Source organism: Mauremys reevesii, linkage group 8 (genome assembly GCF_016161935.1).
Source record: "Mauremys reevesii isolate NIE-2019 linkage group 8, ASM1616193v1, whole genome shotgun sequence".
Taxonomy (NCBI): Eukaryota; Metazoa; Chordata; order Testudines; family Geoemydidae; genus Mauremys; species Mauremys reevesii.
In genome coordinates, this window is record NC_052630.1 from 28154865 (window position 1) to 28567920 (window position 413056).

General features: G+C 43.0%; 3 protein-coding genes and 1 long non-coding RNA gene across 10 annotated transcripts; 2 read left to right on the plus strand and 2 right to left on the minus strand.

Moving 5' to 3' along the window:
• The first annotated feature begins 44435 nt into the window (after positions 1-44435).
• On the plus strand, positions 44436-187512 carry WWC1 (WW and C2 domain containing 1). 3 transcript variants are annotated; one of them, XM_039486017.1, is made up of 23 exons: positions 44436-44871; positions 117324-117433; positions 124460-124663; positions 127003-127079; positions 128038-128117; positions 131641-131770; positions 132255-132383; positions 134968-135041; positions 141678-141920; positions 145690-145779; positions 148429-148961; positions 158991-159099; positions 159705-159785; positions 160846-160932; positions 161893-162085; positions 163625-163777; positions 164066-164166; positions 165117-165267; positions 167927-168091; positions 171016-171108; positions 172076-172306; positions 184234-184355; positions 184953-187511. In XM_039486017.1, exons 1-23 carry the CDS (start codon positions 44753-44755, stop codon positions 185017-185019), a joined length of 3342 nt encoding a protein of 1113 aa, XP_039341951.1. In that variant the 5' UTR covers positions 44436-44752; the 3' UTR covers positions 185020-187511. The 3 variants fall into 3 exon arrangements, with proteins under 3 accessions (XP_039341951.1, XP_039341952.1, XP_039341954.1); XM_039486018.1 differs by lacking the exon at positions 44436-44871 and adding an exon at positions 60588-60697 and having other exon boundaries at positions 184953-187512; XM_039486020.1 differs by lacking the exon at positions 44436-44871 and adding an exon at positions 92110-92217 and having other exon boundaries at positions 184953-187512.
• On the minus strand, positions 99726-107172 carry LOC120370812. Its single transcript, XR_005583956.1, has 3 exons — positions 107150-107172; positions 102227-102394; positions 99726-101362 (listed from the first exon to the last, which is right to left on the minus strand). It is a non-coding gene; the product is annotated as an uncharacterized LOC120370812 (long non-coding RNA).
• A 3468-nt stretch (positions 187513-190980) lies between the features above and the next one.
• On the plus strand, positions 190981-224467 carry RARS1 (arginyl-tRNA synthetase 1). Of its 2 annotated transcripts, none has more exons than XM_039483567.1 (15): positions 190981-191137; positions 198566-198700; positions 199671-199859; positions 204730-204841; positions 205995-206095; positions 209825-209946; positions 210235-210355; positions 210687-210816; positions 212121-212225; positions 213684-213862; positions 214875-214984; positions 218850-218955; positions 221900-222072; positions 223238-223485; positions 224243-224467. In XM_039483567.1, exons 1-15 carry the CDS (start codon positions 191093-191095, stop codon positions 224350-224352), a joined length of 1986 nt encoding a protein of 661 aa, XP_039339501.1. In that variant the 5' UTR covers positions 190981-191092; the 3' UTR covers positions 224353-224467. The 2 variants fall into 2 exon arrangements, with proteins under 2 accessions (XP_039339501.1, XP_039339502.1); XM_039483568.1 differs by lacking the exon at positions 190981-191137 and adding an exon at positions 195960-196040.
• A 2162-nt stretch (positions 224468-226629) lies between these two features.
• On the minus strand, positions 226630-381925 carry LOC120369855 (rho GTPase-activating protein 7-like). Of its 4 annotated transcripts, XM_039483563.1 has the most exons (15): positions 381840-381925; positions 381320-381485; positions 256122-256193; positions 253310-253391; positions 252427-252490; positions 247451-248835; positions 246829-246999; positions 245878-246037; positions 243876-244074; positions 241977-242193; positions 238406-238520; positions 235181-235393; positions 233693-233910; positions 232301-232474; positions 226630-230137 (listed from the first exon to the last, which is right to left on the minus strand). In XM_039483563.1, exons 2-15 carry the CDS (start codon positions 381432-381434, stop codon positions 230020-230022), a joined length of 3303 nt encoding a protein of 1100 aa, XP_039339497.1. In that variant the 5' UTR covers positions 381435-381485; positions 381840-381925; the 3' UTR covers positions 226630-230019. The 4 variants fall into 4 exon arrangements, with proteins under 4 accessions (XP_039339497.1, XP_039339499.1, XP_039339498.1 ...); XM_039483565.1 differs by lacking the exons at positions 381320-381485; positions 381840-381925 and adding an exon at positions 315281-315342; XM_039483564.1 differs by lacking the exons at positions 381320-381485; positions 381840-381925 and adding an exon at positions 262810-263204.
• Positions 381926-413056: the final 31131 nt, after the last annotated feature.

A 413056-nucleotide genomic window follows, 5' to 3' on the forward strand; every position in this document is an offset into this window, starting at 1 on the left:
GTTCTACATTTGGGACTTGGGGCCTCTTTATAACCCAAGAGGTGATGTTCTTATGAGTTGTGATGGCAAGAGAGACCCTTGAGTTAATTGCAGGCTTGAAGTCACTGCATTCAGTTGTGCTGGAAGCAAAACAATGTGACAAGTTGTGTTGTATCTTCAGCACTGGGCAAGTGCGTCCATTTATTAGTATATAAAAACTAGTGTAGAGTTTGCTCTATCTAAAATAAGTTTTATACAATAGACTCAAAAGCTGTATGTTCCCCTCTGCTGAATGACTTAGTACATATTTACTGACCACATATGAGCTATTTTGTTTATATCACATTGACTGTTTGCCTGGGGTGTTGGACTTGATGCTTCATTTTATTATCTGACTTTTGACTACAGGGACTAAACAGGTGAGTTAAGCAGTGGGTAGCAGTTGTTGGAAGTTTACTTTGCCTTCAGTGTAGATGTGGGTTATTTCTGGCCTGCGCTAATAGGCGGAAATTTCAGTCCATTTTGTACTATGGGATTGTTTTTGTGGTAAGGAAGATTTGAGGATGGTGCGGAGGCGTCCCTGCAATTCCTCCTTTATTCCTGTACTGAGATCCTATATATTTAAAAATCAGAATCAGTTCTGCTTTATATTATCCCTCTGCATTCTGTATTCTGCAAAGCAAAAGGAGTCATGATTACAGACAAGGGTTAGGAGCTATTTTATATTTAACTTCTACTAAGTGGGGAAAAGGGGGCTGTATCATGTGCCTACATTTTACTTCACTAATACGATCTGATTGTTATGAAGCATTGGCATTTCATTTAATGTGTGTTGATAAACATTACCCATTTCTTATGCAATCACGTAACAAGGGGCTCTCTAATAAATGCCTCAGAGGAAGGTGACAGACTGAAGACAGCATTCTCTGAATTGATTTAAAGCTTTAATAGACTCCCCCATAACAGAGAGTACGTAGGATTATTTTCATACCAAACATCAGACAGAGCTCCAGCTACGTACTGCAAGTGATATAGTGCACATTGAAGAGAACAAATATTAATAGCCCCTAGGGATGTGGAATCTAGGCATCAAAACAGATTTTGCCCTCCATAGTTGATCAACTAGAGCTTTTATTGACACTGTATGTCTGTCCTGAGTTGGTGTTACACAAAGGGCTTGGCTACACTTTGCAGCGCTTTAGCGGCAGCGCGCTGGCGCTGGTCATCCAGTGCTGTGTGTGGTGTGTGGTGTGCCACACACACAGCAGCTAGCTGGTGGTGTGTGGCCACATTTGCAGCATTTCTGTTGGGAGGGGATGCATATTAGGCAGCAGCTATCCCAGTGTTCAGTGGTGGCAGTTTTTTTTTTCAGGGGAGGGGGTGGAGGTAGTGTGACAGGGGGGGGGGAGAGAGAGAGAGTTTTTTTTTTTTTGCCTGTGTGTGTGTGTGTTTTGACTGAAAAAAAAACATTTTTTTTTCTAACCTTAGTCTCTTAACTTAATTGCAAACACAGCCTGCAGGCAACGACTCCCCGCTGTTTCCCTGCCTGCCTCTCATTTGATACACACAAGATCAGAGCAGTGTTTTTTTTTTTTAGCATAGCAGCAGGCAGCAGTGAGGACAGAGAGCAGTCACAGAGGGAGTTCAGGGGAAGGGGGGGATTGATCACAGACAGATCACAGCAACAGCAAACGATAAGCAGAGCTGAAACAGAGCTCCGGGGTAGAAACAACACAAAGAGAGGCTGCAAAACAAAAAAAAACAAAGGGAGTAATTTAAAGCATTCTGGGATATCTCTCTATCCTGGAGGCCAATTAAAAGCAAAGGTGTGGTGTGGTGTGTGTCCAGCTGAGCAGGAGCGATCACATCGCCGCTATCCCCCCCCTACCCCTGGGGAGCCAGCAGCGCTGCAGCCAGGAGTTGCAGCGCTGGATGTGCCTTGCAGGTGTGGACGGTTACTAATTGCAGCGCTGGAAAGCCTCTACCAGCGCTGCAACTTGCAAGTGTAGCCAAGCCCAAAGAGTAATGAGTGCAGTGTGAGTGTTATAACCAGCACTGTTGACTTTACAAAGTTATGAAAGTATGTTATCATACACAATGGCTACTTGCTACCTCTTTTCAATGTAATTACAATAGAGGAAAACTTCTAGTGTAACCCTTCTGCCCCTCAAAGTTGGCAGCAACAAGGGCCGGGTTCAGTATCCAGGGGTTCCGTTTCAATAACACAATGCAAAACCGGCTCGAGCTCCCACCCAGTGACCTGGGACAATTACCTACCCCCCACCCCGGGCACCTCTAGGAGGCAATACTTCCCCACTCACAAGCCCCACTCACAAGTCCGAGTGTAGCAAAATCCTTTTAATAAAGGAGGGAACCAATGTGGCATCACGTTGGAGAGACACCACAAACAGGACTATACACAAACCATAAGCAAAAAAACCCACCTCCAAGTACATTTGGCACTGTCCTTTCCCCCTTAGGGTCTTAAGTCCAATCACCCCAAAGTCCAACAACCCAAAAGTCTCTGTCTCTGGTCAGTGCCACCCCAAAGTTCAAAAGTTTATCTACAGAGTTTTACACACACACCCCAGCCTGGGTGGAAATGGGGGGGGGCGCACACAGGGTGTTAAGGGACACCTTACGTGGGCCAGGGCCAACTGCCCCGCTTCTCCGTGGAGTTCTGCTGCAGCCTTCACCACGACTGGCTCCACTCCACCAGCTGTGCTGTTCCTTCAGCAGACCCGTGAACCACGTCAGCCGTCCCCGTAAACCGCTCCACACTGCTCACTGTTCTATGGGCTGCTCCAACATGCTGTAGACTGCTCCGCTCTGCCAGCCACTTAGTGATCGATCTTCAGGCTCCCCCACTCAGTGATCTCAGCTCAGTAAGCTTAGCTCTTTTAGTGATTTCAGCTCTTAGTGGTTTCAGCTTGTAGTAGGGGAGCCCCAGTGCCACATTGGCCCAACATGAATTCAGGTCAGCAGTCTCTAGAGGGACTCCTAAAGGATTCAATATTAGCTCTGCTCTTTAACAGTGGAGAGAGGAGGATGTGCAATTGGTGTTCCAGGCCCTCAAAAGGGGCCCATACCATCAGTACACACACCAGTCCCCAACCTCTCTCTATCACTGGGTTTTGGAACCCATGTCCCTTGTTTAGCAAGTACTATTTAATGTAGGTTGAGTCATTTCTGTCATAAAGCAGTCTCATAGTACCTCATTCACATAATTAAGGTGACAGCACTTTTTTTCCTTCCTGCACCAATAACAAAGAAATTGGGGATCCCACAGCTATGAAAATAACCATCCCAGGCTGCTGTGTGTTATGCTAAGTGGAGTCGGTTTACCAATGCAAATGCACATTCTTGAAATTCCTTTGCCCACTCCTCATAATTTACCACTGGATGTCAGGGTAGAGCTCATCCTGACTCTGCTTACACTAGTATATTTTACTTTCCCATTAAAAAGTTTACTCAGGCCTGGTCTACACTGCGGGGGATCAATCTAAATTACGCAACTTCTGCTACTTGAATAACATAGCTGAAGTCGACATACTTAGATCGACTTACTGTGGTGTCTTCACTGCGGTGAGTCGACTGCTGCCGCTTCCCTGTGGACTCCGCCTGTGCCTCTCGCAGCAGTGGAATACAGGAGTCAACGGGAGAGCGCTCGGGGATCGATTTATCACATCTAGACTAGACGCGATAAATCAACCCCCACTGGATTGATCGCTGCCCGCCGATCTGGTGGGTAGTGTAGACATACCCTCAGAGTATGTAGGACTTTGCAGACTTCACTTTCAGGATTTCACTCATCCTAATTTCTGAAACAGAGACTGCAGCTGCAGGGAGATTCCAAATTACCCTAAAACTTGTTGCCTTAAGATGATCTTCCATTTCTATGCTGAAATATTAAGATAGCTGCCCTGCAGCTGGCCCCAACTACCTCCTCCACAGGGCTTCTCCACCTAGTGGTTCGCAGGTAGAGCTGATTGGAAAATGTTACAAACACCATTTAAATATTAGCCAAATAAATTATGATCAGATACTATTCACCTTTTTTCTTTAGATATTCTGGGTGGGGTTTTCAAATGCATTTGCATAACTTAGGAAAAGCACAAATCCTGTTGATTTTCAATAGAATTTTTCCTGAGTGTTTTGGGTATTTTGAAAATGCACCCTTTTATAGCACCTACTCTACTGGTATCCACTCAGCCTCCCAATAAAATCTTTAAAGTGAACTCATGGGAACCTCAGGCTCCTCTTTCCTTCCCAGACAAGCAGATAATGCCTCTCAGAATTCCCAGAGACATTCCAGAGGTTACGAATATGCCTGCGTTCGTAGATCAACTGACTCTTCTTATCCATTGACTATTCTGCTAAAGGCCACATAAGTCCATTTCAAAGCATCTCTCTCTCATCCCACCCACCCTATTAAGCTTCTTCTCATGTTTCCATGGAGAATCTCTACTATGTATAAGCAGCAAAGAGTCCTGTGGCACCTTATAGACTAACCAACGTATTGGAGCATGAGCTTTCGTGGGTGAATACTATGTATAAGGATCTGTCTTAAGTCTTTGCATGATGCCTCCCAAGACTGCTTGCCAAGACCTCTGCAAGTTATACAATTGCTTATAGAAATCTAATATCCCAAGGAACTCTAGCACACAAATAAATAGTCCTCCCCATGCCAATGATTGTTTTGTAAGGAATGTCTAAATCACACCGTTAGATTCTTAGCCAAGAAAAATGCTGTGCCCTTCACACAATAAAGAGCCCTAAACTTCCACTCCAGAGACTTATTGCCCAGTCTTGGCTCTACTTTTTTAGACAATTTGCGCTCTGTCCTAGAAAACAGGGAGAGGAGGCAATTTTCATTCAACACTGTCACTAATCAGAGGTGGTCTCCTACAGTTTCAGCAAGGGCAAAAATATATTGAAAATGAGTAGTGAACCCCAAAGGTGTGGCACTGGTTTGGTTTGGATAGGCACCCTAATGCTCGGGTGCTTTTCTAGACTTTACAATACAGAGTCACCCACTGCTCAAGCTAAATGTGAGGGAGAACTGAGTGGTTATGTTCTTGGGTAGGATCAGTCAGAACACTGGCTCCTCTGTGGTGGTCTTTATGTTTTCCCCATTTCCCTTTGCTGAATCACCTTGTTCTAGTGTCCCCTCCCTTTACTTTCCCCGTTGTCTCTCACCACGACGCCATCTGACATATGTTCATCCCCTCATACCTCTTTGAGGGTTCTCCATTCAGATCGGCCTCTTTTTGCTACCTCTCCTCTACTTTCTTTTAGGGTTACTTATGGGGTTGTGATTAACCTAACACCAAGGCCGGAGTGGAGTAAATCCCGTTTCTACTGTGGGAAAGCGATTTAAGTGATCACATTTCACTCTCCCAGGTTCCTCAGTTACACTGTCCCAACTAGCCAAACCTGCCTTTACATTTCCTCCACTTAAACTGCATTTGGTCATGTGCCAGACTAAGGATACCCGCTTCACAGAAGTCTTTGCTCCCAAGCCTGCTCTCTCAAAATTCAATGCACTGCTGGGTGTCACAGTCACTCCCTTGCCAGGCACAGGCTGGCCTCACTCTTCAATCAATCTGAATATTAATTGTTTTTTGTCTGGTATATCTGCAAACAGGTATGAAATGGTTACCCATTTGAGATGCAAGCCAGCAGCACACTGTGGCTCAGCTATCCCCAGTGTCCCTGACATGCTAGGACAAAGGCTGCTCGTATAGAGAGGTGCCTTACTCAGCAACTAGCCTCATAGATGTCAGTGGGATTATGCCTGAAGAACAGTACTCCTCAACGTGAGTTAGAGGAGCAGAATCTGGCCTGCTGTGACCAAATGACATGCAAGCTGCAAATACACAACTGTGTGACACGTACGTCTGCTTTGACTTTTCAAATCCAAAACTCAAAGGGTGGTGAGGTGAGTCAAGATTCTGCTGCACTGTAAACTTTAAAGCCCAAGAATATGGTTCTGTTTTGCGCTACTGGTACAGTCAGGTGGAGAGACAGTGTTTAAGAACATGTTTCCTTAACTGCAAGAGTAGTAGCTTAGTTTTTTTTTTATAACCAAAGGAATTCTACAGGTCTAATTTTGCATTTTTAGCTTCAACAAGTGAGAAGTCAGTTTTGCTTTTCTGGTTTTCATGTATTAGCACAATGAATAGGCTGGGCCATGGTTGTGAATACTTAGAATGTTTGATTTTAAAAGCCACCTGCTAGCATTGCTTTTTACAAAGTTATGGAAACATTTAAACGTTGGTTTTAAAATCAAAATTGTGTTTCATCCTCAATGTGATAGTGTCCCTTCAGCTGCCTGTGGAACTTAGAGCTTTTTTTTCCTCTTGAAGCTGTACCACCACCCTAAAGCCACACGGTGGCAACTTTGTCTACAAGATGTTCAGCAAGTCAGCGGCCTATTTTTGTTTTGTTTTTGATAGAATGAAAAATATGCACTTTAAACTTCTGGGTTTGTTTTACTCAAGAGTGTTGCAGCCTGTAACAAGACAAAGGCAGTGGATCCAAACACCTCTGATTTTGAGAGAAAGGAGTGTGGAGAAGGAAGCTTTTAGAGACAGATTTCTATTTTATTCAAGCACCTTTTTCTCTAATGGCTGACCTAACACTAGATCAATCCTTAGACCAGAACTTGCTATCCATCAATTAGTTTGAACAGCAAGGTGAGAAAGATACACAGGGTTCTGCTGTTCAGTATCTATCTGAAGAATGTCAACAGGCTTGGATACCTTAGGACTGTTTCTGTAGTATACTTTCATTAACATTGCATTAGAAGAGCTCTGGTCTCTATGGAGTCCTCAGGATCTCTACTTCCTGTAAATAACTACTACTCTTGGAGCATGTGATACTGCTTCGCTGCCCAAGAGACCAACTAGTGACCTCCTATGAGGTCTTTCTGGGTTTGTTGGTCAAGTGTGCCTACGTTAATAAGTAAGCATCAAACTTCCCTAACAATCCAAGTGCATCACACCTGACCTACACTGCCCTGGGAAGCAAAAGGTAATTTACAATTCAGTGCTCTATGCTACTGCATGTCTTGTGCCCAACAGATTAATTCTCTTGTTAATTGTCTAGCAAACATTTCTAAAGGATATATTAAGTGTAGATCCAAGATCCAAGAGTGTTCAACATTAAGTTTTCCAAGCTAGGAAATTCAGAAGGTAAGGTCCCCACAACATTTTCCACTTCATCACCTTGCTCATCTGAGGGGCTTTCACTATCGAATCACAGCAGGCTCACTCACCTGAAGGGACACACCCTCACTCTGGCAAAAAGGAGACTAATTAGCTACTCCTGGCCTGTTCAACACCAAAGAGGCACACTTGCAAGGCTTGTTCTGCGGAGGGGGTTAAAAGGGAAAATCTGGCCCAGGAAGGGGTGGTGAACAGGAAGTGGGCTGTCCTGCCTTGTCTCTCTGATGGCTGATACAGGAACCCCAAGAGAGAGTCAGCAAGAAGCATTGCTGCTCCCAAAGCTGCAAGACCCAGCTGCAGAGCAATATGCCCTACAAGGAGGAGCTGGAGTAGACCCCATTTACACTAAGCCCAAAGGGCTGACCCAGGAAGACTGCCTAAGTTCCAGGTCACCCTTACCCCTCTTTATTTTCCCTATGGACTCTCCTCTCTCATAAGAGAAGAAAAAGGGGAGAGGACTCTTCTTTTGTTTGCCCCAAGAACCCCCTTGGGCACCCTGCCTTCTCTCTCTGGATTCTAGGATAGAGAATTGTCTAAAATGGTAGGGCCATGACTGGGGAATAAGCCTCTGAAGTGGAAGTTTGGGCTCTTTATTGTGTGGAAGACCACTGATTTTTTTTCCCTTGGCTAAGATTCTCAGGACTTGATTTAGGCATTCTCTACAAAGACAGTGTAAAGACCTGAAGCGGGGTCTGGAGGGGACCCCTGCTGCCCACACATACTAACCTAGTATTTATTTTAACTAGGTGGAGCTGTGCAAAGGAGTCTAGATCACTGCCTATATGAGCCTGTTAGTCTGAGACCAGTTAGCAAAGATTTTTCTCTTGAGCCAAAACCTATTCAACAATTTGACTTTCTCTTCTTCAAAGAAGGAATTGGGAGTGGAGGTCCCAACTGAGTTAAACAGAAAATGTGGAATATAGGAAAGTGTGACCATGGGGCTTGGATGAGTTATCCATTTAGTACAGTAGCACCATTGACAGTTGACATTACCAGGTGCTTCAGTGGAATATGGGAGGAACACTGTAATAGGCAGCTGTAGAATAATCTGCCCATAGGGAAAGTTTCTTCCTAACCCCATTCATTGATGTCCTGAAGTAGGAGGGTTTCTCTTTTTCACAACTTAGTTATTTCAATCTTTACTCCAAAACTTGTCATGTGGCTTTTCCATATATGCAATAAGTAATCCATACTTGGTGAGTCACACTAAAATCTGCCTCAGTGATACTGTGTGGCACTGAGTTCCATTGTCCATGGCCACAGAGGAAGATGGAAGAGAACCATTAGATAATCAAATCCCTCCCCCCTGCACTTGATCTTAGCCAAAAGCCCTAGAACAGCACCTTTAACCACCAGCCTGTCAGAGAAGAGATGCCTCAGTGCTTCAGAAAAAACAGTCAGAACTCTATCCTGGCAATTTCATCTCAGAACATTTGTTATGATTAAAACTTTATTAAAAAATTCTATCAGAGCCTCTCCAGAAGGCCTGGTTAACACAAGATCACTGCACTTAGCAGGGTTAGATATGTGGTTCTGAGCTTTATGTTTGGAATACTCTAAGGCAATGATTATTTTATTACTCTAACCAATAGAGACGTTCACTAGTATTTAACTGGCATCCACAAATTCATCATATAACACCATTTGCAGTGAGTTTCATTAGAATTTACAGAAATCCATTACATTAACCTGGCTAGATTAGTAGAATTCATATCAGTTTATATATTTCACGTTGGGTTTGATAATATGGTATATACAGAAGAACCAACCTACAGTACTTTGGGCCAGTCAGAGACTACCTGAAGTCAACTACCCAGTCAAATAGCACCAAAAGGCCCAGAAGAAGAAACCTGTCAGCAGAGCTTAAAGTTACCAAAGGGGCTGGATCAAGGCTGCCAGCATGCTCTACCCCAGCAAACCTAAGAATCCTGTCATAGGTGAGCACAAGTCACACTACAGAAGGGTCAATATAGACCAGATTTATCTAGTACTGCCCCAAAGGGCAGTTGGGAACACTTGTCAACACAAAACACAACAGGTTTTTGCTGCCTCAGCACAACAGTTGCAAGCCTGCCAGTATCTCTCACTGGTGGGGCTTTGTATCTTCAGTTAGTTTACAGTAACTTCTCAATGTAATTAGATTTCAGTGTCCTCCATTTTGAGCCCTCCCCAGGACAGGAGAACTAGTTTGCTGTCAGATTCCTGTAGAAGTCTGCTCTGTTAATATTGTGTCAAGTAATGAAAAAATACCTTTTGTTCTAAAGGTTGGGGTTCTGGCAAAGTTAGTCAGAGTTTTGCAATGACTAACGTGCCTTGTCTCTATTTGAAACAGTGAGGGTCAAACCCAGAACCATTTATCCAAATCAGCCACATTATTCCCCATCCTCCTCTTCTGAATTTGAGAGACTTTCAGTTGAATGAGCCCCAAATCCAAACCACTCCTAGTCTTGGTTTTGCATAACTACACTCCATGTACTAAGGTGTGGCACAGCCACCACCCACTTTTGGCTATCACTGTTAAATAATTACAGGTAATAACAAGAGATTGGAGCATCAGAGATGTTCCTAAATTTCCCAGGGTTGTTGCATACTTATTTGTGTAGTTTTCCTGTTCACACAAGACAAGATTCTGTTCTCAGGTACACTGATGTAAATCTAGAGTAATTATATTGATTTCATGGTACTCAGATACAAAACCAATCAGCACAGGCCAGATTTTAGCTAGGTATTTCAACTATTATGTATACAATCATAAGCAGAGATTTTACCAAGATATAGTAAGGTACTATTACTATACAAAATATTACAATAAGCTTTATCAATAAGCTGAACTTTAAAGAATCGCCCCTCAAAATTAACCACGTTATAATGACTTTTCCATAGAAGGCACATCCTCTCTCCACTCTGCCAGGTGGAGTGATACCAAACAGGAAAGATTATAAGACCCTTAATTTTAAAGTAAGCCTGTTATATAAGGATATGAGGGAAAGTATGGGCTTTCCTGGTAGTCCCAGTGGAGGTATTACATGCGACTATGGCTCTCTCTCTCTCTTTAATTGCAAGTGATCGGTCTTTAGTACTTTAGTTTAATACTTGTAACTCAAATGCCTGAATAATTTTCAACAGCCTAAATAAAAAATCTTTGCCCGCAATCAGATTCCACTTATATGTCATCTCTTGATGTCATGATCTTAGCAGTGCTCTATTCATCTAGACTCTCTTTCTGGAAAAACAGGGTAGACAAGACTTGAATTTCTAATATTAAAAACTACACCCCTTTGAGACTTTTTAAATAAGTCACAAAGAAGCAAGTCAGGACACATTTACTTTTTTTCCTTTGTGCTACAGTGGCGAATTAAGCAGCCTCAGATTTTCTCCCATGTTTATGGTGTTTAGCCTGAAGGGCAAGGAAACTGAGAAGTGGGGGCATACAAAATTCAGAACAACAACAACAATTAGAAAAGGCAAGTGTCCACAAAGAGATTAGAAAAGATAATGGTTTGTTAATTGTCACTAGAGGTGAACAAAGATTTTGGGCCAAAACATGCAGGTTTAGTGACACTGAAAAGTTTTGAGAAGTTGTCTGTTTTGCCAAATTGTTTTAGTTTAAAAAAAAAAATCAGAAATTTTGAACTTCTTGAAATGTTTCAATTTTTCAGTTTGAAATGACTGTGTCCAAATTTCCTTTAATTTTATTTTTAAAAGTCAAATATTTTAAGATGGTCCAAATGAAATATTCAGATTTTGTGACAACAAAACATTTTGTTCAAACTGAAAAGAAACTATTTTCAATTTTTTGGCCTTCCCAGCAAACTGAAAAATCCATTATTCAGACTGCACTGATTGCCACACATTCTTCATTAATAGTCCACTGGAAACAGCATGGACTCTCCTCAGAGAGCTAGAACAAGTATCTCACTAGGCGACAAGTTCTGTTTCTGATGGGGGTCAATGAAGCCTGGGCAGGCACAAATAGTAATTTGGGCTTCAGTCTCAGTAGGAGCTGGGTAGCCTGGGTGGGTTTCGAAGTTGTATATTGCTGCACCCATGGGCGGCAGGTGAAGCTTCCCCTTCGGAAGGCTAGCCCCCTGCCCCGCCTCTTCTGGCTGAGGCTACATCTCCACTTGCTGCTCTCAGCCCTCCCATGACCCTGGCAAGGGGGGGGAGGAGGGAAAGGGGTGTGTAGCTGACAGCTCGGCCTTGGCTGAGACCACACCAAAGCTCTTGGCCCTGGCTGGAGCTCTCAGCCCAGAGCCCCTCCCCCATTCCGCCCCTTCTGCTCGCAGCCTCACCCATGGTCTGACCCCCTTCCACCTCTTCCCCTGCAGTCCTACCCCCCCATTCTGCTCCTACTCCACCTCTTCCCCTCCAGCCCCTCCCACCGCTCGCTCCTTCCCCCCGCCCCCACTGCTGCCCCAAGATTAGAAAAGCTCTGTGCCCCGTCGCAGCCCCAGGGCCACAACAGGGAGTGAGAGCTCCTCCAGCCCTGTGGCTATGGCAGGGGGAGATTTTTCTGGGAGCCCCAATTCCACTACTGCCCCCCTCCCAGTGGAGTGAGGTTTGGGGAGGCTTTGCCTCCCTGAGCCTCCATTACACTCTACCCATGGCTGCACCCAAGCAGTCAGCAAGATGCTGATGCCATGGAGCTGAAGAACTCTAAGGAGGGTGCTAAAGATCATTTTCGAAGCACCCAGGGATACCCAAAAGTTAAGACGTAAGATAGGTACAACTAAGCCAGAATGTACAACATTAGGTGCTCAGGGAAGAGTTCTGCATGGACTGGCTGTTTAAGCCTGCCATTCAGCACACAGACTAAGGACACATCCATGATAAAATTATTTTACTGTGAGTTTATAGGATTAATACAGGGAAGCATAGGCACCAGCTTTTTCCTTTGCCTGGGGGTGCTCAACCCCAGCCCCCACTCCACACCTTCCCCAAGCCCTCCCCACCTCTTCCTGCTCCACCCCTTCCCCAAGCCCTCCCCACCTCTTCCTGCTCCACCCCCACTCCACCCCTTCCCCAAGCCCTCCCCACCTCTTCCTGCTCCACCCCCACTCCACCCCATCCCCAAGCCCTCCCCACCTCTTCCTGCTCCACCCCCATTCCACTCCTTCCCCAAGCCCTCCCCACCTCTTCCTGCCCCACCCCCATTCCACCCGTTTCCCCAAGCCGCCACCCCTGCCCTGCCTCTTCCTGCCCTGTCCAGCTCCTTCCCCCACACACCTTCTGCACACCACAGAACAGCTGATCATGGCAGGCAGGAGGTGCTGGGAGGGGGAGAAGTTGATTGGCGGGGACGCCAGCGGACAGGAGGTGCTGGGCTGAGGGGAGGAGCTGGCTGCCAGTGGGTGCTAAACACTTGCTAATTTTTTTTCCCTGGGTGCTCCAGCCCTGGAGGAGCACCCATGCAGGGAAGGAGGAGGAGAGTCAGGACTAAGTCAGTAGTTAGGAGGATGTGGAAAGCTCTAGGCCAGTGTGTGGTAGGAAGGGGAGTTACTGTGACTGCCTCCATCTTGACTCACAGCAGAGACTGAACCCAAAGCATGAGTCTCTACAGCTCAAGTGGCAGGCTGTGTTGAGGAGGGTTGCAACAGACTCACATCCTCTGTGGATCAGGCACAGAGGAGGATATATAACACACACTGGTGCATAGGCATTGACTCCGAGGGTGGTCCGAGGCTCAAGCATGCCTGGGGAAAAAATAGGGGGTGCTCAGCACCCACGGTCACAGCTATTAGGCAGGGCCGCCAATGAGCTGTTTGCCAGCTGGCAGGAGCCCTTGGGGGAAGAGGTGGAGCAGGGGTGGAGTGGGGGGCACCCACCCAGAAAAATAAAAGTCAGAGCCTATGCACTGACGGGTGAGTTACATACTGCAGGGAGTTTTCAAAACAGCACTGAGACAATGTGGGGAATCAGTGTACGGTTTAACTTGTTTGATACTAGAGACTCTATGTCAGACTGCAAACTCCATTTTGAATGTGGGACTTGTCTGCTTTCTCTGTTGGCTTTTTACTTCCATATTGGATTGAAATTCCAAAGGATGGGGACACAGGGCTAACAATGGAGGGCTGTTAAACCTTCAAGATCCTCTAGTCAAATGGAAAACCTCCTTGGACAATGAGTTGGCTTCTGCCCAGCAGAACCAGCCTGCTAATTTAGCTGGTAACTAAGCAACAGATCACCTTGTGGGGGACTTTGATCACCTGACAAGGCTGATCAGGAGATCACCTGACAAAAGGGACTGGAGGTTATAAAAGAAAATGTCTTTCACATTGGGGGAGGGGGAGAAGGAGAGCCCAAAAGCAGAAGGCTGGTTGCAGAGGCAAGTGGAGACTCCATGATCTGGGGGAGAAACCACATGGGGAGAAGGATCCTGGATTCCTTAAAAGAATCTGACCTGAGCCCAAAGATAAGGAAGGTGAGGCAGGAAAATGTGTATTGGTGTTTTATCTAGCTATATTTCTTGTAAAGTAAAGAATAATTGTATTAGAAACGTTTGCACAATCTGCATATTCTGTGCTTAACTATCATGCTCTCTCAAGAGGTTAAAAAGTAAATCAGAATGCCCACAAGGTTGAAGCTCAGGGAAACATGTGCTTAAGCACCTGGTGTGTCTTGGGAGGCAAGAACTGTTCCTGAGGCCTAGAGCAGCTGGATTGCAATGTCCCCCTTCCACAGTAGGGTAACAGACACTCTGCATCCAGGAAACCTACCGGAGAGGCCATAGAAAGGGAGAGTGCGGCAGCCTACCCAGATTAAGGGAAGCTTAAAAGCACATTGTTCTCAAGTGAGAGACCTATACAGAGCAGCCTGAGGAGTGTCCAGCAGGCAGAGCTTGACCAAAGCTGTGGCAAGCACCAAAGTCAGGCTGCAGTAAAGGCCTGGGTCTGTACTTCATGAAGCAACTCAGGGAAAGGAGGAAGTTGACAATGGTGGGCAACGTGTCCTTACCCTTTGATGAGGATCTGTTATCTTCTGAGGAACCTACATATGCTCAGGAGACAACAATGCGCCTCTATGATTAGATGAAAAGTTGCGGGGAGGCATATGAGCCTCTGTACAAGTCAGGGTCACCGTAGCATACAACATTTTTTGTAGAGAACCATCAGCGACACTGCTATTCCTAGAGAACTTTGCAAGCGCTAGCATTTTTACACAGCCACAGATCCATTAGTTTCCCTAAGGCTGGAAAGCCCCAGAACCAAATCTTGCAAAAATTTTGTCATGGAAGCTTCCCATATATCCTGGCCATTGTAGATAACATTAGGAGTTGGTGTCAGAGGGAGCACCTCCTTTGCTGCTTCAGTGATGATTGTGCAAATTTGAATAATCTGGTGACATCTATTGGAGAGGAGGGATAGCTCAGTGGTTTGAGCATTGGCCTCCTAAACCCAGCATTGTGAGCGCAATCCTTGAGGGGACCACTTAGGGATCTGGGGCAAAAATCCATACTTGGTCCTGCTAGTGAAGGCAGGGGGCTGGACTCAAGGTCCCTTCCAGTTCTAGGAGATAGGTATATCTCCAATTATTATTATAAAAGAGCTACATGAGAGGTGTTTTTTCTCCGCAAAAGATTGCAAAAGCTTTTGGAAGATCACTGTAACTTGCTCAGCTTGGCACTGCCTAGGACCATACTTGATAAGTTTCCCCAAGACCGTACTGGGAAGAAATATCAGACACCATTTTAAAGAGAAACAAAACCACATACTATAATTGCCAAGATACATGTTATCATGCAGAGTCAAACATATGACCTGCCTACTTTGATGGTTCACTATGTTGCACATGTTACTGCCATGGGGATTTTAAGTTGCCAGCCTCACAAATAATGGTAGAAATTATTATTACATCTGAGATTCTTAAAGTCCCCAGCCTGAGTCACTTTTTATGCTAGAAAAAAAGTTCAAAGGAAAGGCTGCCGCTCATTTAAACAGTTACAGACATGCCACCGGGAAAGCTGGAATAGCACATCACACAAGCCTGCTGATGCCCTTAAAACCCTGGCTATTAGGGAGTGAAACCCAAAACTGGGCAAGACTGATTACACACCAACTGGTCACACCAAGATTTCTCATTCTAGTTAAAGATAACTAATGTTTTGTCTCAGATGTGACCAGAGTGTGGGCTAGTCATTAAAGATTAGACAAGTTAATTTCAGTGGCATGGAAAGAATGCCCAAACCAATTCCTTTGATCCCTCTGTATCATTTTAATTTTTCAGCTTGCTATCTCGTATAGCAAGTATATTAAGGCCCCGATTCTGCAAGCATTTAAGTCACATACTACATAACTTCACCCATCTCCGTAGTCCCATTGGTTTCAGTGTGACTACTCACAAGGTAGAGTAACACATACACACACATGTTTGCAGGATTGGGACCATATGTGAAAACTAGCCCCAGATTGCTAGAATCTCCAGTTTAACTAGAGCACTCTAAACAACATGACCAATCCATCAGTATCGGTTACTAATAAGCAATTAAAATGCATCTGCAAGACAACATGGCTCAGAACACTGCTTGGGTCAGGGCAGACATGCAGTTAAAGAAATAACTGATAGTAATTCTAGGAGGAAAAACACAAGTGTTCAGAGCACATATGGTCAGATCACTCCCTGTTTCCGTTCCCATGCACCGATGGGTGTATAAAAGTTTGTCCCTTTTGTATTTCTAGGTCTTCAAAAGGCTTATGATGATGACTACCACTGTTTTGTTACAAATATTATTCATTAGAACTAAACATACAAGTAAACTGTGCTTCTGCAATTTGAAGATTTCTCTTATCATACACACTAAATAGATTTAATTTGTTTTATAAAATCAATATAACACCACTCCAAAAAAAAATTTTTTTTTTGCAAGATTTGGCTCTGCACTGTAGGAAAGACTGCAAACAACAAGCAATAAGACAGCAAACTGTAAGACAGACATTCACCGGTGGGAAGATTTAAAGGGTGACACACTAAGCCAAATTCATCCCTGCAATAACTACATTGCACCCCAGGGAAAAGGTCAGTCCACTGAGTTTAAAGCAAGTTGGCCTGGAGTTTCATAATATGAATCCACAGGATACAGAGAGACCTGAACCCTTAAGAAACTAGTTTGTATTCATCACTTATTTTGTATGAGTATTTTTATGCTGCAGAGACTGGATCTTATGAAGGACGAGGAGCTAGTCATGGATTTCCTCACCGAGTAGCCTCATGCTTCCTTGTAAATTATTTTCTAATATTTTCCATTTCCCCTTCAGTGGCTGCTGTTTAGGATGGTATAGCTGTGAAAAGGTGCGGCATTTGACACACCCCCATTAGCATTGGCCTGCCCCAAAGCTTCTAGGCTCAGTGGCAGTATGCCTTTGCTCAATTTTAACAACTAGACATAGGAGTCTCTGTAACACTACTGGCTCCTGCTGCCTAAAGATTTCTTTTCCAATCTGTTTAAAATACAGTTTTCACTTTTACTCAGGCACGATATTTTTTCTGAGAGGTACATCTTTACTCCAAAGTATGCAACTAACCATCAGTGAGAAATTCTACACCAGAGATTCTCAACCTTTTTCTTTCTGAGGCCCCCCCAACATGCTATTAAAAACTCCATGGTCCACCTGTGCCACAACTGATTTTCTGCATATAAAAGCCAGGGCCGGTGTTAGGGGGTAGCAAGCTGAGCAATTGCCTGGGGCCCCATGCCCCATGCCCCAGGCATGTAGCTCAGGCTTCCACTTCCACTTCAGCCCCGGGTGGCAGAGCTCAGGGCCCTGGGCTTCAGCCCCATGTAGTGGGGCTTCGGCTTTCTACCATGGGCCCCAGCAAGTCTAACGCTGGCCCTGCTTGGTGGCCCCCCTGAAACCTGCTCGTGGCCGCCCAGGGTCCCCAGACCTTTGGTTGAGAACCACTGTCCTACACAAATTAAAATAAAACTGATAAAGTGGGTGCTACTGAGTGGCACTCAACCCCATAATCATCATCCAGGCTATTCTAGGCACAAGGTACAGCTGTTTAACTAAACCAGTGTTTCCCAAACTTGGGACGCTGCTTGTTTAGGGAAAGCCCCTGGCGGGCCAGGCTGGTTTGTTTACCTGCTGCGTCTGCAGGTCCGGCCGATCGTGGCTCCCACTGACCATGGTTTGCTGCTCCAGGCCAATGGGAGCTGCGGGAAGTGGCAGCCAGTATATCCCTCAGCCCACGCCGCTTCCCGCAGCTCCCATTGGCCTGGAGCAGCAAACCGCGGCCAGTGGGAGCCACGATCAGCCGGACCTGCAGAGGCGGCAGGTAAACAAACCAGCCCGGCCCGCCAGGGGCTTTCCCTAAACAAGCGGCATCCCAAGTTTGGGAAACACTGAACTAAACCCATCCATCCCATTACAACAGCTCTTATCAAAGTTACAATGTGCTTTCCCCAGTTCACTCCAGTTTTAAAGATGAATTCACCTTTTGCATTTGTGTGCCAGGAACTTTTGAGGGATCCATTTTTACTAGACAAATATGGGTGTGTAAGGCAAGATCTAGAGCACACATACTTGAGTATTTGTGGAAATCAAATTTCAGATCTGTGTGCACTAATATTCAGATGCTGTATTTTAATGTATAATAGTGCATAGATCTGATTCCCTGCTAAGTTCCAGTACCAAACATTACCACAAGAAAGCTTTTAAGATCTAATCTACATTCAGTAACATCCCCAATTCAGCAATAAGCCGATCTGGAGACAGTATGGTTAACTATACAAGAGTTAGGGCTTGTCTACACTTACATTTTATAGTATTCTAACTCGCTGGCTCAGGGGTGTGAAAAATCGCCCCCCTGAGCACAGCAAGTCTGAACGTTTTAAAGCGCTAGTGTAGATAGGCTCCGAGCGCTCAGAGCTAATCCCCTCGTGGAGGTGGATTACCAGGAGCGCTGGGAGAGCTCTCTCCCAGAGCTCATGCGCAATCACACTTGCACTTCAAAGCGCTGCCATGGAAGCATTCCTGCGGCAGTGCTTTGAAGTTTCCAGTGTAGACATACCCTTAGACTAATTTGTAATGCTGTAGGCTCCTTTTCAAGTTATAAGTAACAAGTCCCATTACAGGTCAGCCTTAGACTGTGTTGAAAGGTTTTAGTAACTGCAAAAGTCCTACCAAATCACAGAAGAGCTCTGGGCCAATGTGTAAACTTATCTCTTACCTCAATGCTACTTTCTCCTCACTGCTGAAGGCCTTTATCAAATGGTCTTTAAGGAACACATCACAAGGAGGTAGGAGAGGGGAAGGATAGCTCAGTGGTTTGAGTAGTGGCGTGCTTAAACCCTGGGTTGTGAGCTCAATCCTTGAGGGGGCCATTTAGGGATCTGGGGCAAAAATCTGTCTTGGGATTGATTCTGCTTTAAGCAGCAGGTTAGACTAGATGTCCCTTCTAACCCTGACATTCTAGGAGGAGAAAGCCTGGAAAAACAGCCTATGACTGTATGCTCATTTGTCCATCTTAAAGATAAGAAGTTAGTTTCCTATTTTAAGTTTTTACATCCATACATAAAAGGGAATCTGTGTGTGCCTGTCTCCTCAATAGTCTGCACTGAGATGAAGACAAAGTGCTGCCTGCTACCACAGACAGCAGAGTCCCTGGAGATTTAATCTCCATTCACAAAGTAAGGCATAACTCCCCCCACCGAATCTCTTGCTTTGCACAACATTAGCAATTTACCTGAACTTTCTTCTCTATCAATACACAAGCCACCCTTCCACTGATTGCAGCAATGTCTAGTTCTTAATTCTTCACTTTCCCTCATTTTGTTTAAAGTACAGGGTTAGTTTCGCTTTGCCCTCAGCACAACTTGAACAGCTGTCTCACTCCCCAACACGCACATAAAGTGCCTATTACTAAGAGCTATGGATAGTCAGATTGGTATTACCTGGCAATATGAGACACTTGTGAAGGCTACTGCTTCTTTCTTTAACCCTTCCTGTCCTTTTTACAAGCTAGGGCAGGGGTGACAAACCTTTTGGCCCAAGGGCCACATCCGGGTATAGAAATTGTATGGCAGGCCATGAATGTTCATGAAATTGGGGGTTGCGGTGCAGGAGGGGTGAGGGCTCTGGCTTGGGGTGTGGACTCTGGGGTGGGGCTGGGGATGAGGATGAGGGGTTGCAGGTAGGAGGGTGCTGGGACTGAGGTTCGGAGGGCTGGGGGAGGGGGTTGGGGCATGAGAGGGGGGTTGGGGGTGCAGGCTCTGGGCAGCACTTACCTCAAGTAGCTCCCCGAAGCAGCGGCATGTCCCCTCTCCGGCGCCTATGCAGCGGTGCAGCCAGGCAGCTCTGTGCACTGCCCTGTCTGCGGGTGCCACCCCTGCAGCTCCCATTGGCCATGGTTCCCGGCCAATGGGAGCTGCGGGGGCCAGGCTAGGGTCGGGGCAGTGTGCGGAGCCCCCTCACTGCCCCTACGCATAGAAGCCGAAAGGGGAACGTGCTGCTGCTTCCGGGAGCTGCGTGGAGTGGGGCAAGCCACCGACCCTGCTCCCTGGCGGGAGCTCGAGGGCCGGATTAAAACATCTGGAGGACCAGATGCAGCCCTCGGGCTGTAGTTTGCCCACCCCTAAACTTGGGGGCTTGTCTATAAATAACACAAAGGTCTAGATGTGGAGCTATCTTAAATTAGCTGATGCATACAAATGTAAAGTTTGGGCAATGTGATGGGGTGTGTCCCCCCACCCCCAGGCTTGAAAGGGTTAAGGTGGTCAAGCAGGACAATTAACTCCCCAGGCTGTGCCTGGAGAAGGAGCCAGGGAGCAGGGATTTAATTAGAAGAAGTTGAGTTAGGCAGGAAGCTGGCAACACAACAAGCTGCAGGGATGTAGACTGCAGTCAGTCCCTGGGAGGAGGGAGGTGTTGTCAGGACTATAGAGGGCAGCCCACAGTTACTCCATGGGAGGAGGGAGTTGGGAGGCTGGCAAACTCAAAGAGCAGGGAAGCCAGGAAGGTAGGAGAAGGCTTGGAGGAAAAAGTAGCAAGGAATAGGAGTGCAGACCTTGGCTGCTGATTTGAAGGGCCCCTCTGGAACCAGAGTAGAGAGTAGACCTGGGTTCCCCTACCAGCCACTGGGAATGTGGCACAGACCAGGCAGAGGACAGTGCACTGCCTGGGATAATTTGTTCTGCAAAGACTTTGTTACACACATTCCCCGCCAACCCCCAAGGGAAATACTAATAGTCATGTGGCTGGAGGGCTATGTCACAAAGAGGAGGCTGCAGTTCCTGGAGCAACAGGGGTCCACAGGCTGAGAGGATGAAGGGAGAGCCACAGCCAGAGGAGAGTGCAATGCTTGGCCAGACCTGATCCCCAGAGCGACCAGGAGGAGGCACATCTAGGCATGAGTGCAACCCACGACAGGGAAACAAATTGAAATCAAGAACTGATAACAAACTAAGCATGTATTGTATTGTTTTCCCATCCACTTGTGAAATTCTCATCCCCACACACAGCCTGAAAAAGAGGGATTTATGTGAGGGATCAAGTCCTCCCAGGGCATGAACACCTTCACAGCTGTCCCGTGACAGCTGTACAACTCCGCTTATGGGCGGCAATAGAAAATGATTCAGCCTCTTTCAAATTCATCCATGTAGTGTTTATTGCCAGTGGAACTGCACAGTAAATGGACTCAATCCCCAACACAACCTCCCCTGTGATCACAGCGGAGTTCCACAGCAATGTTCCCTGCCAGGGCCGGCTTTAGGCCGATTCCCTTGATTCCCCGGAATCAGGCCCCGCGCCTAAGAGGGCCCTGCGCCTTAGGTGCCTTTTTAATTTTAAATTTTTTTTACATACCTGGCAGTGGTCCGGGTCTTCGTCGGCATTTCTGCGGCGAGGGGTCCGGAACGAGTGAAGGACCCCCCGCCACTGAAGTGCTGCCGAAGACCCAGACCGCCCTGGGTATTCGAATTGGGCCCCGCAGTTCCTAAAGCCAGCCCTGTTCCCTGCACCATTTCCCCTCAATCTGTGCTCCTGCTTGGTTTGGGGCCTTCTGCAGCTAGAAGGCTTCTGCCACATGCCCCTGTCCTCTTCCCATGATAATGTAAGAAATCCAGGCAGTAGAAGGCCTCAGGGGCAGATTTTTTAAAGTATTTAGATGTCTAGAAATGCAGATAGGTGCCAAGTGGGACTTTCAGAAGTGCCTAGGTGCCTTATTTTCATTTTAGGTGGCAAAGTACATTTCACAAAATTGGCCCTAAGTCCATTCCTCTCAGACAAAGTTTGGCTACAATAGTTAAAACTTGAGTGTTCATTATAGTGGCTGTTCATCACTAGAAGACACCCCTGGGCTGCAGTGATGCTCCCATGAACAGCTATGCTGGCTTCAGGGCCACTTTGCATTTGCAGTGCAGCACAAAGCAGTCCAAACGCAGGGGAGAATGTGTGCCATAGACCAGAGGGTACAAGAAGTGCAGCCTTCTCAACTGTAGGCCCAAGGAGCTGGAATACCCTCCCAAAGGAGAATGGGAGGAGACCTACCCTCGCTATCTTCAGGTCACAAAGCCAACCCCCACCTCTTTGCATGGCATCAGGGTAGAAGAGAACTACATCTCCCAAACAGAGTCAACAAATAAACCAAAAGCAGAGAAGAACTACCTGAAATAAAAGGCTAGATCAGGGCAGATATGTTTGAAGATCTGGGCCTTAATTAACCTATCTAGGTGCCTAACTATCATTGATTTCAGTAGGAGTTAGGAACCTTATTACCTTTGAAGATATGGGCCTCTCCACTGGCAGGTCTCCCCTGTTTTGGTATTTTTTATGCTTATGTATGATGCTTAGATATTGTGCCAAAGGGTGCTTTAGAAATGCACATAGACAGAGTACTCAATTCTCACAAAAATTAGATTACTAGGAGTAGATTAATATTCTTCTTAAGGGAATACCTGCCTTTTTTTAAGATTCTCCCACCCTTCAGTGTCTCTCTAACATTTGCAAGACTTCCTTAGGCTCTGCTGTCAACTTCGATCACGGCATTTTCATGTTTGCCCAACAGAGGGAGGCTTTAGGATTATATTTTCACTGTTATTTATTATGAATTTTTTTAGGTGTATATTTAGATAATTACAATAGAAATCAGTTCAGGACATACATTTTTATACCAAATTTAGCCTGCTAGCTGGTTCATTGATTTAATAAGTACTGTGTTGCTTTGAAATAGCTCCAAAATATTAAAATATAGGCTTTGATTTGGTGCTCCTAATATAACAGGCAGTCTCCGAACAGAGTGTGTATGCAACCCTCTTGCTGAGGTGTGCCACCTGAGTTCCTGGCTTATACTAGTTCAGGGTTGGCAACCTCTGGCACGCGGCTCACCAAGGTAAGCACCCTGGCGGGTCGGGCCAGTTTGTTTACCTGTGCGTCGGCAGGTTCAGCTGACCGCGGCTCCCACTGGCCGCTGTTCACCGTCCCAGGCTAATGGGGGTGGCTGGAAGCGGTGGTCAGTACATCGCTCGACCCGCGCCGCTTCCAGCAGCTCCCATTGGCCTGGAGCAGCGAACCGCGGCCAGTGGGAGCCGCGATCGGCCGGACCTGTACACACAGCAGGTAAACAAACTGGCCCGGCCCGCCAGGGCTTTCTCTACACAAGCGGTGACCCAAGTTTGGGAAACACTGCTGTAAGGCATATATCTGTCAGTGCTTCAGCTGAAGACTTCTGCCTAGCAATAGAAAGCCACAAATGACCAATAGTACATTGAGCTTGTGTAGGAGCATGTCTCTGGTCATGGTAGCTCTAAAACCTGTTATCTGTCAGCTAAAGGAGAGCTATAGCTCAGTAGTAAAGACCTGTGGTTTTGGTGCTGAATATACTGGGTTGGAGTTTCACTAAGAGCTGTATGTATCTGCAGCTTCGGTTAGTTACATAGGTCACAACTAAGGATTAGAAAGTGCTGATTAATATGATGAAAGAACTGAAAAATCTGCATGTGACTGGTGTTCCTGAGGGAGCCAGAAGAACATGATGACCCTGAACCATTCTGTACTTTTTTGGCTGTTTTAAAGTCTTTGATCTACCTGGGTACATGCACTTTGAAACAAGTTCTGCCCTCAGATTGACTTCACTGTGGTTGCATGAGAGCAGAATTTGGCGCCTTAATTCAGTCTCCCTAGCAACTAATGAGAGTGCAATTCAATTCATGCACCATTCTGATGTTCTGTGTATCTTTCTGTGTTGCAGAGGCTGCTCTTGGACAGTGGTTCACAAACTTTTTTACTGGTGACCCCTTTCACACAGCAAGCCTATGAGTGCGACACCCCCCCCCCTTATAAATATATTTAAAAGTGTTTTTAATTTAACACCATTATGAATGCTGGGGGCAAAGCGGGGTTTAGGGTGGAGGCTGACAGCTTACGACCCCCTATCAGAACCTCATGACCCCCTGAGGGGTCACAACCCCCAGTTTGAGAACCCCTGCTCTAGGAGATATATAAAGCCCTGCAAGCCAGCTTCCCAGGCAAACTGTCAGTGGGGGCTGTCAGCTGACTATGGCCTGCAGACTCAGGCACATTGTTTGCTACTGAGCCAGCAGTAGAGCACAAGACATTGCTTATTTTGTAGGGTCTACTCTCTCTCTCTCTCTTTATTAATTTATTTATTTATTTGAAAAAAAAAAAAAGACAGGACAAAGCACTGGCTACATCTTGTTGCAAGGCCTGATCTCGCAACACACCATGATGCCTTTCACGTGCTGTGTCCCCTAACTTCCACTGGAGACCATGAAAATAGGGAGTGCCCAGCACCTCCTAGCAGTGCCAGTGCTAGCCCACTGGGGGTGCTAAACAGGAATATTTTTGCTTCCTCCCCACACACAGCACATTCCAATAATTAATAGGGGGTCTCCTTGAGCTGCTCGGGGCCCTATGCAGTTACTTAATCTGTTTATGCCTAGTGCTGTTATAAGAAGCACATGGAATCTTTTTAAAAAGGGGATAAGGCAATATGCCGCATTTATTGAGTAAAATTTAAGCATTAAAATCAGCAAAAGGTTCTGCAGCTGGGTTTTATAGTTACCAGTCCTTAGTGTTGCTTGGTCAGTTCCAGTGGCCAGCTGAAACTGCACACAAGGTAGGGGAGCTGGGCCTCTGTCAAACACATTCAAAGCTTCAATGTTGATGCAGAACAAACCCACAGTCCCAGGTGTTGTGTTTAGATGTGCTTGTAATTATTAGAACTGGGAGCACTGGCTGTTGGGAGTTCCTGAAAGGACAGGAAACAGGAAGGAGGGGGGAAGAGTTGAGGAGGCTGAGTGAAAGTTGCAGAGTGTGCAGCAGCAGCTTGGTAAAGGGGTTTTGACTGTAAAAATAAAGTCCTGTTGAAGTTTGTTAGTACCTTGCCTGCTTGATACAACACCAGGGCAATACACCCTTCTTTTATATGATAAGGTTCCATATGGACCTTGCTGTGTCACACCAAAGCTGTCAATCACAAGATATTCAAGGTTGTTCTTAATTAGCATTATTTTGAGTTGTTACCAGGAGGCTCTGCAGCTATTTCTTATCTGTCCCTTTGGCTCAACTCCTTATCTCGTCCTTGGGGTGTATGCCTTTGCTTTACGGTAGTCAATCTGTCAGCCAGGTGCTTGATAGTAAAGTTGGTGCCTCTTGACTCCTCCACTCCCTGCCCCGTGGTCCTTTCTCAGTTAATTACCATACATTCTTCACTCACACCAAACAGTCAATAGGGCAACTACAGCCATAAAACTTCCATCCTTCTAAGAACAAATGTTAACACAATCAACAAAAAATAAACTCAGAACAATTTCTTCTTACTAATTCAAGGCTACAATTTCTTCTTACTAATTAAAAGCTAGCACAATGGAGTATAAGGCATAATAAGCAAAATGGAGTATAATTTTACTTGAGACAATATCTTCCCATTAGGCTTTTGGCCTACAGTGTGGACTCTGCCTCATAGGAAAGGAAGTGATCGCACCCCCTTGTCCTATATGCAGCCAGATGCTACACAGGCTTCTACACACAGTTCTTCAAGTGTACCTCAGTCCTGACTTGCAACTCATTTTTATTCCAGTCTGTGGCCTCCTTAGAACAAAGAGAACCAATTTGTGCAATGCAATAATTCAGCATAACTAACAAGACTAGATTGGTGCAGCACATTCATCTTGGCTTGTGAATTATACCAGATTTTAAATCCCAGTATCCATAGCTAGAGGACTAAAGAAGTAACCTACCATGGTGCCTATTGATTAGCACACTGCTGGTGCCATAACTAGACACTTTTCAGATACGTACAAAGATATGACCCTTGCCCCCAAATAGCTTACTAGCTAAATAAAAAGCACTAGCACCCAGCAAGGAAGTAGCATATTAAAAAGACATTTAGAATCTAGACTTCTCCCATATGGGCCCTAATTGCTATGACATCGCCTGGTGGGCTTTGCATTAATGAGGCGCGCTTCCCACATGTGTTTTGCACACTCTTGGAGAATTTAATCAGCTGTGAGTCACTAGCTACAATACACACTTGCGGTGTTTTAATTCATCTGGGTTTAGCAGTCTCTTGCCATCTTTCTGATTGTATGCTTGGCTTAAGGCTGCTCTAAGAACCACTAACATCATTGTTCTAACTACACTAGAGCTATTGCTGTCAGACCTTCTCAGAAGCTGTTTACTCTAGATGCATAATTATCAATCAATCAACCAGACGTCCCGTTTTTAAAGGGACAGTCCTGTTTTTAAGCCCTCTTGCAGGTGTCCTGACTTTTTCTTTAAAATGGGCAAATTGTCCCGTATTTTCTGTCTCCCCCACATCAGTACTGGCAGGTCCTGCTGCTGGCCAGATCCCTGCTCACCAGCCACCTGCCCACCAGCGGTGAGTGGGGGGTCCAGTGGCCGACGATGGGGGATGGTGGTGGGGCAAAGCTGCAGAGCACGGGGCCGACTGATCCTCCTGCTGGTTCATCAGTGCATTCCCCTGCTCTCGGCCAGCAGGGCCCTGCCCTCTGTCCTGTTTCCAGCTGGCTGTGAGCTACAGTGGCTGGTGAATGTGGGCAGGTGGCAGCCAGTTGTATCGCCTCTGCTGTTCACCCATTAGCCCTTTACGTGCTCCCCCTCTTGCTGTTCTCTCCCTGCTTTGCCCCTTCACCCCCTAGCCCCACTGCTCCTCCATAGCTCCCCCAGCGGGGCGCATCCCACTCCCAGCGCTGGGCAGAGAACCAGCCCCTGGTCGGAGTGGTCAGCTCACCAACAGCCTGGCCGGCAGGCTCCTTCCTTCCCACATTGTTTCTGGCTGGGCTGGCGCCCCAGGAAAGCCCAAGACCCTCCAGCCCAGGCACTGACCAGGAGAAGCTGAGCCCTGTGTGTGCCAGAGCCCCACACAGCGCTGGCATGGGGAAGCCTCTCTGCCCCTCAGCTGAGCTCTGGAGTGGCCGGGAGCGGGAAGCAATTTCCAACCTGCAGACAGCAGCCCCCCCAGGCAAGGGCTTAGCACACTCTTCACCTGCCCCCTGCTGCCCTGGGTCCTGCCCCCAGGGAGCGTGGGGCTGCTCCATCCCCTAGGCACCTTCCCCTGCTGAGCTACCTCTCTAGCCAGTTTCGCTGAAGCCCCTGCAGTCAGGTTCCCACAATGCATCCTTAGGACTTAACCCCTTCCTGCCTGTGCTGTAGCCAGGGACCAGGAGGTGACTGGGTTATGTCGATGGCCAGCAGCAGCCTGGAGGTGTTAGCTGCCTTTCAACACTGTATGGGCGGGAAGAGACAAGCTGCTTCCAGCCATAGGGGAGAGGGGCTTGGGATGGGGGGAAAAGAAATGAGCCAAAGATATGGGCCAGGTTAGTGTCGTCGTCCCACCCCCGCACGCATGGCTGGAGGTAGCTCCTGTCCCTTCCCTCCCTCACAGTGCCGAAAGGCTGCTGCTGGCCACATTCTGGTGTGAACCCTGGCAGAAATCTGGAGGGGGGGGGGCACGTGACCTTACATGCCCTCACACATGTTGCCTCGGGAAGACATGGCGCCAGGTACCAGAAGAGGCAGGTCCGTCCCCAGGGCCCAGCCAGGCATGGAGGATGGAGAGCACCGGGCAGGGAGGGTTGGGTCGGTCGGTCACCGCTCCATGTGAGAGAAGTGTACGGAAGTGTGGGTGTGTCACCTCTCCCCGTGTGGGGGGTGGGGGGAGTATGACCTCCCCCATGTGAACCCTAAAGATAAGGTAAATTAAAAAGAATCCAGCTTTGCAGCATTTCTTTTTAATGGGCTCAGTCAACCTTATGTTAATTTGAGCATTTGTAGGGCATAGTTCTGATTGATTGTCACTGAACTTGCTTGAATACAAGTAATTTTACCAGGTGTCCCATATTCAGTATGGGGAAATGTGGTCACCCTATCTAATCAGAGAATTCATAGGTTGATCTTCTGCACTGTCCATGTTGGCTAATAATTATACACATGTTGGTTTGTAAATTTGACAAAATAAAGAAAAGGCCTAATTGTCATCTTTGCCTAATTAGTACACAGCAGAGTGAGTTCTTAAGCTTACTCCATTAGGGACAAATTTATACCCTTGGATATGTGCATATTGTTCCCATTGAAATCAATGTCTATGCTGTATATACATCTGAGTGCATTGTTTATGGTTAAGGCTACGTTTTAGTCATGGGTATTTTTAGTAAAAGTCATGGACAGGTCACAGGCAGTAACGGCCCTTGACCTGTCCATGACTTTTACTATATACCGCTGACTAAAACTTGCGGGAGGGCAACCCGGTTGCTTGGGGAGGACAGGGACTAGTGGCGTGTGGCCTGAGACCCTTGCTGGTGCTGGTGGGGGTGCGGGTTTAGCAGGGCTGGCAGCCTCCCCCCCAGCAGCAGCGGAGTTTGGGTGTGGAAGGGAGCAGGTGGTTGGGGCAAGGAACAGGGTGAAGCGGGCTCTGGGTGGCGTTTACCTGGGGGACTTCTGAGAAGCAGCGACATCCCCCCTCACTCAGCTACTAGGTGGAGGCGTGGCCAGGCAACTCTGCATGCTGCCCCCGCCCAGAGCACTGGCTTCGCAGCTCCCATTGGCCTGGAACCTGTCATCTGTACAGAGACACCTTTAAGTTGGCCTATAACATGTAAGCGTTTGGGGATCCTTGAAATGAAAGATGCTATAGTCAGCATCTTTGATGTTGGATGACAGTTATGTACCTAAATCCATATTTAAATATATAAAGAAAGGTCTCCTGATTTTCTGAGGTGCTGGCTACCCACAACCTCCACCAACTTCAGAGATTTGCCTCGTCTATCTCCTCTAACTATTCCATCTCAAGCACACACATTTTACTAGCCCAGCAAATTCTTCAACTACTACACTCGTTTCTCATTCATCCTCTGTTTCCTTTGAGACATGCTAGGTGTATAAACCCGCCCTCTTATTGCTCTATCTGGGAAATAAGTGTTTACATTCCTATGCTGATGATCCTCATTTAGTTTAATAAGAATCAAGTCTCTTGTTTTATTCTATGGGCTCTCTTGAGAGCAAAGGTATAATGATGGTAGTGCAACCCAGTAGAATTTAGTACCACTTCACACTTCAGGATCGGGGCATAAAGCGGTAGTCATAAAATAGCATCTGGACTACTTAATCAAGTAATAAGAATTCCTTAAGGAAAGCCCCAGTCAGATGGTAGATGTCTCCCTAGTGAAATGATAGTCTTTTAAATAAACATTGTTTCTTTCTTGATTCTAATTTGCATAGTGTCTTGGTGGGGGCCACCATGTCATTAGCAGTTTCAGTCAGTCCCCTTGCTCCAAAGACTTTTTTTAAATTATTTATCCACAGTGGAAGAGCTTCAATAGAGTGACTGAGGGACCCACTTCTGCCTCCACCCACCAGAATATCCTGTAGCCCAGTGGTTAGAGCACCCCCATGAAGTGGGGGGTGGACTTGAACTGGACATCTTCCACCTCCCAGGTGAGTGCCCTAACCATTGGGCTAAAAGTTGAGGGACGTCCACCGTCACCATCATTTTCAGCTAGTAGCGCCTGCTCTAGTGAGTAATGCCTGGAAACATGTACCAAATCAGACCCTACAGGAGAGTAAGGTAGAGGAACGCCTGTCTGTTCCTGGTTTGTGCATCACTCTGAGGCTTAAGTGTCACATGGTATGGTTCAGCAGGGCACATGCTCAGAAGCATAGATGCCTAGGGAACTTTTACTGCAAAAATTTAGGTACCAAGCTTGGGGGCCACTGAACAAGGGTTTTGTGAATCCCAGTTATGCCTGATTCTGGGATTTAGCTACCTAAAGTGGAAGCTAGGTGCCGTAGTGGGGTGGTTACCCCACTCCAGCCCTGAAGGGGTTAAAGCAGCCCTGGAGAGGGCTGTGGCTGGAAAAAAGCTGGGCTGATTGGGGAAGCAGCCACAGCTGGGGCCATGCCTCAATCAGGCTACGGCTGGCTCTATAAGAGGGCTGAGGCTCAGAGGCTGAAGAGGATGCTCTCTCTAGCTTCAGAGAGAGAAGGACCTGGCTGTCTGGGAAGCTGAGAAGAGTATCTAGGGTGGAGCAGTGCTGGGGAGCTCCAGCCTAGTAAAGCTGCAGGCCAAGCTAAGGGCCTACAAACGGGTACTAGGGTTGCAGAGGGGAAGCCCAGGAATAGGCAGAGGCAGCTGGTCCAACCCCCCTTGCCAATGATGAGTGGTTTACAGACCGCCGTCTGCCCCAGTGAGTGGGGACTAAATGGTGACTGGCAGTAGCCACTGAGGCAAGGTGGGGACAGAGGGTTGGGGGATTCCCCTGGGTGGGGAGACCCAGATTGTGGGTTGCTGTGGGTGGGCAGAACCCCTGGGCAAAGGGCCCCAGGGTCTGGGAGGGACATGGGTCCAGCAGCAGGCAAGACACCGGCCTGCAGAGGGCACTCAGCACTGGAAGAGCTAATTTCCTGGACAACCAGCAGGAGGTGCTGCAGTGGTGAGTCATTGCCCCACCACAGGTGCCTAAGTCCTTTTGTGAATCCAGCCCTTCAGTGCTCTCTGCCTCAGTTTCCCCATCTATAAACTTGAGGATTGTGACAGTGACTTCCTTTGTAAAGTTTTAGAGTTCTAGTTAAATTATAAGCTCTTTGGGGTCAGGGAATGTCCTTTTGTTCTGTTTTGCAGCACCTAGCACAATGGGGCCCCAGTTCATTGCTGGGTCTCCTGGGTGCTATGATAATAAACATACTAAAAATAATTACACTGATTTAAATGTGCTAGATAAAAACATGGTGGTGGTATGAGAGGATGCCCAAACAGCGATGGTGGCAAAAATATTCACTTTTATCTGTAACCAGCTGGAGACTGGCAAAAGACTGGCTATCAGACTCGGACATTGCCATGGCACTCTATATATTTGCAGCCTTGAGGTTTGATTATTGCAACTCGTATATAGGAATGAAGCCACATAGCTTGAAAAAGCTGCAGCTGATACAAAATGCATCTGCTTAGCAACATAAGTTGCCATGAACACATCACTCCAGTGCTCTATTCACTGCATTGACTCCTTACTGAACAAAGAGCCTAGTTCAAGCCTCTGCCTTGACATTCAGAATTCACCCTGAGATTGGCCCTAGTTATGTGGGATTCTCATCTCTTCTTCCAGGACCTGGATTACCCATAACTGCTATGCTCCTTTACAAAAGAAAATCTATTAACCAATAGTGGGAGGCTTGTGTAGGAGACTGAACTACAAAGTAACACACATTGGAAAAATAATCCCAACTGCTGTATACACTGATAGGTTCCAATGTAGCTGTTACCACCCAAGAAAGAGAGTGTAGAGTTACTGTGGATAGTTCTCTGAAAACTACATAGTGTGCAGCAGCGGTCAAAAAGGCTAACAGTAGATTAAGAACTATTAGAAAAGGTATAGAAAATAAGACAAAGTATCATAATGTCACCATATATAAATCTGTGGTGTGTGCCCATACCTTGACTACTGTCTGGTTCTGGTAGCCCTATCTCAAAAAGGATATAATGGAACTGGAGAAAGCTCAGAGAATGGTAACCAGGATGAGCAAGGGTATGAAATGCTTTCCTTATGAGAAGAGACCAAATATATTAGGGCTGTTTGTCTTGGAGAAGAGTTGATGACTAAGAGGCAGGGATATGATTGAAGTCTATAAAATCATGAATGGTGTGGGGAAAAAAGTGAACAGAGAAATGTTATTGACCCTTTCACACAATGAAATCAATAGGTAGCAGGTTTAATACAAACAAAAAGAAGTACTTTTTCACACAACTAACCTGTGGGACTCATTGTCGTGGGATGTTGTGATGGCCAAAAGTATACCTAGGTTAAAAAAAGAACTAGATAATGGATTTGAGCCAAGATGACCAGAGATGCAACCCCCCATGTTCAGGGAGACCATACACCTCTGACTACCAAAATTTGGAAGTGGAAGAAGGGGTGACTCGCTCCATGATTACCCTGTTTTCTACCCTCACCATGACACTCTGGGCAAGATGTACCATGGTCTGACCCATCATGGCAGCTTCTGATCTTAACTTTCCCAGCATCTAATCTAAACCTAGACTCTGGAATCCACTTCTGCGACTCTATTACTACATAAGTAGTGAAAGAAACAGAAGTGTAAGGTAAGTTTATTAAACAACATCTATTTTATTTAATGCTCTGTCTGTTCATAATCAAGGATATGTTGTTGTCATATCAACTTTGAGAATGCTTGGGTAATGTGTCAATAAAGGTATATGATTAATTTTGAAGTGGTTTGCCAATTAAATCTGTTTCAAGTTATAAGAATCAGGTATATGTCTAATTTCATCAAATCCTACAAACAAGCTTCTCAATTACACCACTCCATAACTAAATCTACAAGTCTGATCCTAATGAGATCTTTTCTACCTCATTTCAATAAGTTACTTAAGATCTGTGCTATTCAATAATATGAACTGTATTTTCTACATTACTTACAGATCAGTTTTTGTATTTCATTTTCTTTCAAAATTACTCCACCAGTATAAGGGATAGTAATTTTAAGATTAGGTTGTTTTCTGATTTGATTTTGTGTTGTGGACCATTTTTACAATATAATGCAAAAATTAAAAGACATGTTAAAGAGTTTCAGAAGTGCCCAATGTTATTGCAACTATTTAGACAGTGCACTGGCATGTAATAAGGAAAGACAAAGTTTTCTCATCTTCTGGGCAACTACAGTGAGGCAGCAGGAATTACAAATTGACTGAGACTCGTGCAGTATTTGTGCTGATCCATACAGATTTTTTAGGAGGTCGGGGTGGGAGGCTGGTTTTGTTTTACCTCTGCTTTTTTAACTAAAAGGAGCTGGCAGTATGGACCAAATCCTGATCCCACTTCAGCCAGTGGCATAACCACTAATGGCTTCAGTGGGAGCAGGTCTAGCCCTATATCACAATAATCTCATTTTAAATAGGGAGTGGATTAACAACAGACCCTTGGGCTCCCACAATCAGGTGGGGCAAGATCCTGCCTTGAGTTAGAGGCTGAGCAGCAGGCAATGACAAGGTGAGTTTTAGCTCTCTGGGAGGCCATATGTGGCAAGGAAATGAAACATGTTGGACTAGGAGACTCCATTTGGGATAGTGGTAGCTGCAATTTCATTGGACCCATTTCCTATATAGTTTTAATCCACTGTGTGTTTGTAAAACAAGTAACAAGCACCTCACTGTTCAGTCTCCTACCCTCTATGGCAGTGGTCCCCAAACTTTTTACCTCGTGCCCTCTCTTACTCCTGTCTGCTCCCACCTCTCCATCCCCAAGCTGAGGCCACGAATGTGGGGGGGGAATGTGGACAGGGGAAAGGGGGCCAAGGTGGGGGCCACATCTGGGGAGCGGGAGCAGAGTCAGAGCCCTCGGGGCTGAGGCTGGGGTGCTGCTGGCTGGAGGCCAGGAATAGAATGTGGGGCTGGCAGCCAGGACCCCAGATGTGGGGCTGGGAGCAGTGCCCCAGGTGTGAGTCTGGGGGCCAGGGCTGGGGCCAGGAGTGGAGCGGGGTGGTGCTACCTCCCCAGCCCATATGCCAGCTGGCCTGGGCCCCAGCCGCGTCCCCTGAATGTTCCTCCATGGCCCACAGTTTGGGAACCTATGCTCTTATGGTTTAGGAGGACATCAGAGCAGAGAGCTGGCCCAATCTTCCCACCAATCAAGAGTGAGAAGAGCACAGCTCAGTTATTTGAACATGCATGAGAGTGTGACGCTGGCAGACTAGGTGCCAGCTCTTGCCAAGGCTTTAGGCCTCAGCCAAACACTGACAAATGCATTGGTGGAAACCAGTCCAGCTAACCTGGTATGGTTAAGATGGGTACTGGGCTTAAAATAATGTTTAGAATTTAGACTTTAAGTTGCTACATATATAAATCCTACTTATGTCTGTAGCCAATGCTTTAAGTATTATGCCTTATGTGTTTGTTGTATAGGTCCAAACAAACATTTTACAGCTATGTAGCTCACCCCACAAGAAAAAACTTTACCTAGCGCAAAATGTTTAAGCCTTATGAAAGATATTAGCTCTTGTCCATCAGGAAAGACTGTCAAAACTAAATAGGCCATTGTGGGTCATCACAATACAAAGACTTAAATTGCCCCTTCACACTCATGAACAGGCTACATGCAAAAGGGCTCATCCTATCAGCTTGAATTCTGGAAGAAGTGGGGTGGGGTGGGAAAGAGAGTGAACAAGAACATTTTTCATCTGTTTTTTGCTGTTTGGACTCAGGGCCCAGAGCTATGAAACAGAAGCAGAGATCCTCAGGGTCATCCTGGGTTTGCCCTAAAAGACATTCAGTGCTGACAGATTACTACAACTCTGTCATGTTTTGTAACCACAGGCCGTAACACATTTGTGTATATCTATTTGCCTATTTTAACCTGTAAATAACTCTCATTTCTTTTTCCTAGTTAATAAATCCTTAGTTTACTATAGGCATTGTCTTTGATGTGAACTTTGACATAAAAATTGACCTGGGTAAGTAACTGGTCTCTTGGAACTGGAAGCAACCTGAATCTTTTGTGATCTTCGGTGTATAGCAGCGTTCACTAAGTCCAGCTTGCCTATGTGGCAACATACACTGGAATGCCCAAGCAGACTGTCTGTGACTCCATGGTAAGATTGTTACAGTGCTCCAGGAGTTCATATTTCAGGGTTGATGATCTATAATTACATTTCACACAAGCAGTTTGAGGTCTCTACCCTGCTTCTTGACAGTCTGCCCTGGGGCTGGCACGCATGGTCGGAATCACTCCAGACAGCGTGGCGGGGAGGCTCTAACAAAATACTGAAGATAAAGGGCAGATTGTAAAAGGCAATTTGTTTTAGGTGAAGAAAACAGGTGGGTGACCTTGCAGCACCTGGAGGTCACCAGGAGGAATTTATTCCCTCTCTGCAGACCTGTTTGCCAAGAGATAAATATCTTTTTAATGCAGGTGTACAAAGTGCCAAAGATTGCAAAGGTGACATGTAGCAAACAGACAGCTGAGTAACTTATAATCACGAGCCCCGAAAGTGAAATTCCACATGACTCATGCTTCTACAGCAGGTGTCCTCCTGAGAGTCACGTTCCACTTGGACAGAGCTCATTTTAAAGAATGTTTTCATTGGCTTTAAGAGAGAAGCTATCTCAAACTTACCATATTGTAGGCCAGTTTCTCTCAAATTGGGGTTGCCACTTGTGTAGGAAAAGCCCCTGGCAGGCTGGGCGGTGTGTTTACCTGCCCTGTCCCCAGGTCCGGCAGATCGCGGCTCCCACTGGCCACGGTTTGCTGCTCCAGGCCAATGGGAGCTGCTGGAAGCAGCGCGGACTGAGGGACATACTGGCCACCGCTTTCAGCAGCTCCCATTGGCCTGCAGTGGCGAACCGCGGCCAGTGGGAGCCGTGATTGGCCGGACCTGCGGACGCGGCAGGTAAACAAACAGGCCCAGCCCACCAGGGGCTTTCCCTACACAAGCGGCGACCCTAGTTTGAGAAACACTGTTGTAGCCTGTTAAGGGAAAAGCTCTTGAGTGTTTGTTTGCCCTTGTTGTTGTAAATATTTACAACATATCTCATAGAAACCCCTCTTCGGACAGTGCTGAAGCCCTTTGCCATAATTATGAACATAAAGCCATCAAAACATCCTGCTCTTGCTTACATAACTAAACCTATGTGATGTTGGGCCCAATCATGCACTTATCATTCAGGATTCTTCATTAGGCAAAATGCCCACTGAACTGGGCATCAAAATATTTTCCATTTGAAAATATTGATCCATGTTAAAGCCAAAGAATTTCCCTGCAATGCATATTTCTTTATTGGATAAAGGCTACAGCCTTTAATGGAGTTTGCAAAAAAAAAAAAGGGGGGGGAATATCTCAGCTAACATTGAATTGGAATCACATGAAAGGCTGAGAAAGAGGCAGCAGGTAAGAGAAAAATAACATATCTTATTCCAAACCTGATTTGTTAATTCCTTGAAGTTTGCAACTAACAGGAGATCTTATTCATTATTTAGTATTTAACATGTCTGATTCCTTATTTACTCTCTCAGTCTCTCCAAAGCCTTATGCTGAAGAAGTTGAAATAAACAGCTGCATAAATTATGTGAAACTTCTTAAGGAGTCATTTGGTTTCCTTGCATACTATGATCAGATTTCTTTAGTAACTGGATGCAGTTACACTTTATACATCTAATCATTCATTTTTTCCATTGCTCTAGATGAGATCTGTTACATAAAATTCATGTTTGCTGTAACGCTAGTGCTGTAAATGGAGCTGTGTCTCGGGTGGATTTAGACTATGTAGACCAAGGCCCTGATACTCAAAGGTATTTAGGATCCTAATTACCATTGATTTAAATGGGATTTAGGCACCTAAAGACCTCGGCCTAAGGCCCCAATCCTGGGAAGGGATCTGTTTGGGTAAACCCCCTATACCAAGTCCTACTGATTAAGTGTTGCCAACATGATCCTATCACAAGTCTTGAGATATCTGCTGTTTCTTAAAGCAGCTTTTATGATTTTAGATTTTATGGTTGTAGTGAAAAACTTGAGGAGGTGGCCAAAGTGTACCCAACATCCTCAAAACCTGGAAAGTAAATAACAGAGCAGCTGCAATTTATTTTAAAAAAATCTTATGATTTTAGAAGTTGTCATGATTTTTGAATGCTTAGGGCTGGCAATACTCTTGACTTCGGTTTGATTTGCAGAATTAGGGTCTATATTACTAGGGTTGCCAGGTGTCCGGTTTTCAACTGGAATGCCCAGTCGAAAGGGACCCTGGTGGCTAAAAGTCCGGTCAGTGGCACAGGAGGGGCTAATGCCTGCCTGCCTGCCGTGACTCCGCATAGCTCCCAGAAGCAGCAGCATGTCCTCCCTCTGGCTGCTACATGGAAGCGCAGCCAGGTGGCTCTGCACGCTGCCCTGTCCGCAGGTGCTGCTCCCGCAGCTCCCATTGGCCGGGAACTGTGGCCAACGGGAGCTGCAGGGGAGGTAAGCTTCCGGGAGCTGCCTGAGGTAAGCGCTGCCTGGAGCCTGCACCCATCACCCTCTCCTACACCCCGTCAAGCTCCTTTCACTCTTTACAACAAAGAAAACAAATAAAGAATTAAGCAGTGTTATCAACTGGCCTTTTTTAAAAGAGTTCAGTCACTTGTTGCTCCATGTGGGCACTCTATTCCAGAACAAAAGTAACTTTATACCAGAATAATTAGTGCACTTCCCAATCAGAGTAATTCTGAAATAAAATCATTTTATTCCAGAATATCATCTGCTTGGGGAGCTATTTCAGAATAGCTGGTCTGGTCAATTTCCCCACGTACAGGAGTCCTAACGATCCAAAAAAACCCAACCCACTTCTGAGGGCCTCGTAGCTCCAACAGGCTCCACGCCAGACTAGCAGTAATCAAAGCCCATTTTCTTTTCCCTCTGAAAAGCCACTTCTCTAGGGCTGGTTCCTGTTTAAATAGCTGCCTTCCTGGGATCTAGTGAAAGATTCCATGCCACAATTGGCGGGTAACAAAGGTTTCATGGCCCTAGGGTGACCAGATAGCAAGTGTGAAAAATCAGGACAGGGAGTGGGGGGTAATAGGTGACTATATAAGAGAGAGCCCCAAATATCGGGACTGTCCCTATAAAATCAGGACATCTGGTCACCCTACGTGGCCCTTCCCTTGTCCTGCCTGACTGCCTAACTCTTGTCTCACTACTGCAGTGTGGGGTATGCACCCTCCAGGACAGGTGGCTTCTGGTGTTTTCACCATGTTAATTACATCCCAGTGTAAGCACAACTGCAGTGACTTGTGTTTAGGTCAGAACATAAGTAGATTCTTAAATAAATAAAAAAACATACACCAGGCTTTGGCCAGCAACTCACTGTTTACTATATTTAGAGAGATCATGGCATTAAAATGGCTGCTGCTATCTAATAATTTATAAGATAGTCTATCAAAATGGACTATACAAAGCTACAAGGTCTAGCACAATTGGGTTCCTTGGTGCTCTGAAAATACAATAATAATCAATGGAATGGCAGTGGATAGCACTGAGCCAGGAACAGAATGTAAGAGTTCTGAATGCCTTGTTCTCTGCTCTGTCCTACATACAACACTTCCTTTTCCATATGTAAAGAACTTACCTATGAATCATCTCTTCCCTTTGTTTGCTTGTGTGGCAATAGTCACCTGTTTTTTTATTACTTCATAATTCAAACAGATTTTGATAACACTGAATTCCTTTGTTGTGAGTAAGAGTGGTAAAAGGGGATGAGTTACAATGCAATAAATTCCTGCTTGTGTATATGCATACATTTTAATGTGCAGACATTCTTAGGAGTTTTTAAAAAAAGGAGCGAAAGAAAATCATGGAATAATAAAGGGCTTTCACTTGAAGTTGAATATGCCTGGAAATATTTTCCTATATATTAAAAAAAATCCTGTTTAAAACAATACATCAAAGGATAAATACAACTTAAATATAGTGTGCGTTACAAGAGAAGACTATGCTATCTGAATACACATGTATTTTGAGCTCGCTGCTCTCCTTGTTCTTTCTCTTTTTTCCTCATCCTTCTATGTAATTTTAAAATGTTAACTGCTGCTGATCTTTTTCTGCTATACTATTACCTAGCTCTCTTATAGCACTTTTCATCTGTAGACCTCAAAGTGCTTTACAAAGAGAGATAAGTACCATTATACCCAATATAAAAATGGTTAACTGAGGCACTTGCCCATAACAAACCAGAGGCAGAATGCAGAATAAAGCCCATGTCTCTTGACTCTCACTCCCAGATCCTGTCTAGTGGACTGCACTTCTGTAAACAGTTTTGATTATTCACTAATGGACTGACCTGTTCCCAGTAAAGTCAATGGTAGTTTTAACGTAGGGACACAGGCATTCCTATTCTGGATCAAGTCAGGGGACCATCCAATCTAATACCCTATCTCTGACAGTGGCCCATCATAGATGTTTCACAGGAAGCTGCAAGAAACTCCACAGTGAACAGTTATGGAATATCCAATTATGGAAGCTTCATCTAGTCAGTGGCTGGTTTATGCCCTGGAGCTATGCCTTTCTATTCCCTTTAAAATTCATTTTTATTCCTTTCTAACGGTGATGCTCTCATTATCTACAAATAGGATACCTTAAAAAAAATCTACTAAGCCCCTGGCCTCAATGATATCAAGTGTCAATGAGTTCTGCAGGTTAATCAAACTTTGTGTATTTTTTAAAAAAATTGTTTTCCTTTCATCAGTTTTAAAATTTGCTGTCTTTCAATTTAGTTGAATGTTCCCTTGTTTTTCTGTTTTCAGAGAAAGAAATGAGTGCCTTATTATGGGCAATATGAACCTTTCAAGAGCCAAAAGGGGTGTCTCCTGCTTAATGTTTCTCCATGCCCCAGTTTTGCCTCACCAAAGAAAGAGGTGAGGGGTAGATAGAACCTAGAGGATGTTTCCCCTCAGCAGCTCAAGAGAGCTGCAGCCAATCAAGGGGAGCATATAGAAACAGGCAAACCTGGTAAAAGGTGGTTGCGGCTCTACAGAGGAAAAGGAAAGAGAAGACAAACACATGCATATGTGTGCTACTACCAGGGCCGGCTTTAGGAAGTGCGGGGCCCAATTTGAATACCCGGCGGCAGTCCGGGTCTTTGGTGGCATTTCAGCAGCGGGTCCTTCACTCACTCTGGGTCTTCCGCAGCACTGAAGGACCCGCCACCGAAATGCTGCCGAAGACCTGGAGCGAGTGAAGGACCCGCTGCTGAAGTGCCGCCGAAGACCTGGACCACTGCTGGGTGAGTAAAAATTAAAAAGGCGCCTAAGTTAGGCGCTGTTCTTTAGGGTGCGGGGCCCTCTTAGGCGCAGGGCCCGATTCGGAGGAATCGGCCTAAAGCCGGCCCTGGCCACTACCACCACACTTTGTGACCAGTAGGCTTTCAAGATGTATGTATTTTGTTTGTGGTTTAATTTCTGCTCTGAGCATTACTTTTTCAGGAGGTAGTTTCAAGAGCTGAAGATTCTATTAAAGGAGTTTACTGTATGGTTTTAGTCCTTTTAAAATAGGGTGACCAGATGTCCTGATTTTATAGGGACAGTCCTGATATTTGGGCCTTTTTCTTATATAGGCATCTATTACCCCCCACCCCTGCCCCAATTTTTCACACTTGCTATCTAGTCACCCTATTTTAAAATAAATTACTCTCTTCCCAAAAGGCTTCTCTTTTTCTGCAGGGCTGTTTCATACTCATGAGAAGGCTGATAAAATCAGGCACAGAATATGTTTATATCCTTTGTAGATCTTATCATATCCCTTCAGTTTTCCTTCAAAACCAAACAGTTCTGATATTTTGTTAGTTTGTACAGAAACTTTCCTTTGCCTGTAATACTCCTAATGTCTGTCCCTGAATTTGTCTCTACTTATGCTGTTATCCTTTTTGAGGTAGGATGACCTGTTCTGAAGTAAATGCGCTATTTTTTTTTCTCCCATACCTTATGACTCCTGATGCTTGCTTGCTTCTTGACCACTAGCTTCTCCATGAGTGGCTGTTACTTTGGAACCTAGCAAAGTATAAAAGTAGTTCAAGCTTTTCCTTACCGTGAAACTATTAATAATGGATGTCAGTTCCCATTGTGATGTCCATTTAATTAGCTTTGTTAGGTCACTTTGCAATACCTGTCTTTATTCTAGACTAGGGTTGATGATTAATCGCAGTTAACTCACGCAATTAACTCAAAAAAATTCATTATGATTAAAAAAATTAATTGCACTGTTAAACAATAGAATGCCAATTGAAATATATTAAATATTTTGGATGTTTTTCTATGTTTTCAAATACACTGATTTCTATTACAACATAGAATACAAAGTGTATAGTGCTCACTTTATATTATTATTTTTTATTACAAATATTTGCACTGTAAAAATGTTAAAAGAAATGGTATTTTTCAGTTCACCTCATACAAGTATGGTAGTGCAATCTCTTTATTGTGAAAGTGTAACTTACAAATGTAGATTTTTTGTTTTGTTACATAACTGCACTCTAAAACAAAACAATATAAAACAAGTCCCCTCAGTCCTACTTTTTGTTCAGCCAATAGCTAAGAAAAACAAGTTTGTTTACATTTATGGGAGATACTGCTGCCTGCTTCTTATTTTACAGTGCAAATATTTGTAATAAAAAATAAATATAGTGATCACTGTACATTTTGTATTCTGTGTTGTAATTGAAATCAATATATTTGAAAATGTAGAAAACATTCAAAAATATTTAAATGGTATTCTATTATTAACATTAAAAAAAAAATCAATCGCTTGACAGCCCTATTCTAAACTAACCTATTCTTCTGTGTCCTTGACAAATTTTGCCACCTCACTGCCTTTTTCAGGTCACTAATAAACAGGTCAAATACTAGTCCTCACACAAGCTAAGGAACCTCACTATTAACATCTGCCATATTGAAAATTCCCCATTTGTTGTTTTCTCTTAACCAGTTTCTCATTCATGACAGAACACCACCTATCAGCCCTTGTGAGGGACTCTGTTGAAGGCTTTGTGAATGCTAATTAAGTGCTAGTGGATATTTGGCTAATATGCCCAATAGCTGTAGTAGGTGAGAAGCACAGCTTGCCTCATGTATCATCCTGAGCTCCTGCAGATCCCCTTTGGATCTCCTAGGTTTGGAGTTAGGCCCTGGAACATATTTTCTATGGGAAAGTTTGGGGGCGGGGGGTTGGGTAGGGTGAGACTTTCTACCTGGGGAGATTATCATTTAAATTTCCTCCCCAAAATGTCCTTTGGCATAATCAGAAGAAGAGAATGAACTGGGCCTGTATATAGCACATATGAGAAAATAGAGTCTTGCATTCTGTGGCTTACTGGTATATCAGGTTTAAAATACCTAGGCTCTTTCAGACAGCTCAGATTTGCTCTTCATCCGTCCAAGGGCAACCTCTTCAGTATGGGTTCCTTTGTGTATACATGTCAGTCACTGAGATTCTGTTAGCATTAAATACACCATGGGACTTTTCACAGGAGCAGAGATTTGTCCCTATAGTCTTGCCTAAACGTGTCTCCTAGTAATACGAAAGTGGCAGCCTTCCCTAATAGAAGTGGGTGTATAGTTCACAAAACATGCTGGAATGAAAAAGGATGTATAAATCAAAGGAGACTTCTCTAGTGGTGAAAGAACACAAATGGGAGAATGGGTTTCATTCCTGACACTGACTTTAATGACCACAGGGAAAACCCCCTAAGTGCTCTGATCCTCAGATCTTCCTTGCATGGGTGATGGTATGAGTATAATAAATGAAGTGTTTTGATATACTCAATTGGTATTAAACTGAAAGGATTAATAAATGTATTTTACCTTAAAATGGTCACTAGTCAAAAAGTATAGGTAATCTAGCTAGCGTGACCAGATAGCAAGTGTGGAAAAGCGGGACAAGGGGTGGGAGGTAATAGGCATCTATATAAGAAAATGCCCCAACTATTGGGAATGTCCCTATAAAATCAGGATATCTGGTCAACCTAAATCTACAGACACATCAGGATGCTTTCAGCATCCCAAGAAACCTAGGCCAGTACAGTGTGTGTGTTCAGCTTTGTGCTTTCCATATAGTGCTCAGTGTGCCTAGGATTATTTTTCTCTCTTGGTGCACTAGATGTGTAGGGTGCAGGGGCGGCTCTGTTTTTTGCCGCCCCAAGCACAGCAGTCAGGCGGCCTTCGGCAGCACGCTTGCAGGTGGTCTGCTGGTCCCACGGATTCGGTGGCATTTCTGCGGGTGATCTGGCGGTCCCGTGCCTTCGGCGTACCTGCCGCCGAATTGGCACTGAAGCCGCGAGACCAGCAGACCTCCTGCAGCCAAGCTGCCAAAGGCTTCCTGACTGCCGCCCTCACAGTGACCAGCAGGCTGTCCCAGGCATGCGCTTGCTGCGCTGGTGCCTGGAGCTGCCCCGGTAGGGTGGGAGCCACAAAGGGACATAGGCATTGCAATGGTGAATGTCACAGCTCCTAAACTTTAGGCACTAAGAAAAAACCACAGGAACAGAACTACGATCTGAGCTAGGCACCTGGGCAGCTAGGCACCTATACAATGCATGAGGAGAGAAAGGCAAGTAGGAATGTGATCCATAAAAGCCAGCATGTGAGGTGGGGAGCTGCCTAAGCTAGCCAATGGGAGATGCCAATAAGGGGGGGTGTACTTAGCCCCACCCTGTCAAAGACTTAGACACCTAAGCACCTCCCTGCAGCCTAGACTTATCTCTGCGTATCAACCCACAAACAGGAACCTGCTGCCCAGAATCAGGTGGTTTAGGTGCCTATGCTGCTGCTTGAGGAAATGAGTGAGCCCCTGACTCACTTCACACAAAATGGGAGGCGAGATGGTGATACCACCCCTTTAGCCCCATGGTTAGAGCACTTGCTTGGCATGTGAGACCCCAGTTTTGAATCCTTCCCCCCTCTGGCAGAGAAGGGGAATTGAACCAGTCTTCCATCTCCCAGGCAAGTGCTGTAACCACTGGGGTAAAAGTTAAAGGTGTACCCCGCCATGTTCTTCTCTTTCCCCCCCCCTTGATTTTGAATGGACCCAATTCAGTAAGTGACCTCTGAGCTTGTGAACTGGATCAGGCCCTGCACACAATTGACGTGGCTGAACCCCTACCTTTCCTGGTTTATGAATCACTCTAGGGTGTATGCAGGAGCTAGGTATGTGGATGCCTAGAGAGAGGAAGCAGTGTACATGCCCAGAGTCTGCAACACAGGTGCCTAGGGAACTTTTACTTTAAAAATGTAGGTGCCAAATGAGTTTTGGTACCTAAGGGTTCAGTGCAGGTTTTGTGGAGCCAAAACTGGGACTTCCCTGACTAAACGCTTTTATGGATCTGGGCCCTAGTTTCTCCTTTAAGTTCTCCTCTGAACGCACTGACTAAATCTACCAGCTTTAATCTACCACCCAAAGCTTTATTTCTGAAAAAAAGGAGTGGCGTGTGTGGAGGGTGGGAGGAAACCACTGCTAACAATGTATGCCACGCCAAGGTGATGTATTCCTCCTGTGATCAGCTGTGACTTTCTGGATTGGAATGGTAGGGTTTCGCCTGTAAACTCACTGGGGTAAGGGCTATGGCTACTTACCACTGTGTACAGAGCAGAGGCATGCTGGGCTTGGCAAATAATAAATCCATGCATTCATGCTCCAGCTCACAACCATGTTCACCTGAGCACAGGGGGAGCTCAGTATGGGGACGCTAGGGCAGAGAGAGCCAAGGTGATACAGAGGGGGAGGGAGGCAGGGACGGAATCCCGCCAACAGGTCCCTGTTCCAAGCACCAGCCCATCGCCGCCTGGGGGAGCAGATGCCTTGGGGCCCCCCTGACAGAGGGGAGGTGCTGCGGAGGGCCCCGGACGGTGCCCGGGGCAGGTGCTGCTCTGTGCCCAGCCCCCAGCGCCTCCCCGCCTGGGCAGAGGGAGGTGCTGTGCTGTGCCCACCCCCGTGCCCTGGGTAGGGGGCGGCGCCTGGCTCCGGTGCGCCCGTGTTTACAGTGGCGGCGGCGGCAGCGCTATTACCTGCATTACAGTAGCACCTGGAGGCGTGAGGCGAGCCCAGCGCTCCCCGGGCAGGCGGGGCCGGGCCGCAGCGGCAGGAGCCGCCTCCCCCGCTCTGCCGGCGGAGGTGCCGGTGCCAGGCTGGGCCAGGAGCGGGAGGATCGGAGCCACCCCCAGGCCCCGGCCGCTCGCCGGGCGGCAGGAGCCGAGCGGAAAATGGAGGCGTGAGGGGAGCCGCCGCCGCCTCGGGGCGCTGGACAGCGCTGGGGAGCCTGTGCCGGTGATCGCCTGGCACCGCCCTGCCCCCCCTTAGCGCCGGGCACCTGGCACCGCCCTGCCCCGCTCCCCCCGCCCGGCATCACCCGGCACCGCCTTGCATCGCCCGTTGGCCCCCGAGCGGAGGATGTGACTCCCGCCGGTTCCTCCTGGCAGTGATCGGTGCTGCCCCCGGAGCTCTGGGCCTCGCAAGGAAGGGGAATCCTCGCCCAGCCCCCCAGCTTCTTCTGCTCGTGCGAGGACCAGGGGCTGAGCTCTTTATGGGGCAGTTCAACCCGGCCTGGAGAAGATGCCAAGGAAGGAGCTACCTTTGCCAGAGGGCTGGGAAGAAGCCCGGGACTTCGATGGGAAAGTGTATTATATCGACCACACCAACAAAACCACCAGCTGGATCGACCCGAGAGACAGGTATGAGGCCGGACCGGTTTGACTCCCTCGCTGCCATTCAGGGAAGCCAGGCAGGTGCAGGGAGAGGTGTCTGTTCACCCAGCCACCGCCTGCCCTTGGGCCGGAGGGAACAGGCAGTGCAGGAGCACAAAGAGCCTGATGCTAAAGGGGCACCTTCTTGAGACCTAAACTGGGGCTCACGGGACTTCCCCCGACAGCTGGCCCAGGAGATAGCTGTGTTTGTTCAGCGTGTGTTGCTTCAGTTGCCAATGGCGCAGACCAAAGAGGCTTTATTACCAAGAGTTGTAAAGCACCCAGCACTGGGTGCACGTTTACATGGCTTGGATTACTTTGATTTACCTTCAAACCACTTCTCTTTCTATGCGGAGGGAGCTCTCACCACTATAGGATATACCGCCAAACCTTAGGGAACCAGCGCAAAGAGGCTGGAGAAAGTGATGTAGCTACCTTGAATTTTGCCTGATCCCCACAATCTTTTGTCAGGGCACTGCTAGGTTGGAGCTTGACCCGTAATAGCTTTCATATTGGTGGAATGAATATACCAGAACATATTTTCAGGGACTCCTGGTGCTAATCTGCTACTCCTGGATAAGGTTTTTAGTAAACAAGTGATTTGGTTTTCCTTGATGAATAAATGCATTGATCAACCATATTTATGTATTGATCCTGACTGGCACTTCTAAATGCTACTATAATAGAAATTTAAAAATGGTTAGGACTAAATTCTCTGTACCTCCCTCAGTGTGTGGGATGGGGACATTACATTCATACCCAAGCCTGCAGTTTGACTCCATTGAGATGATTCAGTTTATAGTCTTTAATGAAAGAGGGGGATTTCCACTCCTGTAACTTTGGCTACTAAGAGCCCTACTTATAATGTTCTTTTTGTCCTCTAATCATAAAAAGTGACTTCTTAAAGTTTTGATCCTTAAATACATTATGATAATATCTTACTATATAGAGTGTGACTTGGGGAGTTTACCTTGGAATGTCCTGGTTGCTTTAAATTTGTCAGACTATTAACATTCTGCAATTTTGGGCCACATTCTTCCCTAGTTAGACAGGTGCAACCTGACTGATTGGCTTTATTATTTTTGCACTGCTGACACTCAGGGTTGACGTTAACCTTTTGTTTATGTGTGTTAGAGAGCTAAGTGGCAGTGTAACAGCAACTTGGTAACCATTAGAATGTTAATGAAAGTGAGAGACATCCCTTGGCTGATGTCATGACTTTCTAATTGTCCTGTATGCTATAGTGAGCCTCTTGCTCAGCTCCAAAAGTGCCCATTGCTTGAAGCGTTTTCAAAGATCTGCTTTGGTGTGCTAGTAATAGTCCTCTTAGATGCCTACCCTTCAAACTAATTTAAAATTCATAAAGCCACCACCTTATTCTCTCTTTCTTTTAAATCTATTTACAACCTGCCTCTGCCATGATGTCTAGATATCATTTCTGTCCAGCATTGGTAGGGAAAGTGGTCAGCTGAACTGTGTTTTGTTTTCCTTAGCCTTTCATCCATCCCTCAAACCTAGACTGTAAATTCTCCGTGGCAGGAACTATCTTTGTTACATGATGTACAGTGCCTAGCACAATGGGGTTCTGATCCTTGATTGGGATTTCTAAGCGGTATTACAAATATTTGGGGGAAGGGTCCTTGTTCTGGCTTTTGTTTCCAATTTCATTCTTTTCACACAAGTGTTTTGTCCCCTTTGTTACTTCAGTGCTCTTGCAGATCTGACATGCAAGCTATTCTTGTTATCAAACATATTGAAATCACTATTGCTATTTGCATTGTGGTAACATCCAAAGAATCCAGTCAGGATTGGGACCTAATTATGATGTGCTCTACAAACACATAGTGACTATGGGACAGGGACTAACAAGCTAAGATCAGTGGTGATATTACTATATTATAGTATACCAGTGCTATACTATAGCACATTCTAGGTTTTGGCACATCTCTTTAAAACAAAATATCATGACCTACATTCCTATAGGTTGTTCATGGAGTCATTCATCTCCCACAGTGCTTTTCTTTTTCTCTTTCTCCTTGTATTACTCTTCAGCTTCCTTCTTGACCCTCTTTGCTCTGATGTGTGCACTATTCTTGTGTTGATCATTATTATAAATTACACTCAAGTATTAAAAGCACCTGCTGTGCATGACCATACCAGTTACTTTTCAAATGTTTTGTCTACTTAAGTCTGTAAGTCTCTCTCTAAAATTTTACAGTTAAAATTAGCAGCATATGATCAATTCAGTTTTTTTGCTAAATGATGGAAAAGTCACTGAAACTGTCAATTATACTTTAGGAAGAGATATAGGGTGAGGAGAGACAGATAATGTTAACAAATTTTAATTACTTGTATGTTTACTGCAACTGAAGAAGGGAACTGCGCCTCAAATACTATGTTAAAATTTCTAAATGCAAGAGAGATCTACAGCTATAAAATGTCATACTTTGTACTTGATGAATTTCAGGATTCTTTGACTTAATGAAACTATTTTTTTAAGAAGGTCATAGTCCAAAACAATTGTTGTAACGAGCACAAGGTGTTACAGAATGCTGCTGTAATAATTTTAAATAGTTAAATGGAGTAAGTCTCTTAAGAGAGTCTTTCCTGTTGTGTGATAATTTACAGGTCTGGTTCAAGCTAACTTTTTAAATTGATTATCCCCCTCCCTCCCCAGCAATTGATTCTTTGTATCCGTCTTCCATTATATTTGTCAGGATGCCAGTGCCCACACATTCATTTGATTCTAGCTCAGTTATTCATCTGACAGCCAAATGTTTGTTAGCCATGAGAATGAATGATTTGTCCACTTCCTAACTTTACAGGATTTCAGGGAGCAGCGGCATTCCAGGAGTAGCCTTTTTTGTGCACTCTTATTCTTCTAATGAAACTAAACACAAACCAAAAATCTGTTAACACTAGTGAGGACTAATAGTGGCTTCTAAAAATTCTGGTCTTTTCCCATATAGGTAATCACAATAGAATATAAACAATTGCAATGTACAAATATGCACCTTATTTTAGGTGTGTTTGTTGTGCTACTGCAACAACATGGACTGTGTATTTACTACTGATAACCAGGTTTTCAGTGTTTTCTACAAAACAACCTGATATATGAAATTTTTCAATAATATTATGCTAGAAATACGTATGGTACTGACAAGCCTTGAACCTGAAGCTGTTCTTTCACTGGTATGAATTAGGAATAATTACTGAACATTGGAGTAACAGCAGTGTGAAACTGGTGTGAGGAGGCCCACCAGGCCCTAGCGTATTTTCAGACTGAAATGATTTTTTACCTAGTACTGTTACAAGTACAGTAATTTTAAAGGTTAACATAGTTCACTGCAATTGATAGCCATTTGCAAATAGTCAGCTTCACTATTTTGGGAGGGAGAGGGGTCTTTCATGCAGCAAAAAGGCAGAGATAGTATATAAAAAAGTGATTTGCTGTAAAACCACAGATTGCAGTGGATATGGAGGCAGATAGGACTTAAAACTCCTTTTTGAACTCATTTCCTTCAAATTGGCCAGATTTCAAGTTGACAATGCCCATATAATATCTGGTCAATTCATTCAGCGAGTCACAACTGGTAACTAAAGATAAGAGACTCAACTTTTAAAGCTTCCCTAAATCCCTCTTTCCAGTTTAATTTAGTGTAAAGAAATATGATTAGGGATACTGTATAGGTGCAGTGCTTAAGTTTGTCTATATATTTTTTGTTATATCAGTTGATGTTGGATTTGTAGTTAGACATGTTTTGTGTTAACTGAAGCTTGTTAAATGAATTACTGCAGGAGTGTGTCTGGGGATGCAACATAATGCAACACCGGGAAACTTTAGATACTTAGGAGAAGTGACTGGCAGAAAGAGGGTTCTATAATCATCTAAGAATCAGCTGAACTACTAGAGTTGATCGTATTATCTGAAATTATCCAATTAAACTGTAGAATAGAATCTTTGGCAATTTTTTTCAACAGTCTATCATTCTCCTGTCCATAAGAAGCATGGTGTCACAGCATCTTCTTGCTTATATGTATAAACAAGTGATGTATGACAGCACCAGAAGGATTCAGAAGTTCACTCTCATGCTGGATAGAATGAGCCAAAAATTGTATGGTGTGCTGCAAGAGACATGCCTTCAAAAGCTGACCTGAATTTCAAAGCCCTGAAGGCTTAAAGTGATGAGGAAGGATGGTCTAACTCAGGAGTCCTCAAACTTCATTGCACTGTGACTCCTTTCTGACAACAAAAATTACTACATGACCTCAGGAGGGGGGACTGAAGCCTGCACCTCACTGCCCCAGGTGGGGATGCCAAAGCCGAAGCCCAAAGGCTTCAGCCCCAGATAGGACACCTGTAACCTCAGCCCCACACACAGGGCTGAAGTCCTTAGGCTTCGGCCCCAGGTGATGGAGCTCAGCCTTGGGCTTTGGCCCTGGGTGGTGGAGTTTGGGCTTGGGCTTTAGCCTTGGGTGGTGGGGCTTGGTCCCCGGGCCTCAGCAAGTCTAACACCAGCCAACCATTAAAAAGTGTTCGCGACCCACTTTGGGGACCCTGACCCACAGGGACCCTGACCCACAGTTTGAGAACCGCCGGTCTAACTTATTCCTTTGAGCCTCAATTTTGCTGTGACCTGTGTTACAATGGTCCCTTCTGCCTTGAATCCATAGCTTTGGTCAGAGCAGAAACAAGTGTGAGGGATCCATGTCTGCTTTCTCAGTTGGTCTCAATGCATTGCAGAAAGAGAAGGGTGTATAACAGGGGTGGGCAAACTTTTTGGCCTGAGGGCCACATCTGGGAATAGAAATTGTATGGCAGGCCATGAATACTCACAAAGTTGGGGGTGCGGGCTCTGGGGTGGGGCCAGAAATGAGGCGTTCAGGGTGAGGGAGGGGGCTCTGGGCTGAGGCATGGGGTGGTGTGGGCTCTGGGGTGGGGCTGTGGATGAGGAGTTTGGGGTGTAAGAGGGTGCTCTGGGCTGGGACCAAGGGGTTTGGAGTGCAGGACGGGGATCAGGGCTGGGGTAGGGGGTTGGGGCACTGGGGGAGACTTAGGGGTGCAGGCTCTGGGTGATGCTTACCTCAAGTGGCTCCCGGAAGCAGCGGCATGTCCCTTCTCCGGCTCCTACGTGGCGGTGTGGCCAGGCGGCTCTGCACGCTGTCCTGTCCGCAGATACACCCCTGTAGCTCCCATTGGTCGTGGTTCTTGGCCAATAGGAGCTGTGAGGATGGCACTTGGGGCGGGGGCAGATGCAGAGCGGAGTCCCCTGGCGTCCCCTATGCATAGGAGCTGGAGGGGGATTATGCTGCTGCTTCTGGGAGCCACGTGGAGCGGCCCCTGGCCCTGCTCCCTGGCTCCAGCGGGAGCTGGAGGGCCAGATTAAAACAGCTGGTGGGCTGGATTTGGCTCACGGGCCGTAGTTTGCCCACCCCGGTGTATAAGGAGTGGAAGAACTTTTGAAAACTCCTATTTTGAGATTAAAGGACAAAGATTAAGAAAAAGCAACTATAATAAATTGCTTGTATGTTGCACGTATGGCATCATTTTAGTAGCATACAAATGTTGTACAATACAAATATTTACCAATGCAAATATCTTAATATATATAAACAGTGGATGTTCACATGATGGTAAATCTTCTCTTCCTCAGTCAACATAAGTTTTAGACTAGAAAGCTGTCAGGCATTTCTAATAGCCTGCTAAATTACTTCACCTAGTCAAGTGGCTTAGTCATAGTGTGTTTCTGCAACATGAAGTTGAAGTAGCTACTTATTTATGAAACTGTGAATGATGAATTCTTTCCTTAGGGCTAATTCAGGATTAGGCTTCCTACAGACTGTTGTTCCAGAGACCTGCATTATTCAATAATGCATGTTCCTGAAACGATCGTATTCTCTGAGTGACAGCTTCCTTTATGCTGATGCAGACCACTCAGCACACATCTTGATACAATGGCGCTAGAATTCTCATGGTCATTTTTCAAATGCAGAAGGCACACCTGAATAGTAATTTAGGCCCTGGGTTTTAAGCTGTTTTTATGATTACCACTTCGTTTTTACATAAGATAAGAGAAAAATCCCAGAAATGTGATGGTTCAGGCTGGTATCTGATCTCAAACTTAGCTGTAAGTCAGGAATTGTACCAGTACAAAATTAGCTTGATTTGAGACAAGAATTTCACTTATCTTTATAGAATAGAGAAGAGTGTTTTGATTCCAACAAAGGTATTGTCCCTGGATCCTGCTAGGGAAATAGGGGTATTGTTCCATCTTTAGAGCCTATGACTAGCTGGAGTCTGATTAGTCTGAAACTCCCTTGTGCTCTGGAATGGAGAAGCATATTCTCCACCGCCTCCTCCAATTTTAGGTCCTCACCACAGTAAATAGTTCTATGCATTCATGCCATGGTATGGCTCACAGTCTTCCAAGGTTACCTCAGAATGAAATCGACTGGACTCTGATCAATTCACCTCTGATCACTAGGCAGTGAAAACTGATAAGATTCTGGCCAGTTCTCACTTTTCTGCAGCAAAGCTGCAATAAGCATCAGAGGCATTAGAACTGTCTGTAGACTCTGGAATACAACAAACATCTGTTAGCCTTCCAAATGTGGAGTATAATCTCTGCAATCCTAAAGGCTTGAAAACCTTATAAATTGAGAGTTCAGATTTTGCAGAAGTTGACGTTTGCCTGGGATAGCTTTCTGCTCCAAGTTCAAATGGATTTCCAAACTTTGGCTATATGAGCCTACAGAACAATTAACTCTTTGGAAAGGGAATAGAGCTTCCAGGAGCAGTACATGACTAATAGAAGAAACATACCATTTAGGGGAAATGTTGATGTTCTATTCACTACAGGTTGAATTTTCTTATACAGGGATTAAGATTGAAACAAATCCTTAGAATTTAGGAGTTATAGTTTTGAAAATGCTTGCTATGGATGGGTTAGACCCAGTATGTATCGATAGATTGCAATAGCCTGCATATAAATACATTTTTCAGGTTTGGTGTGATACTTCAGTGTGTCTTGGCTCCTCTGTTTGGTTTTACTTTTAAAACAAAATTTCACAGCCATAAGTATAGCTCTGTGATTCACTGTCCATCTCTGCTATTGGCAGCTCAGTGCATTAATCTGCTTCAGTGGAATGCAATTAAATTTAGCTAACTAAAATGTGAAAGCTCTCCACATGCCTCAAAATAAAAGGGCAATGAGAAGCACAAACAACAAATAATGGTGCAGTGCTGATTTGCAAATGAAAACCAATAGTGTAAGAAGGAAAAATCTCAAAGATGTGGGGCATTTCTCCTCTGCTTTTGTTCCGTATCCAGACTACTTTCAGCATGCATACTGGAAGAAAGAAATGTGGTTTATGCAGCTGCAGGCTTTCCTAACCTAATGCCTGCTGTTGCCCTTTTTTATTGGTAGCCAGCCAAATACCCGGTTGTAGTTATGTGAATCTGTTTCCCTCTCACATATACACTCTCCAAAGATAGTTGTTAAATTAATTATAAAGAGCAGTCTGTTTAAGTTACTGCTAAGCACCAGAGTACAGATTTCACAGGATTCTGAGTCTATCCCTGACTGTGTGGGTGATAAAGGGAACTGAGGACCCTTTCCTTTTCCCTATGACAGTTTTGTGTTCTTCAAGTACTGTGCTTGAATACAACTGTGTTTTTATTTTTTCAGAGCAGTAGGGTTGAGTGGGTTTGTACTTGTGTATGTGTGTACACACATGCTTGAAGGGGAATATGGAAAGCAGAATTATTGAGGCATATAAGACTTTTTGCTTAAACTAGAAACATTGAATCTTACAAGATGAACTGAATGCAATTGGTCAGGACTGGAGGTGCTTCTAATTGAAGCAAGTAAGTGAATCAGAGCTTGAATGGGGAGCTAAAATCAATTTAACCTCTTCAGTCGTATAAATCAAACTTCCTTTTGGTTATCTAAGACTAACAAGACAAACCCCACATTGGAATTTGTGATCATTTTATGTGGTTGCAAAGACTACTTGTAGTACAGTGGTTCTGTTTTCAGTTGAGTATTAACACAGTCATATATGGGAAAGGGCATTACTGTTAAGCATCTCACAATTTACCGTCTGAAGTATACTGCTATGGCTTTTATCTTAACTATAGTAGCCTCTGTCACTAGTTCTGTTTCAGGATGATAAAAACCTCGGTTTTTTTTATCCTGTGTTAGATTCATATTAATACTTGCCTAGCCCTCTCATTGATCTCACTGCATGGCCAACTGTTGAGATATATCTGCTTTATTATATAAATATTAGTATTAAACAAGAGTGTGAGCTGAAATATCAAAAAATGTTTTGATTCTGAGAGAGCTTCACCAAACTGAAAGAGAGTGGGTATAAGGACAAATCTTTCCTTTCCCCAACTGGGACGTGTATGTGTAATTCAGATGAAATCTGCTGGAAGTTGATTCTTTACCAGACAGGTCCTTGCTTATTCTTAACTCTTTTGTTAAGAAATTAATAGCAATGTGCACATGGTCATATGGTAAATTGCAGGGAAGGCATAAGAATTTGCCTCTATCTAGAACCTTAGCCCTGATCTATGCTACAAATTTATGTCAGTATATCTGCATTGCTCAGGAGTGTGGAAAATCCACCCCCTGAGTGATGTAGTTATGCCGACCTAACCTGCAGTGTAGACAGCGCTTTGTCGACAGGACGGCTTCTCCCATTGACATAGCTACTGTCTCTCAGGAATGTGGAGTACCTACGCTGACGGGCGGAGATAGCATCTTCACTAAGTGCTACAGTGCCTGTGCCACTGCAGCACTGTAAGTATAGGTAAGCCCTTAGTTGTAGTCTGGAGAAAAAAAATCTACTTCCAGGATCCTTAATTTGTTATCGGTGACATTACTATCAATCACTCCCTCCAAGAGAACATTTATCTTCCTTGCCTACTTATTTCCAGGAGATGATGCCTAAAAACTTCTTGATTAACACTCTAGTCAGGTATTATACAACATCTCACTAGTCATCACTATGGTTAAAACACAGAGTGACACTTTGGAAACTTTTTGATACATCTCCTTTTAAAAAACTCCACTGCTATGAGAGCACTAATATATTTTTGGAAACTTTTACATCGGCCAACTTCAAGACTGTGCTAAAAGAGTTACTTTATCTGATATTCTCAAGAAGAATTCAAACTTGCTCCTGGGCTAGGCGGCCACGGCAGCAAAGCAAAAGGTGCTGGGCGCTAGACAAATCTAGGCGTCCCCTGCGGCAGGGTGAGCGCAGGGGGAGCAGGGCGGACCTGGCCGCGCCATGCTCATGAGGAGGGCCAGGGGCCCGGGCCGGGACCGCCGCAGGCATGACCGCGGGGCGGCGAGGGGCGGCGCGGCTGGGGCTCCCCCGGCGCGGGCTGACGCTCGGCAGCAGCAGCCGCGCAGCGCGGCGCGCCGCCGCCCGTCCGCGCCAGGGGGCCAGCGAGCCAGCAGAGAGGACGGACGGACCCCCCGCGTCATCATGCCCGGGTCCGCCGCTGCTCCCGCGGGAGGGCGCCGCGCCATGATGACTGGGGGGGGCTAAAGCGCAGAGCCGCCCCTGCTCCTGGGTAATCCACTCAAATATGGTTGAAGGTCTATTAGAGCTGTCTTGTATCCAGACTTCACATTAAAATGTTTGACCAGTGGCGAATTTAGAGTTAGTGGGGCCCTGTGCGCAGCTTCATGTTCAGCCCCTCCCTCCCCCCAGGACCAAGCCAAGAAAAACAACATTCTTTCTTAGCTCCCCTCCTCCCCCCATTTTTCATTCTTTTTTTCTTTGTCCTCATTCTATATTATATGTAATGGGAAGTAAATGAAAATAAAGTGAGGTACCTTGATTGGGTCAGGGAGTTGGGGTGCATAAGAGGGGTCGGGGGCAGGCTCTTGTAGGAAGTTTGGGTGCTGGGTGCAGGCTCTGGGCTGGGGCAGGGGGTTGGGGCATGTAAGGAGGGGCGAAGGGTGTGGGCTCTGGGAGGAAGTTTGGGTGCGGGCTCAGCTGGGGAAGGGGGTTGGGGTGCGGGACGGGGGTAGAGGGACAGCACTTACCTTGGGCAGCATGGCTCCCAAAGCGACTGGCACACAAACCCCTCCGGCAGCGGCTTCTAGGTGGGGGAGGCCAGGGGGTCTCCATGTGCCTCTGCCCGCTGGTGCTGCCCCTGCAATTTCCATTGGCCAGAGTTCCCAGCCAATGTGAGCTGTGGAGTCGGCACTTGGGGTGGGGGCAGTGCATGGAGACACCCCCCTCCCAGGGACATGCCAGCTGCTTCTGGGAATGAAGTGGCACGGAGAGAGGGAAGCAGAGTGGGCAGGGAGCTGCCTTATCCCTGCTGCTGGCACCTCTCTATGCGCAACTTAGGGGGAGGTGGGTCAGCAGGTCTCTGGGCGCTGCCCAGGGCAGTGCAGCATGCAGCGCCCCCCCCACTCCCCCCCATGCCAGGGGTACACGGAGACATGCCAGCAGGCGGTTGCTTCCAGGAGCAGCGTGGGGCCACCAGACATGACATGAATGCAGGCAGCCTGCCTGAGCCCTGCTGCTCCACTGGCCAGGCCTCAGGGGTGGTTGTCAGATATTTGTCCTGCATTTTGGGTGCTCCCCTGTCATTGGGGGCCCTGTGCCACCACACAGTTTGTTTCATAGTAAATCCGCTCCTGTGTTTGTCTAATAAATATTGAAAATACAGGATCTTTATATTATTTACATTATTACATATCTGTTGGTATGATTTCAAATCAGGACCGATGAACAGCTGCCGAAGTGCTGGGTCTTCGGTGGCAATTCGGCGGCGGGGGGCCCCAGGCCTCCTGAATCCTCTGGGCAGCCCTGATACAGGGCCTATATGTCTGTAAAAAACTGACTGCTAAAACCAAACCTTACCAAAATCTTCCTTGGGTACTCCCACTCCAGCTGGTCAAAGGTTTTCTCAGTATCCAAAGAAAGCAGCACTCAGGAACAATTGCTAGAATTAGCATTATAGATCAAATCTGGAGTTTTTCTGATATCAGCAAAAAAACCCAGAATGGTCAAGGTGAACATATCTGGGCAAGATGACCGTCAGTATGTTTGCTAGTACCCAGACAAAAATTTTAGTATCCATGTTAATTTGAGAAATAGGTCTGTATAATGAATAGTTGTTAAGCTCTTTTCCTTCTTTAGGAATAACCACATTTTTGTCTCTTCCATGAAGCTGGAATCTCGTTCCCCTGCAATATACCATTAAACAATTCAGTTGAAATAGGAGATATAACTTGCTTCAGAACTCTATGCTCCCCAGAAAACTCATCGGGACCTGGAGCTTTGTTGGATTTTAAATCCCTAATTACAGCTTAATCTGGAGTAATTTGCCCATCAAGAGCTGCCACATCATCTTCTGAGAGCTGACGTTGTTTCATGCTTCTCAGGTATCTATAAGTTCAGGATTTGGATGTTCTGAAGTGTACAAAGTATGGTAAAAGTTAGCAGACATTTCAGAGATCTGTTTGATGCCAGTTCCTAAATCTCACTTTTTATTTCTAATCAGTGGGATGGCTGATTTATCCTTTTTCTTTAACTTTCTGTCTAAAAGCCTGTCAGTTTTATTTCCCTTTTCATAGTATTTTTGTTTTAAGTATTTGCTCAGCCTTACCTGTTTGTAACAGGTTAATCTTCTCTCTTACCTCTTATAGCTTTCTTGCAATTCTTGTCCTTGTACCCAGTACAGCTTGAGCAGTTTTAAGGAGCCATCTCTAGATCTACTTCATTTCTTTCATTGTGGTGTCTGTACTAAACCTGGCACCAAAACTACTAATGGTCTAAATGTTTGGGAGGTTAACTGTTAACATGCAAACTATCTTGAACTACTTAGCTGCCTTCAGTAACTGTGCTGTCTCAGAGAGAAAGCATTTGTGTGTTCATTAAGTTTATTTTATTGAACAGTAAGTACTGAAACCATACAGACGCCCTCTGACTTACGCAATCGTTCTGTTCCGGAAAGCCTCATGTAACTCGAATTTTGTATAAGTCGGAAACATATACCCGTATGTTATGCAAAAATATCCGCAGCTCAAAAATCCTATTTCTAGCTTATGGAATTTTTTCCGTAAGTGTGAATTTGCATAAGTTGGATCTTGCGTAACCTGGGGAGCGTCTGTAAAGTTTTGCTTTTGTAAAGCATCTTTTGTAAAGTTTCCCAAGGTTCTTTTTTTCTCTTCTGTATGTTGCCTTTTGGATGATCTTATATTAAAGTGGGCTTTCCTATTGCATACATTCTGATAGCATTCAAATACTTGTGAATATGCTTCTTACTTTTGACTTTTCCTATTTGTTGCCTACATCCAAGCAGAAATGCCTAGAAATACTAAAGTTGAGTCAAACCTCCTATACTTTTCCCATTCTTTAGGGCAGTCAGTCCAAATTCAGTTTGCTTAAATTACCTTGAGTTTGTTCAAGTTTCACAGACAGGACATATGTGCTTTACACCTGCATCTCATGTCACTAACCTGTAAGATGATCTGACAATGTTATCTCTTGAGTGCATCTAGGGTAAGGTTCATGCTTAATCAAAGAGATGCTGCTTCATTCTTTAACAGCTGTAAGATTAGAATGTTGTAAAGCTCTTTAGTCAAGCTTTACACTGTTCGGACGTGAACTTCGTTCAGAATGTTGCCACCTATTTTCTCTGATCTGATCATATGATGTTGCCTCTCTGACTTTCACTTGTGTATTATAATTTCTGGATCTGTTCAGCTAGAGTTTGTGTCTCAGGAGAGTTCTTTCATCCAAGCACCTGTTTATTTCCTTCTTGAGTATATTCACAACATTAGCTTCTGTTGCTGCCTTTTATTATCCCAATTTTTCACACATGACCCCTCAGCATAGGAAGGGACACATTCAGAAGTTGACTACATAGGTGTAACTCCATTAACTTGCATTGCTCTGAATGTACCCCGTGTAGCAGAGACCAGAATCTCTCTAAATAGAGAATTCAGTATAAGTAGGGCATAGCTTTAAGGTGGAATAAGATTTGTCACTAATTCACTTTGAGTGAAAAGTCGTTGGACTACACCTGTTGATTCATTTTTGAAGTTATTTGTAGCCATATTAATGTTGGCTGAAATCAGTGAAACTACTCAGAGTATTGTCCTACTCAGAGGAATTACCATACTGACTGAGACCCAAGATCAATCTGGTCCAGTATCCTATCTCTGATAGTTACCAGCACTAGATACCTCAATAGCTTCTTATGCCAGTGAGTTTCACAATTTCATTACACATTGTGTAAAAAAAATAAAATCCTTTTGTTGTGTTTGCATTTCCCACCTTTTAATTTCACTGACTCTCCTCCTGTACTTTTGAGACAAGGAAAATAAAAGCTCCCAATATACCTTCTCTAGACCATTTCTTGTTTTACATACTTGTGTCATGTCCCCACTTCATCTCTTTTCTATGGTCTAGTCTTCTCAGATAGGAAAAGTCAAAAGTAAGAAGCATATTCACAAGTATTTGAATGCTATCAGAATGTATGCAATAGGAAAGCCCACTTTAATATAAGATCATCCAAAAGGCAACATACAGAAGAGAAAAAAAGAACCTTGGGAAACTTTACAAAAGATGCTTTACAAAAGCAAAACTTTACAGACGCTCCCCAGGTTACGCAAGATCCAACTTATGCAAATTCACACTTACGGAAAAAATTCCATAAGCTAGAAATAGGATTTTTGAGCTGCGGATATTTTTGCATATCATACGGGTATATGTTTCCGACTTATACAAAATTCGAGTTACACGAGGCTTTCCGGAACAGAACGATTGCGTACGTCAGAGGGCGTCTGTGTGGTTTCAGTACTGACTGTTCAATAAAATAAACTTAATGAACACACAAATGCTTTCTCTCTGAGACAGCACAGTTACTGAAGGCAGCTAAGAGAGACTGAGAAGGCCTCTTATCACATTTGTTGCCCTTGTCTGACCCCACTCCTGTTCAGTTTCCTTTTTGTGATTGGGTAACCAGACCTGCACACAATATTCCTGATGAGGCCATAGCATTGATTTATATAAAGGTAACTATAATTTATGTATTATTGACTAGCTCATTCTTTATGCAACCTATCATCTTGTTTTTTACTTTGATCACAGCTGCATGTTGAGCGGAGTTCTCATCAAGATGTCTGTAATGATGCTCATGTCCCTTTCTTGAGTTGATACAGTTAATTTAGAACCTTGTCAGATGTAAGAATAGCTTGTGTTTTTCCCTCCAGTGTGTATTACTTTGTATTTATTGACATTGAATTTACTTTGCCAAGGTGTTGCCCATTCACCCGGCTTGTTTGATCCTGACTAAACTAAATAACTTACCCACCTGAAAAATTTTGCTTCCTCATTTCATGCCTCTTTTTTGAGATAATTAATAAGTATATCAAACAACACAGAACGTTGTCTGGAACCTTGAGGCACCTGCTCCTAGTCTGTCTTTCTTTCTCTCTCTCTCTCTCTCTCTCTCTCTCCCCCCCCCCCCCCCAGTGATTGTTCCATTGTGGATAAATACTTAAATAGTCATTGGACCAGAAAAAAAGAGGGTGAATGACTCTGTAGCCTTCTAGTTATGTTACCAACCTGGAAGGTGGCAGACCCAGGGTCCAGTCTCCCTGTTCCAATCACTCTTTCATGATTTATCCACAGTGCAGACAGCATCAACAGAGGACTGAGGAAGGCCCACGTCAGAATATCCCATTTCGCAGTGGCTAGAGCATGTCTCCTGTGAGGTGGAAGACCCCCGCTAAAATCCTTTCTCCCCTGGTGGCAGAGAAGGAGAAACTGAATTTTGGTCTCCTTCATCCCAGTCAAGGTCTCCGATCACTGGGCTAAAAGTTCTAAGGTGGGTGGTGGCACCACCATCTTCTCCTCTGACTAGATTTTGAATGGGACCTGATCTGGTAGATGGCCTCTGAGAATACCTCCCTAAATACCTACAATCGCTCTAGGGATTAGGTGGGAGATTGGCAGCTGGATGCCTTGAGGGAGGCAGTAGTTTGCAGGCTGATGCAGAAACATGGTCACCTGAGTGAGATGTAGGTGCCTATAAGGTTCAGCAGCAGTTTTGTGGATCATATTGGAGCCAAAACAGGGAGTTAGGCACCTACACCAAGGACATAGGTACCTAAGTACCTTTGTGAATCAGATCCCTAGTCTATTTTTGATTAGGTTTTTGTTAATTCCTTTATCTGACACCCTAGTGACTTTACAGAATTTATCTCCATTCTTATCCTTTCCCTGTTCTAGTTCATTTGTAATTTGCACCTCAGCTGTCATTGGATACACAGATACCATTGTGTTACTCATTCCTTTAACAGATGTCTGTCTGACTTAAGTGCTCCTCAGCTCTCATTTGCTTCCCCCTAGCTCCTCTATCCCCAAGCTATTTATTTTACATTCCAGAAGACTGGTTCTGTTTTAAAACGGAGACCACCCCTCTGTCTAGGCTCCACCTTCTTCCAAATGTACCACAGTACCTAATAAACCCCTCTTCTTTCTACCATCTCCAACCATGCAATAAGATGCTGAAGTTCCCGCTATCTAGTTGGACCAGTGCATGGAACTGAAAACACTTCAAGGAATCTACTTCTGGAGCTCTGGACCTAAATCTTCCACCAAGGAGCCTATATTTAGCTTCCAGGAACTCTCTCCTACTTTTCCAGGAACTCTCTCCTCTCTCCTACTGTCATTGGTACCAACGTTCATCATGACAACCAGTTCCTGTCCAGCTCTCACTAAAAGACTGTGATGTTTTATACATGTCTGCTGGGAGCAAAGGTGACAGGTAAGTCATCAAGCAGTTGTCACAATAATCACTGTTATGGTTGCAAGTCTAGCTGCACCCTTGATTTCTCTTTGGTCTCTGAGTTCACTCTCTTTAGATCCCAAGTCACATGCCTTACGGTGGGTGGAATCCTGTGAGTCTCTCATTCTTAGACGGATCTGTCATCCTGGTCTACAGTACTCTGTGTATCCGCTTGCTTGCCCAGCTGGTCCAACTGGGTTTGTGCACCTGTGGGTCTTCCCCTTGACTGAGAGTCTGTGACTAGTGGCATAATGACTCAGAAAAACTTTCTTAACACAAAGTATTGTTTAATCTTATCAGTAGGAGCAAAGCATAACAGAAGTGATTTTTAAAACAAAAGTTTTACACACATATTTGGGGGTCTGGGTCTCTTTCCCCTTAACCACCCCCTCCCCTTTTTTAAATCCAGCCTAAGTTCACCCCACTCCCACACTTGGACCTGTGGCCCAGAAACAGCTGGAGCTCTGCAGAAGGGGATCAAGACAGTTCATCAAAGAAAATGTCTCTTGCATAGTCTCTTAAGCATTGGCCAATGAGTTGCTGTCTGAAACCATTACAAACTTCGCTGTCTGTGTGCAGTTAGCCGTTTCTTGTATGGAAACTTGGAGTTAATTCAGTAACCCTCTTACAACAAATTGTATTCCTAAACTATTATAGGCAGCTCCAAATCTGTCACAACTACATACCCAGTCATCTCAGTTCTTGACTGAATGACCTAGCATCACAGCCTGTTTCTTCATTTTAATTCCATCCCCTGGAACAACCTCCTTGGTGCATGAGGAATTGTTATTCTTTATTATCTCAGATTGAAAGAGGACTTTCTTGAAGGGTATGTGTCCCTCAATTCCACTTTCCCAGGTCTCCAGTTGAGCAAGCCAGTTTCATGATGGAAGCCTGTTCTGAGTTGGGCCTACTGAATAATATCCCTAAGCCATATATTTAAATAGTTCTGTCCCACTCTTCTTTCAGCTCAGTAACACTGGGCTCTACAGACTATAAGCTGCTTGCACAGGGGGCATATATAAACCACTTGGCCACAAAGGAAGTACTGATACGTCCTGCACTCTGTGCAATAAATTGGGTATCACTCATCCTAATTAGTCTGCTGCTGGTCTCCTCCTGCAAAATAAGACTGTTATTTTTAACTCCTGAGTAGAGATGGATTTAACTTTTGTGAACTGTTAACTATTCTCCATGCATCTGAAGAAGTGGGTTTTGACCCACGAAAGCTTATGCTCAAATAAATCTGTTAGTCTTTAAGGTGCCACCAGATTTCTCGTTGTTTTTGTGGATACAGACTAACATGACTACCCTTCTGATATTCAGAGGCAAGGTCTTAGTATAAAGGTTTTTAATTTCTCAGTCTACTAGCCTATTATTCATTAAATGTAAAGCCTGCTTCTCCATGATGCCTAATTCCCACTTAATCCAAGCTCCCCTGTGCTCCTCCATCTGTTGTCTATTCACTCTGTCTGGGGCCTCTCTTCACTCAATGTGAGAGGTGGCAAAATCTGTCCCTAAAGACTGTTGGATGACGCCTCAGGCTTAGTGCTCAAAATCTGTTCTTCTCTTTCTTTATGTAGCTCCCTTCTTGTTGTAGGCTTACATTTATTTTAATGTATAAATGTTTGGGGATTTGACTTGGTCATATGGGGTATTCTTTTCTGATTAAGAGTACAATATTAAGATAGGGAACTTTTTAATTAGAAATGTATTCACAAACAGATCTGCAATGAAATGTCTAAATTAGTTATTTCTGTTCCAGTATAGACAAATGCTTAAGTATATCTTCATTTCACTTTCTCGCTACTTTTAATGCCACATTTAAAACATATTTCAAGTCTCTGTGAAACCCCCTGATGTGGCTACATTAAATGCACTATACAAATAGAAGACTATACTTGCACAGTTCATAAACTTGTTTCTTGTATTTGGAACCTGTTTAAATCATTTTTTTTAAAAGCAAGAAATTAAAGATCAAAATAGACTTTTTTGTGCATTGGCTAGATAGGCTAACGAGGATAAACAGTCTATTTGGAGAAATGTTATAGGATTTCTGTTATGATAAATGGCCTATGAATATGCACATGTAATTAACAAATTCTTTTAGAGATTAAACCTCTCCATCCAAACTCGGTACAAATAAGTGGCCTTCCTGTTGAAGTTGATGGCATCTTAAGGAGACCAATCCTTCACTGGTAGAGGAATGGACTAGAATGACCTGATAGACCTCTTCCATCTCTAACTTCTGTAAACTTTATAAACAAGGTCTGCTCATTTTGAAAAGCAAACCATTTTCACAAGAATAGCCAGTAACTCTTTGATGGAATATCTGAAGCAGAGACTTACAGAAAGTGTTTACTATTCTGTGTGTATGCAGCACATAGTGGGGGATTATTAATCAATATAGTAAAATTCTACTTAATTGGAACTCCTGGTTATCGATTCAGTTAAGCAAGTCTCCCCATCTAAGGTACTATCAAATCTCACCAGTGACCTATCACATGCTTCCCATGAACCACACGAATGTCTAATTACTGAAGGAATTGAATCAGTAGTACAGAGTGTATGTACATTTTAAGTGCTGTAGAATGGTACAATGGACCTATTCAGAGGTTCATTACAAAACTCAGTGTAAATGGTTTGTTTTCTCCTAAACAATGAGTTTCAACATTTAGTGTGTTATCTACTAAATATCAAAGTTCAGACACGTGAGAGAGGAAGGAAATAATATTCGTAGCTGAAGGAAAAAACATGCAGGCGTAGACTGTCCATTGTGGGTGAAACATACCCATGGTGTGGAAGGCCAGTAAAGCTTTCTCTACCTCTTGAGCCCTGTGTCATGAGTGTGGGCACAATGTTCATGCAGAGGTGAATCTGCTGGACAAAGATCAGTCTGGATACCTTTATTATTTTATATCTGTCTTTAAAAACATTGTACACTGCACTCTGTCATATGACTTAAACTACAGTTGATGACTCCAAGGGCTCTGCACGTCCATTAAAGGATTTTTCTGTACTCTGAAGAATGTCAGTTACTAGCCTTTACAACCAGGAGAAATCTGCTTACTTGCAGTGTAAATGAAAACATTGTTATTGACTTTTGAGCCAGGATCTCAGAGAGTCTGCAGTATGAACAATAGCATCAAAGGGGTCTTTTCGTGGTAATTGGAAGGGGACAAAAATGTCATGTGGCTTGTCTGACAAGGCAGTGTAACTGGTGAAAACATTCATACTGTGAGTGTATATATTTTCTCAAATTAGTTTATTGTGCAAAACATTTTGGCTAGATATGCTTCCAATACTTGGTTTTCCAAAAACACAAAAAATGTAAATATAAATGCTTCAGAGATTTTTTCTAACTAAAAATCTAGAGTAACAAACGAGTTCTCACAGTAAGTACTACCACATCAAGCATGCAAACACAGAATAATATTAGCACCTGATGCAACACTGTAGTAGGAATTTTTACCTGTATAATAATGTTGGTTAGGGTTGTGAATCTTTTTACAATATTGTTATATTAGCAAAACTCCCAGGGTGGATGCAGTTATACTGGCTAAAAAGCTAAATGGGGGGGGGGGGCGGAAAGGCTGGTCTTATTCTAAATAAAAGTGTCCATGAAGAATTTAGGGTTGCCAGGTGTCCAGTTTCTGACTGGAATGTCCAGTCGAAAAGGAACCCTCGTGACTCCGGTCAGCCCCGCTGACTATACTGTTAAAAGTCCAGTCAGTGGCGCAGTGGGGCTTAGGCAGGCTCCCTGAAGCAGCGGCATGTCCCCCCACTGGCTCCTAGGTGTAGGGGCAGCCAGAGGGCTCCATGTGCTGCCCCCCCCCCCAAGCACCAGCTCCGCAGTTCCCATTGGCTGGGAATTGCGGCCAATGGGAGCTGCAGGGGTTGTGCCTGTGGACAGGACAGTGCACAGAGCCACCAGGAAGTGTTTCCGCACAGGAGCCAGAGGGGGAACGTGCCGTTGCTTCCAGGAGCTGCTTGACGTAAGCGCTTCCTGGAGCCTGCACCCCTGACTCCCTCCCACACCCCAAACCCCTGCCCTAGCCCTAATCTCCCTCCACCCCCCGCCGCTCTCTAAACCCCTCAGTCCCGGTACTACAGGCTGTCAGTATCTGTGTAAAAGGTGGTTTATTTTGTTGTGATGGAGCTTTGGATGTTCATTGGCCAGTTGGAAGATCTTATTTGTATGCTGGCTTATATAGCCAGCATTGAGAATTGGAGTCTCATCCTATCTTGTCAGATCATCCACTCAGGTAAGTTGGTGGCCATCCACATAAGGGGAAAAATGTAACAATTTGCTTCTTTGTGGAGGTTTAAGATTCTTTTTTGGCACTTGAATGGGAGTCAGAGGAGGAAGGGTAGAAATAAAGCCCTCTTTCTTCTTGGATTGAAATCTAAATGGAGAAACTCGACCTATGGGTAGTCATCTGTTAGCCATTATTTTTGTGTGGTGGGGAGGGAATAAGAATTGAGGTAGGCTTGATACCCTAGCACTTCTGGGTTTATAGGTATTAGCACTGTGACTTCCTCATGCTTTCACCCTGCTTCAGAAGCCAATCTCCAACCTTTCTCCAAGTTTTTCTAAAGCAGTAGTATTTGATAGTGACTCCTCTTGCAATGTCTTCAGAGATATGAATGATGAAATTTATATTGGGGTTAATGTAGAGTTGAACACTTCTAATTATCCACTTTACATGAGCTCCCCCTTTTCCCTTCTTCCCACCCCAACACCAGCACTTTGTCTATGCTAGCAAAAATGAGACCTATAATGCTCCATCAGTGCAGTGCAGCTACACCAGTGTTAGGAACGATAATTTACTCACTTCTACATTATAGCATCTGTGTCTGTCATTTCATGCATGTCATTTCTGTCATGAGTTACTACTGTGGGGCTGTGCTGGTGATAAACTAGAGCCCCTAGTTCCTAGTATAGATGTAGTCAACACTTCAACCCAGCTCTCTCATTCTGGATCTGTCGACACTGCAATTAGACACCTGCAGCTAGCTCATGACAGCTGACTCTGGCTCAGGCTAAGGGGCTGTTTGACTGTGGTGTAGACATTTGGGATTGAGCTGGAGTCCGGGCTCTGGAACCCTGCAAGGTGGGTCATTCAAACAGTCCCTTAGCCTTAACCCCACGAGCCCTAGTCAGCTAGCATGGATCAGCCAGGAGTTTTTAATTGCAGTGTAGGCATGCTCTCTGTCTCTACTGGTATTACCTGCTTCTCTTGAACAACAACTCTGCAGAGAAATGCTTGGACCAATTTCCCCATGATTCTTTTTCCCTTCCACTGACATCAGCTGGAGTTGTGGGTGCCAGTACATGTAGAAATCTGGACCTAAGATGTGTCAATTTGGGCACTCAAAATTTGTCCCTTTTTTTTTTTTATGTCAGGAAGACACAGTTGGGGCCTGATCCTGTTTCTGACTCAGAAAAAAAACTCCTTTGGTTTCTTTTGATCTCTGAAGGAGGCTACCAGCCTTAGCCAACTGAAGCAATGGTATTTGGTCCAAGAAGCAATACTGGGAAACTTTCAGCAAGGGTATGGCTCAAAAAAAAAAAAGTTCTCTGGTGAAAGTAAAGGTAAAGCTTAGGGTCTGACAGAAGTTTCAGAGTAAAGTAGAAAGAATAGATCATGGTCCTGGACCCAGCCTTCATGAGTAGAGAGCCATTAGACTTGCGGTCAAAGTGACATTCTGAACAGTCACAGGTGGTGTTTTTACAGTAATCACCAGGAAACACACAGAATGAGAAATATGTTTACACTACTGTTGGGTTGTAGATGTACTGCTGCACTTTAACCCTTGTGTACCATATTGATTCTTCATGGTGTCTGGTTTAATGGACTTATTGTGGCAGACTAGCATCTGTGTGGATCTCATTGCTGGCCTCTTGGGGTATGTGTACATTGCAGTGTAAACCCAGGGGTTAGTGGGACTCAAGTCAGCTGACCTGTGTTAGGGACCATTATGATCATCTAGTCTGACCTCCTGCCCCTGGACTTGCTATGTTGTTTTTTAATTCATATTAAGACTTTTCTAACCCATACCTAAATCTGGGGCTTTGGCATCCACACTGCAGCATGCATACCCGAGTCAAACCAACCATATTCCGGAGTCTATAGCAGGGGTAGGCAACCTATGGCACGCATGCCAAAGATGGCACGCAAGCTGATTTTCAGTGGCACTTACACTGCTCAGGTCCTGGCCACCGGTCTGCGGGGAGAGGGGGGAGGGAGGCTCTGCATTTTAATTTAATTTTAAACGAAGCTTTTTAAACATTCTAAAAACCTTATTTACTTTATATATAACAATAGTTTAGTTATATATTATAGACTTATAGAAAGTGACTTTCTAAAAACATTAAAATGTATTACTGGCACGCAAAACCTTAAATGACTTGGCACACCACTTCCAAAAGGTTGCCGACCCCTGGTCTATAGTGTCCTCCCAAAATGTGACTGCTGTAGCCCTATGACCATGACACGTTGTGGGCAAGCTTTACTGCCTGCTCTGCACATTACAGGAAGTTTGAACAGTCCACCAACACAGTCTGCGGAGCAACCATTTTGGCCTGTGAGCTCCCAGCTACCAGATGGAGCCAGCAATGTGGAGGAGGCGCCATTTGAAGAAATTCTCTTGCTTGTGTTTTCACTCCTGTGTCAGGAAACTGACAGAGCATCTGTAAGGTGCTAGTGGACATTTTGGTGCTGATTTCTGTCCCACCAAAGGTACCTGACAGATTTCCTGATGGAGCAGCAGCAGGAGGAGGAGGAGTACCCAGGCATGGCAGATTTGCACTGAGCAATGCAGCTCAATACAATTGGCATAGCTGCTGATGCTCTTTGCATAGGCCAGCTCTTATGGCGCAGGGCAACAAACACTGATGGTGGGATCACGTCATCACGAAGACTTGGATTAACCAGCAGAGAGTCCAGAACTTTTGCATGAAGAAGGCTCTATTTCTGAAGCTTTGTGAGCAGCTTGGCCCCATCCTCCAGCATAAAGAGAGACAGCTGAGGTCACCCTTGCCAATCCAGAAGTGGGTTGCTAAACCACTGGTCCCCTGCTATAGCCAGTGTTTCCTCTAATTTTTCCCCACACATGTGTGGAATGAATTTTATTATGTGCACTGATATGGACGTGATGAGTGACACATCACCGCCATATTGGTGCGCATAACAAAATTCATGTGGCGGGGGTGGGGCTGAGGGGTTTGGCATGTGGGAGGGGCCTCAGGGCTGCGGCAGAGGGTTGGAATGCAGGGGTGTGTGTGCAGGCTCTGGAGTGGGGCCAGGGATGAAGGGCTCAGGGCTGGGGCAGTGGGGTGAGGGCTGTGGGGTGGGATGGGGATGAGGGGCTTGGGGTTCAGGCTGCCCCTGGGCTATGGTGGGGAGAGAGGACTCCCCCCGGCTCTTTATTCCTTGCAACAGCACTTGGCCTTGGCTTCTCTCCCCACCATGGCAGGTCTGGGCTGGGTTGGGGCCGGGGGAGGGGCACCTTTCCCTTGGACACGGCAGGGCCGGGGATGGGCTGAGGCTGGTGGGGAGAGGTGCCTCTCCCCACTGCAGCAGGTCTGGGGCTTGGGGAGAGACATCTCTCCCCGCTGCAGCCCTGAGCACCTGCACAGCGCTTAATAGGCTGCTGCATGGCCGTGCAGCTTAGAGGGAATTTAACTGGCTACCTTAGATTGCTACAGATCCATTGCCAGGTTGGTATTGGAAAGTCAACTGTGGTAAAATGGTAGTGTAGGTAACTGAGGCAATCAGACATGTGGTTTACTCCAAGGTGGCAGGCATTAAAGGTATTTCGGAGGTAATTGCTGGCTTTGAGAAAATGGGGTTCCCGAACTGCACCAGGAGTCGTGCCCATAATTTGATCTCATCAAGGAGCAATTGAGTACATAAACAGCAAAGGGTACTGTAACGGCTTGGATCAAAGAATCCTCCTTGGGAACTGCCAACTGATGTGCCAAGACTACTTCTTCCCCTGCTTTCCTTGCCAGCTCGGGACTCCAGCACCCTGTCTTGTTGAGCCAGACATGCCAGTCTGCTCCAACACAGACCCAGGGTCTAAACCACATGCCCCAAAGCTGCAGACTTAACTGAAAGCAACTTGAGAAGTTCCTATCTTTAACACTCAGATGCCCAACTCCCAATGGGGTCCAAACCCCAAATAAATCTATTTTATCCTGTATAAAGCTTATACAGGGTAAACTCATAAATCGTTCCCCCTCTATAACACTGATAGAGAGAGATGCACAGCTGTTTGCCCTCCCTCCCCCAGGTATTAATACATATTCTGGATTAATTAATAAGTAAAAAGTGATTTTATTAAATACAGAAAGTAGGATTTAAGTGGTTCTAAGTAGTGACAGACAGAATAAAGTGAATTACCAAGCAAAATAAAATAAAACATGCAAGTCTAAGCCTAGTACAGTAATAAAACTGAATACAGATAAAATCTCACCCTCAGAGATGTTTCAATAAGTTTCTTTCACAGACTGGACGCCTTCCTAGTCTGGGCACAATCCTTTCCCCTGGTACAGACCTTGTTCCAGCTTAAGGGTGTAGATTGCCACGGACTCGCAGGGGCAAAAGAAAATGCAGGCCTGTTATTTACCAGGCTGCACATGGCAACAGACTATATTGGTAAGGGATGCAAGGAGAGTGTGGGTCACGATGCAGACTGCAGACACACACACACACACACACACACACACACACACACACACACACACTAAACTTAATCAATTTAAAAGTTTTATTGGGGATAATTACAAGGGGTAAGGGAGCAGTGTATGATTAGCTAATAGAGTTAATGAAACTTAAAACACACAATGACTAAAATATCTACTAACAATATTTATAAACAAAGATGCAGCATTTAGTAATAACTGATACTTACAAATACAAACCAACGCATAACGACCGGCAAACGTAGAAGCTCTGTTTGAAACACGTGAGCTGAGAGAGAGGCTTTGAGGTGATCAGGCTCGGTTACGGGTATACACAGGATACACGGGTATACACAGGATTCGTTTTTCTTTCTCCTCTCCCTGCCTGTACATGGCAGGCAGGCCAAAAAGTACCCACTATGACATCATAGAAGTGTCATAGGGGACGGGGCCCAAAACCTGATTGTGTCCGTTTCTGATTGGCACAAGCAAAGTTTACACCATGTAGGGGAGCAGGTGCCTTAACGTCTGGCTTCGCCCCCAAAAGGTGAGGAAATGCATATTGGTTTAGAATGCATACAACACTGAATGACAAAAGAAGAGGCCAGGGCAATACCGGTATGGGCAAGTTTTACAGGATGCAGACAGGAACTCATCTCAACAAAGGGGTAGCTAGGGGATTTCTCATGACGGCCGCCCCCTTTGTTCTGTTCCACTCACTTATATATCTTTTGCATAAGGTGGGAATCCTTTGTCCCTCTGGGTTTCCACCCCTCCTTCTCAATGGAAAAGCACCAGGCTAAAGATGGATTCCAGTTCAGGTGACATGATCACATGTCACTGTAAGACGCCAAGCCTTCATTCCTCTCAGCCTGACTCACAGGAAGGCCTGCAAGCAAACAGAGCCATCCACAGTCAATTGTCCTGGTTGATGAGAGCCATCAAGATTCCAAACCATCATTAATGGCCCATACATTCCATAATTACAATAGGCCCTCATAGTTATATTTCATATTTCTAGTTTCAGATACAAGAGTGATACATTTATACAAATAGGATGACCACACTCAGTAGATTATAAGCTTTGTAATGATACCTTACAAGAGACCTTTTGCACAAAGCATATTTTAGTTACATTATACACCTCTACTGCACTATAACGCTGTCCTCGGGAGCCAAAAAATCTTACCGCGTTATAGGTGAAATTGCGTTATATCGAACTTGCTTTGATCCACTGGAGTGTGCAGCGCCCCTCCCCCCCTCCCCCCACCCGGAGCACTGCTTTACTGCGTTATATCCGAATTCGTGTTATATTGGGTCGCATTATATTGGGGTAGAGGTGTATTCACACTCATCAGCATACTTTCATAAAATCATATAGAGTGCAGCGTCACAGGTACTGCTCTATTGTTGTGTAGGCCCTCATGGATCACAGAGGTCGATTTATGAATGTCAATGTGGGCTGTACTGGAGAAGTTCACAGTATTTTTCGACACTTGGGAGTCTATATTCATGGACAGGCTGGGACCCTATACCTGCCAAATGACATTGACACAAACGAAGTTACTGTACCCACTGTTATTCTGGGACTCATCCTCACATACCCCATTTTGTTTTGGCTTATGAAACCATACCCTGATTTCAGAGGCCCGGACAAAAGAAGGTTTAATTTATTATCGGCAGATGTAGGATGGTTGTTGAATGTGCTTTTGGAGAAGAGAACGTTGGAGAAGTCTACAGACCCATTAAGATGCCTGTGTCGTCAATGCTGTCCGCATTACTGCGGCTTGTTCTGTTCTTCACAACTTTTGTGACGCCAGAGGTGAGCCATTTCACCCTGAATGAACCTATGGCAGTGAGGGGCTGCTGAATCGGTACCCTTAGTCAGAAAGTGTGGCTACCACTGCAGGAGAAACCAAGTGGCAGCAGAAACCAAGGATGCTTTGTGTTCCAACATTATGGACTTGCATGGCCCAGTGGAAGAGGGGGAATAGTACCCATATGAATGTGCTTTTGACAGGAGAGGGGCTAATTTGGGGCCCCAAATTGGAAGGTGTGTGGGCTTGATTACCATGCAATATTATTATGAATAACATGATTAATGAATTTGGGAGGGGGATATAGGTTTATGTGTGGAATTTATTGAAATGTGAATTACTGTACCTTGGTAAATAGAGGAATATAGTGTTAGTAGTAATTATACATTACTAAACAATGTATCATGGGATGCAGTGATAGCAATAAACTTTATTGAAGGCCTAAAAGGCTTTATTTGTAAACTGGTTTAAGAAAACAGTACAACAGTCACCCAGTGCTAGAGCAGCTAGCTGCCACAAAACAAGTACCAGAAGAATTTTTTTTAAAAAGGTCTGAAAACAGCACAAACCTGACCCAGACCTTCTACTACTACATGCTTCCTGGCCCTGCATTCTTTTTCCCCTTCTTTCTCCATTTTCTGCGCCTTTGGTGGCAGTGGACGGGGATGGACATATCCACAAGAGAAGGGTTGAAGAAGGAAGGCTTATACGGTTTAACTGCCAGGCCCAGCTGCTCATGAGGTCTGAATGCCTGGGCCTCCCTGACATGGAGTTATCCAGGCTACTGCATGCCTGAGGGTATGTTGCACGGGGATCAGGTCATGGTGCGGAGGAGGCAGCAGGAGACAGTGCTCTTGCAGTCATGATGAACATGAGTTGCTGAAACAGTTCTCTGTTGAGCTCTGTCCTCCTCCTTGAGCCACCATTCCTGTTCCAGAAACTGCTTTGCAAGTGCCTGCTCCCTTACTGAAACCCTGACCTCCATCTCGATGGCAATCATCAGTCTTTCCTCCTGCCTGTCAGCATGCTGTTGCTCCAGTCTTGTGTTCCTCTGCTTCTAGTATAGGACCAGCTGGTCTGCCTTCTCAAGAACATCAGCCATAACTTCATCACGAAAACGCTTCCTTTTGGAATGGTCTGTGAAGGTACATTGGGCCAGGGATCAAGTTCCTGATGAACAGTGGGCAGTAGAAGTTGAGGGGCCTGAAATAGGACAAGAAACAGAGGGTTACTGTCTAAAATAGCTCAGTGGAGGAGCACAGAATTAATTCTTGTGGAATCTCAAGGACATAAAATGTTACATTTCTAAACTGAACCAACTGACGGGGATGCTTCAGTCCACCTACTCTTTCTGAGCACAGCCTCATTAATCACAGTTACAGAATTGCAGAGACAATGGTAAGGTTAAAATTACAACCTTTTTTCTGTTTTATAAAAATGTCATAACTAATCAGCATATGGAGTGTGTGCGGGGAGCACAAGTGCCCTTGCTGCAAATGTCTTTTTCCATCATTTCAAGCCTTTCACACTTTGGAGGCCATGACTGTTCTTGTGTGCCCTACTGGCAAAGAGAGATGTTATTCCAAGCTGCTGGTGGGAAACTTGCAGTGTATGCAGCTGAAGTATTCAAACATATAATGACTGAACAACACCGTGTGCTCTCAGATGTGAAGGAGTTGCATTTACCCACTTGTGAGAGAGCCCTTTGTGCTAATGACTAGTAAAGATTGGTGGGGAGGTTTGGGTTTCTCTGTACTGGCTAAGTCTGTTAATACTCCCTCTTGTGAAATCAGGATGCCAGCTGCTTTTACACAGCAGCAGAGGCCCGACTCAACAAGCCATCCAGTGTCACTAACAAGCTTCCCATTTCTCACCCCTCACCTCCTGATTTCTAACCTGCCATCCTAGGGTGGTGCTGAAACTGCTGCAGTCACACTGAACTTGTCCTTGACCTCATACAGTCTGACTTCAGGCATGAGTCTGCTAAAGTAGCATTGCCATTCATGGTTGTCTCCTGCTGAGAGGTGTAAGCATCAGTGCTTTTTTAACATTTTTATCCATGTCAGCCAGATTGCACAGGTGAGACCCACAACAGTGTCTGTTCCTTCTTGGACATCACACCTGGGGTTCACACACAAAGTTGAAGGGTGCCATTTTGCCTTCGGTGTTCAGTGTGTTTGGCCATTAAGGGAGCTAGCAATACTGCAGACACTCACTAACATTAGATGGCATTGAAATTCTCTCCTTTCACTGATCCCAGACACTGCAGTTTCTGTTATCTCTGTATCACTTGTTCTTCACCAGGGCTGCCCAGAGGATTCAGGGGGCCTGGGGCAGGGCCGGGTCTTTGGCGGTGTGTCCCTCTCGGGGAAGGACCCGCCGCCAAATGGCCACCAAAAAATGAAGCGGTGGCAGTAGAGCAGCCTAAGTGCCGCCGATTGCAGCTTTTCTTTTTTTTTCTTTTTTTCCCCGCCGCTTGCGGCGCTTGTACTCACCAGGTGGCGCCCGCCGCCGAAGTGCCGCCGAAAACCCAGAACAGCTCGTGGGGCCCCTGCGGGGCCTGGGGCAAATTGCCCCACTCTCCTCCCCCTCCCCGGTGGCCCTGTTCTTCACATATATTAGAAAGCAAAAGTTTATTAACTTGTTTAATCTGGAAAATATTGACACTGATGCAGGGGAAGCATTGTAATTAAAGGAAAGTGCACACTTGGTTTCTCAACCTTTTACCAGAGATCCTTGCAATACAGTTTGCAGTTAAGAACCCTATAGGATCCATTGCTGCTCCTCAAATCTCCTAGGAATTACCATACTGGATAAAACCTTTGGGCTTTCTAGTCCAGTATCCTATCTCTTGTCAGTGGCCAGTACCAGATGTTTCAAAGGAAGATAAAGAAACCGTATAGTAGGCAAATAGAGATATTATGTGTTCCCTCCTGGAGTCTCATCCTCATAGCTAATTGTGCTTCAGCCAAACTATTTGGTTAGCTATGGATGAGATGCTGTGGGCATACCACCATTCATACTGAGCATTCTGCACTGGCTAATTCAAGGTTTTGGTTACAGTTCGTAAAGTCCTGGATGATGTGGGCTCCATTTAATCTTAGAGCTTGCCTCTCTTTTGATGCTCCATCGCTGGAGTTAGTCTAGGTTGTTCAGTTGGTTCCGAAGATCAAATTGAGGCTGGTTGCAAGGCATCTTCTGGAGGGCCCATATTTCTGAAATCTGCTCTCCACAGCAGTCAGCCAGGCCTCATCTGGTGTGCTGCAGGGCACATTGCAAGATCTAGATAGCCTTTTAAATAAACCTAAGGATAAATATAATAGATTTTAGATAGGTACCCACATGCTTTAGCAATAGCCAGTGATGAATATTAACACATTCCTTGGCATGTATTGTGTGATCCATAAGTTATAACCAAATTACTGGGTCAGGTAACCACGGTGCCTACTGCATTGGGGGTGGGGTCACTAGGCACTACTGCAATGCAAATAAATACATAACCGTGTTCAAGCACAACAGAAAAACAACTTTCCTCAAATGATTAATAGACTCTACACAAGTAGCAAACACTATAACTGTTGCGATGGCCATTCTCAGGCTTGATTGGTTGTTTGGTTCAAGGTGCATGCAGAGGGCCTTTGAGGATGCTGATGACTTCTTGTGGTGATCTTTCAGATAGTACTTTCCTCTCTGACTGCATTGTTTTTGCTTTCACCAAATGTTTATCTTCATGCCATGAGTGTTCACTCCTTATTAAGTGCCATTTGAAACGGTACTTGCTTTATTTCAACTTCCTCTTATTATCATTGTTTGTTATAAAATGCTACAGAAGTAGACACTTCAGCAAAAGTATGTGCCAATTTTTCCCTTTCATTGGTCTTGAACTGCTGGTTCAGAACAATGAGTATCTTACATTCGCTTTGACGAGTCTTTCCAGTTCCTCTCTTTTTTTTTTTTTTTTTCATTGCTTTTTTGGAACTGTGAGGTATGCCAAAAGAGGCACGGGTAACTTCCAATAATGTTAATCTATAGTGAAGAGAACCTTAAAAAAAAATGTGAGCCAAGGTAATGGGTACAGAGATGTCTGAGGCTGTGTCAACACTACAAAGTTTGATTGAATTTAGTTAAATCAGCTTTACAGCCCTCAATTTTGTATGTTGCTTGAGTGTGTGCACTCTTGGCTTATTTGAGTGTTGAGTGTCCTCAAAGAGCTGGAACAATAGCATGTGAGGTGTGAACTGCCCTCTTCTTCTCAGAAGAGACCCGGTAGTGATGATTTAAATAGTCAACATTGTCAACTTCCTTCTTGAGGTAGGGCTTGTCTACACTGGCACTTTACAGCGCGGCAACGTTCTCACGCAGGGGTGTGAAAAAGCACCCCTCTGAGTGCAGCAAGTTTCAGCGCTGAAAAGCGCCAGTGTAGACAGTGCACCAGTGCTGGTAACTACACCCCTCGTGGAGGTGGTTTTTTTAGAGCGCTGGGAGAGCTGCCGCAACTACATAAGCCACGTTAAAGCGCTGCTGCCAATGTAGACACGTTGCCAGTGTAGACAAGCCCTAAGAAGTGTGTGTGTGTGTGTGTGTGTGTGTATTGCAGATCTGCACAATTTACTAAGTCACCACTCATTTTGGTGTCACAAATGTGTGACATTGGGGAAATACCACCACTCTTTTTCCTTAGTCCAGGAACCAAGCAGGCCCATAGGTATAATCAAGCCCCACTGAGGGGTACCATATATACTCGATCATAAGCAGGTTCGTTTATAAGCCGACCCCCCTCCCCCCAAGATAGATAAGTAAAAATGGAAAAATTTTATAATCCGTTCATAAGACATCCCTATAATTCAGGGGTCAGCAAACTTTGGCTCCCGGGCCATCAGGATAAGCCGCTGATGGACCGAGATGGTTTGATTACCTCAAGCGTCCACAGGCACAGAGGTAAACCTAAGTAAACAAAGTGTCCCAGTGCACCAGCTGCTTACCCTAACGGGCCTGGACAGCAACTAGTGGGGAAATTTTTTGGGGGGGAGAAGCTGGGAATCAGGGGAGTAACCCCTGCGACCACCCCCCACATGACCCCACCCCTAGCCCGGGACCCCCCCACTCTCCCCATCCCATCCCTTTCCTCCTTAGCTGGGGAGGGCCAGGGGAGGATGTCTCTGGCCTGGCTGGAGCTGCTCCGACAGGCTGGGCAGTGCAGCTGTAGCCTGCTCCGGCAGGCCAGACTGGGCGGCGCGGCCGCAGCATGTTCCAGCTAGACTGGGGGCGCAAGGCCGAGCGGCATGGCTGCAGCCTGCCAGCCCCAGAGCTGCAGCTGCTTTGGAGGCTGGAGGTAGAGCAGCGTGGCCAGAAGCGGAGAGACTTTGGCCCCACCTCTTCCCTTCTGGCTCTGCTGCCTCTTCTTGCTCCCTCTGTTGGGGTGAGGGGATGTGTCCCACCTCTCCCTCTCTATACCCGTTCATAAGCTGACCCCCATCTCTGGTGCTTCCCTTTTTTACTAAAAAAAAATCGGCTTATGAACAAGTATATACGATAGTAGCAGTGTTCAAGGAGCCCAGCAGGGCCCACATAGTCATACTCTGAACATCTGCCTAGTGTACTATGAGCAGCATCACACTTTGCTGACTTGTGGGCAGAGCTTGTTGGGTGTGTGGCGTGTGGAAGAGTACCACTACCTTAATGCCCCAGTTTAAGCCCATCTTAATTGGAACTAAATGCTTCAAAGGGAAGAACACCCTCTGCATGGGCTATCGATAAGCGGATGCAGAGGCCATGTCTATACTAGGAAAAAACTTGTGTTTTTACCTTGTTAGGTAATGTATTAAATTCCCAGTGTAGACAAAACAGTTCTGGGGGTTGCTTTGTTTAGTTCACATGTTAAAATCTTTTCTTGTGCATAACACCTAAAGAATCGGGATCCTAATCTGCCATTTTCTCCTCCTGGTTCTTCCCCCAACTTTGTGAGGAAGCAGTGGGAACAGTTTTTAAAACTGATGCTCACAGGTTTAGCTCTTTACTAGATCCTTAAAAAATCATATGCTTTATTATAGGCATCAAAGGGTCTGAAATCCTTAACTTTGAAGCTTACTTTAAACAATAATCCTATTTTTAGGATCATAGTAGCTAGAGAGGGGAAAAGACTATATCTGAGTATTGAGTGTATCCCTCTGAAAGTGAAGAATAAAATTTCCCAATAAAGGATTTATGTGATAATAAGCATTCTATGGGGGTAAAGCCAATCAAAGGAATGGACTTAGTTTTCAGGCATTGCAAATCACTTTGATTTTCTTTTTGTCCCAAAATATTCAAACGAACCCTATCCCAAAGAGCGTTTTACCCAGATAGGTGCCAGAGCCTCAGTGAAATCTACGAAGGATTTGGTTTTTAGGGTAGTGACTTTATGTGGAAGGTACTCAGATATTGCAGTGATGGATGGCAGTATGAGATCTTTGGATAGCTAAAGGATGAGAGAGCAGGTGGCATTTCAGAAGTAGTTATGAATTCCAGGTTTTGTGCCATTATTTATATTATCCTTTACAATTAACAATATTGTAACATTACAATTTACAATATTTTCTTTGGTTTTTAATGTAAAGATGGAAATGTATCAATGAGCACTTGACTCTCCAGATCTGTTATGGTCTCTTGCATAACTGTATACTCAGCCCATTTTTAAGGATATATTGCTTATCCATTTGTATATAGTTAAAGTACATTTTAAAAAAATACAGCTTAATCCCACTGACACTGAAGTCAGTGGAAGCAGGAGTGAGTGCTTACAAATAAGGACAAATAACGCAAGCAAAGGGAAAACCCAGTGTTTTAAGGGCTGACAATTTACAGTGTTATCTGTCTAGGACAAGTACCTCCATCTGGCATCCTCTCAACTGTACACTACTTCTTAACAGCTCGGAGTGGCTGCTGTCATAGCGACCCAAGGATTCCCTCTGTGCTAGAGCACAGTCTGGAGGGACCTGAGTTTGGGATTAAACTCTTGATTAGTTGCATGATAGCAAGTGGTGCTACAGGCTTAATAGCTGGGCTGCTTCCACCATTAAAGTAAAGCAAATTACCAGTTTCTCTCTCAACCTTTATTACACCTTCAAAGTGGGCATAGTTTTTGATTTTTAAAAAAAGTTTTCTACGTTAAAATCTGTGCAGTCTCAGCTTGTTGCAAAATGTTTCTTTATCTTGCAAGCACCAGAAAATATGGAGGATTAAAATCAAACACTGACCAAACTTTAAATTAGTGATGCTGTGCAGGAACCTATAGGTCACACACATTCAGTTCACTTCTTGGAAGTCTGTGGCTTTCAAAGATACTCAAATATACTGAACACAAATGTCTTTAATATGTGCATCGTACTTGCCTCTTCTTGCTATGTCTAGGCGCACAGATTTCAATAGTGAGATACATACAAAGCATAAATCCCAGTGTGTTTTGACAACTGAATGGCAATATACTGCCTGCCTGCCAGGGGCGGCTCTAGGAATTCTGCCGCCCCAAGCAGGGCGGCGCGCCGCGGGGCGCGCTTTGGCGGTCGCCGGTCCCGCGGCTCTGGGGGACCTCTTGCAGATGTGCCTGCGGGGGGTCCGCTGGTCCCGCGGCTCTGGTGGACCTCCCGCAGGCACGCCTGCGGATGCTCCACTGGAGCCGCGGGACCAGCGGACCCTCCGCAGTCATGCCTGCGGGAGGTCCGCCGGAGCCACCTGCCGCCCTCCCGGCAAAATGCCGCCCCAAGCGCATGCTTGGCGCGCTGGGGTCTGGAGCCGGCCCTGCTGCCTGCATACTTTTCCCTGTGGATCCAGGGACAGAATAGGCCCACTGCTCTTACTGCATGTAGTAAGAGGTGACTAAAAGGGGGCTGCCTGGAGAGGGATGGGCTCTGCCAAGTTATAAATTTTTCCAAGATACACCATATGATGAGCAAGTCAACCATATCCATACCAGATTGATCGCAGCCCAGCTTAATAATGAACACGCCATCCATCTCGCACCGGGGCGGACGTGACAAGTATACTACTTGTGTAACCCCAACAAAGAGGATCCATGGAAGAGATAACATCACCATAGCCACATGGAATGTAAGGATATTGAGACAAATGGGGAGGTTGAAAGAACTCACGTACAAAATGGAACAATACACCTGGCACCTTCTAGGAATCTCTGAGGTCAGATGGAAGAACTTTGGAAAGGCACTAACAGAAGAAGGCCATGTACTCTATTACAGTGGAGAGGACAAACATGTCAATGGCATAGGATTTCTTGTGCATAAAGATACCAAGAATTCAGTATTAGGATGCCGCCCAATGTCCAGCAGGCTTATTTCCATCCATCGAAAGGCTGTACCATTTAATATCACAGTGGTACAAGTCTATGCCCCTACAACAGACTATGACGATGAGCAAACTGAAGATTTTTACAATCAGCTCCAAGACATAATCAATAAAGTACACAAGAAAGATATCCTGATTGTACAGGGAGATTGGAATGCTAAAGTGGGTACTGATGCACAGGCAGATAGGGCCACAATAATCTTGCCAATCTGTAATGCAGTAAACAATGAGAGAGGATTGAGACTTTTTTGGAGTTTGCCAACTATAACAATCTAGTTCTTGCAAACACATTAGGAGCACATAAAGCATCCAGACGATCAATGTGGCATGCACCTCATGGTCTACATCACAGCCAGATCGACTACATCATGGTGCAAAACTGATTTCATTCTGGGATTAACAGACCTAAAAAAAGCAGCTTCCCCGGTGCTGATACTGGAAGTGATCACGACCTTGTGATGCTAAATTTTTGGCTGCGGCTAAGGAAAATTGTCAGGCCAAAGTTCACCACAACCAAGTTTGACTCTAGAAAGACTCAGAGAGCAAAACATTGCAGAGTCATTCCAAGCAAATGATCGGCAGAAAATTTGCCCCGCTGCTTGCTCTAGAGCAGTGGTTCCCAAACTTGTTCCGCTACTTGTGCAGGGAAAGCCCCTGGCAGGCCTGCTGCATCCAGGGGTTCAGCCGATCGCAGTTCCCAGTGGCCGCGGTTTGCTGCTCCGAGCCAATGGGAGCTGCTGGAAGCGGCGGACCATTAAAAATAGCAAACGAGCCTTCCAGGCGGTAAAAGATCTGATAAAGGAAAAATGGACCAAAGCTAATGCAATTCAAGACAAAGAAGGGAACAATCTTACAGAAGAAAGGAACATCACCAATAGGTAGACAAACTACTGCTCTGATTTATACAACCATCAGAGAAATGGAGATCCTAGTGTCTTAGCCCAGATTCAACAGAGGAGGATGACTTTCCAATACTGCATGAAGAAGTGGAGACAGCTGTGAAATCACTCAAGAATGGAAAGGTTACAGGTATTGACAACATCCCAGCCAAACTGATGAAATTCCAAGGTCTGCAACAAGATCTGGCAGACCAGCGAGTGGCCCTCCATGTGGACACGGTCACTAATCATGACTCTGCCAAAGAAAGGCAACCTGCAACTGTGTCAAAATTACCTGACCATAAGCTTAATTAGCCATTCCAACAAAGTGATGTTGAAAGTCATATTGAACAGATTGAAGCCACAAGCAGAGAATATCATGAAGACCTGGCTGGCTTTCATGCTGGAAGAAGTACCACAGAACAGATTTTCAGCCTTTGTGCTCTGTGTGAGAAGTACTTACAGCACCAGCAGGATGTCTCCCACGTCTTTGTTGACTTCAAGAAGGCGTTTGAGTCACTACAGAGAATTCTTTCCCAGGTGTCTGGCTGGTGGGTCTTGCCCATGTGTTCAAGGTCTAACCGATCATCAAATTTGGGGTTGTGAAAGAATTTCCCCCCAGGTCAGAATGGCAGACACACTCAAGGGCATGGGGCACAGGTCACTTGCAGGTTTCAACTAATGTAAATAGCAGAGGAGTTCAGACTAGATGATCATGATGGTCCCTTCTGACCTTAAAGTCTAAGTCTATCTTGTTCTGCTGCCACAGGCAGAGAGGATGGGTCAGCCTGTGAGTTGTCTGCATTTGAGGTTGTGTGTTAGGGAAGTCCCAAACAGCTGCTGTGCTTAAAGATAGCCCTGATCAGCAGGGCCGGCTCCAGACCTCAGAGCGCCAAGCGCGCGCTTGGGGCGGCGTCCCAGCGGGAGGGCAGCAGGCGGCTCTGGCGGACCTCCCGCAGGCATGCCTGCGGAAGGTCCGCTGGGACCGCGGCTCCGGTAGACCTCCCGCAGACGTGCCTGCGGAGGGGCCGCTGGTCCCGCGGCTCCGGTGGAGCATCCGCAGGCGTGCCTGCGGGAGGTCCACTGGAGCCGCGGGGCCAGCGGACCCTCCACAGGCACGTCTGCGGGAGGTCCACCGGAGCCGCGGGACCGGCGACCGCTAGAGCGCCCCCCGCGGCATGCCACCCTGCTTGGGGCGGCGGAAATCCTAGAGCCGCCCCTGCTGATCAGTTCTGTGTAGAAATGTGCTGCAAAGCATACAGTGGGAATTGGACAGTCACAATATCAGGATCAGTTTTTAATTCCGACTATGCCACCTTCCTGTTAAGTATTTTGTTAACTTGCAAGTGCACATTGGATATATTCAAGGTGCTTGCCCCCATCCTCTGTTCTACAGAGACATAGTAATTGGGCAGTTATGCTTAAGTACAGGAATAACTGTTGGTCTGCCTGGAAGCAGGTAATATTCCTCAGCTCATCGGCTCTGAGGTGTATAGCAGCCTAGGTAGCCAATTTTAAAGCAAATAATAAGGCTTTGGTTTACTGGCTCAATGGAATGTGACAGGTTGATCTGGTATCTAGGATACATAGAGGGTGTGAATATAAACAAGGGCCTACCACTACATTCTTGGAATTTCACTTCAGCTGAGAAAGGAGGGACGTGAACAGGACCTTGAAGTACTTGCAAATTCTTATCTAGATAAAAAAGTGCAATCAGTGAGCACATTCCTCCTAAATAAATGCACTTTACACTGTACACTACTTAACTATACTATCAGTGACTGTAGCCTGTATATCTGTAATAAACTGCTTCTTATTAGAGGTCCTGTAACTTCCTTTGGAAGTTATTTTTCTCATGGGAGGAGGTTATAAACATTCCCCTGTTACTTTAAAGTGCATTTTGCCAGGAGGAATGACTCCAAGTGACTGTCTCTCTAACATTTTTAAATGAAGTGCAGTGATCTGATAACAAAGCGTAATGTGGGCGAACATGGCATCAGGGCAAGGTTAGAATGCTAGCAGAGATAGCAGCCAAGTCAGAAACTTGGAAGTGTGTTCATTCTGTTGTAGAATAGCTACGGAAATCCCAGTGCACATCCCAGCAGTATATGTAGCTTCGTGACAGAAAAAATTACAGGACTTGCACAGAGTAGTGGGAGAAATCCCCTTCTCTAGCAATATATCCAAAAATAACCAAACTTTTACCATTGATCCTTAGTGCGTACCACTTATCTTCTAAGCTCTACCCCTTCTGGTTATCTCAACCAGTACGCACAGAATAGTAGTATTAATCCCTCCCTAAAAATGCTTTCCAGGCAACTTTTAAAGGGCCACTAATGTTCTCTTTAAATTCCTCCCTTCTCCACTCCAGCTATTGTATTTTTAAACTTGCTTTCAGCAATGGTGATTTATTGTTTACTATCTCACCACAAAATTACTTGCGATCATTTGCCAGAACTATGCAATGTGTGCGCACATGACTGTTTGAATAGCAGTAACTTGGGCAATGTCACTACGAGGACAATTCATGACAAATAACCTGTCACTGTTGTGTGCGTATGGGTAGTACAAAATCATAACTACGTGCATTCTGTTAAACACAAATAGATTTCCAGCTTGCACAAGATGATATGATATTCTTGGCATTTAGCTTAGAACTAGGGGTATGCATCTGATATAAACTGCTTAAATCTATTTTATTTTTATTATCTTTCCAGAGGAGGGAAGGAGAGCATTCCCTGTATAGTATGGGCTCTTTCCTATTCCCATTGCCTCATCCTGATCCCAGTAAAGTCCATATATATTTGTTCTTCTGCTGTTCTGGAACAGTCTACCTCTTGCTTATTTAGAAACACCATAGTATCTATGGTAGAATGAAGGGCATACTTCTGTCTCTGTGAACTTGTGTTCATTTTTCAGTTGCAGTTGTTGATGCGAAGAAAATCAGGACAGTTGCATAGTCTCTTCAGACAGAGAAGGATCTGAACCCCATAAAGAGAGCTTAGATTTATGTGCCACTGTTAAAACTGTGTTAATCAACTCTGGAAATTCATTTTCTCCCAGTATTCAAAAGCATGTTACCAACTTAGCCTTCCTAAAGTTATTCTGGACCCATTGTGAAGGCAATGTTGAACACATTTACTCTCTGCTATATAAAAGGCAGGAGAGGAGAGGGAGAATCAAACACTGCTGCTTCAGAAATTACTACCAACCTCCTTTACCCTGAGCCAGGGGCATGCGCAGGAATACAAATTTGACCACTCTTGAAGGGGCACGTTCTGTGCCCTCTCCTCTCCCCTCACAGCACTGGGTCTAGAGGAGCTCACTTTCCTCTTTACAGTCCCAGGGCTGGAGGAGCTCTGTGCCACTTCCAATTATGGGAGGGTGGGGCGTGCCTCTGCTTGCCTCCCCTTGTGCATGGCCCTGCTCTGAGCCAATGTCCAAAGCCACAAATCTGATGTACCAACACCTTTGATATAAGATGAATATTTTTTCTTTGGCCATCTGCAATCTTCAACCAAATATTATATGCTAATTGTCCTATCTGTTGACACTGTAGTTTCTCATGTACGTAATCTTTTTTTACAAATGCCCTGTATTTCTCATTTGAACAAGTGGAGTTACTTTAACTTAAATCTATACCAGATTTCTATCTAGAAGCTTGAGTGAAATGCAGAATCTTCAGATTCTCAAAGCTTATTTTTGGTAGGTTATAATTATATAATCCCTTAAACTATTAATAATAAAAACAAACTAATAAGTAGGCATCCTACTCTGATAAGAACAAATCACTGGAAGGAGAGCATCATCAAACACTGACCCATCTACATCTTCCACCTCAGAGTTCTGAAATAAACAATTTGTGTGGTCATCCATGTATTGTTGTATAACCCACACACCTCCTGGGTGTGGTGCTCTGTCGTGTGTGTGTGTGTGTGTGTGTGTGTGTTCCCCAAGGAAACGGAAAGTAGCAATTCTTTCATGTCCACCCCTCTTCATCTCAATAGAGTTGTATTGTTGTGTCTGAAAGAAGAAGTTGGTTCTGGGGCTCCTGCTTGGTGCTGAGACTGTGTAGTTCCTATTGACACCTGGAGGTGGATGGTGTCCAACTCTTTTAAATCAGGCCTGTAGTTCAGAAAACACAAGGAAGAATATTACAATCTGCTTTTGTAGTGTTTGGAGATGCTCCTTTATCTTGCTGGAATCTTTCAATAATTTCAGGAGTGACATGACATCCATTTGAAGAGCAATGGATTCTGATTGCAGGGTGAGATGTTATTTGAGAATGATAAGGAGAGCTTTTGTGCTTTAGTTTCAGCAAACAAATGATAAAGGACTGGAGAAACTATAAGAAGAAACTTTTGATGTCAGTGGTTATCTTTTGTCTAGAATTTATTGGGGAGTATCATGTGGTGGCAGGATTTATGACTTGCATAGGGATTCAGGGCACTTCTCAAACTCCTGCTGACCCATCCTAATAGTAAAAGGGTTTAACCTGATGAGGGAATTTTTTCAGACCTGTTGTATGAGGGTAACCTCTTTACTCCACCACAGTATAAGACGTGGGCATGAAGGAGCTATGATCAGACTGGGAGGTTCTGTAGGAACATTGGGGCAGTTTGGGGCTGAGGTTTATGTTCTTTTGTCTGTCACCCTTTTCCTGACGTTTGGTTTTATTAATCAGTTTTACCTTATGCTCTCCTCATACCATACTCCATATGAAGACAGGTTTGCCCTTCCATTCCCATGCTTCCTATTAAGAAGAATGAGTTTGTATTTAACATGTTAGGGCAAGTTTTGTACAGCACTTTCATATTGCTTTATTGTGTAGTCATTAGTTATTTATCACTGTTAAGTGGTCAGGGATCAAATCATTGTAATAAGCAGCTTACATCTTGCAACATTTTAAAAAAAGCTTTTGCAATTGGGCTTTACAATTCAGAAATACAAATAGGAAGGCAGTGTGGCCTAGTGGAGAGAATACTGGACTGGGACCTAGGTTCTACTTCTGGCTTTGCCACTGAATTGCTGGTTAACTTTGAGCAAGTTATTGCACTTCTTTGTGCCTCAATGTTTGCATCTGTAAAATGAGGATAATGACTTAACTCCTTTTGTGAAGTGCTTTGAGATCCACAGATGAAAAGAGCTAAATCAGAACTGGGTCCTCGGTAGTGTCAGTCTGATTTGCTCTTTTCCACATTGGAACAAAGGGTAGTGCCAAAAAGTCCTATTTGTACTTGACAAAGGTTGCCTGGAGTAAAGGTACGTAAATAGGCAACTTGCTAAATAAATATTCAATAAAATGTTTTGACTCTGATAAACTGAGATATTTGTCACTATCTAGAGATACCGTGGCAGAGCAGAGTATGTATAGGCATCTTATAAGAGGCTGGACCATGTAGTATAGTGTTGTTTTCCTATCTTGCTGGAGGGTTTCTATAGAATTCCATAGGCTTTTTGCAGAGCATTCTCGGTTAAAGCTCAAATATTTGCTAGACTGATGTTAGTGTAAATGCTAAGGGCCAAATCCTTTTCTTAAATGCATAGGTGTGACTCCTATTTAACCTCAAGTTGGGCCCCACATGTATATCCAAAAGCATTTAAAATGTGTCCTCATACATGGCTCAGGGAGGGTGTAGAAAAGGAGATGAGTAGAGAAAAAGGCGGCTAAGAAAGGGACAGTATTAGCACTGCCTATGTGCTTATCTTTCAGACAGCAATCAAATGTGGCAAATCCATGATATAAGTTGGAAGAACAAATTTGTGTCTAAAGTTCATATGGAAGATATAAAGATCATGTGCAAAGGAACAGCGAGGTAGCATAGGCAGAAGAATTGAAGGGGTAAAAGTTGTTGTTTACATTTAGGACAGACCAATATCTAAACTCCAGAATAGTCTCAATGCTTCTGACAAAATACATTTTTATCTTGTCTTGTTGAGTGCCTGCCTGGGAAATGCAGACTTGTACCATTTCCTTAAAAGAACAAATTGCTGATGTCTGGGTAGCCATATGTCTCATTTATCAAATGCAAGTAGCAGTACAAATCACTTGGGCTTTGTCTTCACCACCAACGAGGTAGGTTTGTGTGTGTGTGATCATAGGATAACGTGTAGTAGGTATCCCATTGTAGAATCCTAGTGGAGACAAGGCACCTGTAGTTTTTACTGTTAGGTAGCTAGGTGAGGTCAACACTGAACTGAAGCCTGTGATTGATCTTACCTACCTATCTCATAGGAAAAACGAAAGGTGCCTTATCTCCAGTAGGATAGCTAATGCATGTTTGTTATCTCACTGCGAATAAACCCACCTCTTTTGGACTGAAGACACGATCTGTTTCTTCCAACGCTCTTGGTTTTGGTGTCCATTTATTATTCTTGATCACAGACTGGTTTATTACTAATACTTAACTGTCATGGTTTGAATTTTTGTATTTCTCTTAGGTTGGGCAATGAAAACTAATGAAGTCAGTAATGCTTGTTCACAGACAGTTTTACTTTCAGATTCTCAGTGCTACAGTGTTGGGGATATATTTGTGTTTAAGCAACCGTTTCTACTGGTATTCTAAAAATGTTTGGGATATTTTCATGGTCTCTGTTTCAAATATTTAATCGTTGGTTCAAATTTGAGTTGAGTATATCTTTAGAAGGACACTGGCAACTCAAAATCTAGACAAATGTTATGTGTTCAAAAAGAAAAAAACCCACTAACAAACAAAAACCCTTTGTTTCAGATATGACCTTTCCTGGAGTCTCCTTGCCAATGTTTGTGGTTTTTTCAAGCACATTTGTTGTATTTCTTAAATATTTTTCTCTTCCCTGTGACTGTGAATTGCCCACAAACAAAGGCCATTCAATAAATATACTGCCAGTGTGCAATGAAGGATCATTCAAAATAATTACAATTAAATGATGCTTGTCCAAGTGAATGAATAAAACTTACATTTTGATGCAAATCTCTTATTTTGGTGCCCACTTGCTGGTTTGCAAGTTTCAGTAATTACTGATTTGGACCAATGCCTGCAACACCTGAAATTCTTTTGCATCAGAACCTGAATACAGCTTCCTTTCTCTTTATTGGTCAAACTATAGATGCACTTCAGAAGTTTTTGCTTATCAGTTAGACTTTATTATAAATACAACCTCTGGTTCATGAGAGTAAAACCAAGGTGGTAAGATTGTACTGATGAACCTGTCTCTTTGCCCCCTGTGCTTAAATCTTCCGTGATGTTTTTGCACAGTTTGTCCATACACCCTATGCCCTCTGCTAGTTTTGACTTTCTCAGTAGTTGATCTGAATTTCTATTTGTCCTGACTTAGGCATTCAAGGAAAACAATTACATCAAAACCAACACCAGAGATTATAGTGCTAATGCACAGTATAGTGCAGGGGTCGGCAACCTTCAGGAAGTGATGTGCCAAGTCTTTATTAATTTAAGGTTTCGCGTGCCAGTAAAAGGTTTTGCATGCCAGACTGGCAGCATGGGTGGCAAACGGAACCCCAGACCGGCCTGCTGCCGGTCTGGGTTTCTGTCCACTGGCCCCTGCCAGCCAGGTTCCCAGCTGCCAGCCCCGCTCAGCCCGCTGCCAGCCATGTTCTGTCCATCCAGGCTGGCAGTGGGCTGAGTGGGGCCAGCGGCCGGGACCCAGCTGGCAAGTGGCCCGCAGCCGGGACCTCAGACCAGCAGTGGGCCGAGTGACTCATCCCGCTGCCGGTCTGGGGTCCTGGCCACCGGCCCCACTTAGCCCACTGCCGGCCCGGGTTCCATCCATCCAGGCCGGCAGTGGGCTGAGCGGGGCTGGTGGCCAGGACCCCAGACTTGCAGCAGGCTGAGTGGCTCATCCGGCTGCTGGTCTGGGGTTCCATAATCCAGGCCGGCAGCGGGCTGAGTGGGGCCAGCAGCCAGGACCCCAGCTGGCAGCAGCGTGCCACTAAAAATTAGCCTGTGTGCCGCAGGTTGCCGACCTCTGGTATAGTGGATGCTGCTTATTAGCATTCCTGATATTAACAGCTTCTGGTGAATTGCAACATTTTGCTAGGAACCAATCCCATCCCATTGACTTACCAATATTCAAAACCTATTAATATTTAACAGCATGCTGCTTATTGACAACTTTTTGGTGTGGCTTCTCTGGCTGCAGCCCTACCAACCTACCTGTGGCTAGAAGGGGTGGCTGTGGGCACGGCAGTGGTTGGGCAAGGGGCTGCGGCCCAGGTGTTGGGTTTTCCACAGGGTGTGTGGTATCTCTCTGTGCTCTTTGGGTTGTGCCTTGCCCTGGCACCAGGCATCTGGGCTTGGCACATACCTGCACTTCCTTCTTTGGCTGCAACAATGCAAGCCTGCTTGTGGCTCTGCAGCCAGGGAAGGATGCTGGAATGGGTGGAGCACCAGCCATAGGCAGGTGTGTGGGACTGCAGCTGGAGAAGGAAGCTCTGGGACACGCCAAGCACTGGCCACAGGTAGGCTTGCAGGGCTGCATTCAAAGAAGGCATGTCCCAGCGCTTCCTTTCCTGGCTGCAGCTCCGCAATCCTGCTTTCCAATTATTGGCTATCTTTGGATAATAGCAACTTTTTGTTGAGAACCAAATTTGCTAATAAGCAGAATCTATTGTATGTGGAGTTGGAGTCTCCTACATTAACCAATGTTGGACCAATTAACTAGGTGACGTGACTTTTTAAGCTTTCCTTACTCATTAGAATAGCTACTAAAGTCTCATATCACACCTTTACTATGAAATCTCTTTAATTCAGAATAGAAAAGCCAGAGAAGTCCCTTGCCCAGGTTAGATGATGGATACTTTTCGGCACATGGCATATCCACTTAGCTTCTTCCTTGAAGACTTGGGATCCTCACACTTTTTTTTAACTAACCTTATTTTATAACAGGTAATCTTAAAAATGCCGTGGGATACAACAGCCATGCAAAGATTTGATTCCATTATCTTAATCCTCCACTGCAAATTACAGTAGTGTCTCTGCATTTATATTAGCTCAGTCTGATGTGGGGGACAGGGCTGATGTGCCCTGCAAGGTTTCATTTCATTTGAGCCTAGGTGTTTTTTGTGATAGGACCTGAAGAGACTGGGCAGGGAGCGGAAGATAAGCAAGTGCCAGTTGATGATCTTGATACCACTCTAAGGATTTGTTTACATGAGATTTTATTCTAGTCATACCTGTATAACTCCCTCGTGGGGATCCTCTTTCTTATTTCAGAATAAAATGGGCCTTTTTTGGCTTCATTTAAACTGCTTCCAAAGTAACGTAAGCTAAACCAAGAAAAGATAATTTTATTATGGAATAAGAATGGCCACCTCTGTCTAAATTCACAGTATATCTTATTTATACTAGTATAGTTTCCCCATGTTGACAAGCTCTGATTGAAAGGATTGAGGACCAAAGCCTGAAGAAATGCAAAAGAAACCGTCTGTAAGCTAATGGGCATTTTGGGGAATGTTATTTGAACATAAGCAAAGATCAAACATTTCCAAGTGCTTTATGAAACCCCAAACCTGTAGTGTGTTCCTCCCTTCTGTGTGCCTAATTCAAAGGTTCAGAAGTTGAAACATGAAAGCTAGTTCTCTTGAGACTTTTTTTACAAATATTTTTGTTAGTTTTCAGAACCATATAGATTACTGTAAATAAGCATATGGGCGGTATATTAAACAATTGTTCTGAAAATATTTCAGTCTTTGTACAGGGGTGATGGAACAATTTGTATAGTGGGAGGTGCTGAGAGCCACTGACCCACACTGTAAACCCTGTATATAATGGAAACCACTTCAAGCCAGGTGGTGCAGCACCCCCAGCACTCATAGTTTCAGCACCTATGTCTTTGTATATATGAGTAATGTGACTTTCATAGATTCAGTAGCACCAATATAATAAACTGCAAGGAAATTGCCTGACCAGGGCAGATCAGTGGCCTGGTCACCTGTCATGGCTAAAATATTAAACTATAGAGGAAGATGCAAGAAACCCTTTGGCTGATAATTTACAGAATAATCTGCCCGTAGCAGAAGTTTCTTCTTAGCCCTTATTGGTCAGTAGTTGGAATATGTTCAGAAGCATTGGGTTCATATTCCTGATAAATATTTTAGCCCAGCTAATGTTACTCTGGATGGTCTTATCCATATAAGTGTTCCATATATATAAATGCCTAATCTGATTTTGAGTCTTGCTAAGCCTGTGGCCTCTGTCGCATGGCAATGAATTCCACATGTTAACTATGTACTGCGTTTTTAAAAATCCTCTTAGTTTTGAAGGGTACTGCCTTTCACTGGCTCATTCCTTGTTCCTGTATCATGAGGATAAATAGAAGCCTTGACATTATATCATGTCTATGATGTATTTCCTTTGTAATATTTTCAGTCTCTCAATGTCTCTATCTTCATTGTGGTTCTCCAGACAGACTCTTCCTATTTCTGCTGTATTTGTTCAGGTACAGAAATGCACAGTATTCCAGGTGACTGTTTATCATTGATGGCACTAAACTTTCACTGTTTACTATCTGTCATTTTCACTTGTGGTGGCTGCTGCACACTTAGTTTATATTACTCAGCCTGTACTGAAATACAGGCTTTTCCTATGTGACTACTTCATTTAGAATCCAGCAATGTGTGTTTTAACAGATGTTTCCTAAGCTGTATCCACCAACAATCCACTATCTGCCAAAAGAATAATAAAATAAAATGAGATTCTTAAATATAAAATGTCTTCACACTAAGCGTGTGTGTGGGGAACCAATAAGGCCAAATTGTGGCATTTAGCCACTATCTGACCTTTGGGCAGGGGAGGGGTGCCATGCAAAGCTGTACCACCTGTGGGGAGAAACTTTGTCTCTGAGAGATGCTATCCCTCTCTAAGTGGCCTGGTGCACATTGGGACTAGGCTTGCTGCATGGCCTTTAGAACAATACAGCTTGTTTCCTCTGGTGCATCTGGCCTGAGTATTTGGGCCAGTGCCCCTTTTTGGACAAACTCTGGGAGCACGCCTTGTGAGCTGCATTTATGACAGGTCCTTCTGTGGGCCATGTAAAGAGAACCAGAGGCTCCCTGCATGCTCCCCCTGTGTATCTATTTAAGGGCCTGTCACAGTCTCTGGCTCTTAACATGAATTTAGCATGCTTGGGGTCAGGGGCGGCTCCAGGCACCAGCGCAGCAAGCGCATGCCTGGGGCGGCAAGCCGCGGGGGGTGGCCTGTTGGTCGCTATGAGGGCAGCAATCCAGCAGCGTTCGGCAGCATGCCTGCGGGAGATCCGCCGGTCCTGCGGCTTCGGCGGCAATTCGGCGTCAGGTATGCCGAAGGCGCGGGACTGGCAGATCACCTGCAGAAATACTGCCGAATCCGCATGACCAGCAGACCACCTGCAAGCGTGCTGCCGAAGGCCGCCTGACTACTGTGCTTGGGGCAGCAAAAAACATAGAGCCGCCCCTAATTGGGGCCCAATTCTGTGATTACTGTTCCTACCTTTAAAGGAAGGGCAGTGGAACTCCTCATGGACCCAGATGAACAGATCCCCCAGTGATCACAAACATGGGGATAGAACAACTTTTAAGTATATCACTCTATTTTGAACTTTTCGTATTTGTCTAATTCCTTAAGTTGATGGACTAATTGATGTGTTGATTGGAGCCCAGAAGAACCCAATTAAAAAACAAAATCTTCAATTGAAGCTGTTTGTGCAAGACAGAAATTACTTGAAGGATGGAAGTGTTTATATGTGCTCCAGAAGCATAAAACACTAGAGGGATGAAGAGGTTTGGCCAATTGGACTCCTCATGTGAGTAAAATTGTTCATGTGGCAATGACTGCGATATATCATTAGTGGCATGAATGGGTAAAGGGCAAGGTGGGTACAAATATGTTGCAAACCTAGGGCATACTCCCATTCATTCATAATAGCTTTGTGAATGAGGACAGACTACATGGTCTTGAGAGCCAATGTGTGTTTGGAACGAGATATTCTGAGGCTTTCTGAAGGAGCAAGGGAAGGGTATTTTGCTCACTTTAATTGGGAGGCTGTTCCAGGCACAAGGAACAGAATGAAAGAAGATAAATCAGGAGTGAACAAAGGAAGCAGTTGAAACTTTGAGTATGTACCAGTATCTATTTGTGACTCTAATAGCATTTATACTGAGCTCCTCACAATAGTATCGGAGCCCCTTTCAGCAGAAACCTAAAGAGTTGGCTGGAGTGCTCTGCTTACTTTGTGCTTCAAATTTGAAGGCTACACAGCTTGCCAAAGCTAATCAGTTCCCATAAGCTGTTCCCTGTAATCATTTCTGGAGGGTTACATATGTCACCATCAAGACATTATTATTTTCAAAACTAATGACACTGTTTCATAACCCAAGTATATTTTGAACATGCCTATGCTTGACTTGAACTTAAGATTTCCCACTATGGCCTTAGTGGTGAGAGTGCTAATGTGGGCAATCTGCCAATCTCTAAATCACTGTATGGTGGTGCTGATCAAAGCAGGAATATACACAGTGAAAACACTGGCGGCTACTTGTGTTCAGTCTACATCAGTGCATCTAGCAGTGGCGGCAACACTGTGAAACCTGAAGAAAGTATTTTGGCCCCATCTGTGCTGAAAGACAATCCTTCATGGCCTAAAACAACCAGCCCAGTTGCATGTTAGTCTTTCTTGAAGCTGTAGCATTAGCCTTTCTTCATGTTGTAATATAGCACAGTAAAACATTTCAGGTAATTGTACAAAATTAGTGACTACTGACTGGATTTTTTGTTGTGCTTTTTAGTGCTTCACCTGAAGAGAGAATGCTATCATGTTCATGCTAACATAAGCCTGGTCTACACTACGCGTTTAAACCGGTTTTAGGAGCATTAAACCGATTTAACGCCACACCCATCCACACTAAGAGGCCCTTTATATCGGTATAAAGGGCTCTTTAAACCGGTTTCTGTACTCCTCCCTAACGAGAGGAGTAGCGCTAATATCGGTATTACCATATTGGATTAGGGTTAGTGTGGCCGCAGATCGACGGTATTGGCCGCCGGGCGGTATCCCACAGTGCACCACTGACCACTCTGGACAGCAATCTGAACTCGGATGCAGTGGCCAGGTAGACAGGAAAAGCCCCGCGAACTTTTGAATATTTCCTGTTTGCCCAGCGTGGAGCTCCGATCAGCACATGTGGCGATGCAGTTAAAAATCAAAATAAAGAAAGAGCTCCCGCATGGACCATGCGGACGTGATCGCTGTAAGGGCAGGCAAATCTGTTCTATCAGCGCTCCGTTACAGAAGACGAATTAAAAAACATTTTTTAAAAATCTCCAGACAGACGCCATAGCAGGGACTCAGCGCACTGCTGCGTGACAAGCGTAACGGAAAGCCAAGGAATCAAATGGACGCTCATGGACTGGAGGACTCAAGCTATCCCACAGTTCCTGCAGTCTCTCTGAAAAGCATTTGCATTCTTGGCTGAGCTCCAAATGCTTCTAGGGTCAAACACAGTGTCCGTGGTGGGTCAGGGCATAGCTCGGCAATTTACGCACCCCCCCACCCACTCCCAGAAGTGAAAGGGAAAACAATCCTCTCTTGACTCTTTAACATGTCACCCTATCTTTACTGAATGCTGCAGATAGACGCGATGCTGCAGCACTGAACACCAACATCCTTGCTCCCCCCCGCCATGGGTGGCTGATGGTGCAAAACGACTGGTACCCGTCCTCATCATCAGCCTATTGGCACATGGGGCAGTGCAAAAGGGCTGGTAACCATGCTGACTAGCATCCGTCAGGTCGATCAAGGGCGCCTGGCCCTAATTTTTCCTGGTAGATGGTGCAGTATGGCTGATAACCATCGTCATCATAGCAACAGGGGGCTGAGCTCTGTCAGCCCCCACCCTTCATGTGTAAAAAAAAGATTCAGTTGCCCCTGGACTAGCAGAGGGATGCTGGGCTCCTCTCCTCCACACTCCTTACTGTCCTGTCTGGACTATCATAGCAGCTGGAGGCTGCCTTCCACTCATTTCTCACTAACAAGTCATTGTGTCTTATTCCTGCATTCTTTATTACTTCATCACACAAGTGGGGGGACAATGCTACGGTAGCCCAGGAAGGCTGGGGGAAGAACGGAATCAACAGGTGGGGTTGTTGCAGGAGCACCCCCTGTGAATAGCATACAGCTCATAATTTCCGCTGGATCTGACACAGAGCAGCTGTGCTCTCTGATACAGTGGTTCTCTAGTACACTTGCCCATATTCTAGGCAGGACTGATTCTATTTTTAGATACCAAAAAGGAGGGATTGACTCAGGGAGTCATTACCAATTTTTGCGCCCTGGCTGACAGCAGCAAATGGTGCAAAACGACTGGTAGCCATGATCATCTTTTTACCAATTTATGGATTGGTAGATGGTGCAGTATGGCTGGTAACCATCTCTGCTGTCATGCAAAAGCAAAAGCATGCTGCTGTGTAGCGCTGCTGAATCGCCTCTGTCAGCGGCATCTAGTACACATACGGTGACAGTCACAAAAGGCAAAACAGGCTCCATGATTGCCATGCTATGGCATCTGCCAGGGCAATCCAGGGAAAAAAGGCGCAAAATGCTTGTCTGCCATTGCTTTCCCAGAGGAAGGAGTGACTGATGACATTTACCCAGAACCACCCGCGACAATGATTTTTGCCCCATCAGGCACTGGGATCTCAACCCGGAAATTCCAAGGGGCGGGGGAGGCTGCGGGAACTATGGGATAGCTACGGAATAGCTACCCACAGTGCAACGCTCCAGAAATCGACGCTAGCCTCGGACCGTGGACGCACACCACCGATTTAATGTGTTTAGTGTGGCCGCGCGCACTCGATTTTATACAATCTGTTTTACAAAACCGGTTTATGCAAATTCGGAATAGTCCCGTAGTGTAGACGTACCCATAGAGCACCAATTCCAAAACAGTTTCCTGAACTGGAATTCAGACTACCAGCTAGAATGGAAGGCACTGAATTATGATCACTGTAAAACAAGTGTGGGGTTCCTAAAACTATCTATTCCATCATCTTATTATTGATAACCCTAAAATGTGAGTTTATGTCTATGTTGTGACTTGAGACCATCTCCCTCTATTACATTGATTCTGTATAGATTCTGGCTCCGCTATTCAGGACAGTGAGTTTTGTGTAATAGAGGGATGATGAGATGAGGGATTAGAAAATTATGAAGACATTAAGTTCATTTAGCCTTTTTAGTTGTAAAAGGAACCTCCCACAAGTTGTGGTCTCTTCTTCAGTCTGTGCAAAGATGGCTCCAGCCCATTTGCTGCTCATAGCGTTGCCAAGGAGCTACACAGTGAAATTTGAGAATAGTTAATTTCTTTCCTGCTACTGGGAACCCTTGGGGAACCAGTGGAACTGTCAGGAATCAAGTCAGTTTCATTCTGCTACTCCTTTTGGGAAATATATGAACAGCTGTTGAGGAAGACATTGGAACTACTCACCCTAGAGGAGGGCCCAAAGAAGGGAAGCTGCAGGAGGGGGAAACTCTCCTTTCTGCAGTATTCAGGAAGCTGGGGAATGGGTAGTGTTAACATCAGTGGTAATTAAGGAAACCAGTCCTGAGGAATACTGCTGTCTGTGTTCCTTTGCATCACTTGTAATGACCTTTTTATTCTGGTTTTGATGTATGCTCAGTTCATGACTACAGGCCATAATTCTTAGATTTGTTTCACTCAAACAGAAGTTTTAAAATGAGCTGCAGCATTAGCCAGAGCTGTGACTTCAGCCTTAAAGTAGATAAAGGGAATGATCCTGCTCCCCGGGTCCATCATCTTAGTGACACCAGGGTCAGGCCTGTAATGTCATACAAATTCACAAGCATCAAAGTTCTGTGTTAAGGGAGCCAGAAATTCAGGAAGAATGTGAAGCAGGAGTGGCTGTACTCAAGGCTTAGAACAAAGTCCAAGTTAAAGTCTTTGAAATCTTTTACCTTTTGATCTCTCATTCAGTTTCCTATATGGTTCTATGATAAGCTGTGTGTAGCATTTTTCACTAAGCAAAACCACTGAGAACTTGACTGTAAAATTCCCCAGTGTGTAGATAAGGAAATGTAAATTTCATGTAGTTTAAGTCCTTTCTTCCTATAGAATTTCTCCCTGCTTGCCTGGAAAGAACTTTCTGACTCACCGTTTGTGTCTGTAAGCATTTATCTATTTTAGGGATTTTTAACATTTCACAGTGCTGTTGCTAGTGTTCATATCTTATAAGAACATTCCCAAGTGTTACACCTTTTTATGAAATAGTTTGGGTAAAAGTTGTGATTGGAATAAGTAAAGAGGCTGCAAACTTGCAATGCATGCACAGACTGGATTAGAAGGTTAAACCCCATCGGACAACTCTGTTGCATCACACCATCAAAAAAAATTAATATACATTATTTAGTTTAATAAAAATCAAATTATTCGGATGTAATTTCTAGTATGGAATACTTTTGAAGTTGCTACGTCTATGCAGAAACTAGACACCCGCAGCTGACCCATGCCTGCTGACTTGGGCTCATGGAGCTCAAGCTGTGGGGTCGTTTGATTGCTGTGTAGACTTCCAGGCTTGGGCTGGAGTCTGAGCTCTGGGATCCTCCCAGCTTGCAGGGTCCCAGAGCCTTGGCTCCAGCTCAAGTCCAGAAGTCTACACAGCGATGAAACAGCCCTGCAAGCCTGAGTCCGCTGGCATGGGCCAGCCGTGGATTTTTCTTTGCTAGGTAGACATACCCATAGTCTCTTCATAAAGTGCAAAGGCAGCTTTACTTGCACCTGGACAGCTACTGGAAATGGTTCTTAGGGTCTCCAGTTTCAGAGTTTATCAGAAGGATGTCCCTCTTAATTACTGATGCTGCAGATTACTGCACTGTAGTGTGGCTATTGAAATATGAACTCCAGTCTAGAAAGATTTTAAAGAACTCTTACCTTATCTCAGCCACCTGAAACACATGGGATTGGGCAATTCTTATGCTAACGTTTTAGCAAAAGATCATAGCAAGGTCTTGCAATCCTGCTGAGGTTGGTGTAACTAAGGGCACAATTTGGCCACATGCATGGCTGTTGCTTCACTTCTGTGGATACTGATCATGGGTCTTGCACTCTGTTCTCATCACCTCTTCCCTAAACTGTTGGAGTTGGAATCCAAGGGAGTGTTTAGTAGTCTTAGGTTCATGGTGACTGCGTGAAGAAAGACCTGGCAGGGATACCATCAAAAAGAGCCTCTTTGCTGCCACCCCTCCTGCCTCCAGAGGTAATTCTATCCACTCTGAGAAGGCACTCGTAAGGAAAATCAAGTGACTATAGTGACTAACTGCTCTGATGTTCTTGAGGATTGGAGCAGAAAACTGAATAATAAATATGTAGGTGCATAAACCTCACAATTGCTCTTGTAAAGAGAGGATTTCTATAGTCTTAGCAAACTACTTGCTGAGATAACTGTGCTATACAGTCTAGACCAAACTGTCACCGTGAATCTAAGCAGCAGCATTACTTTTATTTGTTTTAGAAGGATTGAGACATGTAAAATAATTATTTGTACTTTAATATTGCCTTTCATCAGACATTGTCAAGGCTCTTTACAAATAGTGTGCCTCCTACCATCCATGTGATGAATAGCAGTTGTTATGCTCACTTTATAGATTGGCGGACTAAGGAACGGAGACTAAGTAACCTGCCCAAGGTTATCGTATAGCTAGTTCACTGGCAAAGCTAGAACTCAGTGGGTCTCCTACTCAAACCAGTAGATAATAAATCTTATGAGATTACACAAATTGAGTTGTGGATTTTGTTATTTGACAGGAACAAGACCTGGTAGAAATGTGAGGCTATAAGTTGACATTTATTTCTCTGCTTCACCCGCAAAAAAACAAAACCAAACTCTCGCTCCTCTTTTCTCCTACAAACCTAGGGTTTAAAAAAAAAATCTTCCAGTTTTGCAAGAAAAGTGGTGCAAGGACTTGCAGACATTTCACCTTGCATGCATGACATAGTCGCGTTTGAATTGTTGCCCATGAAACCTACAGGCTTTGTAAGAAACTCATCTGGTGGAGGAGGAAATAAAAATAATAAAAAAAAAGGGCAAAGTTGTTTAAGCAATTAACTTCTAGTGCTAATGCCACAGTCTTAAGTAGAATCTGACACAATGTGCCTCAGTGATCCAAGGGTTCTATTTGTCAATTATTCAGTAGGCTGTAACTATCAGTCCAGTGAACTGTAGGAAATACCCTAGTCTGGAGGTCTGCCACTTATAGATAGCCAGTATCGTAAAAGGTTTTATGTGAGTTCATGTGATCTACTCAGAAAACAATTCTGAATTCATTAAATAAGATTACAAATATAAACCCTCCCTTTATTTCTTTGAAGGTATAAGAGGAGCCACGTGGCATGGGGGTCAAAGAGGATTTAAGTGAAATGTAGAAATTTGAAGTTCCGTTGTTATCTGAGGGATTCTTGGCACTGGAGAGCTACACAGACTGTGCAGTACATAGACACATCACAGCAAGCAGTATGTGTGGCTTTGGGTATGACTCTTAGGCACCAGCAAGATATACTGAAACCAAAAGGTTATAAAGATGACTTTGTATCTTAAAATGTAAATGAGCTTTTATTATAAGTGCCAAATTGATACATTATGAGTGTATTATTAGCAAACTATTCTGAGATATAGAGGTACAATTCCCATTATTCTGTAGCTTCAGTCAAAAACCTTATTGTATATGGATGTGATGTTACAGCCATGTGTAACAAACTGCCTGTCAATCAAAAGTCTTGTTATACATGTATTTACCTTCAGATGTGTATATATAACGAGGTTTTTGATTGACAACCGAGAAGCTGGATGGAATATATAAAGACTTTCTTAATTTGAAATGAAGGGCTCTCTGATCTAATAGTGTTTACACAAGATTGTACACCAGTTTATATAATGTCTGAATTAATAAAAATGAACCCACTGACTTTAGCTGCCTTGATAAATAGAAAAATACAGAAAAAGCACTGAAACATTAAAAATCAACATAACTTGCAATATTGAATCAAGGAAACTGTCTGTATGCCCCTCTGCATTGGGTAACTTACTTATAAAAAATTTTGATGCATAAATATTCAAGAATTATATGGAGCCATAAAATCTTTCACAAATTAAGGAGATGTTTAATTCTTAACTTTCTAGTTCCTGCACTAGTACATGAGGAATAGCACTAACTTAAATTTTGTTTTCTTTGATTTTTTTTTTTTACTAATCTAAAATCCTAAATTAGCTACTTCATATAAGTGTATTATCTTACAATGCAGGAGCCTTTTTCATATGCTAACAAAATTCATCTCTGCAACAGCATATTATATCCTGTGCTCACTATGCACAATTCAATAGCATGGTTACCAAGTGAGACGTGCTAAAAGATAGAAGCTTTTCAGAACAAGTAATTCTGGGCCACCTAAAAGCTTACTAACATCAGCTTCCAAAATATTTAATTGATCAGTTCCACTTAGGGTATGAACTGTATCAATTGAAGGCAATTGCATCAAAGTTGGGGCTGATTATAGAGGAAATTTAAGGAAGGAGAAAGGAAAGCAGTGAAACGAATGACACACATACCCTGTGTGCCAAGAAAATTAGTCTTGAAACTCCAACTGAAACTATTACACTAGTACTCCTGTTCTTATTACACTAATGTCTTTTCTCTCTCAAGCAGAGGTAAGGCAGCTAGAGAAGAGATGAACATAGGTGATTTCTCAGCAGATGCTTGTGAATGACTTCTAGTGGTCTAGAAGCACTGAGTTATGCTATAATTAACAGGAACATCATTCTTGTCAGGCACTGTCTGGCTGAGGTTACTTGTGCCCTCTGGGTTACTGGAAGTGCTTCTTGATCAATGACAAATGTAGGTGATGACCAGAGTTAATGGTTGATAGTAGTAGAGAAAGGCAATGGAGCAGGTTAATCCAGAAAATGAGGGAAAATATTCCTGTGCTTTTGTGTCCAATAAAATATAAATAGGTTTATCGTCTTAAACTTCTTATAAACTTTATAAATTCCGTATAAATCATTCATTACTCAGTTAATGGGTGCCTAGGACTGATCCCAAACCTCCTATCCTTAATTTGAGATCCCTGCCCCCTTCTTCTGCCCCCAAGTACCGCTAACTAACAACTTGGGGGCCAGAATTGCAGCCAGAAATCATGGCTATGTCACTTTAGGGCCATACCCCTGGGGATGAGTCTGGAATAGCAGTGTACGAGTGCTGTATGAGCTAGATCTGTGCTGTGCTAGATTTCTGTTGTGAAAACATTAATGGGCAAGCTCACCAAATGGTGCTGGGCATGACAGATCATTTGGAGGTGTGCACAACCTGATCATATGTCAATCAGATGTTGGCTATTGTTCCATATTTCTTTTATCTCAACTGCCAGAACAAAGCCGAGAGATTCTTGCAGTTATCTGTCAACTTCCAAAACTGTCTGGATTACAGAGAGTTAATCTATTGTGTATAAAACTGTATTTGTGTATTACAAAATACATGCATAGGTGTGTATATAAGTATATCTCCTAAAGAGAAAAGAGTAGAAGACTCCATGATGTCTACTATGGACCTTTCCATATAGATGTAATTAACCTGTGAACTGTTTGAATACTACACCAATGGACACTATTAAAAAAGCCTAAGATCTCTAGCACATCTTTCTGTGTATGCCTTTTTCTTAAGCATGGAATGGAAGTCTTCATGTATCTGACTTGGTTAAAGTAGACTTAGAGCAGTACTGAAATTCATTCTCTAATAAGTTTTTGGCTGTCTTTCTGATATTTGACTCCTGATGAGTTACGTTTTCAAATACGTATTTGGAGCTGATTAGTTAGGAAGAGGTGATGTTCCCTTGCCATGTTACTTGCAGCATTGTTGGCTAAACAGCTCAGTGTATCTTCATGAACAGCTGCAAGAGAAGGAAAGGTTGAGGTGATTCCTTTCTGACTCCCCCTCCTGACTAGCTCCTGTCAGACTCTCCCACTACTGTTCTGCTGCTTCCTCCCCCTGTCCTAGGGGGTGAGAACAAGTAGGCCCCAGATCTGAGTAGCACCTGTAGCCTAAGCAGGGGGGGCTTACTATCTCATTCCTCTGGTTTTCAAAACTATTGTGCCATCACTGGGAAAGGAAGGAATGGCCATGTAAGGCACTGGACTGAGACTTATGAGATCTGGGTTTAATTCCCACCTATAAACATCTCATGTGACCTTAGGTAATTCAAATGCAAAAGGATTTCCAAGAGGCCCCCACGAGGTGCTCTACAGAGGATTTGGTAAAGGTGAATCTTCCATGCAGAATGTGAGTAGTGCTGTGCTGTCCGATTTCTCAGCTGATTGCCCATCTCCTGGTATTTTCAAACCCACAATGCTATTATGCTGTGCCTATGCTCTCCCTGTTTCTAAATATCTCCCACCTCTGAGTCCAAGGTCATTTAATTTATGACACTGGATTTATGTTCTCTGTATGTGTGTATATATATATATCTCCTCACTATATGTTCCATTCTATGCGTCCGATGAAGTGGGCTGTAGCCCACGAAAACTTACACACAAATTTATTTGTTAGTCTGTCAGGTGCCACAAGTACTTCTGTTATTTTTTACTGGATTTATGGCTTCTTATAACACGTTGTAACCCACTAACCCTCTCTTTTTTTCTCTATGACTGCAGAGGTGTTAACATGCCACTTTGCATTGAATGGTCTCTTAAAATATCTACTAACTAATGCTAAACCATCTGTTCCACCTTGCATTTTGCTGTGAGACTGGGAGTACCTTTCCCAGACCTGAAGAAGGGTGTCTCTCAAAAGCTTGTCTCGCTCATCAACAGAAGTTGGTCCAATAAAAGATATTACTGCATCCATTTTGTCTCTCCAAGGTCACAAGGCATTTCAATCTTCTCATGGGATATCTCTGGCCTGCTGGAAGAGTATCCTCAGCACCCTCAAGAAAAATAACAAATAAAAACAATCAGAGTAGAGTCTTTAATCTTTCCAGTGAATCAGTTTAGTTCTTCTTAAAAACAAAATTAGTCCTTTTTTGTAAACAGAAAAAAAAATCTTTGCAGATAGGCTTTTCTGAGAACTCGCCGTAGAAAACTAGAATGGTACATTCGTTATTAGTGATGTAGTGAAATTCTGCTATGCTCCCTTAATCAAAGATAGACGTTCTATTTGTAGTGGTGCTTTCATTATGAAGATGAGGCCAGCAAGGTAGCAAAAGAGAGTGATAAAAGTAATGTCTAAATTTTTGTTGCGGTTGACTGACTTTTGGTTGTTTTCATTACTAGTGCTCTGCAATGATAAATCACATAAATAAAAATATGTATGTGATTTATCACATGTACTCAGTGCTTTGGCTTGTCATTTGACTCTGGCTGACTACCATTTCCAGTTATTTGGTATTGGGACAAATGGTACAAAAACAGTTGAAACACCTGAGTAATTTAATTGTTTTTGTTTCTCTAAAAAGAACACTCCTCTCTAAAGCGAGCCCAAAAATATATTTTGTGAGCACAAGATTTTTAATAACCCTAAAATCAGTAGAAGTTACTCAATTTAAAAACACACTTTTATGACAAGAATTTTTTTAAAGAGAATCATTCCCTTGCTGTTGAAAAGCCAAACTCTGTAGTACTAAGGACCTGAATGTGAACAGGACTATAAACAGAAGTGCAACCACCTTCATAGATTTCCATTTTCCTGTGTAAGAAACACACACAAAAGGGTATAACAGTGACAAAGGAGACTTAAACAAACAAAACACCTTCCCATTTGAGAATTCCTAGGTGATGGTAACAAATGTGGGTTTAAAACATGCACCTCTTTAGTTGAAAGTATCCTTTTAAACCTGCCTTAGGACCCAACCCTTAGTCCTGGTCTACACTACGAGTTTAGGTCGAATTTAGCAGCCTCAACCACCCACCCTGCCACAAATGTCTTACTCTCACAGATATTGTGGAGCACACAGCAAGCAGTAATAACAATGGGAATATTGGTTTCACTGAGGTCTAACTGAGTCAGTAAACTGTGCCAGCAAGGTTTTAAACATCCAAAGGGACATTCTACCACCATTATGCACTTGCTCAGCCTATAGTTGAACTGCTCCTTACTACTGTCCCGGCTTCATGAGCCATGGGAGCAAGGGGTAGGCGGGGTAGGTGCAACCGCGCGATGCTGCTGACTGGGAGAGCAGCCTGAGGCAGAAGCCTCCAGCTGGCGTGATATTCCAGGCAGGACTGAATCTCCATTAGATGAAACTTAAAGAAGAGAATGACCTGGAGCAATTTCCATTTTTGTCCAGATGCCCCTGACCGACCTAACCGAGGCCGGCCAGGTGCACCCATGGGACGATGACGATGGCTAGCAGTCGTATTGCACCGTCTGCCAACCGCAAGGCAAGGCAAGGGGATGCTGCTGTGTAGCACTGCAGTACCGCGTCTGCCAGCAGCACCCAGGAGACATACGGTGACAGTGAGATGTGCGGGCTCCATGCTTGTCAAGGTATGTCGCCTGCATGGGTAACCCAGGAAAAAAGGCGAGAAACGATTTTTTGCCATTGCTTTCACAGGGGGAGGGAGGGGGGCCTGATGACATGTATCTAGAACCACATGTGACAATGTTTTTGCCCCATCAGGCATTGGGAGCTCAACCCAGCATTCCAATGGGCGGCGGAGACTGCGGGAACTGTGGGATAGCTACCACAGTGCAATGCTCCGAAAGTTGACGCTAGCCTCGATACTGTGGACGCACTCTGCTGACTTAATATGCTTAGTGGGGACACACACTATCAACTGTATCAAATCGATTTCTAAAAAAACGACTTCTATTAAATCGACCTAATTTCGTAGTGTAGACATACCCTTAGTGGATGAGTGCCCTCAAAGCCTGACTTCAGTGTGCGAGGAGGGTGCTTGGCTCACTGCAGATTTGGGCCATACATACCTGGGGTGAAATCCTGCCCCCATTGAAATCAATTGGAGCCTTGTCATTAATTTTCAAAAGTACTCAATTGACTTTGGATCCCAAGTGCCATTGACTTCAAAGTTAAGACATGAAATTCAATGAGACCTGCTCCTACATCATTTGGGTGCTTTTAGATAATCTCTCCCCCGATGATGCAATATGATCTAGTCTCATTAAAGCCAACCTCCAGGGGTCACCCACATGGAATAGCTAGCAGGACTGGGCCTTCTTTTGGAATGCCAGATATTTTTATTGAACTACATTTGATGGCTACACTTTACCCATCTGTTTTAATGATACCTTTAGTCTTAACTGTCTCTTGCATAGGAACAGCATTATTCTGTAGCATGAACCTTACTAAAAATGAAATTTCTTTCAAGTGAGTAGGAATCTGAGGATTAAATCATGGCAAAATGTGCTTCTCTCCAGCCAGATCAGTCTCTGAATACAAGCTCTTTCAAATGTACAACTTTCTTAACTGAGAAACTTTCATTTTAAAAAGTGCGTTATGCGCTGTCTGAGCGCAGGACTGGAGCGTGGGATCTCTAGAGTTTAAATTTGTTAAGATTACATATAAAACATCTGGTTGAGATGTGACTTTGGACACATCCTATACATTGTGGTTCTTCTCTAAGAAGTGATTATAAAATGGCATAATGGGGTTCCATGTTCACTTCTGTTAGGGTCTTATCTAAGCACCACCCAGGAGATGCTACTTCCATGGATTATAGGGGAGTTGAGGATGCTCAGCACCTTGCAGGGTGAGTCACTGAAGCTTTCTCGAAACTAGGAGGAGAGAGGTCAGGGTCAATGAACCCCTAACCTCAAAGTCCCTTCCTCATCTAGGCAAACCTTCAGCATCTTCCTTATCACATCTGATCAGTTTCAGTAAATACCCTTTTCCTTTTTAATTCAACTTAAAATCTGAGTCAGTTCAGTCATTTACTTTTTCATAAATTGCCACCAGTAAAATTCTTTTTACATCTATTATCTTTGTAGAGCCAACATAGCTAAGAGTGAGCAGGATTCTCTTTCTTTATGCATCAATAAGGATTGTTCATCAAGTTCCAGTTGGTTACACTTACTCTCACACACTGAAGGCTAGTGGAGTTGCAGAGGTATCACTGAACCAATAGTGTGGTGACAGTAGGGCTGTATGAGTGTAACCCAGGGCATAGCTTGGCCTGCAGATCTTAAGACACCAAAGTTAGTCTCCCAGAGTGAATACACAGGGACTGATTCACCAGTGCTCCCTGGGCAATTTACACTGGTTACTCTAGGACAAAGTTGGTAGCGCAACTTTGGTAAGGCATGTCTTGAGCAGAGGCAGATTAGGGGTTTGTGGGGCCCTGGGCCAGAGCAAGTGGGGGCCCCACCCTGCCCCTCTGCCTGGCACTCCTTCTGGAGAGTAGAGTCAGGGCATGGGGGCTTCCCACGCTCCCCAGCAGGAGCACCAGGCGGATGGGTGGAACAGGGCAAGACAAGACCTCACACCCTGACCCTGGCAGGAGCGCTGGGCAGGCCCGCAGAGCGGGTCAGGGTGTAGGTATTTTTTGGGCATGGGCCCTGTTGGCCCAGTGGCTGATCCTTCACTGCTCTTCAGGCTGGACCTTGTTGTCTGGGGAACAGCTGGCTACCCTGCATCTGCATGTTTCTGGTGTGGCAAGTGTTCCTGGGATGTGGAAGAGGCGTGAATTGAGTATTTTTATGCTTTGACTATTTCATGGCTGTTGTGAGGCCGATAGGTCCCACACTGGGACCATGCCAGCCCATGTACAGAGGAGGCACACACTGCTTTCTGCTGTCCTGGTGCTGGAATGAATTGGATCCATAGTAAAACCTGATATTAGCCTCTGTCTCAGTTTCCCATCTCACAGTGGTACTGTGTTCTATTAAATTGGTGCTTATTCAGCTCTTTCATGATGAGAAATGCTATACATATGCCATGTCATAGTGGGATATGTTAGGAACACTTCCTTTACTTGGATCTATGTGATTGACCCTTAGGTAACTGACAATCTGAGAAGGCATCCTAATGTATCAGTAAGCTGGACAGGAGAAAACAAGACTTGCTCAGCTTCCCCAGTTTATACAGCTATTTCACCAGTAAGCAAACCCTTCACTGTAAGTCTGGAAGAAACTGTGAACTGTTTGCTGCCTGAGTAGTGCCCCTTCCTTCTAGCCACATACAATCTCACAGAAGGTAGCTCATTTTTGAGGGTGCTGGTTTATGCGCAGTGTATAGAATGAGCATAATATCTGTCTGTGTACTTGTAGGGGCACAGGGAAACTAAAGGAGGGTCTGAGGAGTAGAGGATGAGATGTTTGAGGTCTGTCTCAAAGGAGCATCCATGAATGCATGGCAGCATGCTCGTTCAGTCTTAATCACAGAACAGGGGGAACCTCATGAGTGCAACTTCATTAGTCATGCAGACGCTGCCTGGAGTAAGGACCTAATCTTGTAGTGCTATCTCCCACAGATAGAATTGGGCCTGTAATAGAAATACTATTTTGCTACACACAAAAATCTAAGTGTTACTAACTTCCTCAGATGATTCTGGGTCTATGCTTGGAAGCCTGAAGCCTGGCTTAAAAACCTTAATTTGTTTTGCGGCTGGAATTTCTTTAGAGAGAAACTTTTAGTAATATGTGCACTAACAGTATGAAAGGTAGATGGACACATGGGAAAGTCACATGTAGTTAGAGCCCACCCTCCAAGTGGAATAACACTTACATGAGTCAGTTGGTACAGTCCTTTAAGAATGTGTGTGTGTACGGTGAGAAGGAATGGAATCTTCAGGAATGGTTACCACAGGGATGTTTCACATAATGAGACAGAAGGACAAACAAGGTTGACTCTGATTCTGAGCGCTTCAGCTCCTGTCAGTTGTACCTTGACAGGAGCTGTCCAAGTATTGTGCAAAAATGACATGTCGATAACTGAAAAGAGCCTCACCTTTTAAATGCCTCATAAAATTCCTATTGCGTAATGACTGTGCTTAAGGAGGGAGACACCATCAACTTAAAACTACACTTGTCTGAAAGCTTGCTTATCACGCTATAGTGACAAAATATCCCTATATCTGAAGGAAGAGAGAACATTTTTCCCCCCTTCCTTTTTTACATTTCATTTATTTCATGAATCTGGCTATACAAAATACTGTCAAGTTCGGTTTCCACTAGATAGATAATGCCCCTCACCCAACCCCTCTGTGCATTTCAAAAAGTAACAGGGGAGAGAAAAAATGGATGAAAATTAGGAAACTCCCAAGTCTCATTAAAGTCACAAATATGCAGGGGGAGTAATAGCAGGCAGATGTAGTACCTGAAACAAAACTAGGTTTATTTTGTCAGCTTTAAACTAACCACTTTCTTCACCATCTTAATGAGGTATCTGTACTTGTGTCTGAATCTATAATAATGCTCTTCAGTATAAGAAATATGTCCTTATCTTGATACACCTCTCAGATGAACAGGATGCAACTTGCATCCCCTCCCTTGGGGGCATCTGCACTAAAACAAGGATACAGTGTGGGAGGGGCCAGTTGGTACCTTTACACCTCGCCTAGGGACAGTAGCTTCAAACTCTCTGGTCACATACTAGGGTGACCAGATGTCCCGATTTTATAGGGACAGTCCTGGGTTTTGGGTCTTTTTCTTATATAGGCTCCTATTACCTCCTACCCGCTGTCATGATTTTTCACACTTGCTATCTGGTCACCCTATCACATATACATAAGATCCTTGTAAGTGGATGCTACCTGAATCCATGCATCTTGCAGATTCTCTAACCCTGCATACTTTGTGGATTGTGCTGGCCATCTCCAGATCTCCAAGCAGACCTGGAGTTGTAAATGGCTTGTACTGCTGCAAATGGATTTTCCACATCTGGAGGACTTGAGCCTGGGTTCCCAGGGCAGAAGTCAAGGCATGAATCACATCCACTATCTTTAATATAAAAACAGGAATGTATTGTAGCTTCTTCATACTGGACTTCCTGCCATTGTAGATATGATATTTTGCTATCAGTTATATTGTCTCATCTCAAACATCTATTTACACCTATTTTCAAATGTCTGTATAAGTCATCTTGTCCAGTCCTCTGCACTCATGGCAGGACCAAGAATTATCTCTATACCATCCCTGACAAGTGTCTAACCTGCTCTTAAAAATCTCCAGTGATGGAGATTCCACAACCTCCATAGGCAATTTATTCCAATGTTTAACTATCCAACAGTTAGGAAGTTTTTCCTAATGTCCAACGTAAACCTCCCTTGCTACAATTTAAGCCCATTGCTTATTGACCTATCCTCAGATTGAGAACAATTTTTCTCCCTCCTCCTTGTAACAACCTTTTATGTACTTGAAAACTCTGTCTTCTCCAGACTAAACAACCCAGTTTTTTTTTTCAATCTTCTCTCATAGATCATGTTTTCTAGACCTTTAATCATTTTTTTTTGCTCTTCTCTGGACTTTCTCCAATTTGTCCACATCTTTCCTGAAATGTGGTGCCCAGAACTGGAAACAATATTCCAACTGAGGCCTAGTCAGCATGGAGTAGAGCGGAAGAATTACTTTTCATGTCTTGCTTACAACACTCCTGCTAATACATCCCAGAACGATGTTTGGTTTTTTTGCAACAGTGTTACACTGTTGACTCATATTTAGCTTGTGATCCACCACGATCCCTAGATTCCTTTCCACAGTACTCCTTCCTAGGCAGTCATTTTCCATTTTATATGCATGCAACCAGTTGTTTCTTCTTCTTTGTAATTGTGCTTATTGAATTTCATCCTGTTTACTTCAGGCCATTTCTCCAGTTTGTCCAGGACATTTTTGAATTTTATCCTATCCTCCAAAGCATTTGCAATTCTTCCCAGCATGGTATTGTCCAAAAACTTTATGAGTGTACTCTCTGTCATTATCTAAATCATTGATGAAAATATTGAACAGAACCGGACCCAGAACAGATCCCTGCAGGACCCCACCTGTTTGTTAGACTCAGACCTGAACAAAACCCCCAGTCCAAACATCCTGGTCTCTGGGAAAGATATGAACTGTAGCTTACCCCTGTTTTAAAAAATAGATTGACCCAAAGCGTCATATCCAATCTGAACTTGATCTGCATGATATAAAGAAGTTGCTAAATAATCATTGCTTTAAAACCTATTTGTTATATTAAGCCTGTATTACTAATCAAGTAAACCACTGGAAAGACTATTTTGAGGTTGCTGTGAGCCTTCTAATAGTAGTGAGTGACTGTTTTTCCTTTGTTTGTTTGTTTTTTGAGTGCTAAACATAGTTTTCACAGATAATTGAGGTTTATTGATAGAATGATTTGACTTCCTCCAGGTTCTGAATTGTCACTAAGTAAGTGTTCTGCTTATCATCCAGAATGAATTGAATTCCAGTGGTGAAAAAGCCTCTTTTGCATTGGTTTGGATTGAGCAGAGAAAAACCACCCACCCAGGAGGAACGAAGAAATATAATAATACACAATGGTCCTAATAAAGCATCCAGTAATGTCATTCTTCCATGTTTCCCAAACCTGTATGGAGATGGGAGCCCATGTCCTAGAGGCTTTCATATTCAGCCATTATGGGGTAAATTACCAGAAAATAAGCACACGGTGAACAATTTAGGAAATGGGTCACCTTTCAAACTTATTATTTCAGCCATAAGTAAATCCAGGGGAACTTTTTAATTCTTGATAGAACAGAATAGGAGTGCAACCTCCTAGGGCATCATTCTTTTTAAGGACTACCTACCTGGATTGTCACTATTTAAAAGGGGAACTGTGTCTGCTTAGTAACAGTGTGAATACTCTCTCAGAGCCTGGAGGTAAAGGAGTGCCATTCTGAGACTTGTTGTGCAATCTGAATTATGGCAAACATGCATGTGAATTACCCAAGGCAATAAGGAAAGGCCAACTCAATTTCTTGTTTAAGCTTGAATGAGAAGAATAATTAAGCTTGTAGCTTATGTTTTAAAATGTGACTTTTAGGATCCTATACTGCCCTCTTGCTCATCTCTGGATTGTGGACCAAGGGATTGGAGGGAGTTTAAAGAGTCCTAAACTTATGAGAACAGAGAAGAGCCAACAGACTATGCTGACTTCTTCTTTCACAGGAAATTCTTCATACGTGTTCTGCACAGGTGGGGCAGTGAGTGAAGGGGGGATGCTGAGCCAAGAAGAGGGTGAGGGTGGGGAGTAGCCTCTGCTTTTTTCCCATGATTATAAATCTTTCTAAAAGGTGACAGGTATATTAAATACTGTCACAATTATTTTACAGGGTGCTATTTGAGAAGAGAGAGTACTAGCTTCTGTTGAGATGATTTTTCCTGGGTTAATTTGGCAGCCATAAATGTTTAAGTAAAATGTGATGTTCATATTGAGGACTGGAACTGGAGGATCCTGACAAATGCTTTTGTATATCTAAAGTGGGGTTCACAGGGTAGTATATGAACATCTCCATTGTCACATTGCTATAACCTTTCATCATATTATGCTGTATTAATCCTGTTCAGAGAAACCTTTCATTATTAGAAGTCTGTATTTTGATTAACAGCATCTTTGTCTTCAATAGGAGTTTTGCCCTAGTGGGGGCTGCAAGACTGAGTCTTTGGGGCCAGATTAATCCCTGTGTTGGGAGAGAAGGAACGCTGGTTGGACCTCTCAGTATTGTCTGCTGCTGAGGGCCAAGGCAAAGCTAGGGCAGCTCTGGGGCTTCTCTGATTTGGACTTCCTACAATAATAACCTGTGTTGTGTTTATAATAAGAGGTAGCTGTCAGGGCGTGGCCATGTTCCCTCCAGTTCACCTTGCAGGGGCCCTTGGGCCAAAGTGATTTCAGAGACAGCACAGAGCTGTTGGAACTAGCTCTGCACTGGGCTGTGAACTGCTCTGCATCAGGTGAATTTCCAGGGGCCTGTGTGGCCCCTCTGTGTCAGCATAGCATAGCTAGTGTGAAGTGGCTACACTGACCTCACATATATCCCTGGGCATGTAAGGCCCATAGTCACTAGGGAGAGAATTAGACTTTTTTTTGTGAAATGAAGTCAAAGTATTTAATGCTGCTGATTTTTATAGCCAACGACATTTTCACTTTAACCTTTTGAATTTAGTAGAAGCAGATGCAATTGTAAGAATGAAAAATGAAAGACATCACTTTAGGTTACACCAGGGGTCGGCAACCTTTCAGAAGTGGTGTGACGAGTCTTCATTTATTCACTCTAATTTAAGGTTTTGCGTGCGAGTAATACATTTTAATGTTTTTAGAAGGTCTCTTTCTCTAAGTCTATAATATATAACTAAACTATTGTTATATGTAAAGTAAATAAGATTTTAAAAACGTTTAAGAAGCTTCATTTAAAATATAATTAAAATGAAGAGCTTCCCGGACCGGTGGCCAGGACCCAGGCAGTGTGAGTGCCACTGAAAATCAGCTCGCGTGCCACAGGTCGCCTACCCCTGGGTTACACAGAGATTGCCAGAGGGGTTTTTTCCACCTGTTTAAAGAGACTTGGTTTTAAATACCTGATTTTGATTAATTGTTAATCAGGACCTATTTTTGCCTTCTTAAATGTCTCTGGCCTAGTTGGTTTAGGGTTAGGGTTGAGTGGAGAAGAATGCAAATGTTAGTATCTTTTTTTTTTTATAACACTTGGCATGTGTACATGATGCTTTAAAACAATTGCTGTTTGATAAAAACATGAAAAAAGTAAGCTGTAAAATGACTGTAGCTACACTAAACATCCCATTTTAAGGAACTGTAGATGGCCCAATGTTCAGGGCTCATATGGAATCTTGGGCCTTGAGTGAATTCTAGGGAATTTTGCTTAAATCTGCTGATGTTTGTTGGTGTGAGCTTCTGTGCATATCAGTGGCATAGCTAGCATGGGACATTTGGGTGGGCCTGGACTTCGGGTGGGCGGGCAATGACATAGGGCAAGAGGAGGGAGAGTAGGAAGGATCGGGGGGCCCGCCTCTGCCCTCCCCTTCTAGTCCAGCCAGCCTTGTGGGGGACGATGGATGCTCTACCCAGAGGCTCCTGGGGGCCCCGCACATGCACCCATCTCTGGGAGGGGATGCCGCTCTCCAGCATGCCCGGCTCCTGAAACCTGTCCCCATCGCACTGCCCACGCTGGGCCTGGTTCCCCAAGGCAGCAGGCCTACGTTTTTGATGATTGTCGCTACTGGGAGGGCCAGCCGGCCATCCTCCTCCTCTTCCTTCTCCTGCTGTGGCATGCATGGATGCTAAGTATGTAGGCCGCAGCCCACCAGACCCACCCATAGCTAAGCCTCTAGTGCATATATTTATTAAATTTCGTTATTCATTTAATGAATAATTGATATTCAAATCTAATATCCGAATCTAATCTGAATTTTTGGTGCCCAAGGAATGCAAGATTGGATCCATGCTGGGAAAAGAAAACATACACAAAGCAAATGAGCCATGAAGTGCAGAGTAGTGTAATATTGTAAAGCAAAACAAATAATAAAAATGAATGGGAAAACTCTTGTATAGAAGCATCACAGCAAACAGGTTATTTTAAAGGAATAAAATGGTTTTATTTCAGCAAAACATTTCTGATTTTTTTTTTTATTAAACTGATCTATTTTGGTTCATCTTGCTGGTTGGTAAAGGGTTATTTGTTAAACGCTGCAAAGTTTATTGAGGAAACCAATAAAGAAAGAAAAAGTTCTAGATTTACTCTGAATATGCTACTGGAGGGTCAAGTCAGTGACTGAATGGGGATAGTCTGAAACCTTTGTGTTTTAAATGTTTCAGAGGGCCGTGCCCTCGCCTGCATGTGCTGTTTCTGCCTAGGAAACAGGGAAACTTCCTTTACATTCTCTCATTTGGGGGTGGACAGTCCTTGTGGGCAGAAGTAATGGGGTTTGTTGCCAAATCTCACCCAAGATCCATGGAGGCCAGGGCCCTCTATGTGCAGGCCTTATTTCCATGCTGACTTTCAACCTCCTCCAAACCTTAGTAGCATACTTCCTGTGAGAACCATATCTCCAGACCCATTGGCTTAGGTCCCTCACAGTAATGGAAGTTCTGCAGCCTGCAGAAGGATGGCAAGTACAGTGAGCTGCAGTGGAGGTAACATAACAGTGGAGAGGGCAAATGATGGTGCAGAGTGGTTGGCCCCCTGGCCAGTCCCTGTGTGTGTGTGTGGGCGGGGGGTGTACCATGCCACCGAATTTGGTGCTTTTTGTCAACGGCCCATAGTTTTGCCAGTTTTTTCTCTCCTCCGCCCATGCTGAGAGGGCTGATGTGTCCTAAAGTGATTAACTTCCAAAAATCTGATTAGATAGTATGTCTTATGACTTCTCTAAACATTTTTGAAGTCCAATTGAATATAATTATACGTGGGAGCCAGTTTATTTTGGAAAGAACATGCCATTTCTATACTCCCTCGCTTTGTGGATAGGAAATTATAGTGATGTGCTAGCTATGACTATGGAGTTATAACTTGGTGAGGTACTCCAGTTTTAAAGGACTGCTAAACACCATAACATCTTCTGGGTAAACATGTAGGTTTCAGAAATAAAATACCTTGACCCAAAGGTACAACATTGAAGCTATAAGGAGAATAAAATCTCATACAGCTCTACCTCGATATAACGCTGTCCTTGGGGGCCAAAAAATCTTACTGCGTTATAAGTGAAACCATGTTATATTGAATTTGCTTTGATCCACCGGAGTGCGCAGCCCCCCCTCTCCCCAGAGCACAGCTTTACTGCGTTATATCCAAATTTGTGTTATATCGGGTGGCATTATATCGAGGTAGCAGTGTATTGATAATCTTATAAAGATGTTATTTGGACATATTTCTTTGTTTTAAAATATTTGTAATAGAATTTTACAACTATTTACCTGGTGATTTATAGCAATCCTTTACTGACATGAATACTTGAAATCTATTTGTACATTTTGAGTTTTGCTAGGGGAACATATTTAACAATTTGCTATAGTAGACTAACTACTTTAAGGGAACACATCTAATAAGGCTAAACGAAAATGCAACAGAGATTAGGTTTAGAGACCTTCTTGTTGTCTTACATAGCTTTTATATGGGATCAAGGTTTGGGATCTGGAAACCTGAGAGACCCAGACAGTGACAAACTGTATTTTTTTCCTTGTCAAACATATTTTAAATGTTGGTTTTACCAGGCACATAAAAATGTCTGTTTGTTCTAAAGTGCTGCTCTATTCTGAAAAGTAAAGATATCCAGGATGAGAGAAGTGACGTTCCTTGTCTGTCTCTCAGTGACTCTAGATTAAATTTGCTCAGTTTACAAGTAAATATATTACCTACCTAGCCAGCCTTGCAAACTTGCCCTTGGATCTGAAAGCCATGCTGGGTTCATCCAGGCTCGTGTCTCTCACCAGTAATAAAAGTTGTCTAATAGGAATATAGTTAATATATCTGTTAATGTGTGAGTCAGAATAGAATCCAGCTCAGTCTCCCTGCTAGCTCTGCAGAGCAACAGGCGTAAAATGCAATATGAATAACTTCAGTTACTAAAATCAGTAGAACTGACTCTAAAAGTTTTCAGGGAGTAGGTATGTTGGGTGCGTTCTCTTTTTAGCTGCTTTTCTGACCATAACTGTACTTGAGGATAGATCACAGGTAGACTCTATTAGAAAAGCTAGTCAGAATAGTTCTTATTGAAGTACATTAGAACAGCCATACTGGACTAGACCAGTGGTCCATTTATCTCAGTATCCTGCTTCTGATGGTGACCAGTGTCAGATGCTTCAGAGGGAATGAAGAGAACAGGGCAATTTTGAGTGATCCATCCCCTGTTGTCCAATCCCAGCTTTTAGCAGTTGGAAGATAGAGATATCCACCACAGGAAGTTGTTTCCCAGATCACCTAGGCTAATAACCATGGATGGACCTATCCTCCATTAAATTCTCTAATTCTTTTTTGAACCCAGTTATATTTTTGGCTTTCTCAACATCCCGTGCCAATGAGTTCCACAGGCTGACTGTGCATTGTGTGAAAAAATACTGCCTTGTGTTTGCTTTAAACCTGCTGCCTATTATCGTCATTGGATGACTCCTGGTTCTTGTGTTATGTGAAGGGATAAATAACACTTCCCTGATCTCCATCCCATTCATGATTTTATAGGCCTCTGTCATATCCCCCCTTAACTGTCTGTTTTCTAAACTGAACAGTCCCAGTTTTTTTAATCTCTCCTCATCTGGAACCCATTTCAAAGCCCTAATCGTTTTTGTTGCCCTTCTCTCTACCTCAGTTCTAATGTATCTTTTTTTGAGATGGGGCAAGAGTACTCAAGGTGTGAGTGAACCATGAATTGATATTGTCTATATCGTTCTTGATGGTTCCTAACATTATTTCTTTTTTTTACTGCTGCTGCACATTGAGCAGATGTTTTCAAAGAACTACCAACATTGACTCTCAGATCTCTTTCTTGAGTGATAACAGCTAATTTAGACCCCTTCATTTTGTATATATCGTTGGGATTATGTTTCCCAGCATGCATTACTTTTCATTTATTAACACTGAACTTCATCTGCCATTTTGTTGCCCTGTCATCCAGTTTAGTGAGTTCCCTTCGTGACTCTTTGCCGTCTGCTTTGGACTTAACTATCTTGAATAATTTTGTATCATCTGCAGATTTTGCCACTTTACTGTTCACCCTGTTTTCCAGATCATTTATGAATATTTTGAACAGCACAGGCCCCAGTGCGTATCCTTGGGGGACGCTGCTATTTATCTCTCTCCGTTATGAAATCTGACCATTTATTCCTGTCCTTTGTTTCCTGTTAGATTTTAACCAGCTACTGATCCATGAGAACTTTTCCTCTTATCCCATGACTCCTTACTTTGCTTAAGAACCTTTGGTATGGGATCTTGTCAAAGGCTTTCTGAAAGTCCAAGTACACTATATCCAGTGGATAATCTTTGTTCACATGCTTGTTGACACCCTCAAAGAAGTTTAATAGATTGGTGAGGCATGATTTCCTTTTACAAAAGCCATGTTGACTCTTTCACAACATATCGTGGGTATATTGTATATATAGATATTGTAATCGCTAGTATCACCTCTAGAGCCTTTTTTAAAAATTGGCACTACATTAGCTATTCTCTGGTCATCTGGTACAGAGACCAATTTTAAGCAATAGGTTACATACCACAGTTAGTAGTTCTGCAGTTTCATATTTGAGTTTCTTCAGAACTCTTGGGTGAATACCATCTGGTCCTGTTGACTTACTACTGTTTAATTTATCAATTTGTTCCAAAATTTCTATTGACATCTCAGTCTTGGACAGTTCCTCAGATTTGTCACCTTAAAAGAATAAAAAGAACTTCACTTTTCAATTAGTTATATTACACATTTTTGTAAAACTGATCTAATGTAATGTCATTAATAAAACCAAATTTATTGCCATGCAATGACTGACGTCATATGGCAAATGGTCCCACATTCCTCGCCTCCTTACTATTGATTATGCAGCTTTAGCTATTCACACTTTGTAAATCACATTTCTCATCTTGCTCCTACTTGTCTACATTTTTTTTTTTGTTTTTTGTTTTTTTGGATGCATGACTCGCCCACAGAGAGTCTTCAGTCTTTCAATTATGGGAGCAGAACTCTTTCTGGCAAAGTTCTTAATGTTCTCCTGTTGAATGAGTACTGGCTGAACCAGACTAGGGCTGGGAATTTTCTCAGAAAGTGAATTAATCTTGCTGTTAATTTAGACAGAAAGAACAACTTGTGGATGATCACTAAAAAAATGAACCCTTTAAAATGTAGGCTTCCATTATTTTCCCATTGAATCTTTTCAAGAAGGGCTAATATATTTTTAAAGCACTTAGCTGGAAATTTAGTGTGTAAAATCAAATTTATTTTTTTTTGCATTTCAGGTATACTAAACCACTAACCTTTGCTGACTGCATTAGCGATGAATTGCCATTAGGATGGGAAGAAGCTTATGACCCTCAAGTTGGAGTTTATTATGTAGACCACAATTCCAGTAAGTGATATATGTTCTGCAATACATTATTGTGTATAGCCCACTTATTTACTGATTTATTATGCACACATTATCATAGCATATTAGAAATAAGCTCCAATGGCCAAACAACATGATCACCACAAATAGACCACTCCCTGCACCTTGACTCCACCCAGAAGACCTAAATCTCCAGAAGCTGGATTCTCCCTCTCGCAGGATGCAAATATCTCCTTAGGAGTTGCATTCATAGTGTGAAGGGGAGAATTGGGCCTCTGCAGTCCAGCATCCTCTATCTGCTATGAATGGTTTATCACTCCCCAGCTGATGAAAAGGCCAAGTTCCTAAAGGACCTGGGTGCTGAGGACGGCAGTCCACTCTCTGGATGAAATTCACCCCCGTGCAGAAGGTCAGCTCAAGCACTTAAATGGTGCAAAGACCTTGTGCTGGCCTCCACACATGGCTGAATTTTACCCATTGTCTCTAAACACTTCTCGGAGTTCTGTAAGTGTATGGGGGAGGTGTTTGCTTAATACAGCTCTTCAGTCTCTCTTCAGAAGCAAAAGTTTTAGTAAAGTAGATTTGGAATATAATAAATAGTACACCATCTTGAGATTGTTAATATTTGTAAGTTTTCATGCAGTTTGATTCTCAGCACTAAGGCTAAACCATTGGATGCCTTCTTGATAAGGCTGCTCCATGGGCCCAAAGTATTGTGCATTACAAAAAGCTTAGACGGCTTTCAGAGAAATTGAGTGCAAACATGCATATTTATTTCAAAGTACAGTAGCTGGATACATATTACAAAGGCTGCCAATATGAAATATCAGTGTAAGTTTGTTTTTGAGCCGTATTAGAATCAGACCCCTATAAGGCATAGCTCTTGCAAAGAAATAAACTTCATTTGCTCCACACTATTGTTATTTAGAGTATGGTAAGAGGGCAAGCCATTTTCCCAGTCACGTAATCATCCCTTTTAACGAGAGTGTAGATAAGACCAACCTTAATAGGGTATGGTCATCTTATTGTCTGTATTTGTTTTGAGTAACAAGGTTATAATGGAAATGGTGACAGGCAATTATTGACAGCCTTGTGCACTGCTGCTGATGTGACACAGGATTTCAGGGTATTTAATTTTTATTTGGGGGCGTGTGAGGGGTATCATAGCAGCTCCTAGATACCCAGATCAGGTTTTCTGTTTAAAATATAGTTCTCATTCTGATGCTGGGTACAGCAGTGTGCGTTTGAGATTCAGCTACTGTGCATGATCTAATGTTCCCAAAAGATCACAAGTTCTATGGGCCCAGGTGGCTGGCATTGGAATGACGACTGAAGTGAATGGCAGGGCTAAGGAGAAGCTCCAACTCTGGTGATAGGGTAGTGCAGGGAGAGACTCGATAGAACTCATCCAAGAAACAGATGTGACTTGACAGATTCTTTTTGGAGAAGACTGTTCCAATCAATCATCCAAAAACCCACCACAGTGCAATGTCCAGACCCTTTCATAGTTAAATTTCTGTGATTCACACCAAAAGAGAGATTGTTCTAAAAGACAATAGTGAGGGAAAGAACTGCACTGAAGCTAGTAAATGAGGGGTGGGAGAGGACTTCCCCCCCACCCCAGGACTTCAGCAGAGAACTTGAAAACAACATTTTGTGGCAATTTAATTTCTAGTGTTCATTGAAATAAAACAGGTTAGTTTTGTATGCCTTGAGATGTATGTAAGCAGCTGATAAACTGTTCAGCTGTTTTTTTTAGACCATGCGTCCCAAATTTTTAGCTGGCCTGAAAATATGGCTGCAAAACTTGTCATTAGTTTTCTGGGCAAAATATACAGATAATTGTAGGTGGGCAACATGCCTGCAATTACCTGATTTGCAGGTGTTGCAGTGTTACCCAATTTTCACAGGAAAAATACATGTTCTCATATACACAAATATGCTAATTCAGAAAACTGCTGAAAATTTAACCTGTTTCTTACTTGCTGCCTTCCATGAGAATAAACTTGAGACAAATTGCAAGTAAATACTGTATGATAATATTTTTGTGTATTAAACATAAAACAAGTATAGGTACTTTTTATTTCTGTTAAAAATAAGTTACCCAACCTAGCCCTGCATAAGATTCAGATATAAAGTGAATAAAATTCAATGCAAATACCAGGTGCCCCATTTCACTTCTGAAAGTGACCTGAATATTTTATCTTGTACTTATATGGCCCCCATCATTACAGTATCTGAGGGCCCCACAAACACTGTGTTTACTTTAGCAACACCCCTGTGAGCCAGCGAGTATTAGGATTGCCATCCTATAGCTGAGGATACTGAGGTGCAGAGGTCTTAGACCCCTGCCTAAAATCAAATGGGAAGAGTGGCAGAGTAGGGAATTGAGTGGAAGGCTCATGAGTCAGTTCTGAATCACAAGACAACGTCTGAAGTTCTGTGTCCATAAGCTAGTTGTTTTGCCAACACATTCTCCAAGACTTTGAACATTAACATTCATGCTCCCACAAGATAAGGGCTGAATACTCAAGTCCTTACTCAGTTTAATTAGGTATGGATTGCTCCCTCTGCTGCCCATATCCACAAATGGAACAAACCCTCTGTGCTTGGAACTCACTCATCTCATGTGGGTGTGCTTGTTGGGGAGAAAATAACTCTGCAGCACTTCCTTGTCCCTGCCCCACATACCTCCATTCCTAACGCTGCTAATTACTGGGTGTACAGGAGAGGGGAAGGAGATCGAGCACGCCAGCAGGATGAGTTCATGAGAGAGGGTAGGGAGTGTTGGCCTTCAGGTGAACATATTCCATTCCTCCTTGGTCCAATCCTACAGAGACTTACTAGAAAACAGTATATAGCCTGGGACTTGCCTTTCCAAGAATTCTTGTTACCAGGGTGCTAGGGGACCAAAGGCAATCCTGAGGCATGAATGGTCCAGACTCCTGTGGATCCTGAGGAATTGCCAGGTTTGGGAGCTAAATGAGCTCCACAACCTCTTCTGGTGATAGGGGAACTCTGCCTTGATGGATTAACAGAGACCTCCACAAGGGGAGTCTCTGGCGTGATCCCTATGAGCCTGCTCCCAGCGGTTTTGCCCATAGAGAGGGGTTGACCTGCATTTTTACGTAGTCATAAACTCCAGATGAAGCCAGAGGACCAGCTTGACTCAGTGTTATTCTGCCTGAATAAGAATAATTAGATTTGGCCCCCCCAAAATGAAATCACTTTACTCTAGCATATATAGAGAAAAGTAGGCCTTGCTTTGTGGAATAAACTAACTTGCTGTGACTCATTCAGACTGTCAGAGCTAACAGATGCTCAGAGAAATACTTTGGACAGGGATATTGGAGGCAGAGTATTGAAGGCAATTCTGTCATTAAACTGCAAGAGGAGTTGCTCTGTTAATCTTCCCAGCAGGATTCTAAAAGGAATACAAATCAGCTTTGTCTAGCTATTTCTTACCACTGACTCTTAAGAGAAGAACTCATCAGAGCAACTCTTCAGACAGGGAAAACTCCAAAAAATGTTCCCACTGGCCGTCCAATCTTGCTAATTAGCATGGTCTTTAAGACACTATAAAGAAATTTAAAAATAGCCTACTAGTTCTTGCTGACTCATTCTCACTGTAAGCATGTATGACTTTTATAAAGTAGCCTATCTTGCAGTAATATCAGTCAGTTATTAAATTAATAAACTGGTATAAAAGAAAAACATATGGTGGCCATTTTTATTCAGGGCAGAGAAGGCATTCAGTGAAGTTTGTTGGAAATACTTGTTCTGCTTTCTCCATAAATCTGGAGTAGACAATACTTTTCTGTAGCTGCACTGGGCTCCTGATACTTCAGACTGATTCACATTCGCATATCCTCATAGAAGTCAGTGCAGCTTTGCTCGTGCAAATCTAATTGAAGGACTGAGGCCTAAATGACCACTGTTACTCTTAAAAGCTTTGGTTTCTTATGGATGGCAAACCCCACAGATATTGGGCACCAGACAGTTTAAAGAATATTGCAGGTATGTTGGTGGCATCAGAACCAACTCAGAACTAGAACTGGCTTGAAACTTTATCAACAAATTTTGATTGGGGGGGAGGGGAGAAAAATCACTACCCCCATTTTCCAAATGAGCTCTATTCATAACCGTAGTAGATCAAACCATGTTCAGCTTTCTGTGGCTGATCAACAGAGACATCTTTGTGTTGCTCTCTTACAGAATCACTTGGAGAAGAGACTAAAGTGTTACCACTCCCCAGGGACTATTTCATATTGCACTGTAAGGGAAGGAATTTTCAGTGTGGTAGCAGGTTTAAAATATTTCAGTCTAATTATAAGCAGTATGCCCAAGGATAGAGCTAAATGAAATCTAACGCCAGCAACCAGTCAGATGAAATGAGCTGAGAACACTTCTAACTTACTATCTGAGATAAAGTAAACATAATTAAATTGAATTGCATACCAGAATATTATATATCCGTAGTACATTAATAATGAACTTCCCAAGTTAGTATTTCTCAGACTGTAATACAACTTTTTTTCAGAGCTTCATTTGAGATAAGCCAAAATTCTCTTGCCAAACAGTGATGCTAACAAAGGGCTAGTCTACACTTACCAGCCGGGTCGACGCGGTGAGTTCGACTTCTCCGAGTTCAAACTATCGCGTCTAATCTGGACGCAATAGTTCAAACTCCGGAAGCGCCGCGGTCGACTCCGGTACTCCACCACTGCAAACGGCGGTGGCGGAGTCAACCTTGGAGCCGCGGACTTCCATTCCGCGGCGTCTGGACGGGTGAGTAGTTTGAACTAGGGTACTTCGAATTCAGCTACGCTATTCACGTAGCTGAACTTGCGTACCCTAGTTCGACCCCCGCCCTTAGTGTAGACCTGCCCAAAGTGAGCCTTTATTCCTCAAACATGAAACCATACTACGATTCACTTACAAGTTCTGATTTGAATGATAGACACAAGCAAAAACAACAAATTACATTATATTATTGGTGCTTGTATAATCTCTTCATCTGACAATCTCAAGGCACCTTCTCATAGCAGCTGGGATGAATCGAGCCCTGTGCCTGAATTTTATTGATCATGATTACATATTTGGTAATTGGAGCTCAATTAGTGCTGCAACTAGGGGAATGTAGCTTACTGCTTTGATTACTAGTTGTGATGAGTTAAATGTTTTGATGCAAGAGAGAACAGACTGTGGTTTCCCTATACAATTGCATAGTTGATTTTCTGTATTAGTCCCCTGCCAAGTATCACTTACGTGGATGAGACAGATTTGCCCTTGCTGTGTGTATTATGTCAGCTGAAGTGTTCTCCTTTCAGCTCATCCTCCAATGACCAGATGCTGTCAGGGCTTCCTCTCTTTTCCCTTCTGGCTCCCTCACCCCTGCCAGGCTTTCCCCCAGCAAAATTCTGTCCCCTTTGTAGTGTAATGCCAACAGCTTTGAGGCCTTGGTTAAACTGCTGTAAGTATTTAGAGGTATGTCTAGGGTTTTCATCAAAATGTGTTTGTTTCTCTTGATCCTATATCTTCCAACCATGAAGATAATACTCTTGCTGACTTTAGACCTCTTCAGAGCTTCAGCTCTGGCAGTTTCTACTGAATATTTAAAGAAACTCTTAAAATATGCAGACTAGTGTCCCACAGATGGTTTCAACCAGGCCCTTTTTATTAATTATTCAATTCTTGGTAACTAGACATCCTCATTCAAGCATGATCAGTTCAGGCATCCTAGAGCATTTAAAGTCAGCTGAATAATGGCAGCTCCTGTTTTTGCATTTCAAATTGGCACATACAGTAGAGCTGAGAGAAGAACGAGACATTTTTGAAACACTTGCTCACACCACCAAAATGAAATAATAGAATTAAAATATAAGTTGTATTAAGAGTGGCAACTTATGTGACCCTTATGTGACTTTTCTTCATAGAAACCCCAGAAGGCTGTGAATTCATTGTATTGGAATAATGGAGGCCACAGAGTCCATTAAACTATCCATTATGTAAAAACGGTTTTCCTATAACAGTTCTTCCCCTTGCTCCTTTGTCTTAAAATAAGTAGAATGATAATGCTGTACATCCTTTAAATGGGGAAAATAGAAGTTTAGTCCTTTCTCAAGGCACCAATGATGCAACATAATTAGGCCATTTTTATAGTATGGGGCACGACTGCCACAATGCCATCGTATAGATGTAGACTACAGACATGGAAGGTTTTTTTTCAGATGTTGTAGAAACAACACTTCCTTGAACAGTGGTAGCTAGGTTGATGGAGGCATTCTTCTATTGACCTAGCTGCCTCTACATTGAAGACTAGGTTAGCATAGCTACAGTGCTCAGGGTGTGGATTTTTTACACCCCTGAATATTCGTAGCAAAGTTGACCTAGGTTTGAAGTGTGGACCAGGCTTTAAAGGGATGCACTTGGCTACATTAAATGACTTAATTCTCCCGTATTTGTAATATTCTTTTAGAATCTGATGAAAATATTGATTCCCCACTACAGACTTAGTCCTTCTTCACTGTGAAACATTTTATTTTGTAGCCTTTGTTGCTGTGACTATAGGGAAGTCACAGGGATAGTGTTGTATCTGTAACAATGTTTTCCTTAAAATTCTTGGTTAGTGAAGTGGCATTTATAAATTACATATTTAGAACAGATGGTGGCCCCCAATAGAACACATCTGTGAAAAGTCTCAAGCCCTCAATATTTTTTTGGTCTTTCTCTAAAAAAAATATATTAAGAAGAATAGAAATTGTTCCACAATAACTTTTTGTATGACTAGAATCCGTTGCTGAAACTAGCACTTATTATTTTATCATTTATCATTTTTATACAGTAATTCAACACAACCAGTTTCATTTTAGATCAGCAGATTGCTAGACAACTAACAGACAAAAATGATTAGGAAGTTACATTCTAAATACTGACATAAGTGAGGGGAGGTGATGCTAGACACACTTTTTCTCTTGGTGTCTTTGTTTTCTCTTGAGTGATATTATCCTGTCAATCTTTTGAGTAAGGACTTTTATCTCTGCTAAGAATCCACACAGATAGAGGACCCTCGTGTGCAATGGCGGCGGGAGCAGGAACATATGCTGAAGGACTATCTGATACTGGCCCAAGAGGCAATCGCTGCTCAGAAAGAGATCTACCAGGTGAAACAGCAGAGACTTGAATTGGCCCAGCAGGAATACAGGCAGCTACATGACGTTTGGGAACACAAACTGGGCTCTCAGATCAGCTGTAAGTATTAAACTGTCTAGCAAGTGGGAAACAGCATCATGATAGAACCAGGAAAACAGTTTGTAATAAAACTGTCTGGTTTTGTAACTTGTTTTAGAGTAAAGTTAACTCTTTGCAGTTGGCTCCTGATAGGACAGATCTGTTACATCAAGGGCAGTGTCTTGCCTGTTCTCTCTGGCTTATCTGTATTCAAAACATTTCCCATTTTTAACATTTATTTTATAAAAGTATTGCAATCCCTTTATATGAAATCTCACTGCATCACGGTCTACTAAATCACTGCGGAAGAGGAGAGACACCAGTGCCTCAGGTGTGCAAATGATCAGTATGGGGATTAGCAAAATGCAATTAATGCTAGATCCCCAGCTGTGCCTGCCAGTGTGTGGTGGGAGGGTAAAGGGACATGGTCAGATGTGCCTATCTGCCACCTCTGTGCTCCTCTGGAACCTGGGGCTGTCAAGGAATGGTTTGGTGCTCACATTCAGAGCAGTTCCCTGGGTGCTGTGTAATTATACTTGACAAGCAAATCCATCCACATGCACTACTTACGATGGGGCTGGATGAGCAGTAGTGTAGAGCTAGCTGTTTCTGGTCCACATCAACCAAAGATTCTACATGTGATGTTTCAAGTTAGGCAAAATCAAGGACTGCTTCTGAAACTCTGGCCTTGAAACAATTGTCAATAGCTAGTAATGATTCAAATGTTCATCTTATTTCACAGATATGTCAACTGTATGATGACTGGAGTGTTATCTCCTGCTTTGTAGCTGAGCAGTCAATTTTATGAAGATTCCCTGTCTTCACTTTCTGTATAACTGGTCTTCAGCCACTTCTTCCTGTCCACTCACACTACCTATTTTCTCTTCTCCTTTCATCTCACTTCCTACTGTTCTCTGGGTCCATCTGTGTGAGTGCTGGGCCTGACCGCACCACTTCCAGCGGCCACTGGGAGCTGCGAGCGGCCATGCAAATGTAAACAAACTGTCTGGCGGCTCACTAGAGGATTACCCTGACAAAGCCGCATTCTCTAGATGTTCTCATTATCCATATAAATGACCAAACCTTTTAAAATCCTACTGAGCAATTTTCCTCAATTATATCTTGTTACTGTGTTCTATAGGCTAATTCAGGATTACATTAAAAGGTGTTTACGCAATTTAAATTTTGCTACCTTTCAGTTTCATTGAAATGTTCATCTCCACTAGGAGGATAAATAGAAGCGCCCAATCTAACTTTGCTATGCCACTATTCCAGCTTGTATGTCATTATGTCCCCTGTCTCATCTCTGAAGTAAACAGCCCCAGACATTTTAGTCTCTTCCTGAAGCTTTTCCCGGTCTCTGAATCCCATTCACTTCTGTTTTATATTACTCATGACTCTGTGAACTATAAACTGTATGCTCACGCTGGAGGGTTCTGTTAGCATCCTGCCAATGTCTCTGAAAACAAAACTACAGTTTCTTACTACAGGGCATAAATGGATCATTGCACAGATCAAAAACAGTTTCTTTGTCCCTAGCCACCCCCTAAAATAGCTCCCAGTTGTGCAGTGCTGTGCCTTCTGAAGCATAAGGGTTTTGTCCACTGATGAAGACAGGATGCTCCACTTGATGGAACATTGGTCTAATCCACTGAGGCACATCCTATGGTCTGCCACATCCTCAGGCCCTTCAGAAGGCTGTATTGCATTCTTCAGTTTTCTTGTTATGTTGTGTATTTGATGGATTAGTTTACAAGAAAAGCCTATTTTAAAATTGAAATCCTACATACAATCTCTCTCCCCCCACTCCTCTCAACTGCCTCCGGGGTGTGGTGAGAATGTTTTATTTTTGTTAATGGATTTGGTATTGCAGGAGACCAAGCAACTGGGCATGGACCTAGTGTTTGGGCACTGTGCCAAGTAGAAGGGAGGGATTTTGATTGCTAGGAACTGGTGCCATATCAGGACTTACAGATGGAGCATGATCTGCATCTCCAACTTTCTCTGGCATACATTCCCATTGTGATTATTTGACCGTGCTGCTGGGTGCTGTCACACTGGAAGAAAAGGTGCAGAACTATCATAGTGGGGAGAAGAGGATCTTGAGGTTGGAGAGAGCTGGGGGAAGTCTTGTTTCGCTCAGAGTGTGGGGAGAGAGTTGGAGCATGAAGTGAAGCAGAGAAGATGAAAACAAATAAATTGGTCTCCTCAGGAGAGAGCATTAGGGCTCCAAGAATAAATATTTACTCTTCAGGTTGTGTGTACAGTATTGGAGTCGTCCTTTCAGATTTGTGATGTGTTGTAAAGCTCACGCTACCGTAAAATAGAATTCTTAATTCAACATTTTCTCTTCATTCCAGTGCACTCTGGCTCATCGTCTAGTTCTAAATATGACCCGGAGATTCTTAAAGCTGAAATTGCTACTACAAAATCCAGGGTAAGAAGTACATATGGACCTTTGCTTTCTGCTAATGATCTTAAGGAGCTTCAAAACCTCATGATAAATATTAAAGGAGATGCCAAGGCAGCTGAGTGAACTAATGCTGCTGCCCTTAATCTAGAATATAATTATCAGAAAGTCTCTGAAGTCAGTGTCCCAAAGTTCAGCTATAATACATTTTTCTTGAAGGCTTTGAGCTTGCCTGAAAGCTGATAGAACATATTTTGCTATAGATATTATCAGATATTTAACTACGTGGTGACTTTGTACTGCAATTTCAAATACCTAGGAATGGTCTGCAGACATGGGTAGCTATTTTGTGTTCAGTTCAGTGCAGACTGTTAGAGTGCTGTCCTTTCTCATGGAGACTTTACTTCTGGTCATTTTTGTTCCCAATCTAAAGCAGGTGAGACAGGCTTCTATGGAGGAGCATAACAGAGAAAACTACAGGGTCCATGTATTTACAATTTGCATTATCTTCCCACTGTGTTAGTTGTACAATGAAATCTCTTGACTGGGAAAGCCCAGTAGGTGGCTTATATTATTGCAATTAAGCAGTTGTCTTATTATTTAACCATTTTTTTAAAGTCAGTAAAGACGTTAAACATTGAATAAAAATGACATTCATTACATTCCATATTTGTCTCCTTTTAATCTTTATATGTCAACTTGTATATTTAAGAGTTAAGAATTTCACATCTCCTGCACCTAACTTGATGCCACATATATTCATCCAGTTCCTAGAAGTTATCTCCACTAACGGGTGATTTTATAATACTGTCCAGATGAAGTAGTAGTTATGGCTATTCACTGTTGTTGTGCTAAATTGATATTCTAGGAGATTCAGCCTGAAGTGCCCATCCCGATTAAGCATTGTGTGGATAATACCATGCCTTTAATCATAATGGATGTATCAGTCTGAAAATGTAACATTTTGCTCTTCCAATTACTACAGGTTAATAAATTGAAGAGAGAGGTGGCTCATATGAGGCAAGATCTGCAGTACAAAGAGCATGGCTTCCAGACACTAAAGAAGTAAGTTTAATGCACAATCTTATTTTCCGGTAAAAAGTTCTTTCCCTTCCCACCCCCTCTCCCCGGTTCTTTAGCTGCTTGAATAATGCAAGAGTTTTCTCTGCCTGTGTGTGCTCCGAGGGTGCTAATATCTGGGCACACAACTGACAGACTCGAAAAGCAGTACACACAGCACATACTAGAATCTGTCACTTGCGCATGTAAGTGCTAGTGTAGTAAATGTGAGCAAGTACAAACTGACAACTCCAAAAAGGACTTCCAACAATGTCATGAGGCCACATTATGTCATCATTTAAAGTACAGTACTGCCCACTGTATCTAGTACTGCTTAACACTGATGTCATGGTAGGGCCCAGGTTCTTGATTCAAGGGATCATTGTTTTTTGGGGCATTGAAAAAAAACTGTAAAAAAAAAAAAAAAACAAGGACCCTGATGCTTACCAGTGTAGGAATAACAGTTGGCATTTCTTAAGTAAGGAGGCATATAGTGTAGGTGGTTAATTTTTACCACTTACAAATTCATAGATGTGCCAGCTCCTCTCAGTAGAATTCCCTTGGGAGGAGGGAACGACCAGCTGTCAAGTTGTTCAGCCTACTTCTGTTGAAGAGAATACACCACTTCAACATGACGTCTGTGCCCTGTTTAATATGCAGAACATATCAAAACTGGTTTCCATACAAATTTGTAGGAAGTCTTTCCTCTGTAATTTACAAACCAGTTGCTTAGCCACTACTATATTGGTTTCAGATATATGTCACATCTCTGAGGAGTATTAATTTATATTACCATGCATCCTAGAACCCCTACTGATGGACCAGGACCGTGTTGTTCTAGGTGCTGCACAAACACAGTACAAAAATGACTTTTTCACAGCTTCTGTCAGAGGCTTCTTAAATCTAAACCCACCAATCTTTCTCCTACTGTGATGAATTCAAGGAGAATTGGGGGGAGGAATAGCTCAGTGGTTTGAGCTTTGGCCTGCTAAACCCAGGGTTGTGAGTTCAATCTTTTAAGGGGCCATTTAGGGATCTGTGGCAAAAATCTGACTGGGGATTGGTCCTGCTTTGAGCAGGGGGTTGGACTAGATGACCTTCTGAGGTCCCTTCCAACCCTGATATTCTATGAAAATAAAATTATCCTGTTTACTGAAGGAAGATCTCCAATGTGGAAGCAGGGAAAATGTGCAGATTCACTTTGCCTGTCATTAACCAAGAGGATTTGGTTAATGACACTTTGAAGGAAGGAATATATTAACTTCATGGAGTTTAATGTCTATTTTCTGGTAGTGTATAGGAAGACTCCTAAGTTTGTTGAAGTTCATGGTTTTCAAGGGAGGGCAGTATCGAGAGAAAAATCTGTGCTAGGGCACCACTAAGGAGGAAGAAGAAAAGGAATTCCTGTTGCATGGATTTGTCTGCCTTTTGCAGATGTCAAAGACCTCTGGGCATAACTCTCAGATCTCAGTCTTGGCTTATTCTTGTATATACCTTTTACACTAGCACTTACTAGTGTAAGTGGTATATTCCAACAACGTGTTTGGATGATGACATTTGTGTATGCAAATCCCATTTTCCATGCTTGCACCCGGGTGCTAGCATGCCAAAAGTGCCAGGACTAGCAGAAACCACGCTGAAGCCCTACCGAAATGCAGGCCCTGTATCATCAGGAAACCTAAAATGGATTATTAGCTTTATATGGGTTGTGGAATCTGTAATTGTCACTTTAGGCAGAGAGGTGGAGTGTGTACTAGTTGTGGCTTGAAGATCTCTGTGTTCAATATTTGTGCCTATTAATGTCTAAGTGGTACTTACATCTTAACCTGTTTTAAAACGTTGGAGTCAGTCCTGTACAAATATATTAAGCATAACTCACTGTGTGGTAGATCTGTGCAGATGTCCTCACAACCTCCCTGCAGGCTGCAGATCTCTACCTGCTGCTGTTTGAAGTAGTACCAACAGCCATACTTCTAGGCCAGGGATTGGCAACCTTTGGCACGCGGCCTGTCAGGGAAATCTGTTGGCGGGCTGGGATGGTCTTTTTACCTGCAGCGTCCGCAGGTTTGGCCGATCGCAGCTCCCACTGGCCGCAGTTCGCCATTCCAGGCCAACGGGGGCTGTGAGAAGTGGCGGCCAGCACATCCCTCGGCCCACACCACTTCCCGCAGCCCCCATTGGCCTGGAACGGCGAACCGCCAGTGGATTTCCCTGATGGGCCGCGTGCCAAAGGTTGCCGGTCCCTGTTCTAGGCAAATACTTCCTCTTACTCTCCCCCTATCTGTGGTGGTCCTGCTTGGTCCTCGGAAGTACAAAGCTCTTATACTAGAATCGAGAAGAGAGTACTGTGAGGGGGGTTAATATGTTTTAATTTTGTACTCACACTGAGGTGAGACTAGCCTCATTTTGCTGCTAAAATGTGTCTGATACTCTAACTTTGGAGCACTGAGCTGACACTTTAGGTTGCAATTTTCAGATTTATTTGTCATTCAGGAATACCATAGTCCTTGGGTTATACAAGTTTACTTACATGTTTTTGTAATGTACATTGTAAAATACGTTGTTTTATATTCTACTAACATAAGTGATATAGAAAACAACAGGCGCTCCTTCATCCTGAAGATATCGAAGTAGCAACATGCCCAGTACCTGGAGACTAATTAAGGGCATATTCTATAAAACTCATGCCAAAAGTGTCTCCCTTGTACCATTCTGAATACAAATTTAGACTGATCCTGCCATTGTCCATGTGGCGAAATCCTTGTAATGTTCTACAATTTTGAGACATCTGAAAACACCAGATCTGAAGATTCATCTTAACTTTTCAGCTGAGCCAGGTGCTTTCTGGAACATGACTTTTGGACCCTCTAATTCTGAAAATGCTTATCACATTGTGAATAGGACAATTGAGTATGGTGAGCATTGCAAACAGTGTTTGCAGTGTCAAGCTGTAAGTTGTCACAGAGATAGGAGAGACATGTTCAATAAGTTAGTTCTTTTGACATTTCCAAACACATGAAGGAAGTCAAGTAAAAGCATCTATGGTCCAGATTCTGCTCTTGTTATATGGGCATCAGTTTGGAGTAATTCCATTGGAATTTGACTCCCAACATATAATGTTGGCAATAGTAGGAATTTTATTTCACTGCACTTGTTTCTCATTGTGGGCATGTCAAAAACCAAAGGGATGGCATTAAAGTAGCCCCTCTTAGTTAGCTTCAGAATAGTGGAATTCTCAAGGTTAATGTAACTGCATATCATGAAGTAACTTATTCAAAAGGGGAAAAGAACCATGATCATTCACTAACTCTGTTCTCTCCTTCTTATGGGTGAGGACAGCCCATGATTAAGAATGTTTACATGCTTGGAAGTGGACACAGAAAGTTCATGTGTTTTAGCATTTGAAACGCGTTCACCTAAAATTTCTTTAATAAACTTGAACTACAGTGTCACATGCCTAAATTATTTTGGGCATATCTTGAGTGTTTTAAGTCTCTTTCCTCTTTTTATTTTGTAACTTTTCATGCAGAATTGATATGAAAATGTCTGATACTCAAGGTGGATACAAACTTGATGAAGCACAAGCCATATTAAGTGAAATGAAAGCTATCAAGAAAGCAATCACTTCAGGAGAGAAGGAAAAACAAGATCTCATTCTGGTACTGAAATAATTTTAAATAATGAGCTATTGATGGAAAGGACAAGGCTTTGCCTTGAAACACTCTTGCAAAGTTGATCTTATGTAACTAGAAATGTTCACAATATCTAGGGCAGACTAAATCTTTTATTTCAAAGAATGTAATTATTAGTTTAGGAGTTAATATAAAATGACCCAACATCATGTTTGGAGTGGAACTGTCATCCTTTTGGTTTTATTTATTGATCACAAACTCAAAGATGGTATGATGTGACATTGGCTTCAATTAAATCACTTTATCATCCCCAGATCTCTAAAATGAGAGCAAGAACATCAAAGAAAAGCTTGCTCTAAGATGCATATTCCTACTAAGGAACTTTTTATCAAAGAAGGGTCACTGTGATTTTTACTCAAGCTTAAATATCTCATTCAATGTAATGATGTTGTGCAGCTGGTGATATTTTTTCTAACAAGAAAAGAGATGACTTTGTGAATTCTTGTTTTAGAGCTTAGCCAGGTTAAAGGATGGCTTTGTGACTGACAGAGGATCACAGTCAGACCTGTGGGACAGCAATGCATCCTTATTACCTCCACAGTATCTGGATGTTAGCTCCCAAACAGATGTTTCAGGAAATGTGAGTAACACGTGACACAAACACATGCAAAAATTATTCCTCTGCACTGGATCAATGTTGCCATATTGCAAGTCTTCAAGCTAGGGCAAATAACTATTAATTGATGAGCCTTCAGAGTTTCAACATCAGTGTGGTTTTCATTGAAGTTTCATTTGATCTGTTAACATAAGTCTAACGGCAAGTCCATTCAAAATGGAGCAGGTAGTAGCGGTGGTGGCACCGGCCCAACTTATAACTTTTAGCCTAGTGGTTAGAGCACTTGCCTGGGAGGTGGGAGACCCAGGTTCAATTGTCCCCTCTCTGCCAGCAGGGGAAAGATGATTTGAGCAGTGGTCTCCCACTTCCCAGGTGGGGGCCCTTACCACTGGACTACAGAGATTTCTCTCTCTCTCTTCCCTCCCTCCCTTCTTCCTCCCCACCTAATAGTCATTGGGCCGGAGTGTGGGAGAGTGTTTCTATAATTCAGTGATTAGTGCACCCACCTAGGAGGTGGGAGACCTTGGGTCTGGTCCCCATCTCCAATCACTCTTTCATTATTCTACCACAGTGGAGTAGCTTCAGTAGGAGAGACTGAGGGAGCCCCCCATCAGAATATCACATAGCTCAGGAGTTAGAGCATCCTCCTGAGAGGATTTGAGCTGGGCTTTCCCACCTTCCTCCCCTGCTGAACCTGGGTCTCCCATGTCCCAGAGGAGTGCTCTACCCACTGAGCTAAAAGTTATAAGGTGGGTGGCAGCAGCAACTCCTCCTCCACCACCTCTGGCCAGTTCATGTGCAGCAAGAAGCAGCTAAAGCGTCTAAACCCCGTGACTCGAGGAGGTGCATTCTGATTTGTGGATCTCAAGCGGAGATTAGCACCTCCCTACAGTCTAGACCAGGGGTCGGCAACCTTTCAGAAGTGGTGTGCCAAGTCTTCATTTATTCACTCTAATTTAAGGTTTCGCGTGCCAGTAATATATTTTAACATTTTTAGAAGGTCTCTTTCTATAAGTCTATAATATATAACTAAACTATTGTTGTATGTAAAGTAAATAAGGTTTTTAAAATGTCTAAGAAGCTTCATTTAAAATTAAATTAAAATGCAGAGCCCCCAGACTGGTGGCCAGGACCTGGGCAGTGTGAGTGCCACTGAAAATCAGCTCGCGTGCCGCCTTCGGCACACGTGCCATAGGTTGCCTACCCCTGGTCTAGACTTAGGTGCCTATATCTGTGAACAGGGCGGGACTTAACATATATCCCTCTGATTGGCATCTCCCATTGGCTAGCTTTGCCGGCTCCCTGCCTGGCATGTTGGCTTTTGTGGATCACATTCTAAGGCCTCTATCTCTCCCCATGCATTTTATAGGCACCTAACTTGGCTTTGGGGATCCCAGCGTTATTCCTGTGATTTTTTTTTTTCCCTAGGCACCTAAAAGTTTGGCACTATGATGCTCAGTGTTGCAAAGCCTAAGTCTCTTTGTGGATCTCACCCTTTCCTCCCCCTAAATATTTCTTCCTTGAGGCATGGAATATTCTGTTAACCTTTCAGTTATAAGGCAAGCATTATGACGTAGGGAACGTTTTGAGGCTACCTATGGATTTAGCTTTGAGGAAGATTACAAACTTGCAGGGCTAGGTCATTCATGAAGTTAGTTTCTACTAGCTGGGAATTTGAATTGTAAATAAGTAATGTTACCAATTTTTTTAAAAAAATTCAACTCTTTGTTACAATTTGTTACAATGCAACCCTGTGTAGAGGACAATCGCAGCCTTATGCACCTCTTAAAAACATAGGTGGCACTTAAGTGGTGCATAACCCTTGTGCTGGCTCTCTCCACAAGAGTGTACTTTACCCTTGGATCCTATTATTGTAAATGGGAATTATGGAATAGGTGCAAATCCTTCTTGCCACTTCTTAGTAAGATTTAATAGCAGGTTGCTGTAGTATGGTCTTGTATTAAAATTATAAACTTTCATGGTGCGGTACAAACATTGGGCTCTGATCTGGCAATCGGATCAGCGCAGGCAAACCGGTGTCACCCTTGACTGGGGCTTTGCACAGGGACAGCGGGGACAACCCAGATGGCAGGTTTGGTATCATTGTGACCAATCCTGCAAATCCTCACTCGAGTGAATAGTTCTCTCTACTATAGTTTTATTTGTGTAATGCATCTATTAGCCCAGTCCTAATAGCCATTATGTTCCTTGCCCTAAAGATTTTTCAATCTAAATAAGGCAGACCAACACAAGACATATTGTAACATTTCAGAGATAGTAAAAATTACCTTGCAAAAAGTCCTCCGCTGTAGTTTTAAACGCAAAGGGGGAAAAATCTGGGCCCCAATCATAGATGTGAATTAGTCAGATTCTGCTGTACTCTGTAACTGGAGAGCAAGATAACCCTTGCGTCTTATATCAGTTTTTAGACCCCTGAAACACATAATCATAAAAAATCAATCAAAGGAAACAATTTTCAGTCTGATCGCCTCTTGAATCTATGAATTTAATTCAATTGACAAGTTAGCAGCATTACAATTTGAATATAGAATGTCTCAAGGCACAACAGCTGTTTATTAATTCACTGGTTTTATACTTTATTTCCTAGTTTATCACAAGCACTAATAATCAGTTGGCTGAGAAGGTCAGATTACGCCTCCGATATGAAGAAGCAAAGAGAAGGTAGTTGGTGTTTTGTCTGTTGTTGCTTACCATCGGGACGGTACAATTCAAAATGTAAACAGATATCTGTGATTGAGGGGAAAACCCATTAAGAGCACAATTAGAACTTCATTGGAGGTGGTGGGGCATTCACTGAAACTTTTGAAAGATCTTTTGTGCTTAGGGGCCAGCATGCAGCAACTGTTTCTTTGAAAGACTCCAGCTTTTAATGACAAGATAGACTGTGTGGAATTGCAAATCAAATGTTAGGATGGTGTCTTAGTAATTAACCAGAACACTCAACAGAGTAAATACAAATTTTTAAATAATCACAGTACAGAAGATAAACACAGATTCTACCCTTCTCCTTACTTAACTTTTAAACCATCCTGTATGACAAAAATGAAATGTAAAAAGTTAAGAATAAATTGATCCACTTATGTGAAATTAATTTTCTTTATAGCCTAAGTCTTTTCTTGACCAGGTAAATAAAGTAATTGTCTGTATAACTGAAACATCATTGCTACATAACCAATATTCAAATTGTTGAGCTAGTGAGGCAAAAGGCTTCTGAGTCAAAACTGGGGAAATCATTCTAATTCTCAAATGACAAAAGTAACGTGGATGGCATATACTGTTGTGCCTCTCAGTGCCTCTAGGCCTCCCCTCCTAATGAGTCAACTGTGTCTGAAAACAGAGCTATGAAGTCCCCCGCAGCTTAGTATTCAAAACTTCCAAATATTTCTCAGATCTATGGATGACTTTTAAAGCAGAGCCTGGGAGATGTGTGCGTTGCATTAATGCTTGATTATTTACAAACATCTTCAGTTCTAAGCTTAATGAAAATTCTTAAAGTTCTGACCAAACCTTATTCCTGAAACCCCCAAGAATGCAGACATTGAACTTGCAAAAATCTTGAAAATTTTGAAGTTTTAGACTTAAGCTGTTCCTCCGGACATGACCTTGGAAGCCAATGTAAATTCATATTATGAAATTGCAACTAAGAATTAACAGAGACATTGTGCTTTGGTAGATACAGAGCATTCACCCACCTTTGTCCTACATAAAGCATCTGGGGCATAATTGAGGAGATGACGTATTCTCAGAAATGTATTTGGTATTTGATGATCTTTCCATCCCCAAATTTACACACATAAACATTTAATGAGATAATATAATTCAATAATATAGTTTTTGAGCACAAGGGTTATGAATTTTGAGCTGTGAACAGTCTGAGAGCCTGTGCAATTAAATAACTCCGATGCACACTAGAAAAACAAAGAATTGTTTGCATGGACCAAAAGGCTCTCCCAGTAGCTTCCTGTATACATTTATCCCATTCACAGCTGAATGCAAAGCATATAAACAGATAAGAAAAGGACTTATCCTGTTCAATATAGTGGTCATCAATTATCCATTTATGGAACTTTGGTTTATGTCCAAAAGTAAATATTTTAGTTTTCAGCTAATCTATAGTTGTGTATTCCTGCTGATAAAAAATGCCAAAATCCCATAATGGACATTTCAGACTCAAAGGCGTTTGGGACAACAGAACCGTACCTGCCTATAGCAGGACACTGGTCAGTTCAGAATTTTAGGGGCAAAATACTGCTTCCCCTCAAATAGGCCCAGTAAAAATTAAAAAGAGAGGAGGACAATAAACCATGATACACACCCTTTATAATAGACATAGGATCTGTTAGATTGTCCTTCCACCCCATCCTAACCCTGGCCATTGTTTGGCCAAGAAGGGATCTCAAAAGATAGTTAACCTGAGACCTTACCAAGCCCTTGCAAGTTTCTCCCTAAAATGGCTTCTGTCAACAGACTTAAAAGCAAATTTCAAATCAGTAAAGGCCACATAAAATATTCCCTCATTGGGGGAAACAGTATTTGGAGATCAAATGTGACAGCATGAAACAATTAACTATAGCTGAGAAGCTGTATTCCTAAAGCTGTCTAGTTCTCTGCAAAAAGGTTACAGCTCTCAGCCCTAAGAGATATCTGGAATAGAGTTTGAAGACCGCATCTAAAAGGCTGATTGGATGGTAATTCCCAGGTTTATTTCTATCCCTCTTATAAAGTGGGACAATAATAACAGTAGACCAACCTGCAGGGAAGTCCCTGTATTATTGGAACCAACTTTCAAAATCTATTTAAAATTACACAAAGTTTGCAGCCCCAGGTATTTCTTACCTTCTCCATAGATTGGCAAAGTGGAATTAAAAGAAAGGCCCCTTATGCTGAGTCTGTAGGAAGAATAAGAATGTCTCTGTCCCCAGGACCCAGTGGAGCATTACTCTCCCAAAAGAACCAAGTAAGCTAATGGGTACTTTTCCATAAGTGAGTCAGGGATTCAAGCACTATGTAGAGAGACTCATTGTAAACAGGAGAGTCCCAGTGGGAAGAGTAAACATTCAGGGCTTAATAAAACAGATTTATCTGGAAAGATAAAACTGAAGGCCTGGAAATGGGGGTTACTTGATGTTAACTTAGTTATCAGGGCCGGCTCCAGACCCCAGCGCGCCAAGCAGGCGCGTGGGGCGGCATTGTCCTGGCAGGGCGGCATTTGGCTCCGGCGGACCTTCCGCAGTCATGCCTGCTGGAGGTCCACCGGAGCCCTGGGACGAGCGGACGTGCCGCAGGCATGACTGCGGAGGGTACCCTCTTCCCGCGGCTCCGCTTGAGCTCCCGCAGGCATGACTGCGGCGGGTGCGCTGGTCCCGCGGCTTGGACGGAGCTCCCGCAGGCATGCCTGCGGATGCTCCACCAGAGCCGCAGGACCACGGGACCGTCCCCAGGCACTTCTGCCCCGGCCGCGGGACCGGGGAAGGGCGGCGCGAGCGGCGCGGCGCGCCGCCCTGCTTGGGGCAGTGGAATTTCTAGAGCCGCCCCTGTTAGTTATAACATTTAATTTAATTGAAACCCAAAGGGCCGGACTACTTGTAGGTCTCCTGCTAACATTCTTAACATCCCTTTCTGAAAAGATTCAAGGGCCTGGTGATAGTCTCATCCTTAGCTAGCTGGGCTTCTCGAAGGAAAGGTCAATACAAAATGACTTGCGCCAGCCTACTTTTGTAGTGCTGAGCAGGCCTAAGGGTATGTCTACACTATGGGCACTATAGTGGCATAGTGATGGTGCCATAGCTCTGCCAGCATAACCCCATAGTGTAGGCCAAGCATGTACCATGGAAGGGGTTTTCCCATCACTGTAGGAATATCATTTCCCCACATAATGGTAGTTAGGTTGATGGAAGAATGTTTCTGTCATCCTAGCTGTATGTACACTGGGAGTTAGGTCGGCACGGCGATGTTGCTCGGGGTGTGGAATTTTCAGACCCTGAGCAACTTAGCTATGTTCACCTGAATTTAAAGTGTAGACCAGGCCTTAATCAAATTGGGATAAACAAGGTTGGAATTGGACAACAGATACCAGCCATTGTGACTGAACCCTTGACCAAGACTTGTCTTAGAAGGTCTTTAAATGGATGTTTTCATGGCTTAATGACATATTTAACACCATTGCTGCAGCAGTTGGAGCATTACAAAAGTTTAAGAATGTTCTTGCGAGCACACTTCCTAAAGGTCCGCCTCCATTTTGGTGGGTGCCATTTCATCAGCCATTGAAGTGCAGAAGCAGGTCTGTCTACTTGAATTTCTGATTGATTTTGGGTGTGTAACATTGACAGATGCTGGTTGTCGGTGGGTATGATTGAACCGGGGCCCTTTGGGGCTTAGTGTATGAGCCTCTGCCGCATGAGCTAAAAGCCAACTGGCTGTTAGCTAGGGTTGTAGAGCAGACTCATTTTATCTCTCTCTTTAAGTGGTCTCAATGCCACTAGATGGGACACAACATCACACCCAGAAGGTGTGTAGGTTACAGGTGCACACAGGTATAGAAGTGCACATGCTCTGATTTGTTCCTGCAAAGAGGGAGCCACTTGTTTGGGTCAATAAAGGAATCAGATTGCATATCGTGATAGCAAACAAACAATCTAGAATTATTGTTCTATTTAAAAAGAGTACCGTTAAAAATAAAACTAAGCATCCTTCCCTCCACTTCCTTCAGCCTCAGAGGTGATATGCACTCAGAATGACTCTGTGCCTGGCACCTCAGAACCTACTATTGCTGATTTCTTTGTATGCAAATCTGGACTTGTGCGTGAATGATATGGTTTAAATGCTCAGTCTGTGAAAGCTGAAGGGCTGGAGTTTTCAGCCAAATGCCAAGTCATTTGCAAAGCATTTATTCCATTATGATGAAATAATTTTTTTGGACTTCAAAAATGGGTTTATTTTTTTAATCCAAAAAGCAAAGAATGGTTGCTTGCAAAGCAGAGGCAAATTCAGGGTTAGTTTAAAAAAAGGTGTAAGAATGTGTGCAGAGCATTGAGAGCAAATTCCATTGAAAAGCCATAACCATGCAAATGTATGCCAGGAGTGATCAGATTAATACCAAGCAATCCTCTTATAAAAATTCATATTCCTTCAAAATGCACTGAGGAATTCTTGGATTATAAATTAATGCCACTGTGAATTCTTCATTGGAGCACACTGTTGCACTTAATCAGGCAGTCAGAAACAAAATAGCTCTAAGAAAGCCTAAAAACAGTCAGGATGAATTTCTAATAATTATAGAATTTAAATTAATTAAGAAGAAGCAACAGTCCTGTGGGAACTGGCTCTGCATTAAGAATGCCCCTCCCCCCAAATGTGGCTTCTGTGCAGAAAAGCGACAGAAAAAGTGTTAATGTCCATTGTAGTGTCCATGAGAATAAGTTAGATAGGCTTAGTCCTGGCTGGCCTGGTTGCCTCCCTTTCATAGATCCCTATGGACTTCTGGTCTTCCTGTACTTTGGAGCTGGAGGGCGGAAGTTGAATCCTGAGAGCCTTTGATAACCATGTAACAGTGGCTGACCCCTTTTCTGTGATCCTGCTAACTCTGACAAGCCAATCAGGGTTTGAATTTAGTCTGTACCTAAGGGTATATTTACACTAAGATTTTTAATCCCAGTTAGTTGGCTGCCCATTTACCTGAGTTAATAAATATAATTGTATATGCTCAGCCTACCATAAACAGCAAACATTTGTGTTCTGGAACAATGTAGTATGTCCAGAGTACAAAAAAATTGGCAAACTCAGATTGGCAACCAATTGACTTCAGTTTAACTCCAGTCTTAATACACCCTGAATGAGAGGTGTAACTACTGTCCCATGAGGGCAATTTGCATGCCAAACTTCATCTTCCCAGACACCAGCCTTTTCAGCTGTAGAGCTGTTAAAAAAGAATCCCCCCAAACAAACAAACAAAACCAACCATCTTTCATATTTTATATCAAAACTGCTGAACCTTTTTTTGTATAATCTTTTCACAAAGGTCCACGTTTTGTCAGAGAAAAAGCATGGAAAACTTCATCCTTAAAGGGGGAAGCTTCAAAAACCTAAGTGACTTGAGTCCAGGTAGCTAGAATGGAAATTTATGCGATCTGATCTGCTATATAGCTACCCACTAAAACTCCAGCTATTACTCTATTTAAACCATTATAGTTACTGCTATACCAGCTATTGCTGTTGATTCCCTTCTTTTGGTTATTCAGTACCTATCTGTCCTTTCTTAGGTTCTTGAACATATGATGCAGCCCTGAAGTACCAGTTACTATAAAGTTTAATGTTGGGCTTCGGAATAATGCCTGTAATCAAAATAGTTTTTATGCTGTATCCATGTAAGTGACTAGTGATTCAGAGTGATATTTTGTCACCCCTTTGACTGTTCATGTACACATATGTTGCTGCTGCCTGAGGTTTAAGTTTTAATGCTTTGATTTTTTTTCAAATCTGGACTTGCACTGAGCAACCTTATTCAAAATAGCAGGGTGCCCTGAAACCCAGAGCTGAGAGTTTAGGAACAAGCTCGTTCACACGGTATCCAGATGCATTAGTTAGGGTTATAAATGTTAACATAACCACTCAGACTGTTACACTTCTGACTAGCAATATATGATGTAACTGTACTTTAATGTGGCCTGTAAATGTGCTTTACTAAAACTGTTCAACATTCAATATTCAGATTATTTTAGTACTAACTAGCATCATATTAGCTTTGTCAATACAAGATCAGTTTTTTCATTTGAAATGTAACTGACTTAATCCGGTATCCATAAAGAGCACTTCACAGTCCTGAAGTACAAAGTTCTGTCAATCCACAAAACAGGTAGAGCACTGACAGTGGCAGCGTGTATCAGCCTGTGTGTATCAGCTCTGACTTGGATAGAACATCTCTAGGGTTTATACCAAGATGTTTTTCACTCCCGTAACTTCTATTGGGTACAGCTGGTGGAAGCAGTAGTGCAGGCAATTCTCAGATGGGTCTGGTGTCTATCACTGTCAGAAGATGTTGTGGTTAAAAACTTCTGGGTCTTACATACATTGCAATTTTCTGCCACCTGTTGTGCTGCACTGTTGACAATCATGGATCTGGAAAATCATAGTGTAAACAATGCCAGCAGGTCAGAGTAGTTCAGTCTCTAGGCTGAGCAGCTTAGCAAGGATGCTCATTGTCATGGTGGTTCATTATGCAGACATGTGTCCAGTAGCAGCTGGGCTTAGGCCACTAAACACAAACACTGTATGTGAAGTGTACTTTATTTTTTTCTATAGAATAGCAAACTTAAAAATACATTTGGCTAAACTGGACAGTGAGGCCTGGCCAGGTGTGCTGGATTCAGAACGGGACCGACTAATATTAATCAATGAGAAGGAGGAGCTCTTAAAGGAAATGCGGTTCATTAGCCCCCGAAAGTGGACTCGGGGTGAAGTGGAAAGACTGGAGATGGAGAGAAAACGTCTAGAGGAAGACCTTCAAGCTGCAAGAGATACTCAAAGCAAAGCCTTAACAGAGAGGTATGTAACCAGAGCAGAGCAAAGCTTAAATTACTGGCTGACAGATAGAATAAGAATAAATAATCAACTTTTCTCATGGCAAAATAGCAGGGTGCCCTGAGGTTCTAGGAAGGTCCACGTGCAGCTAAGAGTCTTCTGCTTTTAAGGTTTTGTCTGAAAGAAGCTCCCCAAGCACTCACTTCCCTTCTCTTTTACTCTGTGTAATTAGCTGCTGTCCTACGCAAGTATGCTAAAAATATATTCATGCATATTGGAAAAATTCCAGACACCGAAGAGATCCCTGATCGCATGAGTTTTTACTATTGTGAAACACTTCTAGCTAAATGAATGGCTCCTACTACCATTCCAAAATTAACTCCTTTATTGGAGCTTATGGAAACTCTCATTTTGGGATGTCACAAAAGAATTGAGGGCAGGAGCAGGGAGGAAAAGCTCACTTTTAGACACATTGCCCCCTTTGTTAATGATGCCACTGAGAATACCATTTGACTTTTGCATCAGAGGGGTAGCCGGGTTAGTCTGTATCCACAAAAACAACGAGGAGTCTGGTGGCACCTTTAAAGACTAACAGATTTATTAGGGCATAAGCTTTCCTGGGTAAAAAACCCACTTCTTCAGATGCACTTGACTTCTGCATCAATCAAATGTTCACCCTCTATGAAGCACAGTGTACTCAGATATATGTGTACACTTTGAAGTGTGTACAGCTATGAACTTAATTAGTATTTCATAAGTTCTCTGAAGTGAGATGAAACTAGAATTTCAGCTAGAAATTTAGTCTAACAAATTTAAAAACTACCCTCAGCCCAAAGGTATCAATCAAGAAAAGCTTACAATGCGACAGCTGTCAGGGTAGGGCTTCTATTTTTCAAAATAAATTATGCCTTATGAAGTTGAAGATACTTTAATATCATTAGGACAGGAAACATATAATCTAAATGTGCGAGTTCATTAAAATCTCCATCTGGTTTCCTCACTGCAAAACTTGTAAGCCCTGAAAGCTTGCTTTTCAGTGCTTGTGCTGAGTTTTCTCTACGTGGAAGGGCTGGATTCAATGAGAACATCATATAGCTAAGTGATCATATTTTGCTTTCTAATCCCTAGTGAACACCCGCTGCTTCAATTGCGTGGGTTATCCCACTTTTCTCTACTACAGAAAATGTTCTAACTAAGGGCAAAAATGCAAAATTTGCTCTCTTACACTATTGTAAATCTGAAGTAATGCTAGTGCTTCAAGGGAATTTCTCTTGCTTTACCTACATACATATAAAATATGGTTGTGATCTAAATCATAGAAGTGTAGGACTGGAAGGGACCTCAGCAGGTCATCTAGTCTAGTCCCCTGCACTCAAAGCAGGACTACACAATAACTAGAGTATCCCTGACAGGTTTTTGTCTAATCTGTTCTTTAAAACCTCACCTGATGGAGATTCCACAACCTCCTTGGGCAATTTGTTCCAGTGCTTAACCACCCTGAGAAGAAGTTTTTCCTAATGTTCAACTTAAACCTCCCTTGCTGAAATTTAAGCTCAATGCTTCTTGTCCTATTTTCAGAGGTTAAGGAGAACAATTTTTTACCCTCTTCCTTGTACCAACCTTTTATGTGTTTGAAAACTCTTATCATGTGCCTGATCATCTTCTCTTCTCCAGACTAAACAAACCATTTTTTTTTCAATCTTCTCTCGTAGGTCATGTTTTCTAGATCTTTAATCATTTTTGTTGCTCTTCTCTGGACTTTCTCCAATTTGTCCACATCTTTCCTGAAATATGGTGCCCAGAACTCTCTCAGGACACAGTACTCCAGCTGAAGCCTAATCAGCATGGAGTAGAGCGGAAGAATTACTTCTTGTGTCTTGCTTATGACACTCTTGCTAATACATCACTTTTTTTGCAACAGTGTTACACGGTTGACTAATATTTAGCTTGTGGGCCACTATGACCCACAGATCCCTTTCCGCCATACTCCTTCCTAGGCAGTCATTTCCCATTTTGTATGTGTGCAACTGATTGATCCTTCCTAAGTGGAGTACTTTGCAATTGTCCTTATTGAATTTCATCCTGTTTACTTCAGACCTTTTCTCCAGTTTGTCCAGAACATTTTGAATTTTAATCCTATCCTCCAATGCATTTTCAACCCCTCCCAGCTTGGTATCATCCTCAAACTTTAAAACTTTCATGTGTCCTAACTGAGTTGGCCTTGGCAATCTGTTTTTTATTGGTGTTGTAGTAGTGGTTAAAGGCCCCAAAAGAGAGTCAACTCAAATTGTACTAGGTGCTGTACAAATATATAGTGAGAGAAGGCCCTGAACCCAAAGACCTTCTAGTCAAAATAGACAATGGACAAAGGATGGGAGAGGAAACTGAGGCACTGAGGTAAATGACATGCCCAGTAGCAAACAGAAGGTTAGTGATGGTGCTTGGAACAGAACTCAGTGCTCCTGATTGCCTGCCTAATGCCATATCCAGTGGGCCATGTTGCCCATCTCACTCCCATGCTCACTCTTTATGCTTTATTGTGTAAGTAAGTAAAGATTGTTCCTGCTCCTCCTATTGGTCTCTAAGTTGAACTCTTCAGGCTTGATGGCAAGGCTTTTCCAGGAGAGAGTTCTTTGGTCTGGAACTTGTTTTTTAAGTGGTCCAACACATTTTGGCCATTTTAGACAGGGAGCTCTTCTGGCTGCCTTTTCCATGACTCCTGGGATTGTCTAAACGGTGAGTAAGTCTGCAGCAAGCCAGGGTGTGCAGCAAACAGGGTCCACATGGCAAGTTGCTGCGTGACCACTGGTGCACTGTAGATTCACATTCTCTAGCTTGCCGCACACTAACTGGCTGCGTAGACTAGCCTGGTTTTAGCTAGACTGGATTTAGACTCTTGATGGGGCATGAAGCCTCAGGCAGTGTCTGTATACTACCTAACATTCATCTTTGTTTCTATTTACATAAACTACCTACCGGGTACTATGGTGAGGAGTTTCTAATAAAGCTCCTTCAGTGGGAGGAGAGGTGTAGGAGGGAAGCACCTGAAAAAACCCACCTTTCCCATTAGGTGTGTGTGTGTGTGTGTGTGGAGAATCTCCCACTGAAAACCGAATCACAAATATATCATGCTTCATTACCAATTATAGAGGCAGATTCTGTGGTCTGCTATAGCTGCTTAGCAGTGTTCTGGTGACATTAAGTAGCTGAAGGAAAACAATGGAGCTGCATGTGCTCATTAGAATTTGACTGCTTAGAAATATGTTATATAAATCTGGAAATGACACTGGATCATAAATGTCTTTAGCAATTTGATTTTTTGACCTATTTTATTTAGTTAAATATTTGACATGAAAAATGTATTCCTGCTCCTTTTTTAAATTGAGTGAAAGGATAATTCACAAATCCACATTTCTGATATATTGACTGTAAGACTCTAACTGTGTGACTGGCAAAATGCCTCCTGAGTTATCCAAAAACTACCACCAAATGTCTATGTACTGATCCTAGAAACACAACCAGGTATAGTGCTTGCTACTCTACCCAGAAATAAGCATTTGCAGGACTGGGCCCCAGATTTTAGTGTTTCTTGAAGCTGTTTAAAAAACCAAGAAAACAAAAAAACATGAAAAAATTGTAGAACTGTGTGTAGAACTGTGTTACAGAGGGCTGATTACTGTCCTAATTTACTCCTACTTAGTCTCAGCAGAATTTCATAGTAAGGGCACATTTTTTTCATTTTAATTTTAAAATGTCATTTTAACTTATTGTCCATCTTTGCTGTCTTCTCTAGATTGAAGTTGAATAGCAAAAGAAATCAGTTGGTCCGCGAACTGGAGGAAACAACACGATTAGTTGTAACGTTACACACCCAGCTGAAAAAGTGAGTTTTCAGTCTTTCAGAGATTTACATATTTTTTAAATGGGCATCATGTGACTGCACTTTCTCCCTTATTATAGTGCTCAAATTTTGTATAATAAGAGTTGAAATAATAAAATGCTTGGATTCGGGTGAGGGATGGGAATAATAAAATAACTCATCACAGAAGTTGACATTGCTAAAGGCCTAATCTTAGCAAATAAGTATGCATTATTATGCCTGATAATTAAGCCACTTACAGCACATGTATCTCTGAAAGTGGACTTCAGATTTATGCTCCTGCTTGTAAATGGTGCCTATTGTATTTATGGTATCTTTGAACTTGTTCTAATGAAATATTGTGTACTCAGTTTGTTCAGACTATCTTTTTGGAAAAGGATAAGGTTGGTAGCTTTGGAGACAAGTACACGTATTCAGGCACTAAAATCATCCTCAGAACTTTGGCCCATCCACTGGAGAAATAGGGTTTCTATCAACTGGGCAAACTGAGCTGATGCTATTTGCTGTTTTTCCTTTTGAATTCTACTCTGAGGCCTATCCTCTTTCATTAAGGCAATAGTGAAAAGAGCGGAAAGAAATTTTAGTGCAAGATATCTGACTCTTAGAGAGACCACTTAGAACTATTGCAGATAGGCAGCTATTCCCATGTGGTGAGGTAGGCATTATTTCTAGCACGTCATGCATTCATTTCCCAGTTCACCGAGTGGGCTGTATAACTCATTATTTCCTTACTCTGTGCGCTGTACTTTCTGTTCTTGACACACTCACTCAGTGACTAGGGCAAACACACAGTATGAGCAGATGCTTGTGTGCATGTATTTGCATGTGCAGTATAATGAAGTTCAGCCAAACTTTCTGTCACAGGGAAAGAATAAGAAGCATCCTTTGAAAAAATGAAATTATAACTGTTTTATAATAGAGTGTATTTACTAGCTCTCAGTAGTCTTACAAACATTACCAAGGTTCCTACTCAAATGCTGGTGGCCTCTTTTAAGCCATGCTTCACACAATAGGTGTTTTTCATAAGCCTGATGTGATACACATCTGCCATCCTAGTGCAGAAGGCAATCTGTGCTAAAACTTTGCTGAAATCTGCATGTTTTCCTTAAAAGAACAAGCATATGGTGTATGATTTATTTAGCACCACTCCTAGACAGTGTTGCTGATCCATAAATCACAAATAATTAATGTTATGCTTATTAATTAGCATTCCCCTAGCTTTTTCAGCATTAGGAAATTTTTTTTTAAATCATGTTAAAAATAACCCAAGTGTAAGTTTTTAAACAATAGCAAATCTAGATCTGAAGTGAGGACTAAAGGCTCTAAGACTACTAGTGTTTGCAGTATAGTACTTACTATGCTGAATAATTCCATTGACTTAAATGGAACTGTTCCGCGTACTAAGTACTGTACTTGGTAATTAAGTATTTGTAGGATCATGCACCAAGGAACGCCTCGCTGGTAACATATGTGAGGCCTAAGGGGTTATATAGTTCTGTTTTAGTTTGGGAATGGTATTTTATTTTGTTCTTTCTGATCTCATAACTGACACAAAAATACAAATTGTTCATCATCTTATTAAAACAAATCTGCAAGTCCAGCATTCTTACTTCAACAAAATCCTCTTACACACTTTACCCCATTGCCTTCTGCTTCTCTTAAATAAAAGTTGGTGTGAATTTCTCACTTGTGAAATGAAAGCCAAATAAGGCTAGCTTAAAACAGTCCTAATACAGGCTTCCCACACACACATCTGCCAATGTATTGCTGCCTGATTTATAACATCTCCTATGTCATTTCTGAGTTTCTACTGAGCAGAAACAATTGTGCAGAATTGTCGGGGTCTTTTTATGTGAACAAGCATCCTCCAAGGACTCAGCTAACATTTACTTCACTTGAGATTATTTCTGATTTGATGCAGATCTCCAGATGTAAATGGCTAGTCAGAGCTGTGTTTAGTGACTCACTATTGTGGCACTGGAATAACTGAGACTGATTCTGCTTGGCAATCCTAATTTTTCACATAGATGAATCTTGCAAGTCAGCTCAGAACAGTGAGTTACTGGGCCCATCCCAGATAGTCGCAGGCTGAACTTCACAGCAGGCCATATACTGGGTTGGAGTTTGAGGTTAGACAACTGGAAACTATTCCTGTGACATGAAGAGATCATCATCTCCTCACTGTGGCATTAAGCTCATCTTTCCTGTATGGGGCCAAGGACCTGTTCTCATGCTCCATCTTGAAGGTTAAGAAGAACCAGAGGGCCTCCTCATAACTGAACAAAGAATGCTGTTACTCTAATCCTTTGTTGCTTTGAGTTGACGATTATTTGTGTGTGTGTGTGTAAGAGAGGGCTCATAGGATGATGAATACAGATCATTAAAAAAAGCAAATTACATCACCTATTTTCATTGAAGTGTCTTCAATTGAAGTTTGGAAATTTTCAATCAATTGTACTGCTGGGTGACAATTCCTGTGTGGATTTTAATTCTAAATAGTCAGTGTGTCTTGTTGTTTAAAAGCTAAAATAGCAAACAGCAGCAATTTGGTGAGTGTGGTGATGAGTCATGCATAAAAATGTCATGGTGTCTTTCAGAACTCATATGATGTTAAAGTCAAGCTTTCTCTGACATGTTTGTATTTCTCTGCAGCCTCTCTACCAGCATGCTTTCCCTCTCTTCGGGCAGCAGCCATGGCTCTCTCGCATCGAGCAGAGGATCTCTTGCCACCTCTAGCCAGGATTCTTCCACCTCAGCCAGTTTTACTGATCTCTACTATGAGCAGTGGGAACAGTTGGACTCAGACTATCAGAACAAAGTCGACTTCTTACTCTTGGAGGGAGCCGCTGGATTTAGGCCTTCAGGCTATATCACCACTATTCATGAGAATGAGGTGGCAAAAACTCACAAAACAGATGCCACCGGTCGTATCCAGGCTTTGAGATCTTTGTCTGGGACTCCCAAATCAATGACATCCTTATCTCCAAGGTCATCTCTGTCATCTCCCTCTCCACCCTGCTCCCCACTAGTGATAGACCCTCTCTTAACTGGAGATGCCTTTTTGAGCCACATGGACTTTGAAGATACAGATATAAATATAAGTCTTTCTGAACTCTCTCTAAATGCTGGAAGTGGCAGCTACAGATTGGAAGAGCCTAGGGCTGGGGACAAACATCTAGGCCAAGGTACAGTAACAGCTCAACCTAAAAGTAACTTTAAGATCCTCTTTTAAAACAATATTTTTAGTTGGACTGCAAAGCAATAAGCTAAAATTCAGACATTGCAAACATTGCTCAACAGTCTTTAGTACAAGGACTTCTGGCAGCCTCCATCCAATAATGCATTTGTGACATCTAACTATATACTTTACCCCAGCTGGAGAAGAGTTGGTGATTTAATTCATATCCAGGAATGAATTTCTTTCCTAACCACTTCAGTCCCTAACTAGGCTTAGCAGCATTTGATTTTTATTTTTCCTAACAATTATAAACGTTTTATTTTTAATGATTTTTGTTTGTACAGATGTGAGAAATTAAAAGGAGGTAGGGTTGGAATTAGAGTTCAGGCAGCGCTGGCAGTGGGGCTGCACTAGGCTCCCAGCACTGACAGCAAGGCTACAGGGGGTTCCTTGCATGGCCAAGAGGCCCAAGTCACCAGGACACAAGGTGTGGGGGAGGCTGCAGTCCTGGCTCAGCAGAGCAGAGCCTCTGGTCAGGACTGCAAGGAGGAGGATGGGCCCCGGCTGTGGGGTGATGCAAAACAGTTCCTGTCAGGGGATGGCTCCCACCTACCTGGTTGGCAAGTGAGTGAGTGGGACTATGACAGCAGAACTACAGAAACCTCTCTGCTTAGCTGCAGAGCCAGTGATACCCAATCTCTGCAGGCACAAGATGTGAGGAAGACTGCAGATCAGTTGGAATAGAGCAGAACCCCCCACCCACAGGGGAGGCCGTTCTGCTGCTGAATGGCTCCTGCTCAGGGATGGAGCCATTCAGCAGCGGGGTGGCCTCCCCTATGGCCGGATGTCATCTCTATCCTCCTTGTAGTCCTGGTCAGAGGTCTCTGCTTTGCCCTGCCAGGACTGCAGCCTTCCCCACACCATTCACTTGCAGGGATTGGATATCAGAGGCCCTGTGGCAGCACAGGAGTGAATGTGTGGGACCGTGACAGTGGGGCTACAGAAGAGTCTCTGCGCTCCTGCATAGCCAGTGGCACCTGATCCCGGCAGACACAAGGCAGGGAGGCTGCACTTGTGCCGATTGTTATGATCAGGTGAAATTGACATTTACTGGCAAATAATATAATTCGAATGCTGCCAAGCCTGTCTATAAGTGTCTCTGTGTGTGCGCGCGCACGCACACACACACACACGCACACGTAGCGTGGAGCTAATTTTCAAACTTGAGTGCCTAAATTAGGGTGCCCAGTTCTCCATCAAGGTGCTTAATTTGGCACTTCAGAGCCCAAATACCTATTGTAGGTGCCTAGTGCCTAAGCATAAAATCGAGTGCCTTAACGTGAACTCCCTAAAAGGACACAGTAAAAAAGCTCACGGGTGGAAATCTGCAAGGTGGTCCTGCAGGTCAGTTACTCAACAATTGGAGAACCAAAAAAATCCCAGAAGGAGCACATTGGGACTGACTTTGCTCCCAGGAAATTCAGTGGTTAGCCCTTCCATGAACTTCCGCAGAACAGGGATGGCTATGTTTTGAGAACTAGCTATTTCAAAGGTGAAGTCTCTTAGCAACAATAACTTGTTTGGATAATAAGCATGATAAAAATGAGACACTTAAGAATACTGGATTTTTGTTAAAAGGGTTCAATACAGGAGCAAACACTTTCCTTTGTGAGGCTACTGACCTTGTGCAAATAAATTAAAAGCATCAGATACCAGTTAGTACAATCGATCCACACAGGCAGACACTAGCATCTGTCAGATGTCAGTGAAGGTGGGGCCTATGTGAATGAAATGGTTATTTTCTACTTCAGTGGAGAAAAAAAGTAGAAAGTCAACATTAGTGCTGTAGGATATGTTTAAAAAAAAAACCTACATGAATGTAGGGGAACTAGTGAAATGTGATTACCACCTGATACCATTTTGTATCTACACAGTTGTCATTTTAAGGCTTCATTTCATAATTAAAATTCCCTAAAGTGACATTACCCTCACCCTACATGATAGATGCTTTTTCATCTGAGTATGAAACAGTGTTTATTCCTGTTAGAACTGGATGGTGATTTGTTTTAACCTTTTTAGCTCTTCATGATTGTCAAGGCTGTTAAATGAAAGCTAAGGTGTTAAGCAGATTAAGTGATTAGTGCTGTTATTCAGTCAGCAGACAAAGTAATCGCCATAAGTAGTTTATTTCAGGGCAATAAGGAGAAGAGATTTCACTCTCTAGGCATTACTCACACAATTCAATGTAACACTAAAACATTGTGGCTGAGTGTTATGGTCAGTACTTGGCCTCATTGGACAACATGTGCTCACGTTCTTGTAAGCAGAATTAAATCGTATATCCCTCAGGGGTTTTCTTTTTTTAACAAAAAATGTGACGAAGTCCTTGCTGCTTTGAAATATGCTTTCTTTTCCATCTTAAATGTGTGGTGGTTATAGAGTCTAGTTATTTATCATTGAGAAGTATCAAACATGTATATAACAAGTGTATATTGTGCCAAATTCTGATATATCTGCAGAGTAATTCCATTGAAGTCAACGGTGAAACTGAACAGAATCTAGTCCATAGAGAATTATAAAAGAGCTTTATACTCTGACTTCAGATGTTCGTATGGCCCACAGTTGCTTTTCTGAGAGCAGCTGAAATTGCATGTGTGAGAGATTAAGAAAAATCCTACTAAGAACAGAAATCAAATCCATGTTAGTGGTGTGACCAAATTTAATGAACTCAGATTTATGTTGTCATTTCATTTATATCTTGCAATAGAGCCTGTGCAGTCGTCCGTCAAGGCAGAGAGTCGGCCTGTAATAGGAAAAGATCTATCAGCAGTGGTTATAGCAAGAGACTTTAGCTACAGCTACACTACAGAGCGTACAATGGCAAAAGATGCAGCGCTGCTAGTGCAGATGCTGTAAAATGGCAGGAGAGAGCTCTCCCATCGACTTAATTATTCCAGCCCCTGCAAGCGGAAGTAGCTGTGTCAGTGGGAGTAGCTCTCCTGCCATCATAGTGCTGTCCATGCTGGTGCTTAGGTCAATGTAACTTACATCCCTCGGGGGGTGTCGTATTCACACCCTTGAGCAAGCTAACATATCCATGTAAGCTGTAGTGTGTACATAGCCTGAAAGCCAGTTGTTTGGTTCAGTTCTTGACTCGGGGGTGGAGGGAATCGGTAATTGGTATAAAATGGGGATTTAAAGCTTCTGTTCAGTTCTTATCTCACTCTATTCTTTCTAAGAATGGCACATCTTACTGGCAAAGTGGTGTCACTCCTATAATTTAGGTGTAAGGCCCTGAATAGGATAGAAAATATTCTTTTTCTGAGATTCATCACAGATACTATATCAAATTCCATATGGAATTTGGTCAGGACAATAAAAGAGAGTAAGATATAGTGATTAGTTAATTTGATTATTATTCATTTGAATCCAGCCCTTGATGGTCTAAAAGGGTTACCTGACAAACACAAAGTTGCACATAATTGGTAACTACTGGCCTAATCTGTGTGGTTTTTGATGGCTTCAGGTTCCATTTATTATCATGTACAAAGACTTGTATAAGACACCAATATGGCTCTTTTACAGAATCACTTCAATGCAGTGTAAGCACAAATTCGTGATGTCTTCCTCTTCATGCAGTTGTAAGAACCTCTCATGTGCTGATGTTTTCTTTCTCACATGTTTAAATTTCCTGGCTTGGACATAATGGTATCAGATGGAAAAATGTTTGCAACTCTGTTATCAGATGAATACCATGGCTGTAAGATTTTAGTTTTTAAACAGAACTCCTCAGTGAATTCAATTGATGGTATGAGGTGGCCCTTAAAAACACCCTCACAGCAGTAATTCTGTATTTAGAGACCTGATCCTGCAACTCGTTACTAATGTGACTAATGGTATCACCGGGATGTGGGAGGCCCCCTAGTGGTGGGGCAGGAGTCAGACCGAGTCAGGTACCAGGAAGTTAAAGTCCAAGACAGGCCAGAGGGCAGACTGAGAGTCAGGCTCCAGGAGGCAGACCGGGTCAGGTTACCAGGAGATCGGGGTCAGATGCTAGTTTACAGGCAGCAATTGAATAGCAAAGGCAAGGACAAACCAGGGTCAGAAACCAGAATCTAGGGTCTACTGCAAGCAGGATCTGGAGCAGAGATGGGCAGGCAGTCTGTGTCGTTGCTCAGACAGCTTCCTTCATGGCGTCCTGGTTTAAATACTGGTACCAGCCAGTCAGTGGCTGTTTAGAGCTGCCACCCACATCCTGCTGTGCAATACTTCCTGCCGAGCCCAGCCGCACAGGATCCTTCCATGGACACCCAGCCTAAGTCTCCAGTGGTGATGCACAGGTGCCAGCAGCCCAGAATGCTCATGGTCCCTAGATTCCAGCCCTGGAGGTTCTTACAAAGGGTTTGCAGGACTGGGACCTAATTCCCTTAACTAATAAATAAAAAAAATACACTGAACATTTATCAGAACTTCTTAAACAGTTTTAAAAATAAAACAAAAAGCCTTCTGCTTACTACTTGGGACGAGTGCTTCTTCAAATGTTCCACAGCTGCTGAAGAAGAGATTTTCCCTCTCAAATCTCTCTTGGCTTTAATGACTGTGGAGCATGCGTAGGCTGGTATTCACAGACAGCCCTGGCTCTATCAGCCCCATTATGCTTGCTCTGAATATAAAGCCTTTACTCTGGAAGTGCCTCCAGTTGTGTGACAATAGGGTTGCCAACTTTCTAATGGCACAAATCCAAACACCTGTGCCCCAGCCCCTGCTCCGCCTGCTCCCAGGCCCTGCCCCCACTCACTCCATTCCCCCCTTCCTCTGTTGCTCTTTCTCTCCCACCCTCACTCACTTTCACCAGGCTGGGGCAGGGGATTGGGTTGCGGTAGGGCTCTAGCTGGGCGTGCGGGTTCTGGGGTGGGGCCAGGGATGAGGGGTTTGGGGTACAGGAGGGGGCTCCAGGCTGGGGAAGGGGGTTGGGGCGTGGGTGAGGGTGAGGGCTCCAGCTAGGGGTATGGGCTTTGGGGTGGGGCTATGGATAAGGGGTTTGGGGTGCAGGAGGGGGCTCAGGGCAGGGGCAGGAGGTTGGGGTGCTGGAGGGGGTGCGGGGTCCAGTGGCGCTTACTGCGGCTCTCAGGAAGTGACCGCCAGGTTCCTGCAGCCCCTAGGTGCATGGACAGCCAGGGAGGCTCCGCGTGCAGCCCTTGTGTCCACAGGCATCGCCCCCACAGCTCCCATTGGTTGTGGTTAGTGGCTAATGGGAGCTGTGGAGCTGGCACGTGGGGCAGGGCAGTGCACAGAGTCTTCCTGACTGCCCATGTGCCTTCAGGGCCACAAGGACCTGGCGGCCACTTCCAGGAGCTGCATAGAGCTAGGGCAGGCAGGGATCCTGTCTTAGCCCTGAGCCACCGCTGCACCGCCGACTGGACTTTTAACGGACCAGTCGGTGGTGCCAACTGGTACCACCAGGGTCCCTTTTCGACTGGGCATTCCAGTCGAAAACCAGACCCCTGTCAACCATACCCACCAACTGCTTTTAGAGCTTTTCTAGCCTATTCAGGATGCCTATGGTATGTTAGCTCTGATAGCTTCTGTTATGTCTATTTTCCATAACACCCCTATCCCAAATATCTATGCACTGTGGCTGTAGTATCTAAATACTTCTTTTTTACTATTTGTATATGGTATAACCCTCATTGTGCTAGGTGTTTCCCAGACAGAGCATGATCCTTACCCTGAAGAATGTGAGGGTTTTTACTAGGGCTGTCAAGCGATTAAAAAAATTAATAGCGGTTAATCGTGCAATTAATCGTGCTGTTAAACAATAAAAGAATACCATTTATTTAATTTTTTCAATGTTTTCTACATTTTCAAAAATATTTATTTCAATTACAACACAGAATACAAAGTGTACAGTGCTCGCTTTATATTTATTTTTGATTACATATATTTGCACTGTAAAAAACAAAAGAAATAGTATTTTTCAATTCACCTAATACAAGTACTGTAGTGCAATCTCTTTATCAAGAAATTGAACTTGCAAATGTAGAATTATGTACAAAAAATAACTACATTCAAAAATAAAAGTGTAAAACTTAAGAACCTACAAGTCCATTCAGTCCTACTTCAACCAATCACTGAGACAAATAAGTTTGGTTACAATTTGCAGGAGATAATGCTGCCCGCTTCTTGTTTACAATGTCACTTGAAAGTGAGAACAGGCGTTCGCATAGAATAGGCACCGTTGTAGCTGGCGTTGCAAGATATTTACGTGCCAGATGCACTAAAGATTAGTATGTCCCTTCATGCTTCAACCACTATTCCAGAGGACTTGCATCCATGCTGACGATGGGTTCTGCTCAATAACGATCCAGAGCAAAACGGAGTGATACCTGTTCATTTTCATCATCTGAATCAGATGCCACCAGCAGAAGGTTGATTTTCTTTTTTGCTGGTTCGGGTTCTGTAGTTTCCTCATCTGAGTGTTGCTCTTTTAAGACTTCTGGAAGCATATGCCACACCTCCTCCCTCTCAGATTTTGGATGGTTCTTCAGATTCTTAATCCTTGAGTCAAGTGCTGTAGCTGTTTTTAGAAATCGCGCATTGGTACCGCTTTGCGCTTTGTCAAATCTTCTGTGAAAGTGTTCTTAAAACGAACATGTGCTAGGTCATCATCCGAGACTGCTATAACATGAAATATATGGCTGAATACAGGTAAAACAGAGCAGGAGACATAGAATTCAGTCACAAATTTAATTCATGCATTATTTTTTTAACGAGCATCATCTGCATAGAAGCATATCCTCTGGAATAGTGGTCCCCCAACAAGCCCCTGTGCATCCGGATCCCCCACTGAGCTGCCCAGATTGCCCCAAACAGAACTCTCTCAACACATACTTGGATCCCCCCACACACACACACACTAAGCTCCTCCACACTTGGATCATGCTTTGCTGAGTCTGCTTGTCAATACTTGGTGCACCTGGCACAGAGGTGCAAGGCCCTGGGATGTTTCCGGGGCAGGCCCGGTCCTTGCACTGTGTCAGGGTTGGGTGCAGCCTCACAGCTGAGTCCATGTCCTGGGGTGGAGCTCCACTGTGATCTCCCACCTCCGTGCAGCCACTGGCCTGTGCTTCCCAATGCCATGCTGTAGCCTCCACATTTATTTGACAAATAAAATTAGCAGAATTTTAAAATACTGTACACAGAATTTGGGGGTTTTTTGTGCAGAATTTTTAATTTTTTGGTGCAGAATGCCCTCAGGAGTAACACTTTGTATTCTGTAAAAGCGACAGAGTCCTGTGGCACCTTAAAGACTAACAGAGGTATTGGAGCATAAGCTTTCGTGGATGAATACCCACTTCGTCAGATGCAAGCTTATGCTCCAATACCTCTGTTAGTCTTTAAGGTGCCACAGGACTCTTTGTCGCTTTTTACAGATCCAGACTAACACAGCTACCCCTCTGATACTTGACACTTTGTATTCTGTGTTGTAATAGACATCAATATGTTTGAAAATGTACAAAAACATTCAAAAATATTTAATACATTTCAATTGGTATTCTATTGTTTAACAGTGTGATTAATCCCCATTAATTTTTTTTTAGTTAATCACGTGAGTTAACTGCGATTAATCAGCAGCCCTAGTTTTTACCCTTATCTTCTGTGTAAGTCAGTGGTGGTTCGGGATGGTTTGTTTTTCTTCCCTATATTTCAACCCCGTTTATCTGGATTACTTTTTCTGATTCCAGTTTAGCAGTTTTTCTCTTTTAGAAGCACAAAAGGAAAGATTCCCTGGGGGCACCAGGAGCAGGCATGGAGCGCTTTAATAATGGCTGACCCTGGCTTGTCTCCATTCAGGGAAAGTTGCATTGGTAACGCAGGGGTGTATTGCCGGCCACCTGAATGAACTTCACACCCAGAATGTCGAGAAGAGACAGCAAAAACAAAAACAAAATAAAATTTTAATAGAACTAAGTGGTCTCCCTTAATCTCAGAGAAGTATGGGTGTGTGAGTTGATGGGGGGGGGGGATGACAAGGACAGGAAGAAGGCGGGAAAGGAATAGTAATTGAATTAGTAAGGGAAAGGATGCTATCTGTCCTTAGGGGGGAAGGGATAGCTCAGTGGTTTGAGCATTGGCCTACTAAACCCAGGGTTGTGAGTTCAATTTTTGAGGGGGCCATCTGCAGCAAAATCAGTACTTGGTCCTGCTAGTTAAGGCAGGGGGCTGGACTCAATGACAGGGTCCCTTCCAGTTCTAGGAGATAGGTATATCTCCATTAATTTATTTATTACTTGTCCATTGTAGCAGTATCCTGAAGAGTGATTCTAAATAGGAGGACTTCATTTTTCTGGGCCACAAATTACTCAGCTGAAGTGATCAAAAACCAGACGCTTTCTGGTTGAAGTGTTTAAATGGCATTGGTAATTGAAAAGGGACAAAGAGCTCTGGTGTGTGAGGACTAACTTGCAGTGTTCTTGCCTAGGAAAAGAATATATATAGATCTACACACACGCGTATGCAAAATATGACTTCTAGCTTTGTATTTTTGGGGGCAGTGTGTAAGTCTCAACTGACTGGCTATAAAACAAGCTACCAGGGAAGTTTAACGTTCATATTAAAAGCCAGGGAGTAAAGGCTATGCCATGGTAATAAGGAAAGAAACACAGAGATTAATCATGCCATCCCTTATATCTGAGCCATAAATATAGGGCTTGCTTTGATACCTACAGTAGTCCCATGGATTTCAGTGGGAATACAGCAGGAGTAAGTCTGCTAAGACAGCACAAGAAAAAATAAATAGGATTGTGAATGTCATTTTTAGCCCTGTCTTCATCATCTGCCTTGTTTAATGACTACTACACCATGAATGCTTGCTAGCCTGTTTTATGTTCTAAGGGGGAAAGCTTAGATTACTTCTCTCACTGACAGTACTGTACAGGAATGCAAGGGAAAATATTCCCCCGCAGCATCTTATAAAAATAACATTGATACTAGTTCACGCTGTCACCTCTGAGCCGAATCTTTGCAAAATTAATCAGCAATTATAGGAGTTGCCTGTAGTGCCATCTTCAGTTAACTGTAAAATAATTTATTTTATAAACCCCTACTTTCATCTGTAGTATTCACCTTTTGGACTGAAATTTTCAAGATTGGCCCCTAGCTGGAAGTGACGTTTTTATGAGTGTGCAGAAGTTTGAACAAAACTCTTTCAACAGTTTGAGTTAGAGGAGAGTGAGGAAATAGAATTGTTTTACGATCTATTTTACAAGAGGGAAAATCAAACTACACTCTTTAAACAGGACTACAGCCAAAATGGCTAGTGTCAAACATGGATATAATCCTTAATGGAGTACATGCTTTGCTAGGTTTGAGGAATGGGGGGGCTGTTAAAAAAAGCACACTGATGGAAAGTTACATCCAACTTTTTGCCCAGTGGTCCTGGAATCCCTGCCAAGGCTGCTGCTCTCAAGGTAACACTGGTACAATGTGTACGCAGAAGATTTTCTGAAACCTACACAGCAAAACCTCCCCCTTCCCTTCCAAAAATAGCCTTGAGTATACTTTGGGTAGCTAAAGTTAAGAGAGAGATCTAAATTCAATGTACAGCTATAGCAGATAAAATTCATATCCTACCACATACCTCAACCATTTTTTCTAGGTTTTATATTTTTCTCAATAGGTTTTCGTGGTTCGAATTGAGGCACCCTTCAGGCTATGTGGAGAGGCTTGTCCTGCTGCAGTCTATGCAGTGTCTGCTGTGAGCTCATACACCCATGGATGGAAATAAAGATACTGCTCTTCCTTCTGCTGTCTTAGGTTAAAGAGAAGCTTTTCAGCCATCAAGGCTGTCAGTGTGGCCCTGTCCACCAGGACTAATTTCGCACCAGCTAAAGAGTAGTTCCATCCAGAGTCAGAAGCCTATTATCACTTGACACATGAGCAAAAGAAAGACACTTGCCTAGAAAGCTGCAGTTGCAGATGCACCCAGCTCTTTTTCATTAACACCTTTGTTTTTCCTCCCTTCATTTTGTCATAGGCGTAAATTCAGCTGGAGGGGCCACACTGAAGGTGGCATGTGTGTCAGCTGCAGTGTCAGATGAATCTGTTGCTGGAGACAGCGGGGTGTATGAGGCAGCTGTACAAAGGTATACTGCAGATTTGTTTAGTAGGAACTCATGATTCAGATATCAAGCCAGCATTACCAGACGTGATTGTAATCCTTTTTGCAATTTGGTTAAGATATAGACTCTGGGATTTTACCAAATTTCTGTAGACATGATAGGTAGGGCAGGCAGCACTGCCTGTTATGGTTACCTGATATTTTCCATCCCATAAACAACTGAAAAGAGGGTCATAATTTTGCCAAACATGACTGTTTGGGCTGAAATATTTCATACCAGGTGTCTGCCTCAGGCTGAATTTATCTGGAAAACTTCAGCCAAAAAGGTTCAGCCACTTCAGAGAATGAGGCCAGGCGACATTTCCAATATAGCTTTCACTCCTTGAGTTTGTCTTTCCTCCTATCTCACATTTTTGCTGGCAGCAGAGGGAGGGCATGTAACTCACTGTAAATATGTATCTCTAATTTGCACACTTAAAGAAATCCTAAGAGAAAGCAAAATCCCTTAGCAGACCCATATGCCCAGTTCCCTCAAAAATGTGTGTGGAGAGGAGAAAAGGTTGTGCCTCCTAAATTAACTGTGTCTTATTGAAATTCCACAGGCCCTTAATTGTCCTTGATTTCTTTCAGACTCTGTGTGTCAGAAATGATAATGTTTGACAGTGATCATACAGAAGCAGCTGGGACTGCCAAAGTGCAAATTGCTATGAAGTAAGCTGAGTGGCTTCTGTTGTTTTTGAGACTCTGATCTTAATAGTTCTTGATATATCTTGTTCTCATAAGACTTGCATGCTCTCTACATCCTTCTCCTTCCAATATATTTTTTTCCTTTTTATTGGACTAATTTTGCTTAATGTATGCTATAAAGTGTGATTATCACCTTGTTACCTGGACGCTCTGGGCCTGGTTTTGCTCTCGCTCACACCAGTGGAAATCTATTGGTGTTATGTTCACCAAGGTAAATCAGCAATGAGAGAACTGAGACCTTTTGTTTGTGGCCTCAGTAGACTAGATGCATCATGGAAAAAATAGGATTTGGTCTCTGGAAATCATCTTGCTGGGTTTCTCCATCCCCTGCTGACCAACTAATAGGGTGGCTATTAGTAACCCTAATAATAAATGCCAGGCTAAATTGGCTACCCCATCTGTATGATAAGAGCAGCAAGAGGGGTTGGCAACATGATGGGCTGGATATAGAGGGCCTTACTCAAATGACTGGGGAACCGCACTAGAAACAGCTCTGAAAAAATAACTAGCACAAGACCACTCGATTTTGTTTTATTACTGATGTTATGGATTGTTTACTCCTAACTTCTTCAGCATAAAAATGCCTGAGCCACTGAGCATTCTTAAATATAATTGATTTTCTTTTACGATGCTATTTTTACCTAAATATGATTCTAAATATCAAAATCTTATTTGGAATTCAGCTATTTACCTGAATAACAGGTAAAAATACTCTAATGCCTTGGTTCAAATTTATAGTATACCTTATCTGAATGCCTTAAACCAGTATATGTCCACTGGTTGTTATACAAAAATTGTATACATAACTAGAATGTGATTGATTGAATTATACGTAACAAGTTATCGGAAAATAATTTTTAGACTCCCATGGTATAGTTTTCATGTCAGATTTCAAATATCTTAGTGCAGCAAATGTCAAATCAGCAAATCTGAAGGTGTCTTGAAAACAGAACAGTTTTTCATTGTGTCTAAGGCAGTTTTGTTGTTGCTAATGTGTCTTCTCACATTTTTCCAATTAATTCAGGTATGATGACAAAAATAAACAATTTGCAATATTAATCATGCAGCTGAATAATGTTCCTGCTCTAATGTTACAGCAAGATCAGAAAGTGTAAGTAGATTAAATAAACATAGTAGAAATGGTTGTAATAGACTTCATCCGGGATCTCACACATCTTATTTTATTTTTCCATTTTATATAATGCATGTAGCCCTCTAAGCACATCCCATTTTTTATCCTACATTTACCATCAGTTGTGAGCTCATACATCCATGTATGGAAATGAAGATGAACTTCTTCCTGCAATAATCTTTAGATTCATTTTTTTCCTTTGTTAGGAAAAAGTTTTATGGAATTAACATTTAACAGGCAAGATTGTCAGCTGTGGCTGATTGCTCAGTACAACTGAGCAGAGGGTGTGCAGAGTCCAGAAATGTGGACTTTCATGGTTTGCCAGTCTCATTTAAATGAAAAATTAAGCATTAACTCAGTAGATCACATTCACTGCTGCCAACAAAATAAATGGAAGATGTTGCTTTCACATCAAAAGTGCTATGAATGCCATGTATGGTGAGCCAGCAGCTATTTGGCAGTGTTTCCAGCCCTTGCAGTCCCACATTTTTGGTGCAGATTTTTTTTCCCATTTGCAACTAATTTTTTGAGTATCGTAAATACAGCATTACAGAACTCAAACACTTCAGAAGTTCTCTCCAGGACATTTAAGCTTTCTAGCTTTGTTCATTTTAATTCCATCTCTTCATGTTTTTTTCTCTCATCTAAATGTCAGTGACTAGTCGGTGACTTTAAGAAGACTCTAGATCCTGTTTTTAGATACATAACTCCACTTGTCCTAAAATTATAATACTTTTCATGTTTGTTTTTAACAATTTATGTGCCTTAAAAATTACTCGCTATTATAGTTGAGATTAGTATTCCAAAGAGGAGAATCTGACTATGATAGATGCTCTCATGATGGAGTGGGGAAATAATAGTGTTTTGTGATTTATGGTAATCTCATAACAGATGCTTACAGCAAGTTAATATGGCACTAATTAAAATATTTTTCAATAGGAACATTCGTGTGGCTGTTCTTCCTTGCTCTGAAAGCACAAGCTGTTTGTTCCGCACACGACCCATGGAAGCTTCAGATAGTCTTGTATACAATGAAATATTTTGGGTTTCAATCTCTTACCCTGCTTTACACCAGAAGACTTTAAGAGTTGATGTTTGCACTGTGGATAAGTCTCACCTCGAGGAGTGCCTGGTTAGCATTCATTTCTGTGTGAATCTTTTTTTCTATCCCTTCTGCTTAATTTGACAGATACCTAGTGTTCTCAAAACTCAGATTTGGCCAGTTTTGCAAGCTTCCCTTATCGTCCTTGGCTGTAGGACCCTGTAGAGATGGACTTTCATTATATCGGAGAATCCCAGTTATGCCAATAAGTACAGTGGCTTAAGGTCTGCATTACAAACCCAATTCCTCAAACCACTAGACTTCTCTTCCCTTGTGACTTAAGGATGTGAACCACAATGTGCACCCACCCCTTAGGGAAATGTTCTGTAGAATGTAATAGAGAATGATCTCCTTTGTAGAGGATTTTTTTAAAAAATCTGTAGAATTCTATAATGGAGGCAGTTTTATTAAATTCTTTAAGATTTTTACAAAATCCTCTTAGAAATGTGATCATTCTCTCAAATTCCATAGAAGAGTGTAATTTGTAAAGAACCCTATAATTTCCATAGAACTCTGTTGGTATGAGTTCAACTATCCTTTTTAATGGTCAGTATTCCCTTAGTAAGGGAGTTGATTTTAATTAAACTGCTTCTGGAGTAAGTTATTTTACTTAATATGAGTAAGGCTTGTAGAGCTGGGGCCTAAGTAATTGCAAAGCAACAGAAATTTAATTCTGTTTGTATGTTTCTGGAGTCTTTCACGTCTCCCTTAGTAGATGCTATTGTCTACATAAACTTTGGTTGGGAATCCCAGCACACTTCTATGATGTTCTTGCTTTGCTATCTTAACCTGCAAACCACACTTGGGCTTAAGAAACAGCAAGAAACTGCTGTATTCCAAACTGATTTCCCATCTGGTAGCCCACATGCTTCTACGTGCTTATTGCCTCGGTAAACTCCAGATTGGGCTGAATTTAATTGCAGGAAATCTGTGCAATATAAAATTAACTGTACTAAGCTCATTAGTAGTGTCTGCTCAAGCACAGGCCATCAAAATTGTAACAGAATTGCAATATATCATGCATATGCTATGATGTAGTAAAACAAGACAAAATGAGGATTCACACTGGATCTAGGCTGAGTGGACACAAAAACAAGCAGAACCTTTTTAAATGATCAATCGCAAGCACCTATATCTGAAAGAGCAATTTGATGAGCCCTTGAGGTTTCTTAAATTAGAAAAGAATCCATCTCTTTTTTAATTGTTGTCTTTTATTCTTCCTAATTGAAAGTGATTGCAAGTTACCATGGCCACAACATAATTGTTCATCATTCTTGACACTTATTTGCACGCAGCTGCTGAAGTGAATCTTTCTTGTATATTGACCCTTGGAAGCTCCCAACAATATGGTTCAATTTAATATCATCCAGTCATCACCAAGACGATGCCTGAAATAGCGAGAGTGTGAAGATTGGTGGTGGTGGTGGTTTTTCTCAGGGATAATTAAACCTTCAGCTCCCAAAGCCTTATTTTTTGCTGTTACATATTTCTGCTGACATTTTATTGCTGCAGTCACTTCTTTCTGATACGGCACTCACAACTCTTTTTTTTTTTTCTTGGTTCAAACAGGGTGGGGCACAAATTAGCCTGGCTGAAATATGTCGATCTGGAGAGAAGTCAACACGCTGGTACAACCTTCTTAGTTATAAATATCTTCAGAAGCAAAGCAGAAAACACAAACAAGGGGATATTTGTTCTGCAGTATCCTGCGCTGAAAAAACAGTAAGGGCAAATGCTAAACGGAAGCTTGCATAAACGTCCTCTATAATATACTAAATTGCTGAAAAGAAATCAGGAGTTGTGTGTTTGCATGGCATTCTTATGTGTAAAAAATGTCATTATGATACTAATAGGTCAATAAAACTAAAAGTTTGATTTAGGCTGTAACTTTTTACCTGACTGATGGACCTTTTCCTATTTTACTGTGAGTAATATGGAACACTCACTCTGATAGTTGATAGGGTTTAGGAATGAATACTGTCTTTAAATAAGGCCCTTTCTTCTATACAGGACTCTGTATCTGCACTGCTGGAACAGACTGCTGTTGAACTGGAAGCAGTAGAGAAGAAGCTGGAAGAAAGCAGAAGCACTTTAACTAGTGGAGAGAATTGGTAGGTGGCATCCTATTTGCTTATCATAGTGTAAGAGTCTGTGGATTCTATGGGTTTGACATAGTGTTTCAGATGAGGATGTCAGTGAGTAAAAGTTTAATGTGATAATATGCAGACAAAGGTGCAATTGTGTAATATTGAAATGTGTCTAGTAGCTGATCAAAGTTCTTGAACTTTGCAGAAGATCATTGCTGGCATCTTTTTCTACATCCATAGCAACAGAAGAGCATGTGCCTGAGAATTGAGACTAGAGCTAGTAAAAGTTAAAATTGGAAGAGATAAAATATATTAATCTGTGGTACATAGTGCTTGATGGACCTGTGAAATACCATACCTTCAGTTCACAGGGATTTGCATGAGCTCTTTAACTGGCTGTGAATTACATGGTCAGTCCCACATTTCACTGAGTGTTAGGTTCAAACCAACCACAAAATTCAATGCAAAACTTAGCACAAACCTTGGTGGGGAATCTACCAAAATACATATTTGCGGTCAGGTTTGCCAAAAGATTCTCAAAAACATGTTGTTTAACATAATTCTAGCTTTCACACTGAGAATACCTCCGTTTGGGGGAATCTCCGAGTCAGCCTCTTAAACCCACCATATACAGTTGGCCCAGCAGCACTAAGTCAAACCCAAATGCACAAGACCCAGTATACAGCTTGTGGCAGAAACTGATGCAAATGTATTCAACCATAGTCATCACCTTACCATAGAATGAAAGATGAGAAAATTCCCTTTAACTGTTTCACTGCTGGTTCTTCCACTCCAACCGGTGTACTTTTGTTATTCCCTTGTTCCATGGAACATCATGAGGGATCTGGTACAACTGGCAACACTAGAGGTGCTTTTTGATCAGCATACTTAGGACACCAACCAGCATCAAGGATGCTATGGGGGTATTGTCCCAAGTGGGTCCAGCCCAGTAACAGAAGCAGTTTATATGACAGGCAAGATGAGGAGGTTGCTGAGCAAGAAGAGCAGGATGGGAACAGTGACAATGAAGCAGAAGAGGAGGAAGAATTCTGTGATGGAAAAACACTCTGGGAGGTGGAAGAGAATCCAGAATCCCAAGTGCATGCTGAGTCGATAGCAGTAAAGGTAAAGCCCAGAGTAAATGTTGTCGCTTCCATAAGCCTGATATTTAGTAAGATGAGTTAAGCACTACATTGTTCACTATTATGATCATCCCTAATTGCTGGACTTGATGCAATTCCTTCTGCTTTTTGGTTTCTTGGAAAATTACATGGAGTGTTTTTCTGTTTCTTATAGCATCACAGCAAGCAGCACTTCAGGGGAAATAAGAGGCTTGGTGGAGTAATTATCATACTGTGGGATGAAGGTTGTGGGGAAGGTGATCCACTTCAGTTTGGAAACGTTTCCTTTTATTTTATTTTAGTTCTAATCATTGTAGCCCAAACGACTTACCACAGGCCTATCAAATGAAAAGCAGACTTACTACAGCTAATATTAATGTGTTCATCTGCAAAAGTGCATGTACATATATATTGTGGCCATTCAGCCCTGCATTTACCAAAAACCTCCTGCATGTGCATAAGCAAATCAGGTCATTCAGATGCTTCCCTGTTCAGTTACCTGATTTACTCATGCAAATACAGGAGGCTTTTGTTGCAACAGGGGTGTACATTTGCATCAAATTCATTTTGAGGGGAAAGCCCACGAATTTGCATTTTTGGAGGAAAATTTGCTGGCACAGCTTCCAACATATCGCCCTCTTAATGTTTTGTTTTGGACTACATACTTGTCATCGTCTGAATTGCTTGTATCTTTCTACTGCTGCTTTGAAGTTTTAGGATTTAAAAAGAGCCAAAAATAATTCTGAGTGGAACATCTTCATATTTCTTGATCTCATTCTTTTCCCTTTGTCTTATTCACTTGTGATAAGTTTTTTTTTGCGGGCCCTGTGTTAATTATAGAATTGTAGAACTGGAAGGGACCTGGAGTGGTCATCTAGTCCAGTCCCCTGCACTCATGGCAGGACTAAGTGCTATCTGCTGCAAAGATGACTAGGCCAATGTTGAATTAAGCAGAGCTACGGGAGTCAGATGAGTTGAAGATCTCTCTTACATTAAAGTCAAACCTCAATTTTAATAACACTACATTTATGAAATACCATTTAATCCAAAATGCCATGTGTCCCCTGGTCTTGGAAGCATTCTTCACCTAGCACTGTCAGACAATGTGATTAGCACATGGGATCTCTTAATGTAATCCTAAATGATATTACTATCTAATCACCACCTATTTACCTAATCAAAGGCCTGTTTTAATGCTCAGATTGTCTTGTCTCTGTCAATTGTGGGTGTGCAATAACAGAAAGGTGGTCTTTAATGGATAATCTAAATTTAAAGGCTTGATTTTTTTAATCTGCTACATTGGTGTAAATCTGAAAAGTTAGTGGCGTCACTCAGGATTTACACAGGTCACTTGCAACTGAATCTATAGGAAATGATACAGTTGTAGAAATTGCTCACAAGTTTGGAAAGGGCAGGACTACAGTGTATTGCATAAGGAGCGTCAAGAAAGAGACACAACTTTGTCTGCTCTAGATCAGTGCTTCTCAAAGTCGGGCTGCTTGTTCAGGGAAAGCCCCTGGCGGTCCGGGCTGGTTTGTTTGCCTGCCGTGTCCGCAGATTTGGCTGATCGCGGCTCCCACTGACCGTGGTTCGCTGCTCCAGGCCAATGAGGGCTGTGGGAAGCGGCACGGGCTGAGGGATGTGCTGGCCGCCCTTCCCGCAGCCCCCATTGGCCTGGAGCAGTGAACCGCAGACAGTGGGAGCTGCGATTGGCCAAATCTGCAGACACGTCAGGTAAACAAACTGGCCCGGACCGCCTGGGGCTTTCCCTGAACAAGCGGTGGACTTACTTTGAGAAGCACTGCTCTTTTGTAGTTTAATTCATGAAAAGCTGCTCTTTAGCGTGTGAAAGTAGAAGTAGGATTTCAGGCGAAACACAAAAGCAGTTGTCATTGATGGTTTGGTGGGGGGACGCAGTTACAGGGATAAATAACAAAACAGTAAATATCATAATGCCACTGTACGTATCCATGATATATTCACATCTTGAATACTGCATTTAGTTCTGGTCACCCAGTCTCAAAAAAGATATATTAGAAATGGAAAAGGTACATAAGAACATAACATATATAATGATTAAGGATGTGGAACAGCTTCCATATGAGGAGAGACTAAAGAAACTGGGACTGTTCAGCTTGGAAAAGAGACGACTAAGGGGGGATGTGATAGAGGTCTATAAAATTATGAATGGTGTGGAGAAAGTGAATAAGGAACTGTTATTTACCCCTTCACATAACACAAGAACCAGGGGTCACCCAAATGAAATTAATAGACAGCAGGTTTACAACAAACAAAAGGAAGTATTTCCTCACACAACATACAGTCAACCTGTGAAACTCATTGCCAGGGGATGTTATGAAGGCCAAAACTATAACTGGGTTAAATAAAGAATCAGGTAAGTTCATGGAGGATAAGTCCTTCAGTGGCTGTTAGTCAAGGTGGTCAGGGATGCAACTCTAAGCTCTGGGTGTCCCTGAGCTCTGATTGCCAGATGCTGGGACTGAACAACAAGGAATGGATCACTTGATGATTGGCCTGTTCTGTTCATTCTCTTTAAAGCATCTGGCACTGCCACTGCTGGAAGACAGGATACTGGGTTAGATGGTCCATTGGTCTGATCCAGTATAGCCATTCTTATGTTCATTAAAGTGTGTTTCTTTCAGGTAGATAAAGAGACAAACACAGAGAGCCTTGCACAATCTTCTACTGTAGTTCGTCCAAAAGAGAAGAAAGCAGCTAACCCACCGCAAACTCAGTTTGTCAGAAGTAGCACCATAATCCGCTCCAAAACATTTTCGCCGGGACCACAGAGTCAATACATCTGCCGGGTAAGGAAACCACATCCCCAGACTTCGTCATAAATGTTTTTCCTTAGTGATTGCACAGTATCTTTAGTTCATCTGATTATACAGTGCACTGACGGTCGGTGCTGGGAGAATATACAGCATCCTCAATGACTTTGAACTTCAGTGGAAGTTGAGGGTGCAGCACGCTTTCTTGACATTGTACATCAGAGGACCACAGAGCATTTCACACTTGTTAAGTAAACCTCACAATGGGAAGTGATAGTGGAATCACTACACGCTCCTGAAATGCAGTTGTTTTAGCAGTTGTACCACAGCAGCACAGTACCATAGTACAGCACAGTACCACAGTGGCTTAGGGCAGGGAGTGTAGAGAGAATGAATATAATTAAAACGCTAGCATGAATTTAGGTAGGATTAAGATAATTACCCAGATTAGAACTTGGCCATAACAGTGGTGTTAGTACCTGCAAAGGTTCTTTAATAAACCAAGTGGTCAGAACCTCACTTTGCCATCTTTTGTAGGAGATGTCACTTTAGTAGCATGATACCCCTGACACCATGCTCAAACGTTAGTGACTGACATTACAGAAAGCGCGGTTGTCTTGTCAATACCAAGTTGATTAGCCACTGATCTGTAATAGTCTGGGGTAGGCAGCTTCCAGAGGGCAAGAGCAACACACCTCTGGACAGGTATGACCTCATATCCCGGCAGTGAAAGAATGCAGCTCCAGAAATGTGGCATTCTTCATACCAAAGTTCTGGACCCACTGCTGATCATCCCATGTCTATGTGATGTAGTCCCACTGCTCTGCACTTATGGTCCTGGTCTAGAACTCAGCATAGGGAGATTCCTCTACCATTAGAAACTGGATCCGCTATCTCCAGTCCTCCATCTCTGCAGACTGCTTGCACATCTTACTTAAAGCACATTGCAGTATTCTTCTGGCACCAACCCCCTGCCAAAGTGCCTGCCACCACATCTCATGTCCTGGTTCTCCCTCCTCTTGCAAATAAGTTGCATTAGTGCCAACATTTGGTACAGAGTCATTGCTCTAACATGGACCATGACTTGCCACTGGTTGGAATGAAGGCTTCAGACAGAAATATGAAACATGTCAAACTAGAACTGGGTCAATTTGGGTGAGTTAAAATAAATAACAATTACTAATTAAAATAGCACATATGTCAACCAAGAATCTCAATGTCTTACCAAGGTAGGCAATTAATTTTACAAGTGAGGAATATACATAGACAGATTAAGTAATTTGCCTTGGATCTCAGAGTGAGGAGTGACAGTACCGAATAGAACCTTGTTTCATGCTCAGGCCCCTTTTGTAACCAGAGAAGCCTTGCTGCATTAATGCTGCTTAAAGGTGAATATTAAGGTTATCATCAGACAGAGATGCTGTAAGTGTCTGACTAGTGTTTATCTCCTCTAAAATGAAAGGTCGTGATGGAAATCAGAAAGCAGAGATGACTAACTTCAATTAGCAGCATTGAGAGAGCGTGAAAGACTCCACTGTGCTGTGTGTGACACTAATTGAACGATCTGTGTACTGAGTGAGGATGTCAGTGCCACCTCTTTGATTAAATGTTTATTCATAATTAATTAGTTCCAGGATTGAGGATCAGGATACACTATAAATAACTCCTTTAGCTTCAACCAGTGTAGAATACAAGTAAACACTGTCAGGAAACTGCTTTTGTGAAGTATGTGCTGGTCTAACAGAAGATTGCGGTGTTCTAGTAGAACATCAAGGGCTGCCTAACATTGAGTGCATCAAAACAGTACTTCAAAAAACCTGTATCCAGTTCAGATGAAATCAGGCTCACAGGTGTAAACTGTTTTACCTTTGCTTTAGCTGTGTTTAATTCTCTTCACTACAGTCTCGACCTTTGAATTGTATCTTCTGTTTGGCCTGTGAGCATTGAGCCATATAATAAATAGCACTCAACAGGGCATTTAGGCATAGCAAAGAATATCCATGTTTCAGGGCTCTAGAAAGTACATGGCCCAGGGCTCAGTGGTTTCAGCATCCAAGGGGCACCTAGACCTTACTACAGATCCTGGAGTACAGTAAATTAGTGCTCATATCAAATGGAACATTTAACATTAAACAGTTGTGCATAATAGGTACAACCTTGTGATGCCAACCTGCACCTTCCCAGTGGAAGCATCATATCCTGGAGCTCCCTAGCATGCAGGAGGCACATGCCTGCTCCTCCAGCCCTTGGATTTCTGCATTTGCGCTCCTGAATGCTTGGCCCAAAGGTACACAAGAAGAGAATTGTCCCTATGCTTGGATTAGGATCGTGTCCAGCTGCTGTGGAAGTAGCACAAAGGAAAGAGGTTTCTTGCTCCACGTTTCCAGGAAAAATCTGACCCCAAATATATAAAATGCTGCAAAAAAAAAAAAAAACCTGAAAAAAGTCCTGGTATCCACATGACGCACTAAGTTAGTTTCATATATAGAAATAGTTTGTTTGAAAAGGGGAAAAATAATACTTAATCCTTCTCCAATGTTATGCTCTGCCTATTCATAGAAGTTACGGATAGAAATGACTTAATCCCCAGCCAATGCAACATTGTTCATTACATCTTAATTTTCTAGTCTCTTGTCTGACCTAGTTATTGATGTTGAATAGGGGAAGGGGGACTGTGTTGTTACCTGTGCAGAGTTCTAACCGAAAGTGATGGTATCTTCCAACCTCTTCTCAAACAGCAGCATTGAAAAACAGAGGGGAGGAGGCCAGGAAAGGACAGTGGCCATGGAAAACAGCCAGATTTGGGCACCGGGTGGGTTTCATTGCACTGTTACATGTGACTTTCTTAGATAATTCTCAGTCCGTGGCTTTCTATAAATGTCTGCAGCTCTGTGGGCTCATTCGTAATAGCCTTGCACTGCGTGCTTGTTTCATAACAATTACTTCTGTCTCTCTTTCAGCTAAATCGCAGTGATAGTGACAGTTCAACACTGTCTAAGAAACCACCCTTTGTTCGGAATGCTATGGAGAGGCGAAGTGTCAGAATGAAGCGGGTAAAAACTTCATCTACAAATTTTTCCCTTAGCTGGCATTCAAGAAAACAAGCATGTTCTTAAAGCAGTGGTTTGTGAGTTACCAATAGATAATTCTATTTTAAAAGAGGTTAGCAAAAATAATTCAGGTTAATTTCGGATATAAACCACCTGTCTTCATGTGCTCATAGTGTTAACAGAAAATCTCTATTTGGGCTGAAACATTCTTACTAGTCTGTCAAAAGGTGACAAATGTCTGTTCCCTTGAGTTACTAGAACTCCCACTTTGAAAAATTATTTCTCACAATTTTCCTTCCAAACAGAATTCAAAAATAGCTAATTTTTTAGATGTGGCATGTAAAATATGCTCTCATTGGCTCATATCCATGCCAAAGGAATTGGTGGGATAACTAATTTGTAAGCAATTGAAATTTTCAGATGTTCATTGAAATTTAACTGTGCTTAATGAGCTCCACACCCATTAGTGACATTATTGTGCACGTTCTACTAGGATGTGAATGGGGTGGAATTGGGCTGCTGTTCTTGGGAGGCCACTGAAACATTTTGCATGAGGCTGACTGTCTGATTGAAATCCTCACCTTGTGCACTCCTCAACACTAATGTTCCTGACATTGGGGGCAGGAGAAAATCCAGTGGTGTGAAACCAATGCTAATATGTTGATTTGCAGCATTCTGCAATATTCTGTTAATTGAGGTTTCTGAGTAATGGTGTAAGGAAGACACTCCTCATTTCAGCCCATTGTCAGCTAAGTACAGAAGCCCTTGGTTTACTTCAGATACCATTAATGTTGATGGAAGCTGCAGCATGGGCAAGCTTACTTATAAGACTTTGCTAGACTGTGAAATTGCAAATTCGGGCGAGCAGCCACCTTGCAAAAGCAGCATTACCAGAGATGTTGCACATATTCGGACCAGATGGGAACAGTTTGACACTTTTTATTCCAATCATAAATCCCTTCTGTTCCAGCCTTCGGTTAAGTCCTTTGGTGCAGAGCGTCTAATCCGAACTTCACTAGACCTGGAGTTAGACCTGCAGGCTTCAAGGACCTGGCACAATCAGTTAGTGCAAGAGATCTCTGTACTGAAAGAACTGAAAGAACAGTTAGAACAAGCTCAAGGTCAAGGTGAAAAAGAGCTGCCACAATGGGTGAAGGATGATGAGAGATTCCGGCTTTGGCTGAGACACGTCGAAAAACGGGTAAGTAATTCTGACTGGGTTTTTGTTAATATGTTTAGTCAAACACATTTTCTCAGTCTTCTGGAGACCAGAATGTTCAAATCTTTAGTGCTGCTATCGTCCAAATCTTCCCCCTTTTAAATAAACTTATTTGATGGAGCTTTGTACTGAAACTTCTGTTTTATTAACTTTACATACTGACAAATAATTAGAATTGTAGCCCTTGCAAATGCCCTTTCCTACTATTTGAATTCCACTGTCACTTGTCATTGGATGCAAGGCCAGGCGCAGGAGGAGTCTGTGACTGGTTCCTCCCTGGGGTGCCACCTGGAACTAGGGTACCACTGAGCCCTCTGACTCACCAGCCTGGGCTCCCTCTCACACTGTGTTGCTGTGACAAGCTGCAGACCCGCTCCTGGTCCTACACTTCCACCAGCATTCACACAGGTAGGGACAAACCCAGCTGCAGTTACATACAAGCTGACCAGCCACTGCACGAACCAACAATAGAGAGGCTACAGCCAAAATAACCACCAGCTTCTCCAGTCTAGGACCCCAGAGCTGTACCACCCTGCCCTGGTCAAAACCCTGACCAGTATGAATTTGTTATGCAGTTCGCCTCCCCCTCAATCACCTGGATCAATCAGTCTTCAGCTATCGTTAAGACTGCACCGATCACAACACGTCCGCCATTCTTCTTGCATTCTTGCCTTTCTTCTCCATGTTCTTCCAAAACGTTTAACAATGTCATCTTCCCATCTTCTTGGAGGCCGACCAGGTGGTCTTTTTTGTTCTTGCAGGTACCACTCAGTAATGATTGCGGTTCACCTATTGTCCGTGAACCATGCTATGTGGCTCGCCTCAATGTGGAGAGGAAATGCAACAGCTTTTGCCCCTTGAGCTAAGATTTCCAAGCACTTCATTCAGACTCACTGGTTTAGATAAAGCAAAAACAAGTTTATTAACTACAAAAGATAGATGTACGTGAATATAAGGGATAGCAAAGAGATCAAAGAAGATTACCTAGTAAATAAAAAAAAATTCAAACTATGCTTAACATCATAGAATGATAGGATTTGAATTAACAATCTCTCGCCCTGACTGATGATACAAGCAGGCTTGCAGATTCTCAGCTTACAAGATGCACTTGCTTTACAGCTTGGGATCCCCAGGTTTTCATACACAGGCTAGAAATCCCTTTAGCCTGGAACCAGCATGTCCCCTGGTTCCATGTTTTGTTCCTTAGGTGTTTCTAGGAGTTTTCTTGTGTGGGGAGTGAAGGTGTCACTCCCTGCCTTATATAGCTTTAGCATATGGTGGGAACCCTCTGTCCCAAACTCAGTTTGTGGAAAAACAGTGGTATCCAAGATGTAGTTCCGTGTCATGTGGCCTGGTCACATGCCCTTGCATACTTTGCTGAGTCATAGTAGCCATTATTTACAGGCTGTCTGGAGCATTCTCAGGAAGGCTCACCCTATGGGAGATAAGCTTCTCCTAAGGCCTATTGTTCTTCCGAATGACCCATTACCTTGAATAGGCCTTTCAGAGCCAGCTGTCTAGACTGGAAGCATTTTGCCTAATGGGTATCACTGAGGTGTGACTACATGTGAAATACAGATACATAGTTAATATTCATAACTTCAGATACAAAAATGATCCATGCATACAAATAGAATAATCATATTTAGCAAATCATAACTTTTCCAATTACACCTCACATGACCAGTCTTGTACAAAATGCATCGTAATTATGCCGTAATAACATCAATATGAAAACTATGGAGTGCAGTGTCACAGAGTCATTGGCTTCAAGTGGTTCCTGCATGTAGAAGGATAGTACCTATTGGCTACTCCTTTCTTTTGTCTAGCTCCATTCTTTTCAAAACTCAGTGGCAGACCTGGAAAGCAGTGATGAGAGAGAATCTGGAACTTAATGTACCCATTGAATGTTTCATAAAAGGTCTTTATCAGGCGCACACAAAAGTTGCACCTGTGGGGAAAGTCTGTTTCATGCACCAAGAAGGAGTATGTTGAGGTCACATTTTGGGGGGCTGTGACCTTTGTTAGTGGGGGAGTGAGTGCCCAGACCATTAGGGAGGGAGGCACTAGAATGTCTCAGGAAAAATTGGATCTTCTGGATTATCTGTATGTTGGTTAATAAAATTATATTCTGTTTTGCCTTCTCTGAATCTGTGTGTATTGATGGATTATAAAATGCTGTAATATGTTTAAAGTACTATAAACAGCCTTCTAGAAAAATCTGAGGGTTCTAGAAGCCCATGATTACAAGATGCTGTAGAATTTAATCCACAAGCTCTGCTGACTATCCTGGGCCCAATTCTTGTGCACTTACCACTTATGGTATTGTTGGAACTCCTTGCAGATACTATTTGGTGGAAGGGCTAGTTTACATGCAGGCTTTACTGCTTTAACGATACTGCACTAGAAAACTGCACTCATAACCAAAGTAGTTTTAGTAAAAAACTTGTGTGTAGACTAGGCCTAAGTGCTTTAGAATAAGGTCCTCTGCTATTAAACATGCATAATTAATGCAAAAGTCAGAGCTCGCCTTACTGAAATCTCAATAGATATTTGATACAGTTCCACATGGGACATTATTAGTTAAATTGAAGAAGTTGGGGATTAATATGAGAAGTGAAAGGTGGAAAAGGAACTGTTAAAGGAGAGACTACAATGGGTCATACTGAAAGATGAACTTCAGGGGACCAATCTTATTTAAAATTCTTATTATTGACCTTGGCACAAAAAGTAGGAGTGTGCTAATAACATTTGCAGATGACACAAAGTTGGGAGGTATTTCCAGTACAGATGAGGACCAGAATATAATACAAGAAGATCTTGATGACCTTGAGTAATAGAAATGTGATGAAATTTAATAGTGCAGAGTGCAAGGTCATGCATGTAGGGACTAACAAGAATCTTTGCTATAAGTTGGGGACATATCAGTTGGAAGTGACAGAGGAGGAGAAAGACCCGGATGTATTGGTTAATCACAGGATGACAATGAGCCACCAGTGTGATGTGGCCATGAAAAAGGCTAATGCAATCTTAGGATGCATCAGGCAAGATATTTCCAGTAGAAATAGGGAACAATTAGTAACATTATACAAGGCACTAGTGAGACCTCATCTGGTTACTGTGTGCAATTCTGGTCTCCCATGTTAAAGAAAGATGAATTAAAACTGGAACAAGTGCAGAGAAAGGCTACTAGGATGATACGAGGAATGGAAAACCTACTTTATGAGCTTGGCTTGTTTAGCCTAACCAAACGAAAGCTGAGGGGAGATATGATTGATCTTTATAAGGACATCAGAGGGATGAATAACAGGAATATTTAAGTTAAGTGCCAATGTGAGCACAAGAACAAATGGATATAAACTGGCCATCAACAAATTTAGGCTTGAAATTGGACAAAGGTTTCTAATTATCTAGACCTAACTAGCTTCAATACTAAGCTTGATAAGTTTATGGAGGAGATGCTACGATGAGCCTGCCTAAAATGACATGTAGCTGATCTGCGACTGCAAGCAGCAAATATCTCCAATGGCTGGTGATGGGACACTAACTGAAGAGGGCTCTGAGAAATCTTTCCCAGATGTCTGGTTAGAGGATCTTGCCCACATGCTCAGGGTCTAACTGATTGCCATATTTGAGGTCGGGAAGGAATTTTTCCCTGGATCAGATTGGCAGAGACCCTCAAGGTTTTTCACCTTCCTCTGCAGCATGGGACATGGGTCATTTGCAGGTTTAAACTAATATAAATGGTGGATTTTCTGTAGCTTGAAGACTTTAAATCATGATTTGAGGACTTCAGTAACTCAGCCAGAGGTTATGAGTCTATTACAGGAGTGGGTGAGTGAGGTCCTGAGTCCTGCAATGTGCAGGAGACCTAACTAGATGATTATGATAGTCCCTTCTGACGTTAAAGTCTATGAGTGTGTGTAACCCCTAACAGAAGCGGCAACTTGTTTTAGTTTTCTGCTTAATCTTGCAGTTCCAGATCTCTATTATAAGCATAAGCAAACAGAGTGCTAGTCACTTTGGTTTTCAAATATCTAGTGAAACTAAATAAGCTTACACTAGAATACAAATTGCTTGGTCACTTGTCATTTGTCTTTGAAATGCACAAATAAATGGGTCTTGTGATTCAAGCTGGGGAATGCTATAATCTCCTTTGAGAGAAATCAGTAGCAACATTGGCTATTAAACTGCTAGAAAAAGGCAACCTCACATTCTTCTTTGAACTTGGTCACAGCTTCTGTCATACTTTGACTGACTGTAGAAAACCAAACCAGGAGGATAGTGAAAGATGACAGACAACTTGACCGATGTTTATGTAGTTTCAATATTCATCTTCTAGCAATCGTGCTTTCAGAATAGGTTTGGTATAAAAGAAACATAAGGCACTAACTAAAATTTTTCAACAAGTATTCCTTTTGGTTTTAAATCACTAGAATGGAAATCCTAGGTGTCCTACCTTATGTCAAAAAGAAATGATTTGGGAATATTAATCATGCAGGATGCACAGTTGGCCAGATTATTAAAACTGCATTTTATTTGACAGTTCTGAAAGCATCTACCATCAAGGAGTGGGTTAGATGGCAGTGATGAAAAGGATACTGATGAAAATTGGAAACACTAAAGATTATCACACAAAACAATTTTTTATCTTTCTGAAAGTTGCCTTTCTGTTCAAAATGCATTCCCCTTCTCTCTGGAGAGTCTAAAAATAAAACTCAGTGCTTCAAAAAGAATGGGATTTATAGATAAGGTGAGGGAAGCTCCAGAAATGACTGAATAGCCCTGAGTAGTATACTGCTCGATAGCATTCATCACCATGCATTTTTGTCAGGTTTCCATGCCCCATTTAGGGCTTATGTCCCGCCTTCCCACCCTGTTTCCAATGGTGCTGAAGTTTGGTGCCGTCAGCCATTTTGAAAAATTGTGTGTGTGTGTTTGACTAGGGGAAGTGTAGTGTGTGTTTGTGCTTGGGTACATTGAGAGAAAAAGGTTGAAAGAATAGTGTGAGAGAGTTTAAAGATGAAAAAAGAAAGTTTGGGTAAGGTTTAGAGAAAAGGGAAAGAAAGGTTATTGGATGTGGTTGAGTAAGGAGAGAGGTTTGTAAAGGACAGGTTATGAAAGGATAAAAAGATTTTTGTTTTTAAAGGTCTAGTTTGAAAGAATAGAGATTTTTAGTGAGTTTGAGTAAGGAGAAATGATGGTAAAGGCCTAGGTTGGTAGGCTATTGAAGAATAGAAAATTTTGAGATAAATGTAAAAGGTGTATTAACCATCAGGGTGGGTTAAGAAAAAGTTAAATAATATTGAAAACTAGGTTTAAAAAGGGAATTTACTAAGGCAGAGCCTGTTTAGTAAGCACATGGTAAAAAGGTGAATAAAAAAATGCATTTAAACTATTAAATACCAGTGTAGGTTAAGAAAAAAGAGAGGTTAAAAGAAAGAACAGGGCAAAAAAGGGGGGGGGGAAAGAGCCCCCTTTGCAAAGGGCAAAGATAGACAGCACATGGTTGAATCAGAAAGAGAATGAGAGAGAGAGAGAGAGAGAAAGAGAGAGAGAGGCAGGCAGAGCCTGTTTAGTAAGCACATAGTAAAAAAGTGAATAGAAAAGCATTCAATAATAGGGTAGGTTAAGAAAAAAAGGGAGGTTAAAAGAAAGAACAGGGCAAGAAAAGAGAGCCCCCTTTGCAAAGGGCAAAGATAGAGAGCATATGGTTGAATCAGAAAGAGAGGGAGAGAATGAGAGAGAGAGAGAGAGAAAAATTTTACCTTTCAAGTCTTTCTGTAGAATGAGGCAACTTCCCAGGTTCAGACCCTCTCAGACTTGTTATTACCACCTTTGGATCGGACCAATCAGAGTTTGTTCTACAACAGTGTCATATAATTCATTTTCCTGAACCAATCCTAGAGTCCCAAGATTTTAAACAAGAGCCATCTCCCTCCTCTTTTCCTCCCCCTTCTCTCCCCCCTCTTAACTGTCTTATTCTTATCTAAAGAAACAGACCCCCAGCATTTTTCCTGCCATGTAGCCCTTTTGCATAGGGTTTTTTATAAAAGTTAAAACCATAAGCTTTTAGTAACAAACAATTTTTTAAAGTTTTCCCCTAGGTTTTAGACTAACGGGTTATTTTTTAGTAAGCACAATATGAAACAACAGGCTTTTGCAGCAAAGCTCCTGTTAGCAAAGCAGCCTCCTTTAGTCAGTGGATCACAGAGAAGGAGTTTGCGTCTCTACCTGCTTTTTAACAAACACAAGTAAAAGTTACATTAAGTTTTGCAAAGGTTGAAAAAGACAAACCTAAGACACATCCCTTTATTTACAGGAGTGTTTCAATAAAAAAGAGCAGGCAGAAGCACCCCAGGTTTTTAGTAACAGACAGTTTATATACCGGGTACCCCTTATTTTGCAAACCAGTGGATTAGAGAGAAGAAGTTTGTTTCTTTCCCCGCTTTTTAACAAATAGAGGTGAAAGGCTTGTAAAGGAATAAACACTTAAAAAGACAAGTCTATCTAAAGACACATTTCTTTATTTAGTCCCCTTGACATAAGTGTTTTAATTTTAAAAAAAGCATGCAGAAACAACCCTGGGTTATAAAAGTAATGTATAGTGACAAAAGTTTTAGACTAATGTGGGTTATGTTTTAGTAAGCACAATTTGAAACAGCATGCTTTTTTAGCAAAGTCATTGTTAGCAAAAACAGCATCAGTGAGCCAGTGGATTAGAGATAAGAAGACTCCTTCTTCCCCAAACTTTTTAACAAACATATGTTAAAGTTACATTAAGTCTTGCAAAGGGATAATTACTTGAAAAAACAAACCTAAGACACATCCCTTTATTTATAGGTATGTTCTAATAGAGCAGGCAGAAACACCTCAGGATTAAAACCTCAGGTCCTTAGTAACAGCCAGTTTATATTTCCCTTATTTTGTAAACCAATGGATTAGAGAGAAGAAGGTTGCTTCTTCCCCCACTTTTTAAAAAAGACGGAGGTGAAAGTCTTGTAAAGGTATAAACACTTGAAAAGACAAGCCTATATGGAGACACATTTTTTATTTAGCCCCTTAGGCATAAGTGTTTTAATAAAATATAAGTATGCAGAAACAGTTCAGGGTTTAAAAACACAGAAAACCTGTTTATAAAAGTAAATGTATAGTGATAAAAAAGTTTTTCCCTAGGTTTTAGACTAACATGGGTTGTTTTGTAGTAAAAACTGAAGCTGCAGCAAAACCCTGCTCTGCTCTTATCCAAACAACCAGGACCCTGTAACAAAAGCTGAACAACACATACTATAAACCATTTTAAAATGCGTTTTTAAAGTAATGTTTAAAACCTCCTCTTTTTAACTTATTAAATAAACACATGAAAAAACAAACCTACCTGAAGGCACATTCCTTTATTTATAGGAGTGTTTCAGTAAAAGAGCATGCAGAAGCCCCCCGGACCTAAACCCACAAAACCCTTACTAAGAAAAAGTCACCCCCCAGAGTTTTTAGTGAGAACCACTTGAAACAGCCTTTTGAAGGTAGTGGATTAGAAAAGAAGACCCCTTTGAAAAACAGGCTACCTGAAGACACTTTTTTTTTTTTATTTAGCCCCATTGGCATAAGTGTTTTAATAAAATGTAAATATGCAGAAACAACCATTGGTTAAAAACACAGAAAACTTGTTTATAAAAGTAATGTATATTGATAAAAAAGTTTTCCCCCAGGTTTTAGGCTAGCACTGGTAATTTTTTTTAGTAAGGACAGTTTGAAACATCAGGCTTTTGCAGCAAAGCAGCTGTCAGCAAAAACAGCCCCTGTAAGACAGTAGATCAGAGATAAGAAGGCTGCTTCTTTGCCTACTTTTTAACAAATACAAGTGAAAGTTATATTAAGTTTTGTAAAGGAATAAATACTTCAAAAGACAAGCCTATATGAAGACAGAGCCCTTTTTTTAACATTTTTACATGCGTGTTTCAATTAAAAAAAAAAAGCATGCAGAAAATACGCCAGAGTGAAAACCACAGAACCTTAGTAACAGCTAGTTTATACCCCCCTTATCTTGTAATCCAGTGGATTAGAGAGAAGTTTATTTTCCTCCCCACTTTTTAACAAATCGATGTGAAAGTTATGGTAAGCTTTTATTTTCCTAGGGCTTTTAGATTTAAGAATGAATTTTGTTGTTGCATAATTAGAATGTCTTTGTTTTTAAATGTTTGCAACCCGTGTGCTGAGACACAGTTACAAGCTCCTGTGTTTGTTTTGGGTCCATAGATTTTATTAAAATAATACAACACAGGCTGGAGCTTTCTTTACATTTTAAAACAGATAAGACTAATTAGGCTAGCCAGTGCTTCATGCACTCTAGTCTGCCTTAGCAAGGCTCTAGGGGTTACTCCTTCAGTTTGCTTGGTTTTTTACACAGACTTCTTTTCTAACTTGTTTTTTAAATGCTGTTGAAGTTTTTTAAAATAGCGAGATGGCATTGAAAGATACTTTATGAAAGTTATAACAAGTATTTTATTCCATTTACTGATTGTAAAAGACAAAAACCACCGCTTTGTGACTGCGTGAAGCTTAGAGATAGCCTATCTGAAGAATATCCTCACCCCTTAACTTCCCCCCATACTTTTAACACTTGCTAAACATGCAGTGTTTCATTATATAAAGGTTTTTAACATTTAACACAAAAATACAGAATTGACTGAGATGTAACATAATGTGACCTTTTTAAAGGATATTCCATAGGCCTCACTGCATATTTGAAGCATTAAGTTTTTGGTTTTTTTAAAGTTTATTATGAAAAAGCAGTATTGCCTGAGCTGTAACAAAACAAGGCCCCTCTTAGTGATATTTTGTAGAAGTTTAGTGAACTAAAAAGGCTTAAGATACTAGCCTGTTCTTTTTAAAACAGTGTTTTTAAAGTACCAAAACAACGACTGGGTATGAATATGAAAACTGGCAATTGAGGGGAGTTTACATATGTGTTTTTTAATTAAAAAAAAACAAGATTGCTTTTTTAAAGTTTGGATTTATACAAAAAACACAAGAAAAAATAGCTTATGTAAAACAGTTAGCTGTTTTTTACCAGAGTGATAGAGCCTTCCTCACCCCCGCTCTCCCCCCCCCCTTTTTTTTTTCCTTCTTTTTAAATGCTTTTTTAAAATCTAAACCAGGGACAAACAATTTTTTTTTTAAAAGCCAGAGCCACAGAGATCAGGCCATGGGAGTAAGAAAGCTGTCCTGAGTTTTAGGGGGCATGTTGATAACTCTTTTAGTGAAACGGCTTTGTAGGCAGCCTGTCTGTGTTAGTTGTTATGCTTTAGCGTGGGCAAGCATTTATCATTTGGAAGCACTTTCCCACTTTATGAGGTATTATCTCCACCATTTTACGGCCGATCAGAAATATTAACAAAAACAAGCTAAAAGATACTTTGTAGCAAGCTCTGCAAAACAATAATTACAATTTTGTTTATCATTATCTTGTCTAAGCCCCTAGAGGATATATTTTGTTTTGTTTTTATAGAACACTTTTATGCAAACTGTAACCCTAGATTATGTACAGCATTAAATAATATGAAACAGTAGACAAGAGACCTGAGACATTGTTGAAATCAGAGGGGCTATGATTAAGTCCTAATGCAGAGGGCCTTGGGGTGGAAAATGAAAAGGTACAGCCGAAGTGAAAGATGGTATGATTCAAGAGAGGTTCTGGGGCTGCTTTGCAACGGTCCATAGGGAGTCTATAACCCTCATGCACAAACACCAGGGCTGGGTGAGGTGGTTGGGCCTTTATTAGAGGAACAGGCCGTTCATATACCTTTTCTTGTTGTTGACAAACTGTAACCTAACTTCACGTATACTACAGAGGCAACCTACCGCCCTTTTGATAAATCCCACATCCCTTGAACTCCATAAAAACACGCTTTACACCGTTATTTTCAACTGACATTTTATTTTACAACACGGCCCATTTTGTTCCCAAAACACGCTCTAACTGTTAGTGTTTTTTCTTAGCAAGATTTTGTAATTTGCTGAATGAAGAAGACGTTCAACATTTTGCATTAAACATTTATTTATCGGTTTGAGTCTTTCATCTAAAACGCTATTTGGGTCCTCGGCCTCTGTCACTTTGTCCACCAATTCTGCCCCTAGGGCTAAATGTTTCTGGGTTACACAGAGGCACTGCAGTGCGTATCCTAGCATGATGATGACATTTAACACACTCTCCATACACAAACTACCGCTAATTTCTTTAATTTTACAATTCACATAATCTAAAGACCAGTACACGGAGGCATGATGCCTCTGACCAGGGGCGTCTATGGCACACCCAGGACAATACTCATTTTGTTTCTCAGGCAGTGCTTGATGATTCCGTGCACAGCCGCTCCCACAATTGCACGCATCATGGTTTTATAGTTATGAACTCGCACCGGCTTAATACCGAATTTCTCCCTCAACTTTAGATAGTACAGGCCTACAGAATAAACGTCCCCCGCTGTTTCGGCATTCTGTGGAGCATCTGGTTTTGTGTCTGGGCAAAAACAGATCGGGCCCAAAATACTTGGTCCTTCGGAACTATCGGTGTCCAAAACCTGCAAGTCCTCTGAAGAACCATCGCTCAGCTGCTGAAAAATTGACAGTAAGAAATGTGTGTAAGGCATCTTTGTACTTTTTCATAACATGATTTTAAAACCTTTTACACCGTGTATCGAGAGATCCCTTCCGCAGGCAGCTTTTAAAAACAACAAACAACAACAACAATTGAAATATGTCTGGTCAGAGGATCTTGCCCTGAGATGCTCGGTTGGCTAGAGCCTTTTGGATCAAGCCTGCACAGAGACATATTTCAGTTGTTGTTGTTTGTTGTTTTTAAAAGCTGCCTGCGGAACGGATCTCTTGATACACGGTGTAAAAGGTTTTAAAATCATGTTATGTAAAAGTCAGCATGTTAGACCCTGAGTATGTGGGCAAGATCCTCTTGCACGCATTTCTTACTTACTTCCTGTCAGTTTTTCAGCAGCTGGGCTGAAGTAGAGGTAATAGCAAAGTGGGCAGGTTTCTGGCAATTTCACAAAAAAATGGGATTGTTTTTTATTTGATTATGATAATCCCTTTGATAATAGACTTCTAATTGTTAGCTAAACTTTCAACTTTTTTTCTTTATCTTAACTAGTTCCCCAAGTTAGTCCAGAGAGAGTGCATCTGGAGGCACAGTTCTTTCATCCTCTTTCATATGAAAGGCACACATCTCATCCCTCTTATACTTCAGCTTCCTAATCTTGTAAATGGCACATCTCTCTCTCTCTCTCTCTCACACACACACACACACTCACACTCTCTCTCTCTCTGTGCCATTGACTTATATTATTCCTTCTGCATGAAGTCCACCCAGGTGCTCAGGGCTCCCTCTATACCACACAGACTTTGCAGGAGCCCCTATGCTGGAATTGAGGCAGACAGTACTGATGTGCAGGGGGGCTTTTGCATCTGCTGTGCAAGGGTTTCATTCTGGCTCTGAACAGGCTGGCATGCAGGGGGCTTTTGGGATTGAGCTGCTGAGGGTACTGCTGGATGCTCATTGAAGCTGATCTGCTGGTCTCAAACTCCCAGACAGAGGGGTTGCCCAGGGGTCAGCAGCCACAATTCCAGCCAATAGTCTGGAATAGACATTGCAGAAGGGCTGCATTGTATTCAAAATGAATGGGCATATTAGAGGTGGAAAACTCCTATTAAATCTTATTCCAGCTTCTATGGTTTATGGCCCCACATAGTTGATCTCACCAGAATGCCTTTATTTCTCCTCTTCAACATACAAATGAAATACCCTTTTTACCATAACATGAGCTTGTTGCTTTAGGGAAGAATGAGTTGGTATCTTCTATATTGTACATAAGATTTCACTCTCTTCATCACTCAATTAGGCTGAGAAAACAGAACACAAATGTGAGCTGAAAGCGGATAAAATGATGAGAGCAGCTGCCAAGGATGTACACAGGCTACGAGGACAGAGTCGTAAGGAGCCCCTGGAGGTACAATCATTCAGGTAGGAATGTCTCTAAAGAGGAGAAAGTTATTGCTGCAAAAAAAAAAAAAAAACTTTTTTTTTCTTTTGGATAACTTCAGTTCACCACAAATTTAAGTGTCCTTTACAAAAGACAGTTACTGTGCTGCCTGAGTTAGAGAGATCTGCATTTTCTTATCCAAGACTAAAATACTGCGCTCATTTTAATCCACAGAATTCACATTGATTTCAATGAGAACAGGATTAGATCCCAATATTTTCCGTTAACAGGCAGTAGCACAATGCTGCTTAATTTGTCTATCCCTTTGTTTAATAAATGAATCACCTATGGCTGTCTTTTTGTAACACACTTATGAGACCTAAAATGGTATGATAGTTGCAAAGTGACACTTTTTTGTAACAAGTACAGTTTTGTTAGTTTTACTGTAACCACTTACAATGCCTGTCTCTGAAATGTAAATGAGGCGTGTTTTGTGTGTGGTGAAGCATGGGGCTTTTATTTTTGTGTATTAGTTGCCTGGGCAGTCTTTCGCCCGGGCAGTCGTTCTTCTCTTAGAATGTCCAAATCGCTGGTGGATTCTTTATTGTATTAACAACTGATGGTGGTCTTCTTTTTAGAGAGAAGATGGCATTTTTCACACGACCGAGGATAAACATTCCAACCCTCTCTGCAGATGATGTTTAATCACCATAAAGTATTTGTTTTCCCTGACCATTCCATAAATACAGTTTGGTTTTGCTGAAGTTATTTATGTGGTATTATGAAGGTACCAAGTCATTTGTACATTAGAGCTTTTGTCGGTTTTTTAATGTCTAAAGACTTTTTTAGTTTTGTTCTATCATTAGAAAAACCAGCATTAAAGTGACAAGATTGTATAGTTTGTATATTTAGGAATGTATTTTTGGGAAAGAATTTTAAATAAGAACAAATGCAGCCTGAAGTGCTGTTCTTAAATAATAATATTCTATTTAGACTTATTTTGTACAGCTCTACCTTTTAGAGGTTTTACTGCAATAAAATAAATCTGAAGGAACCTCACTGCTATGTTCTATGGCTATAACACATCAAACTCTTCCTACTTAATATTTTGTACAATATAGAGAATGCAGGGAACCATTTTTTGATTCTACAGTGCTGTGAACGAATACTCTGAGCTGTGAAGTGTTTGCATTTCCTGCTAGGTCATAAAAATGGGTGTGGAGTTGAAATACTTGCACTTTTTTGAGATTTGTACTTTCAGCTCATGTTTATAATGGATCTGTTTGTTTAACAAGTTCCAAAAGCCCATTGAAAGCCACTGCTGTAGGAGGAGGGCTACATGGAACATATGTCAATTTTAGGGTTTTTTTTTAATAAAGTGAGCTTTCTGGATGAATTTATCTTTTTTCTCTTTTTTGTTTTTTTTAATACAACTATTCCCATCAAGTGGGGCACAGCTAACTCATTCCTTTTCTAATCCACTAACCTGGGATAGCTATTCTACCATTTTTAAACTCTATTTTCAGAGTATTTTTTAGCAAGTAACTCAGTGGGACTTAGGCTCCGAAGTCATTCAGGTGCTTTTAAAGATTTTTGTCCTTACATATAAAGAGAAGTCCCTACAGTTGCTTAAGGAATATTTTATTACTTATTTTTCTACAGTTTAAAATAATAATGCAGAAAAAGCAACTAATATATGTATACAAATAAACAAAGCAAACGTGTGAAAGCACCAGTGTTTAACCATCCCGTCTTTTCTAGCACATCCCAAATTGATTTGCATGATATACTTGACAGCTTTGTCACTAATTCATCTCTGCAGACAGTTTATTCTTAAATGCTTGTGTGACTCTGAGCCCAGCTTTCAGGTGTGGGTGTTCAATCCACATACGGGTGTTTAGTAAGAGCTGAACTGCTCAGTCTATTTTAATCCCAAGTGCCAATTGGAGTATTCAAATGGCAAGTTTGGATCCAGTGTATCAAGAGATTATGCTTTCCATAGTATTAGAAATACTATTTATTTTTTCTGCACTCCTATAGATTGAACTCCCTCTCACAAAGTTTAATGTATGCATTCCTTTGGATCATTAATTTGTTTGGGGCGTTTGATGACTGAACAGGCGCTCCACAGAATAGAGCACTGGAAGCTTTATATGATACAAAAAAGAGTTAAGTGAGTAAACTTTCACCCTCTTTTCTGCAAAAATTGACTGTTTCAAGTAAATAAGACTCTCTGCAGAATGAGGGCACTACATACTAATATATATGAAGGACCACAGTTAGCCCCTGTGTGAGAAGGTGTAACTCTGCTGAAGTCATAGAGCTGCATCCCGGTGCTGAATTTGACCCAATGTTGCACTACCAAGAATCCAATTCAAATTTTTAGCTGTACAAGTTGCACTGTTTTGTAGGAGTGGGAAAAAAACCCTGATCATTTTAGGGCCTGATCAAAGTCCCGTTAAATTCAATGGAGTCCTTCCATTAATTTTAATGGGAGTTATATCAGGCCCTCCGCCAGGTCAATACAATGCATTTCACTTCTCAGATTTGTTATTGGCTGTTTGTAAAAGATATTATGTCAAATAATGGATTTCCAGTCAGTAAAAATAAACTATGAAACTTGGTATATTGCTGCTAAAATCAAAAAGCTCTTAAAATCTTATAATTTTGTAGTAAATTACCTAGTATTGAGTACTTGAATAATGCTGCTTTAAAAAATATCCTCCATATTGCTGTACTCTACAGAATTATGAAAAAGAGATGTTACTACTTTGTCCAGAATTACTGTAATTGATAGCTAAGTTTTATCAAACTACTAGCTGCTTTGTTATATAATATTTGGGTAATTTAACTTGAAAATGCTGATTTGAATGGTTTTTATTGTGCTAATTTTTTATTTTCTCAAAAACTTCTAACCTTTGCAAACCACCTTTATAGTAATGACTCTACTATGGTGGGGTGGAATTGGGGAGAGAATGCAATTAAGTCCAGAATAAAGACTAAATTACATTTAGTCTCTGTCCATTAAAGCTGACAAATACTTTTAAAATGCAGGTCTCTTGATGTATATACTATTTTTCTATGTCTGAAACATTTTAACAGGCAACAACTATACATTTTTATCCTATGTATACTGTAATGGTTTTGTCAGAATTAATGGTAATTAAAAATATTACAAAATTACATAGTCGGTCTACACACTTGTATGTTTGGGGTGGGAATAGGGGATGTTTCTGAACTAACTTTAAGTGGTCATAATAAAATAAACCTGCATCAAGTCTTTAAAAAAGATTACTCCTAAGAAATTGTATTTAACTATAATGTAAAGTAGGAGATAGACTTTCATGTGGACACTTAACATATAAATCTTATACGTTAGAGGAAACAATAACAGTGGCCCTGGATGTTTCGGCATAGTTCCCCATAGACTTCTGGACACAGGGTTTTAATTCTCTGCCAAACACTCAGTGGAATCTGCACATCCTCTCACAGTGGGCTACAAGAATGAGGAATCCTTTGAAGAAAAATACGACTGGTGGACCTGCTCAGTGGGAATTGGACCTGGACAGCGGCTTGTTCATTAGGTCATAGATATCTTACAATTGTATTTAGCTTCCAAAATATGCCAGATGCATTCCAAACCTCTGAAGTGCTCAGTTTAACAGTCTTATTCATGAACAGCTCCACCCTGTAGCTTTAATTTAAAATTGGTATCCTCCCTCACAGGCGCCAACAGCTGTTTCGCAGTGCTAAGCGCTGGGAGGGAGGGGGAAGAAGTAGGACGCAGCAGCGTGCTCGGGGAGGAGGCAGAAGCGGAGGTGGAGAGGAGGCAAGCTAGGGCAAGGGGGTGGGGAGCTGCTGGCAGGTGCAGAGCACCCACCAATTTTTCCCCGGGGGTGCTCCAACCCCGGAGCACCCACAGAGTTGGCCCCTACGTCCTCAGTGAATCATGTACTTAATACTACAGTGTTGAGAACTATACACAAATCTTAAAGCTAGATTAGATGTGTTAGGCAGTTAACCCGCTTAATAAAGCGCTCAATTGACACAGCATTCTTCATTAAAGTCTCTTGACAGGAGAGATCTTAAGACTCCCACTGCTTGATAATGCAGTGATATGTGGAAAGAATGAACTTTGTATAGGGATTTCATATGTTTTACTTTACTTGTAGTGACCGTGGTAGTTAGACCATGTATAGCAATTTATGCATTGATTTTTGGTGTGACCTTCAAAACTGACTGGAGTTAAGAAAGTGGTGGAATAAAAAGGGTCACTTTGTAATATTAGTACTGTAATACCTTTTGATACCTCTGTACTCAACACTGATTCACATATAGCAACCTTCCCAGTTATGATTTAGAACAATTAGTAAAAATATAATGTAGTTAATATACATGCCTTCCAATATTACATATATTGATGAGCTCCGCAAAGAGGGAATATGTAAATCAGTAATATAAGCAACCTTCTGGCTATCTGATTTAATGGTAATTACATATTGAAAACAGAGTATGGTTACTCAATAATTGTAATGTAACTATTTTGTAATTACTGTACTCTTAAAATGCCAAAAGTTAGCTGAAATGTTAGTCTTTGATACATCCCCACCTAACTATGCTAGCTAAACAAAAGCTTAAATTTTAGATCTCTACCTTGTCTCCTTCAAGTCTGTTTTAGTAGAAAACAGCAATCCAGCACTTGTAGGGAGATGGATTCAGCAATACAAGGTCTTTGCCATCTCTAGCTATATTTTGAATTTGAAAATTAGACATGTTGGAACCCCTTGAATAGCAGTTTCTAGCTAGCATATAAGAAGTTCTGAAGTGAACAGTTAATTATATGTAGAATCCATGGAGAAACAGATCTCATGAATGACCTTAAAGATGGCTAAGTTGTAATCACATTATTTTAGTATCAGCTGGCCTGGAAGTAAAAAGCTTGAAAAAACTTAGGCCTGGTTTACATGGCGCTCCCTCCCTCCCCCTCATGGCGGCTGACCCCGGCCCTGCCACATCCTCCTGAACATTCCTCCATGGCCCCCTGAGAGGGTGTGTCCTGCAGTTTGGGGACCACTGATCTAGCCAGTCCCAGCAGACAGCACAGATGAGCCCAAAGAAGGGAAAGGGACCTTGGATAAGTGTGTGCATGCATTCTTCCTTACAGGGTTTAAAAGATAGCACCTAGCCCATCCCCCAGTTAACTAACACAGGTATTGACTTCTCATTGTTTTACTTGTATGAGAAGAGGTAAGTACAACACACAGAGGTAGAGTTGGCATCTATTTTTCATTCTGCTGTTGGGTTAGGCTGGGGGAGTGAGAGAGAGGGCTATGCAGAACATCTTATTTATGCATATAGGGATGTCTTTTGTAACCTCAATGAAATTTCAGGGAGATACTCTGCAATCCTCTCCCAAAGGTTTCTAGGGATGGCTGCCTTATTTCTTCCTTTGTGGTAGGAGGCCATTCCATGCCACTCCCTGGTAAGACTGGATGACCCCAATGCAGTAAACAAGTTAGTGGTATATGGGCTCAGGTGGCTTCATGATGCTAATAGCAGCTGTGTTTTCTATACCTTCATTACTCTCAGCACTGAGATGTCAGCTAAAACTACCACTGCCTGTAGCAGTATAGTAACAATATTCAGTGCCATTGCCCTATACTCCTACCCATGGTATGGGGGAAAAAATCGTATTAGTTCATGCAACCAAAAATCCATTACGCCCCTTGCCATTACTAGGGAGAGTGGTGCTGTGCAGAGGCGCTTCAATGCTGAAGCACCAATAAGCATGTCTTATTAAAGCAGTTATGGGAATAAGGGAATTAACACTGTATGTGGGCTATTGCTGGGCTGCTTTCCTAAACTTGGAACTCTAGGGAATTCTTCTAATGGCACGTCAGTAATCATTAATCTCCAGCTGCAGCCTCACAATGACAAATTCCCTTCTGCTCTGTAAATTCTTCCTCCTTGACTCTGCTGTAGCAGTTCACCCCATCTCACCCAATTTATCCCCCCTATACCCTATCAGTTTGTTTATGCACACTACATAACAGTACTGCACATTCAGTTGAATGAGTCATTGTTGCGCCGAGGAAAGAGGGTGGTGACTGGCACTGCATTCAGAGCTCCTGGTGACCACCTGCCTGGACTCAATGTGACAAGGCCTCTGAGGAAATATCTTTTATTGAACTAACTTCTGTTAGTGAGAAACAAACTTTGCACCTACATAGAGCTCTTCTTCAGGCTCCAGGAAGAGCTCTGTGTAGCTAAAAAGCGTCTCTCTCTCACCAACAGCCGTTGGTCCAATAAAAGATATTTCCTCACCCGCCATGCCTCTAAAAGCCTGGGGCTCACTCAAACCGCACCCCATGGAAAACAGGGAGAGCCTCTATTGCCAAACAGCTCCGCGCTAGGCAGGCACCCGGGCAATCATTAGTACAGAGGGGCAGGCTCTGGCGCAAGGACACGAACTGCTGCTGCTGCCCTCCGCCTGGGGGGCCGTTCCGTGCCCGCCGCCGCGGCGCTGGGCCCGTGCGCAGGTCGGTCACGGTTCCATGCCGTCGCAGCCAGCGCGTTCACCGCCCTGCCCGCGAAGCAGGGCGGCCTCTGCTCCAGCCCGGGGGTAGCCCCAGCAGCCCCTTGGAGCAGCGCAGTGCGACACGCACTAAACGCAGGCCCGGCTCCGCGTGCGCAAGGGTCGGACCGGCACGTTCCTTCCGCTTCCGGCGCGTAGCTGTTTCCGCTTCCGCTTTGCCGAGCCGCCGGGGCCCCGGTGAGAATGGAGGCTCACGTGGCTCAATATTCCGCTCGGCTCCTGCAGCAGGTTAGCCCCGCCTCCCCCGGGAGAGGGACGCTCGCCCCAGCTCGGCTGGCTCCATGTTGCGGGTTGTTCTGGTTCCCGCTTCCGCCCTGGGCCGGAGGGAGGGAGCCCGGCCGCGCCGCCCGCAGCCTGTCCTGGCGCAAGGGCTCAGTGGGTGGGAGGCTCGTAGCGGGGCGTGTCCACTGGGGAGGCTGCTCCGTGGCACCGCGGGGGGCGGGGGTTGGGTTCTGTTGGCCCCGGGGTAGGCAGGCTGCTCCCCGGCCCGGGAGGGTCCAGCAGCCCCGGGGGTAGGCAGGCTGCTCCCCGGCCCGGGGGGGTCCAGTGGCCCCGGGGTAGGCAGGCTGCTCCCCGGCCCGGGGGGGGCCCGTGGCCCCGGGGTAGGCAGGCTGCTCCCCGGCCCGGGGAGGTCCAGTGGCCCCGGGGGGGGGGGTTCTATTGGCCCCGGGGTAGGCAGGCTGCTCCCCGGCCCGGGGAGGTCCAGTGGCCCCGGGGTAGGCGGGCTGCTCCCCGGCCCGGGAGGGTCCAGTGGCCCCGGGGTAGGCGGGCTGCTCCCCGGCCTGGGGCTAAGGTGGCGCTGCTGGGTCTGGGGGGGTGGCACCGGGGCCTGGCTTGGGACTGTGGCGCTGGGTGTGGGTCTTTGGTGGTGAGGTCACACTGCGCCACAGTGCCATGGTGACACTTCACCACCCTGAGCCACTGTGGAAAAATCAGGGGGATCTTACCAAACTGGGGCAGTGACACCTGTGGGAGCATCTGCCTGTTGCTTAGATTGTAAGCACGTCGGGTGCAGGGACTGTGGCTTTGTGTCACGCAGGGTTGAGTACAAAACACTTGGGCCGCTGCCGGCTGGCTACCAATCTGAGCCCTACCGATTGCATGCTAACAGGCCAATACCCAAATATACTGCCTCCTCTTGTGACAATGCTGCTGGACAAGAGGCCGGCCTGTAACTTCATTCCACACCAACCTGGGATTCTGTTTGTGCTCCAAGGTCTTCTCTGCACACAGTGTTGGTATCAGTATAACTATGTGGTATGGGTGTGCTTTAAAAAAAAAAAAAAAATTGATACAGTTCTACTGGTACAACCAGGGATGGCTCCAGGCACCAGCAAGCAGGTGCTTGGGGCAGCACATCGGGCTCTTCAGTGGCATTTCGGTGGCAGGTCTCTCGGTCCCTCTCGGAGGGAAGGACATGCTGCCGAATTGCCACCGAAGAAGAAAGCGGCACGGTGGAGCACGTGCTGATCGCAATCGTGGCTTTTTTTTTTTTCCTCCGACGCTTGGTGTTGCAAAGCCCTGGGAGCCAGCCCTGGGTATAACCCCTAATGTGAATGCAGTTCTGCTGGTATAACTGCATTCATGCTAGGGGGATTGTACCACTTCAGCTATACTGGCTTAGTTAAAGCAGTATAACATTTGTGCGTAGGAAAGCCCTTAATTATGTCAGCATGTGTGTCAAAATCTCTGAGAGAGACATCTGCTGTGCATTGTTAGCCACTCACCACATACAAACACCCTGCTGTACTTACCTTGTCATTTCTTACAGGGGTTGCTACCTAACTATTGTATCACTTCAGAATTGCTGTACACGGTTTTCACCTACAGAAGGAAAGATTAGTCACATATAATACAGGCAAAGTATACATAAAGCATGATTGCTAAAGAGAGCACTAAAATGAAGGCAGGAAAAGGTCAGAGGCAAAAAAATGCACAGGAAGGCAAGGAGAGAAACAAACAGATGGGGTGAGCAAGGTAAATAGAAAAAAAATGAAGAGGGAGACATCAGGCATAAAGGCGCAAAAATAAAAGAACTATGCTGCCCACCAAAGTTTAGAGAAGGGCAATATTAGGCCCAACTCAGTGCAACTCACCATGGGTGAAGGGATCTTCAGAAACCTATCTGACTACAGGATCAAAGCTCAAATGTGTGTAGTTAGCCTTCTCTTTCATATAATAAAATGATTTGTCCAATTCTCAAGTAGTATAATGACTTTGGCTTAAAAAGGTAATCTACAAAGGGGAAAAATGGGTTTGTTTTGCTGCTTTGCGATGTGCTCAGAAGGCCAACAAGTGTTAGGCCTACACTGAGGTAGGGGATCGATCTAAGTTATGCAACTTCAGCTACATGAATAACGTAGCTGAAGTCAACGTACTTAGATCTACTCGCCGTGGTGTCTTCACTGCAGTGCATCGACTGCTGCTGCTCCCCCATCGATTCTGCCTGCGCCTCTCGGAGCAGTGGCATACAGGAGTCGACGGGAGAGTGTTTGGAGGTTGATTTATCGCATCTAGACTAGACGCGATAAATCGACCCCCGCTGGATCAATCGCTGCCCGCCGATTCGGCGAGTAATGTAGGCATGCCCTTAGTTTTTTTCCTGCTTTCTCTCCATTAGAATTCAGAATTTGTCTACCCTCGAAGATGGTGGAGACCTGGTAGGATTGTGACAACACTAATCAAGAGATTTTCTGAAAGGGAAAGAGTGTTTGAAGATCTTTTTATATTTTGTTTGATAGTAACATCTGCTTAACTAAACGTTTGGAAGAAATTATGTCTCTTAAGGAGTCAATAGCCTGTCCCCTTCTGTGGAGGTCTCAGAAAAGTCCCACCACATACATCTGAGACCTCAAATGAGTCTTCCAATAAAATGAGGAGGTCTGCCATTAAAACCTGGTGAGGCAAAGGGAAATTGGAGCAGTGGCTGGGGATACTCAGGCAGGGAAGAGAGAGTTGTGGCAGTGGTATAGTGGCAATATATACATCCACAATCAAACACTTAATCTCTTGCTCACTGGACCAAACAGGGGTGGTGATAGAGATGCTTCCATCCATCAGATGGAATGAGGAGCATGGCCATGCAAGACCTGGCGTAAATAGTGAAACAAAGATACAGGAGGAGAAAGAAACACAGGAACAATAGGGTGGATAGAGGGAGAGGGGGCAGCAGAGAGGAAAATAAGTTAAATTCAAAGGTGCTCAGGTGCTACAGTAATAACCATGGTGTAAATGGTATATAGCTAGACAAAAGGAAAAGATCCAAAGAAAAAGAATTGCTCAATTTTAGGGGAAAGATTCCATGTGACTGTTTTGATTGCTGATCTAAATAAAGAAGGTAGTTGGTTGTTGGTAGCTGAAATAAATTTTTGGAGATAAACATCTGACTCTACCATTCAGGAAGAACACACACCTCTCGCCCCTCTACCCCCCCCCCCCCAAACCCGGTTATTCCATATTTAATTGAGTGGGCATGTGTTAGTAGGAGCTAGCCCACTGCTCACAAATAAAGGCAATCCTTATAGTGTAATACGTGCATGCCACTTTAATGCACCATTCCCTGGTGGTATCTGTGGAAGTTTAAGGGCAATACTAATATTGTTAAAAAAAGCTTTAGATTTTGAATTCACCGGTGAGGGGAAGATTTCTAGAGCACAGCTGACCAAAGAGCCTCTGGAGATGACAGCATGGCTTCATGAGAAGCTGTGGTGAATGCATGAAGTGGTCATCAGGTATGACCTTCTATTGACAAGTTGTGTTTAGGCCGAGGGTCAGGTTACCCTAGCACGGCAGCAGTGAGACAGATGGCGCTTTTTCCTTTCCTCTCCTGGTTATCTTTCTCTTGGTTACACATGTAATGCCGTCTCCCACTGTTGTTCTTCTAAGATAGTATGAAAGAGAAGTCACAGATAAAAGATTTGTAAGCCTTTGCGTGAGTGTACTTGTGCACCCAGGTTTCGTGGTATGAATTTCAGATGGAAGATAGAGAATTGATAGTATCCCATTACTGCCGTTAGGGATTCACAAGTGATTACCCAGAGGGCTAGATAAATCACAGGATTTGCATCGCAACAGGACATACCAAAAGAGTCAATATGTGAAGTTTTGTACTAGGTTGATCCCGGCACCCGGTTTAAGTTGTAGCTAAACAGGAGTAAGCTGAAGTGGTTTTACACAGACAGAACCTTATTAAGTGGCCAGTTTCCAGGCTGGCAGTTTACTTGAGGGCAGATCATGGATAGTGCCCGTTTGGATGATACTGCACTCTCTATGGGCCAATGGAAGAAACCACACTGGGTCTGGCTAGTCTCTGAGACAAAGCTACTTATCTATGCCAATTCCTTCTTCCTGCTGCTGCCATTTGTGTTGTGGTGTGCTGAGGCAACACCACAGTTCTTCAGTGGAACTCACCCTGGGGTCAGAACTCACCGGGGAGAGCCTTACAACAGATGGCTGCACTTGAGCAGGAGCTTTTAAGAAGTCTTGATGCTTTATGCTAAGTAACCTTCCTACTGCATTCAGACCAGCTTGTGGTGAGCAAATACTGAGGGCCACCAGTGGCAGCAAAGAAAGGTGGGATATTTTAGAACCTGTCATATAATAAAAGTCTTTGCTTCCCCCTATGGTTAAGTAATGTCAGGGATTTGGCTAAAACTTTATAAAGGAGAGAGGGAAAAATGACGTTTCAAGTGACAACCTAGGCTGACATCTCAATGTCAGATCACTGTGAAATGGGGTCAGCCTCACTGCCACATGAGTGCATGGGACATTTGTGCTGCAAACCTGTTGTTTCTGTACAATCATGGTGAAATGTGTGAATGTTTGTTGGGGGTATAGGGGAGGGGGGAGCCTTAGTGGGGAAGGGCATGATTTTTCTTTGTGCAGGATAATCATGCAGCAGTAGACAAATATCTCAGCATGAACCCTGCCCTTTAGATTGGTTTTTTTGGTGGAAAAATGCAAGCAATTTGGCCATTGGGTTGGGCCATGAATTGCATTCATTTCGAAAGTGAAAGTTAAATTCCTTGATAAGGATAATAATTTTCATTTCTCAAAAATCATTCGGTGGCATTGACCGACTAACTTGTTACAGCACTGCTTTGAAGCTGTTGCTGACGTTGCTGCAGAAAAGGTATTGTATGAAGATTTCAATTGGTGTGCAGTACTAGTGTTAAGAAGAGTGTGTGTGTTTGCTTTCCTTAACGCACACACTGACTTTTCTGAAGCTTAAACTTGAGTTCACAACACTGCTGCTGGGTATATTGACTTCTTTGTGGTGTAACTTGTGTTATTCTATGGAAAAACTTAATTGTAAAATAGTAAGATTCAATTAACTCTGTCTCTATTCATTTTGCAAGATCTTTAACTTGTATTTCAGTCTGAAGCTCTTTGAAAAATGTGTCTCCAAATGATATCAAAGTGCAAATAGTTTGGAACCGTACAAAAATATGAGGATGGGTGAGAAATATCCTGTCCACCAGTTAGGGTGGTTTTTTTTTCTTTTTTCTTTTCTGTTAGAGCAAATTGGTCATTGATTTATTTTGTCTTTGACTTGCATTTATTTCAAAAACAGAAGTTAAATACCTGGATCAGGGAGCACCTGTATGTGGAATGTTTTAAAATGGTAGAATATTGTGTATAAAGGAAACCTCAGGAAAGATAGTTTGCTCTCTGCCTGATCACAGGAATTCCTATAATGCAATTTTATCATGAGTCTAGTGATGATATTAGGTTATTTTTCTTAGAGACCCTAGAATCTCAAGAGACTGCATGAGAATCCCAGACTTCAGTAAGTTTCTGACCTTCATGCTTGCAGAGAAAATTTTGAAAATGTGAAGCATGTTCACCTAAGCGCTCAGAAAGCAGATAAAAAGAACCCCACATTTATTATTTTTAAATCTAATTTTTTACACCAGCCTCATTGGGGTTTTTGTGGCCTGACTCATGCTTTTGCTTTGCTTGAGGTTAGACAGTACTGGAATTCTTAGAAAATGCTGCTTGACATACTAGGAAAATATAATTCCAAAAGTTCTGAAGACCTAAATTGTTCAGTTGATACAAATAAAAAGGAATATGAGGTCACATGACAGATTATTAATGAAGCTGAGCCTGTGGTGCAATTGCAATGCAAATGTTTCTGTTCTCAGGGGCTTCTATGGCTTTTAACTTTGGTAGGATAAAATTGCCCATTAAATGCACCTCATTGCTCTGCACTGTAAAGAGAAGCAAGTGGAAAGGTGAACAGAGGCTCCATTCCGCGTTGTCTCCCATGGAGGCCCCTTTGCTTTAGCTCTGCAGGGTTGAGGCTCTTTGGCTTTAGGGGAGGTCTGACTGGAGCTGGGAGAGGGGAAAACCTAAGGAGCAATCAATCTCTGGAACATGCTTCCTTGGAAATCAGCCACCCATGAGTTACTATTGATGGGAATTCTCTGGGTCTTTCCCCCTTATCAAGGGGGAAGTATCAGGAGCTGTGCTGCAAGAATGGAGAAGAGGTTAGGCAGTCAGATGGGAGTGAGGATATCTGCAGAGATGGCTTCACTGTTCCCTGTGGATCTACTCCCTGAAAGGCTGTAGCCCATTCTCTTGTGTGTGAGACCATTCTCTCTCCCCCCCTTGGAATCAGTGAGTCAAAGGGTATGTCTGCGCTGCAATTAACAACCCACATCAGGCTCAAGCAAAGAGGTGGTTTCACTGCAGTGTAGACATTCAGACTCGGGCCAGCGCCTAGGCTTGAGGACCCTGCAAGGCGGGAGGGTCCCCAAACTCGGGCTGCTGCCTAAGCCACAACGTCTACACTGCAATGAAACAGCCCCTCAGCCTGACCCCCACATGCCTGAGTCAGCTGGCACAGGCCAGCGGCAGGTGTCTAATTCCATTGTACCTCAAACTTCTCGAGGCTTGGACTTGTACCACCTAATATGGATTTATCCTCAGAGGAAAATGTGACCCTGCATTTGGTCTGATGAAACTGAGTGTGAAAACTCTCAGCCTGAGGGGGACTTTTAATAAAATCAGAATGGTATCTGTGTGCCTTTTTTTCCCCCCAAAAAAAAGAAAGGTGTGGGGGGAGGGGCTCTAACTTTGGAGCTACTTAGCTTTAGCTGTAGCCCTCCCAGCCCTCAGTTGGCAGAGGAGAATGGCTTACTGCACTGAATATAGCCTTATTGTTAGTTAAAAGGGCTATTTAGTTAAAAGGGCTATTTTTCCTTTGTGCACTAGTGGTTTTGTAAGGTACTTTTTTCATCTGCAAAAATATTAGACCTTTTAAAAAAAACAAAATGATGAGCTGACCCTGCAGACGCTTACCCCTGTAACGAGTCCTATTAAAGTCCCAGTAATGTCTTTGAAGCTAATAGGACTACCCAAGTGAGCACAGTTGCTCTCATGTTTAAGTGTGTGGGAGATAAAGACCTATAATTACTCTGAATTTTCATTAACAATATGCTAGTATCAGTGTCAGAGTCTGTCAAAAGACACTTGTGCTAATTGTTACTAATTACTCTTTTATAGCAGTGTTCAGCTTCGTTAATGTTTTCCTTTTGGGCTATATTTTAAAGAAATGGGTTAATGATCAAAGTTCTGATGCAATCTACTCCAAGAGTTACCTCAGATGCAAATGCAGCAGCTGACGTTCATTATTTTATTTTTACTTATCAGGAAAAAGAGATCAAGATCTTGGCTGCAGAGATTGATCGACTAAAGAACTTTGGCTGCTTGGAAGTATCTCCAAGTTTGGAAGGATTGCGAGACGAAAACACAAAGCTTAAGTACCGGCTAAACGTTCTTCAAAAGGTGAGGGTGGAAAAAGGAATCGGCAATATAGTACATATTGGTATATGCTTTCCTTTACATCAGGTGAAGAGATTTTATTTTGTTATAGCTAATACTAGGTAACAACTTGTTCACCCTGCACTCTGCTCCCACAGTTGTAAATGGTATATTCATAGAGCTCTGTTCTTCCACAATTCTTTGGACAACATGGCTTTTTGCTAACATTTTACGATAATTGCCTGTAGTCAGTTAAGCACACCCTATAATCTCTTCTGCATTCTTGGAGTAGGGCACTCCTGTTAGAGTTGAGACCCTACTGAGGTCAGCTAATGGGCACATACATAAAAGTATGAAAAGGTTTGCTATACCTGAACCAGTGAAAGTATTAACACTGTTAAGTTCAAAGGGTGGGGGTTCTGTACTAAAAATCTGGGAATGAAAGCTAAAGTGACAGTGGTAGGAGAAACTATTTAATCTAGAAAGTAGTAAAAACAGGGAATAAGGTATTGCTGTGTAAAGGCAACAAAGATAATTGGCATATTTCAGAAGAGATATTTAGTTAATAAATATGCGTATACGGTGAAACTCACGCCAAAGCAGAGGGATCCAGGCAAGTTCCTATGCATCACATGAACGACCCATAATGCATACAGTATGAAAAGGCCCAATCTTTTCCCCATTGACTTCAGTGGGAACAGGAGCAGTATTAAGTCCGACCGTTGTCAGTAAAAAGTTCCTAAAATAAAATTTGTAGAGCTTACTTGAGAATGTATAACTGTAGGGTACATCCAAAGACTATGTACTGTGGAAACTGAGAGCCAAATTCTTTGATGATAATGCTTTTGCATTTCTGTTGTTTGTATTGCAGTAATACCTAGGTGCCCCAGCCTGATCTGCTCTGGTTTGCCAGGCAGCTTTTGAGTGAGAGTGTGAAGTAACTTCTCCTAGAATGTTGTGACCTTGTGTTTTGACATTGTTTGTTTTCTTTCAGAGTCTTCAAGAGGAGAGAAATAAGTCAGTGAAAAGCATGATTAATATCAACAGCCGCATTCAGGAGATCTTTAGAGATGCCATCAAGGCTGCATATCCGGATTTAGAAAACCCCCCACTGGCAGTCACGCCAAGTCAACAGCCCAAATTTGGGGATTACCAGTGTAACAGTGCTATGAGCATAACAAAGGTAACTATTCAAAAAAAATTCTTGGTGCATGGGACTTCTGTGGGGTCTGAAGCTCTTTAAGGATATATCCAAAGCAATATCAGGTTCTACATTAGACATGTTTTAGAGTCTGATCCTGCAGTCTTCACTTATATGATGACATTGAACTTGGGGAATTTTGGGTGCAATAGGAACGGGCCCTTAGACTTCTGTTTTGATGAAAAATGCAAGACTAAAAGGATTCTGAAGACCCTCAAGGCTAGCTGATCTACCTCTGCAGTCTAGGTTTTTGTAGCTAGGTAAGGGGCAGTGTTTGTGCCTTCAAGGGAGTATGTGTTGCTCTTTTAAACATTTCAAGTACTTTTCAATTGTAAGTTAAAGAGACTTCAACCTCTGGCTTAATTGTTTTATTGCCATAAATGCTTTACACTTGTTCCCATAAAATAATCCACTATTTCTCCTCACCTTAAACACAGACTTGCTACAATGTTGTACAGTGTTACTACAATGAGTTCTAGTTGTATTAATTAGACAACAGTAGAACTGCAGCCAGACACAGCAGAACCCCATTTATCTGACTCTCCCTTTACTGCAGGGGTTCTCAAACTGGGGGTTGGGACCCCTCAGAGGGTCGCAAGGTTATTACATGGTGCGGGGGGGTCGTGAGCTGTCAGTCTGCACCCCAAACCCTGCTCTGCATCCAGCATTTATAATGTGTTAAATATATAAAATAGTGTTTTTAATTCATAAGGTGGGGGGGTCACACTCAGAGGCTTGCTGTGTGAAAGGGGTCACCAGTACAAAAGTTTGAGAGTCTCTGCTTTACTGGTTTGCCCCGGTTACAGAACAACCAGGACTGCAGGGCCAGAAGCAGGCGATCTCTCCTGTGGCCGCTAGATGGCACTGCAGCATCACTTTTTCCTCATTCTCTAGTTTATCCAGAGTTTTGATCATTGCCCCAGTTAGACCGGATAAATGGGATTCTGCTGTAATTTCGCCATGTGGTCTCATGCACAAATGCAGTACTTTTGGCACCTTATTTAATGAATGTAACATAAATCAATGATGTCAAGCTTAGTATGCCCCAAAATTATGCATTGTCTGAGCTGCACACCACCAGCAAAAGATAACATGCAGCAAAACGTACTGTATAGTTTTCTGTCACTTGCTCTGCAAAGTACCTGTGAGAAAACAGTAATATTAACCATTGTTCAGCAAAGTGATGTCCAAGAAAGTTGAGGGTGGGCGATGAAAAAAGAAACTGCAGGAAGGGAGAGCCAGTAATCCTTTGTGAGAGAGGTCGGATAATAAAGGAGAGAAGGATGTCAAGTAAGAATGCATGGCATGGAGTTGTTTTAGAGTGTGTCTTCATTGCAGAGTTAACCCAGGTGATGGGCACCAGGGTCAGCCTAGCTCAAACCACTGAGCTATCCCTTATTCATTTATTAAACATCATAGCTCTTTATTTCAGAGCCCTTGTTGTAATAAGCAAAATGTTTATTTCCCCATGGCACGCATACAGGGGTTTGTCATGTGCAAACTGCTGGTCTCATGGGGTTTCACTCCTGGGCAGCATTGATACTTGCCAAACAGCAACCTCTTGGTTTGAACTGCCAATGCAGAAACAGCTCTCACAAATGTGTGTTGTCTTCCTTAGATCTCATTAGCATATTACGACAGCCTCCGCGGAAAGATCTGTCTGTCTCTTAGAGTAACAGGTCCTTGGGTGACTGCACAGATACAAACTTTCTGAGTAATGCCTTTTTTTTTTTAACATCTCTTGACCGCCACTTTACCCCAATTAAGTCATTGTTAGGATTCTCATACAGCACTGTCTTCTCTGTGTCTACTTTTTTTTCATTACTTGATGCCCAAACGCTTACTCGCATTTCAGGGTCATTTATATAGTTTCTCAAGTCCCAGACTGTCAGAGGAACTGATGCCTTAAGGCTTGCTGTATTGGACTTCAATACAGGCTTCGTTCTTTCCTTACGCATGTCTGTAGAACTCTCTGTGTTCATACAGGACTAACAGTGTGCTGTGCACTACGGAATTGTAAAGGAGCATGATTCCAACTCCAGTTAAGCTCCCTTGTTATAACGTGCACCTTGCTAGATCATGTGGCTCCCAAGAACTGCCTTCAAAAGAGAGAGAGAGAGCAATCTGTACACTGCTGCTGTGTGGTAGCAGGAATGAATCTGACCCCTGGGCAGCACTGTTACGTGCCAGCCAACAGCCTCCCCATTTGACCTGCCAATGCAGAAACTGCCATCACAAATGTGTTTTGTCTTACTGGGAGCTCATTAGCATATTGTAACGGGGCTTTCAGCCAGAAGCACTGCTAGAGTAACAGATATATAGGTTATTGCCTTCATAAAGACTTGGATACCATCACCTGTAATCATTGGCTCAATATTTATTTCCCCTGTTTTGGCAGCTTATCCCTTGTTGAGCCATTGATTAAAGTTATTGCTGCTGAAAAGAGAGGGTATTTTCCTTGCCTATTCTCAAGCTTTACTCAGGCCATATTGTGTTGATGGTAGGATCAAATGAATCATATAGTGCTGCATTATATCTGAAACTGAAACTTGTTAAGCTGTCACATATCAATAACTCCCCCTACCCCGTATTAAGTTTAATGAAAAGAAATGCTATTTTACAACAAATTTGCTAAGCTCATAGATGTTTCATTGCACTGTTCTCCTTACAGTAGTCCTAATGCAAGACGACAGATCTGCCTGATTGTGTTTCACATATCAGAATGTCATTTGCAATACTTAATGGCAGCCCAGCTCAGTCTTATGTAGTTATTTCTCTGAGATAATAGTTTTACAGATTCACTGTCAGGTTAAAAATCGTAATAAAAATAAAACCAATACACTTCCTTCACTTTGTTAAAAATAACACTTTCGGTTACCAAAACTAAACATTTTACAATTCTGATTTGCCCATCCCTGTTTATATTGCATAGTTATTTTTCATATGATTCTTCTCACTTGTTTTTTTCCTAGTCAGTTTCACATTTTGGCTCTCAGACACTAGCACACTGTTGTAATGTCCGAGTTCAAAATTGGGCAGGGGAATGTTTGTTTTAAAATCTGATCCTCATTACATTTTGTAAAGTAAATTTTGAAGTTTTGGTGCTTCATAGAGGACCGATATGCCCAGTTTTTGGACAACGAGGGAGAATTATAAGGGACAATGTGGACACTGTTTACTTTTTAAAAATCTGCTTTCCAGACTGGGCATCCAGCTGGTGGGATTTTCAAAGTCACTGTTGTATGATGCTGTACACACCCGGCACGGCTGCCCTCCCGGTTTCTAAATATTATTCCCCTTCACTCCAGCCAAAGTCACTCAAAACATGTTAGCATCCTTTTGTTTTCACCCAGGGCCTGCCAGGGCAGTACAGTGACCTCACGTGCACTTGAATGGATAGAAAATCCCCCCAAATTTGGCCATGATGTGGGGGAATTAGTCACTGATATTTTTAAAAGTGATATTAAAGCTGCTTTTCCCATTCGGTGCTTGCAGAAGTGAGGAAGAAGCAGAAAGGGTCAATTCTACACACACACATCAACTTTTTTAATGCTTGTGCAGGTGCAAATTGCCAACTGAGCCCCTCATCAGATGCTGGGTACTGTGGGGATTTTCAGATCTAGTTTTGGCTGCACCCAAGGTTGACTAAATTAGAAAAGATGCCTTTGTTTTTGTTTTAAATTCAATTAGTGAACATGATTTGAAACAGCATTCCACGCCTCATGTAGGCACAGTTCAAACCACACAAGCTGGTTGCTGTGTAGCCTGGAAGAAGCTTAGGTTACAGCCAAGACCAGCTAGCATGATTCGAAAGGTATTCACTAGGTGCTGAGTGGTGCTTCAAATTAAGTTGGCTAACTCGATAACAAATAAAAACGTAGTCTAGAAAAGGCCCAGATTGCCAGAGTGCTTAATCGGGGTGACCTGAGAACAAAAATGTTTTACATTTGTCACCTACACATAGGCTTCCAGAATAGCCCTTTTGCTAGGTTTCATTGGTCATTTTCGCCTCAGTGGCATCTCTGTCAGCTGCTCTGTGTACAGTGAGAGGACAAGATCAGAAACAAGAGTAATCACAGCCAACCCCAACAACTGCCGCCTCCAGCACTGGTTCAGTTTCAGTAGCTTTCTTGGTATGGACATATCAGAATGGAAGACCAATGAATTCCAAAGCATGCGTGTCAGCGATCACATGGGTGCCAAAAGTTTGATGGTACAACAAGATTGCCAGTGACGGACATAAACTGAATATACAATCAGATCACTTTAAGCACCTTGCCAGAGATCAATCCGAGTGTCTCTTGATTGCAAGAAGGCCATGTTCATTTGAGATTTCCCATGATGATGATTAGTGCTTAGTGGGATTTTCAAAAGCAACCATGCAGATTTTCTGGGGGTGCAGTGGGTTCACATAGCATATGATATGCTAGTGAGGCCTAGATACCCAGTTTTGAGCAGAGTAAAAACTGGTTATATTTAGACCTCTGGTGCACATGATGAGCAAAGACAATATTTGAAACTAGCTAGTTACGTATGTTGCAGTTATATTTTTCTTTGCACTTTTCTATGTTATAAGGTGTAATATCACCAGGACATCTTAAGGTGGTACCAAATTCCACAGGTTTTAGGACCAGATCTTGGCAGGGCTTTGCGTGTAGCACTCCTGTTAACACCCATGGGAATGCCATGCATAACATGGTTACAGATCTAAATTCTTAATATTCCACAGAGATTATTAGAAGAGAAGAATTTAGTGGGTCTTGTCAGTGTAGTATCAACTCAGATTATATTTTATTTTCCATCAGATTCCCCCCAGGATTAGACTGTACTGAATCCTCTCATTACATTTCAGATGCTTCCCAAAACCAGCGAACAGAAAGTGAGCCCAAGAGAAATTGCTGATAACATTTCCAGAAATATTCCTGAAAATGAATACATTGAGAAGGTTGAAATCGCTGGTCCTGGTATGGTGACTCTATTGTTGTACCTTCCCAGCATTTAAATTTGATGTTGCAGCTATTCTACCAAGTGGCAATAAAGGAGACAAAATCTAGTTTGATTATTTTTTAGCTTTATAAATAGAATTAACATTTGGATTACATTCAGTTTTGCCTGATTAATTTGGCAGCATAAAATCTGCTTACTAGCACTTGCATTAGAATCAGTGGGTGAAATCCTGGTCCCAGGGAGGTCAATGGGAATTTTTCCATTGGCTTTACTGGGATCAGGATTCCACCTTATAGGCTTCTAGGTTTTGTCCATAGTACAAAATCACCACCAAAATTGACACTCTTGTGAGAAAATGATTGGGCCTGGAACCCAACCCAAGCTATCCTCTCATCCTCAGAGGGAGATCGTTCCAGCTCAGAGCTAAGGCACAATGGCAGAGCAATGTGGAAAGTATGACACTGCTACTGCTCATGCTCTGAAGGAAGTGGAAGACTTCAGTCTCCTTGGCACTCACTCTGACGCCATTCATAAGTACTAAATAAAAGGAAGTATTTTGCAGATGGATGGGGAAGAGAATCTCTGTTAGCCCTGCAACTCAGTAAAATCAAAGCAGTGCCCAAATGTTCTGCAAGTCTGAATTTTTCTAAATGTGACACCGTGGTTTTAAATATATGGGAAGTGGTGGCACTTGTACATAGTAAAGCCTCATGTGCATAAGTGCCTACAGGATAACTCACTGGGACAGCTGTGAGTAATGTCACTTAGGTATACAAGTGTTTGCAAGATGTGTTTGCAAAACACCCCAAGATACGTTTTTTGTCAAATATTTCACTTTTGGGTTCACTCTTGATTACAGAAGCCCCAAAGAAGGTTATATACTTATCAGATCTTGTAGCATTTGATATGTATAGTTTAGACTTCTTTGCTTAATAGCAATTCGTTTGTGGAAAACAGTCTCTCATAACCTGGTAAATTAACTCTCTTTTTTCAGGGTGTGATCATGGTTTTTTTCCTGTTACAGAAACAAAAAGTTTATTAAGATGTTCTGAAGTTAGTTTTAAATACTGTATTTTCCTTATATCTAGGGAATTGTGAACTTTGGTACACAATTAAATGGCTTTCAAAAATAGTTTTACAGCACCAACTACCATTGTTTTTCCTCTAAAGGTTTTATTAATGTCCACTTGAGAAAGGATTTTGTGTCCAAACAACTGAGCAGTTTACTGGTGAATGGAGTTCAACCACCGGCTATGGAAAACAGGAAAAAGGTGTGCTAATAAACTTTCATTAAAGTCTCAGTACTGCTTTCAGTCCAATAGCAAGTGCTGATGAATGGTTCTGACCCTGATTTTGCTTGGTATGCATGTACTTTCTTGCTGAGCTTATAATGAAGCTTTTAACAAACATTCCAACTACAAATACACAGGTTATTACTATTTTAACAGTGGGCACTTCGGGGTTAGTCAGTTTGCAGCTGTTGGGGCAGCGGGGGAGACTTGGACTGACTTGGCAAGGAGATGTGGACGAAAAGCCTGAGGAGTGGAGACTGGGCTGTTTAGGGGAATGGGACATGGGGACATGGGTGGGGAAGAGACAGGAGAGGGACAGGTGGGAGGGAGCAGAAGGGGTCAAGCTTGGGAGGAACGGACAGAAGAACTTGTGTCCACTTGAGCACTCTCCCTTCAGAGCCTGCAATGAAACCCAAGATTCCTGAATCTCACTATTCCTTTTCTGTCAGCAAGTATCTGTGCAGACCATGGGCAAAGTGTATGTCTCATCCCCTCCTCGTGTGGTCCACATAGAGGACGTCAGCATACTATCGCTATCAGTTACTCAGCTCAAGTGGGAGAGGTCTGTGCAGTGGATCTAAAGGTTTCAGTCCTGCTCATGACCCATGTGGATGTCAGTATGATGCCACATGATGGAATTTCTTGTTTATTCAGTTTGCTGCTTTGAAAATCTAGGAAACTCCACACTCAAAAACTGTTAAAAGAAGGTTATTAAGGTTGCAAAGTCAAGTATTCAGAAGTTAAGAAATGCCAGAATAAAGGTTGCCTGTGCAATTGAATGCTGCCCTGAGAACTGTATTCTATCCTGGCCTGTTCCAGGGTTGTAGTTGTGATGCTAGGAAATTCATTTGTATCAGATTTTTCACAGGTGGACACTAATGCATGCTCTTTATTTTCTGAGTGCCTGGCATGACACCCTGAGTCTGATTTGCAGAAGTGCCAATCACTCTCAGCTGCAAATGAATTCAATGGGAGCTGTGCTTTGAATATATAAAGTCTTGTATAGTGTTATCTGTGCTGAAATATCACGCCCTAGTCATCTCAAGTTGGGCACTCAAATTTAGTGGAAACTTTTAATCTTAATCTCTCTGTGCCTCAGTTCCCCATCTGTAAAATGGGAATAATATCCCCTCCTTGCACATGGGTGTGGTGAAAATTGTTTGTGAAGCACTCAAATGCTATTGTGATAGGCGCCATAGAAAATCCCATGAGGAGATTAGAGTTCACACATTGAACAATGAGAAAACAAAATATTGAATAGCTTCTCATTAAATGAGCACCATCCATCCTGTGCACTGAATGAAGCAGGGATCCTGTATGTCATAATTAGGGCATAATTAGGGCATAATTAATCGCAGTTAACGCACACGTTTAACTCAAAAAAAAACCCCACCATGATTAATCGCATTGTTAAATAATATGTTTAACAATATGTTAAACAATTGAAATTTATTAAATATTTTTGATGTTTTTCTACATTTTCAAATACATCAATTTCAATTACCACTCAGAATACGAAATGTACAGTATTCACTTTATATTATTTTTATTACAAATATTTGCATTGTAAAAATGATTAACAAAAGAAATCGTATTTTTCAATTCACCTCATACAAGCACGCTAGTGCAATCTCTTTATCATGAAGGTGCAACTTACAAATGTAGTGTTTTTTGTTACATAACTGCACTCAAAAACAAAACAATTAAAACTTTAACAATGTAAAACTTTAGAGCCTACAAGTGCACTCAGTCCTACTTGTCCAGCCAATCTCTAAGACAAACAAGTTTGTTTACATTTACGGAAGATAATGCTGCCCACTTCTTAATTACAATTTAACCTGAAAGTGAGAACAGGCGTTCGCATGGCACTGTTGTAGCTGTCGTTGCAAGATATTTATGTGCCAGAGGTGCTAAAGTTTCATAGGCTCTTCATGCTTTGGCCATCGTTCCAGAGGACATGCTTCCATGCTGATGACACACGTTAAAAAAAAAAAATGTTAATTAAATTTGTGACTGAACTCCTTGGGGGAGAATTGTATGTCTCCTGTTCTGTTTTACCCACATTCTGCCATATATTTCATGTTATGGCAGTCTCGGATGATGACCCAGCACATGTTGTTCGTTTTGAGAATACTTTTACTGCAAATTTGACAAAATGCAAAGATATCAATGTGAAATTTCTAAAGATAGCTATAGCAGTTGACCCAAGATTTAAGAATCTGAAGGGACGAGGTGTGGAGCATGCTTTCAGAAGTCTTAAAAGAGCAACACTCTGATGCGGAAACTACAGAACCCAAACCACAAAAAAGAAAGTCAACCTTCTGCTGGTGGCATCTGACTCAGATGATGAAAATGAACATGCATCAGTCTGCACTACTTTGGATCGTTAATGAGCAGAACCCGTCATCAGCATGGACGCATGTCCTCTGGAATGGTGGTTGAAGCATCAACAGACATACGAATCTTCACCGCATCTGGCACATAAGTATCTTGTAATGCCAGCTACAATGCCTGTTCTCACTTTCAGGTGACATTGTAATTAAGAAGTGAGCAGCCTTATCTCCCGTAAATGTAAACAAACTTGTTTGTCTGAGCAATTGGCCGAACAAGAAGTCGGACTGAGTGGATGTGTAGGCCCTAAAGTTTTACGTTGTTTTGTTTTTAATGCAGTTTTTTTTGTACATAAGTTCAACTTTCATGATAGAGATTGCACTACAGTACTTGTATTAGGTGAATTAAAAAATACTATTTATTTTGTTTTTTACAGTGCAAATATTTGTAATAAAAAATAAATATAAAGTGAGCACTGTACACTTTGTATTCTGTGTTGTAATTGAAATCAATGTATTTGAAAGTGTAGAAAACATGCAATAATATTTAAATAAATGCTATTCTATTATTGTTTAACAGTGCGATTAATCGCAATTACATTTTTAATCACTTGACAGCCCTAGTCATTATGTAATTAAAATCTGTGTCGTAATGTAAATGCACACCAAGTCTGACCTCAAACCTGGCATTTCCTGATTTCTGAGTGCTTGACTTTGCAACATTAATAATTTTCTTTTAACAGTTTTTATATGCAATATATGTATAAAATCTCTGTACATCCTTCTTGTTTGTTAAATGATCCTCTTTTACATAGCATTGTATAAGTTTCCTGGGGGTGCAGGGGTCTGTGCCAATGGATCTGATTTTCAGGATTGGGCCTAAAAAGGGTGTTTTTTGCTCTGAATTGTTTGCCGGAGTTTGGAGCTAAAAGCCACGTTTAGAGTTTGACGTGCCAGGTCACTGGGTGGTCATTCTATTTTTTTAAACCTATCCTATGCTGTGTAAAAGAGGAACATTTATTTTTAATTAGTAAAGATTTGTTTGTAGAATGTAAGTAGGGATGCAGATAATTTTCATAGGCAAAAATATGATGCAGCCAGAAGAGTTCTAGATATTTGGTGCTGATTTGAAAATCAGGCTCTAAACTATAAAATGACTGCGGTTATACACATGCAGAAAATTGAGCTTGCCCAAATGGCCAGTTGTAATTGACCATTTGCCACATGCAAATACATCACTTGTGTATGCAGTCATGATGACTCCACATATCCATGAGGCACGTATCCACAACTTTGAAAATCTCACCCTGAGAGCAGGACGTCGTACAGTGCGGCATTTAATAATGTTTCTCCCTCTCCATTTGTTGCCCTGTCCAAGGTGGTGGTTGACTTCTCTTCCCCTAACATTGCCAAAGAGATGCATGTTGGTCACCTGCGCTCGACTATTATTGGAGACAGCATGTGCCGTCTGTTTGAGTTTGTGGGCTATGATGTTCTGAGGTGAGCAGTGCTGGACTTGGGACACAAGTTTGTTCATCTCGACTTGTACAAGTGCACCAATGATGCCTGGCTGTATGTTCTAGCCACCCTTGGTATAACTTAAAAATACATCATAACCAATACACCGAGTGTATTAGCACAATTCGGTATTACCCCCACATCCCCCAGCAAGCCATGTGACTGAAAAGCTCTAATCACCCTTCCCCTGCCAACAATGTTCAGCCTGTTTTAGTTCTGATTTCTCGTATGATGCATAATTTTGTTTTGCACTCTCTAATTGTTGTCCAGGTTAAACCATTTAGGAGATTGGGGCACCCAGTTTGGAATGCTCATTGCTCACCTCCAAGATAAATTTCCAGATTTCCTGACTGTTTCACCCCCCATTGGGGATCTCCAAGCTTTTTACAAGGTATTTTAGCTAATATGTCCACTTGTTCTCCTCTTACTTTTAAGCGAAGTAATAATTCAGAACTGTTGTGAATGACCAGAGTAACATTGTTGAAACAAAATGAATTTTAACTGGATATGTTAAAGAAGTAAATAATTGCTTTTTGTAGTTTATGAAATACAGGTATCTGATCTCAGGAATTGTATACTGGTTTAATAAAAGTAATTTGTTACCCTCTCCATTAAGCCACACTGCATTCCTTCCACCAAATAAATAATTGCTTTAAAGTGTCAGAAATACTGATTTGCATAGGAGAGAAAAGACTTTTTCTTACGTATGGTTTTTAACCTAGGAATCCAAGCGGAGATTTGACACAGAGGAAGAATTTAAGAAGCGAGCCTATCAATGTGTGGTCCTACTACAGAGCAAAAGTCCAGACTTCATTAAAGCATGGAAACTGATCTGCGATGTATCTCGGAAAGGTAACAGTTAAAATTAGTGTCTCTTTCTTTAAACCAGTGTTTGTTTTAAGTGGATCATTTTATGTTGATCTGAGACACAAGTTATTTGTTGGGATAAAAAGGAGCAATATAGCTGAGGAAGGTTTGTGCCATAGAACTCCACCATACATAGAATCATAGACTCATAGACTTTAAGGTCAGAAGGGACCATTATGATCATCTAGTCTGACCTCCTGCACAACGCAGGCCACAGAATCTCACCCACCCACTCCTGTATCAAACCCTAACCTATGTCTGAGCTATTGAAGTGGTTTAAAGACTTGAAAGTGCAGAGAATCCTCCAGCAAGTGACCCATGCCCCACGCTGCAGAGGAGGGCGAAAAACGCCCAGAGCCTCTGCCAATCTGCCCTGGAGGAAAATTCCTTCCTGACCCCAAATATGACGATCAGCTAAACCCTGAGCATGTGGGCAAGACTCACCAGTCAGACACCCAGGAAAGAATTCTCTGTAGTAACTCAGATCCCACCCCAGCTAACATCACATCACAGGCCATTGGGCATATATGTTCCACATTTGGATTCAGAATTCACTTAGAATGAATACATCCGCACTTGAAAATCTTAGGATCCTCAGATTTGCCCCAAACAGCTTTATGGATGTTGCCCTTAATACTGTCTGGAAGAGTGGTTTTGAAGACTTAGCACCAATGACATTAGCACCAATGTAGAGTGACACGTAAGTATTATGCTGATTGATGCTCATCAATCATTTCCAAACAAAATGTCTGACCCTCATTCTTTCCTGCACCTCTGTTTAACAACCTGTTTTTCAGAAGCAGACAAAGAGAGAAACCCTTCATCTCTTTCTGACAGCTTGTTGAAGTGTTTATGCTTTTACTGGATAGTATAGTATTGCTGTGGCCTGTTTTATTTATTAAATGTTACTTACCTTTGTAATATGGCATTCTGTCCAATATGGCTCAGAAATTGAAGGTTTTGCCATATTGCCTTAGTATCTGAGTACTTCCCAGTCACTGATGAATTCAGCCTCCGCCCCCCCAAGGTAAGGAAGTACAGTAACTCCATTTTACAGATGGGACATGAGGCACGGTAAACAAGTGACATGCCCGTGGTCACAGATTGCAAGAGAGCTGGAACTGAACCCAGATCTCTTGGTTCCCAGGCTAAAGGCTTAGTCTCAGGATCATCTTTCCTCTCATTTCAGTCATATTTTAAGGGGCCTATTTGCTTCGAGTCTTAAACATAGTCAGTCAAAATCTTGTACGTGTTATTTTTTTATAGTCCTGTCTGTTTTCTCTACTCAGAGTTCCAAAAAATCTATGACTGCTTGGACATTAAACTAATAGAGAGAGGGGAATCATACTACCAAGATATGATGAAAGATATTGTGCAAGAATTTGAAGAAAGAGGTAACATGTTCCTTAACATTGTCAAAAAATCAACAATTGTATAGTCACCACTTCTTTTTCAGTTTGAGAGAGTTAATTTCCACTAGTTTGTTTAGAGACACTTTCAAGATTGATGTTCCCCAGATTAGACACTGCCTTTCATCCTCTCTTGTCTTTCCCCTCCATTATATTTTTGACTAGAAAATGCTCCCCTGCTGAGTGACACAGGCTATTATTCTTGTTTTTGTCGTTCAGAAAGGTCTGGGAATTTGGGGCCCTGATGCAAAAATGCATTAGGAGTGTGTTGGGTCTATATTGGGAATTACCAGGAGCTAGAATGTGGCATTACACATATTTATGTTCGATACAGTTAAGCTAGTCAAGTAACACTGTAACATCGAGATGAACCAGCACCTTAGATTGGTCATAATTAGTGGGGGGCAATTCTTTCCATAGTAAAACTTCCGAGGGCCTACTCCAGCCAGGCTGGGGTCCTGTGACACAAAAAACATTGTGAAGTGACGGACACACTCAATTCCCATCGACTGTATTATTGTCATGAAAGAAAATGGGGCACAAATAATTTACAGGCTCCCTCTCCTAAAAGTCGCCTTTTCAGATTTCTCCCTGGTCTTAGCAATACTTAATCTCTATCCATCCATAGGCCCCAGCTAGCCACACTTATAGGTCGCTTTTGAAAACCACTGAGTTATTGATCGCTATTGGTTTCCACATGCTGCCTCTTTTGTGGTGTTTTTTCCTTTCAAATCTCACTTTCTAAACACCTTCTTCACTGTTGCACTAGTACATCAGGATACCAACTTACAATGGTTTTAAAATCAAGCTAGAACTCTCTTAATAATAGCCTATTATTTCACCAGCAAAACTAGATTTGTATAAATCTATGTGCTCTTTGCAAATTATGATTGGTGGTGTGTGTTTGTTTTTAAGAAATCAAGCATTTAATGTGATCTGCACAAAATGGGTAGAGTTGTCTTTCAAGAATGTGAATAGATGGGAGCAACTGGTTTTCACAAGCTTTAGAGCAGTGTTTCCCAAACTTGGGACACTGCTTGTGTAGGGAAAGCCCCTGGCGGGCCGGGCCGGGCCGGTTTACTTGCCGCATCCGCAGGTTCGACCGATCGCGGCTCCCACTGGCTGCGGTTCACTGCTCCGGGCCAATGGGAGCTGCTGGAAGTGGCGGTCAGTATGTACCTCAGCTCACGCTGCTTCCAGCAGCTCCCATTGGCCTGGAGCACCGAACCGCAGCCAGTAGGAGCCGTAATCCACCGACCCTGCGGACGTGGCAAGTAAACAAACCAGCCTGGCCTGCCAGGGGCTTTCCCTACACAAGTGGCGACCCAAGTTTGGGAAACACTGCTTTAGAGCATTATCACTTCTTACATGTAGCATCTAACAAGGTGCATATTTCTTCAAATCTCTCCTGAATGCTTACCCTCAAATGACCTCTTTCCCTAGGACTTGTACAGATAGATGACGGGCGGAAGATTGTGTTTGTCCCAGGAGGCTCTGTTCCTTTAACAATCATGAAGTCAGATGGAGGTTTCACATATGATACATCTGACTTAGCTGCTCTTAAGCAAAGGCTATTTGAGGAAAAGGCTGATATCATTGTTTATGTGGTGGATAGTGGGCAGGTGAGTACCCAGACCTCTGCTTTGTTGTTCAGTCAGTCACTAGATACTGCTCTAGCCTAGAGGACAGGGGCTAGAAGGTGTTACGACATGATGGCTATTTATTGGCCCTTATGTGAAATTATTTGATAGTTACCGTCCAGTTCCTGATGGGCTGTGCAGGGCCGCCTGAGGGGCGTGGGGGGCAAGTGGGGCAATTTGCCCCAGGCCCCGCAAGCCCTGGCCCGGTGGCGGTCCAGGTCTTTGGCGGCGGGGGGCCCTTCAATCACTCCGTGTCTTCGGCGGTATTTCGGCAGTGGGGGGCCCTTCAGTGCTGCCGAAGACGCAAAGCGACTGAAGGGCCTCCTGCCGCCAAAATGCCGCCGAAGACTCGGACCGCCGCCGGGTGAGTACAAGCTCTGCAGCTCCCTCGCTTTGCCCTAGGCCCCCTGAATCCTCTGGGCGGCCCTGGGGCTGTGGGCCAATCACTGAATTCGCCACCACAGTTTAGACTTGTGACGATCTCAGCAGAGCCCAAGGATTTAACACTCGGGGAAACTAAACCATCTGCACATCTAGGTCAGTGCTGAATCTGAATGGCTGGAGAGAGTGAGAAATCTGCACTGTCACTGCTCATGCATTGCCTTATCTGTGGAGTCTTCAGAGCTGTCCGTTGAGTACCTTTCACCAGCATTTACATTCACTTAAATGGGAACTGTAAAATGCAGGCGGTGGTGATGTCCTTGTCACACTCTCTTATACCGAGAATTGGGGAAGGATCTTTAAAAGTATCAGGCATTGATACTCTCTGAAAATCAAAATAGTCTGTAGAAACTGATGAGAGTAGTGGTTCATCATTACAAGGGTCCTGTGCAATGAGTCTAAAGGTGATCAGTTAAGGGAAGCTTTCTTTTTCCTTGTAATAGCACTCTTGGTACAAAAGCATTTTACAGTATTTATACCAGACTCTTAATGGGAAAAAGACAATTGGAAAATGCAGCTGACAACTGCTTTTGATTTTCCTATTCCTTTGCAGTCAGTGCACCTGCAGACAGTATTCGCAGCAGGTCAGATGATTGGCTGGTATGACCCTGCCGTGACCAGAGTAGTCCATGCTGCATTTGGAGTGGTACTGGGAGAAGATAAGTAAGTTAAATGAATCGCCCATTTCGTGGTACATTTAATGGATGCTGTGATTATACTCTGTCAGGCTGTCTCAGCATCAGACAACACAAAAAGAAAAGAAGTCAGATCATATTGCAGTTTTCAGGGTCAGATTCCAGTAGACTCTGAAATACGTTTGAGACATATTCTTGTATGGGGACCTAACAAACCGGGAAGAATTAGTAGGGGAAGCAAAAGTGGATGGGAACCTGGGAGGCAGTGACCATGAGATGGTCGAGTTCAGGATCCTGACACAAGAAAGAAAGGAGAGCAGCAGAATACGGACCCTGGACTTCAGAAAACCAGACTTTTGACTCCCTCAGGGAACTAATGGGCAAGATCCCCTGGGAGAATAACATGAGGGGGAAAGGAGTCCAGAAGAGTTGGCTGTATTTTAAAGAATCCTTATTGAGGTTGCAGGGAAAAAAACATCCCGATGTGTAGAAAGAATAGTAAATATGGCAAGTGACCAGCTTGGCTTAACAGTGAACTCCTTGCTGATCTTAAACACAAAAAAGAAGCTTACAAGAAGTGGAAGATTGGACAAATGACCAGGGAGGAGTATAAAAATATTGCTCAGGCGTGGAGGAGTGAAATCAGGACGGCCAAATCACACTTGGAGTTGCAGCTAGCAAGAGCTGTTAAGAGTAACAAGAAGGGTTTCTTCAGGTATGTTAGCAACAAGAAGAAAGTCAAGGAAAGTGTGGGCCCCTTGCTGAATGAGGGAGGCAACCTAGTGACAGAGGATGTGGAAAAAGCTAATGCACTCAATGCTTTTTTTGCCTCTGTCTTCACAAACAAGGTCAGCTCCCAGACTATTGCACTGGGCAGCACAGTATGGGGAGGAGGTGACTAGCCCCCTGTGGAGAAAGAAGTGGTTCGGGACTATTTAGAAAAACTGGATGAGCACAAGTCCACGGGGCCAAATGCACTGCATCCGAGGGTGCTAAAGGAGTTGGCGGATGTGATTGCAGAGCCATTGGCCATTATCTTTGAAAACTCATCGGGATTTGGGGGAGGTCCCGGATGACTGGAAAAAGGCTAATTTAGTTCCCATCTTTAAAAAAGGGAAGCAGGAGGATCCGGGGAACTATAGGCCAGTCAGCCTCACCTCAGTCCCTGGAAAAATCATGGAGCAGGTCCTCAAGGAATCAATTCTGAAGCACTTAGTGGAGAGGAAAGTGATCAGGAACAGTCAGCATGGATTCACCAAGGGCAAGTCATGCCTGACTAACCTAGTTGCCTTCTGTGAGGAGATAACTGGGTCTGTGGATGAGGGGAAAGCAGTGGATGTGTTGTTATTCCTTGACTTTAGCAAAGCTTCTGATACGGTCTCCCACAGTATTCTTGCCAGCAAGTTAAAGAAGTATGGGCTGGATGAATGGACTATAAGTTGGATAGAAAGCTGGCTAGATCGTCGGGCTCAACGGGTAGTGATCAATGGCTCCATGTCTGGTTGGCAGCCGGTATTAAGCAGAGTGCCCCAAGGGTCGGTCATGGGGCCTGTTTTGTTCAGTATCTTCATTAATGATCTGGAGAATGGTGTGGACTGCACTCTCAGCAAGTTTGCAGATGACACTAAACTGGGAGGAGTGGTTGATACGCTGGAGGGTAGGGATAGGATACAGAGGGACCTAGACAAATTAGAGGATTGGGCAAAAAGAAACCTGATGAGGTTCAACAAGGACAAATGCAGAGTCCTGCACTTAGGACGGAAGAATCCCATGCACTGCTACAGACTAGGGACCGAATGGCTAGGAAGCAGTTCTGCAGAAAAGGACCTAGGGATTACAGTGGACGAGAAGCTGGATATGAGCCAAGAAGGCTAATGGCATTTTGGGCTGTATAAGTAGGGGCATTGCCAGCATTTCAAGGGATGTGATCATTCCCTTCTATTCGACATTGGTGAGGCCTCATCTGGAGTACTGTGTCCAGTTTGGGGCCCCACACTACAAGAAGGATGTGGAAAAATTGGAAAGAGTCCAGCAGAGGGCAACAAAAATGATTAGGGGGCTGGAGCACATGATTTATGAGGAGAGGCTGAGGGAACTGGGATTGTTTAGTCTGCAGAAGAGAAGAATGAGGAGGGATTTGATAGCTGCTTTCAACTACCTGTAAGGGGGTTCCAAAGAGGATGGATCTAGACTGTTCTCAGTGGTACCAGATGACAGAACAAGGAGTAATGGTGTCAGGTTACAGTGGGGGAGGTTTAGGTTGGATATTAGGAAAAACTTTTTCACTAGGAGGGTGGTGAAGCGCTGGAATGGGTTACCTGGGGAGGTGGTAGAATCTCCTTCCTTAGAGGTTTTTAAGGTCAGGCTTGACAAAGCCCTGGCTGGGACGATTTAATTGGGGATTGGTCCCACTTTGAGCAGGGGGTTGGACTAGATGACCTCCTGAGGTCCCTTCCATCCCTGATATTCTATGAAAATGCAAATATCACACAAGTACTTGCACTTTGAAAATTTGCTTTACATGTTGACATCTGAAATAATGAAATAAAGTTCACTTATTAATGAGTTTTTTGCATGTCTGCTGTGACTGTCTTTCCATATATTCTGTTACTATTCTATAAAAGTGCACAATTTTTCTGGAATCTAAACAGATCAAGTTTTTGGGGTGTTTTTTTTAAAGCCACCTCTCTTTCCATCCCAAACCAACTACCTCTGCCCTATTTTCATTTGAGAAAATTCTGTCTTAAAAAAAAAACCCAGATTTCATGTAAATTAAGTTCATGTATGTCTAAACTAACATTGCAAACCAATGTTTCATTATTTGTTGGTAAAGAAACTGCAAAATAAGACATCTGAATTTATTTTCCATAAGAAAAATATTTTATGTATTATCCTGGCTCAATCATACTACCTAGATTGTGGATTTAGATTACATATTGTTTGACAAGATTATTCTGTCTACTCCTTAGCAAATGTGTTTATAGCTTGTGTTTCTGTTTTGGTAATTGGGAACACCTTTACCACAGAATTGTCCTGTAGGATTCTTTCTGTGAAGGGGATATATAGCTAATTCCAAATTTTTTTTACAATCCTGTTTTATCCTTTTGCTACAAATAGAAGTATATGTGGCCCACAAGAATCACAAACTAATTCCAGTATGGCTTGAAATTCCATGTCTGTTTTTCGCAGCTTCACATTGCAGTATTGTGACTCTGTGTCACAAGGAACATATCGCATAGCATGTTCAAGTGTTGTACTGTGGGTCGGTGCGACTCCACTCTAAGCTATGTTCTCTGTCTCCCTCTTTTTGGTTGGTGAAGGGATGGTTTTTGTTTCTCCTTCACCTCCCCCATCTCCCTCGGGCTGCATGGATATTGAAAGGGATCCCAGTGCCCTATCTCTAGGCCAGATACTTATCACTCCATCTCAAGCTCCTCTTGCTTCTTTTAGGTGATACTGCAATCAGACCTATGCATTCTGCAAGCGCTCCGTGTAGCTGAGAGTCCACACGCTGTCTCCTTGCTGTTGCATTTCACTATTAAAATAGGGGGAAATATTTTGAGCTGACAATTTTTGTTGCTCTGATGGTACAGGAAAACTGTCCTACACATATGACTGACACCCTGGCCAGCCAACTGTAAACCTTCTTTTTTCTCCAATTAGTTTTATTACAGTTCCCATCTGCCCTTATAGATGCACCAGTTTGATGCCTGTTTTATACGTTTTAACTCAGGGGCCATTGGAATGTGCAGCTGACTCTATTGGACTATTGAGAAATGTGGGCCACCCAAGTAATTGTAAGATTTAATTCTGCAGGAGCTTGTATATAATGCTGATTGTGACCCGGGGGGTTTCTATTGAGCCAAGCAGGATTTTTGTCAATGTGCTTTCAGGAAAAAGTTCAAAACTCGTTCAGGGGAAACAGTGCGGCTCATTGAGCTACTGGAAGAGGGGCTGAAACGATCAATGGACAAACTGAAGGACAAAGAGCGTGACAAGGTAATTGTGATGGCTTACTTTCCTTCTTGGAAACAAGTAGGTGGTGAGTTTCATCATGTACTGGCTGCTTCTGCATAATGGATCCAAGGGGAATATATACAGAGCAGGACTTTCCCCTCCATCACATTGGCTTATTTTCAGTGTTACCATTCTACTGCATGTTGTGATTAGCAAGCAGCTCTCTTTTACGGCCTGGAATTGTTCTTGACGCCAGTAGGAGAGACTCTCCACCTCTGAAGCTCTTAAATTTCCCTGCACTGTGGAGAAGACACTGATGCTAATTCCTAATGGATTTAGTGCAATTCTGGGTTAATCATAGCTCATTTGAGCTGGCAGGATTGCACTGCAGCCAAAGCCTCAGCACTGGCTGGACATGGTAGTTTTGAAACATGTAGTGTCTGGGGGGCTTGTCTGCATGGGGAAGGGGAATTTAGTGGGCAGGAAGCTAAGGTGTGAATTGAAAACACATTAGCTACTCTGCACTTAATCCCAGTGGGGACATGCTGAATGCCCTTGGGCAGTTTAGCTTAATGCATTTCTCAAATGCCTTAAGCTACTATGCAAGAAGACTCCCTTACTGTGCACAGTAAGAGGGTCCATATGTGTGCACTAGGTACTCTGCACTCACTACTGTCAGCTTTTTCCTTTTGGAATATTTATTGCACAGTTGGATCCAGGAGAATAAATTAGGATATTAAAGCTTCCAGTGCTGAAAGCATTTACTGTAATCATCCCCGCACCCCTTCTTGCTCTGCCTGAAGCTAGTGCAGAATGCTGAGCAACCTGCTCTTCGGGAACAGCTCAGAATCTGAGTTGTCGGAGACTGTCCCAGCATGGTGCCAGGAGCCTTTTGGGAGAGCAAAGATTTTTAATAGGGAAAAGGGTGAGATATGAGCAAGGTTTAGAAGGGGGCAGGGTGTGAGATGAGTAGGAGAGACAGAGCCAGCAAACAGGCAATTGAGGTTGATAAGCAGCTCCAGGACTTGATCCTGTTGTTTGGGACAGAAATTCTCTTGCCAGCAATAGGTGGGGGAGGCTAGTTAGGTGAGGAGATGTCACAGGCCATAGAAGAGCAGGAGCAAAGATCGATACACTAAAAATTAAAATGAATGTTCAGTCCACCAGGAACCCCATCTTAGCACTCGCAGAGCTGCTATACCAGTGTCAGCAGTGGCCACCTGGTGGAAACAATTTAAAAAAAGAGGTGAGGCAGGTCTGAGTGAGAGAAGTTCCTGCATTGTAAAACAGCGTTAAATCTCCACTGGTGAGATGCAATGGAGGGAACAGCTGATTTCTTAAAGGTCCAGCAGGTGGTGGTAGAATACAGGGGGTAGCCGTGTTAGTCTTTAAGGTGCCACCAGACTCTTTGTTGTTTTTGTGGATACAGACTAACAGATTTATTTGGGCATAAGCTTTCCTGGGTAAAAAACCTCACAAAAGCCTATGCCCAAATAAATCTGTTAGTCTTTAAGGTGCCACCGGACTCCTTGTTTTTTTGGTAGAATACAGAACACTCAATGCAGTTTTCCATACAGTGCAGCCTTTGTTGCCTCAGTGAGCAAGGATGTATGTTGAGACAGTTAACTTGATTCACTTGCTTTGATGTGAGCTCCAATATGGCTCAAACCTTTCCTCTCTCTGGATTGCCTCTGTGGCATATCTACTGGAATCTCTGCATGATTAAACTCCTACGGGCTGTAGCTAGTTATTTGCTAAGTTGTTGGAATTAAAGCAGGTCACACATGAGACTCCATGATCGCAAAGGTATAGAATTCTATCCGTGCCTGAATTGTGGGCAAGTCACCGTCTGATTTCAGTATGAGTGATCCTGTGTTACAACCAGGGCTTTGGAGCGGAGCCCAGAGCTGGAGCACAGACCAGTAGGTTTTTGCCTGGAGCTGGAGCGGAGCAATTCAGAAATTTGATTGCTCCAAATCGCTAGTTACAACAGCCTCAAAATAGCTTCAAAAATGTATAGCACGGCAGTTTGCTCTTGCATAGCCTTCAGCTGTGTTGCCTTGTTACATACTGTATTCCACTATGTGAGGTGATCTAATTTTGAAGAGATCCTCATTTTCTGGAACATAAGTCAGAACTTTCAGACCATTCTGTTATGCTGATGGGGGAAGAAGGATGCCCTTTAGAATATAGGAGATCATGCTAAACTGTTCCTGTACTCTCTGAGGTCAGTCAGACTGGGGCAGAATACTGATTTACAGTTACATGGCATTTTCTGCCTTCCAAAGCACTTTATCAACAGTGCAGCTTCACCACTAATTAGGTGGGGGGGGGGGCACAACCAGCTGGCATTTTGGTTAAAGGCACTGGGCCCAACCACTAATTTTGCTGTCCATGCACACACGACAGGGCCCCAGTTTTAAGTGGCACAGGAATAAAACCTGCATGGGACCTCTTTGGCAGCAGGAAATATTGTGCTGATCCTGCTGCATTTCCTATCGCATAGAGCTGGAAGGGACCTTGAAAGGTCATTGAGTCCAGCCCCCTTCCTTCACTAGCAGGACCAAGTACTGATTTTTGCCCCGGATCCCTAAGTGGCCACATCAAGGATTGAACTCACAACCCTGGGTTTAGCAGGCCAATGCTCAAACCACTGAGCTATCCCTCCTCCTAGAGCTATAATCTAGGTGTCCACCTTGTAGTAAGCCTTGATGAAATAGAAAATTCACTTAAGGGATAAGGACATTTAGCTGAACAATCATCAGTGCTTTGAAATAGGTTCTTACTAGTTAATTTCCCTCTGGAAAAAGCAGTCAAAGCCCATGAGTTGACCGTGTTTTCCCCCAGCATGTTACTTGGCTGGTGCCTCTAGAATATTTCCTGCTGAGGCTTTTCCATTTCTCTGGGTTTGTGGTGAAGCAAATGCTATGTAGGGGACAGAATGGTTACAACTTGTTTGTTTGGGGTTTTTTTTGGTCTTCTATAGGTCCTAACTGAAGAAGAACTGAAGGCTGCCCAGACATCAGTTGCTTTTGGCTGCATTAAATATGCTGACCTCTCCCATAACAGGATGAATGATTACATCTTTTCTTTTGATAAAATGTTGGATGACAGAGGAAATACAGCTGCTTACTTGCTCTATGCCTTCACTCGAATCAGGTAGCGCAAGAGTATTTTGGTCGCTTTAAGACCTAGTTTAAAATGAGTTGTCCTTTAGATTGCAAAAAGTGTAATATGTCTATGCTACCTTTTATTAACTAAAAATAACAGAATTCATGGGGGAATCTCACTGTGGTCTCCCTTGCTCGCCTGACGCTTACTCAAAAAAAAAATATTATTTGTGTTTGGGGCCTTAAGCCTGTTTCATTTTGTGTCCCGAGCTGCTTGCCCTGATGACATCTTTAAATGCCCTAGGAGAAGTCTAGCTGGAGCCCTCTGAAAAGCTCTGCCTTGCTTAGTGTAAAATATCTACCCTGCTTCATAACAGCTTAGCCTGAACTCTGTGCTGGGCTGAAACGTCTTCTCCCTTGGTAAATGTGTTACCAGTATTATCAGGTGGTGCATGCTGTGATCTACGCCCCATATGTTCTGAGAGGGCATGGAAGTGGACCTCCTCCTTGGCCAGTCACTGCAGGCTGTCCTGCCAGCTGGAGGGAGAGCATATCTAATTTTTCTAGCAGTGTGGCCATTGTCTTGTTTTCTGCCTTCATGTCTAGATGGAGCCTACTTAGTGAACATGTTCAGCTTCCTCCCTCAGAAGGGGCAGGTCTGTTTTCGGTGCACATGCTCCAGCAATGTGTGGAGTTTTCCAGGCAGGCATCTCTGAGTGACATTACAGGGTAGAGCTCTCTCCCAAATGAATATTTTTATAGGTTTATTAATAATTACATAGCCCACTCTCACAAGGGAACTGTGCACCACCACCTCTTTTGAGTACATGTCCCTGCTTCTCTCTCCCATCTGTTACTGCTTTCCCTCTTTTTTTCCACTGCCCCCACTTGAGCCTCCAGGCTTCTTCCCACATCAACGCCTGGTCACCTTTTAAGCTTCTCATCCACTCTTCCTCTTGACTGCATGTCCAGCCCCTTGCTGCTTCCATGCACTAATGCCTCCACCCCGTGCATGCCTCCTGCATTAATTGTCTATGTTCTTGCAATGTACTGAATATTTTTCTGTGCGGTTCAGGCTGTTTTCTAACATCCGTTTAAGTTACCACTCCGTAGCTAGAGCATTCAAAGCAGAACCCCTTTGCTTTCAGCCCTTCAATCCTGTTGCAAAATTCCATACATAAGTATGACCAATGCTGGGCTGGTTTTTTTGTCAGATCTATAGCACGTCTGGCCAACATTGATGAAGTGATGCTGCAGAAGGCAGCTAGAGAAACAAAGATATTACTGGACCACGAAAAAGAGTGGAAACTGGGCAAGTGCATTCTGAGATTCCCTGAGATTCTGCAGAAGATTTTGGATGATCTCTTACTACACACACTCTGTGACTACCTCTATGAGCTGGCTACCACCTTCACAGAGTTCTACGATAACTGTTACTGTGTGGAAAAAGACAGACAAACAGGTGAGTACAGCCTTTAAACTTGCTTCCAGCGACCACGTCTCTGTGAGGTTGTAATTGGAGAATTCTAATGATACAATTGATCAGGTTTGCACCAGCATTCCAGGCTGAAAGGTCGTCATAATATCCAGGAGTGGGGAGTCTTAATTTTGTGTTAAGGATGCTGCTACTACAGTAATTCTTGGGTGCAAGGTAACTAATGCACAAGCATGTCAAGGCAGCTTTTTGTTGTTGTTTCTGCAGAGCTACTGCTAATAGTAAATAATATCTAGTTTTTATGACAAGTGTTACTGATTTTTATAAACAGGTGCATGTCTTGGCCTATTCAAATAATAGAGCTGTTGCTGTGTTTGAAGGAGGGCTGTCTGTGGCCCACGTTGACTGCTTTTTCTCTGCTTTATAGAAGACTCAACAGATCCCCTTTATGTTTAAAAAAGAAATTTATCATATATATAAAAGCAGCCTCCAAGTGCGCAGAATACGTTTAGTTTTCCAAGTGCTAGCACACGTAGCAAAACTTTCTCGAGTAGAGAAGAAAGTGGGTATTAGTGGTCATCTCTCGTGAAAAGTGCTACTTGCTGTACCTCTTGGGTGTATTAAATAGTGCATTTTTACCAATCCCTTTTAGTGTAATAGAAGCTACATAATTCTAACTGTACTACATCATGGAAACAGCACAAATGTCGTGACTGTAATGTCTAATTTGTGAAGCTTCCTGACCATCTCATTCAAGCTTGCACTATTTTTCTTTCTTCTTCAGGAACGATAGTGAAGGTGAACATGTGGAGAATGTTGCTGTGTGAAGCAACAGCTGCCGTCATGGCCAAAGGGTTTGACATCCTGGGCATCAAACCAGTCCAGAAGATGTAACTACTTCTGCATTTGGACCCCTTGTATTTTACTAAACTAGTTTTCTTAGCTGTCGGAGTGGAGTCTTATTGAAAACCTACTTTAAAAATAAAAAATTGCTAATGTGTGGATTGAACTTGTGTATGCTGCCTTGTATGTGGGTGGCATATTGTCTGTGTGATGGTTTAAAGGATATGTGACTCTTACACACAGGTGCCTGAATTTATATATCGCACGCTGAATAGGTACATAAAAAACAAGGTCACGAATGCATCAATACTATAACCTGGAAGAGAGACAAAGAGAGAACAAGTGTTTGAGGGCTGCACCTTTATTAGAGGTGCTTTGTCCAGGCCGTTACAATCTGAGTATTGCAACCAAAAGTATTTACAGAAAAGGAACAAAACTGAGTAAATACAAATGTGAGGAAAGTGGTTAAATTCTTATGCATATTAACATTCCAGACTTTCAAAATATATAAAGCTATAGTACCCAAGGCTGCCCTGTGCACACTACGTTGCATAGCCTCTTAAGTTTAATTATTTTGAAAGATGCAGTTGTAGACACACCAGTTAGATCAGTGATACTCAGATCGCCAGGGGTGCAGGAGACAAAGAGCCATAGGAGCGTGAAGTCATTGTTTCATTCTATATGTTCATATTTAAACAGTATGATGGGAAATGTTTAGTTTTTATTTATATTATTCTCACAACAAAAGGCCTGACCAAGTATTCTTATTTTATCAACTACAATTAAATCACACTTTTAATATCAAAGAGCCACAGGGGAGACAAAGAGTTAGTTTATTTTAAGTTCAGTTGAACAGATGCCTGTTTTGCATCTTAGTACTATCGAGCTTAAGTAGTTTCACCCATCACTTGTCTTAAATTCATTCTCACTTATCAGCACCTAGAAAGAAGACAGTTAAAACACTGTTTCTAATACTTACATATGGTACAGGGATGTGGCAAAGCCTCCATAAATTACCAGCAGTTGACACATCTATGTTCTGCAGCTACAGCTGTGCCAGTGATGTCAAAGGGTTTTTTTAACAACTGTAAACCAGAAATAGATTAAATAAAGCACCTGCTTATACTGCAGCATCGCATACATCCAGCCAAACAAAAAGTTTCCGCTCAGGGCATTTAAAATCATTAGCTGCTAGTGTACAACACTAGCCTCTCTCACTTTTCATTGTAAATGTGGTACACTGGACTTTAAAAAAAATCGCTCTGTAATATGTAAGCTTTAGAAAGTCATTTGCTGTTACAAAATTCAGTATGGCATCCCTGACCATATATTGCTATATTTTTACATGCATTGTCATTGTTTGGGCTTACATCAAAATGTTTAGATGGGTGGGTTGCTTCGTTTTTCTTAAAAAGCTGCATTAGCATTTAGCAGAGGCTGCAGTGTTCTGGAGGTAGATTTAGACCCAAAGTTGTGCAAAATTATCTCCAAGCCTGGCTCCAGGTTTAGCTGTGAGACTTGTTAGCAGCTAGTAACAGAGCTTTTACATTTTTAATCTCCAGCTCAGGAAAACTTGTCACCACCTACATTTCCAGTGCTGCAATAAAGTTAATCTGGCAGCATTACTATGAGCATGTGGGGCCTAGCGTCTAGTTTTCAGTGGAGTTTAAGAGCAAAATGGTAAAGTGGCGTTATTGTGGGTGCTAGTAAGTCTGCTAACGTGCTCTCTCCATAATACCCAAGAACAGCTATTCAGGGTCAGCCCAGTTGTCCATCGAGCCCAGCAGCCTGTCTTCTGACAGTGCCCAGTGCTTCAGAGGGCCTGACTAGAACAAGCAAGCATTGCACTAACACTCAGCTTGTGGCAAAAAAGAGGCTAGGGAACATGCCACTGATGGACCTATTCGCCATGAACGTAGCTTGTTCTTCCTTTGAACCCTGTTAGTATTGTTTTGGCCGTCACAATGTAAGGTCCATAGATTGACGCTGAGTCATGTGAAGAATAACTTGCTTTTCTTTGTTTTAAACCTGCTGCCTAGGGAGGGCCCCCTGGTTTTTGTGTTATGTGAAGGAATAAATAACTTCCCTTTCTCCACACCATTCACGGTTTCATAGACCTTCAGCGTATGTGCTTTGTAGTTGTCTATTTTCTATACTGAACAGTCCCACTCTTTTTAATCTCTCCTCCTAGGAAGCTGTTCCATACCCCTAATTGTTTTTGTTGCTTTGCTCTGTACCGTTCTCTTTCTTTGCAATGAGGTGACCAGCCCTGCATGCAGTATTCAAGATGTGGGCATGCCATAAATTAATTATAGTGGCATTATCTAGTCCTTGCCTCATGATGCCTAACATTGAAAACAGCTAATGGTGACCAATCCAGCCAAGGTCTTTTTTCTTGAGTGGTAAGAGCTAATGTCGTTTGTATAGATGGGCTTATGGTTCCCAATGTGCATTACTTTGAATTTCATCTTCCATTTTTGTTGTGCAGCTCAGTAAGAGCCCTTTGTAATGCTTCACTGCCACCTCATCGTTCATGTTGGAATGGTCCCCATATAGCTCCCTGGGGAGGGGGCACCATGCTTTACCTTGCTCCCTTCTGAAAATTAGCCAGTTATTCCTACCCTTTGGTTCTGTGTTTTAACCAGTTACTGATCCACGAGGGGCCCTTCCCTCTTTTCCCATGACAGGTTTTTTTGGTAAAGGACCTTGCTCAAGTATTTTATCAATTGTCTCACCCTCAAAGAATTTCAGTAGATTGGGGAGGTATGATTTCCTGTTACAAAAGCCCTGTTGACTCTTCCGTAACATCTTTTGTGTCTGCTAATTCTGGTCTTTACTATAGTTTCACTCAGTTTGCCTGGTAATGAAGTTACTCTTACCAGCTTGTAATTGCCTGGATCACAACTGCAGCCTTTAAAAATATATATATATATGGGTGTCCCATTAGCTAGCCTCTAGTCAGCTCGTACAGAAGTTGATTGAAGTAGGGTACATATTACCCTTAGCACTTTCTTATTTGCGTTCCTTCCCAACACTTAGGAATAAGTCAGCAGAAAGCATTCAGCTGTTTAATTTATCACTTTGTTCCATAAACCACCTCTATTGCCTCCTCAATCTGGGATAGCTTGCATTGTCACCTAAAACTAATACACCTCTACCGTCATAGCCCTCCCTGAGGGAGGGATAGATTAGTGGTTTGAGAATTGGCCTGCTAAACCCAGGATTGTGAGTTCCATATTTGAGGGGCCATTTAGGGATCTGGGGAGTGCTGCTTTACTGCATTATATTGGGGTAGAGGCGTAGCTCACATCTGCTGCAGTAAAGGCTGAGTCAAAGAATTCACTTAGCTTCTTGACAATAGCTTGCTCTTGCTTGAGTGTTCCTTTAACACCTTGGTCCTTCACCATTCCTGATTCTGCTGTTCTTAAACTTATTTTTGCTGTGTGTCTCTCTTGTTCTTCAAATTCTTCTTTTGACTTGCTCGGGTTTATGTTCCTGTCAGTTCTCCGCAGTAGGATTTGACTTTCACGAATTTTTACTTTGTTGGTCCTGTTTTTTTTCTTTTTCCCCATTTGGGACCTTCATTATGGTGTGTTTGAAGTGTTTCCATGCCACTTGCACACGTTTCACTCCTGTGGCTGTACCTTTTCATTTATAGTGAACTAAGTTCCTTATTTTTTCTGTAATTCTCTTTTCTAAAGTTAAATGCTACTGTAGTGGGCTTGTGCGTGTCCCCTCCTACCCTACCCTCTCCCAATGTTGTTAAATTTATATTATGGTTGCTATCAGCAAGTCTTTCAGCTCTATTCACCTCTCTGCCAAACATGCTCCACTTAGGACTCAATCAACAGTTGCTTCTCTCCTTCTGGATTCCAGAAGGAGCTGCTCAGGGAAGCAATCATTAGTGGCATCATAAAACTCTTTGCTTCCCCTCCTGAGGCAATCTGTGCCCAGTCCATGTAGGGATAGTTGAAATCTTCCATGTTTACTCAATTTTCTATTTTTATAACCTTTCTCCCTGACCATTTCACAATCACCATCTTGGACAGGCAGGAGATAAGAATATAGCAGTAGAAATATATTATTGAAGCATAGAATTTCTATCCATAGACAGTCTGTTACAATTCGATTCATTATGGTTTTTATTGTATTTGCCCTTATTCTTTCTTGCACATCTAGTACCACTATGCCCTCATCCATCAGCACTACCTCATCTCTATCTTTTATACCTTCGTATCACTGTGTCCCATTGATTGTCATCCTTCCCCCCGTTTTTGTGATGTCTATTATATCACTATCCTCATTCAATACCGGACACCCACGTTCACTTATCTTAGTATTTACACTTTCAGCATTGGGAGACAAGCAGGCACTGATTAGCTATCGGTCATTATGTGATGTAATTGAGTAGGACTCTCTTTCATTTGTCTCTTCAGTTCCTACTTGTGCTTTACCGCTCTAGTTATGTTCAACCACACTAGCTCAGAGCCACTGATTGCTATGCCTACTGTCCAGGTGTCCCAGCTCTTATGTAGCACTCAGAAATCTATTGGTGACACACTGTTCAGAACTTCTACTTGCTGTTGGTGAGACACCGATAACTCTCACATCACCATCACTGTAAGGATGTAACATTGCTACTTTGCATGGCATACACCTAAGCAACTCAAAATCACACCTGCAACTATGAATGAGTTCCAAGACGACATAAATCAAGATCAAGTTAGTTTTACAAGAACTAACAACAAAAAAAAGACTGAACATTCTGCGCGCCCCCATACCCAGAGCTGTGTAAAACATTTAACCCTAGGAGTAGCACCTTAATTATCTGTGTACACACACTTTTTGGCTTCCATGATGAGCAGCTTAAAGGTACACAGGGAATGTTTAACCACAATTGTAGTTCAGAAGACAAGCACAGTGCCTATGACTGAGCTCAAGTAATTGAAGTTGCAGGTTACATTCAAAAACCAGTTTCTGCTAGTCCAGTCACATATTTCTGCTTAGAATTTAGCTTGGTTAGGTTGACTTATGGCCCTTATTTAACAATTGAAATGTATTCCTAAAGCTTTACCAACTGTCAAATGCAGGAACTCTACCCATAACATTAAACAACCACCCCCACCAGATTTGGATTTTTATTATGTAAAAAGGAAATATCAAGAGTTAACAGCACATGCTAAAGTATTTAGCTCCCTCTAGTGAGAGGCATAGGTTTTCAGCCCTATTTTCAACTGTAAAGAGGTTAAAATTAAATTCACATCTCCACCACCTTATTCAATAAAAAGAAAATTCAAGAGACATAATACTCTAGAATGCATAAAAGTCTACACTTATAAAATACTTAATGCGTATTTGGAAAAATACCATGTTTTTAGTTTAATAACTTACTTTATAACTATAATTTTGAACCAGCATATTTAGTCTTTCCTGGATGTAACAATTGCATTTTATAACTTCGTATATATACACATACACACATTTGACCTTTTAGCTATCTCTGTGCAGCCAGTTCAAGAACAGCTTCCTGAAACTGGAAAGAAAAAAAAAAAAGCAGCTTTATAAAATTACTATTTTACATCACATTTATATGCCATTACAAATTACTTTTTGGTTTATTAGTTTTAAAATATAGGCAAGTCTATGAGTCTATAGCTTTTAAAATGATAGAGGAGCAGTTCATGCCTCAGCAGCAGCCTCTGTTGAGAACCAGGTGCTTTAGATTTTCATTTCCTTTGTGTCATTCCTGAGAGGTTTGAAGGAGTCTTTTATCCTCATCAGTTCTGCAGCACACATATGACCAAAAACTCTGTTGTACCATTCTGTTGTTCGTCCCCTGTAAACCAAGAAGTCGATTATTAGCAGCCCTTAAAAGATATTTAAACAGGACTAAGCAATTCATTTTCTTTCTGTCCATTACCTTCTTAATTTGTAAGCACATACACACCTAATTATTATTAGTATTACCTACATGCCCCCACCCTCACTCGTGTGTGTGTGTGTGTACGTACAAAAGGCCAACTCCTCCCTGTAAGATAGCCTAATGAGTAGTTTGGCTAGGTCTGGGAAAGAGGAGGATTTAATGCAAAAATGCATTAATTCCAGTGGAGAAACAGTGGAAGAGGTTCATTTTCTTATCACACCTAGGTTATAGAATTTTTGACTGGTCATCTTGGTGTTAGCGATTAATGACATTTTGCTAACTGCTGCAAATCTCTTCCCAGTGGGTGTTGGGAGCACATCCATCAAAAATCTTCCAAATGAGCCACTGCAGCCATTCCCCAACAGAGTCCCACTTGTTTTTCTGTTCAGTGACATTGGTGACTATTTTACAGCTTGATGCAGACTGTTTAGCCAAAGTGGTGCCACTTTGCTTGGGACTCTCGCCCCTTTGGGTTTTGAAACAAAATGTAGCAATGGTTTGAGCATTGGCCTACTAAACCCAAGATTGTGAGTTCAATCCTTGAGGGGGTCATTTAGGGAACTGGAGTTTAAAAAAAAAAAATCTGTCTGGGGATTTGTCCTGCTTTGAGCAGGGGTTGGACTAGATGATCTGCTGAGGTCCCTTCCAACCCTGAGATTCTGTGATTCTAATTCAAGTCCATTGGACATTTCACAGTGTCCTCAAAGTTGACTCACATTTCTGGGAGTTTTCCAGAGCTCAGACAGGACGTGAGTCATGCACAGAGGTAAAGCACACATGAAAAAGAGAGACTACAGTATAACACTGTGCCTCAAATGTTTTTGAAATTGAGACATGCAATTTAAAGCTGACCCTTCCATCTCCCCAGCAAGACCATCCCTTACAGAATAAGTCACATCTCTTGGCAGCATAGAGGTTACTAGAATTCACTGTTCTTGGGCAGAATATGTTGTGTATGAGTGAAATCTAACTTTCCTCCAACATCATAGGACTTGACTCTCTTCCACCAGCTTATTTATTCTGAAACACCATGGAGAAAAAAATCCCTCTATACATAATACCCCATTAGCCTGCCTTTGATTAAACTGTGTGCTATGTCCCACTCTACAGGTCAGGAGCAAGGCATATCCTGCAGAACAACTACTCTGTGCATGATTGAAGCTCCCACTTCAACGGTTTTGCATGTGCCCCAAGATTTTAGAATACTGGGGGTTAACTTGTACCTGTTTGTTGTTTTAGGGAGACAGATTAACAAGAGTCATCTTGGTTTATAGAAATCTAGCTAACATCCAGCCCCCATCATCACTCACGAGAACGGCTTCACCAGCAGAGAATGTGAAGCAATCATCTTTCCCAGCTTCTAGATATTCAGCATTGGATTATACCAGTTGCTTGCCATTTTCTACCTCTCTCCCCATAAACCCACACAGATCATTGCAGCCACAAATAGGCCAGAACTATTATAAATAGCTCTGTAACAGCACACAATAACACTGTGCGACAGCTTCGGACAGGATGTGAGAGTTCTAGTACTCACTGTGTTTGAGGCAATTAATATAAAATTCATAGTAAAAAAAAAAATCTCAGTAAAAGATTGTGGGATTTTAACTACCATCTGTCCCAATACCAAAGTAGCTTTGTTGATGATACTCTGGGGGGACAGAATACTTCTCTACAGTGAGCACAAACTCAAACCCGTAGTAGACAACCCACTTGGCAAAGACATCTTTGCCAATACACAAAATAAATCAACAGGCACTTCTTATCCAAAGACTTCAAAGTGTTTTTACACAGGTGAGGAAGTAGCATTATCCTCATGTCACAAGGGGGAACTTTTACAAGGAAGAGAGATTAAGTGGTTGCCCTAGATCATCCAGCAAGTTAGTGGTAGACCCAGGAATCGAACCCAGACCCCAGCCTCATGCCCTCTCCACTTGAGTGCTAAGTATTATTTTATGTTAATTTCCACTCTGTTACTGTAGAATACGTGTGACAGAACATATTGGTGGCTGGAAGCTGTGCTCAGGACCCAGCAGCACCACAGGGCTAAGGTAAAGAAGCATAAACTAAAAATACCTCGTGTCTGTCCGGCAGACGTGAGTCACTTTGGATTTCTGGGAGCCAACTGGTTCTAAGAGATACTGACACAAAAGGACATGGGCCAAAATCCCATGCAGAGTAGCTCCTTCACTGTCAACTGAGGTAGCTGCCAAAATACAGGTGCCACTTTGGGGATCAGTCCTCCAAGTCCTGGAACAAAGAAGGGCATTTTTAGGACGTTTCACACATATGTTTTTAAATGGCTGGACAATCTGATGTTCTGCCTGTGGCATAAAGCAATATTCTGATGGGCAGAGACCAAATCAGTTAATGCACAAAATGAATAAAAATCTTTTCCATGCCTCAATCCATATGGAGGCGGCTTACAAATCCTGCCATAAACGATCTATTATTTGTGTTGCACTAGCACCTACAGGTCATGGATGAAGGTTCCTTTGTTCTAGGCACTGTTCAAATGCATAATAAAGACAGCCCCTGCCCAGAAAAGTTTACAATCCATATAGAAGAGACATATGGAGGAGCTAACTAAGCCCTGGTCTACACTACACACTTACGTCAGTATAACTACATTTTCCACACCCCTAAACTACATAGTTATAACTGACCTAACCCCCTGTATAGACAGCGCTATGTCGATGGGAGGGCTCCTGTCAACATAACTACCACCTCTCTGGGAGGTGGATTACGTACACCGACAGGAAAAGCGTAGGTAGCATCTTCACTCAGCGGCACAGCTGCACTGGGGCAACACTGTAAGTGTAGACAAGCCCTAAGGGTCCCAGTGCTGCAACCAGATTCCTGCACCCTCATGAAACCACACTGCACATGAGCACAACGATCTGCTCAAGTGGATCCAGGGGCCTAAATCACCTGAGCAGATCTGGGAAAAACCCCAATCAATCCACAGCTCCCACCTATACCTTCTTAGGAAGAAAGAGTGATAAAACAGGATCTAGTCATTGTCATACTGGGCTACAATTTACATTTTTTCCAGACGCAAACCAAGGATTCTCAAACGGGGGGATAATACAGCTACAACAACAAACGTTTGTGCTGTCATTTTTAGAAGAAAAGAGGCAGGAATGTGGCAACTATTTCTGAATCTCGGCAGTGTAAGCCTCCTACTGAGTCTGTAAGCTCTTTGGGGGAAGACTTATTTTTATATGTGGCACATTGCCTGGCAAATGGGGCTGAGGGTTCTAGGCATTACCGCAATACACACTGTGTCATAGTAATGGACAATCAGATCAGTGGTTACACAGTAGGTATCCAGAAATAGGGAAATGCACCCCTTTTTGATTGACATGGAACTGGAACAACCCAGCATAAAATGCTGGGAAGCAACACACAGTTGGGCTATAAATTGTGTTTGGGAAACCAATGAGAAAAGTCACAGCAGTTCCTTACCTCAAAACCACATAATCCCGCGGCAGGAGGGGTGACATGCTTTCTGTTGTATAGTGATAAACATCTGTTTCATCATCCCAGGTCTCCAGGATTTTAGCCTGCTGCAGACTTGGGTCCCACAGATGCTGCTCTGTCAGTATGCGTTGAAGGATTACTTTAGGAGCAGCATTGATTTCAGTGGATGCCTTCCATAACCGGACGTGGTAGTTATCTTCCACCTTAGAAGACAGGTGATGGACACTAGTAGTCCTCAAAGGAGACTCAAAGAGCTTGACTTGTTTAGCCTAACCAAAAGAAGGCCGAGGGGGGGATAGGATTGCTCTTTATCAGAGGGATAAATATCAGGGAGAGGAATTATTTAAGCTTAGTACCAATGTGGACACAAGAACAAATGGATATAAACTGGACACTAGGAAGTTTAGACTTGAAATTAGATGAAGGTTTCTAACCATTAGAGGAGTGAAGTTCTGGAACAGCCTTCCAAGGGGAGTAGTGGGGGCAAAAGACATATCTGGCTTCAAGACTAAGCTTGATAAGTTTATGGAGGGGATAGTATGATGGGATAGACTAATTTTGACAATTTATTGATCTTTGATTATTAGCAGGTAAATATGCCCAATGGGTCTGTGATGGGATGTTAGATGGGGTGGGATCTGAGTTACTACAGAGATTTCTTTCCTGAGTGCTGGCTGGTGAGTCTTGTCCACATGCTCAAGGTTTAACTAATCGCCATATTTGGGGTCGGGAATGAATTTTCCTCCAGGGCAGATTGGCAGAGGCCCTGGAGGTTTTTCACCTTCCACTGCAGCGTGGGGCACGGGTCACTTGCTGGAGGATTCTCTGCACCTTGAGGTCTTTAAAACACGATTTGAAGACTTCAATAACTCAGGCATAGGTTAGGGGGTTGTTAAGGAGTGGGTGGGTGAGATTCTGTGGCCTGCGTTGTGCAGGAGGTCAGACTAGATGATCATAATGGTCCCTTCTGACCTTAAAGTCTATAGAAGAGTATATTTAGTGATCCATTCCCCCTTCCACCACTCCCTCCCTCCAGCAGAAACCTAAACAGCCTTTCACCAAGGTGTGTCTGCTACAGACGAATGGGTCTAGGAGCCAAAGTGTAGTAAAGGGGACTTTATAATAGGAATAAACCGCCCAGTCAGCATGGATCATGAGTACTCATGTTTCTGGTATCTACAATGAAGGCCCTCCCTTGACTTTTTCCTACAAGATAGGTATCTTGCCCAGATAATGGTGTGCTGTAGGTGAAGGTGTGCAAGTCACAAGTGGGCAGCTCAACTTTGATTAATGCTAGATATAGACTACAAATAAAAAGGCACCAGGGAGTTGCCGCTAGCTCAAAAAGGGCTCTGGGGCAGTTGCTGAATTGATGTTAGGCAGAAACACAGCTAGTTTCAGCGCCTCCGCAAGCTCAGAAAGGTGCATGATTATTAAGTGCCATCTTTGCTAACACCCCAGCATCAGATTTACCTTTTTATTCGCCAATTCCACACGTTCCAAGTTTGAACAAGTAACCCAGCTCTTGAACTTTTCTTTGGCATCTCGCAGCAAGTCCTGCATGGAGTTCTCAAGGGAAACCAGCATGGAGTGTCTCATTGAGGTGGTCTGATTAGAAGCCTTTTCACTCAGGCCATTCTGTTCATACAAGTCATCACAACACTGATCCAGGCAATAGTCGGGCATCTGCAATGGGAGGGGATGTTGGATTCTAAACACAGTCCCATCACGTTTATTCTTACACTGGGAGAAAAATCTGCTAGGATAACGATCCTTAAGTGAATGTGAACTCACTATTGGAGACTCTTCATGTAAACGTTACAAGCGCAAAAGCAAGTGCCAACAAATATTCTAAACTGTTCCTTGAAAGAGCTGGACTTGCTAATGCGGCGAGACTGTGAATGAATGATCAGCAATCAGGAGCAGCCCAACACATTTTATAGCACTAGATGTGAAAATAAAAACCACTGCCCTAAGAAATGGGAAAGCTAGTTTAAGGAATGACGTCCTCTCTCAGCAGCTGGAGCACTGCAGTGGGATTCCTACATTGAACTCCTGGCTCTTCCACCACTTCAGTGTGCAATGTGGGGCTAGTTGCTTCACACCCATCTGTACAACTGGAAAACGTACTTACCTAATTGGAGCGTTGAGGCTTTAACTATAACGTCTTATGCCAGGAAATCAAATGACTAAGTCCCATTAAAAGTGTATCTGCCTATAAATGTGTTTGAAAACTACACTCATTAAACCCCAACACCTCTAGGAAGATTTTATATTAATTCTGCAGAGACAGTAACTGAGGTAAAAGCGCATGACTTGCTCTTCCTTGGGTTAGGCTATCTAGATCAATTTCATATGAAAGCCACAGCCTCAGATGTTCCAGCTAGTGAGGTTACAGCATTTTCTGGCTCATACCGAGAGATAGAGTAAGGTTTCAGACAGGAATTTCCATTTCTTAGCAGCAGTTCCTGGCTTATGGACAAGGGAGAAATGACTGATCGGAGACGAGATACACTATCTCCTTTGCATGTACATGACTTGCCTGACCTTACAGAGCATGCCTGGGAGCTGCTTACATCTTTTATACTATGGAGCCAGCCATCACACTGATTATTGTGGGGGCCGTTGGCTGCATAGGAAGGAGGTCACGCCTGCCTACTAGGGAGAGTATACGCCTCAAGGTCTCATTGAAAAGCACAAGACAGACTTAATGGGCTGAGAATTCTTTTCTGATAAGGGAGCCTCTCCCCCACTGAGAATGTCTTACCAGTCTGAGAGAAGCTGTGATAACATATGGTTAATGGAAGAGTGCAGGGTTGCGGGTATGCTTGCATAGGAAGAACAGAGCTCTTCTCCAGAGCAAACACCACATGACACTTCATTAGTGTTCTGCTCTAGCACCTTCCATCTGAGTCTCCCAAGCTGCCTTGCAAATAATGACCAAGCCTCTCAGCAAGGGAGCTATTATCCGCACCTTACAGACACAATGATTAAAGGCTCCTCAGTGGCAGTGACACCACTGCAAACCTGTCACAGGCACATCCTGCACCAGTGCAAAAAGGGGCTTGCTTGAGTGGGGCTTATCAGGATATGGCCCATCTGACACTGGCAGAGTGCATCTACATTGAGGGTTTGCATCTGTAGCTACCCCAGCCCAGGCCTACGTGACTTGCTCTATGTGACACAGCCAGAGGCAAAGCTGGGAACAAAACCCTGAACTTTAACTTCGTTATGCACCAGAGCCTGTTGCAGGAGGTGATGGCTCTTCTTTTCCACCCTATTCTTTGGGGCTTCCCCCCCGCCATCCCTTTTCTATTCCCCCTCTTCATGCTGCACCATTTCTTTCCTGTGCTCACTCTTCAAATACAGGCCAACACTGAACATGGTATGCCTAAGCCCAGGGAGGAGGCTGGAGGGATTGGAACATCACACCCTCCTTGCCAGTGAAGGTATTTTGGAAAGCTCCTCTGGCCCTCCCTGAAGTTGAAGTTTTTCCAAGGGGCCATTTCAGCACCAAGGTAGAAGGGACAGCCTGGCACCAATTAACAGACATGTGAATGCTGCCAAGGGGAGTGGTAGAAGTGCCTGGATGCCAGACTGATTCTTGATCCTTATCCAGCTCTTGCCTCCACGGCATAACTGCAGACTCCCACGTGCAGGCCAGTTAGCCTGCTGGAGGGAGCTAACCAGCTGCCAGCGAGGCTGCTGTGCAATCTTCACAGGAAAAGGAAAAATGAGGGAGGAGAGGATGCAATTAGCTGCCTTCCCCCAGGGCTCCCAGCGAGGGGGAACACGCACATTTCCCCTTGTGAAGGATGTTTTAAATCACTCTGGGATGGCGAGCTCCCTTTGTTACACGCTTATCATTAGAGCCCTGCATCCCACAGATAGACGGGGCCGGCCACTGCCTACACGTAGGCTACACTCAGCTCAGGGTTGTAGAGATACCCTACCCGAGTCAGTCAAATGTTGGATATAGAGGATTCCTGGAGGCATACGCCTGTGGGGTAAGCATTGCCAGGTGAGGCTGCCAAGTTATTTCTATCTCTAACTGGTAATACATTTAGAAATGCTGTCCTAAGCCAAGCTAGATGGAAAAAACAACTGCACAGAAATGGGACATTTTAAATAAACTGAGTTGGATTTTAAAAAGAATCCTCGTTCTGAGTTCTCAATACAGTGGGGCTAAACCAAAACCCAAACCCCACCTCAACCTCCGTGGCTCAGGCCCACCTCCCACACAGATATATCCAGAGCCTCAGGACTGGGTTTAGCACAGAAAGAAGGAAATGGATGGCAAAATGTGATCCTGTACAGCAGATACTATGACCTCTGCAACAGAATTCTCCCTGTATTACGGTCAGTAGGACACAGATACCACACTAAAGCGATAGGAATTGCAAGCAGAGGAAAGAGCAACAGGATAGTGAATCATAACTTAGCCCAGGGGAACTATCATCCTCAGTAAAAACAAGCCTTCAGGGTTTGCTTCAGGGGTTGTTTGGATTATTTTAAACTGTATTCAAGCAACAACAGGAGGACATTTACTCTTGCCAATAGGCAGCAAAGAACTTGCAGGCATGTCCAGTTTCAGTTTCAAGGCTGGAGCATCCTAATGGCATATTCATTTTTCTAATGAGCATGATGGACACTTTCTGTAATGTTGTAACATAGGGGGTGTTATAGGAAGTGACATACCTGGAAGAGTCTGTTGCACTCCATTATCATGTGGGCCAAGCCTTGGGTGGCTGCCAGATTTTCGCTCAAATCTCTCTGGTCTGGTTTTCCCAGGCTGTACTTCCTCTGGCTGGACCTAGAGAGAGGGTTAACAAGGATTTTTTCAAAGGCACAGCAGAGTAAATCAAAAAAGTAAGAGGTGAAACATCATCAGCAGCAGCAGCCTGGAAGCTCTAGGGAATTTTCTCATTTACTCTGGTGTCTGAATTTGTGTGTTACAATGAGTTCTGTACACAGACAGCTTCACTAGACAAAGTCTCCTGTCATCACTTTCACATGGACAACATTGTGAAAGCCACAGTAATCGTGAACAGTAAGCCGAATAGAAATGTTTCAGAGTGGTAGCCATGTTAGTCTGTATCAGCAAAAACAATGAGTCGTCCTTGTGGCACCACCTTAGAGACTAACAAACTTGTTTGGGCATACGCTTCCATGGGCTACAGCCCACTTCATCAGATGCATTAAGTGAAAAATACAGGAGCAGGTATAAATACATGAAAGTGTGAGGTCAGTCTAATGAGATCAATCAATTAACAGCAGGATACCAATTGATTGATCTCATTAGACTGATCTCACACTTGATTAAGCAACCCCCATCCTTTCATGTATTTATACCTGCTCCTGTATTTTTCACTTCATGCATCCGATGAAGTGGGTTCTAGCTAATGAAAGCTTATGCCCACATAAATTTGTTAGTCTCCAAGGTGCCACAAGGGCTCTTCCTTGCTTTTGCATAGAAATGGTAGCCTTGAACCAAATTGCTGAGATACCAAAGAGCACTAGTGCTACTGAGGCTTAACAACATTTTACAAGTAATACGGTCTTTTATTGAACAGTAATTAGAAAGGATTAGCCAAAGAAATTAATGAGCTCTCACTGATGTGTTCAGCATCGAGTTAAGTGTTTAGTTACATCAACAACCTATGTAGGCTGTCTAAAGACTTTTTATAAAATCATCACAATCCACAAAAGTGCTGCCATATTGCTATGTTTTGCTAACTCATGTTATCAGCATTTTAGGTCTTCCCAGACATAATCTTTATATGACACTAGTAACACTCACTCACAATAGCTTTATCTTGGAACATTCCCACTGAACAACTTTAAAAAGTGCAAGCGATAAGGACCCTTGACTATTCCTTAGAGCCAAGCCTTTTAGAGTATGTCCCTTTGAAGTCTGAATCCTAAGGTAAAACATTAACAACTAATTATCTGAATTTAAGGTTCAAAGCACCCTTGTTTCTAAAATGATTTTAGGCTTCTTGCTGTTGCAATGTAGAGTTAAAAGTAAATCCAGTGGTACAAACCACTAAACTAAAAGAGTCTCAATCTCCCAAACATTACAGATTGCTTAATTCTGGTCAGGATTTGCAATTGAAAAGCTATCAATCACTCTGCCACATTCCTGGCTCCACTCACATCTTCTCTCACTATGATCAGCAGTGCTGTCATTGTTTCAGCTTCAGTGTTAGCTCTTCCCAGCAAGAGCTGAGCATCACAGGACTTGTTTTATAGGTAGATATGCATTTTGAGATGCTTTGCGCTTCTTAAAAGCAAATTCTTTACATTTTTCATCTCTATTTACTTTTCTCAGAGAGTGTCATTAAATCTGAAATGCACAAACACCATGCATGTGACATGCTTCCTCACCTAAATGGAACGCAATATCCTTATCATTAGATTGCATAAGATGAAGAAGCATCTGCTTTGACAAGGGCATGATGTTTCTGTCAAAAGAAAACAGCCCTTTCCTGCCTCAAAACAAGTTTATCCACAAGCACAGCCGTACTGTATAGCAAACAAGGCCTTGCACTGAGGCTAGACTAGATCCTGAATAAGCATTCTCAGAGGTTACTGTACTGGTTCTACCTAGTGATGGCTCCTTCATCACTGCATGAACTGCCAGTAAACGTTACACAGTTAGGATATTGTTGCTTATTAAAATTAAAATCACTCAGTCCTCCGGCATCCTTATCAACAAAAAGAATTAGTACCTGAGCTGGACACTAGCTGCAGGAGCTTGAATATGCAGCTGGGTTTTTACATGTAAATACTAACAAAAGTTTCGAAGCCCACTTAAATAAATGCTTTCTAGCTACCCATTTCTCTGGAATACAGCCATCTTTATTGCATGTTACCTGAGTGCAAGCAGAATTATAAAAAGCAAACTTTGTCAGGAAGACTATTCTGACCCCTCTCTTCATAAGCACACACCGAATGGGTTTTTTGCTGTCTCCTTTGGCATAGATATTGGGAGAAACCTAATCTGAGTTTTTTTGTAGCGGAATCAGGCTAAGCTAATGCAAATGATACGTCTTACCACCTTCAGAATCTTATCCCAGGCACGTGTTAACTAAAACTTTGGGCATCCACAAAGAGTAGAGTTGTCTTAGGGCTTGGCTACACTTGAGAGTTGCAGCGCTGGTGGAGGCTTTCAGTGCTGCAATTAGTAACCGTCCACACCTGCATGGCACATCCAGCGCTGCAACTCCCTGGCTGCAGCGCTGGCTGAACACCTGGTCTGCTTGGGGTGTAGCGAGTGCAGCGCTGGTGATCCAGCGCTGCTCATCAAGTGTGGACACACATCAGCGCTGTTATTGGCCTCCAGGGTATTAGCAGATATCCCAGAATGCTTTTAACTAAATTACTCTCTTTGTTTTGTTATGCAGCCTCTCTGTTTTGTTGTGAACTCGGAGCTCCGGAGCTGCTTATCAAACACCTCCTGTTTGCTGTGATCAATCTGTACCTGACTGTGAACAATCAAATGAGATAAACCCTGTGAATGAGGCAGGCAGGGAGTGAGTGTTCGCTTGACAGAAACAGTGGGGGCAGAGGGGAGAAAAGGAGTCCATTGGATGCAGGCAGTTTGCAGTTAAGAGTTAAGGGTAAGGGATCGGGAACATTTTCTGATTTTGCAAGTCAGGAAGCTAACACACAGTTTTGGCTCCAAAAATCCACTCTCTCTCTCTCCCCCGCTCCCTGTCACACTACGCCCCACCCCACCCCCCTCTTTTGAAAAGCATGTTGTTGCCACTTGAACGCTGGGATAGCTGCCCATAATGCATCACTCCCAACAGCGCTGCAAATGCTGCAAATGTGGCCACACACCAGCGCTGGTAGCTGTGAGTGTGGCCACACACCAGCGCTGTTCCTACACAGCTGGATGACCAGCGCTGTAAACTCTCAGCGCTGCAACTTTCAAGTGTAGCCAAGCCCTTAGTGTATGATGCTTTTGAGGGGCGGGGGTGGATTACTGAGATAACTGGGGCCCAGACTACTTAGGGCTTTGAAGAACAGGGCCTTAAAATTGATCTCGTATTTGACAGTCTAGCCTCAGTGCAGGGAGCCAGAAGAGCTGAAGGGTGACGTAATCTCATCTCCCCTAAGGACTGAGCTATCACATACAGGACAAATCTGGAGCACTTCCAGATTTTTTTAACAGGCAAGGTACATTTTGGCTCATTTTATTTATGCAGTCAACATGGCACAGAAACACTCTTATTTAACAGTTCAGCTGTTAGAACAACGATACCTAGATGATGATGAACTCTCTCGCCTTAAAGTATTGAGATGAAACAAGGATGGCGCGAGACAGACTGCAATGTTGGTCGGAGTCATCTGGTTTTCTTCAACAAAAGCAACTACATCTCGGAGAAAGAAGAGAAGAATTTTCAGAGCTTCCCGATTTTCGTCTGGGAGCAGAAGAATGGCAGCCTGGACTGCATGAAACTGTTGATCCTTTGGCAAATCTGAAGATAGAAGAATTAGGAAACTCATGAGAGGGTTTGATAAGATAAAACATTAAATAAAAGAATGAACGCACTATCCCCTAAATAGGGCACCAACTCCATACATCAGCTCTCCCATTACTCAGGATCATAGGACAGTCCTCAGAGATGGCAAAGAGCTAAAAGGCCACCATTCCAGGTGTCGACACACCTATTTGCACCAGTTTAGTAAAGCCAGTTAAATTAAGCCTCCACAAGAGGTTTACATAGTGGCTTATTTCAGCTGGTCTTAAAGCTCTTCGTGATAGGCAGGGTATAGCTACACTTAGAGCTGCACAGCGCTGCCGCGGGAGCACTCCTGTGGCAGCGCTTTGAAGTGTGAGTGTGGTCGCAGCGCCAGCACATACTCCACCTCCCCGTGGGGATTAGCTTACAGCGCTGGGAGCTGCGCTCTCAGCGCTGGGGCTTTGCAGCGCTGTAACTTGCTGCGCTCAGGTGGGTGTTTTTTCACACCCCTGAGCGAGAAAGTTGCAGCGCTATAAAGCGCCAGTGTAGCCAAGCCCTTAAACTGAAATAAGGCTGTTTAAAATCCAGATATGGGCTTGTCTACACCTGGAGTTATTCAAAGACAGTTACTCCTGAATAATTCCCTGTTCAGCCATACTTACTCCAGAAGCAGAATGCCCACCAGGGTAGGCTAAACAGGAACAGCTGTTTAACTTTAAAAATAGCCTTTTTTAATTAAAAAAAAAACAAAACAAAAAAAAACCACTTTATCCAAAGATTTGGGATATTATTCCATATTCTACAGACAGGAAATAACAAGCAACTAGGACTAATGTAGTCAAGGCTTTGCCTCAAGGCAGCAGGATGCATGTTCCTCATGTCAAAATAAAGCCATGTAATACAACAAAACTCAAGATTTAATCTTTTTAGAAAGCTTGGGCTTATTTAAAGTTTAAATGCCTTTTTCAGGTTACAGAAAAGACTGTCATTAAAAACCCTTGAGGCACCAACATCACATGCCTCCAGAACAAGTTCTTGCTGCATCTCAAAAATGAATTCAGTTAAAAACAAACAATTGGCGACAACTAATTCAAAGCAATTGCAAATGATGTAGTTTGCCTTATGGTTTAGTCTTCTTTCAGACAATGTAGACAGGCTGACAAAACAACTAGAAATCAGCTGGTATTTCCAGTGAAAATGCCATAGCATGAGTGCTGGTCCTGTGGTAAGGAGTACCTGATATCAAGGTGCAGTCTTATTGAAATGAACAAGACTACTTGCATAGTCAGGTGCTCCTCAATGAGAGTAACAGATTATGCCCTAATTTAATACACAGAAACAACCATTTAAAAATCAAGTCAGAACGCCAACCACAGAGTACTGTTAAAGAGATGTGTGTGTGAGAGAGACAGAAAACACAAGGGTGAGGAAAATACTATTTGTTATATAATCTGAGACCAATATTTTCATATTCATTTTAGAAGCCCATCTTGAGACACGCTGGATTTTATTTGAGAAGTGCTGAGCACCTGCAGATCCTATTGACTTCAACTGGGCTTAAAGATGCTCAGAACTTCTGAAAAGTCACACCCCCAGCAGCATAACGTTGGATGCTCAAAATATGAAGAACACAAAATCAAGTTACTTTTGGCCTAAATGTCCAAGAAACTCAGAAAATTAAAAAAAAAATTACATACACTGATAGATGTGGAGGAAGGATTCACAAAGCTTGCTAGTGAATATAGGCTCAGGAAGATCTCGGAAATACTGCTTTACCATATCTGCCACATCAAATGCCGACTGTCCTTCATATGTTACATTGTTTGGGTCATTTTCATTCATTTCCCTTAAAGAAAGGATCCTAGATTTAACGCCTGATTTTCTGAACAGGCCAACCTATTAAGAAAACAGACAGACGTAAGAGCCCAAACTTAAGTCAAAATAAGCAATTTTTCTCCTTAACTCTGACACTGAAGTACTTATGATGGCTGTGCATGTACACACTGTACACGCGACATGATTTTGCTCACAGGTACATTAAAATATATCCCTGACATTGCTCTGAAAAGTCAGCTACTACCAATGCACTCTGATCTCTTCAGAAACAGCTTGGAGATTCCCTATTCTCCAGCCAAACCACAGTGGGACTCTTGGTGCATCAGTTAACCCAAGAGTGAGAGAAGTGAGAGTCCTCACTGAAGACTTTTCTTCCTTTTAAATCTATTTGTATTGGCTCTCTCAATTTATATCAACAGGATACGATGTTAACACTAGGTCCGCAAGTGCCAGTGCACTTTGGATGTTATATACAAATCCTTTTCTCTTTGATACACAAGTATGAATTTAAATTGATACCTCGGTAATTGCATTAAGCACCAAGCAGGATATCCAATCGCCTATTTTTAAGAGTTGGATAAGAACCACAATTTCCATTTTGTGGGAAATATTTCAAATAAGTTAATTTCAGTTTGGAATGAAAATTGGAAAATTTTAAAATTTTCCATGAGACAAAAAATTCTGAAAAATTCAATTTGAATAATGTCAAAACATGTCATTTCAATAGTATTTCAATTAATTTTGTTTCAACTTTTATAATATTAAAATATTTAGTATTATATATTTTAATATATAGTAAAGTTAATGTTTTAATGTAATATAAAGTCAAAGCCAAATGAACCAAAGTGATACTATTGAAATGACATGTTTTGACGTTGTTACAGAATATATATTCCATTTTTAACAGCAAGATATAGATTTGTACACTAACCCCATAATATGTATTTGGATCATTTTTTCATTTTGCATAATATTCTTATATATGTCTACACAAATCTGCAAATTAAACACTGTATTGACAAATCTTCCTTTAATATGCACACAATGACATACAAGGCGGCTCCCCAGTTTAGTTTTCAATGAAGAGAGACTTTATCCCAAATCCAGGACTCATGTAAAATGGTTTTCTAAGTGAACTGAATCTTTTTTTAAAAACAAAAAACCCACAACCCTCCATGGGTTTAAGTTATATGAGAAAAAGATTAATGAACCCTAACTAGATTTGTGAATCCAAACAGTTGGAGAGGGATGGAAAACTTCTAACTTTACACACTTTCCCCACCTCATTACAGAGGTACTGCAGCATATAGTATGTGGCTCATAATTGTGGGCACTAATCTAATATCTTCAGAGCAGCGGATAAATGTAACTTAGGCACAAAAAGTTGTTAAGCACAGCCCGATTATACGCCATAAAAAGCTACAGCTCAATTCTTAGAGATGTGAAATGAGAATTCCAATGTTGTGATGCTTTCAGACTGTACAGAGCAGACACAAGAGGTGCTACAGGTGTTGGATTTTGCTTTTTACCACCAAAATACCACTAAGAGAAGGCAGTTGACCCACATTTGCCAAGTGATCAGAACAACTGCAGGTGCTATAAACAAAGAAGGGCAGATACATTTATACTGGGGTGGAAATAAGGTATCCACAAAAGGAGAACAATATCGCTATTCCCTGTAGGGTGCCCACTCAAGCCTGTTCAGACACCACTGTTAGAAGCCTTGGAGAGTCTCTTGAAAGGGTTGACAAAGCAAAAAAAAACAACCAAAAAACTGGTCAGCTCTCTAGGGGCTCCAAGTTAAAAACATACATGGAATAAAGTGTCACTCAAGTCATATTTAGGTTTGTTTTATATTTGTACCTGGTCAAGAAAGTGGCTTCTTAAGTACTCCATGGCCTGGATAATGCTCTTTGGAAGCGGATGGCTTGTTCGCTGAACATTTAGCAGTAATGGGACCCCAAATACATTTTTGTCCTTATAGTCAGGGGCTTTGATTTTTCTAATGAACTTTGGAACGGTCCTGAAAACAAAAATAAGTACATTCAAACCATTAGCTGCCCTTCCATTTAGGCAGTTTAGAGCAGGGGGCACTGAGGATGTTCCCCCCCACACACACCCCTCTCTTTATGCTGTGCACATTTAGGAAGTCATGTGCCACCTTTGTTCCTTCCCCAAATGCTGCAGCCTTATTACACTCATGGCAGCACAAAGAAACCAACACTTAAAAATACAGCAACAACCTAGGCTGTGTGTCTTAAAGTCCCTTAAATTAGCAGGGTGCAGCTCCCATAAAGAAATCCTCATTACAAGCTGAAACTCTTGCAGAATATACTACCATCCTTATAAGAGTGGCAGGTTTCTCTGTTATGCCCCTATGTTCAGGTGCTAGAACCCCGCATAAAGATGCAGAATTGTTATTGCTGATCACAATGGCAGGTGAATTTTATTTATTTATTTAAGCGACAATCAGGATAGAAAGGGTTGGAGTGGGTCTCTGTCCCAGACCCTAATTCCCTCTATCTCAGAGGAGTTCTTTTAGAGAAAAGCCCTATGAACAGGCAAGCTTCGGGAGAAAGCAAAGACTGAAGCTTGGTCTGTTATTTAAGTTATCAATAATGCCAACTGTAGGAAAGGGTGAGAGTCTGGGTGAAATCCTGGCCCCACTGAAATCAGTAGCAAAACTCCCATTGAGACGGTGGGACCTGTATTTCACTCCAGATGTGCATATTCAGTTCAGAGCAGGATAAGAGCCATCTGCTTTTGCCAACTGTCATTTTTCCTGAAGTAGACTATGTTAACATAACAACTTACCAGTTCCAGCCCTGTTTACTGGAAGGAGAGTATTTGTCCATTAAAGCAGTGAGTTTCAACAAAGCAAGTTTCTGTATTCGGTTTAGGTGGGCTGCTGACTGGTTATCAATTTGTACAGAAAGGCTTTCCAAGTTTACAGTCTCCTCTGTAGACCAGTGTCGCCTCTCATGTCTAAGGAGTAAACATTATTTAGGTTAAAGGAATGTTCTTATTGCTCATGTCAGGTCTCTGCCTAAAGCAATGGAACACTTATGGAACATTTTGTCCTATCAATCACTTCAAAAGTGACCTGCTGTTTCCAAGCAGATTTTGGTTGCATTTTACAAAAAAGGTCTAGGCTATCAGGTACTCCACCAATGTGAAAGGTTCAAATTAGAGAGAGGAATGAGCCACAAAGTTTGGATCTGGATTTATCTCAGTGTTTATGTGGCCATCATCACCATGATCCACAGCACCTAATACTTGGATCTGGTTGGTTCAGGTTTGACTCTAGTTGAAATGGATTTAAATTTCTCATTGTTTTGAGAAGGTGATTGTGTTTTGGAGTAAGGGGACGACAGGGAAGTTCTTGGAGGTAGGACAGAAGGAGGAGGGGAAAGTTATAAAGAAAAATGAAGCTGACCTGTTGGAATGTGATGATGATGATCCCATCTCTGAATCTGTTATATATGCCAGTTCTGGGGAATCAAGCTCATTGCCATGCTTGCAGTTCTGTTTTCCATCAGCAGCTGGTAGATCTGCCAGTTTCTCTACTGAATGCTTTTTTATCTCAAGGTGGATTTCTTTAGGGGAAGATGGACATGGAGAGGTTGAGTCGTTCGCAAAATCAGAGTCTCCATCATCTGAGAACTTCTCAGTCCACTGATTGACCAACTTTCTGAGCCCATTGACATGTTCCATAACATTGTCTAGTTCTGAAAAAACGTCGTCATCACTAACTTCCGGTGTCTCCATCTTATTAAGATGAACAGGAATGTTGGGCACATTGTCATAGATACTCAGTCTGTTATCTATAAACGACAGAGGACTCAGAGGGGTCTCAGACTCCTTAGAACTAGTTCTAATTCTGTTCCGCCTACATCCATGAAAGCTTCCAGTTCTCCAGTTCACAGAAGTGTTGTCTGTGGGAGATAAGAAACTGTTTGTAAGTGCTTTGGGGAAAGTCCCAGGCTTATGGCCTTGTGGTACGTGAAACATTTGGTTCGCATGCAAATTGATTTCATTTTTGAAGTTTTGCTCAGATACATCGTTCCACAGAGAGAGCTTGCTGGAGTCGGAGTCCTCCGCATACACGCCTCCCCGTTTAGCATAGCTCCTGACTCTGATGATAGGACTCGGAGTGCTCACTGTGCTGCTGGTCTCAGACTGGCTGCTGCTGCTGCAAGTGTGGGGAGAATAGGAAGAATTCTTTTTCATCTGGCTGTCAGAGAGGTCACAAATTTCTACACAATTAAGGTTCTTCAGCTTCTCTTCATCCAGTCCCTCCAGAAGAACAGGTTCACCAATAGTGGGTTTGGCCTTTGACTGAGCCACTCTCTTTACACTGGAACTCCTTATGCGTAATTTCTCCATTTTCTTTAAAAAGCTCTTCCCCTTTTTTTGTGGTGGCTTATCCAAAAGCTTCTCCTCGCTGATGATGTTTAAGAACTCACTAGGAGAAGGAGAACAACTAAAAGTAGAGTCAGGAGAGGCCAGTTTACTTGAGGAACACCTTGAGGAACTAGTGCTGGTCTCAACATCCTCAAAAGTCTTAGGGAAGCTGATAATGTCACTGTCCCCACTGCTAGTACTGTGAATTGAAGACACATCATGCTTCTCTCCTTGGTCTGAAAAGGATATCTCCTCACTACCAGTGCTCTTAAGTCTTGGACTGTCTGGGACTGATGCACTAGACCCTTTTTCAGGGAAACCTTCTACGCTCTCCAGGCGAGACCATCTCTGACTGCACCTCTCATAAGCCCATTTGTTACTTATTGCACAAGGTTCATCGTCTTCAGATTCATCACTCTTAAAGTAAAGAAAGTACAGTTCAAGGGGCAAAGTCCAGCAAGTTTTAAAATATCTAAGATGCAATGAAAAAGGAGGTTTAACTTTTTATGCTTATTTTTGCATCACTGTAGTACTTTTAAATTTAGATTTCTACATTGTAACAACATTCAGTCTAAAGCCCTTCAGCATGAGCTTTGTTTTGCTTGAGAGGGTTTGGGGAGAGACAACACCTAAGCAGGCTGGAAGCTTTGTTAAGAGAATAGAACTGACTGGATAATGAAAAATCTGTTTCATGGCAACTTTCAAAGTTTGGTTTCAAAATCTAGTTTCTTTCAACATCAGAACAAAGCCAAAACCCCTAGAACATGTTCATGAAAGTGAAATTGTGTTGAATTGTCTGTTTTTTCAGATCAAAACCTGAGCTTTTCTATTAGGGAAGGGGCTAGCTGGGTGAGTAGGTGCATGCAGGGGATGGGTGTGTGTGTCTGTCTGCCTCCAAGGTGGCGGTTAGAGCACAGGCTTAGGATGTGAGAGACCCAGGTTCAAGTCCCTGAATCAGACAGAGACGGGACTCGAATGTGGATCTCACATCCCAGGCTAGCACCAAAGCCACCAGGCTAGAGTGAGAAAAAGTCTGGCTGTCTCTCCTATCCCCAAAAAACTCTCAAAAGACATACGTTTCCACAAATATATTGGTTTCAACAAAATAGCATATTTTGATGAAATTCCATTTAGTCCAAAGTGTCCCAACCAGCTATAAAAGAGAAATCAAATACTTTCAGGGAGGCACAGGGTGGGATTTCTGGAAGTAGCTAAATTGGGTGACCAGGTGTTTGGTTTTCTACCGGAACATCCGGTCGAAAAGGGATCCTGGTGGCTCCAGTCAGCACTGCTGACCAGACCGTTGAATGTCGGGTTGACGATGCCGCGCAGTGGGGCTGGCAGGCTCCCTGCTAGCCTCCGTGCTGCGTGGCTCTCGGGAAGCAGCCAGCATATCTCCCCTGCGTCTCCTACGCACAGGAGCAGCCAGGGGCTCCGCACGCTGTCCCCACCCCAAGTGCCATCCCTGCAGCTCCCATTGGCTCAGAACCGCAGCTGATGGGAGCTGTGGGGGTGGCGTTTGCGGACAGGACTGCGCACAGAGCCACCTGGCTGCGCCCCTGCGTAGGAGCCCGGGGGTGGGGGGCATGCTGCTGCTTCTGGGATCACCCTCCAAACCCCTTGGCCCCAGCCTGGAGAACCCTCCTGCACCTGAACTCCCTGCCTCACCCTGGAGCCCCCCCCTCCCCCATACTCCAAACACCTCGGCTCCACCCCCCAGCTCAGAGCCCCCTCCTATGCCCCAAACCCCTCATCCCTGGCCCCACCCCAGAGCCCGCACCCCCTCTCACATCCCAGCACAGTGCCTCAGCCTGGAGCCTCCTCCTGCATTCTGAACTCCTCATTTCTGGCCCCAATCCAGTGCGCCCACACCCCCAGCCGGAGCCCTCTCGCTCTCCCACAAACCAGCCCCTTGAGCCAGCCCAATGAAACTGAGCGAGTGAAGGTGGGGAGAGTGAGCAACAGAGGGAAAGGGGGAATGGAGTGAGCCGGGGGGGCAAGGCCTCGGAGAAGGTGTAGGGGGCGGGGCAAGTGTGTTCAGTTTTGTGCAAGTAGAAAGTTGGCATCCCTCTAGCTAAGTGACTTAGGCACACTAGTCCCATTGACTGTCAAGGGGCTTTGTGCTCTTAAGTGCTTTAGAAAAATACATCCGCAGTGCGCACTCCATAATTCTCTAGCCACTCATTTGTCTGAAAACAAAAGGCAGTGTCAGTAGCCAACAAACAAGTTAAAAATGTATCCAAATCAAAGGACGAGCACACTGAGTGCAATAAAACAAGTGTGTGTAGGTTCAAGTGACTGACAGCGATATATGGAACTTTTCACCTAATAGCATAAGAGAAGCAAAACCTTCCTTAATCAAAATCCCATTCTCATAATGGGCACCTGCATTGGCAGTCTCAAAGGGTTTGTCCACGCTACGGAAAATGGTATGAGTTTTTTTAAACATGATAATTAGCTCTCTTTAAAATCCCAGTGCAGAATGGCAAAACTAGTCAAGGGAATCCTAGGCTTTTCCCTATTGTGGACAAGCCCATGGAGAATAAATTACCTTCTCACTTGAAGACAGACAAGGTGAGTGAGCAAATATCATTTATTAGACCAACTTCTACTGGTGAGAGATGCAAGCTTTTCAGTGAAGGCTATGTCTACACCGGCAATTGAACGACAAAACTTTTGTCTTTCAGGGGTGTTTAAACCCTCTTGCCCCGAAAGACAAAAGTTTTGCCGCGACAAGCACCAGTGTGAACAGCACATTGTAGGCAGGAGCGCTCTGCCAACAACACAAACGCCACTCGGTGGGGGGTAGAAGTTTTTTTGTCAGTAGGAGAGACAAACAGCAGATACGCTGCATGACTTTTAGTGGCATGGTTGTGGTGACACAGCCAAAAGATGTGTCGCTAAAAGATGTGTAGCATAGACAGCCTTACACAGAACTCTTCTTCAGTTCTGGGAAACGCATTCACAGTGTTACAGCTAAATACAAGGTGGAACAGATTGTTTAGCATAAGTAGTTAACACGTATTTCAAGGGACCATTCAAGCTGAAACCTCTCATTAACACCTCTCCAGTCACAGAGAAGGGGGCGTGGGTAGTTAGTGGGTTAAAGACTGTTGTAATAAGCCACAAATCCAGTGTCTCTATTTAAGTCCATGATTTTTAGTGTCTAGCAGAATTATGAATTTAAGCTCCCAGGCTCATCTTTCGAAAACATTCTGCAGATCTCCTTTGAGAATGAGGACAGAGGTCAGACAGAGCGATCGCTTTGTGAAAAGTGTTCACTCACAGGTGATCTGGTGTTTGTCTTATTTTTTCTTTGTGAATTAATTCAAGAGCATAGGTGACTGTCTCATTTCACCTATATAGTCGTTATTGGGTCATTTAGTGCACTGGATGAGGGACACCACCATGTTGTTTTAAGCATGTGCAAGACCCATAGATCTTGAAAGGTGTGTTGTGTGGGATGTTGATCATCACAGTGATGGAGCTATTTCTATAGGTTTTGCATCTGTTGTTCTGGCAAGGTCTGTTGCCACTTGGAGTTGGTGTGTCCTACTCTAGGGGGGAGCTTGCTTCTGATGATGAGTTGGGGGATTGTTTGGAGGCCAGAAGAGGAAGTTCAGGCCTGAATAAGAGCTTTGTGTAAGCTCAATAGCTTGTCTCTCTCACCAACCTTGTCTCTCTAATATCCTGGGACCAACATAACTACAACACTGCAGAACCTCACCTATAGATCAGTTGAGATACAAGGATACAGAAAGGTTGCACAGAGCCCTCCTCTGAGCACAATTTTTCAGGCCCTGACTCTGAAGAGTCTCCCTAGTCAGAGCAGCACTTAAGCACATGTTGAGTCAGGGCCCCTGTGCAGTCCACTTGTCAATTCATAAGCATTAAAAATCTATGAGTAAAACTTTTGTCTTACTAGGCAATGACATGTGCGCCAAGTTATGTTATTTTTTTTAAATGCTCTATTTGGCTAAGTTATGAAATGAAAATTTAAAGACATACCCGCTTTCTCTGACGACTTATTTCCACTTTCATTGCTGCACACTTGTTCAGTGTATTTAACCGTCTAGGGGAAGGGGGCGGGGGAGGGGAGAAAAAAAAAAAAAAAAAAAGGACTTGAGACCTTAACCCAAATTATTTTCTTGAATAAAAGCAGACAGACAGACATTCTCATAACTGCTCTTGAACTCTTAAAAACAGTCTGAACTTCTGCCAGTAGTAACTGACTTTCTGCTGTGGGTTCCTGAAATGCCCTCAAACCACCAACCCAGTTCTGCAGTTACATGATGTCTACAGCTAGAGTCCTCCCCTCACCAAGTCTGAAGAGAGGACTATAACCAATCATTAATAAAAGCTTAAGAAACCTTTGGTGATTGTGAAGGATGCTACATCAATGTAAGACTTTGGCAAAGAAAAAAAAATCTTGGTCAAATTAATGTTTTAAAACATAAGAAAAAAACTGATGGGACTAAAGTAGATCACTAGGACTATCTCAGGTTGTTTGTTTGTTTTTTTAAATCATATCACATAAGTAATCACTTTGGCATCAATGTGAAATGCTGAGATGTGATTCTGATGGTGAATGGATTAAGTGATAGCCAGAGTAGTATATTCCATCGCACTCTGTACACAGAGAAAATAGCTTTGCTATAGAGAAACTCATTCACTTAAGCACCTACTTAACTTTTAAGTATGTCAGGCCATTGGTTTCAATGGGACTTAAGCATTTGCTTAAGAGCTTTCCTGAACTGGGATGTTAGACAAGTCATCTGTTAAACAAAGAAAAACAACATACCCTCAAAAGGAGTATGTTAAATGCTAAACATTATAAGCATAATTTTCATGTGTGCTAGGCTGGGGGAAAATTCAAACTAATAATATTTACCTGTACAGAGAATCAATAGCATCTCGATCTAAAAATTCATGATCTTTCCTCACAGTTTTAATGTCGATAGGAAACTGCATGTCTGTGAATACAAAATATTTATAATTAAGCTTGGAGGGTTTAGATTTTTATCAGTAAAACATCAATTTTATCATACACACAAAAAGCAATGAAAAAATATATCCATCACCATTAATCGAGATTTACAGTTAGGCAAAGTAAGAAAAACACTGCTTGAGAACTTAAGAGTTTGATTTAAGGCTATTTACTTTGTCTTCATCACATATCAAAATATACAATGTGTTTTAATGGTAATAAGCTTTAACTTTTTTCTTCTCAACAACTCATTTAAACAGTCATAAAATAATTGTCTGACCCTTCCATTGCATGACCTCTCCCAATAATTTCCTGCAACTGTGAAACTTAAAAAAAGATAAAAATTGAAAAAAGCTTAAAAAAAAAAAATCACACACTGATATCTCCTGAAATTATTTAAAAAAAAAAAATTTAAACAAATTAAATTCTGCCAACCCTACTTCTCTTTTGACAAGGATCATAATATGAACATCTGCAAAGAAGTTAAACAGTACTTGCCATCACATTTCATTTTAAGCTAGATAAAACTAAATAACTAAGGGCCCCATCCTCCAAGCAATTACATATGCATAATTTTACGCACATGCCCTCAATGGGATTACTCACACGCAGGGCTATCCCTAGAGGAGGTGCAGTACCTGGGACATAGGCGCCGAGTTTCTAATCTGCTGGGGGTGCTCCCCCCAGACCTCACCCCACTCCACCCTGCTTCTTTCCACACCCACCCCACCCAAACACGCTGTGCTTTTGCTCCTCTCCCCTCCCTCCCAGAAACTCCTGACCATGAAACATCTGCTCCGCAGCAGGCGCTGAGAGGGAGGGGAGGCGCTAATCGGTGGGGCCTGGCTGAGGGGCAGGAGGTGCTGGGGGGAGGGGGAGGTTCTGGTAGGGCGGCTCCTCCTAGCCCCCGCACCTGCTGCTCACCTCCTAACCCCACTCACCCACCTGGCTCACCTCCTCATGATTTTATCGAAGTGCAGGGCCCCCCAAAGCGTGGGGTCTGGGGCAGTTGCCCTGATTCAATGTAACCAAGGGACAGCTCTGCTCATTTGCATAAATGTTTGCTGGACTGGGGCCTCAGTGTTTACAAGACTAGGCTATTAGGTTGCATTAAACCAAGGTTCTTAGTTTTATTTAACTTAAACTGAAATGTGATGGCAAGCAGAGTCTAAATATTTTGTCAAAAAAATACCAAAATTGCTAGAATCACGATAAAGTTACGATATGGCAATACCTGTATTTATAAAACTGGAATTTCTTACAAAAATCTTGTCTATGGTAAGGACCTGCCCACTACACACAGCCTAGACCAGGGATTGGCAACTTTTGGCCCACAGCCTGCCAGGGTAAGCACCCTGGCACGCTGGGCCAGTTTGTTTACCTGCTGGGTCCGCAGGTTCAGCCGATCACGGCTCCCACTGGCCGCGGTTCACCGCTCCAGTCCAATGGGGGCGGCCGGAAGTGGTGGCCAGCACATCCCTCGGCCTGCGCCGCTTCCCGCAGACCCCATTGGCCTGGGACACTCTGCTTAAACTTTAATGAGTTCAACAAAACATGCAACACCTGAGTAAAGTCAGTTCTCCAGTTTAAAAGTATGATTAAAGTTTGACAGCCCAGATTTTGAGATCTACCCTCCCAGATCAAGGAGCCTGCTAGTTCCACTGGCAATGTTTTTCTTGGATTCTTTTATTGAGATTTAGATATCAAGCAAAGTCAGAACACTGCATTCCATCCTCAGGCTAATTCAGAGAGCATTATGCAGTATGGTACCCTGAGTATCTACACAAACTGTAAGGCTGCATATATAACGCTAGTTTATATCTACTATCTATTTCAGTCTGACAAAGGATATCATGAGACACCACATTTTAAGGCATATGACTTCCAAGCTCAGCTTTGACTATTTGATTTCTCAATCTTAATGTTGCAATCACTGATTTGTTTGCTGGTCTGTTTTAAAGAAAGGAAGTGTTGCCAGTGATGTTTGTAACTTCCTTGATCTATAGCTATTTGGTTTCACGTCCCCTCAACCCAGCTATCCTAAATCAAAAGTTTAGACTGATAAATATTAAAAAGCATACTTCTAACATGCACACATAAAACTGCTCTGTTTTTAAATGTTTATAACTTTAAAATGACAATCATTTTTTTCCAAACTTGGAATTACCCTTATAGCCCAATAACACTATGAGAACAAGCTGAGACTGAACTTACAATCTATTTGAGACATTTCTGATTGGAAGAGTATTCCCCCACTTTAAAAAGTGGTCAAACAACTATGTTCAAGCATTTCTGGAAGGGTAGAGAGAGAGCTTGAGGGATTGCTAGGAGTAAAAAACTAAACGTGGAAAATTTCAGCCAAAAAGGAAGGAGATTGAAAAAGTTCTGAGCTATTAAAAAGTAGGGAAACTGAAATTCAACCTGAATTTCAATCTCTGCTACCAGAGCATATTACTCATATTTGCTCCCCATTTTTTTTAAACCCTTTACATTGCTGCTCAAACATTAACTTAAGATATAGTTTCCATGCGCACAACTCAACTCCATGTTTTGTTTGTTAAACTGTATCAGATTAAATTTGTATGAACTGGTTACAACAATATGGCTGTGCCTACAGTATAGTGTGGTCAAAGGTACTGGGCTCTGAACTTTTTTTTTTTTTTTTTTAAAGGGATTCTAGTTGGATTTAATATCAGATGTACGGATCATACAGTACCTTCAAATAACTGAGCATATTGGGGGAAACCAGCAGCCCTCAGCCAGTCACAGGCTTCTTTGGCTTCAATTTCTGTAATAAAACAAAAGGTTGACTTTCAGTGGTGAACAAAAAATTTAGAGATCAAGCAATTAGGGTAACTTTTTAAATAAGCAAGGTTATTCTGTATGACCCCACAAAGGTGGATTCCTGAGGACACCTGCATATGTGAGTTCTGCTAGTTTACCATTTGGCACCACACACACACACTATTTATTCCACTGTAGAGTAGATGAAAACATACAAATATGTTGAAAGTGGGGTATATTTACTATATAGTATACCAGTCTACATCATCCATTTGTGAAAATCTTGTGCTCTGAAACATCTGTTATACGTTGGAATGAACAAAAAAGGATATATGATACATATGTCCAGCTACTGGTCCAAGATATCAATGCCCAGTCACACATACTGACTCTTAGGCATGACAGCAGGACATACACATAGCAGAGAATACTACTTTATTAGTTAAACTGGAAGGCCAGCACACCATTAGTAACATTGAACACCACTTACTAGTTCTTAGTAACAAGAATTTGCTCCAGTATAGTACGTTGGTAGAGTCTTAATATTTTGTTCCTTGCCCATTATCAATTCCACTTGGTAGTTACTTCAGAACAACAGATATCAGGAATCAACTGCTCATTTTATAGCAATTATGGCCAATACTATAACATTCCCACAGGAGCAGAGGCAAAGCATAACCTTACAGAAATACAGAACACTCACCAGATGCCTTAAAAATGTAAACAAGTTTAGTATGCTGTTGGAAGAGCACATACCAGCTGCTTCTAAACTGTGCCAATATTGGAAGTTACTAGTGTCTGTTGTGGAGGAGAGGAATCCTGAACTGCACTCGTCTCCTTCCTAGGTATACTTCTAGTTGAGTTATGAGTACAACCAAACTGTCAAGGCTTGTCTGACACACAGACAGTCCCTGTGCATTCTCCTCAAATCTTTAGGAAGAGCTTCAGAATCTGGCATATTAGACTGAAGGAACAAACTGGTTTGTTAAAATATGTTTTCTAAACAAAAAAAATGCATTCCATACATTTATGCATAGGAATGCATAGCCTGATTTTGCTTGAAATATTCAGCAGTAAGTTACCAGTTTAGTAAGGTGAATGAATTAATCTATGTATTTCTAGTTTTTTCATGAATTTACTGCTTTGCTCCTTCTTCATAAAGTGAATTTTAAATCTCTCAACTCTGAATCTATTTTATTACTAAGTCAAATAAGCTCAGTTTGATTAATTTAGGTAATCCTATTGCAATGCACACCCAAGCAACCATTTTCACCTTCAAGTAAGGAGGTAGGTTGAAATGACATTTGTTTTAAATAGACTGATTCACTTCTCTCCATTTTTTAAATTTTTTCACAAATACTTATTTCTATGCCACTATGCCAACTTCAACAGTCTAAATACACCATTGCTGCTGCTCTCATAATACACATTTCAGGTCCAACTGCCCCTAGTTTGCACATAATTTTATCAAAGCATAGCCTTTAACAAAAAAAAAAAATCAGGAACAGATTGATAAATCACACGCACATTCCTAAATGACATACCCACAATAAGGGAAAAGAAGAAGAAATAATCTTTAGGCATTACCTTTACTAGGAAAAAAGCTTTGTTCTTAACTCGAGCTGTCTTCACTAGAATTTGACCTTGTGTTAGGTAAGGCCATTTTAGTTTTCACACAAATCAGCAGGTCAAGGAAACCCTAAGTTCACTCAACCTACTAATTCCGCAAAAAGTAACTACGCCCTGCCTTGTCTTCATTAGGACTTTAACTCGCGTTAATTAAGTTAAGCACATCTTTTTTCCAGCAAAGACGGAAGAGTCTACATAGTCCCATAAATGTTAAATAGTTTCCCAGGTTACAGTAACCCAGAGCTTCCTTCTGAAACTACAGCTACATTTCCACTGCGAATTGAATCAAGAAAAAACTAATCCAGGAAGGAAGCTTAAAAAATGTTTCCATTAGTAATTTTTCCATCAGCTAATGATCCTGGACACAATGACCTTATCACCCCAGTGGTGGTCCCCTCTGGAACAAGGTCAAGGCAGCTTCGGAAAAGTTGTACTGCTATCACCTCTATTCTGTAGCTAAATGAACTTCTACCTTCAGGTATTTCAATGCAGCACTGTACACAAAGGTTACAGATACTACAAAGTTCTTTACTTTGGCCTGGTTTACACTACGAGTTTATCTCGAATTTAGCAGTGTTAAATCGAATTAACCCTGCACCCGTCCACACAACGAAGCCCTTTGTTTTGGTATAAAGGGCTCTTAATATTGATATCTGTACTCCTCCCCTTTGAATACCTTCATCTTGGCCTGCTGCCCCTCTGTTACCAGGCTTCTGTACAGGAAGCATCAATACACTCCTTACTCTATATCTGTTCCCATGTTACAACTTTTGAAACAATCTAGCAGTTATTATTTCACTGATAGAAATGGTTGCCAAAATGCTCTAAAAAGTCGGTGGATGCCACGGACATCCAGGGAAGATTTAGGTGCAGTTCTAATGGGAATTAAGATCATTGGAAAATAGAGTCCCAGCTGTTTAGATATGATCTAAGGACATTCCCTACTCTTCCGCCCCCCCCCCAAAAAAAAACCTTTACCAATATGATACTAATCAACCTGAGAGGAGGAAATAAACCTTATCAAAAGGAAAATTTGTGTTGACCTACATCAGACTCCTGATGTGCCAGGCCAGTTTGCAGCCTCACAGCAAGGAAATTTAAGACATACGATGTCTGAAGAGCTATTTGGCAGCAATGGCATACATATTAAATACCCAACTGATGTTTTCTATGGATGCACACAGAGTGTTCCATCACCCCCAAAATGTTAACACCTGAAAAAAGGGCAATACTCATGAAGGCATGGCACTGTATTGCACCAACAGTATAGTATCAAACTTGGGCACCAAGTGTTAGAGATGTAACAAGGAACTTCTGAATCCTGGTTTAACTGAGCTACTATAATCATGAATATTATTGCTCTGTAAACTAACACAGTGCTTTAAAAGCGTAGCTAAGAGCCACGAAAGCTCAGTGAGGACTAAACTGGAGTCTGAGATATCCGTTTATGTAGAGCAGAGCCCATCGCCTTACAAATAGTTATTTAGCCTGTTGAAATGGTCACCCATGTTACTTTTTGATCAGGGAAGCAGCCTAGCCTAGTAGTTTATGCAGAAGAAAGAGACATGAACTCTTGACTCCTAATACCTGCTCTGTCCCACGGCCACTTTGCCCCTCCCAGTCTCAGTTCTCTTCAACTGTGAAATCAAGGTATGTATTTTACCTTAAAGTGGTATGGGGATTAATAAATATTTGTACAGTTCTTGTAACAGGTGTACAAACTTTGTGTGTTAGCCACTATCGATAACTACCAACCTCACTAAATTATTAGAATTGTTTTTGCCCCTATACAATTACACAGATACTACAACAGGATCTATCAATAGACTTATTGACCAATTCTTTAAAAATAGAGATGCTAGTAAACACAGGATGATTCTAACTGCTTACTCTTTTTTTATGCCAATATAGCTGCTCAGATGCTTGTAGGGAAGGAGTCAGCCCCTCCTAAATAGAAGCAGGAAATGGGAGATCCTTTGAAAAGCTGGCGCAGGAGTGACACTCCAAATTCTATTACAATTACATCCTCTTTCTCAGGATTGAGCAGAAGGCAGATTCCTAGAGATCGTACGGCATTATCTGTATATGGTATGAAATACCAGAGTTACTCTGACATGGCAACTCCTCCTCACACATTAAATACACTGTTTGGTTTTATAAATATTTAAGCAGTTGGAAAATTTCCATTTCCTGCAAGCCCCATTAGTTTATCAGAGATTAGAGGCAGCACTTTAAAATTAGCTGTTTTCTCTTGCGCCAAAGGTGATAGGGTCACTGCCAAATGTTTATGGGAAGCAAAACAAAAATGCATGACCTGTGCCAATTTTCCATATAGGATTGTAATAGAGTTACGTAGGCTGGTTATCACATAACCAAAATTTAGAAGGGATGATTAGGTTCAAAAAACCAAACAAATGCTCACATTAATATGAATGTTCATGTTTTTATTAAAATGTCAATGAAGATTTGAATTTAAGCATACCCTCTGCAGTGTTTGCTGCCCAAGAACAGCAGCCCTGTGATAGTAGAGGAAAGGCAGAAAATGAAACTAACCAGAAAGAGCACATGAAACAAACTAGTCTAATCTCAGTCTAAAATGATGAATACTTCATGTAAACAAACAGTATGAATGGTGATTAGTACTTTAGAATTTAAAAATACTAATATCTTAAATTATTAAAACAAAGTAACAGTTAAGGATATTTGTTTAAAACTACAGCATATAAATTTATACTTGACAGTATTGCTGCAATATACTGAACATAAAACTCATTCTTAATGTATTGTTTGGGGGGGTTTTTTTGTTTTGTTTTTAAAAACAGTTGTCCCTCGCTACCATTTCCTGCATTTGAAAACTATAATATCTCCATAATCAAGATCAAGGTAAATGCACATCTTTCTCCTTCGTGTCACAATGCAGTTTTCCAGTTTTGATGGATAAGAATTAGATGGTGATCGGGGTTTAAGAAAATTGAAGAGGGAGGATTTTTAAGTCTGAAATTGTTCCAAAACCTTGCAGATGTTGAACATTCCTGCTGCTTGCAGCAACTCCATACCAATTATCCCAGGACTCTCCATTTCAGGAGCACTAAATTGCTTAAGAAATTGCTATGAAAAGTAAGATTTGCTCAACACTCCTAGCTCACCAGGAAGTGTAGCAGCATCTCCTCCTCACTCACAGCAGGTACAAAGGAGAGAACAATTAGTGTAGAATTAATTTTAACTTTACATGATTAGGCTAGGATGCCAATTTGTGAGGCTATAGAAATAATTCAAAAGAGTTTTGTTCCCTCTTGATCCTTATGTGACACATGAAGGATTTTTTCCATAATACAATAATCTTACTATGACAGCAAAAGGCAAGCCTACACAAAAAAAACCATACAGCAAAGCAGATGGCCCTAATACTAATCAGATGCTGCTGCCTCCTTCTGTTACTGGTAATGCTGAATCTATTGTCCTTCTCAACCACCTCCATCTGCTCCAGAACTGGAGTTAACATGCATGGGACATGCTTGGCAGCTGCAGCAGCCAGATGCCAAACTCCGGAATGCATTGTTCCTACAACAAATTAGCCTACCCAGCACCTACTAAGCTAACAGATTCTTCATGAAGCCTCTTGCTTGGTTTCATTGTGGGCTGTGATTCAAGCTGTTGTCTCTGGGGCTGATCCGGGTTGCAGATAAATTTATTAGTCCTTCCTGTCATCCTTGGTCTGTATTCCGTGTTGCATCTGTAAAATTTCTTATCAGTTGTCCATAAACTTCAGCTCCGAGGAAGCCAATTCCCATCTGCACATGTGCGGCGGAAAACACATCCATTGGACTAGATCCACCCAAATCCCAATGTGTTGCCCAGCTGTACACCAAAATCCCAACAGGTATCACAAATCAGATTTCTAGCCTCCGGCAGCACCACAAATGTATTTACAAACACTTGTAGTTCTAAACAAAAAAATATACCTCACAATCCACTTAAGTACTGGATATAATTGTTTCTGGCCATTCACTTCAATTAAAAGCGTATGCCCTCAAACCCTTTCCATAAATAGATCCTTTTCCCCTAAAAAAGTACATTATGTTTTCTCTGGAGTACTGCTGTCACAATTCAATGTCACTGCCTGCCAGCATATACACTCACCCACATTACAGCTCTGTCCTTGGGAGTCAAGTCTTCCAGTATACCCCGGAGACACAACTATTTGCTTTGGCTCAGCTTTGCAATCAATGCCGCAGTTGTAAACTCCCTTGGAACCACATGAATTTGAGCAGCACCTTGTGCACTACCAGTGTTAACTGGAGAGTCCCTACCAAATGTTTAAATCATAATCTCCTGGCAAGGTGAAGGGGGAAATGCCACCCCTCCTAACACATGCCTATTTACTTGTTTTGAACGGAATACACGTGAAGAGTAAGTGTCCTGTTGCAGTTAGGAGGAGGAGGTTTTTATTTGTAAGTGAGCTAAAGCGTAGTAGTCACCTAACTGCTCTGTGCCTCAGTTTACCCTACCGCATGTACTGCGGGAGACACACAATTAGCGAGTTCAAGGTCAAGATAGTCTCTGAAGAATCTAGGCCACTGACTTAGACGCTTTAAAGGGAAGTTGTTTAGCAGCAGAACAACACCAGGGAAAAGAAAACCTACGTTCTCTCACCCGGCCTGGCCACAAGCCCGACTGCAGAAAGACTTCAGCTAACGGGTGAAAAACTGGGGCGTGCCCAACTCAAAGCCACCCCGGCCAGCACTCTGGAGGGATTGGGGGGGGGCTATTCACTAAGGTTAGGAGAAAGAGACGCGCACCCCACAGCCCTCACCAAGGCAGGTTTCTGGGTAGGGTGTCGGTCAGAGCCCCCCCAAAGCGCGGGGAGCGGGTGGGCCCGAGTCCGCAGCCAGACAGCGCAGCCCCAGTGGCAGCCCCTGGCGGCTCACCCAGCCGCCCGGCCCCCATCGGTCTCGGCCCCGCTGCTCCCCTCCGCCGCCCCGCGCACTCACGTGTCACTATCATCCTGCCGGCTCCCCGCCGCGGCTCCCGCTCTTCCCAGCCCCGGGCAGCCGGAGCCGCGCGGCGGGAGGGCGGGCGCTGCGCTGCGCCTGCCCGCGGGGCACGGCCCTGGTGGAGTCCTCCAATCCGGGGCGGAGGGCGCGGGAGGCGGCCTGGGCGCCCCAGGCCAGCGCAGCTGGGAGGGACCAACCGGCCCAGCCCCGGCGCGCTGCCACTACTGCTGGAGGGGGGCACAGCAGCTGGGCTCCGTCCGTGTGTCCCGGGCTCTCCCCCTCCCCCGAGCCTGGGGGCAGCTGCCTCGGCAGCCTCGCCGGCTCCTGGCCCGGAGCCAGGGGACAAAGGGGTGTTAATGAAATTAACTTGGACAATTTTTTTCACATCTGACGTGACTGAGGGCGACAAGGACGCCTGTTACCCACCACTGCTTTGACAGACGGCTCGCACCCATCCCCCCGCCCCTTTCCGGGCTAACTAGAAGCGGAGAGTGATTTTATCCGTAGGGAGGAAGCCAGAATCCAGTCCCCTCCACTCTGATCCTTGCCCTTCAATGGTCAACAACTCCAACACGGATTTTTTCCTGTTCGCTGTATGATCCTGGGGCGTGCACTATCATTTATTAAGAGCTGTAACAAGTGCTCTTAGGAATTTTTTTCCCCAATAAATTAAAAGTAAGTTTCACTTAAGTAGCTAGATGCACTGTCAGGTATGGTTCACGCTGAGATATTTACCCCAGTGTGCTGTTTTGATACTATTAGCATAGGACTCTTCCACCTCCAGCCTTTGATGGTTCACTAAATAAACTGCTAAAGACTAAGATTTGTAAGTGTTTCTGTGCTCAGCATTGCAATGCATAATTGATTTAGAAGTTTAAGACCCTTTGATTGTTAATGCAATTTTGACTCCTAAATCAGTTTAGCTATTGCTATACTGAGCATAGCAAAACTACCTTATTTTAAAAATCAGGGTTGAAGGACCTGTCTATATGGGGAAGCTATTGCAAAATAAGGTAAGGTGTGGATTTAAAGTTCAATAGCTATTCCACACTAGCTCCTAGAATGGATACCATACTCTTATTCCTCACTAAGAGAGTGCCTTCATGCTGTTAATCCTGTGGCTAGTCCCCTGTGTAAACAAACCCTAATAAGGAGTTATTCAACAGAAAATGAAGTTTCATCAAAAAATGGAAGTGAAATTTCTTGATTACCTCTGATTTATGGGGCATCAAAAATAATAGTTGGTCCTTAACTTAAGCATACTAGAATATTACTGTACAGCACACATTGCAAAATTTTTTTGCAGGGGGAGATCAGAGAGAGAGGGTAATACACCAAATACATATTACTACACCTGTGCCCCGATAGTCAAATCTATTAGTTTTTCCATAGTAACTTCTTATTTTGAGACATTTCTAATGAAAGATTTGTCATAGGCCAAAGTTCATGACACTTAGCAATCTCACATTCTTGCTGACACTAACTTGTTGGTCAAAGAGCTCCTCACAACACTCCTGCAGTCTCAGAGTCCCAGGCTAGCATCTGAACTACCGGACAGTCTTTCCTCTCACGGGTATTGATAAAGTCACCCTGTGTAATCCACTTGAGCTTATTTGTAAATGGGTTTTGTTGCACAGTACATCAAACTGTACTTTAAAAAGCCTTAAAATCAACACCCATGTTAGTTTACTTAGAAAAGTAGCAACAGTGTATTGTTTGGATGGGAAAAACTTGTGTGAAAGAATATCCCCTTGGTCAGTCAGTTGTCAGTTCTTTAATTGTGTACCTGGTGTAAATGATATCTGAAGAGCACCAGGGCAACCAGGCATGGCAAGACCTATAAACTGAACTTTACACTGGCATAATAGGCTTTCAGAGGGGGCTTCTGGGAACACACCAGATCTGCTGAAGCTGGCACACTAAAAATAGCAGTGTGACTGCAGTGGCACAGGCTAGCCCTGAGTACAACATACTACCACGTTCACACTGCTATTTTAGAGCACCAGCTCGAGCAGAGCTAACACACAGCTGTCTACCTGTGCTGGGAAGTACCCTCCCAAATGCTCAGAGACATAGTATGTCACATGGGTATCATAATGTAATTTGGCACTCTCTTGATTGTGTGTTAAGTGGATGCAGACAGTTTAATCATCACTTCACACTTCTGATTCAATTTTCCCCTACAGGCTGCTTCTAGGATTAGTATCTAGACTGCATCTGCATTAGACATTTTTCCTTAAAATTTCCCACTCTTGTTACCAGCAGCGCAGTTGTCTTAACCTCTTTGTTGTGTAAGCCAGCTCTAGTCAGGAGTAGACAACGACTGCAACACTGGCAGCCTATTGCCATTAGTGCTCCCACTGTTCCAATTGTGGAGCTACACCTGTGGTAGTGCAATGGTGTAATATTGTAAGAAAATGTCTAGGGCAGATAAGACCAAAGATTAGAGTGGAGAAGTTTCTATACTTTGTACATTTGAGAGCATTTTGTGTAGAATCATTTTGCTGTTTTCCCTTTTTGTGAGGATTTTTCACATAGCAGCAGTGGAGGGAAAATATTGTTTCAAAAGGAAATACAATTGTATCACCCTCCCCACACACACACCAAAAAAAAACTGGTTGCAGGACTAAAGGGCAGGTATAGTACCTGAAACTGCTTTTCTATTTTAAGCAGTCTAGATTTCCAGGTTCATACTGTCCCTTTAACATAACAGACTTCCACTGTACTGTGCCAAGAGTCCACGCAATAAGGGCCCATACATTACATTTTGGCACAATTCATCATAATGCTTCCCATAAACCACAATTTTATGCCCATATATTAAGGAAGATCAGAGTGCTATAGTACCAATAAGTCTATGCGGGAGAGGGTATAAATACACACACACACTTTCTGAGGAAGTCACCAACCCAATACAGCTCAGCTGGGGGAATTCTGAACAGCCCAGGCACAAGGCTTTCAAATATGCACCAACATGTACTAAGGCTGGCATGATGTACTGATACCCCTCAGTCAATATTAAAGACACAAGTTAATGTGCCATGGAGATTACATTGGGTCCTATTTGAGGTAATATTTGTAATTTCATTGGGATTGCAATACATATGTTAAATGAAAAATGTTTTGTCATTAAAAAGAAAATTAGAAAGTAAAGTTAACATTACTATTTCAACCAATACAAGCTAGGAAACAGATGAGAGACAGTCTATGACTCTTTTAGACTAACCTTTTAGTCTAACAGGCACCTTTTAGACTAACAGACGTATTGGAGCATGAGCTTTCGTGGGTGAATACCCACTTTGTCGGATGCATGTCTAGCTATGACTCTAGCTAGACCGTGTCAATATCTGTTCAGACATAAAGGTAAAAAAAGATCCTGAACAAAAACAAGTGTGTTGTTTTTCCTAAAAGAGCTGCTCTAGAAATTATTTTGGCCTGTGTTATACAGGAGGTCAGAGTAGGGATAGTAGCACTTCAGCATAGACACTGCCTACACCAATGGGAAGGCTTCTCCAGTTGGTGTAGGAAATCTACTTCCCGAAGAGGTATAGCTAGGGCAACAGAAGAAATTCTTCCACCAACCTCGTGCTGGTCTATGCCCGGGGTTAGGTCGGCACAGCTACGTCTCTCAGGGGTGTGGATTTTTCGTACCTGAGAGATAGTTATACCGAAGTAAATTCCTAGCATAGACCAGGGCTAGCTGATCACAGTGGTCCCATCTGGCCTTAAAATGAATGAATCTATAAACCTAGATACTATGATATAGCAATTTCCTTGTTCTTGTCAATTTATCATTCCACAACATGCTATATATTACATGGATTAAGTATTTAGGATCTCTCAGGCACATTTAAAATGAGTCACTAATAGCTGCAACTCTACCCAGCTGTGTTCAGTTTAGGGCCAAGTGATTCTGTTTGCACCCACTGAGAATTAATTGCCACAACAAGTTCCACAATTTATTTGTCTGATGTAATTAACATGCCAATTACCTCAGCTCTAGTTGGGTAGCTTCATAGTCTGATATCAGTGCCCTGTTATACTATTCTAATATGATAGACATTACACTAACAGCTTACACCTGTTTCTTGGAGGAAATCTATTGCACAAAATGAGAAATTTGATAAACTTGACAGCTGAATCAATTAAGATCTGTTAGTTTTAAAACAGGTTTACTCCCTTCACTTTCCATCAGATGTAGGTAATCTTTCTACCATTGCAGAAATTCCAGATTTTGAGAGAGGCTATTTTATATGTCAAAGACTTTTTTCATTTGAAAAAGCTCTTGTTGATTCTCTCACGTTGTCTTGCACCTTTCTTGCAGCTTAAGGTGCTTTAACATGCCTTGTGTGGTCCCGGCTCTAGAAAAAAAACAAAACACCTCAATGACGGGAGTAGCTCCTAGCGCTCCAACTTGCTGCGTTCAGGGGTTGTTTTTTCACACCCCTGAGCAAGAAAGTTGCAGCGTTGTTTCATTGCCAGTGTAGACAAGCCAAAGATTTAGTTAGTAATCCCAAACTAAAATATCTCAAATTGTAAATCTCTGATTAAGAAAAGGATCTAAAAGGTGGTAGTGGAAAAATCTAAAATCCATCAGTTTAGTGTATAGTAGCATGATTAATTACAAATCTGAGGGAATCAGGAGACTTGCATTCTATTTCCAGTTCTAATGAGTGACTTAGATGTTGTTAGACAGGCTTCCTTGGACTTTTGCAAGAGATAAATGAGATTTGGGCTCATGATTAAAACCCACTTTGGGTCTCATCTACACTGCCAGACTAAACCATATCATGGGACTACTGTGTTATAATCAGGTCCATTGGCATAACAGATTTTATGGAATAGAGAGTACCTTTCAGACTATTTTGCTTATGTAGACTTAGTCTAGACAAAAATAGTTTGTGGTCTGAAATATGCAAACTTGTTGAGCAATGCACTCGTGTGCTAAAAACATTCTGAACTTTGTGACTGATCACGGATTTCTCTGCATTTGCTCTAGGCTGTTTTCAATGAACCCTTTGATTATATATTTTTAATAAACCAAAACAATTTAATTAGCCAGCCTGATATGACATTTCCCTAATGTGGTTTATCTCAAACTTGTAAACATTTTCCTATTCTGCAATTGCAGAGGCCACATATTTTATAATTAAAAAAATTAAGTCTCTGTCCACATTGTTTCTGGAGCCAAGTTAAACCATACATTATGGTGCATTATAATAAAAATATTTGAACAACCTTTATGGATGCTTAGAGCCATATGGTACATGTGGTTTGGCTTCAGAAGCATACCTTAGGTTACTAATCACACATTTTCTTTCAGATACACTTTAAATCAAGGTTAGTTTGGTGGCTTTTGAATTGTTAAATATGAGTAGAAAGGGGAGACCCTCGAAAGGATGAGATGCTTTGATCATTCTTCAGGTTCAGATACTTATCCAAAGTCTATGAACTACTTCAGATTGCAAAACTGGGTTAGAAATTTCCCTAAAACAACATCTTGTGATGTTTAGGCACTTCCAGTTTGGAACCTGAAGTGCACAAGGAGATAAAAATGAAAAAGAATGAAGTAGTTAATCAAATATATTTTTAAAACGTCAAATAAAAGTTCCTTTTGGGTTTGGTTTGATTTTTAAGTGAAGATTTGAAAAGCAAGGCTATGCAAGTTTCTGTTCAATCCATTTTGCCCAACCCTAATTGTGATAGCCTGATAAATTTAAGGGCTCAGTTCATTAAAATTACATCTGGTTTCCACATGGTAAAAGTGCCCCATAAAACTTGGTATTTTAAGATTTGTACAGCCTTGTGAAGGAGCCAATTCTAATTTGAGTGGAACTGGCCTCTAAATTGACAAATCTTTATGACAGAATAATGCAACTGTATTATTATGCTCTTGATTCGCTGAGCACATGTGCAACAAATGAGATTACATAAAACTGATTTAGGATATCCAACGGTGATTAATTTAGAAATTGTTGCCAGTCAAGTAAGAGATTCACCCATTCAATGTAAAAAGTACACACCCTTCACTGATTAAATTCTCATCTATGCACTGGGGTTAAGAAGACAGAATGTATTATTGTCAATTGGGGAGAACATCTGTAGACAGAGTTTCGATATGAAAAAAATGCTCCATTTGTATGATCATACAATCTTTTTCCCACTCTAATTTTCCTTTGAACAGCTGCCAGTATGTGATGAGACAGGAAGAAATTAGAGTTAGTTTATTAGTAAACAATGTTTACAGTGATCATGAATGCAAGCCTCATATTATATAGGTAACTGATCAAGAGCAGGTAGGCAGAAGAGAATGTTAATATGGTAGGGCCTGGTCTGGTCGAGTGCCGTGCAGCCATGAGGTCAGTTCTGAGTAGGTAGGTGCTGATCCTGCACTACAATGGAGGTGGATGGACCCATGTACCCACAAAGAGCCCCACTGAGGTAAATGGGACTGTGCCTCTGCACTAGAGTGACTAGATGTCCTGATTTTATAGGGACAGTCCCAATATTTGGGGCTTTTTCCTATATAGGGTCCTATTACCCCCCACCCCATCCTGATTTTTCACACTTGCTATCTGGTCAGCCTACCCTGCACAGGGGTTTCATGTTGCAGCATCTCAGGGCCTTTAGATTTTAAAGTTTCTTGAGGCAGAAACTGTGTGTGTTCTACCATGTCGAGGCCCTTGTACTAGATTTTGGATGAGACCTTTATGTGTCACCATAATTTATATAAATACATCAAAATTCCCAAGTCCAGTTCCAGGGTGGCACACTGTAGAGATTCGCAGGACAGGTGCGTGAGACGGTAAGGAGATATTTCCCGCTTTCCTATGCTTCATAGTTCCTGATTCCAGAGCCCATCCATGCCCACTACCGCAGAGTCACTCAGCTTACATATTGCCACATCCCAATAACTAGAGTAACTCTCTGGTGCTGAACTTCCTCTCTTCCAGTTCATATCAATGGTTTATAAGCCTTCTGCTTTTTCACTGTCTTGCATCCAGAACAGAGCTATTGGACAGGAAAAGTCCAATGCCACTGGGTTGGGACCACTTTCAAAAATCATCTCTGCTGAATGCCTGACACTGGTGGGATTCTGGTGCTGGATGGCACAGATAGACACCCTTAGTACTTTGCAAATATTAAGGACATGCAGTCCCTTTTTCAATCTAAAACGCTACTGTTTGCCTATTGTAGCAAACACGTGTAGAGATTTTATACACGGTATCTCCAAATCAGAGGCATTCCGGGTTGCTGAGACTCCTAGATTTACCCAAATATGGTGAAAGATACTTCAGCAAGTCATCTTGGAGCAGTTCACTTGAAACAAATTCACAAGCTATTTCATGAACAAAATTAACCTTTTCATAAATGGAAATGAACTTTTCCCTCTCTTTCCTCCTCCCTTATACTTAACCAAAATTGTAGAAATTGCTCTGAAAGTTACTCAAGCTACTTCAGACAGGCACTGATCCCATCAGTGGAGTCACATCTCATTAAAAGCCAACCCACTGCATATTTTAACTCCGATGTCATTGGAACATTTCCCATGTAAACATGAATCTACCAGAGATCCCACAGATCACCTCTCCCTGGTTGCCTCACCCCCACCCCTAAATGAAGAACTGTATAAAGGAATGTCCTGTGCTCTAATTCTGGAAGCAAAGCCAACTTCATTTCAGCTGTGATTAAATTCTGTGATCATGTTTAGTGAAGGGTGTTCTGCATAGACGTACTGCTTCACCATAATACTCTATGCTCTGTAACATACTGTACAAACTACTCGATAAAACATTCCTAATCATCCAGAAGTAGCATCACTGTTTCAAAAGCAGAGGCCCTGAGGTTTATTTTAAACAGTCCACTGGAATCAGTGCTTCTGTATCCTGGGAAATTTCCCAAAATCTGGAAATTTGTGAGTAAAATGTTTGAATGAAAATTCCCAATTTCCCAAGTTGAAACATTTTACTCACCAATTCCCCAGGATATAGAAGCAATGTAAAAAACTTTATCTGGGAATTTTTCACCAGATTTGGGAAATTTTTAGCACTAGGTTGGGAAAAGTTGGCATCATGATATAGAAGCACTGGCTCCAGCCTGGAAACCCCCCAGGCTGGGGCCTAGTGGAAGGCCAATTAGGTACTGGGCAGTGCTTCTATATCGTGATGTCAACTTTTCCCAACCTTGTGGTAAAAATTTCTGAAATCTGGTGAAAAATTCCCAGATCAAAGTTTTTTTTACAGTGCTTGTATATCCTGGGGAATTTCCCCAAACCTGGGAATTTGTAAGTAAAATGTTTCAACTTGGGAAATTGGGAATTTTCATTCAAAACATTTTACTCAAAAATTCCCAGATTTTGGGAAATTTCCAGGATACAGAAGCACTGGTACTGGGGTTGTAGGGGGCAGCCCACGGGTAGGCAGAGGGAGCAGGCCCAAACCCCCCTTGCCTATGATGAATGGCTTTTATACTGCAGTCTGCCCCAGCGAGCAGGGGCTAGATGGTGACTGGCAGTAGCCCACAACTGAGGCAAAGTGGAGATAGAGGGTTGGGGATTTCCCTGGATGGGGAGACCCTGAGACTACAGGGGTATTGCCAAGGGGCAGCACCCCAAAGACAAGGGGCACCGGATCCTGGGAGGGACATGGGGGCCAGTGGCAGCGGGACACCGGCCTGCAGAGGGCTCTCCAGAGGCTGGAAATGCTAATTCCCTGAGACGACAAGCAGCAGGCACCGCAACAAAAGTGAGTCGCGCACTGCAACAGTTACCATATAAATAAATACTGTTCACCACATACTACACTGTATTTTTCTGTCACCTAAGACACACATTCAGCATTGCATGTTGCCAAGATTCCCTTTTGTGTACGTCAGATGGAAAGGATATGTTCAAAAAGCAAGCTGGACATTGTGTGGCCTACAAATATCCAGAGTTGTTATAGTTAATGTTGAAAGAAAGTTTGGAAAGGGAGATAAACTCTCACGCCTCAGAGCTTAAGCAAATCTCTAATTATTACAGAATAGTCTGAGACTTTAATGTGAGCATATTACTACTGCAGGATTTGTGGGGAGGGATAGCTCAGTGGTTTGAATATTGGTCTGCTAAACACAGGGCTGTGAGTTTAATTCTTGAGGGGGCCACTTAGGGATCTGGGGCAAAATCAGTACTTGGTCCTGCTAGTGAAGACAGGGGGTTGGACTCAATGACCTTTCAGTTCTATGAGATAGGTATATCTCCATATTATTTCTTTCACTTTCTTCTAAAGCATGTGATGCTGGCCACTATCAGAGACAGGATACTGGAGTGGGTGGACCATAGGAATTGCCATACTGGAAACCAACCTATGTTCCTAGCTACATAGAGGAACTCTGGACTTACTCTGGATCACACAGCAAGTAAGTATTAAATTTGAAACCTATATCTAATGAACTGGAGTATTCCTGCACACCCAGAAAGGAAGTCAATCGGTCAGTTTTCCCACTCATGAAATGCAGCTAATACCCTGAACTTGCATAGTACTTTTTCATCTCATCTCAAAGCACTTTGTAAAGGGAGCAAACCCACCTTCACAGATATGGCAGCTGGGGTACAGAGAGACTAAACAAGTGTTGGCAGACTCAGGAGTAGAATCCAAATTCTCTTAGTTCCAGGGTCAGTGTTTAACCCACTATGCCACAGTGCCTCCTCCTAGCCAAGTCCTTCAGGGTATGTCTACCCTGCAACTAAACACGTCACTGGCCCATGCCATCTGACTGGGGCTGCAGGGCTGTAAAATTGTGGTGTAGACATTCAAGCTTGGGCTGAAGCTTGGGCTCTGGGATCCTCCCCTACCCCCTGCTGTTCCCCCACCCCACCCCACCCCACCCCAGCAGGGTCCCAGAGCCCCGGCCCCAGCTGTGGGTATTTAATTGCAGGGTAGACATAGCCTTTGAGTGTCTGTTTTTAGTGGCACTCTCTGAAAAATTTAGAGTGTTTTCATCCAGCAAGCTCAAAGTGATCTACAGAGGTAGGTTTGCAATACTTCAATTTGCAGAATGCCTAACTAAGCACACGTGTTTAAAGCAATTTGCCTGAGAGGCACTGCCATATAGAATATAAGCCTCTGGGTCTACCACACCAGCAACCTATGCTCTGTTCTCAGCTCTGCCCTAAGCTTCTTATGTGTCCTTGGGTAAGTCCCTGAGAGTAAAATAGTCAAACCTGAATATCTGAAATCAGGCACCTAAATACATGTCCTGATTTTCTGAGATGCCAAGCACTTGCAACTCCTACCTACTTTAATGGGAGCGGTTTGGTGTTTAACACTTCTGAAAAATCATGCCACCTTTAATGAGAGAGTGTCACAAGTCACCCTAAGTGCACTTGAACTGCTCAGCCTTCCTGTCTTCCCCCCCCTCAAGCTTTCCAAGAAGAATCATCTCAGGACAGAGTCCAGCTCTTGCAGTGAAATTGTCCAGGCTTTATCATTTCACAGATTGATGAGGTTCTCAAATTTAAGTTTGCAACCTCAGCTATTACCAGGTCTCCACTCGAACAGTTCATTGAACTAGTTTCCTTGTAAAGGTTAATTGGCGAACATGGGTGTATTTTAAATGTCTATTTCTATGCATGTTAATTCACACTAAAAAACTGCTGTATTGAAGTCACTTTTTTTGTTTCTTGGAACAATGTCACTATGGGTGCCCCAAGCCTGATAAGCCCCTTCTGTACATAAAAATAAATGTAAGCAGAGTCTCACTCTTCTAGTGAGAAGGGAGGGCTTTGTTGTTAAGGCAATTGTCAAACTGAGGAGAACTGGGTTCAGAAGCCAGATGTGCCTCAGACCTCAGTGTGACTTTAAGGTGATCACATAATGTGTCTGTACCTCAAGTCCCCATCTGGGAAAAGTGGACAATCTTTTTTCTCCCATGCTTTGTCCATCTTGTCTGTTTAGATGAGGGATGTATTATTTACACTGTATTTATGAAGTTTCTATGTAGAGTGTCTAGCACAATGGGGCCCAGATCTTAGGGCTAGTCTACACTGGCAACACTAGTAGCTACCAGCGATGTGAGCGCGGCTCCCAGTGCTGGTGCACTGTTTACAGTGGTGCTTTACAGTGCTGAAACTTGCTGTGCTCCGGGGCGTATTATCGCTTAGGCCGAGAAGGCCTAGGGCGGAAAATTTGCAGGGGTGGCAAATTTATAATAGTAGCATTTTTGTAATCGCGGCATCGGTAATGCCACGATTCTACCAATAATAGCGCGTATTGAAACCACCAATGACGGCGCAATGCCATTTAGTAAACATATTCGCGAGAATCCTAAACATTAATAATATGACCAAAAGGAAGATATTAAGCGGTTCTTAGTTTAAAAAAATGCTATACAAAAGAAAAAAAGGGAAAATGAAATGATAGCAAAAATGCGCAAAATAGATTCCTTTGTTGTATCAGTTAGTGCCGACAGTGAGACAGTAAATAGTTGAAAGTAGTAGTGAATTAAAAAGTGAAAATATTGGTGTTGATATTGAAAATACTGATGTTTAATAAGATCATATGGGGGCAGGGGCGGCAATTATTTCAGGGCCTAGGTGCGGCAAAATCATTAATCCGCCACTGCTTGGGGGGGGGGTGTTTTTTCACACCCCCGAGTGAGAATGTTGCAGTGTTGTAAAGTGCCAGTGTAGACAAGCCCTTAGGCTCTGTTGTAATACAAAAGAGCAAGTAGAATAACAGAATTGGAATCTGAACACTGCAAAGCAATAAAGCAGTTCAGACTTTTTCCTATATGAGGAGACATAAGAATTTTGTTCTACTAGAGTTCACATTGAGTTAATTCAACTCAGTGCAGAGGGCCTATGCAATGCTGTCTAACGCACCACGTAAAATGCATACTTGCAGCTTATGGAGGTCTTAAATGGTCAACCTTTTATAAGTCCCTTAGCAGTTTGGTGGATTTCACCCCAGAAGGCCATTCCACTGTATGCTTACATGATTATATATTAGATACATTAAGACTGGAGTATTTGCCTTTGTCTATTACATAGCTCCGCAACAATTAACATTTATAGAAACGAGAAGAGCTTCTCGCTAAGATCACAACTTTGGTACTCCGTTTCTGGGTCTAACTCACTGGAATGAACTATATTGAATCCTTTGATTACATTCCTTTATTATTTACAATTCCTAGCGCCTTCAAGTAAAAGTGTTATTTGCTTTGGATGAAACATTTTGTTTATGTAGGGCAAATTAAGGTCCCTGTTCAACATTGTGAAATCTTACGAGTTTTGACATACTGATAGCTATGTATGAATCAGTTCTTTGTTTCAGTAGTTAATACAAAAGCTGGCTCCAGATGCCTTACTGTGAAGACAGATAGTCTACACGTACCCAGTCTCCACTCCAAGACCCAGAATAGTTAGGATGTGCAGGCAGACAGGAATACTACTGGAGTAAACACTAGATACTCAAACGTGCGCACTCCCAAGCCTAACAGAATAAGGTATATTCACACTGGGTAATATAGTTCAAATATAAGACTCTTTACAGAAGAGATCACGTTAATGGTTATGCATGGTCAGTTTGATCTCACCCTAAGCAACAGCATTATCAGGGAAGCATGTTAATTTCATTTCATTTTGATAGAGAAAAAAAAAAAAACAAATGTGCTTCCTGTGCCCAGAACTGGTCACATTATTTTGCACTGCCTTGCAGTTTTGAACTATGTTCTCAGGCCATAGGTGCTTTCCCTCCTTATGGAAAATGCATCTTTAAAAAAATATAACAAATGTTTATGATATTTTGATGAAGAATTGCTGCAGGCTTGATTTCTCTCTTTCTAGTTTTCAGCGAGGGGCAGCAGATAGCTAATCCTCCAGGGCAGCACAGGGAGGGAACTATGACTCTTAGTCACCTCTTCCTGTTTGTTTCCCTCATTTACTCCAGTAAGAAGTAATCAGTGACTAGTTCATAGTAGTAAATGGGGACAATCTGCAATTTGACTGACTCATCAAAAGCCTCCTAAACCATAGAAAGTAATGACTAATTACACTGCTGTCTGGTCTAGCTAATATGTAGCCTCTGCACCCTCACACCTACAAACCTCTTTCAGAAAGAAGGGAAGGGGAAGTATATTGCAAAAAATACATTAAAATTAGAAATAAAATATTGCTCTGAGTGTAAAAAATAAGTTAACAGCCCTGAATTGACTTATGCACTAGTCTGCACTGGCAGTAGAGAGCCTCAAAGACTGCTCTAGTCAATTGGCCTTTTGCACACAGTAAGCTTGCCAGATGTACTTAGTGTATCATAAGAATGGTGAGGGCCTTTTTAGATGTTACTTCTTCCCGGGGCTTGACTTTCAGGGCCAAATGATCAAAGGCCTCTGAAAACGTCTCATGGTTCTTGCACACACCTCTTTCTTGGCAGTCTGCCAAGGCCAAAAGGGGAACGAAGATCCAAAATGGGGGGGGGGGGAATTATTCAAGCAGGAAAACAAACTGCTGTAGGATTCCTTCCTTCCCTTTTGTAACCTCTGCTGCATAATTCTGCACCTTTGAGGTAAATAGTTTTCAACAAAAAAATTTAAGGTACATCCATTTATTTATTTATGTAGGACATAAGTAACTTTGGGTCTAAAATTAGATAACAGGTATACTGTAGACATCATACAAGGTAATAAGAATCATTTCCTTGTTTCATGTCCACTTTAAACACTGCAGCTCCAATTTTGCAACCATGAATAAGCATCTGTTTTAGTCCTTTTGAATATTAAATGTGCTGTGCCAAACAAAATTAGAAAGTAAATAGTTACAGACTCAAATACATGACTTTAGCAGAACCTGCCGTAATATCTTGAGTTTCGTCTTACCCACCCCATCACAATGCAACTCCATCACAATAAAACATCAGACAAACTTTTTTTGTTTGGGTGGGGGGAGGAAGAAGGGAAGGAGTACAGAGCTAAAGAAGGATGAGAAGTGTAATCAGCATTGGCCAGGAAGCTAAATTTCCATCCTGAGAAATTTTTGGCATTTTTAGTCCAACACCACAAAAAACACAACAACCACCCACAGACCTCAACATTTTTCATGGAACTGAAATTCAACAATGTTTCATTTTTGTGTTTCCAAAATGAAATATGTGCCCCAGAATCCCTGGCAGGCAGCCTGCCCAGCTCTCTGGGCTCCCGGGTTAGCAAGTCAAACAGGTAGCCCAGCAGCTCACCACGTGTGCTGCTAGGGAACTGGGCAGCCCAGAGAGCTGCCAGTCTGCTTGGTTTCCATCAAAACTGTCACTGTAACAGAGACATTCCCGCAGAACATTTTGTTTCCATTGAATCAGTATTTTCCAACAAAAAACAAGTGTTCCGTGTGAAAATTTTCAACCAGCAGTAGCAGTAACCTAAGTCCGGGTAACAAAATGAATGCCATAATGCATCCAAAGAGGGGTCAGAACCAGAACCCAAATCCAAATCCCTCCTAATTGCAGAAAAGCACCACAATATACACATTTTACATTTCAGGACTAAATCTGAACAAAACAAAACAAAAAATCAAACATTTAACATTTTAATCTTTGCATCAATGGAAATGTGTAGATCTAGAAACTGGTGCACTTTGGTACAAAAAGAAGCTTGTCTATCCTAATAATGATGTGGTGACCCTGCAAACATGCATAATTTTACCTATGTATAATCCATGCTTAAGAGTTTGCAGGATCGAGACCTTGCTATATTTTTCTCATCCCAGTGCTTATTGGTGCAACCCTTCATTAAACACCTAAGCATGTTCATATATGCACATGTATAAGTATGCACAGCCTCCCAAAAGAAAGAAGGGGGAAGTATTCTTCAGTCCTGCTCAGTCCCGTTGCTATGAGGAAAACTTATTGGGCTTACACTTGCTCGTTTTACTCACACTGTACTTCCCTCTCAACTGACATTTATTCATATGGACCACTTTTTCCAGATTTTATATTCAGACTTCAATCTTGGGACACAGATATGAGTAACTTTACACACTTGAGTATTTCCACCAATCTCAGTATTTGCATGATTGGGGTCACAGTCTTTGCTGTATAAAAGGCTTTTAAAACTAAGTAATTTTTCCTGCTTCTTAGGAACAGACACAGCTCTCATCATACAAGGAGCCAAGCAGCCTCTTCAGATGTCAATTTAGAGACAGCTGTGTCTGGATATTATCACATGACCTGCTCTGAATGCAGCCAAGAGGTCCAAGCCCATTGGAGTGACATCGTAACAAGACATCTGTGCAAAGAGACGGACAGACCCAAAATCTGCAGAGTTCCAAACACTTCAGCAGCAGTATTTGGGAAATGAAGAAACAGTTGTAGTGCTGGGAAATAACATACTTTAATGGTTATTTTCAAGAGGGTCAGAGAGACAAAAAACAAAACAAAACAAAAAAACCCCACAACCCCTGGCTAAGGCTCAGGATTGTGATTCCTTTACTTGTATTGAATAACACCTTACTCCACAAGAGAGTCATTGACCTCAGTGGGTCTTCTGCTATTATTACTGTTACTACTACTCCTTGTGGAGTAAGGTGCCCCTAAATGTGAGTAGGGGCTTGTCTACAGCTAAAATGCTACAGCCACAGCTGCATTGTTATAGCACTTCAGTGTAGACACTACCTACACTGACAGGAGGGGTTCCCCCGTCAGCATAGGTAATCCACCTCCCTGAGAGGTGGTAGGTAGGTTGACAGAACGATTCTTCTGTTGACTTAGCACTGTCTACACTGGGGGTTAGGTTGGCTTAACTACGCTGCTCAAGAGTGTAGATTTTTCACACCTGAGCAATGCAGTTAAGCCAACTTCATTTTTCAGTGTAGACCAGGCCTAAATTTATTATAATCTCTCTCTGTCTGTCAAACCTGCAAGATCCACAGGGGGTTTCTTTCTCCTTATCTCCAAATTTAAAAGTTTTTCCTTCTTCCAAAAATTTCCCATTATCCCCCAATTTCATTCAAACGATCTGAATTTACTGGTAGAAAAAAAACAAGGATGGGGCAACTTACATATGACAGCTGCTCTTTGCCATTACATGCTGCTGTTTATGCAATACTGTGAAGGCAGCATTAAAGAACAGGAATTCCAGCTGTTTCCCTCTTGCCTAGCTACATTTTTATTTATAAGACCATGACTATATATAATCACACCCTGTATTAGTTTATCCTTATAACCCACCCCACCCACTTCCACAGAATACTATTTTAGTATTAGAAAATACAAAGAAATACTGCATTGTTTTTAATATATTTGGGTTTCCAGAGATCACATACAAATGATCTCTTCTTCCCCTAAGACACTTAGGCCTGGTCTACACGGGGGGGGGGGGAAGAAATCGACCTACGATACGCAACTTCAGCTACGAGAATAGCATAGCTGAAGTCGATGTATCTTAGTTCGACTTACCTCGCGTCCTCACGGTGCAGGGTCAATTGCCGCAGCTCCCCCATCAAATTTGCTTCCGCCTCTCGCCAAGCTGGAGTTCAGCAGTCGACGGGAGAGCAATTGGGGATTGATTTATCGTGTCTACACTACACACGATGAATCGATCCCCGATAGATAGATAGATCGCTGCCCGCAGATCCGGCGGGTACTGTAGGTAGGAATTGCCATACTAGGGCAGGCCATCTGTCCATCTAGCTCTTATTCATTCCTAGACAGTAGCCAGTATCAGGTGCTTCAGAGGAGGGTGCTAGGAACCTTCCGATGCACAATTATTTAATAACATACCCATAGGGGAAGTTTCTTCTTGCTGCTCTCAGTTAGTGGTTGGCTTAAACCCTAAAAGGTGAGGGATTAGTATCCCTCTTTTAAAAAACAAAACAAAAAACACTTTTAACGTAATGAAGTTTTCATAATCATTAAAAGTAAATTAGCCTTTTATATCTAGGCTTACATTCTCGGTAACATCTTGTGGCTGTGAATTCCACAGGTTAATTATGAAAAAAAATTCCTATGATCAATTTTGAAGTGTGTTGCCTTTCAATTTCATTGGACGTTCCCTGGTTGTTCTATAAAAGGCAGAGGAGTGTGAAACAAAAAAGTGCTTGATCTACCTTATTCACACCATACATTGTTTTATATACCACTATCACATTCCCTCTTATTTACCTCTTCTCTAAACTAATCAGTCCCAGACCTTTTCAGTTACCTTTCAGGTGGGAGTTTTCCATTCCTGTAATCGTTTTCACGTGTCCCATCTCTGAACACCCTTCAATCTCTCTTGATACAGGCTGGCCGGAACTGAACATTGTATTCTAGGTGGGGGCATATATTAATTTATACAACAGCATTATGTTTTTGGTATTGCTTTCTGTACCGTTCTTTGTAATTCCTAATGTTCTGTTTCCCTTTTTGACCACTGTTGTGTACTGACCAGAGGTTTTCGGCAAGCTGTCCAAAGCTACACTAAGAGAAAAAAGCCTTGGGTGATTACAGTTAGGTTAGAAGCCAGGTAGCTCAGATTAATTTTTTTCATAACTGACCTATGTTTTTTCATGTTCTTCACACAGTCAAGAGTCACATGAATCAACTTTAATAAATACACATAGGCAGACCTATTTTCCAGCAAATTTCAAACATTTTTTGTTATTAGAATTGATCAGAATAACTTAAAAGCTAAGAATATAGTAATTATCCTGCATGAACTGAATGCTATAGTAGTCACGTAAGCTTTATAAATAGAAACAGAAGGAACCGCATACAGTATGTTACTATGAACTCTTTTAGTATATTCAGGCTGTTAGTTTCCCAGTAGAATATAAACATCCACCTAATTTGAAGATGGTGATGCACACAGCTATCTATTAAACTAGCCAGGATGTTCTGTCCAAATAGGAACCCTGAATTCGAAGCAAAAGGCAGTGGATCATTAGCCATCAAATCCCGAAGCTTCCTTCTTTAGCTGTATTACTGATCTGTTGCAGTAACATTTAGACCTAGATACTTATTTTTCGTCCACCATCCCAATAAAAAGAAAAACAACCTCTATTTAGAAGGGTACTGTAACCACAGATGCATTGTAACATGTAATTTTGTAGACCATTAAAGCTTTATAGAAAAGTAACGCCCCCACCAAATGCATGATCTTAATTCCACCTCTGTCCCTTTCTTTTCACCACCACCAAAATTACAAGACACTGAAAAAGATACTATCAAAAGGGCTTTGTCAGGCTACAAATCCTATTATAAGAGAAGAAAGCCCTTACATGTGTTACTAACTTCTCACTAAGTACATTGTAAGATCTTACTTCTTCAACACTTTATGATCTTTGCACTTCACTGAGCATGGACAATGAAAACAGACTAGTGAAGTCGCACTGTCTGGTTCTCATGCACTAGGTACAATGCTGCATGTTTGAGAAGCAGAGGAATGTTTAGACTCAATGTCTCAACTGAATTTTTTAAAAATCATGAAAACCAATGAACTTTTACTATTAGGGTTTTGTAAATAAAACAAACAACATTTCCCTAAAGCCAAAACTTACATTTTGGAATTAAATTACTCAACAGCATCCCTTTAAATAGCCCTTCAAATAGTAACTTTGGTTCCTCTTCTTGCAATAGTGAATGAAACCCTCTAACTGCAACTGGATTGCTGAATTATTTGGAAATAAGCGCAATATTTGTGGTGATACTTTCTATTACAGCCCATCCTACTCACAGGCATCCAGCCAGGAAGGAACACACTCACTGAATAGTCTCACTTGTACCAATTAATGGAATAATTATTTATTGATGGAATTACAGGAACACCTACTTATCCTAATCAATGATCAGAGCCTCACTGTGCTAGGTGCTGTACAGACGTAAAGTGAAGAAGACAGTCCTTGCCCCAGAGGTCTCACAACCTACATCATCAGACTATACAGAAGAGGAGAAAACAGACTAATAGGGTGTGGGAGGATGGGAGGCTGAGTGAACAAGGTGGAACAGGAAAGCAAAAGTTACAGCTCGTTATTTGCCTAACCAATGCCAGCCAGGAATGAAGGTGAATGTATGGAAATGGATTAAAAATCTTAGTAATGTATTACTGAACCAAATTAGCTGTCTCCAGGAGAGAGGGGTGGAAGGTGGGGGAAGGAGACTTCTTAGCAGTCAAAAGTACCTCTTGAAATGAATTTAGGATACACTGAACTACTTATCTTATTAGCACCTAACTAAACTAATCATATCATTTTTGGGCAGAGCAATATTAAAAAGAAGATCATATCAATACTTTCAGTCTCTTCTTGCCAAAATGTCTTGAAGGAACTTAGAGGGAAGCTGAACAGGAAATTCAGATCATGATATATGTTCTCTGTAGATGTGTGGTCAGGCACATTACTGCTCTTTCGTAATAACCCGAGCAATACTTTGATACCAACAAAATTCTCAGGGTATAATTGGGTTAGATCAGGGGTAGGCAACCTATGGCACGCGTGCCGAAGGCGGCACCCGAGCTGATTTTCAGTGGCACTCACACTGCCTGGGTTCTGGCCACCGGTCCAGGGGGCTCAGCATTTTAATTTAATTTTAAGTGAAGCTTCTTAAACGTTTTAAAAACCTTATTTACTTTATACTTATAACAATAGTTTAGTTATATATTGTAGACTTATAGAAAGAGACCTTCTAAAAATGTTAAAATGTATTACTGGCACGCGAAACCTTAAATTAGAGTGAATAAATGAAGACTCGGCACACCACTTCTGAAAGGTTGCCGACCCCTGGGTTAGATATTATTTGGCTGGTTGGAAATCTTCCATAGAAACTTTTTTTCTGACAGAAAACTAAGATGTTTTTGGGCTACCAATTTTTAGCATTTTTCATTTTTTCAACAAAATGTAAAACTTTCAGGATAAAAAGAATTATGTGTTGATCAGCTCTACTTAGAGTAGCCAACCCTCATGGTTTGGCCGGGAATCTCCTGGAATTGGGCTCAATCTCCTGGAAGCTACTGAAGCCAATCCAGGAGATTTTAGGCTGCTAAAAGTCTGGTGACACAGTGGGGCTAAGACAGGCTTCCTACCTGCCCTGGCTCCATGCCATTCCCAGCAGTAGCTTCTAGGAGGAGCCATGGCCAGAGGGTCTCTGTGCACTGCCCCCGCCCTGAGTACCACCTCTGCAGCTCCCATTGGCTGGGAATGGGGAACCGTGGCCAATGGGAGTTGTGGGGGCGGTGCCTGCAGGCAGAGGCAGCGCGCAGAGCCGCCCTTGAGCCTAGGAGCTGCTGCTAAACATGCTGCTGCTTCCAGGAGCCACCCGAGGTAAGTGCCACCTGGGTGGAGCCCGTACGCTGAACCCCCTCTTGTACCCCAAACCCCTGCCCCAGCCCTGAGCCCCCCCCACACCCAAACTCCCTCCTGGAGCCTGCACCCCAAACCCCTTCCTGCACCCCAGCCCCCTGCCCAGGCTCAGCCCCGAGCCCCCTCCTACACTCTGAATCCCTTGGCCCCACCCCTTAGCCCAGAGTCCGCACCCCATCCTGCACCCCAACCCTCTGTCCTAGCACGGTGAAAGTGAGTGTGGGTGGGGGAGAGTGAGCGATGGAGGGAGGGGGGCTGCAGTGAGTGGGGGGATGGGGCCTCAGAAAAAGGGCGGGGCAGCGGTGTGGCCTTGGGGAAGGGGCAGGGGAAGCATGTTTGGATTTGTGCAATTAGACAGTTGGCAACCTTAGCTCTACTTAAATACAATTCTGGGGCTATAATGACAGAAAAATGAAGGATCTGGAAGCAATTTATAATCATAGAATGTCAGGGTTGGAAGGGACCTCAGGAAGTCATCTAGTCCAACCCCCTGCTCAAAGCAGGACCATTCCCCAGACAGATTTTTGCCCCAAATCCCTAAATGGCCTCCTCAAGGATTGAATTTACAACCCTGGGTTTAGCAGGCCAATGCTCAAACCACTGATCTATCCCTCCCCCTAGGTTATAGTGTATTTGGATTACTTGTCTTTGTCCCAGGAATCATACTCCATAGGGAATATCCTGTAGAAATTAATGGAGAAGAAACAACCAGGTTCTATAGACATTTTAAAAGGTTAAGATTATGGTGCTGTGATACAAACTTTTTATTGCCCTTAATTTAAAAAAAAAAAGACAAAAAAAGACAAATCTGCAGCCATTTGTCTAAAACAGAATTCTATCATCCCATTCTCTCCACATCATTTTCCTCATTTCTATGTTAAAGATAAAACTGATCTGAAACACACAAAAATATTCTTGATAACTTGATTCTTACATGCCTGAACCTGTTCTCAGCCACTTCTACCATAAATGCAGATGCAAGGCACAGTAGTGTGGATGGATGGTTCAGTTTTATGGTTTACATCTGATGAATTCCAATACACTTTGAGCACATTTTCCCTTTGCATTAGAGAAAGTAGCAAAGCTAATTTCATCCTGCTTTTGTGACATTTTCTATTTTATGTCCCTACCCTTACCAAAAAGGGCTCTGGAATACGTACATGCAGAGCAGATGGAACCTGAGTTTTTAAGAATGGGATGTTGAGAGTGCTAGCCTACCTCTGCTCCCACTGAATCATTAAACCCCTGGTTTTGTTGTTTTTTGTTAACCTTTAAATCAAAACACGCTATAAAGAGCTGTAAGAAAGATCTCAATAAAAAACCCCAGACATGTTCTTCCCTTCAATTAAGGGCTAAGAAGCTCACAAGATTCATCTTAGTACCCCCAAAAGAGCCCTCCAGTAAAACCAGAGAAGACTAGACTTTGCATTTTGGCTATTTCAGGGCAGGAAAAAACCCACAAACTTCCATTCCACCTTTCCCCCATCATAGATGCAAAAAAAAGGGCCCTAACCTTGAAACACTGCAGACCTCTAGTGGAAACTAGCCCTTACACATTCATCACAAGTAGAAATATGTAAATTTAGTCTATGAGCAGAAATTCTGCAAAAAATGAATAAAAGTTACAGAGACACTGAAATTCGGGGATTAAAACTTTTTGCACATTTGATTTTCCACTTGCTTTGCTGGCAGTCTTGAGCCAAAATTAAAGACTAAGAAATATAACCCTAACAGTCACTTTACTGTCAACACCCAGCAGAGGGGGCTATGGCAACAAGGGGCAAGGAGTTTGGTGAAACTCAACACAATTAAGGGGCTGGAGGAATTGACTTGTTAGGAAATATTAAGAGCAAAATACATTTAATGCAGAAAAAGACAACTCAAGTTGAATAACAATTAGGGCTGGGTAAAATTTTCCATCAATTTTTTAAAATAGAAAATTAAGTTTTTGACTAAATAAATATTTTTGTGAAAAGCATCTGCTTTCCTTGAAAATTTTTGATTTTTCATTCAAAAACTGAAAACTAAAAATTTCGGTTTTCAGTTGCTGACAATTTTCAATTTTTGGTATTTGGATGAAAGTGCAAAGTTTTCTACCAAAATATCCTCCATTTTCCCCATCAGCTCTAATGATAACCATCTATATCTGTCTATTGAGAGGGACAGAAGGGAGTAAGCTCCAGAGAAAAATAAATGATTTAGCTTAATGCAAAGGATTTTAACTAAGTAATGGCATGAAATTAAGAAATGGAAGATTTAGGCTGAATGTCAGGAAAAGCTTCTTGACAGAAATCTATTAGATTGCTATATAATTTCCTCAAGGATAGTGGATGAAACCTTATCACCTGGGACATTTAAAGCAAGACTGGGCAAAGCATTAGGAAATATATTGAAGGAAACAAACATGTACGGGCAGAAAAGAGGACTGGGTGACCAAAGATGCCTTTGCCATCTCTAATAAGGATAAGCTGAATACAATTAAAGCTTTGAAACTGCTTAACAGCAGGAAAATGATAATGTACAGAAGATTCTCAGATACAGTATATAGTAATGAAGGTTCAGAGAGCAACTGTGAGAAAGTAGAGAGGCCACTTTTGGAAGTGAGTCTATTACCAGAAGCTGAGGACAATCAAAACTTTCTAGGGACTCCAGGATTTTATAGTTTTTCAGAAAAGTTAGGAGTTAGAAAACCTAGGCACAGAGGAAGTTAAAAGTTAATACACTGAAAATAGGAGTCCCCTAAAGGTATTGGGGACAAATGAGTTCCCTGAAACATGGGGAACAAGAGGACCCAGACAATTATAGACCAGTCAGCCTAATTTTGATACCTGGTAAAATACTGGAACACATTAAAACATCAATTTGTAAGCATGAACCTGATCACTAGGTTTAAGGCAGGAAGGTTATTCTAAGTTTACAGTAAAACTGAGTATCTTGTAGGGAATAGAAAAGAGAAGGAGGAGAAAGTGGATGAATGAGACATCATGCAGAGGGGGAGATTTTCAATGGCACAAATGGTAATTAGGTGCCTAATCCCAATTGAAAAAAGAATAGGAGTACTTGTGGCACCTTAGAGACTAACAAATGTATTGAAGCATAAGCTTTCATGGGCTTACAGCTCACTTCATCGGATGCATGTAGTGGAAAATACAGAAGGAAGATATATATATTATATATATATATACACACACACACACACACAGGGAACATGGAACAGTGGGTGTTACCATACACATTATAAGGAGAGTGATCAGTTAAGGTGAGCTGTTGTCAGCAGGAGAGAAAAATAACTGTTTGTCGTGGTAATGAAAATGGCTCATTTCCAACACTTGACAAGGAGATATAAGGAACTGTAGGGGGGGAAGACAAGCCTGGGGGAATAGTTTTACTTTGTGTAATGGAGTTAGGCCTCTCACTGTCATTTGTGCCTTTAAAAATCTCCCTCAGAAAGTGCATGTGCATAGGCATGCACTGTGAGAGTAGAGGTCTGAGAGGCAAGAGCATTTGGCAGGCCACCAACACCTAGGGTGACCAGACAGAAGTGTGAAAAATTGGGACAGAAGGTGGGGGATAATAGGAGCCTATATAAGAAAAAGCCCCAAATATCGGGACTGTCCCTATAAAATCAGGACATCTGGTCACCCTACCAACACCAATGACATAGTTCTCCATAAAAGTTGAGACAAAATGGTGCAACTTAAAGACAATGAGAGCACCAGGTGGCCTAGCACTGAAGTGAGCACATCCCCCACTCAGTATATGCTCCAGCCAGCATGAAGGTCTCAAAACCAATCATTCAAATATCTTCATTATCAACATTTCAAATTCTGACCAAAAAAAAGTTTCCCCATTTTTCAGCCAGCTCCACTCAACAGCTTTTCCTGGATTCTCCTGGTTTCACACAAAGCACAACTACAGGATTCCAATGCTGACCTGGTGAACTCCAACCCCTAACTGACTCTGCAAAGAGTTCTCCCCCACTATGGGTCTCAGTAGAAGTCAGTGAAGCCCTCATTCTCACCACCACACCTTCCCTTCCAAACGCTGCCATCTAGGGCTAGATGAAGACACCACAAATCACCTCTGGAAAAGTGCCCTCACTGCCCATGCAGTGGACGATGCCAGAAAGGGAAGGACCGTCCCTCCCATACAATAAAGGAGAATGAGCTGCCCAACCTCACATTAAAAAAACGCAAACCATTCTCCAAAGGGAAGAAGAAAATATTCCTTCTTATACCTGCCAATTCCTAGGAGATAGTTATTAACTACAATCATATGCAAAGTAGTATCAGTTGCTGCAATCGTAGCAACTATTCTAAATTGTGTTATAAAGAAGATGATCTGATGGCTGGAAGGCAAGGGGGACTATTGCATTGTATAGCTTAAGTAAATTGACTTTCCATCTTCCATCCTTCTTAAAAACCCCACGCCCATGACCATTAGAATTGTGCAGTGCTTCTGTTGTTAATACAATCCAAGATTCAAGTTAACATATCCTCACTCATGTTGGAAGTTTGACATTTTTAAAAGGGAGGAAAAAATTATGCTTAGGCTATGAGTTCCAGGAATTTTCCCAGCTATAATTTTTATCATCAGACTAAACAAATTGAAGAACTACCAGTATATCTTTATTAATGAAGTCTATGTCTTAAAGGCAGGTCAGTCAATGCAGGACAGGACATTTTGTTTCATTGTTTCAACACACAATTAAATTATTTGATTTTAAAAGCTCAGTAAACAGAGGGATTTGTAATGGTTGTCTAGGATTCCCTTATGTGTTGTTCCTGCAAGGACTTTGGGTGACAGGGGATGGATCACTTGATGATTACCTGTTCTGTTCGTTCCCTCTGAAGCACCTGGCATTGGCCACTGCCAAAAGACAGGATATTGGGCTAGATGGACTTTTGGTCTGACCCAGGATGGCCATTTTTATGTTCTTTTGACTTATGCACATGCTTAACTTTTCTCATTGTAATTTCTCCCATCAAAATCAATGGGACCATGTTCTGTGGATTACGGTTAGCACGTGCATATGCCTTTGCAGGATTTAGATCTGAGTTACTACCCTGGGCTCCCATCTGAGTGTCATGGGCAAAGCAAGGTCTTTGAGCTTAATTTCATTCTCCTATTCCTCCTCATTGGATGCCTCAACTGCCCAGTCACTAGGCTAATGGTGTCATTAAGGGCATCCTGACAATGTTTAAGTACATAGGCACATTCAAACTTCAGTGTTTAATGTATCTGTAAGCACAACGTGGATCACTTTTGGAAGCAAAATGGTCAGGTCTACAGTGTGATCACTCATTTATTATTTTATTCTGTTAGTGCCCATAACATACTATGTGACTTTCCACATGCATAAAAAGACACAGTCCATGCCACAAAAGGTTTATGATTCAACATGACCTCTTCGCAGATCGAGTGATATTGTGTCAAACAAATCATATTTTATGGGACTGCTGCTTCTGATTACTAAGAATTGCCCTCATCCTATTATTTTTGTTATCCTCCATCACCTCCTATTCTAGCCCCCTTGCTTCTCTCATCGACCTCTTGCATCTTGTCTTTTAGACTGTAGGCTCTTTGGGAGCGGGCGCTCATTTTCTATATGTTTTGTAGAGCACCTAGCAAAATGGGGGCCCTGCCTTGGCTGGCTTCTGTGAAATAATGTTCAGTACTACTTATTCTATTTTGTTTACAAAATAATAAAGCTAGTATGAGCATTAGATCTGGCCATCCTTATCAGCAATACTACAATATACACCGATGATTCAAAGCACTGGAGATTACAGTACAACACTACAGTTTCTACTGTAAAGTCTTTTTTCATATGAAAGCATTTGGCTATTTTTCTGGGTACTCTATAGCAATGGTTCTCAAAGCCGGTCCGCCCCTTGTTCAGGGACAGCCCCTGGCGGGCCGGGCCGGTTTGTTTACCTGCCACGTCCGCAGGTTCGGCCGATTGCGGCTCCCACTGGCGGCGGTTTGCCGCTCCAGGCCAATGGGGGCTGTGGGAAATGGCATGGGCCGAGGGATGTGCTGGCCGCCGCTTCCTGCAGCCCCCATTGGCCTGGAGTGGCAAACTGTGGCCAGCGGGAGCCACAATCGGCCGAACCTGCAGAGGCGGCAGGTAAACAAACTGGCCAGGCCTGCCAGAGGCTTTCCCTGAACAAGCGGCATTCCAGGTTTGAGAACCACTGCTCTATAGTTCCTGCCACACCTGTTGTTATGCTGAGGTTGCCATTCTTCACAAAATTCAGCACCATCGATTCTATGCCACCATAGATGGAAATGATGCTGTGCCACGATAATTATACAGTACATTGAATGTGGAGTCCGAAGAGCTTGCAAACTAAAGGTCCTATCCTGTTCCCACGGAAGTCACGGCAAAGCTTGCACTGACTTCAGGGGGAGCACTGCTGCCACAGAAAACCAGGCTCTAAAATGGCATATTAAAATACTTTATTATTTGTATTCCTCTTAGAAAGCATGATTGAAGTCCATCCAAACATTCTTTATGTCCATGATATAAGCTGTTTTCCATAAAAGTTTATCTAGATTTACTGGATACTGGTATCACAAAGCTAAACCTCCTGACTGATCAAGGAAGGAATTTTAAATGCACTATATTTAAAAAATTAGCTAATCCCTCTTTATTCTCTGTCCAGCCCCTAAATCAAAATCTGAATATAAACATCCTATCTAGCTTAGGAGAATGTAAAGAATAACTAAAAGTGTCCAGAAAAAAGCTGATTAATTGATCGTAAAAAGAGATTTAGATTAGAGACCTAAAGTGAGGTTTTTCTGTAGTGTGAATTGAGTGGTATTAACCCAGGTTTGATAGGCCTGGGCACCAGATACGCAGTGTTATCAACTTTCATTGTTTTAATTACATATTTCATTATAGTTGGTGTTTTTCTTGAAGTCTCAGCTGCTGGAGTCAAATGATTAACTGGAAATCTCAGTTTTCATTGTAATAATGTTTCTAGCCCTCACAGAAAAGAAGAAAAGCTTAAAACATGAAGTAATTGTGGCCTAAAGGCTCAGAAGCCAAATGACAAATAAAAATAACCCATTTAAAAAAAATTCTTATGGTTTTGGGGGGCCTGACTCCTGATTTCTGGATAGAGAAGACGCAGCAGTAATGCAAGCTGCCCCACAGAAAAGAAGACGTTGCTGGGAAGTAGCACAGAACCGACTGCATTTTTTGGAGCAGCTTCACTTTTCTGCTTGGTTCACTTTTCACCTGAAACATGATCAGCTGTTCAACTGAGCAGATAACTTCTCCCGCTCCCAAACCTCAGCACCATAGATACAATACACAGCTGCTGAACAATCTCTGAAACAGGGATTCTCAAACTCAAGCTTCTGCCCTATGGGCAGGGCCGGTGCAACCACTAGGTGAACTAGGCGGCCGCCTAGGTTGCCATGTGGTTGGGAGTGCCAAAAAGTGCGCTCAGCGGAGGCAGTGGAGTGGAGGTGAGCTGGGGCAGGGAGGCGCGGGGACAGCTGCCCGCAGCAAGTAATGGGGGGGCATGCAGGGGAACCGCTCCTCGCCCCAGCTCACCTCCGCTCCACCTTCTTCCCTGAGCACGCCAACCCTGTTCTAATTCTCCTCCCCTCCCAGGCTTGCCGCGCCAAACAGTTGATTGGCACGGCAAGCCTGGGAGGCGGGAGAAGTGGAGCAGCACCGGCGTGCTCAGGGAAGAAGGCAGAGCGGAGGTGAGCTGGGGTGGGGAGCTGCCGCAGGAGGGGTGGGGAGCTGCTGCAGGGGGGTTGCCACAGGGCAAAGGGGGGGCGCAAGGTGGAAGTTTTGCCTACGGCGTGAAATATCCTTGCACCAGCCCTGGGTGGCTGGTCACATGATGCTGGCTCTTCCAGCTACTATAATGCATTGAAAGACAGCTAAAAATACAGTACATACTTTCCTACTGTTACTTTTTCACGTAAGCAATTGCTGTATCGTCTACAGGAGTGTTACACAATCATGAATGGAGGAAGAGTGTGGTCTCAAATAGTCAGCTTGTCTATTAAGGTTCAGTCCACACTATAAAATGGCAAATGGAGGTGAGCAAAGACGAATTGGAGTCTGACAGGCTTCTTGGTTTGTTGTTTGCCAAGCTTCTCACTCAGCAGCCAAGCCCCTCTGAATTAAACTAAAAACTTAGGACAATTTGGTCATTCAATGCAACACACACAGACACACACACTTAGTTGGGTATAATTGGGGGGGCGGTTACTTTTTATTCTACATTATTTAAGGCTCTCTCTAACAGCAGGCATGAGGATGGATATTTCATGAGCAGCATCCATCCACACTATTGGCACGACAGCCTCCACATGGAAGGTGGGAGCCCCTCATTTCATCCTGTCGCCCCTGACAAGAGCAGCTGTACAGAGTAGTTGGTTGATAATCTGTGTTTTTTCTGCTCTGGAGGAAGAGGAGAACTATTATTCCCATCACATTCCAGGAGGCAGAATTTCCTCCATGCACGGCACTGTTGATAGAACATTGACTCCAAGCCAAAGAACCTCTTGTAAAGAACTCAAACAAGAGTAGGAAATACTTTTTTTTTTTTTAAAGTCACTTATTAAAGCAGAGCTTCGTCATACCGTTTTCACTGCTGCCGTGAGAGGTGAACTCAGAAAGGAAGTCCACCCAATTTCAAAGTTATATAAATGAAAGTTTCATGCTGCTTCCCACCTGATTTTTGCCAAAAACCTGAGGATATTACATAAGAATGTTAAGTGCCCTGTGTTTGTTTTACTCTGTTTTCATGGATTGTGGGATGAGCTCAGATTGTTGGCTAGCAACAAAGGGCTTGCTTTTAAATCAGAGGTTCCTCCAAAGTTCACAAAAAAGTGTTAAATAAGGGATTTTTTAAATAAAAAAATGCTTTTCTAAATGAGAAAAAAACAGCCCACCCTGCTACAAAGCCTGAAGTCAAAAGAAAGGATGGAATTCACTACCCAGATGAAATATATAGTCCTTCGCACAAACTCTTTATATTTGGGGCAGGGACTGTCTTATTATATGCATATAGTGCCAAGAAAAATGGAACCTCTACACACTATTGTAACTAATAATCATAAAATCACCTTAAATTTGTAGCGTTAACATTATATGTGTTCATGCAATATGTAAAATCTATTATTTTGCAATGTTCTTAGCACCCCTTGGAAGTTTACACTTCAGTTCTTCCTTCTGATAACACTTGGGAGACAGCTTGGATAAACAGAAATGGACTCCAAGCATGGTCCAAAATTCAATTTAACCCAAGCCAATAGCCAAGAAGGTTTGAAAAAGTTTAGTTAACTTATGCTAAAGAAAAAAAGTGTCATGACTGGTAGTTTTTCATTCCCTTTTGTCTATGCATTTCCTACCTCCAGTTAGGCTAAACATCCTCTGTTACGGTATCTTGACATTTCTGTATATAGCCACCACTTGAAGTGCTTCCAATATAAAAAAAACCCCACTTGCTCTTGGGAGATTTCCAGCTCCACTTTGCAGATTTAAGACATTCAGTCAGCATAAACAACCTGGTTCATCCAAACTGAACCTCCAAAATTTTTGCAGTTCAATCAGTGCTAGCTAGAGTCACAGTTCAGGACAACTCAATCTGTAGTCCTCCTTTATGGTCCAGCAAAGGGCACCCACTCTAGGCTTCCAAGCCATCATCTCTCTTGGATGGAGACACACATTTCACTCACTTCTGACTAGAGTATTTCCAGGCTTCACAGTTTCCTGACTATAGTTTGGTATCCCCAGCAAAAGACAAGCTGCCTACATGGGCTTCTTTTGCCTTCTCTTCAGAGACGGTAAACAGTATAATTGTCACAGGTACAGTTACCACATAGCTATTTCTAAGAAAGCACATTTTATTCTTAAAGTAAAAGCATTACAGAGAAAACATGTTAAAAACAGTAAAGGAAACTACACACATGCTTATAAGCTTACAAGGGATCAACCCAGTTCTAAAATGGGCTCTGGCAAGTTGTCCTTCAAAACCACACACGGGTTTTCCTGTAGTTTCAAGTTCATAACACTCTTTGTTCAGCACAAGAACACTCATGACTCTGTAAGTCTTTCATTTATCCACTTTGGGCCTTTGAAGAGACCATGAATATGTTATAAGCCAATCAATGGTTTTCTGCTCAAGGCGCAACTTCAAAAGGATGGATGCAGAGATGCATCATTTGCATTCCCCTCATCTCAAGTGTTTCCTAGGTAATCCACTTCACACATATTGTCCCCCAAAGTCCTTTGAAGTTCCTGGTGCTTCCCAGAGATTGCATTAATTCTGACTTCTTCTTAAAGAAATTCTATATACTCTCACAATAATATATAAACATTTGCATTTTTAATACATTGGACTCCAAAACTTTATTGAATTAAGTATTTTAACTTAATTCCATAAAGTTTGTTTCAGATATTGTCATATCTGTCATGGGTAGAGTGCAGTGTCCCTCCAAAATAAAACAATGGGGATTATCTTGAGGAACATTTTTGGGCCTCACCTATTCATTTGTGGATCTGTGATACTTTGAGACTAACATTTAGCTCTTCTAATGGCCAACAGACAAGGGCCTTTAATATTGGTGTTTTGGAAAATTTGCTATTGACTCCACTTTTGTTTGTTCTTGACTTGAAGCAGTGTTATTTAACACATTACATGCATTTTTACATGCCACAGTCAGGTTGGGATCTGTAGTGAATTCTGAAGGAACAAGGTGCTCCCTAGAGGAATGTCACTTGAGAGAAATCCAGAAGAGCAAGTCATAGCATAGTCTTGAAGAGCTATGCTAAATTATGTTCAGTGGTTTGAGAGAGTAGGGTCCTGCCCTGGGCAATACAGATCATTGCCAAGGCCTTTACATAAAATGGGAGGGAGCAGAGAATCCCATTCTCTCTCTCTCTTCCCAGAAGGGAAGAGTCAGTGTAAAGGAAAAATTTGAGGTTTCCCTATTATAATCTGTGTTGGTCTGGGAACAAAAGAGAAGCTTCTTCTTTTGGCTTCTCATAGGGAAACAGTCAATGTAATTAGCCTTGGCTGACAGGTATGTATTTCACAGGTATCCTGCCCACTCCATGTCCCTGGTTACAGTATCTATTTAATGCATCTAAACCCGACGGTATTATGAAATTAAATTGATGATGAGTTATTTGTTAAATATGTATGCATGTTAGATCTTAAGAAATTGACTAATATTTTATTTCCTTGGCACCAACTCTCAAGTTTTCAAAAGAGGGCCCCTCTCCACTGTTTCTTATAAGAAGAAAACGGGAGGTGCAAATTACTATGTACTGGAGCTCACAGAATCTTTGGACTGGACTCAGGACCACAACAAAAGTAGGAAGGAACGGGTGTGAGAAACATCCATAGTCAGCGGCAGGCCCCCTTCCTGGTTATCAAGTCCAATATAATTATCTAAGCTACTAGAGTTGATGTAGTATAAATGTTTTTTAATGGAGACTTAAAAAAAGCTTTTCAGACCATGTCTTCCTGTGGACGGAAGAGAGTTCATGTGATAGTGAGCTGCATTGTTCAGCTTTACATTCCACAGAGATACATCACTTTTTTACATAAAATACCTATTATAAATCACTTCTATACCACTGTAAAATACATGGCACTTCATGTCTAACTATGTTCATAGTCTTTGTGCTGAAGAGTGTACAACCTATGGGCTAATTCTGAAAGGTTCTGATCACTCTCAGTTCTCATTGATTTTAATTGGAGTTGAGAGTTCTTAGCACCTTCAGAGGGTTATCAGTTAGCAGAATTAGACCCTAAATATTGGGTACTGGTCAATTTAATTAATGTTTTTCAAATGTTTCTGCCATAACAGGGGAAAAGACAACCATAGAGAGATGACCATTCTGTTTTAATCTTATATTTAACTTCTACAAGTAAAGTGTTAAAGCCTCATTCAAATAGATCAGAGTTCGGCCCCAAATAAAGTCCCAGAGCCATGCATCTGCAAATGTAAGAGGAGTTTAGAACTGGATCCAAACTTTATAGCTGACAGTTTCTCTCAAATGGGCTGAACCACACTCTCTCCATTTTGTGCAGAGTTGAGATCCAGCTATACACTATGGCTGAAGGCCTTTTTTTTATTTTTAAACTTTGTGACTGTTTTAAAAGGTCAAGAAAGAATAGAACTAATAGAATTAACATGAGCTAGGCACCATATGTGATTCACCATTCTGCTCTGTCCAACACACCTCAGTACTGACCTACATACTACTTCTATTCCTCTTTAAAAGATTGGATTTCAACCTCATTCTCCAGAGGAACAAGACTACCTAAATTCAATTAATCATTCTTAATATTCTTCTCCAGATTGCTAGCAAAGGTGATTCTGTGCAGGTAAAACAACTGCCTTTATTTTACCTGCATGGTACAGCATGTCATGAGGATAGAGCCCAATATTATCAGTGGTCCTGCTGCACGAAGAATGTGAAACATTTATAGTAAATCCCACTCATTCCTCACTTATTTTTTAATGCTTATTAAAATGATGGATTGCTGCACAAACAACTCCATTCTTTCACCTCCTGTATCTACAAGAATCACCTGCCACCTCCAGATCAAAGTTCACTCCTGGAATAGAACTGGCCTCCACATTGTGCAGTTAGCACAATGAGGAAGGTATAAAGGGAGTTTAATGTACTTCAAGTTAAAACATTTTGGCAAATGAGAGGGCATAAAAGCATTGGCTAAAATAAAACAATCTATGTATAAACCAACCTCATAAGAATTTGACAAGAGTTTCCATTAAAAAGATTCCAACTGATTGTGAAAAACATTTTTAAATAAATGGTGGTTTGTTTTAATCTTATGAAAGTGTCTTCTTTTTAATCCCACTTGCCCTACAAGATTAAATACACAATTAACTGAAAGCCAGAACTGTGACTGAAGTATCTTATTTAGGGTTGCCAGGTGTCCTATTTCCATTAAAAGTCTGGTTGGTGGTGCAGCAGAGGCTCTGCGCGCTCCCAGAAGCAGCAGCATGTATCCCCTCCGGCTCCTATGCGTAGGGGTAGCCAGGGGATTCTGCATGCTACCCCCACCTCCACAGCTCTCATTGGCTGGGAACCACAGCCAATGGGAACTGCAGGGGCGGGCCCTGCAGATAGGGCAGCATGCAGAGCCGCCTGGCCGCACCTCCGTGTAGGAGCCAGAGGGGGTATATGCTGCTGCATCCCACTTCCGCCCTCCAAACCCCTCGGTCCCCACCTGGAGCCCCCTCCTGCACCCTGAACCCCCTCATTTATGGCCCCATCCCAGAACCTGCACCCCCAGCCCAGAGCCTATACCCTCTCCTACACTCCAACCTTCTACCTCAGCTTGGAGCTCCCTCCCATACTCTGAACCCCTCAGCTCCACCCCCCCCACCCCGGAGACCCCTCCTGACATCACCCTGGAGTCTGCACCTCCAGCCGGAGCCCTCATCGCCTCATCCCCTCCCACCCCCCCAACCCCCGCCACAGCCCAGTGAAAATGAGTGAGTAAATGAGGGCGGGGAGAGTGAAAGACAGAGAGGGGGGGGGATGCAATAAGTGGGGGCAGGCCTCGGAGGAGGGGTGGGGCAGAGGGCAGGGCAAGGATGTTCAGTTTTGTGCAAGTAGAAAATTGGCAACCCTAATCTTATTACCATGCTATCGGATTAGGCAGTACTGATTTCCAACTGTATTTAGGCACCTAAAGAGCCAGACAGGTGCTTCTGAAAACCCCTTGACATGCCTGTAACGGGTCGGACTCACCCCTGAGGCGCCTCCTGCTGGTGACTCCGGGAATTAGCTCTCTGCAGCGCTGGAGCGCCCTCTGCAGGCCGGTGATCCACCTGTCTTCAGGCCCCCCGTGTCCCTCCCTGTACCCGGTGCCCTCTTACATGGGGTGCTGCCCCCTAGCAGTAACCCCTTTCTCTCTGGGTTTCCCCTCCTCAGGGAACCCTCACCCTCTATCCCCACCTTGCCTCAGTATTGGCTACTGCCAGTCATTGTCTAGCCCCACGTCCTGGGGCAGACTGCAGTATCAGCCTACTCATCACAGACAAAAGGGTTTGGACCTGCTGCCTTGGCCTACCCCTAGGTTGCCCCCTGCGACCCCCAGTACCTTTTGCCCTATGCTAGGCCGCAGCCTGGGGTTTTCTAGGCTGGAGCTTCCCCAGCTCCTCAGCCTTTCCCCAGCCCTGCTTCACCCTAGGTACCTTGTCTCAGTTCCCTGCAGCCAGGCCCTTCTCTCTCTGAAGGCAGAGAGAGACTGTCTGGGCTTCTGGCCTCTTCTGCCTCTTATAGGGGCCAGCTGGGCCTGATCGGGGTGTGGCCCAGCTGCGGCTACTTCCTCCATCAGCCCAGCCTTGAGAGCAGCCGCTCTCAAGCCCTGCCAGGCCACTTTTAAACCCCTCCCAGCAGGAGCAGGGGATCCACCTTGCTACAATGCCTAAGAAAGTTAGGTGCCTTTCTGCATCTTTAGGTGCCTATATACTTTTGGAAACTGGACCCAAGGTCACTGAGCCCAGAAATAAACTGGAAGATGCACAAAGCCTCTTTGAGAGCCTGTCAGCATGCCAAGTATATCTGTGCCTTCGTCACGAGATCCTGACACACTCACCTCTTCTGGTGACAACGAGCATGGATTAATTGGGTCCACACAGTAACTTCCACCCCACCACCATCCTCCAAACCATCATTTATCTAGACATTTTGCTACCAGTGCATTCTAGGAAAAGTTGGAAAGCTAACCCATGATGCTTCAGCTGGTAATTGAGTGGCAGGGAATTATGCACAAAGAGCAGCTACAGCAGAATATGGAGCAATGCATTCTGGGATCTCTTACCACAGAGACCGAGGGGAGAAAGGAAAGTCTAGTTACATGAGTAGTTATGGGAACCCTTCTGCACAGTAAAAAAAGTGTTACAAGCTGGTTACAGGAAGATGTAGGGTAGGTCAGTGGCTAGGGTGATACGTGGATAGCTACAATGGCTTTGAGGCAGGGGTGCTGGAACAATTTGTATAGTGGGGGTGCTACAGCATCCCCTGCACCCCTAGTTCCAGCACCTATGCTTTGAGGTGTTGCCTGGGCACAAATCACATTAGTAACTGGTTACAAATGGTTCAAGTCACAGCATGGACCCTAGCAATAGCAGCTGAGTGTCTCCACCCAGTAAGGCACTAAGTACACTAGCTGCAGCTAATATTCATTAAATCAAACTCGATTACACTCCTTCCATTTCCAAGCCCACTCTACCATACAAGCCTTCTATGGCCCAATGCTGTAATTTTCCAACTTGGCTTCTAGTTTTGCTTTTTGTTTTATGGATACATGAACATTTCTCTCTTCTCAGTGTTTAAGTTGTGTACATAACTCATGCTGACCTCTTCATCTCTCACTGAGGCGTGCTTCTTATCCAGATTTCCGTCAGGCATCACAATGCTACTTATTTGACACACTATTTGAAAATATCTCTCAGACATTTAAACAACATTTCTGCTGGTATTAGATGTCTAGAACACATCCAAAAATGTCAAGAGTACCCAAGTTGGTTGAAGCATAGCACTAAAAGGATTTTATGGGACATTCCACAATCTCAGTCAAGTTAGACTGGCTCATACAGAGGCCCTGACAGGGTCAGGAGATGGCTCTCCGAAGCTTGAATTAAAACAAAACAAACAAACCCTCAATAAATCAAGTTAAAATCCTTTTAAGTCACTTTATAAGTGAGGACACCATGCCATAACTGCTACATGTCATAATCATGGGTATAATCAAGAGTGGTGTGTAGGGGCTATAGCAGTGAACTGTAAGTCAAGACTCCAGGGATCTATTCTTGGCTCTGTCTGTCTCTGTGACCTCTGTCAAACCATTTAAATGTTCAGTACCTGACTCTCAATCTGCTGTTTAGTAGCAAACACCACTTACCATCACTGACTAACAGTTCTATGCAAATTCAGAGAGAAGGATGTAAGTTTAGGTCTCAAAGCTGCCATAACTAAGCATCTCATTTCACATAGGATCATGATCTGGCAAAAGCCCAGATGCGATATTAACTGTTTTTCATACTGACATTTTCTATAATGTTCCCACTTGTCATAGGATGTCTACAGACATAAAAAACACATGAAAGAGACCACAGTCCAGGACACAAAGTAAGCAACATTTTTGCCCAGTTCTTTTACCGGCAACATACCGTGGCTGTAAGGCATGATGCAACACAATCTGTTTTTCACAGCTGAACAAAAATCTTTTACCGTCATTATGGATTTACAGCAGTGGAGATACAGATATTGCACATGTGTGGGTTTGACCAGTGTTGCTGCTAAGGTAACTGAAGCAAGAACTTTTGCATTGAAAACATATTAAACCAGAGTACTGTAAAAATTAAGGGACCTTAAAATCGGTCCCATTTTTCTCTTGTAGCTGCTTTGGAGTGCCAGCGCTTGCTTCAAAAAAGAAAACAAAAGCTCGTGACTAATAAGCTAACAGATGTACATAAAGCCGTGTATTCCTCAGTGTGAATCAAATCCCACAATTTAGGTGGATGTTTAGCCAAACTTTTTTTTTAAATGGATGGATTGGCCTATATTATAGGATTTGGAGCTGACAGCTGGGAATGGGGTATATTGTGCTTGGGAGAAGGGGTAACGAGGAAGGTAGGGTTTTGAGCAGGGCCGGCTTTACGCCTATTCCACCAATTCCCCCGAATTGGGCCCCGCGCCTAAGGGGGCCCCGTGCCCAGTGAGAATCCCTTCCCTGGCTAGAGGCGCCTTTTTAATTTTTACTCACCTGGCAGCGCTCTGGGTCTTCAGTGGCACTTTGGCAGTGGGCCCTTCGCTCGCTCCAGGTCTTCGGTGGCACTTTGGTGGCGGGTCCTTCAGTGCTGCCAAAGACCTGGAGTGAGTGAAGGACCTGCCACCGAAGACTCAGAGCACCGCCCAGTGAGTACAAGCCCCACGTGTTTTTTTAAAGTCATCCCTGCCGGGGCCCCGCCGAAACTGTTCAAATTGGGCCCCGCACTTCCTAAAGCCGGCCCTGGTTTTGAGCACCTGGAATGTGAAGCACGTTTGAACTTCTAGGGTTTCTTTCTTTCAAACAAGAAGCCTGGACAAGGCAGTGTGCTTTTAACACATGCTAAACTGGTTGATATAAAACTTTAACTTGACCACTGTAAAGCATGTTAAAGGCACACTGCCTTGCCTACACGAGACTTAACACTAACGTTGTCTAGACTAGGATTTGGAAGGTGTTAGGAACATGTTAGTATTAACAGCCTAGCGTAGGCACAATAAGGTGTGTTACAGTGGTCAAATTAAAGCTTTATATCTACCAGCTTAGTATGTGTTAAAGGCACACTGCCTTGCCTACACCAGGTTGTTAATGTATTAGTTAACACCTTCCAAATCCTTGTCTGGATAAGGCTTCTCAGTCCCATTCTGACCCCGCTCCCATCTTTTGTAAAAAAAAATAAAAACAAAAACAAAAAACCACACTTTCAAAAGACTTGGAGTTTAATTTGAGATAATACAAATCTGTTAGGTATCGCTTATCTGTATATCTCAAAGTACTTTGCAAAGGAGAGATCATCCCCATGTTAGGAATGGGGAAAATCAAGGACAGAGAGATAAAGTGACTTGCCTAAATTCTCTGCCATGGCAGAAACAGAAATAGGATCCAGATCTTCTGAGTCCCAGACTAGTGCCCCATCCACTGAATTATACTCCCCAAGGCATGAAATTTGGTTCCAGATTTCAACTTTTGACAAAGTTTAGTGGTATTGAAATCTCCATGTAATGAGCTGGCCAGTGTACATGAACCACTGTCCTCTACAGGATAGATTCAGAACTTCAAGACTGTGTCCAGGGCCGTCCCTAGACATTTTGGTGCCCTACACAGCCCCCACCCCGCGGGGTGGGAGGTGGCTGGCCCCAGACCTCTGCAGGGGGGCGGGCAGGAGCAGGCTTGGGGGACAGAGGGAACCGCCCCCCAGCATGAGCTAGTGGAGCAGAGTCCGGGTCACTCTACTTCCTGCTGCCCAGTGATTGCAGGGAAGGCTCAACCCCGCATTCACGGGGTGGCGGGAAGTGGAGCGACCCAGCCCCAGCCCACACTGCTCTGCTACTCTGGCTTCCAGCTTTGGGACTTGGGGGACAGGGGGGAACCACCTCCTGGCCACCAGCACTCACTGGCGGAGTGGAGAGGGTTGGAGCCAGATCGCTCCACTTCCCACCGCCTGGTGAGTGCAGGGTGAGCCCGACCCCTGCTGCAGTCCCCCGGGATGTAGCTCTTGGTAAGGGGTGGAGTGGGGGTGGGGCTGGGGAAGAGCGGGGGTGGGGGCTTTGGGAAGGGGTGGAGTGAGGTTGGGGCTGGGGCAGAGCGGGGGTGGAAGAGGCAGGGCAGGGGCAGAGCAGGGGTGGGACTTTGGAGAAGAGGCAGAGCAGGGGCAGCTTTTGTGGCGGGGGATTGGGCTGGCTGCTGAAGCAGCACGCAGTTGCATAGATTTCCCAGTGCCCTACACAGCTGCATAGTTTGTGTATGGGTAAGGACGGCCCTGACTGTGTCAGTCGTAAGCCATATAAAGCCAACAGTTTAGGGAGATTTTCCTTAAACTGAAGAGGGCAGGGTGTGTGCTTTTAGACTAGGAAGACTGGAACACTCATGCTGGCAGCTACTGCTGTGAAGTGCCAAGTGGCCAAATTAGTTTCCAGCTGTGAAATTCAGATGCATTTTTGTAACATGAGTCTCGAGTTGAGGGCTGTTTGGTTCCAGTGGGTTCACTTAAGTCCATCTCTACTTAAATAACTTTGGTAGCTCCTTGGTATCCTCATATGGGAGATTCTATAAAAATACAAAGGCGTTTTTTTTCCCCCACGGATGCCCCCACTTCGTCTTTAAGGACTAAAACAATTTAAAAAAACCCTGGCAACTGCTCTCTTGCAGTGTCAAACCAGCGTAAGCCGTGACAGCACCCACATGAAATATTTTACCATTAAAGGCTAAAAAAAAAAAAAAAAATTCAAGATGACATAGTGACACCCAACAATCTGAAGTATTACAAGCTTTATACAGTCCCATTTAAAATTTATAGTGCTTTAATGAGAAGGAGTTACTCTCACCCATACCATCATATTTTATTAATAATTTCGGAAGGGTTATAAAAAAAACCCCACAGCTGAGCTGTATTTGTTTTTCTGCTACATTTAGAATGTGCCAACACTTAAATCATCAGAGTGCATAGCTTTCATATTTACCATACCTTTTACAAGCATGCTTAGCATACCGCCCGAGAGAGACTCCTGTGCCCACAGAAATGAGGAATCTGGATTAATTTAAAGGAGAACATTTCACAATCCATTTCCCCAGAATATGAGAGCAAGGAGCTGCTCAGTTAAATTAGTGGCAAGTAAATTTTGAACAAATAAAAGGAAATTAATCTTAACGCTATGTCTAGCCACGATGTGTAATTAGGTGCTGATGGAATTCAAACTCAGGCATTGTGGCTGGAATTTTTTCAAATGGTTGGATAATCCTAAACCCAATAGTAATAATATTATTTTTGTAGACTGGCATGATAAATTACAAGTAACCAGAACTCAGGCCTCAGAATGTAAAATGACAATCCCAGAGGGGCCAGATGCTCATCACGCTATATACTGCTAGATGGGTAGGTGCATTCTGCGGTGCTGGTTTACCTTCTTCCAAAGCATCTAGTAATGGTCTCTGCCCAAGAGAAAGGCTACCAGCTGGATGGATCAATGGTCTGACGTATTATGGTATATCCTATGGTGACCCAGCAGGAGGTGCTATACTACACCTTTGACTATCATATATGCTTTAGTTTAGCAGACCTAGCTGTGGCCCAGAGGGTGAGGAAAGGGAAAGGTAGATTGAATAGCGTAGAGGCCTCACTGCTCTCTATAAATCAACTTTTAGCACTAACAGACACTTTAAATTGTACTAACTAGAACCTAGAACTTCCATACTGAAAGACACACGAAATGCATTTCAGCCTTCTCAGCTCTGCAACTGTTAGTACTTTATTATTTATTTACTTAATGCCCCAGAAGGCGCCAGGTTAACAGATAAAAGACCTTGAAGAGCATATGATCTACTGACAACAGTTTCCAGAGAGAGACGCAAAGGAACACAATACAAGATTGTAAAATAATTTCACTTGTGCTACTTGACTCCTGCCTTGCTGATACTAATCCAAGCCTGTCATCTTTTGTAGGGAATTTTTAACTTTGCCTTTTTCAGGTTTTAAACATTTTTAAAATAACTTTTGCTTGTTTCATTTATTTTTAGTTTTAACTCACCTCCTCTTTAGATTTTAACCCTTGTATATTCTATATATTTATATTTCACCCTACCCTTTTCATACTAGCAGAAATAATAAGTTGAGATTCCCAGAAAGACGACTCCACAAAATTCAGTCTCTTTGACAACCATTAGTTTAGTCTGCCAGTCCTTCTCTAAAGTACCTCAGAGTACCTAGTGGATTTTAATTTGAGTTAGTTTTCACAGATTAGGCCTCATCTAGACATCTTTGCCCCAGTTACAGCCAATTCAGCGTAACCAGACCAGTGCAACCTCTAGCGTAGGCTGGCAAATCCACTATTGATACTCAGGGAGCTTTACCTCTGCTTGAAACCATGGGATGCTAAAAGCAGCTTTACTCATCTGCACTAAGGGTGTCACCGGGATGGCTACACTAATTGTTGGCCATTAACAACCAATCGAGGCAGGGCTTTAGAGCTTTTGTGATGGTGCAGAGGCTTTCAGCCCAATGAGAAAAGAGCTTAGGGTGACCAGACGTCCCGATAATTAGGCGGTTTTTTTGCTCCGCCAGTGACACCCTCCTCCCCCCATGTGTCCCGATATTTTCTTCCTCTCATCTGGTCACCCTAAAAGAGCTATCATGCATTCCCCATACTAATGCCCACAAAGGGAAGGAAGCTAGGAGCCCCTATACATTCCTAAAAACTACCTTCCAATGAGTTAATCTGCTACTGCATTCAGAGCCTGCCCCCAGATTAACCTGCTACCCAAACACAGGCTCGATGGCCCCCCAATTAATGTATCTGTCCCCCCCCACCTCTAATTAAAATTCTGCCTCACCACCACACACACACACACACACACACACACACACACACACCTCTCTGCTGTACCCTCTCATATTGCTCCTGAAGGGTGGGATCTGCCTCTTCCCCCAACTACTTTAGTCCCTCACAGCCCTCAACTTGCTGCAGGAGGCCAAGCAGGGGTGGGAGCAGCCCAGAGGCTCTTATCCCCAGAGGCATGGGGGAGCTAAGAGAGAATTTCTTCATGCTCACAGGGGCGTGGTGAGGGAGGGAGGGTTACAATGCTGGAAGACAGAGGTGAACACTCACTGAGCCAGCTGAGGAGCAGGAAGGCAGAACACTTCAGGTACTCTCCTGAGCCCTTAAAAGGGAGTAGGCCAAAATCCCATCCACATTCAATGTGCTGAAGCAAGGAACCTCTCAGCACATGAAGCACCTCTACTTAGTGGCCTTTCCCCAACAGGGCAAGTTGGAAAAAAAACAGCCAGAGTAATTGTCTCCATAGACTGACAGGTTTTCAAGTTTGAGGAAACTGAGGCACAGAGAAGTTAAGTGACTTGCCCAAAGCCTCACACAAAGCATGTGGCAGCCAGATATACTACCACAATCTCCTGACACCCTCCCCCAGCCCTGCACTCCCCTGCAGGCCAGATCCTAAGTCACCAGATCGTCCAAGCGAGAGTAGGATATCATTATAGATATATAGGTCTCTTGTGTCACGATTGTCTCCAAGCAGAGATATCAAGCACTAAGCCCTGCCACTACTGCCAGAAACATTCAGAAACTCAAACCCTGTAATTACCTAAAACCTTTCCAGGTACAGCAGTTTGCAGCAAATGAAAAATCAGTCAGACTCTGTTTGGTGGCAATAGATTCCTTCTATTAATTCCTAAGTGCTTAAATCATTTCTGAAAAAGACACTTGGGTATTCTTGAAAATTTTACCCATTGAATCTGGTTGTTTGCAAGATTTTCACTTTGAATACATTGGGCTGGAATTAGATGAGCAGAAGTAATCTTCCAAAATATTTCTTCCCCTTCTTCCTCTTTGCCAAATAGTTTTTTGGTGTATTCTTCTAATCCCATCCAGCCATAACAGCTGCCATGACAACATATATTTTAATTACCTGTGTTTCTGTTCCTCTTGTTCATTGACTGTAGTGCTGGTAAAAGGTGATGGACTGAGAGCCCTGGAGAGGAGGAGTGGTCTAATGGTTAGGATGCTAGCCTGTACCTTGGGAGATCTGAGTGCAATTCCCTGCTTTGACATAGACTTCCTTTGTGACCTTGGCCAAATCATCTAGTCCAATGGTTTTCAACCTACAGTCCACGTATCCATGGGGTCCAAGATTTCCAAAGGGGTCCACAAATGAAAAAAGGTTGAGAACCACTGATCTAGTCTCTCTGTACCTCAAGCCCCCAGGTGTGATGCGGGTTAATAATGACTAATATGGTTAATAATGTATTAATGACTGCAAGGCACTTTGGAGGAGGATAGGGGAGGATTATATAAACACCTAGGATACATGTTCTTATTGAAACAGCATTTTGTTCAGAAATTTTGCTAATTAAGAAAAAAATGAAACACTCCCCAAAACAACCAGAAACAAAAAACTGAAAAAAAAATCAGTTTTTAAGAAATTATTCAGTCCAGCCTCCAAGCCAAAATCTGTTATTTGCTCAACTCTCCCCATGAGCAATGCAACATATTCTTGAATGCTGTCTATAGGTGCCTTATATGTAATAGCAGCAATGTTACAGTAGTGTCTAATTTACAGTTGCACTAGGCCCTGTACAAGTCATGCACATAGTAAGAGGCAATCTCTGCCCTGAAGATCTTACAATCTAAACAGACAAGACAAAAGGTAGGGAAGGCGCACAGATCAGTGAAGTGACTTGCTCATGCAGGTTGGTGGCAGAGCTAAGCATAGAACTGAAGACTTACTGTACCAACCTAGTGTCTACCCTTTGGACCACACTGCCTATATTTTGAAAGCATCAACAGATATCAGTTACATTCTCTTATTTCGTCGAGCTGGCTAGGAAACTCAGTTCCACTTCAGGAAAAAAAATTTGAGGTTTGGAAAAATTTTCAGCCTGATTCAGGCTGGAAAAAACAAAACAAACAAACAAACAGAAAAAATTTCAAAACTTTTTGCCAAAGTAGAATTTTGCAAATTTAGTTTCAGAAACACCGAAACATTCCTACAGAGGGAACATTTTGGTGTTTCCAAAATAAAATACGTTCCCTGCATTCTCAGGGTCCCTGGGATCTGGAGCTTTAGCTGCATGGTTGCCTGCCTGGTGGGTCCTTGAGGAGCCAGAGGAGCCTGGAAGCCCAGCAGTCACCAGATGGGCTGCCAAGAAATCTGCCTGACTTTCTTTACAAAAAAAAAAAGAAAATCCACCCAAACTGACAAATTCCCATGGCATGTTTTGCTTTCAATGAATCTTCATTTCCCAACAGCAAGTTGTTCATTTGAAAAAATTTCCAACCAGCTCTGTTATTCTGATACTTCAGATTGTATCCAGGATGGTAATTTATGCACTAAATCTAAGTGCTGCAACACTAACCAGGAATGGTGACAGGTTTCAGAGGGGTAGCTGTGTTAGTCTGTGTCAGCAAAAACATCCAAAAGTCCTTATGGCACCTTAGAGACTAAATAAATTTGTCAGTCTCTAAGGTGCCACAAGGATTTGTTGTTTTTACTAACCAGGAAGGTGTTGATTTCCCTCTTGGTTTACTTGTTTGTTTCTGCACCTTTGGCAAACACCTTCGCCTTTTGTTTTCTGGGACGATTTCAGCTCAGTTTTCCAGGCATGTACTGCAGGGGATTTTTCACTAATAGTAACTAGATTTAATTTCACTGCCACATTGAGATGGCTATAAATCTCAGCATGCCAATTCACAATGAGCCTTGAGTATGAAAGCCCTGTTTTACTACAGGCTAAATAGCAGTGTCTATTTCAGCGATTTAAAGTGTTTTTCAAATAACACATTTGTACAGCTTAAATGGAAACATATTGTCAGCTTCTGGCAGTTTAAGTGCAAACATCTGTCTTGAAAGATGTGTGGTACCACAAGAGCCTTTCTGATAGGAAGTCAATCAATAGAGATAATAACTGGAAGTGATCTGAGGATTTAAGATATTCTAATTCGCTCACAGAATCATAAACAGACAACTTTAAATGCCCTCTGATGGGAATCACACCTCTGCTCCTGGGAGGCAATGCCATAGCCCTGAGGGAGTTCAAAGAGGCTTCCCCCAGATACTTAATTCTAATTAAATTTTCCCCTCTGAATTTCATAATGTAGCCTTATCTATAGTTATAGGTCTTTATAACAAGATTACCCGCCCCAACGTGAGGGTTTACAGCTACTTTAATCTGTGAGAGTCCAGCTCCCAAAATGGACTACAGTAGAGAGGTGATCAATCAGAGGAGGATCCCATGGTGCACAATAAACACCACATAGTGCTTTTTCTATAATAATTACTTTTACTAGCCCTACAATACACACATAGCAATCTGGTGAAGGAGAGAGAGACAAATACAGTATGTGTTGTATTTGCATGACTCACAGCATGCCTTGTGGGAAAACCCAGAGTGTTAGTCCTCATCCTCACTAGGATCGCCCCAGTGTTTGGCATCTCCCCCCCATCAAGGCATGCAGACACGTAATGCATTATGTTGACACCCATGGGGGTTCATACATATTTATGAAAGTTTTAACCCCTTTTCCTTATTTGAACTTCACATTTCACAACTTTTGGGGTATCCTGTTTTTCACAGGCCAACTCATTACCATTTACATCACTTTATCACCACAGTAACCTTAAGAAAGTCTCTGACGTTATACCCCGGTACCAACAGTCATCATGTGATGTCTACTAATCTCTGGTAGACATTATTAACCATACACAGCAACTATTTTCAAAATATCAGCATATCACAGAGACACAAGCTCAGCAGGTTTATTATTAACTTGCTTATGCTAACTTATCCTAGATCCTAGGGCCTAATTTGGCTAAGCTAAATATTTTACAGGCAAGGAGGCCCTGTGTTACAACTTTAATTAATGCATATGTTGCACCTCTATATCCTAAATATCCTGGATATCTTTTGTCCTTGGCTATGCTAGTACTCCTCTTTATTCCTATTCAGGCACCCTGAACATTTCCTCTCCCACCAGGGTGCTTACACACTATTAATACTGGAAATAGTTGTGTTATAACCACTTGAATTGTGGTAGCACTTTGGCATCCCAGGACCTCATGGTGCTAGGATCTGTACAAATGCAGAACAAAGACTCAGCCCCTGCCCCCAGGAGCTTCTGCCCAGATGTAGAAACCTTTTAGTCCAGCTATCCACTTTAATTTTCCACAAAAAGTCAGCCCATTCATGCCCCTGTTCACTTTTGTTGCTTTTTCCTTAACTGAGGTAGGAGTTTAAATTATGTTAATGTGTACGTTTACATTTAGAAGGCAGTCTACACATTATTTATTGCAATTCATATAACAAATGGACGGACTTCTACTTATCTACGTGTACAAGTATCCTCAGTAGCTTTTTTAAATGAAGTTGTTACCACAACTCCATCAGCCTTACTACATCCATCCATCACTTGCACTTAAGCAAAAATGATGAGGCCTAAAGAAGACACTGAAAAATGCTCCCCACTTACCACCTTCCATATCCCCACCACACTGGAGCTATTTGGTACAAAGACGAGGAGTAAGTGCCACAGGCAAGGGGCAAGTTTTTGGGTAGTCTTCATGGCAAAGTAGTTTAAAGTATGATAATGAGTTAGTTTTGCAGATGTTTATGAGGAGCTTCTTTCAAGCATGAGGGACAGCATGAGAATTGAGTAAGAGGGTGATGAGGTGGACGTTGTGGGCTGATCAGATGTAAAAGTTGACCTTTCAGTTCTGAATGAGAGAAGATAGGTAAGGCAGGGGTTGACCATGAAGGGTATTAAAAATGAAGACAAATAGCTTCTTTCTTATGCAATGGAGAAGGAAGAGCCAGTGGAAGAATGCAAAGAAAGGGGTGACATGGTTAAAGCAATTGGCTAGAAAAAATGATCTTTTCAGCAGCATTCTGAATGGACATGAACAGATTAAGATTGTCAAGGCCAGAGGGAAGGATGCTGCAGTAATCAAGATGAGAGCATGGACGAGAGTTTTAGCAGTGAATAGCTAGGAAAAGTCGTATCTTAGAGACGTTATGCAGAAGATTCTGAAAGATTTAAACATACCCTGGATGTGAGGACCTAGAGAGAGGTCTGAGTTGAAGATGACACCAGTTACTGGACTGCTTGACACACAGGATGATGACATTGTCCATAGTGATCAAGAAAGGAGGCAGTGGGGAGAGCTTGGGGAGGAAAAAAGTAGGATCTCTGTTTTAGCCATGTTGAGCTTGAGCTGCCAGCTAGGCATCCATGAGGAGATGTCAGAGACACAGGCTGACATTGTTAGTTTGGACAGGCTGGAGCAGAGAGACAAATCTGTGAATTGTCCACTTAGAGAAGGTAGTTGAATTTGTGTATATGCTACATGTGACTCCAATTTGGAACAGGGGTGTTCCATAGCCTGTTTACAACACAGGTGCAAATTGTATTGTGGATGGGGAAGACCATCTGTGCTCTCTAGCTAGGCTAAAGCCTGGGACTTGCAGCTTTAGTCCAATGATTGAGCAGATAGGTCATGTCTACACATTCTTGACATAACTAGGTCAAGGGACAATTGTGCTGCTATTGGTTTAGTTAGAAGCGAAGGGCTGGAAGAAAGAAAGAGACTGAAGGTTTATTCTGCTCAGAGCTTGTTCTCCAAACATTCCTACTTTTGATCAAAAAAACATTGTATATGCACTAGGGAAAGTCAATTAAGGAATCTCAAAGGGATAAGTAGCGTGATATTCTTATAAATCAAATCAAATATGCTCTTCAGGGCAAGGCCTTGTCTTGCTGTATGCATTGACAGACCATAGCACACTGTGGGCATTATGCAATAATTGTCCTATGGTGACTGATATCAGATTCTATTAATTATTTGCATTATGGTAACATCTAGAAGCCTCACTAGAGACTGGGGTCCCATTGTACTAGACAGCCACAGCCCCCTTACATTCCAAGTAGAGCAGAGGGGCAAAGCGTGACACCAGAAACACACACAGAGGTGAAATAACTAGCACAAGGCCACATAGCAGGTCACCAGAAGAGCCAGGATTAGAACTCAAGTCTCTCAGATTCCACTCTAGTGTCCTCGTCACTGGACTGGACTGTCTATCAATGCTAGGCATTGGCTTTTGCAGAAATGCCTTATGTAGCATGTGATGCAGAGGGTTTTTCCACACTGCAGTTGAATTCCTTCCAGAAATGCAAAGCTGGCTCTTACACACTCACTGTAGTGCTCTCTTGCCCTTGTCAAGTTAATACACTGTACTCGTAGCCTCATGCATAAAGAAGTGGTAGGAAAGTTGCATAAGTCCTTGTGACCATGCTTGGTAAGTATTTTGACTGAGATGGATGTGTCAAAAGAATTTTTGACCAGTGTCATTTTAGCAAGCTCCTTCTCTGCCACTTCCCAGCATCAGGTCCTGTCCCCTGAACTATACTGCCATCTCTCACGCTCTTGGGAAGATAGACATTAAATAAAATGTGTAAACATATTCCCCAAACTCAGGAAGTTCAAAGGTTTCACAAGTTTATTTCCTGAAGTGCAGAGGAATTCAGCTTTTTCTTTGGACTCACTGACTGCTGCACAGCAGTGGTCATGAAAGGGAGGTGTCCCTTTGGGGAAGTGAATTCCTTTGCCAGCAAGTGAGTGGACAAAGAATTGGAAGACAAAGTCAGGACAAACATTTTAAAGAGACAGAACAGGAAGACAATGTTTCGTAAAGAGCAGGTCCCTTTGAAATTCTCTCTGGGTCAGGAGACTGTGTGTCTGGATTTTGCAATGGCACAAGGCAGAGAAAGCTCTTTGAAAGGAAACTGACTGCCCAGAACAGAGGTGGACTTGCACTGCTAGGACAAGTGGCTCAGCAGCTACACTACACACTATTAGTGCATGCTTGTATTTGGGTTTATGAACGAGAGAGGGGTGCAAGCGTGGATGGGGATCTCAACTGCTGCAGAGATGGGAGGGGGTGGGGGCAGTGCAGGACAGAAGCAAGGATATTGGATCCAGTCTGTGTCTGCTCAGGACAAAACTGCATAAAACACACAGTTGTATCAGTTGGCAGGGGCTGTGAAAATATTGTCAGTTGATGTGAGTTCACACTCTCACATTCTATATCCTAAGAGTTGTCAATAGGGGTCTACTGTGCCTTCAGTCCCAAATGCCTGCCACCTAGGCTCAGGACAGTGGGAGCTGGACAGCTATCAGGATGCAGGAAATGCCACAAAAGACATAACACCTAAGAAGGCAAAACACAGCAAACCATGGAGTAAATCTCAGGGCCACCCAGAGGATTCCGGGGGCCCGGGGTCTTCGGTGGCGGGGGACCCCCGCTTCGGCGGTAAGTCGGCAGCGGGGGGTGTCCTTCCGTTCCGGGACCCGCCGCCAAAGTGCCCCAAAGACCCACGGCGGGAAACCCCCTCCGCCGACTTACCGCCGAAGCGGGACCCGCCGCCGAAGTGCAGCCCCCACCGCGGGTCTTCAGGGCACTTCGGCGGTGGGTCCCGGAACGGAAGGACCACCCCCTGCCGCCGAATTACCGCCGAAGACCCGGCTGCACTCCGCAGCGGGTCCCGCTTCGGCGGTACGGGGTCCTTCTGTCCCGGAGAGAAAGGACCCTGCGCCAGCGAAGTCCGGGAGCTAAGAAGCTCCGGGGGCCCGGGCCCTGCGAGAGTTTTCCGGGGCCCACGGAGTGAGTGAAGGACCCCGCTCCAGGGGCCCCGAAAAACTCTGGTGGGGGGCCCCTGCTGGGCCCGGGGCCTGGGGTAAATTGCCCCACTTCCCCCCGCCTCTGGGCGGCCCTGGTAAATCTTAGGAACATTTTGTAAAGCCCTTTTCTCGTGCTCCCTTCTGTAGTGTGGAGTAGACACAGTACGAGCCAAGACAACTCTGGTAGGAAGCCATGGGGAACCGTGCGATAAAGGTAGAGACTGGAAAGCTGGGAGAGTCTGCACATGACCAGTCATATCACTCTCTTTCCTCCCCCGCTAGTCACATGTCCATCCAGTACCAACCTTTCCCCTAGTTGCAGTCACATGAGTGATCCAGCCTCAACCAACCCAGTGAAACATTCTGCCTTATCACTTCCTTAATAAAAGTGGAAAAGGCCCAGACTGGCAACAGCTGCAAAACTACCCTGAAACCCAGTGAATTTCCCCTCTCTACATCCTGCCATTACTCTTCACCTTTAGACAAGGCTTCAAAAATCCTCTTGCCTACTTTACCATGGGCAAGTAGGACATTTTGTTTTGCAAATTTGTGAGCTTAAATTCTGCAGATATTGCTCTAACCTTGCACTGAATTAAGTTTCCAATTCACCTTGGTTGTGACAACCTTTCCAACAGGAACTGCTGCAGTGCTGTTTTCCTCAGTGTGCAGACAGACACCCCAGTGGCTGCTGCTCAGAGTTTTGACCAGGAACAGCAAAAGTGAAATTAAAAGAGTGATTAAAAAAAAAAAACCACAACACCTGTTGTTAAGATTCCTAAGGAAAACTTGCATGTGAGGGACTTCAGCCTAGTGGTTAGAGCACAGGCCTGCACACATCAGGAGTTCTAGTCTCTGCTCTTGCTGCTAGCTCACTGTGAATACTTGGTAAGTCAGCCTCTCTGTTTCTCGGTATCTGTAAAATAGGGGAGGAATAATAATTACCTTCTTCAGAGGCATGAGGAGAGACTTAACTGACTGTGGAGCACCTGGAACTCCTTGAATGAAATGGTCTACAGCAGTACAAGGTATCTTATTATGTACAGCTGAAAACCTATCACAGCTTCACACCCATGGGTTCTGTGATTTTGGGATTTTTCTTGCCTTGTTTAAAAACATCAGCCTGTGTTTTCAAATTTGGTGGGTGCCTATGTAACACTGACAGACCCCAGTTGTTGGTGAGCAGGATTGAACTTGGGACCTCTCAAGCTTAGTGCATGAGCCAAAAGCCAACTGGCTGTTAGCTAGGGCTGTAGAGCAGACTCATTTTATCTCTCTCTCTAAGTGGTCTTAGTGCCACTAGATGGGACAGAACAGACAGGAGGTGTTTGGGTTACACTAAATACTAAATACTAAAAAGAGACACACTGGAGAGTTGATGGCTGCATAGTCATAAAACAATTGGCTAGTTCAGGGATCGGCAACCTTTGGCATGTGGCCCGCCAGGGTAAGCCCCCTGGTGGGCTGGGCCAGTTTGTTTATCTGCTACATCCGCAGGTTCGGCCGATCACACCTCCCACTGTCTGCGGTTCACCGCTTCAGGCCAATGGGGGCTGCGGGAAGCGGTGCAGGCTGAGGGAGCCAGTAGGAGCTGTGATCGGCCAAACTTGCTGGTATACAAACCAGCCTGGCCTGCCAGGGGACTTACCCTGGCAGGCCGTATGCCAAAGGTTGCCAATCCCTGGGCTAGTTCCTGCTACATGTAAGCTTTCATGTAGAACGGGGGTTCTCAAACTTCATTACACCACAACTCCCTTCTGACAACAAAAATTACTACATGATCCCAGGATGGGAGATTGAAACCTGAGCCCACCTGAAACCTGGGAGTGGCGGGGGGAGAGGCAAAGCCAAAACCTGACCCCCACACAGGGGGCCTATAACCTGAGCCCTGCCGCCCAGGGCTGACAATATAAACTGATGCATTCCTAACCTCTTTACCCAACATGGTGAGTTAGCAGCTGCAAAAGGACTTGTATGCAATCTAAACGAGGTATCCTTCTCAGAACCTAAGTGAACCCATGCAAGCTAGTCCTGAATGAGCGGCAGGTGCTGAAAATCAGATGATGAGAAACTTTCAGCTAGAAACCAGGCACTTTCACACACAGGGCCAAATTCTACCCTTAGTTACACCAGCACAAACCACATTGACTGCACTGGGATTGCACAGGTAAAACTAGGGGCAGAATTTAGCCATTGTCTTAATACTGTCTAGTCCTTTCCTCTTTTTCCACATGAACTCTGCCTACCCTGTCCTGCCCAAGAGGGCTTTCCTATCCCGCCCTTTGTCTGCACAGAATCTGGGGCTCTCTATGCCCTGATCCCTCTGGCCTTCTCCCTTCCCCATAGCAACCACCACAGGGACCCTCGCCTATGTCCAGCGTAGGGCACGCAGTTCCTTTCTGGACCAGCCAGTACATAAATCATCAGGGAAAAGAGTGCTATGGAGTCAACACGCCTTGCAAACAGGCATATGACTTTTCAGGGCCCGGTCTGTTAATGAGCTGAAGAGTAGAAGACAGAATACTCCGCTGTAAGCTTAGGTGTCCCACTTTGCTGCCTGATAATGTACAGTTGTTGCTTTGCTGAGTTGATTTTACCTCAGTGCATCTCTCATAGAACTTACAGAGACAGTAACACCACAGCAATATGAAGAATTGAGCAAATACATAAGACTATTGCAATGTGCAAAGAATTGCAAATAAATCCTTAGGGAAAAGACCAGACCTTCACCAGGGAAGCTTCATATTCTTTTCTACAATATTCCAATAGCCTTGGTTGCAAAGGTCAAGCATTATCACTGCTCCCAAATCTTTTCAAATTAAAAAAAGAGAGACTTTTTAAAACTGGAGTCAGGTTGCTTGAGTTACCATTGTAGGCTCTGGAATTTCTAGACTCTAGAAGCAAGTCAATTCCTCAGTGCAAAACCATTCATTTCATATTCCATGCCCTATTCTTGCAAGTACACCAAAAGTAAAGGTTATCTGGGGGTATTGACAATGCCCATAACTGCTGATATTTAAAATACATATTTCCATGATGTTCACTACATGAATAACCTCACTGAGATTTTTTCCTTAACGCTTGCATGACCCCAGCCCTAGTCAAGTATCATGTATTTAAGGGATTAGAAATAGGTCTCTAATTATTTAATAGGGAAAGGGGAGTCACTTATAATGGAGCAGTCAGTCCCAAAAGTAATTACCATAGGGTGATCCGTTCCACAAGAGGTTCCTGGTAATAGCCCAGTTCCTGGTAAACTGAACACTAGGAGGAAGAGTTGTATGTGGCTACATCTTCATCTACCGCATTAAGCTCCATCTTGGTTCGTGGAGGAGGAATCAGTAAGGCGGGGGGGGGAGGAAAGCTCCAACAATTACATTTTAAAGTCACAGTGCTCATGCTGAGCATGCCCAGCAAAGCTTCTCATTGATTCCCAGGATAAGGAATAGATTTAAACTCCCTCCCCTCCCAAAAGCTATTTGCCTCTGGTTGAAATGCTCTTGGATATTGGGAGAAGTCTCACAGAGCTGGTATATGAAGGTTGCCTCATACTTTCCACCATAAAGCATTCTTGCAAACTTCTTTGAGTAGCTGTCAAACCTCTATTGTTTGCAGCAAACCTTTGATATGGGGTAGTGGAATCCCCTTAGGCTACAGAAATGCCTTTTCTTTGCCCCATGAAATTCTGTGCAGAATTGACTGAGATAGAAACAGTTTAAAATCACTAATTCCCTTCTCCAACTTGCATTCCTCAGGGAAATTTTGACAACCTGCCAAAAACACTGAACATTCTGAGGCCACTGCCAAAGCAGCAGCACACGCTATACTAGGAACTTGGATAAGGCATGTGCTGGGGAAAGAATCAGGCCAGGCTCCTCTCCCTGCTCACCAACGGACCCAGCACGTGGCTTTAGTGGCCCATTAACCCCCCCACCCCGCAATCTCACACAGGGAGGAGCTCCCTCAGACCTCAGGCAAGGAGAGAGAAAGAGATAGTACAGACTCCCAGCAACCACTCTCCAACATGTGATGCTAGCAGCCAATCCCCTCTCTGGGGTAACACCTGGGGCAGGAGCTCCCCCAACTCTAGGTGTGGGGAAGAAAGAGAGCCAGGTTCAGACCATATCCTAGACCCAGCAACCCTTACTGCTCTGAGATAATAGCCTTCTCCTGCTACTTGCTGGTGCTATTCGTGCTAAAGCAGGGGTCCTCAAACTGGGGGCTGGGAGGACCCCTCGGGGGTCATGAGGTTATTACATGGGAGGTCATGAGCTGTCAACCTCCACCCCAAGCCCCACTTTGCCTCCAGCATTTATAATTGTATTAAACATATTTTAAAGTGTTTTTAATTCATAAGGGGGGGGTCACACTCAGAGGCTTGCTATGTGAAAGGGGTCACCAGTACAAAAGTTTAAGACCCACTGTGCTAGAGCTCAAACTACACTGCTAGACGTGAGGGTTCAGACCCTATTGGTGTCGTGTGGGATTTTTTGGGGGTTGGGTGGAGGATGTAAAGTTGCACATAACAGAACTTGTTTTTATCTTTTTCTTTAAAATAAATACATAAATAAACAAACCTGGGTTTGTGTGACCATAAATCTGGCATTTTCTAACGTTTTGAGGGTTTTACTTTGCCACCTACCGGTACATTCTTTTAACATAGCTTTTTTTGTGTAATTATACATAAACCACAAAGGTCTCACAGTTAAATCAGCTGCTCAGACAGCTTTGAAAGAGCTGTGCCATGAATCTCAAACCCTGAAGCACGGGAAAGAAAAAATGACCTGCTGGCCCCAGCCCAGACCGTGGGAAAATGGCTCTCCCCCTAGTATGCCGTAGCTTTGCTGGGAGCACAGCACAGCACCAGTTCCTGTACTTCCCAGACAGTTCTAGTTTTGCTCTCCCTTCCCCATCTTGCTAGCAGAGAATGAATGTGGAGGGGTTTAGCCAAGAGCTGCAAGCAAAGCAGCAGCATCTCCCGTCTCTGGAGGAGGAGGAGGCTCTTTGGGCTTTTCCCAGTTCTCAGTATTGGCAGAAAGAGCTATAGTATAGGGACAGCTCCTCAGCCTATGCACCAGAAATACCATGTGATCTCCAAGCAAAAGACAGAGTGTTTTAAGCACTTAACATAAATCGAAACATTTTATAAAGTGAATATAGTTTTCGTGTCTGGGGGTCAGATTGTCAATATGAAACTGCCACCTTCTGTTTATCCACAGATTAGATACAGCATAAGCAACACATGCTCCTGACAACATGCTTCAGCCTTACACTGGAGGAAGCAGCTGGAATGGATAATAGGTTCATTCAGATTTTATATCTACTCTCTGACTGGCTAGTGATTTTCAGTGATTTTGCTGAGCATGCACCTTCTGAAAAGCAGGCCCCTTTAAAGTTGCTCATGTTCAGCACCCAAAAATCACTAGTCACATCTGAAAATCTTGACTGTATATATACATGCATATAAATACTGGAGCCAAGCACATATAGGCACTTATTATGCTGAGATTGCAAACAACCAGGCAGAAATTCTCCCACCTGGGGATATGAAAAATAGCCATACTGTAGTGGCTTATATCCTGTGGGAAGAGAATTAGACCTAGGGTGACCAGACAGCAAGTGTGAAAAATCAGGATGGGGGTGGGGGTAATAGGAGCCTATATAAAAAAAAGCCCCAGATATCAGGACTGTCCCTATTAAAAAAAAACAAAAAACAAAACAAAACAAGACATCTGGTCACCCTAATGAGACCAAAGGGTGACAATTGTCTCAGTGATATTTGTGATGGTGACACACCAGTCCACTAGCAATTGGACTGAAGCTACAACTCAGTTCATATCAGCCATCAAAACATTTGGCAGATAAGACAAACTTCCTGCATGGGCCAGATTCAAAGCAGTGACCTTAAAGTAAATGACTGTATCCTGCTGCCAATCCTCTGATCTTCTTTTAAGTACATTTTTAACATTCTCTCATGCCAAGTCAATAGAATTTAAATGTCACATTACGATAAGATCCCTTTCCAGCATGCTTGGATCATACCTTAAGTATAGACTAATCTCACTTGAATCATAAGGGCATGGGCTTTAGGGAGTGAGCTAAACCAGATAAGGACATAAGTTGAGGAAATGCTAAAGATAGGAATTTGCGATTTATCCAAACTCTTCACTCGAGATAAACCCACCTCATCAGCTGCAATAAATAACAGTTATTTTAGCCGTGCAGGTTGAAGTATCAGTTCAACAGTAGAATAAACTTGTTACGAAACCTAATAGGTGTTTTCTTTGGCAGCAGTGAGAGACATACTTCAAGGAAAAAATTGGAAGAATTTTGAAATGATCAATTTACTAGAAAAAATCCCTTTTGGTTTTAATCTCTGGGGCCATAGAGGTAGCAGCATGCACTGAGCCAAATTCTGATCTCAGCTACATGATCCAAAATCCAGTGTAACTCCAGTGGAGTCCGTTGAAGTCCATTCCACGGACACAGACTGTGATCCTGCTAAGACATACATGTGCCCCATTGAGCTCACCAGGTTTAAAATTAAATGTGTGTGTGTAAATCTTGGCAAGATTGGAGCCTTATCCCAGATTTACACCAGTGTGAAAGGGAGCAGAATTTGGCCCAAATTTTTCATTATTCAGGGTGAAAAACCTACTTGGCTGGGAGCTGTGGACTATCGTGAAAACAAAACCAAAATGGAAAGGTCTTTCTAGAGAGATTTGGTTCCATGTTGCAGCTGACTCTGTGTACCCCTTATCTTTATTCCTCTTATTAGGATTGTTTGACCTTAAATGTTAAAGGATAACATGAGTCAGAATGAATGTTTAGTATGTACCAGATATTTTTATTTCATGTTAGTGAAACTTTTTTATAAAGCATTTAGGCAGAGGTTCTTTTTACAGCTGTGTAACATACCCGGGGTGACAGACTGTAGCTGTAATCTAACATTATTTGTCTCATTAAAAATGCAATGAAAAGGATGCAAATTAAAAAAAAGAAAAAGAAAAAAAAGAGACCGACTGAGATCAAATAGCTTCATTTTGGTGCCTATCTTTTCCCATTCACTTCACCTGGGACATCAGTGGCTCCTTGTTTTGAGGCTTTGTAGTAGCTGGAGTATTTGTAGTGTCTAATTTAGTTGTGGCAATTGTCACGGAGTCCCTGGGCGATGCTCTGGAACTGCTCCCTACAAAGCCAGTCAGGACTTTGGGGAGCCTCCTCTCTCTTGGAGCAGACTGTCTTCAGGGCAAGAAGCTCACACGGCTTCACCTTCCTGGGTCTGACCTTGGAGCATTCAGCATATGCCCCTCTGTGCGCTTCCCACAGCAAGTCCGCCCAGGTGGGGTCCTGGGGAAGCCAGAGGGTCCTGCATGCACCCCCACTTCGCAGTCAGATGTGACTCTTAGCAAGCCAGTAAAACAGAGGTTTATTAGATGAAAGGAACACAGTCTAAAACAAAGCTTGTAGGTACAGAGAACAGGACCCTTCAGCCAGGTCCATTGCAGGGGAGGGAGGCATGCGAGCCAGACACCCATGTCTGCACTCACTCCTCGTCCCCAGCCAGCTCCAAACTGAAACCCCCTCCCACCCCTCCTTTCTGGCCTTTGTCTCTTTCCCGGAGCAGGAGGTCACCTGATCTCTTTGTTCACCTTTAGCCATCCCCTTGCAGGGGGGGAAGGGCCCTGGCCATTTGTTGCCAGGAGACAGACTGTCGGGCATTTATACACGCTGGAGACTTAAGAAATGCATATGGGAAATTGAGGCACCCACACAGGATTCAGAGGAAACATTAAGAACAGTCCCACTTTGTCATAGCAATACCTTGTATTTCTGTAGTGCTTTTTATCCATAGATCTCAAAAGGCTTTACAAATACTAGTGAATTAAGCCTCATAGCACTCCGGTGTGGTAGGTAAGCTTTAATAGCCCCTTTTACAGATAGGAAAATAGCAGCACAGAGAATGTAGAGCTCAGAACACTGGGACACATAAATAGACATTCCCCAACTCTGAGGATGTTTTTGAAAATTTGGGCCCAAGACATTTGACCAAAGCTGCGCAGCTGCAAAGATGACTGGAACACAAAGGTGAAATCCTGATCCCAATTGACATCAGTGGTAGTTTTGACTTAACTGAGATCAGGATTTCACTCCAGTTCTCCTGATTCCCACCCCACTGATGAATGTATTGAACTCAGATAGAATCACGAGTCAGATTCTGTCAATCTTGTTCACTTTAAGTTACTTCATTACTCTACAGTTAGTCCCAGAGGTGTCAGTGGGACTATTGGCGTCATACAGCACTGCTTTATATGAGCCAGGGCGGTAGAAGCTGGCCCTATCATTGCTAATCTAATTGTCAGTGCTTATCTACTCTGTTTGTAAGGAACATGTTAAAGGAAGAAGAACAAGGAGTACTTGTGGCACTATAGAGACTAACAAATTTATTTGAGCATAAGCTTTCGTGGGCTAAAACCCACTTCATCGGATGCATGCAGTAGAAAATACAGTAGGAAGATATATATACACAGAGAACATGAAAAAATGGGTGTTGCCATACCAACTATAATGAGACTAATCAATTAATTATAACGAGACTAATCAATGTTCTCTGTGTATATATCTTCCTACTGTATTTTCCACTGCATGCATCCGATGAAGTGGGTTTTAGCCCATGGAAGCTTATGCTCAAATAAATTTGTTAGTCTCTAAGGTGCCACAAGGACTCCTCGTTGTTTTTGCTGATACAGACTAACACGGCTACCACTCTGAAACATGTTAAAGGAAGGAAGTGATTATATAATTATGTTTGTTTTACCTGTGAAAGGACCTTAGAAGTTATGGCCAAATCCATGCTGCTTTTTTAAGCCTCTGATCTGTTTGATATCAAACAGGATTTGCACCTAAAATCTAATAGACACGTCCTACAAAATTAAGATGTGTATTAACCACATTATTACACATTAGACTTCCAGCAGAATAGAATAGAAATAATATTCCTTATTATACAAACACATCCCAGAAAAAAAATAACATCAGGATCTCCTTAAAATCACTGATCACCACTATGCATGACCAGTGACTGATTTTTTCCCTTACAAGCCTCTTCCTGAGTCATTTATTCACTTTGAAGACCTTTCTTCAATCAGCATTATTGCATTCTGTGCTCAGTTTCTTGTCTTGTTCATGTACAGCAGGTACAGGTAATTGCAACAGCAAAGACAGAAGCTGCACATCACTTCCAAAATCTCGCCTCAGAAAAATATGATTTGGTCATTCATTTTAGCATGGAGATTTGTTATCTACAGTTTTGGCGAAGAACAAATCTAAATAGACAGATTTGCACATTGAATAGTTTTCACTTTGAGGTGTATTCTCCACTGCACATTAAATATGTGCATAGTGAGTGTGTTGCAAGCTCTTACACTATCTATCTGTGTCAGCAAAGAAAGAGAGGCTCAGTAATTCAGAGTATCTTTGATTCAAAATCTGGAGATACCATAACATAAGAACAGCCATGCTGGGGCAGACCAATGGCCCATCTAGCTCACTATCCAGTCTTCTGAGAGTGGCCAGTGCTAGATGCTTCAGAGGAAATGAAGCATCCCATCATCCAGTCCCAGCTTCTGGCAATCTGAAGTTTAGGGACACCCAAAGCATGGGGTTGAATCCCTGACCATCTTGGCTAATAGTCATTGATGGTCCTATCCTCCATGAACTGATCTAATTCTTTTTTGAACTCAGTAATATTTTTGATCTTCCCAACACCCCCATGGCAATGAGTTCCATAGGTTGATTGTGTCTTGTGTGAAGAAGTACCTCCTTCTGTTTCTTTAAAACCTGCTGTCTATTAATTTCATTGGGTGACCTCTGGTTCTTGTGCTGTGTGGAGGGGGTAAATAACACTTCCCTATTCACTTCTCCACATCATTAATGATTTTATAGATCTCTATCATATTCCCCCCCCCACCTTAGCTGTCTGTGTTGAAAGCTGAAAAATCCCAGTTTTTTTAATCTCTCCCAGTATAGAAGCTGTTCCATACCCCTAATCATTTTTGTCGCCCTTCTCTTTACCTTTTCCATTTCTAATATATATATTTTTGCAATGGGATGACCAGAACTGCACATAGTATTCAAGGTATGGGTACACCATGGATTTACATAATGGCATTATGATATTTTTCTGTTTTATTATTTCTTAATGGTTCCTAACATTCTGGTAGCTTTTTTGACTGCCTCTGCACATTGAGCAGATGTTTTCAGAGAACTGTCCACAGCAATTCCAAGATCTCTTTCCTGAGTAGTAACAGCTAATTTAGGACCCATCATTTTGTATGGATAGTTGGGATTATTTTTTCCAATGTGCATTACTTTGCACTTATCAACATTTGCCATTTTGTTGCCCAGTCACCCAGTTCTGTAACTCTTTGCAGACTGCTTTGGATTTAACTATCTTGAGTAATTTTGTATCGTCTGCAAACTTTGCCCCTTTTACCAGATCATATGTGAATATGTTGAGCAGCACAGGTCTTAATACAGATCCTTGGGGACCCCACTATTCACCTCTTTCCATTGTGAAACTGACCATTTATTCCTACCCTTTATTTCCTGTCTTTTAGCCAGTTAGTGATCTGTGAGAAGACCTTCCATCTTATCCCACAACTGCTTACTTTACGTAAGAGCTTTTGCTATGGTACTTTATCAAAGGCATTCTGAAAGTCCAAGCACACTATTTCAACTGGATCATCTTTCTTCACATGCTTGTTGACACCCTCAAAGAAGTCTAATAGAATGGTGAGGCAGTATTTCCCTCTACATGTTGACTCTTCCCCAACATATCGCAGGGATATTGTATATATCTATACTGTAATTGCCATTTTCACCTCTGGAGCCTTTTAAAAAAATTGGCGTTACATTAGCTATTCTCCAGTCATCTGGTTCAGATGCTGATTTAAGCAATAGGTTAGATACCACAGTTTGTAGTTCTGCAGTTTCATATTTGAGTTCCTTCAGAACTCTTGGTTGAATACAGTCTGGTCCTTGTGACTTATTACTGTTTAATTTATCCATTTCTTCCAAAACCTCCTCTACTGACACCCCAGTCTGGGGCATTTCCTCAGATGTGTCATCTAAAAAGAATACTGGTAACTTGATTGTGGGAATCTCTCTCACGTCTTCTGCAGTGATTTCATTATGATTGCTATTACTGTGTGGTTCAGCTATATTCACCTCTTGGATCTTGTGCACCACTTAGGACTAAATCAAGGATTGCCTCTCCCGTGTGGGTTCCAGGACTAACTGTTCCAAGAAGCAGCCACTAATGGTGTCTAGAAAGTTTCTCTCTGCATCCTGTCCTAAGGTGACATGTTCTCAGTCAATAGGGGACTAGTATAAATCCCGATTATTATTGGGTTTTCCATTTTTGTAGCCTCTCTATTCTCCTCAAGCATTTCACAATCACCATCCTGATCAGGTGGTAGGTAATATATTCCTTACTCTTATTACTGAAGCATAGAATTTCTATCCTTGGAGATTCTATGGTACAGTTTGATTCATTTAAGATTTTTACTATATTTGACTCTTCTTTCTTTCACATATAGTGCCACTTCTGCACCAGCATGACCTACTCTGTTGTTCCTATATACTGTGTACCGTGGTATTACTGTGTCCCATTGATTGTCATCGTTCCACCAAGTTTCTGTGATGCCTATTATATCAGTATCTTCATTTGATACCATGCACTCAAGTTCACGCATCTTAGTATTTAGACTTCAAGCATTTGTATAGAAGCACTTATAAAATTTGTCAATATTTAGTTGTCTGCCCTTCATGTGATGTAATTGAATGGGACTCTTTTTTGTTTGACTGTTTCTCTTCAGCACCTACCTGTACTTTATCAACGTCTAGCCTCTCTTTGTTACGAGGATAGAGTATCTCCTTTAATAAATCCTCCCCTAAGCGATGTCTCTGTCCGAACTGTGTGGTTCCCTCATACATGTCAGCTTTCCCCCAGCCCTTAGTTTAAAGAGTCCTCAAAGACATTTTTAATTTTATATGCCAGCAGTTTGATTCCATTTTGGTTGAGGTGAAGCCCATTCTTCCTATATAGGCCCCTCCTTTCCCAAAAGATTCCCCAGTGCCTAATAAACCCAAATCCCTCCTCTCAACACCACCATCTCATCCATGCATTGAGATTCTGCAGTTCTGCCTCTCTAACAAGCCCTGTGTGTGGAACTGGAAGCCTTTCAGAGAATACTACCGTGGAGGTCCTGAACTTTAATGTCTTACCTAGCAGCCTAAATTTGGCCTGCAGGACCTCTCTGACTCTAGGGATAGAGCTAGGGTGACATTTCCAAAAGTCCCTAAATGATTTAAGGGGCTTCAGTTCCACTGAAGATCACTGGATTTTAATGGTATTTAGGTTCCTAAATCACTTTGGTTATTTAGATTTTTACCCTATTCTTCAAATATACAGACTTTAGCAATGGACTATTGCCTGGAGACAGGCTTTCCTTGGAAACACTAAGAAATAGGCAGTGTGGGCTATAAAGCAGGAGTCTGGGAACCAGGACTCCTCCACTTAAACTGATCACTGGTATAAGTGAGCACAACTCCATAAAATAGTATCATATTTATGATGTGCAGGTACTTTAAGTGATATACCAAGGATACAGTGAATCAGTAGCTGAGCCATCAGCAGTGTCTAGAGGCCCTATTTATTGCTGATCCAAACAGGATCAACTGAATTGACTTCAGTCAGCATTATACTCGCTTAGCATATGTATAAAAAGAGGTACAGGGAAATTCAGTGATTTGCTGAGGATGACACAGTAAATCAAGAGCAGGGTTGAGCTTAGATCTCAAGAGCTAATTTCATTCCAGCTGTAACCAGGCACAACCTCAGCAGTGAATTTGGTCTCTGAGTTTTCTCTTCAGATCTGCTATTGACTAGCTTTTAGGTAAATACTTTGACCTCTCTGTGCGACAGTTTTCCCCATCTGTCCACTTGCCTACCTGGAGGGCATGTTGTGAGTCTTACTTAATGTTAGTAATGTGCACTGAAATCTTCATATGAAAGACACTAAGGCTTTGTCTACACTATCAAGTTTTGTCACCAAAAACTGCCTATTGGCAACAAAACAGTGAAAGCATACACACTGCAATGCAACTTTTGTCAGGAAAAACGGCTGGTTTTGGCGACAAAAGAATACCACCCCATGAGAGATTTTTGTTTCCCCCCCCCCTTTACTGTCGACAAAGAGCCAGTGTAGACACTGCTGTTTGTTTTGTCGACAGAACTGGCTTCTGCCAGTATCCCACAATGCCTGCCCTGATCGCTCTGCTCAGTGTTTTGATCTCTGATGCCCTGCATTTATCCCTCCCCTTTCAAAACTGTGGGAAGTATCTGACACAGCGGTGGGCAAACTTTTTGGCCCAAGGGCCACATCTGGGTATAGAAATTGTATGGTGGGCCATGAATGCTCATGAAATTGGGGTTGGGGTGCAGAAGAGGTGCAGGCTTCAGAGTGGGGCCAGAAATGAGGAGTTCAGAGTGCAGGAGGGGGCTCTGGGCTGGGGCAGGGGGGTGAGGTGAGGACTCCGGTTGTGGGTGCAGGCTCTGGGGTGGGGCTGGGGAGGAGGGGTTTGGGGTGTAGGAAGGTGCTCCGGGCTGGGATCAAGAAGTTCGGAGGGTGGGAGGGGCATCAGGGCTTGGGCCGGACGTTGGGGTATGGGGAGGTGGCTCATAGGTGCAGGGTCCCGGCAGTGCTTACCTCAAGCAGCTCCTGGAAGCAGGGTCTGGGGCTTGCACCACTCTGGTGCTCCAGCCAGGGAACAGGCTCGGGGGCCACTCTGCACAGCTCCTGGAAACAGCGGCATGTCCCCCCTCTGGCTCCTAAGCGGAGGCATGGCCAAGCAGCTCTGCGGCGCACTTTCCTGTCCACAGGCGCTGCCCCCACAGCTCCCATTGGCCATGGTTTCTGGCCAATGGGAGCTGCGGAGGCGGTGCTTAGAGCAGGGGCAGTGTGTGGCACCCCCGGCTATCCCTACACATAGGAGCCAGAGAGGTGACATGCCGCTGTTTCCAGGAGCTGCGCAGAGTGGCCCCAAACCCTGCTTCCTGGCTAGAGCCCCAGAGCAGTGCAAGCCCCAGACCCTGCTGCCCAGCGGGAGATCGAGGGCTGGATTAAAATGGCTGGCGGGTCAGGTGCAGCCCATGGGCCATAGTTTGCCCACCCCTGATTTGACAGCTGAGTGTGCTGCTCCATTTGGGGAACAAAGAGCAAATCATTCTGCCCTGCACTAGGAACACAGCAGCGGGCAGACTGCAGTCGCAGGGATGTGGGGAGGAGAGATTGCTGTGCTGCTTTGACAATCCTCAGCACAGATTGCTCACAGAGCGGTCCCGGCCGCTGAGGAGGCTGTGGGAGAACTTGGAGGGAATCCTCCCAAGATGTGCAGTGATCAGCTCCACTTCCCACAACACTGCACTGTGGGATACATACCCACGGTGCATGGCTCACACTGTCCATGATGGTGCTCACAATGTGGACATGATCTGACAACAGAGGGAGCAAATGTGAACACCCTTTGGCAATTTTGTTTTGTCCATATTTGGGTGTCGACATAAGTTTTGTCAACAAAACTTGGTAGTATAGACAAAGCCTAAGTAACTTGGCTCATATATCCATGCTGCCACTAACAACTATGACCATGACGAGCTGCTACAATGCACTTACCAACAAGCTTTTCAGATCTGCTTTTCACAACCTAGCCTTTAGGTCAAATGTTCCAGTGATATTTCTCGTAAAGGCAATTTCCTGTTTCCTAATTTGAACGGTTACTTTAATCATTCTTCCACTGATGTTCAAGTGTTGTTTGAAAACATCTAAACAAGAAAAAACCTGAATTCTTCTCCCTGAACATTCTGTGCCCTCCTCTTTGGAATGTTATTTAAGTGCCAAGTGCTGGAGTGAATCCACAACATGCCAAAAGGTGGACGTCATGTGTTCTATTCCTCTTCGTAATAGACAGTTTATGTTTGTGTTGTGGTTTTGGAAGCAGGTTGGATTTTGCACAGGTTGTACTTTGCATGCCCCAACTGTTGGGCACAGTCTGAGTTGAAATGTTCAGTGGCCCCATTAGATAGAGATCAACATCCTTATTGAAAGAGCCCTTAATATTTACCCACTACATACTCCCAAGTCACTGTCATTTATTTGGGCTTGATGGCGTACAAATTGCAATCAGCATCTGAGCCTGCATAGAGAGGTTCCTGAGTTTAACCAGGGGCAGCTCCAGGCCCCAGCACACCAAACATGTGCTTGGGGTGGCATGCCGCGGGGGGCGCTCTGCTGGTCGCTGGGAGGGCGGCAGGCGGCTCCGGTGGACCTCCCGCAGGCGTGCCTGTGGAGGGTCCGCTGGTCCCGCGGCTCCGGTGGAGCATCCGCAGGCGTGCCTGCGGGAGGTCCACTGGAGCCGCAGGACCAGCGGACTCTCCACAGGCACGTCTGCGGGAGGTCCACCGGAGCTGCGGGACCGGTGACTGGCAGAGCGCCCCCTGCGGCGTGCCGCCATGCTTGGGGTGGCGAAATGGCTAGAGCCGCCCCTGAGTTTAACACAGGTGGTTGGGAATTCTAAGCCATGAAATAAAGGGAGAGTCAGTATGGGAATGATCCAAAGCCCCTGAAATCAATTGATTCAATACAATTCAGATCAGGCCCTGTTTCTGCTAGTTGTTAGTCAGCTTCTTTTCTATCCATTGCTGGGGGGAGAACACAGTTTTTGGTCATTTGTTTTTACTGTGAAATATATTGGCTCTATGTGTCGCCAAGGTCCTCTTCACCCTTTCTTCATTTTCCCGGTAGCTGCAATGAGAATTATTCCAGCTCAGGAGTTGTTTAATTTATTGTTTAAAATACTTGCTGAGTTTTAATTACCAGGGTCCCGATTCTGCTCTTACACTGGCATAAATCAGCAGTAATGCCACTGAAGTCAGTGGAATAACACAGGGGTAGAGCCATCATAAGTGAAAGGAGAATTAGGCCCCTAGATAGATCTGTGCATATGCATGTGTTTCTCTTAGAAACCATTTATATTAGCCACTCCACTGAAAACATCAGACATTTATCTCACTGCCAGCTGCCAATACCAATCCTATTGTTTTTCTGTCCTTTCATTAGGAAGTCCTATGCCCCTGGAAATCACATGCACAGGAAACAATAAATAGACTGGCTTGCAGGTCTTCCAGTAGTTTGGTATTGCTGGGGGAGGTCATGCTGGAGAATGAATTTGAGATTGACGACAAGCACAGAAAATTAGCTATCCCCTAATGTCAGCACTTTGCAATGAGTTTCCTGCTCTAGGTCCTTAGTAGCCATCTATAGATATAAACCTTTTAGAAAATGTCACTCTCCCATGCATGTCACTTTTATCATCAGATGGAATAAGGCATCACTACTTCCCCTTTTGGCAGCAATTTTATGCTTTGGGCTGAACTAACATTATTCATTCACTGTTAACTGCTTGGGTTTGACTTGAAAGTTCTGTACAAACCTGTCAGCATGAGCCACTGATTTACCTATCTGATTTCTCTTGCTCTATCTGCCTTTCATTTTGTTTTCTACATTCATATATAGAAGCATTTATGTATAACCTTAGGCTGATTAGCAGAAGAAGGGCTCTGCAGTGACCATGTCTCTCTCTCATGCTGCACATCAGATTCTGAGCATGTGAATTAGGACCAGTCTAAGTATTCCTGGTCCAGGGACTAGAATGTGGGTCCCACGTGTTACAAGAGCGCTTTATCTCTGTATATACCGTATGTAAATATGCAGTGTTGTTGTAGGCATGTTGGTCCCAGGATAGTATAGACACAATGTGGGTGAGGTAATATCTTTGATTGGACTCATTTCTGTTTGATGTGAGAGAGAAGCTTTCCAGCTACAAAGAGCTCTTCTTCAAGTCTGGGGCTATGGCTACACTTAGCGCTGCACAGCGCTGCCGCGGGAGAGCTCCCGCGGCAGCGCTTTGAAGCGCGAGTGTGGTCGAAGCGCCAGCGCTGGGAGAGAGCTCTTCCAGCGCTGCCCGTACTCCACCTCCCTATGGGGATTAACGTACAGCGCTGGGAGCCGCGCTCCCAGTGCTGGGGCTCTGATCACACTGGCGCTTTGCAGCGCCGCAACTTGCAGCGCTGGAGGGGGTGTTTTTTCACACCCTGCTGCAGCGCTGCAAATCTGCAAGTGTAGCCATGGCCTAAGAAACTGACACTGCGTTAGTTTCCTAGACCTGAAGAAGAGCTCTGGGTAAGCTTGAAAGCTTGTGTCTCTCACCAACAGAGGTTAGTCCAAGAAAAGATATTACCTCACCCACCTTGTCTCTTTATATGTAATTAGTCAGTCGTATTATAAGGCACCAATAGATGGTGCTCAAGAATGTGTAGCACTGATCGTAGGTAAAACTGAGCGAATAACTGAGTTTTTGGTTTGTGGACTGAACTGGATAATTTAAAAAAATTGTTTGATTCAAATTGAAACTGATTTTTGTTTGTTTTTTCATTTAGTTTCAGTGTTTTCTAGTGTTTTTCACTCCCCTTTTTAATTACCTACATTTCTAAACAAAATACAACACAAAATCTCTCTCCTAGATATTTATATAATCCCCCTCGTATGCCTTACAGTCATTAAAGCAATCCCCTCCCCCATCCTTGTAAGGGAGGGCAGTTTTATTCCTATTTTACACATGGGAGACAGGCACAGGAGATTAAGTGACTTGTCTAAGGTCAAAAAGGAAATCTGTAGCAAAGCAGTGAACTGAACTCAGATCTCCTAAAATACAGGCTAGCACCCTAACCACTAGACCACTCTTTCTCTCCAGGGCACTCAATCCGGTACCTTTTACCAGCACTACAGTCAATGAACATGAGGAACAGAACCAGAACTAATCAAAATACATTTTGTCATGGCAGCCATTATGGCTGGATGGGACTGGAAGGATACACCCAAATCCAAAGATGGAGAACGAAATATTTTGGAAGATTCTTTGTATTAATTCTGAACAGCCAACTGTCAGTTACCTTCCACTGAGTGTAAGTGAATGTGATTTACATGTATTCTGGATTAGTGTTGTGAAAAAGGCCATCCCTGCCAACCAAACTGACTGTGTTTTAGGTCAAGAAAATTCATGTGGTAATGCTTAAATAGTGCCATGTTGCTTTAGTTCTACCTCATTCATCTTGTCTGCTACAAAGAGAATGGGCTCCACAATGTTTTTGTAACATGATGCCTGACATTCAGAATGCAAACAGTCATTATAATTTACCCAAATATAAAGTTCCCCTTGTTTAAATTGACTATCTGGTTTGAAAGTGGCTCAAGGAAAATCCCTGCGATTTCTCTTTCCATCTGCTTCAAACTACTCTCCTGTGTCTATAATTAGTAGATTAATTAGTTAAGGCTGTAGAATGCTTTGAACATGTAAAGTCCTACATTATGTTATTATTAAACATATTGTGTTCCACATGATGTTGGAGGCTCTATCTAGGAAATTAGATGGGTGGTGACTACACAAGCTAAATCCATTATGAACAAGGAGGATTTAAATTAAAAGTGAACTTACTTTCTTTTAAAGAAGTTTTTGAAAACCACAATCTTTTTAGGAATGTTTTTCTTAACCTGGTGGACCTTTTCGAAAAGTCCTCCTTATTGACATATTGACTTTCCCTGTGATGCATTACACATGCTTAAATGGCATGTAGAAAAGACATGGGAATGGCATATCTGCATTGGACTTGTGGAAAAGAGGAGGATTTAAAGAAAAATTCACTCTTCAAAAAAATGTGGTTTGTGAGGCAAAAATTGCTTCATTGGTTTATTCTTTGATGACAGAGATTCTGAAGACATATTGCCCACCACATGCAAACTTGAAAGGACTCTTTGTGTCTGGAATCTTTATAGGTAACTTCTAAGCACACAACTATCCAAAGTGTGTGCTGGTAGTCAGTCTTCCTGAGAGTTCACACTGTAACAGCGGCAGTGACTGTTCCAGAGACATTTGGAAATCTAAAAGGTCCAGTCTCTGCTACCCATACTCGCCATGAGTAGTACCCTAATGCTCACATAGTCCCTATGAAGTTAGTGGGATAATTAGAAAAGTAAGGCACTACTCAGGTGTGTAAAGGTATTATAATCTGTCCCAATGTAAGGGAGCCAAATAGCACATGGTATTAGTGACATGTAGACCAGTGGTTCTCAAACTTTTGTACTGGTGACCCCTTTCACATAGCAAGCCTCTGAGTGTGACCCCCTTCATAAATTAAAAACACTTTTTTATATATTTAACACCATTATAAATGCTGGAGGCAAAGCGGGGTTTGGGGTGGAGGCTGGCAGCTCGTGACCCCCCCATGTAATAACCTTGCGATCCCCTGAGGGATCCCTACCCCTAGTTTGAGAACCCCTGATGTAGACCCTTCAGGCTGACAGTAAATGAAACTAGCTCTGGATGGAGTTAATGACATTCTGATGGCTCTTTGGTGGCTTGGGTGAGATGAATTTGATGGTCTCAATCCAGTCTAAAGAGGGCAAGTATCCACATTTCACAAACTACCATAACAAGTGATAGGAACTGACCCCTTTGCTGACATGTTTGCATTGTTGTTGTAGCTGTGTTTGTCCCAGGATATTAAAGAGACAAGGTAGGTGAGGTAATATATTTTATTGGACCAACTTTAGAGAGACAAACTTTCAAGCTTACACAGAGCTCTTCTTCAGGTCTGGGAAGCGTACTCAGAGTGTCACAGCTATATACAAGGTGGAACACATTGTTTAGCATAAGTAGTTAACACATATTTCAAGGACCATTCAAGGTGAAGTGGCCAGTTAACACTTCTCCAGTCATGGGGGGTGGGTGGGGAGGGGAAGACAGGGCAGAAGTTAGTGGATTATAGGTTATTGTGATAAGGAATAATTCACTGTCTCTGCTCAGTTCATGATTTTTAGTGTCTAGCAAAGCTATGAATTTAAGCTCCCAGGCTTGCCTTTTGAAAGTGTTGTGCAGGTTTCCTTTGAGAATGAGGATGGAGAAGTCGGATACAGAGTGATCATTTTGTCAAAAGTGATCACCCACAGGTGATGTGGTGTTGTGTCTTTGCTGACAGTCAACAGACCGGTCCGGAAGCTAATAGGCAGGGAGACCTGGCTGACATCTTATCCTTCCTACTGGCTCTTCCCAAGTACTTACGGTATATCTGCAGACCTGTCAGTCTGGCATCTTCCATTAGAAGCAAGAGAAAGACTAAGGTCACGGTAGGCCCGTTACTTAATGAGGAGGAAAAAAAGAACAGGAGTACTTGTGGCAAGTACTTCAGGGCTGCTACTCTGAAACCTGTTAATGAGGAGAGAAACACAATAACAGAAAATGCAGCAATTGCTGAAGTCTTAGGGTATGGCTACACTTGCAGCTGTACAGCGCTGGGAGTTAAACCTGTCTTTGTACAGCTGAGTAGGGAAAGCGCTGCAATCTGTCCACACTGACAGCTACCAGCGCACTGTCATGGCCACATTTGCAGTATCTGCAGCGGCATTGGGAGCCTGGCATTACGGGCAGCTATCTCAGCATTCAAATGGCTGCAACACGCTTTTCAAAAGGGGGGCGTGGAGTGTGACAGGGAGCGTGGGGGAGAGAGAGAGTGGATTTTTTGAGCTGACACTGTGTCAGCAGGCTGCCTTGCAAGTTCCAACCCCCTCCCCCACCCCTCTCTCACTCACTGAAAGCAAACAGCAGCTGTTTTTTTCCTCACAGACCAGATAAGCAGCCGCTGCCAAAATGGACCCTCCCCTCCCACCCGCTGTGCTGCTTCTCTCCTCAAGCCCCCTCCCTCCTCCTCTCTTCAAGCAAACACTAGCTGTGGGCATTCCAAAGGGAGCCCCCTTGCCTGCCTCTGCTCATTCACAGCCAACACTAGCTGTGTTTGTTTTTTTGATAAGCAGCTCCCGGAGTTCACAACAAAACAAAGAGCGGAACCTTCACTTAAAAGCATTATGGGAAGCTTCTGGAGGTCAGTCACAGAGTACTAAGATTATTCCCTGCTTACACTGGCGCCCCAGCGCAGCAGCAGCAGCGCTATACTCTTTATTCCTCTTGTGGAGGTGGAGTACAAGCAGCGCTGTAGCCATGGAGATACAGCACTGTATGTGCCTTGCCAGTGTGGACGGGGAGTGAGTTACTGCGCTGTTGGTGGCTTTATTGCACTGTAACTCTCAAGTGTAGCCAAGGCCTTAAATGCCTTTTTTGTTTTAGTTTTTCGCAAACAAGTTAGCAGTGATTGGGTGACTAACATAGTAAACATCAGTGTAAATGGGGTAGGTTCTGAGTCTAAAAAAGGGAAAGAACAAGTTAAGAATTACTTAGGACTTGTCTACACTTCTGGCTAAATCTGAATTGCTGTGATCAATGCAGTGGTGTTGATTTAGCAGGTCTGGTGATGTCAAGCTAAGTCGATGGCACAGCGCTCTCCCGTCGACATCTGTACTCTACCTCCCTAATAGGCAGACGGTAAGTTGGTGGGAAAGTGTCTCCCATCAACATAGCATGGCATAGGCACGGCTGTAAGTTGACCCAAGTTACATCAACTTCAGTTGTGTAACTTATGTAACTGAAGTAGCGTAACTTAGGTTGACTTACAGAGTTACCGTAGACCAGCTCTTAGACAAGTCAGCAGGGCCTGATGAAATACATTCTAGAATACTTAAGGAACGGGTTGAAGAGATCTCTGAGCGATTAGCAATTATCTTTGAAAACTCATGGAGAATGGGAGAGAGATCCCAGAGGCCTGGAAAAGGGCAAATATAACACCTATTTATAAAAAGAGGAATAAGGACAATAATGTAGGAAATTATAGACCAGTCAGCTTAACTTTGGTACCCAAAAAGAAAATGGAGCAAAAACAATAAATTTAAGCACCTAGAAAACAATAAGGTGATAGGTAACAGCCAACATGGATTTGTCAAGAACAAATCATGTCAAACCAACGTAATATTCTTTTTTGACAGGGCAACAAGCCTGGTGAATTGGGGGGAACCAGTAGATATGATACATCTCAACTTTAGTAAGGCTTTTGATACAGTCTCACATGACCTTAGAGTGACAAGGTGGGTGAAGATATCTTTTATTGGCCCAATTTAGGAAGAGGGTGGTGAGAGCATACAGAGTGATGGAGGCAACAAGGGATAGACATATCAAGTGGGGTCCTGTGGGGATCTGTCTTGGGTCCCGTTCTAGTCAGTGTCTTCATAAATGATTTGGATAATGGCATAAGGAATACACTTATAAAGCTGGGAAGGGTTGCAAGCACTTTTGGGGACAGGATTAGAATTCAAAATGATCTTGACAAATTGGAGAAATGGTATGAAATAAATCAGATGAAGCTTGGGAAGGAATGATCAACTGCACAAATACAAAATGAGAAATGACTGTCTAGGAGTACTGCAGACAAGGATGTCGGAGTTACAGCGGATCACAAACTAAATATGAGTCAACAATCTAACACTGTTGCAAAAAAAGAAAACATCATTCTGGGATGTATTAACAAATTGTGTAAGCAAGACATGAGAAGTAATTTTTCTACTCTACCTAACACTGATAAGGCCTCAATTGGAATACTGTGTCCAGTTCTGGGCACCACACTTTGGGAAAGATGGGAACAAATTAGAGATAGTCCAGAGGAGAGCAACAAAAATGATTAAAGGTCTAGAAAAGATGACCTCTGAGGAAAGATTGAAAAAATAGGGCTTCTTTAGTCTGGAGAAGAGAAGACTGAAGGCAAACATGATAAGTCTTCAAGTATATAAAAAGTTGCTATAAAGAGGAAGGAAGTAAATTGTTCTCCTTTAACCACTGAGGACAAGACAAGAAATGACGGACTTAAATTGCAACAAGGGAGATGTAGGTTAGACTTGAGGAAAAACTTCCCAACTGTAAGCATATTTAAGCACTGGAAAAAAATAACCTAGGGAGAATATAGGATCTCCATCACCGGAGGTTTTTAAGAACTGGTAGACAAATACCTGTCAAGGATGGTCTAATACTTAGCCCTGCCTCAGTGTAGGGGACTGGACTAGATGACTTACTGAGGTCCCTAACAGCCTTACATTTCTATGGTTCTATGACCAAGATCCAACAAAGCACAAAAGCATCTAGAATGGCATGATACATTTGGCTGTGCTCCTGCAATGCAACCTGCTAGCGTGTGCTCCTGCATCCATATTTATTTTCATGTTGATGTTATCAAACATTTTCCCATTTTTGTCTATGGAAAATGAATGTAGTCGTATAGTGTTCATATTAGTCAGCCATTTGATATGTTTACATTTTATCAAAGTGCAAAATGCTTTAGAGATTGCAATTCCCGTTCCAGAACAATGGGGGCTGCGGGAAGCGGTGCGGGCCAATGGATGTGCTGGCCGCCACTTCTTGCAGCCCCCATTGGCCTGGAACGGCAAACCGTGTCCAGTGGGAGCTGCGATTGGCCGAACCTGCGGACGCTGCAGGTAAACAAACCGTTCCGTCCTGCCAGCGGATTTCCCTGACGGGCCACGTGCCAAAGGTTGCCCATCCCTGGTTTAGCCTATAAGAGTAAAGCCTTCTAACAGGATGGATACATTTCCACAAAACTCATACAGTTTTTTAAAACAATTCTGTATATGCCATTCCAGAAATACCCAAACCCCACATACTCCATGGCTAGTATACTCTACCATTTTACAGAGCAATGTTTAAAAAAAGAAAGCAAGCTCAAAACCAGACTAACACCACTAATGCTACAGAACTGGCTAAAGAGTAGTTCAGAAGAGATAGGAAACACATGGTGAAATGAAGCTTCCTGTATATGGCTATGAATAGCCATGTGATAGGGATTATGCAGAGTTCGGCATAATACATCTGGACAAATTCTGCCATCTGTTATAACCTCGGACTCTAATTCAAAGGGACTGCACAAGTGTATTTGAGGGAAAAATGTGTCCTGTTTACTGGTTAGTACAACATAGTCTCCAAAATGCCAGACCAACTGTAGATGGACTATTTCCAAGACATTGAGCCCAATCTTGCTTCTACTGAAGTTTATGGGAGTTTTGCCAGTGACTTCTCAGAGAGCAGAAGCAGGCCCTTTGAATAACCGGTGACTGAGTAATATTAAAGCAGTCCATTCTCCCCTTTATGCTGCTTCATTGGAATATGAAACTTTGAAGTTTGAATTTATGACAGCCAAAGATCTGGCCAAATCTCATGGAGAAGATTCTTAATATTTAACGTATAGACTAGTTAATCTTTTCCCTGGGATATAGTCATTCCTGCTGGTATCAAGATGCAAATTGTACCAGTCAGACCTGATGCAAGTCAGGGAGGATACACCTCAGTAGAAGGCGCAAGTTACGTCCCCTGCTGACAGCCTGGTGCGGGGGTGAGGGTTAGGAAAGGCAGCATTAAAATCTGTCAGGGGTTTCATAGGATCAGTGCATCCTTCAGCTACTTTAACCATGTCCCACCTCTGCCAGATCTGCCCGCTCTTCCCCCCAACAGAGTAGCAGTGTTGTGGCCACTTTCTATCATTGCAACCTTCCCATGCTGGATTTTCTGCTACTGGCAGAGCCTGTGGGTGGTTTTAATAAATATTATATATAATACAATGCTAGGCAAAGGTGCCCGAATGCCAGCTTTACAGTTAGACATCTTTTTAACCACAGAGACGCAAAAGCTAAGGCCACGAGCAGTACAAATTTCTTTTCAGTGCCCATCAACAGGTCTCCAGACTTAAGGTTGAGAGTATAGCCCAGTCTCCATGTCCAAACCTTGGCTGATCTGCTCTGAGCACCAACAAGAATGCCAATTAATGCCACTTGTAATGATGGTTTTTATAATATCCACTAGGAACTAGACTGAGACCACCAAACTCATTTCATAGACTGCCTAAGATGGACATTAGATGGTAGTGACTTTCAATCGCTACCACCCTGGTCTTGATTTGAACTCCCAGCCTGGTTATGAAAATTCTGAATCTCATTATTACTAGTTCTCAAGGCTAATCCATTTCCAATAACCTATCAGTCTCATTGCTTTTGCTGCTGAAAGGCACTGAAGAAACTTCCACAACGTCCAGGAATATTTCAAAATAATGCCCTAAGAAAAGGGTGGGTGCTTCTCCTCTAATTAGACTATGAGGACATTGTGTTATTTAGTGTGTGTCACAGATGCACCTTAATGAAGTTGTGATGTCATCAGCTTTGGACTATCCAGTACGCAGAATTTGTAACATATGTAGTAACATTTTTACTCTTCTTCCTACAAAACCAAACATAGTGTGACACCTAGTGGCAGGACATCACATGAATAAAACAGTGACCCAGTGAAAGCTGTATGTTTCATAACCATTCACATCATCCCTTCACAAAGGGCTACAGGCTTGCGAATGGTTATTATGCATTTTAAGTACTTTTAATACCCACCTTTATAGATGTTAAAAAGGAAAGATTTTTATATTACAGTCATTCTGCCCAGCCCCTTCATGTCTACTTTAACAATAACATGACACAATACTTCTGAAAAAAGCAGTGCACCAAGGTTAGTATATTTAAATTGCACTCATTTTTGTGCAATACTTTTTACAAGTATCCCCCCCCCCATCTTTTCACACTTTTGATGAAGTTTATGAAAGCAGGCTTGGCAAGGTTCCTGTAATGCACTGTTTGGACACGGAAAATTTAAAAAGGATGAAAAAAGGATGGTAAGATCTCAGAGGCAGAGACTGTGTTTTTGTTCTGTGTTCCTAGCCCCCAGCACAAGGGAGTCCTGAGCCATGACTAGGGCTCCTAAGCACTGCCACAGTACAAATAATAATGGCAAGTGAACACCTTTGTCAGTCCCTGAGTTTTTTTTCCCTCCAGGACAGGCTTGAAGAACACTGAAGGGCATGTGGAGATGTTTGCACTGCTGCTAATTGTACTGCACCTGCTCTGTAAAAAGGAGTTTAGGTCACAGGCAATCCAGCACCTTTAAACAGTACTAACTCAAATGGAAATTAAAGTGATATTACTGCCCCTGTCCTAAAATGGATACAACATGGCTCTCCAATTAACATATTTCCAATTGCTTTTATTTTGTACCATTAGGAGGAGTAAAGTAATGCTGGAAGAATGAGGATAACCTACACCAAATGTTGTCGAAAGGCCATCGCATCTTATAGTAACACTTTACTCTGCTGTTATAATTCTCTGTTAGATTATCACTGCACACATTTGACAAGAAAAAAATGCCAATGTGACAAGGTGCAAAAAAGCCAATGCAAAAGACTGGCCTCTTGGCCAGAGCAATCCGCTTTAACCATTGTACTCTCCTTTTCTTTGGCTATTACCTGCCTTGCCTCCAGATAGGACCAGCCCCCTCCCACGTCCTACGCTCTCTCGCAGTGCTCCCATGCAAGAGAACACCAATCCATCCAAAGCCCTGCATGTATAGACTGTGACTTCTCTTTGGACCAGAGACTTTCTTTTATTATTTATGTGTTCAGGGCCTAGCGCAAAGGGACCCTACCATAATAAATATGATTAATAATAACAACCGTCAGGCTGAGAACAAGCTGCAAGGAGACAGCTAACAATGAGGAACTCTGGAATCAAATGAGGATTTTGTGAAGGGGGCATGTCAGGATTTATGTTAGAGAAAAGTCCCATCCTGTCCAAATTCTTTGCTCCTAGAAGCCTTCATCAACCTACACCAGCAGCTCCAGCCAAGGAACAAAGCCCCCCCAAAAGAGCCATTTTCTAGCTGTAACCATTGGAGAACCAGCCGGCTTCCGATGGGTTTAAAAGGAACTTTCAGCAGAACCAGTGTCCAAAGCTTCCCCATTTCATCCTGTTGTCTTCCATTTATCTACTTCATCTCAACAGGTCTATCCCTCATTATTAAGAATGATTAGAAACAAAGAATTATGTCATACTTACAGAATGGGTGACTCTATCTTGGGAAACAGTGACTCTGAAAAAGATTTTGGGGTCATGGTGGATAATCAGCTGAACATGAGCTCCCAATGTGACTCTGTAGCCAAAAGAGCTAATGTTATCCTGAGATGCATAAACAGGGGAATCTTGAGTAGGTGTCGAGAGGTTATTTACCTTTGTATTTAGCACTAGTGTGACTGCTGCTGGAATACTGTGTCCAGTTCTGGTGCCACAATTCAAGAAAAATTGGAGAGGGCTCAGAGAAGATCCATGAGAATGATTAAAGGACTACAAAACATGTCTTACAGTGAGAGACTAAAAGAGCTCAATCTATTTAGCTTAACAAACAGAAGGTAAAGGGGGGACTTGGTTGCAGTCTATAAGTATCTATATGGAGAACAAATATTTCATAATGGGCTCCTCAATCTAGCAGAGAAAGGTCTAATATGATCCAATTGCTAGAAGTTGAAGCTAGACAAATTCAGATTCGAAATAAGATGTACATTTTTGACAGTGAGGGTAATTAATCATTGGAACAATTTACCAAGGCCATGATGGATTGGATGTTTTCCCAAAAGATCTGCTCTAGGAATTATTTTGGAGAAAGTTCTATGGCCTTTGTTACAAATGAGGGCAGAGTAGATGATCACAGTGGTCCCTTCTGAATGTCTAAATGAGTCATGCTCACTCACACTCTCTCTCACCCAGTATTGAAGCTGTTGCACTGCGGATAAATAATGAAAGCATCACTGTGGGGAGGGGGAGTGCGCGCACATGCACAAGAATGATGCTGTAGTGTGGTGGTGGATAGACAACACCCCTAGGAAACCCTGGATCCAGTCCCCCTGCTTCAATGACTTTTTAAATTATTTACCTTCAGTGGAACAGCTTCAACAGGCAGGACTGAGGGAGCCCCACATCTGAATATCCCATAGTGGCTAGAGCACTCATGTGAGAGGTGGCAAATCCCTGTTGAAATCCCTTCTCCCACCTCAGGGGAAGAAGGGGATTTGAACCAGGCATCTTCCACATCCCAGGTGAGTGATTTAAGCACTGGGTTAAAAGTTTAGAGGGAAGCTCCTCCCCACATGCCAACCTTCTTGCCAAAAGGGAGCCTAACACCACATCTGACTATCCCAACTAGAAGGTGGTAGGGTGGGGCTTAGCATTTCCCATTGGCTGTTTTCGGCAAGGATCATCCAGTGTGCTGGCTTTTGTGAATCCCTTTCTAAGTTGCCTATCTCATTCATTGTATAGGGAGCCCAGGCACCTAATCCAGGCTTTGTGAATCCCAGTGCTTTTCTAGGCAGCTAAAAGTTAGGCTGAGTATCACCACACCTAACAGTACATCTACACAATTAAACACCCACAGCTGGTCTAGGTCAGCTGCCTCAGACTCATGGGGCTCAGGCTGTGGGGCTCTAAAAGTGCTGTGATGTTGGGGCTCAGAGTGGAGCATGAGCTCTGGATCCCACAAGGGGGAATGGTCCCAGAGCCTGTGCTCCAGCCAGAGCCTGAACATCTACATAACAATTTTTAGCCCTGTGAGCCTGAATCAGCTGACCCAGACCAGCTGCAGCCAGGCTACAGGTCTTTTATTCCAGTGTAGATGTACCCTCAGTTTCTTTGTTTATCTAGACCTTTAGCACTAGGACAAGGCTATCTGGCCCCAAACACCTGCTTTTCTAGGTTATCTTTACCCACACATGTATCATTTACCCTCTGATTTAATGCCCTTTCCTACTCACATGGTTCCTTCCTTTTGATCTCTCTCTCTCAACAGTTCTCTATATACAGCTTTGAAAACCAAGCCTTAGCCTTTGGTTTATAAGCATCCCCAGCCTGAGTTCCTCTAGGCTAAGTCTCCTTTTGTACCTCTCACCAAGTCTGCAGAGCTGCATCTCTCTGTGAGCTTTCATAATATTCCTTCTGCCATCTGCATGTGATTGCAAAATGAAATAAGTGAGTCATTAACCCTGCTCCCCGGCTTATGGTCTAATGCAGAGTGGACAGGGAGTTCACTGGATGAATCACTCCTTATGAAACAGATTTTAGATTAAATCATGTTTTTGTTTCTCAAGCTCAGTGGGTCATTTAAACAAAACATTGATTCCTGTTCATATTTTTGAGACTTTGGATGGTTGAATACCAGAGAAACTTATGGTTTCTATTATACCAAATGAAACAATCTTCATTCCAGTTTGTATGCAGGCCTATATTTTTCCTCAAGATTATGTCATAATTTTGGATGTCCTGGAAGTTTTTATTGAGGGAGCATTAGGGAAGCCAACATTTCATGGCTCAGGTGCTCAGATACTATGGCCAAAGGGGCAATATATGTACTTAGACGATAGCTCTTGCTTTCCTCACAGCAGTAAGAGGCAAGAGAGCGTAGTAATATTCCTTTTACAACATACGTGTTAAGTAAAATGTACCCCTAGTGCTGGTCCATGGATCATGTATTCTGGCTTTAATGTATCATTGGCACTAGATAGGGTTGAATACAATTTGGCCAATTCACTGTTTGACACAGTTTTCCTTTTTACCTCAAATGATTTATTTAATGGACCAATTGTTCCTAGTATCTGACCAGCTCTAATGGCTATGTAAATGAAACCCACACACCTCCTGAGTGTGGTGTCCTGTCTCATCTAGGGGCACCCAGACCACTTAAAGAGAGAGAGAAAATGAGTCTCCTTAACAGACGGTTGGCTTTTAGCTCATGTGGTAGAGGCTTATGCCCTAAACTCCAGAAGTCCCCAGTTCAGTTCTGCCCACCAATGACCGGGGTCTGTTGGTGTTACATAAACTCTTCACAGAAAGTGGATGTATTCTACTGCCACACAAGGCTGGTATTGGGGAACAGCAGCCAAAGTGTTAATTATCCTCTTTCCTCTCACATATCACATCCAGTTATATTTCTTTCCTTTTACAAGGGATCATTTTCATATTTTGCCTTCTGTTTCAGAGCTAGCTCCATTTCATGAACCATCAATGACTTATGCTATACTAGCCAGAATATGTTTCAAAGAGATTAAGTCAATACAGTTTGCATCACCAATGGAATGGCTACAGCGCATCAGAAGTTCTTAGTCACATGAAGTTAGATAGCTAAAACCAGGGAAATTGACTAATGAATCACAATTTTACATGTTGAAAGAAGAGCAATTGCTAACCCATGTCTGAGAGGTTACTGTAGTACGATGAGTGGAACTGGAGAAAGGTCAGGTTTCAGAAGGGCCTTAGTCTGGCGTGAGACCAGGGGTTCAGTAAAGCAAACTGGGACCAGGCTGTTACCAGACAAACACAGACCTCTCTGCATGTAATGCTGACTGGCTTCTCTGCATTCCTACAACTTTGACACCTGCCACATCACTGATTGCTAACGAATAGAGCTGGACAAAATTTTTCCTCCAAAACCTTTTTCAGTAAAAAATGCAAATTTGTGTCAACAGTACATGTCATGAATGTGTGTCAATTTCACAGAATTGTATTGGTAAAACAAAACACACACGCACATACCCCTCAAATTTAAAAAATGTTGAAACATTCTGACATTTTGAAATGAAACTTTTAGAGTTTTTGAGTTGAACAACTTTTTGTTTTGGAATCTCCTTCAATTTTATTTTTAAAAATGAAAAAAAAAGTATTGTAATCTAAACAAAATGCTTTGTTTGTGCCAATGCATTTTTTTTTTGTGTGTTTTTTTTATTTGCCAAAAATTCAGAAAAATTTCATTTTCGGGTTGACCAGAAACATTTTTTTTTTATTTTTCAGAACTGCCAACAAACCGAAAAATCCATCATTTGTGGAACTCCACTAATGAAACAGTTACAATTTCTAGAATGGCCAATCCCAAACATAAAAAAAATCACAAGCCTGCCTCCCCCCAAAAGGCAGGACATTAGCTTGAAACTCCTGACATGTTTTAAAATAATACATGTTGGGTTGATTTTATTTGCCTTCTGAGCTATTTGGATGCACTCACTTCACATTTTCCAACTTTTCTCTGCAATCATGTGGTCTAGAAAAGAACTTTTTAAAGACAAAAGAAAGCTGAGATTCTTATACAATGTTAGGATTCCAGAAACTGGGGACTCATTAAACTCATGAGAACTATCAGCACTTTCAGTCTTTCAAATTGTTCCTTATTCCTCCAACTTTTTTATTTTTTTTTATGGTAAAAAGTAACCAGTTATGAAAGTTATTTATTCAACTGCCAAATCCTGTTCCTTCCCCACTGACTGTGGAGGGGCCTGCTTGCCCTGAAAATACTGCAGTTCTGTCCTGGGGGAGGGAAGGGCAGGACTATAGAATAATTTTGCCCATGGAGCCTGGATGCACTCCTGACCTCACAACATAAGATCTGGGTGATCTGGTGGTGTCTGGGTAAGGAATTTGTGCCTATTTATTGATAAACAGTGAGGGTCACATGCTCAGTAGACGTAAATCAGTGTCACTCTATAGCATATGGCCCTGAGTCACTGATGCATTTGCCTGGTAGGGTTTGGAGAACTGGGTAGGAGGCAGGGGCGGCTCCAGACATTTCGCCGCCCCAAGCATGGTGGCATGCCATGGGGGGCGCTCTGCTGGTCGCCAGTCCCGTGGCTCCGGTGGACCCTCCGCAGACACGCCTGCGGGAAGTCCACCGGAGCCCTGCCTGCCGCCCTCCCGGCGACTGGCAGAGCGCCCCCCACAGCATGCCGCCCCAAGCACGTGTTTGGCATGCTGGGGCCTGGAGCAGCCCCTGGTAGGAAGGGCATTAAAAGCAGCTAATATTCATAGAGAATTATCTCCTTGTGTTATTAACATGCTCGAACACCCCAGAGTAAATGCCAATAGCCAAATTAATGCTCCTACAAGCAGAACCCCACTCGGAGGGAGAGGGGTACACGGTATTGCCTGGAGGGATTATTCTTGCATTGGGCAGGACTCTGATCCCCAGAAACCCTGGTTACACCATTAGAAAAGTGGAAGCACGCATCCCCCAACATGGCCCTCCTAATGCTGTCTGGTGCATGGGTAACTGCCTGCTCAGGCATGCTTTCCAGGCTGGTCAATGCTGCTGTCAGCCCTAATAACTCCCCCACCTGCCTTTCCCATGAACACTAGGAGCACAGTCAGCAAAATGATGACTTCCTCCTGCATAGGGATGCTGGGAGGGATATCACTCCATGCACAGTGTACAAGCATTAGAGCAGTTGTCAGTTATCCTCAGTGAGCAAAGCAACTCAGAGCCCAGAGGACCCACCAGGCATGTGAAGGTAAATGAACTCTGGCTTTTCCTGTATTAAAACAGGCATTCCATCCTCTTGCTTTGCACTCAATTTATTGCATTATAGGTCAATTGCAAAATATTCTCCTATATGTGACTATTTGGCAACATAACTATTATCCTCTTTGAGATGTTTAGCTTATTTGATCACTTCAGTCATTTGCTAAAAAAAATGTATTGTTCTACTTGGGGGGAAAAAAAGATACAAATTCCCATTTCCTAGAAACCCTGCCTGTACACTGGGCCCTCAATCCTGGCTCTCAAGTGCTGCAAACTAATCACATGTCATCATAACTATAATACTCCATGGCATGCAGCCAGGCTGACTCAAACTGATGAGAAATAAATTGAGTCAGTACTTGGCCAAAGAGCATCTGCAAGTGGAGAGGTTTAGTTTACGGTGGGGAGAAGAGTGATAAATGCACATTTATTCTTTGCTATGGCTTTTGCTATCAATTTGCCAAAACAAAAGTCCAGTAACATGCAATCAAGCTGGATGATCTAAGTTATATTGGGTGTTATAACCTTGTGCTTTTGCAGCTGAGGAGAGCTACATGTTAATTTCCTTTGGAAACTCTAGAATATTAAATTGATATTCATCACAGTTGGCATATGGCTCAAAGAACACAGCACATTTAATGCTTTCCACCTCCTGTGCAAGGAGCTCAGTGTTTTACAAGTAGTCATGAATTAACTACCACACCTCTGCAATATAGGTAAGTATTCTTCCCATTTTACATATGGAAAATTGATTGCAGACTTGTCCAGTACAACTAAGCAAGCCTTTGGCAATGCCAGGAACAGAGCGCAGATTTCCTGAACAGTGATATAACAGCTAGACATTGTTTTCTCTCTTTACTTTCCACACTGGAATTGTGTGGTGCTTCATGGCAATGCAACTACTTCTGGGGTAGAACACAGCAACCATTATAACAGTCCAGCACAGAACAGCAAAGATGAATATCAAATTCAAATGCAATAGGAGAGGATTACAAGTGAGAGGGCAGTTGCTGGATCTCAGTATATCAAACAAGCCGATATAGCAAATGGATTCTAAAAAATACCTATCTCCTCACTAAAAAAAACAGGAGTACTTGTGGCACCTTAAAGACTAACAAATTTATTTTAGCATGAGCTATCTCCTCACTGGGAGGGAGAGAGGAACTGGGAATAATGCTGGGTTATCAAGAGGACACATGCTACTGGATATTTTATCAGGTAGCAACACCCTGTTCATAAATCTTTCCCACTCTTCTTCCTCCACTGAATGAACTGTTAGAAAAGCTAGGAGAACTTCTAGAGTCATGAAAAGAGTTCAGTATAACATCGGTAGCTGCAGCACCAGCACTAGCTGCATTGCCAATCCAGAGCCCCAACAGAGAAAGAAGACAAAATGATGGAAAGGAAAGAAAATCATGTTCCTGGACTTCTCTAAAGAGTGAACAAAAGCAGATTTGCTTAGATACTAAAGACTAAGTCTTAGCATCAGATTCTGCCCCATTCATTTCCTGTCCCCAGGCACCCTCTCCCGCTTTGCACCACTCTGGGATAAAGCTGTAGAGAGCCACCTTTGCCATGTGAAACACAGCACAGCTGCAGCTTCCACCCTTAATTTCTTTTTTCTGTGTTGAGATCATCCATTTTCCATCATTCTTTAGCAAGTAGCATTAGTGTTCAGGCTAATGTTTTAGTTTGATTTTCTTTCTAGTGTTTATATTTTCCCAAGAGTCAATTAGCCTTCCCTGATGGAATACACATGCTGCAATTCCCACACAACAATCCACTTCCACGTCTCACATTAACTTAACTTGCATTGCAATTTTCCTATTCAAACCCAGCTAAATAGTTTTCTTCACCCTAATTATATTTATGTCCCTAGGGAGGTCCTTATCAATTCAGGCAGTGACAGATTAGGATGATCCTTTAATGGCAGCCACTCTGCACTCCTTTGGCCCGTCATTTCTGATGAGGAGACACTCAGTATCCTAAACCAGTGACTCAACTTTTCCAGGGTACTGTTCCCCTTTCAGGAGTCTGATTTGTCTTACATACCCCAAGTTTCACTTCACTTAAAAACTACTTGCTTACAAAATCAGCCATAAAAATAAAGAAGTGTCATAGCACGCTATTACAGAAAAAGTGGTTACTTTCTCATTTTTACCATATAATTATAAAATAAATCATTTAGAATATAAATGTTGTACTTACATTTCAGTGTATAGTATATAGAGCAGTACAAACAAGTTATTGTCTGTATGAAATTTTAATTTGTACTGACTTCGCTAGTTCCTTTTATGTAGCCTATTATAAAACTAGGCAAATATCTAGATGATTTGATGTACCCCTTGGAAGACCTCTGCATACCCCAGGGGTACACGTACCCTCCAGTTGAGAACCACTGTCCTAAAGCAATCCCAGTTCTGTTTCACTTTGGAAACATTTACTGTTCTTCCCTTCTGCTCTCTCTCTGGCCACCATCCCCATGCGAGGACAGCACATCCTGGAGTTGATATTTCAGTGGGGCACTATATATTTCTTTAATAAAACCCAGTTTACTCTTCAATTTGTGACTTTCATTTCTCTGCCAATCCCTGGCTTTATGGCCAATACAGCTGTGAGAGGTTAAAAAGCAGCAACAAAACCATGAGAAATCTCTAAAGTATCATTCAAGTAGTGCTTGCACTAATGCTGAGTATTTCTTAGCTTTCATACCCTTTATAGATTTGCTTTTCAATTACTGCAGGAAAGTCCTATGAAAGACAAAGTCATATTTATATAAATCAATATCAAATGCTTTATGCATTTTCCTTGGAGAACAGGCCTGACTACTGGAGAGAAGATAACTGCTACCCTCTAGAGGAAGAGTCTGCTTTTATTGTTAATGAAAAAGCCCTTAAATTCTATTACACTGATGCATAAGACATTAGATTTTGTTGTAACATTTCAGGAGCTGGGGTATTGGATTTCATTGTCTCTATTTATCACGTTAATTTTTTTTTAGTACCACACATTGTGTCATTGTTAAATTTCCCATCTCCTCTAACAGTAAGGTAAGTGTGAACTGTATCAGGATTCCATTAGCCTTTTCCATTTCCACCCTTTTCCACCCACACTCTTAGAAGATTGAAAGAACAGAATAAACAAAGAAAGAGCAAACCTCCTCCTACCTTCCATGTGAAGAGTGACTTGAAATATATTACTGTCCTGTATGGAAAACATAAGAGCCCCTAAAAAGTCACCCAATGTAAATCCAGCTTTAAGGAAACTAAGGTTGTAACATTGCCTGTTTGGCTTTAAGCAGAAATGTCAGGACCCCACCCATGGCTGGGTGGAGAATCCCTCCATGAAAAGATGGAAAAACAGTTCACTGAAATGTCTCCAAAAGTTTCAGCCTCTTCCAAGTCGTTCTTCACCTCTCTTCAGTACTTTTGACTTGCCATTTCCTTTTCTCTGCATTATTCATCAGGAGCCACAATGACTGCGAATAGCCGGTCAGCATCAGTATCAGCAACATAGTTTGCAATATAATATGATGTCTACTGCATCATATATGTGGATGGTATGGATTTATAATAGAGACTGATCTGTGCCCCAGGGAGCTTATCATTTAAATCAGTCATAAAGAAAGGGATAAAGTGGGGTGAGGTATGTGAAGGACCAGAATTACAACAGTAAGAGATCCTGAGATAAGCTATGGCATGGAAGAGTCAGAAGTGACGTTTTTTTCATTACTAAAGAACAAAGGCCACCATTGTCTATTGCTCTGAGTTTTACCATTGGCACCACCAAGAGTTTGAAAAGGTGAAGAAAAAAAAATATTGTAGATCTGGTGCTTTTGCACTTGAGCCGCATTCTGTATTGAAGATATTTTCCATTTTTAAACAATTACTTTTTTTTTTTTTTGCAATTAAAAAAGAGTCACACAGAGAGAACGTTCAGTTGTAACAGATAGGCACTTTTAGCAGGAAGCTGTGAGCTGGTTCTGCAAACTGAAACCCCACACCAGTCGTGGCTCAAAACCGAGTTCCATTTTATCTAAGCCACCAAGGCCAGTTCTGGGGTCTTACGGAAGGAAAGGTATTTTGGTTAGGCCTTGCTCTAACTATCCATTTTCACAACCAGTCTCTCTTTCAGCTGAAATTTTGCATATTTGATTACAGGCCAAGAGGGATTAAAGAAAGATTTAAAGATAAATAATAAACAGCAACAAAGCAAGGCCATTGAGTCATTTTGGAACTATCAAGGTGCATTTTTACATTTAAATGTATGGTGATAAGAAGGACAAAGTAAGGCCAAACTTTAGGTTGCCCCATTAGCTCAGCACAGATTGCTCCTTGAACTGCCTTGGAGTAATCCATTCCACATTATTACAATTTTCTACATGCACTGCTCCAGGGGCGCATGGTCCTCAATGAACAAGGGCTTAACCTATCTATCTAGCGTGTTATATACCCATTACCAGTGTAGTACTTGAGCAACTCCAACTATTCATGGATGTAGCCTCAGAACACCCCTGTACAGGAGGGATGTATCATTATCCCTATTTTACAAGTAGAAAAAAAATGGTTATTAACCTTGTAACTGTTGTTCTTCGAGATGTGTTGCTCGTGTCCATTTCAATTAAGTGTGCGTGCACCGTATGCACGGCAGCAGGAAGATTTTTCCCCTAGCAGTATCCATCAGGGTTGGCCTGGGCACCCCTTGGAGTTGCGCCTTCATGGCGTTCAATATAGGACCCTGCTGACCCGCCACCCCCACAGTTCCTTCTTGCCGGCTACTCCGACAGAGAGGTAGGAGGGTGGGTATTGGAATGGACATGAGCAACACATCTCGAAGAACAACAGTTACGAGAACCTTAATAACTTGCTCATGTCAATTCCAATTAGGTGATTTCCAAGACTAAGTTTTGGAGGCGGGATCAGAGCTTAAATGTTCACAGACTGAAGTACTGCTCTACCAAAAGCTGCATTTTCTCTGGCCTGCTGGGTAATGGCATAATGCGATGTTAATGTATGAATGGAGGACAACATCGCTGCTCTGCATATTTTCTGGGTTGTAACGTGTGCCAGAAATGCTGCCAACAAAGACTGTGCCCTGGTGGAGTGCACTATGAGCGGAGGGTCAGGTACCTTCACCAGGTCACAGCATTCCCAGATGCAGGACGTGATCCATGACGAAATCCTTTGGGAGGAGACTGGGAGCCCTTTCATTCTGTCCGCTACCACGTTGAGCAACTGAATGGACTTCTGGAACAGTTTGATTCACTCGATGTAAAAGGCTAATGCCCGGCGAACATCCAGTGAGTGAAGCCTTTGTTCCCTGCAGTTTGCCTGCGGGTTAGGGTAGAAAACTGAATGAAAGACATCCTGGTTGACATGAAACTGGGAGACAACCTTAGGGAGGAACGCTGGATGCTGTCTGAACTGAACCTTGTCCTTGTAGAACACAGTGTAGGGAGGCTCTGATGTTAGGGCTTTGAGCTCAGACACCCTCCTGGCTGAGGTTATAGCTACCAGAAACACCACCTTGTATGAGAGAGAGAACAGAGAGCATGTTGCCATCAGTTTGAAGGGTGGCCCCGTCAGTCTGGAAAGGACCAGATTGGGGTCCCAGGCTGGGACCAGCTCTTGGACATGTGGATATAGCCTGTTGAGACCTTTCAGGAAACAGCTGACCATAGGGTTGGCAAAGACTGACCAGCTCCCTGCGCCTGGATGGAAGGCAGATATGGCAGCCAAGTGAACCTTTATTGACGACATGGACAGCCTCTGCTGCTTAAGATGGAGAAGGTAGTCCAGTATAAGGGGTATGGACACAAGCGTCAGAGATGGACAGTGTTGCACCGACCAGATTGAAAACCTCTTCCATTTGTCCAGATAGGTAGCCCTGGTGGAGGGTTTCCTACTGCCAAGGAGGACTTGTTTGACTGAGTCTGAACAGGAGAGCTCCATCGGGTTCAGCTAGGGAGCTTCCACACCGTGAGGTGCAATGACTCAGGGTTCGGGTGCTAGAGATGGCGGTGATCCTGAGTTAACAAGTCTGGGAAGAGCGGTAAGATGACTGGGGCTTCCACGGACATTTCTAGTAGAGATGTGTACCAGTGCTGGCAGGGCCAGGCTGGGGCTATTAATATCACTGAAGCTTCTTCTCTCCAGACTTTGAGGAGCACCTTGTGAATGAGAGGGAATGCATATAGGAGGAGGTGTCCCCTCCATGGGAGGAGGAACGCGTCCAAGATGGATCCTGAGCTGTGATTCAGGAAGGAGCAAAACTGCTAACACTTCCCATTGTGTCACACGATGATCTGGTCTATCTGGGAAAACCCCACCATTGGAAGATGGAGTTTGCGACGTCCAGGAACAGGGACCACTCGTGGCCATGGAACGACCAGCTGAGGTCTGATGCAGGTGTATGGAATGAGCTAGACAAAAGTCCCACAGCATGAGGGCTTCCTGGCACAGGGGAGAGGAGCATGCCCACCTCTGCTTGTTGATATAAAACATCACTGTGGTGTTGTCTGTCATGACTGATACACATCTCCCTGCCAAGTGCGCTCAGAAAGTCTGGCATGCTACGTGCACCGCTCTCAGCTCTCTGACCAGACCACAGGCCTTGTGTCCTGAGGTCTCTCAGATGTGTGCCCCAACCCAAGGCTCTTGCGTCCATCACTAGCGAGAGGAATGTCTGAGGACTGGTGAAGGGGACCCCTGTGCATACTACCTGCGGATTGAGCCACCGCAGGAGGAAGTCGAGGATTGGACAGGGCAAAATCACAACCCTTTCCAAACTGTTCCGAACTGGCTGATACACCGAGGCATACTCCAAGAATACTGGAGTCTGAGCCTGGCATGTTGCCCCACATAGGTACAAGTGGCCATATGTCCCAGGAGTTTCAGGCAATTCATTGCTTTGGTGGTGGGAAACTGCCTGAGACTTCTTCCAGAGTCTGGAACCTCGATTCCAGGAGGTATGCCCTGGCCTGTGTAGAGTCCAGTACTGCCCTATAAATTCTATTCACTGAAGATTTCCAGCATTGATTTCCCCATGTTCAGGAGAAGGCCCAGTTCATCAAACATTGTTCTTATGAAGTCAACTTGTGCCTCTACTTGAGCTATGGCGCTGCCCTTGATCAGCCAATTGTTGAGGTAGGGGAACACCTGTCCCTGCCGCCTATGCAGAAACGCGGCCACGACTAGCTAAATGGGAGGACAGTGAACTGGTAATGGCTGTGGTTGACCACAAACCTGAGGTATCTTCTGTGGGACAGAGTGATTGCTATGAGAAAGTATGCATCAAGGGCAGCATACCAGTCCCCTGAATCCAAGGAAGGGACGATGGAGGCCAAAGAGACCCCGTGGAACTTCAGTTTCTTCATGAACTTGTTGAGATCTTGCAGGTCCAAGATGGGCCTGAGCCCACCTTTGGCTTTTGGTATTAGGAAATACCGGGAATAGACGCCCTTGCCCTTCAGCTCCTGAGGAATCTCTTCCACTGCCCCCAGCAATAGGAGCGAGTGAACCTCTTGTACGAGGATTTGCCTGTGAGAAGGATCCCTGAAGAGGGATGGGGAAGTAGGGTGGAAGGGCAGGAAGACAGAGGATTGGAGTGAGTATCCTCTCTCTACCATGCAGAGCACTCAGTGGTCTGTTGTAATCGGGCCCATGCAGGGTAGAAAGGGGATAGTTGGAACGAAAAGGTAAGGTGAGGTGGATCCAGTGGAGTTACTGGTGTGCCATCCTCGAAAGCGCCTTCAGAAGGCCTGCTTCTGACCTGAAGACTGCTTAGACTGGCCAGAGCCCTGGCTCGAGGAAGGGTGTGGCCTCTTCCTGCCATTTCTATTCCTCCTCCAGGAGTTAACTACAACTATATACACTGAAAAGTGGACACTGCCAAGGAAGCGCTTGCCAAGACAAAAGCAATGGGGCATTCCAGCTAGCCGTCACTGGTGGTAAGAAGGAACTGAGTGGGTGGCGGGTCATCAGGGCCCCATATTGAGTGCCATGAAGGCGCAAATCCAGGAGACATCCAGGCCGACCTGACGGATACTCCTAGGGGAAAAATATTCGTGCTGCTGTGCACACAGTGCATGCACACCTAACTGGAATTGACATGAGCAATCACTTGAAGAAGAAACAAAGGAAATAAGTGAATTTCCCAAGCTAACAAATGAAGACAGAGGCAGGACTAGAACCCAGATCTCCTGGATATGTAGTTTAATACAGCACCACAAGATAATCCAGTTCCCCTTACCATTCATTCTTCTGCAGCTCCTTTTTCCCTCTACTTGCACAGGTGCTCAGTGGAAGACTATAAACTTACTGAAACAGAGAGGAGAAGCGACAAGAAGGGAGCATTCCACACACACTGCTCTAAGATCGGGGAAGTTTTCTGACGTATGTTTTTGCCCATTGTGACAAAGTTCCTCCTCTGCTTGGTAGGTCTTGTGCTTATTGGTGGATTTCCTCGCCTCACAGATTCACCCTGTGGGTCGGGAAACAGCCCAGAGACCTTCCCTTCTGGTAGACGCCACAGTCCAGGTCAATTTTTCCTGTGTTTGATCAGGAGTTGGGAGGTTTGGGGGGAATCCAGGCGTGCCCTCTACTCCAGGTTCCAGCCCAGGGCCCTGTGGACTGCAGCTGTCTAGAGTGCCTCCTGGTACAGTTGCGTGACAGCTACAACTCCCTGGGCTACTTCCCCATGGCTTCCTCCCAACACCTTTATCCTCACCACCAGACCGTCCTCCTGATGTCTGATAATGCTTGTACTTCTCAGTCCTCCAGCAATATGCCTACTCACTCTCAGCTTCTTGCGTGCCTCTTGCTCCCAGTTCCTCACACACACTTCCTCTCCTCTGGCTCCCTTTGGCCTGACTGGAGTGAGCCTTTTTATAGCATCAGAGGGGCCTTAATTAGAGTCAGGTGCTTAACAGCCTCACCTGACTCTTAGCAGGTTAATTGGAGTCAGGTGTTCTCATTAGCCTGGAGCAGTCCTTGCTCTGGTCACTCGGGGAACAGAAAACTGCTTATCCAGTGGCCAGTGTATCTCCCTTCTACTACTCTGCTGTCCCCAACTGGCCTGGGTCTATCACACCATGAAAACTTGTTTTGTTTGATCTCTGGTTAGAAACATTATCTCTGAGGATGAGCCCTGACAGACTGCGTCTGTGTTATTGTTTCTACCCAGTACAGCCAACTGAGAATTTTCAACATATTTGGGGGGAGTGGGAACGGAGAACAATTTATCAAAAACTGGACAATTTTTCAAAAAAGCCCCTATTTTTGGACCATCTACTGCTGAGTCAACCTGTCATCTTTCATGTAATCCTCAGTCTCAAAGAAAAACAGGCATGTGCCTTTGACATTTACAAGAATTCAAAATAAAGTGGGTATTTTATTTGGGAAAGAAAAACCCAAAAGCCAAAAAACTCTCACCTGCCTCTGAGTCCTGGAGAAAGCAGAGCTCTTTCACAATACATTTAGTCTCTGCAGAGATGGCTCTGAGCCTTACACCCTGATCCAGCTCTCCAACGTGAAAGCTGTGTGGATTCAGGGTTCCAGTTCAGGTCTATTGGAGAGTGATGCCAGAGACATGAAGTTTGGATTCAGCTTCCTCAAAGATCTATTGGTATTTCTAGCTATAGATTCAAACAAGTAATGAGTAATATACTCAGATCTCTCTCCAGTCTGCATCCACTTCCATTTCTTTCTTGGAAGAAGATATTTCGTGTACATTCAGTATGACGCAAATTCTGCTCTCAGTTACCCTAGCCTACATTGTACCCTAGCCTACACTGACTTTCCTAGAGTTACTCCAGATTTACATTGTTGTAACTGGAAGCTAACTCTGGCTCTATCTTGTAATTCTAATTGGGATCTTAGAAAGCACAGTTTATTCTTTCTCTGGCAATCAGGAGAAATGAAAATACACTCCTCACGTGGGCCATCTGCCAGAAAAGGGATCCAAGAAAAACCTTATTTTCACTTTGGCACCGGGTGCTGGGGTAACTTGGAGAAGGCAGCCATTTGTCACAAAGCCTGGATTAGTCAACATGCTATGATCTGGAGGAACAGGATCACTTTAGTGAAGGCCTACTCTCATGGGCAGTGGGTATCGAAGGCAGGGGAAGGCTCAGGCTCCCAAACTGCCTGTGTGACCTCACCCACATTCCACTCCCAGACCCCCTCCTGCTTCCCACCACACTTTGCTGTGGCTCTTGGCTGGGGCCTGAGTCAGTGGCACCAGAACTGGGAGGGTCAGGGGGCCATAGCCCTCCCTTCCCACTTTTTGAAAGTGGACAGGCCGGCCGCCTGTCCCGTTCACTTTTTGTCAGGAAGGACCCTGCCCCCTTCCCCTCCTCTTCCCCCCAAGGCCCCACCCCCAGCCAGACCAGCATGGAGCCCAGCTGGGGAGCCGCAGCAGACCCTCCACCTGCCCAGGGTGCGGGCAGCCTGGGGGCTGCTCAGGCCCCCCGCACCGTGGGCAGGTGGAGGGTCTGCTGCGGCTCCCACAGCTGCCCGCTTGGCTCTTATCATGGCTGGGCTGCGGCTCCGAGCCCCCCCCCCAGCCCCCAGCTGGAGCTGGGTCAGAGAGCTGCATGGGCGGCTGTGGAGAGCCTGGATCCCTCCACCTGCCCTGGTCGAGGGACCTGGGACACAGGCAGGGGGCTGCCTTTGCCTCCACAGTGGGTGGGTGGGTGGGTGGGCCCCCCCCACCACCACTTTGGGGAGGGCTCTGGCGCCCTTGCTCTGGGCTCGGGCTGCGGGGGACCAGCCTGCAGCCAGGCACTGTAGGAGTTATGTAACATGTAGGATGCTGTGTTCCAAAACTGTTGGAAGTGAAGGTTATCACCTGATGCAGGGAAGTCTCAGAGCTGACTCAATCAACACTGAGAACAATCGACATCTGTGGATCCAGCCCAAGCCCTGTGTTGACTGTCTGGACCAGATGCAGGCTTCAGCATTTACAAAAAAGACAAAAGAACCCCAAGAAAAGTTTCTGAATAGGGGACGTAGTGGCTAAGAGACAATAGTCTGTAACTGTATAGAAGGGGCACATTATGGAGGAGAAACGCTGCCAGCGGATGTGCCTCATGAAAGGTGGATCCCAGCTTTCTGGTCTGGACAAGCGCTGTAAGGACTGACCATTGGCTTGGAAATACTTTATTAGACAGGAAACAGCTTATTAATAAGTATAGGCTATAGATTGTGTTCTATATTTTTCTTCTACATGTAACCTTATGTTTCGAAACCCTTGAACTTGCTTTTATATGAATCTCTATCTCACGCTCTGTTAAATAAACTTCAGTTTGGTTTTACTCTAGACATGTCTATGCGCCTTTTGCTAAGGATAGTGTTGAACAGAGGTGAAACCGGTCAACTGGGGTGCGCTACTTCCACAGAGGCTGTGGACTGGGGAGCGTCCAGAAGACAAGGGACTGAGGGCACTAAAGTGTAACAAAGTGGGTGTGTAAATTGTGAGGCTGAACTGGGAAAGAATGGGGCTTGTGGACCCTGGAGCAGAGCGTTTGTCTTGCCAGCAGCCAGTAGTTGGGGAGTTTTCTTTGGTGGGCACAGCCAAGAATCCCTGTCGCTGTGAGCAGGCAGTGGTAGTGATTCACCCTGGATACCTCAGTTTACTCCCACAAGTGTCACAATTACCCTCCAGGTGCTTATAACAGAAGCTGTGTTTTTACATTCCCAGGAATGGTAATGTCTGTTTGGGACTCTATATTTCCACTATCTTGGCCCTCTTTCTTGCAGAGAGCACTTCTCTTACTGCAGTGCATTACTAGATGGGTGTGGGATTGCGTCAGACATGAAATTTGGAACACTAAGGCAAGTTCATTCCCAAACAAACTCTAAACTATTTTTCTGATCATAAGAAAAAGGAGCGTAGATACGCTTTCGCCTTCCTTCCACACACCTTAAAGCTCAAGGCAACCCTGCTAAAGAAGCAAGCTACTTGACAGTGGGGATCCCTGCTAGCCAGGAATTCCCATTTTAGGCTCTGACTAAGGCAAGGCAGCTTTTGCTTTGCTGTTTGACCCCTTTGACTCTTTTCCTGACTGTCAATTCTTATTTACTCCATAACTTTCAAAGATTGACGTTTTCCTGGGGAAAAGTTTTCTGTGTCTTTGAATGCACTATCATAATGTCTAACTCAGACCTTCCCTTTGTTCCCAAGGTCAGGAATCTTGGATTAATCCCTGACTCTGAACTTTCTTTTCCCTCCTCCATTTCCCTTATCTGTAGATCTGTCTATCACTGCCTCCCTCCAGCATTGCAAGAATTCTTCCTAGTCTTGGCCTTGACTCCACTGTGATACTTATTCATTCCCCTCCCTCTCAGTCTTTCTAAATCCCTAATCTTCTCTAAATTTCAGGGATCCAGAAAATCATGGCCCAAGGTAGTTTCTTGGTCCAGAAAGCAGGATAATTTTCAGGGGAGTCCTGTCTACCTCAACGTCCACTTCAATATTGCCCACCAGGTATTCATAGAATTCTTCAAGCATGGGTTCCAGTCAACCTTGGATGACCTTATATGTTCACCTACATGTTCATTCTGCTCCAAATGATTTAAAGGATTATCAGCTAAGGGGAGAAGGTGGCTGTTTAAAAACAAACACCTCTGCTTTACTTAGAGATTTGAGTGCAGTTAATGGGAACAACAGTGCCAGTGAGGGCCTGAGTACGGCTGCTTGTCAAAGCTCTGTGCAAGAGCACATAGAAGGAAAAGCACTACCCACTTACAATTCCCTGGTGTGCTTTTCCCTTAAAATATTGTTCAATGTGAAAGTTTTTAGTATACCAAGCTTTGTTCAGCCCATGGAAACACAGCTGAGTTTCTTTCCCAGAGGAAACTGCAGACCCTGATTGCTCTGTACAAATAATTTTTTTTACTTACTAATGAATGCTACATCCATCAGAATTCCACCCCCTCCTCCTTCCCCCACAAACTTGTTTTTACCAAGTACTCTTAAAGAGAGTTGTAAAGTTAAAGGCATGACCCCCCTCTCCCCTTAAAATAATCAAGGGGCCTAGGGACATGAGTATGTATGCAACTGGCTGATTCATTGAAAGTGACGCCTTATGACAGGTAATGAAAAGAAAATCATTGTCCCTCTGAATAATTAGTGGCATGTTCATGAGAATATCCAGGCAGAAACCATGTTCATCTATTTGGCAGGGACACAAAACAAGCTTCTTTACTAGTACAGTTCTTCACTATTACATATCCCAGATCAGGGAGCGAAGTCTATAAATCAGAACAGACGTGCTCCTCTTTGCTGAAGGAAGCCGATAACTGTCTCTTGAGAAGGAGGACATACCAAGTGCTCCAGGATGGGATGGCTACCTGGGCCTACAAAGATATGACAATTTTGGGGAAGAAATACTCTCACCCTTTAAATTTATCGCAAGACGAAGGTGAGGACACACAGACCTCAATCAAGCAACTTTTTCTCTGCTGCTGGTGTTACAATCCATTACAAAACAGCACCATTGACATTATATTGAAGGATAAAATGGTGATTTGCAAATATCTTCGATTTTTCAATGTTACCTCAAACACATAAAGTTACCAGATAAAATCCTGGTCCTATTGAAGTCATTGACAAAACTCTAAGTGACTTCTATGGGGCCAGGATTTCACCGCAGATCTCCACAGTGTGCTTCTGTTCATGCGAAGTATGGATCCTTATTACAGCTCAACGCTGCATCCAGCTTCCCTCTATAGAATTGTTCCATTTTCATGACAAACTTGGAATCTAGGAGTGTCATAGGTCTCACCCCCACTTGGAGCTGTTGGGTTCACAAGATGGGGACCTGCATGGATCCTTCTAAACTTAAATCCTAGTTTAGATCTGGTAAAAGCTGCCACCACCCAATAATGTACGTGTATTGGGACACAGTCCTTCCCCAAACTTCCCCTGGGGAACACAGATTCAATCTCCCTGAATCTCTACACACAGGGAAGCAGCCCACTTCCCCCCTCCCTCTCTCCTAGCCACTCTGGAGAGATTCACACCGATTCAACCCTGTGAATCAACCTCAGGAGGAACTCACTCTTCCCCCCTCCCCTTCCCTTGAATCTCCACAAGAGAAGGAATTAACCAAGTCCAAAGAAAAGAATTATTAAAAAAATAAAAGAAAGTCACTGTCTCTGTAACCAAGATGGAACAATATACAGGGTCTAAACTTATCAATCTCTGGAGAGAATCCCCCCTCCTTTCTTCCTCAGTAAAAGCAAAGTAACAGCAAACAGGAATAAAGAATTTCCTTCTGCAAACACACAATTGCAAATGTAGAAATCAAATTATAAGACTAATCCGCCTTTCTAATTAATACTCACTATTGAATAGTAGGAACTACTCCAGGAGAACTTGGAGACATGTCTGGCCTCTCTTAGATCCAAAAAGAGAACGCACAATCCAACAAAGAACACAGACAAAGGCTTCTCTCCACAGAGATTTGAAATTATCCTGTCCCTTGATTGGCCCTCTGGTCAGGTGTTTCTCAGGTTACTGAGCTTGTTAACCCTTTCCAGGTAAAAGAGACCTTAACCCTGATCTGTTTATTTATGACAAGGAGTCTGTCAATGTTATGCACTACCTACCCCGTAAGAAAAGGTTTTACAATGCAAATGTTCATAGAAATGTTTATATAAATTTATCCCAAGCTTCAAGGAAAATAGTTTTGTCTAGATTTAAATATTCCCCTGACATGCTTGCAGCACAAAACACTGTGGCGTGGTGTTAGCACATGAAAACCAGATAACAAAACTTACTACAAACAAAAAAACTGACTAGTTTAATTGGCCAAACTGAATGAAATTCATAAAATAATTAATCATATATAGTTGTAAGCAGAGTCAGGATGAGCCCTACCCTGACATCTGGTGGTACATTATGAGGAGTGGGCAAAGGAATTTTAGGAATGTGCATTTGCATTGGTAAACCCACTCCACTTAGCATAACACACAGCAGCATGGGATGGTTATTTTCACACTGTGGAATCCCCAATTTCTTTGTTATTGGGGCAGGAAGGAAAAAAAGGGGCTGTTACCTTAATTATGTGAATGAGGAACTATGAGACTGCTTTATGACAGAAATGACTCAACCTACATTAAATAGTACTTGCTAGACAAGGGACAGGGGTTCCAAAACCCAGTGAAGGGAGAGAGGCTGGGGACTGGTGTGTGTACCTGATAGTATGGGCCCCTTTTGAGGGCCTGGAATACCAATTGCACTTCCTCCTCTCTCCACTGTTAAAGAGCAGAGCTAATTTTGAATCCTTTAGGAGTCATCTAGAGGTTGCTGACCTGAATTCATGTTGGGCCATGTGGCAGTGGGGCTCTCCTACTACAAGTTGAAATCACTAAAAGAGCTAAGCTTACTAAGCTGAGATCACTGAGTGCTGTGTTAAGTAGTGGGAGAGCCTGAAGATCTATCACCAAGCAGCTGGCAGAGCGGAGCAGTCTGCAGCACGTTGGAGCAGCCCATGGAACAATGAGCAGTGTGGAGCGGTTTGTGGGAGACGGCTGACGTGGTTCACGGGTCTGCTGGAGGAGCGGCACAGCTGGTGGAGTAGAGCCAGTCGTGGTGAAGGCTGCAGCAGAACTCCACGGAGAAGCGGGGCAGTCGGCCCTGGCCCACGTAAGGTGTCCCTAGCCCCCTGTGTGTGTGACCCCCCCCCCATTTCCACCCAGGCTGGGGGGGGGGGTAAAACTCTGCAGATAAACTTTTGAACTCTGGGGTGGCACTGACCGGAGACTGAGACTTTTGGGTTGTTGGACTTTGGGGTGATTGGACTTAAGACCCTAAGGACAGTGCCAAATGTACTTGGAGGTGGGTTTTTGCTTATGGTTTGTGTATAGTCCTGTTTGTGGTGTCTCTCCAACGTGATGCCACATTGTTTCCCTCCTTTATTAAAAGGATTTTGCTACACTCAGACTTCGTGCTTGCGAGTGGGGAAGTATTGCCTCCTAGAGGCGCCCGGGGGGGTGGTAGGTAATTGTCCCAGGTCACTGGGTGGGGGCTCGAGCCGGTTTTGCATTGTGTTATTGAAACGGAACCCCTGGATACTGAACCCGGCCCTTGTTGCTGCCAACTCAGAGGGGCAGAAGGGTTACATAGTCAAAGGCAAACTAGATTTAAAAAAACCTATTTCATATTTTAGAATCTAAAGTGTTGTAGGGGCAAGGAAGTGTGTACTTTGTATGCACACATATACATACACTTCCCTCCAACTTTTCTCATAGGGTGAGTCCTTAGCCCTTCATGCAGTGTGTGCAATTCCAAAGTGTGTGTGTGTGTGTGTGTGTGTGTGTCTCCCTAGACCATGTTACAGTTAAGGTACAGCTATACTTATGACGGCATATAGAGTGCAGACATTGCACACCTAGGTATATATAGCAGTGTAGATTATGAGGAATGGCTTATGAGCCTTTCCCAGCTGCTGCCTCCCACTGGAACCTTTCACTGCTGCATGTAGCTACTCACTACAGAGACAAGTGTGGGGACTGCCTGCCTTTCACTGCAGCACATAATGACATGTACCCTACATGCTGCTGCAAGGGAACACAAAACATTAGAGCAGTCTGGCAGCTCTACAGTCTCCTCCCAATTCTTCTGCAAGAACAGTTAAACTCTCACACCAAGTGGTAACGTCCAGCCTCCGGCTCAAGTGAGATAGGGAGTGCACTGTCTGGATCCAAATGGAAGAGCAATATTTGGGTACGTCTACACTGCACCTGGAAGGCATCATTCCCAGAGCTGGTAGATGTACACATGCTAGCTCTGCTCAAGCTAGCACACCAAAAATAGTGGTGTGGCTGCAGCGGCACAGACAGTGGCTTTGGCTAGGCCCTCAAATACATACCTAGGATCTCAGACGGGATTTTACTTGGGCACAGCTAGCTTTCATGTATGGCCCTAGAGCAGAAAGAGGGTCCTGGGTCAGGGAAGAGGAAGTTGAGGAAGTGGTGCTGCTGGGATCCAGGCAGAGAAGTCCCGGGGGAAGCAGGAGGCAGAGAAGCGTCGCTGCTGGGTCAAGGCAGTAACAGGAAATGGATGGGAATTCCCTTATCTCAGGGGTGAGGAAAGGGTAAGTGATGTCTCCATCTGAGCAATGGGAGGGAGGTGTGCATTGTATGCAGTGAAATTGCTTTTCAACTTTTCAACCTGAAATTATCACACTCCCAGGGGCAGAGGAATAGAGGTGAGTTAAAGAGTAAAAAGACAAAAACATCTCTGACTGATTTCTTGAGGTTGGCAATACTGTGAAATGCAAGCATGCAGGTTACACTAACCCCCCCCCCAAAAGGGTCAGGAGAGCAATGCAGGCCCCTCATCCTGCCTCATCCCCCCTCCCACCCCAACCTCTAGAGCTCCCCCTGCAAAGGCTGGTGCCCTGAGAGAATGTTTTTTTTTTATTACGTCTTCTGCAACGACAGGAAGTTACAGAGTGTGAAAAGTGCTGTACCTTGGGGCAACGTGAGCTAATAGTTCTCAAAAGGGTTTTCAGCTGTTTTTTAACTATGAGCTTCTTAGGCCCCCCAACTCCCACTGCTCCCCCACCAGTTAAACAAAAAACAAGGCACAAGCCATATTCGCCGAAACTAAACATTCTCCTGTTGGTCAAAGAGCCCAGAGGGACAATTTTCTCTCTAACTCCTGCATGACACAGATACTCTGCAGGGTTGGGTTGAGCGGGGAAGCCTGCTCCAACAAGGTAGGCGAGTTTTAAAGAGGAATACACTGGCTCCCAGAGGTAAAATGACTAGCCCCAGAATGAGCCAGTGACAAAGGTTGGACTAAAACCCAGCAGGCTGCCATTGAGATCAATACAGTATGGAGAAGACCAGTATGCTAATTTTAGTTTTGGTAACAACTAAGCAAGTTTGCAGTTACTACAATGCCCACCATCAAAGGTCACATAGGATCTCTAAGCAATGACTAGTTTATTCATGAAGATGCAATGTGTTACCATGGAAACCCATTCTGTTCCTATGACATTTGCAGTGTGAATGCAGTATTCCCAATTCCAAGCATTCAAATATCATGAGTCAGGCCCCCAAAGCCATGACCATGGCTTAAAAATCACAAGATTTAAAAAAGTTACATGTTTCAGCTTCTGGTTTCTGAATCTTTACGGTGCACTTGGCTCATGTTTTCAAACTTTTCTCTGCAACAGTGAGAGCTAGGAACTTATTGTTTTCCTTTAAATGAAAGCTGAGATTCTTACATAATTGCAGCAGTTTGGAGTTGAGGCTTAAAGAAAAACTCCAGATTTTGCATGAAGACTCACAATGAAATTGCAGGAATTGGCAACACTGAGCATCACTTAAAGTGTGTGTACTGCTGTCTCAACAAACTAGCCTGTAAATTCAGAACTGTAATGATTTCAGAGAGAACTAGACAAACATGCCCTGATTTTCTAGAGTTCAAGAGAACACAGGAGAGAATTTGAATTGGGGTGGCCCTTTTGTTTCTAAGAGCAAAGGTTATAATGTTATGATTTTCTGAGCTGCTTCTATTCTTTCAACCCAACTGGGAAAGGTTTGCCTCCAGGAAGACAGCCTGACCCCCACCTTCATTCTCGGACTCTGAAGGCCAGAGCTATCTAAGAAAAAACAAGGGGATATTTTTAGACTGTTTACAAAGAAAGAACTGTATTCTTTTAAATGTATCTGCCTTCAAATTGTAATGAATAGAGCTAGTGCAAATCACTGCATTCCTATAGTTATGTAGAAAGAGGACTGGTCATCTCATAAATAAATGTGGTATTTTGCCTGCATTGGTGCTGGCATTTTGAAGAGAACCAGAATGAAAAGGGCGCCTGGGAATACACTGTAGCAGGACCCGATTCACACACTTGGAAAACACTCAGTCCTCCAGGGTTTTCAGCTCCCAAACACCTTTCTCACTTCCCTCTTGTGGTAGGAGCCTCAAACTTCTTCTGTGATAGCAGTTCAAGGTTAGTATTTCAGCACTGTGAACTTCCTTAGATGCCTTCCTTGTAAGTCTCCTTCGCTGTGTCCAGGGGCGGCTCCAGGCACCAGCGCTCCAAGCGCATGCCTGGGGCGGCAAGCAGCAGGGGGCGCTCTGCCGCTGGTCCCGTGGCTTCGGTGGACCTTTCATGCTTGGGGTGGCAAAATGACTAGAGCCGCCCCTGGCTGTGTCCCATTATTTTGCATGAGACAAACAAGCGCTCTCCCTGAATTCTTCTTCTTGAGGATGCTGGCTGCCCCTTCTGGACTCTGCCCTGTGCAGGGCAGATCCTCCACATGAGGGAGAAGGGTTGCTCTGGCAAAGGCTGTTCATGGTGGGATAAATGTCTATGCATTTTACTTTGGTGATTGCTTTTCTCATTTTTCTTCACTGAGTGGGGCCCCACATGGCAGAGAAGCAGTTACTGATGTTCATCCTAATTTAAAAGAAAAATGTACCTCACCATCTCTGTTCCTAGCCCCAGCTCTTTGGCCACCAGTGCTCACTGCTTCCATGCTTGCCAAGCAATGCTCCTCTGGGCTCCTCTGCAGTATGTGTTTTGCCATTTTTCCCTGCCAAAGTCAGACACATCCCTGAGACCCACCCTGCTCTTCAACTAGGAGACAGAGCCAACACCACTGATTGTTTGTTTGGGCTGTTGCACAGTGAGGGACAATGTAGTGAAGTTGTGTGAATTTTCCTTGTCTAATGCCGATTGGAAAATACTGACCACAATTCCTCTTTCACAATCAGTATTTTAAAAATATTTCCAGGCTAATTACTTTCTCACAGTCCAGCATCTCGTGTAAACAATTGTCTATTCTTGAAGGTCACGTGGGTCAGAATGAGTCAACATAGGATGTAACATCCCAAAGTGAGAAATTGCTCATAGCTGCATATTTGGAAACAAACCCAGTTGAATTGAGACCAGGTGTGTGATCAGCTGGTACAATACAGCCAGAGAGAGGAGGCCTCAGGGTCACCAGAAGCTGCTAACCAGATGTTGTCACTGTATGAAACTAATAAGAGCTTTTGGGGTGCTCGCAGTCTCTGAAAATCAGGACTACTAGAGGTGGGTCAGAGCTGGAATGTTCTAACTCAGTCTGGATCCAAATTTTAGGGACATTGGGTTTCAGTGGATTGGCCCACTTCTTGCAGGCAGTTCAGAAATGTATGGGGATGTTCTGGAAAAAGACCAGTGCCCAAGTAGAGAAACCAGTCCTCTTCGTTTACGTAACATTTAAAGGGAAAAACCATCTTTGTGTAGTTCGTCAAGAGGGACCAATGTATCTTCTGCATGGGGATTCCTGTTAGCCAGGGCAGGAGTCTTCATAAACAACCAAGGAATGGGCTGTACAGCCAACGCATTATACTGTTCCTTGGGACAGAAGCAAATCATATCCTGGTTAAAGTTTACTGTGGACTGCAGCAGGAGTACCGTTCAGGTAAGTGTCTGGACACCCCCACTAACTCATGAGGATATGATTCCTGGGTGATGCTGTATGAGGGCTGGTATGTGTATTTCAAGGTGTATTTCTTAGGTGCTACACAGACAGCTTATAATACAGTGTGCATGGGGAAGCTCCTTGGATGGTCTTCTCCCCTTCTCCCCATCAGCACAGCAAGGGACAGGAGTCAACTTTCAGAGCACAATTGATCGATCCATTCACAACTTGCAGCATTGTTTATACATGAGTGGCCCACAGACCATACGATATCAATGCCCAGCTCTAACCACCGTAGCAAACTAGGAAAACTATTCACTAATTCTCTGCGGAAATCAGAGTTCAGGTCTTTACTGGCACAATCCCAGCAAGTGTGAATTGCTGCTCACCTGGCACAACTGTTTCCCTAAAGGTCCTTCTTAACCACACTCTAATATTTAATGCCACTTAACATCACCACTCAGTGGCCAAAGATATTCATTGCATCTAATATTTATCTAGATATTCTGGTTATCCAATTCACACGTCTATCTAAACTTGGAGAAGAGCTGTCAAGAGAATTGAAGGACTCTTATTGCGTTACAGATCACCAGGGCCTGAACTGAGGGAGATCCAGGAGGAAAGGATGCCCTGTCAAAATTTAAATATCTAATCTACTGTAACTTCATTTTAAAACCAGACAACCTTTCCTCCTAGTTGGAGCCCTGATGGTATGATCAGGGGCGGCTCTACAAATTTGGCCGCCCCAAGCAATCATGCCCGGGAGGCGCCCCCGAGCCGCGGAGGGTCCGCTGGTCGCGCGGCTCAGCTGGACCTCCCGCAGCTGCGGGCAGTTCGCTGGTCCGGCGGCTCCGGTTGAGCTGCCGCAGTCATGCCTGCGGGAGGTCAGCCGAGCCGCGGGACCAGCGAACCGTCCGCAGTCATGCCTGCGGCAGGTCCGGTCGTCCCCGGGCTCCGGTAGACCTCCCGCAGGCATGACTGCGGCAGGTCCACCGGCCCAGCCTGCCGCCCCCCTGGGAAAGGGCCGCCCCAGGCGGGTGCTTGCCCCGCTGGGCTCTAGAGCCGCCCCTGGGTATGATAAAGTGAGTGTGGGGAGGAAGGAGAGATGTAGTGGGCTTCCCATCCAAGGATAGTTAGATTCTGTTTAAACAACAGTAGAAGAGAAAAGGATCCTCTTATTTCCCTTCCTCTTGTAAACTATTCAGATTCAAGCAGAACTAGATACTCTTGCTTATTACCCGTATGGATGTCATTAACACCTCATGAGCTTATGCTGCTGATTTGTAAGGGGACCAGATACAGCACTATGAAAACTTAGCTTGTATCATGTCATAAAACTGAGCCCTCATGGAAAATCAAGACAAAAATTACTTTCCAAGCCATCTATTTGCCTTTGCATGTGGGGAATGTAGAGGAAAGAAATGTGATGGGGCCTAAGGCATATTTTACTGCTTAGATTTACGTGCTGCCAAAGTGTGTTGGGTTTTTTTTTTGAGGGGGTAAAGGAGGGAGGGAAGGATTGTCATGTTTCTGGGTGGTTATTCCAGTACAGAGATAGTATATAATAGCTGTCAGGGCAAGGAGGACTTAAGTCAAATCCCACTGGAAACAATGGAAAGTCTGCCATTGACTGTACAGGGCTTTGGAATCAGTCCCTGGTGTGGTGGATAGGTATCATTTTTCCTAAACTTAAATCAAAATTAATGGAAAATGAAGTGACATAGGGCACAACTTTCACCTCCTGCTAGTCCAGGAGGAGTTTGAGTGGAACCCTCCTATGTTCAGCAGGACCAAATGATTTATACAAGAAGGAACAAACCTTGACTATTCTGTTAAAACTTCACTCTTGAGCCCTTCATTCCACAGGTTGGTTCAACTGGCACAACAAAGTGATTTATGGTGAAGGCTTTGGCTTTTCCTCCCCTTGCAAGCTCTCACTGTAGTTTACATTATGGACCAGAATAGTAACAAATATTTGAAACTGCAACTATTTGTAGGAGTTTCTCCTTCTTCAAACATGATCTGAACCTCACACTGCATGGAGGGGAGCCAGGAGAGAATGCCGCACTAAATGAAGTGGTGCTCGCAGGGTGCTAAATAAATGTAATTTTTCATATCCTGTTAGCTTTTCATATATTATTACTATCAGTTCAAAACCCCTCCACACGGCTGTATTTGTTATAACTCATTCTTTTCTCAAAACAGTGCAATGGAGTAAGGGTTGAAGGTTCTTTTCCCCACAGTTACAACAGAAGGCATAACATATGGAGTGGGTCACTGTCGTCTATAATGCTGAGTGTATTATACAGATCACAACCAACCAACTAGAGTAAGAGGAAGTCTGGCCCACATTTATAACAGTGTTTACAGGACAGAAGTTTCTTTGAATCACTGGGAGCAAAAGCCACTTCCAAGGGATAAGAATGTTATTTTGTTGCGGGGAGGGGACAGGAGGAGGAACCCACTAGTTTTTAACCCTTTGTTAAACCAATCATTCTAAACAAGAAGAAGAGCATTGACTAGTTCCCCTGATTTCTTCCCTGGGAAGATTTATCACAACATAGTTTTAAATGGAGAACATTTGAGATAATATTATGCAGGGGAGTTCTGGCTGTTTTTTGTACTCTCAGCATTGGTTTAACAAGTCATTAATGAGAGTATCAGAGGGGTAGCCGTGTTAGTCTGGATCTGTAAAAGCAGCAAAGAATATTGTGGCACCTTATAGACTAACAGACATTTTGCAACATGAGCTTTCGTGGGTGAATACCCACTTTGTCGGATGCAAGATATCCGACGAAGTGGGTATTCACCCATGAAAGCTCATGTTGCAAAACGTCTGTTAGTCTATAAGGTGCCACAGGATTCTTTGCTGCTTTCATTAATGAGAGGGACTAATGATACCTGAGGCATGACCAAGGTCAGTTATGATAGCTTACCAGTATAAATAAATATAATTGGAGATAGAAGAGATAGAATTTTGCTGAAGACTTCATTCCCTCTCTGTTTGTCACCATTGTATCTCTATATTGCGCTGAGTAAAGGGAAATAACACTATGAACCATTCTTTGACAGGGTGAGAAATGTATTATGTCTGATTTTCTTCCTTCATCCTTCTTCAATATAACCTAAACCAGGCCTGCATAACTCGTAAAGTGGCGAGGGCCATATTACTCCAAAGAAAACAGCTGAGGGCCGAACCCCCCCAGCCCTGCTGACCCCCCCCCAACAGCGCTGCCAAGCCCCCCTGAAAAACAACACACCCCATCACCGCCCCCCCAACATCTCCCGCCCCGTGGAAACAAACCCTCCTTCCCCAGCGCTGCCCTACTGAAACAGCAGTATTGAACCTTGGTAATATGTTATAGCGGGCCCCCTAAGGCAGTATAATTAAGGTAAAAGAAAAATGTCTTTTTGCTAGAAGTAGAATAAGATCTTCCCCACACTTTGTAATCAATTGCCCTGTTGAATGAATGAGGAAGACATGGAAGGCAGCACCTCCAGACAGCTGCAACCCTTGGAGAGGGGATGGGAGCCAGACCAGATCAGTAGAACAGGTCAGCCACTGACTCCTCGCTCGCCTCCTCAGCCCCCCACTCCCCCCAGCTCGCCTCCTCAGCCTCCGCCACTGCTGCCGGCTCACCTGCCCCCCCCCACCACTGTCCACTGCCCACCCGCTTGCCTCCTCAGCCCCCCACCTCCCCGGCCCACCTCCTCACCCCCCGCCACTGCCCACCTGCCTCTTCATCCCCCTTCCCTCACCCGCCACTTGCCTACTCACCCCCCACGGGCCGCACAGTGAACCCACCTGCTCACCCCCCGCGGGCCGCACAGTGAGCCCATGCAGGCCGCATGTGGCCCCTGGGCCGCATGTTGTGCAGGCCTGACCTAAACTATCAAACATGCTCAGTCCCATGATCACAGGATCAAGAACATTTTACATTTACTGTCTATGTGGCCCTTAATCCCAAGTCACTTAACCAACAACTGTCTATTTATCCAACACCACCTTTGGAGTGGCATCCTCATACTTTTAGGGTGCACAACAGGGTAGGGTGGACATCGTTGGTCAAACATACTATGAGAAAACCCACATTGCTATAAGAGTTTCCATGGGATTAGAAATAGGCTCTGGAGAGAGATTGGAATTTGAAAACCCCACTGAGGAGTGTTTGGAGGCAGGTTCATAATTCTGCCCCCTCTCTAAATGTCTATGGAGAACAGACATGACTTGGGTTTGAAGGTCACATCTGAAAGATCCAGATAGAATGAACTTATGATGCTTCTCTTGACCGCTTACTTAGTAAGAGAGGGGAGACTGTAATGTCCAACATATGATGTTCTATTAAAGGTCACGTTGTGATAGGAATTAGCTCTCAAATGACCTGACTACCCTCCATCTACTTCAGTGAATCATGATGGGAAGCTGGACAGGATAGATTTAGAGAAGTACATGAGCAATTTAAGCTTCAGTAATTTAGAGGAGAGAATTTGGAACGAGAAGAGCCTAGTGTATGTATTTATTTACACAGGGCCTATCCCAGTCTATGCACCATAAAAGTGACATGAAACAATGGTGAAAACACCTTCCAACAATAGTCCCCCTAATCCAGCCAACACACCCTATTCATCTCCAACAGAGACCTAAAGGTGAAAAATTCCAGGCTTCATTAGAGCAAGGAGGGAGACCATTCCAAAGTTAAAGACCCATCACTAAAGTCTCCTGCCACCAGCACCCTGCCATCCAAAGAGATCAGAAGGGAAATTTTCCCTGTACATATATAGTAAAGAAAAACTTATGTTTTTTCTTTGCTGATGGGTCCCTATGACAGATACTGCTACTCACTGTATTTGCTCTAGTAGATACTGCTATTCACTGTATTTGCTGATTTCCAGGGAAGGGAAAGATTGCTCTGTTCACACAGCCTCCTTTTTATATTCCCAAACTGTAGGTCTAGTTACAAAGAGGAGATAGAATTTTGCTGAAGACTTCATTCCCTCCCTGTTTGTCACCATTGTAAACCAAACAGATATAACATGTGCAATAGGAAAATGAGGGAAAGAGAAAAGGTCAGCGATAGGTGAAAAATAATGTGACACCATTCAGAGAACCCAGTCCATAATTTAAGTGGCCAAGTTAAACAATACATAATAAGGGCTGCACAGGCCTTCAGATTCCAATGTGCATGTCTATAAATTCCTTGTGGGGAAGGTACATCTATCCCAATTGTCTTGTTTAACTTGGACAGCAAACCTGACGTAGCATAGTTTAGTATGTTCCTGGACCAGATAACAGCTGGTTGTGCACCTATAACTTACAAGTTATGCACTTACAAGATATAAAGGGGTGACAAACCCTTTATGAGAAATAATGGATACAGGCCCTCTGATTCCATTAGGAGATTTCCAAACATGACGGCACCTTATTTGTTCTATATGCCAGTGTTTCCTGTTTATTAGCTCTGGGTGGTATCACACTCTCAGTTTTTAAGCCAAAATTTAAATGGAAGTTTGTCTTAAAAATCAAAGGGAATTATAGCCCTAGGTCATTGTCTTATGCCCAGAGATAGTGATATTGTTTAAAGAAATATATACCAAAGATATTTTAATTGCCCTTTTTTCTGCCAGTGCCATATAGAGTAAAGGAAAAAATTCTTCAAAAGGATTTATATTGACTTCATTTCTTGTAACCTTTTCATGCTTTCTAGATATTTTCCATGGGGGTCTTGGTTTCTCATCTGGAAGCAGGACCTGATCCAAAGCCCCACTCAGCAGTGGCTCCAGGCTCCAGCGCTCCAAGCGTGTGCCTGCGGCGGCAAGCCACGGGGGGCGCCCTGCCAGTTGCTGTGAGGACGACAGTCAGGCTGCCTTTGGCAGCATGCCTGCAGGAGGTCCGCCGGTCACGCAGATTCAGCGGCTATTTGGCGGCGGGTACGCCAAAGCCAAGGGACCGGCAAACCTCCTGCAGGCAAGCCGCCGAATCCGCAGGACCGGGAACCTCCCGCAGGCGTGCCACCGAAGGCAGCCTGCCTGCCATGCTTGTGGCGGCAAAAAAGCTAGAGCCATGCCTGCCCCCACTAACATAATCTTCAATTGACTTCGGGTCAGGGCCCATATGGAGCTCTTCCAGAATTCCTGGCAATAATAATGGACCTAATCCTGCAGGCCACACCTAGCCAAAGCACCTGTTGACTCCAATGGAAGAATTATGAATCAATTTAGCACTGTGATTTTCAAAGGAATCTAAGGGAATTAGCTGCTGGGCCCTTAACTTCTTAAGGCTTTATTGAAAATCCCAGCCTAGACTGATATACTCTTTGGTTTCCCAAAGAAACCCACATCGGTGGGACATCACGACTTACATCTATAATGCCCTCCCCCCCCACAAATCCACCCTGAACTCAACATGCAAGTCAGCCCAAACCAATAACTTTCACTTCATTTTGATGCAAAACAATAAAATCAGAGTCAATGAGTTTGGCTCAGAAGGCTAGCAAGCTTTTCAAGTAAAAGTAGATGGCATTTCTAGCATATAATGGATTCCAAATCCAGCTATGTTTCACTGACATTGGCATTTTGTTGTGAATATCTTACACAGCTCTTTTCATTAATCATTGAGGTAGCAGAGCTTTTTTCTTTCCATAATCCCAATCAATAGATGTGTGCAGTCACTGAAGGATTAACATCAGTGGAACAGCCCTATTGTGTGCATGGGTGCATGCTGTAACTTTTATAAATGCAGCAGCACTAAAGAGGTGAGCCTCATGCAGTGAGCATCCTAGGAAGTGCTCCTTTCTTTAATACCCCAAACCACTGGAACCTAAAACTAGCCATACTGGGTTAGACAAAGATCCATCTGGCTCAGCATCCTGGATCCAGCAGGGCCCATACTAGAGCTTCAGGGGGAGTGTACAAAACAGGGCAATTATGACAATTATCTTCCACTCCAGGTTTCTGGTAGTCAGAGGTTTAGGGTCATCCTGATCATGGGGTTGCGTCCCTGATCTTCTTGGCTAATAGCCACTGATGGACCTATCCTCCATGAACTTATGTACTTATGCTTTTGGCCATCATAACATGCCATGGCAAAGAGTTGTTTGTTGTGCATTGTGTGAAATCTTAGGGTGCAATCAGATGGAAAAGGAATGTTTGGGATGACAACCAAGCTCATTGTCACATATGAAGTGTTGAGAGATTTGTTTATGGTCAGAGAAGTATCTGTAGTCATAGGGATGGAGTGTGCCTATTAAATACTATCATGATTGGAGTAGCCATGTGGAGCTGCTCTGGGAGGGGTTAATCCCCATGGTCTGTCTCGGTAATGGGCAGAAACAGAAGCCTACATGTGAACATTGCTAATCTTTGGGGTGAGCAGGCTATCCAAAACCCCAACCAGATCTGAACTTGGACTTCAGGTCCATGATTATTATGAAGCAAAACTGATGATTTGGGGGACCTTCCTATGCACAACTGATGAGCTCAGTTTGATATTATGAATTCTCCACCTCACTCCACCTCTCAATGTGCAGTAAATCAGCCATTGGCTGACACTGACCTGGTCATCTAATATGCTTCCTGTCTGGAAGAAGCTACAGAACAAACAAATGAAGTCATTAACATTAAGAACTGTTCTCTGGCAGGACAGTGGGTGTGCTAAGGAAGGTGCCTGAGCTGGAAGAATCCAGTTATTCCAGGTGGTCTGCACAGAAGGGAGTTGGAGGAGTGGAAAAATCCCCAGAAGGAGAACAAACAAACCAGGTGTTAGGACTGGTGTTTAAAAACTCAGATGATGAAAGACTCTGCTTCCTGAGAAAGAGAAGACCATTTGACAGCTGCACCAGCCAAAGCTGAAGGAAGATGGTCAGAAAAGAGACTATATGCTCCAGGGGAGAAGCCCTGAGCTGGAGGAGCAAGGTCGGGGGTGGGGGGGGGGTTTAAAACCTTGAAAGGACACTGACTTAAATCCCAAAGAATATTCAAGAGTGGAAAGGAAACTGAGATAGGGAATGGTGTGCAGGTGTTTATTGTTTTGTCTATATCTGTATATCTCTTGTGCTGTCTAAAGTAAAGAGTGAATGTTTTATAAATCCTTCTGCAAAGTCTGTACTCTATTTGGCCTCAGCTATCACATATCCCTGAAGAGTTAAACTATAAGCTAGAGTACCTAAAGGGATGGAGCCCTTAGACAGCTGTGTTTAAGTTACTAGGGAATCTTGGGGCTTGGGCAGCTTGACCATGGTCCAGCTCCCAAAAAGGGGCACCGATCAGAGAATCTGTAACGAGGGAGTGAGCCTAGGGGCCAAACATAGAGAATGCCTAGACTCTACACAGACCAAAGGGGAGCTGAAAGCACACAAATCTAGTGTTGGGATCCAATCACATCAGCCTGGTGAGTGTCCAGCAGGAGGAGCTAAATCAAGGCCATGACAAAAACTATGAATGTTCTCACTTAACAGAGTTTTGTGTAAATCTCTGGGAACAAGTACTCTTTCTGCTCTGGAATGAACCTTCTATATCCTTCCATTGACATCCGAGAAAGGAGAATGGTACTTATAAGAAATCTTACAAGCAGTAAGTGGGATAAATACCATGTAAATCTCTTCTCTTTCTCTGCAGAGGTTAACACAAGCCATTTATGTCAGCAATGGACAATTCTACCAACAACCCACAAAGCTTCTTAAAGAAAAATATTTATAAAGCCAATTTAAGTAACTAGAACATTTATTACTGTCATGGCCAATAGAGCTTGTATTTATTTTATGAACAGAATGTTTTATTTAACTGCAGAACTACTCTAGTGTCTCCCACCAGTGGAAATAATAAAGATTATTTCATATGAGAGTAATTGCAGCTGTTGAGCAACAGGCTACCTATGTCCTGAAGAGAGGGATAGAAGTTCTTTTCATCAGAAGGAGAGATAATCAGCTCTTTCTAGAGTGTGGAACCATCTATTTTAATTCTGGCTAAGTAATTTTGAGGCTCAATAAGTCGAATGTAACTTCACCCCATGTAACTTCACAGCCCATTGTCTGCCTGTGACTTTGTTCCAAGACCTGTTGGCTTTTAACATAAACAACTATTTGAAAGTCTCAGCAAGATGAGTTCTTGTTTCATCAATGTTCAATGGGGAAAGCTACATTGTGCAACATTTGTGCTGCTACATCTGCTCTGTCCAAGAAGGGTCTGCTCTGTCCAAGAAGGGCTTCACCTAGGGGGCAAAGCTAGTGGTTTGTACCACAGTTCTTACCTTGGGGCCTACTGGAGGTGGACACCTTTAAATATAATCAAGTCTCCATAGGAGCCCCTTTGGTTACAAATCTGCTGAACTCAGTTGGCTGCCTTGGCCATTTTGTACAGTGAGGTTCACAGGTGCTGTGTGCCCACTGCGACCCAGCCCTCCAGTTGATTTTGGAACTGATGGGGATCCTATGGGGTGGTCTGCCAGGACAGGACCCTGCATGATAGAAAGCCCATCAGGAGGTAATAGGTTTCCATTCAGTGGGCCTTTTCATATGAATAAAAAAAAGTCTTCCACTGACATGTGACGTGTTCTGGGCAAATTTCTCCCTCCAAGGAGGCTATGGGGCACTGGGAAGAGGAAGAGGTGCATTGCTTGAGGGGCATGACCTGCAGATATACAGCATCCATTGGCAGTGATGAGAAGCATGCTGTGAGGTGGCTCTTGCTACACTCTATTCAGTTCTTCTGATGAAGATGGGCTGTGGTCTAACCCAAACATGCCTTCTGGGCTAGCCACCCTGATCCACTCTGTCGCTCTCTGTGCACCAAGCAATCCAAGAATGGCTATCCCTCAGGCAGGAGGAGGGAATGCATGGCTTGCCCCCCTCCCACCTACTTCTGCCTGGGAGAGTGAGGGGTGAAATTACACATCAGAGAGAAAAAGCAGGAAAGTCACATTCCCTAGCAATTCCGTATTAGTGGCAGTGGAGGCACAGATGAGCACAAATCCACCTGAAACCAACGGGTATGTACTTGACAGAGCTCAGCTATGCCTCTGCTGCCACCGCCTTTAGCATCGCAGCTACACTGCTACTTGTACTCCTGCTAACTCGATGAGAGCTAGTGCGTGCATGTGTACACGAATCACACTCCTTGCTCTGTGGCCTCAGTCTCAGCCTCAGTCAAGGGAAAGGAAGTCAGAGTGCCCTCTCCCACACCTCCCCCTAGCAGGAATCCCCAAATTGAAAGGTCAACATGGCCCTGAGTTTAAAATCCAGGATCATCCACAAAACTGATAAGTCAGAAGAAGATATTGTTATGATCATCAAATCTGACCTCAGGTACAAAGCGGCCAAAGATCAGTGCTAGAACTGGGAAATCATGAGTCCAGCTCCCCCTCTGCATGCTGACAGGAATAATATGCTTTTGTAAGTAAAACAGTCAGAAGTGCCAGAATACACACTGGAAGAAATGGAGTAAGAAGGTGCCAGTTTTGCAGTCACTTCTCAGACCTTAGCCACACCATTCTAGCAATATGGATGCATGGATAACAATGCTCATTTGGACATGTTCATATACAGTGTAAGAACTTGGATTGTAAATAATTTTTACACTGTATCTGTTACTTTTAATATCCAATAAAGACTTCTTGTGAAGAATGGGAAGGTCTGATGTACCATGTGCCAGCAATGCCCCTCTGCCATGTACATTGGCCAAACCAGACAGTCTCTATGCAAAAGAATAAATGGACACAAATCTGACATCAGGACTCATAACATTCAAAAACCAGTACAAGAACACTTCAATCTCTCTGGTCACTCAATAACAGACCTAAAAGTGGTAATTCTTCAACAAAAAAACCTTCAAAAACAGACTCCAACGTGAAACTGTAGAACTGGAATTCATTTGCAAACTGGACACCATCAGATTAGGCCTGAATAAAGACTGGGAGTGGTTGGGTCATTACAAAACCTAAATCTATTTTCCCCAATACTAATTTCCCCTTACTGTTACTCACACCTTCTTGTCAACTGTCTGAAATAGACCACTCTCATTACCACTTCAAACATTATCTTTCCTCCCTTGATATCCTGCTGTTAAGTGAATTGTCTCATTAACTGACCTCAAACTTGGTAAGGCAATTCCCATCCTTTCATGTATTTATACCTGCTCCTGTATTTTCCACTTCATGCATCTGATGAAGTGGGTTCTAGCCCACGAAAGCTTATGCCCAAATACATTTGTTAGTCTCTAAGGTGCCACAAAGATTCCTCTTTATATATATATATATTCCAGTTACGCCTTAAATTAACCTCAACTGCATCACTTATTGCTATTCTTTATCCTCCATGGCGCAAGAGCTTATCATCTGGGAGAGGTTTTTTCCCCCTATACGGAGATGCTTTCGCAATCAGGTACATATTTGAATGGTTGCCAGTATGGTAATTTACAATCGCCATGTGGTCTAATAAATATATGAGAGGAATTCTGCTGTCTCTGCAAACTGTACCAATAGCTTTCTTGTACTGTAACAGCATGAGGGGAGGGCTGTGAACATCACAATGCAATCTGAATCCAGAGCATCTGCATCCAGATATGCAGGGGAAGAATTCTGATAATTCAGCTCACAAAAACCTCGTTACATGTTACCTTTCTAAATATATATCTTTGGGAAATTGCCTGTCTTGGGTTGGATGCCCATTTAGAAAATGCCTGTATCTCCTATGCTCCTCACATAACTAACACAACGGAGGAGAATGGACCCCAAGTCTTAGCATGGGTTGCATATGCTGAAGCTTCAGTGCTAACCATCCAAAAATATTATAGTACCCTGGCTACCCTAGCCTCAGATTACATATTTGTAATCTCCAGGCCCTCTCTGAAATCAGCTAGACTAACAAACTAATTTGCACAATAGGTCAGATGCACAATGTTTTGCCTACGAGCTGTTTGTCAGCTATTCACTTTGACTATTTGCAGTATGTGATCGGTCACCTAAGTCACATGCTGTTTCAACCAACCAACTGGCAAATTTAAAATTTGTAAATAGAAAAATGAAAATTTGCCATGTTATTTGCTCTTGGTCACATGCACAGTCCCTAGTGTACATCCAGGAATACCTTTGCTTGCGTAGAAATACATGTGCACTACTGAGTAGGAATGGCTATTTACCAAACCAACCAACCACCTTGTCACATGAGCAACAGTTAAGAGGACATGAACATACAGCTGTCAGCTGTTTGGCATTTGATAGAGTGTTTATGAGCACTGTTTTTGCAGGACTCAGCCAGCTCTATTTCAAAACATTTGTGTATACTTTGAAACAAAACATGAAGGCGGAAAAAGCCCAGGGATAGAATTTCAGGGACTTATCTTGGATTATAGTAAATACATTTTGGAAGCTGATTTAGCTGTAGTATGGTGATCACTCTTAAAAGCATCTCAAGCGCCTTGGCTTGATAGATACCAATTAAACTTATTAGAAGGAATACGTACAGTAACGCCTCACTTAATGTCCTCTCACTTACAGTTGTTTTGATCTGTAATCAATTACAGAACCTGCTCGATTTAAAGTTGTGCAATGCTTCACTATAACGTTGTTTGGCTGCCTGCTTTGTCCACAGCTGGCAGCCCCCTTATCAGCTCCTCTACATCCCCCCCACAGCACCTCCAGCCTGCCGGCAGACCCTGCGGATCAGTGCCTTCCCCCTCCTCCCCCCGCCTCCTGCCCGTGGCAATCAGCTGGCTTGCGGTGTTTGGGGTGAGGAAAGGAGCGAGAACTTGACATGCAGACTCCCCCTCCCTCCCGAACGCCGCAAACCAGCTGATTGCCGCAGGCAGGAGGCAGGGGAAAGAGGAGGGAGGAGGAGCCTGCGCACTGAGTTCTCGCTCCTGCTCCTTCCCCCTCCCTCCTGCCCCCTGAACTTTGCAAGCCAGCTGAGTGCTGCGGGCAGGAGGCGGGGGGAGGGAGGAGCGAGGATGCAGCATCCGGAGTAAAGGGGGAGGAGAGGGAGGAGAAGAGGCAGGTTAAGGGTGGGGGCTTGAGGGAAGGGGTGGCATGGGCAGGCCGAGGGTTAAGCCCCCCTCTCCTAGTGCTTGCAGAGTGGGGGAAGCTGCCACTGCTGCTGCGCAACGGGCTTCTCCTAGCCTACAGCGCCTTCAGCCTCCTTGCCTGCCTCACTGTCTCCAGTGCCAGTGGGGTGTGCCTGTGCGGGGTAAGTAATTATAGTACTGTACTGTATGGCAAAAAAAAATTTTCCCCTGGAACCTAACTCTCCCATTTACATTCATTCTTATGGGGAAATTGGATTTGCTTAACATTATTTCACTTAAAGTCGCATTTTTCAGGAACATAACTACATTAAGTGAGGAGTTACTGTAGGAGATACTACAAATGCTGAGGTATGGTTAATTATCTACAGCAAAACTGGAAAACTTAAGGCAACATGCAGAGGGGACCAGATTCCCTGATCTGAACAGACCTTGACATTGGGAAACTTTGCAACAGGAAACTCTGTATCTAGAATTAAGTGTTTATAGTGCAGTATAAGCATTCTGCACAGCTGCTCACTCCATTATATGTTTCTTGCTTATAATTCTTTTAGAAGAGTTCTGCTCTCAGAAAGTAAAATCTGACTTTTTTTCTTTATGAGTAGATGTAAATGTCAGGATTTGGTCCTGTCCAGACAGGAAAGCAACCTTTCTCTGAGCAGCGCAATGGTTTTGTGTGTGAGAGGGTTGAGAATTTCCCATTTTTGGCCAAAAAAACACCATAGGAATATTTTTTCACATGAGAAATGTAAGAGGATTTTTCACATGATTCCACAAGGGAACTGAGTGTAGAGGTCAGGCAGTAAGGTAGGATTCCTGCAAGGTGTAGGATCAGGCAGGCTTTCAATGGGAGTTTGACTATAAGCCTGTTCCTGAGAGGTGCTTGGCACTTAAACACTCCCTGTCATTATTTTCTAAGGGTACATCTACACCATAAATGAAAGTGTGACTGCAGTGCTGGCAGACATACTCATGCTAGTTTTGATCTAGCTAGCCCAGATAACAATAGCAGTGAAGATGCGGTGGCACAGACAAGCAACCCAAGTACATTCCCAGAATCCCTAGTGGGGTTGTACTGGGGTGGTTAGCCCACACCACCACATTCTCACTTGTGCTGTTATTCTTGCCAGTGAGATTAAACCTAGAGCAGGTATGCCTACCTGCACTAGAATCACACCTCCTTGTACCCTTACCTATATCCTTCAAGACAGCCATCTAACTCTAACAGAGCAACACTGTTATATTGCGAAGATATAGTTATGTAGCACAGTGGTGCTTCCACTGTATGTAGAATGAACAGATATTTATGTCAGCATTTGCAGGACATGCAACCAAAGGATAATGGACCAAATCCTCAGCTGATGTGAACTGATGTAACGCCATTGGCTTCAGAGCTCCTAAATTCAGCTCTGGATATGAACTTTTAATGGGCAGATCCAAATAACCTCCAACTATGTGTAAGGATAAGGGCTCTCTGCAAAGCCCAGATTTGTCATTTCTGACCTTTCCCACAGGTTTTGATCCAGGCTTTTAATTCAGCTCCCTCCTTAACAACTGAAGGTTATAATAGCTCTCCTAATATTGGGTTTGTGATGTTGTGAGAAATAAGCCCAATGAGAGTTCCAGTTTGCCTTACTAATCTTCTGATCCTTTATTGCATGTTTCGTTCATTTACCTGAATGTTACTCTGACTGATGCAATTCCCAGACTTAAGGAATTAAAAGTAGCCATGTTTGCCTTATTACTAATTTTAATCAAGCTTCCTGGGTCGTTTACTCTGGCTGCCTTCACACTTGTCCTGTCTGGACTGCTCTTGAGAGAGTCAGTGCAGGTCCACAGAAACTGACTAGAAGAGATGAAATTTGTGACTCAGAACCCTAACAAGGAACTAAATCTGGAGGCTCTTATTCAGTTCTCACACAAATCAACATCCATTGCATTCAGGGCAGAGTCAAAGCTGAGTAAGGAGGATTTTTTTGCCCCATGCAATTAGAAATTGGGCCAATTGCCATAAAAACAACCCAACCTCAACATTGCCTTATAATGCTGGATTGATTGTGAAAAATATTGCCATGTCCCATTCCTAGATTTGACAGTCAAAGAGAGCTCTGGGGAGGATTAGTGTCATATCATCTGGGTTTACATAGAATTTTTACTTCAAACCTGACAACTTTGAAGTCAAAGTTCTGGGAGAAACTTGCTCTATTTGTTTACCTGATATAGTTTACATCCTCTAAACAAGCATGCATGTTTTATTGCTATAGAATGTCAGGTTGGTAACCCAAAAGTCAGGCTCCCTTTCTTAAAAAGAATGCTTTCTAATAACAGCAGTGTTCTTTGAAGAGGCGTTATATAGAGTACATTTTACAAGCATTGATTTTATATTACCATGTGACACCCACTCCTTGTTTAGAGTGTCAGAATTCAACATGTCTCTGCATTATCAAGTAATCATTTAGAGGCTGTATCATGCCTATATTCTTCTGAGCATTACAACAAATTCATCCAAAGCCGGAAGTCTAAAGAAAAACTGAGCTCCACATACAAAAAGATACCAATTCCCTTTTTTTGGTTTGGTTGAGATTTGTTTCAGGGCTTGTCCTTGCAGCTGTTCATGGTCACAAGCTTTGATGGTTATTTGTGTGCACAGAAAATAGTATGTATGACATTTTGCAATATAGCATTTGACAGAATTCCAGATTATGCAACTACTCTTATTACATACTTGTCTAACACTAATAAGCGCTGAAGGCCTATGTCATGTATAGAGAGCAGTTCATCAGATATTATAAAACCACAGCACAATTGATTCCAATCAGTTTCTTGGTGCTTGGAAAACTCCTCATTGTGAATTAACATTCACATTTCCTGACAATTATGACTATAAGAGTTTGATATGCCAATGCCTCCAAATCAGTAAAGTGTCTTCAAAACTTCAGTAAAAGGACAAGCAGTATAAATATTGAGAGGTAGAAATTCAGGTAGAGTACTTGAGACTCTGCAAATTGGTGCCCATACTGAATATCGGCCTAAGACAGGGGTCAGCAACCTTTCAGAAGTGATGTGCCAAGTCTTCATTTATTCACTCTAATTTAAGGTTTTGCATGCCAGTAATACATTTTAACATTTTTAGACAGTCTCTTTCTACAAGTCTATAACATATAAATAAACTATTGTTGTATGTAAAGTAAATAAGGTATATAAAATGTTTAAGAAGCTTTATTTAAAATTAAATTAAAATGCAGAGCTCCCCCCAGACTGGTGGCCAGGACCCGGACAGTGTGAGTGCCACTGAAAATCAGCTCACGTGCCGCCTTTGGCACGCGTGGTCTAAGACATCTACTCTGTCACATAGATAAAAAAGCAACAGCCAGGGCTGTAGGGCCATACCCACCTAACCTTCTAAAATGACATACCAGTGCAACACGTAATTTTAAGTGCCTCTTCCATTGGAACAGGGGCACATACATTTTCATTTTCTGCCACTTCCACCGCTTATTTTGCATCAGTTTGAATAAGTATCCCCTGTGACTGACCTGATAAGCGTTTTTCTCTCGCGCTCTTCCAGAACACATCCCATGCTTTGTTGGTTGAGTCCTTGATATGCTCACTGAAGGATCTCCTCAAACGAGATTTCTCTGGATATGCCATCCTGGCTATCAAATCCACTAAGGCAGTTTTAGCCCATTAAGATCCAACAGCCTGAAAAAAAAATCCCAGCAGACTGAGAACTCAGTTCTCCCAGCTTTCTCTTCTTAGACTGGTCAGGCAAAGTTACTCTCTAGGAAAAGTCTGCATGGAATTTGTTAACACCCCTCTCGGAATGAAAAAGAGAGAGAGAGCCCTCCTTCCAAACAATCTGGGGTCAGGCAGTGCTGTAAAGGAAATAGCAGCCCACTTGGGTCCCCCGCGCCTCAGAGCAAAATGCAGTTCTGCATCTCAGCAGCCACATTTTATAAACAGACTTGATCGTCTGCCATGCAAAGCAATAAATAAAAAGTTAGGCAACAAGGCGTCACTTGGAACAGGAATGAAATGTTAGACAATGCACTGTACCTTCAGTTTCCAGCTTCTTTGCATTAACTGTATGGGGAACAACTTCCTTATTTCCAGGTTCCTTCTGTTGTTGCTTTTTATGTTATATGTGCATAGTAGCGCTCGTGCCTGCAGTTTTCTTCGCTATGTTGCAATTGTTTATTTGGAAAGCATTTTTTTTAACTATTTGAAACAAAGAGTCCAGCCTCTCCAATTTCATAATGGGAAGTTTCTCCTTTAGTATCAGCTCAAACTCACTGAGGGCCTGATTAAAAGATTCCCATTGACTTCAAAGGACTTTGGATCAGGCCCTAAAGTACTGATTAATTAATTACCCTAATTACCTACTTACCCCCCTAGAGCAACACTGCTTCTCACACAACTATTATCCAAAGGTACTTAATGGCCTCCATTATCTAGTATCTAAGATACTTATTGCTCCTCTGAGGTGTGGTAGCAGGTGTCCAGGGCCTTGCAGGTAGGCTTTCCAGCAGACAGCAACTGTCTCTGCTGTTGCCCAAGGATTGACTTTGCTGCTACTTGCACAGCTCCCTCAACCCACAACCTTGCATAACAAAACTAACACCCATAAGATCTTTCAAAGACTGAATATTTTCTAAGGAAAAGAACATGAAGTCTATGTAACAGCACCCCCTGCTATGACAGCAGTGCCTGAGTTCCTCACCATAGGCCCGTGAGGTAGGGAAGTGCTATTTATGCCCATTTTACAGATGGGGAATGAAGGAACAGTGAGACTAGGTGGCTTGTCCATGATCATACAGGAAGACTGTGGAAGAGCAGGAAATTGAATCTGGGTCAAGTTCCCATCTAGAATCCTAGCCACTGGACCAGATGGACCCCTTCTTCAGATTGCCAAAAAAGAAAGACTCAGCCCTGGAGACTAAACTAGTAAAAAGAGGTCCCTCCAGGTCAGGGTTGAAGTGATGAGGAAACTTGCCCTGTCACTGACTATACCACACTTTTTCTGGAGTTAATCTGCCTTCAGTGCTGTATGCATCTCAGTTTCCATGTCAATTAGCACTTTTCACAAGCAATTAATCTAATAATATAAAAGTGATCAAATTGGTTCTCAGTGAGACCAGAACAACCCCAGCTGTGATTAGTGTTGCTGAGCAGAATCTGGTCGACTTTTAATTTTATACTGACGTAGCTAGATAGAATATATCCTGGACAAGTTTTATTGGCATGCATTTGGGATGGCTTATTACTCATGAATGGTGATGTTGCTCATGAGTTAAGTTGCTCATCCCAGAAGAGAACAACAAACCTTCCACAACTCACCCCAGCGACACATACATTGCATGTGATATGTTACAGAAAAACACTCCTAAAATAGCTTGGCGGCTCTGTTTTAATTGGTAACTATTTCCTGTATCCATTCCTATCAAGAGTCTGACTGCATGGACTTCAGAGGGAACCATAAAACCTTTGAAAAGTACCTAAAATACATCTAACCCTGAAAGCACAAGAATGTTCCTCATAGTTGTATCACTTGTCTAGAAAAAGCTGTTTCCGGCCCAGGTCCGTCCTGCCTATCCTGGGCTCTGGACAGGGATAATTTCCAGGAGGAGGAGAGTGGAAGAGGAAGCATGCCTGCTGAGGGTTTGTTTGAGCCAGTTGAACCTGCCCAAGGGTTTAGAACAGGGGTTCTCAAACTGGAGGTCGGGACCGCTCAAGGGGTTGCAAGGTTATGACCTGGGGGGGTCGCGAGCTGTCAGCCTCCACCCCAAACCTTGCTTTACCTCCAGTATTTATAATAGTGTTAAATATAAAAAAAAGTGTTTTTAATTTATAAGGGGAGCCACACTCAAAGGGTTGCTGTGTGAAAGGAGTCACCACTACAAAAGTTTGAGAACCACTGGTTTTAGAACAATAGAACAGATCTCAGGGATGATAGACAGCAGTTTTACATCCAAAGATGCATGTGCAGTTGCACAGACGGGCATTATTAAACACATCCATCACATACCTGTGTAGATTATCTCCACACAAATAGCCTTTTATAAACTTGCTTTGGAAGTAATAGAGGCATATGCATGTGCTTTGTTAAACTGTGCATTTTGAAACATGTACTTCAGATGGGCCTCAGTATATTAGCCTTATATCAGAAGCAGCACTATACAAAGGGCATATCCCAAGCTCTAACTGAGTGTTGAAGAAGCAGCTTGGGAATAAATCTTGCCACAAAAGGAAAGTATTTAATGGAGAAGTGATATGAGGTAGATCTTTACTAGTCTTCACCATACATTTTATCTGTTTATGTTTCTGCAGGAGGTACAGCTTTACCCATAAATTGAGTACTACCAGAGTTTGAAAATTGAGGGCCTCTGCTGGTGATTCTGTTGGAAAAAAGTTCAGCATGTATCAGAATTTGTAGGGGCCACAAGCATAAAGCCAACTGAACATGAAGAGAATGTGACTGTATATGCTAGATCTATTAAGTCAGAAAATTCAATCAGCCAACACATAATTCTCAACAAGAACATTGCTGCATTTGGATGTGGCCTCATATCTTTGTTTTTTCTGGGTGTCCTCAAGGCCAAGCCCTGTTGATGTCAAAACCCGACAAGAGGAAAGATGACTAATTTCACCTTCTCTAAAACTGATAGATCCATGCCAATGCAGGGTGGCATCTCTGCTCTACTTAGCACTGAAGCCCCTGAGATGACAACCCCACAGGACCCCAGCAATAGGCAAGGAGAATGACTAATCCCCTTGAAATCTGAAAAGCAGAACTCCAGCAATGTGGTGAAACTAAAAAAATAAAGTTACATTAGACATGTCTCTTTTCTTCACTTGCTATAATTGAGAGAGCAGGAAAGTCCAGTTTCCCCATTCTATGGCACAGAAATGGCTGAGGCAAAGAACAACATATGAACATGTTAGTTTTGCAATAGTTATGGGGCAGCCAAAGTAGAGCTTGGAGAGCGTTTGCAGCTACCCTGCTAGTCAGATATAAATCCAAGTAAGATAGTTTTTATGTTACTTTAATGTCAATTTATAAAGTCATAAAAACCTTTGCTTCTAACTAAGCTGATGTTATTAAATATGTATTCTAACAACCTAAATATTTTGGGTTGGAAACGCTGCATAGAAAGGTTCTCTATTTGGATGGTTTATAGTTTGAAAGAGTTTCAAGCTGGGGGTTGGTTGAAGGGAATGTGGCCTAACGGTGAGATTGGGGGTAGGACTTTAGAGATCTGTTCCTGGCTCAGATAGTGACTTGTAGCCTAAGCTTGAGGACAATTCACCTCTTTGTACCCATTTGTAAAATGGGTATAACACCAGCCTCCTTCAAATTGCCCGTCTGAAGGAATTTGCTAAACCAAACCAGGACAAGTCACTGGATTCTTTCCTGAAAAACTCACAGGGTTGACAGGAAAAACACTTAAGATAAGGTGGCAAGCACACTGGCTTTTCTGGGCTGCCAAGAAGCTCGCTGAGAGCTAGAAGGAGCTTACTAATTTCCTCAGGGGACCACACCTGCCTTCCAACCAGCCCAGAATCCTGGAAGTATAAAAGGTGCTGTAAAGGCTCTTTTACTCTATCCTCCTCTTGGCCTGCCTGTCCCTGTGATATGTCTGAGAGGGGAAACGGTGTCTGGCCCATGGTGTGGGACCAAACAATGTGTGTGATTTACTGAAGCTGCAAACCTGATTAAGATGGGAGACACGTTATTGAATCAGTGTCTCCAGTAGGTATGGTTCCCAGCAAAAATAAATCTATAACTACTAGAGAAAGGTGTGCAATCATTTTGGTGCTGTGTCTTACAGCCCTAAGCTCTCTTTCTAGAGTTTTAGCACAAAGTTAGCACGGAGCAGAGAATGTAGTGCTCAATCATAAGCAAGGCGTACAGGATGGAAGGTACTATAGAAATGCAAGCTATTTATTAATTTTATCATACTGGCTTTAAAAAAATGGTTTTATAACTCAGGATTTCATGCAAATCTTTATAAGCCTATGACTTTACTACAGGGAGTTTGATTAGCTCACATTCATTGGGAAATCAGTGTTTATTCACTATTCACTTAATCTTTTGTCTTGGCCATCACCCATTTCAATAGACCAGAAAATACCTGTGCTCTAGAGCCCTGGCCATTATCTGGTGACAAAAAGTGCACTTTTCCCTTTTAAAAAGAGTTAGAATGTGATTAACCTAACTCCCCACAGTGAGTAAAGTCAGCCATTACATACAGTAGGAGCTTGTGGAGTACTAGCCAATGCATATTAATTTTGCCAACTTTCACTGACTATTGTCCCAATTACAAACTCCTTACTTGGTCAAAATTCCATTTTATTAGACGGAATTTTGTGTGGAGGTGGAATTCAAGTATCAGGATGTATATTGGCTCTCCTAAAATGATCATAATAACTAACAGAGGATGGAGAGTTAAGTAGAGAATATAGTAGTGAAGGGCGTTATTGACAAAGAATCAAATATTGGCAGAAAGATTTAGCATTCATGATCCTGTTGTCCATATTCAGGAAGATAATTTTCTGCTGAAGCTTTTTGAAACACATGAATTAAGTCAATTTAGCTGAGCTGTCATTTTTATAAACCTTTCCAATTTTGCCATAACAATTTTATGGGCAACAGTTATAAAGATTTCTTCCATATTAGTACAGACATGTGGATTACAATGGTTAAACAGTGGATTTTAGAATAACTATCATTTGGGATAGCAAAGTGTTAAGGTCTATGTAAGTGATAGTAAAGTCACTCCTCTCCTTCAGATCCAAGTTAAATCAATGGAACAATTCTCAATTCCTCAGTCAGTTCTCTCTGCCTTTGTGTTTGGATTGTCCATTAGATTATACACCTAGACATGCATTTATGTATAGAACTTTTTGTAACAGATACAATGAGGGGTTTACCTTGCTTAATCTCCATTTAGAAAAAATGACAGGTAATATTCAGAGCTCCACCTACCAGCACATAACCTCATTCATAAATGTGTAGATTCAATAAAGATGTTATGTATTGTAAGTGGTTTCCTGACTGCAGCAATTAACAGAATGTAGAAATTTTGGCATATTGGACTGAATTCTGCTCTTATTTATACTGATGTTAAACTAGACTAACTCCATTGACTTTAGTGGAGTTACTTCAATTTGCTATACTGCAAGAGAGTTACCCAAGTATAAAAGAGCAGAACATTAGCTCAGTTTAAACTAGAATAAATTCTGTCTACTGCTCTGGACTCCGGAATGTTTTTCCTATCCACTATGTAATGCTCATAGAGGAACTTGTAACTAAGTGCCGTACACAAAATTATTCACTTTGTTCATCTTCGTGTTTAAAGGAATCTGTGTTGCAGTAGTGATTAACTGTTAAACAGGTGTTTTAACTGTAACCAAGACTTTAGAAGCAAAAGTAAACTCTTCCAGAGTACATACACAACAGCGAGTATTGGCTTCCAAAGAGAGTCAAAGCAGCAGTTTTGCCTCTGAGATAGTAGGCAAGCCAAAATTCAACTATGCCTCACATATCTGCTAGTTTATTTTGAATATACTGATTCATGGGCAGAATAGCCAAGTTTTGTATTGCTAGTAAATAGCTTTGTTTATAAAAACATATTCATTTGCCTTTGAAGTCTCCTGGTTTGTAAGATCAATTTATGTGCATGACAACTTTATTGGTATGTGTGTATAATTTATCACATTCTCTTGCGTCTGTGTAGATTACAATACAGGCCTGCCAAGCAGAGAAGTGGCACAGTTTTCCTCCTCCTCTCACATCTCATTCAGATACTAAATTAGGATAATATAGAAAACATTTAGGATCCAGAACAAAACCACCTCTGCTCTTGCCCCCACATTCTCATCTGAACTGTCTCATAAAGATCAGGAGGTTAAGTTTTGGGCCATATCTGAAGGAGAGGTATAATTATGAATATTCAGATCCCAATCTTATTATAACCAGTGTCTGTTTCCAATCAAGTTTGGTGAGGGAGGTTGAATAAATTTTGGGTCAATGGGGTAGGTATAGTTTATCAGCTTTTTCATGAAGGACATAATCTTATGTGTTTTCCCCTTACTGAACTGGTATTTGCCCAAAGTCTCATTACTAGTCCATTATAAACTCCAATATTATGTTATTAACTACAGTTTCTGAAGCCCCTCTAGCCATTTTCCCGGTACGGGAGTGTATCATACTATGGCAACGCGGCCTTGACTCAACCTACAAACACTTAAGAGATGTTGGCAACACCAGAGAGGAAGTCTAAAACTAAGACCCCTTCACTTTAGAAATGGACAGCTAGAACCTAGGCTCGTTGTACCTGTGACCATTTGTTACAAAGTTGATATTTACCCATAGGTGTACATAGTTACAGAGGGTTCGGCTACACAAATTTCATTACAGTCAATTAGGACAAAATTCTGCTAATCAGTCTGTATGAAGTCAATGGGATTGCAAAGCTGTCACACTTTTCCCAAATGGAAGTTTTCAAAGAGCTGCATAGGGTATTTAATATGAGGAGTTTAGGCTTGAGAGTACAGAACAGTACACAAATTTCGCAGCTTCAAGTCAGAATTACTAGTTAATGTCATGTACTGTGGATGGCCAACTCTGTGCCATCAAGAGGTGTTAGAGTGAATAGACATTAAAAAGGCTTTCCTGTAAAACATGTGGAAAATATAAGGCCTGTCAGAAAGGATTCAACAGAATATTAACCTAAAGAGCTGATTCCAGTAGTGAAAGCCAGTTGACTTTTGCCAGACCCAACTACAAAGGGTTATCATTCAATATCCTATACTGTAATGTATAATCATCCCCAAAATAGCTATATTTCTGTCACAAACAGTACTTTTTGTCAGTGGGTGCTTGAAATAGGGTTATTAGCCTTTGAATGAACTGGCTTTGCAGAATAGTGTATTAAAAAAAATCAAACCTATGTTTTTGGAACTGAACTTCAGCTGACTCTGCTGGGGTATAGCAAGCTGGAACTAATGTAGCTGTATAAGAACATAACATAAGAACATAAGAATGGCCATACTGGTTCTGACCAAAGGTCCATCCAGCCCAGTATACTTTCTACTGACAGTGGCCAATGCCAGGTGCCCCAGAGAGAGTGAGTCTAATAGGTAATGATCAAGTGATCTCTCTCCTGCCATCCATCACCACACTCTGACAAACAGAGGGGAGGGACACCATTCCTTACCCATCCTGGCTAATAGCCATTAATGGACTTAACCTCCATGAATTTATCCAGTTCTCTTCTAAACCCTGTTATAGTCCTAGCCTTCACAACCTCCTCAGGCAAGGAGTTCCACAGGTTGACTGTGCGTTGTGTGAAGAAGAACTTCCTTTTATTTGTTTTAAACCTGCTTCCCATTAATTTCATTTGGTGACCCCTAGTTCTTATATTATGGGAACAAGTAAATAACTTTTCCTTATTCACTTTCTCCACATCACTCATGATTTTATATACCTCTATCATATTCCCCCTTAATCTCCTCTTTTCCAATCTGAAAAGTCCTAGCCTCTTTAATCTCTCCTCTTAAGGGACTCATTCCAAACCCCTAATTATGTTAGTTGCCCTTCTCTGAACCTTTTCAGAGATATATCTTTTTTGAGATGAGGAGACCGCATCTATACGCGGTATTCAGCATAAGAACAAAGAACGCAGGCTAAACTTAATGTTGACCCTCCTTTTAGGACTTTAGATGTTTATATATATAGTGGAATTGTATCCAAAATCCCAGCCAAAAGCAGTGAATGATTTTGTTTGATACAGGTTGGCTCATAAAGATTGCCTAGAGTTAGCAAAGTCATGCTCAGATGTAGATGACATAAAGCACTCATTACTGAACAGTTTAGTCAGCACTTGGCAGGGATTTATGGGGATATTCCTGTATCCTCTCCTTAATGGATGAGTAAGGAGCCTCTTCCAGTGAAAGAAATCCTTCTTCATCCGTATGATTTCCCCAAGACACTCAGAGTGCCTGTGCCAATTAGAGTGAAAACAATGAAAAGAGGAAGAAGCCTGCATTGATGAGCAAGTTAATCATAAATATAAATAGGAACATTTTTCAGAAGTCATGTATTCCAGTTTGATTGAGACCCCACACTGATGTTCAGAACTATGTTTGGTTGGCATCTCTTTGCTGCCTCACAGCTCAAATAAGTCATTGGTGGTATAGTAGTTGGAGTAAATTAGACCGAGTCAGCTTTGCTCCTTCTCAACCCCAAAGAAAGTCTTGGCCGTTAGGGAACTTGCTTAGCTAGTGGTTCTTGATGTTATCAAGTTTGACAAGTTGTAGGCCCAAGGCAATACGACAATTCCCCATCATCCCCTTATCCCTGGGTCTCAGCCAGTTCAAGACAACCATGTAATATCCTTCCTCATGCCATGGGGAGGGAGAAAAGTACTTGGAGAGAAGGGTAATTCCATCTTTCATTGTGCTCTAGACCTGCAGCTTTTTGTACCCCATATCTTGGTATCTGCGAGTAGCAGTGACACAAGCTTGTATTGTGTTTGTACATTAGATGGCCACTTGATGTATGTGAAATGACATCACATTAACTGTGAATGAGGCAAAGAAGTTTCTGTCCCCCTGCATGCTCACCAAGTGTAGACTGCTATGCTCTGGTCTACTGTCAAGCTGGACTTCTTCCAGTGTCTTGTTCCTCCATTTAAGTGTGCATCAGCAGTAGCTATTTTGAGGTAACAGACATATTACTAAGAATTGTATCACTGTCTGAAAACTTGACGAGACCCTCATTTGGCAGATGAGCCAAAATAGATATCACTCTCTTAGGGATGAGAGAGTGCAAGGACCATTTCACCCACCACTTAAAATGCAGCAAACACACTCGAAATATGCCTTTGACCAAATGAACACAAGAGCCTGGACATGAGCATGTCTGGTGCTATTTTGTGATTAGCAAACAGCCAATATTTGAGAAATTGAAACTCAAGGTGGGGCCTGGTGAGTCAAATGACAAGGCCCTAAAGGCCAACATGGTCCAAAGTACATGGCAATATCTGAAAATAAGTAGGCAAACTGAATTCACTGAACATAATTCAATCTGTAAGTAAAGATCAACCTGTTTGTGACAGAAAATAGCTTAGGAGGAAGCTTCCCATGAGGAACTTTCATTAATGCGGTGATAGGGATGGGTCATATGGCTTTTTTTCTTTAAACAGTGCAGCCGGGTTTAAGCACCTGATCCTAAGATGTTAAGTACCCACAACACCCATTGGTGTCAAAAGGTGCTCAGTACTGCAGGATCAGGACCAGATATCAGAATGTGGAGCTTGATCCTGAAAGATGCCAAGAGACTCCTGTGATTTAAATGAGAGTCAAGGGTGCTCAGCACCTTGAAGGATTGTGCCCTGATTGAAAATGCTTTTAAAAATCCTTAGCACAACATGTGTCAGAACAAGGTGAAGTACCCAACCAAGAATTTTGGTAATGGGCAAAATGTAATTCTATTAGTCTGGATTTTCATTAGCTCACTCGTCTCCACCTCTAGCACAGAGCTTGGGCTGCTCAGAGATTGGATTTTGTTCAACACCATGTCTCCAGAAGTTGACCCAAGGAAAATGCAAAGTTAGCAAGATTTACTAGCTGGCAGTCACAGTGACCCTACATAGCATGTCATTTTGTATATTTTTCATACCTCCTGTGTATAGCCTGCTCAATCAGTTCAGCATGTGCTTTGACTCTTAGCACTAAATGACACCCTTAGCTTGGCTCAATCTTTACCTTGCAAACCTTCTAGTTTGCCAAATCTACATGGAGAGCCCCACAGTAAAGTTACAGCCACAAGCTAAATATTTTACTCCAGATACACTCCTCCCATACTGTCTGGAAATAGGATGCAAAAGAACTAGTAATTCTGACCAGAGCTTAAATTGGGATAGTGTGCAGTGGTCCAGCAAATGGATGCTATTTTTCTGGTCGCTGCTATCTTGTGATTCAGAATCTTAGCTTTGCTAAGTCTCTAATTTTCATGGTTGTGTCATCTTTTTAAGGCTATCATAAAAGTAAACCAGTGCAGCAATGTCTACCTGATTCTGCAGACAGCTTGAAACAAGAGCTTCATTAAAGAAGGTTAATGCTTAATCTAATGGATCTAGTTTAAATGTTAAGCTTATTAGCTATTTCACTGCTGCTCAGACACCCAGGAAAGGAGAAGGAATATTATATTAAGTTTGTGATTGTATGTTGTGTTGGTATCTCAAGAGACTGGAGCTTCAGTTTTTCACTACTATTCCTCAGTCATTTGTATTACCACCCTTTTAAAAGGTGAATGTTTTAAAACTAAAATAAGAAGTTGTGGAAAAGTGCTTAATTTTGTATTCCAGTAATGATCTGGCTTCCAGATATATTAGCCTTAATCAGAGTTTAATAAACTCAACTGACCTGGATTCTTCCATGAATTTTAATACTTTGAAATGCAATTGAAATTCAGTGCTTAGCTCTTCAGATCAAGTGATAAAGGTGTATAAATTACAACTCCTGGGATGCAGGTATTTATTATGTTCATTTAACTAAGAGGTTAACTGAGGCAGAGAGAGATTAAAGGCTTTGCCCCAGGTCACCCAATATGTCAAATGGCAGAACAAAGGAATGGAGCCAAAGACTCCCAATTCCCAGACTCCTACTCCCCCTGGTGTGGTCAGAGGGTGGCAACTAGCTGCCAAGCAATACTTAGTGCAGGATTATGAAATGCCTAAGCACATGCTTCAGCACTTTGCTGAATAAGGATGAAGATACATAAAGCATGTGCTTCTGTGCTTTGTTGCACTGGGGCTTAAAGTACTGCACCTGCATAAGAAAAGAGGGATTCTCTCCCCTCAGAACTTGCAAGCTCACTCAAACCGTAATATATTCTTTCCATCACAAATGCCTAACCAATTTCTATAGTTTGCACATCTCATCCTGCAGCCCTTATACCCATAGTTCTCCCACTGACATCAAGGAGACAAATAAGAATGATGAGGATTGCCCATATCGTTTTATGGTTCTGCATGCAACATCCTCCTATTTAAAAGAGATCCAAAGATATTTAAACTTGAATCTGATTATGATGCAGGATGGCACTTGAATAAGGAGCTGTGTTGTACATATCCTAGGTTCACCCAATTTAATATCCAGTGATTACTGAGCCAAAAAATCCCTCACCTTCCATTTAATATGGGGAAGGAAAAAAAAAGAAAAAGAAAAAAAGATGTGTTTGTATTCTGAAGCCTGCACAGCTTCAGGAATTGGCAAGAAAACAAGGTTGTGTCCTGTTAGTGCAGAACTGGGCTTCATTCCCACCAGACCAAAAGCAGCTCAGTGGGGCTTATCATGAAGCATTTTTAATTAGAAACTTCTGCTGCTCTGGGATAGGAAAGAGCATCATGGAGTGTGGGTAAGAGATGGAAAATATCAATTAATGCCCATTTCAGTTGGCCCAGTACTTTTAGTGTCCCCCTCTCCGTAAAGCTGGTTGATAAGGTAGTCAAAACTTGTTACTAGAAACACAGTTTCTTCATAAAAAAAAAACGGTGTTAAAAATGTGTAGCCTAAACAAAATGTAACCATTGCAAACCTTGGAATAGAAATTGTGTTGACATTTCTCAGAAGTGTATTTCGACCAGCTCTGTTTCTTACACGTATGGGAGGAGGCATTTCGAGTCCAAACACATGGAATAGGAATCAAGACTCAAAGGGACGATGAAGGTTAGTAGGCACTAAGGTGTATCTACCTCCTCTAGATTTTCTCTTGAACTACTTACAGTTAAACACTCCCAATAAACTTTCAACAAGAGCCACAGGATGCCTGGCCCAGCGCTCTGCAGTAGTCCTGTCCTCCAAGAAGGAGAGTCCCTTGGCTGCAGAATGAGTGTTGTTCTGCTGTACGGTGGGAGGAATGGATTTGAAGGCCATGTAATCCTTATGCTACACATGCTTGTCCCTGTGTGATCTTTGTGTAGCATCATGCGGGGAGGGGGCATGGGCATGGGTTATAGACATATCTGGAGGATCCAACACTGCATAGCGGGCCTGTTCGGGGCCCTTTGGGGGCTGCAAGAGCCAGCTGGAAGGCAGCCTCAGGCTGTATTATCTTGCACTGTGATCCCCTGCAGGCTGGGTCACAAGAGGCCACCTAGATACTTGCCTCACCTTCTCCAATGCCAAATAGCTGCATCTCCCCAGAGTCCCTATTGATGGGTTCCTACAAGTGTATATAGGGAAGTAGGAATATACCACTAACTCAGAACTTTTTCATAGGTAGGTGATACCTTTTGTGTGAAGAGAAAGAAAAAGGCTTTAGAACATCATCAAAGACTCAAATTACCTTTTTTCCTTTATAAGGTAATCCTTACTTGCCCATTCTTAACAAGTGGCACCCTCAATAAAAGCAGTAGTAATTGTGAACTCTTCCTGATAGGCTGTACAGTGAGTTCTATTTGGCTCCATTTGGTCCTGAAACGAAGACTAAAGTCCCTGACAGATAATCAGCTGGAATCTTATGAAGATAGTGAAGACGCCAAACAGAACAAATCAAACATGCAGAGCCAAAACTTAAGCAAGAAATGTAGCCAGGAAGGACATTCAAATAATAGGAGCGAAGCATGCTCTGTACCTCGCAGGAAAAGACTCTACAAAAACAGAACTGAGAAACATGGCCAAGAAGGAGACACAAGTACTTTTAAGAGTCTCAATATAGACATGTGAAAACTGAAGCACTTTAAAGGGATGCTGATAGTCTTTCCTGAAACATCAGGCCCCTTTAAGATGGTCTCAAGCTGGGCATGGAAAACTAGATATTTAATCAGAGGTCACTTTTGAAAATATTTGCCTGTGCTTTTTGTTCTGATATTCCCTACTGTCAGACACAGCAAGAAGCCAAAATTCTGACCAGCGATTAGAATGTCTGCTGCATAAGCAATATGAGCATGCCCACTGAATTAAAGGCCACAGTAACAATTATTATGTACAGTTTAATATTTCACTGATTAGGACTTTATTTAGTATTTGCAGAGCACCCCAAGTACTCATCTGCTTTAGATTTGGAGTGTGTGTGTGTGTGTGTGTGTGTGTGTAATTCTCCAGTTTGAGTTGGCTCTTTCTGGAATCCATGTATTTTGATACTGCTGGCTTGTGCGATTTGTCAGAAAAATTATTTCAAGTTTTTTTTAATGACTGTGCTTAATTTGAGATATAAGCACAAGTTTAAAGAGAGCTTTATTAGCTTACATGCAAGAGTATTTATTTGTGTATAAATGCAAAACTACAGTTGGAAGATAAGAAATAACAGTTTATCTCTTAGCCAAAAGCAAAGGTCCCTTATAATACCCAAGGCATTTTGTTGGAGAGAGTCAAGATGTGTCCTATCTCTGAACTGCTTATGGCTGCAGTTGTAGCCAACCTGGACCTTGTTTCAGTGTTTTGATTTCTCATTCACTGGCTGGACATGACAGGACCCCATCTCCTCCAGTAAATTGGGAACTTGAGTACTTCAGACAAACTGAGAGAGATGCAGAACAAAGCTCATGGCATGGCACATGCAATATCACAATGCAACACTGCTCATCTAAGAATAGCCCAGTAAAGAGGCTCCCCAGTATTTTAACAGATGGAGACTTAGCAAAGAGAGAAGTGGTCTGGCCTGAGCCCCATTGAGGGGAAGTCCAGCCTAAACTTCTGCTTTTAAAAAGCATGCCTAAATATTTAAAAGATACTTTGCCTATGTGCTGACTCTAGGGCCCAGGGTGTCCCAGCTGCACTCCAAGACAATCAGCACAGGGCATTGCCTCTGACAGCCACCATTTTTATAGTCTTTCCCATGCAGAAGAGGATCCTGGAAGAGTTATAGTGGCCTCAGTTTGCCTTCATTTTTTTGCAGGTCATTAAGTGGGAAGAACGATATGCATCTCATCAGCCCTGCTCTTCAGCTTTACCTTTTCACCATGGAAATCCCTCCCTTTCTTCTGAGGTTCCTGAGGCATTTTGCATGGGTGGGCAAGTATTTTCTTTGTTTTATTCGTGAGGAAATAAAGGTATAGAAGTTAAGACTTGCCCAATATCACTATACAAGTTAGCAGCAGAACACGAAGGAGAGCAAGCCAGGTCCTTACGACTCTTAAACCCCAGTGCTAGCCACTAGAACATGCTGCCCAACCACTGTCTTCAGCCATAAAAACGTCACCATAGTTAAAGATGCATTTATACTATTTTCTAATCTGAATTGCATACTGCAGAACAAACTATGCTTGGAAGATCAGTGACTTGCACACCTCAAATCAACTGAATTTTGTTCTCATGTGGATGGATGCCAAAGAGTACCAACTATGATGATGGTTTCTTGTCTGTGAAGTGTTTGGCCTAAATCTAGTTCTTATAGGCCACAAAACAGCTGGAAATGACACACTGAATACTAGTTTGTGGTGTTTACAACTACTAGAGTATCTCACACCATAAATGTTGGATCTAAATTAATTGAGAATTATACAACTTAAAATTTAACCATTTTACCAGATCAAGATAAACAAGGAGTATAGTAAAAGCAGTTCTGCTTCTGGGAGAGACCTTCTAAAGGCTACCAAGTTCTTTTTAAAATATTAATATTACCCAGAATTCTCTAACGACTTTAAAAAAAGGAAATGCATTTTTGATCTGAAATTGTGGCTTTTAAAATGAAATCATGATGAATTTATCATCTTCCACTTACTTCAGTAATTAGCATATTTTCATTAATCTCTTTTCAGTGTCCAATTTTAGCAGCATTTCTTCCTAATTTGTTTCATATTCAGAAATCTTTAATGTAGTTCCAGTCTTCTGGCTTTTGTTTGTATTTAAAAAGAGATTTTATCACCAGTTCCTTTTTGCATGCAAAAAATTTATTTCTGATGGGCCTCTTTTGTGGGGAGTTCATCTACGACAATGAACATCATTAGGCAAGTTTATGCTAAAAACCCAACAGTAACTACTAAAGTATTTTCCTTAAAGGGCTATAACCTAGTGCTGCACTATAAACTGACATGCAAAATTAAGAAAAGTCAGCACTTAAAATCAATGGAATGTTTCTTCACTATACTCTTGGCACTTCACTGGGATCCCTGAGAATGGATTGTGACATTGTGTCCATATCACAAATGGAATTCAGGTCATTCTGTAATCTACCTGGAGAGGGTTATTCCTCTGGGTGGAAGAAGTATGGCACATTACATGTTTAGGGACACATTGTTAAAGGCACGTGTGATGCTGAATGCGATGTCTAATATTAACATCCCCTAATGCAGACAAACTCTAGGACAAATATGCAAGTTTGTTTCTTGCTCCTTTATACAAGCAACTTTGAACCCTCATCTTTATGGCTACTTCACTAACCCAGAAGACCTGCAGACATTTCTGCTCTCTCACCAGCTTTAGATTAAGACCAGGCGCTCTCCCATGACTAGTTCCCCGAAGAGCCAGAAATAGACCATAATAAGGGAATTGTTTCACTGTTAGAGAGGAAGTTATACTTACACCAGGGAGCCCCTATATTGTGTTTACATTCTCAGACCAAGGCTGTCTTCCCTGGTCCCTTTAGGTCATAATATTAGTAAAAGTTTCAAGGTGGTCACAGTAGACTGCTTCCCTAGTTCATTAAACTATGTTCCTTGAGGAGATAAATAGTAAATATGTATCTTTTCCCCATCGCAGGTTCCTGCTATTTGTATTGTAGTGCCTAGAGGCCCCACTCAAGAATCTCATTGTGCTAGGTGCTGTATGAACACACCACACAAAGAGAGTTCCTGAAAAGCTTGCAATCTTAGCCTTAGCCTTACATACACAACCAATTGTGTAGAAGAAATTAGTTTAAAATGTAAACTCTGTACATTAAACCTAGAAGAGGACAGCATGTGCCTATATCTTTCATCCAGGTTTATATATTGCACCGTAACCATAGTAACTGACCACCATTTTTCAATCTCTTAGTCTGAAGTACTTTGAAACTGCTATGCACCAGTCTGCAGAGGAGCCTGGCTATTGTGCGAGCGGGGGTGGAAAGAACTAACAGAACGAAGGCCTTGTCCTTATACAAGATATAGAAGCCAAATGCCTTTTGCTCAAAGCTTGAAAGCTCTTCTAGAGGGACTGCTCATTTCTGTGTATTTTACAGTGCCTCACACTGTAAGGGCCTCCTTACTATCTCTGATGTATGTCTAGAGTCAAGAACTACAGAAAGAGAAGAAATGTGCTAAGTCAGTCAAGTCTCCCATACTCCACCCTCTCCATTATATGGATGGAGCCACTCTGCATAAATAAACAAGAGCTACAGAAGCAATAACTCATGTTTTCTTAGACTGAGGCCCTGTCCCTCAGAGTGGGGAGCTCTTGAAGCTTTTGTGAAATCTTTTGTTGCTTTTTGCAACCTTTGCCTAACTTGTCAGAAGTCAGACCCACCAAACCCAGAGTGTCCTAGCTTGATCAGACTCACCCTTTCTTAGTCATCATTGTTCTTTGGAAGGCCGGAAACCTTCATTTGTTGTGACATCAAAGCAGCAGCTCCCTAGGATAGGCAGCGTTCCTGCAGGTTTTAGGACCAACCATTTAAAGAAGAACAAGGGAAAAAGGAAGAACAGAACTAGTGACCAGGGCAACTGGCGCAGAGCGAAAATAAGGCTGTATTTTTGGTAGTTCTGTTTTCTGGTAGGATTGGGTCTCACTTCTTAGAGCTTGTTCTATAAAGAAATTGCACTAGTTTAAATTTAATTGTTTTAGTTAAACTGGTTCAAACCTGTTATGTGGACACTTAGGTCACTTGGCAGCAAGCTTAATTAGGATAAACTAAATTGACTTAAGTCAGGAGTAAACAGCTTTAAGATTTATCACATACATCACTCTGAAAAACCTTTGGCAGAGATTAGCAGATGAGACCACCATGGATGCCCTCATAAGTATGTCTGCTGCAAAACAAGATACCTGTTTTACATGCAGTTAACTGTTTGCAAAAATTCCCATTTACGTGTTTGGTTATCAGTTTTACACACGCAGATTTTTTCAGTGGCAAAAATGTGTCCCTGTAGTGGGGTTGTTACCCGCTCCTGCCCATCAGGGCTTAAAGCAGCCCCGGAGAAGGCTGCAGCTCTAAAAGCTGGGCTGATTGGGGAAGCAGCCACAGGTGGGCCATGCCCCAATCAGGCCACAGCCGGCCTGTATAAAAAGTCTGTGAGCCAGGAGCCCAAGCAGTCTCCCTCTGCCTGTAGAGGGAGAAGGGCCTAGTGGCAGGGAGCTAGAGATAGGGTACCAGAGTGGATCAGGGCTGGGGAAAGGCAGAGGAGCTCCAGCCTGGAAAGCCCCAGGCTGTGGCCTAGCATAAGGCCAACAGGTACTGGGGGTTGCAGAGGGCAGCCCAGGGGTAGGCCAAGGCAGCAGGTCCAAACCCAGCCTTGCCAGTGATGAGTAGGCTGATATTACAGTCTGCCCCAGGGTGTGGGGGCTAGATGATGACTGGCAGTAGCCTTATACTGAGACAAGGTGAGGATAGTGGGTGGGGGTTTCCTGGGGAGGGGAGACCCTGAGAGAAAGGAGTTACTGCTGGGGGCAGCACCCCAGCTAACAGGGCAAACGGAGTCCAGAGAGGGACATGGGCCAAGTGGTAGTGGATCACCAGCCTGCAAAGGGTGCTCTGAGCTGGAAATCGAGCTAATTCCCTGAGAGACCAACAGGAAGTGCCCCAGAGGTGAGCCCGCACCCTTACAGTCCCTGTATTGCAACATGGCACAGTGGGCACAATGATGGTCCAAACCATCACTATTGTAAGCTACATTACTAGAGTGTTTTGGACCATGCCTGCATAATGCAGTGGTACAATATATATTTTTAATAAGATCACAAGAAATATGCACCTCAATTCTTCTGTCTAAAGCTGCAAGTCTTCGCTCCATTAACACACACTTTGGATTTCAGGGAGCAAAGATGGCAGGATTTGGAGCCGTTTGGAGTTTTTAAAGAACTAACAGCACTTCCAGCATAAACACTTTGCTTATACTTTCCTGGGAAGAATTCAAAAGTGCAGAGAGGCAGTTCAGCCTGGATCAAGGTCAGTTAGCATAAACCAGCAAGAACTCCCCTCAGACAATCAATAGTCCTATACATAAGACTTCTAAAGCTTTACAGATGGTGGTTTAATTTACATAGAGTACATGCAGATTGCATGGTGAGGTGATAAGATTAAAAATGGGACCTGGAATTAATAATTTAAAAGCTGCTTTTAAGGTCTGACTTTTTAGAAGTCTTTGATTAATTCCTATCTCGGTTTCCACCTGTTCCTCTCCTTTCACTTCTCTGCCCCCTTCCTTCCTTCCCTTTCCTCATTCCTTTATTATATTTTTTGTCTTTTTGTTGTGGTTCTCCCCGTGTGTGTGTGTGTGTGTGTGCCTGGGGTTTGGGGGTGGGAGAGGGAAGGGATTCAGTCAATCAATAGAAGCAGTTCACATCAGAATGCATTAGGAAGGGAAACAATGGCTTGTAACTCAGCAGGACTCTTAACTGTGGAAGCAACTGGGCATTGCAGAAGCCTACCAAGAGAAGTGTACTGACTTAACACTCACTTAACATCCCTTTAGACTGAACAGTATTGGAAATAATACAAGGATTAGTCCTGCAAATGTAGAACCAGCATAGAGGATCCAGATACCTTGACTATCTAAGAATCTATTAAAAAAAAAACCAACAACAACTAATTGTCCTGTGGGCTGCTACATGACAGGCAGCCAAAGGAATCTAGTGGTGTGCCATTCATTTGTATGTAGGAAGCATAACTCCCAAATGGATTGTGATCTGAGCAAGCTAGAGACCTAGAAGGGAAATTCTCAGCAAGCAGCCTCTATCTGTGAGCACACCACTTTATGTCTGCACACATTTGATACACCACCTGTGTACACACCAGATTGAGCATGGTGTGCAGGGTGAGGGTTTTACCCATGTTAATTCTATGACCTGTATATATAAGTGACAGACTCTTATTTACACAGACAAGCATTAGAGTTTCAGAAATGTGCATGGGTGTGTGGGCAGAAGCGTGCCCTTTAAATGAGTGCTGGGGTGGGGAAATCCCTCTGAAAAAATAATCAACCTATAATGAACAAGTACTTTAAATAAATATTCAGCACAGGAGTATGTGCCAGATACTAAGTATACAGATGAAATTTAGAGAGACCCATCTCTCCGGAGACAGTAACTTTAAGTCAATGTACACCATAGTTCAATCCTCCATACCATCTCCATCCAGCACTCCCACACAATCCCCCTCTTCGTATTGTGCTGCCAGGGATGCCCACCTCCACTTCCCCTGGCAATTTTCCTAGAAGGATATAGCACAGTCCAGAGGAACTCCTCAGAGGAGTTAATACAGCCTGAGGCTCCATTAATATTATTGGCTCCACCCCCAGTTAGGGGAGAACAGTGTATGAAGAGCACCTATTCCTCTGGTCCAGCGCTCTTCAGTCCTTTTCTTCCCAAGAAAGCCCCTGCCCCTTGGAGGAGACACTGGGATGGTAGTGGAAGTGAACCTTCAGAGGTAATAGACAACTCATCCATTCAGTGTGGCAAGAAAGGGAGATGCCCACATTGGGAATGCCCTTTGAATGTGAGTATAGCTGGAAAAACTGGGTCCTATGTTATTGCAAATGAAATTACCAACGCAAAGAACTGCATTTCCCCCTGGTTGTGACAGTGTCAGTGTCAGTATGGGGTTTCAAGCATTATGTATTTTCTTTCTTTTCTATCTCCTGAGTTTGATAAGAAACAGCACTTCCTTAGCTTTGGGACAATAGCTCTTAACACACACAGTTCAGAATTCTGGATGACAAGGACCCGCTGTGTAGCCGGCACCACTCAGTCTGATTTCCTTGCTCTTTATCTTGGTGGCTTTGTACAAGAACTACAGAGAGATTAATAACTTAGGTTAAATTTCCTCTTCTGAGATACCACATTTACACATTTTATTAAACAGATAATAAGGTATTTATAACTCTACATTAGATATGCGGTTAGCTTCTTAGAATTGGATGGGATTATGTTTTGGCATGGATTATACTGTACATGACTAAACTACCCATTGTTGAGAAAGATGTGATGATGAGAGCTCAGATATTCACTGATACACATAAAACAGATGTTATTTCTAGCCATATGTTCATTTCTGTATATAATTGGGGAATCTTAGAACATAGGGTTAGTGCCTGCACTTCAGTTCACTATATATATATATAGGGGGACAGTATAACAAAAGGAACCCCAAAATGAGAGTCAAAGTGAAAAATACAATCTAAAACTTCCAATAGTTAAACCTAAACGGTGAATGGCAACTGCTATTCATCTGTTAACTGCCTTTTCCTGAGGGACCCATTTCAGGTTGCCTCTTGGAAAATGATATTGAGTGGCTTTCTTCAGCAATTTTGACTTCAGTCTCACAGTGCTAGTGCTGCATTGTAAAAAGCTCTAAGCCAGTCCCAAAGGAAAATTCAGACTAGAATTTATTTTACAGAGCTATTTTAATAATGGGAAAGCGGCTTGTTTGAGCACTCATACCTGTATGTGTAGGAGTCTTGTTTAAGACCACGCTTTATTATAGCAGATTGTATTACATGGCAGCATTCCCATTATGTAGGTGATGAGAAACTAGGAGGCTTTGCTCATGATTGCTGGCTATGACACCAAGCAATGGAACTTTTGATCATGGGTCTTTTAACACCTAGGCGGGGCCTCAACCACCATCAGGGATTATGACTCGACAGTTTGATGGCACCTTCCAGGAGGAGAGATCCAAAAGCCTTTTAAGGAGTTCAGACTCTGCTATGGAAGAGTCATTTCAGACACCACAAATATAGACACCTTTCAGGTGAAAGGCAATGCTATATATCATATCTCAGGACAGGAGGTAAATATTATATTCAATTGGATACCAAAGGAAATTTAGCCAGCCAGAATGCAATCAGTTGTAAATTGCCTAGGTCTTGGTGGTTAGTATCCCTGTCTTATTAAGAGTACCTGGGGTCCTGTGCCTCCTTAGTTTTCTTCCCCAGTCCCTGGAGTTACCTTATTATGGTGGTTGGAGTCCAATGTTCTTTCAGACAGGAGCGTCCGCTCCTCCTGTTTCATCAAAAACAACTTGTGACTTTCAATAGTTCAGAAATTGAACATGACATCAATAGATATTGAATATTGTAGTTTGTGAACACGTCTAGGAATGAACAACAAGCCACAAGGCATCCAATTCCCCTCCACCATTACCAGCCACTGTTAAAGTAGCGCAGAGAAGAGCTGCAAGATGCCTCCAGCGATATACCCTAAAGGCCAATAGGTTTGGGTTCTGGGGCCTAAGGCCTCACACCAAAAATGCCGTACAAGAATATGCTGACCAATTTCCACTATCATCATAGGCTATGAGGTGGGGAGGAGAGGAGCTGTTTGGATAACAAATCCTAACTAACGAGGATGGGTGCAAGGAGCTCTGGATGGCACATGGAACAGGAACTGGCTACATGTCCCACATGTCCCCTTTTCCCTTCAATAAAATGTTATCAGGACAGTTTGGGAAAGCACTATGCTGTCACTGAATTGGGGTGCTACAGGATCCCCTCACGGGAGGAGTGATCACACTCACCCAGCAGCAAGAGTCATGCCACCCAATGCACATCTAGCTTTGGAAGAAAGACAGACCAGTTTGAACTTTAGCATAAAGTGACACAGCAGGACAAAAAATGAACAGAACCTGGAGCAAAGCAGAACTGACACATTTTAGACATCTCAGCCAGCAACTCCACAAATGGAAACTCCACAAAGAGTGGCCACATTACTTCTAGCGAGGAGGGGGCGAGACCCATCCCCACTGACATCTTTAATCTAAGGCTCCCTGGATTAGAAAAAGGCAGATGTGGTAACATTATTTTCTGCTGATGGGAACTCAGCTCCACTGTCAGAACTTCATTTTTAGTCTTTGCTTCTTCCTCCCCCCCCCCCCGCCCCCAGTTTTAAATATGTTATAATATCATTAATTGAGGAAAGTAACATTAACTTCAGTGTACATATGTCACTGATAGGTTCTTAAGATTTAGAAATAAACCCTAGCTTCCAAGCTTAGAAATGACTACAAACAATTATATGTTTGATTTTGCTGCTGTCTCTAGTATCTTAACATCTGGCTTTGCTTTTTTATATTCTCTTCTCTTTGTGTACCCCTTGCTATTTCTCCCCCACTTGGGTGTATCTTAAGTAAGAGAAAAAATAAGCAATTTGAGTTTGCACACATCTGGTTCTCTATGCCCCTTGAATAGCTAGAAGGTGTGTTCCACCCTCGTATCTGAAGTGCTTGCTTCAGGGTCTACTACAGCTGACTCCCCAGGCAGCCATCAGCCAAAGAGACAGCCCCAAATCCATCAAGACTAATCTTCCCTGGGAAAAGCACAAATTTACCAGCAATCAGAGAATCTCGCAGCCCCCTTTGCCTCTCCTCGCCCCCACAAAAAAACACAAGACTATTTTGCTTTTATTCTGCCACTTTCACCTAAAAGCAGATAGAAATTGAGAGCTTTTGTCCTTGGAAAAATGTCATGAATTTTTACAAGATCCCATTGTTCTTTAATTCTGTTGTAAACAACCTGTCAAGTTTAGCTGGGATGTGCAATAAATTATCTTTCACAAAGAGAAAATTGTGGAAAATTAGCAGATTATCTGTTAATACATTCCATATGGTGAAATGGAAGAAGCCAACACTCCTGTCAGCCTATATGAAACAGGGCTAGAAGTTGCAGGGTTTTCTCTGCAGCGCCACAGCAGTTTTAGTTCCTGTCGTAATTCTCAGTTAAAGCCAATGTATTAGTTTTTTCAGATGAACATATTCTGTACCAAGATAGCTTGATTCCCTGGAAGGGCATAGCTTGGTGATCAAGCTATCAGGTCTGAAATATCTAGATTCCTAAGAATCACAGATTCAACCTTGCCCTTTTAAAATACATGATGGAGTTCTAAGCAGATTGCAAAATCCTGTCTGCTTTGCATGGTGCTTTTTGTGATTCCAGGGCTTTGCCCCAATCTCCAGAGGAAGCTCACTCTGCTTCGGGTTCAGTGAGCCCGAGTCTGCCACCCTACAGATATTCCCTCTGTGATATAGGTATCTAATTCTATGTCGATAGTTTGCAGACTCAGGAGTCAGACCTACCATGTTTGCAGCAGCCTGCCCCCAAGCTTTCTGAGCAAGTCTCGATGACTTGAGTGGGAGCTGGGGATGATCAGCACCAATTAAAACCAAGACTGAACGTAGCACTTTTCATTTAAAAGTGCATCACAAGGGCAGATTTTGTCTATCTTGTACCATTGAGGAGCCTGAAGAACAGAGGTCACCACTTACCCATACTCACACAGCAAGTCAATAGAGTCAGGAATAGAGCCCAGGTCTCCAACTACCAACTCCCTTACACTAGCCTCTAACTAGCTAATGCTGCCCCCCCCCCCTTAATCAAGGTATCTGAAAGCCTTTGGGTAAGACTTTTCAGTCCTGTACAGTCTGTAAAGAGCCAGTAATATCTTAAGGAAACCATATAATCCTACCAAAACCTTCATTTGTGTTCTCTCTTCATTTGTGGCCAGGTGTTTAGACATATGGCCCTAAGAGAGAAGAAAAAAGTAACACAATGGGCCAGATTCAGGAGATGGTTACATGTTGATAACTATCAGAGGGGTAGCCGTGTTAGTCTGGTTCTGTAAAAGCAGCAAAGAATCCTGTGGCACCTTATAGACTAACAGACATTTTGCAGCATGAGCTTTCGTGGGTGGATAACCCCTTAGTCGGATGAAGTGGGTATTCACCCACGAAAGCTCATGCTGCAAAACGTCTGTTAATCTATAAGGTGCCACAGGATTCTTTGCTTATGTTGATAACTGAGTGTAAAGAAGTCTAAGTTAGAGTAGGTTGAAGGCAGCATGCCGTGGCCTCCTAGTAAGCAGTCAGACAGATTGAGTGGCTAGAGAGAAGGCACTGTACTTTTGGTAACTGTTTCAGCACTCTACTCAGGAGGAGTCTGTCCAGGCTTTTGCTCAGAGACTTGTTATTAGCATAGTCAGTCACATATAAACCTGACATTTAACTATATATCTGCCTGGTACCATTGTGTCCTGCCATATTGCTCTTCCAACTCCTTAGCATGTAAGTTATACCAGCTGGATTCCTTTAGGGCCACCTAGACTCATTAGTTACCTCATTCGCTTATGCAAGGTGGCATAAATTACCTGTGAGTATATCACCTCTGCATTTGTTCCAATATATGGTAATTCTCTCTCAACAGAATAGTCCATTTATCCATGGTATCAGAGGATCTTTAAACAGCTGTATTTATATGACTGCCTTTTATCCCAAAGCCACCCAGAATGCTTTACCCATTGAATACATGCAGTAGTACTGAAATGCAGCTGCTTCTGCTGTGGAGGGCACTGGGCGGGCAGCCAGCATTGAGTGCAGGGCTGAAAATGAAGTCTGGAACAAGGACACTTGCAAACCCCTACATGCTGGGGGATTCTTAGTATCTGTTCAGGCCATTCTGTTATGGTCTCATTCAAAAGCTGGTTGATTTGTAACAGACTTTTTCGGAAAAGCCCATGGGTAGAAATGAACAGAGGTAAGACTTAAAATGCTTTTAGTCTTCTCTGCTAATGTGCTTTGGTAAAATTCTCTTGCTACTGTGATGCAAACTGGGTCAGATTGTTGATATAATTCGTACCCCAGGTATTCACTGTAGGTCAGCAGATTTTTTATTTCTCCAATTTTTTGGCAGAGGGAGCTAGAGAAAGAGGAAACAAACATCTGGCACGTGTCTATGGAGAGTTGTTATTAAAGCTAAATCTCAGATCAGATCCCCAGGAAATTGGTCCCCATGAAGGTCTGGGGAATTTGCATCTGGCCCTCTGTTTACAATCTTATCACATTCATTCCTATTTCTCACGACCTTAACACCATGCTAGCTGTAGCAAAGCATTTGGTTACTACTAAAAAAGGTCAGGGCCCTCCAGAGGCCAATTACTTTCACATGAAGAAACTGCCTTCTAGAATCCAGTTCTGTTCTGCAGAAGTTGAGCCTCCTGAGTAATATAATAAGATGTGAGGTACTGAAGAGTAGCTACACTCTGAAGAATTTATTGGACTGCTGAAGCCGTCCATCCAAGTTTTCTACTTGTGCCTGTGCCAGAACTGATAACACATAGGAGTTGGATTTTTTTTTTTTGCAATAGTGAGATAGAGTCACCTGAAATTTTGTTGTATAGTACCGCAAGAGCTCATTCCTTCATTGCTTGTGCACCCAGACTCCTTTTGACCTTAATGGTAGTTTTGGATATGGAGGAAATACTGGTTCTCAAAATGGAAAGTTTGATTTCACACAGGTCTGTGTGTCTAGCAGGAAATAGATTCTTTGGAAGTCACAAGTTCAACTCCCACCGGAAAATCATAAAAGACAAAAACACCACATCACCAGTGGATGAACACTTTTCACAAACGATCACTCTATATCTGACCTATTAGTCCTCATCCTCAAAGGAAACCTGCACACTTTCAAAAACAAGCCTTGGAGCTGAAAATCGTTAACTGAATAGAGCACTGGATTTATGTCTTATGACAACAACCTATAACCCATTAAGAAACCACCAGCTGCCTCCCACTCCCCCTTCCTTCCACAGCCTATGACTGGAGGGGGGTTAATCGGTCACCTTGAATGGTCCCTTAGAATATGTGTTAACTACAATCTGCTCCACCTTGTATTTAGCTGTGACACTCTGAGTACACTTCCCAGCCATAAAGAAGAGCTCAATGTAAGCCCAAAAACGTGTGTCTCTCACCAACAGAAGTTGGTCCAATAAAAAAAAATATTACTTCACTGACCATATTTCTCTAAGTTCAACACCTGGCAGGGTCAAGGCAACCCTTTGTGCTGCTAGGAAGATAAAGAATTTGTGGGTGATTTTTCAGATAAAAGCTTAACACCCCAATGGCCAGATCTGATCCTGGGGGCTGCCAGGGAGAGAACCAGCCCCCAGCACAGGATAGAGCAGCCTTAAAGTTCTAACTTTCTCTGGCCAGGTTTGCCAGGTGAGAATCAGTTTGGGCCCACCCACAGCATACCCTCCCCCATGCCGTATCCTACAGAGGATGCCACTACAACAAGTCAATGTACTGCTGTTACTTTAAAGCCATTAATACTTTAACAGGATAAAGAGGACTTAAGGATCAAGGATCTGGGCCCAAACAAGGTTCTGTCAGAGCTGCATGCACTTGCCAGCTATGCACCAGTTAATGCTTCTGTAACATGAATTTAACATTTAACTGTCTCACAGATATTGGGGATTCTTTGATTTTTTGGTAAAGCATTTAGAACACCTCAAACTTTGAGATCCTCCAAATGGCTTTAAAACAGCAAATGTCCTTCTTTATCTCTTTACTGTAATGTCAAGCCTAAGGCATTCATGACTAGATAAAGGTTGGCATCTTACTATTTTTCAAGACTCTGGAGTGAGTTGTTATGCTTCTAAAACATTTTTACATGGACTTGGAACTGCCTAAGTGACAGTAACAAAGCATGATGAATGTAGAGAGTTGGAAGACATTGTCCTAAGGGTACTGTATAGAACAGGGATTGGCAACCTTTGGCATGCGGCTTGCCAGGGTAAGCCTCCTGGCGGGTCGGGCCGGTTTGTTTACCTGCCGTGTCCACAGGTTCGGCCAATCATGGCTCCCACTGGCCGCAGTTTGCCGCTCCAAGCCAATGGGGGCTGCGGGAAGTGGCGCAGGCCGAGGGATGTGCTGGCCGCCACTTCCCACAGCCCCCATTGGCCTGGAATGGCGAACAGCAGCCAGTGGGAGCCGCAATTGGCCGAACCTGTGGACACGCAGGTAAATAAACTGGCCCAGCCCGCCAGGAGGCTTATCCTGGCGAGCCGCGTGTCAAAGGTTGCCGATCCCTGGTACAAAACAACACTAGGCCCACTCTTATCCTATCATTTTTAGGCAAGAGAAAGTAAAGTACAAGTTCACTCAGCTGATGAACTGGGAACTGTTTCAAACAGTGCAGAAAGAAAGCAAAAGGGAGTGAAGGGGTTAGCATTGTGGGCAGGAAATAAGGAGATTTAAGATGGAAAGTTGCAAACAAGTACACCTGGAAAAAATAATCCTCACATATATTCAATGGGAGATATTTTATTTAGAAAGCAGTAAAGCCAAAAGGTGCTTGGGGAGCAATAGTGAGCAGGAAGTCAGATAATTACGCGATGTGGTAAAGCAGCAAGAGGTCTGGCTTGGGGACCTATACACAGGGCCAGCAAAGGAAGCAGGTGCCTGGAGCAGCCAATGGAAAAGGGGCAGCACTCAGTCCATTGTCGGGGTGGCACGTCCGGATTGGTGGTGGTGGTACTTCAGCGGCAGCTCAATCAACCCGCCCTGGATCGGCAGCAAGTGGGTCCTTCACTCACTATCTTGCTCCTTGGCAGCACTTCGGCGAGGGTTCTTCTTCTTTTTTTTTTTTTCGCCGCTTGGAGCAGCCAAGGACGTTGGGTTATGATGAAAGAGTTTGGAGAGCCATAAGGACGTTGGGTTATGATGAAAGAGCTTAATACCCCTAGCTTGGGCATATGATAGCCTATACATATTTGTGTTTACATGCTTCAAATGGAGACATGACCAGCAGTTTCTCTGAGGAAATAACTAAAAGTAGACATGAGTGAATACATCTTCAGTTGCTTCACTAGCAATTGACTGTTTTCAAGTGTCAAAATTTGATGAAAACTTTCTGCCAGTAATTCTTGGGTTATAGAATGTACCCTGTAATTTGAATGTACTTGGTGTCCAATCAAATCCAATGGGCAACTCTTCTATTCTTCCACTGGACAAAAATTATTCTTAAATGTGAGTAACTGCAGCGCAAAAACAGTTCAAAATTTACTTTGCTTTTCGTATTCTTTAAGGACACGGCTGGCTAGGTGAGTGAGTTACCTTTTTGTTACTGGATACATCTCTCTTAATTATAGGCCAGCAAAAAAAAAAAGTCTTATTGTAAAGGAAAAAACAAAAACCTAATCAGATGGCTCACTAGTTTCTAGCTTGGTGCCAGTGAGAATTATGGATGCTCAACACATAAGAATCAGGCTATTTTATCTTGGGCTAAGATTTTTTTGAGTGCATACTCATCTTTGGGATACTCATCTTAAAGGGGCTTTGTCATAAATATAAAGGAAAGGGTAACAACCTTTATGTATGCAGTAACATAAAATCCCTCCTGGCCAGAGGTACAGAATCATTTACCTGTAAGGGGTTAATCAGTTCAATTAACCGAGTTGGCACCTGACCAGAAGGACCAACGGGGAAAGAAGATACTTTCAAATGAGTGGGGGTGGAGGAAGAGGTTTTGTTTGTGCTCTCTTTGTTTGTTCCCTCTTGGGACACAGAGAGAGACCAAGCAGGTAAACCAGCTCCTAAAAAGATACCTGAAATAATACATCTAAAATTACAGAAATTGTAAGTAAAGACAAGGAAATGTGTTAGATTATCTTTTGTTTTAGCTTGTGATTTTTCCTATGCTAAGAGGTAGTTTTATTCCTGTTTTTTGTAACTATAAAGTTGAGTCCAGAGGGGAGCCCTCTGTGTTTTAAATCTGGTATTACCCTGTAAAGTTACCTTCCATCCTGATTTTGCAGGTGTGAGTCTTTTACTTTTTTCTTTATAATAAAGTTCTTCTTTTAAGAACCTGATTGATTTTAGTGCCCTAAAGATAAAGAGTCTGGTCTGTACTTATATTAAAGGCAATTGGTTGGTATATTATTCTCAAGCCTCTCCAGGAAAGGGGGTGAAGAGGCTTGGGGAAATATTTTGGGGAAATAGGGACTCCAAGCGGTCTTTTTCCTGAATCTTTGTCTAAATCACTTGGTGATGGCAGCAATACCATCCAAGGACAAGGAAAGGATTTGTGCCTTGGGGAATTTTTTAACCTAAGCTGGTAGAAATAAGCTTAGGGCATCTTTCATGCGTGTCCCCACATCTGTACCCCAGAGTTCAGAGTGGGGAGGGAACCCTGACAGGCTTGATTTTAAGAGGGATGCTTTTCAGTATTTTTTTAAAGTCAAGCCTACAGGTGTCAGGATGGACATCCAAAAATCATTTACTTGAAAGCCTGGGTGCCTTATTGAGGCAGTTCAATTGGAGACTTTTGGCCAGAGATCTTGCTTTTTTCTGAAGCTCACTAACTCAGGCTGTGATCAACCATTAAAGGGAAGAGGTTCCAGGGGTGTGAGGTTGTAACATTCTGTGGTGTAATCCAGACCGATGAAGAGTTGTGTCACTTCTTACCCTGTAATCCTGAGGGCCTGACAATGCCTTGCTCTTCCTGGGATGCCCATTCAGCAACAAGCATGCACTCTATGTCTACGTAGTGTACATCTCTGGTCCAAAGCTTTGGATTCAGGAGCCTGCCTGCAATACCACAGACTTTCACTGGTCTCCACCAGCCTTGGTTAACAACTGGTGAGGTGACTCCACACTCTCCCCAGCCCCACATTTACCTCAAAATGTGTGTTCTGAAATGTTCAGCCCTGTCCTGGAACAATGAAGAATGTCAAGGTTTGTTGCTCCTTTAAAGGGTCGATATTCAATAGTTTGTTACTGTAACTGTTCACTGTACAAACAGTTCACCTGAAACACAGTACTGGATTGGTTTAGGTTAAAAATAAAGTAAGTTTAATTAATTACAAAAACATTGAGTGAGTACAAGTATAAGGATTAAAGTCACAAATAGTTACAAAAGAAATAAAGATAAAATGTCTTCTAGTTACTAAAACTTAACAAGCTCCACTTGGGTCAAGGTAAAATCCTCACTACCTTTTCCCATTGTTATACATGAAGAAGAATTAGCTGTCTAAATATCTTTGAAGTTATGGACCTAAATGCTTAGGCATTTCTTATACCATGGCAGGGCTGGTGGCATCAAAGCCATAGACAGAAAAAACAAAAGTGAGAGCCACCTAGCAGATCTTAAGCTCCTGCATTGGAACATTTTTAAAAGCATGCCCCAGCTTCCACCAGGAAACGGTCAGCCTTTATAAGCCTACTTTTTGTTAGCGTGCATGTTAATGCAGCCTTCAAAACAAATGGTGATGCACTTTACTCTGATGGGTGAGATCTACACATTTTACAAGCCATGCAAATGTTTGTGACATTTCCAGGTTCTCCTCTTTCAGCTGCTATCCTATTGCACCCTGGGAACTGGCACTAATAGCTAGCAAGTTTGCCAATTCAAACAAAGTTCTATTGCCAAAGGAAGAGGGAAGTTTTAGGCAAACATTACAACATGCTTGGAAGCTCTCTTACCACATGGATATTGTTACAAAATACTACGCTTTATGTTCCAGTTTTGGAAATGAACACAATATTAATTTCAAACAGTTTGGATAATAGAGAGATCACGAGTTACAGTTGTACTTTCACCTGATTTCCATCCTCCCTGGTATTGGATCAGAGAGCTGTGGGAATAGCCTGTTAAAACCTCATCGCCCTGCACCCTTCCATTCACACTTTCTGGGAACAGAGGCATGTATAGTGTGGAGGATGACTTCCTGTACTACATTTCACCTCCTTTGTGTAACGAAGCTCTTGGATGAAGTTACCACTCACAGTGAAAGCTTTTCTTGCTGCAAGATGATGTAGGGCGATATCTGCAGACCTCAGTTCCTTGCCCACTTTCTCCAAGAACTGATTAGGAGCAGTAATCCACCATTCTATTTATTCATCGCCCCTTGCTAGTGAGAGGCATCACTTGTTTGAACCACTGCATCCTGGTATAGACAATTTGGGCTAAAGTTCCTGGTGGCATACCCTCAGAACATCCAACTTCACCATCACCAAGATATTGCATGGAGGCTGCCTTCGAGAGGAGGTAGAAATGGGGAGAGCTAAAGCAGAGGCAGAGCTAGCAAGTGCCAATGGAGTTCGTTACGAGGTTTTTGAATATTCATTACTGCTTCTGAATGCTTGGATTGTGTAAATGATGTGATTGGTAAATACTGATGTGACTCAGCAACATTTGGTGGTTTTTGAGACAACTTTCTATCTGAATTTAAGAATTTGCCCAGTAAAAAAATTCCTATCAAACCCTTGATAGAAAATTGGGTTTTTGATTAAACAAAAGATTTTCTGGAAAGTGTCTGCTTGCCTTGAAAATTTTATTTTCTTGCCAGAAAACTGAAAAAATTTG

Excerpts from the sequence above, each read along its gene's own strand:
- WWC1 (XM_039486017.1), top strand. The coding sequence starts at position 44,753 with ATGCCAAGGAAGGAGCTACCTTTGCCAGAGGGCTGGGAAGAAGCCCGG. Across the intron at positions 165,268-167,926 it reads CTGAGTCGATAGCAGTAAAG|GTAGATAAAGAGACAAACAC; the intron begins GTAAAGCCCAGA and ends TGTTTCTTTCAG. Across the intron at positions 168,092-171,015 it reads AGAGTCAATACATCTGCCGG|CTAAATCGCAGTGATAGTGA; the intron begins GTAAGGAAACCA and ends TCTCTCTTTCAG.
- LOC120369855 (XM_039483563.1), bottom strand. The coding sequence starts at position 381,434 with ATGGCATATCCAGAGAAATCTCGTTTGAGGAGATCCTTCAGTGAGCAT. Across the intron at positions 247,000-247,450 it reads TCATCATCACATTCCAACAG|ACATGAGAGGCGACACTGGT; the intron begins GTCAGCTTCATT and ends TTTACTCCTTAG. Across the intron at positions 242,194-243,875 it reads CTTCCTCCACATCTATCAGT|ATTTGCCAAAGGATCAACAG; the intron begins GTATGTAATTTT and ends TTCTATCTTCAG.
- RARS1 (XM_039483567.1), top strand. The coding sequence starts at position 191,093 with ATGGAGGCTCACGTGGCTCAATATTCCGCTCGGCTCCTGCAGCAG. Across the intron at positions 199,860-204,729 it reads GTGCTATGAGCATAACAAAG|ATGCTTCCCAAAACCAGCGA; the intron begins GTAACTATTCAA and ends ATTACATTTCAG. Across the intron at positions 206,096-209,824 it reads CTATGGAAAACAGGAAAAAG|GTGGTGGTTGACTTCTCTTC; the intron begins GTGTGCTAATAA and ends GCCCTGTCCAAG.